Genomic DNA, 523,796 nt, shown 5'->3' with positions numbered 1-523,796 from the left:
TATCAAACTTGCGTTCCGTGGTGTTGTCATTCTTTTGCTCAGAGAGCCGATTCTGAGAACTCACAACTGCAGTGAGCTGTTCTGCGAGGTGTTATTCTGAGTATTCACGGCAGCTGTAAGCGTCTCCAAGGTCTTAACCATGCTGCTTTCAATGAGCCTGTTCTGAGAAGTCGCGCCTCGTCCCATCGTTTCAATCCCAGCGGGCAGCCTTGGGGGGGTTTGAACAGCTCGTTCCGCTGTCTTAATTCTCCGATAAGCCAGGGCCAAGCCAGCTCCGATCAGGAAGAACCCTGTTATCATGGTTTCGAATAAATAGATATCTTCAGCGTCCTCGATCGACAGTCCCGCCAGGCACACGACCCTCCATTTCTGCCACCCGTCCATCGTGTATCCGGCAGGGGAAGTCCCTCCAGGGCACTCGGGCTCTCCCGAGCCCAGACTTCTCGTTGAGAAAAGGGTGTCAATAGCATTCAGAGACCAGTTGATCAAATCCATAATTCTCTTTAGGTTTTAGAAACAGACTGTGAGAGTGTGTTCCAGGGAAAGTAATACAAAAAACATGAGACTAGACAAGGACATAAGCAGGGAAGATAAGGGAGAGGAGAGGAGAAAAAGTGCATCCGCCTCCTCCGAGAGCCAAATACAATAATGTTTTGCAGCTTTTTGGCACATCAGCTGCTTACTCATTTAAGTCAAGTGCTGCAGTTGCTGAACATGAGATGAAAATGAGGATAACCCACTCTTTCTGTGAGCCAGCACAGCCTGTGTGTGTGTGTGTGGAGGGATGTCTGAAAAAACAAAACAAAGCAATCAGCCTGAATTAGGACCAGACTAATCTTTTTTTCACATTGACACTGTTTATTTCTACTGTCTGTTTTTGGTCCATTTAGATTGCTAATGTAGTTTGTTAACAAAATGATGGTTAAAAACTTTTACCCTTAGTCTTGTGTGGTTTAAAACTACTTAAAAAGCGTGCCTATTTCGGGTCACTTTTGCCAGTCCCAAGCCCGAATAAAGGAGGAGGGTTGGAATTAAGATAAATGTAACTTGTAGTTCTAAATATATTCTAAATGCATTTAGGGTGTTTTTTACTCACTTTATGTCTTTTCCACGATGTTATTTCTCTTTCCTACAGTGTAGTTTACAAGCATGACCAATTATGCAAATTAGGCGATGGCATCACTTCTAGCGACTTCTAGAACAGCCTATAGTGATTTTCCATAATGAGGAGTTGACATTACTGCCCCAGTGCAAGATGTACATCATGTATTTGGAGCTGCTACCTGCAGTGTTCATTCTCTGTCTTGCCTCTTGAGAGGTCAGCTCAGCTAAAGGTTTGCTTGCAGCTATGGTGGCAATGATCAAAAGTGTGAGGGCTTAATTTACAAGAGCTGTGTGCCTATGAACGGCAAGTGTAGGTGTGTTTTCTCTTTCCAGTGCTCTTTTACAAATGGAATGCAGCAGCCCTGTGAACCTCTGTGTCCTGTGATGTGCTGCTTCATTAAACAGATTCAGGATGTGCATTTATCTGATAGACTGTTCGTCTGCTTTGCTGACAGCCATGTATAAAGCTTTACATAAACAGATACACTGCCACTGGATTTTGGAGGCCATTTCCCTAGCATAAAGTACCAAAGGTCTCTCGTTGCCTCAGTGTGTGAGACCACATACCACCAGGGAATGGCAGCCTTATTTAAAGAGTTTATATGAGTGATATCATCACAAACCCAGAGGGTTCATACGAGAGGCTGATCCAAAAGCAGACTCAAGAGCTGACTTACTTTTTGATCAAGCTTTATTTACACACCAAAACAAGGATTATCTGTACACGCGTGCACACACACACAAACACACACACATGGAGAGATTTCTGGCAAGCAGTTCTGAAACAGAGGAAAGACTGCAGTGAGCTAAGACTTTATTACAGAAGGTAGCCGTGGTTTGGGGGATGCAGGACTGATCTGATTATGGTCAGAACCAGTCTGCTTGAGGAGAGGAGGGCTGTAGAGGCTGTGCAAAGGTTGGAGGTCGTTAAGTAGCGACATCATATTTTTTAGTTTGGCTGAAGAAGGGAGGCGTTGACTGGCATTCAGTGGGCACAACAGGGGAGGCCAGCAATTTAGATGGAGAGGAGTTCTCCAGAGAAGCAGGGCTAATCAGAGTAGGAATGTTAGGAAAGGAGAATGTATCCGGCTGTGGAGCGGCAGGGAGGTGGTTAAGGAGTGACCACATGTCTTCCTGAATGTCAGCGAAACCAATAGGCTCTTTTTGGTGTTGAAAGAATGTGGCAGAAGAGGTAAATGATGTGGATAGAGACGTATATACAGGAGAAGCAGGGTTGGTCTGATTTAGGTGATGACCAGTGAGTGGAGAGGAGGGCTGCTGAGACTGCTCAGAAGTGAGGAGGGGGTCAAGCTGTTCCACCACTGACAGCAGTGCTTCATCAGTGTCACTGACAAAAGTGGCCTGGAGCTGGACGGGTGCAGCAGAGGAGGCCAGTGATGCAGATGGGGAGAAATCCACACGAGAAGCTGGGAGGACCGGATTTACTTGACACACAGGTGCATCAACTGTTGTCTGTGTGTTCTGCAGCTGCACACACGCTGACTGCTGATCAGGAAGGTTGGTAACAGCTGGCTGTCTCTGTGGCTGTTCAAGAGGCTCCTTCGCAACTGAATAGGAAGAAGATGGCTGTGTCTGAGCTGGCGTCACACAAAGCCTCTTGGCCTGTTGATCTTCCTGTTTAGGTTCAGATGCTGCACAAACAAACACAAACAAAAACACAGTAAGTCTTCTTTTGTTAACAGATTTCCGTCTTCTTTTCATCACATTTCACATGAAAAAACGTCGTAATTCCCAGAAATCTCCTCTCACCTGTGCTCGAGGTGCGATTTCGTGTTCTCTTCCTCTTTTTGCCCTAAAAACAAAAATATGAGAATTTTCATCAGTTGATCCAAACTCTGTGCACTGGTTGTTTCATAATTCAGTGCAGTGATGGGCACATGTATGAACTGCATGTTAGCACTTTGTGTTTGTGTGTTTTACGTACAGTTCTCCAGCAGGATGCAGGTACTGGATCATTTGTGGAATCCCGAGCACATTACGCTTGAAACACACAAAACACACAACAGATGATGAGAAAAGCTGGAATGCTGTGATCTATCCACTCGGTGGAAGAAGTGATCAGTGGGAGGAGAAGATGTGCATAAAACTACATTCATACATAGCTGGACTTTGATCTCCTGCGTTATTCTTTGGAATTATGTTTGCTAAACACCTGTTTTCCTCTTCATTCTGTTCCGGACCCTTTTGTTACCGCTCCACACACACACCCCTAGACCTCCTTCGTGAGGATGTAACAGTAGAGGAGCAGAGTCCATCATTACTGAGGCAGTCTCTCCTGCATGAAGTCCAGGTGCTGGTTTTCAGGTGTGTGTCTGATGCCACAAAGCTGACTCAGAACCGTAACACCCCACATCTATGAAACAGATGTGGGTGTGTTCTCATCTCTCAGAGGAGTCCAAATCGTCATCAAACAGACCTACGGACACACAAAAACATTTGAAAACATAAACAACCAGACAATCAGCAGTGATTTCATTATTATTCATATATTATTCATTATTTCCACATCATTTACTGTATATATCACAGCATTTGGGGCCTTTATAAGCACACTAAACATTACTAAACTGAATCAATTTCAGATTTTGTTTTTCATGATGTATATTTTATTAATAATTAAGTTTCATTAGCTGTATCTTTACCATACATTTGCTGCACAGGTGTATATACAGGTGCAATGAATGCTTAAATTGTACTGATTAGCACAATGCTAAGTTTCAGTATATTGGTGATTAGAAATGTCTTGTTAGTGGGAAAGTTTTTTATTCTTAAATGCAGACATCTCAAAGCTAAACCATGTATAAACAGATGGTGACAGAAGTCGCTGAAACTTGTAAATGAAACAAAGCCCATAAACTTTTAACACTTTTCAGTAAGTTCAATTCATGTTAAAAGGACGCCTCCTCCCTATATAAGATGTGGATCATGATTTCCCTTTCTGTTCACACTATGCATAGGTTCTTGGATTCTACATTGCCCCTGTTTTTCTTTCTTTCTTTCTTTCTTTTATTTCTCGTTTTTGTTTTTTTTTATCTCTCTTTTTCGTCTGTTGCAATGCTCAACCGTATATATTTAGATGCTTGGATAACTAATGGTGCCTTATATGTTTTTATTGTTATAAAGTTAATGAATGAGAAGAAAACACATGACCCATTTAACCCACTTCCGTGTCAACGTTAACTGAAACTGTTCAGACATGTTCAGGACTGCGCGCTATTTTCGCATACCGTCCTTACCTACTTGCTCCCCCTCCCCGTCTATTTACTTGTAGTGTCGTCCTTAAATTGACTTTTCAGCACCTTTCACCACTCAGGATCAAAATAGGGGGGAAAAAATGAAGAATAAAATATAATTTTTAAAACCTGTGTTGTTGATACACGAGTTTCTTTCTTTTTAACGTACAGTTTTAAATGTTTCATATTAAATTTTAGAAAGCGCTTAGTTCTCACGGACTAACGATGGATAAACAAATCTCCCACCCGCCACGAGCATGCGCATTTTGCGCAACTATGACGCAAACATGCCTCGACTTGAGGGGCATCTAAACAGCTAAACATGGCCCTGTTCGCATACAGCAGACTGTCACAGTTACTGAAAATATCAGTTTATAAATCTTCGGTTTTACGAACGGGGAGCGAAATAAAACATGGAGCTACGTGCTGTGTACAGTTTAAACGCTGCCAGGTAATGTTTTTCTGTGTTTCTCTTCGTACGACTTCAGTTAATGTAGCTCTCTGTTGGTGATAAGCTAAACGGAAACTCAACAACACGACCGGAAATAACATGTTCAGAATAAAAGCGACAATCGTAAAATATACTGAGGGAATTAAACAATCCGGAACACACCTTTATTTTAACACACACAAGAGTTAAAATGGTTTTACTTGATCAGATGTTGCTGTTCTCCTTTATGTAGCGTTCTAAACTTTAGCTGTAACACCCACATTTAGAACACGAAAAGATAATTTTGAAACTTTAAACCGGAAGTGGTTATTGATTTCATAAATACTTGACTGTTAATTATAGAACTATATATATATATATATATATATATATATACTGTTACCTTAATACTATTAACAACCAATTACATATCGTGAACATGTTTCTAAGAATAGTAGCAAGCATAGTAATCCCACTCTGTGCACTCTCTATTATATATGGTATAAGGTTTGTTTATCCCAAAAGGTTAAATCTGTTCATCTGGACGTAGCGTTTTCAGTGAGAGAAACGTTATGTCACTTATTCAAGTGATTCAGCTGATTACAGGTTCCCCCAACCTTATGCTAGGGTGACCATACTTTGATTTCCAAAAAAGAGGACACTTGGCTCAGTCATGAAGAACTTGCTTAAAGAAATATATAAAATCGGCCCAGGCATTTTCACTAAAGAAGGAGAAACAGGAGAGGGAGGGGGAGAGAATGAGAGAAGAATCAGAATCAGAATACTTTATTGATCCCTGGGGGAAATAATTTTTTGTTACAGTGCTCCATTATAAACCAACATTAAGACAAAACAGACAATACGCTAACTAAGAATAGTACAATATATAAATATATATGTGTTATACACATATACACATATATACACATATATACGTCACATAAGAAGAGGCAGCTGACAGTGTAAAGACGCAGAATAACTCCAGCTTTGTGTCTTTTTCCATTCTAGCTGAAGTACGGGACAAACTGTTCCTTTTCACCTTCATACGAAAAGTGTAATATTTTCTCTGAATACGGGACGATTAGTTTTTTTACGGGACGGTTGGCAACTCTACTAACTAACCTTATGAATAAAGTTCAACATCAGTAACATCATAGCACCCACCCAGATGTATAGAAACTCCATCATGCTAGCTAGTATGCAGTGTGAGTTATTATAACTGACTGTAAAAAGTCAGCACAACGAAAATAAACTACACCTAAACTTGGTTTACATCTGACCCAGATAGACTGCAGGTCGAAACTTCTTACCTGAAGTTCAGGGTCTCTCCTCCTCCTGCCTCCCGTTTTTCCCTCATCCACCTGCTGGCCTCTGTCGAAGCTCCGCCACAGCCACCACCAAACAACTGAGTTATTTTTACACATCGGCCAGCATCTGGCCAACCCACCACCTATTTATTGTTTATACCGTTACAAAAAAAACTCCATCGGCCCACCGGGCAGATGCCCAGTATGCCCGATGGCAAGTCCAGCTATGGTCGGTACGAGGGAAATTTCTTTTGCAGTTCGTTTAAAAGATGGACTTTGGGGTCTTTTTATAAGGTTGGGGAAACCTGCAGTCAGCTGAGACTGAAGAAGTCTTTTGGATGAGTGATGAAACGTTTCTCCCACTGAAAAATGCTATGTCCAGATGAATAGAATCAACCTTTTGGGATTTACTTACCTGCGTGCATCAAGAAAAGGTTTGTTTACATTTTATGTTCAGATCAAAGTCCATTTATCATAGACCACAGTGTCATCTGGGACTATCTGTAATTTCAGCGTTAATGTGTCTTTTGGTCTTTTAATCTCTCAAACACAAACTAAACTTTTGCGTTGTTTACATTATTTACTGGTTTGTTGTTTTACAGAGGTCAGTGGACAGTAAGGCATTGCAGGAGAGGCAGAGGCAGCAGATGGCCCGAGGTCTCCCCAAACAGAAGCCCATCCCAGGGGTCAAGCAAGTCATTGTTGTGGCTTCAGGAAAAGGTGGTGTTGGGAAGTCCACTACTGCAGGTGCTCAGTAAAACTCATACTAAACAATGGAAAATTCTCTCACCATCTTTTTTCTTCCAGAGCTATTTTATATTTAAGAGGGTAAAATTGGTGCTTTTGAATGAATTCCTTTTTAGGTATGGCCTTGTTTGGAGTTTATAGAACAATGCCAAAAAAAAGGGAAGAAAAAAGGTTCTGAAATGGAAAAGTAATTGGTGAAGTAGATTTCATCTGCTATTGCAGTGTTTTCTGCTAAACGTTACTTAACAAGAAACCATTTTGAACGTAAGATCTTATACTTTTTACTTTGGCACTGATCATAAAAGATCTTTAAATAGAAAAATATTAAAAGAAAATCATGTTTCAGGTGGCCTAATGTTTGAACATTTTCAATGAGAAGTATTTGATTTGATTTGGTCTGTTTTTTCTCTCATGCCAGTGAATTTGGCTCTAGGATTAATGGCCAATGACATGGTAAGGAATCTGCTTTATCATTATATATTATATATTTTATATACTATATATGTATGTAATTTCAGCCAACAAAAAACAACACACATATGACAGTGAGCTGTTAGTCTGTCCTCCTCAGAGCTATACTGTATGACTTTTTCTCTCTCTTCCAGTCAAAGTCTGTGGGTCTGTTGGATGCCGATGTGTTTGGTCCATCGATTCCCAAACTTATGAACCTGAAAGGAAACCCAGAGCTCAGTGACAGTATGGCTAGTTCAATTCAGCTGAAGGTTTCTAAAATTCCAGTAAACATTTTATAACAGAAAAGTGTTTTTTTATTTCTTTTTTTTACATATCTTTCAGATAATCGGATGATCCCCCTGACCAACTATGGGGTTCCTTGGTGAGACTGTCATCAACATTACATCACAACCTTTTTGTTATACCCATAAATAGCCCTAAATCATGTCTATTATGTGACCTATTCTTCTGATTCACTTTCTTCTCTGCCAGCATGTCTATGGGTTTTCTGGTTGATGATGTGGCTCCGATAGTGTGGCGGGGGCTCATGGTGATGTCTGGTATAGAGAAACTGCTCAGACAGGTGAGACCAGTTTAGATTGCACTGTCAGTTTATTGAATTTAAAGGAAGCTGATGAAACATGTTTTGTGATTGTAGGTGGACTGGGGGTCGTTGGACTATTTGGTAGTGGACATGCCTCCTGGGACTGGAGACGTCCAGCTGTCGATCACCCAGAACATCCCCATAGCAGGTGGGTTTGTCACACATCACCTAATACAAATGATGTTTTCTAAACACATAACTTCACTTTTTAAAAGTATCCTCATTGCTGTAGCCCTCAGAAGTAAATAACACATGTTTAGTTCAAAGTTAAGTCGGGTCATGTGATGTTTGTCTTGTACAGGTGCGGTTATTGTGTCCACGCCGCAGGACATCGCTCTGCTGGATGCTCGCAGAGGAGCCGAGATGTTTAAGAAAGTGAACGTGCCGGTAATGTGTTGATGTGTGTGTCAGTGTATGCATAAACTATTGGATTCAGGTTGGGTCGATGAATACAACAGGAAGTGATATTTTCTTTCCTGCAGGTTCTGGGTCTGGTTCAGAACATGAGCGTCTTCCAGTGCCCCAAATGCAATCATGAGACCCACATCTTCGGCTCTGATGGGGCCCGACAGCTTGCAGACACTTTGGGAGTCACATTTTTAGGTTGGACCGTCACTTTCATTTAATTTGTTTTTAGTGATGTCCGAGGGTGCTCGAAGTAGTTTGCTGTCCGTATTAACCCTCGTATGCTCCAAGACATTAGGTGCAGTAAAAGTGGCATGCATAAAGTTGAGGGAACATATATATTTTATAGGAATTTTTTCATTCATGTTGTCATTCCTAAATTCTTTAGTGGGCTTTTGACAAAGTAAGACTCAGGAATCAGATTTTTCTTTTATCTGTTAAAAGCTAAGATTTATTTTTGGGCTTTTTACCTTTGTCAGACTCAAAACCGGGCCACCACATTTCAGTCGGAAGGAATATGGGTACCTCTTCAATCAGTCTGCTAAACTGGCACCCAAAAGCTATAGTTCATATAGATTACCAAGAGGAATGCAGCTTAGAGATTCACATTTACCACAGCAGCCTGACAGCATGAACTCAGCAGCACTCTCTGTATTCCCTGGGGCAAAGCTGTGGATAGTCCTAACACACATCGTACAATTTAACTTAATCATTTTCTTCGCCATCTTATTGATGGTGAACAAACCCCATATTTAAGTCATAGCACACAACTTTCATGGACCTGGCCTGTCACATGAGACAGTTTTATCCGCATCGTGGTAGATGTTTGTGTGACTTTGAAGATCTAACACTTGCTTTTTGCAAATGCCTCTAGTTGCTATGTTTTGACTGTTAGACTACTATAGAGTCCTAACCCAGACCTGTCTGGAAAGTGGCATTAATTTTGCAAAGAAAAAAAGCTTTTTGCCTCAACACCCCCATATCTGGAATGAACCGAGTGACTTGGATGTGTCTCATTGCCGTCACAAGGATGATTTGACATTGGTTTTATGAACTATTTCATTTGAAAACAACAAAGTAAAGCTTGTGATTTTCTGTTTCTGAAAACATTGAAACCATTTTTGATTTCTTTTATATTTAACATGTGATTTCATGTATATGTGACTGTTTCCAGGTGACATCCCTCTTCACATAACCATCAGAGAGACATCAGACAGAGGACAGCCAGTGGTCATCTCTTCTCCCAACAGCCCTGAGGTCTCTGTTTGAATCTATTCTATTCTGTTTTGCTCTTCTTTTTTTCAAAAAAAGAAATATTTATTTATTTTTTTTATTCTACCCCACATTTCTCTCTTTCGTTTTCTCATTCTTATTTTATAAATGAACAAAATAGTATGAGTAAAACTTCAAACTTTATCGGTAAACCACTCACTGAAAGCAGATAACACAATACAACAAAAATATAATATTATGTCCTAGTTATTTATTCTTCAGCTTCAGTAGAAATCTGTTCATATACCTGCTCAGCTACACTGCAGCACTGAGGTGTAACTTGATTTTATTTTCACTGTCCAGGCAGCAGCATACAGGACGGTGGCGTCTGCTGTGGTCCAGAGACTACAGAAAGTCAGTAGTTGACAGACGCTTCAAGATGAAGTCAGCTGGGTGACGCATGAAGACGTTGAATGACACGTATACAGAACACAGACTAACGCACAAAGTCATCTGCTGTCCAAAACGCACAAAAGAATGTCGATTCTTATCCATGTTGTAACAGTATTTTTATTGTGTGTCTATGTAGTTCTCTGACAGCGTTTCATAAAACGGTCAGCTACACAACCCTAGTCTTAACCCTTTCTGATCTGCTCGCATGCTGTTGGCCATAAATGGCAGCACATTAGCTGGATGCCAGTAAAGTAAAGACAGTAATATAATAATTCCTTTGTCTTGTTTTCCTTTTCTTTTCCTGCAGAAAAAAAAGTGTTGAATATTATTGTATTAGATAATTGTCTGCATCATGATATACACAATGATTTAACAGTCAATTTGAATTTGTTTTTCTGGTGTGTTTTTGTCATTTTAGTGAGAAATCAAAGTAATAAAAACATCAAGGATTTTTGCCTCTATGAAGTATTGCTCTTATTTGTATACAGAGTAAAAGTGATAGATCCTGTACGAAAATGACCTTTTCATCTGCTTTATGCAGTTCCATGAATAACCAGCAGAGAGGGCTGTGTGCATTTAAATAAATGAATTACACATCAGGATGTGTAACCTGAAACATTTTGGTTTCTGGCTGCTCCTCTGTGATTTTCTTGGCTGTTATTCTGTGTTCATCTTTTCTCCACACAGGTCAGAGGTCTCCCTCGTCACGCTGTCAGGGTTCACTCGATAAAGAGTTTGATGCCCAGGCAGTACTTACATCGAAACTAAAGCCATTTCTTTTGTGTGGCAAATAGGGACAATTTCTCTTGTGTGTCTGCAGAGGTGTTTTCAGGAGGTCGTATGTTTGCTTTTTGGACATTTTGTCTCTTTTTGGAGTTGTCCTTGTTTGCTCCTAGGTTGTTTTGTGTCTTCCCGGTGTTTGTGCCTGTCACTCTGAGATTGTTTTGTGTCCGTGCAGCGTCATTTTGTGTCTCCTGAGGATGTTGTATCTCTCAGGTTGTTGTGTGTCTCTTGGAGGTTGTTTCCTGTCTTGGTTGTGTCCTTTTGTAGTGTTTTTTTGAAGGCGTTTTTGCATCTCCGCCGTCAGTGCGTTTCTCTCTGGGGTTGTTTTGAGTCAGTGTGTTTCTTTGTGGTTACTCTTTGTGTCTGAGGTTTTGTGTTTTCTTTTGTGTCTCTGGTGTGCATTTTTGTCTCCTGTTGATGTTGTTTTCTGTTTCCAGTGTGTGTTTGTGCCTCTCTTAGGTTATTTAGTGTCTTTTTTGTTATCCTATTTGTATTTTGTGTGTTGTTTTAATTATTTAATGTCACTTTAAAATTGTTTTGTGTCATTTTGTGTCACTCTGTTATTATTACATACCTCCAATCCTGTTTTGTGTGCATGTGTGTGTTTTTGCGAGTGTGTGTGTGTGGTTTTTAAAAATTATATATTTTGTGTCTCTGGTGTACATTTGTATCTCTCTGAGATTGTTTTGTGCCTTTTTAGTGTTGTTATCCATCCCTGGTGTATATTTGTGTGTCTGATGTTGTTTTGTGTTTTTAATTGTGTGTCCAGTGTACATTTGTGTGTCAGTGGCTGTTTGGTGTCTTTCTATTCTTTAGTGTGTTTTTAGTGCTGTTTTGTGTCTCTAGTGTACGTTTGTGTCTCTGGTGTATATTTGTGTCTCTAGGGCTTTTTGTTGTGCCTCTTTGATGTTGTTTTGTGCCTCTTTATATTTTGTGTGTGTGTTTGTGGTCATCTTTTTCTATACTAGTCATCATCCAGTCTGAGTTAGGCCAATTTAATGACGTGGTTTCTTGTAAAATCTATTCTTCTAGTGAAACTGATGAGTCGTTGTTTATTCGCGGGTTCACCTTTTGCATTGTGTTCACAGTGTCTTGCTATAACAGGCTAAATGTCTGCTGTTATTTAAAGGGATTTGAATCACTGCTGTTATTGCAGTATTTTAGGAAATGTCCAAACTTGTTACTATAGTAAAGGTGATAAAGAGACATGGGGATGAAGAATGGCTTCAGAGACAAGCTAAAGTGCAATAGCTCATTAATGATAGCTGCAATCATTAAATATATTAAAATCTTGTTTATTTTGACCAGGAAAGAGTCACATGACTTTTAGGGAGCATAAAACAAAGAGGAGGGAGTCAGTGACACGACCAGACTGAGTCTTTGGGTTAAAACAGGCGTTTTTCTCACACGCTCTCTGCCAGAAACTGTTGACCACAGCTGTGAAATGTCTGAGTGTGTTGGCGCAGAACTACACCCACACATAAAACACACATTTCTGTCACTTTAGAGGACCTTACATTCACTGCTACTCGTCTCAACTAAGAATTTCGGCACATTTCTGTTCATCCACACAGCGTTACAGCGACATACAGGTTCATACACAGACACATACACACAAGGAATGAACAATGATTTCTTATCTGAGTTGTCTGCTGATTTCTGTCAGTTTTCCAGAGAACTCCCCCTCCCCACTCGGTATGTGTGTGAATCAGCCCGTACACAAAGGCCTCTCTGCTTTTCACAAAAGAATGAAGGCTGCTTTTTGTTTTTGCTTCGTTTTATATGTAAAATAGATGTAACAGACGAATACAAAATGAAACAAAACGTTTACAGTGCTATGATAAAGTATTTTCCTCCTTAATTATAATTTTATTTGCATATTTGTCACACATGCATGTTTCAGGTCATCAGACAAATTTGAATCTCAGTCAAATGTAATCCAGTGACTTTATTTTCTAAGACTCCAGAGAATCCAGTGAGAGCCGTTATCCACAAATGGAGAAAACTTCCCAGGAGTGGTTGGCCTACCAGAATTACTCTATTGATGACTCATCCAGGCCTCACTCAGTCATGGTCAGTGTTCATGGTTCAACAATAAGAAAAGTGACAAAACAAAAATGGCATCCATGGGTGAGTTCTTAGCCAAAACCACTGCTGACCATAAAAGTTCCACAAAGGGTCATCTAACTCTTCCCCCAAACTCCCCAAGAGTTTAAGAAAATATTATGTGGACGAGACAAAAGTGGAACTTTTTGGAAGGTTCAAGTCCTGTTACATCTGGCGTAAAAAGTAACAGCATTTCATAAAAACAACATCATAGCAACAGTCAAACAAGGTAGTGGTAGTGTGATGGTCTGAGGCTGTTTTACTGCTGCAGGATCTGGATGATTTGTCATAACTGATGAAACCATAAACTGCTCTTTACCAGAAGATCCTGAAGGATTATTTTGCACTGTCAAGCTCAAGCACACTCGTGTTATAAGCCCACCTCTGAATGATTCAGAAAACAAAATTAAGTTTTCGCACTGGCCTATAGTCAAAGTCTGGACCCATCATCGAATACGACTGAACTAAAACAAGGTTTTTAAAAACCTTTAGAGTAATTTTAATTGGTTTCTCTTTGAGGTAATTTTGTATCTGTTTGTGATCATATTGTGTCTCTTTTTTTTTTTTTTAAATCTCTTTGTTGTTATTTTGTGTCTTTTTGGTTGCTCTGCATCTTTTTCAGGCTGTTTTTAGTCTAATGAGGTTTTTTTCCATGGATTGGATTTGTGTCATGTCACTGCTTTGTGTTTTATCGTGTATAGTTAACTTCTCTCTGTGAATAAATGATTAACTTTCCATCAGTGAATTACTAATTACTTTCACTTGGGGATCTGAATTAGGCACCCATGATCCCTGCAGCAACATGGAACATGAAGGGGCTTTTTGGTGCCTGGATTCTTTGATTTGAAAATTCTCTACAAATAACACACTGGATGAATCTAATCAGGATCACAACACTTGATTATAATCCTAATGGAAGAAAAAAGAAGTCTAAGATGAACTACTGTTACTAAAAAACTAGCTAGTCAAAAATAGGAGAGTGTTCAACTCCACGAGATAACACCTTCCTTTGGGATTCTTCTCCATAGCTGACATGGCTGCATGACATTTCTGCACATTCACGCTGCTAAATGTCAGAGATGTGGTACTAGATTAAGCTCAGGTGATTGAGGAGTCAGCTGAATTCTGTCATGTTCATCGGACTATTTAGATATGAATTTTGACACATTGTATTATCCTAAACTGACCACGTGGCAGCTATGGCAGCAATATTCAGACAGGCTTTGCCATTTAAACAATGATCGATCGGTACTAAGGAGCACAAAGTGTGCCAAAGAGCATTCGCTGCACCATTAAACCACCAGCAGCGCTCCAGACTGTTGACACAAGGCTTTGGCTCAAGGTTGGACGTGAGCGTTGTGAGCCTGAGCTGCTTTTCTGCTCAGGTCAACAAACAGCTTATCTGAGTTACTGTTGCCTCTCTGGCAGCTCCATCACTTCAGTCTTTACACTATTCTGCGTAAACTAGAGACACTGTCATGATCCTCAGTTTATGGTGTGTGAGCTGAGAGCTGAGATCGCAAGATGTCTGACTGCACAACGCTGCTTTGAAATCATGGATGCTAAACACACACACACACACATGCAGGTAAACCCAGCGGGAGGATGTCGACCCATCACTCAACATATTAATTTCACTGACTAACCCTCTCTCTCTGTGCGTACCTCTGTGGAGAATTGACATCAAACTCATTTAACCTTGTATCAGGAAGTCAATTCTATTTCAGCTCAGGAAATGAAGCAGACAGACGGGAGGAGATGAGGTGAAGCTTCTCATCCTCGGCTCATGGGAAAACTTCACATGCACATAAAACACTGTTTCCTGAGTGTATTCTGTCAAATTGTGTTTCTGCCAGCTATTTCGCTCTTTTTCTTCCCCCTCTGTGCCAGACCCAGGAGGTAAAAAAGAGATAGATGTGTTTTCAGTTTTTCTTCTTTGTGCAAGTAATTGTCACTGAGGAGAGAGATGAATAATATAACAGGGTGGAATATATTACAGATTCAGGATATGTTAACTTCTGTCTTGCCTAATGTTGACAAATTCATGAAAACCTTTCCATATTTAACAGGTGCCCTCCTTATAAAACAAGCAGCTTTCATACATAATCAATCGAAAAGGTAGAACAAGTAAAAGAAATGTTTATCAACCATCAGACTTTCTTTTCCAGAGCCATCTGGTTATTTTACGTTATCATTATTTCTCATTCTATTCCTTTTTTTGCATCTATGTACACAGGTTTGGGTTGTTTTCTGTTTACGCTGCAGGCCACCAAGTGCCCCGTCCTTCTTGCATAATTGAAGGCTGTATTTAAGGAAGTCTAGAGTTGCCCTCAGCCTTAACAAAACATAGCAAAACATTTATCTAAATGGAGACTGAGGTCCATTGAACAACTGATTGACTGTGTCCCTTTTTAAGAGGGTTCGTGTACGCTGATTTACTGCTGATTGCCAAACACTTCTGATACACTCACCAAATGAGGAAAAAGCCCGCTGCTGAATTTTTTTTAAATTCCTTTTTTCTTTTTGAGTCAGGCCAATTTTAGCATGGACTGTTTACTTGCACAGCACCAAAGTCTGCTTCAACATGGCGGAAAGAACTTGGACAACGGTGGACGCCAAGAGGAAAACCAAAGAGCGTCCACATCTACCACACGTCTGATAAAGGAAGGCTGACTGCTTCCTGAAAGGCTCTCATTCCTTTTGAGAGCATAGTGATGTGTAGATGGATGAACACATAATTGATTTTTCATCTTCTTTTGTACAATATGCTGTCTGTTACCAGTGCGATTAGCATGGTTATACAAGGCTTTGTATCAAACTGTGCATATGTCTTGCCAAAAATGCAAGCCTTCTAAAATCTGACGTTTTATTTAGTTGTAATTTTGTTTGTGTAATGAAAAGAGATCAAATATTTTTCTTCACAGTTTTCAAAATCTAAGTAACCGCAAGATCTGCTGCAGTTGAATTACTTGTGTTACTCCTCCAGGAGCGTTTCCACTTTCCTCTTCCTCCTTTGTGTGTGTGTGTGTGTGTATGTGTGTGTTTCATCGAGATGCTTTTGTGCCAGTGTTCAGTCAGTGTTGCATATTTGCATAATGTGAAATACACATAACACTTACGAATATGTGTGTGTGTCTGTGTGTGTGACTGGATAATGAGCGAGTCTGTGTGTGAGTGAAAGTCAGGGAATGTTAATGCCCTATTCCAGATTTCTGTGCATGAATTTGTGCTTGCTGCTCATTGTGGCAAACACCCCTACAAGTATGTGTGCGAGTGTGTGTTTTCTATAAAAACCAGCAAGTTTCTGCACTGAAAGATGATTATTACAGACATATTTATATGTGTGTATGTGTGTGTGTGTGTTTGTGCCTCAGTCAGCAATGAAATGAAATATAGCTCCGCATTGTTATGAAAACCACATCCTGCATTCCCAAATTAGAGAATAAGCAAAAGAAGAAGAAGAAGATGAAAATGAGTGGGAGAGAGCTGACTTTTACAAACACAGAAACAAACACCGGTTCCCTCCCATCTTCTTCTTCTGCTGCAACTGTGTTCAGGAACACAGGTGAAACCTTTGATTTGTTAATCAAATAAATCAAATACATTTTAATAAAAAATGTTGAAGCTAGAGTAAAAAAAACCCAAAAAATGCAAAAAGCTTCTAGACCAGTCACATTATGACCGCCTGTCTAATATTGTGTTGGTCCTCAGCTTTGACATATCCAGGCGTGGACTCCACTAGAAGGCGTGCCGTGGTATCTGGCACCAAGATGTGAGCAACAGATCCTTTAAATCTTTAGCAACGAGACCTCCATGAATCTGACATATTTGCCCAGCACATCCCTGAGATGTGGGAAACTTGGAGGCCAGATCAACACCTCATTGATGTGCTCCTCGAACCATTCCTGAACCATTTTTGTTTTGTAGCCTGGTGCATTATCCTGCTGAAAGAGGCCACGGCCATCAGGGAGTACCATTTCCATCAAACGATGTACATGCTATGCAACAATGCTTAGGTAGGTGGTATGTGTCAAAGTAACATTCATATGGATGACAGGTTTCCCAGCAGAACATTGCCCAAAGCATCAGACTGCATTCTTCCATAATGCATCCTGGTGGGAGGTGTTCCCCAGGTAAGCAACAAGTAAATGTGATTGATCAGACTTGTGTCCCCGGACACTATAATGTAGAAAATGACACAAGCCACCATCTGCTAGATAATGATGCAAATGGGGAAGGACAAGACTTTGAATTTTCCTGAGAATTTGTAAAATTCTGTGGATTTTACAAAATGGATTTTACAAAATCCACAGACACAAAGTTGTATCTGTGTGAGGAGTGTCAGGGGTCTGCTTCCAGTGAACCCTACATAGTCCAGTTATGTGTCCATAAGGCTTTCCACCACCTTCTGATGCTGTTCTGGTGCTCCAGAAACTACCAAGCCACTGAAAAACTTCTGTAAGTCAACTGTTTCTGTATTGTATGTGTAGTATAAAGAATGCTGGATGAGAAGAAATTGAGACAGAACAGTCCCTTCTAGAGCGCCAGCTGATTTCTGATAAATACAAACTACAACTTCAGGGTTCAGCCTGTTCCTTACTTCTACTACTCTGGAGCCAATGCTCCTAATATACCATGTTTATAAAGCCAGGAGGTCTGCGCACAATTAAAATCACTACAACTCATGGAGTTTTGAACCAGTTTTTAAAGAGGTATGATTCCGCATGAGGTATGATGACTGAAAATTTAAAACAAGCAAAGTAAGAAGTACGACTATGACTAAGCAGGGTGGTTCTGCAGAACTTTCTGCAGAAAGATTTGGATGGAGACTATGTCAGACCCAACTAGAGAAAAGGGGAACAACGATTTGCACGAGTGTTTGGAGATTAACCTGCAGGGTGGGAAGGCTGCTGGTGCTAAGACTGCTTACACTGGCTATACCTTGACATTGTATGCGCGCTGTTACAAAATGACACAAATGGTCTTTGAAGAATGTGATTATTCATGTCAACCTAGTGTTTGCACTTACACTACCCAACTGTTTTCAAAAAATCATTCTTTTCTGCAAAGGTACCACATGAAAGAAACTGAGTGCTGCAATAAAAAGTCAATGTTTGTGAAACAGTGTGAAGTCTTGATATTTTTCCTGAATGGTTGCCTTTACCAGGACAAGGGTTATTGCCTAGTTTGGCAGTCAGGAGTGACTTTCTAGTTTTCGGAGGGTCCTTTTCTTTATTTGGTTCTTCAGAAGTAAGGTCAAAGATTCTTCACATTTCTCTTTTCAAAGAAAGTCTCCCCCACATACTTTTTGTTCCTCTCCATGGACACACTTCTCCTTGACCTTGCGATCACTGTTCTGCCCACAGCCCCAGAGCGTAGCCTTGTTCCCGTGGCAACAGCTGCATTGCTTGTGGTCGGATAAACAGCAGCAGCTGGTTTCAATTGTACTGTGTCACTGTGAACGTATGTGTGTATGTGTGTCCTGTTTTTAAGGCATCAACCCCACACTTCTCCAGTAATCTGTCTTCATCTTCTCAAGAATGAGGTAAAAAAAATAAACTTCTTCCCTTCTCATTTTTTTCACCTCTCCCTCCCGATCCACTCATTGGGTTTGCAGAGTTAGAGGTTTTTATCCAGTCTTTAAATTTACCTTGAGTGATATTTGTGTCTGTGGAGTCAATCATATATAATTTAGCACATGTAATCTAAGAACTTGATTTGATTTTCAGTCATTTTGGCAGAGTGAGCACAGAAAAATGTTTAAGGTCAATCCCAGTTTATTTCAACCATAAATACACTATGTTACCAAAAAGTATTCACTCACCCATCCCACCATGCACAGGGGTAAATGGTGACTATCTGCTTATCTGTGACAAGGCATAAAAGGTCAGTGTAGAAAAGGCTGGCTGCTTACACAGTGACGTATCTGAGCATGTTAATGGAAAAACGAGTGGAAGGAAAAGGTGCACAAGCAACAGGGATGACCTGTTAAGAGGATTGTTGTGTGATGGACCGAGCAGTGAAAGAAAACTTAGGCACAGGTTAAAGTCCAAAAAAAAGATTTTTATGTAACCCAAAAAACATAATTGGTTAAATCATGCAAAAAGAATCAAAATCTTGGGCCTATAAAAGAGGTCAAAATAACACAACACTACTCAAAGTTGACACCACAACTGACACCTCCAACAAACTGACCTAACTTAACGAGACAAAGGGGAAACTTAAATAGTGGCTGATCAGCCCACAAAAAACACAAGAAGGGGTAAAACACACAAAACCTAACTAAACCTAACATAATGAACTCCAATCCCCCTCCCATGGTCCCGAGTTATAGCATGAACCAATTTGCAGTCTTCCTTTAAAGCTTGCTCCGCCCCTTTTCCACCTCTTGGCTCCTTAATCAAGGGACTGGAACAGCTGCAACTAAGGTAACTCGGAAAACAAAAGATTAATCATACATAACAGTGTAAACTAAAATGTGCGCACTTATTTTAGAATGCAGTGTTATGTGGATATGTGAATTAACTCTAAACCAAAACCAGTTATTTATTGTCCTGTAAATTAATTCCTATATTTAAAGAAAGACAAATGTGAATGCAATGTTACTTATAAGCCTCTACACTAACATGGTGGGTATTACCACTGTGTGGCTGTAAGTGCAGCCATCACAGTTGAGAAAAGTTGATTGAAGGACCTAGACGTTGTTCATGAGGAGTGGATTAAGGCTGGTGTCAGTGCATCAAGAGTCACCACCCACAGATGTCTTCAGGAAAGCTTCTGCAACTGTTGTTTTCCTAATATTGAGCCACTCCTTGTCTCTTGTTTAAGACACAACATCAATAGCAAGCATGGACTGAAGAGAAACAGAACTGGACTGCAGCTCTGTGGTCCAAAGTCTTTTCAGATAAAAGATAATTTTCCAAACATTTGGAACTAAAGGTCCACGAGTCTGAGGAAGAAGCCAAGGCACTTACAGTGTGACTGGATGATTTGGAGCATCATGTGATCTGCTGGCATTGGTGGTTGGTCACTCAGTCATTGAAGACTTCTACCAGAGCACTTTATACTGTCTGTTGACAAGATTTATGGAGATACTAACACGTTTCCAGCAGGACTTGGTGCCTAAACTACCAAATGGTTTTTTGGGTCTTTCTGTGCAGAGGTTGCATGGTCTCCCTGTGTTTGCATGGATTCTCCCCGGGTACTCCTGTCAAGGCTCGGCTGTGTGGCAGGCAGGAGGAGGACCCAAACGCAAAACTCACAGACACGGGGATGAACTCAAAATCACAGCTTTAATGCTGGAATGGCAGAACATAGGAAATACAAAACTAAACTGGGAAAAGTAAACTAACATACGCAGAGAGACACAGGGAGATCCACACAACATGAGGGACGACGTCACACTGAACAGAGGGAGACGCAGACAGAAATACACAGAGGGTTAACGAGGGAAGTGGGAACACACGGGGAACACAGGTGACACTGATAATCATAACGAGACAGGGCGGGGTGAACTGAACACTGACGGGAGAGGTGAAACAGGAAGTACAGGAGGAGAGAGAGCACGAGTAGAACACCAACGTAACAGGCAGGGGAGACATGGAATAAACACGAAAGGGGACGAGGGCTCATAAATACATAGAGGGCACACAGGGGGAAGAGAGAGCACGGGGAGAACTTAAACATAATGGGCAGGGGAAGCATGGAATAAAATACAAACATACAAGGAAACTAAGAACACTGGGCCAACATGGCCCAGGACCATGACAGTACCCCCCCCCTCAAGGGCTGGCTCCAGACAGCCCAAACACAGAAAAACAAAACCAAACAGAAAACAACCCAGGGCGGGCGGCGGGGGCCCAGGACGGAGGGCCCAGAACAGAAAACAAAAGAGCACAGCAAACACCGGAGCCCAAGAAAATAACCCAAACACAGAGCAGTTCAGGGGGCCGACCGTGCGCAAGGCAACGGCGGCGACGCGGAAACAGTTCAGGAGGCCGGCCGTGCGCAAGGCAACGGCGGCGGTGAAGGAGACGACGGAGCAGTTCAGGAGGCCGACCGCACGGGAGGCGGCGGCGACGATGACAGCGCTGGTCCGGGGGCCGACCGTGCGGAAGGCGACGGCGGCCACCCAGGCGAAGGCGGTCCGGGGGCCGGCCGTGCGGAAGGCAGCGGCGGCGGCTCTCCAGTGTCAGGCGTACTGGCCGAGGCCCGGTGGGCACTGCAGCAGACGAAGGCTCTGAGGAGGCTGCAGCAGACGAAGGCTCTGAGGAGGCTGCAGCAGACGAAGGCTCTGAGGAGGCTGCAGCAGACGAAGGCTCTGAGGAGGCTGCAGCAGACGAAGACTCTGAGGAGGCTGCAGCAGACGAAGACTCTGAGGCCGGGCCAGGCGGAGCTGCAGAGGCTGAGGCCGGACCAGGCGTAGCAGAAGCACAGGCAGAGGCTGGCCCAGGCGATGATGAAGCGGTCGCAGATGGCGGCTGAACGGGCCCCTCGGACCCTCCAGCGGAGACAGGAGGCTGAACGGGCCCCTCGGACCCTCCAGCGGAGACAGGAGGCTGAACGGGCCCCTCGGACCCTCCAGCGGAGACAGGGAGGTGCTGGCCGGGCTCACTGGAACCCCCAGCGGACGAGGGAGATGGCGGCGTGGGAGCCGCGGAGTCCTGGATGAGCTCATCCGAGCTTCCAGCAGGAGCCGATGTAGAGCCAGAGAGGATTGGGACCCCGGGCTCAATGTTAAGCTGGCTAGAAAACCACACTGCTACGGGGAACTGGGCCAAAGGTTCAGGTGCGAGCTGAGCTGCCGGACACACGGGGACCTGAGCTGCCGGACACACGGGGACCTGAGCTGCCGGACACACGGGGACCTGAGCTGCCGGACACACGGGGACCTGAGCTGCCGGACACACGGGGACCTGAGCTGCCGGACACACGGGGACCTGAACTGATGTCTGTAGTAACGGTGGTGGTGAGAGTGGAGTAGGTGGTGGAGTTAATGACTCCACAGGGGAATGAACTAGAGGTAGTGACGGTTGTGGTGCTGGTGGTTGAGTGGGTGACTGTGCTAAAGGAGGCTGCACTGGGGACACTGGAGACTGCACTGGGGACACTGGAGACTGCACTGGGGACACTGGAGACTGCACTGGGGACACTGGAGACTGCACTGGGGACACTGGAGACTGCACTGGGGACACTGGAGACTGCACTGGGGACACTGGAGACTGCACTGGGGACACTGGAGACTGCAGTGATGGTTGTAGTGGAGGTGTAACGGGTGAAGGAGTGGCTGAAGTGGCTGTGGGTCGGGAAAATGATGGTTGTGAAGTTGGAAACCGAGCTGATGATAAGGCCGATGATTCCTCTACCAACTGAGCTATTGACTGGGCTAAGGATTGAAATAAGGTTTGTAGTAAGTCAGGCTGTGGATGTGACTGTGCTATGGGAAGCGAGGCTGAATGTGGTGGAGGTGGCGACTGAGCTTCGGGCCGGGCGGCTAACAGAGATTCATGGCGAGTCACTCCTGGCAACTCTGTAGGCCTTAAGCTGTCCATGTTAGGAGTAGCAGTCTCTAAAACAGTCACAGCACAGGAAGATCCAGATTTAGCAGAGTCAGTAATACCGAGCACAAAGGGATCCGTTGCGGACACAGGAGCATTCACACAAACGGTTTCTAAGTATATAGGTTGGAGAGCAGCATAGTCCAGGAGTGAAGAAACACCATTCACAGTCTTATACTCAGCAGGTACAGGGACCTCAGAACTGTTAACTTCACGGTGTTGTTCATGAGTATGCAGCTCAACAATAGTCTTTTGCTTCTCTAAAGTGAGATTATCAGTCTGTGTGTTAATTGCTGCTGACCTGGGAGGAGCACAGGAAAAGTAGTCACACTGAAACATGGGCGTGAGGGTAGGCAATGCAGGTTCAGGATTAACCGACCCAGAATTACCAGACACGGAGTTAATGGCCTCTGGGATGACGCGCATGGAGCTTACAGTGCCAGGATTCTTTAATTCAGCATGAACAGCAGTCTCTGGGGGGGTAATGAACTCAGTCTCGTGCTTAAAAGGTGCGGAGGTGAACTTAGAAACATTATGAGCCCTGGAAACACAGTCATATTCAAACTCACTATTCATTTCTGATGTGTTACGGACCTGAAAAACAGCGGACTCAGGAGCAGAATATTGTCCGAGTTGGTCCGACTTGGAAGTGGCATGGAAGAAACAGTTAGTGTCACTCACCACCGGAGTTTGCTCAGAAACGTTAGGGCGGCGGCGGCGTGAGCGCCGTTTTCGCCGAGAGGGGGGAGGAGATGAGCCGGGCCGCGAATCCTCCAGCGGACCGGGCTGAACGTCCTCCGACCCCTCACACTGGAGAGGCAGCTCCGGGCGGACGCCTACGGTGGAAACAAGGAAGTCCCGGATGTGGGGGTGCAGCGCGCCGAACAGCCACGGGAGTCCGGACACCATCCGCTGTAGACGGGCGGCTACGACCTCCCGGTGTTCGTCTCCTGGCAGCGCCTCCCACTCCTGACAGTGGTACTCCACCGTATAGATCAAATCCTCCCGGAGCTCAGCGGAGGGGTTGTGAGTTGCTGGGTCCATTACTGGTGACGTCGTACTGTCAAGGCTCGGCTGTGTGGCAGGCAGGAGGAGGACCCAAACGCAAAACTCACAGACACGGGGATGAACTCAAAATCACAGCTTTAATGCTGGAATGGCAGAACATAGGAAATACAAAACTAAACTGGGAAAAGTAAACTAACATACGCAGAGAGACACAGGGAGATCCACACAACATGAGGGACGACGTCACACTGAACAGAGGGAGACGCAGACAGAAATACACAGAGGGTTAACGAGGGAAGTGGGAACACACGGGGAACACAGGTGACACTGATAATCATAACGAGACAGGGCGGGGTGAACTGAACACTGACGGGAGAGGTGAAACAGGAAGTACAGGAGGAGAGAGAGCACGAGTAGAACACCAACGTAACAGGCAGGGGAGACATGGAATAAACACGAAAGGGGACGAGGGCTCATAAATACATAGAGGGCACACAGGGGGAAGAGAGAGCACGGGGAGAACTTAAACATAATGGGCAGGGGAAGCATGGAATAAAATACAAACATACAAGGAAACTAAGAACACTGGGCCAACATGGCCCAGGACCATGACAACTCCGGCTTCCTCCCACAGTCCAAAGACATGTAGTTAGTGGGGATAGGTTAACTGGAAACACTAAAATACTGTAAAATGCTGTGAGTGGGAGTAAATGTGAGCGTGAATGGTTGTCTCTGTTAGCCCTGTGACAGACTGGCGACCTGTCCACGGTGTACCCTGCCTCTTGCCCTAAGACAGCTGGGATAGGCTCCAGTGCCCCCCGTGATGCTGAAAAGGATAAGTGGAAGCAGATGGATGGATGTTATGATTGTGCTTGATTATTTAGTCAACACCCGACCCAATAATAAAGACAAGCCAAAAGCCAATAAAGTAAGCCAGGTGTCAATAACACCTTAGCAGTGACACAAACTGATTGCCTCCCTGCCACACCACACAAGTGGAGCCTCAACCAAGTACTGAATGCATAGATGAGAATATTTTCCAGAAGTTTGACATCTCTCTGTTGTAATTTTGTGCTTTTATTGATCTTTGAAAACCGTCCTGTTTTACCTGGGACATCCTGTATAATGAGCAGAAATGGATGATGATGCAGATAACTTTACTCTTCACGGTCATTTAACTCCACTGCTCAACTTCCATGATCAGTCTCTGACTGATCTCACAAGTCAGAAGCTACAAGGTCATATCTTGAGCTTAAAGTGGGAATCCACTAGGGTAGATTCAACAAGCTGCTTTAAACACAAGCACATCAACATTTAAGAATCTAAACATGCAAATAATAATTGTAATCAAACAATGTGTAAACAGTTAGCTGTGTAAATGTGACCAAGTGGTCGGCGGGGTTATGAACAAAATAAATAAACTTGACAACGCCACCTAGGGGAATTACACCCCCAGGAAATATATTTAAGAAAAATAAATAAAAGGAATAAAAGAAGACCGCACAGATTCAAGGATGCACACTGAGGCAGGTTGGCTTCCAATATTAAAACAGTTTTATTTATAGAAATAAATAAAATATTATAAATAATATTTTATAAATAAAATATTAAAAGTCAAGATGTAGCGTCATTATTGACAGTGTCCTACAGTAAAAATAAACAATCGTGGAACTTGGACTTACCAGCAGCCGTGGAACCAAAAGAAAATCACACCAAAAGAATCACTGCAGACCACCCAGTGCTGTACAAAAGAAAGTGTGAAAACGACCCACCACCTGAGGTCCCAGGGCCACTGGCTCGTCCTCCTTCACTGAAATAAAACACAGAAAAGTATGTTAAAAGAATAAAAGGACACTGAGCGTCAGGCTCGCTACAAATCATAAAAAGACCAAAACACACTTTAATAACTTTAATAAAAGAAATCACACACACACACACACACACACGGGAAAGGCTTATTCCCCACGGGTCAAACTACCACTCGTGCTGGTAATAATTATTCTCAGGCGTAGGCCGGTCTGGCTCCCCACCGGCTGAGACCGGCCACCCAGGCGATTTAGAGTCCCAGCACGACACTCGGGCAGAGAATCACTTCAGCCCGATCACAGAAGTGTGGGTACGAGCAACAGTCCAGGGTAAAATAGAACACCAGGCGAACCCAAAAAAAGGTAAGCCTACTTAATAAAAACAAGATAAGACAAAACAAGACAAGACAGCAGACTCCACCAAGGAGGAGTTCACAACAGCAACTGAGAAGGCAGTCCACTCTTCCAATTTAGGTTGGACAATTTACCATGGAGAGGTGAGTACAGCAGTGAACCCCCAGGACCGGAGGCACTATACTCTCATTGGTGGAGATACCACGAACACCTCTCTCCGCAATGGCAGAATTAAACAGACTGCTGTAGCTGTCGTATAATCGGCTCTTGCTGATCAGTCCGTCGCAGTACGCCAGCATTTACTGCTGTATCGTACCAGAAGCTCGGGAGGAATTAATCCAACAAGACATCGGCTTAGCTTTATACAGGCTAGCGCCACCCTGCAATCAATGTGCAGGTGGGTTCCCAATTAACCCGATCACCTGATACAAGGAGCGAGTGCAGTGGAAAGAGAGCGAGGGTGGTAGAGCGAGCGAGAGAGAGAGAGAATGAGAGAAGAAAAACAACGGAAGGCGAGTAGCCCATCTGGCTACATCTACCCCCCTTTTTTTGTATTGGCGCCCCGACAATAACTCAAGGAACCTAACACCATGGCCTGAATATGGCAAGCTGAGCATTAGCAACTGACGCAGATTCAACAGGACGTGGCAAGTGATAAACATTTGAGTGATGACCAGCTGTTGAACGTGCTGTTCTCCGCAAATGTGGCCCACTCACCTCAGACTGTTCAACAGAGCCTGAGGAAGAACCTGGGGGAGCAGAGGTCGAGGGTGCTACAATCACACTGGGAGTAGACCTGAGCTCCACCGATGGAACTCTAGAGGCATCGGGAAGTGACACCACAGGTGCGACAGGGTGTGAGGGTACCTCAGGGACAAGGAGCCACAACTCGTCGTCACTCAGAGAGGTCTGCTCTGAGTCAGCGGGTACAGGTGGGGGTGGAACCGGTGGACCAGGTGTAGGTGGCCCTAGGCTGACCTGTGCCTTTAACATGTCACGATGGACATGTCGAACCTTCTCCAAGTCTCCCACGGGGGCAATGGTATAAACAGCCCCGTTCTCTTGGGGTGCCCTCAACACCTGATAGACCACAGAGCTCCAAAGGTCCTGGATCTTGTGCCGGCCCCGGGTGCTATGATCTCGAAGATACACCAGCTGACCGACCTTTAAAGGAACAGGGTGGACTCTCTGGTCATGCCGTTCCTTACAGCGGTCAGCGGCCAGCGACAACCGTGCCCGAGCTCCCTCAAAAGCCACCATTAACCTGGCTTGGTGCTCGGCCACCCAGTCCTGTACCTCTCCAGGCACTGGGTCCTGAACGCGGCCTAGAAGGAAATCAATAGGCAGCCTAGGATCCCTGCCAAACATCAAGAGAAACGGTGACTCTCCGGTGCCCTGATGTGGCGTGCTATTATAGCAAAAGAGCACATGTGGTAAGCATGCAGCCCAGTCGCGTTTCTGAGATGATGGCAGAGTCCGGAGGAGGTTATGGAGGGTTCGGTTAAACCGTTCGCACTGCCCATTACCCGCTGGGTGGTAAGGGGTTGTACGGGACTTGGCTACCCGATACAATTCGCATAACTGTTGCATCACCAAACTCTCAAAATTTCTACCCTGGTCAGAGTGGAGGCGGCTTGGAACGCCAAACTTAAAAAACCACTCTGTTAACAGGGCCTGGGCCACAGTAGAGGCCCGCTGGTCCCGGGTAGGGACTGCAACAGTGTATTTGCTAAAAACGTCAGTCATAACCAAGACGTTTTCAACTCCACTACGGGAAGGTTCCAACACCGTGAAGTCTATGGCCAGGATTTCATTTGGCCTAGACGCCAACAGGTGACCCATATAACTATGAGGCCCCAACCCTGAGTCCTTTGCGACCTGACAGCGTTCACAACGCTGAACCCATTGCTTGATGTCAGAGGACATCCCGGGCCAATAGCAACGCTGCCTGACCAGTTCAGTGGTGCGCTCAATACCTTGGTGCCCATGGTCCTGGTGCAGCTGCCTCAAGGTCTCAGGCTTCAGAGCCTCTGGGAGAACAAGTTGGAGGGCTTCCTCACCTCCACCTGGACGCAAAATACGGCGATAAAGGATGCCATCCTTCTCCACCAGACGATCCCACTGACGCAGCAGAACCATGACTGGTTTGGGGAGCTGATTCCTTTCCTCCGAAGAGGGCAGGGTGTGCCTCCTCCAGTGTACCAAGAAATCCTTGAGGAGGGGGTCAGCCTCCTGCAAAGCACGAATATCCTCCAGGGAGTGAGATGGAAAGGCCCCAATCTCCAACTGAGTAACGGAGGGCAAAACGGCTGGACACTGAGCCTGCCGAAGTGAAGTCGGGACACAAGTCCCAGGCAACACACCCTCGGCCAAGCTGGAGCTCGTCTCATACTGTCGAGAGAGAGCATCAGCATTCCTATTACTGCGGCCTGAGCGATACTTGATCTCAAAATCGAATGCCGCCAGCTGGGAGGCCCACCTCTGCTCGGTGGCACCCAGCTTAGCTGAAGAGAGGTAACTGAGTGGATTGTTATCGGTGTAAACCACACACTTCTGCCCCAGCAGGTACTCCCGGAACTTCTCGGCCATGGCCCACTTGAGTGCAAGAAACTCCAGCTTCATGGAGCTGTAATTGTCCATATTGCGCTCATGTGGCCGAAGACCTCGACTAGCATAAGCCACTGGCCTAACGACACCTTCTACATCTTGGGAGAGAACTGCACCTAAACCACTGTGGCTGGTGTCAATCTCCAAGATAAATGGGCGCGTAAAGTCAGCATATGCTAGCACAGGTGCAGACACAAGCTTTGCTTTCAGGGCCTCAAAGCTCTCCTCACACTGAGGGGTCCAAATAGCACTCAAACTCTGTCCCGAGCCCTTCTTTGTCTTTGTGCCAGCCGATTTAGCCACCACTTGATGCAGGGGAGCCGCCAATGCGGCAAACCCCTCCACAAAGCGCCGGTAATAGCTGGCGAAACCCAAAAAGGATCGCAACTCTGACACGGAACGAGGACACTGCCATTTGGCTACTGCGTCAACCTTGGCTGGATCGGTCGAGACACCCTCACAGGAGATTACATGGCCCAAGTAGTTAACCTTCTGCTGGAAAAAGGCACACTTTTCTAACTTAGCCTTGAGCCCCTGTTGCTGCAGCCTTGCCATCACCATCTCTAGCCGTTGCAGGTGCTGAGAGACAGACGAGGAGAACACAATGATGTCGTCTAGGTACAGCAGTAATGACTGGCACTGCTGATCCCCGAACATCCTCTGCATTAGGCGCTGAAAGGTACCAGGAGCATTGCACAGCCCGAATGGCATACGATTCCACTCGAACAGGCCAAACGGCGTGCAAAAAGCGGTCTTGGGCTTATCCTGCTCAGAAACTGGCACCTGGTTGTACCCGCTGGCCAGGTCGATGGTAGAAAACCAGCGTGCGCCAGCTAGGGCATCCAGACTTTCCTCGATGCGAGGTAAGGGGAAGGCGTCCTTCCTTGTTTTGCTATTCAGCAAACGATAGTCAACGCACAGCCGGAGGCTTCCATCCTTCTTGCGGACCAACACGATGGGAGAGGCATAAGGGCTGCTACTTTCCCTAATTACCTGGGCCTCCAGTAGCTGGTTGATATGAGCCCTGACAGCCTCATAATCAGAAGGAGGAATTCGCCTGTACCTCTGCCAGACAGGTGCGTCATCGAGTAGCGGTATGTCGTGCGAAATGAGGTTTGTGCAGCCCAAGTCTCCCTCATAAGTGGAGAAAACAGAGCGGTACTTCCGCAAAAGTAACCGTACCTCGTGTTGCTCTGACTCGGCGAGAGCAGACAGGTCAATCGTATCCACCATCTCTTGAGCAGGGCTGCTGGTTGTATGGGAGGAAACGGTAACGGGAAAAGAGTGTTCCTCGCTAACACCGGCAGGGAGGCTAACAACAGTAGCTTTGCTTATCACTCCCAAACGGGTCCGCGGGTGGAGAACAGCTTCCGCTGTCCCTACATTGGTGACTGGGATGTAGGCAACGCCCTTATCCACCTGAACCAAACATGGAGAGGCCAGCAACCCAACTGGCAACCCGGACTCAGAAGGTTCAAAAAGCACAGCCTGACCTGACAACTGCTGAGAACAAGTAGTGGCCACCAGCTGCATAACACCACCAGGTATCCGCACGGCCCGCGGGCCCTGTACCTTAACGGTACCGACAGGGTCCTCTGGGGCTTGGGCTGCAGACTGGTGACACTGATGTAAGGCCTCCAAAACTGGTCTCGGTGCCTGTGACACAGAAGGAGAATTAAACAAGGAGCCACCGAAAGCCCCAAACAGTTCTTGATAACAGCGGCGGATTACGTTCATTCCTAAGATGCCAGGGACAGAGGGCGTAGCCCCAGGAGGGTCCTTCACTATAAGGATTCCACAAGAGGGCATTTCCTTGCCACACAGGAGTACACTGAGCTCCAAATAGCCAATGTAAGGGATGGCAAGCCCATTGGCAGCCCGAAGCTGTAGCCAATGACATGACTGAAGGCGTTCTTGTCCCCAAGGGGCAAAATGTGCCAAAAAGAAACTTTCTGTGATGGTGGAAACCATGGACCCAGTATCCACCAAACAAGGGACAGTTACCCCACTAATAAGCACATCCATCTTTGGACACGATGAAATTAGCCTGCCAATCCTATCTTTCTGTGAGCCAGTGAACTCCCCACCTGAACTGTGACTCTGCAGCACAGATGGTGTTAGTTTTCCGACTGGGTAGCGGGAAGATGATTGCCAACTGCGGCATAAGGAGGGCCTGAATCAGAACCTCCTCTAGGGCGGCGTGAAGCCCGCTCCCCAGTGCACTCCCTAGCAAAGTGTCCTGGCTGCTGACACCGGCGACAAATCACCGAGCCAGCCCGTGAAGGCCGAACACTTCTTCGGGGGTTCTGTAAAGAAGCCACTGTCTCAGTGAGCCGATTTAACTGCTCTTGTTGGCGCTTTAGGAGTTCCTTTAGCTCACGCCACTCGGACTCGGGTGTACCAACAGGAGCGAACCTAGGGCTAGTGTGCACTCCACACTGAAAACCATATGCCGATGGTTGAGAATAGCCACGGTCGCGAACACCGCCTGAAAACCCTTCTCTTTCCCATCTAATTGCTTCCCCGTGCACCTCTAACAAGGTGGCAGTGGGCACACGGCGAATGTATTGTTTAAGCTCTCTGCGGAGACCACTATCAACAACATGTTCTACAAATTGGTCTCGGAGCAGCACCTCTGCGTTACGCATACCATCAGGTGCACTTTGTTTTACTTGCTCCATCAGAGCCATTAGCGCTAAGGAAAACTCCTGCAAAGTCTCTTCCTCCCGTTGTCTCCTCGAAAAGAAAGCCTGCTGCAGAGTGACATAGGACTGCGCATTGCCATACAGTTCCTTTAAAATGGTCAACACCCGAGCAGGATCCCCTCGCTCTAAATTAGGGCGAAATTTGATCTCCTCCCTTGCTTCTCCCTCTAAATGGTCAAAAATAAAGAAAGCTTGATCAGCAACAGACAGGTGCTGGGCACGCATGCATGCTTGAACCTCTTCGACCCATTCAGCTATATTGATGCCTGTTCTACCATTGAACATGGGACATTTACGGTCCCTAGGCACCACCACCAGACGCTCTGTAACGGCGGCCTGGCTACCAACATTTGGTATGCAACCAGCTGGTACGAAAGAGGACGACGCGGCCCCGCCACCAGACTCGAGCACAGCGCCCCCATCCCGGCGCAATTGCTCATTATCTGCCCTTAACTGCGCTACCAAGTCTCTAAGTTGCTGCAATTCTTCCTCCATAATAAATTTTGACCCAAAAAAAAGAGAAAATTAAATCAGCAAGGTGCTAAAATCCTATTACTCTTCCTTCTACCTGGATACTGCTGTCTTGTCTATAATCACACTCTAAAACAAATAGAGCCTTCAAACAGGTGAACTAGACTCGTTGCAAAAAAATAAAACAATTTACAAAACCAAACATCTACCTCAAACGTGCATCCTGTCGACAACGCCAAGTATGTGACCAAGTGGTCGGCGGGGTTATGAACAAAATAAATAAACTTGACAACGCCACCTAGGGGAATTACACCCCCAGGAAATATATTTAAGAAAAATAAATAAAAGGAATAAAAGAAGACCGCACAGATTCAAGGATGCACACTGAGGCAGGTTGGCTTCCAATATTAAAACAGTTTTATTTATAGAAATAAATAAAATATTATAAATAATATTTTATAAATAAAATATTAAAAGTCAAGATGTAGCGTCATTATTGACAGTGTCCTACAGTAAAAATAAACAATCGTGGAACTTGGACTTACCAGCAGCCGTGGAACCAAAAGAAAATCACACCAAAAGAATCACTGCAGACCACCCAGTGCTGTACAAAAGAAAGTGTGAAAACGACCCACCACCTGAGGTCCCAGGGCCACTGGCTCGTCCTCCTTCACTGAAATAAAACACAGAAAAGTATGTTAAAAGAATAAAAGGACACTGAGCGTCAGGCTCGCTACAAATCATAAAAAGACTAAAACACACTTTAATAACTTTAATAAAAGAAATCACACACACACACACACACACACGGGAAAGGCTTATTCCCCACGGGTCAAACTACCACTCGTGCTGGTAATAATTATTCTCAGGCGTAGGCCGGTCTGGCTCCCCACCGGCTGAGACCGGCCACCCAGGCGATTTAGAGTCCCAGCACGACACTCGGGCAGAGAATCACTTCAGCCCGATCACAGAAGTGTGGGTACGAGCAACAGTCCAGGGTAAAATAGAACACCAGGCGAACCCAAAAAAAGGTAAGCCTACTTAATAAAAACAAGATAAGACAAAACAAGACAAGACAGCAGACTCCACCAAGGAGGAGTTCACAACAGCAACTGAGAAGGCAGTCCACTCTTCCAATTTAGGTTGGACAATTTACCATGGAGAGGTGAGTACAGCAGTGAACCCCCAGGACCGGAGGCACTATACTCTCATTGGTGGAGATACCACGAACACCTCTCTCCGCAATGGCAGAATTAAACAGACTGCTGTAGCTGTCGTATAATCGGCTCTTGCTGATCAGTCCGTCGCAGTACGCCAGCATTTACTGCTGTATCGTACCAGAAGCTCGGGAGGAATTAATCCAACAAGACATCGGCTTAGCTTTATACAGGCTAGCGCCACCCTGCAATCAATGTGCAGGTGGGTTCCCAATTAACCCGATCACCTGATACAAGGAGCAAGTGCAGTGGAAAGAGAGCGAGGGTGGTAGAGCGAGCGAGAGAGAGAGAGAATGAGAGAAGAAAAACAACGGAAGGCGAGTAGCCCATCTGGCTAATAAATAATGTAACCTCATGCCGTTTATAGATGGAAGTGTCAAATCTTTTAGCATTAGCTTAGCTAGACTGCTGAGAAGTGCAATGAACAAATTGTATCTTGTGTTCTTTAGGAAAGGTAGGAAAATGAACTCTCCTCTACAATCAGAAAAAGTATGGAGTACTCTTTTGTTGAGTGGTAGGCAAACGTGCAAAGTTATTACGGAATTGTGATCATATTAAGAAAATCCCATTTGCATAACAAGAATCTATTCTGCAGTTCACCTGGATGATGATCAAACCGCACCTCCATGATGACATACTTATTCTCTCATTCATTTTAGCTGGATGATTTCTTTTATTGAATTATTTAAGTGTAAATGCAAACACCTCAGCACACATTAGGACTTTCGTTTCCTTTCCTTTCCTTTCATTTCCTTTCCTTTCCTTTCTTTTCCTTTCCTTTCCTCTGTATTTTCAGGGGAAACTGAGAGCCCCTCCCGCTCCTCTCATTTCCCATGATACTGTGTGTGCACCACTGGTTTGAAACAGAACAAAGATAGAGTACAACGCCCTGTTCAGTTCTCCTGTTAAAAGATAGAGCGTCCCTTTGTCTTGTTAAAGGTCGGTGTGTGTGACGAGACAGTGCATTCATATGCCCGTTGATGCATGGGTTTGATTGTGTGTTTTGTCTGTGAGTTTGTGCGTGCATGTTCCAGGGTTAATAAGCTTTGTGGTTCACAAGAGTCCCTCAAGCCTTCAGGACAGACACCCAGATGTCTGTGTTATGTGTGTGTGTACGTGCGTGTATGTGTGTGTGTGTGTGTGTGTGTGTGTGCATAATCTATGGCTACAAGGAAGATAAAATAATTTCTTTCTGTTCATAATTGGTGTTTGTCAACATTAACCAGTTGTATAGTGAGAAACCCAAACTTCACACAGCTGTTAGCACTAACGTGCCGCATCCATATCATGACAGTCCTTACACCCACAACCCACTATATAAATCCCACTAAACCATTATTAACCTCTGTCTCTCTTCCACAGCATGTCTTTATCCTGTCTTCCTTCTCTCACCCCAACCGGTCGCAGCAGATGGCCGCCCCTCCCTGAGCCTGGTTCTGCCGGAGGTTTCTTCCTGTTAAAAGGGAGTTTTTCCTTCCCACTGTCGCCAAAGTGCTTGCTCATAGGGGGTCATATGATTGTTGGGTTTTTCTCTGTATCTATGAAGCGCCTTGAGGCGACTTTTGTTGTGATTTGGCGCTATATAAATAAAATTGAATTGAATTGAATTGAATTGAATTGAAACCACAATTTTTCATGATTCCTTTAAAATAAGCAGGGGCCATGCACAAGAATCTTAAATACTACATAGTCGTTAAATAACAAGAAAATTTTTACCTTTTGTGATCCTCCTTGATGAAAGCAAAGGTATGGCGTGTGGAGAGTATAACAGTTATCCTCTTTTTGCAGTGCACTTTGACACTTTCCAACCACCTAAACATTGCTGCAGACGGCGCATATCCAGATGGGTCAGAGCTGCTGCTCCTTATCAGCCATGGTCATAGTTGCAGTCCCTGCAATAACAAACTCAAACATGATTATGTAAAAAAAAAATAATAATAATATGTTTTCTGTGACCAGAATATTGTGTAGGAAGCTATGAAGGACGTGCATGTGCAGTCTGACCTGATGGAGGCGGTGCATAAACCCAGATGCAGTGATTTATTTATTTTTGGCTTATTGTAACATCAACATGGTGATGTAGCAGGATGTGGGCAAAACAGCATTTTTTATATATCTACTATGGGGATTTCATGACAGCAGCCCTTGCTGAGGATAAAGAAGATGTTTGATTTTTTGTTTCTTTGTTTTTCAGGAAAAAAGTAGGGATCCACATCAGTTGGTGACTCATGTAAAAATGCTTGGAACTACTTGAAGCAAAAATGTGCAAAAACCTTATTTAGAACAACACACCAAGACAAATGAGACAAAAGCTAAAGTGTGCTTAGCGTTCATGTTTTTAATTAAGAATTATATTTAACAAGATCTGGGCTCTAATACAAAAACCATGCAGGGTCCAACCCTTCTCCTCTAAACAGGGCTTTTAGAGATGTAGTCTGTGAGTTGTCTATTTTTGGGTCGTGCTTGGCTCGCAGGTATGAAAGTGCATCAAAGGAAACATGCAGAGATGGCTGTTGTTTGTGCTCTAGTGTGGAAAAGAAAAGGAATTTTTGCTGTTTAGAGCCTGTAGAAAGCATAAAATGTGAGACGCTGCCCCTTCACCAAACGTTGTCCTCAGTGAGGCTAAGATGGCACATGTCTTCATGCAATAACAGGAAAAGCATAGATATTATTACTTTTACAGGAGTGTATCGGTTGTAGGGTCCAGGCATTGTGTATGCATGCTGACCCATACTTTTTATTATTTGTATATGTTGGGTTTTAAATGGTGCTGCAGGGGATCACGCAGTATAGGTGGGGTTTACTGAATAACAACCCCTTCCACCTCAAGCAGGTCCTCCTCCTCACGTTTTTATGCCGCCTAGAGCAAAGAAATATGGAAAATGAATGAATGCACAGTCTGCGGAAATGTACTTCAAGTCAGTCCTGATGAAAGCCAACAGCTCTTCACCTTACAGCAGCGGCATTTTGTGTAGGTCAAATGTAAGAGCTAACACAGCTTCAACATATAGAAGCTGCAAAGCTCTGAGTAGCACTAATGATCTACTAACATGGTGGGCCTTTAAGCAGATAAGAAAATGGGATCGATGGATATTGAGCAGACATTTTTGTATATTCAGAATTGCAATACAGATGTTTTTGAAGCCTGAATGGAGGAAACCTTTTCAGTGAAGCAAGAATTTAACTCCATATTGAACCTCTAAGATCAAGACTGCTGACGCCCACTCATCGTCATTCCGTCCCACCGGGAGCCAACGCCTCAGAGTGTGTGATGGTGTGTGTGGGTGTGAGCGATTGAGATAATAAGTGCATCTGTGTGTGTGTGTATGGAAGATGAAAGGGATGCAGACTGGCCTCAGGCTCCAATTAAAAACAGGCTGAGGTTGCTATGGCGATACAGGTGAAATGAGGTACTTTATGAAATATTGCTAATAGACTCACCAAGTGACTGGTGTACACCTCCAGCAGAGAACAAAATGTTCTGTGGATGCTTTAGTTGTCTGGGTTAATGTTTAATCTTTTAGTCCTGCCTCGAACCTTTTATCCTGCTGCTTTTATTCTGACACCCTGGAACCTTAAATATAGGCAGTGGAACCCCGACTTACGAATACCCCGTTAAACGAAAAATTCAAGTTACGAAGGCACCGAACGGCAATATTTCTGCCCGTGTTACGAAATCTGCTGGCTCTGATTGGCTGAGCCCAGAATGCCCACAATGCCTTCCGAATCATGTGAAAACCCCCTTGGCTTTCGTACTTGCGCTTCGCTGTTCCACTTGAGCGACGTATTGTTGTTGCAGTTAGCAATGGGTGCGATGGGTGCTTCGACTTACGAAAATTTTCGACTTACGAAAGACCCTCGGGAACGAATTAATTTTGTAAGTCAGGGTTCCACTGTATTAATATTGTTTATCTCAGATATAAAAATTTCCATATTACAATAATAGAATAAATGTATTAAATCTTACTCGGCATACTCGGCACAGATGTTCCTGTACACTATGGTTTCCATTTGGTTATGGAGTTCCATGTATGCCCTGTCTATTAGCATCGTGCACCCTGCTGTTATGTGCTGGATTGTCTCAGGGGCCTGAACATTGGCCCTTGGCTGGTGCGGTAAACCCCAGCCTCTATCGATCGTGTGCTCAGAGCTTGTTCCTGTGCTCCCATGATCAGTGCCTCAGCGGTCTTTCAGTCCAGCTTTGTGCAGCCACTGATAGGATTAGGCGACACAATCTGCCATCTTTCTTTGTAGTGAGACATTTTCATAAGTAAGAGAAGAAGGCAATGCAAAAAATATTAGGATAAGGAGCTGAAAAATCAAACATGCTCAGTTATTTCTTTTTATATTAACTTTTACTTCTTCAAATTGTCTTCCTTCTGCTAATGAGTTTATCTCCTTGTTCTTCCTCCTTTCCCCGGAGGCAGCCGTTGATTCACTGCAGAGGAAAGTTCACTTTTTAGTATCCTGTTTTGGGGGTTTTCCGATTAGCGATGAAAAAAAAATCCTTTTTTAAATACTTCCGCTTTCATTTCCCTATTCAGATTATTTACAATGATTTCTAAAAAAAGGTCAAGAATCTTTCTGATACCATAATGATGAAACTTTTGATTTATGACATATTTGCATTTTGAATTTTTTTATACACTTACCACCACTTACTAAATTCTTAAAGCTCCAAAATCACCATGAGGACAAGCGGTTCAAAAGAAACTAAAACAAAAAAACAACAACTTTTGAGTCAGCTCGACAAATCTGGCACATGACAAGATTAACCAATTATATTGCGCCTGAAACAATTGCACAGTTGTAAATGGAGGGTTGAGCATTTCCTCATTTCAAGTCGACTGGTCTGCGTGATTTGAAGCTTGGCAGTTGGATCAGGAACTTGTGAATCTCATGAGACTCTGGCCACTGCAGCCACAGGCCAGACACTAAATCAGTTTTGTGGAAGTAGAGGCAGAAAGCAAGACATTAAGGAAAATGAACTAAACCAATCATATTTTCCTGTCCACCATATGAAAGAAGTTGAAATAAAGCAGATATATCTGTTGTGTTTGGGAACAACAGTCTGTCCAACAGCTAAAGCAATAGTCAAGATAAAGAAGAGATGAAGAAATAAAATAAAAAAAGAAAAATGCAGCTGTCATGATTTGTTTTTATCTTCATAAAATTCAGTGGATTTCATCTTTTTGTGTCTTGTTCATTTAGATTAGAAACCACACTATTAGCTATGTATAACATTTTGTTTAAACTCCAGAATAACGCTCATCCTGTAGCTGTGGAGTCACTGAGCGCTGGAGAGGTTGCTGGTCACGCTTTACTGGAAAGAAAGAACCTGAATGCTTCAGACAGAGCTGATTCATTGCAGGCTTTTGTTTTAATTGTTGCTCCGTTTCCTCATCGTGCTCACTAATGCAGTCTTCCCGTATGTGTTGACTGTTTTAGTTACTCCTGTCAGTGTATTCTACAGGTGCATTCATCTCTGCTACGGGAAAATCCTGAGCAGTTTTTGTGGGGCAGATTGCTTTTGTGTCTCCAAAATGCCTTTGTTGTCCCAAGTCTCTGCAGACTCCTTCTCTTTAAAGATGATTCCAGTTTTTCTCCACTTCATTTCCCATGAATGTATCTGTTGTCCCTAGTTTAAAGCCCTATTGAATACAAAATAATGGTCATTTGGTAAATTGATCCCTGTGGCCCCTGTTAGAGTCAGGAAGGAGATTAAACGCTATGACTGGCTCGACACATTGGGTGAGCATTGGGCACCCTGACTGCTCTGCAGCTATGCAGCTCCATACACAACACAGTGTGATGCACTGTGTGTTCTGACACCTTTCCATCAGGACTAGCAGTAACTTTTTCATCAATTTGTAAATTGAGTCATTTACTGTAGGTAGACGAGCTACCTACAGTAGCTCGTCTGTTGGATCGAACCACAGAGGCTAGTCTTTGTTTCCCACGTGCATCACTACGACCCAGTTGCTGCTTCACCACCGCTCCTTCCATGGACCCACCTGTTTTGGCATGAAACTGACCAAATGTTAATCCAGTGAACTAAACTGTAGGTGAGGCTTTTTTTGGGCTACAATCGTGAGGTCATAATGACACGAGCCCTTTCTTAAACTCTATTTGACGCTCTCACCAGCTGCATTGACTACTATCTATCATCACAGGTTGGCTAGCATAAAGATAAATGTACAGATTATATTTTCACAATGTCTAATGTCTGAGGTCGTCTAAGGAGGGAAAACTGCTGCTGTTTTTCTCCTCTTTCTCATACGTCTTCTTATCCTTCCTCTCCTCTATTTTTAAATGTCACCTCTCCTCTGTCTCTCCCACTCTTTCCTCTCCTCTTTATGCCAACTCACGCCTCCTCCCTCCCACCTCCTCCCCCTCACATCTTGTCCCTCTCTCCCCTCTCTGTCACCACCTTTTCTTTCACACTCATCTGTACTTTCTTCCTCTTGCCAGTTTTGTTGCTCTACAAGGTTCCTTTTTTAAATTCCTCACACTACATGTTCATGTTGACATAAATTTTGTGCTAAAAATCAAATTATTAAAGCTTAATGCTACAGCATACATTAATATTCTAGAGAGAATAGACATTTCAGTTCAACTCAAGGGTGGCCTACCGTCTGGCTCAAACAGTCGGGGGTGAGATAACTGAGTGTAGAGAGGATGCCTGCCTTCGAAGCCAAACTGTGAGCTGGTTCCAGAGCAGCGGAGCCTGATAGCCAAAGGCTCTGCCTACCATTCTACTTTTGGAAGATCCAGGATTCACATGCAAGCCCTGAAAACATGGAGCTCAGGTATTACAAACATTATGGGTCAGGATGTCTTGATGCATGCTCAATCATCCAGGTAAGTAAACCCCAAAAGGTTGATTCTGTTCATCTGGACGTAACGTTTTCAGTGTGAGAAAACTGAAAATGCTACGTCACGATGCAAGGTTGATTTTGAGTCTGGATTCTACAGAAACCCAGTGTAGAAGGTGAACGGTTACGGTGAAAAATGGTATTATAGATCGTTAAATGCAAAACATTACATCTCTGTAGCAGAAACATTCAACTGCTCAAGAAACAATACATAACTTTAATCTTTAATATGTAGAAATCCCCTATTTTTACTGTGAAAATCAATTCTTTTCTGCAAAATGACACTAAAAATAATACGTATAATATCACAGGCACATAATGAAAACTGTAAAATACATTTTGCTGAACTGCACCTTTAAATATTAGTTTCTCACTTCATTTCCACAACTCATTCCACAGCTAAATACAAACAACAAAAACTAAAGAAACAGTGGACTCTTTTTTTGTGCTACTACAGCATTAATTGAACGTTAGCTAGTTTTAAACACTTCTTTTTAATTTATCTGTATTTGGTACATGCGTGGCATTCATTTCGTTGTGTAGTAAAATCCATTTAAATTTATATATATTGATCACAAGTTTATTTTGTTGTCATGTGAAATTTTGAATCCTTATATTTGTTCATCGGAGTCAGAATACTTTATTAATCCCTAAGGTAATGATTCATGTCAATACAAACAATGACAATAGTGTTGTTATCACTGTGATCTTCAGATCAATCTGTTGACCTTGAAGGATGGGTCAGCAGTCAAATGTAACATATTTGAAACCTTTAAATGGTACACTTGTAAGAATTTTCACTGAATTTTCATTTTGTTAATTTTCCACCAATAACTCATTAGGTTCACCTAAAATATACCCCTCTACACCTCTACAGAGTTTCAGCAGAATTCATTCAAAGCGTTTTGAGTTATTATGTTTACAGACACAAATGACACACAAATGCTACCAACGCTAACGACTAAATTTATGCACATTTTTGGTGGTTTTTAAGGATAAATCAATCAAGAAATGAACTTTAATTAGAATTGCTCTGAGACAGAACAATCCAGCCATTCATTATTTTTGCTTATCAAACCCTATTCCAGCGATCACAGGGCAAGAGGTGGGGTACCCCCTGGACAGGTCGCTAATCTGACAGAGGGATGCAGTTAACAGAGAGAGACAGACAAACATTCGCACTCACATTAATACCTATGGCCAATTTACAGGAAGTAGGAGTACCTGGTGAGAAAGGCCTGGTGGTGGCGTCAAACGCAGGACCTTCTTTCTGTGAGACAACAGCGCTAATCGCCACACAACCATGTTGCTGATTCATCAAATACACCTGACTCTCATCTTTTTAGCCTTCTGTTGCTGTAGTTTTGCACGGTAACATTTAAACATGAAAGTTAAATCTTTAGAGCTAGCAAAGAATCACAGTTTGGGTTGAAATACAACCTTAAAATACGTCTTAGGAAGCTCCATTTTCCAGGTTACCGGCGATGCACTGTACTACGTCTTTGCTAGACATATATTTTACATGAACAGCTGCTAGAGATCCTAACTACAAGTTGTAATAACATCCTGCAAAAACAACCCATGTGGTCAGTTTCTCAAGCAGGTCGTTATCGGTACTCTGAAACCTCTGATGCTAACTTAAATTGACTTTAGCGTGAGTATTTTGCCATGAACACTCAGGAATCTCACTGATAAAATGTGACTTAATCCAGCCTTACGAATCCAGCATATCTTGTATGATTCTAGAGTGGAAATCCAATCCCGGCTTGGCACAGCACAGTTAAAGCTCCACATGCACGCACTCCACTTTCGCATGTTTGCCTTCATGAGCCTCACATTTTTTGAGTAGAACTGGGTTTCGTGTGGCACACATCCACAATAGCATATTTCAGATTTTGCCAAAATGTCTTTTTGCTGCAGCTCAAACACACACTTCTGTTAATAGTATCCGGGCCAGCCAGCTGCTCTCTGCTGCAGCAAAGACCCCCTGTGGAGGCTTGTTAAATCTCTGTGTGTGTGTGTGTGTGTGTATAGATTGCTTCCACCCTCATAGTAAGCAGATAAAGTCATCATATCCTGATGAAAATAACCAAATAGGTCACCAGAATGCTTTTCTCTTTCCTAGATGCTCTGTCTGCGTGTGTGTGTGTTGTTGCAGCAGACAAGAATCAGTTCTAATGAAAGAAATGGAAGGCGCACTGTATTAAAGATGAGGGTTTCTTTATTGCTGTTAGCCAAGCAGTGGGTGTATTGAAAGTCCAAGGCAGACTGAGGCTGCGTCTGAGGGAACTTTGAAGTTTCAGAAAGCAAGAATATGCAGAGCGGAGCTGCTGCTGCTTTCTCTCGGCTCAGCGTTCACCGTGAGCTCTGAGCACTGCAGGAGATCCTGCTGAAGTCTTTAGAAATAAAATTCCAATTACAACCGGGAGATAAATTACAAGGCCAGATGCCGTCCTCCATTTGTTAAGGAACGTGTATGGCAATGCTCTAAAACATCTAAACTATACTTAAGGCACAGGAAATGTAATCTTTTAGTATCAAAGTTTGTATCATATGCAAATAAATCAGTCATATTAACGGGAACTTGTTTTGATTAAAAATCATGGCAATTAAAGCACCACAGTGCAGATACACAGCTCTATAATCAATGGTGGCCCTGAGGTTCAAAACAACAACAAGAAGAAAGCACAAAAGCATTTGAGGAAATAGAGAAGAGCACTAGGAGGCAAGATCAATGGGTCTGGGAGGTGTGTCGTGTTCAGTGTCAGTCGGCCAACACATTGTGCGATGACCAGGATGCACCAATGGAATAATGTGTCATCCCCTGTGTATCATCATTTTAAAGGTTCGTAGCTGTAATGTGCCAGAAGAGTTAGAAACAGCAGCACTGAGGGCGCAGTCAAAAAATATATATTAACAGTAGTGCTGTCAGCGTTAATCTCGTTAAAATGACGTTAACGCCATAACCGCATTAACGCGGCAAATCTCCGTTGGCGAGTTATCGCGTGGCCCAGAGAGAGGCTGCATGGCGTCAACGCGGTAGCGCCGTGCAGCCTCACGCACGGGTGAACTTGCTAACGGAGATTTTCCGCGTTAATGAGGTTACGGTTACCATCCAAGATGGTTCAGAGACAACCTTTAACTTAGAGGTCATTCTTTTTCCTAAAAACAACAACAACAACAACAGCAACACACAAACAAACAAAAAAAACATTCCTTCACCATTCACCATGACTGAACTAGCTGCAGGTTTTGGATTTAAATGAGCAGCACAGGGAAATGTTCAACGTATAGAAAATGACTCAAACGATAACCAACATCGTGATAACCATTATCTCTGGCTGACCTTGGTTTTGTCGATCCAGCTAACACAAAGAAAGCCTGGCTATGTTGAACTTGTGTCATGGTGCATCCCTAGGAGAGCCTACTAGTTCATGTAAATAAATTAGAAACTTACTAAGATATATATTTCTGTAATTTGAAAAGTTAACCTTTATCTGCTGTGTGTTCATTACAGTTTATTTGCCACAGTGCTGGACTACGACAAATAAACTGTTGTGTTTATTTGTTCTTACACTCTATCCAAGTCCACATTGGGTTGGACAGGTGAATATCTGATTGTGGTGGTGGTGGAAGTCCTGGATTCCCGCTCTTCAGCAGACACACCTGGTTCTTGACAGTCGGTTTCCTGCGAGTAGCTTAGGACCAGCTTCAGTTTGGTCTATACAATCTATGCCAGATTGTCTGCCTGCTCAGAGTGGTAATCGGGCTTCTTCATGACTCCCCTGTCTTTTATGGGCTTTCAAGTCAAATATCTGTTTCCTGTTTCTTGGCACTCCCTGTACAGCAGAGGAGCAGCCCCATACTCATTGTGACCTCCCTGTTCCTGTTGACCTGGTCCATTCCCTCTGGAATCTTCTGTCAAAGAACTTTCCACATCAGCTCACCTGTCTGCCCACTTTCCCATGGCTCCGTTCACCCACGCAAAACAAATAATCTCTCAGTTGAAGTAAACAGCCCGACTAACCTAATGCATAACCCTCTGGAACATTTCTGTGGAGCGCACGTCTGATTTAGCTGGGCTAACCTAGCTCTCCTCTCTCACAGTAGCTCTGGTCCCTGTAACTTTAACATTTCCCAGAATTCCCTTTAGCTGACATCTCCATCTGTGTTTGGTTGTCACTATTCAATAAACCTTTTGAAATTTGAATTTGTCAGCGTTCAATCCTCATCAACACTCCACTTGGTTGTGTTGCCATTTTGGCTTATGACTTTATTATGAAATGTTGTTGTTTTTTTGCTAATTTATTTTGATTTTGATTATCATAGGTTATAGTTTATTCAAATCAGAAAACCAGTACCTTGAAATATTAAAATATCTCCAAAGATGAATAAAAAGGTATTAACAACTGAGCCGAAAATATGCTCATTTCTACCTTGAGTACTTAGTTGAGGTGTGGTGTGTCCTGGAGGCGATTAGCTTATGGGACCGCTAAAGTGTTATTGAAGCCCAGGTTTCTTTGATAGCCTTCAGTTCATCTGTATTATTGGGTTGGGTGTTTTCGAGCCATTAATACCCCCCAGATTTTGTATGGGGTTCAGGCCAGGTGCGTTGACTCAAGCATAGTAATAACGTGATCAGCAAACCATAGTTTAGGCACCAAGTCCTGCTGGAAACGTGTTAGTATGTCCATAAATCTTGTCAACAGACAGTATAAAGTGCTCTGGTAGAAGTCTTCAATGACTGAGTGACCAACCACCAACACCAGCAGATCACATGATGCTCCAAATCACCCAGTCACACTGTAAGTGCCTTGGCTTCTGTGCCTCTCCACTCTTCCTCAGACTCGTGGACCTTTAGTTCCAAATATTTGGAAAATTGCCTTTGATATGAAAACACGTTGGACCACAGAGCTGCAGTCCAGTTCTGTTTCTCTTCAGTCCGTGCTTGCTATTGATGTTGTGTCTTAAACAAGAGACAAGGAGTGGCTCAATATTAGGAATACAACAGTTGCAGAAGCTTTCCTGAAGACATCTGTGGGTGGTGACTCTTGATGCACTGACACTAGCCTCAATGCACTCCTAATGAATCACTTCTAGGTCCTTCAATCAACTTTTCTCAACAATCCTCTTAACAAGTCATCCCTGTTGCATGTGCACCTTTTCCTTCCACTCATTTTTCCATTATTATGCTTCGATACAGCACTGTGTAAGCAGCCAGTTTTTTCCACATTGACCATCTGTGCCTTGCCACAGATAAGCAGATAAGCCACCATTTACCCCTGTGCTTAAATAAGTGAAGGCCAGCAATAACATTTCTGTGAGGCTGGATATGCTAGGGCAGGGGTCGGTAACCTGCGGCTCTGGAGCCGCATGCGGCTCTTTAGTCCTTCTACTGCGGCTCCGCGTGGTTTGGGAAAATAAATTAGAAGTATTTAGATGAAGTGTATTTTATTTATGTTAGTTCTTTTTTATCTTGTAGTTCTAAATTGGAAGATTATTGTGATATTGAAATATAAAAATAAAATTATATTTTATTTTTATATTTCATTATTTTTCATCGCTCAAAATAAGCGTCACACTCGTGGAAGCCGGTGTACGAAACGGCGTGCATTTATCGAGACTTTCAACCCCAGAGAGGCCAATTATGGATCTTTGGATCCACATTATGTCAGCAGCTGTTCTCCACTGTGAACTATGTTAAAAACAAACACCGCTCACGCCTCACAGACGACAGCTTACAGTCCTGCGTAAAGATGAAAGTGACTTCGTACATCCCCGATTTGCAGACGCTGTGCGCAGAGGTTCAGGAGCAGAAGTCCCATTGTAAACATATCACGGCAGACCCGACGATGTTTGCATGAACATGCTTTTCAGCATCTCTTTACTGACCACTTTTCACACGGTTGCTGTACGCATACAGCCGGCTGTAGCTTTGCAGCTCACAGCCCGACACACAACAGCAGAGAGAGCACAGATGTAAAGGCGGCGAGGCGTGATTGCGGGTGCCGCTCAGCTGCGTCCAACTCCCGTACAGCGGCACTGCAGACCACGCCCCGTCACACACATTAACCAGGTAAAATACATATTTAGGCAGAATTTTGCAAACATCTATTTTTCTTTCTTTTCAGCAGCATAGTGCTTTTTTTTCAGTTGTTTTTTAAAAGTCAGGTCAAGGCTCCAAAAGCCCGATGGTGATATAAGGGTGGCGGCTCACAACAGTTTTTGTTTGCTACATGGATCATTTTAGTTCAGCTTTCCTTTTGTTATATTTCTTTAAGAGTTTAAAATGTGTTAATTACATAAATAAAATGTAATTTTCTCTGTAGCACTTCATGGATTTCATAAGCAACACACCTTAGTTGTTCACACAAAGCATAAAGGTAAAAAACCAACAATAATATACAGTGTTATCTTCATTTTAGATGTCAAAAAGTATTTGCGGCTCTCAGTGTTTACTTTTGCTTGGAAACCGGGTCCAAGTGGCTCTTTGGGCGTTAAAGGTTCCTGACCCCTGTGCTAGGGAAACACTGCAGTTTTTTTCACTAAGCTACAATACAATAAGTGACTACTGGAAGGAACTGGCAGAAAGGCTGAATGGTAGCGATGCATATTCTTTCAGAGACTTGCTATTTTGTCCATCTTTATATACAGTCTATAGGTTGTGACCTCAGTAAATGTCCACTCTTGCTGGACTAATTCCAGCAGAAGGAAATATTAGAACTGTAATAAAACTGGTGTATGAAATTGCTGCTCCAAAACATTAAACTGTACTAGATAAATCAATATTTCTATAAATAAGACCCCCAAGCTTATATATGGATATTTCTCATATTACATCTACATTCATGCTACAAATTATACACCAGTAAAAGTGTGTCATCACTACACTTTGATTTCAGAGAAAGAAACTGTCTTATAAGGATAAGCTTTATGAAGGGAAAGGCAGCGGTGCTGCTGTATCACTATATAATTTACAGTTCTGTTGTGTCAAGATGAAACTCACTGGCAGACTTTGACCTCTGAAAATGAAACGCAGTCTACTCCACTCTTTGCTTCATAGGAGCAATTGCTCCCAGCCTGGCGGCATCGTCCTAACCTTTTTTGCATATTACTGCAGGGTTTGACATCAAAGAGAGGAAGTCATGAGGCAGGCAGAGGCAGGCTGCGTCTGATGAATTGCTCGTTGGCGCTACCACGAGCCCTGGGAGAGGTTTTACTGTACAGTCTGCACGCTTTGCATTTACACTTGAGACACCCGATGATGCACTGGTTCAAGGCAACGCGGTGGTAACGCAGGTTGGGGGGGGGGGGGGGAGTTCGCGGCATCGCTCAAGGACTCGTTGATAGAAGTCGAGGGAGCTGATGAACTCACGCTAGTTCCAACCGGTGACCTTTCAGCATGAGGAAAGGCACTTTAAAGCTGCAGTATAACACTGAATCAACTATCACTTTGTTCACATCAATAAAAGATTTCATTCATTTGATCTCACAGACTTTGAGATAAAAAAGAGTGAATATTTTGCCTGTTTGGATCTCCTCAATCCAAATGTTCAGATCATTCTGTTTTGATCTGTACTATTTTTGGGCACCATATCCAAATTTAGAAAGACCTTTAACTGCTCAGATCTGTGGATTATGAAATAACTCTACCAAATAAAATGTTTATTTATTAATTAGAGTGAGTAAGCAGGTGGATATACAGTATTACATGTTTACGTCCCCCTGGTCCCACCAAGTTTTAAACAAATCAAGATAATTGTCAAAAATAACTAATGAATGACTGAGTCATGAAAATAAGAGTTACTTGCAGCCATGCTCTCTCCATTCAGACACCAAATTTATGTGGACGTTCCATCTAACTTGTACAATAAGAAGCAATATAAAACCATAATAATGATAAGATTTTGCTGGGATGGTTTTGGGGTGACTCAGTGCGAAATCCTGCTGGACTTGGCTCGTTCACAGCTTTGTATTGTTGGAGAAGAGGGAGATATAAATACTCAGACAGCTTCCTGCTTCTCCCTGCTGGGTTTCAGCATTACAGCTGTCCCAGCTGAGCACACACCCAGACACAATAGGCCAGCCCAGACCTTCATAAAGGATTATCAAACAAGTCTCCTTCATAGTTCTATTCAGAGCGTGACAGAACAGGCACAAAGACAGAGACAGAGAGAGTGTTTTCAAGGTTTTAAAATGACTTCATGTGAGTCATGTGAAAATGTGTCGAGAAACAGAAAGTCATGTGAATATTTTTCTTTTTTTTAACTTAAAATTAAGCCTAATGCACTTGTAATGAAACAGTGCTGCCACTTCTCACACTACAATAAGTAAATCATCAGTAACAAACTAACTGCTACTTGCTACTATTATAAGACTACTACTACTTATAAATAATACTGTTTGTTAATAGAATCTTGTACTAAATTATCATTATTTGGACTCAAGGCCCTGACTGAACTGCCATGCTATATACACCAGTCAGTCACAGCATTATGATCACCTGGGTAATTTTATGTTGGTCCCCCCTTTGCTGCCAAAATAGTCCTGACCCATCAAGGTATGGACTCCACCCCTGAAAGCGTGCTGTGGTATCTGGCATCAAGATGTTAGCAACAGAACCTTTAAGTCCTATACAGTAACCTGCGAGGTGGGGGCTCCATTTATTGGACTTGTTGGTCCAGCATACCTGTTGTGACATTAAAAAAAACCCTCATTTGTCAAACAAATGCTAGCAGGTGAAATTGCTGTGACTAGTCTTAGCAGATTTCTGCATTTTTTTTCTGTTCAATTATGGTTTCCATAATGATACCACGAAGTATTTGGGCAACAGAAATAGAAAAAAGAGAATATATTCCAATTTCGAGATTAAAGTTGAAAATGTATTTTGGAGAAAAAAAAAGTCGGAACATAATTTTTAGAAAATGTATTTCAACTTTTTTCTCTGAAAAATAGTTGTTGTTAAAAAACAAACTTAAAAGAGTTGATTTGTACAAAATGACATGGCTGGTAATGGACAGATGCAGAATTACAACTTTACAAAATTTCATTTCAACTTATTAGGTTTCAACTTATTCTTAATGTGGCCCCAATACTCATTCGTTTAATAATGGGGTGATATTAATGATGACAATTTTACAGTTTGTTGCACACCAGCAGCCGACAGCAGCTAAAACTGCTGGTGACAAACAAAACTAGCAGATAACCCCAGCTAAAGATATCTAGCTTAGTTAATGCCAGTAAGACTTAACTGCTGAAACTAAACTAAAGTTAAATTTAGCTGAATACCTGCAGATTACAGCACTACAGTGGCCAATCAGTGCTTGCATAGTTATAGCCTTTTTTCTTACACAGTCCTTTTTGTGAGGAAGGTTTATGTTTATAGTAGTGGTGTCAGCGTTAATCTCATTAAAATGACGTTAACACCATAACTGCATTAATGCGGCAAATCTCCATTAGCGAGTTATGGCAGGATGGGGCTGGACGGCGTCAACGCGTTAGCTCGTTAACGCATCAGCCCCATCCAGCCCCACGCACGAGGCGATCCGCCATAACTCGCTAACAGAGATTTGCCACGTTAATGCAGTTATGGTGTTAACGTCATTTTAACAAGATTAACCGTGACAGCACTAATTTATAGGCATATGGAAATCAAAAATAATGAAAACATTTTAATATTTTAACAAAAATGGCAAGCATAGAAAATAACAAACTTCTTAAAAGTGCATGTCTGATAATACTTTAAGAAAAAGTTATTATATTTTAGGTTGTATGTGTGCATTTGTACTTTACACAATATAATGCTACAAAGTACGCAAGAAATAGGTTCACGGTTTATGAGTCGACCTGCTTAGCACCTGCTGCACTGAGCTGTAGGGGAGGAGAGGGCGTCCTCTCAGCCGATCTGATGTCTCTTTCGCAGTTCTCACACCCTCGGGGCTTTACTTTCTGACTGGGTTTTAAGGAGATTTTCCCAAGGAAAAAAACGGTTTCATAAGCCCATGAGTGCTGCTTTTGAATGATGTGTGTGACAGAAAGAAAGTTAGTCTGACTCTGAGCGAGCTGTGCTGTTTTATAATCTTTAAAGTGCTCTGAGCTCTAGTAAGAGAGATGCTGCAAAGTTCAGGGTGAGGATAAGGGCAGGATAAACCTTGCATTTAAAAATACTGTGCATTTTTGTCAACATTAACTTTCCATTTTTGGTCATATTTAAATGTTTTAGCAGCAAAAAGTAAAGTATTTAAAGCATCAAACTGTCATCATGACTGACTGTGATTTTTCTTGTTATCAGGAGGTTGATATTTTCTGACTGAGAAAGTTATCAACAGCTAAACAGTGAATGTCCAGTGAATTTGACTCAGATAGTGATGTGAATTAATTGTGATAGCTTTGGTTATCTTATGTACAAAGAAATGTAAGGGCAGAAGGTCTTTCTACAGGTAAAATGATCAAAATTTGCTGAATTTTTCAAGCTAACTAAACATGTTGTGGAATAAAATCCTGCAGGTTAACTGTCCTCCATATCATAGATTACAACAAAGACCCGCACTCATCCACCGACACCAACCATGAACCCAGACCAGCAACACTTCAGAGCAATCGTTGCACCAAACCTGCTGCTGACACCACGGCCGAGGAGCTCTTCACTAACAAGGATGAGTCACAGTGAGATTTGAAGCAGCACAGCTCCACATCTGATGTAAGGGTAACAATCTCTCGAAAAGTCAGCAAGCAACAGGAGACGGCTCTTGACTTGAGAAGGGCCTCTTTATATCAGTGGTGCCACCGCTCGACCTCCAGTTCTTCCATTCAGAGTAGTGGCACCAGAGACACCGCATGCATTGTGAGCGCACATCACACAGTGACACACAAGAATCTCTGTTTCCCGGAGACTGTAAGCGGGCGAGCTGTGATTGCTCTTCCTGACCAGCTGTTACAGTTGTGATTCAGAGAGCATGACTTGCTAGAACAAGATTATGAGATAGAATGTAAATAATCTAATATATATATTTTAGTTAAAGCAGAGCTTGCTCAGTGAAAATTACGAGAATTGCAATTTTAAAAGATGTGAGATAAGGCAGTGCTCTGTCTGATTTGGTGATTTGCAGTGCAGGGACTGTGCTGTCTCCTCTTCATCCTGCAGCAGTTGGAAGTTCTGGTGGAGGAGTGCAAAGCACAAGTGAATGATTTTGTATAGCAGTATGGGTGAAACCATCTGTGAATAAGACCAGAGAGATGGTGATGATCAGCTTCAGAAGGAAGAGGACAGTTATATGGTCCATGCATCCTGGGACAGGATACTGATGTAGTGGAAGAGTACAAGTAGCCGGGCATCCACACTGACACCCGGCTGAGATGGAAGACCTACACAGAGGCAGTATACAAGAGGGGGATGAGCAGGCTCCGTTTCCTAAGACAGCTGAGAGCTTTCAATGTGTGGAGCAAAATCCTGGAGATTTTCTTTTACCCCGGTTATGTTGTGATGTACTTTGGGAGCAACAAAGTGGATGAACTGATAAGCTAGGCTGGCTTTGTAATTGGCTGGACACTAAGTTGTGGTGGAGAGGAGGTCACTGATCAAACCAATGATCCATCCTGATCACTTACTGGACTGACTGACACCTTGGAAAAAAAGACTCAAATGCAAAAATATAAACATTATGAAAAAAAAGCCCAGAATTACAGTTTTAACATACACCTTTGCTGACTTTTTTCACACTGTTTATTGTATTATTTTGACATAAGTTATGACTTAACATGAATAATTAACTTGTCTTTTTATATTTGAATAATTTTATGTGTATATATGTCCATGCACGAATGCCTTTATTTATTCTTTGATAGTGGGAACATGGGCTTCCATAAATGCCAGTTCTTGACAACGTAACATGTGGAGGGTACTTGTTATGTGTGAGAGGAAGGACTGCGAGATCTGAGCCCTAATTATCACAATCAGCCATCAACAAAATGCATATGAATTATTATAATCATATATTATATCATATCCTAAAGTCTGTGGACATCAACAAATAATCTTTATAAAAACATATGAAATCCCATTTTTAAACAGCTAATATTCAAATCAGTTATTTCCCATAACTAATCACGATGATCAGGTTTGATGCAGATGTACCTCACCTTCATTTATGAATCACCATGACTCTTTTGCTCCAGCAGATAGGTTTGTAATGCTAACGATAGGAATCATTTCGAGTGCTGGACTGAAGATGCTTTACATTATTGTCACTAGTAGAGGAAAATCACAAGCTGTGCAGCTGAAGAACAATATATATATATAATTTTTGAAACTTTAATGATACACTGAGATAATGTTCGCGTTTGAAAAGCTTGTATCAGCGGGCCAATTCGCTTACAATTAGTTTTTGTTTTGTATAAATAATTGATCAAGTAGATGGTATCTCTAGTGTATTTGAACTACTAATTAAAACAAAACAACAACAACAACAAAAAACAGTACAGAAAATATTTTTGATTAGGTTTTAAATTAAACATTGCAAACAGCCAAAAATCAACCTGAGAAAATTTGTTGTGGCTGTTTCAATTGTAGAATTGCCAAAATAATCGTGACCGCTTTAAGGACAGAGGTTACTTCTCCAGCCTTGGGAGTGATGATGTCGTGTTATGAAATAAAAAAAGTGAAAAGGTTTGCAACAGTGAGGCTTCACATCATCTGGGCTCAAACTTAATTTAATTCTTGAAACATTTACACAAAGTCAATATTTCTATCAATAGGATGTTCTTTAGGCATTTGTCCAGTGGTGATGTTGTGTGCAGTGAGAATCCAAATCCCCCAAGGAGCTGATAAACTGGAGAAACAACCCCGGTGCAAACTGATATGTTCTTTTTCTTTTTGGTCCACTCCTTTTTACAGAAACTCTTTCTTCTGTTTATTGGCTGCTATCTGGCAGCTCAAAGCTTCAGTTCCCTCTACAGATTTTCTACAAGACTGAGGTCTGCAGACTGGTACATGGCCCCGTCAGTTGGCCCCCTTAATGTGGTAAAGTTGTGATATTCCCCTAGCAGAAAACCATCCCCAAAGCATAATGTTTCCACCTCCATACTTGACTGTGGGGATCGTGTTTGGGGTCATACTCTTTCTCCAAACACAGCAGGCTAAGTTGTTGCCAAGGAGCTCAATTTTGGTTTCATCTGACATCAACACTTTCTCCCGAGCCTTCTCTGAATAATTTAGATGTCTCCTGGCAATCTTGAGATGGGCCTGTGCATGTGCCTTTTTGAGCAGGGGGACCTTGCGAGATTTCAGTCCATTTCAGCATAGTGTGTTACCAACGGTGATCTCGTTGACTGTGGTCCCCCCAACCTTCAGATCATTAACAAACTCCTCCTCAGGGCGATTGATGGTCATTTTATATTTTGTCCATTTCTGAATAATCGCACCAACCATTGTCACCATCTCACAATGTTTCTTGACGATGGTCGTGTAGCCCATTCCAGATTTTTGCATGTCTACAAACTTGTCCCTGATTTTCTTTGACAGCTCTGGTCTTTCTCCTGGTGGTGATTGATTGATTCTGTGGACAGGTGTGTTTTATGCAAATAAAAAGTTAAGCTCACGGGTGCCTGTAATTGATTGATTGATTGTGCCACATGTGCACACTGCCGGTCTGTGATGCCAGAATTGGGTTGTGGGGGTTTAAATACACATGGCAGCACGGTGGCATGGTGGTTAGCACTGCTGCCGCACAGCAAGAAGGTCCTGAGTTCAATTACACCATCAGGCCGAAGGCTTTCTGTGTGGAGTTTGCATGTTCTCCCCATTTTTGCGTGGGTTCCCTCCAGGTACTCTGGATTCCTCCCACTGTTCAAAGACATGCAGTTGGTGTGGATAGGTTAATTGATTAGTCTAAATGGCCCATAGGTGTGAATGTGAGCGCGAATGGTTGTCTGTCTCTGTGTGTTAACCCTGCGACAGACTGGCAGCCTGTCCAGGGTGTGCCCCGCCTCTCACCTTATAACAGCTGGGATAGGCTCCAGCGCCCCCCGCGACCCTGAAAAGGACAAGCGGAAGCAAATGGATAGATGGGTTTAAATACTTATTTCATTCAATAACGTGCAAATCAATTTAGAACGTTGATATAATGTGTTTTACCCAATGAAAATGAAACTACCATAAAAACCAGAGACTGTTCATTTCTTTGTCATTTCTCTAAGTGAGAAAACTGACAAATTCAGAAGGGGATCGCGTATAATTATTTCCCCACTTTAATAGTGAATTGGTAATGTTCCTTTTAAGCAGGAGTTGGTGGGTTTAAATCACAGGCACTCCAAGATATTCCTGATTATTAACCATACAAGAAGTTAGATTATTTAATAAATGGAGAGTTTGGGAGAACATGACTAAATCAGAATAGTTAGCTTAGAATTTAATTTAATAATGCACTTTTATTGAATTTCTTTCTTAATCTGGCACATCATTCACTCTTCTTTTTTGTGGAACATTGTGGTTTGCTGTACTTGCTGTTTAATTATTGTGTGTTGCCTTGTGGTTCCTTTGGAAGTGGCTAGAGTAACTGCGTTGTGAATAATGCTGCTGTAATCTAAAAAATGAAAATCCTGCCTCTTTATATGCCACTACATCCTGCCTGGATTACCCAAACCTCATCAGTAAGAGTCAAAGAGGAAGTACTTGTTCTTGTGTCCCACCCTCCCCCGACCCCCACCCCCAACACAGCCAATTACAGGCCTCTGTTGCTGCAGTCGAAACCTCATGCCAAGTTTGATGCTGTCTTATTGCAACACAAACTTTGCGACTGAGAGAAATGAAGGACAGTGATGCATGCTGAGGAAAAAAATGCCCCGTGAGGAGTTTAAAAAACCCCCAGAAAAGTGTGAAACATGAAAAGCTCACAAAAAGTGTAAGAAAGTGAAAAAGCTGCACATTCTGTGTGAAGGTGCTGATCGAGCATCAGCACCTACAGCAGGGGTCGCCTGTGGGCAGTCACTGCAAACTTCTCAAAAAACACACACAAGTCAAATTTCTCAGCAAATTTGACTTTTCCTTATAATAAAACTACATTAAACTACATTCGCAGCATACTCCCCCGAAAATTATTTCAGGCTGTATCACACTGCTTGCAGTTGTCCATAACAACCATAACCTAAAAGAACTTGGTGATTATATCATATTTGTCATTAAAAGGGTGCAGAAACTGTACATATGTCTTGTTTATGTTCTGTTAAGTATGTAAGTGGAATAAACAGTGAAAGAGGCCGCACTGATGTTTCCATCATATTTACATGAACATAAAATGCTTGTTTGCACACTGGTGGAGATTACAGGGCTCTCCAGCAGTGTAAATATTGTTTACTCAGTATTTTGTTTGTCATAATGGAAGAAAAGGCCTTCCCCTTTGCACCATCATAATTGCTACTAGAAGGTGCTTGAGCACAAATACAGTATTTTGGGGCTCAAATAAAGGCTAAAGGTTGTTTAACAATAAAATATAAATATATTTTTGTAATAAGCTGCTGGACAAACAATCTAGCATGATTTTTCTCTATGCGAGGACGACCTCCATCTACTCTGATAACTACTTTAAGTTCTTGAAGTGGAAAAAGATTATATTAACAAGCCTGAGCTTGCAAAATATGGCCTACAATAAAAAACAACAACAAATACAGCCACAGAGCCTGTATAATGCCATGCAGGTTGTCTATAACTGTGGACACTCAAAGCAAACCTTTCCACTATAGCCACGTTTCACTCTGGTCTCTGGTGTCCCTTGGGTTTACAAATTGCTTTCAGTGTTTCTTCTTCTCTGATGGATTTGTCCCTGTGGCATTGTTACATCACTGGTGTGAAATGGGAGCTCTGGAATGGAAGCTTTCAAAATGGTGATGGACTGAACTCGAAACCAAGTGTGTTTGAGACAGAAACACTTTGTAAGTGAAAGATGAACAAACACCTGAACTGAATGCAGGTCAAGATCAATGGCATTTTTTCTTTTTCAGGACAAAGGACGGCTTTCCCTGTATTGGTTATAATAAATTGATATGACTTCACCGTCTGCTAGGTTTTTCTGACCCATCCCTGCTTAGTGTTCACTCCTGTCAGAGGGAGTGTAGTCTTTCTGAGCTCTGAGGCTCATTAACACACCATTTCACTCAAGGGAATTCACTGGAACCACAGCAGTCCATATTGATCCCAGTCCAGAACAACTGAAATATAAATGAAGGGTTTTCATTGTGTGGACTCCTTTGTGCAACCGTGGCTCACCACTATCCAACAGTGTGTGCAGAGTTTCCTTTACTTACTGTCAGTATTTACACAGTAACACCACAGAAAGGACATTTGAATTTACTTTGTTGTTTTAAGCACCTAGAGAGAAAACAGTGCTTAATTCATTGACTAACCTCAACTGCTTCCCGAGGACACGCTGCATCCACTCACTGTCTGAACCTGTATTCCCTGTTGGAATAATCCACAGGCACATTATACATGATTAAACAATTTTCACTGGGAAAAAACAATCCCTAATTACATCACAGAGAGAGTGAGAGCGAGAGTGAAATTTGAATTTGTGTTTAGATGATTTGGCAACATGGTTCATCTAACATTTATGCCAATAAAGAGGATTATTGAAATGAATCAGGGACGAGACAGAGGCACAAAGACGGAAAGGTAAAAATGGACAGGGTGAAAAATCACAAAGAAGGGAGAATATATCTCTCGATATTCTGTTACTACAGTTGCATGCGAGTCGTATAAACACTGCAGTTTTATGGATTTGTGCTTATGATTGAGTCTTTGATTCTAGACAGAATGTGGTGATTTTGTGTCACTTCTTCATTGTGCTTTCTTCTGCCAATTTGATAGCCTTTATCCAGCTGTTCTACTATGCTAAGGCTGCCAAAAAGCTTTCATGCTATTGTCCAAGTGGCTATAGCTACTCTTGTGTCTTTCACACTTTTCTTTCAAGTGCTTTAAGTACCATAAACCCACAGTGGTTGACACAGCAAACACAGAAAGCAAAGGACGCATTGCTCACCCCATATCCAGTTAGCCAACTCTGCTTGTTATATAGCATACTGAAGAATTTCTCTTTTTCATCACATAACGTACATAAAAAAACATGAAAGTCAGATACTGAAATGTAAAAATCTGGAATAAAACAGATGTGACAGGTGAAGTTGAGAAACTCAACATAAAACAAAAGAAAAAGATGAAACTTGCAACATAGAAGCAACACAGAACTCAGTGGACAATTTAAAGGCAAAAAATATGAGAAGGATGATAAAAAACAAAAATCAAGATTCAATTTGACATGAAGAGTCAGGTGTGATGCTATTTTATACTTGCCTTTTTATGGAACAAAGGAAATCGAAGCTGATCAGCTTGTTTTACCAGTTGTGTTATTGTGAATTAAGAAAGCAATTGATAAAGCTATTGATAACTTAGCTTTAAATGATATCATTAGTCTGATGCAAATAGCTTCATATTTGCACATTTCTCCTTTCAAAATGAAAGTCTTAAAAAATTTTTGTTGTTAGTGTAATCATATTTTCCATATGTTGTGTTAAAATCTGTGCATGTTTAACATTTTATTAAAGCTAAGTTTAGAAATTTAAAGATACTTTTTGTAATCACCCCTATAGATTTGAACTAAAACGTTTACCACCAGGGGGAAGCATTTTACCGGTGGGTGTGTTAAAATATATTTTTGGTATACTGCTGTTCTTATTTCTTTTTAGCTTTGTCACCTTTTCCTCAAGATTAGCCACCAATGTTAACACAAAGGCTTACTGACTAGCTTGGTTGACCCATCTCATGGGACAATTTGGTACTAATAATATTATTATGGTATTATAATCTCATTTGATAAAATCCTAAACATTTACATAAATTAATTGTTAACACGAGGTAATGGTGGTCGTTTCTTAAAATTCTGTTCATAATAATATAAAACTGAATGAATTAGCTTTGAACACAAGAATTCCAGTTTCCAATGGGTACCTTTAACTTACTCTGTGCTCTTTTGCATGCCAGTGAAATTGATTTTACACCTCATGTTACATATTATTAATGTGGCATAAGAGAGAGAGAGAGTCAGGTGGATCAGTGGAGAGAGCAAGAGAGAGAACGGGAAAGGTAGAGCGACATAGTGTCAGCAGAGGGAGTGGAAGAGAGAGAGAAAGTCGCCATTACTGCCTGGCTGTGCTGCTGAGAGGGGAGGGAGCATACAGAGCCAGGTTTCGGCTTTCAACGCATACCACACTAACAGCACCAAAATACACTAAAATACGGGCTAACCGGGCTTGTAGGACTACAGTGGACTACACCTTCAACTAAAACTGACTTCGGATTTTGGGGAAGTCGCCAGTGACCACGGATTGTGGATTGTGAAAAGAGTTTTGATTGCCTTTTAATGTGGGAATGCTTTCTCCTCTTCTCCGTGGTATGTGGATCTGGGAGCGACCATGTTATTAGGTGGGTAGGGGAATGTATTTGGACTGGGATTGGTACTTCATTAGCTAAACTAGCACTCCTTTTTTGTGGGTGAAGGGTGCCCGCACCACTGCGCCATCCCGAGTCAAAAGAACCTGGGATGGGGACGTGAGACGGGCTTGTTAAATCAGCCAAGGTTGTAATTTTAATAAGTCTTCCCAATGTGAGGCTGTTGCTAACATTAGCCACTAGCTAACTCATCCTCCTGGCATGCTAGGCTAACAGTGTTCGGCTAATGCTAGCTTGTAGGATTGGGAAAGGTGGGTTTTTCCTCTCCTGGAGCAGTATCAGGGCCAAGGCAGGCCGAGCCGGGTATCGCCTTTTCTCTCTAGGGTAGATACATAACCGCCCTATCAGTTCCCGGGGCTCCCAGCATTAGCCTCGAAGGATTGACGCATTAACTTAATATAAAGGTCTGCTGGTTTTAATTCCAGCATAACTAATTCACGTTAACTCCTCTAACTCACTCTCACTCCTCTTTTCTAGACTACTTTGATGTTTTATGTGATACCCACCCGTTTTCAGTTGGCTTTATAACACTGTTACACATATGTTAAAGCAGAAAATTTGAAGTAATCACGGAGTAGGGAAAAAATCGCAGCTGTCGTCTGAGTTTATAGCCTTCACGCCCGCCTCGCATTAATAGGTCATTTAATTGTTTTTGAGTGCTTTTGGAAGTTGCTGGATTTTCTGCGTTAATGTCCTGCTAACATTAGCTCGAGGGGACGGAGGGCTGAGTGGAGGGTCACATCCAGGAGTGCCGCTGGGCAGATTATTGAATTTTCCCGACATTAACGAGGGTGTGTTTACACATACACACCCTTAACGTCTCAGCGGTGCTGAAGAGTTGTAACCACATATGTCATTAGGTGCTTTTTAACGCCTTTCCCCCCTTCGGTGCCTCACAATACGCAGGCAGGTCAGTGGGTTTGTCCTGCTGCAGCAGCTCTGCATGCCATTTGCATCGACTCAGGCTGCTGCTTCTCCCTTTGCCCCTTTCCCAAACTCTCATTAAAGGGGCAGTCCGGCTTTTATCCAAGACCCCATCATAATGCTTCCTCCCTTTTTTGCAGACCTCGCTGCAAAAAAAAAACTGCCCTAATGCTGAGTTACAGAGATTTTTCTTTATTTTTAAAAGCATCAGTTATTAGTGGGACCCATTTGTGTTGATAATGGCAATTAGGTTCTTTGTTGTTTCCACTTAGAATGTGCTACTGTGTCTTTTCAGTGTCCATAAAACCATAAGGGTTCACTAAATGATGTGATGGGGCTCTTATGTCCATCACTGTCGTCTGTGTCAGTGTGTTTCAGGTTTTTCTCTTCAGCTTTTTCTCTTAGATGGCCTTTTTGGAGAAAAGCTAACGATCCGGTTATTAACAGTGGTCTGAAAAGTCAAATAAATCCTAGTCTTTCCTTAGAAGATATCAAAATAATATATGTATTGTGTCATAGTGTGAAACCTGTAGGGATTTGGTAGAAAGAATGGTAAAGTGGAGTTCCCGTCTTTATCATTTTAACATTTCCTTTTCTGTTAGAATTGATATTCATGGATAGGCTAGTCTGGAAGGGTTTGCAGTTTTGTCTGCATTGCTCCCAGGAAAAAATGGATATTGGTATTGGCATTATGCTAATATACTGGCAAATATTCATAGCTAGCATTGGCTTCTACAGACTGCATAAAGGCACTAGCACTGACAAGCCCTGCGAGTGATGAGGGGGGGTGATTGTGTCATTTGGCCTATAAACTGTTGTTCTTACATCATTCATACCCCCAGGGAGGGGGAAGTCAGATGAGTGACGCCCAGGTTCAGGTCTGTACCTGACTTTGGAGGAGGGTGACACAGTTTTTAAAGAATGAGCGTCTTACAAGGAAGGCACTTTACGGGAAACACCACTGCATACTCTGACACTTGGAGTCAAATTTTTAGATTTTGATCAGTGTCACAGTGACGAGTTTCCTTTTGATACTGATTATTTCTGGATGTGGTAGATCTTTTGTAGCATTCTGTGGTGGACGTTATGCGCCTAATAAATTGGTGCTTTATATCAACTGTAGTTCTTCTGATGATGGCAGATGATGAATGGTTTTAAAAAGTTGAAATTCAGAAATTCTGGGAGTTAGGCTGTAGCAGTAAACTAGTCCTTAGTGTGGAGGACAAGATTCAATACTTGGGGGAGTCAGTTCCTCCTCTAACAGGGAGCTCACGCTACCTTTTAGGAAGTGGTTTCTGTTTTGCTTCTGAGTTCTGATTCTTCACTTCTTGTGGGAGGAGAGCTGTCTGTACCCAGGTCAGAAGAAACTAGTTGTGCCTCATTTTAAATGATTGGCACACCCTTCTCTGGTATAGCACCACAGACTTAGGATGGAATAATAATACTAAATAAATAAAGCAATAAAAAGTTTAATTCTACTGACAAATTCCAGCCAGTGTAACTTTAAAAGGTTTATCATCATTGGCAGTGTGTTCTGCTGTGTTTCAGGGCTTAACAGCATTTAGTCATCTCTAAAACCAGCTTGCCAAGTGATACCTTAATCCCCCCCCTGCAGCCTCACAGTGAATGGACTAATCATGATGCACACGGCTACTTTTAGCTATTAGTGCAGCATAAATGCAGTTTAGGCTCTAGCGTTGGCTGTTTGCAATAATAAAACCATCACCCACCCCTTCTGGTTGTCTTCAGTGTGAAGCTAATTGCCCATTACTGCCACTGTTTCTCATGTGTGGCACTTATTCATTCATATTGACCTTGTGGATTGACAGCTTTGATATCATCTGAAATTAATGCAAAGCAGATGCTGGAATTTGGGTGACAGATCTCAAACACTGAGGTGCCAGGAATGTAGCATTGCAGTGATTAATTTTCAAATCCACACGAGTAGATTTTGCAGTTTGTAACTGATTGTTTAAGTTAGTAACCAGGTGAAGATTCCATATGTATTCCTGGGTGGAGTGTCATCAGTCAGTAGATGGCCTTAGTTTGATGTTTATTGTCATTTCTATATTTAGGCTTGTTTTGGCTGCTGGGGAGACAAACTGGATATAGCCTATGATCAGTCAGTTAATGTGGCACTAAAAGCAGGATCAGCAATAAGTCAGTTAGAAAGACAGGAAAAAAATACATAGAATAATTATAATTTCTGCCTTCAAAATATCTATAAGCTCGTATATACTTCTATCTGACTGCTACTACAGTCAGGTGTGGCACAGTAGCATGTTGTAGCATATAGTACATAGGTTTGTAAACCTGACAGACTATCTGGGTGGTTTTGAGATATAAAGACCATGCAGTTTAAAGCACATTTTCTATCATTAAGCCAGTTTCTTCCAGTTTATGCTTAAGTTTGGTTTGTAAGTTAGGTTTGGCTTGTAGTCTATCCAAAAAGGATTCTTGGAAGGTGAGCCTTTTAAAATCTTTTTTGTCATTTGACATGAGCCAGTTTACAGCCAGGTGACATCATCACCTTGGTCTCTGTGAAGAGTCAGGGGAAACCTCGTCATTTTATGTCAGCAAACCAGATTTCTGCTCTGGTGCAGTTTCTCAGGCTCAGCATGCCGTCGTTCTGCATGTAGAAATTCCAGCACACGCAGGCAGATTCACTGACTGATTGCAACTGTTCTGTAAAAACAACAGTGACTCTAATTGTCTCTGCAGCTATCACTTATCAGCCTCGAGTAAGGTCATGGAAGGTTTCAGCTGTATTTGACCGTGTTAATTTAGATAATATTTACAGAAAGATTGCCCGGTCAATCACGTGTAGGCATTTTCTGTTTATTCAATCAGGAATTGCTGATTATCCTGATTGTCGACAGTGAAATGTTTAGTTTCACTTGCTTGTTAATGCTGCTAGTCAAATAGTCAACAGTTATAATCAGGATTAATAGTCAGAACCGGAATATCAGGCAAAATCTATTGTGACAACAGCAAGCAAAGTAATCAGGATTATACATTTACTCTTAATTATGCAAGGCTGGTTTGTGCTGGTAATGGTAACAAATCTGAGAACTGATTTATTTTCTGTTTCTTTCTCAGAGTAAAGTAAATCATTTCTAGGTCAGTGGCTATCAAAGGGCTGGAGTTGCATGCCATTTTTATTCTGCCTCGGCACAAATTGGTTGAAAGCACTTATTTTTCTCAGCAACGGGAAGAGTGACATTGCTGAGCCCTCCGTGACTGTACTACTCTCCCTCTCTTATATAAATGTTGCTGTCACACTTTGGTTGTTGTCTTCCTAGAATGCCATTTTGATATTGCAGTTTTGATAACAAAGTTTTCCCTTTTTCACTTTCAAAATTGTTGTAGGCCTTTGCATCACATTTTTACATTATAAACCTATTGTAGTAGGGTTTTTAAACCAGTGTAGTTTATTATTTACACATAAAAGGGCTGACTAAAACCTCCTCAAACCCACGAGTGAGCTTTTTTTCCCTATTCAAATATGATAAAGTGTATTTTACCTCATTTTTTGTTAACACAATCTAATTTTAGATGAACATGTATGATTTTCTTTTATTGCTTCACAATTTACATGTCCATGTGTGTTCCAGAGCATGATGTAGACAAATAGAAGCTGCTTATATTTTTTATAGTAAGTACAACAGAAGGCTGAAAATGTGGATTTGTTTGATTTGCTTGTATCTTCTCCTAATTTTGAATTCCATATCTTGCAGGCAGGTGATAAAAGGAGCCGTGGGCTGCTCTATCCCAGCTTGAATAAGATCCAGGATAGAAACCGAGATATATACGGAGAAGAGCATTCACTGGAACCAGGGAAAATGAAAATGAATGCATCTCTGTATCACTGACAAGCAGACCTGGGATGATATCATGACCTTTTCTTCCTGAGAGTAACTAGTTTAGCAATGAGTGGGGGGATATAATGGCCAAGAACAAGGATGCACGCCCCCCAACATTCGCCGTCAGCGTGGTTGGCCTCTCGGGGACGGAGAAAGAGAAGGGAAATTGTGGCGTGGGGAAGTCCTGCCTATGCAACCGATATGTGCGTCCAGATGCAGACAACTACTACTCGGAGCACACCTCGGTGCTCAGCACGATAGACTTTGGTGGTCGTGTAGTTAACAACGACCACTTCTTGTACTGGGGAGAGGTGTCGCATCGAGGGGATGAGGGATTGGACTATAAAATCCAAATCATTGAACAAACGGAGTTCATCGATGACCAGACGTTTCTTCCGCATCGGAGTACGAACTTGCAGCCATACACAAAGCGGGCAGCAGCAACCAAGCTCCAGTCAGCAGAGAAGCTTATGTACATCTGCACAGACCAGCTGGGCTTGGAGCAGGACTTTGATCAGAAGCAAATGCCTGATGGGAAGCTAAACATCGATGCCTTTTTGTTGTGCATTGATGTTAGTAAGGGTTGCAACAGGAAGTTTGATGACCAAATGAAATTTGTCAATAGCCTTTACTCTCAAATTGTCAAGTCAAAGAAGCCTATTGTTGTTGCTGCCACGAAATGTGATGAGTGTGTAGACCAGTACCTGAGGGACCTGCAGGGCTTTGTTGCCAGTAAGAAGAACCTGATGCTAATTGAAACGTCAGCACGCTCCAATGTCAACACAGAGCTTTGCTTCAACGCCCTAATCCAGCAGCTGGATAAAACAAGAGGGAAGCCAAAAACTGTGCCATACCTGGAGGCCTATAAAATCCAACGTCAGCTTGTTGCCTCAGCAACAGATAGATTTGAGAAATTGATGGTACACTCAGTTAGAGATTATCACATCACTTGGAAAACTGTGATGAATAATCTAAAGGGGCAGTCTGACTATTATGAGTTCATTACCTTGGAGGGCACCAAGAAGGCCCGCAACATGTTCACAAAGCACATTGCACAACTGAAACAGGAGCACATTAAGAGGAGAAGGGAGGAGTATCTGACGACGCTACCGAAAACCCTTAACAACATCCTCAATAACCTGGACGAGATTGAACACCTTTCATGGCCCGAGGCACAGAGTGTGATCCGGAACAGGTCTGATTTCCAGTACTGGTTTGTGATACTGGAAAATACACCGTGGGACGAGACGGACCATATTGATAACAGTGACCGTAGGATACCCTTTGACCTTCTTGATACACCGGACGGTGAGAGAATTTACCATAATCACGTCCAGCATCTTCTGTCTGAGAAGAGGAGGGGGGAAATGAAAGAGAGGTTCAAGAAGACATTGGAGAGGGTTCATTTTATCACTCCAGGGCAGCCTTGGGAGGAAGTCATGTGCTTTGTCATGGAGGATGAGGCCTACAAGTACATCACGGAATCAGATAGGAGGGATGTTTACTGTAGGCACCAGCAGGAAATAGTTGAAAGGGCTAAAGAGGATTTTCAGGAAATGCTTTTCGAGCACGCCGAGTTATTCTATGACTTGGACCTGAATGCAACCCCCAGCTGTGACAAGATGAGTGAAATTCACAGTGTGCTGAATGAGGAGCCCAGATACAGAGCACTGCAGAAACTTGCCCCAGATAGAGAGTCGCTCCTCCTCAAACACATTGGGTTTGTTTATCATCCCACTAAGGAGACATGCCTGAGCGGGCAGAACTGTGTGGATCTGAAAGTGGAGCAAGTTTTAGCAAACAGGCTGGTACAGCTCGACCACGGACGCTCTAATCTTTACTATAACAGTGCCAACATCGATAAAATAAACCTCTGCCTCCTGGGAAAGGAGGGTCTCTCACAGGACCTAGCCAATGAGATCCGAGCTCAGTCTACAGACGATGAGTACACTCTAGATGGTAAAATCTATGAACTGGAGCTTCTTCCTGTGGACGTCAACTCCACTTTGCTCTTCAGCCACACATGGGTCACCACTTTTAAGCCACACGGCTGCTTTTGTGTGTTCAACTCAATAGAGTCGCTTAACTCTATTGGCGATTGCATAGGCAGGATAAGGGCGGAGATAGCACAGAGTCGGCGAGATAGATTTGCTCAGCCGCTCCCTTTTATTCTCATCCTGGCAAATCAGAGAGACAGTGTTTGTAAAAACATACCCATCTTGAGGCACCAGGGTCAGCAGCTGGCAAACAAATTGCAGTGCACCTTTGTCGACATCCCCTCCGGAGCCTTTCCTCGCAAATTCACTGAGTTCCAAATTAAGCAGGGTCTCAGAGCAGTGCTGGAGGGGCTAAAGCATAGCTTTGAGGTCTTGGCCCCACTGCCATGTATCAAAGACATGTCAGAGATGGACCTTAGAATAGTCATGTGCGCCATGTGCTGGGATCCCTTCAGCGTTGACCTCATCCTCTCGCCGTTTCTAGACTCGCATTGCTGTAGCGCTGGACAGCCTGGTCAGAGCAACACACTGATACTGGATAAGATCATAGGGGACAGCAGGAGGAGGATCCAGGTCACCGTCCTCTCCTACCACTCTGCCATTGGTGTTCGTAAAGATGAACTAGTGCATGGCTACATTTTGGTCTACTCTGCCAAACGCAAAGCTTCCATGGCGACCCTGCGAGCCTTCCTGGCAGAAGTCCAGGATGTAATCCCCGTGCAGATGGTGGCAATCACAGACAGCCAGGCGGATTTCTTTGAGAATGATGCCATCAAGGAGTTGATGACCGAGGGGGAGCACATTGCCACAGAGATTGCTGCCAAGTTTACGGCCCTCTACTCGCTGTCCCAGTATCATCGACAGACTGAGGTTTTCACCCCTTTTTTCAATGAAGTGCTAGAGAAGAAGCCTAACATTGAGAGCTGCTTCCTGTTTGACAGCTCGTCACGTGAGTGCACCACAGGAGCCAGTGAGGATGTCTTTCCCACCTCTCCCCATAGCCACTCCCCAGCTTACAACACTTACTACCCAGAGTCCGACGATGACAATGAGGCCCCTCCACCTTATAGTCCAATAGGCGATGATGTTCAGCTTCTCCCCACACCCAGTGAGCGGGCTAAATACAGGATCGACCTCGAGGGCAATGAGTACCCAGTCCATAGCACACCTGTCGGAGACCATGAACGCAACCACAAAGTGCCTCCACCCGTCCGGCCCAAACCAGTGCTCCCCAGGCCTAATGTTAAAAAGCTGGACCCCAACCTGCTCAAAACCATTGAAGCTGGTATGCGAAGTAATCGAAGAATGCCACGTGCCCCAGTGATGCACACTGAAGATGTGGAGCCATCAGACAACTATGCAGACCCTGTGGACACCCTGCTTAGACCCAGGGGCTTCCACAATGATGACATATATGCTGTGCCTGAAGATGCACACAACCGCCTGATCAAAATAAAGAACTCTTTTGGTGGGTTACACATTCTCCACGGAGGAGGAGAGGAAGAGAATGGGTTTGATCGGAAATCCCAGGCTGCAAGGCGGCCATCAAAATATAAAGATCGCTCAAAAATCCTTTTCAGCAAGACGAAAGCCTACCAAAGACGATTCCACTCGGACAGTGATGGAGAGGAGACTGGCCCGGCCACTCAGAAAAAGAAAAACAGAAGAGCCCATCGGGGCAGCGAGGAGGACCCGCTGCTCTCTCCTGTCGACCCTTGGAAGGGTGGGATTGATAATCCTGCAATCACCTCCGACCCAGAGCAGGAGGACAAGAAGCTGAAAAAGAAGAAGACGCCCAAGACGCCAAAAGAATCCAAGAAGGTGAGACTTGTCTGTTATGATAGATTGACTTTTGAAGAATCACATTTATTTTGTTTCCTTTTTTTTTTGGAAATAAGATGCTTTGAAAATACTTTACAGAACAGGGAGGTCAAACAAAAGATTTTTTTTCTGTCTGAGAATGAGTGAAATAGCATTTTATTGCACTGAAAATGGGAGAGAGCGAGAGACTGATAGAGTGCATGGGTAAATGAGCACAGAAAAGACTGCATATAGTAAGGGGTGAGCAGATGTGTGTGGGTGTGAGCGAATTTTGTTGGCCTGAGACTCATCTGGAGAACAAACTAATTTGATAATTTATTGATTGGCCCCATTGCTAAAGTAGTTTATGAGCCTCCACACCTTGCAGGCCCTAGACAAGCAATAAAGGTGCTTGATAAAAGACACACTGTTAAAGACAGTTGGTGTCTGTATAATTTCAGAGCAAAGACTGTGTCTTTGACAGCTCTTTAAAGGCTTGCCTGAAACTTCTGACGACATCCAGACATGGTGTGTTCCCTAGAACCAAGAAGAAAATGCTTTGTGCACATTATTACTGTTAGAGCAACATTTTATTGTGGTGAAAAGCTGAAAATTTTAAAATCACGCATGCACAAATCAAACAGTCGTGTTTAAAATGAAGTTAAAAGCATGCATTAGTATGCAATGCATGCTCACGCCCACACATGAACAGACTTCAGAATATAAATTCCTAGTTAATTACTTACAGGTATAGCGCTATTTGTGATATATTACAGGCGGGAAATGGAGGTACTGTTAATGTCATTTTGTGTTCCAAAGTAAATTTTAGGTGATCAGAGTGGATAAATATTCTGCAGACATGTTTGAGAACTGTTAAAACAAACATTGTCATTTAAAAAAATTCTTAAGCAGGGACATCTGCTTTTGATTGAAGAGGTTTGTAGTCTTGAAAAGAAGGCAACTCAGGGCTCTAGACTAACTTTTTGCCATGGTTGCGCTGGTGCGCCTAAAAATAAAATTTAGGCGCACCAGCACAAAATTTAGGCGTACAAGCACAAAAGTTAGGCGTACCCAAATTTTTTAACTGCATTACTTAACAGCGCAGTTTTACATGTTCACGTTTTTTTGATTTGTAAATGATTAACTAACAACCTTTCAAAATGATTAACTTGACACCCCCTTTGCTGCCCAAATTAACAGCAGCTCCATCAGCCCCCATAGCAATGATTTTATCCAACCAGTTACTGCACTGGTCCCCAAGAGCAGCAAATGCTTTCTTTGAGGCAGCATAAATTCCTAAACAAATAAAAAAAAAAAACATTTACTTATCAGATCAAGAGTTTACAATGCAGTCTTTTTCAGTTTGAGTTTCTATATTCATGTATTATTGCTATGTTTAATTTTTAATGATAAGAATATGCTAGATATGGTTAATTCAGTAACACGACGTAATATTATTAATCATATAATAATAATAATAATAATGGATACTTTATTGATCCCCATGGGGAAATTACTTGTTTTTCTCTGCATTTGACCCATTCACTCAGTGAAGCAGTGGGCAGCCCACTAAGCAGGAGCCCGGGGAGCAGTGTGTAGGGACGGTACCTTGCTCAGGGGTACCTCAGGGTAGCCGTTAAGTGGATTCGAACCGCCGACCTTCCGATCATGGGGCGACCACTTTACCTACTGAGCTATCCCTGCCCCAGGGATATACATAGGCTACGTGACATGACATGGCTTACCTTGGGCATGGGCATGCTGGACCTCAATGTGTCCAATCAGTATATTCGCTGGTCTTCCTTTTTGCAAGATACGAGCGTACACAATGACACATTCTTTTGTGGCGATGTCTGTGTCTCCATCGATCAGGAAGGCCATGTATGTACTGTTCGCAATTTCCACTGAGGTCTTTTTTTTTCAGTGTGTCAGCGATTACGCCTATAAACTGGGCGCACGCAACATCATTGCTGTATGTGGGGTTTATGTCCAAGCCATTTTTCTTGTGAAGAGTTATTTCTGACTTGAACTTAGTAAACGGAACTTCTTCTTTTGCAATATTGTAGGCGATGTTAAACTTAATGATCATCTCGGCCTCCTCCGATGACCTGTTTACTCCTGCCTGCCGCTGAAAGGCAGTGGGGAGCGGGGACATTTTGGCAGAGCATTTATCGTGGCATATAATGTGTCTTCTCGATGCTGTATGCTTTTTCAGCGTTTCAATTCGAAACGTATTAGCAACAGTGACAAATGCTGTGTTGCCGGCCATGGTCTTTCCACACTCGCGACAATAAATGCAGTGCATCATATTGTCAGCTTGGCTGTATCTTAGCCAGGGAAACTGGTCAAGCCACTCGATTCGAAATTTATACATTTTCTCACTTTTACTTTCAGTGGACTCCGGCTGGGAGTCGATCGTATGTGGCTCATTTTCTGATGCCGCCTCCGGACCAGTGTTTGACAAAAACGGAGAGCGCTGGCTCAGAATTTTGGACTGATCAGGCCTTAACTTAACGAAAAAGTTATCAATTGTTCTTTTCATATTTTCTCAATACCAAATTCATACACTTCTGACCTGGGCTACTCACCCTTCTCTATCTGCCCGCACTTTCAAACGTAAACACAAGTAGGTCTGCAGGAATATCTGGACCACGGCCAATCACAGAGGTCCCCGCCTCTGAGTATCTCTGATTGGTTTAGAACACGACATGGGCATAATGTGTGTCTGTTGTTGAACACACGGAGACTTTCAGGGTTGCTGAAACTTTTTTTCCGAGAAAATACTTGGTTACACCGGTGCGACCAAGTATTTTTTTTACTTGGTCGCACCGGTGCAACCAAGTATTTTTTATTAGTCGCACCATGGAGAAATTTGGTCGCATTTGCGACCAAATTGGTCGCACTCTAGAGCCCTGCAACTGGACTTGTTTAGGGGTTTTTTGGAAGATGTTTCGCCTCTCTTCCCAAGGGACTTCTACATTTTTAGAACATCTAATGGAGATGTTCCAGTAAACCCCTAGTGGGGGCTGTCCTCCTCAAGTTAAACAGCATAGTGTATGTGGTGCGGTGCAGTGAGGAGTGCTCAGACAACTACATATGAGAGACCAAACAGCCACTCCACAAACGCATAGCACATCATAGGAGAGCCACCTCAACAGAACAGCTGTACATGTCTGCTTAAAGGAGAAAGAACACACCTTTGTGTTCACTTTTTGAATAGAGAAAACAGATGGTTTGAAAGAGGGGCAAAGGTGGAAATCTACACCTACTTTTAGCGACCATCACTGAACAGAGGTGGTGGCTTGCGACAGTAGCTATCAATCATCTACAGTGCAGTCCTGTGATGCCTTCCCCTGTGTTGCAACCCCCATTCACACCTTGCCTCAGGTGACCTCAGTGACTCACTTGATGGTGAGGTAGGGCAATGTCTCACAGTTGTTTCACCTGTTGGCTGATAACTTGAATGACCCACACTTTTTTTATTACACCTTGGAAACAAAAACGTCTTGAAACATCTTCAAAAAAAACCTAAAGAAGTTGAGGGTTTTTTTTTTCAAGCTCTCAAGACTATTTGCACAGACAAAACACACAAAAATGCTTCAGAGCAAGTCAGCAACCATGGAAGCACAGATCAGATAATAAAGTGCAAATCAGTAGAGGAAGAGCCACCGGCGCTACATGGGCATCATAAAAGGGAATTGTTGGAATATTCAAACCATCTTAAATAATCAGAGAGGAGAGCGAAAGCCAGACCAGGAAGTACAAAACGGAAGGTGTTTAGTCACCATTCTGGCCAATTAGAGTGAATCTCGAACTGCTGTAGGCATGACAACACTTTGAAGAGCAGAAGAGTGTGGGAAATCAAAGCTAACGTTGCACCTTGTTACACATCCCAGCTTCAGTCTGAATGACTTGTTTTGTCTCTTGTTTTTATCTTTGGTGTTCCTTGTCTTCTTCTACATGCTGTCTCCCACTCGAATGCCCTTCATCCCACTAATTTTCTTTCTGATCTATTCCCCGATTACCCTCCTCCTCCTCCACCTTTTCTCCTGTGATAATGTTCTGCCTCCTCTTCACCCTCTCTCCTCCTCCATCTTTGTTGTCCCTGGTGTCTATTTCTCAATTGCCCCTTCATTCCTTTACTGTTTTTTTATGTCATTTTCCCGGTTTTGTTCCTACTGTTTTTCCATTTTATTTTTCCACCCCTTGTCTTCAATCTCTTTTTTAAACCTTTTGTTCACTTCTCCATGTTTTCATTTTCCTCTCTGCTTCCTCTTTTCTTCTATTGAATTCCTCCTCTTTTCTCAACTTGCTCTTATTTATTATCCTCTCTTCTCCCCCATCATTCCTTCCTCAACCACTACTATTTTTTCTATTTATTTATTTTATTTTGCATTCAATTATCTTCATACACCCTGTGATCTTTGCCATCTCATCTCTGTTTTTCATTCTTTTATTTGCTATCTTAGCCGAAATCCTCCAAGCCCCCCAAACCGCTGTACCCACCCACTCGAAGAACCTGGGAGAGCAACTACTTTGGCGTTCCCTTGCAGAACCTAGTAACCCCGGATCGCCCCATCCCACTTTTCATCGAGAAATGTGTCGACTACATAGAACGCACAGGTGAGTCATGCGTTTTCTCTATTTTTTCTTTCCCTTAATTCCTATAATTCCCTCTGTTCTTTCATTTTCTACCTCTTTTATGTCATTTTGCAATGATATTTTCTTTTTTATTTTATTTTTTGGGTTGTTTTAGAACTCTTGCAAGGTGTGTATGTGTTTTTCAGGCACTGATTTCAAATGAGTAATTGAGCAGGATGAAGCATGGAGAGAATGGGGGAGGTGCAGTGATATATGGTGGGATGTCAGCCAGCCTGCCAGTCAATACAAGTTAACTTAAATTGAATATGCTTTATTGGCGTGGCATTTGATTTCTTGCCAAAGCGCTGCTGGAATGATTACAAATAAGATGGTGAAAGATTACCGAGATCAAAAAACTGATTAAGGAATGGCAGTGGAGAAATGTACACCAGTACGTGCAATCCATTAATTAGCCTTGCTTAAGAAAGGAGAAAAGAAAATGAGATGTTACCGGTAAGAACATGCACGGATAATTGCAGATGTGAAAAATGTTTGATTGCACAGTGACTGGTAGAGTGTGTTTGGGTTATTCAATTTTGTTGTGTCTCAAATAATTGGTGTAACAAAAACAAGGTTAAGTATTTGCCGCTGCTGTAATGTGAAGATGTGCTGCTTTTCATTATATTTACATATCTTTGTTGAGATTAAGTTCGTTGATTAATAGGGAAATGGTTATACTCGTTCATCACTACTTAAAATGGTCATTAGGTTCAACGATAAATAGAAATACTGACTCACTGCAGTCAGTCAGCCTCATGGTCAAAGGTTCATTTTGTTCATTTTGAATCAGTGGAAAATAACTTTTACAAGCCAACTGCTCTCAAAAGCCCCCCTAAAACCTGTCAACTACCCAATCCCAAAAGTCTGTGGTTACATCTGAAGCAGCAGCTGCTAGTGACCGATGGGCTGATCGATGCAAATATCAATAGTATCGATACCGAGGCTGATATTTGATTGAATCAGTACCAGCAGAATAAAATCTATACTTTGTTTTAGGACTGGGCCATATCATACTGTTCATAGGTAAAACGTGCATGCGCAGTGCTTTTGTTTTCATACGCAGTAGGGCTGCCACGATTAGTCGACTAGTCACGATTACGTCGCCTATCAAAATCGTTGTCGACTGATTAAATAGTCGACGCGTCATTTGAAGCTTTTAAGATCCCAAAAGACGCAGGAATAAGTAGCAGGATTTAAGAGTGTAATAACGGACTGAAACAGAAGATGGCAGCACTGCATGTACAAGGATGCCAGCTGCCGTTAAACCCCGAAGAAGAAGAAGCTGTGACCCTATGTGACCCATATCTGATCATGGTATGACAGTGTGAACGGCACAAATCCGATATTTTCAAATCTGATCTGGGTCACTTTCGTATGTGGTACTGAATCCGATACATATCCGATGTTTTTGAAAGCGACTGCTGTTTGAATGGTCATGTCGCATTAAATCTGTCTTTTACGTCACTGACACGAGACAGACGCCAATTATAATGTTATTTACATTATTATGTAAATAACAAAATAACTTAAAGCAAAAATTGGGAAACGTAAAATCCGAAGTCTTTATATTAAGGGCCATCAGTCAAACAATATTGTTTGCTCTGGGTCTAACAAGAGCGCGTTGTGTGTGACGTCTTCTTTTGCGCTTTGAGCGTTCACACTAGAGCACGTTTGCTGTCACATTTTGTTTGTAGTGTGAACAAGCAGACAAAAAAAATCGGATTTGATTAAAAAAAAAATCGGAATTGAGCATCAAGACCTGCAGTGTGAACGTTGCCTTAGATAACTTAAAAATGTTATTGTTTGGCTTTTTTCAGTATTTTATTTGTTCCTGAGTAAATCGGTTTGGCTGAGGTTAAAGTTATAGTTTTTACACAGCTGAATAAACGTCAAGCAGACAGCTGATTATCAGAAGTGTGAGATGCTCGAGAATATACTCCGGTGTCCTGTTATATTTTAGATAGCAAGGAGCAGACGGCTGAGTTTATTAAACTCCAATGAATAATCTGCAAATTTCATTAAACTTCAATAAACTGTTATCTTGTCTTTATTTTTAGTTAGCACATACCTTAAACACTTAAAGCTGTAAGCTAATGATAGTTATATAAGAGCAGATGCATGCTGGCGCAATAAGCTGTAGTTGTACGTCCAATGGATGCATGATCTGATTAGTCGACTAATCGCAAAAATAATCGGTGACTAGTCGACTATCAAAATAATCGTTTGTGGCAGCCCTAATACGCACATGGCGGAAAAAGCATGGCGGCGATGGAGAATGAGAAGGGCGAAAGCAGATCGTTGAATGAAACAGATGAACCAGAATTGGTTTGTAAAAATGCTGCAACTTCAGTGGTGTGGAACTGGTTTAGCTTTCGTCCGTCAGATACACAACAAAGCACTATTTTTGGTAGAGCATGTTAGCGGGCTGTCATTATTACCGTGTTGTTTGGAAAACACGGCACACTTAAAATCAATCCTTTGATTTTTCTGAAAATCGACAGTGCCCCTTATAATCCCGTGTGCCTTATGTATGAATTCTGGTTGTGTTTATTGACCTTGAAACGATTTTATGTACACGGCGCTTGAAAATCTGTCAAATGTTTTAGTACGACTTTGCTAAGCTACGAAGCCGCACCGCTTGATGGCTTGTCGGAGCATTACGGCTATCGTAGGCAGGAGCCTCGCGGAGTGCTATGTACTATGCTTCAACATAATATTACCGTATTGTGTGTGTATAACCTCTTTTTAAGTTTTGTGGCTATTATACATGGTTATGCTGAGGATATGTCAGCTAGTTTCCACTGGAAATGCCTTTTGGTTCAACTGTCAGCGAGGAATTTGCATTTGCACTGTTAAATTTTTATATAACTTAATGGATATAAAAAAACAGCTGCTTGTTTAAGTGAAAATACATCGTTTTTTTTTCTTTTTGCACTAATAAAGTTGTGGAGTTGTAAAGTATTTTGTCTAGTGTCAATTATATCGTCAGTTATATCGTTATCGCAAATTTTCAAATGTATATCGTGATAAATATTTTTGGTCATATCGCCCTGCTCTAGTCTGTACCATGTATACACCATGCATCTACTTGGTATTGGTTCGATAATAATATTTGAAGTATCGCGCAGCACTAGCAGCCACTCTTGTAGGAATCAGCGTGTCTAAATGAAAGTGTAAGATAAGAAAGGCGACCTGTCTGGACATGTGTAGGTTCAGCTGGTGACACGAGCCCCAGTGCATGCTGTGTATGCGCCTGGCGTCCTTCCCAGCTGTCGTGAAGAAAGCCTCTCCCATAGTTTGGGGAGATTCCTCTGTGAAGTCATGGACACATATTTATACAGTCCTTTAAACTCTGACCATTTTAAAGGTTTGTGTGCGCTGATTGATTACAGCCTGGTTGTCCATATTTAGCCTCACAAGGAGTAAGATTTTTCCTGTGCTTTTAAAGCCCCCTTGCAGTTAGCCCAAGTGTGAGTCTTTTCCTTCTGACCACTGAAATGAATATTTCAAACAAGTTTCATATTTTATAGGTTTGTTGCATTATGTATTTACACATGGGCTAGTACTTTTCCGTGTTTAGTGCTTTGAATGAACTCTAAGAAGTGAAAGAGTCTCTTGCTGAATGACCTCAAAAAAACTTTCCCCCAAGTCTCTAAATTACTGGGACGTCTTCCCCAGAAATGTTTTATCCTGTTTGTTAACCTCAAGCATCCAAGGTCAGTTCTGTTTTCAAACTTTGAAGTGTCTTTATCACTGTGTCAATGTTGAAACGCTCTAGATTTTGACATTAAAGCGGCTTCAGTACATTAAACTGAGAGCACCTTCTTTTGCATTTTTCTCCATCTACAGTCATATGTGTAGCTAATCTATAGTATGTACATTAAAAGGAGGTATTTCCCCGTGTTCCTAACAGTAATCATTGCGTGTGAAAAAGCCGTTGGTCCTACTTTGGAGGTAGTGTTTTTATCTGAGCTCTTTTAGGTTCTGCGGCTGTTAATTCCTGTCCTGAAAAATCCCTTCCGAATATGTTTTGATATTCAGCTGGATCTACATGAGCCTGCTGGTGGATGCCAACCAAATGCAGGATTAATCCCAGGGCTGCTTGTGTGTGCGTGTGAGTGTGTGTGCGTGCAGACTCCTGCCAGCTGACAGTGGTGTGTTGGAGATTTCATGGCCAGTGCTGTGAAGCCCTCTAAGTCCAGACGGTTGGTGGATTTAACAGCTTTTCCCATCCCTCCTTTTTCTGGACTATCGTTTCTTAACACATACAGCCAGAACATCTTTGTGCCTTTCTTTCTTTCTTTCTTTCTTTCTTTCTTTCTTTCTTTCTTTCTTTCTTTCTTTCTTTCTTTCTTTCTTTCTTTCTTTCTTTCTTTCTTTCTTTCTTTCTTTCTTTCTTTCTTTCTTTCTTTCTTTCTTTCTTTCTTTCTTTCTTTCAAGCCTCCTGCTGTATAAGATGTTTGGTATCTAGACAGTTTAAGAACAATTTTGCAATTCGATGTTAGAGAGGAGTTTAGGGATTTAGTATGTAGCCTGTTTGCCTCATTAGATGCCTTGAGGTTAAAACATACTGTATGACTGTTTAGTTTATAGTTGAGCGGGTGGAGTCGTTCGAGAATGACTGTGGGTGTTGGCGTAATAGTACAGATTTAAAAAGACCCTCCTTTATTGCAAAAATGGTTTCATACCCCCTCGTCAGCAATGATCCACCCTGTTAATGTCTGCTTAAGTAAGAGTCTGAATGTGTGCCAGCTCCAGAGCTGCTGCTCCATCTGACTCCTGACTCCTGAGCTGACAAGCTCCAAGTGGGAATCATTAAAACCTCACTGTGATATTGTGTTATTGTTGGTTTTCCTCCAGACACCAGCCACTTTTCACATTAATGGGGGTGAAAGTCTAAAAGTACTCCTCCTGTTTATGGTGGTCCTGTTTTAGTAGTGTTTCATCGACTTGAAAGGAACTTTATTAGGATATTCAGAGTACAAACTAAAGCTATCATACTTGTTTACCTTATACATGTCTCCAGTATATCTAAATTGATGTGTGGTCAGCTTGGGCATCCTGTGTGCATACTTTTTGATTAAGTATTTAGTTATTAGTTAGTTTCTTTCTTTTTAAGTTCTGTCTAGCAAACATTTAAAAATGGTTAAATTGTTTTCAACTAATATAGACGTTCAACACTTTTTCCAGTGTTTCTGTTTAGATTAAAAAATGCACTGTTTTCCCTCTTTTTTTCTTTCTTTTTCTGTCTAAAAAAACCCCCGGAAGTTCAGAATTTCAGAAAAAGAAGTATCTACTTGTAACTAACAATTTAAAGGTCTCTTGGATCTCATGATGGTAGTCTTTTTTTCAGTTGTATTTCTAAATGACTAAATAATGAACCGACCAACCACACAGTAGCACTGGTAACTATTATATACATTCTCTGTCATTATGCTTTAGTTATCTGAGACTTTAAAGATATTTAATTTACCACCTTAGGAGATGTCTGTTATTAAAAAAACAAAACATAATTTACTTTTGCTCATATACAAACGAACTCATGGCCTCTCCAGAAAATTACTCAGTCAATCAATCTAAACTCAACATGTTCCTGGATAATAGTTACACACCAAGGACGGTCGCTTTCTGATTTTGGGTTCTAGCATGGAGGATGGAGCTGTACTCTCTTTGGGGGTGGGGGTGACTGCTGGATGGCTGAGTTTAACTACATGTAATAAGCTGCCAGACAAGAGGCACAGAGGCAGAGAGGTGATGATGGCTATTTGTGGTGCCTGTGGTTTCAGAACAGAACGTGTGAGTGGAAAAGCTGTGACTTTGTGTGTCTGTGAGAGAAAAAAAAAAGTGTGTGTGTGAGACAGAGCGTGGCTGTAAATGTGACTGAAAGATGTGATTCTGTGGGTGACATTTATTCAGTGGGTTTGTGTAATGTTAAGGCTGTATCGCGTGGTTCATACACGCACTCTACCCGACCTGCTAGATTTAATGCGGAGCCTTTTCTGAAGTTTCATGCCGTCAGCTCTACATGCTTGTTTTGTAGAAATCATCTAATTAAGTGTGATGTGTCAAAAAGTTTTCTGTGGTAATGTGCAGTGCCAAAGAACTCTTAAAGGAACTCAGATAAAGTGCCTGCATTAAATAAGGATGATGTTTGCTCTGCACTTGCTGCCTCTGTTTCCTGCAAGGAGAGATCTGCTTGTTATCCCTTTTTGTGTGCTCCAGTCACCACATTCTAATAAGAATACAACTGAGAGGCATCCCAAGGGCCCCAGGAACCCATAAAGGTTTTTAGATTCAGAAATAATGAACCAAAGGCTTCAAGGTTTCTGAAGCTTCCTGTATCAGTGTGCCATAACACTCTTAAAGTGAGAATTTAAGAGAAAAACCCTGAGAAGTTTTTACTGGCGTCTCATCCATAATATGGGATCTTATACCATCTATTAAAAGGACAATTTAAAGTATCCTTTACATTTAATTAAGAAATGCCTAAAAAAAGCATTGTCCTTGACTTAATAAAATCTTAAACCATCTATTGCAACAGATAGTTGATACAATTAGGTCCTGTTTCAGTGACAGATCCTTTTGTTGCTTGTCACTGTCCTGTGGTTTTCAAGACTTGTTTTTGTTTTTTTACATGATTTTTCTTCAGGGACGCATGTACTGATGTTCTTCTGTGTGAGGTATGTAATTAAAAAACAGCATAGAAAGATCTGAAGACAGAATTTATTGCAAACATATCAGAACTGGTATATTTTCCTTTGTCTAATAAGAGCTTTATATTGGGACAGTTTGCTCCAGATAGGGATTTTCATTGGACTATTACAGGATTTGAAACTGTCACCACATGATGTCGCACAGCTGTGATGACAATCTGTCATCATCCTTAAGGTATAAATCTGCGGTGTTACAATTTTGTTTATGTTCCATTGTGTTAAATGGAAATGTCTAAAGCCCGTTAAAACATCTTTATAATAGATGCATGGGCTGCTCGACGCCCACTTTTGTCAGCTCTTTGTTTTGTTTGCCATTAGCTGACAACAAGGCCACATTAGAACGGCAGATAATTAGAAGCAAATAGATGAAAAGTGTTAGTTTCCCACTTACAGCTTCACCGTTAAGTCAACTTGAAACACTTTGCTGAGCTTTTTCTTTTTTAGTATTTAAATTAGGATTTATAAACCAATTCCCAATCCTTCATTTTGCAGTTTACCAGCTGTCAGATTTGCCTTCTGAGACCACTCTGGACTCTTTGGCTGTTCATCATGCGCATATATTTTTTTTGCAAGGCCAAAGATCCCAAATATTGTGTTAGTGAAAATGAAGGAATATTTGTATATGAGAATTTAACTGAAGGCGAGTTTGTTTGTCTGTTTCCCAAAGTGTAAATGTGCTTCTGCCTGGCCGTTCTCTTTAGTGTGCAAGTGTGTGTAGCCTTTGCAGTGCACAAAAAGGCCCTGACCGTACATGTCTCCAAAATGCAGCAGTCAAGGGATCAGGCTTTCAGTTGGCTGCAGTCAGTACAGAGTTTCGCTTATATCTGTAGTCTGTACCCTTTTCAGCATTATACTCTGTTATCCAGAATGACGTACACTGAGTCTGCAGCCCCCTGAGAAGTTCAGGTCCTGCTAGCATTCAGTAGGGAGGAGGCGAAGGGTCAGAGCTGCAGCGACCTGATAATACACCTGAGAGAAAAGTGCTGTGGAAAAGAAATGAAAGCTAAAACGTTTTAAAGAAGACTGCACAAAATGGGGCTTTTAAAGGAAGGCGAGAATGAATAGTAAGAGGAGAGAGCGTGAGGTACTTCTTAAAGTTTACACCCACGCACTCGACAACCCTTCACTGTGGAAGAAGTGAACTCACAGATATTCAGACAGCAGTAGTAGCTTTTGAAAAATGACTGCTTCAGCAACACATGCGGTGCGTCGGGTATCATTCAGCAGAGTCTCAGGCGGCCGAGCGTCTCAGCAGCTTACAGAAGACAGATCTGTTCAAAGAGAGTCACTCGGTCCAGCTGTCCTAGAGGATGACACGAGCACTGCCTTTGAGTTTGCCGTCATTCCAGTTAAATTGCAGACTTTTTAGTGGCATTAAAATGAAGCTATTTTCAAACTTTAAAACAGCTCAATTAAAAGCTACTGCTGCCATTTTAAGCTCTCTTTTAATAAGCCACCCTGAAACCATTTTACCAATATATATATACCACAGCGGTCAATAATTAACTCTGAGTACTCGCTGATGCTGGATGCTGATGCAAATTCTTCATATTTTACATGGCGAAACACCGGCTTGCACATTTTCTTCCTCCAAAATGCTCTTTGTTAACCTAAAATGCTGACATCTTGGTATTTTAACATGGCAAAAACACACATGCTCCAGGCTCCAGTGTGCACCAGTTCAAGATGCATGTATTTCCACATGGTACCAATGAACTGCTGCTTAAATTCTACATTTGGTAAACTTTGCGTTGAATGAAATGGCAGTCAAATGAAATGATCAGGCTTTGTGTGTAGCCCTGAGCTGTTCCTGAAACTTTATATATTTTTTTGGGCTTGAAGCCAAAGCGTAAAAGGCACAATGAGGTCAATTTTTGTCAGGTCTGCTTACATAAAAAACCCCAAAACATCAGTTTGGCCTCGGAGAATAAAACCGTTTGACGAACTGGGTCTCGCAGAAGAAGAAGTCTTTGAGAGATGACAAGCACAAAGCGAGGACACACAGCTCTTTGCCGCTGAACTCGATTAGAGAAGTTTTATTAAATGTTTCCTGCTCCCCAGAGACATGAAATGGTATTTGGCATGAGGGCTGGAGGAAGGAGAGAGAGAGGGAGGCAGAGCAATGATTAAATGGCTTTTTGATGCTGATGCATTTTGAAGTCCCATTGGTTGTTATTTTCCCCAGCACTTAGTATAATGTGAGGAGGGGAAGGATGGAGGAGGGGGCGACGGTTTCTCAGCGCTTCAAAAGAACCATCGACATGTGACATGTATAAGAAGTCACATTTTTAAGAAAGTGACTTCTTACAAATGTCACATTTTCTTGATTTGATTGATTGATTGATTGATTGATTGGTAATTTATTTCAACATGTGAACAATATACAAGTACATTTAGAAAAGAAATGAGAGAAAAAAAAATATACTATACAAATTACATACAAAAAAACATTCTGATTAATTTACATGTTGAAAGGGAGTGGGAAGAAGTATACACTTATTTAATCCCACCCCTGTCCCATAAATTATCAGTGAATATTTAGTCAGCTTCCTTACTGATATAATTTGTAATAAAAATAGTGAACAGATTTCTGATATACTATAATATCACATCATGAATTTTTTGTTTGTTTGTTTTTAAATAGAGACATTCACTTAATTTAAATATTTTCCTTTTCTTTATAGATCGAGAAGATCATATTTTTATAACTCTTTTTGAACAGTTTTATGTTTGGACATTGCTTTAATTCCATATTCAGTTTGTTCCATAGTTTCACTCCTTGAACAGAAACACAAAAGCCTTTTCTTGTAGTACGTACCTTCATTGTTTTGAAATTACAAAAACCCCTTAAATTATAACTTCCTTCTTTCAAAAAAAACATACTCTGAATATTACCTGGCAGTTCTTTATTTTTTGCTTTGAATAGAATTTGTGCTGTTTGGAATTTCACTATATCGTCAATTTTCAATATTTCAGACTGCAAAAATAGTGAGTTTGTATGTTCCCTATAACCTGCATTGTGGATGATTCGAATTGCTTTCTTTTGAAGAGTAAAAAGTGAATGTAATGTGGTTTTATAGTTATTGCCCCAGACCTCTGCACAATAGCTTAAGTATGGTGAAACCAGTGAACAGTAGAGAATATGAAGTGATGTTCTGTCGAATACCTGTTTTGCCTTGTTTAGTACTGCAATGCTTCGTGATACTTTGGAATGAATATATCTTACGTGAGCTCTCCAGTTAAGTTTTTCATCTATTATTACCCCCAGAAATTTATTTTCACTGACTCTTTCAATATCAACACCATTTATTTGAATCTTTGCATTTGTATTTAAACTACTATTTCCAAATAACATAAGTTTAGATTTATTCAAATTTAATGATAATTTGTTTTTATCAAGCCAGAACTTCACTTTACTTATTTCATTAGTCATATCCTCCAATAAATTCTGCAGATCATCACCAGAGCAAAAAATGTTTGTATCGTCAGCAAAGAGAACCATTTTTAATACTTTGGACACTTTACAGATGTCGTTAATGTACAAGTTGAAGAATTTTGGACCCAAAACTGACCCTTGGGGTACACCACAAGCAATGTGCATACATAAGGAGCAACCACCATTTATTTTCACAAACTGCTTTCTGTCACTTAAATAACTCCGGACCCAATCTAAAACTACCCCTCTGACACCATAACGTTCCAGTTTTCTTATTAATATATCATGATCTATAGTGTCAAATGCCTTTGTCAAGTCTATGAATAACCCAGCCACATATTGCTTTTTGTCTCTGCATTTTTTTCGTTTTAGCTTTTCAAAATATATTGTTGTCATTTATTAAATCAGTCATTCAAATAAACTATTTCTCAATGAGGAACAATCTTAATTAAGAATATGACATTTACCAACAGCACAATGAATGGGCTAAATTTGCTCTAATAAGAATATATCAGATTTTTGCCAATTTCACTGACTATTATAAAAAATAGGTTTAGAGATCGTTTGCAGCCATTAACTGCTTAAAAAATGTAAGAACACATCGAGTATAATTACACAGCCAGAGCAATTTTGTTTCAACAAAAGAAATCCACAATACTTCCACTATAGCACATTTTTCACTTGCAAAGTTTATTTTAATCTAACTTTACAACCTTTAATGGTAAGTTAATGACCGCACACGTCAGCGTGAGCTTCGGTGCCTCATTTATCGTTCCAGACATTGTTTTGCACAAGCGTGTGTTCCTCAGTTCATTGCAACAATGCCAGTTTTTGCGAATAGCCAGCTGGAGCAACTCTGGAAGTGGCAGGAAACCCCAGTACACTGGTTCTTAACTTCTACTTTGAGCTCTGCTGGAGAATTATTCAGCAAGCATGTCAACCAGGCTTCACACAAAGCTGATTATTGGCTATTTTCAGCCTTGCTTTGAAGTCAGGTCTCCACTCCTGACTTTGCAGCGGAATGAAGGGATTTTCATTGGAGTGAAATAGATTTTATAAAAATAATTCATAGATTTTTGAGTACCTCCTTTGAGTATGTGCTTGAAAAATATAGTCATTCAAAAGAGCCAGGGGTTGCAGAAAGAGAGTTCAGAATGATATAAGAGGCTAAAAAACACAGCTGACAGGAGATGAAAAATAATTCTAATATAGCGTGTTCTTCTACCCTTTCCTGCCAATCATTCTCTCCACTTCTGTTTATTAGATATGCGCCTTCAGCTTTCTGTGCTCCAGTAGAAGAGTGAGGAAATCGGCCAAAGTGAGAGTTCAAGTTGAAAATTGATTGGCGGGTTGGCCTGCTTCCCATTCCCTGTGCTGGGATTCTTTCTGTGGGCTGTGTTGTGTTGTGATCATGCACATGTTGTTTTCCTGCTGGCAGCTGGACTTACGTCATGTCCAATGGAAACACAAAATGAGCTTCCTGTTCAATGGTCAGAGAGCCAGTGCTCCCAGCTGCCTGGTCCCCGTTGAGACTGGTCTAACTGTCTGACCTGTGACCTTCTGGTATCACTGTCTGGGAAGAAAAAAGGCTGTTTTTAAAAAAAATATATTTTTATTTTTTTTACTTTTGTTTGAAGACTAGAAGAGAAACAATCTGCAGCTGCAGACAGGCAGAAAACAGCACTTTAAGATTAATCTGCATGGTATTGATTTTAATTTATGTATTTATGTCACTTAAAGAAAAACAACAATTGTCCAATCAAAACAGCCAGTCTATTGATTTCTTGTTAATCAGCTGATTGACTCATTGTTCCAGTTCTAGTGTTTACATTCGCTGTACACATCACACCCTCACATTTGCACTTAAATCATGCAGGTGATTTTCTGAGTACTGAGCTCTACAAAAAAGGCTTAACAATAAAAACACAAGAGCCATAGATTTAGTTTGGGATGTTCTTGCCTCGAGGGTCGCGTCCTTTTGTACCTCTGGGCTGCTTCCAGTGCTGTCGCTATTTTTAGATCGCTCTGGAAGTCCCGTTACGACCATTTGAAAGCAAAACCGAAATTCAGATTTGGTTTTAGTTTTAACACAGTGGAGAAGCTTAAGTACATATCCCACAGAGCACTCTAAAAAAGGGGGTTGAGACATTAACATGATCATACCTCACAGGATCAGTGGAAAGCAGCGTAATCCAAACAGATCCTGGCATTTCATGTTTTGACTCCTTCTGCCACACAAACTCCTGAGTGAGAGTTTATGCTGGATCTTGTCAACTGTCAGCCAACTCGATAGCTCACCATCGGTAATCAATGAACAAGAGTCGTTTGCACTCTTAAGCTTTCTCTTAAGCTTTTGTTAAATTACACCAAGCACTTCCTGTTTCCCAGGATACACTGGAAGACCATAATTAGGCCACCAGAGGATGTAGTAGCCATTTCCAACACAGTAGCTTGTGACGATGGTATTTTTGCGTGTATCAACAGATAAGGTTTCAATATTGCAATCATAAAACGATCCAGTGACCCAAAGTATCAAAACAGGACCTGTCAACAAGTTAGATAACAGACTCACGCTGCTGGCTTCTGGTATAATTGTGGGATTATTTGTGTCCATTGATGTGTGGCCATTAACAAACTGTTAACCAGGCATATCTGTAAGGCCACTAAACTATATTATTTTTGTGAGGCTAGGCATTTAATTGGTTTTTAATTATGATTTTGCCTTACAGCGATTTATAAAAACAAAACAATTAGGATAAAACAAATCCTCTTTTGCATTCATTTCCCTAACAATGCTTTTGTTTTGTTTGTCCTGGGTTTCTTTCCAGTTGTATTTTTTTTTCTTTCTTCATATTTCTGAAAGCTTAAACTCACTGGCTGATTAGTGCAGGTCAGGTCAAGATGATGGAAAAATAGCCTTTGGCCATCAAACCAACTGTTGTTGGGCTATCTGTAGCTTGCCCTGAGGCTGCCATGTAGGGTTCTTCAGGCATGCGAGTCCTCTGCCACCGGGGCTCTCTTTGCCCCTGTCTGCACCCTCAGACAGCCGGCTGGAGAGAGACTGGCCCTAACCCTGGAGTCAAAAACTTCCCAGCGGATGAATACAACCCTCCACCACCCTCAACTCTTTTTTCCCCCATTTAATTATTTAACCATTGTAATTGTTGTTGTGTTGTTCGCTAAAATTGAGCAGGCTGGCTTTTTCCCATGCATCCCAGAGTCAGTAGACACTTGATTTTCCTGTTGTATCATCACAAAATTAGATTTATAAGTTCTTTGTTTACCAGGAACTAAAGTCTTGACCTTTTATAGTTATATCTGGGTCGCTGGTTCGCTTTCTCACACGAATGCATTTAGTGAAACTCAGAGGTATGTGATATTTCAGCCCCAGCAGCTAATTTCTTCAGTACTGTTCACATGACAACAGGCTGCAGTGACTGACTGATTAGCTTTGTGCTGTTCTGAGGCAAATTATTCATTCTGATTAGTCTATTGCAGTTACCTTTGACCTTCATTTGTTTATTCATATTCTGCTCTTATAACCGAAGACCAGCATCTCTTTTTCCCCCCCTTCTCTGTCTAACTCACAGCTTTAGCCCTGTTTCCCAAGCTTATGAGTCACTGGCTGGTGTTTGATTCCTTTCCCCAGTTAGAGCGAGGAGCTGTGGCACAGTAGCTTGTGGTTGGATGAGCTCTAACCACATGTAATAAACCACCAGCTGAGAGGCGGAGAGGTGATGACAGCGATCTGTGTTTCTGTGGTTTCTGAGCAGATAATGGGTGCGTGAAAAGCAGACGCCACAAAGGCTCGCTGTTCTTGTGACAGGTCGTGTTTGCGGTTACATGTGACTGCGCTCAAGTGAGGCTGGATCAGGCGGCTACAGAGCATTTTATTGCTTATGCTTGATTTGTTTGTGACACTTTACAACACCCTCATTTTTGGTTCTTATAACACAGCCTTACATCCTGCTATGTAGCCTCGAGTCCTGATCTCTTCCCTGTGGAGTTCCTGGTCAGTGACACACCAAGAGACAGGAAAATGTGGGTGTGGACTTGACTGTGGGTGTGTGCGTGCCTGTGGCTGAGTATCTAAGCAGCCGCTCCCTTCTCTCCCATCCACCCAGTTTATGATTTTTTTCAGTGAATAGGTGAAGCAGGGACTCTGACCTCATTCATCCCATCACCTTATCCCTCTGGGCAAGCTCTGCACTTTCTGCCCTCCTTCCTCTCTCTCTGTATATTTCTTCTCATTTATCTATTCTCTGTGTGCTGATCATCCCCAGTGAGAGACAGAGGATAGACAGAGTTGTTTTTTGGGTTTGTTTTTTTTTAGCTTGGCTAATTGTATGTGATTACCTGTTTTGGGCTTCAGGAATGTTCAGACCTTGTCTCTGTCTGACTACGTCTACTACTATGAGCTTTTCTCTCTGTTTTGTTCGTTTCTCAACCCAAAATTTAGAGTTAATACTTTTTGTTGTTCTGTTGTCTGTTTAAAATCAATACAATTTGATTTAGGCCAGGGTGTAAACCATTAGTACCTAAGAGGCACGATTAAGTAATCATACTATTTTTACTGCTGTCAGCGTTAATCTGGTTAAAATGACGTTAACGCCATAACCGCATTAACGCGGCAAATCTCCGTTAGTGAGCTCGACCGCCCTGTGCATGGGGCTGCATGGCGTCAACGTGCTAGCACGGTTAGCTCGTTAACGTGTTAGCGCCGTCCAGCCCCACACACTGGGCGAGTTAGCGAGTTAGCACAGCACTAACTATTTTATATACAGTTTTCTTTATTTCATTACTTGTTCCCTGGCAGCTAAAATGATGATAAATCATGTGTCAACAGTTTGTTTTCTGGTCAAAATCCTTTTTTTTTCACACGGGTTGTAGCCTAATCTATAGTGAGTTATGCCATCACAGGATTTTGTGTCTTTATTAGACTCTTATATTGAGATAATGATCTAAGAGCTGTCTCTTTTTTGTTGCCATACACATGTTCACATCCCTGACCTTTAGCTGCTTTTAGAGAAATGTGCTGCTTTCAGCGCTACGTGAAGGACTTGCTGTTTTCCTGGTAATTATAGAAGCAGTAAACTGACTTTCTTTGCATCTTTTTCCCTTCTCTTTGTCAACCAAAGCAAATCATTTGACAATGTCTCCTCTGGCTCTTGAAAAATGATGAAGCACATGTTTCGGTGTTTTCTGACAGTCAGCTCTCCAGTCGAAAAGGATGGCTGGCCGTAGCAAACATTAAACAAAGTGGGCGTAGTCTTGTTTGAGAAGAAGCTGCGTCAGAAATTTCCCTGTTATTCCCACTTTTATAGTCCGTCTGTAAACGACCTAAACGACACACAGATTGTCTTATTCAGTTTCTGATCGTTTATTGTTGTTTCATCGAGAACAAAGAGCTTCTTGCTCTTGTGAAAGTGGTATTTTCCTCTCTGATACGCTGATATGGTATCAAAGTGCTTCTGGACACAAGTCCTGCAGCCATTTCAGTAACTCCTAGAGATTTATTTAAAATTGCCAGTCTAAATGAGGGGAGATAAAACCATACTTTTACTGTGGTCACCGTACTAATTTGCTTTATGGATACATTGAAAACGCTACGTAAACTAAACTTTGGGATTTTGTCAGCAAAGCAAATCCGTTGGATTGGATTTCTCTTTTCAGATTTTTATTCGGCATTCTTTGATTGACACATTTCTTCCTTATAGTGTCTCTAGACTGAATTACTGTTGCACAGCAGTTTATATTTCATTATAAATAAAGCTGCGTGGACATCTGCTTTCTGCACTGGACCCCATGAATTAGCCTCATGGCAGAATATTGGGTGAGGCAGTTCCTGCTTAATAATATTTTGGCTGGGATGAACATTTTTCTTTATATCTTTTTTTTTGTTTGGGGGGGGGAGTTGCTGAAAGAAGAGGATGAGAAGATTTATCGGTTTCCTGCTGTTCAGATCATCTGTGTGGATGTAGAGATTTATGAAAACAATCTGAAAGACGATTGCGGTTGCAGAGCGTTGTCAAATGTAGCTGTATATGATGGACTCTCTTTCTGTTGCTTAAAGTGAGGCAGGCTATGCAAGGATTAGATTAGGGCGATTGGTTATGGCTCCTAGAATGTGTCTGCAGCACAGTATCAGGGCCCTGTCTAACCTGGAGGCAAGGACAGACGAGGCCAGCCTGAGCCGGGCTGGAGGCGGCTGTGTGTGTGCGGTAAAATAGCATACTGCAAACTGTGTTTTTGTCTTGGGGACAGACTGTGCAGATAGAGGGGAAAAAAAGGCGAGAAAGAGAGAGAGGCTAGTGCTATGCCACCTGGCTCCAAGGCAGTCATCTGGTCTAATGGGGCTTGTGTGCAAGTGTGTGTGTGTTAGAGCGAGAGTGTGTCCTGTGGCTGTAGTTGAGCGGTCCAGTCTTCCATTAGTTTGCCTTGAAAAGCCCTTATGTTGCCCTCCTCTCTCTTTGTGTAAATCTCTCTCGCTCCTCTTTCTTGCCAGGATGCCGCCAGCAAACATGTGAGGGAGCGGGGATAAAAAAAAGGCAGTAAAGTGAATATTAAACAAATGACAGCGAAAGGGTCAAGCAAGCTGGCATGGTGTCATTTTGAGCAGTTTAGTTTTTTTTTCATTTAGCTCTGGTGGTTTCTTCTTTCCTCAAACCTCAAACTGCACCCCCGTACAGCTGAACTAAATTTAGTTTTCTTACAGCACTGAGTAATTACATATAAGTGTAACATCCACAGAGCGCTATTAGTGCTATTTTCTAGAGAAGTGAGAGTTGCTCAGGAAAAAAAAACATGTCCAATTCTGGTGAGTTGCAGGTTCAGCATTCATAGGACAATAATTTACTGCAGTTTCAATTTAAAAAGTCACTTTTAATTTGAAGGAATGACTGTGGCAATAATTATGTCCCATAACCTGATGGATCATTGCATACCACTCTGAGTTATTAAAAAAGAAGTTATATAACTAATGTAAGGCAAAAACATTTGACATGTTCAGTCAGTCAGTTGTGTGAGCGCCAAGACAGTAAATGTATCCGTTTTTGACATTCAGCAGAAATTGAACTATTAAAATAAACTGACGTCCTCGACTTCTCAGTGCTAACAAGACAGCAGTGAAACTGTCCTAGCTCATCCTCGTCTGAGCCAATCACGAGTGAAATGTCACCTTGTTGTAGCTGTAACTGCATCCCAGTGTCATTTTGAATGCTTTGAGCGACCATTTCCCCGAGCTTAGTGGAAATGGGATCAGCAGTTGGTGAGGTCTGCTGTACAGATTCTTTTTCCTTCTTTTTGTGCCTCAGTGTTGCTGGAGTTCCTGCTCATTGCTAATGGTGTTTACAGCTTCTTTGTATTTCCCATCTCCAGTGATTAGATGATGATTTATGTGATGATTTAGATTTGTGAACAGTGCAGTGACAACGTGTAAATATACAATCCTGGACATTGTGTCCCTGGAAGGTTCCATCAATACAAAATGCAAAAATACATGAAATACACGTACTTTCCCTCGTTCTCATCGAAAAATGTATCACTGATCAGCTCATAAATAAGTAATATGTAAAACTGATCAAGTTTGATCATTCTAGAAAATGTGAACTGAAAAAGCTGATTTTTGCTATAAAGAAGTGATTTTAATGTCTAGCTGCATCACACATCACAGCTCGACACTGAGCTCAAGGAGATCCACTGCCTCCTCCTTTATTCTGACTTCATCCACTAATCCCTCTCTTTCTCCATCCTCCTTTCCCTCCTTTCTTTCCATCTGAATATTTTTCCTCTTCCCTTCCTCCCCTTTTTCCTCCAGTTGCCATTTCTCTCACACATCCCTCTTTTCCCTCTTCATCTACACCTTCTACACCTACTGACTTCTCTCTTATTTTTCTCCATTCCCTTTTTCCTCTACTACAACTTAATTGTCTTGGATTGATTTCACCTTTTCCTCCCTTTTCTCCTCTTTTCTATTGCAATCTTCTCCCATTCTGTTCTGTTTCTCCCATTTCCTCGTCTTCTGTCCATCCATCTCTCGACCTTTATCCTCTTTCCTTTTATCCAGCCCTTTCTCTGCCCCTTCGTTCCTTTTCTCCTATCACCTCACGCTTGACCTCTTTACCCTCCCCCTACCTCTCCCTTCTCCTCTTTTATCTTCTCTCTGTCATCCATATCTCCTTTTATACCTTCAGCTTCTCTTTTCCACAGTCCCTTATCATCACCCCATCACTCCCTCTCTTTATCCTCTTATCTCTCTTTTCTCTCTCCTCTCTCTCCCCCACCTCTCACACTCACATCTTTCTCCTCTGATTGCTCTCCCCCTCTTCCCCTTATCATCATTATCTGTTCTCTCCATGCTCTCCTCTCCTCTCTGTCATCACTTACCTTCACTAAAAATAAATGCATGCTGTTAGTGTGTGTGTGTGTGTGTGTGTGTGTGTGTGTGTGTGTGTGTGTGTTGATGTTTGTGTATTTAATAGAATATGACAGATAAGAAGTGACACATGTTGTGTTGTTGCGTGACTCATTAATGCTAGCATTGTCAAAGTGCCCCCACCCACAGTTGTAGTAGATGTTTGTAGTTTATATTTGTAGTAAATGTTACTTTGAGCTTTTAAAAATGTAAAGGAATATTGCACAATGTTTCAGTACCACTAAGCCTTTATTTCCTTTTGTACAAAAGGAAATATTTATCAAGTATTTTTGGAGGGTTTGAGGTCATGTGGTCTGTTACTGTACATAATAACATATACATTATCTCTTCATATCCGTTTTAACTGGCAACAGAGAAAAACATTCAAAAATTCTGAAGATTAATTGATTTTATTGTTTAATTAAATCTAAATCCAGCACCACAGGTTCATTTTTAATTACAAACCTGCAAATTTAGCCTTTTCAACCTCATGTTTTTCTAAACAGTTTTCTCTTTCACATTTAAATTTTTTAGTAGGGCTTGAATGGTTTCTGCTAAAATATAATTTATTAGATGTGGTTATAATTGATCACATTCTTCTGCAGGATGAATGGATAATCAGTAAAAAAGTATTATAAAAGGACAAACTGAATGTGTGTGTGTGTGTGTGTGTGTGTGTGTGTGTATAAACAGAGCAGTAACTAGGTAGCTATAGCTTGACAACTCTATTTATAATACTGCCCATCTGTCTCTGTTACATTAGAAAATTAGTGTGCATGCATGTGTATTTGTGTGTGTGCACGCGCTGCTGTCTTGGCTTGCTGAAAGCCCGACATCTGCCCTACTGTCACCATACCCAGTGACACACAGTTCAATGCACACGAGTTCAGATCACGAGGCTGGACTGTGAGGACACTGTAGTAATTAGCAAAACTTTTAAATCTCGAGCATAAATAGAGGCGCCTGGGAGACATCTGGTTGTAGATGTAAATGAATTTTATAATGACGTCACACTGGAGTAGTTGACATTCTTTTCACAGTTTCTTATGACCTGATTCAGCTGTGTGTTCAATGTGAAAACCTACTTTTGACTCAAATGCAGCATTTTAGTTACTTAGAAGGAATTCATTTTAATATCAAGGTAGTTTTATACCTTTATTTTTTGTATTTTCTCCTAAAGTTTATTTAAAATTTAAAACCGTTAACAAATTTAAAGGAATGTTTTACCTCAAGACATTGTACCCAAATACATTGTAAGCGAGACAACAAATACATTACCTAAAAAGAAAGTATAAGAAAACCTCTGATAAAATCAAGTTGTTTAAAAGTTTCAAGCTAGGCTTGTGCAGCTGGAGGGGAGAAAAAATGGATCCATTCAGAGGTCTCATGAGTGTTTTTGTTGTAAACGGTCTGGATGGTAGATAATATGGTACACTATTTGTGATTTACATAGATTCTGTGGTTTGCAGCTACTTATTCTGTCACCTTTGCTTTCTTTTCCATTACCTAAAATCTCTTCGATAAATTGTTATGGTGCTCGCTGCAGTGTTACATTTTGGCTACAGATGACTGTTTATTATAGAATCCAGTTCCAATAAATCAAAGTGAAGATGATGCTTAACAGCTGAAGTAGCGGCAAGGAGCCAAAGGGGAGATGGGGCCGAAAGAAAGAAAGCATGAACAGAGTGAGGCAAAGGAGGAGGAGAAGTTGAATCCTCACCTCTTTGGCCCAGTACTAGTGAGGCACCGTGAGAAAATGTGTTGTTGTTTGCTTTGAATTGTGTTAGGAGCTGCAGTGTGAATGTGAGCATGAATGGATGTCTGTCTGTGTTAACCCTGCCATAGATGTGCTATCTGTCCAGGGGATCCATTGCCTCCTGTCCTATGACAGCTGCGATAAGCCCCATGTGACCCTGATCTTGATACATATTTAAGAGGATGGATGGATTTATTAAAGTAAAATACTTCACTCTGGAGACTTAGTATTGCACTCCTACAGAGTTGCCATCAAAGGCAATACATCATTTCAAGTGAGATCCTGAATGGTACACTTCTTGCGTCTTTAATAATGTGGGTCAAGCTAGTAATGCTGAGCACTACAGTTGCCACAGCGTTGGTAGGTTCAGATTTCTGTATCCTCCTTATCTGATAAAGACCCATGGCTTTTAAACCCCATTGCCTCTTTAACAGGGTTTAGGTTATAATGTGTAACTGTATACCATTCTAATCTTCCATCCCTTATCTCACACTTTATTGGCTGATCTTGTAGTCTTGAGAGTTTCAGAGTCTCTGTGTAGGTCATTGAACAATAACTGGCTAATTTAAATGTTGCTTATTTCCAGTGTGTGTCTCTGTGTGCCATGTTAGCTTTGCATGTGCCTGTTATGACGAGGAGGGGAAACGGGGACTTAAAACATTGTGTGAACAGTGTTAATTGGGGTGTCTACTGCCAGCTCCCTGCTGCTTTCCAAAAAGCTAGGGTTTTTTTCTTTTTGAACATGAATCATTTGTTACCGAGATGGACCAGGAAACTGCCGACTTGGAACGCTCATTTTGCTAACAGCCATGGGATATCCATCTGGGACTGAGAGCTGATTGATTTAATCAATCACAGCGTTCAGTGTGCTATAATAATTTGTGTACACCAGTCAGGAATGCCTTGAGGGATTTTCATTATATCTGGCACAAATGACCACTCGGATTCAAAGATGAAGCTATTAAAATTTGGTATTTAAAGGTGAAGGTCACTGTGACCTCATAAAACCACAACTGAAGAATTCATTCAGTGTTATCACAGCATTTCAGGATAAGTTAAAAATGATTAAGTGTTTTGGAATTTTATATCCAAATGGTCAAAGGTCAAGTCTGGATAGGCATGGATATGAAATGCCGTTTGAATGGTTGCTGTGGGCGTAAAACTGGGAGGTGGTATTTTTGTTACTATTTGGTCAGAGAAGTCCTGGTGTGTTGATTTGCTCCAGGATGATGGTGTTTATCACAAGTCTCAAAGCTGGGATTATCAGCTTCCATTGAAACATGGTCTGGTATTAGCGGATCCAGTTCTTTTCAGCAAAACACTTCCTTTTCAATCTGCACAGCACAGCAACTATAAACAATGAAGAGAGCGCGTGCATGCAAGCAAAGTTGTCATATCAACCTCCAGGCTGATCATTTTTGTGGTTTCTTTCAGCCAGTGTCGAAAATGAACATCAGATTCATTCATGCAAAAATGACTTCAGTGATCATGTTCATCATTCCAGTATAACTATTATCAAGAATCAGTGTAAAGATAAAGAAGATGAACAACAGATGTAGAATTTAAGAAACAATCTTTTAGCAACAGTTACCTTTGTGTGTGTTAATATACTCTGCAATCTCTGATTGAAAGGAGACTACAGCTGTGGTTTTGTTTCCTGCTGAGACCGTGTGCATGTGTGGGGTATGGATCTCGTTACCTAAGGTGCCCAGATATTAAATCATACTCACACACGCGCTCCTCGCAGCCTTCATATTGATTTATATTGACCCATGGTTGTGTGGTGGGCCGGTCGTTAAATTAACACACCGTTGGAGAAACTGATGACTCCACCAGACCACAAACTCAGCCAAGTGTGTGTGTGCGTGTGTGTGTGTATGAGAATAAAGGGTGAGGACAAAGAAAGTGCTCACCTGAGGTCATGCTCCTTTTCCGACACACACACCCTCCACCCCCTCTTTCTGGATGAGTGGATTGCCCACAGAATGACTTCCAGACCAGAAAGCTCAGCTCATTTCTTAGCTGAAGGATTGTGGGAAACGTTCCGGCTCCTCTGGGGAAAACTGAGCACTTTTACCTGCGCATTCATCTTCAGCGCATGTTAGCATGCCACGTCCCATTTATAACAAGCAGGATAAGAGCTAAGTGTCCTGGATATGAGAAAGTGGAACATGAGGGCTGGGATGTGCTGATAGGAAGCAGCGTGTTTGCTGCTTAGTTTAACAAGCGCTCTATGTCTTTCTTTAAGTTTAGGATTAGAGAAGCTTGGATAAGCAGAAAAACGTGTGTGGTGGATGGATGTTACTTACCTATAAACCTTAAATATGTGAATCTAAGCAGCTGATTGGGTCTTTGTTTTGCTAAAATATTAAAACTTCCTCTAGATCAGTGTATGCTGACCAACCCCCACCATTGGATATGAGTCGTCAACATAGAGGAATTCTTCCCAATAATTCTTTTAGATTATTTTATTTAAGCATCCATTCCAGTCCTGAAGAGGTAAAACACAACAAACACAGCAAATATTAGAGCGATGTCAAACTAACATTTTGCTAGCAGAATATTCTTTTTTTGTCCCATAATCTTTTCAAAACGCCTCAAATTTCTATTGCCACATCTCGAGGTTCACAACTCGAGGCTAGTAAATGTTAATGCAGAGTGCTGAATAAAACATTAATGACTTGCAATTTAAAGACATAATCCCCAGAGCTTTATTTATCCCTCTTCTTGAGTGGACGACAGTCTGTGAAGAAAATATTCCTCATTTTCAGACTGTTAACGTCTTTAGCGCCTTTAATCTGATTTCCTCGATCCTGCCGATGCCGCCGCATCAGCACCTTAATTATCTTAATGGGAATAACATGTTTAACAGTGAACGTTTGTACCCAGTTTGGTTGCTTTTCAGGACAAGTGAACGCCCCATTCAGGCGTCTTTTTATTAAACTGCTCAGGCCAAGGATCTCCACACATAGTTGCAGATTGCTGTGAATCAATCAGAACAGAAGGAATATTTATTTATTTCTTTTTTTGGTTGTGACTTTGGGTGTTTTACTCAGTGCAACAATCCTCATGTGTATGTTGAACAAAGTGGGATTTATTGGGGGTGTTTTTTCTTTCTCAGAGTTATTTATGTGTCTTTGTTCCATTATTGAACGCACCAGCTTTGCATAACTGGAACGCTTAATATTGTTTTTCACTGCAGCTTTTCACAGTAGGAAAATGCTTTTGATTTGGGATGCAACAAAATAAATCTAAGCTTATGAAAGGGTAAAAAAAAAAACCCTACAAACAAAATAACAAATCACCTCCATGATAACTGTTTAGATGACTTTTATTGGATAGAAAAATGACCAAAACGCATTGTTAAACAGGCATGGAACACGAATCGTTGTGCCATTTATCATCGTCAGCTTCGACTTTCACAGGGGGCAGAAAGAAAATAACGCATGTCCCTGACTAGGGATGGGTATTGATAAGATTTTAACGATTCCGATTCCATTTTCGATTCTGTTTAACGATTCGATTCCTTATCGATTCTCTTATCGATTCTTATTTTTAAAAAAGGAGAACACTAAGGTCGATTAGCTTAGAACTTTGTTTTACATCTTCTCTTTGAACAAGATAGAAATTTAGGAGTAACATGGCCTTACAAACCCAACAGTGGGATCTTAAGAGATCCACAGCCTACGGCTCTTCAATGGGGTGTCACAGGGTCCCCAGGAAAAAAAACGTATATGTAAAATAATAAAATAAATATTCTCCTGTAGCAATAACAAAGTTTAACATAAATTATTCTGTAGCAATTACACAAGAATATCCAGTAATGTCCCTGCCTACAATTAAACACATTCACTTACCAAAGTGAAATCGGGGGCATCTGCTGTGGCAAATGGGTGCAAGCCTTTGACCACAAACTTAGACACTGCTGGGTGACATTCGTCTATCCTGGCCTGAAAGGAGACGCTACCGGTAGACTGCAGCGAGAACTGCCAGCATCTGAGCCAGCCAGACTCTGTCTCTCTCATCATGGTTATCTAAATGCAACGCACAGTAATAGCAGGTTTTGTAATAAGGTAAATCGCGCTAACATAATATGCAATGCTAATTGATTAGTTACCTGCAGTATTAACGGGAGAGGACGTGGAAACGCTACCGCTGCTGCTGGGTTGAGCTTCGCTAGTCCGGAGCGGATCAAAAACACGACATTCGTTGAAAGCAATCGCGTGTTTTTTGAGCAAATGCTTTTGCATATTCGTAGTGTTTCCTCCCTTTGATGAAATCTCTACTTTGCAAGTATTGCACGTTGCCCTGTTGTCATCCTTTCTCATAAAGTGTAACCAAACTTTTGAGCGTTTGTGCCGCTCAGGCGCCGTGTTTCCTACTGGGTAAAAGACGCTACTCAACGTGATGACGTCATTCGGGGCGACTGGAATCGATAAGGGAATCGTTTTTAAAAGTGGCAAACGATTCCAAGGAATTGAAACAGTGGGAACCGGTTCTCAACAAGAACCGGTTTTCGATACCCATCCCTATCCCTGACTGGTAAAATAAGAGTTAAAAATAGCCAATGATTGACTTTCACTCATTGAACTAGCTTCCTGTCCCCCTCCCACAGCAGATGGTTATCGTGGCAATAAAATGACTGTGGCAGTTGGCCAGTGAGCAGAGAGACAGGTAGCAGGAGAAACCGTGAAACTGCTGTGATAGATAAGAAAAAGAGAGAGAGAGATCGAAATTGAGCAATGTGAGAGGAGCTGAGCTATAGTAAGTGTGTGTGTGTGTGTGTGTGTGTGTGTGTGTGTGTGTGTGTGTGTCAGTCAGGATATTAGATCATATCACAGCAGGACGAGTCCTGTCTGATCTCAACATGCAAACATGAACTCCACTGTTAACTTCCTTTCCTTCAGGTCGTGTGTGTGTGTGTGTGTGTGTATTTTGTGTTCCATCCTGTTGAGAATCAAATGTCCTCACAAGGACGCACAGATTTACAGGGTGGTGGCATTTTTGGCAATGGCCTTTGGGGGTTATTTTAAGGTCAGGTGATGAGAGATTCAGGGCACAGAAAAAAAGAGTAAATATGAGTTGCATCATCATCAGCTAGTAGAGGAGAAAAATGTCCAAATTATTTATCGGATTGGACTTCAAATTACTGTCCTAAAAGTTACAAAGCCCATCACTATGTTCTACATGGATCGATTTGGCAGTTTTACGTTGTTACGGATGGCCTTCCTGACACAAACCCAAAGAGGATCTGTGTCTCCAGCTACACTTTGGAGCCATTACATATAAAGATCAAAACTAGTGTGGAAAATATATACAGCAAAATATTGGCAAACACTTTCACCACTGGACAAATTGCCAGGCTTTTTAATGATATTTACTAATCTTTAAGACCCCTAAAATATTTGGTGTTATGAATATGAACACAGTGAATAGATCAAAAGAAAGGAGAGGATTTCTGCTTTCATACACAAAGTACCCCCCAAATATTTTATTGTATATTCATTCATTTATTTTTAATCATCAGCTGATTGTTTCTCATTCATTAAAAAAAGAACAAAACATCAACAGCAACAAAAAAAAAACCAGCTTAAAAATGAGAAAAGAGCGTTTTTGTCAAAGAATAGCCGAGATACTCAGTGCATTCAGCTTAATTATGCCGTTCTGACATCTCAAAATTCAGCAGTTTGAATCAACTTAAGATATTATATCTGCTTCATTTCTCATGAAATAACAAGGGAACAGGCACACCTGGCTATCAAACTGTTTGTCTGATTAATTGTGAGTCCGATTAAATGTGGGACTGTGTCTAAAAGTTGCTGTTATGACCAATTTGTTTAGTAAACTCCTCCTTGAATTAAAACTGAAAGTCTGTACTTCAATCACATCTTGATTGTTGGATTTAAAATCCTCAGTGGTGATGTGCAGGTGTTGTTTTCCAAGAAAGAACGCATCCAGAGTAGAAATGCTTCATGCTGTCAATAAGAGACGTCGGTATTTGTAAATGCTAACACTGCTGATGCTAATTTGCTATTCATGATTAATTTTTGGATTGCAGAACTTAAGAAGTATAATCCAAAACTTATGCTTCCATATCCAAGAGTAAAGCAAAAACATGTAAAGTTGCGACCCTGTCAACCTTGACTAAAACCTCATTGACATAAATGGCTTTGGTAAATAGTGCACATAGAACTTTTGAGACCTTTTTAGCTCATTTCATGTTCTGAACCATTAAAATTCCACTTCAGAAACCGTCATCTTTCCAGTTTTGTGCTTTTTGTTCAGTGTTTCAATGTTCAGTTTTCTGTGAAACATGAAAGTCTGATGTGTCGCTGCCAAGTTAATGTGCGTTAAGTGCAGAGAAGCAGATCAGGAACACCCAGCGTCTGCAGAGGAGTTATATGGCTGTGACTCAGAGAAACATTCGGACGAGGCGTTGCTCTACCGTGTAATTTATTTCACAACAGTGTGTCATCAGGCTGAAGGTCGAAGCTTTGAGTTGTAATGTGGAGGTCCAAGTGAGTCCTCACAAATATAGTAATTGGAGCACATTGAAGGTGCAGCAGCAGAACATATTTGAGCTTTTCCACCCACTCTGTTTACTGAGCTTATACATCACGCTGTGTGTGTGAACACACACACACACACACACACGTATACACTCGCATGCACAAATTAGGTCGAGTGGGTTGCTGATTAGGCTGTGGTGATTTGGCACAATCACTACAATTTGTGTTATTAATTTAAGAGTTACCACATGTCACACACCTGAGTCAACACAAGCAAGCATACATTTTTAACAAAAACGCTGAAAGGTGCAGATCAATGCATGCGCACAAGCGGACACACACATGCACATTCACACTTGCTCACAGTTGACACGATTTACTTGAATCCATTAAAGCTGAATTTACATAATACTGTCTCTGCTTAACTGCCTCTGCAGGGACACACACACACACACACACACACACACACACACACACACACACACACACACACACACACACACACACACACACACACACGACAGTAGTTTTTGTGTAGTGGCTGCTGCAAGGTCATCCACACTGCAGTATACATGCATGTGTGTGTGCCTGTGTGTGTGTGTGTGTGCGCGTGTGTGTTCTTCCCTGCAGGCAGAACACACATTATTGCTCTAATTAAGACACTCTGTCTCCGTATGTGCTGGTCTGGGATCAGCTGTCAGGTGCCAGCTGGCTGTGATATTTATGGTCCGAGGTTTTAACAAAAGCTGCTCTCAGACCAGCTGAAGTCTGCAAGCAAAATTGTTGATCTAGCTGTTGCTGCTTTGGATGACTGGTGCTCATGTTGCACTGCGATTTTCTGTGATGTTATTCGTCTCAAATTGGTCTCACACTGTTGAATTTGTCATTTCTGAAGACTAAAGGTCATAATTTATACTTGCACTCATACATATACTTGCAGTATATGTGATGTATATTTTTTTGATGCTTAATAATGAATAACATAGTGTGGGTGGCCCAAAACTCGTCATATTTTTGACTAAATCTCGCTGTGTGTGTCATGTTCAGCTGACATTTAGCTAGTAAGAGAGATGTTTAACCTACCACTTTCATCCTCCTCTGTCTGTGTCCCACTCATAAAGGTTTTCATTTCAAAATGTATGTTTAAAAGAAAAAGGAAAAAAAGAAACTAGTAATATTAAACTATTGTCACACCTTATTAACTGCATCCAGAGGGAGATGGTGGTTTATAAAAGATTAGATTATAGCCAATCTACAACACATGCATTTCATAGTTTTGCAAATATCTAATTACATCGCATTGCAGCAGCAGTTTTATGCAGTCACACATGGATTGAGGAAGAAAGCTGATTTAATTTACGTCGAGCATGGCATGGTTGTTGGTGCCAGACAAACTGGTACGATTATTTCGTAAACTACTGGTCTACTGGGAATTCTCCACACAGCCATCTCTAGTTTACAGAGAAAAAGAGAAAATATTCAGGGAGTGTGTTCAAAAATGCCCTTTTGGTGTCAGAGGAGAGTAGTCAAACTGCTTCGAGCTGATAGGAAGGTAACAGTAACTCAAATATCCACTTGTTACAATCAGGTTATCAAACCTTGAAGCAGATGGACTACAGGAGCAGACAACCACACCTGGTCCTACAAGAACAGGAAATCTTGGCTACAGTTATCACAGCCTCATCAAAATTGGACAACAGAGGATCAGAAAACCTCGCCTGGTTTGATGAATCATTCAGATGTTAAGATCTGCAGCGACTATGTGATGCTATCATGTCAACACAGACCACAATCTCTGTGAAATGTTCCAGCACGCTGTTGAATGTATGCTGGCTGTAAAGGCAAAATACTAGCAGGGTGTAATTAATGACTGGTGAGTGTATGTTTGACAAGAAATGGAGAAAGGTGTAAATGCCTCCTTTAACAAAATGCACTCCAACTAAAGTTTCTTTCCATTTTCTCTCTTTTCTCCTTTGATCTACCTTTTGTGGATTAAGTACAGCTGTATAATATTTGCTGCCTCTGGTTTCAGGAGATTGTGATGGAATATATGTCTCTGGTTGTTTCTGCAGTGCTGTTCTCCCCCTTGTTCAGAGCAAATGAATTATATGTTTAAAAAATGTGTAAATGTTTTCTAGGAAGTTTTGTTTTTCTTTCTGCTGCAGCTTGTGGCCTAATTGCATCATAACCAGTGTCACAACAAGCATTTACAAGTATTTAAAAAAGAAATAAAAGAAAAGTTCTAATTAAATGTAACATGTCTAATGTGAATATTATTAGAGGCTTTGAAATCCTAGAAAGAGGACATAGTTTTTAGCTTTAAATCCAAATACTCTCAGTATGTTTTAATGTGGAAAACCACATTAGATGAGACGGTGCTTCTGTTGGCCCATCTGTTTCAGCTCAGCACTTTAACAGTTTTTTTTGTGTGTTTAATGCTGCTTTAAGTCCACATGAATGAAGTCCATTAGAGCTGTTGCTGAAAATGGCTGTATGTGTTTCCAGGTCTGACGACAGAGGGCCTGTATCGCGTCAGTGGGAACAAGACAGACCAGGACAACATTCAGAAACAGTTTGATCAAGGTAAAACACTCATCTGCTCAGACACATGCTTGTAGTGGTAATAGACCTATGAATACATATTTAACTATTAAGAAATCGGAAGAAAGAGCGTGCATAGCTGGATTTTCAAAGCATGGAGGCAAACAGTCTTTATTAGTTTCACAGAATGTGTTTCAAAATTATTTTCCCATAAACTTAAATCGTGCCGTTATAAGAACCTGGGAGTTCTTTGGAAAACATTTCCAGAATCAAGCAGCACATGTCATGGTCCTGGGTCGTGTGACCCAGTGTGTTATGCTTAACCTATTTTGATGTTTATTGTTTGCTTAGGTTCTTTAAGGTAGTCCAGTCCTTTTTGTAATTATGTTACCCTTGCATTACGTCTCCCTTGCCCTTCGTGTGTTTATGTCTGTGTGTCTTGTACTGTCAAGTTCATGCTGTCAGTTATGTCACCTCCCCCTGTACTACGTCTCCCCGGTTCATGTCTCATGTTTCCTGTTTTACTTTGAAGGCCTGCATTCACTGTCTGTGTATTCAGCTCACTCCTCCTGTCCTGTCGTTAAGTTCATGTGTGTCAGCTGCGTTCCCATGTGTGGCCACTTCCCCTGATCATCCCTCATGTGTATTTAGTCTCTGTGTTTCTTACAGTCTGTGTCGCGTCGTCTGTGTTCCCACCCTCCGTGTTTCCATGCCTGGTCTGTTGTCTTCCAAGCCATAGCCTCACCATAGTTTGTTCCCAGTTTAGGTTTTTGTTTAGCCACGCCATCCCTGCTGTATTTGCACACCTTGTTTTCAGCCATAATAAAGGCTCGCCTTCTGTTAAAGCTCACTCCCGTCTGTTCACTTGTGTACGCACCTTGGTCCATTACACGCATTCTCCACTCGGTCCGTCACAGCGGACCGTGACAGCACATGTGTGATGTGTGCAATATATTTAACCCACAGAGAAAACTCCAAAAGACCGATTCCAAACCTGACCACGCAGCAGAAGTGCTTAAAGAGAAACACATGCCCTGTGGAGTACAGTCGAAACTTCTCATGATGGTTGGGGAGCTGCCAAACGGGCTGTTAGTATAAATAAAGTCACCACAGGCAGAAATCACCAGCACATGGTCAGCAGCGTCAGGCATTTTACAGCCAGGTGCTGAAATATGGAGACTTGACTGAGATGAAGCGTGCAATGATTATTGAATCATTTCTGCATTTCTTATTTTTTTTCTGCGTTCTGTTTCTTCTGGTCCTCTGTTCAGGAGAAGAGCTCGAGCATATTCTTGGTTATTCTATGATTATTTCATATTAAAAAACATTTTTAATATGAAAGATGATGTGTATCTGAGGCTGAGGCTTTGGTGGCTGCCACCATTTTTTTGTTTTGAAATTCCTTCCTTTCCTCACCTCCTTCACTCGACTCCTCCTTTCCCACCCTGTCCTTCCTAAATTCATTTGTGCATTTCCTGTTGTTTATATCCCTCCGTTGCTCAATGCTCTCCATTTCCTTCAAGTGTTTCTAGCTCAGCGTGTTTGTCAGCATGCGTTCAGATTCACTGTGACAGCTGTCGTGTTACCTTAGGGCTCTGTCCTCTTTCTCACCGTTTCTCCTCCCTCCAAATGTCATTTGGCTGTTGCCGAGTGTCATAACAGCAAGTAATACGCATTTTTCTTTCTCCACGTATTCCTTTGAACTGTCATTACAGAGTATTTTTACCCTGGGTTAATGAGAAAGCTGATCGATTTGGACCCAACCCACTTTTTTTTCTCCTCTGATTTGTGAATGAAACAGAAAGTAAAACGTGATGGAGCTGAAGCATCCATTCTCCCTCATCAGAAATAATAGAGCAAGAAAAAGCTTTCATGAGCTGGCTGTGTATTCTGTTCCAGTCCCGCTGCTCCATCAGAGAAACACTCGGCCCTCTGTGCCTCCAGACACACTCATGATAACCTCTGTTAGCTGTGATCAGAGAGGAGCTCTGTTCTCCTGCTCAGACACAAAAACTGAGCTGTGGGCCTCACTGCTGCATCACCACAACTGACAGGCTCTTTAATATCCTTTCAAACTGAAACATTGACCCAGCTAAATCCTGTTTGACTCGTATGTGAGGACACGAGTGCAGGTTATTGGTCCTGGATCCACAAATCTGCTCCACACTCAGGCTTAACATGCATATAACAGGCTTATACATCTGTGTGGCTGCAAGTGTCTCTGGGATGTAATTTTGCCATCTGTTCCCCCTAACCATTGAATATGTAGCCATAGGTGTCCAGATGACCTCCCTCCATTTCAAACGATGGTCATCTAGTCCAGAAAAGCAGTTCGTATCGAGTTTGTGTCATTGCTAAGCGCTGAGCTTAAAAGCTGAGTGTTCAAAGGAAGGATACTTTGGTTAACTAATAACAAGCTGCTAGCACATTTTGTTTTTTAGCGTTCTTTAACAGACGCCGAAACATGAACCATAGCCAGCTCCTCTGAAATACTCAAATAAATGCCTCTCAATGTCTTCTACCCATTTGTCACATAACATGTTACATATTTATTTTCATGCTTTGCAGTGCAGAAGTATGCTACATATAATTTGTATTTGAAGTGACTTACTAAAATGTTATTGCACGAATAGTCTTTTGTTAAAGCAAAAACACCAATACACCTTTTCAGGTTCATATATGTACACTGGTAATGTTGTGCTGACCCGAGACTGTGGGATTGATCTTGAGCAGCTTGCAATGATGACAGGTGAAGTATCCATTAGCAACGTCTGGCAGATGGTACTAAGTAGGGCTGCACGATTAATCGTTAGAAAATCGCGATCTCGATTCATACTTATGTGCGATCTCATTTCCAAATGACAACGATTTAAAAAAAGAAAAGAAAAAAAAAGACGACGACGTCCCGGCATTTTGATCCGGGATGTAATCTGCATGAAAACAAGCGCTCACTCTTCCTGCTCAACAAACGACAAGGGCGGAGCCTTATACCACGTGATACAGAAGCTGTGCCGTGTGATGCTAACATTAGCAGGGAAAAAACAACGGAGAGCACGTCAGGGATGACGAGAAAGTGACAGGAGAAAATCCGTCCCGGTCAACCACCCAAACATCAATAACGGGAACCTTATACAGCGCTTCCCTATACCCGTCGACCTCCCGCAGGCACAAAGAAATTACGGAGGCTATCACTTATCACCTGACCAAAGATATGGCTCCCATCAACACTGTGCAAAACGAGGGATTTAGGAAAATGATCAACACCCTAGACAAACGCTACACAGTGCCGTCCCGCAACTATTTTTCTATTGTTGCACTACCTGCTCTATACACGCAGCGTCGAGCAACGGTGGAGACGGAATTTCAAGCAGTACAACATTTTGCGGCAACGACAAAACGTGAGACATTTGTTGTTTTTATGTTTATTTATTGTTTTTATGTTCAGTCTCAACTGTTACGAAGTTGATGTGCAGTTAATAAGTGCAATAAATATTTATACTGGAAAAGAAAATCGTGAGAGAATCGTGATCTCAATTCTAAGCCAAAAAATCGTGATTCTCATTTTATGCGAAATCGTGTAGCCCTAGTACTAAGGTCAACTAATCTCAGGCGATTGAATCAACAACCAGTTCCACTTAAAAAAATAAAGTAATGACATTGACTGACAAATGACAGGGTGATAAATACAGGTTATCTAACCACAGCCTTACCTCAGCAATCAGTCGGTCGCTACTATACATTCCATACAGACGCTACCATGCAGTCCCTCTACCACTTTTTAAATTACAATATTCTAATAGGTTATAATGGATTTTTACTCCAGTGATGCCAGATACTGTTGTTGTTTTTGCTCGTAATCATGAACAGTTTCCCTTCCAGAAAAACAACAAGTTATGCTACACGTGAATAAATTTGAATGACATTACACTCGAGGGAACTAGATCAGAATATTATAATAAGATATTCAGACATGCATATTTAAATGACATTGCATTGTATATGGGGGTGCTTTGCTGTTTCCCTTTATTGTGTAGAAAAGATCAAATGGGAAGGATGTGATTTATACTTTTTAAGAACAGGGCTGGAGAACTGTGTTGGAAGTTTTCTGTGCAGAAAAATGTAATTTGATGCTACAACAGCAAGGAAAAGAACAAATGTGCTGAGCACAGTGACAAAGGGTTTAAGGAGAGTGCTTTAACTGTTTGTGAGGTCCTAAAGGGAGACTTTAGAGGACAGTGAGTTTGAACGTATTAACCAGAAGCTGCGTGTGGGTGGAGTTGTTTTGCTGTTTTCCTGTTTGTGATGCAGAGGATGAAACGAATGCTACAGAACAAGCTTCAGAAACAGAGTGACCTTGCGAATCTGCTGTTGAGCCTCTTTTCTCTCTCTCCCTCCCTCTCCCTGTAGATCACAGTATTGACTTTGTGGCGATGGATGTGGCGGTGAATGCCGTTGCTGGAGCGCTGAAGGCTTTCTTTGCTGACCTGCCCGATCCGCTGATCCCCTACAGCCTGCACCCAGAGCTGGTGGAGGCCGCAAGTAAGAATGAACACACACCCTAGTCATGAACTGCAATTTTGTAAGCCCTGATAGCAAAAACACCCAGACAGACACATTAAAAACTTGGTGCAACTTTTAAGTTAAAGGAATTGTTAAACACGTAGGAAATGATGTAATTATGTTAAACAGAGTCAAAACAGTGAATGGAGGGTTAGGTTCACTGGGCGGCAGCATGCTGGAATATTCCTTTACCCGCTTACAACTCAAATGTGATACATTAGAGTAAAATGACACCATAGCTTCAAAATAAACAAGAAGCACTATACCTACACCCCTAAAAAGTTTGATCAGCATTGCTTCAAACTTTTGAGTTATTGTGCTATTGCGAATAACATAAAGTCGTACCACGATAAAGGCACATGCATGCAGCTAAAAAATGAAGAAGTTAAGAGGAGACTGGAGAAACACCCTTTAACCATGTAATGAGTGTTGATGTTGCATAGTTTTCCCACCAGAGGCCTGCAGAATTAAATTGCCAAATATCAGTATCGGCCTTAACAGTCCTCAGTCCAATCAGTCAGGCTCTACTTTTAACCTCTTGTCTGCTGTAGCAGCTGGCCTTAATGCTGCAGAAGTTTAGTTGTTTCCACATGCTCAGAGCTTTGAGTCACATCATTCACTTTTAAGAGGCTTTTTCAGGCCTAGGATGCTGTCAGACATCCTGCGTATGTGTGTGTGTGTCGCTTGTGTGTCTATAATGCTGAAACCATCAGGCTGACTCCAGCAGATTAGCGAGCCAAAATTAAACACAAGGAGAACTGTAAAAAGTCTCATAGACTGACAGAAGAAGAAATCTGGAGGGTGGTGCTGGTTTTTCTTCTCTAGAAAATGACTCGTATAGAGCAGGAACCAGGGCTTCTGGTCAGCATCTCTCATGGGAAACTTCAGAATTTATATACAAATTAATGACCAGGAAAATAACTGATAGTTGGTAAAGGAATCGTTTAAATCAGCTCTTCTTCTCTGACTTTCTCTTTCTATCTTTTTGCTCCTTACGTGACTAAGGTCTAGTTTGAGGTGCCTCTTTCCTGTCTGTTTCTTTAAACTTGGAGCAGTTAAACACGACAGTACGTTTCCATCAGGAGGGTAACCAACTTGTCGAGCAGGTTTGACACCAGTGTACTTATCCTGGAGCCTGAATCAGGCTTTTGTTGTTGCTGGTTTCAGGTCATGTTGAATAGATGTGATAACAGAGTGAATCAAGACACATGGAAAAGTTTCAAACATTGTAATCAGAGAAGGAAAAAAGAGACTGTGAACATAAACAATGGCATACAATACATATACCTGTAAATAAGCACTTAGCCTTTGCAGTTTTGCCTGGATCAGCTTCAAACTGCTGCACTAATTTCTCATGTAATGGAAACTGTGTTAGTTTTTCTAGTCAGTTCTAAAGTTGATTTTGGCTTTCTGCCTTTTCTGTTCAGCATATTTTTAATAATCCTTTTATTTATTTTCATTCCGTGACAACAATAACAACGACAATAGCTTCCTGTAGCAGCAGCAGGGTCTTTTCCCGATGGGGATCATCAAAGCTTCGCCTAAACACATGTGCACACTGAGCTTTATCGCCTTATTGAACCAAATACATTGTGAGATGCTGTCAGGCTGATATATATTTAATAAAAGCTGGAGTCGGTCGTTATATCGGTCCCGTGGTGTACTGTGTCGAGCTGTGACTGCATTCATTTAACGACCTTTAACCTCTTCCAGCCATTAGAGGGTCAAAGGCTCCCGTTGGCTCCTCGTTAGGATGATTGATGGCGTGCAGGATGAATAAATCTGTGCATTGGTACACGTTGGCCTTTACGTTTGTGTCTACAAATATAAATGGCGTCCTGCTGGTCCTGGAATGTCTGGAATATCCTGGAGAATATTCCAGATAGGACAGGCAGGGGTTTTGTTGAAGCGGCCTTGTTATGACAATCCAAAGGTAGAAGCTCTTATTTCACATCTGCTCTTTAAATATTTAATAAGTAAGTGGAGCGTTTCAGCTCCATTGAGCATTCGCCGGCAGGAAAGTGATGCTTTCCCTGGAGAGGCTGTGGAATACTGAAGAATTTAACAGACAAATTACCTTCTAGGAATATAGCAGGATCTTTCTTGTTACTTGGTAATGTTTTGTTTTTTGTTTTTTCCCCCGATCAAATTTAACATTTAACTAAACCAAATAAGGGTCTGATGCTAAATCCGATTACTTTTTTTTGTTTTTAAAGTCACACTTTCCCAGACTGTTCTCTTTTAACGACGCAGTCAAGAATCCAAAGATATGCATCATGTGGCGAACAAACACACTGTGTCTTTCCAATTAGGAATTTTGTGGGAAAGGGCAAAGAAGCGGGGCATCCTGAAGCCTAATGTTTAAGGCATACAGATGTTCTGTGTAGTTGTGTGTTCCAGCTGAGGACCTGTGCTATACGTCATCCCCTTTTCTCTTCCTCCCGTCTACCCAAATGATTTATCAACATTTCCTCCTGCTGTGCAGAAAGGGAAGTTCATTTGTATCCAGAGTTCTCAGGTTCTTCCTCTTTGGCATCCTATCAAAGAGTTTTTAGAAAATCACCATCATCCTAATGAAACATTTTTTCACAAGTCCCTTTAATTGCAGTTTAATTTACTCAATAATAATACACACTTTTGTCTGACACATTGTCAGAAAAACAGAAGATAAGCTTATTGCCTTACACTTTACGGTAATGATGCCTGATGATGAGTACAGTCGTACTCCAAAGACATGTTGTGATCCAAGGGAAGCCTTACAGCCTCACTAACATACACCCCTCAGGCTTCATACAGCACAGCCCTCGCAGTCTTATCAGTCTCTAAACTGTCATACGTTCTCAACTGATTGGTCTTATACTTGGTTATATAATAGCAATAATAATTTGTCTCTGTTTCTTTGAATTGCCATTGTTAATGACATGTCTTTGCAGACGAATCAGTTTGGCAGCTCTGTGGCGTGAACTTATCAGGTATCAGACAAATTGCTGATATTTGATTTCCTAATAGCAAATGAATCCGTAGATGCTTGTGCAGCTAATCAGTCTACTGTGACTGATCTTTTCAACTTTGCTGAAGTCTGAAAGTCAAAAAATGAGGCGGAATCAGAAGAAGGAATTGATCGATACTGTGGAAAGCTCAAGAAATTCTTTCAAAAAGGAGGCTGTGGTTTGAAATCGCTTAAATTGCACATTGATCTAATAAATAACTGTGTGGTCCCTGCTGCATCTGATGATAAGCTTCTGTGACAGCTATGGTTAGTCATCAAACCTGTCTGGGTAATGAGACATAACATCTTGCAACAAATAATAGTTCAAGCAGGTGACAGTGAGGAATTATTGAACACATGGGAGGGAAACTGCTGCTGCCCAGTGTGTTTCTGCCCAGCTCTGTGCCTCAGTTATGATTACTGGGTCTTTAATCAGATGCTGTGTTTCTTTTTTGTCCCCCCTGAAATCTGAACAGTTGAGAACAAATGTTTGTTTTCCTAATCTGCAAAGGCTGATCTGTTTTGTCTTAACCAGTGCACAGTCAGACCTTATACAGGGAAGGCTAGTTTTATTTCTGCCCACAAGGTTTAGTGTTGTTGTGTGTGTGTGGTTGCGTGTATTGTTTGTGCACAGCGTGGGAGCTGCTTTTGGCAGCGTTTCAGCCTTTTGTTTTCCATGGAGTATAATTTCCTTTCCCAAGAGAGACCGTGTGTAAAATGTAAAACGCTCTGTGTCTTTTCTCTCTCTCTCTCTCTCTGTGTGTGTGTGTGTGTGTGTGTGTGTGTGTGTGTGTGTGTGTGTGTGTGTGTGTGTGTGTGTGTGTTAGAAATCATGGACTACATGGAGCGTCTGCAGGCACTGCGGGAGATTGTGAAAAAGTTTCCTCCCGTCAACTACCAGGTCTTCAAATACATCATCACACACCTCAACAGGTAAAAATGAAAGGCAACACACACACACACGCGTGCACAGAGTACATTCCCTCTTGTGTGTTTCTTTATCCATGTTTTTTTTAAGTGAAATGCTTGCAGGCTTCAAAGTCAAAATGGCCGTATACCTGTGGTGACAGTGAACGCATCGCTTAAACTTGAAAAGAGCCGCTTGCAGATATCATTTTAACTTCCTTTGAGTTGAGACCACAGCTGTACTTTGTAACTGCTGCAGCGACTGAATGCTAATTATTTCTTCGCAAATGTCTACATAGTTTGCAGATACAGAATGAGTATAAATCACTCTGAAACATCAAGCAAAGTCTGATTTTGTGCCAAATATCGATCATGACTGACAGGACATGGTTGGAGATGACATCTAGTGAACGGCAGCGCTACAGTTAATGGATAAAACACAGGAGTGAAATGTTTGTCTTCTTCTCTGGTTCTGTGTTAGTTTAGTTGACATCCAGGGATCATTACTTAATTTGTTAGCTTTCACTGATAGAGCAAGCAGCCCTGTTAATGTAGAGACAGCAGCAACATTTCTTTCAGAGCTTTGAGGTTCATTGGTCGTCATGCAAGAGGATTTTTGTATTTTTAGAGCTTCTTTACGGTTTGGTGTTTGTGGGCAAGACTTAAAAAAAAAATAGAAGCCAAAACACAAGTTTCAAAGGGTCAGAGTCATATGAGAGGACCTGAACACATTTGAATTAAACAGCAGTGTTATCCTGTGAGATAAGTAAAGAGGGAAAATGTCCGACATGAAATGAAATTCTAAACAACACCCATGACTAATATAAGAGGCGGACAAGGTGACCTAACATTAAGCGAGACATGAGATGAGAGACTATTACAGCCTGTAGCTGCAACACAGGGTGATGGTGAACAGACACAGACTGCCGAGCAGCTTTAAGAGGGACGGTTTTTCTACCAGGTGCTAAAATGAAGTCACTCTGAAGCTGGGCAACGGCATGCAAATCCCAAAAATTAAGTTGGGGAGGACACAAGTTGTGATGAATTGACAGTTTCTGCGACACAGATGGTTGAAAATTAAAAAAAGAGAAAATAAAGAACATGAAATTCACACAACATGAAGCAAAAGCTGCAAATAAGACATTAAACTAGGAATGCATCGATAAGTGCAGACATTCCTCATGCTGATCGATGTCGTCACTCCATCACAGAATGTGGCTTTTATCCATGTCTCCAGCACCGTTCGCTGCACAGCACTAGTAAACCAGCAAATAATATCTTGAAGTTTAAAGGAACACTTCAGCTTAATGGAACAGCAGCTGTCAAAGTTTGAAACACACTAAGAAAGAAGTCGTTCTCTTAATAAGCACCGAGCTCCACTGACAAAAACAGTCCCTCAGAAAAGTGGGTTTTTGCATTCGATTCTGTTCACAGCTGTACATTTCTCTGCTCCTGTGCCATTCGGGGCTCCTGTCAGCTTGGGCGCACGCCTGCTGCCATTTGCTGAAGATAGCACACTGACAGTGAGCGTGTACCTCACGTAACCCCACTTCAAAGGAACCAGACTATCCCCTAAATGAGTGAAAAGCAGTGAAACGGCATAAATCATGTTAGAACGGTCTTACTAAATTTACTGAATATTGCAATAGCTCCTCACTAAGTAACTGAATACATTTAAATGTGATATAAGAGTCCCACATTGTTCCCACTTTATAGAGAATATAGCGAGGTATGTGTTAATATCATGGAGTGCTAAAATCCCAATGCATGGTTTTTGGTTCGTTTGCACACAGTAACCAAGCAGAGTATGACAACTTTAAGACAAACCGTTCTGCTTTTCCTTCTTTCCCGTCATCTATATGCTGTTTCAAACAAGCTCCACCCACTTATTGTTTAAACTTTCTGTTTATGAGCAGCAGTCAGTCGGAAGGAAGTTGGCTATTTAATTAATAAGGATTATTTTGAACTGTGAATCATGCTAAGCCACTCCAGAGTCCACGAATAAAAATATGGAGCCTGAAATGAACATCACGAGTCCACTTTAACTGACAAACCTTTATCTGCTTTCTTATGTTTTTAGCAGTTAAAGAATAAATAAAAAGTCAAGGTATTTTTCATTTCCTTACGTGCTGTCACCTTAGACCACCTGTTTTCTGGAGCTGTTGTTTCCAGTGTTGATTTAACTTTGAACCTTTTTATTTCCCCGCAGAGTGAGCCAGCATAGCAAAACAACCCTGATGACAGCCGACAATCTGTCCATCTGCTTCTGGCCCACGCTCATGCGGCCCGACTTCGAGAACAAGGACACGCTGTCGACCACCAAGCTGAACCAGGCCGTCATTGAGTCCTTCATTGTACAGAGCGACTACTTCTTCCACGGCGGCGAGGTGGCCGAGAGCTCCAGCAGCGAAGGGACACCGCCCCCGCACTGCCACAACATGGTGGAGGCCCTGCTGCCGCTGCAGCTGCCGCCCCCCCTGCAGCCACAGCAGATCCAGCACACCCTGCCCCCTGACCCGCTCATATAAGAGCCAGAGGAGCATGCTGGGAAGTGAAGTGGAGGGTGGTTGTTTGCCCGCGCTGCCAGCCGCTTACGGCCGACAATTGCAGGTCATCCTCTGCTCTACAAATAGCTGGCGGGCTCATAAAAATGGAAAATAAAACAACCTGGTTGCTGATTTTCGGGGGATTCATCAGCTGCTGTTTGTCATCGACTTGGAGGTGAATGAGCTTTGGGGGTTTAGAGGCGCATCGACCATTTGTTGGATCAAACCTAATCTGTGAGACCTGCTCATCCTGTGAGGAAAATCCTGGATTAGAGAATTACAATCGCACGTCACCTTTTGGAACTAATTTTTGTATCTGACTGCCCCCCTTCATGATACAGAAGCTGAAAACCGCGAATGAACCGCTTTGATTTGGCACATAGTGACAACACTAATCGTTCCACAGGGTCAGACACAGACTCTTGGGATCCCAGGACACACTCCTACCTTTAACCCAGACGGAATAGCACATTGGGGGCCAGAAGTCCCTATTAAGCACCGCCCTCCTCATCCCCGCTCCGAGATAAGAGAAAAGGGAAGTTGAATCCCTGCGACTGCAACTCAAATGTGAAATTATCTGATACGGACTGATTGGCGGACTCATTAGCTGACTTGACCGGCTACCTAACTAACACACATGCTGACTGTGAGGATTTCAGTCTTCCTGCAGGTTTCAGCACAGGAAAACATTTCTTCTTCTTTTGTTTGACCTTTGTTCATAAGAAGGAAGGAGGGATCAACAAGACACTAAAGGTCAAACACACTCATGGGCGCGAGATGAAGTCAAAGCCTTGTAGAAGAGCTTTTCAGTTTCAGTGAGGTGGCAGATGGGTGCGCTCTCACTTTTAAATCCTAAATGACAAAAAAAAGAGAGAAAAAAAACAAAGAACCCCCTTCCCGCTACATGAACTTTGACCCTCGTCAAGGACAGCACATGCACGATTTGTGTCAAAAGTCCACATGCCAATTTCATGTCTGTTTGCTTAGCTCTTTTTTTCTTTCCATTCTTTTCATTTTTTTTAAAACAAAAATATTTTTTGTAACGTCAGATATCGACCCAGCTTGTGTGTTTGTGTGTGATGATGCTGATGATGTGTGTGATGGTGTATCTGTGTGAACTGACCTGTGGTTTGTATCGCAGCCACTTTGTACCTTCCCATCATGGGGAAGGAGGGGATTCAGAAGGGAAAAAGGAACGGAGAATGTGGACTTTTGGATTTGTGATGCTCCATGTGAGCGAGTCGTCACACTAACTGTTCCTGAGTGTCTCCATAGAGCCTCGAACTGTTAATGCACCGCCTCTCAATCGGAAGGGACGGCAACCCCTCGACGATGGCACATGAATAAGGAAACCACTACGTTGCGATGCATTCTGGACCTGTTTGGTTCAAGGAGGCGTCTTCCATGTTGGGCTTACTTCCTAGAGGATGCTTTACATCTTTTCATTTCCATTTTTTTTTCATTCTCCCGTTTCTGTTGGTTTGTTGAAATCAAAAGTTTGCATGTCTCTGTTTTTGCCACTTAGTGAAAAAAAAAAAGAGCTTTAACGTTAAAAAAAAAAGAAGAAAGAAATGAAACTAAATGAGCTCCTGTTCAGATTTGCATTGTTTTATCTGAATCTCTTTGGGTTAACGGGAACGTTTCAGAAAACATTTTCGGGGTTTTTTTGGCATTTGTTCTTTTTCCGCCGTGCAAGAAATCAACACTTAATATCATATTTTTGGTTATATAGTTTTCCCTAAATAGAGGAAAGAAGTATATATAAGTATATATAAATATATAAAAAAAATATCAGCAGCAGAAGTTGCTGATTTAGTGAACTACCACGGGGTACTGGACTATAATCTGTCAGAAGCTATAATCATATTTCTTTGTGGTTTGGGTGGTGTGTGAGTGTGAATGAGAGAGTGAGCGTGTGTGTTTACACAGGGGATGGGAGTGGGTTTGATAACAGATGGTTAGTTTTGAACTCCTCTTTGACCTGTCCAACGCACACACAAATAAAAATCTCATTGCTTTCTTCGTCTGCGGCACACTGAGGGAGACGGAGGCACATAAATGAAGCCTCTCGTGCTGAACATAAAGCCCCGTAGAGGATATCTAACTCCTTATTTCTGGTCTTCTGTCCATCTGGATCCAAGTTCTCCTGTCTGCTGTGTAATAATCATTTTTAAGCTTTTCCATGAGCTGAAACGTACAAGTTGGTAACAATTTGGAATAAAATTCTCATGAAGCGAACAATTACATTTTAAAGGTATATATTGCACTTTTTGTAATTAAAATATGCCAATAAAATAATGCTATATACTACATAATAGTTACAGTATTTAATAAATAACTATTTTTGTAGTCGGGGGGACTAAATCTGAATGCATCCATTACTGTTGATGTGTTAGAAACAATAAAGATAATAGCCACACTTTTAATCTGCACATGCCAGCAAAAGTCAGAAATATATGTGTGCAGGTCATTTCAATTTTTATAGAATATAGTTGTGTCTTATAAACAGTAAGTGAATATTAATTTGGTTTATTTGGAAATTTAATTGGCACCAAAAACAACATCTTTCCAGGTCGTGTCCTAAATCAGCCCCTAAAATGCTTCTGTATTCTGTAATTATAAAGTCTATATTAATGGTACTCTCAATTAGTTTATGTATTTATACGAAATAATATGTAAATATTTGTTTTGAGTGTGTTTAAAAAGCTAGCCAGATGTGTTATTTGTGGTCGCTGTCTGTGAGGATGACAGATACAGGTTCAAGGCAGGTTAAACTTCCTGCTAATGGTGCAGCACGTGGATTCAGATGGACAGAAACACATTTTAGGCAGCAGAAATGACCTCGGTTTAAAAGCAGCAGCCAAAAACTGTCAGTGAGCTTGACGAGCAGACACAGAGTGAATGTCGGTGTAGGTACTGAACTGAAAATGTCTATTTTTAAAGGGTTTTACTGTGGTGAACCTGAGACTTCCACTAAAATGTCCTGCTCGCGTGCAGCTGCTGTGCTCCTCATCATTTTTAATTCACTTTAATAAACTTTTTCTCTTTTTTTCCCCTTTTTGAAGAACCTTTTAAAAAGTACTTTCATTTATAATTTAACCCACTTTTATGAACTTCCTCTCTGCACTTTCTGCTGCCTTCTCCAGCGCTACAGCCAAGCATTATCCCTCAGTGAATGTCAGCATTGAGAGACGAGTCAGTGATATAATGTAGTTTTGTCCTGTTTTGGACGCCCGTCTCCTTCTGTGTCCTCGTTGCACTCTTTTCAGACCTCATAATGGCTCACTGCTTTGTAAAGCAAGTCTTGTTATTTTTTTAGTCGGTGCTCAAAAAACTGGTCTGTTAGACATTAAAAATGTCATGTTTTTAATTGTGGACAATTATGCAATTAACAGAACCAACTTAGATGATTGGTTTCGCATATGACCTTGAGATAAAACAAGTTTTACTGAGGGGAAAGGAATGGAGCCAAACACCTGTCTAACCTCACATCACAGGTCTGATTGAGAGGGCACTTTGAAGGAGACCTGCATCTATAATGGGGCAAATATTTTCTTCTGAGATGTGAGCGATGAGGTCAAAGCTGTGCTAAAGGAAGAAAATATTCAGAGCGGAAGCCAAACCCTACTTTACAGATTTTATGATTTTGGACAGAGGAGGATTTTGAAGGGCACATTGAAGCAAGTGAATAAGTGAGGCTGGGAGAGAGTGTGAGAGTGTTTTTCCTGGGGGGCAGGGCTGAGGGAGGGTGGGGTTCAGCTGCTAGATGATATAAGACTAAGTTCGTCTGTAGTTTTCCATCAATCAATCGACTCTTCTTTTAATTTACCTTTTTTTTCCCCAATAAGATCTGCCTTTATCCAATCACACCAGTGTACAAACCAACTGACTTTTAACATCCGCTGTATTATAGTAAATAAAAATGATTTTCAGAAATGGAAAAACTCTAAAAGATCTTTTTTTTCTTTGTTTGCTCTCCATAATGTTTCCAAATAAAGATTCTTTTTTCCAAAGTTGTCAATCTTTGTTTATATTTCTGTATATTTTTATAGTCTTATAATAAAAACCAAAACGTGACATGTAAGTGTTTTAATAAGGTTTCTTATCGTAGGAGTCGAAGCAGAAACGAAATCGGTGCTGGCATTTCCAGCACCTTTTAAATTTTTTTTTTTTTTTAATAAGACAACGGCTTAAATGAAGTACAAGTAAATTAACCCTGTACTTCATAAAGTGTGTTTGTGTATTCATTTGCATTGTGACTGGTCACAACCATGCTCTTATTCTGTGATGGTGTTCTGGTGAAGGTGTTTTAAATTTGTTATTTTTGCTAATTAGCAGCGGTGCAACGTAATGACTAAATTCCTCCTCACAATTTAAGCGGTGGGTTAAATTACAAAAAAGATCTTTTACAAAAAGTAGATATTTATTCTGTAATTCCATAACAAACTGTAGCTTAGCTTCAGCATGACTTATATGTAGGAAAAAATGATAGTGAAAGAATTAGCTGATAGCAGTGATAAATGTTGAGCTTTTATCATTAATAATTGATTAAAAAAGTTCTTATGGAATATAGAAATCAAATTATTGAAGTGTAATTTGAGTAGAATACTTTTCGTATTTTTGTTAACGTTTTTTTTTCCTTTCGGGCTTCATGCTAAGCTAGGCTAAACCTACACTGACCTATCTCACAGATAAATATATAAGCTTTGAATAAACCTGTCAACTACAATGAAGCTAATGCAGCTGAACTCCCTTGTTACAGTACTTGTCAGATTAGGGTTATCTATAGTAAATGTGATGTCCCTTTAAGTAAAACAAGCAATTAAACATTAAACTTGGGGTTCCCAGGTAAACCATAAACATAGCAGATGTGACAAAAGAGGCATCTGTACTCAAGATGTTCAGAAAAAAACAAACAAAGGCCTAAAGAATTGAATACAATTGTATCAGAATGGTTTAACTAACGACTAACCATTACTGGACCATCAAATAATAATAAAAATAATAGTGTGTCTGAAGGCTGAGGGCTTTGTGTACTTTATGTTTTGCTGATATATATATTTTTTTGTATATTCAGTAGAAATTTTGAATTCAGGTCCTTGACATGATGTTTTAACAGGAATATATACTAGTACTTAAGCAATTAATTATTCTCCAACCTCTTAAGCATTAGTCCAAAACCGTCCCTCCAAACAATGTTCTTATTAGGCTGCAGGGTTACCCTTATTTACTCTTAGATTATCAAACAAAATCTGAACGTTGTACTTGACAAAGTTGGAACTTTTTATGAGACATCCTGGTTTGGAATTGAGTGAAAGGAACTTTCTTGAAATCTAATGGAGTTAAAGTAAAAAGTAGCATAAAATGAAAGCACATATAAAATTGTTACAGTGCTTAAATATGCCTTTAATCATTCCTTTTTTGTTTGTTTTGTTTGGTCTTCTTCATTTTTTGTTTTTTTTTAATTTTCCAACATCAGTGATAAAACTCATGATATTTATTAGGTCACAAAAATGAAATTCGTTTTACCGGTTACAACTCTTGCTTCCACCAACAGAATGTAAAGTGCTCCATCTGGTGGTATAAACCTTTACACATCAGCATCTTCCCTTACTGAAAACACATGCACATAAAAAAATCATGTAAAACCTCAATAACGATCAGCATCGTGCCTTAAATATCAGCAGCTATGCTTACTGACAAACAGAACACGACTTAATGAATTGACTTAAGTGTGTCAATTATCATGACGAATAAATTATGGATCATATTTCTTTCTTTTATACTCAGTTTAAAGTCACAGGAAATTGGATTATTTTTTGTCATTAAAAATAAAATTATATCAGTTGTTCCATTAATTCATTACATCAATGTTGAGTGCTTGATTTGCTGCAGCTATTAATCATATGATTAATACTGACTTATAATAATTAGTGTTACAATAAGGGCAAAAAAAAAAAACGTTACTTCAGAGGCACTTTGGTTATGCCTAATAAATCATGATTAGCATAACATTTAAATATAAGGCAGTTTATTTGCCATACTATTAACCACTAAGCTTATTTAGATCTTTTTTTTAACGTTATGTCAGCATGAATCCACCCACAACCCCATCGCGTCTCTCTATAGGAGGCCCTCTGGTGGCCGCGGGATGTTCTGCAAGTGCTAGGGTCGCTTATTAGCTTCATATATAAACTAGCTTAAAGGCTCTGTAAATTATCTATATATGATTTTTTTTAATATACATTTTTGTAAGCATAGCGAAGATACAAGTTTCCAGCACTTTACATTTAATTTCTGTTCAAGAAAAAATACGAAGAAGAGGAAGAAGAAACAGCCACTTGACCAACATCTGAAGTAAATGTAAACATTTTGAATGCAAGTGTCAGAGGCTAGTAATAGTGGACACACACGAGCAGTTCATGTAAGATTTTTGTAGTTAATATTGTTCCCTTTGGAAGTTTCTTCATACACACAGGAGTTTGTTTGTTGATTTCTAGCAGTAAACGAACAGGTGAATTAAGAGAAAAAACTGCACATGCAGCCACTGAAAGAAATGAAATGCGCCGTGAATAACTGATGTAAAGCGGCCTTTTGTCTCCAGTTTCCTACCTGAACTTACCTTCTTGGCAGCAGATGGTGCTGTGGTGTCAAAGACGGCAGACAAAGTCTGTTGTTGTCTGTTTGGGCATTTTAAATCACACAATTTCCCAGATGTTAGTGCTTGGTGGATCAAACTCTGACAGTGCTTTTCTGTGTTCATGTTTCCATCAGTTTTAGTTGATGGAATCACCAAAATAGAATCAACCACCCCCCGTGGTTTGGAGCTGAGATGCAAGTAGCTACAGCCATCTGTAAAACACAGTAGCACTGTTTCCTGTTTCTGTAGAAGATTACTTTCAGATCCTGTTCATCTGCTGTAAATCATTTTCTAGAACGGCTACTTCTTCTTTTGTCCTCTGCTTGTTCAGTCTCTTCAAAACATTGTACACCATGACAAGACATGCCACGTTTTTGGCAGATTAATCTTTGGGAATCACCCTGGTGGTGCAAAAACATTATGCCTGTCAAACAAACAATTATCTAAAAAATAGTCAGGTGCAAGAACGAGACTGACAATGAGTGAAAAAGCAGCCAGTGTCCAAAGACAAACTTTAAAAGACCTTCAGTAGCCTGGATAACTGCTGACAAGAAAATCTGGCTTTTTGGAAGAAAAATATAAAAAAATACTGTGTTTTGCACAGTATAGTGATTTCCTTACAGCAATCGGTAAAAAGTATTTGTCAGCAGATGTAGTGGCTCTCTTTCCATCCTGGAGTTAACAAAAAATTGCACTATTGATTTTGAAAAAAATGTATTTATTTGAGGTTTTTCAACGTGTTTGTTACTATCTGGTGAATTATTTTTGTGATTTTCTTGCATGATATGCTTAGTATTGCAGTAATATATATTGCGAATATACTTTGCGATTTTTTAACCAATTTTTCTGCTTCAAGTTATGTCCGCAAAGTTAAACTTTGTAATCTTTTGTTTCATCCGATAAGATAAACGGATCTTATCGGATCACTTGAACCTGCAAAAAATGTTGTAATAAGATGACGTTAGTCTGTCATCGGTCCTAGTCAGACTGATGGCAACATCATATCAACACCTGCATTTATAAATGACACAGCAATTATTTGCAAACCTTCAACAATCTCTGAGTGATTGCAGTCGGTCCAGATCAGACTGTAACTGTTTGCAGAAAGGCTAACTCTGATTAGGAGAGTGTGCAACATCCTCAAGCTCATTTAGTCCCCCAAGTTGCAATAGGTGACAGAATGTGATCAAAATTTCAGTCACCATGTAGCCACCAATTTTCTGTAAATGCAGTGACATTGCTGTCCTCATTTCCCTCGTCTGACTGAGCCATTAGCTTGCTCTGAAAAAGGAGGTAGCTGGTTGGTTGGTTGGTTGTTTTTTTGGTTGAGCCAATTAAATGTAAATTTCCTCAGCTAAAGTTACCTCAGGATGGTGGTGCATGAGATGAGCCCTCTTGTCCATAGTATTCCCAGAATACTTATGTTTGTTTTAAAAAATATTGATACACGGTGCCTGTTTCAATACATTATCACCCACCAATAACTGTTACTAGTGGTTTATATGTTGTATAAATGCTTACATTTAGGATTTGAATGCAGTTTAAAAGAGTCTAATGCAAAGACTACAACCTAAAGAAACACACAAAATACACACAATTTAAGCTTGTTGCTGCATGTTGGCAGTATTATCAGACAATGAAACTACACCTCTTCTTCAAACTTGTGCTTTGAGCTGCTATTATGCATATGCAGTAATGTACTGTGTATTAACCAGGCATTTAGTTAATACACACACACACACACACACACACACACACACACACACACACACACACACACACACACACACTTTCTATCTATTTCCCTATGTGTTTAAAATTGTAATGCATTTCTTGAAATAACTTTTAATATATAAAAATTTATGTGAGACTTTTTGTTTTTCTTATTAAATTTCATAATTTATTTATTTATTTATACTTTATTTATCCCCAAAGTTGGGACATGTTTATGTTACAGAGCTTTTGCTTTGTGAGAAACCTGTGTAACATAGAATTTGGTGTTAGGGAATGTGCTGTACTGTGCTGGCTTCCCTCATCTTCCTCTGCACTTCCAGGATTGTCCAGTGGGGGGCGTTGAGGACTTCCTGTGCTCCCTATGTGTCCTCTGGCATCAGAGGAAAAAAAGAAAAGAGAGAGAGCAGCTGCTTCTCACAACCCAGCCTTTGCGCTGTCATCCTCCCCCCTCCTTTCTCTTCTCCCTCAGGAAGGGGAGCACCACACCCTGTCAGCCAATCAGAACTCAGCTCCACCCTCTCCATCACATCATCTCAGTTTCCAAGGTAACAGGGCGACCCCTCTCTCTCTCTCTTTCACTCCCTCTCTGTTTCCAAACTGAAAGGTGCCGCATCATCATCATCATCCCTCCCATCCGTCCTTTCACCCCACCGTCCCATACTGAGCTGGTGGCTAGTTTAGCTTTAGCCTCTCCTGTGTTAGCATCATCTCTGTCTCTCGCTCGCTCGCTCTCTTTCTGCAGTGGGATTGCCACAACATCAACGGCACCTCCCTTCTCCTCACTCTGCATCCTCTAACGGAAAAGCAGAGAAGGAAGAAATGAGATGGACTAAAGGATGAACAGAGATGTGGTATGTACTGCTAAACCTGCTCTCTGTTGCTCTGAGTACCCTTTCTTCTGTTTTGACTACATGAAAGGGTGTGTGTGTGTGTGTCACTGTAATCCTTCCTGGAATGCTGATTTAATAAGTTGTGTGACGCTCTCGCACCCAAACTGATGCAAATGAAAGAAAGAGAGAGAAAAGGAAATGGATAGAGGGAGACAGAAGCAGAGGGAGGTGACTCCCAATCTCTGCCTCTCTCTCTCTATCTTAGCTTTTGTTATGGAGGCCTGTTCTGCAGAAGCTCGCTCTGCCTGCTGCATACAGAAAGAGGGCAACACCTCTCCTTTCTGTTCCCAGTCTGCTCCCCTGCTTCTCTTACTGCTCTCTTTCACCTCATATCAAAATCTGGTTTGCTACCTTGGCAGTTTTAGGACCTGGTGCCTGCTTTTGATGTTTTTGAACACTCAGAATGTTTTTAGGTTCTTAATGCAAAATGGGGCTCAAACAAAGTTCTCATTCACTTCCACTTAACCCAGTCTAACAAACAAATGTAAGCATAGTCGGGTTTCCTGTCTCCTGTTTGGTCTGTCTCCCTGTGCTGTGTTTGAAAATGAAGAGTTCATTATTCACATGTTTGATCACTATAGTTTGCACAGTATCTCATTGCAAGACAGCAAAGTGCTGTGCATACAAAAGGCTTTAATTCCTGCAACAGAAATGTAACATTGTCCTTTTCAGGGGAAGAATACAGGACAGTTTTTTTGCTGAAAGGAGCATAATGTAAGCAGATTTGTAGTACTGACAGTTTCTCAAAGTGATGGAAGTACAGTGCTTTAAAAAAAGTGTTTGTCTCCTTCCTGATGACGGATCAAAAAAACTTCAGACAACCTTTAGTTTTAAAATGTTGATTTTATTTATTAAGGGAAAAAGTAATTGCTCCCTTTGTTAAATCAAGGGATGGATTAAGTGTGATTAACCACATTTGTTTTGGAAAGCTGAGGTTAATAATCAGTAGCCACACCCAGGCCTGATTACTGCCATACCTGTTTAATAAATTATCTCATAAAGCATCATTCCACGATCTAAAGAAACTCAACAGCAGATTAGAAACAAAGTCACTGACACCTGTCAGTCTGGAAAGGGTTACAGAGAACCCAGCGAGAGCCATTATTCACAAATGGAGAACTTTTTCTAAGAGCGTCTCAACATATCACCGAGGAGGTCATAGAAGAATCCAGAACAACATCTAAAGAACTGCAGACCTCACTTGTCTTAGTTATGGTCAGCAGTCATGATCCAACAGGAAAAACGATACTGAGCCAAATGATATCCACTGCCGACCAAAGCCAACACAGTCTCAAAGGCTGGTCCCACATTTGCCAAAAAACATCTTGATGATCCCCAAGACTTTTGGAAAATATTGGCGAGAAAAGAAAAGTTGAACTGTTTGGAAAGCTCGAGTCCCGTTACATCTGGCTTATAACTTATAAAGCATTTCATCAAAAGAAGATCATACTCACAGTCAGGCATGGTGGTGGTAGTGTGATAGTGTGAGGCTGCTTTGCTTCTTCACGACCTGGTTAATGTGTCGTAATTCAGGGAATCATCAATCTTCTCACTAAAACATCAAGTCCTTACTACATGCTTGGAAGCCCAAGGACACTTGGTTTATGTAGCAGCACACTGAGCTGAAACACTCAAGCAAGGCCTCCTCTGAATGGCTCAAAGTGTAATGTTTTGGAGTGGCTTAATCAAAATCTAGACTTAAATCTGGTTGAGATGCAGATAGGTGATAGGTGTGCATTGCTTTTTTCCCCTTAATAAATTCACTCATGATTTAAAATATGCTCTTTGCATTTATCCAATTTATCTTTGTCTATTATTACATTTATTTTTCATCCTATGAAACGTTTAAGTGTGACAAATATGCAATAAATAAGAAACCAGGAAGGACGAAAATACTTTTTTACAGCATAGTTTTATAGAAATTGTTGGATGCAAAACAAAAAGTGTGCATTTCTTCTTTTTCTTTCTTCTGCTATCAGTTTAACTTGATAGGAGGGACATATCTTCACATTAACCAAATATATAGTGTTTATTTGGAGCATTTATTCGCCATTAGTTACAGCACAGGGTGAATTCCAGTCCTGTGCTTAGAGTTTAGATTTCAAACATTATTTTCCATGTATTCAGATTTTATTGTGGATTCTCTGATGAACAGGGTTCAGATAGATATCCCATATTGGTCTATATTCTGACAAAGAGTGTTGTTCTTTTCCATTTTTCCTCACATCAGTTCAGTTATGCTTAATTGCGTCTGCTTTTTTGTCGTTTTTTAACTGTGTTTAAGTCTGAAGTTGTTGTAGTTGTAGACGCAGACCGTAGACCGTACGATTTCCCGTGTGCCCGTCATTAGCATTGTTTCCTATTGGTTAGCTGTATAGTGTTCGTGGTCAGTACAATCCAGATCACTGCCTTTGTTTTCCACTCCACAGGATATGATGTAACTATCGCTTGAGCTGTAAAACTGGACTGAGAGAGAGAAACAGAGATGCACAGAAGCATAGACATCAGAAGAAAGGTGATGGAGGGTGAAGTGGGTGTAGGTCGCTCTTGTTAAAGATGGTTTATAGGATTAACTCCAGGCTTAAACAAAGAAGAGAGGGAAGAGAAGAAATATGACTCCTTTGCTTTCTTAAGGACTAATCCTGAACTAGCTTTAATCTTATGGGGTGATGATGACACTCAGAAACAGTAACCTTAAGAGTTTATGTTGGTCACATAGTGACTTAGAGCTGGGTAGAAAGCAAAAGTCTCATTATCATGTTAAACTGGCCTCTAATAATAAGTTTAAACCCGATAATGTCTTTTTACTACAGGTCAGGTTAAGTACTGGGACTTAATTTAAATGAAAACAAATGAATATCACTAGTAGATGCAAAGAAAGAGGACAGTTTTATCTTGGTGCAGTGAGGTTTTCAGCCTCCGTGTGACTTTGATAATAGCAGTAAGACTCTGATTGTCACTGGAGACATGTTTTATTTTTCACAAACAGCATTAGGCACATTAGAAATACACTGTGGACCAGGTTTGCTTTACCAGTGTTGATAACCAAGATGGATGGAACTGGATTCCTCATTTGGCACATATTGAATTTGCAGAAATGTTCTATGCAAAAGAAGAGCACTTATAGGAACAGATAGAATCGCTGTTTGCACAGTTTTGCTCTGTTTGCTTTGAAGTGCTGCACTTTAGATATATAATGCAAGAATATCAGAGTATTGAGACTGCAACGAAGGATGTTTTTTCTAAAAGCAGGTGCTTACCAGGATAATTGACTAAAAATACAGACTTGGAGTAGTCCAAGGAGTCATCTGTGTCTGTGAACTAATGAACACATACGCAATCGAAGCAGTAAAATATAACATTGCACAACAATAATGCATAAAAACATTGATAATTCAAAGTGTTTCATTTGTGCTTCATATAAAAAGATTAAGAGGTTGTTACTTTACTGTTGTAGCACATCTCTAGCATTGCACCAATCCTGAAAAACGGTAGTTAAAAATGAAGTAGTTATCGTCACCATCTGGTCTGCTTCTTTCTCCTGGAGGTCGGCTGCTGCTGTTTCAGACAGCATCAGCTACTCTGATGAAAGCACCTCCCCCATGTTGACTTAGAAACTTGACCGGGTGTTATTTCAGCCAATTAAATAGCATGAAGGCTTGGCTTTGGACACACTAGGAAGCCTGCCGCTCCGTGTCTTACTGTGCTGGTTACGACAGGATGATTGGCATTAATGCAGGAGACTCACTCCACACATCTTTGTTAGCACCAGCTCTCAGACTCCAGACATCAAACTGCAAAGTGTGAGAGCTTTTGCTGCTGTAGACACGTGGAAATGCAGCTGAAAGTCTGCATGATGTGATTTGTTCTGTTGCTGTCTTGAGTATATATTAGATATATATATGTGTACTTGTTTTCTAAGATGGCCATTTTCCTGTTACTTGCTGCTAAACCTGCTCCCCTAATCTTCAACACCTGGCCTCCTGCCTGCAGTTGCTCTATGGTAACACAGTCACAGTGTAGAGGTGGCTAATGAGTGGATCTTTCACCACAGAGGACCAGACTCTCCCGGGGTCACCTTTAATTAGCCAGCAGCCATCGCCTTGACCTGAATTGATTTTTGGTAAAGTTCATTTTCAAGGCATTTAACAAAACAAATCTGGACAAAGCTTTAGGGATAACATGCATAAACCTTTATAGAAGCAGTCTGCGCGTAAAGATAACTTTTCTGCATGAATGTCTGTTCAGATTTTACTTGGTTAGTCATGTACAAGGTTTCAAAGACAAATAAAGGTTAAATAATGTCATAAAGCATTTTCTTTTTAACCAACTTCATGAACCATTTTTGCAGTTTCGCCCCATTTTATCGATCAGGAATGTTTGGTTCATCTGTAGCTTTTGTGTGCCTCGCACTAATCCTGTAATAATGATGTCGTTATCAGGCTGCTATGAGGATAACAGATCTGTTGCAGAAATCCTTAACGTCTGTCAAAAGACAGCTCTTTATGACTGGCTCGGTCTGATTTATGTGAAATGCTGTTTATGATGGGTTTGTGGTGTGACATCTATTCTTGAGCAAATGGTCTTATTTACTGTATTTTGGAGCAGTTGGCACAAGACTTTATGACCATTATTACCTTATTATGAAAGATCTTTACAGACGGGTTGTGTTAGCAGGTGTGCTGCAGTTTACAGCTGCTAAAACATGTCAGAAACCAGGAGTCATTCTTTAATTGCTGATGTGGTGAACTGCATGCTGGTTGGTTTGTCAGCTCCCTTTCCTCGCAGTTTCTCTCTGCAGAGCTGATGCACTACAGCCCCAGCAGGGAGAGAACAGTAAAGATAGAGGCTGGTGAGCTGCTGGCATTACGATGATCGAGCAGGAATCCTTTTTCACTGCACTGTAATAGTTTAGTCAGATGGTCATTCCTACATGTTTTTTGCTTTGTCCTTAGGAGCACTATAGTGCTTCCTTAAAAGTGGCTCTAAGAAGGACGCTTAAACCATTCAAGCTGTGATATGGTAATAAAGCTTTATAAAAGCTCAAAGAGAAAGAGAGAGACCAGAAGGTCTCCCTGCCCTTCTTTATAACACAATAGTGCTGTGTGTGTGTCTGTGGCACACACCACCCCCACATGTTTAACTAGAACAAACCAGCCATAGTGTATGTGTGTCTGAGGTTGGAGTGGCTATCACATGATCTGGGTTAGGGTTAAGGTTTATTCTGCTTCTGTTTCCACAAAAGCAGAATGTAGGAACACTTGAATGTTGGATGTTAGCTCTGTGCTCATAGGTGAAGCAGTTCATATGTATTAATTTCAAGTGCTGTTGGTTCTGAATATAAGATGAACCCATTTATTGTACAATACCCAATTGTTTTTGAGAAAAAAATACAAATTTCCTGGAGATCAGAAATGTATGCTGAAAAAAAGCACTGTGCTACCAACACTTCCCACTTACATAAACTGCTCAACCTTGGAAACCCATGAAGCTCCTGATAAACAGTTTTTGTGCTGATGTTAATGTCAGGGGAGGAGCATTACTTCATTTATCCTCTGCCTTTTTGTGGCGTTCCAAAGACATGTTGCAGAAAGGCTGTATAATGCAGTGTTAACAATCATAGCATGGTTGAAGGGTGTTTCTTCCAATACTTCTTTATGGTTATAATTTTTATTTAGGAGCCAATGAATGCATTTGTGGATACAGTTTGGATAAACCCGTACATGAATTACCAATACAGAATTGTATTTGTAGCACAGAAACCGAAAAAGAAGGGCCTCATATAGAATGAGTTTCACCGTTTTCATTTCGCTATAAAACATCCTTACAGATGTTGAATTTATAACTTGATGTTATGTGCTCTGGATGACGAAATCAAAGGTTTTTGCAGTTTTACGCTGACAAAAATTATCCTTAAATTGTACTAATTACTCCACAAAGTGTAGAATTCCTTCCCAACTTTATTTCCAAGACACTTTTTTTTGACATTCATTTATGCTGCTAAATATCATAACTAGTTGTGAGAGGCGTTTACAGACACACAAGTGAAGAGAGTGTTCTGAGAAGGTGGAACAAGTACTATGAGGAGCAGATTGATGAATGAAAATGAGAGAGTGAGAAGAAAGGCGTGAGGGGAAAGTGAGGGCAACTATGAAGAGGATGAAGAGCGGAAAGGTGGTTGGTCTACATGACAAACCTGTATAGAGATGTCTACTAGAGGGGGCAGTGGATTTTTTTTATCCAGACTGTTTAACATGATCTTGGAGAGTGAAAGGACATCTGAGGAATGGAGAACTGTAGTGGTACTGGTTTTCAGTAACGAGGGAGCTGTAGTAACTACAGAGGGATAAACCTGATGAGACATGTAGAGAAAGTAAGAAGAGAGGTGATGATCAACAAGCAGCGGTATGACTACATGCTGAGAAAATGCACTCCAGGTGAGAGCCTTTCTTCGACAGTGTTGATGGAGAAGCATAAAGAGGGTCAGAGGAGTTCCACATTGTCTTTTTGGATCTAGAGAAGGCAAAGTGGGTACCAGAAGAGGAACTGTGGTAATACCTGGGTATGAGGAAGTTAGGAGTGGCAGAGAAGTACCAACAACGGTGGTACTATGAGGACAGTGAGACATTGGTGAGGTGTTTGAAGTTGGGTGGTGGGATTGCATTAAGGATCTGCTCTGAGCCCTTTGTTTGCAGTCCTGATGCACAGGTTGGCAGATGAGGTCAGGCGGGAGTCTCCATGGTCTATGATGTTTGCACATAACATTGTTGTAGTGAGTGTGAGAGTACTGAGCAGATGGAAGTGAGGTTTGAGAGGTGGAGGTATGCTCTGGAGAAAAGAGGAATGAAAGTCAGTGAAAACAGGACAGAATGGATATAGTGTAGAAGGACATGGAGAGGGTTGGCGTGACAGTAGGGGATAATAGGTATAAGGTAAGAGGTTGCTGTGGCAACCCCTCCAAGGGGGGTCCAAATCACACGATGGATCTAAGATGACCTAGCAGCAACCTTCAGCCTCACTTAGTCTCTGTTTCAAATTCTGTTGAAAGTGCTTCTACTGTAAATAACACAGAAGCTTTTCAGATATTTTATAATGATACTGTCAAATTATTATAAGCAAAAATGGTCTGAATCACATTTAGCGTCATATTCTCTGCTTCTGCTTGTAAGTCAAGCCGCTGCTGTTGGGAGGGAACCAGTCGAATATCCTTTTAACCAAAATCTCCTCAACAAAATAATCATCTTTAATAAGACAATGTCCTTTGATTTGACCTCCCTCTTTTTCTCTGCCTGCCTTTTTACTTTGGATCAGCTCGGCCAGTTTGTAGAGAAAGCCGACTCACAGCGAAACTGTTATCAGCTCCTGCAGAGAGACGTGGAACATTTATCATCCGTGAATGTATCAGATGATTGGAAGTGTTCTTCACATTGTGTGTGAGGGTCTGATTCCTGTGTGCGTGTGTGTGTGCGTGTGCATGTGTGTGTGTAATATTATCCATAATTACTGGAGGAAAAAAAACATGGCTTGTGCCACTAATGCTTCTGTCCAGTCCCAGAAGGAAGCTGAACTGGAAAGTAAAGGGGGGAATGTATTATAATGTAATGTACAGTTAAACCAGTTCTGTGGAATTAATTTAATAAGACTTAATTACTTAATTGCATGAAGTGTGGCCTTTATAAAATATGTGGAGTGTCTTGATATTAATAGATATTATTAGTTAGTCAGTACATGGTAAACATTTTGTGACGGTGCATTAACTTAAAAATGTTAAGAGGATTCTAGCTGCTAATATTTATAGCTACAGTGAGTGTGATTTCACCTTTTAATGCATAAAGTTTTCAATGTGTTTTCAATTTTTTGTTGTAAGATGAATTTGACTAAAAGCTTTGCACACATTTGGTCTCATGAGACAAAAATCCAGACTTCCACTGGTTTGTTGTCCATGTTGCTTGGCTGGATCATTTCTCTCTGTCTTAATGGTCAGACTTAAATGGTCGCCTCCAAATCACTGATGGTGAAATGTGTTGGAATGGGATTCAAATCTGAGCTTAGTTATTTGTTAATTGTGTGTTATATGATCGGAATTGTTAAATAGAGGGGAAAAAAGCGCTTTTTATTAATTTGCAAATAAATGATTACAGTTAGGCCTACAAGTATTTGGACAGTGGCCCAATTGTGATAATTTTGTCTCTGTACACCAACACAGCAGGTTTAAATCAAACATTCAAGATGTGATTTCCAGCTTTAATTCAAAGGGTTTAACCAAAGTATTGCATTAACTGTTACAACTGTTTATATGTAAGGAAGCAGATATTGCCTGGTTGTAGATTTATTTAACGTCCCTCTGTCCTCATGAACTTAATTTAGAACAGCAGTTGAACATTTTCAGTATTCAAGGTCAGTATCACTCAATTTCAGTTACTTTTTGGGGATGGCATTTATAGCCTTTAAGTATGCCGTTTAAAATGTGCTGTAATTAATCCTTAGGCCAAACACTCAGAAGGAATGCTAAACTGCACTTTCCTTTTTAACCAGAGCTCGTCCCTCGTGTGTTTGAACCTACATGTACTATAATACTTGACAAAAACGGTTTGATGGTTTCTTCGATTTAGCCTTTGAAATGATACTTTTATGTTTTTAGGGATGTTGTAAATGTTTTGTATCAGTCTTGGTGGTGCAGGGTGGTTTTCTGCTGCTGATGCAGCCTTTCCTGCATTTCTTTGGTCAGAAACACGAGACAGAGGAGGAGGAAAGATTAATGATCAGGGACAGAAGATCTTCTTCCCCTTTCCCCTATTATGCATTATTCATAGGCAGGGCTCGAGTACCTCTGGGACACACACACACACACACACACACACACACACACACACACACACACACACACACACACACACACACACACACACGCCCTGTAAATATCTCTGTTGCTGCAGTCTGTCTAGTGGCTGGCTTTTCTTTCCATGTGTCCACCTCTACTCCATTTATTGTAAGTTCTGGTGTCACAGCAGCACACCCTCTTACTGCATTTAACAGAAACACACAATGTTTGGTTTCGTTTGAATGATTTATGACACAGCGTCGGCGGAGAGATGAGTTCACCCTGAATGCTCTGTCTGCGAGTGTACCATGTGGTCTGGGTGGGGCCAATAGATGGAGACCTAGTTATGTCTAAAGGTGATGCAAGGAAGGGTGGATGTTACACACCAGGAGCCAATGTGAATGATAGATTTTGTTCTTCTCAAGAAACTTTACATTCCAAATACCAGAGCAAATGTTAAAAACATATAGTTGTAAAAATATGTAATAATGTGCTCTAGCATAGTGTTTTGTGTTTATGGATTTTGTTCAGTAGTTTATTTTCTTTTAAAGCGTTCTCCTTTCTTTAAATTGCTTTATCATCTTTACACAAATCAGGGTTCCCCCGGGGAGAAAACAGCTTCAGTTTAGGAACATTTGGGGAACACCCAGTCTGTGATTTCAGCTGATAAAACACCTACTGCCTTACATAAAAACCATTCCCAGCGTGGCTTTAATCCCAACTTTAATCTCACAAAAGACAGATGAAAGGGATCTCATGTGAGCACTCTCCCGTCAGACTGCAAACTGCTGATTCACAAACAGCTGTGGAACTTTGAATCATGAGACGAGCAGAGGAGATGTTTTACATCCTGAAACATTTGCATTTTGAGAAACTAAGAAGTATTTAGAAACAAGGATTGTGATATGAACACAGGACAGCAGTATAATTCTTTAAAACGAAGCTATAATTATTATTGGAATTATTTTTATTCTAGTGCAGATACAGTACACGACTAATGGTTTCTGATCTAAAACTAGCGTCTTTTTTTCATTTCATTCCTTGGAATATGATTAGGCCGATGTCTCTCCAGATCAGTTCATCCTGATGCAACAAGCTATGTTTTAGTTCCTGAGCAGTCTGAGACATTAGCTTTGTGTCAAAGGATGTTTTTCACCCCTAGATGGATGATGTTTGGTCAGTTTTCCAGGATTAGAATTAGGACTCAACTTTATTGTCATTACAGATGTATAAATACAGGGTAATGAAATACAGTTTGCATCTAATCAGAAGTGCAGGAGCAGTAAGTGCAATAGGAGCAGATTATATACAGATAAGGGTAAAAGGTGGGAATAGTTATGAACAGATTATGTACAAATAAGTTATGTATACAGATGTTTATATTGCTATACAGAGAGCAAATATATAGATGTACTATGGACAAATGTACATATGTACAGATGATCTGTATAGCATACAGATGTTCTATATTGCTATACAGATGGCCAGATATACATGTGCTACATATATACAGATGTATCAATGTGTGGTAAACAGATATACAGTGGTTTATGTAGGATGTATAATATACTACTGTGTCTTTGTATTTCTGCCCTGGATGTGCACGTGTGTAAATGGCAGATGGACTGATTCTTATATAGCGCTTTTCTACCCTCCCGGAGTACTCAAAGTGCTCTATACAACATGCCACCTTCACCCAATCACACAAGATGTATCTTCTGTGCTTTTTTAAGTGCTATGTAACTAACCCATTCACACACATTCATACTCTGATGGATGCATCGGAGAGCAACTTGGGGTTAATGTCTTGCCCAAGGATATTTGGCATGCAGACTAGGGGGAGCCAGGGATCAAACTACCAACCTTCCGATCAGTAGATGACCTCCTCTACCCCCTGAGCTACCCCAGGCTGGACATGTGTGATTCACATGTCCAGCCTATATCCGTAAGCAAATGACCTATTTAGTCTACGCTGTCTGATTAGCCTCTAACACATAGCTCTGGAGTTTCTTTAAAATAACCCTTATAATTTTTTTTTTATATGAACAAACTAACGATATATTTTAGATTGACCGTTTTAGTGAGTAACTTTCAAGAGAGGAGAATTTGGAGAAAGAATGGAGGAGATTTAGAGCAGAAACATGATGAGGAGAATGACATTGCTATTGGAGATCAGCACAAAAAATAAGGACATCTGTGTTTGGTCGATTATTCTTTTGTTGTAACAGGGCTTCTTGGCAATCTGTTGGAAAGCCTGTTTATTCCCTTTTAAATGGTGCCAGATTTGTAACGAAAATGCATTTGTGGGTTGAGCAGCAGAGTTGAGTGTGTGGGTTGTGCCCATAAAAAATTGCCAAATCTTCTCTGCCAAGGCCAAACAGCTTATTCTGCTATTAAATCTTGTTTGGTGTCGTTTACTGAATTGATCTGAAGGAACAAGAAATACGGGCAATTTAAGAATATATTCATTTAACAAACAGGGACCTCAGTAATGTGGAAGAAGCATACACAGCCACAGCCTGGCACCTCCTCCCCATGCTGATCACACATTACTGTGGGATGGCATCCCATTCTTCAACTTGGTCACTCTGGCATGACGTGCACGCCTAAGCTGATACCACAAGTTTCCAGTGGGCTTGAGGTCAGAACTTCAGGCAGGTGATAAACCCAGTCTGCGGGGGCGTTGTCATCCTGGAAGACAGAGTTCAGTCCCAGACTGTGGAGATATGAAATTGCCACCGGTTGCAGAATCTCATCTCGATATCTCTCTGCTTTAAAATTGCTGCCGATGACGACAAACCTTGTTTTTCCAGTGAGGGTGATGCTGCACCGCACCATCACACTGCCTCCAACAAAAGCTGTTACACTAGCAGTGCAGCAATGGGCATAGCACGCTGCATGTCTTCTCCACACTTTGACCCTAGAGTCCAACTGTAGAAGGCACAATCTGGACTCATTGTTCAACATAATGTTCCTCCATGTTCAGGCTCCAGTGCACATGTTGCTGACATCGACTGGTCTGAGGGTGAAGGGCAGGCATGGCAGACCTCTTGGCAGCCCTGTGAGACCAAAGATTGGCTGTGTTCAGTCTGTTTCAGATCGCCTGTGTAGAGACGCGTTGGCCATACTGCTCCACAAACCTTCACTAAAAATCTGTGGAAGAGTTGTAATTGCAGATCTCGTTACAGGTGATTAGATCTGTGTTTTTTTTTAGTTGTGTGGTATCGTCCTGTCCTCATCATGACGACTATTAGCATCATTTTTGAGTCATTCTCTTTGTTCTGTATTGTTTTGTATTTGTGACCACAACATATTACTCAAACGACTGGAGAACTGGACAGGTCTTTCAGGAACTGTACTAAACTGGTTCAAAACATACGTAGAAAACAGGAAATACTTTGTATCAATAGGTAACTTCACATCTGAGCAGACAAGTATCACATGTGGAGTTCCCCAAGGTTCCATCTTGGGACCCCTTCTGTTTAACATCTACATGCTCCCACTGGCACAGATTATAAACAACAACAAAATAAACTATCACAGCTATGCAGATGACACACAAATATATATCACAATGTCACCAGGAGACCGAGGCCCTGTACAGGCTCTTGGTAAATGCATTGAGGAAATCAATGACTGGTTGTGCCACAATTTTCTCCAGCTAAACAAAAACAAAACTGAGGTAATAGTCTTTGGCGCCAAAGAAAAACGATTACAGGTCACCAGAGAACTTCAATCTATACATCTAAAAACCACAAACCAGGCGAGAAATTTGGGTGTAGTGATGGATGCAGACCTAAACTTAGAAAAACACATTAAGACAATAACAAAGTCAGCTTACTATCACCTCAAGAATATATCAAGGATAAAAGATCTGATGTCTCAACAGGACCTGGAAAAACTAGTCCATGCATTCATCTTTAGTAGGCTTGATTACTGTAACAGCATCTTTACAGGTCTACCTAAAAAATCAGTCAGACAACTACAGCTCATTCAGAACTCTGCTGCTCGAGTCCTCACTAAGACCAAAAAAGTGGACCACATCAGTCCAGCTCTGAGGTCCTTACACTGGCTGCCTGTCCGTCAGAGGATAGACTTTAAAGTTCTGATGCTGGCCTATAAAGCTCTGAATGGTTTAGGACCAAAATACATCAATGACCTCCTGACCCAGTATGAACCATCCAGATCCCTCAGGTCATCTGGATCCGGTCTTTTATCAGTTCCCAGAGTCAGAACCAGACACGGAGAAGCTGCATTCAGCTTTTATGCTCCTTATATCTGGAACAAACTCCCAGAAAGCCTCAGATCAGCTGAAACACTCAGTTTATTTAAATCCAGGTTGAAGACTCACCTGTTCTCAGCTGCATTTGAATAAAGCACCAAATCCACACTTTAAGCTTAAATTTCAAAACTTACATTTAACTACTGATTTTATCTACTGTTCTGATTTTATCTGTTTTGATTTTATATACTGTTGTTTGTTTGTTTGTTTGTTAATTAGTTAGTTAGTTTATTTGCTTGTTTTATTCAATTTTAAATCATGCTTTTTATTTGTTCTTGTTTCTAATGTCTCTGTAAAGCACTTTGAATCACCTTGTTGTTGAATTGTGCTATACAAATAAACTTGCCTTGCCTTGCCTTGCCTTTGTACTTCCCCACTCTGTCTCCATCATTGCAACTTGCGTTTCTTCCTCTGTGGTCACTGGACTGATGAGGTCATAGTGAATGACATCATGTCTATTCCCGCCTGCTGAGCCCATCCTGAATCATGTTGGATACAGGAAGTGCTTCACTGGGTTTAATGTTACAGAGAAAGACAGAGGAAAGTGTTTGTACTTCATTCCCGAAGAGCTGCGGTATTTTGAGGGTTTTTAAAGCCAAGGAAGTGGGGACCATGAGAAGTCATGAAATTTGATCAGAAATAAATGTAATGTAGAAAATTTGGATGCTCAGGTCATACATGCAAGAGTTTCAACTTGCTTTGTATTAAATAGCTATTTTGGAAAATGGTATTTGGAGTATTTAGAGTATTTATCTTATGTCATGATATAAGATGGAATTAAAAATAATACAATAATCTTTATTTTGATCAGTTTTCTCTAATCAATGCTGTTTTTTCTGAATTACATGTTACTTTGTATTTAGAATGATCACTGTAACACGCAGCGAAAAAGATCTGTGAAGTAAACAACATTTTGGATTATTATTACGGCATGGTAAATAGTTATATTTATATAATAGGTATAGACTGACTTTACATTATAGTGTCATACAGAGACACTGTAAAAATATAAAACCACACACTGCAGAGTGTCTGTAGTGAGATGGGAATTTTTCACCTGATGCAGTGTTATTAGCCAAGCTTCACCAACCTTGTGTGAACAGAGCACCTGTCATTGATATTAATGTTTGAAACCTGAGCATTGTGAGCATCAATGAGCAGCTGAGCATGAACAGTAACAATAATGTCTGAATAGTAGAGAATACAACATTCTAGCTCAAAGTCTGAATACTTACATTGTTGGTGTAACTAAAGGAAGTTGGCTTACTGCCACTTCCTTGATTAACACTTAAAAGTTCATTAATCTCTATCTCTCTTTCACAGCATGTCTTTATCCTGTCTTCCTTCTCTCACCCCAACCGGTCGCAGCAGATGGCCCCGCCCCTCCCTGAGCCTGGTTCTGTCGGAGGTTTCTTCCTGTTAAAAGGGAGTTTTTCCTTCCCACTGTCGCCAAAGTGCTTGCTCAGAGGGGGTCATATGATTGTTGGGTTTTTCTCTGCTCCGTATAAATAAAACTGAATTGATTTGAATTGAAAAGTCTACATACTAGTAGCTACAATTCTTTGTTTATCAGTATCTCCTTCATAACAGGCTAACAAAGCTTCACAAATAACTGGAGTCTCATAATCTGCAGGCAGACATCACAGGTCACAAGTAAATATGTGAGCCCGCTTCCATCAGCGCTCTGCCTTTTTAGCATGAGCTGTGTGAACCTGTGGAGTGCCACTCTTAAATTAAAACATCATTTTCCAAACAATGAGAAGTTGGTTTGGTTCATTTGCAAAAACAAGCAACAGCAGTTAAAAAACAGACATATGAGAAAGTCAAAATGAAGTTGCAGTGTCACTCTCAGCCATGTCCTCACCTATCTAGGTCACACTGTATCACCAGCATTAATCGTGTCAGGCAGGTTGAGTTTATCACTGACTGGCTTCTGTTCTGCTGCTCCACTGACATTGTTTCTCTGCTTCACTGCTGCCTCAAATCCTGATCAATATAGAGCCTGAACCATCCCAGCACAGCAAACATGATAACCACTGCTGCTGGTTACTGGTCACCCTGTGCGTTCACTCTTTGTGTCTATAATGAAGAAAGGAAATGATTTCACAGTTTTTACATTCTAGCATTACTTTTCTTTTGAGTGAACAAAGTATAGTGAACATCTTCTACTTTTTAATCAATAACTTTAAAAGTGTGTGAAAGTTTTCCCTGTTAATCCACTAAAGTATGAACTTACGGGTAATGAATTTTTACCGTCTTTAGTAAAACGCTCAGTTAAAATGGATTATTGTGGTGCAGTATTGAACTCGCTAGTGTAATCATTCAGTCATTACATATTTGAGCCACTCTTTCCTCATTATTTGCACACATGTGACAGGTTGATCTTCCTGAAATATCACGACTGAAATTATATAATTGATTAGTCAGTCAGAGAAATCCAGTGAATTCGTGTAAAACACTTGAAATATGAAGATCTTCTGTTTCTCTTACAGGTGTGTGTGTGGCTACCTTGATCGCTGAAATTTTCTGCTGATAATTCAGTAGATTTGTCATTATTAAGATTATTCAGTGAAGATTGGCGATTTGAAATTGAAACCTGTTTTGCACAATAACTACTTAAATTGATCTTTTTGACATAGAAAATACTAAAAGATGCTTTTACTTTGTTTGCCCTGATAGTTTTGCTACAGAAGTGCTTTATTTAAAAACAAATATTTATATTAAAATCACAGTGAAACATGCAGACAAAATAAACTGGAAGCTGGATGGATATTTTATTCAAAGAAAGGAGAAAATAAATAAAACATTCTATTTGTTCACTGCGTCTGCTGCTGGTTAAAAGGATTTAGAGCTGCAGCTGTGATAAAGGGGAGGGCACACACACACACACACACACACACACACACACACACACACACACACACACACACACACACACAGTCCCTGTCCTGTGCCATGCTGTGACAGGCTGAATGATGGGCAGAAAGAGAGAGTGAGAGACAAAGTGTGAGTGGAAGAAAAAGAGAAAAGGGAGAGTTTTTATTTCCTTCAGAGAGACAGAAGGAAGAGTGGAGCAGATGACAGGAAGAGAGTTTGTTGTGACCACATGTCTGACCACATGTTTCATCTTTTTCCTTTTGCATATGAAACAGGATTACTCCATCAGCTTTTAAAGAGAAAGGATTATTACGTCTTTAAATTCAGAGCAGACGGAGAGGTATGATGCAATAGTCTGTGTGTGTCTGTGTGTGTGTGTGTTTCTCCATTTTCAGGCTGGGGTTAGTTATTGCAAATGGTAGTCAACCTGGCAATGCATCATCTACATCTACACCGCAGGCTGAAAACAACCCACTTCAATCTCAAGGTGGTCCAGTGAAACGCCCCTTTCTGTCAGTGTAAAGACATTTAATTACACATTTAATACCTGAGATGTCTTAATATAAGAAAAAAAGGTGCAATTTCACAATTTTATATAAATAATAAATGTGTAAAATTACAGAAAAAGCTCCAGTAGCTCATTGCCCATTTATAATAATATTGTTGTTTTTTTTTAGCTTTGTCTCTCTCTCTGTCATTTGTTGTCATTATTATTATTATTATTAGTGTGAATGCTTGAAAAGCATTCACAGTATTGTTGTTGTAATCTTTATTAGTGTGAATGCTTGAAAAGCATTCACAGTATTGTTATTCTAATCTTTATTATTATTGTGTGGATGCTTTAAGCATCCACACTATTGAGTTCCTGTTTCTCTTTATTCTTTATTATTATTCTAGTTGCTTCCGTACACTTTTCGCCGTTTAACTACTTCCACAATTTTTGTGCTATTTTCACCGTTCAAACTTTAAACTATTCAGCTATTTTTGCTAATTCCTGCTACGATTTTTTCTATTTTTAACTATTATACTTTTTAAAATATTAAGCTTTTTTCCTTTAATTTGTCCCATTGAAATGAATGGGAAACTTCTGCAATTCTGCTAAATTTTGCCTGTTTTTGAAACTTAACTACTTCCTCATATTTTCACCTAGAACAACCATTCAAATTTTAAAATGTTCACAAATTATTTGGCTATTCAGGTATGATTCAGCTTTTTCAAATCTTCTACTGTTTTACTTTTATGCCTCTTAAAGTTTTGAGTTGCAAAATTGTGATTTTTCACAAAATACATGTGTTGTTATGGTTGCTATGCTCTTGGCTTCCAGTGTGCCACTGAAGGTTTTGCAATTTTCACTTCATGTCCGAACAACTTCCTGCTACTTGCTCAATTTTCACTCAACTTCCACAAATTATACATCAAAACGTAGGTATTTTTGCTGGCTTTCAGAAAATGTCACCATCATTGTTGTGGGATTTATAGAATTTTTGCAAATCTCCTCAGACCAACACAATGTCAGAAAACTCTCCATATAAAGTGAATGGAGAGCTTGTTCAAAATCACCGCTGGATTTCTGTAATGAGAGGCATATTCGAATCGTCATATCTCCTTAACGAAGCAAAGTTAAGACATGAGGCTTGTCCCCGAATATCTTCAGACACCCCTGACGCTCACAATTCAAGAATTTCTTTCTCACCTATTACCGTTCTGAAATGAGTTGGACTTGTTTGAGGGTAGGAAATTCGTCCTTCGCTCAGATTTCTTCAGATTTAAAACTCTGGAAATGAACCACTTTTTTCTCTCGTCATAACTTTTTGTTGGATTTCCACAGAGACCTGAAAATTTCCATGATTGTTCACCAAAGCCTGCTGTCTCTTACGGTGAAAGAATGATATCGATACTCCAAATAGATTTCGAGTTAGAAAGCGTTGTTTGAGGGCAAGTCAAGGCAGTTTTTGCTTCGCTCTACTCAGTTATGGTGCATTACAAGTCAAATATCTTTAATAATTCATATTTTAATGATAAATTGTAAACACTGGAAGATTCCCCCATCTCTTCTGAACAAAACGGTATAAGAATGACCGCTCTAGCCCCTACGGTTTGGAAATTATGGTCATTTGTTTGAGGGGAGTCCTCACTATGAGAAATAGGCTGCAATAATCCTGTGCCTCTCTGTGCTGCGTGTGTAAAAAGAGGCACATGTTTTGGCGGGAAAAAGTACACAGGCTCTCTGATTGGTGGATTCAAATTCAGCAGCTCCCAGGCTGACCTAGAAACTTACTTCTCTCTCCCTGTGCATTTTTTTGCTGATTTTTTCATTTAACAAGTATATTTGAGGGACCCTCAGCATGTTCAGCATTTTTTCAGCTGTCCATTTTGCTTTTCCAATTTTTCTGTTTAACTTATTACTATTGTGCTAAATAATACTATTTCTGCTATTTTATAAGATTTGTGCCTAATATAGTATTTCTGCTAAATTACAATATTTCTGCTTTTTATACTATTTGTGCTAAAACATAGTATTTCTACTAAATGTAGTATTTATGCTTAATCATACTATTTCTGCTTTTTATGGGATTTGTGCCTAATATAGTATTTCTGCTTTTTATAGGATTTTTGCTCAAACATAGTATTTCTACTAAATGTAGTGTTTATGCTTAATCATCCTATTTCTGCTTTTTATAGGATTTGTGCTTAATATAGTATTTCTGCTAAATTATAGTATTTCTGCTTTTTATAGTATTTGTGCTAAAACATAGTATTTCTACTAAATGTAGTATTTATGCTTAATCATAGTATTTCTCTATATTTCTGCCAGGTCCCCAGGCAGCCAATCCTCTGTGAGGACTGAGAAATTCAAATTTTCAAATCAGGGCCTGCACGGCTTCCCAGCCAATCATATATGTGTCCTGAGGCATTCAAATTTGCATATTGGGGCCTTAATGGCTTCTAAGCCAGCCAATCATATCTGAGGGCTGAGGAATTCAAATCCACAAATCAGGGCCTGCACGGCTTCCCAGCCAGCCAATCATGTATGTGGGCTCCAGGTATTCAAATTTGCATATTGGGGAATTCGTGGCTTCTAAGTCAACAAGTCATCCATGTCATATATCTCTAAAAATTCATATTTTAATGATAAATTGTCAACACTTGAAGATTCCCCCATCTCTTCTGAACAAAACGGTGTAAGAATGACCGCTCTAGCCCCTATGGTTAGGAAATTATGGTCATTTGTTTGAGGGGAATCCTCACTATGTGAAATAAACTGAAAGAAGCAGGTCTATGTCTCTGTGCTGCGTGTGTAAAAAGATGCACCTGTTTTGGCGGGAAAACGTAAACAGCCTCTCTGATTGGTGGATTCAAATTCAGCAGCTCCCAGGCTGACCTAGAAACTTAGTCCTCTCTCCCTGTGTGTGTGTGTGTGTGTGTGTGTGTGTGTGTGTGTGTGTGTGTGTGTGTGTGTGTTTAGTGGGAGAGAGAGGACCCTGCCCTTATTTGACAGCATGTCATTGTAGGATTTAAATTGAACATAGTTAGACTGGTTGACTGGATTAGAGCCTGTGTTTGTGTGTCCCTCTGTGCATTTGTGTTTCAATAAGTTATTACTATTCTGCTAAATCATAGTATTTCTGGTACTTTTCGGTACTTGTGCTAAATACAGTATTTCTGCTAAATCATACTATTTCTGCTTTTCATAGGATTTATGCCTAATATAGTATTTCTGCTAAATTATAGTATTTCTGCTTTTTATAGGATTTGTGCCTAACATAGTATTTCTGCTAAATTATAGTATTTCTGCTTTTTATACTATTTGTTCTAAATTATAGTATTTCTGCTTTTTATAGGATTTGTGCTTAATATAGTATTTCTGCTAAATTATAGTTTTTCTTCTTTTTATAATATTTGTGCTAAAACATAGTATTTCTACTAAATGTAGTATTTATGCTTAATAATAGTATTTCTATATATTTCTGCCAGGTCCCCAGGCAGCCAATCCTCTGTGAGGACTGAGACATTCAAATTTTCAAATCAGGGCCTGCACAGTTTCCCAGCCAATCAAATAAGTGTCCTGAGGCATTCAAATTTGCATATTGGGGACTTCATGGCTTCTAAGCCAGCCAATCATATCTGAGGGCTGAGGAATTCAAATCCACAAATCAGGGCCTGCACGGCTTCCCAGCCAGCCAATCACATATGTGGTCTCAGGCATTCAAATTTGCATATTGGGGAATTCGTGGCTTCTAAGTCAACAAGTCATCCATGTCGTATATCTCTAAAAATTCACATTTTAATGATAAATTGTTAACACTGGAAGATTCCCCCATCTCTTCTGAACAAAACGGTGTAAGAATGACCGCTCTAGCCCCTACGGTTTAGAAATTATGGTCATTTGTTTGAGGGGAGTCCTCACTATGAGAAATAGGCTGCAATAATCCTGTGCCTCTCTCTGCTGCGTGTGTAAAAAGATTCACCTGTTTTGGCGGGAAAAAGTACACAGGCTCTCTGATTGGTGGATTCAAATTCACCAGCTCCCAGGCTGACCTAGAAACTTACTTCTCTCTCCCTGTGCATTTTTTTGCTGATTTTTTCATTTAACAAGTATATTTGAGGGACCCTCAGCATGTTCAGCATTTTTTCAGCTGTCCATTTTGCTTTTCCAATTTTTCTGTTTAACTTATTACTATTGTGCTAAATCATGCTGTTTCTGCTATTTTACAAGATTTGTGCTTAATATAGTATTTCTGCTTTTAATAGGATTTGTGCTTAATATAGTATTTCTGCTTTTTATAGAATTTGTGCTTAATATAGTATTTCTGCTTTTTATAGAATTTGTGCTTAATATAGTATTTCTGCTTTTTATAGGATTTGTGCTTAATATAGTATTTCTGCTAAATTATAGTATTTCTGCTTTTTATAGTATTTATGCTAAAACATAGTATTTCTACTAAATTTAGTATTTATGCTTAATCATAGTATTTCTATATATTTCTGCCAGGTCCCCAGGCAGCCAATCCTCTGTGAGGACTTAGACATTCAAATTTTCAAATCAGGGCCTGCACGGTTTCCCAGCCAATCATATATGTGTCCTGAGGCATTCAAATTTGCATATTGGGGCCTTCATGGCTTCTAAGCCAGCCAATCATATCTGAGGGCTGAGGAATTCAAATCCACAAATCAGGGCCTGCACAGCTTCCCAGCCAGCCAATCATGTATGTGGGCTCCAGGTATTCAAATTTGCATATTGGGGAATTCGTGGCTTCTAAGTCAACAAGTCATCCATGTCATATATCTCTAAAAATTCATATTTTAATGATAAATTGTCAACACTTGAAGATTCCCCCATCTCTTCTGAACAAAACGGTGTAAGAATGACCGCTCTAGCCCCTATGGTTAGGAAATTATGGTCATTTGTTTGAGGGGAGTCCTCACTATGAGAAATAGGCTGCAATAATCCTGTGCCTCTCTGTGCTGCGTGTGTAAAAAGAGGCACATGTTTTGGCGGGAAAAAGTACACAGGCTCTCTGATTGGTGGATTCAAATTCGGCAGCTCCCAGGCTGACCTAGAAACTCACTTCTCTCTCCCTGTGCATTTTTTTGCTGATTTTTTCATTTAACAAGTATATTTGAGGGACCCTCAGCATGTTCAGCATTTTTTCAGCTGTCCATTTTGCTTTTCCAATTTTTCTGTTTAACTTATTACTATTGTGCTAAATCATACTGTTTCTGCTATTTTATAAGATTTGTGCTTAATATAGTATTTCTGCTTTTAATAGGATTTGTGCTTTTTATAGAATTTGTGCTTAATATAGTATTTCTGCTTTTTATAGAATTTGTGCTTAATATAGTATTTCTGCTTTTTATAGGATTTGTGCTTAATATAGTATTTCTGCTTTTTATATGATTTGTGCTTAATATAGTATTTCTGCTAAATTATAGTATTTCTGCTTTTTATAGGATTTGTGCTAAAACATAGTATTTCTACTAAATGTAGTATTTATGCTTAATCATAGTATTTCTATATATTTCTGCCTGGTCCCCAGGCAGCCAATCCTCTGTGAGGACTTAGACATTCAAATTTTCAAATCAGGTCCTGCACGGTTTCCCAGCCAATCATATATGTGTCCTGAGGCATTCAAATTTGCATATTGGGGACTTCATGGCTTCTAAGCCAGCCAATCATATCTGAGGGCTGAGGAATTCAAATCCACAAATCAGGGCCTGCACGGCTTCCCAGCCAGCCAATCACATATGTGGTCTCAGGCATTCAAATTTGCATATTGGGGAATTCGTGGCTTCTAAGTCAACAAGTCATCCATGTCATATATCTCTAAAAATTCATATTTTAATATTAAATTGTCAACACTTGAAGATTCCCCCACCTCTTCTGAACAAAACGGTGTAAGAATGACCGTTCTAGCCCCTACGGTTAGGAAATTACGGTCATTTGTTTGAGGGAGTCGTCACTATGAGAAATAGACTGCAAAAATCCTGTGTCTCTCTGTGCTGCTGCGTGTGTAAACAGATGCACCTGTTTTGGTGGGGAAAAGTGCACAGGCTCTCTGATTGGTGGATTCAAATTCAGCAGTTCCCAGGCTGACCTAGAAACTTAGTCCTCTCTCCCCGTGTGTGTGTGTGTGTGTGTGTGTGTGTGTGTGTGTGTGTGTGTGTGTGTGTCTGTGACAGAGAGAGAGAGAGAGAGAGAGAGGCTTTTAATGGGATGATCTCATTCTAAGATTTAAATTCAATATATTTAGACTGGTTGACTGAATTGGATCTTGTGTGTGGGTCTCTATGTGCATGTGTGTTTCCTCATGTGTACATATTTGTGATTGTGTGGCTGTAATAAATTTTTTTGCAGATTTTTGTCATTTAACAAGTATATTTGAGGGACCCTCAGCATGTTCAGCATTTTTTCAGCTGTCCACTTATTACTATTGTGCTAAATCATAGCATTTCTGCTATTTTATAAGATTTGTGCTTAATATACTATTTCTGCTTTTTATAAGATTTGTGCTTAATATAGTATTTCTGCTAAATGTAGTATTTATGCTTAATCATACTATTTCTGCTTTTCATAGTATTTGTGCTTAATATAGTATTTCTGCTAAATTTAGTATTTCTGATTAATTATAGTTTTTCTACTAAATCATAGTACAGTATTTCTGCTTTTTATGGGATTTGTGCTAAAACAAAGTATTTCTACTAAATGTAGTATTTGTGCTTAATCATACCATTTCTGCTTTTTATAGGATTTGTGCTTAATATAGTATTTCTGCTAAATTATAGTATTTCTGCCAAATTATAATATTTGTGCTAAAACATAGTCTCAATTTAAAATTACAATATTCATAGTTCATCACAGTGTCTCTGGTAAATCACAATATTTCTGCTCTGTTGTACTATTTTTCTAAATCATAGTGTTTCTGTAATGTTTAAGTATTTTTGGCTAAATATATTCTTTCTGTTATCTTATACTATTTCTCCTAAATTCTTGTATTTTTGAGAAGTTATCATGTTTCTGGTAAGTTACAATATTTCTGCTAAATTCTGCTATGCTATTGTATTTCTGCCAAGTATTATGTTTCCTCTAAGATATTGCAGTTCTGCTAAGTTATTCCATTTTAGCAAACTTCTTTTGCTTCTGCAAAGTTTTTACAATTTCTGCAACTTTTCAGCTTTTTCAGCTACTTTTTGCATACAGCTTCAGCTTTAAGCATCCACACTGCATTTTCGCAGGAAATGCAAATTTTTCTAGTTAGTGTGAATGCTTGAAAAGCATTCACAGTATTGTTCTTCTAATCTTTATTATTATTATTATTATTATTATTATTATTATATTTTATTCTGTATTCCGTACGTTTTTTGTAATCCTACTCCTTCAAAACCGTTCAACTTAGAAAAACCATTCCAACACCGTTAGATTCCTATTCTTTTGGACAACACTGCTTCCATTTTTCATATTTTTAACATTTATATTTTTAATTTTATTCAACTTTATTCAACAAAAATTTATAATGTATTTCAATGGGGAGACCCTTCAAATCCTCATTCAACTTACTCATTTTTAAACTCTTACTACTTCCACATACATTGACATAGAGCCACCATTCAAACTTTAAAACGAAGACAAGACATTCAACTATTCAACTTGCATTTATCTTTTCAATATCTATTATACTTTTTCTTCAGTTCCAGTTTAAGTTTCATGATGTTTTTTCACCCGTTTCAGAGTTTATAATGGGTGTGTATGGGACGGAATGTTGGGGCTAGAGTGAGACAGCTCAACTGCTAGAGTGAGAGGAGCAAAAAAATTAATCTTAAAATCTTTTTTAAAACTGCTGCTGTGTCCACAGCGTTTGCTCTACAGGTATGATTTTACCCTCAAAACGTAGCCATGGCTGTCCTCTTTCATCCAATGTGTTTACTATTGTACTAGGTGTTATGGTTCTTTCATAAATGTCACCAATGCACAGCCTCCTCCCTCCAACTCTTCCATAGACTCTAATGTTAAAATGGCTCAGAAGGTTCGTTTGAAAATCAGAAGAGCATGGTGTCTTTCCACTGTCACCACGTCCATATAATAAACTCCACAGGCATGAAAACTGAGAATTCGGTAGACTAGAAGCTGCTGTCGCTCACGGTGAAAGAATTTTGTCAATACGACTTGTACTTTTAATTTGGGAACGATTTGTTTCGGCCTGACTTTTCTGTTCATTTTAAGCAGCAAAAGTGAGGCGCATGTCTGTGTCGTGTGTATGGAGCCATTGGGTGCAGTCACTATAGCAACCAGGCTCACACCTGCCTGCTTAACGAGCTCTGCCTGCCACTGTACCAAGATTCATCTTAAACACTTCTCTTTCAACTGCTGCTGTGTCCACAGTGTTACAGCCATCATTTTACCCTCAAAACGTCGCCATCGTTGTTCTTTTTCCAACATCTTGTCTTTCAAAGCTCAGAGATGTAAACTTTTTAAACTGTGTGGATCAAAGTGGAGGGATCACATTTGAGTCATTCAGTGATTCAAAGAATATGACCTTTTAATATTCTTTCAGATGTTTTCTGACTCTAAATGTTCTTTTCTCATTTCTTAGGTTTTTCTAATTTACAATTAAAACATTTTCAGTTTTTTTCCAACTCCTTCTTCTGTGTAACCTTCAGCTTTTAGCAGTTCAGCACCTTTGTTTTCAGGTTAAATTCGGGGGGTTTTTTGTTTTTTTTTAATCTCATTCAATATTTTTAACTCAAAATTCAGCAATTAATTCATTTCAGTGCATACATTCAGATTCAAGCATTCACACTGCAGTTTCTTCAGAAAATGCACTTTCTAGTTATTATTAGTGTGAATGCTTGAAAAGCATTCACAGTATTGTTCTTCTAATCTTTATTATTATATTTTCTTATTCCGTACGTTTTTTGAAAGCCTACTCCTTCAAAACCGTTCAACTTAGAAAAACCATTCAAACATCGTTAGATTCCTATTATTTTGGACATGACTGCTTCTATTTTTCTCATTTTTAACATTTATATTTTTAATTTTATTCAACTTTATTCAACAAAAATTTCCCATGTATTTCAATGGGGAGACCCTTCAAATTCTCATTCAACTTACTCATTTTTAAACTCTTACTACTTCCACATACATTGACATAGAGCCACCATTCAAACTTTAAAACGAAGACAAGACATTCAACTATTCAACTTGTATTTATCTTTTCAATATCTATTATACTTTTTCTTCAGTTCCAGTTTAAGTTTCATGATGTTTTTTCACCCGTTTCAGAGTTTATAATGGGTGTGTATGGGACGGAATGTTGGGGCTAGAGTGAGACAGCTCAACTGCTAGAGTGAGAGGAGCAAAAAAATTAATCTTAAAATATTTTTTAAAACTGCTGCTGTGTCCGCAGCGTTTGCTCTACAGGTATGATTTTACCCTCAAAACGTAGCCATCGCTGTCCTCTTTCATCCAATGTGTTTACTATTGTCCTAGGTGTTATGGTTCTTTCATAAATGTCACCAATGCGCAGCCTCCTCCCTCCAACTCTTCCATAGACTCTAATGTTAAAATGGCTCAGAAGGTTCGTTTGAAAATCAGAAGAGCATGGTGTCTTTACACTGTCACCACGTCCATATAATAAGCTCCACAGGCATGAAAACTGAGAATTCAGTAGACTAGAAGCTGCTGTCGCTCACGGTGAAAGAATTTCGTCAATACGACTTTTACTTTTCATTTGGGAACGATTTGTTTCGGCCTGACTTTTCTGTTCATTTTAAGGAGCAAAAGTGAGGTGCATGTCTGTGTCGTGTGTATGGAGCCACTGGGTGCAGTCACTATAGCAACCAGGCTCACACCTGCCTGCTTAACGAGCTCTGCCTGCCACTCTGCCAAGATTCATCTTAAACACTTCTCTTTCAACTGCTGCTGTGTCCACAGTGTTAAAGCCATCATTTTACCCTCAAAACGTCGCCATCGTTGTTCTCTTTCCAACATCTTGTCTTTCAAAGCTCAGACATTTAAACTTTTTAAACTGTGTGGATCCAAGTGGAGGGATCACATTTTAGTCATTCAGTGATTCAAAGAATATGACCTTTTAATATTCTTTCAGATGTTTTCTGACTCTAAATGTTCTTTTCTCATTTCTTAGGGTTTTCTAATTTACATTTAAAACATTTTCAGTTTTTTTCCAACTTCTTCTTCTGTGTAACCTTCAGCTTTTAGCAGTTCAGCACTGTTGTTTTCAGGTTAAATTCGGGTTTTTTTTTTTTTTTTATCTCATTCAAAATTTTTAACTCAAAATTCAGCAATTAATTCATTTCAGTCCATACATTCAGATTCAAGCATTCACACTGCAGTTTCTTCAGAAAATGCACTTTCTAGTTATTATTATATTTTATCTATTCCGTACGTTTTTTGTAATCCTATAACTTCAAAACCGTTCAACTTAGAAAAACCATTCAAACACCGTTAGATTCCTATTCTTTTGGACAACACTGCTTCTATTTTTCATATTTTTAACATTTATATTTTTAATTTTATTCAACTTTATTCAACAAAAATTTATAATGTATTTCAATGGGGAGACCCTTCAAATCCTCATTCAACTTACTCATTTTTAAACTCTTACTACTTCCACATACATTGACATAGAGCCACCATTCAAACTTTAAAACGAAGACAAGACATTCAACTATTCAACTTGTATTTATCTTTTCAATATCTATTATACTTTTTCTTCAGTTCCAGTTTAAGTTTCATGATGTTTTTTCACCCGTTTCAGAGTTTATAATGGGTGTGTATGGGACGGAATGTTGGGGCTAGAGTGAGGCAGCTCAACTGCTAGAGTGAGAGGAGCAAAAAAATTAATCTTAAAATCTTTTTTAAAACTGCTGCTGTGTCCGCAGCGTTTGCTCTACAGGTATGATTTTACCCTCAAAACGTAGCCATGGCTGTCCTCTTTCATCCAATGTGTTTACTATTGTATTAGGTGTTATGGTTCTTTCATAAATGTCACCAATGCACAGCCTCCTCCCTCCAACTCTTCCATAGACTCTAATGTTAAAATGGCTCAGAAGGTTCGTTTGAAAATCAGAAGAGCATGGTGTCTTTCCACTGTCACCACGTCCATATAATAAGCTCCACAGGCATGAAAACTGAGAATTAGGTAGACTAGACATTGCTGTCGCTCACGGTGAAAGAATTTTGTCAATACGACTTTTACTTTTCATTTGGGAGCGATTTGTTTCGGCCTGACTTTTCTGTTCATTTTAAGCAGCAAAAGTGAGGCGCATGTCTGTGTACGTGTGTATGGAGCCATTGGGTGCGGTCACTATAGCAACCAGGCTCACACCTGCCTGCTTAACGAGCTCTCTCTCTCACTCTGCCAAGATTCATCTTAAACACTTCTCTTTCAACTGCTGCTGTCTCCACAGTGTTACAGCCATCATTTTATCCTCAAAACGTCGCCATCGTTGTTCTCTTTCCAACATCTTGTCTTTCAAAGCTCAGAGATGTAAACTTTTTAAACTGTGTGGATCCAAGTGGAGGGATCACATTTTAGTCATTCAGTGATTCAAAGAATATGACCTTTTAATATTCTTTCAGATGTTTTCTGACTCTAAATGTTCTTTTCTCATTTCTTAGGTTTTTCTAATTTACAATTAAAACATTTTCAGCTTTTTTCCAACTTCTTCTTCTGTGTAACCTTCAGCTTTTAGCAGTTCAGCACTTTTGTTTTCAGGTTAAATTCAGGTTGTTTTTTTGTTTTTTTATCTCATTCAAAATTTTTAACTCAAAATTCAGCAATTAATTCATTTCAGTCCATACATTCAGATTCAAGCATTCACACTGCAGTTTCTTCAGAAAATGCACTTTCTAGTTATTATTATTATATTTTATTCTGTATTCCGTACGTTTTTTGTAATCCTACTCCTTCAAAACCGTTCAACTTAGAAAAACCATTCCAACACCGTTAGATTCCTATTCTTTTGGACAACACTGCTTCCATTTTTCATATTTTTAACATTTATATTTTTAATTTTATTCAACTTTATTCAACAAAAATTTATAATGTATTTCAATGGGGAGACCCTTCAAATCCTCATTCAACTTACTCATTTTTAAACTCTTACTACTTCCACATACATTGACATAGAGCCACCATTCAAACTTTAAAACGAAGACAAGACATTCAACTATTCAACTTGCATTTATCTTTTCAATATCTATTATACTTTTTCTTCAGTTCCAGTTTAAGTTTCATGATGTTTTTTCACCCGTTTCAGAGTTTATAATGGGTGTGTATGGGACGGAATGTTGGGGCTAGAGTGAGGCAGCTCAACTGCTAGAGTGAGAGGAGCAAAAAAAATAATCTTAAAATCTTTTTTAAAACTGCTGCTGTGTCCGCAGCGTTTGCTCTACAGGTATGATTTTACCCTCAAAACGTAGCCATGGCTGTCCTCTTTCATCCAATGTGTTTACTATTGTACTAGGTGTTATGGTTCTTTCATAAATGTCACCAATGCACAGCCTCCTCCCTCCAACTCTTCCATAGACTCTAATGTTAAAATGGCTCAGAAGGTTCGTTTGAAAATCAGAAGAGCATGGTGTCTTTCCACTGTCACCACGTCCATATAATAAACTCCACAGACATGAAAACTGAGAATTTGGTAGACTAGACATTGCTGTCGCTCACAGTGAAAGAATTTTGTCAATACGACTTTTACTTTTCATTTGGGAACGATTTGTTTCGGCCTGACTTTTCTGTTCATTTTAAGCAGCAAAAGTGAGGTGCATGTCTGTGTCCGTGTGTATGGAGCCATTGGGTGCGGTCACTATAGCAACCAGGCTCACACCTGCCTGCTTAACGAGCTCTGCCTGCCACTGTGCCAAGATTCATCTTAAACACTTCTCTTTCAACTGCTGCTGTGTCCACAGTGTTAAAGCCATCATTTTACCCTCAAAACGTCGCCATCGTTGTTCTTTTTCCAACATCTTGTCTTTCAAAGCTCAGAGATGTAAACTTTTTAAACTGTGTGGGTCCAAGTGGAGGGATCACATTTTAGTCATTCAGTGATTCAAAGAATATGACCTTTTAATATTCTTTCAGATGTTTTCTGACTCTAAATGTTCTTTTCTCATTTCTTAGGTTTTTCTAATTTACAATTAAAACATTTTCAGCTTTTTTCCAACTTCTTCTTCTGTGTAACCTTCAGCTTTTAGCAGTTCAGCACTTTTGTTTTCAGGTTAAATTCGGGTTTTTTTTTTATCTCATTCAAAATTTTTAACTTAAATTCAGTAATTATTTCATTTCAATGCATACATTCAGATTCAAGCATTCACACTGCAGTTTCTTCAGAAAATGCACTTTCTAGTTATTATTGTTGTTGTTGTTGTTGTTGTTCAGTTGTAACTGAACAACTAAGAAGACTTTGCAGTGCTGAAAAATTAAGAAATCAAGTTTGACATAAAACATATGAATAAAAATGCAAATATCGAAATGTTCCCGCTGTTGTTTGCTGATTTTAAATCAGTGTGTTTTCAGAGCACACACTAGGGTGCTCCAAATACTAGACCAAGAATTTAGTGTAAAAACACTAAATTGCTGTCCTTCCCCAGCTCTCAGTCTGGACACACCGTCCTCCAGCTCTTGCTGTTTCTCAGAGAGCTGATATTCCTTCTCAGTTCCTCACTTTTCCTCTTCTCACAGTTCATCTAACATCAAACAGCTTCTTTGAGGGCTCTGACGTGTTTCCTGTCCTGGGTGTTAATTGGGGGAGCGACACATTTTTATTTTAAACAGTACTCAGTAATTACACATGGTAACAATCAAATACATCATCAATTTATTCTTGATTACAACAGGTTACAGAAGCTTTTTTCAAATTCTGCTTGCTTTCACATCCTGTCAGATTTAGTTCCTTTCACACAAAACGACAAAATCTAACACATAAACTTTACAAAAGTGACAACTGTTAATAAATAATTCTTTTCAAAGAAACACTCAATATGCCTTTATTAGTTCCATCCCTCTAAAAGTAAGATAGTCAACCTAATGTACTTTTACAGGTGTAATAAATCAACTTTACGGTCAGTTTGAATTGTGCTGCGAGGCTTTGAAGAGGATTTAATTTACCCCACTGTGTAAATTGGGTGCAATTAATAAACTAGCAAATCATACTGATTTATATATAATGACAAATATCAGGAATTCTACATACATCTTAACATGAAAAAAAAAATATATATCTGTTTACATCCAAGCTGTCCTTTACTTTTTTTGCTTTAATATGTTGGGGAATATGAATTTCTTTCCACGCTTACTTTTTTCTTCATTGCACACTGAAGTTGCTGCAGGTCTCAAATCCCAACCTCCTGCATTTCCAAGAACGTTACTACTCACGGAAGCCTGAGCAGGCTGGCATGGGAATAATGGATTTGCGAGTGGTGGTGGGAAGACTTTGTTGTCAAGCATATGACTGAGTTCTCGAGCTTGACTCTCTGGCAGCGCAAGACTCATTGGCCTCCTGGTCTGAGCTACCCTGTGGTTATCGTAGTAAGCGGGTGCCTGTAGATAGCTGGGATGGCACGGCTCAGGTTTAAAAGTAGAGAAAATCATATCTTTCATGCTGTCGAGGATGGCAAAAGAGAGGTTGCTCAGGTGTTTATCGGTGTCTATCAGAGCTTCTGGGGTTAGTTCTTCAACACCTGGGAGGGAATGCTGGACTCTTTGAGCTGCAGCGCTGTAGTTCCGCAGGAAGGAGATATTTTCTGCTTCTAGCGCCTCGTCTGTTTCTCTGATTGTCTCCGAAAGAGTTGCAATCTCTCTGCTCAGAACATTTGTCTTCCTCTTCAGCATTCGACTCTTACGCTGCTTTTCGTCTCTCAGGCTACCAATTCTTGCTCTCTCTTCTTTTTGGAGAAATTCATGAAGTATCGAGAACACATCCTTAATCTGCCTCTCTGTGTCTCGAGCCTGAACTTCAATATTTTCAGCTGTTTGGTCAAAGTCTTCCTTAACGGTGTTTAAGAGCTCACTTTTCTCTTGTAAAGGCTTGAGGAGTTTCCGGAGTCCCTCTTTGTAATCCTGAGCAACTTCATTGATGGGCTTGAATCTGTGGTTCTTGTGAGTTTCTGAGTGCAAGCACACAACACACACTGGCTCAAGATCGTCCACACAGAAGAGTGTCAGATTTTCCTTGTGCAGTTTGCAGTGAAATCTTCGAGTTCTCTCCAGCAAATAGGCCTCACAAAGATTCTTTAGAGCCAAGTTTTGTGGTGGATCGCCTTGTAAAAATGTTGTCCTGCAAATTGGACATGTAGCAGAGGTCTCTGTCCACCATCTCTGAAGACACGCTCTACAGAAACTGTGGCTGCACCACAGGATTACAGGATCTTGAAAGATTTCAAGGCAGATTGGACATTTGAGATTGGCCTCAGGCTGAGATTTCATTTTCTTCTTGCCTCAAACCTCTCAGTCACGTTTCTGCTCCCGAGTCAAGCTTCTGAAAACAGGCCTAAAATACATCCAATACCTCCAAGTAAACAGTAGCAGTTCTCCAAACACCAAAAGCTCCAGATAAGAAACTCTGAGTAGGTAAAAAATAAAGCACAAGGAATCTCTGGACAGACAGTTCAGTTCCTCCTTTTAAAGTGTCTTTAAAACGTCTTTTCTAAATCTTCTGTAGTCATCAGATGGCCACAGTTGGAGAGCTCCACTATTAGCTTATTACTGCTGCATCCTCTGGCATGCGCCGTCAAATGAAAAGATACTTTCGTTTTTTTGCCTCAGCTGATTCCAGTAAAAGGTTGGCATTGCATAATTCACTCCATAACACGCTCACAACTGATCACAGATAATCGGCTCCTATGTCACATTTACATGACCTGCGCTTTATTTGCGCTTGTGTGCTTATGTGCTTCATCTGTATATAGTTAACAATCCGGTTGTTCAGTCTGACGTCACTGGCCGTGTCTGGACCTAAACTCCGCTGCAGGTCCATATATCAAACGATCACTATGGCATTACTGAGAGTTGAAAAACTGTCTAAAGTCTTTCATCTTTAATAAAATGATCAGCGTTCTGCTCTACCAGGTGTAACAATTGAGTTTAACATCCAGACATCCATGAAAACGGAATTTATGACATTTAACGGAGTTAGAAGTTAGCAGGGAGTTAGCTCGCTAGCTTCTATCTAAATACAATATAGCATGTCCTGACTGCGGGGTTTTGGAAACAAATTAAAACGTACAGCTCTGCTATCACTTCCAACATAAATGAAGACAGAAATCTAAACAGCAGTGACGTTTGTAGGGTTACTTAAGTTTGGCTAGCTGGTATATAATGATGTGCTACGTGACCGCTAGCGACACAGCTATGTTAGCATAATATAAACAAGCTAACTTTTTTTCCATTCGATAAAAGTTAACGTGAGTGTTCTCGGTGGTCAGGAACAAATGTAATCGCATGGCAGGATGCTGTAAAAGGACCAAACTTCAGCCAGGAGAACAACTGAGATAATCCATCCACAATACGAGGTTAGTCATTCATATACTGCTGCATGGGCTGGGCTGTAGTTACATCCTAAGGTTTTAAAAACTGAGCTTAAATAAATGATTAGCGGTAATAAAAGCTGAGGGAGGTCAACAGTGATCACTGACTGTTTTAGGAGCTTTTTGAGATTAAATAGAAGAAAATACATAACATTAAACATGTTAACAACACAAAAGCCTTATTAAACGCAGACTACTTTAGACCCGGAAGTAGGATTCGTCGTGTCATCACTGAACAACCGGATATGAAGCTAATGGCTAGTTTTCTGTAATTTGCACTGCTTTCTCTTTCTTTTTCTTTTATTATCAACCCTACAAAGTATGAAGGAAATTCACCCTGGAGCCAAAGCAGAGCAGTAACAGTAACCAGCTTCCTGCATGTTAGATGACGTGTGCGCTGGAGCTGAACAGGAAATATTTTTCAGCAATCAATTGAAAATGACAGCTGGATTAGTAGTAGCCATTTCTTATCTTTTATCAGGTATCTAACTATAGCCAAGGACACAAATGTAGTTGTTGATATAATATAGTCACTGCTAAGTTTAGCAGTGTTTCATGTGATCACCTTAAAACTCGTCTGCTTTTTAGTCACTTACAGTAAAGCAGAGAGAATTCAGGAATAACAACATTCCCTCCGTCTTTTCAAAATGAGCTCCTGCTGTTGGAGGGATTATTTTCATTCCTATTAACCAAAACCAAGTTTAGCACTAACCGACATAGCCAGAGTCACTCTAAAGCAGTGGCCTGCGGGGACTTTTACAGAAACGCAACCCTTAAAAGCTCCACTAATTATTAGTTTAACAAGATAAACTGGAGCAGATTAAAATGTGCCTTTTTCACTGCACGTCTGCACTCTACATGGACATCTTCACCTTTCTGCACTCCTTCCTGGCTGAATAAAAAAACTAAATAACTATTCTGTAGAAAAATGACCCCTTTAGTGTTAAATGGTTTGATATAACTCCTGCAAATGTTTAAGATTGAGCTCATTTTAAATAATTATATGTTTCATGTCTAGTATCGTATTCTATAAATCGCTTGCAGTGGCTGTCCTGTGTCCTGTGTTCTTTTCGATGTTTAAGAGTCGGGGATCTACTCTGTCTCTGTTGAATGACTGAGCTTCTCACCCTGTGAAGAAAGCTCATATCTGTGATCTCACTGATTTGGTCTCTACTCAGAGCTTGTGACCATGCAGTAGATGAGGGTAAGGAATGGCAATGTCATAATTTTACTTTTAAGCTCGACTCCCTCTTCACCACAACAGACTGGTATAGCATCCGCATCACTGCAGCCATGGCACCATTCCAGAGTGGTGGTGTTCCCGTCCCAATAGGCAGTCTCAACATTCATGGATTGGACTCTCAGCGTCTTTGCCATTGAACGCCACCTCACACACATCACATCCAACCTCTATGGCACCTCCTGCGAGCGATGAGTGCGCATGAGGGTCCATGTGATCTTTTCAGGCGGTGACTTGCTGAGCCACATATAATTTTATGTCATTAAATGACAATAAATAGCCAAATTGTTGGCTGTGTCTTATAAAAGACCTCACACTGGATCTTTAGTTCCAAGTTTTCAGGTGGATTATACACAGAAGATCCTTCCTTATTGACAGGGCACAAAGATTTAATGGCAGTCGAGATTGTCCTCTGACTAATAAGACATTTTCTAGACAGTGGAACAGCTGCACACCTGGGAGAAAGTTTGAAGTATTCGGACTACTCAGTCTTGTCCAGCCCACTGGTTCATCAGGAAAGTTTTCTGTAAGCTCCCTTCAGTTCAAATAAATGCAGTTTTATTTATACAGCACTAAATCACAACAGCAGCCGCTTCAAGGCACTTTATATTGTAAGGTAGACCCTACAACAGGGGTGACCAACTCCACACCTCGAGATTTAATTCACAGCTGATTTAAATGACTAAATTACCTCCTCAACATTTCTTGAAGTTCTCCAGAGGCCTGGTGATGAACTAATCATTTGATTCAGGTGTGTTGACCCAGGGTGTTATCTAAAACCTGCAGGACAGTGGCTCTTGAGGCCTGGAGTTGCCCACCAATGCCCTACAATAATACATACAATCCTTAATGTTTTTGTATTCCAGTGTTGTCACTGTTCCTGTGTCTCCTGTCTCCTTCATGGTTTGAGTCTGCAGTTGTTTGTTAGGAATTCTTTTAAAAGGGAGATTTTATTCCTTGGTTTGTCTTGTGCAGTTCTGGTAGAAGATCAAGACACAACTTCTTTCACGTGAACTTTTATGGAGGTAGAGTGTATTTCACAGCAAGACATGAGAACTGTACAGACTGGAAAGTACACGATATATAGACTTTGCTCTTTTTTCCCTTTGGGTCCACAACATTCTTGTACTTGTTGCCATTTTTGAGATTTTCAGCTTTGCAGAGGTGGCAAAAGCACACACACTCTTTACTTAAGTAGAAGTACAGATACTAGTGTTGAAAAATACTCCAGTAAAAGTTGAAGTACTGATTCAACTTCTTTTACTCAAGTAAAAGTGAAATGTACTCAAAGTGAGGAAGTAGAAGAACATTTCTACCACCTGTCTTTGTGCAAAACTAACTGTGCGACATTAACGTAATAATTAAATTATTATTAGTCTAATATTAGGCGATAGGAAGGCAAACCTTATTTCAGTCTAAATTTAAATTCTGATAAAGAAATCACAACTCACAATAATTTCTATTGAGAGCTCCAGTAGATTTTCTTAGTGTATGATCAGCTGACCTGCTGCTCTCTGTGGCTGTGCACAACTGAATTTAACCAGATGTCAGCAGATGTTTTATGAGTTGTCCTGGCAGATTTCGATCCTCTACACTGACAGTACACTGATTGTGCTGTCTTTCTATTGTACACAAACAGTAATGACAGCACAGCAAAACAACCTGTTTATCCTGCACTAATTTTACCCTTAAGTAATTTAACCTTTAGTAACACAGTTAGTGTACCTCAGTTTGTTTTGCAGCACATTTCACAATATGAAAAAACCATAGTGTCACGTAATCGTTCGGGCCTTGGACTCAGCAAAGTCACCAACTAATGGTGCTGGAAGCCAAAGTGCTGGTAGTGTACTCATCCTGGGAGTTTTCCTTCTCACTGTCACCAAGTTCTTGCTTGTGTTATTGCAGTCTTTACCTTACAGTATAAATACCTTCAAGCAACTGTTGTTGTGATTTGGCGCTATATAAATAAAACTGAATAGGATTGAACAGAATTCAAATTTACTCTAAGACTGAGAATATGAGCATCCAGTATAATGCAGAGGAGGGGCTCCTTTTGGCTGCGCCCCTCCTATGTTCAGGTTCATGGGGAATTGCCCCGGCTGTCTATGAACAGATCTGATAGTAGATGGAAATTTAAACATAAAACTACACAAGATTTGTGTGGTATTTAGTGTTTTAATTGAATACTTTATGTCAGGAGGTGAATGGACTGAAAGAATGGAAAAGGCTTTGTAGAGTTAAAGATGGAAAGAAGACAGAATAATAGAATAATAAGTGATGATGAAGAGGGAAAGAGGGAGCACATATGCATCTTTGCTCAGTGTGTTGAAGGCAATAATTCTCTCCTGTTTATTTTTTTATTTTGTAAAAAATAATTTGACGTAGCTCTCATTTTTATACTTCGTTTTATCTTAGTTTACTTTGCATTTTTCTTTTTTGTTTATGTGCCTTGCATGCTTTTCCTAACTGTAACTGTGCAGGTCTGTGAGCGAACAGCTGCTTCATCGTTTTATCTACATGACAGCCGGAGGGCAGTTTATATCGGTGTTTGTGTACTTCCACAGCTTGACAACAGAATCACCAGTGAAAAGGTCACTTCTCTAATTGGCTCGTCACTCACTCCTGTAGACGTCTTATTGGCACTTTGACCTCTAAATATAAAACATTTACTACAATTAATGTTTAATTTTCTCTTAAATCGCTGGCTTTTTCAGGTTAATGATACATCTTGAGACTTTATTATACATAAACAGAGTTGGTCTACATACAGCTGAGACAATATTACTGGGTTGCCTTATTTTACAGAAATCTGTGTTTTCCTGTTACTTCGTGCTTTTGGGGATCAAATGTATAATATAAAGAATTGGTTTAAAAATATTCCATCACAGGCTTTGTGAGAAAGTCAAAACCTGTTTGATAGGCAACAGCAGTTTTATATGCAAAAACCATGAAAGTGAATTGTAAACTTGGATATTGTTATATAAAGCAAGAGTGAAATTTATTCATTCATATATGATTTTTTTTAAACTCAATTTTTATTATAGTTCACAACCTTACAACTTGTACTTGTCAATGTTCACAAGTCGAACAGATACAGGAGCAGGAACAGCAATGTAGAAGTACAAATTAAAATAAAAACTCCAAAAAGGAAACACAAAACAATACAAAAACAACAAAAAAACACCTTAATATAATATTAAATAACATGTGACAATCTTAGTAGCAAAAATGAACAAAACGAAACAAACCTATGCTAGTTTATTGAAACGATAAAGCATGCATGGGTCGCCAACGCTCGGTGAACAATTCTCTCTGAATCCGCAGAGCATATAAGTATAAATCTCTCTTACTTTATCAACCCACATATTATATGAAGGTGGGTCAAGATTTAGCCGCGTAATGGTGATACACTTTAGTGCTGCTGTAAGCAAGATTCTTAAGAGATACTTTTTATTGTTTCCTGTAAAACCCTTTTGTAATACCCCTAAAATGGCAAACTGTTGGTTCTTTGTTAATGGTTATTGGAAGACTGTATTCAGGGCTTTAAATACGTCATTCCAAAATGAGCAAATTTTTGGGCATGACCAGAATATGTGTGAATGGGTTCCTAAGTGAGTACCACAATTTCGCCAACAAGTGTCAGGAGTTGTAGGGTTCATTTTAGGAATCATCTCTGGGGTTCTAAAACATCTTATGACCACCTCCCATTTAAATTCTCTCCACAGCCCCGAATTAGTCACCAGATGGGCTTCACCGAACACCTCTTCCCAAGTCTCCTCTGAAATTAGAGTGCCAGTCTCAGCTTCCCACCTAGCCTTAATATTCAAAGTTGCACTTGTATTAAAACTCATAAATGCGTTTTAAAAATTACTGATCAGTTTTGTGAAGGAATTACTTTGATATATTTTTAGAAAAATATTAACATTCATATATGATTGTCTGAAGATATTTTTCACTAAAAATGATCCACTTTTAATATATATTCAGTCAAGAAAAGCATTTCTGCCTTTTAAATGTTTTTTAAATATAAATATAGTATTACAAATGATTGATGGTGCAGCCCTGTTAATTAAACCCGTCTTATTGTTTTCAAATTTTTGAGTATTAGTTTTTCTGCCCACTGTGCTATTTTAGTGTCTGTTGTAGATGCAGTGTTTGTTGTCAGTCCCTTAGCCTTCGTTTTTGTTCTTCCTCTGAATCTCGATGCTTTTATTGACCTTTATATACTCTCTGTTCTTCTCTCTCCAGTGTTATTCAGTGAGTCCTGTGAACCCACATTAGAAATTGTGTACCTCCCCTCTCTCCAACACCATGAGTGTCGTAGCTCTCTCACCGGTGGCCCCTGAGCCAGCCTCGCCGATGCTCACCTCTGTCACTCCTGTCACCCCGAACCTGGACCCCAGCACCTCGAGCTCACTTGCTGCTATCACTGTTCCCCCTCTCGGCCTGGAGCCTCAGTCGAAGGATGGCTCTTCCTCACCGGGCCCAGGCCCCAGCCAGGGAAGCCTCACTGAAGGACCTCACATGGGACAAGACAACTCCCGGAGGTATAAAGCTAGCCAGAGTGATGATCATAACAATTCATGTGTTTTCTCTCATGTTATACACTATTTCTTAAGGTCTAAGAAAGTCTGTGGAAAAGATCACGAGGTAATTCTGTAGCAGTGCTATAAGTCTGTATTGTTGAGGTTGTCTGTCTTGTGTGGCGTATGTTTTTCTTCAGGTCAAAGAAACCTCCGCCTCTCCACACTGGAGCCGACTGGAAGGTCGTCCTACACCTACCAGAGATTGAGAAGTGGCTGAGAGCAACCAGTGACAGAGTGACGCAGCTCACACACTCTGTGGGGCAAGACAGCAACAACCGGCACGTGGACGTCCACTTAGTGCAGCTCAAGGTAGGAATGGATAGCCTGTTTATTTCTGTTTGATGGAAACAGAAAAGGCTTTGACATCTGTTGAATTTAGAATCGCTCGATGAGAATCAACATCATTTTTGAGTCTGTAGCATCTTTTGTGATGCTGGAGATGACAGTTTGTGTGGTATGGGATTAAGATTAAATTAAATCCTTCATTGGCTGCTATAGTAAGCTGATCTCCGATTAGCTTCAGTTTTAAAAATGTTTAGATGTTAACTTGCAGCTGTTGTTTCATACATGCTGTCATCTGGACTTCATGGCCTTTTAGCTCCTTGACACTCCCGTCGCAGCTATTACTGACATTTATATTTTAGTGGTAGGTTCTGATATTAGTGCCTCCATAGTGTACACTAGTGGTTTACAAGTCTGCCCTACAAGTGAAAGATCTCAGATTTTATCTAAGGAAGGGTATATTTCTTTGGGGTTGTGCCAGGAAGTGCATCTGGCTTAAAGAGTCCAAATCAGACATGTTGAGCTACCTGCTGTGGAGAAACTGTGTGAATAAGTGAGCAACCAAAAGTAACTTAGATGTTCGTACATGGTGTTATCAGAGTTGAGGCTTAATTTCAGTATTAACTTGAAAGTTCCTGAATATGTTGTTAGCGTTCTGAACGAAATAGAAGTGTATATATTTGTGTCAGTGCAGGAACGTTAGAGTCAGCGCGCACTGTCTCTCTCTGTGTAACCACGGTGCATTCAAAGGCAGTAGCATAGCGTAGCATACATGCACACGTGTAGAACCTCAGCTGATTCAGCTGTATGACCCCAGGTGGTGAATTTCCCATGATGCCCTTCCTTTCTTCATGGTCTGGATGTTATGTAATAACTGGCTTTCGCTCAGTTACTGACTGTTCATTTATTTATGTCCAGCCACTCCCCAGATTCTTCAGATTCTGCAGCACCAGCCGTCGGTCTTACTCTGTATTATACATCAGTATTTATGTAAGAAGAAGGAAATATGTTGTTTATTTTTGATTGCTTGAATTAATGATGTCCGGCTTATACTCAGTCTGCGAACAGTTTAAATCCTTCCACAGCTTTGACAGAAACGGCACTTTTTGGGAAATGACTGCTGGCACTCTTTTTCTCTTGCTTCTGACCAGATATTGCACAGATAGATCAGTGGAGAGGAGCAGCAGCTGTAGTCCAAATTCCCTCTCGTGTTTGAGCTCTTGAACTCTGTAACCCTACAGAGGAAACTCATTTCAGCTGCTAAAATGTTTGAAGGTTAGATATAAACTGACTGGTAAATCGAAACCATTGCCTTCAGCCTCGGCTGCTCCTTCATAACAACAGTCTAGTACATTACTCCACACCCATGAGTAAACAATCCCCAGGGACACTAGAGCAGTTTCACTTTTCCCCCACAGTAATTTTTATTTTTTTTACATTTCCATCCATGCATTTTGTTAACCAGTGCTGGAGCCTAATTTCAGTTATCATAAAATAAAAGAATTTTCAATAAATGGGATAAATAAAGTATTCATCTTTTTACAAAGTTACCAAAAAATCTGCAGGTTTTGAACTTTTAGTTAGACAAAATTATACATTTGAAACATCAACTTAAGTGGTGGGGATTTTGTAATAATTTTAAAAATCATTTTGTGGTGTCAACAAGCTGGATAGATTATATTTCCTCTATTTTTAAATAAACTCTTCATCCATCCCAGCACAGTTGAATCTCACTGAAATCTGTCACACGGGGCTTCCTGAACATCTATTTGATAGTTCTGGTATTATGTAAGTGAGAGCCAGACATAGGCTGTTCCAGGAGCTCAACCTTCAAACATAGACACGTTTGTCAGGGCATCCCTTCACGCTCATTCATTCATGTAGATGGAGTTTTAATCTGCTTAGATGTAGCTGAGGTGGATTATTTTTTATTGATGAGATTATTTGAAATTTCACTGACTCAGATGCTTCCTCTCCTTCAAGCCGCTGGTACTGCTTGCTCAGTCTTTGGTGTGTTGGCCTCCTCTCCTCTGCATCATTTTTGTTGTATGGGTTCTCTAAATAGAACATAGCAGCAGTGGCAGAAGCAGCAGCGATGTTTCCAGTAACAGCTGCAGGACTCAACCCAGAGTCGCTCTGAGGCTTCAGACTGGATGTGTGAGGGAGGGAGAGCGAGGGATATTTTCTATTTCCTGCCAGAGAGCTTGGTCTGTAGCTGAGTCACTCCCTGCCATGACTGCACATTCACACACAACTATAGATGCATGTTGTCTCTTAATATTTTTAACTGCACACATTTTTCTGGAAGCTTCCGAATCCTTACTTTTATTGCACCGGAGGAACCAGTTTTTAGAATCCTATTAAAACACGCATTTTATCCTGTGTATCATAATGTGGACAAATGAAACTATAGAACTGGCTTAGAGTTCAAAACAAAAGTAGTGCAAAAATCCAACAGAAAAGATCAGGAATACAACATGATCCAAACACAGGAGCTGGGAACCAGGAGGGAGAAGTCACAAATTCTCTGACACAACATGAAGGACAGATGTTTAAACACACACAGGAGGATGTTTGGGGCATAGCTGAAATTAGGGAGAATGATGTAAAGCTAAATATAATATACACGCAAGACAAGAGTTTCAAAGATGCTTCAAAGAGTCCATCATTGTTCCTGTCCCGAAGAAACCCCACCCTGCTTCTCAATGACTATCGCCCTGTAGCCCTCACCTCAGTAGTGATGAAGTGCTTTGAACGCCTGGTCAGAGACTTCATCGTTTCTTCACTACCAGACACACTGGACCCACTACAGTTTGTGCGGTCAGCTGAGCGCACCATCCGCTCCGAGCTCCCTGACCTGCACTCAATCTACAGCAGGCGGTGCTGGACCAAGGCCAGGAAGATCGTGAAGGACCTTATTAGTGGTTTTTACCTGTGAACATAATCTCACACTTATATGACTCTGACGTTATAGTCTTAATTATTTTATTATTTTATTGTTGCGTTGCCTATGTCCTCTATCACTGTGTATGATGGTACAGTTCTCTTTGCTACAGCTGTGTGCTATTGACTGTTCCTATTAGTGGTTTTTACCTGTGAACATAATCCCACACCTATATGATTCTGATGTTTTAGTGTAAATCATTTTATTGTTTTATTGTTTCATGTAAAGCACTTTGGCATGCCCCTGGCTTTTAATGTGCTCTATAAATAAAGATTGTTGTTGTTGTTGTTGTAAGGACCTCAGCCATCCCAACAACAGACTGTTCTCTCTGTTGAGGTCAGGAAAGCGATTCCGCTCCCTGAAGACCAACACAGAGAGACTGAGGAGGAGCTTCTTCCCGCAGGCGATACGGTCTCTCAATCACACCACCACACAGTACTGACCCACACATATAGTTCTTACACACACACTGGACTTTCTGGACATTGTTTTCACTTCATCACTTAAATCACTTTAAAGTTGAAAATAAAATAACTGTACAACAAAATACACAATATAGAACTATATAAGAATGTATGAAGAAATATAAATAAATATATATATATATACACACACAATAACAGCAGCTGTACAAGTATTAACTGGAAATGAAGAATATAATGTCCAGTGTTGTGCAATCCACATTATGTCTTGTGCAGTGCAAATATGCTTAATTTATATATTTTATCTTATTCTTTCCCAGTTAAATTTACCCTTCATTCTAATTTGTGTTGTACAGTTATTTCATTTTTTATATTTTATATTCTTATATTTTATTCCTTCCTAGTTAAATTTACACTTTTTAATTTTTCATATTTATTTCCTATCTTATTCATAGCCCTTTCCTTTTTTTTTTTCTTTAGGTCACGAGCAGTTGTCTAAGCATTTCACTGCATATCGTACTGTGTATGACTGTGTACGTGACAAATAAAATTTGAAAATTTGAATTTGAAGAGGCTAGCGATATAAAACAGGAAGTAACTAACACCAGTACAAAGACTGAGAATTCACAACCAGACAGAGGAGAGGCAGGATAAAGAAACTCAGGGAATTAACTCTCATTGCAAATTACAGTTCTAGCTCATCTACACACACACACACACACACACACACACACACACACACACACATATATAGGTTTATATGTGTACACTGATCTATGTAAACCTCCCTCATCAAACACATAGATGTAATTTTGCTTAAGAAAAACTCATCAAATAATCTGTTTTTTCTCTCATCCCCTTTAAATGAATGTATCATATACTAGTTATATAGCACCAGGCATAGCGGAATTAGCTTGGTTTGTCCCCAGTATACACTTTTTTGCTTTTGCTTTCTCAGGGACTCAGGTCAGATTGACTACTTTTCTTTTAAAATATTTATCTATTGCTATTTTTGTCTCACTCACAGCAAGACTATTATCTAACTTCTTCGTCTTCTTCTGTTTTACTGGCAGTTGGCAACCCATTTAATTAGAGCAGTTATTTGCACTGCCCTCTAGTGGAAGAGAATGTAATTGTTCTGCCCGTTACTCACACCGGTCATTTAGATTACTAATCCGGTGGAACCAGAAAATCTTCCACGGCACACCTATGTGCCGCAGCACAGTGGTTGGGAAAAACTGATCTAAACAACAGCCACCTCATCAATACTGCATACTGCATACATACTCTGACTTCACACTAAAAACACATGAAGCCTTAAACAACCCTCTTAAATACGCAAGAACCAGAAGTTGTATTCTTTCCTTTTCACTTCTGCTTCTGTTTGTCGCCCTCCAGAAAGATAAAGGACACACAGAAGCTCCGCACATCTGACAGCGTGTGTCGAGTCTGTTTGTTTTAAAGATTACATCACTGTCAGTGCTGGGAAATGACTCGGTCAGACCCACAGAGACGACTGTGTGTGTGTGACACAGTTACAAATCTGGCTTTGTTCTGTGGGTAAATGATGTCACTCTGACTGTATGTCATTTATTAGCTACTAATGAGTCTTGATTTCTCAGCAGAACCATAAACAGCAAATCCTGCTATTGACATTATTTTAGAGTATCTTAGCATCAGGCTGAAAAGCTCTATTTTTGTTCATCTGTTCATCCCAGCATCACAGTGACGTGATGCACCACTGGAGGTCAGCAAAGGCAAGATTTTCAAAGTCACAAAGTGACACTCTGACTATACAACGACTGCAAAAATGTCTGAGAAATACGTGAGGAAAGTCATAAAGAAAGATAAATAATACAAATATTGTAGGTTGTTAGTGTTGCCATTAGTCTTTTGTCCACAGTTTGTTGAGATTTGGCGTATTTGTCAGGAGCCGTGCTGACAAACAGCAAAGACAATAAAGAAGCACGGAGAGATCAAAGCGCCAAACAAAAACAGCTGAGATGTTTCTGTGCAGTCAGAGCTGCAAAGGAAAAACAGATGCGGCTCCTTCTGTTGTTGTTGATGGTGTGTGCGTTCTGACGCCTCCGTCAGTTCATGTTTGTGTCGGGTCTGAGCTACAGCCTGCAGAAAAGCTCAGCAGCCTGAATCAGTCAGTGAGCAGCAGCTTTTAGTGAATCAAATCAAAACAGTGCAGAGAAACACAGAAAACAAAAAACTTTGACTCTTTTCTATTTATTCTACAATGAATCGCCTTAAACTTTTATCTCCCAACCCCTCAGTTGTTGTTGATTCATTTCATGTTGCAGATGAAGGTAAAAAAAAAGTCAATAAAGAGTAAAATCATTAGCACGGAGACATTGTACCGGACCTTGAAACTTTCAAGTCAATACTTCAGCATAAATTAAAATAAAATTAATATAAAGAAAATCTTTTGTCAAACAATAGCTAAATTTTATTTTGTCATCATCACATACCGCTGATCTCTTCAGGTGGCTGCTTTATAGTTCTAACTGCAGCACTGAAGCAGTAAACAGACGACCACCACTGAACAGGTTTACTGGCTCTCATTCCCTGGTTGTCGGCTCCATCTAGTGGTCATTTGTCTTTATTACAGCAAGAGACAGAGCCAATCACACTGCTGATTCTGACAGCGTTTTAGTAAAATGGTTTTGTTGGGAAAGAAAGAAATGTATAAAATGCTGCTTAACCATACCTGACGTCAGATACGATTGCAGATGGTATCTAACAGTATAATATAATCAGCAATTACAACAATAATAAAAAAAGTCCATACGAGTTTTTCTTTTTTACCTTATTTTTCTCCCTGATTTGTTCTACAGTCACATGTCCATAAATGCTAATGGTCATGGAAACTACTTAGATGACAGGATTAAAGTATCTGGCAAGTTCCATCTAAATGAATAATACAGACATGCACTCATCAGTACTTCCAAAGCTAGTCAATAACATGCTGTATCTGATTTATTTCATTCAGAGATGTAGATCTGTTTTTTAAGAAGAGTGATAGAAATCTTGAATTTGGACACTTGGCAAATAAACTGCTTTCTGTGTGTTTAAGTTATTATTAAGGCTTAAAAATTGCCTGCAGATGGTTGTGTCTAATTTCTTTTGAACCCCTAAACTTTGAGTACTGTTTATAAAAGTTTTAAACAGTTTATTTTGTGACATAGTATTTCAATTAATACTGATGTGCAAAACTCACAAAAAACCTGTTAATTGGTAAGCTTCAGTGGAAATAGTTAGAACCAGGCTATGGTTGACCTTCCTTCCAGCTACGTTACACTAACTACATCGTGACTCCTGCTTCTTATACAGGCCCAAATTTGCACACGAGAGTAATGTTAATCTTCCTATTTAACTCTTTGAAGTGTAATTCTGAAAAATCTCCAAATCTTACAACACAGCCTGGCCACCCTAGCCTCACTCCAGGTTTGTATTAAGCGGTTCAGCTCGGCTGCTAGCCTGCAAATAATTGCACTTAAGGCTTTATATGCATATGTTGTCAGAGATTTTTTCGGTATTTTGAGAATGAGCTCCTGCATTGTATCCCAATACTGAGCATTAGGCTGGAGTTGGTTGAACTTTGACTTAATTGCAGACATGGCGCTGGTGGGTGTCAGGCTCAGCGACAGAGCGGGAGATGGAAGTGGACAGATCGCCAGACTGCTGTTTGAAATTGTATTCATGCCTCTGGTGTTCTGTCTCCTTCTTCATCGTGTCCTCGCTGCTCTTTTCTCACTTTGTTTCTTTCTTTTATTCTCTCCTTCCTTTGCTCTCACTCTCTGCCCCCCTCCCCTTATCATATTTATAATGCGTTTGCCTGCAGGGCATTTTTCTATAACCTGACCTTGCAACAGAGCGACTGTAGGACACGATTATAGTGATGCAACCACTGTGTGTGTGTGCGTGTGTGTGTGTGTGTGTTGGTATGCCAGCCTCTTAGCCATTCTTAGCATCATGCTGCAGGCGCTGTGTAACAGCTGCATGGAGAATGTCCTGGACTGCTCTGAGAGGCAGAGGCTGCTGCACAGTACAACATACACACCCAAGAATTCTTCATGTGCGCACATGTTTGATTGTTAGAGACAGATGCATCAGTGCTTTTAGTGATTCGGTCATCTTTAGGAAACTTTATAATGTCTGGCTTTGCAGACGAAAACTTTCATACAGGTCTTTACAATTTCTTTGCATCGTCTTAGAAAAGCATGTTGAAATCTGTTAGTCTCACTTCTTTTCCCGGTCAAACACAGTACTTACATTTGGCACTAACTGTTTCAAATTACACAAATCACATGAATATTTAATGAACATTGCAACATTTCTACTGTGCAAATTACAGCCAAGTGATTTTAAAAACTGTACCTGCAATATGTGAGGCCTGAATCTGTCAGCAGGGTGTTATGTGTTTTTCTGAGTTGTGCAGACTGCTTCTGTGATCTGGTGACAGGTAGAAGGTGATAGAGTGACAAATTTTGCAGTTATCAGGACCTATGTTTGTTTTTACCGCCTGCTGCTTGTCTCACATTTCCTCTCACTTCTTCGGTGGTTTTGTGTTGTTGTTTCCGTCTCCTGCTGGCGCTAGTAGCAAGGCTCACTTTGTGTGGGGTCTTACATTTGCTGGGGACGTGCTTGTTGTCTCCTTTATTTTTCTTCTCATTGCTTACCTTCTATTAACTCCACAATGCAGACGTGTTTGAGTTATCTTCACTACAGTGTGCAGATAAGGACAGGGCACAATGTGGGAGGAGTCCGATATATTTCTTTGGGACATAATCTTCCTTCAGATACAATGAGGTAATGTTATCTGGTTTGTTTTCATGCACGGAAAGCACCCATGGCCGCTGATTCATTGTGTACACTGTGTTCTTAATTCATGTTGTTTCACCTACTGTATGGGAGAAAATGTACCTCAAAGCTTGATGAACTATTACCTCTCCCTATTTACTGTTTTTTTAATGTTGAGTTTGCTGATCATGTCCACATCCTAAATTGATCCTGAATCATAACAGCTCCCACTCTTCTGAGAAGACTTTCCACATGACTTCACCATTCCCAAATAATTATCTTCATATTTTTTGCTATGTTGGCTTTGTTGGCTGACCACTCCTGGCGCGGGTAACGTGCTAATGACTAAGCTTTACTCTACACAGTCTGTGTGACCTGGGATTGGTGGAGAACAGACTCATTAGAAAATAAAAACATGTTGGGAGTTATTTCCGCATTAAACTTTCACTCCTTCTTCAGGAGAAAATACATTTTCTTTGAAAGAACAGCACCCACTTGTTAAAACTGTGCGCACTGTTGTCCAGCTCTGGAACATGATCAGGTTTTGCTACAGCAAATGTGATCTGTGTGTCCCACAGAGTTTCATTTGAACACAGCCCAGAGGCAGCAGAGTCCAGCCTGCTGTCTCCCAGCTGTCGTGGTATTTCTGTCTGCTGATGTCACCGTCACAGGAAGGAATTTTGGAATTTCTTTTCAACATGCGTGGCTATTAAGGCAAAGGAGAAGAGGAACGAAGAAAGGAGGCAGTAGAGGAACTGAGCCGCTCATCTTTTCTAACAGCTCAAACTTAAATGTCATTAGTTCTAACCAAGATCTTTATATTTCCAGAATATCAGTTTAATGAGGGTACATTTAAGATCCCAGTCTTCAGAAATTTATCCTCATGCAAAAAACATAAACTTGAAACTTTCATATCCGAGCTTTTACCACAAGAAAATTACAGCGTGTTGGGTCAAATGACCTCAGCATCTTGGAGTACATTTACTTTTCTGAGACAAGGACCTCTTGACTTCTACCCCAGGAATCATATTTCACGTGGCTGAACTGTGACCCCTGCCTGTCAGTGGCCAGCTTTCATCACATAACATTGCACTTTCAGGTTGGAGTGTGCAGGTAGAAATAATCAGTGGGCCACATAGGTGGTTGGAAGCCTTGAGGTTGGAGCAATAAATTCCAAATGCTGGTTTTCATCCTAAATGATGAAAACATTTCCTCAAGAGGAGGTGGGCTTATACAGGATATTGAGTTATGTATTGCAGGCAGCGAGCTATCCAGGAAGAACAGAGCAAAAATACAGTTTATTTAATGTACCAATGTTTGCTTTTCACATTAAGATCTTAATTGCCTTCATGTTAAATTACCATTGCTGTATCTGGAGGAACCAGTGTGAATGGTAAGAGTTTTTACTAGCTACCTGACACAACACTGCTGTCAAGGCTTAAGTGTAAAGTGACTGAGATTTACTGAAGCATGAGAGTGAATATTAAATTACCAATGAAAGGAGTTCATGTCTGAAACAAATGTTATGCTAAGATGGAAACCACTCAGTTGTTATTTACAGTCACAGGCCTGCGTGCTTAGAAAGTGCTAAGCTAAAAATGAAGGTTTAGTGTGGAGGGAGAGGAGACAGACGAGGATTTAGAGAGTATATAACCAAGAGGTGTGTGTTGGTATCCATGATCATATATGTGTTTGTATCTGTGTGTGTGTGTGTGAATGGGGTTAGGCCTAAAATAACCTCTGCAACTGTTGTCACCCCTCCTCTCCTCTCACCAACACTCCCACTCAAGAAGCAGGTCAGCACACAAACACACTCACACTACTGGAGTGTCATACGCTCACCATTTCACATATTGGTGCTGCAGTGTGTTTTAGTGCTCTGTGCAGTTATACTGTTTGATTACTCTTGGTGTTTTGGGTGTTCTGGGGGAATACCAAGGAATCAGAAAAAACGACCTGAAAAAAGCCTGTAAGGTAAGGCACGGTGTTAACTGCTTTAAATGTGAAGTCATTCTTGCCCGAATGATAGCCGTAAACCGAACGCAGTCTTGGCCTGTAATCCTAGTTTTATCTGATGAATTTTGTATTAAGTAAAACTCAAGTATGTCCTTATTGGAAAGCTTCCTGCAGTTGTAATTAACTTTAAATTCTGACATTACAAATAAGCAGCATTTGGAAAATATTTATTTCTGCAGTTTGACAGACACAGGCATGTGCTTATTGACAGATTAGTAAATTGCCAGAATTCCACTCGACAAAAACTGAAGCATTAAGTTCTTGGACTGTTTGTACAACAGAGCCGATCGTGCTGTTTGTCAGGTAATTACACTAAACTGGTCCATAAAGGCACCAACAGCTCAAATGTGATGGAGCGGTCCAGTTCAATGACTTGAGTTGATGGTGATGTCAGACATGGCAGATGCCTGGCAGCGGTCGGTCATTATACCTGTAACTTTAAGCCTGACAAGTATCCATATCAGTGAGTTAGAAATAAATGCGCCCACCATGCAGTGATTATGAAAGGACTGTTAAAAGAGGCTCGAACTGTTATACCAGGCTGTAAACCTACTTTTTAATGCTCTTATGGGAACTGACTCGTATTTGAAGCCAGCCTTAAGTGGCCAGCAGAGGAACCTTTAGTGCTGGCTTTCAGCCCTGTAGCTTGGCTCTTGTCTCTCCAATCTGGCCCCTGTACATCTTCAGGACAGTGAAGAAGGAAATAAACTTTATTTAGATTTTATTTTCATAAGTAAACAACAATAAATAATAAATAGAAATAAATAAGTAATAGATAGATATAGATAGCTAAACAAATAAGTAACAGAAAGTTCCTTGTTCCTTGATTTGTACAGTCACAGTAAGAGAAGAAGGAATAAAGATATTCTGTCAATTTACAAAAATTTCCATGATAAAATGAAAGGACAGTAATTTAAAATGATAAAATTTAAAACAGATTTAATTCTTATGATTTAATCCCAAAGCAGCATTTTTTTTAAATCGTGTAGAAAAACTGATATATATTGTTGAAATTGCATTTCTTTTTCTTATATTAAAATATCCCAGTTAGTGCCAAATGTAAGTACTGTGTTTGACCGGGATTCAATGTGTGGTTAAATTTCCTTATACTGACAGAAAGAAGAAATTCCCTGGACGTGGCCCGCGATGTAAAACGAGTTTGACATCCCTGGATTTTAAGGTTTTAAGGCAACACTACTTTTTGCCACATCTCAGTATAATTGTTATATCTTTATCAGTGGTTTTGATAATAAAGTCAGTCAGGTTTTTTTTGCCCAAGTTCAAATCTGTGCTCATTGGACAAAAGAATCACAGTAATGTCACGTGTACATCTGCTATTGACTGATGTGCCATTTGGCTCATGTATAAACTTATTACTCAGATACTTAGTTCTGTTACATTTTGCTACTTTTTCTTTGCCTCCTTCACAAGACACTCGTGTGAAATGAAGCATTTTTTGCAGAGGACTTTGATTGATGCTCTTTGCCTCCAGCAGAGTTCAAGTTTTTTAAATGTCCAGCAGCAGAGACACCGCTGCAGAGTTCCAGCCTCAGACGAAAAAAAGGCAGAGTTTGGAGTCTTTTTGCAGAAGCTACCACTTTGAAAAAATTACTGTAACAAGTCTTTGTATCGCAGCAGCGGGTCCAGGCCTTCTTTGAAGCGGCTTAATTTGAATACTCCAGGGGGAGAAGGAGCACACGGTATTTGATCTCCAAGGTAAAACATGCTGCGCTGATGGGCTGAAGTGAAGGAGTTGAAGGTTATTAGATCGAATGGGTGCGGATGAGGCCGAGCTGTCGCATGCAGTTTGAACGCGGCCAAACTGAAGCCCTTGATGTCTGCGGTGATGAGGATGAGCAAGGATTAGAGCTGAAGCCCAAGTCGACTTGCTTCAGATTGATTTTAGGCAATTAGAAACCCTGCTGGATGTATGGACTCTGTGATTGACAGGTCATGTCTTGACTCTACGTGACTCGAGTGCATGAAAAACTGTGCAGTGTGTGCGTGTTGCTGTGATCGAATGATTGTCTATTATAGTGATGCAGGAGTTCTTTATAAATAAAGATGTTGAAGTAAATGTATATTTTAAACACACGCAGAAATCCAAAGTTAGCAGGCATACATTAATGTATTACTGTGAATCACACACACTCAAATGAAAGTTTATGTAGGCACTGGCAATGTGTAAACAAGCTGTTCAATGTTAATCACCTGTCAATCCAATGAACAGTGAATCTTTCATCCAGTTCTCTGTGTTGTTTTTACAGAGTTGTGAATCCTTCTGTTTCCTCTGTGTGGAACAATATGTCACATAACCTAGATCTAGCCTAGAGCTGGGAAATGTGGCTAACACATATAATTGGAATCAATTTTCTATTTCTGCAAATGGAAAAAGGACATTAAAATTTGATTGAAACGCCATTTTTTGTTTAAGACTTGCCGTGCAAAGCTGTCATATGCATAGTTAAAAAAATACGTCGTCCCGCACAGCTATAAACTGCCAGAAAAACAGAGCGTGGACATATGATTTCATAATTAGTTTCAGCGCAGAGCAGAAAAGCCTGCACACTAATTCAGCTGCTCCTGCTGTTTGTGCTCCTTTAGCTGTCATGACTTTCACCTCTGGGATTACATCTCATCGGCAGATACAAGCAGACTGAGCTTTTTTCTTCTTCTTATACATATGGGGACAGAATGAGTAAATTTCATTTTTTTAAAAAGTGTTTCCCAAGTGCTGTTAAACAGAGCAAGGTCGGAATTATTAGCTAACTGATGTTAGCAGTTGGTTTTGTATCAGTTTTGCTGGAGAATAGCTTGTAGTAATTGTTGTAGTTTTTCCAAGATAACCCCCAAATATTTAGACTCCTTCCTTATTTTTTAGATGACCATTTGGGAAAGTGAGTCAAAACTTTTACCACCAGGAGGCAGAGAAAGTTTTAGTATAGGACCCCCCTGGCAATAAGAAACAAGAAAACGCTGCAACACTGTATCTATATCAGCAAAAATAAACTTAATGTGCGTCGTGGCAAACATTACGTTTACAGCATCTTAACAATCTATAATAAAAGCTACTTAGTTAAGTGTCACAAGTCAGTCTGTTACTCTCGAAGAGCCATCTCCAGCACAACAAAGCTAATCAGAAGTTTGTTCTTGTTTACTCTTTGTGAGTGAGTGTGTATCAGAGGGCCACTTTCCCAATGCTTCGTGTTAGCTTTACCCATGCAACTATTTTTAAACACATGAATTCACAATAAGTAGCTTTAACCAGTTTTCCTTTTATTTTTACATTTAGGTTTTCATCCCACTTAATCTAAAAATATTATAAAATTTCAGCACATTTCAGAGATCCATCTGTAAACCTAGCCTTAGGCTGAGGGGACACTAGGCAGTTTTCTTAGCTGAGAGTTGTTTGGCCAAAATATCTGATTACATGAGAATATCTTGCTTAGAAATGCAGATGCATTAAAAAAAGAGAATAAAAAGCCAGACCATGCTGAGACAATGACCAATGGTTTGGAAAAGGCATTTCAGAAAATACAGTTCCTCCTTTAGTCTTCACACAGCTTGTTTGAAAGCTTGAAAACAGAAGGTGCTTGGTCAACTCAGACCATAAAACACTACCTCTATTCAAAATCTTGCATTTTCATATGCAGATTTCTGTTTACAGAGATCATTAAAGGATAGACATTATCATTTATTTATACATTTTTAATGGCAAGAGGTCACAGGACAGAAAAATATAGACTGATGTAGACACGCTGTCATTGTGAATATATCTGCACTCCCTTGGCGGGGTCTCATTAGCTGCTAGTACTCTGCCTGGATTCAGGATCTTCTAACAAATGACTTCAGATCCTAGTGGCAGACTCTGTGTTAATTTGGTATGATGGGCCCTCTGCTGAGCGCTGTGATGTGTGTGTATGTGTATTAGCATTTGAAAGCTATGGGTGAATTATTGAAGCCAGTGACATTTTCACCAGTGTTTTAAAGTGACATGACAGCGCTTTGATGACGAAACTTGCTGTGTGTGTGTTAACTAAGGGTTCAAGAACATTGTGTGTGCAGTGAGGGATTGTGGATGTTTTGAGGTTTTACTTGGAGAATTAGTGTATACTGTATTGCCAAGGTTATATGGTGAGTTTTCTGAACATCACCTAGGAGTTTTAAATATATACCATAAGTGCATCTACTATGAGGTTGAGGTGCATCACTGGCAGTTGCCAGTAATTTTATGTCTGCATTAGAAATCAAGCATTATCATTTCAGTCCGGTTGTTTTCCAAAAAAAATGAAAATTGCGAAGGTAATACCACTATACAAAAGTAATGACAAACACAGTTTTACCAATTATAGGCCTGTTTCTCTACTGCCTCAATTCTCAAAAATTCTAGAAAAACTTTTTAATTCAAGATTAGAAAAATTCCTTGAAAAACATCAAATAATAAATGTTGGTCAGTATGGTTTCAGAACGCAAAGAACCACTTCAATGGCGATAATTGAGGCAGTAGAAGAAATTACTGATACACTGGATAAAAATAAATATGCAGTTGGTATTTTTGTTGATCTCAAAAAGGCCTTTGACACAATCAATCACTCAATTTTACTGGATAAATTGGAAAGATATGGTATTCGAGGGAAAGCTGGTAACTGGTTAAAAAGTTACCTAACGGGTCGGGAACAATATGTTAGCATAGGGCATTACCATTCAGAGAAACTTGGTATTACATGTGGTGTTCCCCAAGGGTCAGTGTTGGGACCAAAACTTTTCAATGTATACATAAATGATATTTTTGATGTTTCTCAAGTACTTAAACTCATACTGTTCGCAGATGACACCAACATATTTTTCAGTAGCGATGATTATACTGATCTTGTAATGACCGTAAACAGGGAGCTAAAATTAATAAAAAAATGGATGGATATAAATAAATTATCATTAAATATAAATAAAACTAAAGCAATGTTTTTTTGGTAATTTAAAATATAATGTAGAATTACCAATTATCATTGAAGGTGTACCAATTGATAATGTGAGTGAAAACAAATTTTTGGGAGTCGTAATTGATAACAAAATTTCATGGAAACCCCACGTCAGACACATAAAAACCAAAATTTCCAGAAGCCTCGCAGTTTTGAACAAAGTGAAACAATTCCTTGATAAAGATGCACTTCGTACTCTGTACTGTACCCTGGTTCTTCCATATCTTACATATTGTGTGGAAGTGTGGGGAAATACATATAAAAATACAACTAATCCATTAGTCACAGTACAGAAACGAGCACTGCGTATTATTCACAAGGCTGGTTATCTAGATCATACTCACAAACTCTTTCTTCGGGCAAAGTTACTTAAATTCCAGGATCTGGTTAATTACAATACATCCATAATTTTGTATAAAGCTTTTACTAAACTTTTACCAGCAAATTTACAAACTAGATTTGAAATTCGAGAAAAGGTTTATAATGTGAGAGGCTTTGGAGAATTCAAATTACCCAGAACTCGAACAACCCGTAAAGGTTTTTGTGTGTCTGTATGTGGTGTAAAAATCTGGAACAGTCTGAGTTTACAATTGAAACAATGCAAAAATATTCATAGATTTAAATTTCTCTACAAACAGTTGGTCTGGTCACAGTATACTCAATGATGCTTTTAGTGTGCTCTGTAATGTCTGTCCTCTTACCATTGCTGGTATGGATTCCAAAAGAAAAAAAAAATAAAAAAGTGTGCGTATGTATGTACATATATGTACATGTGTGTGTAGATATATATGTATGTATATGTATGTGTGTTTGTTACTTGTAGTTATTACTGCCTGTTACCTGTGGTAATGCAATTTATAATTTATATATTCTGTATTCAGTTATGAAGGCTCTAATTGTTGTTTGCGAGCTGCCGCTTAGATGCTTGTATGTGTCCGGGGCTGTTGATGGGTCTGTATGCAATGATGGGCGTAGCTGCGGGAAGTTTATTGTTTTTTTTGTTGATGAGTGAGTATAGGGGTGGGATTTAATAAGTTTTCTTCGTCCCACTCCTTTTTCAGGCAATTTTTGTTTTGTGTATTTTATGTTCAATATAGGTATTTGTTGTGCCTGAAAATGAACAAATAAATGAAAAATGAATGAATGAAGAACCTAAGATCAGAATTGAGCATGCAAATGCACAATCAGCCCCACGGCCTAGTTAGCGAAGTTTAGACTTACTGTACTATAAAACTAGTTGGCCAGTAAGATGTTAGATTTTTGTTTTTTTGATCAGTTAGCCCAACAGCAACTGCTAACTACAGCCTGACTGGTTTCCAGACTCATGCTGGACTTGAATGATACAAATGGACTGAAAGCTTCCTCGTGTGCCGCTCATGTCAGACTAAATCTGACAGACACACGTGGACCAGAATCTGCTCACATTTGGTCAGCTGGAGCCAGAAAACCGACAAGTTCACTAAAACGTCAGCACTGTTCAACACCTGCATACTAAACTCTGCAGTCATACAGGCCACATGAAAGTCTCTGTCCTCCGCACTCTGTGTTTGAGCATTCATGTTCACACTGACCACAAGCTGGAATCCTGATGCAGCGGCACTTCACCCCACATACAGTAGATACAGATTTATTTTGGAACACTGCTAAGCAGGTCACACTGTTAGCCAAACTAGCATGAGCCAAGCTGGCAGCGTGTGTGACCTACATTCTCACATGCCGAGCGGTGTCCTAATCCAGGCTGTAGCAGAGCAGGAGGTGTTGTGTTGTTCAGAGAGGTCACCATGGAGCAACACAGTGACTCAGCGGCTTGAGGTGGATGTAAAGTAGCCGCAGTGGGTTCAAAACAAGGTCACCTGCTTTCTAAAAAGGTCATCTAATTTTAGTGCGCACTAGTTTCCTTTCCGCAAAGCAGTAACAACAGAGTTAGATGGCAAGAAAATATAAAACTTTAATAAAAGTACATAAAACTAATGAGATGGAAATAGTAAAATAATTGTATCTTACCTCAGACACACAGCGAGACGCTGTTTTTCACAACGTGCTCAGTGTTTAATGGTCTTAAACAGTGCTTTAATTAGATCATGTTGTTTTTTGTAATTACAATGATTATCCCAATGTAATTCCGAAACACCACCTCTAACTACAAACACGCACATTTTACAAAAACTGAAGAGTTTATGCTTTTGAGGCAGAATTTAGGAAGCACTGCATTGTTGAGATACACAAGTGGGTAATTTGCATGTTCATCACATCACTAAACTTCAGTTATAAAAGTTTGTGACAGCTGATGTTATTTTAGCCCGGAGTCCGTCTGTCTGTCTTTGTGCATCTGAGCGGGTTTACAGCTTCTGAATTTAGTTCACCAATCTCAGTCAACAGCAAGTGTGATATAGAGCCAGTGTTACTCCCCGAAACACGAGTTTTCCATGTTTTTGCACACAAACATGGAACTGGTCCCTCGTGGAACTGACTCATGGTTAAAAGGGGGAATATGACATCCTTACCAGTTCTGCTTTTTCAGCAGTAGTACTCAGCAGATTTTTTTTGTTCTATAGTGCCTCTAGATTTATAGATACTAGAGTAACTGGTGTCAGGTATGGCTTGTATATGTGTTTGTATGCTTATTATTTGATCACTTTTCTGATGTTTCATGATTTTTTTCTCTTGTTTGTGTGACTATAGGACATCTGTGAGGACATCTCAGATCATGTGGAGCAGATTCACGCCTTGCTGGAGACGGAGTTCTCTCTGAAACTACTGTCCTACTCTGTTAACATCATTGTTGACATCAGGTTCGTCTCCACAAGATGAGACATAATTTAAATTTCAGCACACAGTATACAGCATAATTGTAAGAGTTACAATGTAATAACTCTATTATGTAGGTACTGGGTTAAAAAGAGTAGAGTAATGAATATAGCTGTTTTTAACGCCCAGTTGCTCGTTCTGTTCATATATCTAAGACCTACTATTAATTAATAATGGGTGCCCTTTTATTACAACAGCTCACAATCTGCCCACAAATCTAAGCAAAAATCTGAGAAAGATGAAGTGGTGGGAAAGTATTTAATATCTATGTATGTACAGTATACTGTTACTACAAAATGTTACAGTGTAACCCTGAAGAAATGACATTGCATGTTTTGAGTAACGGTCTGAAACATTAATGATGCAAAGCAGAAATGTAAGAATGTTAAAAACAGCTTCTTTCATAGTCATCGGGTTTCATAAGAAATACATAACGATGCACATGAGCTATCGGTAAACGTTGTACCTCTTGTGGTTTAGGACGGTGCAGCTGCTGTGGCACCAGCTGAGAGTCTCGGTTCTGGTCCTGAAAGAACGTCTGCTGCAGAGCCTGCAGGACTCCAACGGAAACTACACCCGGCAGACTGACATCCTGCAGGCCTTCAGCCAGGACCAGCACCAGGTATCAGACACACAGACGAACAAATCTCATGTTTTAGACGCTCTTTTATTTTTAAATCAAGTATTTCTCAGCTCCAAAAGTTGCCTCTATCAGTGAGATCTCAGTGAATTCAATCAAACAGACTGACTGTGTTTGGAATCACACTGAGAAGAAATAAATACATTTGTTAAATTTCACAGTGATAGTGTCTGTCTGATACATTAAAGTGGTTATTTCTTCATCTAGACCCGCCTGGACGCTCTGACAGAGGTAGACGATTGTGGTCAGCTGACTATCCGCTGCAGCCAAGACTACTTCTCTCTGGACTGTGGTATCACTGCCTTTGAGTTAAGTGACTACAGTCCCAGTGATGAACCCGAGGTCCGGGTAGCAGAGTCTAATAGTGAGGACACCCTAAAGGAAATCAACCAAACCCAAGACCCAAACCAGGAACCAAGATCTGAGGAAAGTGGAGATCCCCATCTGTCAAACCACAAAATCCATAACAGTTTACCGGAACTCTCTTCTCCCAGTGACTCAACAAACCATAACCCTTCTTCATCTATTTTGCTCACAATGCAATGTGGCATGCCTAACCACAATGAAAGTGCGAAGCGCCCCCTGCAGGGTGAGTTCCACAGCACCGAAGTATCACCCACACAACCATCACTTCCCAAGAGAGCTGCTATGTTCCTAGATGGAGCATCCAGGGCGGAGGACTCAGTGGGAGGTTCGGAGAAGGTTAGCCCAGTCTCAGGGATCCAGTTCCAGTCTGAGCTGAGCCGAAGCACCCCGTCTCTCATCTCTGCCTCTCCTCCAGACCGCTCCAAGTTCTGGTTGGAACTGGACTCAGTTTATCCGGAAAATGTTTCACAGTCCTGCGAGAGCCTGCAGGTTTGTCCTCCTTTGTCCTTTGTTTTTTCACTTCAGTAACAACATTTATAAATGAAATGAGCATAAATCCAGAACTGCAACAGAGACATTTTTACCTATTGTGAAAACTACATGTACTGAAGATTTGCCAAAGAAAACCATTTGTTCAATTTCTGAAAAATAAAAACAAAACAGTAAAAACTTCAGGCAGGATGCTTAACTTTCGTAAGAAAATATTGCACCAACAAGCAATAAATAGTTAATGTAACTAATCTTTACACAGATACAGCTGGATATAGATTTAAGGAAAACACAACTAATTTAAAACTTTCACAATTCACAAGGATATACTTGAAGTAATACTGGCTAATAGCAGAACATAAAGACCATATATTTTAATATCTCAGGAGACGTGTTTGTTTCTTGGGGAACATTGAGAATGTCACAAATATAGTATACCTGCAGCAAAATACAAAACCCCACCGCCTACACAGCAGTAGGCATCCTTGTTTGCTGCCTCAGCGGTAAACTGTAGAATGTAAGTGAGTTGCAATGAGTTGATGATGGCTGCATCCACAGATGGGTCTTGTAATAAAACAATGGACTCCAGCTGGCGTCACGACTATCGCCGTGACACAGAGGTAGCCTCATAACCTGAAGAGACAGAAGGATCTCTTGTTAAACCCACACATTCTTCTGTTTTGTCTTGCATTTCTTCCTATTGAGACAGAGATGGCTTTTTATTGATGTTAATTCTCTTCCACTATATGTACCCAGTGAACATAAAGAGCTTCAGAAACGTCATCATTAACTCAAATTTCCATTACAGGTGATGAATGGGTGCAACATACGTAGAAAAAATGCAAGCTCCAGATACGGAGGACGCTCAGGTGGGAGTGCACAGAGGCTTCTGCCTGACCAGAGGAGCTCATCTGGGGCCAGACCAACCGCTGACGCCCCCCTGCCTTTGCAGGACCTGAAGTCTCAGAATGAAACATCAAATCAAATGGAGAGGATGCAGAAGGAGACACATACACACAGTGAGGGGGACTCTGATTCCTCCTTGCCTTCTCCCATGAGGGAGCAAGCTCTCTCTTCAGACTTGGAAGCATCAGGAGAGGAGTCGGACCCCCGACCGCCTCGTAGCAAGGCGGCGGTCTGGATTGTAAAGCGCCAGGGTCAGAGGGTGAGAGATTATTTCCTTTGTTTAGGAGAAAAGTTTGTGTTTTGTTCAGACAGAGAAGGACAGAGGCATATTACAGAGCGTTTGTGTGTGTGGTAGCATTTTTCTCAGATTAATTGGAATTATTTGCCATCTGAAGTCAGTCTAAATCGACATCTATTCGTTTTCATTTCTTTCATTTTGATTAATTTATCATGTTTTAAAGTAGTGGAAACTTTTGTAGTTGATGTCTTCTCAAATCACAAGCATGCAGTACTATACTAATCACAATTTACCTGCAAGTATCCAGTTTAAATAAGAGCTGAGATCAGGAACTATGTGGTCAAAAACAGAAGACGAGGTTAGCAAGTACAGAAGTTTGACAACTGCACGTACTCAATGTTCCACTGTATGTTTATTTCCTACTTTCTTGTCTGATAGGGTCCCCAAGTCTCATCCAAAGGCAGCCCAGACAGGGAGCACTGGTATGGGTCAGAAGAGTTCCTGGCTCTCCCTGCTCAGCTCCGCAAAACAGAAATGCTTGCTATGAAACTAGAAAGTCTGACTCAGACCGTCCCCTTGGTTAGTTAACAACTAGGATCCTGAATACTGTGTCTGACTGTCCATCATTGTAATCTAAACTGCAACCACTATTGCTCTTTTTACATCTAACTGCAGAGGCCAGGTGGCTCTACCCAGGATGTGGATGATTGGGATTTGACTGAGCTCAACCCGGACTGGGATGTAGGAGAGAGCGGGGACAATGTGAGCAGTGTAGTGGATAGTGGGGAAGACATTCCTTCTCCTCTGCCATCGCTGGTATGAAAATAGTTTCTTTGTGTGTTTTAACTCCAAAAAAAAAACTTGTTGAAGCTGAACGAATGTTCCAATAATGTTGACTTGTGCATCCTCCTGCAGGTTACTCGCAGGCGAAACCTGCTTGGTCGCTTTAGCCCCAGTTCCTCGAGCGATGTTGCACCCTCCCTGGACGAAAGCATCGAGTCGGGCCCGTTAAGTGACCTGCAGTCTGAAGAGGATGAGGGGCGAAGGTCAGCAGAGCATCAGCCTCCGCTGACCCTGCCCCCGTTGAGAGGGCGTGAATGCGCGTCTCTGGTGCAGCAGCTGCTGGAGGACATTCACAGTCACGACAAAGACCCTGATATCTGGAAGAAGATTGAGGTATTCCTATCTAGTCTTCACGTTATCTGTCTGTGTTCAGGCTTTGATACATATGTAGCTCATTCCCTCTACTGTCATTTACAAGTTTGGGGGCATTTCTCATCCCATGAAAATGAGCTTTCCAGAAGCTTCATTTCGTTTTTGTTCTACTGCAAACATCCAGCTTCACACTGAGCACCAGCTTGGTATTTTTTACCTTCCTAAGTATCCTCTGATGCTCAATCCAATACATTTTTACACCTCTGACTGTATTAAAACAGTAATATTCCTTATTAAAAATTACTACCTGTAATTACTTTTAAGTCTGGGGTGGTAATTTATGCCAGCACAGTTACATTGCAGTGGAATTTCTCCTGCTACTTAAAGAGAAATCCTTCTTTGTCTTCATTTTTGATGATGACGCCATTGCAGTTTTCTATTTTTCCGAATATACTGTAAGCAAAACAACAACTCTTAGGAATGTTGACTGATTTCTGTTTGAGATATTTTGCTCTATGATTGTGTGGGCGGTTTACTCTTTAACATTTCGTCATCATCGCGATTATTGGAGCAAAGTATTCTGACTTATTAACCAGTCCACACAGACAATGTTTTAACCTCCATCACTGAACGTACAGAGACTCGCCCACACATGACTTTAAGTGTAGTCTATTTTCTTCCAGTAATACTTGTACAACCGTATTTTTTGGACCATAAGGCGCACTGGATTATAAGGTGCATTAAGTGAAACAAAGCAGTCAGATAAGTCAAACTTTACTCAACTCATTCTTCTTGCTTCCTCTACTTTTGTACCATTGATTCATTAATGTTGAATCCTCTCGCAGCTGCTCTGTTCCCATGTTGTTGCAGTATATTAATGACTAACCTCGTATTGTGGATGGATTATATCAGTTGTTCTCCTGACTGAAGTTTGGTCGGTTTACAGCATCCTGCCATGCGATTACATTTGTCCCTAACCATCGGGAACCCAACTTTTATTGAGTGGAAAAAAAGTTAGCTTCACTGTTTATGTTATGCTAACATAGCTTTGTCTCTAGCGATCACGTAGCACATCGTTATATACCAGCTAGCCCAACTTCAGTAACCCTACAAACGTCACTGCTGTTTAGTTTTCAGTCTTCTTTATGTTGGAAGTGACAGCAGAGCTGTACGTTTTAGTTTTTTCAAAAATCTCTCAGTCAGAACATGCTATATCATGTTTAGGTGGAAACTAGCGAGCTAACTTCCTGCTAACTTCTAACTCTGTTAAATTTAATAAATTCTGTTTTCATGGATGCCTGGATGTTAAACTTAATTGATACACCTGGTAAAGCACCAACGCTGATCATTTTATTAAAGGTGAAAGAATTTAGACAGTTTTTAACTCTCAGTGATGCCGCAGTGTTCGTTTGACTATGGGACCTGAAGGAGACTACAGTAGCTGTAATGCTTCGACAATCCATCAACCATTGCGGCTTCATAGCATATCAAAGTTGTACTAAAACATTTTTTGACAGACTTTTGAGCGCCGTGTACCACATAAAATCGGTTCGAGGTCAGTAAAGCCCAGCAGAATTCATACATAAGGCGCACCGGATTATAAGGTACACTTTCGATAAAAAAATAATAAAATAAAATGAAAGGATTTTAAGTGCGCCTAATGCAGAAATTATGCTAAGTCATATTTTACATAAGTCATCCACAGCAAACTGTGCAAATGACAAAATTAACTATTGATCTTATCACAAGCATCAACATTTCTGCACTCAGTTTAAAATCTGTGTAAAAGCACCTGCGATAGTAGGAAGGGTATTTGAGCATAAGGCATATGTTACTTGCACATTTTTGAGGCCGCCTTTAATGCTAAACGATATTTACAGATTTGTGCATAACATATGCCAACATCCAGTTGACATGTTTTTTTAGGGTCTTGCTTTTTTCAGCAATGCCATAAACAGGCTCAAGGTGTCTGACAGGGAGGCAGCCTGCATAAGATGATCACTTAAATAAAGTATAATTTTAAAAAAACAACTAAAATAAATAAAGTTCAAGAGAGTGAACTGGGCGAGCTCTTACAATCTGGAGGCCACAGTGAGCTCAGTGAACCTACAACGTCGGCCAGTTATCAGTAAGAATAGGCCAGGACTTCCTTGTGATGTGGGCGGGGCATAACACAACAACTCCAAAGTAGATTTTGCCTGTACCTCAATAGAATGGCTCAAGGGTGCTAAACTAACCTGCCAAAAGTAAAACTTGGAATGTTTGTGTTTCACTGCTGTAGCTGGTTTTTACTGCCAGTCTTTGAGATAGATCTCTGCACTTTCATTTAGACAAAAGATGACAAGTTGAAACAAAATCAGTCCAACATCCACTTTTGCCCCTTCAATGAAGCTACCTTGATGGATTGGAAGGCTAGTATCGGATTGTCCACTGGCCCTGCTAATTCATCACCTCACTTCAAAAGGTCACGTTTGATTGGCAGGCAGATTATTGATGAGGTTTGCCTGGTGAACTAATCAGTCATATCTGTCATATTGAATATCGTGAAATGCCAATAGCTCTGGGGATAAGTTCCTATCATGGCTGCTTGTTTAATTAGTGCTATAAAGTGGCTCTGTCGCCTTTAATATTTCTTTATTGTTTTATTTTACTCAGGTTTATTTCACTCTCTCACCTTTATTGCCTTAATATTACAATTCTTAATACCCTCGACTCCCCAGGCAACATTTTACTTTGCTGCTGTAACATCTCAGTTTCCCCTCAGGGATCAATGAAGTTCAGCGTGCCCATCTTATCTGGTGCTAGCCGGGTCAGAAGCCCACCTACAGAATTGGACAGCTGTAATAAGATTAACAGTGAGAATGGTCAGGGTCCTTTTGAATCAGTCTGAGAATTAAAGTGTCAGCTGTGTGAGGGGATGTCCTTGGAAATGGGGATCAGTGACCCGGAGGGTTATAAATTCATTCCCCACATTAAATTCTGTCCTCCATGTTACCAAATTGGCCTGATTGGCCATAATAGTGACTATTAATGATGATTTGACTGTTGAAATGTCAAAGTTGCCCTCTTTTTTTGCTTTTCCTTTTTTGATGCCAGTCTTTGGTAGAACGCTGGTGCTGTAGTGAACCTCCTGGTCTGCAGCAGCCTTTCTGGATCCACTTTGCATGGTCTTTGCATCTGCCACTGTTGGATTCCTCTGGGTTTACATGCCTGCTACATTAATTGGTGATTCAAAATAGTTTTTTTTTTGCCCCAATAATAGACTGGTGAGTCTGTGTCTCAACTTATGACAGCTGGGAGATGCTCCATCCTTTTAATGGCCCTAAGCTGGTCAAGCGATCAAGAAAATGAATGAATGGATGATCAATATCAAGCTCAATCTCATGTGTTAACTTAAAGGAAGACAAATGGGAATCAAATCACAGTGTACTAGTAATTTCAAAGTGTCCCACATTGGTGTAATGTTTCCCACATCCCTGAGTATGTGAGGATCTGCTTGGGTATGAGGAATGTAAATTTCAAGGTCAGAGGGTGAATTGTGTTTGATGCCTTGACATTAGAAAACATTGTTTTAGCTCATGGTGCATTCAGGCTTTCCCTGAATGTTACTAACAGGAAGGAATAAAAAAAAAAAATCACATTCAGACAACACCCGGCGCAGAGCATTGAGTAAAAAACATGTAACTCCAGAGAGTTACAAAAATAAAGAAATATTCCTAATTTTGAATTAAAACATAATAAACAAACACAAAAAAATCCTCCCAGAATCAGGAATTATACCCTGCTGTCTTGCAGAACACCTTGTGTTAACCACACACACACACATAAGCACACACACACACACGCTCCTCATTCCTCTCTGCTCCTGGGTAATTAGCTGATTAGCTGCTTAATTAGCAGCATGTAATCATGGCGATGGATGAGCTGCCTAATTGAGGAAGTGAAGAGAGGAGAAGGAGCGTCTCAGTGTGGAGGGTGACATTCTGTCTCTCTGCAAAGAGTCTCTACTGAATACAACCGAGCAGATTAACATAGAATGAAAAATCATCCGTCCAGGGAAGAGAAACTGTGGAAAGATCACTGTTGGAGCAGAAATGAGTCAAATCTAGGAGCAGAACACGAATATAATACGTCCGGCACCTCTCGTCTTCTCGGGGGAGAAGCTCATGGTTGTGTTTGCAGGTGGAGTTGAGGAAATTTGATTAGAGCAGAGACAAACTGAGTAGAAACTCTGAAATGTCAGTAAAATATAACAGGAAGGGGGCAGATATCTACCTTTATTCTCATGGATTTAGTTCTTTTAATCATAGAGGAACCATAAAAAAGCTTACCTAAGCAACACTTTGTTGCTTAGTTGATTGTTCTGATTATTGAGTATAATCTGAATACTAGTAGATCAGATCAGTTTAAGTGAGTACAGTGGAACCCCGGCTTACGAAGACCTCATTTAACGGAAAATTCAAGTTACGAAGGCACTTAACGGCAATATTTCTGCCCGTGGTACGGCAAAATGCCCGCGTAGCGAAATAGATAGAATGGAAAATTATAAAAAAATTCAATTCAATTCCATAATGTTATGTACATGTACACATACGTATGTATGCATGCATACGTATGCTTTCTTCAACCTCTGCCACCTCCTCCTCCACCAAGAACTTCGTCTTCAGCCAGCATCGCCTCACTCCAAAGGCGATGGAAAAAGGTGCTTTGACATACAAAAATTTTGACTTACGAAAGACCCTCTGGAACGAATTAATTTCGTAAGTCGGGGTTCCACTCTATATTCATTTTGAAGCTTCAGCCTCAGAGGTTTGGACGTCATTGTGTTGGGTTTTTGGATGATCAGGACAATGGCGCATTAAGTGATGAGCTAAGGTTATCATGATTGATTAACTGTGTGGTTGCAACAGATCCCCATCTGATCTGCTACTGCTACTGACTCAGTATAATAAAATGTTGTTGCTGGAGGTTGGTGACTGTCGCTAGGTGAAATTTGTTACAAGAAGGGTGCTCCACCAGAAGCATTACACCTGAGCAACTCATGGAGACACAGCTTCAAATTACGAGTAATTTAAAGGTGTAACAAAACAGTGATCATTAATTAACCTGTTTTTGAAAGCTAAGCTGTTGAAGTGTGTATGACCAGGCTGTATTTATTATAGAAGCCCATGTTATGCCTCTGCACACAATGGGTTTGTACCAGTGAAGTAACATAAAAAATTGTACTTTGTAAAGTAAATTATTTGTTTTGACTAGACTGTAACTCCATTGAATCACAATTTTTCCTTTCTCCTCCCCAAGTCAGAGCTTCACTCCTTGTTTCTGTTCTCTCCGTACTGTTGGACATAAATATTTTATCCTCCCGCCTTTGACCGTCTAGACATTGTTGTCTCAACCTTGACCTCCTCAACATTTGTAATGTCGGAACCGATCCTCTCATAATTTGTGTCCGCATCACGTAAATCTGCGGCTTGTTTCCTGAAAGTTTATGAGACCAACGCAGGAGAGATACATACACAGAAATCCAAAGTTCCTAATTGCGCTGTGTGGGACATGACACGTGAAGTGGATTTAAATTCTTTAGAAAAACTAAAAACTATGGAGAAACAGCCCATTGGTTAGATAAGTGTCCTATACATCATGTGATCACATCGTGTGCACCGCCTGGGCCAGCGTCAGCGTCCTCAGTGTGAGGTGTCTGTGTGTTTGGAGGCTCTGCGGCACGCCAGCCTATCTGCGAGCAGTGGGAGACAGACAGACAACAGACTCACATCAAGAATCGTCTGATTGGCCCAGCAGGGGGGTCAGGGACGCCCACCGACAGCAGAGAGGATAGGAAAATAAGAGAGAGGTGGAGGATGATGAGGCGGAGGGGTGTTATTCTCTTCTTTTGTGCTTCTTTAGATAAACAGGGTAAGGGGGAGGTAAAGGAAAAAATGACAGAAGTAAAGTTGTTTGCAGCCTGGTAATGTTGATTCTGAACACTTTATCACACAGCCACTGATTAAAAGCTGATAGAAAATACACATTTGGCACATACTAATTAGGGTTGTAGGAGGAACATAAAGATAATTTTGTGTGTAGCTGATCTGTACTGTGACCTTTTCTCGTGTAAAAGCAATCAGTGCAGATTCCTCCGTTAAAGAGTTTATGACACAAGGTAGTAAAATTTGCCACAGAAGCCAGCTTATTGCTAGAAAGCCATGTTCTCATTTTCATTATTGGAGACAATGCAGTATATTACAGGCTGACAGAGTATCCCACGAGCTCTCGCTTTTGTTCGATTTAAACCCATGAAATGTGCACATTGTCATTAATATGAGCAGCAGGGCCGTCGTTGTTGGTCTTGAGTGTTTTTTTCTTGAATGGAAAATTAAGTTATCCCACATATAATAAAAGTTTTTGTTCTGAGAGTTAAAAGTAATTACTCTATGACGCTGATATGGCAGATGTTTAGCTTTAAGTCTGCAGCGACAGAGTGGAAGATAAATATTAAACATAAATAAGAGCCAACAAATATTTTAGAGATTCAATTCACACATTGGACAGCTACTCCCATGATTGTTCCTTATGACTTATAACAATGCTTTGTAATGCAACCAACAGCATGGTACTGAAAATACTCCCTCTGATGCAATTTTCATACTTAAACATTCATCCAGTGGAGCAGATTGGACACTTTAGTGGGCCAATTTGGTCCTGTAATGCCGGTATAAAGGAATGTTTGACTGGTTATAACACCACTGTTGACTAGATAACCATTTCCACAGCAGCAGAGAGCTGGATAACTGGCAGTGGTGGGCGGGGCTTTACCGGGACGATATTAGAGATGCAGTCAGGTGTGAGAGTTGTCTTTTTACTCTCTGTTAATTTGGACATCTTTCTTTCTTCCCTTTCCTTTCCTCCTTCCTTCCTTCCTTCCTTCCTTCCAGGCGCACTACAGATAGACAAATTTCTAATAATTAAAAAGGCAAAATGAAATTCCACCCTAATGTACCGTGGAGACAGCTGCAGTCCTGCCCTATCCAAATATTCCTCAGAAATCAGCTGCGCAGGTTCCATGTATTATATGACAAATAATTTTAATGAAACTCTAATCAAAATTTCCTCCCCTCGAGTTCTTTAATTTCGGCGCAGCGGTGGAAAAGTGTTTGGTGTTCGAGTTAGTCAATCTAATAACGTAGCCTGCTGTGGAAATTATCCATCTCACCTCAATCCCCCAAAATGTTTTTGGAACCCCGCTCAGAAAAGTCATCATTTCGTATTTTGTTCTGGTTTTTACCTTCACCAGGTGCTGAAATTTTGTTAAGCTAGGATGCCAGTCATCCAAATTCATTAGCTTATAGCTAAGAGCTACCATGAAGGTTAGCATGTCTGTTTTCTTCAAGTATGTGGTGCACGACCCAGAAAGCCTTGAGTCCCAGCATTCGTGTGGATTTTAACCAGGTACGTGGATGCACTTGCAAACCGTGCAGCCCAGGGCCATGAACAGTGGCATATAGAGAAGAGAAGTTGAATATGTGTTCAAGTTTCACCTGGCCTTCAAGACAAATACAAGCAGTGTTTGGGTTGTTAAAACGTCAATTATACAGTTAAGTCATTTGAGCTTAGTCTGTAGTCTTCTAAGCCTAATGACCAGACAGTATACAGTAGGTCATCTGTTTCTATAAGTACAATCTTGCATGCAGTCATCAGCCAACACTGCACACAGACAGCATCGATCTCCGCCCAGACAGCATCGATCTCCGAGTGAGAGGAAGGACGCTAGCATCAACTAGCTAGCCGGTCGTCACGGCAAAGCTACAAGAGCGTCTCTCAGCATGGGCCCGAAAAAAGTTCTGTCAGCCGAGGAAGGAGACGATATTAAGAAGTCGCTGGAGTTTATGACAGAGGAGATTTCTACTGTCAAACTGCAGCAGAAAGCCATCCTGGACCTGGTCGAGGAAGTTAAGGCTCTCCGCATCCAGAACGCCGAGAAGGATCGGCGGCTGGCGTACCTGGAGAACAGAGTGGCGGATTTGGAGCAGTACACCCGGATGAACGATGTTATCATCACGGGGCTTTGCATCAAACCCCGGTCATACGCCCGGGCGGTCGCCACTGACAATGTAGGAGGGCCAGGAGAGGAAGATGTCAACTCCACGGAGCATCAAGTGGTTACCTTTCTACGGTCCAAAGGTGTGGAAGTGGATTATAACAACATTGAGGCTTGCCACCCTCTACCCCGAAAAAATGACAGTGACAAACCAGCCATCATTGTGAGATTTGCAAACAGAAAACAGAAAACAGCACTGTTAAAACAAGGAAAGAAACTGAAAGGATCCGATGTCTTCATGAACGAACATCTGATAAAAAGAAATGCGGACATTGCCAGGAAAGCACGTTACTTGAAGAAACAGGGAAAAATTCAAAATACATGGACCACCAACTGTAAAGTATTCATTAAACTCAATGGAACACCGGAACAAGCCAAAGTGTTGGTCATCAGAAATATGGAGGAGCTGGACAAATACTGAGGTCAACTTACTCTGGAGGTATGAATACACATGTGACGTGACACACAACATGGCACAGTCCAAAAGAACTTCATCTGCATCCGGCAACAATATCAACATGACTCATTGGAATTCTCTTTATGATAATCTGGAACTGAGAACATTTCGATACACAGACCATAATGTTCTAGACTTAGAAAAGGATATAGACCCGGAAAATAATTTCTTCTACAACATCAGCTGTAACTGCTGCTACTTCACTGATGAACAGTTTAAGCACACCATCAACACGGAAAATAAATTATCAATAATCCATTTTAATAGCAGAAGTCTGTATGCCAACTTCAACAATATAAAGGAATATCTAAATGAGTTGGCAAATCCATTTGGAATTATTGCCATTTCTGAAACATGGATCAATGCGGAGAAAGGAATGGACTTTGGACTGGAGGGATATGAAGTGAATTTTGTAAATAGAAGGAACAAGAGTGGAGGGGGAGTAGCTGTGTATGTGGATAAAAACCTAAACTACAAGGTGGTAGAAAGTATGACAACTGTAACTGATAATTTACTAGAATGTATAACAATTGAAATTTATAAGGAAAAAGAAAAAAATGTAATAATTAGCTGTATATATAGAACACCTGGCTCTAGTATTCAAGTATTTAATGACTTCATAAAGGAAATATTCTCTAAAACAAATCAAAAAGTTATGTTTATCTGTGGTGATTTTAATATTGACCTGTTGAATCCAAAAAAGCATAAAATGACCGACGAATTCCTAAACACTATGTACAGTTTGAGTTTACATCCTAAAATAACCAGGCCTAGCAGAATTACACCACATTGTGCCACCTTACTTGACAATATTTTCACTAACAATATGGAAAACAACATTGTGAGCGGAATATTAATTAATGACATCAGTGATCACCTACCAGTTTTTGCAGTTTATGACACTAATTATAAGAAAAATCAGCATGAAGAACAACTGAGATACAGACGTGTAAGGACAGAAGAAACTATGACTGCATTTAAGAACGATCTATTAAATCAGGACTGGGACAATGTGTACAAAGAAGCTGATATTGATATTGCATATGGCATATTTTTAAGAATATTCATGGAGTTGTACGATAAAAACTGTCCAACAATAAAATACAACAGAAAGCACAAATATTCAGATAGACCATGGCTCACTAAGGGTTTACAAAATGCATGTAAAAAGAAAAATACACTCTATAGGGAATTCCTAAAACAAAGAACAAAAGATGCTGAAAATAAATATAAAAAAGACAAAAATAAGTTGACCAATATTATACGTGTATGTAGAAAGGAGTATTATAGTAAAATATTGAACAACAATAAACATAATATGAAAGGAATATGGGATGTTTTAAACGGTATCATTAAAAATAATTCTGGACAACAAAGTTATCCACAATACTTTATCGATAATGGCAATCTTATGGAAAACACTGCTGATAAGGTCAACAGCTTTAATCATTATTTTGTAAATATTGGACCAAAACTGGCAGAACAAATTCCTGAGTCACTGCCATCAGTAGACTGTAGTGAAAACCTGATTGATAGGAACCCTAACTCAATGTTCCTCACATCAGTGGAGGAAAAAGAAATAATTGACATTGTACACATGTGTAAATATAAAACATCTACTGATTGTAATGATATTGACATGAAAATCGTCAAGAAGGTCATTGAAGGAATTGTAGGACCTCTAACATATATTTGCAACTTATCATTTCAGACGGGAAAAGTGCCAAACAAAATGAAAATAGCTAAAGTTGTGCCGCTGTATAAAACCGGGGATAGACGCCACTTCACAAATTACAGGCCTGTTTCTTTACTACCACAATTCTCCAAAATCCTAGAAAACCTGTTTAATAAACGATTAGACAAATTCTTAGATAAATATAAATTACTCTCTGACAGTCAATATGGATTCAGATCAAAAAGATCAACATCTCTGGCATTAATCGAATCAATTTGAGGAGATTACAAATGCTATAGATCAGAAACAGTATGCAGCTGGAGTATTTCTGGATCTCGAGAAAGCATTCGACACAATCAATCATGACATATTAATTAATAAACTGGAACGGTATGGGATTAGGGGGGTTGTACTGCAATGGGTGAAAAATTATTTAAGTGACCGGAAACAATTTGTGAAGCTGGGTGTCCATTCCTCATCATGCTTGGACATTGCTTGTGGTGTTCCACAAGGCTCTGTACTGGGTCCAAAATTATTTATTATTTATATAAATGATATTTGTAAGGCATCTGATATATTAAAATTAGTATTATTTGCAGATGACACAAATATTTTTTGTTCTGGGGGGAATCTAAAGGAGCTGCTGGATACAATTACTTCAGAAATGTGCAAAATTTAAAAATGGTTTAACAGGAACAAACTATCGCTAAATCTAAGTAAAACTAAAATTATCTTATTTGGGAATTCCCTTAGAAATGCACAAGTGCAGATTCATGTAGATGGTGTGGAAATTGAAAGAGTACTTGAACATAAGTTTCTTGGTGTGATTATAGATGATAAATTAAACTGGAAGTCTCATATAAATCATATACATAACAAAATTTCAAGAAGTGTCTCAATCTTGAGTAAAGTAAAACACATTCTGGACCACAAATCACTCCACATTCTCTATTGTTCCCTGATTGCACCGTATTTGAATTACTGTGCAGAGGTTTGGGGCAATACTTACAAATGTTCGCCATCATCAATCTTTATATTACAAAAAAGGGCCATAAGGATAATCCATAAAACTGGTTACAGAGATCATACAAATCCACTATTCTTAAAATCAAAAATTCTAAAATTCACAGATCTGGTTCATTTTCTCACAGCACAAATTATATATAAAGCAATAAATAACCTGCTTCCTGACAATATTCTAAAAATGTTTTCTAAAAGGGAACGGGGATACAATTTGAGGGGGGAATTAAATTTAAAACATCCTCGTATCCGTACAACATTAAAAAGTTTTTGCATCTCTGTGTGTGGAGTGAAGCTGTGGAACAGACTAAGTAAAGATATGAAGCAATGTCCAAGCATGGCGCAGTTTAAAAAGCGGTTTAAGGATATGGTTTTTACAGGGTACAGGGAAAAGGTAGAGATTTGATAGGGTGTTCTTGTCTAATATTTTCATGTGTGTGCGCATGTCGGTATGGGTATATATATGTATATATATATATATATATATATATATATATATATATATATATATATATATATATATATATATATATATATATATATATATATATATATATATATATATATATATATATATATATATATATAATTGTAGGTTGTGTATCCTTGAGGTGTTAATGGGGTTATTGAAAATGTGTATATGTGTGTATATACGTATGTATGGATAGATAGAAACATATATGTGTATATATTTTAAAAAAAAAATTTACACATAACATATAATGTAATTGCAAGGAGGTATTTCTGTAGTCTATTGATACTAGATAGTGGAAAAGGGGTGGGATTAAATAAGCTTATGCTTCTTCCTGCTCCTTTTTGAACATGGACGTTATTTGGAGTTGTGGTTGCTCGTTTTCCTTTTGTTTGCTTTGTTCATTTGTCTCTTTTAATTCTATTTTTTTATACTTTTTCAACATGTTCAAAATAAAGATTCAATCAATCAATCAATCAATCAATTCCATTATAGAAAAGTGATAACATTTATAAAATGTGATTGGCATAGAAGGTGGTTTTGTTGACCCATCCATCCACCCCAACCTCCGCCTTAAGCAGTCATTGTTGTTATGAAGCACTGGCTGAAGTTACTGTTGCTGTTTTACACGACTGCTAGAAGTTGTTTAATATTTCCACAGCAGTAAATCCTTTAACACAACCACTAAATTGTGTTTCTCTGCTGCTCTAACATTTTGTTTCTGTTTTTTATTTCTCCTTGCTACTTGAAAGATCATAAAAATGTGAACACTGGTATCGAATCTTAATTTCTGTGGACTAGCATCAGTTGTATCTTGATTTTTGTTTGCTTTGTTCTCCTGGTGGAAAATCAGAGCTATTGCTTCTAACATATTAATCAGCGACGCCAAATATCATCTGTCGGGAGTTTGAGTCCAAATCTATCAGCGCCGTCCTTCAGAAAGCCTCGTCAGCTGAGCGGTAATTATCCAGCGGTGAAGAGCTGAACCACAGGAGATGAAGCATGATATCAGAGCAGTTATCCAGGCGGCAGAGGATCAGATCAGGCGTTTCAGCTCCCAGCAGGCCTTTCTGCCCCTCAGGAGCCTCACTGGTTTAGAGACATCAAAGAAGCTGTAAGCAGCCCAGTGCATGCTGGTCGATATCCAAACCAGCAATACTCGCTCTGCCGCTGTTCGCGCCTTCCTCCTCTGTCCTTCTCACTCTTCTTCTCTTCAGTTCACCTCATTTCTTCTCATGGTTTACTTCTCTTCGCATCTCATGTTCTCATGCTTCTTTTCTTCTCATCTTTTCCTTTTCGCAATTCTCTCATTGATCTTTACCTCTGTTCTTTTTATCCTCTGATGCCCTCCTTCTTTGTTGCCCTTTTCCTTTTTCTCATTTACCTTTCAATCCCTTTCCTCTAACCTTTGCTTTGTTCTCTTCTTTTAATACTCTTGAATCTTGCTTTGCACTCCATGCAACCCCTTTCCTTTCCTTATACTATCTGCTTCTTCCTACTTCTTCCATTCTTCCTCTCCTCCTCTCCTCTCATCAATACTTTTGATTTCCATATCTCCTCAATAACGAGCGGTGGAGAGATGGACAGAATCATATTGATGTGTGTGTGTGCTTTTTTAAAGGGTCACGGTTGTAATTAACATACTGCTGCTCATTTGGTCAAGGTTTGCATCTCATACAGACTCACATGCAGACACACGCTCTCTCACACTAACAAACACACTATACATATCTATAACAGTAAACCAACACACAGACAACACTGTGCAATAGAACGTGTTCGCAAACGCACATTTTATCATCACAGTAAGCAGACACACCTATCTCCATATGAGGACACACACGTATAGATTTGCTACAGCGATTTGTAGGCGAGGTGAAAGCGTGGGTGCACAGATGTGGCAGCTCAAGTAATTTCCATCAGATTTACCTTCTCCCCACAGCCTCCTTCACTCTGCCATTCGTTTTCCAGATAGCTCTCAGTGAAAGATATGAAAACAGCGCTCAATGTATAAAATATTAGAATTGTCTTCTTGATGATCCGCAGTCACAGTTAAACCTGTTTTTCCAGATGTAATGTTTAAGGTCTGAGTGGAAAGAATGAATTTTATGGAGTTGCTGTATGTCTTCGGTTTTATGTAAATCACTTTCAGCTCGCTCTCTGTTTGCTTGATGTAGCTCGCACGCTCTGTGTAGTTCGACTGGATCCAGGCTACATAAAATTCAGGTCGCAGCTCCAGTTTGACCTGTGCGGGGTTGTGTTCGTAGTGGATTTCTCTGTGGAAGCAACTATGCCTGTGGTGGACGGGCTAAAGCTACAGACTGCTGAAATATAGATACATCAGACATGAATGTCAAATCAGTTAATTACAAATGCGTTCACCCGCTACATGAGGCTATAAGAGCTGGCCGAGTGGTGGAGTTACAGGCAGGTGCAGCCTTCTCCCCCCCACGAGCTCACGAGACGAAATAAGGCAGTTAAGGGTGGTCCTTCATGTGAAATAAACTTGATCCAAAGAGTAGAAGAAAACTTAGCGATCAATCAAAAAGAAAACCTAGCGTAGCCCCATGGCTAAGTGCAACACTGATTCCTCCTGAGGGACCGGCTATGCTAAAACTACACTCCTGGAGCTGTTATTGGAGAAGTAAACCATGCATGTCCATGCTTATTTAAACCACATGCATGACATGCTGGCTTGATTCTTTAAAATCGTCGAGGTGAATGTGCAGCCTGCTCTTTCTCGGTTACTCTTGGAGTATTTTCCCATTCTTTTTGTCGGTCTCCCTTCCAAGCGTCGCAAGTCCTGGACAGCGAGTGTGAGTTTTAGCTGGGCAGAACTGTGCGGACGCAAAATTTGTATCAAACACCCTTAATGCTTCCCTTTTGTTTTTGTCTCTAAAAGAGGTTTAAACACTTTCCTTTCTTCTGTCTGATCCTTGCTTTGCAATCCAAAGTGTTTACTCCCCCTTTCACCTCCCTTTGAAGACTCTTTGTTCTTCTTTTAAGCAGTCTCTTCTGTTCCTCTTCAGGAGTGAAGTGGATTTAAAGACAGAAATCAATACTGGATCAGGTGCTATTTCACATGGATTCTGTGGATTTTCCTGCTGATACATTTCACATCATATGGAAGAAAAAGAGGATGTTTATGCAATTTAAAAAAACAACAGAATTTTTGTGTGTTTCATTTTTAGTTAGATTAGTACAATCTTGTTGTGGATCATCAAGGCTTCCGCGCATCATAAATCTCACTGTTGGCCAGTAGATGGCAGTAGCTCTCCACTGACTAACAAGCTGCTGCCTTCTTTTTTCCCCCTATCTTCTGTCAGTGTGTACATCTATCTGTGTACTCCCATGAAGGGCAACGTGCCAGTGATGGAGACATACGTGTTCAGCTCACTAGAGTCATTCATACCACTTCATCTCTTTTGATCTCTTTTCCTTCTGCTCGTTCTGGCTCTGTTCCCCTTTTCTTTCCCCAACTCTCAGGTTTTTGCTTTTGCAGTCTTGTTTCTCCTTGTCTCTTCATCAGTCTCTTCGTCACTTCTTACTTTTCACCTGTCTGCCATGCACTAGTGTCATTTTTCTTCTCCTCTCTCTTTTAAATTTTCTTTCCTCTCACTTCTTCCTCTTTTCCATCTGTGTTTTGATTTCTTTTCTGCCTTTATATGTGTATTTTTAAAATCTTTTCTTGTCTTCCTCACCTGCTTTTTTTCGGTCTTCCTGTTTTGTCTGTCTTCTCTTTCCATGCCTTCACTCTCCTCGGTGCATTTTTGCACATCTTTAAGTCCTTTGTTTGTATTTTCCTCCATATATCTTCCTCTCTCTTTCCATTCTCCTTTCCTCAGTATTTGTCCAAACGTGTGTTTACTTGTTTCATCCTGTGGGTCTCGTTTTTGTTCTCTCTCTGTCCTTGAATTAATTCATCTGGAATCAGTTCTTAAACACCAGCCGGGCGCTCCCTCGCTCCCCCCCTTTTGTTTTTTTTATCCTTCTCTTGTACTCTAATCCTGTTCTCCCAATCTGTTGCTTTTTTTCCCTTTTCTGCCTTTCCTCTCCCTGTTGCATGCCATTACCTGTTGGACTTCTCCCTTTCTTGGTGTGTTTTGATGTGCTTCTCTGCCATTTTCTGTTCAAACTGTTTGCTGCTTTGTTTTGCTCCTCTCTTCCTTCCTCTTTTTACACATTATCGTTCTGTCATCTCCCAATCCTCTGAAGTGTTTAGTGTGTGTTGTGTTGTTCTGATGCCTTTCCAGCAGGCCCTGGACATCAGCATTTATACATATTATTAGTTTTTGTTGTTGTTGTTTTTGTTTTTTTAAATCATAAACTGAATTCTCTCTCTCCTCCCTTGTCCTCAGTATTTCGTGCAGCAGTTGGACGGGTTCATCTCGTGGCTTCAGGAGGCGCTGGACAGCACAGAGAACTGGATTCAGCCCAGACAGGACCTGGATAGCCTGAGGGTGTACCTCGACACACACCTGGTGAGAGCACCAACACTCACACACTTGCCTTTGTTTCTTTCTTTTTTTAAACGTATGTGAACCCTCATTGATACAAAGCAACCTCAGCCTCATCCCTTAAAATGAGTCTAAGCCCTCAAATAGAAGTGATAACACCAAAGGGTCTTCATCGGCGTTGCGTCATTGTGTTCCTCGCAAAAATTCAAGCGCACGCACCCGTCGTCAAGGCTCGCACACATTTGAAGAATAAACGTACACGACTGCTACGTGCAAGCACATCTGTGCACACATTCCACACACGCGGTTGCATAAACACATATTTGCATACATGCATATGGATGTGCCCACATGACACGCACGCACACAGACACACACACCTGTCTTATTTTCAGAATCGGTTACTTCTAGCTGCAGCTATTGGAACCCGCTTCTTCACAATCAAGCAACCAAAGCTGGTAAAGCGATGATAGGACTGTTCTCTACTTTGTCATGTGTTATTTCAGTAGCCCTACTTACGCTGTCAAAACATATCAGTGACATCAGTGACAGAGATGGGAGTCAGCACAGCAAACAGAGCACACAAATGCTGCTGAGAAAAGAAAAGACAAGACAATGAGCACTGTCCAAGCTGTGTCATCAACACTCAACCATCACCCTTTAAAAAAACAACAACTTGTCTTAAATGGAAAGTTTCTAAAAAAAAATAGTGCATTAAAAACTTTAGTGTTTCTTATTTGTGTCATTTATGAACTGTTACAATATGGGATTCTCATAAAACATGGTAAACATTAAAGTGATGAGGTCAGTCAATATAAACCTTCCCAAGTTTCTGTTCAGACCTTTTGTTTGTGAGGGAGAAGAAAGCTAACTTTAAAAGCCTCTTCCTTAAACTTGTTTTTGGATACTGGATGAATTAAAGTGCTGCACCAATGCCCAGTAGATCACAAATAAAGTTTATTGTAAAATATTGAACCCCCACACAAAGCTGCTCTAGTAGAATCCAAAAAATACCGCAGGTGGGCGGGGCTTCTGCAGAAAAATATGATTTTTTTTTTTATTATGTCATGCTAAGAGAAAAAAATGGAAAAATGAATAACAGATGGGAGATACGGGATAAACAGACAAATTAAAATCCATCCGCTCATTCATCGTTATAGGAAAAGCATAGGTAGAGAATTAAACTTGTTACAACTAACGCAGTGAGACCGCTAAGAAAGGCTGATTTATTTCCTTCAAAACAACTATTCTTGAGCCGATGTTGACCAGTGCTCAGTTCAACAGATATACTTACTGGCTAAGGGGGTAGAGGTCAAAGCTTAGGATTTTCTGCCACCTGTAAACACACACAAATGGTTTTAGAAAGGGATAATTGGAAAATAACAAACCCTGGAATGAATGCAAGCTCTCATTTCACTGTCACAGCTTTTATTCTGGCTTCTTTTTTTTGTGTTCCAGTTTGTTTTCATCTACATCTCTTTTTTCTTCCTCCTTCTGGCAAAACCTTTCCTTTATTCCTCTTCCCACTTTATTGTTTTATTTTCTGATCATCTGCCCCTCCTTTTTCTCTCCTATTTTGTCTTTTTTGTCCTTTGTCTCTCTTCTTTCTTTTAAAAAAACTCTATCTTTATCGCTTGTCTTCTTTTGTTTACTCTAACAAATAGGAAACAAAAAGGCTCAAATAACTCTGCCTGTGTTTTGGTAATTTACTCTCACACATGCTCTGAGATAGATCAGTAAGTGCTGCAACGTGTATATGAGCACACTCGCACATACAGAGACACACACAGATGAGGAGCACTTTGGCAATTACTCACGGTCTTTATGGCAAACATATGGGCTGCACGCACACACACAAACACAGAGGAGCACTCGTTCAAGACTACAAGACATGAACATGCATATCACATCAATGTAAAAATCCCGGTGTTGCCCAGTGCTGAGCATGTGTGCGCGCACACACACACACGCACACACCACCATCACCGGCAGATTGTGTTTGCATTAAAGTATATAAACACAGATACATATACACAAAGACAGGCATGTGTTTTAGCACACGCACACACGTAGAGGTGCTATTTGCATAAATTTGCATGTTCCTAGACAGATTTCCAAATCAGCATCTCCATATCCGTCCCTGCAGAACAGCATCCTGCACGCAGATCAACACACACACACACACACATAAACACACACAGTATTTTCTTATCTAGATGCACTTATTTGTGCTGTATCTGTGGGTGTGTGCGCATGCTTATTTGTTGGTTTGTTTACACGTGTCGACTTTGTTGTGGTTGCCAGCAGCGCTAACGTTAGTGGCGGTTAGCTTCAATTAGAATTCCCGGCTCTTAATTGGCGCGTCTTGTTAAATAAAGCAAAAGCGGATGAAAAGGCATCGCTAATAGGACTTTGAAATGCTACACTGTTGATAGCATGTTAGCTAACTGACTCTGTGTTTGTGTGTGCGTGCCGGGGTTGATAGTCACACTTGCACTTTGTAGTTATTCGTGTGTGTTTGGGTGTATAATTGTGTGTGTTTGTGTCTTTCGTTGATTACTGCCGAGTAGAGCCAGGTTCTGTCTCGCTTCCCTTTGTCTTTATATCTCTCCAGTCTTTCTCTGACAAAATGTGTTTACATTTACAAGACCTTTAAGACATTTTAGAGGAAATGGAGCTGCTGAGTAGATTAGGATTGATGGCGGCGTTCTACACGCCTTTAAAGTCACAGGCAGAGAGTCTGTAAGAAGACTTAGGTGCTTGAATCCCTTGGCCATAGTTTTTTTTTCTTTTAAATATCTAAAAACTCCATGAAGTCATGAATTAAAATTCCAAAGGAGCAATAAGGAAGGCCCATTCAACAGCACTTCCTCACGAAACTCTACAACAGAGATGTCAAACTCATTTTCCATCGTGGGCCACGTACTCTCCACTTTAATCTCAAGTGGGCCAAACCAGTAAAACTGCCTTTTTTTCTCAGTCAAAAAATGTATAACTACACATTTAACCCTGTTTGATGTAAGAAAAGAAGTGTTATTTCAGTAATACGACAGTTAAAAATCCAAAATCGATGCCCTCTTTTTCCAAAGCTGTCCAGTGGACCAGATCGAAGTCTTCCTCAGCTCATTCTGGCTCCTGGGCCTTATGTTTAACACCCGTGCTCTAGAAGGACCACGACAAAGTGTGTGAACTAGCAGCAGAGGTGGCATCTTTACATCTAATTACCCTTAAAATGTAACGTCAACAGGGCTACTTAAAGATATTCCATGAATATCCTGGAATGTCTTAAACATCCTTCAGGTGCATCCTACTTAGATTCCTATGACATAATGTGTGACCTGCCTAGCTACTTAACATAGTCACATCCCAAGAAAATTTGAAATTCAAATGCAAACTCAAAGAGAGCTATAATGACCTTTACAGTATAACTATAAAATAATATTTTGGTGAGTGTGTTTTAATCAGTAGCTTGGAAAGCTGAAACTAGGAATAGTTGTCTTTTAAAACAAATTTAAAACATGGATAATTTGATGAGCAGTTCATGTTTTTTGTCTTTTTCTAAAGGCTCAGTAATTTCTCAAATCAGCCAGCTGACTGCTGGGGACTACTTTCAGTGGCAGATTATTTCACGTTTGACGTTCTAGTGAATATCTGGCCCTGGGGCAGCATGGTGGTATTAAATAAACTGCAGTCTGTGTATCTGTGGCAATAAAGGAACTGCTCACCCAGTCCAACAGTGGAGCTCACTTCATTTGTGTTTTAAAAAAATCATTTTTGCACAAAACAGTTCAATTGCAAAGATGAATAATAAGACATATCAGGCTTTGTATGCAGTATCTATTTGCAGGACTAACACATTGCTTGTTTTTCTTTTTCATGCTATTTTATGACAATCAACAACATCGAATATCTACTTTCATTATGCTTTACTTGACCAAAGTAAGTCATGTGAATATAACTTTCAGGCGACAGGATTGGTCTTTTTTCTCTTTCTGTTTTTGTATTTCTCTGTCTCACACACATACTCACACACACTCTCTCTCTTTCTCTATATTGCTTTCTGTGCCACACATAAACACACACACAAACACACACAGCTCCAGGGCAGCAGTGGGTGGAGTGGAGTTGCTTTCCCAATTGAATATTTGGTCCAGCTGGCGTGTCTGTGTGTGTGTGTTTGTGTGTGTGTGTGACTATATGTGTGTTTTAGGGCGCGTGGAGCGAATAAGCACAGGTCTTTCCGGAACCCCGGGGAGATCAGTGAGGCAAGAGGACACTAACGCACACTCATGCACATGCACACACACAGACACACAGACACAAACACACATACGCACACACAGGCTGCTCTTTGTAAGGCGCTAAGAGATGGCGGCCAATGAAAGGCCTATTGATTGGGTCTGATGGGCGATCCAGGCCTTTGAATCCCATTACCAGAAGTAACACACTACTGGTGGCAACATAAGGGGAGGATATATATATATATATATATATATATATATATATATATCTCGAGAGAGGGAGAGAGAGAAATGTCTGAGATTGTGTTCAAGTATAATGTGCAAGATTAACAGGCCACCACTTCAGAACATATTCATTTAGCTCGCCATCACCACTGAAGCATTGAAATAACAGCAAAACATCTGAAATCTTTCAGATAACAAACAACAAAAATATCAACCACAGTTGACTTTGAGGCTACCCCTATGCCTTCATCCACTTCAGCAGGAAGACGAGGATTAGCTGCTTGTAGTAAATGAAAAAAGAAGCAAACACCAATGAAAAAACAAATCTAAGACCACAGATTTCCTTGGCTGGACTGACAGTAGGGTGTTACTAATCATAATCATGGTGGTAAACAAAATAACCTGGAAGTAGTTGCACAGCAAATATGGGGACATGGCTCTGACAATGTCTGAACCATCTTCTGCGACCAGCTGGAGTGAGGGGAGGGAGATGGGACAAAAACACACTTTGAAGGCAGATCTGAAAAATGTACTGTAGCGTACTGTAGCCATGTAGGCTATTCTCAGTACGGGAAGGTACTATAGATGTGTAAAGCAACTAGCCATGAATATGCCTGTGAAGGTTCTCAGTCATCCAGGTCATTGTAGTCTAAGAAGCTCTTGACCTCTATATTGGGGAAACCAAACTGCCACTTCATGAACGCATGGCACAACATAGAAGAGCCAGCCGTCCTTTAGATGCCTGTCCATCTGCATCTAAAGGACAAAGGTCACTCTTTCGAGGATGCCAATGTTCACATTTTGGACAGAGAAGACAGATGAGGAATGAAAGAAGCCATCTACGTCCACTGTGAGCGACCATCTTTGAACGGAGGCAGTGGCTCACGACACCAACTGTCTACCATCTATAATCCAGTTTTGAGATCCCTCCCCAGACGTCTTAACGCCCACTCACATCTTGGGCCATCTGACCTCAGGAAATCACATAATAGGGTGGGGCCAGGTTTCACAATGAGCTCACCTGAAATCTTGGTTGACTGTGACCTACACCCGTTTTCACACCTTGGCTCGTATGATTAGGTAGAGGATCATCAGGGGGTCCATCATCCTTTTGGGGGGACACTCCCACAGGGCTTAATTGGAGATTATGTATCGGAATTTCAGGAACAGGACCACACCTCCAAACACGCTCACCGGTTGTCATCTACATAGGTTCCCCCAGTTCTGCAAGCTGCTCATTCTCGTTTACGTGCCCCTCCCTCCCTCCTTGTTCTCAATTCTTTAACTCCTTCATTTCTATTTAGTGCATGGGGATCTGCCAGGCCTGGGAGCCATTGCCAGTCCCCTTCGAGGCCTTCCCCAAACCACAGCTCAATTCATGTCAAAGCATTCACTTTTACCTACTAAAACGCTGTCAAACCTAAAATGAGAACGTGGGACCAGCTAGTTAAATCTGGGACTCTCCACCATTTGACCCTAGAACTGAAGAAGCTTCTCGGATGAGAGGTGAAATGTCTTCAAGCAACTTAAAGAAGTCCAGACGCTTTTCTTTCCAAGCTCTTTAGACAACTAGCCATGTAATTAACATAAATTCTGTGTTTTCCAATAGTCCAGAATACACTCTTTCTGTATTTACTGTTGTTGCTCCCACTGCAGACACATCTTATCGCTGACTGGACTGAACATTCTCAGGTGGTTTGTAGGGATGCATTTTGGTTCACTTGGAGTTCAGTTCGACACAGCGTATTTCTATATGTATCCAGTATCTTAAAGGTGTAGTATGAGAGTATGAAGAGAGGGGAGTAGAAGGAGGAGAAAGAGAGTTGGTAAAGAAAACCAGTGAGGGGCAAGAGGAGGGTATAGAGTGGGCTCAAGAAGAGATAACGATCGAGGGAGACTGAAGGCGGACAGGAGAGTGAGAAGAAGAGAAAAAGAAATATAGAGATTGAGATGAAGACAGGAAGAGGAACAAGCCGTATGAGGGAGGTAGGGAGAATAAAATAAAGGGAAGTAGCAAAAAAATGAAAGAGAGAAAGAAATGTAACACAGAATTGCATTTCATTGCTTAACATGAAAGAAGTGTGCAAGAAAATTCATATCTACAGAAAACAAAGGAGATTGTAGGCCTGGGTGAATAAACACCCCCCCCAGGGGATCCAGTCATACTGCTATAGTTTCTGTCAGCTCAGTATGAATGGAGACAATTTGATCATCATTATTAAAAAGACTCTTTGATCAGATCTTGTCTCATCAACCCAAGCCTGTCTGCTGTAAGTGTGTGTCTGATCAGTGCAGCTCAATACACCGTCTCAATGTCAAACCTCAATGTCATCTCAGCATCAGCACTGCACACCTCTTAGCGCCTCACTAATACGGCAGTGCTAAAAGCTAAATGATATTAGGTAGGCTTCTGAGGCCATCCTACTCTGTGCTTCAGGCTAATATGCTAATGCTAACAGGTAATCTGATCATCCAGGCTTTGAAGCAGCTCACCTCTCAATTGCACAATGTGTATGTTAATCAGAGCGGGGAGTCATAACATATGAGGCCAACAGCCACAGCAGCTGAGAAGTCTCCAGATTCACCTTCTAACTTTTAAACTGCGATGCTGCTGATTTTGTATTGCTGTTATTCATTTTCTTATTTATTTTACTCTGTTTTGTTGTTTGTGACACGCACTTCATAAATAAACTTTACTTACTTATTTTTCTCACTCAACATAGATTGTCAGATGTCATTAACCAAAGATGCTGAACATGTGTTTGTGTGGTCTAAATATCCTTAAACAAAGAAGAAAGATTTTTAAAGCCATAATATCAAATAATTTGTTTGACAAGTAAAGTTAAATTCAAGTTAAATTGAAGTATTTATTAGCATCTGCATCCACTTTCTGCACCAGCTTGATAACTTGTTTGTTAGCTTTCGCTGCTTTATCTCAACCTTCATTGCTGCTGGTGCGCAGTTATTAATTCCTGTTAATTTACTAAAAAGACACAAAGAAAGGCGGGAAGCAACAGATGGGAATTTACCATAGACAGTACCGTAATATCACTGATTGGTTTCTTAAGTCCCATTTCCAAACCTCAACATTTTCATTGCTACCATCTTGGTTTCAAACAAACTGTGACTAACTGTGAAACTGCTTGGTCACTGACTTGTCAATCACCAGTCATTACCCAAATAACATCCTATGGATAATTTGTTCTGAGAGTATGACCAAGAATTACAAAACAGATTCCATTTTTTATTCTGTATGACCCAGAGTCAGAGACTGCGGACATTAAATTCTTCAGTAAAATATTTACAGAGGTGAAGACAGAAAGTTGTTTTCCCAGACTTCCATAGGACACACAGCTGAGAGAGAGGGTGTGACAAAGGATGTGAACGCTAGGTGGCAAATGGTGGGAATCTTAGCAGTAACAAATCAGGGATACCAAGAGAAGGGAAGCTAAACTCAGTACAAACTGCCTAGGTAAAACAGGAAGTAAGTAACAAAAGAACACCTAACACAGAGATGGAGACTTAACGGGGGATGCAGGATTAAACTAAAGCTCAAAATAATACTACAAACAGGAACAAAACTAAAAATAACATGAGAATATAAACACAGCAAAACTATTATGGGAATATCAACCCAAAAGAAAACTATTACAAGCAATAGAACCACCAAATATATTATATACAAGATTCACCACATCTGTTTTTATACTGTATGTAGCAATTACAAAAGTCCCCATCTATAGTGGTTTTTAGTAAAATATCACCGTTTTTTGATGGCTACTTCCTGCTGATAAAAGTCGAGGTTGAGATTTTCTGTGTAGACAATCCTAGACATTGAGGTAGCTTTGACTTCTTTGAGGCGCAACACTCTTATCCCTCCTGACAATACACATTCCTGAAAACAAATAAATAAAATAAAACCTTTGAAAGAGTTATCTCATGAAATTTGTCACAGCTAATGGGTCTTTTATTTTGTAATCCATAACTTTTACACACTCTCTTCTTTCTGTCAAAAAAGTAAGTCTTTATTTTCTTTACACTACTTCCCTCCTTTTCTCTGTCTGTCTGTCTGTCTCTCTCTCTCACACACACACACACACACACACACACACACACACACACACATAAATACATACACACAGCCTCTTATTAAAGCCCGCTGTCTGACATGCATAAAAGCAGAGCTGCTCTGCATGCCTTATCATGGTGTGATTGATGGTTGGCTGTTCTACTCTTATCGATTCTATGCTCTCCATATATTAAACGGAGGAAACTGAGCCGAATCGCTTGTGGAATAAGGCGCTGAAATACGATCGCGCTCTGATAGCCTGGCTAATCTGCACAACCTAATTCATTCCTAACATCAGCCCAGCCCTATCCCAGAGACGCAGACAGTCACGCTGTGTTTTCTGTAGCGCTGATAGATGTATTTTATGTTTATTAGCTGTGAGGTATTTCACCAGCTTATCTGGAAATTAAGTGGGGCAGAGTGGCCGCTGAGTCTGTAAAATTACTCAATCAGCCGTGAGATTTGGAGTAATTTACAACGTTTGCAAGGCAGTAATGATTGCAGAAAGCAGACAGTCATGTTTTGTTTGGATAATGCTGATATATGAATGTGTTTTTGGGAGCACAGTGAGGAGATAGTATAGTTGATGGTTTGAGTTTTCCAAGAGATACTTTATTGTTTATCTGGGAAATGTAATATGTGCAGGACAGCTTCACCGCTATCTGCTCACATCCTTTTAAAGCCGGAGATGTGTGGTTTTTATACGACACAAAGAACTACACTAGTGTAAACCTGTGGCTAAAGCACGGAACTAACACATCCTGGGTTGAGGATTCAGTTTTTGGCACGTGATGATCCGACATTCACGTCAAGATATTTGGGAAACATCTGTATCAATCAAGGAGTTGGTTATTGAGGTGACACTGAATGATTTTATGATGAAGCTAATCCTCTTTTCCACATACATTGCTATAATCCTGTGAGAGGGTTAAAACACTTTATCCCATTTGTCTCAACTGTGTATATCCTACTCCATAAATATTGGTGGTGTGGCGGTCTGACCTTGTCATGTGTTGACTGATGCCATCACCCGCCCATCCCTCATGGCAGGACTGTCACAGGCTGAGTTCGCACTGTCTGCTATTTAGCAGGGTTTGCAATACAGTGTTTCCCACAGAACTAGATAATATTTGTGGCAACAGTGGGAGTTCACTCATATTTTCTTGAATGTTACCTCTAATACTATAGCTTATTATTTGTGATAATAAATAACTGATCAGATGTATCTTCAGTAAGTCTCCCAGTCTCAGAGTGAACTCTGATTCTGGACTGCAGTCCTGCTGAGTGGCACATGAACTCACTGCACATGAGTAGCCTTCCAGTTCGCAGCAGAGCTCTAGAGCAGACCAAGGACTTTCTGGAGAAACGGATGAAGGATTTCAAGTCCCACCAAAGTAACAACCTAGAGCCAGATTTACAACATTCACATTCACTTCTATGGGCAATTTAGAATCACTTATTAACCAAACCCACTAACTGAATGCCTTTTTGGACTTTGTCAGTTAAACCTGACACTTAATTGTATCTCAACCAGTTATTACTGCCATCACTGTTCTTTAAAGGGTTTTACACTCTTATCCTGTTTCTAACTATAATTTCATTGGACTGAAAAAACCCCACCACACAGTCTCTCAGTCCTCTTTCTCTCACCGTCTCTCTTTTTTGCTATGATTTAAAACTTTTGAGATAGATTTGCAAGACCTTTGCCATCTTGTGTCTTTTGTCCCAGTTTTATCCTATTTTAGCAACGTGTCTTTACCACAACCTGGAGAAGCAGCTTTAATGCACTGATCTTTCAGGATTTTTCCCCAATATATTGATGAGTATTGTTTCCATTTAATGCACACTACACTTCTTACTGTTATTTTTTATGTTGCATGAAAATCGTGTTTTCATTTTTGCACAGCATGTGCAGTGTACAAATTTCTCTTGAGATCAGGCTGATCGGACTGCATCACAAATACACACATACAAACATTTACACCGCGGGTGTGTGTGTGTGTGTGTGTGTGTGTGTGTGTGTGTGTGTGTGTGTGTGTGTGTGTGAGTATGTGCGTGCAGCATTTCCCACTGCAGCACAGCAGGATGTCAGGAGTGGTTAAATTGTGAGGCCTCGGCACCTTGAGGCTGTCTCTCACACACACACACACACACACACACACACACACACACACACACACACACACACACACACCGTGTTTTCATATCTTTGTGGGGACATCTAATTGACATAATGCTTTCCCTAGCCGCTTACCCTGACCATCAAAAATGAATGCCTAACCCTTACCCTAACCTTACCCTAACCTTACCATAACCATAATGAAATAATCCTGACACTAAAACCACATTTTGACTCTGAAAGATGCCTTCAAACTCGTGGGGACCGTGTTTTTGTCCCCATAAGTGTCACAGGCTGGGTCTCTGACCCAGCGCTCTGAGTTCATGTTTGTATTTGTCTCATTTTGTTATGTGATTTAGTTTGTGTTATTTCCTATCTGCCTTTAGTTTAGGCAGTTATTGTTCCTGGGTTTTCTATGTTTTGGGGTTTTGTATTTATTCATCACGTATTAGGTCTGTTAAGTTGTGTTGTCATGTTTAGTTTTAGTATTTCCTGTTTTATTTTGACAATGTCATGTGTTCTTTGTTCATTGTATTTAGCTTTCCTCTCCTGGTCCTGTCATTAGGTTTATGTCTGTCAGCTGTTCCCCCATGTGTCCCCACTTCCCCTGATCACCTCATGTCTGTATTTAAGCCTTTTGTTTTCTTCATGCCATTGTCGGTTCGTCTGTTTACCTCAGCCATAGTTCTAGTTTTCGTCTGTTAATTCCACGTTAGTCTTAGTCTGTTTATCTCACCAGAGTTACAGTTTTAGTCTTAGTCCATCCATCCATCCATCCATCCATCCATCTTCATCCGCTTATCCGAGGTCGGGTCGCGGGGGTAGCAGCCTAAGCAAAGAGGTCCAGACCTCCCTCTCCCCAGCCACCTCCTCCAGCTTGTCCGGGGGAATACCAAGGCGTTCCCAGGCCAGCCGAGAGATATAATCTCTCCAGCGTGTCCTGGGTCTGCCCCGGGGCCTCCTCCCGGTGGGACATGCCTGGAACACCTCGCCCAGGAGGCGCCCAGGGGGCATCCTTGCCAGATGCCCGAACCACCTCAGCTGGCTCCTTTCGATGTGGAGCAGCAGCTGCTCTACTCTAAGCCCCTCCCGGATGGCCGAACTTCTCACCCTATCTCTAAGGGAGAGGCCAGCCACCCTTCGGAGGAAGCTCATTTCCGCCGCTTGTATCCGCGATCTCGTTCTTTCGGTCACTACCCACAGCTCGTGGCCATAGGTGAGGGTAGGGACGTAGATCGACCGGTAAATTGAGAGCTTCGCTTTTACACTCAGCTCCCTCTTCACCACGACGGACCGGTGCAGCGTCCGCATTACTGCAGCCGCAGCCCCAATCCGTCTGTCGATCTCCAGCTCCCTTCTCCCATCACTCGCGAACAAGACCCCGAGATACTTGAACTCCTCCACTTGGGGCAGGAACTCATCCCCGACCCGGAGTGGGCACTCCACCCTTTTCCGGCTGAGAACCATGGCCTCAGATTTGGAGGTGCTGATCCTCATTCCCGCTGCGTTACACTCGGCTGCGAACCGCTCCAGTGCGAGCTGGAGGCCCTCACCCGATGAAGCCAACAGAACCACATCATCCGCAAAAATCAGAGATGAGATTCTGAGGCCACCAAAGCGAAAGCCCTCCGCCACTTGGCTGCGCCTAGAAATCCTGTCCATAAAAATTATGAACAGAACCGGAGACAAAGGGCAGCCCTGGCGGAGCCCATCACCCACCCGGAACGAGTCCGACTTATTGCCGGCAATGCGAACCAAGCTCTTGCAACGGTTGTATAGGGATTGAATGGCCCGTAGCAATGGGCCAGACACCCCATACTCGCGCAACACCTCCCACAGGACGCCCCGAGGGACACGGTCGAATGCCTTCTCCAGGTCCACAAAACACATGTAGACTGGTTGGGCAAACTCCCATGCACCCTCAAGTATCCTCGAGAGGACAAAGAGCTGGTCCAGTGTTCCGCGACCAGGACGAAAACCGCATTGTTCCTCCTGTATCCGAGGTTCGACTAGCGGACGAACCCTCCTCTCCAGCACCCTGGCATAGACTTTCCCGGGGAGGCTGAGGAGTGTGATCCCCCTGTAGTTGGAACACACCCTCCGGTCCCCCTTCTTGAAGATGGGGACCACCACCCCGGTCTGCCAGTCCACAGGTACTGCCCCTGATCTCCACGCAACATTGCAGAGACGTGTCAACCAAGACAGCCCTACAACGTCCAGAGCCTTCAGGAACTCGGGGCGGACCTCATCGACACCAGGGGCTCTGCCACCAAGGAGTTGTTTAACTGCCTCAGTGACCTCGCCCCCGGAAATTGGTGGGTCACACCCCTCATCCCCAGACTCTGCTTCCTCCCCGGAAGACGTGTCAGTGGGATTAAGGAGGTCCTCGAAGTATTCCTTCCACCGCCCGACAATTTTCTCAGTCGACGTCAACAGCGCTCCGCCAGCACTATACACAGTGCAGGTAGAGCACCGCTTTCCCCTCCTGAGACGCCTGACGGTTTGCCAGAATCTCTTCGAGGCAGTCCGAAAGTCTTTTTCCATGGCCTCTCCGAACTCCTCCCACACCCGAGTTTTTGCTTCAGCCACTGCCCGAGCCGCTTTCCGCTTGGCCTGTCGATACCTGTCGGCTGCCTCCGGAGTCCCACAGGCTAACCAAGCCCGATAGGCCTCCTTCTTCAGCCTGGTGGCTCCCTTCACCTCTGGTGTCCACCATTTGGTTCGGGGATTACCACCACGGCAGGCACCGACCACCTTGCGGCCGCAGCTCAATGCAGCAGCTTCGGCAATGGAGACGCTGAACATGGTCCATTCGGACTCAATGTCCCCAGTCTCCCTCGGAATGCTGTTGAAGCTCTGCCGGAGGTGTGCGTTGAAGATCTCGCGGACTGGGGCCTCTGCTAGACGTTCCCAGCACACCCTCACTACGCGTTTAGGTGCACCAGGTCTGTCCAGCGTCCTCCCCCGCCACCTGATCCAACTCACCACCAGGTGGTGATCAGTTGACAGCTCAGCCCCTCTTTTCACCCGAGTGTCCAGAACATATGGTCGCAGGTCTGGTGATACGATTACAAAATCGATCATCGACCTACGGCCTAGAGCATCCTGGTGCCATGTGCACTTATGGACACTCTTATGTTCGAACAGGGTGTTCGTTATGGCCAAACTGTGATTAGCACAGAAGTCCAATAACAAAGCACCGCTCGGGTTCAGATCAGGGAGGCCGTTCCTCCCAATCACGCCCCTCCAGGTCTCGCTGTCGTTACCCACGTGAGCATTGAAGTCTCCCAGCAGGACAACAGAGTCTCCAGGTGGAGCACCTTCCAGCACCCCCCCCAGGGACTCTAAGAAGGCTGGGTACTCCGAACTGCCACTCGGCGCATAAGCGCAGATGACAGTCAGGACCCGTTCCCCGACCCTAAGGCGCAGGGAACAAACCCTCTCGTCCACCGGGAAAAACCCCAACGTACCGGCAGCAAGCCGAGGGGATATAAGAATACCCACCCCAGCCCGCCGCCTCTCACCAGGGGCAACTCCAGACTGAGACAGAGTCCAGCCCCTCTCCAGGAGACTGGTTCCAGAGCCCAGACAATGCGTAGAGGTGAGCCCAACTATATCTAGCCGGTACCTCTCAACCTCACGCACCAACTCAGGCTCCTTCCCCACCAGAGAGGTGACATTCCATGTCCCTATTGCCAGTCTTGGCAGCCGGGGGTCGGTCCGCCAGGGCCTCCGCTCCTGGCCGCCACCCGGCTCACAATGCACCCGACCCCTATGGCGCCTCCTGCGGGTGGTGGGCCTGCGGGAGGATGGGCCCATGTCTCCTCTTCGGGCTGTGCCCGGCCGGGCCCCATGGACTAAGGCCCGGCCACCAGACGCTCGCCCTCGGGCACCCTCCCCGGGCCTGGCTCCAGGGCGGGGCCCCGGTAACCCTATCCCGGGCAGGGTAAACTGTTCCCTCGATATTCTTTTCATGGGGGTCTTCTGAATCGCTCTTTGTCTGGTCTTTGCCTGTTATTTTCCACCTCAGTTATAGTTATAGTTTTTTGGTCTTAGTACCCTTAGTGTTTTGCCAGTTTAGTGTTTTGTTTCTTAGTGTTTTGCCAGTTTGTTTTGGTTTCCTGGTTTAACCCTGCCGTCATTTAAATAAAACCTCACCTTTCTGTTAAACCTTACTACTCCTCATCGTCATCTGCTTTTGGGTCCTGTTTCCACACACATCGGCGCACCCCGCCGTGACAATAAGGGCAGTTGGTCCCCACAAACATGGTAAACTTCCAATTTTTGGTCCCCGCAAACATATGTAAACACACACACACACACACACACACACACACACACACACACACACACACACACAAGCTTGTCTTTATCACTTCAAAAGACATTGACTTGCATTCTCTTCCTAAGGACAACTAACCATCACCTTAGCCTGTACCTCACGGTGTCCTATTATTAAACCAAGATTTCATACAAAAAATCTCACGGTTTACCTCATGTCAATGTTGCAACTTCCCAAAATGCAACAGTGTAAACACATTTATGAGTAACAAAATATGAGTAATACAACAGCACATATCCACACACATGCACACACACACACACACATACGCATCAGATCAAAAAAAGGCTATAATGGTGTTCAGAGACCTGACTGGAGTGTTTCCCAACATCGCCTCAGGCAGCTCTGTGCCTCCATCCATCCATCTGTCCATCCATCCTTCTGTCCACCCATATCATAGCTTATTTTTTGCTTCTCTTTTATCCTCCCTTCTCTTTGTGTGTTTCCTGCTTACATTACCACAATTATGCTTTTTTTTCTTGTCTTTGTTAATCTGCTACCCTTCTCAGAGAGAAAATGATTTTCACAGTCAAGTGTTGTTTTTAAACCATGTTAATAAGAAAATGAAGTTTACTGCACAGTAGTAACCGTCACTCACAAGGTAGCCACACCCAAAATTCTCTCCTATGTTGTTTGTTTTACTCAAAATAGCATCAGACATTGTAAAATGAATATCATGCCCTATTAGGTGATACTTAAAGCTAGCAATTTAGACTACAAACGCAGCAGAAACCTGAGGTGATATATCTAGTTGAGGATTAGAAACATGAAACACTTCTTTTTACAATCACTGGAGTCGCCGCCCTGCTGGACTTTATAAAGAATGCAGGTTTGTTTTCATCTTGTCTGATGAACTCTCTGGATTCTGGTGATGATCTGCATCTGTTTCTCTATGTGTGTTTTAGAGTTTCAAGCTAAACGTGGACAGTCGCGCCGCTCTGAAGGAAAGCATAATGGAGGAAGGCAAAGCGCTGCTCACCATCATCACCTTCCACCATTCTGGTATTTTCTTGCACGTATTCATATTCTTTCACATATCAAATATGCACACACACACAATAACAGGATACACATTGAAACACACACACACAGGTGGCCATAATGGAGCCCCGACCCTATTCCATTCATTATTAATATTTGGATTAACAGAGCGACCTTCAGAGAGGAGACCTCATATGAATGTAGCCGAAAGAGAGACTGGGAGAGATAAAGACAAAGAATGAGATGAGTCGGGAGAAAAGACGAAGGAAAGAGAAAAAGAAAAGAAGAGCAGCAGGCAGGGGAAAGAAACATTGAGTATACAGTAACGGCGTATTTTTTCAGAATTTTTGAAGCTAAAGATGGAAAAGAGAGAACCGAGAAAGAGAGAAAGCTGTGTTGTTTTCAAATATCTGAGCAGTAATAGTGTGTTGGGATTTGGGAATATTTGTTGCTTACCAACTTGATAACATAACAGACTTACTAAGATGAATAATTACAAACTAAACAACTTGAACTACAGATTTCTGAAGAGGTTTTGATGAAAATGGTCCGATGATGGGGATTGTTCTGCCACTCATGTATCAGATTTCTAGAAAATCAAAATGTGCAGAGATAATTGATCTCTAATGAACATCCCAGCAGAACTCAGTTATTCAGGGCCAGATTTCCAGGGAAGACAGAGAAGATGGAGGAAGGTGCTCCACTTTCTAAAAGCTCCAAAACCTTTTTAGCTTTTTCATGAAGCAGAAATGTGTCAGAGTGGCGTACACTCTGTGGAATAACCAGACTACAGTCACCACGAGCACATGAGTGATAAATTTGACTGATTATGGTTTGGTCATTTGCATCACTTTTTGATGTTATTATGCAACCGTATATCTGGAGACTTTCCTGAGGGACCTCTAGTTTGTAGCAAAATTAGAGACTCGAATCATCATTCAGCCAAGACAATAAAACCCATGATTTTAATGCCATTTGTCACCTCGTTAGCATGCAGCCTATCTGCAGCCTACAACACAGGAAAAAACAGCTTAAAGATTAAGGATACCAACAGGCCTATGGGTGGAAACTGGGATTTAGCCCAAGGGAAGTGAAATCTATCACTATATACACTAGAAAATATTCATGACTTCCAGGAATTAGAATTTGTATACCTTTGTAAAGTCTGAATAACGATAAAAACCTGCCTTTGCGTCACTTTCATTGCCACTATCCTTGTTCTTATACTTTCTGAAAAGCGTAAATGAATGTAGTCACTAATGACCTATGTTTTGTAGGGGTGTTTCAAAGGTAACCCATCGATTTAATGGATAATTAGCGTTTATTTCAACCTGGCTTAGTTCCCATTATCGTACACACTTTGCACTCTGCGACTCTGTTGTAGAGATTCGTATCAGAGCAGCTGTTGCAAGATACCTGCAGCACTCAAAAAATGTCATTTTCTGAGCCACAAAAGCCACATTAAAAGGAAAACGCTCCAGGCCGAAATAAGCCGGAATTATCCTTTAAGGATGAAAATAAAAGTATGACGTTACATTCACTTAACATAATGTGGATTTAAAAGTTTTTTAAAAGATATTGTGGTCTTAGAAAAGCTCTTCTTTAGTCAGATAGAGGAATGGAATTATGGGTATCATTTTTCTCACCGTAACTATCCCAAGTCTCTCTTTCTCTCTTTCATTATTATCCTCTCCCTGTTTGTCTTTCTCTGTGTTATCCATGGCTCTCTCTCATTTTTTCAATTTTATCCCTATGTCTGTCACCCTCCAGGTCTGAAGGATATCCTCCATATGGTTTCCAGCCAATGGGATCAGCTCCAGCGGCAGATCCGGCGCCAGCATAGCTGGATGCTCCGCGCCCTCCGCTGCATCCAGGCCCGCCTCCTCTATACCAACCAGTTACACAAGCCCTTCACAGCCCCAGGGGACCCGTCAGCCAATTGGCTGCCTTCTTGCCCAGCAGACGGCCTCAAGGTAAAAATAGCAGCGGTGGTTTTTATTTTCTGTTTAGCTTCGAAGCTTTCGGTTATTCTGCTCATCTGCTTATTGTTTGTTTTTTATTCCTTGATTCATATCCCTCCATTTCCTCCCTGGTTGATCCCTATTATCCCTCTGTCTTACTGTCTCTCTCTCTCACACACACAGACACACACAGTTGGACTCAGTTGCTCAGTGTATAAATTTCATTTTTATTTCCTGGCAGTCCCAAAATTTGGATCTTAACTGTGCAAAAAAAGCTGCCTGAAGCCTACATCAGTATCTTGTCAAAATAGAATACTGAAAACTTTTCATATATATTTTACACTTCAAACTCTTTATCTGACCTTTAGTACCTTCATTCTTGTCCATCTGCTCAGACTTTAACTTTCTTCTACCTTTATCACATTTTTTCCTTGTTTTTCTTCCCTCCTGTACGCGTCTACCTTCAGCTGTTTTATCCCATTTTCTTGCTGTGTTTCTAAAAAAATTTTTCCTTGATTAAGTTTATTACTCATTTCTGCTCTGGATATATCCTTTTGTAAACAGGTCCTTCCCTTCTTCCCTCTTTCCAACCTGTTGGGCTTTCATTTCCCTTCCTTTGATCCATTTTCATTCTTTCCTCATTCTCATTGAATCACTTTCATCTTGTTTTATTTTCTGTATTTCTCTTCCGTATTTCTCTCTCCTTCTCTTTCTCCTGCTCCCCTCCTTCTTCTCCTGCAAACCTGACTCTGGTTGTTTTCAGATTGTTTAGTTGCAATTAGAGCTGCAGCAGGCTGATCACTGTGATCAGTCAACAGTGACAGCCATTAGCCAGCTACCACCTCTGTGTGCGTGCGTGTTTTGTGTACATCTTATAGTGAAAGTGTAATTTTGTATGTATGCGTATCAGTGTTTTCCTGTGTATGTGTGTGTGTGTGTGTGTGTGTCCATTAGCTGCTTGGCCACAGCACATTAACAGTCCATTCATTATCTGTGTGAATCTCTCTCTGCACTTAATGCTTTGATCCGTAAAACCCCCAAACAACAAACTAAGGTGTGAACCCACTGAATTATTACTGTTCGCTGCTTCAGAGCACAAACACACACAAGGCATGTCAGCATCACAGGTTTCCCATACTTCTGTGATATTTTAAATTATTCAGTGTGTGTCTGTTCTGGGCAGGTGAACAATGAACCCAAACTAACCGATGTACAAATCCTGCAAGATCCTCCATCTGTAGGAGACAATCTGACTTCCAGTGTTGTAACCAGTGGTGCTTTTAACTCTTTCTGGTCGACTGTCCGCCCACAAAACAACATTTGTGCCAGTGTAGAACCTATAGTCATGTGCTAAAATGAGCAGCTACATAGAGAGGTGTATGTGCTTTGGATTGGGTGAAACCATACACTATATATAAAAGATAAAAGTTGCCAGAGTGATGTCATTCTTTGTTTTTTTTTTAAGGATTTCATCATATTTAGCAACAGAGTGGAGTGCTACCTTTGCAAAAAAACAAGCCCCTAGCATTAGCTGACTAATGCTAGGGGCTTGTTTTTTTGCTCTAAAAATATACAGGCAAATCAACCAGGCACACATAAATTCTAATTAATATAAATATATAAATACACTGGAATTGCATTCACAGTATGGATTGCTATAATAATAAGAAATGTATATTATTTGTCACTTAATATCATTAAAATTATACTTAAGCCTCAATAATGTTGAAAGAAAGACACAAGAAATAGAAAGTGGATTTTGCATAAAATATGAAAAATGATTACTAAAAAGTCCAATGAGAGTCCTGAGAGAGAGCTAACAAGAACATTTGTTACAAACACAAATGAAGGTAAAATGGCAAACTGACAAACAAGCTGAAGCAAAACCAGACTCAATCTCAACAAAGGGGGGCCTAAAAGACAAAGTGGGAACAAACATTAATTAAATTAACTAAAAGCTAAAGAAACAGCAGCTAGTGACTTCTACTTAAAATGAATTATATTTCACGATTTATTTTGGGGTGGGGGGAGACAAGCTTAAATCATGTGGCGAGCATTTGAAGGCAAGTAAAAGCCAAGTTTAAAGTGAACCTTATCTACTGGTACAAAGGATGAAACCTGGACCTGAGCCCAGGTCAAGAACAAAGTTATTCAATGCAAGTTGGAGTTGAGTTTAAAATGATTCAAACCCCTTCTTATTCAGGAGGAGTCCAGTTTACAAGTTTTTTGACTAAGTTGCAGTTCATTGAAGCCAGGCCTAAGTTTATTCTCCGAACATTCAACTCAAGTCTAGACTAGGGTCAAGTTAACAGCGAAAACAGTGAATTCTTCCCAAGTCAAACACGAATGAAGACTCGTTAAAATAATGAAGTCAATTTTATGGAATCATCAAGACCTCGTCAAATTAATAAGTTCATTAACAGCAGAATTTCAACCAGTATTTTCATGGTATACAGATGTATTTTTTAGCCCTGTTAGGTAAATCTCATATAAAGTATGTAGACAGCTCCAGGTAATATCTTAAGACGTTAGAGACAGAGTTTTGTCTGTTGGTCCTCAAAATAACTCAGTAGCAAGCCTCATATCTGGTGATACCTAAAAGGAAAACGATGATTCTTGCAAGATTGATGAGTTTGTGTAGTGCATTCAGCAGATACTTTCCTCAAAGCTATGAGATCTATCAAACATGTTCAGTTCTGAGCAAACAGCACACGCGAGTGGATATTGCACTTTAAGACTGTATTGTATTTTGATGTATATTTTAACAAGAAAATAAGACCATCATAGACAACACCTGAGCTCTTTCCGGTGCGTTCCAGTGTGTTGCTGTTCTTGTTGACCGGCTTTCGGGAATGTTTAAAAGTCACATTGTAGTAGAGTAGATATCTCCAAAGTTAGCTACAAGTAGATCTCAAAGTTAATGACCACATATTTTTAATGTTATGCTGTATATACCTGTGATCAGGAAGCACAGCAATGTGAGTGCAGAGGGATTCAGTAGCTTGCTCAGTGCATTTAATGTTATGGATAATTGGTAACATTTCACTTTTTTTTTTATTATCACAAGTCACATGAATTCAGCACCATCAGACAGCTTGATAATGTGCAGGAAATAAGAAATAATCTAGCTTTACTGTGTGTTCATTATCTGCCAGTGCTCTTTAATGACAATCAGATGCATGGCCTAATTACTGCTACACACACATGTGCATGTGTGTGTGTGTGTTTTGAGGGAACAAGGTCAACCAAGGGCATTTTGTTTACATGCTTGCATGCATCTGTGTTTATGGGCCTTGGTAAAAAAGAATGATACAATGACCAAGGGCAGAGGGTAGGTAGATGCACTGCAGTTCATTTGTTGTGCATGTTTTCAGAGCAGTAGTGGCCATGAGTATTTATTAGTGTCTACATATGTGTGTGTGTGTGTGTGTGTGTGTGTGTGTGTGTGTGTGTGTGTGTGTGTGTGAGAGAGAGAGAGAGAGAGAGGGAGTTTAAATGAACGTAACCTTGACTAAAGGGCAAAATAAAGGGCAAATTGGAATAAATTTATCAAATTATGAAGCCTTGTACAATATTTATAACCAGCGGATTCACTATTCATTACAAAAGATTAAATACCAACTTGTATCAATAATTCATCCTCTTAATCTTCATTTTTAGTGCAATTAAGAGCAGAGGCAAATGACATATTTCACACCCGGCTCGAGATGGTTAGCATGCAATTTAGTGACTGTGACTGCTTCTCTGTGGGCTGCTGGTGCCTCTGCAGCTGGATATGTCATATAATTAGACACATTTATCTAAATGCATTATCATCTGCAGCAAATAGTGACAGCACTCATAATATTCCTTAACTTTTTGTAACAGTTTTTCTAAAAGAAGAAATATAGAAATCTGGTCATGAGCCAACAACTTAAACGTAAAAATAACCTGTAACATAATTTGAGGGTGAAATACCCCTCTGTTCTTATTCCCTGGATGTGTGAGCTTTGGTTTTGCACTTGGTGTCACTTTGTTTTCACTGTGCTGCTTAGTTTTAATTTCTTATTTGGTATTTCATGAGGTTTAAGCACCAAACGTGGGTTAAAATATCCCCCTTCACAGAATTAACATTGCATGTTGACAAATTGTGGTAAAGGGTACAGAGTGACAAGTGACCCCATCAAATGCATGTATAATGCGCTATTATACATTATGTACAATACTGTGTGATTAGGACTTCATAGTGGCTATATAGGATACAACCAAGTCAATGAGCAGTGCATTAACAAAAGGTAACTGGTTTTGTTTCCAGTGTACAAATGCTGGTGCTTTCCAGTGCTGAATTTATATTATTAGCATTCAACCATTTATATTAACATAGGAGCATTTCATATGAACACAGTTTGCCTTTTTGTGGCAAATATTAAAGTGGCTTTGGTGCCATTTCATTTTTAGTTGTAAGTTCAAAAAATAATCGACTAAATGCTGAAAAACTCAGCTATGATCTCTGCCATGTAATCAAAACACAAACAGAAAGATTTCACCATGTTTACCATGCTCTGTTGAAATAAAAAAAAAAAAAAGTCAGATTCATGGCAGCTTTACCATTTTTCTCAAGTAAGCTTGATCACTTAAGACTGACTTGCTTCTTAGGCAGCTGATATAAGTTGCATTGCACTTTTGGAAACTTGAAGGTTTATATTTTTGCTTTAGCATCGTTCATTCTGTCAAATTTCAATTTCTGACTCAGAGCATTTTGTCCTTGTTCGCTCCCCCTCTATTAATTCTTAGCTGATATGGTCGCCGTAGCAACTACAGGTGTGGTGTGAGGTCATAAAATTAGGCTGAGCCTTAACAAGCCTCCGAAGACTAATAGCGCATGTGTGTGTGTCTCTTGGTGCTCATAAGAGCTTGTTGTTATTGATGGAAACATATGTCGCTGACAAGGTTGAAGACTTTTTTGTCTTTCCGTGGTGCGATTTTTATTTATTCTGCTTTTGACTTTCATGCTCTTTCTTTTCATCAATGAAAGATAGAAAATAATGACTTTCCCCCCAATTTTCCATCCCTTCATTATCCCTTACCATTCCATTGTCCGTCTGTCCTTCCATCCATAAGTCTCGATATCTGTCTCTCCTCTGATTTCCTCTCAGTTTAAATCCCTGCAGACCTTTACATTGACACAACCTTCTTTGACTCATGATGTCTTTCCTTGTACCGTTCTTTCACTCAAGCTCCATCTTTGCCTTCATCATCCAGCTCTGTCCCTTCCCTCGCCTCCCTCTCTCTGTCCGTTCATCTAGAGAGGGGTGATTCATATAAATGTCAGGAAATATCAGAGCCGGGGTGGTTGGATTAGGCAGCAAGTGGAAGATACACTGATACCAGCAAATATAACGCCGCGACAGGACGGCCAACACCGGGGATTAGGACTCACACACACACACACAAGCAGAGACACCGCGCAGCGAAACGGTTGTGTGTGTCATATGACAGTATTGCGTTATGTGACTTTGTCAGTGTGTCGCTGCATTTTAAAGATTTGTTGTACATGTGCGAAGAGTGTTTTGTTGCATATTGAAGATGAAGGCAAGGGTTGTGTGTGTGTTTTGGCAGGGGTGGGTGAACATGGAAAAAGAGAGCGCGCACGCACGACAGACATAGAAAGGTGTTTAATACGAGTGTGAAAGCAGTGTAATATTTAACAGCTTAGCAGGATTTGTCTGTCACATTACAGGGGATTGTACCGAGTCTGCTAACACACACACTTACACAGACACACAAACGTGCGCGTGTTGAAAAGGTGAATGGATGTTTTCGGTGACAGCTGCTGAATCTGGATCTTTTTCTCTGGAGTTTCATCACTCAAATATTATAAAACTGCCACCATGTTTAGACAGCGTATTACAAATGTGGGGGGATATTTGACAAGAACAAAGTATGAACATGATGGAGTGGAAGATGGAGGAACTTTCTCTCAGTAAATCTAAAGTTTGAAAGGAAATTTCTCAAAAACAAAACATTATAACATTAATCTGTTTAATTAATTTTAATGGAATAAATGAAGATTTATGTCGCTCTTTATAGAAATTCACAGAAATCCAAAAGTAAATGGAATATATAATGAAATAAAACAGGTGAGGATATTTAGTTACACTAACTCTAATGGGTTACATAACCATCAGTTTACCACAATCCTAAAAGCACCACATAGTGACTAACATTAACCATCTCAGTATAATGCAGTGTTCTGCTGTGAAAAACTTTGATCCTGGTGAATGTTTGAAATGTTCCATCAATCCTGTTACTGTTGCACACTAAGTACACCCCTAGGAATAAAAACAGCACTCTCCCATTTGTAGGGCAGCGAAGAGCTTGTGAACCACTACAAAAACACTGGCATTGATCCGCGACGTTCTTTTGACACACAAAGTCAACTGTATAAGATACATGCAGTGACTTAGATATATGCAAAAAGAGGTATAATAAACAGTACACTGGCTGTTAGATCAATAAATATTACATTGCTTAAAGCAGGTCAGCGCCTAACTGTGTGAAACAGCCATACATCTAACAGCCTACTAACCCTAACCCTAGAGGTTCAGACTTAAAATTAATTTGAATAAAAATTTGTCTTAAATACGTATTTTCCCATATGTTTCATCTGCTCCAGGTGCATGCTTGAAATATACACTTTGCTCAAATGCTGCATATACATCAAATTCATCTTTCACGTGTCAGGAACATGCCAATTTCCACCGAGGGGTTCGGAGGGGTTGGTGTGAGTTTGAGGTGTGTAATGGATGGTGCGTTGTAAGGAAGTTGATTTGTTGACATTAGACCAACCCCTCATGTCCAAAGGGACTAGCCTTTGGACATGAGGGGAAACAAATCCTATTAGAGAGCTGAACCTGACACCTGGTTATCCACCTGTCCCCCCCCCCCCCCCCCCCTTTCCCCAAGAACACAATTTTTTTTCTCATGTTTCAGTTTTAAACACAAGTATAGTGTATAAATGTGTATGAAAGTTTGTGTGTGTAAGAGTGAGAAATTTACAGGTAAAACTGCTAAGTGGCCTCTGTAGGTGGCTCCTCACAGAGTATGAGCTGTGTAAAAAAACGTGTGTGTGTGTGTGTGTGTGTGTGTGTGTGTGTGTGTGTGTAAAGCACTTGTACATTTGTGATTGTGACTGTTGGCACTTGTATGGTGACTCTGAATGTGTATGTATGTGTGTGTGTGTCTTATCAGTGTGGCTGGTGGAGACAGCTTGTTGGCCCCAGGCCTCCATTTCACCCTACAGACCACACAGAGAAGGACGGGGGGAGGAGAGGAAGGGAGAGAGTGAGAGAAGGGGGGAGGGGAATACAGCGAGTAGGTAGTGAAAGAAGAATGAAACAAGGTGGGGTCAGATGAAGAGTCAGTCTGTTGCCTTACAGACGGGTAGCAGATGAAAGACGGGGAAAAAAACCCAACCAAACTCTGACTTTGAAGAGGTGAAATATTCAGTAGAGATTTAGCATCCACTATTTCCAACTCTGTCGTTTGTAACACACCTTACAACATAAAATGACTTTACCAAGCACAAATTTGTTACCATAAAAATGGATCTGAAGGATAAAAGGCCTCAGTTCAACATGTCCATATGTAACATGAGTCAAAGCAAGTGAAAAACGAATGGGTGAAGATTGTCACGGATGTCAAGCAGTGATATGCTCGAGAGCAGAGCTCCACCTGAAATGAGAAATGGTAATTTATTGCAGAGCTCAAATTCCTATAAATACCAGGATTCAAAATTTAGCTATAATTTAGTCGTTTTAGCAAATGCAAGAAAAGCAGGAGGAGCTGAAACAGAGAAATGGAACTCCTTTTGTTTAAGTTATTTCTGAAATCAGAGCATTGAACACCGCAGAGTATTTTTGAAACTGAGGAGTGAAGAAGTCACATGGAGAGGAAAGGGGGCTAAAGTAAGGATAAGAAGAAGCAGAAGAAAAGATCGCGGGCAGTGGAGGAGGTGTTGGAGGAGTGGAGGTGATAGAGATCCAGGTTTGGTTGACTCTGAGCATGGAGACTGAAGCGTCCTGAACATGCAGAGTGGCTCATCTCCCCCTCTGAGTGATTTAAATATTGACCTCAGGTTATTACGAGCTTTTTAAATCAAATTACCGAGTGTTGGACTCCTGCCTGATACCTGATATAGCCAATCAGACGGCTTGTCCCGCTCCCGGAGCTCCACCGCACAGCACTTTACATAAATTAAGATTAAAGTTACGAAGTTTGGGAGTTAGTTTAACCACGCAGTGACACTATATCAAGATAGTTTGTGTTAAAAAAAAATCTCAGTGTTGGTGTTAATCCCTGGTTGAAGATCTGCAAAGCTGCATTTCCAGGTCATTTGAAAGCGATAAAACTTGGCGCTTAAACCTGGAGGGTTTTCATGTTACACAGCAAGCAAGTTTCACACCAACAACACTGTAGGTTGTTAAAAATGAATAAAAAGATGAAAATGTGCTGGATTAGGGATACAGTGTCCTCCATAATGTTCGAGACACTGACACATTTTTTGTAGATTCACCTCTGTACACGTCCACAGAGGACTGTAAACCAAACAATCGAAATGTGACTGAAGTGCAGGCTTTCAGCTTTAATTCAATGGGTTTTCCCAAAAAATAGCATGAACTGTTTAAAAATTGCAGCCATGTTTATACACACTCTCCTATTTTCAGAGGTTCATAATTGACTGGAAGGGCTAACGTAAATTTAAATATTTAATGCTTACAAATCATGGACATCACAACATGTTGTGTTTCCTCCCTTCAGTTGCTAAACTCTCACTGAAGCCACCTTGAGTTGCTCCACTTGTTTGTGGGTCTTTCTTTCAGTAGCCAAAAACATGCTCTTTGGGGTTGAAATCATGTGACTGATTGGTCATTGAAGATGATCCCATTTTTTTCCTTGTTACACTTTTGGGTTGCATTATGCTTTGGGTCATTATCCATCTGCCCCAGCTGTCACTGGGGCAGGCTCCAGCCCCCCGTGACCCTGAACTGGATAAGAATAAAATAGATGGAGGGATGCTTTATAGGGTTGAGGATAGATATCACAGAATTATACCAGACAACAAAAGTATTACTAAAGGAAAGCATACCTACTCTAAATACAGCAACTTAAATTTCGCAACATATAAGACAACAAATACCCTTCTAAATTTAAAAATAAAAACTGAAAAACGTTATTGTGAACTTTAATTAGTTACATTTAAAACATTTCCTGATGTTTTGACCTTCATGTATAAGTTAAAGCTGATCCTTGTCTAGAGCGAAACTTTCTGTTCGCGTTGATACAACGTGCTATGGACCTTTTCCGGTTTTGTAATCCCTCATTAAGTGCGTATGTATTCATGATGAATTCATGATGATGTTTTGTATAAATCACACATCTGTTTTCCGGTTCTTAAACTCTTAGAAACTTTGACTTTCCCCTGCTGTCGTCCTCACATAGAGCCACTCGTGAAGCCAATTGAGTATAAATGACGTTATAATTGATGCTTTAGTCGAATAAAGTTGAACACGCTGAAGTTCTTAAAACTGTTTTCTGACCTTTTTGCATCAAAGCCTGCGTGATATTGAAAGCTAATTTTGTTAATTATCACCAATAATCTGCCGCAGCTCATGGAAATGACTGAAATCAGCCTAAATTAATGCTCCTCCAAACACATACGGTCAGTGAATCCACCGTTTTTTTCTTTTTTAATCCAAAAGTTGTTGAGACACAAAGTAAAAAGTGTCTCACACGCCCCTGCTCTCCTCCCTCCCACCTGCAACGTCTATAACAGCTAAATGAAATATGCAAATAATCGCCGCCGATCCCAATAAGAAATAATTAACGCTGTCTGCTCTCTGTGGCAGCAGGTATTAGCATGCCAAAGCACTCCAAAATGTAATTTATAAAGTGAGTTTAAAAAAACACCAAGCTCTTTCTGTGTCTTTGCCAACGGCAATCTGACGTTTCTAATGCACTCTGAGAGAGGGAATAAATTGATAGTGGTGGCACAGGGCTTTTTCTGTTTTAATTTTCCATTCCTGATATTTCTCAAATATTTAATTATGGGGATGGTAAAAGTGAATATGTAAAGTGGGTGTTATTTTTTTTCCTTTTTTTTTTGAAGCTACAGATGGTTTGTGTCATATTACCTTGTTAAACACGGATATGGCGGTGCTGATTATTAGAGGAAGTAGTTGAGTTTGATGAAAGTTGAAGGAAAAGCGGTGGCAGCGTTGGGCAGAGCAGTTGGTTAACGAGCCAACGCCTGGAGAGCGGAGAAATGAGTTTGCTTCCTTCAGCTCGACTCTGGTTGGTGGAAAATTAAAAAAAAAGAAGAAGAAGAAGTTTGGGATTTTCACCTCCAGCTTTCTCTTAGTGGTGGGAGGTGAATTCTTTCACCATACATGTGTGCGTTTTCTTTAATGTAAAAGTTTATTTCTTTAGAAAAAAATAAGGTTGATCCATTCATCCAGATTGACATGAGGAGCATTAATTACATCAGTGACTTTGCATACTCGTAATAAGGAGTAATCCGGGGCTTTATTCATCTGTTTGTAGAAATAACTGTGGAAAAATCTTTTCAGCAAGCGTAAGTAAATGCAAGGACAACGTTATGAACACAAAGAAGCCTGACTTGCAGAGAAAAGGTGGAGGCCAGTGCGGAGGGAGCATTTAAAACTAGGAACGAGGAGTTTGAGCCTCATGTACATATGCAACAGAATTAACTGACGGTGTATTTTAGCAGAGATTGGGAAACCAAGGCCCTCCTCGGTCAGGCACAGAAAGACCCGCATAACAGAATTAGGAAGTAGCTCTTACGAATGTTCAGGTGAGTGAATGAGACACTTACTGTGAGTCCAGATTATTCATTGTCATGTTTTTTGAATACGAAGGTATCATTCTTAATAGTTTCCACTAATTTGTAAAACTTTGTTGATGGAAAAACGAATGAAGACCAGACAGAAACACATTTTTCCCCCAAACTAAGAGCCCTGAAATGTTTTTTTCTTTGAGTAAAATTGGATGGTGATTTGATCTCTACTGAGCAGTTGAGACGTAAAAACCTCCTGTCTCCTACTGCTTTGGGTATTTTCCAGCTGATTGAAAAGATGCTCTGAAACAGTGGACGCTATTTATTTTTCATTAAGGAACGTTGGCAGAGGAATTCTGCTCTGATGAAAAACCAGACACGTTTTCAAACACCCACACTCCACTCGCGCACACACAGACACACAAACACATGTTTCGTGGACACGTAAACTTACACATGAATATAAATTGACGCATCTATTGCAGATACACGCAAAACAGACACAAAAACACAAACACTCATGAACAGACGGACTCTCTAGCTCTATTTCTCTCTCTCTCTTTCTCTGTGTTTTACAAAATCTCACACACACACACACACACACACACACACACACACACACACACACACACACACACACACACACACACACACACAAATAGATACTGGCCTCCTGGTGACTTAATTACCCCCTCCCCATTTCTCCTCTCAAATCCACAATCAAAACCACATTTTGATATCATTTCAGTCATTTGTATTCATACATCAAGGCAGACACACTTTTGTGCAAGAGCACACACACACACACACACTCTGTCTCAGTTTCTGATCAAAGATACTCCATCTTGTTCTTAAATAAAAGACAACAAGGACCACTGTAGGCTGTAATTACTGTCAGAGCGTCTGATGCCGAATTTATGTGAGTGTGTGTGTCTTTTGAACCATTTAATACTATTTTAGAAATTGTGTTTGTGTACGTCATTTGTGACGGGTACCTGCAAAAAGATTTTTCTTTTTCTTTTTGTTGGCGAAGAGCCGAGCAGCAGGGCAGGCAGAGCTGTTTTCTTTGCTTTTACAATGAAAAGGAGGCCAAAGAGAGCGGGAATAAAAGTGATGAACAGAATAGTGGATGGCAAGAAAAACAAAAGAGAAGTAGCCATGTGAGAAGCAGAAGGAGGGAAGGAGGAATGCAATGTTGAAAGGAAGAAAAAGAAAAGCAGGATGAATGGAAGGACAGATTAGAAAAGGATGTGTGGGGGGAAAAACAGCAAGATAAATGTTAAGATGACTGGGACAAGATGAGAGCATGAGGGGGGATAGATAGAAAGGGATTGGACTAAAATACAGAGGTGATGGAATGAAAACGGGCCGAAGAAATTGTGTGGGGGCGACTGAGTAAAAAAAAAATAGTTAGAGAAAGGGAGGAAGGAGAGAACGGTTAAGAAGACAAGGGAGGATGTGAAAAATGGAAAATAGTAAAGGAAGACATGAAAGAAAAATAGGTCTGCGGTAGAGAAACGAGAAGAAAGATGGGGCAATGAAGGGATAGAGGAACTGACATTAAAAAGACTAAAAAAGCTCAAATAAATGCATAGAGGGATAGTTTGACGTTTAGCATTGAAAGCAGAAGAAGTGAAAGGTGGACAGAATGGTAAGAACCGGGTTCACCCAATTAAGAGATGAAGCACTTAGGATTAGAAAAAGACAGGTGAAAACAGACGGTGAGAAGGGGGGAGAAGAGATGGATAGAATAAGGTTTACTAGTGGAAAAAAACGAGAGGAGAATGATGGCGGTACAGAGCGACACAAATGAAGAAATGAAGAACAAAAGATGAGAGGAAGGCAGGAGGAATTGATAGAAGACTGATAAAAGCAAGGTTGAAGAGTGGAAAAGGGGGAATGCAGGATGTACAAGGGGATGGGGGGGGGGGGGGTGAAGGGATGGATGGATGGATGTGACAGAGGTGTGGAGGCTGTTTTTGTCTCTCTACCTGTGAGGCACAGTAAATCAGGGGCAGATAAGGTAATTCTGTGAGCTGTACATCATCAGGCTGCAGACAGTTTTATGGCCAGCAGATTGGCTGTAAGGGCTGCTGATTACAATGAGAGAGGGAGAGAAAGAGAGAGCGAAATTCAAGTGTTTTGTATTAAAGCTGCATCTATAAAAGTTTGATAAATAATAGAAGTATACTCTGTGATAATATACCATACTGCCATATATTTGTGTTTTCTGGAAAACAGATGTAGTTATTTTAATTACTTTGTTTATTTGTCTGCTGCCATGTATCTACTTTCATGCTAAATTATAAAAAGACATGATACAAAGCACCTCCATTAATACTTTAGTTTTAGCTGAAGCCCAGTGTTTTAATAATTGAGAATTAAAAACATGTATTCAAAAATTAGACTGAAATATCTTTTCATTTTATTGACCGAGACGGTTGGAACATTGTTTAAACGGCTCAAATATTAAAATCTTAACATTAAAAATATATTTTAAGTGTTCATAACTGAGAAGGTGAAAGTACTAGCTGATTCCAACCACACCATTAAAGTTGGATAAGATCAACATTATAAAAATTTGAATGGATTCATAAAGAGATAAAAAGGTCTGTTTGCTGACATTAATGAGCTTTGTACTTACAGAGCCTCCTCAAAGACGCCTACATAATAGTTCTGTATTGATAAGCCTACAGAGAATTCTAACTAACAGCTATGATGACCTTTTTCACCCCAAACTGTGTTTGATTTCATGGTTTTGGTTCTGTGGTAACAAAGAGCAGGCCATTTATCAAGTAAAACAGAGCCAAAAGAATCCAGTCTTTAAGTGATGACGTATGAACTCTGCATTTATTAAGGATGTTGTGTTTTTAACCTGTTTTAACTTTCTAAGTGCTTCATAGCTAACATTCACACACATTCATACTCCGATGGATGCATCGGAGAGCAATTTGGGGTTAGTATCTTGCCCGAGGACATTTGGCACGTAGACTAGGGGAACCCAGGAGTCGAACCACCAACCTTCCGATCAGTGGATGACCTGCTCTACCACCTGAGCTACAGCCACCCGACCTCCCTAATGGTTTGTATCTTGTTCTGTTTAAGCAGAACAAGTCCCTAAAAAGTCAGTGATCACTGTCGGCCTCTCTCATTTTTTATTATCACTATTCATTTTAAAGCTCAGTTTTTAACACCTTACAATGTAACTACAGCCCAGCCCATGCAGCAGTATATCAATGACTAACCTCGTACTATGGATGGATTGTCTCAGTTGTTCTCCTGACTGAAGTTTGGTCTGTTTACAGCATCCTGCCAAGCGATTGCATTTGTCCCTAACCTTTGGGAACCCTCACGTTAACTTTTATAGAGTGGAAAAAATGTTAGCGTTCATCCTCCAGCTTCACTGTGCTAATGTGTTTATATTATGCTAACCATTGCTGTGTAGCTAGCCACCACGTAGCACATCATTATATACCAGCTAGTCCAACTTTAGTAACCCTACAAACGTCACTGCTGTTTAGTTTCCAGTCTTCATTTATGTCAGAAGTGATAGCAGAGCTGAACGTTTAAATTTTTTCAGAAATCCCTCAGTCAGAACATGCTATATCATCTTTAGATGGAAGCTAGCGAGCTAACTTCCTGCTAACTTCTAACTCTGTTAAATTAAAAAAATTCTGTTTTCATGGATGCCTGGATGTTAAACTTCATTGTTAAAGCAGGTAGAGCAGGCGCACCGATCATTTTATTGAAGATGAAAGGATTTAGACAGTTTTTAACTCTCCGTGATGCTGCAGTGTTCGTTTGATTTTGGGAGCTGAAGCGGAGTTTGGACCCAGAAACGGCTAATGATGTCAGACTTAAAGACTGGATAGTATATACTGGGCATACACTGATAAGTGAACTCACATGCAACTTCAGTGAGACGATCAAATTCTTTGTGTGCCTGATATTGAAATTTGCAGCTATTTGCTAAAGAGGTTACAATGTCAATTTTTGTACTTACTTTAATTAGTCACTTGAACACAACATTTTTAACTGCTTGCTGCAATCACTTGTCATGGTATTAGCTACCATCTTTGGGATTGTGCTATAAACCCAGTTTCATACCCAGTGTATACTACTCCGCTTCTTTGTTAGCCTTTAAATAGCCAAGATACCTCAAAATGACCAAATTCCTGCAGTAACCCAAACATTAGCACAGCGTTACCATTAACCCAGCCTAATGTTGCTGTAGCTCATTGTCATTGGCCTTTCGTGTTGTTTGTCAGAGACAACACAAAATACTTCACACATGGAACGAGTTCTACTGACTTTATATTAACCATGTCTCAAGGAAAGTTATTTGACAACAATTATTTTTATTGTTTTATCACCTGGCCCTAAACCTGTATTGATCATAACACTTTCTCCACCTTTATGGACAATCAAGACACTATGCAGCATGCATCTGTTTTCAAGGCTGCTGCTTTTACATGTTTCCGTGGTGTCCTTGAGGACCTCAGGGCTCAAGGGTACCTCACTGCCTCTTAATGTCATGGTTAAACCTGCAACCTCTCAGACACATCTGGACTCTCCAGACTAGGCAAGCGGTGAATATTTCAAACACTCCACACAGCAGATCCGCACCGGACTAGAAATTACAAATGCCGCTGGTGGTTAATTACGATTTCATGATCTCCTCCAGTAAAAGGAGTCCAGTCGGTGAAGAGGGGGTCGAGAAGGACACAAAATGGCTGCTGAGAAATGGCTGCTGGCGCTGAGCTGCGTTACTGTATGTGGAGCGAAAGCAGAGGGTGTTTATTTAGTACTTATTCTGCCCTTCATCATCTCTGCTCCGCTAATCCACTGGCTGCTGTACGCACCACTGACCACGCCGTATCGCTAACCTCTGCCTGGATCACAGAGAACCGTGTGTGTATGTGTGTGTGTGAAAGAGAGAGAGAGGATGATGTCTATCCCACCATCTGAAACCTTGTTAAATATTCATTGACAATTATTCCACTTTGACCAAGGAGTTGGATGATGCCGCTGCAGAGGGAGAGCGAGGGAGTGAGAGAGAGAAACTGAGAGGGAAAGTGTGTGTCTGAAAGAAAGAGAGTGAGTGTGAGAGATGAAAGCAAAGAATAATAGAAGATTGTCTTGGAAAAATTATGATAAATCACTTGAGTGTAAAATCATTAAATAACCTGCAGACAAGCCACAAATGCTGACTGACAGAGAGACAACGCCCACTTAGACTCACCCGCTCCCTCTATACACGCACATACACTCCCAAACCCACCCCCACCCACACATACCAAGGCTGAGCATGATTAGGTGAGCATATTAAATATTAAATATGAAATAGTGCCCTTGGTTGACTTTCCTGCCATCTGACAGGCTGACTCTTGCTAAGAGACAAAAGTAAAACACTCAGCTAATCCAGGTGCAATAACTCCTTTCTGCTCTGTGTTAGGTTCGTGATGTATTTGCTTTGCTGTCTAATAGAAACCCCGTTTATATGTCTGCTTTTTTAAGAACACACATTTTGACAGTCATGCAGCTAGTAAGGTGTGTAAGATTCAGTTTTTTTAAAATCTTCAGACGTGAAGCACAGATATGTGCTGTTATTGACGTGTATTCATCATACCTGAATTTTCTGTGAAGCTATATAGAACAATTAAATACATGAGAGCTTCATGCAAAGATGATAGATATAATAGATATAAATGTGGACTTGCAACAAAACAGCAGCAAAGCTAAACAGTGAGTAGGAAAAAACAACTTAGTAGAAATATGAATAAAAATGCAGTACTTAGCGACACATTTATTAGGAATCTGAACTGTGTTTGGTTTTCCTTTGCTTTCCAACAGCCTTAGTTTTTGGATGGATGTTGGAAACCTTCCAGTAGGGCTTTTCTATGTTCTATGTTCTATGCTTCACTTTCCTGCTGTTAGCCTGGTCTTCTGCCACATCCTGGGAACGGCACTGATATCCACTGAATTTACTGTTGAGTTCACAAAACCTTTTTGGGATAACTTTTTGCTTCATTGAATGTTTAAAGTAATTGTCCTGGAATTAACCATAACGCCAAGCACTTGGTCAGCAACAGCACTCAACAATACTCAATATCTGGTCATCCTGGTCCTTCTGAGTTTCCCTTTTTAGAATAATTTTTGGTCGACCCAGCTGTGTTAATAATCCAAGAAGATAGGCAATTTCAATTACTGTGATCACATTTTTCCGTACTTTGACATTTGAGATATATATCAATTGACTGTGCTTTAGGCCTGCGGAATTTGCAGGCCTTTTTAGCGTTGAGCTTCACAGAAACTGCCAGCAACCACTCATATCTAGTTGAGGAGTACTCTTTTTCTTCCTTTGAATTGATGGTCACCAGGCGGTTAACATCCAGTCTCTATGCTTGTGGGACGGTGTCCTTAGTCACATTCTATATACATATGAAAATAGCCTTCAGCTTTCATGTCCCTCATCTGTGGAACCAGCTCCCAGTTTCTAACCTTCTGCTTTTAGAATTAGGCCTAAAACTTAACTTTTTGATAAAGTTTATAGTTTGGGCTTATTTGAGTCAGTCACAGAAGATAGCTGTCCCTCCCCTGCCTGGTTCTGCTGGAGGTTTCTTCCTGTTAAAATGGAGTTTTTCTTTCCCACTATCGCCAAAGTTCTTGCTCATAAGGGGTCGTCTCATTGTTGGGGTTTTCTCTCTGTTATTGCAGGGTCATTGCCTTACAATATAAAGCACCTTGAGTCAACTGTTGTAGTGATTTGGTGCAATATAAATAAAACTGAATTGAAAACTCAATAGAATTGGCCAACCTTACTAAACCGCAACAGCAGGCAATTACTTATTTGTGCACGTATGCTTGCTTGTTGCCATAAAGGATGCAAAATCATTGACATTGCAGTTTTTGTTTAACCAGCAAGCTGAAAATTGAAAACACACACAAAGAATAATGAATTAAAATCTAACGACTGCTTTAGATGTAAGTCTTTGTAGAGCCTACATAACATACTTGAGTGGTCGATGTCACTCCCAGCATTTATAGTTGTGTGTGATGCATTATGTCTTAATTAATTTGCCGTTGTGCCTTAGTATTTTACATGCGGTGCCAGCCATGAAAGAAACAAGTAAATGCTGGGACTTTTTCCCTCCCAGGTCCCCTACTCTTTGTTTTTTTTTTGTTTTTTTACAAAGCCAAATATATATTTGACCACATTTTATTCCACTTTCTACATTCTCTCACATCCATTTCAGTAGTTCCTCAATCTCCCAATCATAGGAGGTTGCGTAAGCGTGACACATGGTTACATTTCTGAGAAGGAGATGTCAGGCTACCGGTGAATCTATACATGCAGTTTTTATGTCCTAGTGACAAATGAATTGGAGGTTTATTTGCTTAATTACTGCCCAAATGGGTGTAAGAGATTTTTCGACATGGTGCAGAGTCCTGAGAGTTTCTTTGAATTGACTTTGAATGAAATTAAACAAATTGATAATATTAACAAAATGCTGTGATCAGAATCCCAGCCAAACCTAGGATTATTTCTAAGAGCCAGTCAAATATATTTTGTCACAGTCAAATTTTATTGCTGATTTACTGATTTTTTTAAATTTAATATAAAAAATTCAGAATGGTCTGCGTTCCAATGTCTTCATACTGCCCCTGAAGACATTGCTGTTTCCTGGTGTTATTGGGACACTGTGGTACTATGCCCCACCACTGTAGTGACAAACGCCCTCACAGGCATTGTTACAGCAGCTGCTGATTTAAGCCAACTGATCCTACTGGTTGAACTGGGTTTTTCTACCACGGCTAATGAGGCTGGAAAAAATATCCAGATAAAGTCTCAGCTAAGGAGTGGGTTAACTGTCTCCCTTGCTAATTTGAGGCTTTAAAAAAATAAATACGTTTTTTTTTTCTCATTGGAGCTAGTGTGTGGCATTGTCACCCTGGCAACCATAATAATCCAGTAAAGAAAGCCCTCGGGGGCGATTGTGGCATATTGTGGCAGATGCCAACAGCCGTAAAGCACTTTGCTGTCAGAAAGACCAAGGCCAAGCTGTTCTTTCTTTCTTTCTTTCGTTCGTTCTTTCTTTCTAAGAAGTCCCTTTATTTCGTATTTTCTACCTCCCCCGTGTTGTTCTCCTCCTCCTTCCGTCCATCCCTCATCTCACTCTGTATCAGTCAGTAGTGTTTGAGGATTGTAGCCGCTGTGTCACATGCGTTAGTTTTGATTTATGTTGATATTGAAAATAACTGGATTGGTGTCCTTGAACAAAACGAAAAGCCCGGGCAGATGGCAGGTGAAGAGGAGGCAGCGGTGGGCTGGAGGTGGAATAAAACGAGGTGAATCTAGACAAAGAAGTAAAATAAATGAAAAGGTGAACCATGCACTCACTCTCCTCTCTCTGTCACGTCACACATTAATTTCAGTCCCAGACGATCGCCGTCAAATTACTTCTAATAGCTGAGAATTACACAGAATGGACCTTAATTACCTGTAATTTACCCCCCAAAATCTTAATTCTCCCTCTGCCACCCGTCACGTAAATAAATGCCACATCTAATTTGCTTGTTTTGGGGACCACACAGTGCATGGTGATGGATATGAGAAGCCTTTGAATCAGTTCAAGGTAATTTGATTCTGGAGGAGCCCGCTGCATTTTTAATGTCCTGAACTCAGCCAGGCATGAAATAATGCTTTTTCCCCCCATAGAAATCAGAAGTGCCATATTTGATATGGCCACAGCACTTAAGCTTTGAAAAATTTTGTCTTTTTTTCACAAAATAAGTTATGTTTATGTAAAGAGCATCTCAATACCGGCAGAAAAAAAATACTCAGGTGATTAAGCTTCTCCGCTTCCTGAATGACTTTGTACTACATGTGTACAAGCACACAAAGGAAAGGGGGTGGATCCATGCTCTCTTGAAAGGATTAATAAATAATACTGCATAAAAGCTTCTCAGTGAATATAAGTAGACCTGCTTGGTGACAAATGCACAACAGTAGCTTCTAGTAAGCTTCTCCACCCACTCTGACTCGACTGTTTGAGAGTTGCTGATCTTCTCTGCAGCCTTGGTAAGTTTGGAAAAGGAGTGCACTAATCAACCTGCTAGTTCTTGTAGCCCACCAAAGAACCCTCTATCTCTACAATCCAACATAGTAAAGCTGGAGTCCAACCCACTGTGGAACAAGAGACTCTGGAGGACCACACCAGCTTGGTTGGCCTGTTGGTAGAAGCAGCACAGATAGGCAGAGCCAGGGCTAGCTGGTTGGAAAATTAGAATAAGTAATACTAGAATGAGTTGGCAGATACTCTGAGCAATTAATCCTACCAGAATGCACCCAAGCAACACAAGTGTAGAATGCCTCTGTAGGATTATTGTCATGATCCATTAGCAGCACTGTGTCATTGGAGGTGGCAGAGCTTTACTGCTTATGATACAGTACCTTTGCATTTAATGTATAACAATGTTTCATATTTCATTAAGTGATCAAGCTGCTATATATGCTTTTTTATGCTCTTTTGCAAGACTAAATCTTTACATTGGAGTTGATGTGTGCAAACGCAGCAGGACCCATGGAACTACAGTAGACAGTTTCAAATACTGTACATTAAAACAAACTGTAATTATCCCTTAATGGATTTTATTAAAAAGGAAAAAGATACAGAATAGTAACAGTTGCCATTCAAATAAAACAAGTGGGAATATGATTCCACAGAGCTCATCTTTTGTTGCTGCACTTTTCCGTCTTCCTTCTGCGCACACGGGAGACAAAAGCACACACTCACTCATCACCATCATCTGCCTCTCTCTCCTGCTGAGTCTCTGTGTGTGTGTGTCTGTGTGTGTGAGAGAGATGGCATTGTAGCAGGAGTTTCTTGTGAAGTTGTTTTTTAAATCATATTTGATTTCATGCATAATTAGCTTGGCCATCAGCAGCCGCCAGGCCACATGCTGGGTGTTTACACATACACACATACACACACACATATACACACTAATACTATACAGCTCAGGTTGGTCTGAATGTGTCGATGCTAAAGGAGAATTCACATTTCTGCCTTAGTAGCAACTGAAAGTAACACTGCTCACTCTACCTTTGTGTGTGTGTTTGTGTGTGTGGTTGTGTATGAAGCCCGCAGGCAGCCTCCAATTTGCCGACAGGGTGAGAGAGAGAGAAAAAAAGTGAGAGAGGAGTCCTCTTTGCTTTGCTGGAGACTCACTCGCAGTCGGATTAAAAACTTAATTATGTTTTAAAATGATATTTTAATTAAATATGGAGGGAAGCTGAAATGGATTGGCACCAAAATAATTAATCAAACATCAAAAAAGAAAAAAAAAAACTGAGCGGCGTCTTTCTGCTTTGGCCAGCAGAAAATAAAGTCAGCAGGCCTGTTAGCTCGGCTGAACATTCATTTAATTTTGCTCTCTCTGTTTTCTTTATTCCCCCTCCCTGCCCCATACACACCAGTAGATTCTTTGCATTCCCACAGTGCATTTATGATCATAACTTACAGATATAATTAACTATCAAATTGCTAATGAATAATCATTGGAGTCCATGTGATCGCACGCCTTCAGTGTCTAATATCAACATACAAACTGAGCTGGTAGCAAATAGGCTTGTTGCTGCTGGTTAAGTTTACAGCTTCTGTAATTCAACTTCTGGACGTATGATCAACTTTTAAGTCCGACGTGGTCAATTTGTTAGCATACTACTGTCCTAATTGAATCAAGTCCATCTGAAGAAGTCCATTCTTCTTTTAGCATGGTATTTCTGTGCTGTTTGGTAACAGTCTTTAGCACAGAGAATGACTGAGGTAGGAAATATGCCACAGACAGGACACAGAAACATTTAATTGACTATATAACAGGAAAACTATTAACACTGTATTGAGTACAGTAGCGTATTCTTAAAATATTTGGTTTAATAGTGGCGATGCTCCTAAGGGAGATGAGAAACAGTCTGTGTAACGGCTGAGGCTGGTCCTTGTCTGTACAAATGTGTTTAAGAGAATTTTCTGTGAATCTCATTTGTCAGTAACCAAATCACATTTTAAATGTTTCTGAAATGTGTGGCATTTTACACGTTCTCACACAGGGTTTGCGTGGCTATCATCAATCGTACCTTGCTTATTTAGAACTTCCTGTCTCAGAAAGGGAGGGGTTCTGTCTGCAGCCCCAGCTAGTGGTGGGTGGATGCATAACACCTTGAACCACTAGTTAACTCTAGTTGTACACTGAATCTGAACAGTTTGTCTAATTGTGTAGGTCATTTCTGAGGTACGTCCCTTGTTTGTGGTGTAATATTTGAAATCTTAACAAAAAGTTAAAACAAGTCATCATCATTCACTCACGATAGTACTTACCTGCTTTTGGAGTAAATGTGTTTTGATTAAAAACCCTGTGTTTACAAAAATGACAAAAAATACACGTAATTACAAAATAGTAATAACACGTATTTAAGTATGAAAAAATGAGACATGCATTTCAACAAAAAAGGATAATTACTAATAAACTTTACAACAAGCATAATTTGTTCAATTCAGTTCAATCAATTTTTCTCTCTGTAGTATGAAATCACAAAAACAGTTGCGTCGAGGCGTTTTATTTGTTTTTAGCATACCCACAAAAAGAGTAAAGCACAACTGTATTCTGCTCACATGTGCCATATTTCCTTCATTTATCATCACATCCCTCTTTTCTTTCCTTTGCTTTCCCCATTTTTCTTTCTCCCTTCTCTCTACTTTTTAACATAGCACTTTGCTTCTTCCTCATTCTCAAGCAGTTTGAGTGCCGATGGAGGAAGGGATGGATGGACGGAGGGATAGAGTGAAGGTGCAATGTGTGGATGAGAGGAGAGAGGGAGATGATAGAGGCAATCAATATTTCTAGCATTCTAATTAAAGCCTCTCGGTGGAATAAATCCATGTAATTATCAGTAAATGAAATACAAGGTCACTCTACCTGATGGAGGGATGGACAGAGCAAAATATAACAAGAGGCAGTGCATGTCTAGATGTGTGAATTCTGCTGACACTGGGTTATAATTTCATATTTCCATTCTGTGTATGGAAATTTGTAGACTCAACAACACCTTATACAGCCTCGCGACTAAGGGCATATTTCAAATAGTGTAGTTTATTTGAAATTACAATGTAATTGTGTTTTCATACACATACTTAAAGGGAGGTACACTAGATGTGGGTCAAGTCAAGTTATAACAAGAAACAAAGAAATAATTAAGCTAAAAGTAAATTTCAGTAATTCACAAATTTCAGTTAAGCAAGGCTTAAAACTGTAATTTTTAATTGAGCTGAAAAACAAACTATATCTTCACATCTTAAATCAAAATACACTGTACATTCTACTGATGTCCAGTAACAGAAAAACAAGACAAGCCGAAACAAGGGCGAACTAAACTGAAACCTAAACTGAGAAAGAACTAAACTAACTATGAAAACAATGACACGAGACATAACATGAAAATTGAACAAGAACATGCAAAAAGAAAGTCAAAACATGAGCATGAACATGAACCTGAGCAGTAGCAAGAAAAACTCTGTGACGTGGAAGTGGAAACACCTGAGGAAACACAGCTGACACAAATGAACATGATGCCACAGGGGAAGTGAAACTAAACACACTGAACATGGAAACACGAGACCTTTCAGAGTAAAACAGAAAACACGGAGAGTCGTAGCCATGACAACACAAACTTGACAACAGAACGTGAAACACAGAGACATGAAATACCTGACAGACTGGGGGGACGGAAGGGAACACGTGGGAACAGGTAAGGAAGACCAGAGGGAAACACAAGGGGAACCTACGGAGACAAGGAGATCACACACGCCAAACAGGAAAAGAGTCAGGAGCACAGGCTCATTGATGAAACATAAACTAGAATAACACTCAACTAAACCCTAACTAAATAATAACACAAGAACTTAACACAAGAAAATCAAAAATACAAAAGGTCACAGACCCAGCCTCTGACTTGTTACCCTCTTCTAGTGTACCTACCTTTGCGTATTTGTATCTAAATACAATTACATTGTAGCGGAATTACACCGTCAGTTGTTGAATGTAATATAAAGTTTTGCAGTCGATACTAATGATGATAAGAAATACATTATTACCTATTAATCAAAAGCTATGCTTCACCTCATGTAAGAACAAACTTTGACTCTCTTTGCTTAAGTAAAAATATATGCCTGCTGGTCAAAATGCTCTACTCTCCGACACTGTCCCTAATTTCTGATTGTTCTTACCTTTAAATGGCTTCTCTCTATCTAAAAATGTTATCATTTCCAAAAAATGTTATCATTGTGTGTGTGTGTGTGTGTGTGTGTGTGTGTGTGTGTGTGGAGTATGAACAATTTAAAAACAAATTTGTATTTTAAAAGAAAATCATCCACCCTCCCACCTTCTCTGTGGTGTTACGATGATACGCGCATGAATTAACAGGCATGAAGATAAACATGAAATAAACACTAAATAAATGACTAAATAAACACACTGCTGGAGACTTGAGGTGTTTTCTGTCCCCCTCTCCACCACCCTCCACCCTTCTTTTGCTTTGCTCACTCATCCTGTCACTCCCTCCCAGCCCTGTCTAACAGCTTTACCTTTAATTTTTGTAATTCATTTTACAAATCCTCCACATTGTTCATCTAATTGAACTGATCTCTTCTAGCGTAAGTGCATGACTCTCTCTGTGTGTGTGTGTGTGTGTGTGTGTGTGTGTGTGTGTGTGTGTGTGCGCGCGTGCACATGTACATGTTCTGGTGTCAAAATTACTGTTTATAATTTTAAGCAGTCACAACTTTATGGTTGAAAGCATTGCTGCTGAACAGGCAGAGGTTATGGTTAGCTCAGGAAGGGACTGTTAATCGGTGCAGGGTCCTCTAAAGTGATAAAAGCGTGCAGATTTGTGTGTGTGTGTGTGTGTATATATATATATATATAAAGATAACCTAGTGATGCTAGAGAAATACAAGCATAAATGTAAAGGAAAAAAAGCGAACGAAAAACAACAACTGCATAATCAGTGATGTTTCCTGGCGTTGCTGTATGTTTCAAACTTTTCAGCATCAGACAGACCAATGTATATGACCCTGCTGAGGTTTTTAACACCTCAGTCATGAAAGGCTGAGTATTGTAGTCACCTTGCCAGGTGGGTAGGCAGGTGGCGTAGACATTCAACTATGTGTTAAATTGTTGGGGGTTAGCTAAAAAGGTCCAAACACTGAGTGAACAGCAAGGACTTTTCAAGAAAGATAAACCAGCCTTTTTCAGGTCAAATGCAACTTCAAAATGTTTGAAAATGATCTTCAGATCTACAGAATTTCTGCTCTAATATCTAATATGTTGGAAAATCTTGAGTCTTTTTTTTCTTTCGTCTTGCAATAAAAACAAGGGATGACATTTTGGAGCTTTGAGGTAGGAAGCTGTTTTGAGATGAAGATATTTGGCAGGCGGTGGAGCCGGGGGCAGGTGTTACAGCAGCTCCTATTAATACAGCTAATTAACATTAGTGAATATTCTAATTAACACGCAAACTAATTAGGAAATAATTAACCAACATAAAAAATCAGATCTTAATCAGAAAGAGTGTGAGATGAGTTCTAGGTGGCACGACAGAAACAAAAGACAGAGGTCTTGGTGGGGATTAAAGGTTGTACAGGTGTTGCAGTGGATCAGTGAGGTTCGCCATCTGTGATGCTCACTGAAAGCTGACAGATTTTTGTCACACATGTGGGATTTTTTAACTAAAAATTTAAAGGTAATAAAAATAAAAACTTTTACCTTTTTTGAAAATATAGATGACAACTCAGTGTTAAGCAAAGGCTTGCTAGTGAATATTCACTTAACCCCTTAAGATTTAAAGTGGTCTTAAGTTAATACATGAATAAAATAAAACACAGATGATGTCATAACCATTCATAACAGAATTATAACAGACCAAGAAAAAAGTGGCAGAGAGACAATATTAGGATTTGCTGTTGGTTAAACACAAAAGCTAAGAAATGCTAAGATTGTTGTTAATAACAAGCTACTAGTTATTAGCTAGTTTGAGCCTAACAGGTTAAAATCCTATATGAAGCTGATGAACAGATAGGCTACTTAGGAATAGAGCTATGAAAATATTTAGCACCAAGAATGTCAGTGTTACCCAACCTTAAACACTTTCTTTTGACGGGGCATAGTTGTATGAGAGGTGTAGCATGCTAGTTTTTCCTGCAATTCATTTTGGATTATTTTTGGAGTTTGACATGTCTTTTGATGTCACTCGCTCTTCACACACTCACCAGCCACTTTGTTAGTCACATACTCTTGTCACTTGAGTTTATGCTCAATAGATTATATTATTTTTTGCCAGCAATAGAACCATTAGCTTAAGAATTAGCTTTCATTAGCTTTCAGAATGCATGGTTGAAGCTGAAGGTTTGTTTAGTTGATTTCAGCCTCAGATGAAATCTTTAACAGAAACATCTGGACAGAACAGGCAGCCTGGAGAGAACACACACCAACACACATGCACTTCCCCTGCAGCTTTGTTTGGCAGATGTAGCCTGCTGTGGAGTCACATACCCAACTTTACTATTTTTTGCATTTATTTAGTAGACACAGCACTCATTTTCTGTATAATATTATTCATAGTGGCTTTTTATTTAGGAGACATTTTGATTCAGTTTACACAGAGTCAGAATGAATATTTTGATTATAAGTTGTACTTTATGAGCTGCAGCTCAATGTTCATAGATAATACAACTTCATTATCTGTATTACTGATTCTGATATTAGTAGTCTGAATGTATATATAGTTTCTGTAGGTTCAAGACAAGTTATCCTAACATTTTTCTATGTTTTAACAAACCTGCTGCCCCCACTTGCTCATTATTCTTGTGGTCTGATAAACTAATGCTGTTAGCCGTTGCTGCTATGGACTGTGTGGCTTGATCGCTTATGAATGTGCATGCGTCCAAAGATGCTTCTGTTTGTGCATTAGATGTTTGTGTGTGTGTGTATGCAGGCCCTACCAGCTGGATGCAGTTGTCTCATATCCATTATTGATCCTGTATCATTACCCACTCCTTTGCTCTATCAAGACAAAAACACCCTGTTAGTGGAATATCTCACCTCAGATATTGACCTGCAACACACACACGCACACATGCAAGCTCCAAGAAATTAACATCGAGTGTGGATTTAAAGGACAGATCCATGAAATCTCATGGATTAAATTCCTCCTTTTTCCCACTTACCATTTATGTTTCATTTGACCTTTAGTGTTATTAGTATGTCATAACAAGAAGAATAAAGACAGTGACAGTTTACTGAAAACGATAAAGTCAGTTACTTTATACAAAACTACACAAAGTAGCAACCGATGTGTGTTTAGTTTTCATCTAACCACGCACAAAAACTAAAATGTCTTGCTACTGACCTTTTTTTTTGTCATATATAAAATCAAGCCCTCCAGCTAAAAGATAGAAAATATTTATTTAAGACACTTTAGGGTGGAATAACGACTTGCACAAATGACCCATAGAGTCATTTTCTTGTAGAGAATAGTGTCTGTAAAAATACAAAAAGTTTTCATCTGCCATGACACAATGTAACTGTGCTTTGGAAGTTTATTGACCACTCATAGTGCTTTTTGTAATGAGCCTCCTTCACCTATTCACACCAAAATTCATACAGCTTGTCTATTTCACACACTCAAACATTATGAGTAGTAAAATAATCATAGTCACCAGATCTCAATCTGGATGGACAGAGTTAATCAGTCAATAGCTAATCAATCCGGAGAAACTGCATGATGCTATCATGTCAATATGGACCAAAATGTCCTAGGATGCTTTTGCACATTGCTTGCAAGAATAATTAGGGCTGTTCTGAGCTCAGTGCTAGGAAGGTGTATCTTATAAGTTGTCTGGGTAGTGTATCGTGTAGCCACAGATCAGCTTTTCATTGCAACCTCCTTTGCGAACTTTCTAGTATTTGCCTATTTATGCTCACGCTTGAGTGCTGGAGCTCCAATATATTTCATGAAAAGGTAACAGGCTTCCTTTCAGTCCAGCTGTTTTTATGTACATTTTCATTTTGCATATTAAAAAAGCAAAACAAAACACAAAAACTGAAATCAAGAAAGACTTTTACGTTTCCTGAACCCAACTTAAAGCAACACGAAGAAGTCCTATCCTTTTTAAACAGCAAATGTGACCAGATCGTATCTCGTCGAATGAATCCTGAAGCTACTGAGACACAGAGGTTTTAAGCAAAGCAATTGACAGAGTCGTGGGGAAACGGTAAAACCTCATCGGCAGCTGAAAGACAGAAGGTGCACTGTGGGAAACTTGCTTTAAATTTGCTCTGTGCTTGCATGGTGACAAAACCTGCAGATTCTCAGAACAATGTTTCTGGGCACAGCTCCAGGCAACAATCAACATAGCTGCCAAAGAGCCAGAACTCATTCACATGACTTCTGGCATTAAGATGTTCCTGGCAGATTAAAGGAACAGTGCTGAGGTGACACTGCAGGCACTCCTGGACTCTCAGCTGCACAAAACTTGCTCTTGTTTGTCACCGTTGGTTCACATGTGTCTAACAAAAGGTGAAAATGAGACAGATAATCTTGTCTGGAGTACAAATACAACACAAAATTTTGAAAGAGTGAACATTATTTACCTTTTTATCTCCATATTTCCCTCTATTTCTCTCATGCTAATGAAGTGTTATTCTGTGATGTGACTGATTAGTTGATTGATTTGTTTATTGATTTATTGTCTGATATTTATTTTTAATGAACCATGTGTAAGAGCAGACAGCATGTTGTGGATCCTGCAGTGTGTTTATATGCTGCTGTTGCTGCTCAGCTCTCAGTCCTAACACTGCTGTTTGATTGGCAGTTATAGCCCCAGGAAAACCCCAGGAGACACATCTAACACACTCCCAAACAGAAACATCTTTGGACACATGCACATTCATAAGGGATCAAGCCACAGTTCCACAGCAGCGAATCAACACACAATTGCCAGAAAACACACATGCATACATATATTTTTAAGACATGAAAACAACCTCCCCACACACACACACACTCACACAGCTAGTGGTGAGGTTTTCCGAGGATGCGGGATAAATTGGCCCTGACATGTAAACAAAAAGCCCTAAAATGACTTGATTCAGCACATCGAAGTGCAATACACACGCATCTACAACAGGCTGTGTGCATTTCTCTGTGTGTGTGTTTCAGAGGACAGTCTACGTATTCATCAAATGAGGCAGATTCTTATTGATTTGTGTGTCTATTAGCAGCGTTAACGACAGGACTGGAAACACTGGATTCAGCCTCTCCATTTGAAATCGCTCACAATATCTCATCAGCAATGATAGGAATAAAATAAATATTTGATTGTGTTTATATTTACTCCAGGTTTTATCTTTAAGAGCTGATAGCGTAGCAGCAGAAACAGATGAGGTTATCACAAATGCAGCAAACAAACCTCCACCGTATTTACTGTAGCTACAGACGCACACAATATAATAACAATGATAATAGTAGCAAGTCAGAGGAGCACCGCTGTTACAGTTCATTCTAAGAGGATGTGAATTTATTGATAAAATGTTATTGCAAGTCATCTGGAAACATATGTCTCAAACCCACAAATTTATCCTCATGGTGGCGCTAGAGGAGAAGCCCGTGGCTGATCCTTACCATGAATGTCAGTGCCTGCCTAGAGCCACGCCAGCAGCACTATTAAAAATGGAAGAGAGGTTATTTTTTGTGTAACTCTTTGTATCAGATATCACGTAACTGACACCACATAAATTCCAACATAGTCCATAATATCCCCATCAGGTGTTTTTTAATAGTCGTCCTTCATAAAATTCCCTTCATTCAGCCTGTAACATTAGACAAGTTACGTTCGAGAGCATATTTCAGGACGAGTACCACGGACAGTTCTTCACACATCGATGGGGCCTTGTTTTGCTTATTTTAAACTCCAGATTTTTATTCTTGGACTCGACTAGAATATCCATCCATCCATCCATTTTCATCCGCTTTGTCCGGGGCCGGGTCGCGGGGGCAGCAGCCTAAGCAACTAGAATAGCTTTGCACAATTTTCAGGAACATATTATTCATATCCCCTCTGAAGGACAAAACATACAGAGCCAAGAGTAGAAAAAAACAGTTTGAAACAGAGCATTTAGCCTGAAACAAGAACTTTTGCTTTCTTCCCTTTAAGCCAGACAAAACAAAAGTTTGAACAGCAGGTAGAAGGCAGTCTGAGATGACCATATGAGGATATCCCTTCTCACTGACATAATACTGAGCTTTTTGCTTTAGAGCATACTGTAGCCTGAGCTTTTGGCCTATTGTACATTGTACGCTACCCCATTATTTGAAACATTTTTACATAAGGCATCAGAAATATGAGGAAAAAACATAATAGATCCACTTTAAATAACGGTTTGGGTAAACTGAAGGTTTGTGCAATCATTTGACCAATAATTATAATTATTAGAATAATGCTGCAGTTTTGATCAGTGGGTTGTGATAATGATAAGGTCGTGGTCTCCTTCATAGTTGAATGTTTAGGAAATCACCTTTTTTCTACATTTCTGCGTTCGGTAGCCTGAAAATGCACACTAGCTAGGCCGTTTACTTATTTCTGGCTGCATGGTAGATAAATAGGAGAAGTTCATTGACATACATATATGCTTGCTTTTCTTTTGGTCCTACTTGCAATAGGCAGTTAGGCAAAATGAGCAATGCACACATGCGCATGCAAACTAACAGATGGAGGCATGAGTCTAGTTTGAAGACAAATAATTTTTGACAGAAATCCTTGAAGATCCTTCAGACTGGGAAGCAGCCCAACTCATGACTGTGTGTGTGTGTGTGTGTCTTTAGTCACTGTGTCCTCAAGGCGGGCATCCAGGAGAAATTGCTTCAGTGTACTTCAGTGTGTACACATACTGTACAAGTGTGTGTGCGTGTTTCATTATGGCTTTAGTCAGCTGTTATGGAAGTAATTTGCTTTTTCATACCTTAGCCTGCGTTGGCTCGGTTGTTGCCAACGTCAGAAAAAATGATTAAATAAATAACTGAGTGAGTATGTAGCTGCGGGACTGAATCAGTTAGTGACCTCCTTACTGACTGACTGACATTATGACCATGTAGCACTGACAAAAACATCACATTATCACTTCAAAGTTTTTGTCAGCAATGAACTTCTTTCAAAAGTTGTTTCCACAAAACACTAAATATATTTTATGATGTACTTCCCATGGCAGCAGCAGACTTTCCTTGGTGCTGGGCCATCTTCCTTGGCCAACTTATATAAAAGTTTCTTGTGTTACTGACAATAGCTTTACATGATTCAGAGTTCAGAATAATCTTTAATCTTATAGTGGGGATTGTTGGAGTTCCTCAGTTCATCTAATGCAGGGATCTCCAGCCCCAGTGCATGAGAGCTACTCTCCTACAGCTAGATGCATCCCAACACAGCTGAATCAAATGGTTGAATTAAGTTTGGCAAAGGCTTGATAGCAAGCCAGTCATTTGATTCAGGTGTGTTGGAACAAGGATGCATCTTAAAGCTGAAGGAGAGCAGCTCTCGAGGACTGGAGTTGGAGACCTGTCATCTAAGGTCTAAAACAAACTGTTTTGCTCCCATCTTCCTTCCTTCCTTCCTTCCTTTAAACCAACGTTCTGTCAATATAAAACAGGTGTGAGCAGTAGTTGGATGGAGCTTCTGTGTCTGAGATGACTAAATACAGATCTCCACTCTCTTTGACATCATTAAGAGCCATGAGTCAGCTAAAAAGTCTGAAACTGAGTGTTTAGAGCAGTCTGAAATCTGAGCTGAAAGCTCATAGGGATTGCTTGCACAAAAATACCAATGTCATTTTTTGTTTGGATTTCTTATATATATACAAATGAAATTCCAACTATTTGGAAATCTGCTTTTGTTCTCCCTTTGCTTAAAGGTTGGGATACTTCAGTTGTGACTAATTACAAGTCCATCTCTAAATAATCTGCTTTTGTCAAAGTTCTGGAAGTTCTTGTTAACGAAGAGCAGAAAAAGGGGAAAAAGTTCCCCTCTGGAGATTTTTAAATGATTTCCAGTCAGGCTTCTAGAAAAATTACAGTACAACTATAGCAGCCTTAAAAGTGATTGTTTCAAGCAGATAACAAGCAACATTGTGCATCCATTTTTATTGACCTAGCCATAGCATTTGACACAGTTAAAACCAAGACTTGCCATCGAAGGGCTGTTAGAAAACGTTGGATGCTTTCAGAGTTATTCATCAATCAGGCCTCAGTGACTTCTAGCTTGCTTAATGTGATCAGTCCTCATTTTTATGCTGATGATATGATGATCTACTCCTCTTATAGCCAGGCTCTCTGTCAGTTCCAGTGCAGTATAGCATAGCCTGTGTGATTTAAAACTTAAAAATTCAAAATATAAACCCCTGAACCTCTCATGTATTATATACTTCAGGGCTCAGAGATTGAGTGAGCATCTCAATATAAGTACATAGGAAAAACAATTGACGACTCACTCTCGTCTACACCTCGCATTCGGTGAAAAAATTGAAATTGAAACTTGGTGTTTACTTTCCTGTCTATCTGTTTCTGGCCAGAAAGACTTTTATGTCTCTGTTTGGTTATGGTGATGTGATTTATATACATGGGTCCCCAGAATGCTTACATATCCTGCATTCTGTTTATTCTGGAACGATGGGATTTATTACAAACTTTAAGACTTTTACTCACCCTTGTGCATTGTATGCTGAGCTTGAGTGGTCTGCTTTGTCATGTTGTAGATTCAGCTACTATATATATTTATATGTAGATCTTTTATTTATAAGGCTATTTTTGGTTTGCTTCTTATATACTGACTTATATTAATCAGAAATTGTGGGAAATTGTTGTCCTCCATGTTTCACCACTTTGTCTGTCCCAGAAGTTCAAATGGAATTTGGAAAAGGAGAATTCAAATTTATCACTCCTAAATTAAAACTTAAGACACTTAATTCATGCCGCAGTTTGTGGGGGGAGACAGTGTGTGGGTGTGTGAGGACCCAGGTGCAGACACAGGCGAGGAGACCACAACTAACTTGAACAAAACGCGAGCCTTTTATGACGGCTGATAATCAGGTCAACAAAACAAGGCAGTAAGCACAGAGGCAAAACAAGACTGGAACCTACACTGGGAAAACTGAGGAAACAGACTTAACTATGATAACTAGGAAGACAATGAAAAGGAGACTGCGATGACTATGAACAGGACTTTGTGCAGGAACATGAAGGAGCAATGAACTCATACATGAATAGGCAACATGACCATGACCTGCACAGAGTCCTGAAACCTGACATGACATGATGGGTGGAACAAGGACGACGGGACACTGAACACAGGAAGACAGAGGACTTTAATACATACATGAGGTGATCAGGGGAAGTGGAGACATGTGAGGAAACAGCTGACTAGAACAAACCAAATGACACCACATTGGAAGTGAAACTAAAGCAATGAACATTGAACACCCTTCAAAGTAAAACAAGAACCCTAAATAAGACACAGAAGTGACATGAGCTTGACAACATGAATTACACAGACAGGAGACATGACAGATAAGACTCACAAACCTCTAAGGAAGAATTAACACAGGGATGAGACACAAGAGGAGTCCAATAAACCATAAAATATAACTGCAAGTAGGTATGACAGAATGTAAGTAGATAAGCTGAAAAGAAACTAGAATACAGATGAATAACAAAATATCATGAAACTTAGAAACACTGGGTCACATGACTCTGGACCATGACAATTAATTTAAGTTCATTTCAGATAATGTGAATGACTAGTTTTGCCTGAATGGCATCCAACTGTCACAGCGCAGCCTGAGGGTTGGTATGAGGACGCAAGTGCAGACAGGGAATAATAATGGATTGCATTTATACAGCGCTTTTCGGGACCCCTCAAAGCGCTTTACAATACCACTATTCATTCACTCTCACAAATCATACACTGGTGAAGGCAAGCTACAGTTGTAGCTACAGCTGCCCTTGGGCAGACTGATGGAGGCGAGGCTGCCATACCGCGCCATCGGCCCCTCTGGCCATCACCAGTAAGCAGTAGGTGAAGTGTCTTGCCCAAGGACACAACGACTGAGACTGTCCGAGCCGGGGCTCAAACCGGCAACCTTCCGATTACAAGATGAACACCCAACTCTTGAGCCACGATCGCCCTAAGGTACTAAGGTTAAACAAAAAGCAAGCCGTTTATTACGGCTGATACACAAGTAGAAAATAAAGCAAAAGGCGAACAGGGGCAAAAACGAAACTAAAACCTAAACAGGGAAAACTAAACTGGTAACTATGACAACAGGCGTGAACATGATTGTGAACAGGAACGTGTGAGAAACTATAAGGAGGAAAATCATGAACATGAAACATGAACACGACCTGAGCAGAATCATGTAGTACATGGAACGGGAAAGAAAACAGTCAAAGGCTACGTCCACACGTACCCGGGTATTTTTGAAAACGCAGATTTTTCTATGCGTTTGCACCTTTCGTCCACACGTAAACGGCGTTTTTGGTCACTGAAAACGGAGATTTTTAAAAACTCTGGCCAGGATGGATCTTTTTGAAAACTCAGTTTTTGCATTTACGTGTGGACGAGAAAAACGGAGAAAATGCAGAAAACGCAGCGTCAAAGGTGTGCGCCTTTTTTAACGTCACACTGTGCGCCACGTTATGGTTTCGGTGAAATGAATTTCTACAATACTGTTACTGTTAATTGTACTATCTGCAGTGTTTAAATGCTTACATATACACACACAGTTACTGTCCCTCCACACATACAACTCGGTTCTGCTTCTATGCCCCAGCTTTGTTTTCTTTTTCCCACCGAGGCTTCTAGACTTCTGATTGGCCTGCACGGTTAGGACTATATCGCCACCTGTTGCTTTGGTATGTTCCTAGCAGCGTTTTCCTTCATTTCTGCCTTTACGTGTGGACGGGATTATTTTTTAAAACGAAAACGGAAAATCTCCGTTTTCAAAAATACCCGTGTGGACGTTGCCAAAGACTGAATGAAAACACACAGAAGGCTAATGAGGGAAGTGGAAACACCTGGGGAGACATGGCTGACACAAATGAACATAATAACTCCACAGGAGAAGAGCAAAACTAAGCACATTGAACATAGAACCACAAGACTTTCAAAATAAAACTGGAATCACGGAGAGATGTAGACATAATAACACCGACTACATGACACACACAGACAACAAATACATGACATATTGTCACTGAAGACAAGAAAAGACTTTTAAATCAGGAGTTATAGAAGAACTAGAAACTCAATTCAATCCTAAGTAACAATAGCAACCAAAGAACTTAACACATTCCACATATCAAAATACAAAATAAAATTCAAAATGCTGGGTTACAGACCCAACTCCTGACACCCAACATTGTATCAGTATATAAATGACAGAAAATTAGTAAAACCACAATTGTCCCCTTTCAATGTTAATTCATTTTTTTGGATTAGCTGTCCTGCCGTGGTTATTCTTTTGACCAAGGTCGCTTCTGCTTTGCTGTAAGTGCAGTAATTTACTTGATAAATGTGCAAAAAGCTTACATAAATGAGGCAATTTTTAAATGTAGTTCTTGGCTTGGCTTCAAAGTTATAGACTGAGGGAACATATTAGCACAGAAAAGAACAGTCTAACCAGCTAATGAACAACTTGACTGATTTACTGATTCACTGACCGACTAACTAGCCAGCAAACAGTCTGCAAACACAACCAAGACAGAAATAGAGAGAAGTAATGAAGGAAAGTGGAGAGACATTTAGATAAACTCTGTTTTTTTTTCCTCCGAGAGGCTCCAGTTAGTTTCATTTCTATAACAGCAGCACATACACAAACAGAATATTCTCTCGTTCAAACACACCTCAACACAGACAGTGCTGTTGATTGTGTATTGCCGGTTTGTTTATTAGCTCGCTGATTGAGCAGCTCTGCCTTCTACAGATTGGATGACCTTTCCAGATCCTTCCGTCGAGTCCGCTAAGTAGATCGGACGGCGAACGCAACTCGACGCGACAACACTTTATTCAGATTGTTACTGAATGAGGAAAAAGCAGGCGGTCATATGTGTGTATGTGTGCACATTGGGCTGTTTGTACACACTCACTCTGCCTTCATTGGTTCAATTGAGGCCTCATCTCCATATAGTTTGTATGCAATTACATCTGAGCGGCGCTCTGAGTGCCTCTATATGATTGTGTCTGGATACCGAGTGCAACTAGCTGTGGTGTGTGTGTGTGTGTGTGTGTGTGTGTGTGTGTGTGTGTGTGTGTGTGAGAGAGAGAGAGAAGGATAATTTGTGAGAAAGAGCAGCGAATCATGCTCCATGTGTGAATATGTTTGTTTTTGTGTGTGAAGCAATTGATGGTCAATTTGTGCGCATGTGTGGCTTTATGGGAACATTTGTGCGAGCTTGATAGGAGTGTGTGTATGAGGGGTAATTTGTGCCAGAGAAAAGCAATTCGTATTAAATGTGTGCGTCAGGTTTTATGGGTGATCTGTGTTAGTGAAATGTTTGTGTGTGTATGTACATTTATATGCATACACATGTACGTGCCGTTTCATAGATGCGTGTGTATGTTGTCAGCTGACGCAGAGGATAAGTATGGAGAGTGTTTCTAGTGGCTTGCTGAATGCTTGCAGGGCTTTAAAGGGCACGTCCGAATCTCCTTCATCTGCAATAAACAGCTAATCACACTCAGTGGAAGATGATCCCACTCAGACCGCCGACTTCATCATGCACACACGTTCTGTTCGCTTTCAAGAAGGCTCACTATGTTACCTTGATTCTGGTCATCTTGGTCTTTATTTAAGACAGGGTATTTGTACGTTGTAAGAAGCACTGAATTAAGTTCACCTTAGAATGTATTAAAAAGTCTTACGCTCGAGGGGTCTTTGCAGAAGTGCTAAACCAGAGAAAGGCAGGAATTTTTCATGGAAAACCTGCAATTCAGCAAACTGAGAACATGACATGCATAGACATAGTGTTAATTTGTAACATTACAGATTATTTGACATTAGACTGTTTACCAGCATAGGGTCTACTTTTATTTATTTTTAAATTCTATGGATGGTTTTATTCATTTATTTATCTAATCGACTAAAACATAAAACATAAATTTCCATGTAGCATTAAAAGTCTTCATTTTACAGTGCAGAAACCTATTAACAGTGTATTGGACGACATCTTAAGGGAATTTTATAATAACTATAAAACAACATCATCTCAAGATTCAGCAGTAGTGCAAAATATTCTTTAAAAACCCTTTCATTTGAGCGTTAAATGTCACAAATTATTCTCTCAAAACAGTTAAAAACATCTCAAAAGAAGCTGCTAATCAAACCTGTAAGTTGCATTTTTCATTGCAAAGAGGTATTTTAGTTTCTTTTCTTGCATTAATATTCTTATATTGATTGTTATGAAGCCCTTTGAACTATCATCAGCATCCACAGCATATCGTGGAAACAGCATATCAGTCCTCATTGGTTATAGCAAGGTACAACTAACAAACATAACAGAGAATATGTTGATGTGAACGCAATCTCAGAATGAACCAAAGAAGTGTAAGAAATAATTCAGTCTGGGTAATATATACCCCTGTGTTCTGTTGTTTTCTCCAGGCGGAGCAGACCACCAGTCAGTGCGAAGCCCAGCGAATGGCCTTAGAGCAGATGGCTATCAAACTAAGCAGCCTGCAGTACCCCTCACCCACCAACAGAAGGCGCGGCAATCACCTGGCCAGGAACAACAGGTAACTGCACAACAGGAAACAACAGAATAAGTGATCAGTAATTTTCTGTTAGCTTCCGTAATTGCTTTACAGTGCTCTATTTTGTAAAACAAATGCATGTCTACTATGGGAGGACCTGTTAAAACTTCCCCACATCCCTCATGTACACACACATTCGTGTAGTGCTAATTATGACGCATACACTCAGAATCGAATTGGTAGAGTATTCATTGACCTCCTGGGCTACAGTTCATCCACCACTAGGCTACCGTATATTTCAGACTATGAAGTGCAATATTAATCAACAGGTCTATTTTCATACATAAGACGCATTAAGCGAAACAAAACATGACTGAAAGCCTTGAGTTTGAAATCCGCTTCGTAAGCATGTCTCTTAATAGGTGCCATTCTGGGGTCCTTATACACACAGAGTAATATTATGTTGAAGCACAGTAACTCCGCGAGGCTCCTGACTACGGTAGCCGTAATGCTCCGACAATCCATCATGCGGTGCAGCTTCGTGGCTTACCAAAGTCGTACTAACACATTTTCACAGATTTTTGAGCGCCGTGTACCACATAAAATCGGTTCGAGGTCAGTAAGCACAACCAGAATTAATACATAAGGTGCACCGGATTATAATGCGCACTGTCAATTTTTGTGAAAATTAAAGGATTTTAAGTGTGCCTTATACTCCAAAAAATACGGTAATTTAGCAAACTGGTTAACAAACCTCAAACCTGCCGCATGACTAGGCTGAGGATCTTCATTCTTGGGGTTATGAGAATCAGACGGTCTCTCTATATAGAATTTAAAAGTTATCAAGCCAGGATAACAACAGCTCCCTACTTTAGAGGTGATCCCTGAGATTTTAAGAGAAGTCACAGGGATCAATGCAAGTACTACAGAACCGTAAGACACTAAGCGACCACTTTAAACCATCAGTTTAATGTGTTAATTTAGTGTAATATAGGCTCGAGCTTATCCCAACTAGGGCCAAATGTGCACTACACCCTGGACAGGACACCACCAATTCTGTGAACAGTGAATATAACGTTTTTGCATGTAAAACTTTATATTCAGCCATGTATTTTGAAATTTACCCCAAGCTTCTGTGTCCATTACTTAAAAAATATATCCTGTAGGAGACACATGATTCTTTTCATACACCCTGTAGAAATTCTATGCACTCATAAAACTGAATTTGCCTCCTATGGTCAATTGAGGGACAAAGCCTGTGAGCCCAGAAGTGCCAACCATTGTTCAAACTTTCTGTTTGTGATGTGCAGCCAATTAGAAGAAAAGTGGCTCAAAGGGAACAGGAAGTGAGCTAAAACAATGAACTAAGGCCCAATAGGAGACAAACGAGGACTTCTTTCTTGCTGCTCCTGTGTATTCCAAGAATAAAATCCAGGGAGCTGTAAATCATCATAACAGGTCCACTTTAAAGTCCTTTGTTCTGACTTTTAGAAGTTCCACCATTTCATTGGGCCTGTTAAACAAGGTGTTCGAGTTTGTGTGTTGAACGTGCAGAGGACAGAAGCTGCAGAGCGTAATGGAGTGCAAAATAATAAGAGTGAAAACTAGCAGGTCAGTGTTGTCTGTTGTGATAGAAGCGACACAGGCAAACATAACAGACAACACACACATGCAGCTAAACGCAGTCACACACACACACACAGAGCATGAGCGTTAACAGCAGTAATCTGGTGTGGCCAGGCTCGGCTCGGCGAGCACCGTGTTTGGTCACGCTGCCTGTCGGCGTTTCATCCCCGGCTTTGAGGAGCTTCTCACTGCAGTTATCACTCACACACAGGGCGCACACACACACACACAAAAAGAAAATGACAACATACACTGAGTAGTGTGTATGCAAATAAAAAAACTGAGGCTTAAATTACTCCCTTTGAGTCTGTAGCATGTTGTGTTCTGCAGACTTTGCGGGTGTTGTCAGTGTGACTTCACGGTGGCTTCCGCGAAGCGTGCGGTGCGTGCGTTGTCTGTGCAAGTGTCCACATATACGAATCAAACCCACTGCAGTGCCACTGGACTGTCTTCTACTTGAATTAAATAACAGTTGTTACATGCGCAAGTTGTTTGTGCGCAAAGAGTGAAAACCCACAGCACAAATGTAAATGAAAGCCTCATCTTGTTTGTGTTTTTCAGCCCTCTGAGGCTGCGGCGTAATATTTCAGTAATTTACATTGAATGTGTCGGGCTCTAATTGGTTATTCATATGTTAGCTGTTGCCTTTCACATTTACATTTGGGTATGTGTGAGCGTGTGTGTGTGTGTCTGTCTGTCCAGTGCAGTGGTGTGTGTGATGCGTTTTGTATTAATTGGATGTTACATGTTTTTCTTTGTGAGTTTCATTCTGTTGAGATTTCTGGTTTTGGTTCAGTTGTGAAGAAAATGAAGGTCAGACGGAATTATTCACTAATCTCAAGCAAAATATCTCAATTCTAAATTATTAGCAGAATGAAAGTTAGTAAGGGTGGAAGATATAGATTTTTTGTAGTAACTAAAGTAACTAAAAGTCAATTTTTATTTTTCATATTTCTTATTGTTATGTTCAAAATAATCTAAATGCTTATATAGGAAAGATGAGGCATGTCCAAGCTTCTAACCAATCAGGACATGAAACCTTTCAGAGCAGAAATATATATATATATACATACATCAAAGTCATACTTTTAATACCAATAAGTACTTTGGTTTCACTTGTTACCTTATTTAACATATTTATATCTTAAAAAGTCCAACATGAATACACGAAGGACTAACATTAGAATTGAAAGCAAATGCATGTTTAACTGAATGACTGAGTGACTTGACTTTGCAGGAATTAATGACTTTGTGATAAAAGAGAAACAGAGAGAGGATTTAGACTTTGTAAATATATGGATGAATGAACTTAATGTAAGAATGAGAAGGACCCTACACAGGTCTGAATCCAGAACCCTCTGACTGTGAGGCAACAGTGATACCACCTTAAAACTCTGTTATCCAGTTCTACTTTAACCACAGACTTTTGATGGCTGTCTACAACCATTTGGTAGCTGAAGATGGCATTTTAGATCTTTTTCAGGACTAATCATTGTTTCTGTTCAGTTTTTACTATTTGAAACGGTTTTGTTTTATTTCAGTTTTTATTAGCTTCAGTGTTGTTTTTAATCTTTTGAATTGTTAACGTAATGGAGGGCATACTGTATGTCAGAGGCAAGATTTAGGAAAATCAGTACTGCTATTAAACTGAAATGAGTTGACTCACAGTCTCAATAAACTCGTCCATCAATGCCTCGTCAGGCAAACAGGACTAAGAACATTTCATCTATAGTTTTATTTTATTTAGTTTTCCAAGTTGACGAAATCATTTCAGTTTGTTTATTTTAGTTAACTTAAATTGTTTTTTCACATTTAGTTTTAGTTTTTTAGTTTAGTTTTAGGGAACTTTCCTATTGTACGACGTGTTAGTCAGTGTTTTTAGTCCACAAAAGTCTAAATAAATTAAACTTGTGCACCACGCTCTTTTCCAAGATTAATAAAATAATAAATTAGTGAGTGAATGACTGATTAAGCACCCGGGTTTTGTTTGTGGACAACTTGATTTGAATGTTTCCGTAGGGTGAACCCGTTAGCATGGATGAATGAAGAAGTGTGTGAATATCAGCACGGGCCTCTGCGCTGCTCTTCATCGACAGTTCGATTTTAATGTCTCTGTAGGATGAATCCATTAGACTGGGTGAGTGTCAGTGAATCACCTCATAAATCCAGCAGAGTCTCTGACTGAAAGGTGACGGCTGCCAATATGACTCATTCAACCTTTCATTCTATCGCTTCATCCTCCTCTCTTGTCATCCTTTCTTCCTTCACTCCATCGCTCCCTGCGTTCCTCCTCACCCTCTGTTCCTGCTCTTTCCCAGTTGCTCTTCCTTGACCTCTGCTTTGTCTCCTCTTTCTTGGCCTTCTGCTACCTCTTCATTTCTCTTCATGTTTTTCTCCTGCTCACCTTGCTTTATTTTGCATCCTTTCTCTCAGTGTAACTACTTTGTTGCCTTCCTCTATGCACCACTCCCATCCTCTTCTTTACTTTTATTTATTTAGAATATCTGTCTTCTCATCTTATTGTTACCTTCTCCAGTTTCCTCTTTCTCCATTCCTCTCCTCTTTCTCGTTCTCTCTCTGAGAGCCTTGCCTTCCCTCCTCTTGCCTTATGTCCCTTGCTCTCTTCTTTCTGCTGTATGGAGGATGATGAATTAGAGACAGCAGTTACAGCCGCTATCGGCGTTGCAGCAGCAGGCGACAGGGAGAGAGAGAAAGGGAAGTAGAAAGTGAAGTATGATAACAAATCTGTCCATTTAAGCCTGAAAGACACCGAGAGTGTTTTAGTTAGCAACAAGGTATCTATCCTGAATCCTGTTTAAAATACAATACTAGTTAAAGAACTTCTCAAAATAATGACACCACAGATCATTAAAATATATATATATACATACATAAAAGAGTAAATCAGTAAGAAAGTATTTAAAAATGAAAGATTCCAATATATTTTTTAGGCCCCTCATGAAGACATTTTAAGTTTCAGTTGGGTGGACTATCACCTGCTATTTTACACCAATAATCAATAGCAAGGTGTCTCAACAGTACCTCACGGCCAGATATCGGAGCATTTAGCTGTATATCACCATATAGTTTTATTCAAACAGCTGTGTACAAAATACCAGAAAGGAAAGACAGAAACTCAGAACTTGAAATTTTTACAGGGTTAGTAAACCCTGTAAAATAGAGGACACTAACAATGTTACAGCAGTTATTTTGAAAAGCATGTATTTCACATCACTCACATAAAACTCAACACTGACTGAAGGACATATGGAAGGAATCTGGAGCTGTGAGACAAAGAAGTACAGAACTTCAACATCTATCATAGCATCACACAGGAAAATTAACTTGTCCATCTGGTTGTCACAGTGCAGGGGTGTCCAACTCCCGGCCTCAAGGGCCGGTGCCCTACAGGTTTTAGATATCGCCCTGGGTCAGCACACCTCAATCAAATGATCAGTTCATTACCAGACCTCTGGAGAACTTCAAGACACGTTGAGGAGGTCATTTAGCCATTTAAATCAGCTGTGTTGGATCAAGGACACATCTAAAACCTGCAGGACACCGGGACTCGAGGCCTGGAGTTGGACACTCCTGTCATATTCCCTTCATTGCAGATTGAAGCTGGGCCCAACAAATTCCTTTGCTTAGTGTCTGTGTGCCATTCTCTGTTGTGTTTGGGTAGAAAATAGAAAATACAGACGTATAGGATGTGTAGAGGTCAGTGTTACACTGAAACACATGGCATTTAACTACTTAATCTCATCAGATGCACATTTATTTCATTATTGAAAAATGTCTGGATAGCTAGTGTAGATATCAGTATGTTTTTCCATGTAGGTTTGCACACTTTCTATCCACATTATTTTTTATATCCAGTGTTGACTGGAATTATGTTGAGGTAGAAATGAATAATAGATCCTTATAATTCAAATTTCCTCAGGTGACTGAATGTCAGAAAGGCTCTCTATAATACTCTTGTGCGCTCCGTCAGCGCAGTGTGACAGAAAACGAACTTGACACTTCAAACACTCTGTAACCATCCCGGTGTTGAACGCAGCCCCACAGTGGCGCCTCGTCGATCCTTCCTTTCCGATTTGTCTGTTTTCTCGTCTTCCACCCCCCGTGAGATACTGTTTTACAAAGCATTTAGTTAACATTAGTGTGAGAACAAGACGGAAATGGAGGAGAGGAGGGGAGGTAGAAAAACGACAAGAGAAAACAATCTGTACGAGTGTTGTATCTGCTTCATCTGTCTTAGTCAGTAAAGGGCCGCTCTGCTCAGCGCATAATGAGGAACACCGCCTCTGGGGGAAGGAAGCAGCGTTTGCTTGCTTTGCTTTTTTCTCCTCGGTTTAGCTTTTATTTCACAGAGAATCACTTTCAGTGGAGGACAGGAGGTGTGAGGAAAGGATAGGATGAAAATAACAGAAGATCAAGGCGGGGGGAGTTAGGAGGAACAGGTGGAAAAATGTTGGCAAATCTTGTTTTATTTCTCTGTAGCCGTGAGCAGGAAAAAGGAGTTATGAAAAAAGCCGCAGAAGATGAAGAAAACAATTTTTAGAAAGTAAAAACAGAAAATGGGGACAAGTTCGAAATTGTGATGGATATAAAAACCACAGAATAAACTAAGGTCATTTTTGAAAAGTGGGGAACAGGATAAGAACAGAAAGCTTTGGGAACAAGTTTGTGCAAAATAACACAAAATTATTACATGCAAAACTCTCAGTCACGAGGAAAGGTTAAAGTGGTTATTAATCATAAGTATTCTTGAGATGACAGAAGCAATTAACATGATAAATATTTCAGAAAATGCCATAGTTACAAGTTCTTTATGTGTGGGAGCAGAAGTAAACTTTTCCAAGATGCAGGAAGTATAATTTTATTAAGGTTTTGAAAACACATGACCAATAACCACGTGATGCTAACTTGTCCTCCAGTTTGTACATGTGAACATCATGGTGACAGTGTAGCATCAAATGAATAATGCCCAGTCATGCAGGCCTAGAGACTGGTCTGAAACCATACGGCCGGTCTTGAAGGAACAACGAGTATTCTCTGACTGGTTGCGAGTGGTTGCTGGAGTTTGATGCCACACACTACGAAAATGATTGCTAATGCCCCAGTCACGTAAGGTTGGTTAGTGATCCCCTGGCAAGAACCTGTCCCTGTTTAGGGAAAAAATCTGTATCGCCCAACCAGTTGGAAAAAACTCCCTGTGTTTGGTTGCAAGCATATTGCTGTGGTAGTAGTTTAAATAGAACTGATGGACTTGTCTACAGACACTGTTCAGGTACTCTACGACCTGTAGTCAAACAGGTGTCCCAGTCAGGTATTGCCACCTCGCCCCCAACTCCAGTATTCAGATCAATGATGATTTCAAAATTCGCAGAAGTTATGAAGAGGGAACCTATCCTAAATCCATTTTTTGTGCCAAGCTGTAAATATACATTTAAGGTTGTAAAGTTGGGCATTTTAATATGAAATTGTCACTTCAAACCATTTGAGGCTGGGCCCCAAAAGTGAGTAGAACTGCAGTTTTGTATGCATGTAGCATTGGCTTCATTTTTCAGCTTCAGAGGTTGCCCCTTGGTTAAGACTCACTTATTGGGTCTATATTGCAAAACAACAGATGTAAAAATATGTACGTGTATATAATTTCCTCAGGGATTAATAAAGTATTCTGATTCAGGCCCATAAATGCATGCATTCATTCCAAAGATATTAATAGTTTGAATTTTGTAGCTTGTAGGAGACAATGGTAGAGAGTTGAGTATTTTTTGTTGTATTTGTTGTTTTTTTCATAATTTCATTCATAGTTTACTCTCCCTACTTTGATGGAACATCAAATTGTAGTGTGTTTCCTTTTTTAAGTGATGAATATGTATGCGGCTTTCTGGGTAACTGTGATTTTCAGTAAGTGTGTGTTTGTGTATTTGAGTGATTTTCATGTGTGTGCTTCAGAGAGCACCTCTTAATGTGTGGTCGCCTTGCCTGGCATGTACGTGCAGTGTGTGTGCTTGTGTGCGAGTCACTGTGGAAATACTGTGGGTCTGACAGAGCTGTCAAACTGTCGTCGTCAGCGACCGGAGAATTCCAAACAATTTCACCGCTAATGTTGAGAAACATGTTGGCGATCCCCGCCGAGACCGAAAGCCAGTGAATATATAAATAATAAACACACACGCACCTTAACAAAACGGCTGACAGTAATGCGCGTGTTTGAGCAATCGGCCCCTGTTCCAGCAGCATAAATATTTGATGTGATCCTGTGTTGGGAAGGGGGAGGTGAGAGGATGAGTTAGGAAGGGGAAGAGGGAGGTGATAGTGGGAGGAGTGAGCTGAAAAAGGGGAGGGAGAACTAGAGAGTAAGGAAAGGAACGATGTTAAGAGAAAAAAAGGGAGGTAGAAAGATTTAGAGAAAGTGCTAGGAAACAAGAAAAGGAGGAGGAAACAGGAAAAAGAGAGGTGGAGGAGAAATTCTGGGCAAGAGGAGGATGTGGGAGGCAAAGCCATGACATTGAGAGGTCGGAAAAATGAGGTGAAATGGAAAGAGGTGGGGGTGAAATCTGGGATAAGGAGAATGGGGAAGGGAGTGGGATGAAGCAGCAAGAAGTGGGGGGATGACAGAAGACGTGAGGGTGTAAGACTATTTATCGTACTACACTTTCAGTTCAGTTAAATTCAGTTTTATTTATGTAGCGTCTAGGCGCCTCGAGGCATTGTATATTGTAAGCTAAAGACCCAACAATATTAACCACGTCTGAATACAGTTTTACAAAATTAAAATTTAAACAGAAATTTAAACAGCCTGGGTGCTGATTGTATAAACTGTCATGAACACAATATCTAAATATCTTTCTAAGACACCCATACAGTTGCTGAAGATGTCAGTAGGAGCTTGGATGTTATTTTTTCTGAATCATCACAAAGTTTTAAACATAAACTTTGCCATTTGGTTCGACCAAAATGTGTATCCAGGATGTCTCTCTTCTCAGTAGCTATTTAATAATATACCTGTGAGTGGAAACAAACACATAGTGGGTTTTTTGTGTTAACTTAAAATGTTTAAGGCAACTTAAACATTTTGACATTACTGCTCATGGAATTTATACGTTTTAAAAAGGTCCACATGTCCAGGCCTATCTTAAGTTTGCCACTGAACATCTAAAGGATTCAGAGAGGGCTTGGGAGAAAGTGTTGTCGTCAGATGAAAACAAAATCAAGCTCTTTGGCATCAATTCGCCGTCTTTGGAGGAAGAGAATTCCTGAGTGTGACCCAAAGAACATCATCCCTACAGTCGAGCACAGAGGTGGAAACATTATGCTTTGGGGTTGGTTTTCTGCTAAGGGCACAGGACGACTTCCCCGCTTTGAGGGGCCAGTGTATCGTAAAGTCTTGAATGAGAACTGCCTATCCTCAGCCTCACTGAAGATTGGTTGTGGATGGGTCTTCTTGCATGACAGTAACCCAAAACATACTGCCAAACCAACAAAGGAGTGGCGAAAGAAGACGCATATTAAGGTCATGCAGTGGCCTACCCAGTCTAGAGACCTCAATCCTTCAGATAATCTGTAGAGAAGCTGAAGCTTCAAGTTGCTAGGTGGCAGTCAAGAACCAAAAAGTATTTAGAGGGTTTCTTTAAAGAGGAGAGGACCAAAACCCTCCTGACATGTGTGCAAACCTGGAGACCAACAACAGTTTCTCCAACAAGTCATGTTTTGCTTGGTAATCAAATACTTATTTACTCCGTGACATACAAATCAATCTATAACTTATATGTCATGTGTTTTTTTCTGAATTTTAGTTTGATAATTTGTCTCTCTCCATTAATATGAAACTAGCATTAAATTACAGGCTGTTCATTTCTTTGGAAGTGAGCAAACTTGCAAATTCAGCGGGGATCAAATAATTGTTTCTATAATAATCTCACAAGACAACTAATTTAAATGAACTGTCAGCTTTGCCACACAGAGTGGTCTAATGTTCAGTTGTTTGTTGGTGGCTACCAAAAGCATCTTGCTGAGGTGCAAGTTGGTAAAGGACATTTAACCAAATATTAGTGGGAGTGTATATATACGTATTTCTGACCGTGTTGGATTTGAGAAAGTTCAAAATAAATTCAACTTGTGAACCAACTCTATAACATCCCAAATTTACCATGACATTCAAGCACATGATCTATAAACTTATGACCACAACTGTAAAATGTGATGAAATACTCCCTGGAACGGCATTTTAGTTTTGCTTTTTGACACTTTTTTCTTTTTGCCTTCTGTTGTCTTTTTCTGTAGAGCAAACTTTATCTGTCAGTCAGTTTTTAGACATGTGTTTTATCAATATAACAAGATCCACGTTTCCCTTTGCCGGAGGACAAAAAAAAATTACAATAATAAAGGAAATAATAAAATAGACAAGATGAATCATAGCAAAACAAACATTTAATTATAACAGTTTAACTCTTTCTTCTCTCTCACTTCCTTTTGTCAGTCTGCAGGAGTTTGAGGCTGAATACCAGGAGCTGTGGGATTGGCTGATGGACATGGACGCCATGGTAACAGACAGTCATCAGCTGATGCTGTCAGAAGAGCAGAGACATCACCTCTTCAAGGTAAATAGTGTTACTTTCACCAACTCACAGTACATGTGAATAGACATGACACTTCTGCATCCAGTGCGACTGATGCTTCTTCCAAATATCCAGCCTGTGGGCGCTGGGCCATGAAGGAAAACTGTGCATTGAGATGAAATGTACCATGGTTGTTTCTGTGTATCAAACTACTGCCATGGTGCTTCCCTTTACACTACAGTGTCCATAATAGTGTAACTAGGGGTAATCCTTTCAGAGAACTCATTGAAGTCTGCACCTTCTGTGGACTCTTTTGAGGTCTGCAACAATTGATATTCTTTATTTGATATTCTTAAGCAGACTTAATGTGCACATAAAACCTGCAAGTCTGGACTTTTCAGTTTGCATCGGAGGGACATGGCAACAAGTGTGTGACTTACTCTTCATAATCTGGTTGGAAAAAACAAGTAATCAAGTTACTGTCTGCCCTCACAGTGTACACACTTGTACCCAATTGATGCGTGATTGTGCTAGCAATGTAGTGAAAGTTATCAGTGTTAAACTGAACATATGCCCTGTTGGAATAGAGTAGCCTTGTGCATTTTAAATCATTGTCAGCAAGAACTTAGTGATATAACAAAAAAACAGACATACTTAGAGATGAAGGCTATTGGTCAAAAAAAAAAAAACAGCCTAAGAAGTAGGCTGCAGTATACTGAAACATCAGTGTAACTTCCATGTCTGAAAAGCCAATGTACAAGTGCTTGGACTCTTTCATATGGCCAGCAGGGGTGACTTCTCTGGTTCTAGAAGGAACTCTAATCGTATAGATGTCTATGGTCCTTCAGAGTCTTTAAGACCTCAGTAAACTAGAGTCTTTCAAGTTTTTCTGAATGCAACATGATGTTCAGTTTGTAAATGATGGTCCCATTAGTGTCAAAAAGGAGGATGAGTTAGGATGAGTTCACAAAACCTGATCTCACTAACTAATAGGCTGAGGCTACAGTTGCTACATCAATCTCAACAGCCAGTATGTTCATTTTAAGCTGATGCATTCAGCGATGTGCAAAGATTTTGTACAAAGTTTTTTATAGTATGATAAGATAGCTCACAACTGGCACAGCACGGTCCTATTATGACACTCTTGGATGCCTCAGTTTGGAGTCACTTTCTCATCTAGTTCAGCACACTCTGTGCTATAGATGTGACATGGAGGCACACAGCAAACTTCTAATAAGAGAAAAAGAATAAAAGAATAAAAAATTAGACATAGTAAAGAATAAAAAATGAAATTCCCAAATATGCGATGAATAAGTAAAGTATTTCAAATTGTTTTGTATAATAAAAAACAGGAGGTGATGGAGATAAGGCACTATTACAACTTTACCTGGCAAGAAAGACTTCACATGTTTCCAAACATTCACAAAGGGCCCATCGGCTGCTCTGCTTCCATCATGGAGGAGCAGCACTGACTTCAGTCTCAATATAAAAAGAAAACATGTAACTGTGAAAATATAAGTATTTGATGCAAATAATGCCCGCCCACTTTGGCTGGCTTCCTCTTTCCTGCCCTAATCCTCCCTCCACCTCAGATCTCCTTTTTCTAGCCAGGCACACACACAAACATACACCCGTCTTCATCCTCACCAAGGAGAATAGGATTACAAGGCATAGCCTCCCTCATAACCATATCATAGAGAAGGGTGTGTGTGACAGAGAGAGAAAGATTGTGTGTTTGTGTAATGACATCACTGCCACCAGATGAGTAACACAGAAGAACAGGATGTGTTACGATTAGAGATTTCTGAATTGTGCTCTTCTGTCCTTTAACCTTCCTGCCTTCTTGGGACCTTTTTGTGCCACTGCTATGTGTTAAATGGCTGCCATTTCCACTGTGTTCAGTGGAATATAACCAAACTTGCCACAGGATAGTTTTTACCTGTCAATGTTAATATTCCAGTGTGAATTCCTTAAATCAGCCTAAAATGGCTGAGCAGCAGAAATCCCCACACCCATCACCCTGGGGACCATTTTCTGCCCATTGACTTCCATTATAAACGCTATTTTTCAACCCCAAATTATCATCATATGATTTTATTTTTTCTTCTTTTCTTGGATGTCAATGAAGACTCAGGGCCTTGAAGTTTTAATTTTTAAATTGCAAAAAAAATGCAAAAAAAATAATGGCAGGTCAAAATGTATGTTGGTGCCAATCTTTGGTCCATCTAAAGGCCTACTTATAATGACAATCACATATTACTTCAACTGGTTTTTTGTGGAAATATTTAGTTTCGTTTTTTGGTTTTTGGGGCTTATAACACAGGGCGCTCATGTAATAACACTGGGATTTGAAGGGTTAAAACAACGAAAATATAATTAAAACTTTACATGAATATTTCAGGGAGAAGTAGTTTTACAAGGTTGGCTAATTTAAAGTGGAATAAAATATGGATATATGGTCTTTTTATGGCGTGGCTGAGAATGGTCCCTAGGGTGATGGGTGTGAGTTTTTTAAAGGATGGCAGGAGGGTTAAATGCTTACAAACACACACAGGTGCGCGCACGCACACGAAAAGGGGAATCGAATAAAAATATACTTGTTCCTAAACTGTGTAACAGTTTAAAAAGTATAAGTAAGTCATATTTTGAGAGACAGTAAATGAAATATTGAGGTATGTGTGAGCTGGTGCCATGTGTGTACAATTCAGATTCACTCAATTGGCAGATGTTCATGAATCAATGTGTTAATTTCACTAGTGTCAGGTTGGAAATATTAAAAACGGTTGGGTGGATTAAAAATCGAGACAAAAACTTTAGGTGGGTTTTTCCAAGGAGTGGAACCTTGTGGACCTAAATCCACTCCCAGTTCCAGTTTAATGCACTTCACAGTCTTTCCTGGGCTAGGCTCTACATTATCAGGCTTGACTAAATTTTTAACTTCACAGTCTCAGCTGTACAATATTCATGTCACAGTGCTCGTAGTGATTAATTATTTCATTTTAGTTCTCAGTTGGAGGTTTCGGGTAGTTCTAACGGCAGTAATATTTCTCATTTGTGAAATACTGCCTATTGTCAAAAGAGCTTCTGTCACTGTGAGCTGCAACTAAATAAAGTATTGAAATGGATCTAAACTGGTTTCTTTTATTTACAAACCACAGTAAACAAAAACCCCGGCTTATTCTGGCTAGATGCTAAATATTTGATCAGAGGGATTGGTGCAAAAAATACACTAAAAATAGGTACATGATAGTTCACATTGGACATAAAAGACCAATAACCAAAACAAAGCAGTGTTACTGGTGCTGGACATTTTAACATTTTGGAGTTAACGTGTGTGTCAACCATGCAACTGTACGCATGTATATTCATTAATGGTAATAGATAAACTGCGTGCACATACTCTGTTTTTAGAGATCAAACTGCTGACATCTCTTTCTCTTCTTACCCACAAGGCACTGCTGCGAACCAGCAGACATGTAACTTTGTGTTGTTTTCCACTCTTTTTCCCATCCTTCAAACGTCTGTGTGCGTGCGTGCAGACATGACTTATTTAGTGGCCGATGAGACTCACCTGGCCTGCAAATTATTGATAAGTGTAAAGATGAACCTAATTTCTCCATAGGAGTTGCACTTAAATATTCATCTCCATATGAATATTCATGGCAGCGATGATGCGTGCATGAATATTGGATGACTCTGGAATCGCTGGGCATTCTCTTCTTCTCCTTTCTCCCTCGTTCTTTCTTTTGTCTTTCTCTCTTTTTTTTCTTTTTTTTTGATGTGTCAACTCTACCGCTAAAATATTGATGCGGAGCTCAACAGCGTCTCCTCGCCCGGTCCAAGGTCGCTTTCTTATACTGTTTCTCTCCTTCTCCACCGCTGAGACTTACGGAGACAGGTCTACAGGCCTGTATACTGTAAGCTGCTCATATAGGGCTTTTGTATCTTATAGAGGTTGTTGTGCTGTGTTCAAACTGTAAAAATACCATGACAGTGAATCCACTGCATTCATGTAGCAGCTATAAAATGCGCTTGTGCCCCAACAACTTTGTATCCTTGTATTTTCCTTGTATATTTATGGCTGTAGATAGCACTGTCTTTCATTTACCTGAATTTCTGCATTTAAACAAAGCATTTTCTCATTAAAGTGTTCAATTAAAATCATTACTGGTGTAATCAAACCCCTACCGAAGGGATTAGTCATTCATCTGAGTAATAGATGGGCATTAATGGCAAAAAACTCCGGCAGAACCAGGCTCAGGGAGGGGCGGGGCCATCTGCTGCAACTGGTTGGGGTGAGAGAAGGAAGACAGGATAGAAAACATGCTGTGGAAGAGAGCCAGAAATTGATAAGAAGTATGATTCAGTGCAGAGAGGTCTATTAACACATAGTGAGTGAGAAAGGTGACTGAAGAAGAAACATTCAATGCATCATGGGAATCCCCCAGAAGCCTACGCGTATTGCAGCACAACTAAGGGAGGATTCAGAGTCACCTGATCCAGCCCTAACTATATGCTCTAGCAAAAAGGAAAGTTTTAAGCCTAATCTTAAAAGTAGAGATAGTGATAACAGCATAGTTTTGTGTAGGCTAAAGCTTCATGCTGTAATCCAAACAATCAGGAACATGAAGCCATGTGACTGCTGATTTTCTAAGAATTAAGCTTAAACCAGTGGCTAGTTGGAAAACTAGTGATGACGAGTGTAAAACTGTGATTTCTGACTTGCTTTAAGCAGAGACATTAAAAGAGAGGGACACAGCATTCAAAGAATCCTAAATTGAAATCTATGGGAACAGTCTCTAGAAACAAAGACGATAATTTCTCTGCTCAGCCCAACAGGGACACATCCACTTGTGCTGCTGCACTGACGGATGTGCACAGCTGAGTGTCACCACTGTTTCAGTTATCTGATTACAGGAGGATCTCTTTGTTATCAGTGTTGGCAGATGTACTTTTCATTTTCCTTGGCTTAATGTATCCATTACGTGAATTAGCATGGCATTAGTTCAGCCTAGTGGTAGGCGCAGGAAAAATAGTTTATTTAAACATTATTTTGGCAGAAAGTCACCAAAAGTTTAAAGTGTTTCTTCTCCAGAATTGTTCGCAGGAGCAGAATATATAAAACGAAGATAAATAAGGTACAGTAAGTAATGCAGAGGTCTATTTAGGCATGATTTCAAAGATAGACTTAACAACATGTGGCAATAAATGAAGCATAATAAAATAATAAAATAAAACTAGCATAAATGAAGGGAGGACATTAAAGGAAGTTGCAAGAGCTTGAGTGATGTGACCTCTGAATCGGAGTAATGAAATATCCATGAAGACTCTTCACACCAAACAACCCCAGTGAGCCTTAACATGTTATTCTCAATCCTCCATTGGAAAGCTCAGTTTTGCAAACAGATTTCTTTTTATTCCACTGATTGTTGGGTTTTCTCTATATTATTGTAGTGTCTTTGGCATAAAGCACCTTGAGGCAACTGTTGTTGTGGTGCTATATAAACTAAACTGAACTTAACTAGCTTCCCTCTGCCATTTTTGCTTTATGTAGGTACTGATTCCCTTTTATATTCTTTAGATCACGTTTAGATCAGAGTCTGCCTAATAGGCACTGAAAAGCACTTTTATTAAGCTGTTGAGTGCTATTTGAATCTCTTCCTTAAAACTATGACTAGGAATCTGAAGAGGAATCTTTTTTTTTAACTTCTTTTTTAACATTTTTCAGTTAAAAGCCACACTTTGCACAGTGTCACTTTATTTAAAAAAGGTACAATATAAGGAGAGACCCTTAATGGTCCATTGCTTATGGTTTGCATATAATTTATTAGGTACAAAATCAATATCGTGTCAGTAGCTTCTTTATCTCTTCTATCAAACTAACCTTGATGATAATATTTTGCCATGTTTTCACAGATAAATTAATCCATTTATTACCCAGGTCCATTAGTTTTTGGATCAGTCTTTTATCACTCAGCCATGCTTGAATTGGAATATACCCAGTAAAGTGTTCTTCAGTTTCCTTCCATCTTGCTTTGCACTGTAGTTTCAGAATAAGTCTGAAATATATTCCTTTTTTAAGCAGGGTAATGCAAATTCTCCCTTGTTCTTTTTCAGTATGCAGGTTTAAAGTCCTATTCTCGTTTTTTTCCCTTGCCAAATATACTGTGATACTAATTTGTCCCATTTGATTGAATTGCTTATCGTTTATTTCAATTGAGAGTGCTTGGAATAGTATAATAACCTGGGTAAGATGGTCGTGCAGATATCCTCAGACCTCCCATCAGTATCTTTCTTCGCACTTATGTAATTCAAAGCTCACTTAACTGAAAATTTAAATGCTTACGCCTCTTTTGGAATCCTGGGTCCAGGAATATGAAACCTGATTGAACCTCCATTTTTTTTAGTGTTTCATGTTCCAATTCCACCAAATGAGTCTTTCAAGGAAAAGTTACTTCTGTTTCTTCCTTCTTCAGTTCAGCCATAAATTTATCTCCTCAATTGGGTTTCCCAGACTGTTTACATTATAGCTTGCTACTTCAATTTTACATGGTGCTTATATACACCCCTGCTGATACGATGACAGTATGAGCACAATGGATAAACAGTAACGCAGCAAGCAGAAGCGTAATATACCGACGATTTGTCACCTAGTGTAAAATGTTACACTTTGGGAGTGAGTACGTGTTGACTCTTCAGGTATCTCGATGGTACAATACCTGGAGCCTTTCCTTAACCTCCTAGGACCTGGCGTCCACATATGTGGACATCACATTTTGGGTTATTTAGACCAAAATTCTCAATTTTGCTCTACAAGGGCCTGATATCTACTTATGAGGACATTATACTGCTACTGTAGATATAACGAATATCCTCATATGTGACTCTCATTTTTCTTAGAAACAAAAATTAGGTAAAAAAACAAATCTGGTAATTCTTTATTTTTACATTCATCGGGCCCCAATATGCCCAAATATCAAAGAGAATTTAAAAATGCATGCCGTGGAAGAGTTCGGGTCTTAGGAGGTTAAAGCTTTGTGTCAATGCATTTCCATTATGACTGATTCAGTCCAGTATGGATGTTGGGTTTTTGAAAACCTTCACTGGGATCCCTCTCCCTGGTATGTATAGTGTCGCCTGCTGTGCTGAGCTGTAGGTCACCATGCTGCCTTTGTAAAATATTTATTTATTTATTTTTTACTATTGGGAGCCTCTGTTTATCCTCTGTGCTGTCTAAGGTGGTCTGAAATGAAGTTTTAATTCATGCAAAACTGTTTTTTTCTCTTTTCCTTATGGCTCTAAACAGAGCTGGATCTAATATAAACTACCACTGCAATCCATATTTATTATGGGAGCACTTCATCCAACCTTCTTATGACTGTGTTGGATAAACATTCAGTCATAACAGGCTCACTATTATTAACAAGAACGCGACACATAATATGTGGGAGCTATGTTACCATGTGTTATATATGCTCATGCAGTACAAATGAATGCTTGGACATTTCACTACTCCTGCCTCTCTCAGTTTGTGTGTATCCTGCAGAAAAGCAGCTCTAACCCTCTTGTTTTTGCAGTGATTTTTTTTTTCGCTCCATGTGACCGTTAAAGAACCTCGCTGTGCTCCCCTAGAATACTGGGGGGACTCGACCTTGTAACCATAGCAACAACAGGGCCCAACAAAAGTTGGGGTTTTTTGGGAGGTGTGGGTGTGTGAGTGTTTGCCTTTGCGTGGTGTGGAACTGAAAAAGCAGTGTGTATGTGGGCATTTTTGTGTTGTCTTTGTGTGTGTGTGTGTGTGTGTGTGTGTGTGTGTGTGTGTGTGTGTGTGTGTGTGTGTGTGTGTGTGTCCTCCGGAAAAGGATAGCTGGGCTGACAGTTGTTCTGTGAGTAGCCTTGGCAGGCCGAGGCTCTACTGTTTATTGTGATGTTAGAGTGAGGCACTTATCAACCTTGGAAAGCAGGGAGGAAGGAGGAGAGGAGTGTTTGTGTGCTCTTTGATACAGATATGTGTAGTGTTCCAGACACATAAGTGAATCTGGAGAAGAAAAAAAAACTTTTATGTAAAATCCTTCTAGTTTGTGGTCAACATCTGGAAAGTGCTTATTAAGTTTCTAAGGGGAGAGAAAGCCCACCTTATAAGTATAAAAAAGTACTATAATATATAGTATGCAGCACACAGTAATATATTTACATTTGTAAAAAAAATGCCCTACATTTATGTGAAAAATAAAGTTTCCACCAAACTCTCTGTAGTGCAATTAAAAACTAAGTACACCCCATGAGTCAGTAGCTTGTAGAAGCATCTTTAACATCAGTATCTTGATGTAATCATTTATCAGTTTCTCACTTCATTATGTGGTTATTTTGGCCCACTCTCCTTAAAACTGTTGCATCAGTTCATTGAGATTTGTAGGCATTCATTTATGTGCAGCTCTCTTCAGGTCCTGCCATAGCATTTTTAATGGGTTGAGGTCTGGACTTTGATCTTTTTTTCTTTTTTAGTCATTTAGCTGCGGGTGCATTTGGGATCGCAGTTGTGTTGTGACAACTAAAACTAAAAAGACAGATGACCTCACGTTTGACTGAAGAATACTTTGTTATCAAGAGGGGTTTATGGTGGACTCAATGACCGCAAGGTGCCTAGGTCCCGTGGCTTCAAAACAATCCCAAATCATCACCCCTCCGTTATCATGTTTTACAGTTGGTATGAGTTGTTTGTGCTGATATGCTGTGTTTTTCACCAAACAGGATGATCGGATCAGATCAGATTAGAAAATTTGCTGTGCATTATGGCCAAATTTGGGTCTTTTGTCCATTGCTTCAAAGGACATTGTTCAGATGTGGTTTGTTCAGATGAATCTCCGCAAACCTAAGCTTTGCTGCCATGTTCTTTTCAGAGTGAAGAGACTTTCTCTTGGGAATCCTTCCAAACAAGCCATACTTTTTAAAAAAATTTCTAACTGGACTGTCATGGACTTGAATATTTAACTTGCTGAGGTCTGTAGAGTCTGAGATGTAGCGCTTGCTTTTTAAAAATATTTCTCTGAACCTCGCACAGTCTGACCTTGGGGTGAATTTGACAGGAAATCCACATCTGGAAAGGTTGGTACCTGTCTTGAATATTCTCAACTTGTGAATAATCTTTTTCACTGTACAAAAATGTTACTTAAAGTTAAAACTTTCTGGAAAAGACCTTATAAGCCTTCCCACAGTCATGGACAGTAACATTTGCTTCTCTAAGATGATTGCTGATGTCTTTCCTCATTGTGTGAACGTATAATATTGTCAGTTAATTAAGTGCATTTGATTAGCAATATGTGGCTGCTTCTCGCCTTCTCTAGGGGTGTATTTAGTTTTTCAATGAATTTTCCAGTCCTGTGAAAAACTTCCATCTTCCATCACTTGTGTTCAAGACCCTGAAATACTTAAACTCCACCCTTTTCCAACCAAAAATCATGATCTTTGATTATCAGCTGCTAAATCTCATGCCAGCTACTTCATATTCTGGTGCAAACGTTTTGCAGACGATGTGGTTTTGTTGGTCAATGAAGCCAACAAAACCACATTGTCTGCAAAAAGCAGAGATTCTGAGGCTACTGAATCAGAAAGTATCCTTTATGGAAATTCTGTTGTCAGCTGTCCTTGGAATTCTGTTGAAGTTCTGCCAGAGATGGGAGTTGACAATCTCTGTCAGACACTAGAGTGCTTAGAGCATACGGCTATGGATCTGTCAACATGATTACAAAATTGCTCATTGACTTGTGGCCTAGGGTGTTACATGCATTTATGGACACCCTTGTCTTCAAACACAGTGTTTGTTTGTATTTTGAATTGTATTTCTTTTTCTTTTTCTGTGGTTAGTAAATCCCTTTTTAAGCATATTCTAGTTCATGGAAGTCCAATAGCAAAACACTGCTCGGGTTCAAATCAGACAAACTATTTCTCCCAGTCTCACATAATGTGGTCACACTGTCATTCACTGTTTGAATGTTAAATTCCCTCAGTAGGTTAGTCTAGTTCCCAGATTGGGCGCCTTCAAGGACCTGACTTCAGGCACCACAAGACGCCAGGTACTCTTAGTTGTTTTTTGGTGCATAAGTGCAAATGATAGTCAGGACTTGTTCCCTGATCCAAAGGCACAAGGTGGCAACCCTCTAGCCAGAGTTCGATCCCTGGCTCCCCAGTCTGCATGCCAAGTATCCTTGGGCAAGTTACTAATCCCAAGTTGCTCTCTGAAGCATCCAGTAGGAATGCGTGTGAATGTTGGCCCCTCCCCTTCCTCAAAATAGAAATATTTTGTGAAATGAAGATCAAAACAAATTCTGATAGTAGCTTTACAGTGGTTAGTTACAGTGGTTAGTTACAGTGGTAGTTACAGTGGTTAGTTACAGTGGTAGTTACAGTGGTTAGTTACAGTGGTTAGTTACAGTGGTAGTTACAGTGGTTAGTTACAGTGGTAGTTACAGTGGTAGTTACTGTGGAATGTGATCAAGTCTTTCACAGTAAACTTTTATCCATGTCTTCCCCTCTCCTTTCTGTCTTCTGTCTCCTGTTATTTATCCAAGTGATTATTTTTCTGTGTGTTTTTTTTCTTCATCTTTCCGTGCAGGTTTCTGTTTGTGTTCATGTTATGTGTACTCTGTTGATGCTCACTTTTTTCAGTGCATGTTTCAGCTGTGTCCCTGACCGTTTGTGTGGATCCAGCTGGTGCATGTGTGCCTCATTTTGTGTTGGTGTGTACATCGCGGGCCCACAGCGAGATGAAACAAGCATCGGACCTTGTAGAGAGTGTCAACCAATCACACATCAAGGCCCATCAAACTCAGCCAGTAGATGATCAAGGTTCTGTCCCCAAGTCCACAGGAGGCGGCGCTAGTGCTCTTTTCCTAGAAGCGTGTGTGTGTGTGTGTGTGTGTGTGTGTGTGTGTGTGTGTGTGTGTGTTTGTGACATTTCACAGACCATGATAATATTTAATTGAAACACAGAAATAACTTCACTCACCGCACACACATGCACACAGCTAATAAAAATACACAGGGAAACATTAAAGCATGGAGTTAATGTGCAAGCACACACATAAAGTGAAAGCACATCCCACACATTTGATGTCTCTTTATCATATATAAACACATTGGGTATCAGTGAAAGTTTAAATTACTAATGAAAAACAACTGGAGGTAGGACTGCAGCAGGACATAATAGAATACAAAAGCACTGGAGATGCTGTGATTGTTAAAACGCAGTTCAGAATCAGTTGATACTTGTTTCAGCCAGTTCGACCTAATTCTTTGTATTCATCCAGCAAAAACTTCTATCTTGGTTACTTGAACCTACGTAGTACTGGGCAGTTTTTAGCTAATACTTGTGATAGGTAGCTTTGTTGTTTGTCAATATTTTCAAGGAACATGAAATAAATACTTCACAAATGTAGCATGTAGCATGTGTTTTTGCATTGTGTTGCTGAGAGAAATGCTATCTGTATGGATGCATTTGTTCCTCCTAAACCTATGTATTCTTTTCAGTATTCATGGTGCCTTTCTAGGTGTGCCAATTCCATAGATACGCAAACATACACACCAATAGAAAAGAGACAAAGAGAGACCAGAAGTGGGAGAAAAAGATAGAAAAGGCAGGTCACACAGGAGGACAAGGAGACCATGAAAATACAAAGAGATGGTCTTGAATTTGGCATTTTCTTTTTCATGCATTATTGAGCCCTGATAACAATAGTTAAACAATATTGTTTCTGTGTGTGCGATGGAGACCTTACATGATGAGATTTAAGGAAAGCAGGAAGGTGAAGGAACGGTTACAGAAAGTGTAAGTGGAGGCATACTTAAGACTTAGGGTCTTTGGTAAAAATCAGAAATTTCAGTTCAAGATTTTATGTGAAACTGTTTCATTGCATTAAGTCATCACACATGTCCCCCACCCGTCTCTCTCTTTCTTTGTCTCTTTTCCTCTCTCTCCCTGTGGCGAGTTCCAGTGGAGTCCAACTAATTACAGTGGCTATCAGGACTGAGGGTGTGTGTGTGTGTGTGCATCCCTGCCGCTAAATTCTCATTTCAAATAGCCCATGGTGCTCTGATGGAACGCTGGGCTGCAGACACACACTTATATACTCACACGCTCGCACACACACCTGCTCATTAACTGGGTTCCAAAACCAATCAGTGTGGGTGCGACAGAGTGCGAGCTCTGTCTGAGGCTGTACACACAAGCAGCGTGTTTTCGCTGGTCGTCTGGTTATCTGTGCTTTAAAGCAGAAGGAGAAACACAGAAATGATTAACACAGACTGATGCAGGGAGAGAAAAGACTATAAAACGTCTTTATTTTTCTAAACAAAAGCAGTTTAACCCTTTGAGTAAGGCCCGTGACTTCTTTTCAGAGTTATTACAAGGGCTCGTCACTATAACTGATTCAATTCCGATTCACAAGGTCCCGACCACAAAAACACAAAGTGGTGCAAATGCGCTAAGACAGAAATTGGCTTACCGTCCCGATTTCCTCCATTATTTCACCGGTAGCCGGTAGCCTCATGATATCAGCAGTTACCACGGCTAACTAGCCGCATCAGAGTCATTTCCGTCAACAACCTCCATTTAAGACCCACCTACAGACACGTGACTGGACAGACGCTACGTGCAGTAAAATTGGGCCCACATGGGGTTTAGCCTTGCAACTTTTGATTTGTTGAAGTGACATGAACGTGGCAGTGCTGTAATTTTTCACTGTTTCACTTTAGAAATATAAATCTTTGCACATATGATGGTTATATGTTGGATACTGAATTTCTGGAATGAAATGTGAACTGAAGCATATTATTAAATTTATATATATGTTAAATATATGCTAAAAATAAATTAAAAAAGTAGGCGAAGATAAAATCTACTTACTCTTTCTGTGTTCCAGTCTCAGTAACTTTGACAAAGTAATATCTGCTGCAATATTTACACCTATGATAAAATTTCACAAGTGTTAGCTTTATTTTGATACCAAGATTGTATACATAGAGTTTGTAATTGCAGAGAAATACTCAATTAATTTTGGGCATTTCATTTTCAAGCAGGAAGCTCAGAAAACCCTAAAAAATATATTTCATCTGAACAGGTCTCATTATTGATGAGAGGTCAGGGTAACTGATACATGATTTAGTTTTGGAATTTTAAGAAATATTGACTAAACAGTCAGTCAGTCATCAAAGTTATTCTGTGGCTCTTCCCATACCATTGAAATACCAAAGCTCTTTCTCTTCTTGTCCATGCTCAGAGATTTTTGACACATGACCGGCAAACTGAATGAGGTGTTCATGGCTTGGATTGGGCGCCAGCTTCCTTCCAAAATGAGCAAAGTGTAACTTTTTCATACAGTCTGTTATGTTTAGTCACTGTTGGATGTTGTGAAGCATCCAGAGATCTAGCAATAAGCATCTAGATCATGTTTACAGTGTTGTCATAGAGCAAAATGATCTGGTTCTGATACAGCAGATTTCTTCTCTACCTTTCAAAATTCTTCATGCGACGTCTCATTCATGCAGATTCATACAAGCGCTTTTTTTCTACATCCGAGTGCTCTGAGTGTAACATTGTGTGTTTGTGGTTCGGTGTCTTGTCTGCAGCCTATCATGTCTTCAGACTGAAGCAGCCACAAACCTTAAGCTTAGGTAGATGACTTGTGTTACCTCCAGAGCTACAGCCATCCCATGGATGTTAATTTGAAGTCAACAAAAGTGTGGTGTTTTTCTAAAATTGCCACTTTAAGAATGTTACTTGGTTAACACAAGTTGTTATCATAGTCGCGTATCAAAAACGTGGATAAATGCAAGGAAAATGCAAACACAACAAACTTTTAAGCGTTTGAAGAAACAACTGGCAATCCTGTCTGTCTGGAGAGGAAAGCCTCCTGTAGAAACACGATGGAAACACAGAAGCTTCACTTTCTCTTTCTGTCCTCTGTGTCTCTCCTCTCTCGCTCCTCTCTCTGTTTCTTCATCTTGAGCCCTGAGGGCAACAGTGAGAGTACACAACCTCACCGGGAGGCTGAGCACACCAACACACACGGTCTAGGTTATATTCCAGTAGAGAATCATGCCTGAGAAACATACAGAAGGCTTAAGTCCTATATCCTCTCAGCTTTGTCTGTTTTTCTGTCTCCTCTTTCTGCTGTCACTTTATCTGTCAGTGCATCTGTCTTATTCCGTTTCATTGGGGAATATCGAGTTAAAGAAAAACACAGATGTATGCGTCTTTCATTAAGTCAGACAGACGGCTGTACAGGACTATTCTGATTAAAAGAAGAACACAATGAACAACGAAAATAGAAAGTAAAGAATCCAAAGCAAATATTATATGCATGTATGTGAGATGTAAAGTTGGAAATCATTAGTTTTAACTGCTAAAAATTCTAACCTGCAATAACTTAGGTTTTACCCAAATCTTCTCAGATTCAGAGAGAGAGAGGGATGAATGAAGATGAATGTTAACCCGAGAGGGAGAGAGAGGGAGGCTGAGAGAGGGAGGTAGAGAGAAAGAAAATCTTTAATTAGAGACAGATGACTTTGCCACGCCTCAGAAGGCTGGAATTACACTGCAGGCTATGAGGCGAGGCTAATTTCACATGTAATTGTTGCTGCAATTCTCGCTGTGCTCCTAACGCTCCCAACCTCCCTCCGTACAGGAGGAGAGAGGGAGGATGAGAAGGGGACGGGAGGGGAAAAAGAATAAACAACTGGAAGAAAGAAGCAAAAGTATTTTGTTCCTGCAAACATCTGTATAGTGACGTTTTCCAACCCTTTTACTGTAATAACTAAGATGGAGGAAGAAAGAAGTGAATGGGAAAAAAGAGATGAAAAGTAGAAAAGAAAGAAAGACCAAATGTTAAATATGGAACAAGAGGAAGCAAAAGTAAGAAGAAGAATAAACTGCAAACTCTGAAAAGGATGGAACATTGAGGGGAAAGAAATCAGTGGTTAAAAAAGAAGAACTGATGAAACTCTAAGAAAAGAAAGAAGAAAGGAAGGTGAAAACAAGAAGAATGAAAATGATGCTTCACTTAATGAAAGAAAGAAGTAAAACAAAGGAAAGAATTGAAAGCTAAAGGATTTAATAAGGAAAGAGAAAAAAGAAGGGTACAAAGGAGCAGGCATAAAGTTAGAAAGAAAATATGGAAAGAGAAAAGCAAAATGTGAAACAAATACAGCATCTTGAAAATCTGAATGTGCTGACGTGTGACTTAAAGTTCACGAAGGAAAGAGAACAATTAAAGGAGGAACAAGAAGAAAGGGACTAAAAGATGCTCCAGATCTGACCTCTGTATCTTTAAAATGACGCACGCAGAAAGAAAATCTGACTGTAAATACGAGGTGGAGAGAGAAGGAAGAAAAAGAAAAAGGATGCGGGTGAGAAATGAAGGAGAAAATCGTTTAAAAAAACCCACTTTGAAACAGCAAAAATCTCTCCTTATCCTACAAAAGAAACTTCCTGCAGCTCAGGAAAATCTCTCTGTCACACACTCACACACATGCTCCTCTTTCTTTCTTTGTAGACTGATACTCCCCTTTCTTCTCTCCAGAGACCTGCAGAGCTCTGCTGCTGCCATGGTGTGTGTCTGCCGTGTGCTCGCCGTGTGTGTGTGTGTGTGTATCCGCGTGTCGGGAAACGATGTGTTGAGTCGAACGTTTCTCGGCTCATACATCCTGATGTCGCGTTTTGTCGTTTGTCGCTGCTTGTTATATGAGCAGAGAACTGAAGTCTTCTGGGACTGTGTCTCTTTGTGGAGGTGTGTGTGTGTGCACACGTGTGTCTGTGTGTGTGTTTTTCCTCACTTATCTCCGTATATTTCCAATCCCTCAGTCAACTCAGTCAACTTTTGTCTGTCTTCTTGAGTTTTTTATGTGTGTATGTGTACCAGATGTTATTTGGGCATAAACAATGAAGACTCAGAGGACTGCGTGAAGATATGTGTCCTACACATCTTCCACCATGAGAAGAAAAATAACAGCATCTTCTCATTGGGATGTCACTTACAAGTACTGCAGAAAATGTAGCCCAATCAACCACAGCATTAAAGTAAGCTAATGCTGTTGAGCAACAAGGACATTGGGTCAGGATCCTCGTAGTTTGGAGGCTCGTTCAAGAATCTGGGCTCTTTCTCCTGTGAGACTGCAATGTTTAAACAGGTAGCAGGTGTCATAATAATATCCAAAAGAATGCCCGGACCCCAGGCTTCCCAGCAGAACATTACATCAGTGTCATAGTCATTACCTGTCCCTTTGTGTGGCTATATAGCGTAATATCAATCAGAACAACACAAAACAAAAGAAAGTAGTTAAGTAGTAATAATAGTTAACATTATGCATGAACTCATGCAATAATACATCCATGTATAAAGAATCACCAGCTAAATGTCTCAACAGCAGCACTGACAGCAGCAGAAACTCCACTGAGTCAATAAGAATATGATATGAAGGCAAAAGTTCAAAAACGCAACATTTCAAAACAATGAAAAATTCAAGTTATTATTGAAGTACGACAATTTTGTGTCTGGCCTTCTGACTTTTATAGTCCCCAAGCGGTCTGCTTCAGACATGCAGACTACACAGTGTTTCACATAGCTTTGTTGCTCACACTTTTAGACAGGTTTGTGCCCTAGACCGCTGTGAGGACAGTGTGAGGGCACACAAGGCTCGAAGAGCTGAAAATTTCAGCAGCAGGTGCTGCATAAAGACAAACAAGCGCTAATATGGTCCCCCTGGGACACACTACAAAGAACATTTGAAATCAGAGTAAATAATCATGACATGAAAAGTAAGTATTTTTGAAGCCAACAACCAGGCATGATTACTGCCAGACCTGTTGAATCGAGAAGTCACTGCATTAGAACCTGTTTGTCAAAGTAAAGTAAGCTACAGGATTGCAAAAGCAAAAAGCAAAGCAATCTAAGAAACAAAGTTACTGATATCCATCTCTCGTAGTTGTGGGAAATCATCCGTGATCAAAATCCTATTTCAAACTCAAATCCGATGCTTTTCTATGACCTTAAACAGGCCGTCCATGCGAAAACTTATTGCCAGTTCTATCAAACTAATAAAACCACACACTAAGGCCAGTTTTTGCTGGGCCTGCAAGACTTTTTCAAATACTTCATCGCATATTTATTGGTGAGTCAAACAAACTTCCATCGTGGATACTGATTTCGGTTACAAAAAAATGCAAATGAAGAATGTAACGTTGCATTTGCAGGGAAATAATAAATACCCAGCGAATTGGAATTTATTACAAATGCTTTTGTAAAAGTATATAGATTTCAATAGTCTTTGCATGTGTGACGAAGTTTGTAAAAAAGTTTTATTCAGATAGGGTAAATGGTAAATGGACTGATTCTTATATAGCACTTTTCTACTCTCCTGGAGTACTCAAAGCACCCTCTCTGTTTATGAGGGGCAGCCAATCAGAAGAAAGCTAGCTTCAGTGGATTGGGACAAGAGTTTGTATGTGCCTGTTTTGCCCAGTATGAAGTAAATAAGGATTATTTTGAACTGGGTGTTATGCAGAGGGGCAGAATCCAAGAATATGTGCTAGCAAAATGTAAATGCACTTGGTTCCTTTTTTTTTATATGCGGGTGTGTGTATATATATATATATGTTGGTTGACCTTGTGCACCTTTCATTTGGACCCTTCCATGATTTCCACGAGGTTATTGTTGAGTCTTTCTCGTCTGTGTGTGAGCACATGTGTGCACATTGTTGTCATATGCTTTCCTTGGCAGCATGTTTGTGTTTTCTTTTCACAGTGCGTACAGTGTATGAGCTTAACCATGTATGTGTTTGGAGCTCCACACGTGTAAACAGTGCGTGTTTTTGCGCTCTAAATGTGCACACGTGCAAAGTGTGTGTTTGTATCTCCGCTAGCTCGTGCTGTGTGTCTTTGTGTCGATGTGCGCATGTGTGTCTCCGCACTTTCTCACATTTTCTTATATATGTTTCAGTGTGTGTGTGTGTGTGTGTTCACATCAGACCTCTGTGTCTTTGTGTGCTCGTACTCTTTCTCATCTGTGTGTGTGTGTGTGGATTATGTGTCCTGTGGGAGGCTGTTTCCTGTGCGTTTGTTCTGTCAGTCTTGATAAAGTCGGGGATATATCTGCTTTAGAACAAAGAGACACGACTCAGCAGCATCTCGCCAACTTTCCTCCTCTTTCTCTCTCTCTCTCTCGCTCTCTCTCTACCTCTCTCTCTCGCTCTCTCCCTCGCTTGCTGTATCTCATCTCTCTTGAGACTCCCTCAGCTTCCCAGGAACACTTTCTGACTGAAACCTGACACTAACACTCTCTCACACACACACACAGAATTGAGCAGGAATCTAATACAGAACTAAAAGTAGTTTGACGTTGAGCATCGAGCCAATGTCAGGCCAAGGTTGGCTATAAACATGTTTGCAGAGTTTCCCTCCAAAGCAACAAAAGCAAAGACTGAAGCGATCAGCAGTAACAGAATTCAAAGCAGTCCTATTGGAGAAGTTTTCTCCCTGAGATGAAGCGGGAATCATTTTGTGAAGTAAATGCTGAAACGAAAAACAGTAACAGTTCTCACCATTTCAATATTTGATTTTGTCACTTAAACACTGCTAAGTGTTTCTTAGCGACACCTTTTTTACGACCCTTGACTTACGCATTTCCAACTACTGCCTCTGTGGTTCTACTCGCTCACGCCTTTAAATGTTATTCTCCAATCCACAGGTCTGCATAGGTGGGTGTGGGAAACCTATTACTGATTCGCAGGAGAAACACATACTCTGACATTTCCTATTTTTCCCAGTTCTTCTCCTACAGTAACCCCACCTAGAGCTGCACACCAAAGAACAAAGAGGCAACAAAGCGGTTTGATTTAAGATCTTTTGCAGCAGTCAGAAATAAAGAAACTCTGTTTATTGAGCTTTGGTGGCGGTTTGTCTCAAAGTGGTCGGACAGCAGATCACACACGCTGCAGTTTGCCTTTTACCTGCCAACAAATTTTATTTCCATTGACAGTTTGTTTAAGTGTGTGTCATGAGAATAATGCGTAAAAGTCATCTCAAGGGGAAAGCCTCCTTTTAAACCTGTTTGTGTGTGTGAGAGGGAGAGAGAGAACACACAGTATTACAGTTGCAGATCGACTGGAAGCTCAAGTACACAATTAATGTGTCAGGCGCATGGTTTGTGTGTGGGTGTGTGTCTTCTCCATTCATCACACTGCTCTCTTGTGACCTTGGCACCTTCTTCATTAGAATAAAGATTGTCTGTCGTTTAGGCTACATGGTCGCTGTGCTGGATGCCCACACACACACACACACACACACACACACACACACACACACACACACACACACACACAGCTATGCTATTACACTTCTGTCATTGTGTTGGAATAGAAAGAAAAGAGGAGGGGCAGGAGTGTGTGTTTTGGATGAAAGAGGTAAAGGTGGAGGAGAAGGTAAAAAAAAAAGAGCAAAGAAAAGGAATCGAGAATCAAACGAGAGACTAGCCTTAAAAAATGTTCCAAGGTAAAAGTACTCACAATTACTCCAACCCAAACAGCCACTGTGATAGGCTGCTTTTGCCTTCATGTACAACCCAGAGGAGCACACAGGAGCCAGAAGACATGCCTTAAAACGTAATAAAAATAGTAGAGGACTAGTTTAGGCAATAAAACATGTTGGATAGCTTTGGTGGACGATCACGGCAAGCATTACTTAATTGTTCAAGGATCTTCATCATAATTGTTACACAAATGAGAGTTATAAATGATAACTTAAGAAAACACACAACAGTCCTCCCTGTGGCTTAATAACAACATTACATGAATTCTTCCTTTTCTCCCATCACAGTTATTACACTGCAGGTGTTAGTGGCATTTCACATCGTTAATGTTGAGGCATTTCCTCATGACTGCTAGAATAAACTAGAATATTAGGAATGTTAACCTCTATGGGACACAGGATGTACAGGGTCCTGTATACAGCTCTGCACAACGATGAAAAGAACTATACTAGCCACAATCCACAATACAAAATATCATCTTTTACACAAAAACAGACTTAAAATCTGAAAGACGACCCACTTTTGTGTAGGAGCTGGGAGTTATTCTAGGGGTAGGACTATGTCAACTCCAATGAAAAGGAAAATGGAGCTTTGTAACTTGATTAATGTGGTAAAAGTGTCTATTTCTTCCTAAACGAAGACCTTTTCTTAAACCTGGCCAAATATTTTTGGTGCATAAACCTAAATAAAGAGCAACAACTGAAAATGACACAATATGAAAAATACAATTGCAAATATTTTAAAGTAAAATTGCAACTATATCTAAAAATATCATAAAAACATGAACCTCAAAATCCTCCTGAAGGGGGATTTTGACTATTTGTGTATTACACATTTGCTGTAAAACATGGTGGCTTGGTTTTCTCTTGGTGGAAATGTTCAGGAGATTGAATTCATCAAAACCAGCAGGGTGAGTGTACTTTGGAACAGCGAATCAAAACAGGATGAGAGTAAAAAACAGGAAGTCTTTTCTAAGACGTGGTAATGGATGTTTATTAAAGAATACCATAAATTTAGAGATAAAAGCCTGTCAGATAAAAGCCTGGTTCTCTCTGCAGTGTAGGTGAAGACCACGGCATCAACCCACTCTGACTTTCGGTTTCTCTCATTAACTCCAGTTACACACACACACAAACACACACACTCAATGGCGGAAGCCGAAAACAGAGGAAGTGTTGTTCAGCAGCACCTGCTGTCCTCAGTAAGACTGTAAGTCAGCGGTGAACACTTCAGCACAAAAACACCACTGATATGATTAGCACATTGACTCTGTGATTAAGCACAGAGAATGTCATTAGTTCTGATTTAGTAAGGCTTTATTGGTGTCATTTTTTATCGAAACAAATGAATTCAATATGCATATGAAAAGGCAATGGATACATAACATATACAACAAAAAGTAATACAGTCACCACCGTGCAGGATCCCATGTCACAGAAATGTTCTCAAGTTTACTTCTCTCGAATAAGAGTAAAGAGTACATTTTGAAAGAACAAACCTACAGACGACACAGAAACAACACAACCATTCCTGTACCAACAAATTCTCTCTCTCTTTGCCCTCCCCACCCCTCGTCACTATAAAGACTCTTTGTTTCTAAGCTGAATAGTGTGATCTCTCCAGCTTCCTGTAGAGTTAGAAGCACACAAATACATTTATACTTGTAAAGTCATGAGAGCTCCATCATGGGTGAAGTCTGACTACAGGCCAGAAAGAAGAATCTAATCAAAGCTAATTCTGGCCTTAATCTGCAAAACCAAGTTATCCTCTTTAACAGAAGCTGACCTTTATTTTTGAAAATGTTTGGCCCTCACACAGAAAGACAAAAAAGGAGCACGCACATTGACACTGACAGAGACACATTTGTTGTTACTTTCGTGTTCAGCATTAGTGTGCATGCTTTTCTCACATTTTCTGGAATTCTGCAAACTTTTTTCATGTAATGTCTTGGAATGAGTGAATTCCCAGGGTTCTTAGGGGGTCATAGGTCACCTGGCATGAAGTAGTGACATCCCATTGTCACTCAACCTTCCCACAGCCAGCACACTCTTTTTCTTTACTCGTCTGTTAGAAGAATGGGCTGAAAAAGTAAAAATACAAACTCAAAAAATATTTTGTTGACACCTTTTAAAGATTAATTGATGATGTCTGCAGAAATCTGTGTGAAGTCTTGATTCTTTTTTTTCCCTTTTTTGTAAAATATTGTGATATAAATCACACACTGAAACAGCTGAAGTAGCAACTTGTGGTGAATTAGGAAATCTGTAAAAAGCTGAAGGGATTGTTTATTTGTTCTCCTCGTCTCAGTTATTAGTATGTGCATGTGTTTAGCTGCTATGCTGCAGACATAACAGGCAGTTGTTGTCTCTGTTCTCGCGCCGTATTTTTTCTGTCCCAGCAGACATGTAGATATGTTGCCCTCCCTGCTTTGTACAAATGACCTCCCAGCTAAACACACACACTCGAAACACACGCGCACACAAACTCACGCGTGACTCGCTGCAAGGCTGAATGGCGAGCCGTCATTACCGGCCAGTCAAACGGCTCATTCATCTGGTTTCCATGGTGACAATTAAAACATGTTGCCGGGCCTTTTGTTGTTTCCTCGTTTGAAAACAGAGAAAGTCTCTTTTCTTTTTTTTTCCCTCTTTGCTTTTTTTTTTCTTTTGCATCTTTTTGTCCAAACAAAAGGGTTTTAATTCAGCGAAAGAGAAACCTCCAGAATCTCAGCTACTCAGAAAGCAGAGAGTATGATTTTAAATTTCAAATCACATTTACACTAATTACCTCATCATGACAGAGGAAAAATATATTACTCTATGCATGATGTTTGTAACATATAACTTTTTGTGCACAACTGGGGCTACTTGCCACAAATGTGTTATTTTTTCCGTTTTTCCAGCTGAGTAAAATTGTTTGTGGTTAAAGCTATTAAGAGTTTGGAGGTGTTTGGGTCTGATCGATTTGCCTAGAGGTATAACAGAGGGCTTTTTTGGGATACTGAGGCTGACAATCCTGGACAGCAGATTAGCTTTCCAATTAGGGCTGCGCCATGTCATACCGTTCATGGTAATACCGGTATAATGTTTGGCATCGATAAGAAAATGAAATATCGCGATAGAATATGGGTAAAATGCACAGTGCCTTTGTTTTCATACGCACATGGCGGAAAAAGCATGGTGGAGAAGAAGAAGGGCGAAAGCGGATCGTTGAATGAAACAGATGAACCAGAATTGGTTTTTAAAAATGCTGCAACTTCAGTGGTGTGGAACTGGTTTGGCTTTCGTCCGTCAGATACACAACAAAGCACTATTTTTGGTAGAGCATGCTAGCGGGCCGTCGTTATTACCGTGTTTTTTGGAAAATACGGCACACTTGAAATCAGTCCTTTGATTTTTCTGAAAATCGACAGTGCCCCTTATAATCCCGTGTGCCTTATGTATGAATTCTGGTTGTGTTTACTGACCTCGAAACGATTTTATGTACACGGCGCTCGAAAATCCGTCAAATGTTTTAGTACGACTTTGCTAAGCTACGAACCTGCACCGCTTGATGGATTGTCGGAGCATTATGTGTATAACCTCTTTTTAAGATTTGTGGATATTATACATGGTTATGCTGAGGATATGTCGGCCAATTTCCACTGGAAATGCCTTTTGGTTAAACTGTCAGCAAGGAATTTGCATTTGCACTGTTAAATTTTTATATAACTTAATGGATATAAAAAAACAGCTGCTTGTTTAAGTGAAAATACATAAATTTTTGTTTTTTTGCACTAATAAAGTTGTGGAGTTGTGAAGTATTTTTTCTAGTGTCAATTATATCGTCAGTTAGATCATTATCGCAAATTTTCGAATGTATATCGTGATTAGGGATGGGTATCGTTTAGGTTTTATCCGATACCAGTACCAAACCGGTACTTTTGAAACGGTGCCGGTGCTTAAAGAATGGAGAACACAAAATTGGTCCAAAAACCTCTCATGTTCAGCTGTTTTTTTTGTAAAAAGATAACAATGTTAGCCTTTTCTGCAGCTATAGGGGATTTATGGTATCACTCTTGGCTGGAAGCAGTGCTTAATCAATCGAAAAAACACAAACTTTGTCCAAAAACCTCTCATGTTTAGCTGTTTTCCACTTTTTCTTTGGTCATTTTAGCCTTTTTGGCCAGGGTGAAGGGAGACTCTGCCATCAAACAAGAAGACAGCTGCATGTAACTACGACGGTGTTTGCTAGTTCACCTTACGTGCATTAATTTAATAATGTGGTTAGCCTACTCAACGTAAATTACACACGAACAGCATTAAGCTACTCACCCAGAGAAGAACGGCTGCTGCTGCCATCATCATCCGTCATCATTTCTGCTACACTGGCAGGGCTAGGGGCCAGGACTGTCCTCTTCGGGTTTTTGGGGGATGTTGCTAACTCCGGGTCCGATAACAGGCAACTCACCCGCAGTAGATGTGCCCGGTGTGAGGTCTCGCACCAAGCTATCAAATATGGCGCATGTCTCAGCTTTTAACAAAATGCTATACGTCGCTAGGTGGAGTTTGCATCTTTTGCTGTGAAGTACAGCCAGACTTTGACCGCCTCGCCTTGGGCATTTTTAATCTGTAGCTCTGCTCTAAAAGAATGTACGTACCTGAGCCCGCCTACTACGCTTGCAAAGGTACAATGATTGGCTAGAATCCAAAGTGTGTGACATCTCAGGAAATAAAGCACCGAAATGTCAGAACCGATACCGGTACCCATCCCTACTTGTGATAAATATTTTTGGTCATATCGCCCTGCTCTATTTCCAGTTGTAGCTAATGTTGTGTGCTGTCTAGCTTGTGCAGCAAGCTTGTGCATGCGTTGGTCCACTAACTAAATGGTCACTTTACTCTGACACTGTCTGAATACAACCATTCGTTTCCTACATCGAGGTACTGCGCTGGTGTGCAGGGCTGTCCTTATTACTTTCCACCTTGTTTGTCTGCAGCTCTCTGATAACTTAATAAAATATGAATAATTAGCTTAACCAAGCGCTGCTTCTGGTGACAGCAAGCAGTTGTAGTTTTGCAGGTCCCTACTGGAGAGACCACAGAAGGTTTACTATAGAAACGAGAATACATGCATTATTCTGTTGTGATGACTTTTAATGTAAATGGGGCACTGGTATAAAATAAACACACACCAAATGTTAAATAAAAATGCATGTTTTTATACCATACAGTATTTTTTAGTGAAATCTTTTTTGGAAATCGATATGTTAAAGTAAAGTAACAATTAAATAGAGTAATAATGGTTATTTGGAAGGGGAAGTGTTGCTTAAAGATTTTTTTTATGGCTGTGTTGTCTTCCTTCCTCACACACACACAGACACACACAGGTTGAAGTGTCTAGCAGTATAAATGGGGTGTCACAGAGCCACTTCCTCCTCTTTCAGAGTCGGTGGAACATCCATCTCAGTCGGAGACACTGAGTCACACACACAAACACACTGAAATGTAAGCAAGCATAGAGTGTTTTCCCCTCTTTTCTCTATCTTTGTGTATATCCAGCACACATACACACTCTTTGCTTAGGAAGGAGAGTTTTAGAGGATGAAGTGAATGAAACAGAGGAGGTGTTAAGTGGGGGAACGCTGGGGTATGAAGCAGAACGGTTAATAATGAGCTGGAGTTATAATAGACATTTGATGACTATACTTACGTAAGACAGGGTCAGGGTTGTTGGATTGGTCAATAAATATCTGTGTTAGTTACAGGAAGCTGCTGTCAGTTTCAACCATGACTGCAAGCCTTCCCTCGCCTTCGCAGACCCAAACAAACATTTATCATAGACATGCCACATCCGAAAACAACAGTTCAGGAGATTTAGGGTTTTAGCAATCCAGAGAGTAAACACAGTTACAGGATAAACTCTGTAGCTCAAAAGAGAATTTTTTTTCTTGTTAATGACAAGAAACCTTTGTTTAATGTAACCAGAACCCTAAAGACTCACATTTAATAATGGTCACACCTGGAAGGGCCAGACATACCGTATTTCCCGGACTACAAAGCGCACCTGAATATTAGCCGCACAAGCTAAAATCAGGGGAAAATCCTGTTTTGTACATACATTAGCCGCACCTGACTAAAAGCCGCGGGTGTTTCAATGTTGACTCATCATATGTAAGAGAATATGCACAAAGCGAATTGTCAGGAAAGAGATGGCTGTTTGGAGACACACCCCTTTTATTAATATTTTGAAAAACAAGTTATGGGTACATATATGCACATGTAGTACATAACAGTAACCTACAGCACACCAGAACAATAGATTCGGACTACCTTTTAGGCTCAGGTGCAGTGACACAGCTTTAACAAGAAGAAAAGTCAGTCATTCACCATCTTTCTCTTCTTCCTGCGCACTAAAACCACCAAAGTCCTCTTCTCCAATGTCGGAACGAACAGGCTCAGGGTGGCTTCGTCATCCACTCTCCGCTTCTCTCCTTCGTTGTCACTTTCAAAACCAAAGAAATCCTCGTTGTCAGTGTCAGAGTCGAACACCCTCAGAAGGGCCGTGGCGGTGTCCTCCTCTCCATCATGCAGCAGTCCAGCCCTTAGAAATCCGTTGGTGATCGTGGATGTTTTCACACTTTTCCACGCTGTCAGAATCCACCGGTGGAGTTGGGCATAACTTGCTTTTCGCAAGTTTATCCGCGCTCGTCATCCACACCTCCCGCTGAACGCGTAGCGCTACTTTGAAGTTTGTTTTTCGCGCTACTTGTACGGCACTATATTGCCTGGCGGATGGACACGTGACCAACATACCACTCTTGAACCCCGATCCTTCCGCCAGGCAACGTAGTGCCGTACAACAGCAGAACAAACAAAACAAATCCTCTTACGATATGACAACAATCATGGACAATCCATAGAAAAGCCGCACCTGACTAAAAGCCGCAGGGTTCAAAGCTGGTGCAAAAAGTAGCGGCTTATAGCCCGACAATTACGGTATATGCTTTACTGGCGTACTTTAAAAAATACATGCTCTACGTCTTATGCACCTGCAACAAGTCAACCAAAAAGAAGCTTTAGTACACTTCTTTGAATCCTAATCAAAATAAATTTATATTCTCTTTCATAATGTCTCTGATTAAAGTCAGCTTAAAAATCCGGTCTTTGCTGACTGCCAGAGGTTGAGCATCTAACCTTGCAACGATGTGGCATCATGTGAGTGTTATGGTTACAGGTGTAAGAAAACCCACTCAGCCACACCCCAGTAATGCTGTATAATCAAAGGTTAAATTGCCTTAAAAGCATTGCTTTTCACTTTTATATTTAGATATCCTTCATGGTTTTCTTTCGAGTTTTCTTCCTCATTCTCTTCTTTTTGTGGTCCATTGATGTATGTCTTGGCTTGATATTGCCACCTGTAGGTCAATGGATTAAACTTGTATGTGTTACATGTGTCCCTTTATAAGTCCATGGAGATAAACAAACCAGACAGAGTTCTGCTCACAGAAGACTAGTTTCATAGAATTAAGATCTAATTTTTCACAGGAAGCAACTAACCACTATTATTGTAAGCCCAGTCTTCATTTGACTTTCATCCATCCACTTTATAACCACTTTTCCAGTTCAACGTTGGTGGATGCTTGAGCATATCCCAGGTACCACCTGGAGTGGTCACATGTCTATCACAGCAGACTTTTTTTTATCTCCATCCTGATAATTCTGTAGTTTTATTGCTATTTTTGACCCTTGCAATAAACTTAAGTAAGCAAGAAAGTGGAAGAAAACAAGAAGCAACAGGACTTAAAGAGAAAAAAGGTGAAATAGTTTTCTGAAGATTAGAACAGCAACAGGAGCTGAGGAACAGTGTTGCAGAAGAGAAACCGTATAGACAGAAAAAGAAAGAGTGAGGAAGAATTAAGAGGATGGAGACACAAAGACAGAGGGGAAAAAGAAAAGACGATCACGAGGCGGAGGATAGAGATGCGTCCTTATCACTTCCCACAAACTTTAGTTGCCGCGACGACAAAATCGTTCCGTTACGCAGCCTCCGACAAACTTCTCTCATTTGGCGGATAAGATGAATCTGCGAGACGAGCGAAGGAGAAAAAAAACCTAATGTTCAAAATGCATTAAATGTTTTTCATGTATGACTGCATTTTTGCTGACATTTCAGCTCCGTGCTCATTAATATGGAGACCAAATTAAACTTATGATTGCTTGTTGATTTTCTCCCCCTCTTCCTTTCCCCCTTCCCTCCTCTCTCCTCCACTCCCCCTGTTTCCCTCTCATCTGTTTTGTGAAGCGTTTATCCACCATTTCTCTCTTTGTGTGTTTTGGGAAAGCTCTGTCATTTTACTGTTTTCTGATGTGTGATTCATTAATCTATTTGCACAGAGCTTTACTTCAACAATGGACAGAAGTATTTTCTAAAAATATATTTGCAGTAGCAAAGATTCATTGTCTGTAGGGAGCAGATTTTAGTGTGTCAGAATATTAGAAATAAGTGATGAATTGTCGCCAGCTTACACCATAAACATATGCATTTATTGTACAGTGACATCCTAGGAAACAAATGTTGAACAAATTGAAAATAATTCTTCCTATTGTACAATTTTCTCCTTTGTAGTAAGGAACATCTGTTTTATCTTGTCAGAGTTGACCTCTTATGATACACCACAGTGGGATGTGGTGAACCCAAACACAGAGCACTGAGGCAGGATTAGAAAAAAACAAAAAACAAGCCTCTAATGACTGATTCAATCAGAAAATGAGCTAGCTAAAACAAAACAGAAATCAAAGAAGGAACCAGAGGAAGACAAACTCAGAAATTGACAACTGGCAGGGGGAGAAACAACACTACTGAAAACAACTGAACACCGGTGAAACTAATGAGGGTGGGGCAGACAATCACAAAGGAGCAAAAATAACGAAGCACGCAAAGAGTTTTCGGACTGAAACGAGGCAAAAGCATGACACGGACAGTTTCAAAAGTAGTGGGCTGCATGATTTTCTGGCATAACTTTCTTCCGTTGGTGACATTCCCATTTAGGAATATGTGAATATTTGCTTTTCCTGAACTTCCTTCACTGTTTTATGTTGATTTTTTGTTACTTGTTAGACAGTCCATAACCATCCAACCACTAGGACCATTACACCCCATTACACCTGCAATGGCAGTCATTTGGGATGAGAAGGTGTTGCCTTTGGGGCTTAACGTTTTTTATTGAATAGCTCGGAAAAGACTGAATAAATTCAGTGTAGAAATATACACCCAGACTTTGACATAGTATATCCATTAGTTTTACTAAACTACATACATCAATTTTTGCATAAATGAGTACAAATGCATGCTGTCTTTCTTTTTCACAGCTGCATCACATATTGTTGCTGCGTTCATCTAAATTTCAATCTGAGCAAAGAAATGTGAATAAACATTTTTTTAGAGTCACATATGTAACATATGGGACTGAAGCAACAAGTAATTAGTTTAAATTAGTAACAAATGATGTTTAATGTTTTCTGTACAGACGCTGGGATCTGTGCCAGAGAAACTTTTAATGGATTCAGCAGCAAAATGCTAAGTTTGTTGATTCCCACATTTTAACCCAGCTTTGGGGGGGCAGGGGGGCACAAGCCAGTGTACTCCTAGTGCCAGCCCCGACATAAAAAGGAGAGGAGACAGTTGCATCGGGGTAAAATCTACGTCTGGTGTAAAATCTTGGTCAAATCAAACATCATAAAGAATGGGATTTCCATACTGGAGCGGTTAACAACAACTTCCTATGGTGCTGTTGGCCAGCAGAGTGCCAGTGGAAACTGTGCTACTGTTGGCCAAAGACAACTAAAGAGAGAGAAGGAACAGCTTGTGAATGTGAAGATGTTATATTGGTTTCACTGGTAAAAATAAATAATTGAAATGGGTATATATTTGTTTTTTGTTAAGTTGCCTAATAATTATGCACAGTAATAGTCACCTGCACACACAGATATCCCCCTAAAATAGCTAAAACTAAAAACAAACTAAAAACTACTTCCAAAAACATTCAGCTTTGATATTAATGAGTTTTTTGGGTTCATTGAGAACATGGTTGTTGTTCAATAATAAAATTATTCCTCAAAAATACAACTTGCCTACTAATTGTGCACTCCCTGTAGGATTACATGTAAGAGTGTAAGCAAGCTGCACACTGGCAGACTACATCCTATGCAAAAGGTGCAATCTGAACGATATGGGAGAATGTAGCTCGACAGCATCAGACAAGAAGAGGCAGTGAGTGAGGGTAAGTAAATGTTGAAAGTTGAAGACTGATGCTGGACTAATGTTGGATGGAGTTCAGGAACGTGTTGAGACAGGCTGTGGGTGATAGGGAAGAATTACCAGATGACTGGGAAGGTGAGGTACTAAGGAAGGAGAAAAGTCCTTTTATTAATTGTCTAGACAGAGATACTGAGCTGGAAATATGCTAAGGGGTTCTTTGGAGAAGAGAGGAGGATGGATGGATGGAGGACAGTTTGTGAATCAGGAAGTGCAGAGGATGAGTAAGCTGCCAGGCAAAAGAAGAGGAAAAGAAGAAGACCTCAGAAGACATTCATGGATATCAATGTTACCACGTTTCAAAGAATACAGCAGAGAGAATGTCACAGGTCACATTCTCTTTGAACCCTAGAAGTATTATATGAAGAAAGAGAATAAAAAAGTGGCAAAAGTGGAAGAAAACATTTTAGTTAGACATAATCAAATAGTCACAGACTAAAGGCACTCTCTGTCACCAAAAGTGAAAACTGCTTTTTAAAACTACTGCTGATGCATCATTTCTAATCTTTGGCAGTTTTACTTTTAAAAGTTTGAAACTGAAACTATGAGCAAAACACACACACACACACACACACACACACACACACACACACACACACACACACACACACACACACACACACACACACACAACACCCAGCTTGTGCTCGCCATTTTCACCTTTGTGAATATTGGCACACGCCAAACGTGCTGCTATGCATCACACCTTCATGTTTCAGCTGGCCACTTCTGATGTTTCATTGCACAGAAATCCTGCATTTTTTCAACAGGGCTTTTATGGTGAAATATTTGCAGAAACATCTTTTTGTATTTATTAATATCTTGTGTCCTGACCTAGCAAAGTTTTTAATATCGCAGAAAATATCAAAACTATTCACTAACAATTACAGGGGATTACAAAAATGTAACATGCTCATTTGTTAGAAGTGGAATGGTAATATTTGCTGTCACCAGTTTGCAGCCTGCTTTAAGCTTTGGATATTTTTAAAAAGTTGAACCCTTCTCAGCTGGCCAACTTTTGAGGCTTTGAGTCGTGGCGTGTGTTGCCGGCATTTGTTTGAGCTTCAATTCCCATCATACGGCAAGAGTCTCTTACTGCGAACATGGTGTCAGTGTCATTGAAGCAGCGCTCCTTTACTTTTCCATCTATTTATTGTAGTTTTCTCTGTTTCTTTCCTCTGCACATGATCTCTTTATCTCAGTCCTTGTCTTTTTTACTTCGTTCTTTGTCTCTCTCCATCCTTAGGCCTGTGTATCTTAGTCCATCCTTGCATGGAGATTGACTGGAGGCATGAATACATCACAGCTAGCCATCCATGTAACCCTCCCTTCCACCCCCCCATCTTCACCCATCATCCTCCCCTCCACCCTCCCATTTCTCCAAGATCCCTCTCTCAGCACTTATCTCAAAGTTCGGATCTCATGCATTTTAATCGGCGTGTCTATCTTCCTTTCTCCCTCTCTCCCTCTTTTCTTTGACTTTGGATCAGTGGCATCCTTCAAACAAACAACAACAACAAAACAACCCCCCTGCCGCCTCCCTACTGGCTCCCTATCCCCTTTTTAAATCAATATTTGCCATCAGCGAATAAATCGTATAATTTCCTGGCTGTTAGAAGAGTGCGACGCCGACATATTTACCTTCCACTCGTCTATTTTTTTTGCCTTCGATCCCTCGTTCTCGCGGCGTGGCTATTAGCTAAGTGAAGGGGATGGATGGCCGTGAAGCACCGAGCGATAGCATCTCCATCAGAATCGTCGACATTGAAAAATGGCCGCCGCCTCTCTGATGACAGCACAGCAAAAACACACATACACATACACACACAAACATGCATGCATACATACATCCACACACACACATAGAGTCACAGAAGAGACATTTAAATATTCAAATAGGGCCGGGTGGTAATGATAAACGACAAGGGAAAAGTAGAATTGAGTAGCTATCGATGCAGAAAATGAAAAGAGGAGAAAGAGAAAAGAGGAGAGGAGGAGGGAAATTAAGCCAAAAAATATGGAGGCATGGAGGGAGAGGAGAGTTATGCTAACAAGCGAAAACAGGGAAGACAAGAGATGGATGGAAAATAGGATGGATGAATTAGGCAAATAAGTGCAAGTGGTGTTTTACAGTAGATAAAATAAATAAATGTGGAGATTTAAAAAGATGGATTGAAAGAAGAGAAAGGGCAAGTGGAACAAGAACTACGAAACTAAACCTTGGACTTCATAAAATAAAGGGGACATAATGGCTGGAAGGGCATGCAGAACCCTGGAAGTACTTGCTAAAGACAAGACATTTAGCCAGTGTAGAAACCAGAAAGTGAATCTATAAGTCATAAATGGAAGAATTGAAGTTGCCAAAAATCAAGACACCACAAAGAGTAAACAAAGATCAGACCACAAAAAAAGGAGCTGGAGAGAAAACTCGAGAAACAAGCAAAAATGTGGTTGGTTGGAAGCGCAATATCCAGAGAGAAGAACGAAAGGGAGAAAGGAAATTAAATCAACTCAAAATGATGTAGTTTAGCATCAAAGAACTTCTGAGCTGAAATAAAAGGAAGAAAAAAAATCAATATGAAAGCACAAAAGACATAAAAATGAAGAGCTTTGACAATTAAGGTACACTTTACTGCCATTCTCTCCATAAAGTCAGTGTACTATAGAAGACAATTGTTGCTGTGCACAACAAAAGTGAAGAGGTAAAAATACGAGTGGTGCCATTCCTGTTTGGGCGTAAATATAAATCTGATTATTTGTACTGCAACTTGATTTCTTCTTATGGGCTCTTATGGACTTGAAGGTAGGATTTAACTATGGGCGCCTACTTGGCAACGTTTAATGAAACAAAGTGACACAAGGTATAAGATCAGCCTGTTTTCCATTGTCAGTGTGATAAAAGACACAAGTAGGAAATTGCCTGGTCGATTGCTGTCAATCAGTTGTGTCAAAAACTTCCAACTTTGGGGAAAAACTGTGATATTTCTAGAAAACTGCATCAGTTGTTTTAAATGTTTTTTCTTCACATTCCTGAAAGTGTGACTTTTAGATTCAAAAATAGAAAAACCTGCAGCTCCTTCACTCCCCAACTACAGAACTCAAGCACAAAAGGGAAGGAAAATATTCAGCAACACTTGCTGGTACAAAATGGAGCATTTTTAAAATCTCTCCATAAAGGACTCCACAGTCTACCGTCAAGTGTGTTTGATTCCTGCGCGACTGCGGAGCTGCAGAGGTGCGACAGAGTTTTTATCTTTAAAGCGGTCAAAGCAGGTGAAGCAGTGAGTGAAATCTGCTGAAAACTCCTGCGACACCCTCAAACGCTTCATCATGAGATGAGCTGCAAACAATAACAATAAAAAATGTGCTCCCGTTTGAAAGACCAAGGAATATTCTACTGAAAATCTGTCTTTTGAGCATTTAATACTCACCCCCTGTAGATGGATTCACAGCAAGTACAATGGATTCAAGTGGAGATCCAGTTTCATGGTGTCAACATGTCAAAACATAGAAACATTGACATTACAAATTTCCTTTGTCAAGCGTGTTTTGGAATAAAAAAATTACCAGCAACCACTGCCTCAGTCGTTTATCCTAAGCAAGAGCTTTAAGTTTCCAGTACAGAACCATAAATAGTTCAACCGTATTTGTGTGCCCACACCTGTAAATGGTAAGAAAAAAGGTTAACTGTAGATATGCTGATGTTTTAATGATTTAAAACATTAAACTGGACAGGATAGCTTTCTATAGGGTTATATATGGAAATGTGGAACGTGATTTTGAATGTACTAATCAACAGCGGTGAATTACACAGCCATACTGCCTTTTAAAATGTTGGTGCTGGACAAGTCAAGCTGGTTAAGCACATTATCAATTATTTCAACACTGTAAAGTGCATTAAAGGTGTGGTTGAAGCTATGCAAGTAACACCCATGTTTAAAGTGGCTTTTTATGCGCCAGGTTAAAGTCATCATATGTGCAAGTAATCCGTATCAGCCAATAGCTCAGATTTACAAATAAGATCAGGTATTTCTAATATAATTATCTCAGGCACACACAGCCCCACCGACCTGATGAACAAACCTTATTTTTACAAGGGGCAGCCAATAAAAAGAAAGCTGGCTTAAAAGGAGGGTGACCTCAAAGGAAAGGAGCTAAAACAGCTTGTTGCTGACAGCAAATTAATGAGGGCCGGCACAAAGATCGAGTAGGAGATAAACAAGGATTATTTTGAATGCAGTATCGAGCAAGGTAACTCTAATAGAGTTCAAGAATAAAAATATGGAGCAGTCTCCTTCAAAGGGAAGGAAAATTTGTGGCTAATTTAAAGGTCAACATGTAGGAGTGGGACGAGCATAAATGCCCAGTCAGTGTGGTACCATTAATTAAGGCTATATTAACGAATCCCGAGTTTGTTTTTTTAACTAGTGTGCTTCACACAGCTGCCAAACAAGAGTTAAATGTCAAGTTGGATTGTATCTGTTCATACGTGTGTCCTCCTTATCCAGAGCAGCCACACTGAGCTGATGATGATGGAGAGCAGAAAGACCAACCTGCTGGGCCGAGCCGAGTCTCTGAAGAGGAGTGGCACTGAACTACCGAGCAGCTTCCACTGCAAAATACACAACCTGACACACATGTGGAGACAGCTGGAGGTAACACACACGCACAGTAAGACACAGTAGAGCCAAGTTTTAGAAGATACAGGAGTGCAACTGTGGCACCATGGCCACAGAGATAGTATATCACAGTAATACTCCGTTGAGACTGTGCATATAAGTCTGTGTTTCTATGTGTGTGTGTCTGTGTGTCTAATTTTAGGCTAATCAGCACTGATCCAATCTAGAACATGAAGATGATAATTAGTGTCGTCTCAATTAGGGAGCCCTGCTGCCACCATGGCCTTTAACTGTGCAGTGGAATGCACAGACAGACAGACAGACAGATCAATCTACGACTTTAAATGGATACATCATACAGTGGTGACTTAGAAAACAGAAAACACATTCGCCATAAAGTATACCGTGCTTTATTTCTTTCTAATACACATTGGACACAGTAACAGCTCTGAAGACATGCACACACACTAAAGAAAACCAGTGTAGGAATAACAGTTTTTATTTTTCTGAGATCCCAAAAATCTGAAGATAAAGCTTTGAGTTAATATTTTGGTCCATATCAACCAGAAAAGCTCTTCTGATGAGTCAACCTTTTTTGGCAAGTTATCAGTGTGTGCTTTTGATGAAAGGCACACAGTGAGTCACAAATTATGTACTTCGATACATAGACCAAACCCCTCTGGCTATCCTGTATGGGGTGCTTTGGGAGTACGGGATGTGTGCCACTTTATGACCGTTGCAGGAGCTTTGTCCTCATTCCCAGTAATAAGTTGGACTCGAGCCTGGTGTGTGTTTCACTCTTTCACAGCTACCCTTTGTCACTGATTCTGTTCATGGTTTTTATGGACAAGTCCAGCCAAGTGGCAGAAGGTTTTCACTTTGTTGCTCTTAGAATCTCATCTCTGCTTTTTGCAGATGATGTGGTTCTGTTTCCTTCATCGGGTGATGGTCTCCAGCTCAGACTGGAGCAGTTGGCAGCCAAGTTTTCCTTTGCCGGAAAAGGGTGGAGTGTCTACTCCGGGTCAGGGATGAGTGACTGGCCCAAGTGGAGGGGTTTAAGTATCTCGGGGTCCTGTTCATGAGTGGCGTCAAGGCTGCAATGGTGCAGACGGTGCGTTGGTCTGTTGTGCTAAACAAACAGCTGGGAATGAAAGCAAAACTTAGAGATAGGATGAGGAGTTAAGCAATCTGAGAGGTGCTCAGGGTAGTACTGCTACTCCTTCACACCAAAAGGCGTGCATTGAGGTGGTTTGGGCGTCCTGCAAGGATGCCTTCTGAGTAACTCCTGGGCTGGGGAAGTTAAGATTACATCTCTTGGCCGGCCTTTTTAGCGCCTTGATAAGAGGAGAGTGCAGTTCTGCACTGTGAGGTAGTGACTGGTGATCTCTCTGGTGACATTTCTGCTGTTGGTGGTTGAACATTAATGACACCTGAAGATGAAGTGCTGCATTTGTCAGTAGAACCCTAAACTTCTATTGATGATAATACACCTACTTATCTATAATTGTATACAGTGGTCCCTCGCTATAACACCGTTCACCTTTTGCAGCCTCGCTGTTTCGCGGATTTTTGATTGGCTGCAGACCATTGTCAATCAATCTCGTGCTCTGTCTCCTGTACAGTACAGAATGCGTTCAGCTTGTCAAATTTACATAAATCTTCGATCGCTAGCAGTGTGACTCTGAAGTGCTGTACTGTATGTTTGTAAGTTTTCTCCCCAACAAACACAACATGGTCAACGATGAAACGTTTTGCACTGTCAAAGCCAACCGCGGGTGCCTTTGGTTTCATTCTATAACACTGGACTTATTTTTGTACGAAGGTTTGAACTTTGAGACAAGAGAGAAAAGTGTGAAAATGTTCATGCCTGTCTGAGAAAAGTGTAGTGAGGGTTTTTACAGCCTTAAAACATCTATAATAATTGTAAAACATAAAGTTGGCTACTTCGCGGATTTCACCTATCGTAGGTTATAATTAGTAGTTTTCTTCAGCTTTTTTCTCCAAAGTGTCCGTGGCCAACTGGAGGTCACCTGATATTCATTGTGAAAAAGTTAAATAGACTTGAACCACCTGAAACAACTTTCATCTGTATGTCTTGTACTGTATTTGGGTCATTCCAAGGACTGAAGTGAGCTCCGCATGCTTTGCTAATGGGTACGTTGGTGGCAGTTGTTTGTCTGTACCTCGGCGTGGTGATTAATTCCAGGTCTGCGGTGGGGTGACAGCTGGCGACGGCTCGTCAGGAGGCTGAAATTGCAGCGATGTGACTTTGTTCCTCCGAAGAAACAAACCGTCTCCTGTCGACCGAGTGGCACGTCACACAAACAGAGAGAAGCAACAGAGGAGCAAACACCATCTGCGTGTGTGCGCGTCATTTCCTTGTAGTCCCTAATGATGACACACACACATACACAGTATTGCCTCACTCATAAAAGTTATTGGAAGTGTGTGTGTGCGTGTGTGTGTGCATTAACATATGTATCAACCTTGCTGAAATGGATTCAATTTTAGAAATTAAACAACAGCAACAGATGAGTCTTTCTCTCTGCCTCTCTCTCTGCATCGTGTGTATTTCCGCCACAGTAACCAGGCTGTGATTAAACTTCTGTTACTGACGGGGAGGCATTTGGACTCTGAATGCCATTTCCCACGCATGCATTAAAGTTTGTGTGTGTGTCATCAGGTTGGGGGCTCTTAATCTCACATTCTCACTCGCTCTCCTGGTTTTCCTTCATCCGTCACCTCTTCAAATTCTGCAAGTATGTGGACACCCCATTAGCATGTCACAGTTACCAGAACTGAAACCAAACAGCTTTTGAAAAAGCAAATGCCCAAAAAACGCCACAGCTGTCCATTCCTGCAGGTTCTTAGTGTTTAGCTTAAATCATCACTAATGAGTAAAGAGACTAGAGGTTGGCATCTTGAGTAATTAGATGACAGAAGTAAGCACAAGTTGTAAACATGGGAATCTTTCCCATCATCGCCTTCCCACCCACATGATGAAAATGCTTCTCTTACGCAGTTAAGCTCTATATTATTCAGGTCCTGTCATCTCCATACAGTGGGGCAAAAAAGTATTTAGTCAGCCACCGATTGTGCAAGTTCCCCCACCTAAAATGATGACAGAGGTCAGTAATTTGCACCAGAGGTACACTTCAACTGTGAGAGACAGAATGTGAAAAAAAAATCCATGAATCCACATGGTAGGATTTGTAAAGAATTTATTCGTAAATCAGGGTGGAAAATAAGTATTTGGTCAATAACAAAAATACAACTCAATACTTTGTAACATAACCTTTGTTGGCAATAACAGAGGTCAAACGTTTACTATAGGTCTTTACCAGGTTTGCACACACAGTAGCTGGTATTTTGGCCCATTCCTCCATGCAGATCTTCTCGAGAGCAGTGATGTTTTGGGGCTGTCGCCGAGCAACACGGACTTTCAACTCCCGCCACAGATTTTCTATGGGGTTGAGGTCTGGAGACTGGCTAGGCCACTCCAGGACTTCCAAATGCTTCTTACGGAGCCACTCCTTTGTTGCCCGGGCGGTGTGTTTTGGATCATTGTCATGTTGGAAGACCCAGCCTCGTTTCATCTTCAAAGTTCTCACTGATGGAAGGAGGTTTTGGCTCAAAATCTCACGATACATGGCCCCATTCATTCTGTCCTTAACACGGATCAGTCGTCCTGTCCCCTTGGCAGAAAAACAGCCCCATAGCATGATGTTTCCACCCCCATGCTTCACAGTAGGTATGGTGTTCTTGGGATGCAACTCAGTATTCTTCTTCCTCCAAACACGACGAGTTGAGTTTATACCAAAAAGTTCTACTTTGGTTTCATCTGACCACATGACATTCTCCCAATCCTCTGCTGTATCATCCATGTGCTCTCTGGCAAACTTCAGACGGGCCTGGACATGCACTGGCTTCAGCAGCGGAACACGTCTGGCACTGCGGGATTTGATTCCCTGCCGTTGTAGTGTGTTACTGATGGTGACCTTTGTTACTTTGGTCCCAGCTCTCTGCAGGTCATTCACCAGGTCCCCCCGTGTGGTTCTGGGATCTTTGCTCACCGTTCTCATGATCGTTTTGACCCCACGGGATGAGATCTTGCGTGGAGCCCCAGATCGAGGGAGATTATCAGTGGTCTTGTATGTCTTCCATTTTCTGATGATTGCTCCCACAGTTGATTTTTTCACACCAAGCTGTTTGCCTATTGTAGATTCACTCTTCCCAGTCTGGTGCAGGTCTACAATACTTTTCCTGGTGTCCTTCGAAAGCTCTTTGGTCTTGGCCATGGCGGCGTTTGGAGTCTGACTGTTTGAGGCTGTGGACAGGTGTCTTTTATACAGATGATGAGTTCAAACAGGTGCCATTCATACAGGTAACGAGTGGGGGACAGAAAAGCTTCTTACAGAAGACGTTACAGGTCTGTGAGAGCCAGAGATTTTCCTTGTTTGAGGTGACCAAATACTTATTTTCCACCCTGATTTACGAACAAATTCTTTACAAATCCTACCATGTGGATTCATGGATTTTTTTTTCACATTCTGTCTCTCACAGTTGAAGTGTACCTCTGGTGCAAATTACTGACCTCTGTCATCATTTTAAGTGGGGGAACTTGCAAAATCGGTGGCTGACTAAATACTTTTTTGCCCCACTGTATATGATTGTGGGTAACTGGCATCATTGTCATTGGAGCAGGGACTTAACATACGCTCCATAAGACAAAACTGTCTGCTTGCCATAACACATACTGTGCAGCACTGGCTCAGACAACCATGCATATATAAATATGTAGTGGCAAAGATTATATTTGATACAATAATCCTACTATTGATTTAATGCATATAATTTTTATAAGTTAACATCGATCCCCAAGATAATTGTCCATAACCATACTATGTTAACCAACTTTAAACATATGCCAAGGCAGCTCACTCTCTTGGCAATATTCACTTTTAAGGGGATAGCATTGTATTTTTATATAAACATTAAGTATAATAATATTATAAATGTATTTCGAACTAATTAGGCAGCTCATTCTCTTTCTCTTGACGATCCTTTCTTTAAAGATGTAACACATTTTGCGGTCGACTTGAATGAAAGGCAGATGTGAAATGTAAAAGTGAGATCAGAGGTCAAATATGACATGATATATGATTCAGACTATAATGTGTTGTTTATAATCCTCATACACCAGCATCATTTCCTAAATGCTGCCAATACAAAGGCAGTAAAATGTTCAGCATAGTTTTAAAGATAAAAGACAAATTTGGCCTTAGATGACCTTGAAGAAGAGGTCATCACTTTGACCTTCAGATCAGTCTATTGATCTTGAAGTAAAGGTTAAAGGCCAATTGTGACCACCACACTTTTTAAGAATCATAGTTTCTAAGTAATACGTCTTTTTTCGATTTTCTGCCAATAAATCATTAAGTTGATCTTTTTTGATGTTAACATGACCCCACTCTGCACCCCTACAAACCTTTAGCAAAATTAAGTGACAACTTTCTTTCACAAAGAATAACACGCTACCGAAAACAACCTATAACAAAGCCTTTATTAATGGCAGTGCTGAGGACTGTAAACCAGGGAACCAAGTTTATTTTTTGCTTGGGAAATTATTTTGTTACTTTTTGTGATGAGTTATGTTCGTTCTGTACTACCTTTGTTGAACGCGATTTCCCCGGAAGCTCAGGTTTCTTTCTGATCCTTCCGATGTTGGATTGAAGCCTAAAGAATTCTTTCTTGATTAAAAAAAGGTTTCATTGTTTTTCAAGGTTCCATGTCCTCCCAAAACGCAACCTGTTGTATCAACACTATTAAGAAGAATGTGCACTCTTAATAATAACGCCAGGTGAGCAGGATGAACAGGGACCTCTTCTGTCTTCACCCAAACTTTCAGTCTTTCTATTTCTTCTATTTCTGTCTCCTCCCAATCACATTTATTTCTCCTCCTTTACCTCTGATATTTGTTTCCCTGTTTTCCTTTCATTTTACTTTTTATCACTCTATTTCTTGCAGTGTTAAATTTTAGCTTATGTTAAATATGTCAGAGGTCTCACTTGTTTCTGTCTTTCTGTCTTCTTCTCCTTCGGTCCTTTGCTCTCTCCTCACCCTTCCAACCTGGCGCCTCAGTGGCGTATTAACGGGCCTGTCGGTGCTCGCGTCGGCATCTGGTGCTCTGACACAAATTGGGAATTAACTGGAATTGATGTCCTGTGTCTCGCCTCTGAACTATCCTGGCCTTATGAAGAATTTATGACATAGCAAACACACGCACACACACAACCTGAATGATGAAGAAATAAAGAGGTTGTAAATTAGCTGTCATCTTTTCTGTCATGCTTTTTGGCAGCCAGATTTTTTTGGGGGGCGGTTTTGCAGCTGTTCAAGGTCAAACTGTATGTGTATGGGTATTTACAGTACATACACTGGATACTATACACATAATGTGGAGGCAGAGCTGACAGGAATGAAATGAGCTTGAGCTTAAGCTTGAGAATCAGGCTTCACAGCTCTTTAGCAAACAAACAAATATTTGGAGATCTGCTGGTCGTCTTGCCTTGTGATATGAATATGTTCACCAATGTATGTTTTAGGAAAAAAGATGTTTTTGCCTGCTGTCTTGGGAAAATGTTCTTTATGTCTCTTAAATTACATCCTTGATGGCAGCTATTTCTCCTTGGATATGAGCTATCTTGCTCTCGTTTCTCTTTCTGTTTCTTGTTCTCTCCGTCAAATTAAGAAGACATTCATGATCTTAGCACAAAGCTAACTGCACACTTGACTGTTTGGGGTCCTGTTGTTGCAGTAGGTCATTGTCTAATGGGTTGTTATTACCTGCCAGAGTTCAGCTAAAGTGCTTTCTCCTATACTAATGACTCAGTACCTTTTGTATCAACACACACACATATATATATATTAGAGATGGACCTGACCTAAATTACTGGATCGGATATCGGAGAAAAATAAAAAATGTAATCTGATCCATTAAATATCACGAAAGCACCTCACAAAACTTGCAACGCGCCGTAACTCGCCTCAGAACGTTAGCACGTCGGAGCAGTATGCATCACGTGATAGAGCGGCTGTGGCATGCGGGACCTGTCGGTGGTCTGGATAGCATTTGGAGCTTCGCTAGCAACCCGGCATTTCATCTCCGACAAAGTTATCCCCGAGAGAAGTAAAGCAAGTGTGTAAGTCCATCTCTGAATGTTTGTAAAGCATTCCTGCGTTAAGCTTAACAAACGATATATGGAGCGACTGCCTCTTCTGGCTGCTACTTCAATCATGAAACTGCTTAACGATCAGCTGATCGGCTTTTCTGTCGCGAGTCCGTGTCTCTAGTTTGCTTTTGGCCCACTTTGCACCAGAAAGAGGAAACCAGCGGCTGAACAACAGCAGCACGTTTAAGCTTGATCAGCTGTTGTTAGAATTTATTTAATATTACTTTCTACTCGAGGATCTTTTTCTATGTAGCTGACGCTGGTAACTGTGCAGGGGCGGATCTAGCAAAGTTTAGCCAGGGGGGCCGATAGGGCATTAACAGGGAAAAGGGGGCACAAAGACATACTTTTTTCTTATTCTCATTTAAAATGTCTAGCTTTTAATAAATAATTATCTGACACCCAAAGTTTTAATTTGATGTAAAATGAATAGAAGTCAATTACTGTATATAGTGACTATTAAGTCTAATATATATACCCTAGTAAGCTATAGTACTTTTTCCTTTGGGAAGGTACCATCTGTGCAGTCTGCAATTTTGTTGAAGAAAGATGTTGAATCTATTTAATATTTCTTGAAAAATAATTGATTTCTGTGCATTTTTTTTCACACTGCATCAAATTAAGGTTGATTACGTCGATTAAGCATCATGAGGTGGAGCGTGAGGGGTGGTTCCCTATTTTTTATTTATTTATTTTTGTTGTTGCTGGGAGTTGGAACCCTATTAGTTAGGTTGCTTAATATTTATGCTAAGTACTCTTTAAAATACCAGAATAGGGAGGATGGTGTAGGTTTAAGTTTATTAGATTGATCAGTATTGCTGAACTATGAAATTTTTTTTTTTTTGCATACAGGTATAACAGAATAGCTTTAGTGTAGTTGTTGTTTTAAACTTGAGTATGAACTTATACAAAATGCAGCAAGATATTTAAAAAACAGTTTTGTTGATTAAAAAACACTATATCGGATTCATATCGGTATCGGCAGATATCCAAATTTATGATATCGGTATCGGACATAAAAAAGTGGTATCGTGCCATCTCTAATATATATATGCAAATTAACAACAGAAACCCACATTGGGCTTGTTCAGGAGCAACTCTGTGTTCTGTTATTCCTGCCATGGCTGCTTGTTACAGTCATAGTGGAAACTTCAAGATAGCAGCTATCTGAACCTTGAAATTTTCCAAACAATGCATTATGAACCCTGAACAGGACAAGATACAGAGTACAGCTCCCACTGCAGAAACCAAAAGGTATGAAAAGAGAATTACTTCTGGTTTGCCAGCTATTTGGAAACATGGAAGGATGTAGTCGTTGTGTTTGTTGTATTTTACATGCTGAGAATGATGTAGTATAAGACCAAACCTTGGGACTCAACTTTCTTGCTTACTGGTTAAAATTGCTCCAATCCAACTTTATTTATAGAGCACTATAAAACAACATGATAGACCAAAGTACTTTCCAGTAAGAAACAGTAATAAAAGTTTAAAAAAAATATGCATTAAACAGACAAAGAAAATAAAATCACAATAAAATAAATAAATAAATGAGAAAAGATCAACATGAATAAGTAAATATTAAAACATGAATAAAATAGACGAATAATAAAATAACTAACTCTGGTATTACTCCTAAAATGCCTTGGAAAAAAAATCAAATGTTGATGCCAGCCTAATATGGAGGGGCAACTTATTCTATACATGGGAGCCGCAACAGCGAAAGCCCCGGTGTGTCAGTCTCGACATGGGGACAGCAAGGAGTGACTGGTCATATGATCTGAGAGAACGTTGTGGAGTGTATAAGTGTAGAAGGTCTGCCAGGTAGGTAGGAGCCAGGCTATTTAAAACTTTAAAAGCAAACAATAAAATTGTTTGTTTGTTTTCAAAGTGAAAATGCCACATTGTTAGTGTATGGATGTTTTGTGACATTGGTGACACCTTAAGACGCAAACAGTTCCTAGCGTGTATTAAAGAATAATCGCTGTTATTATAACTTCTTCTATTAAAGTAAACATGGCAGTATGATCTTCCTATCTGCTAATCCTGACAACCTGTTCATGTACTACTGTTCCCTATTTGCCCACTGCTAGTAGCAAAGTGTTTTTGTGGGTTTTCTGAGCGTGGCTTATGTAATGGAGTTGGTTCTGGTAGTGATGTCATTTTTCAGCGGTTTTCAGTGATCATTTTTATTAGAACATTTGTAGTTATGCAGTGAGGTCAGCCGTACTGAGTTGCTCCTGCAAGGAAAAATTCAAAGAGAAAATATTAGGTATTAGATAATTAGTAATGACAACATGAAGATAACCTAGCAAAAGCATTAGCGCTACGTCTTTATCAATCAATTGTGTTCTGTGTATGAGATTAAATAAACTGGAGTGTGTCCAAACTGGAGAAATGTAGAAGGACAACTTTGGAAGATTCAGACTTGACGAGACTGCTCTTTTGGACTGTATAGTAAATCTTACTTTCCTACATGCAAATTGAAGCTAAAGCTAAAAAAAACGAAGAACGTATTTATTTATGTTCCTTTGGCATGTTGCACTCTGAATGTTACTGCTGATATCATGGCCTGGTCTCTGCCTTGAGCCTGTGATTGGTGGCCATCACAAGTTTGTTTGTTTTGTATTGATGAGCACTTTTAAGAAACACACACACACACACACACACACACACACACACACACACACACACACACACACTTGTTGAACTCCAACTGGAGAATAGTCTCTCTCAGCGGCTTACTGTGTCTCACTGTGTGATCAAACAGGGGTTGGAAAATTACTCTGCAGTGCTTATTACACACACACACACACACACACACACACACACACACACACACACACACACACACACACACACACACACACTTTGAGTCGCGCTCTTGTTGTTTTCAGTTGTTCCTATTTGAAACCGTGATTGCTCCGCGCCAAACCCTCTTTCAGTTTGTATTGTGTCTAAATGATGTTTTGTTTTGGGTGTGAATATCACAACTCTGTAGGAGAAGCTGCTAGAAGCTCTGAATTAGCAGCTGATCTGTTTGCACCTGGAAAAACACCAGACATATTCCCAGAGTTTTATTCATTCCCAACAGAAGGTTTGTGATGACAACAAGCTAATTGATAGTTTTGATAACACCGTTAGAAACTTTGTCTAAACGTGTTATTATCTAAAAATAAAACTTTAAAGATTTTTTCTTACATCAAGAAATGCAGAAATGTGAGAAATATTATAATTATATAGAGAGAGACATACAGCAAAGTAATGTAACCTTTCTACAAGACATTTTATGCAAGAATTAGAAAATATGATGACGTACAGTCCAAGTTTGAAGTCAACTCAACTCTGAAACTAGTAATTGAAACGATTACCAATGGGACTGTACGATATCACTGATTGATCTGTGACTGGGTGGGAAATATTCCAGTTTAACCTTCCAGTAGCACCTGTCAGCTGTAAATCCATGCACAGTCTGTGTTCGCAGCATCAGTAGAGCATTAGATCAAATGAAATTACTTTTAATTTCCAGTTAACTTGTACAGTATTGTATGTGAGAGCAAACCAGCAACCTCCCCCACCCCCCAATGTAAACACGATCTCATGTCAACAAGAACATTATGATTATATTATTACATCTTGAACAGCAGCACTGACATCAATGACATTACTGAAAATGTAATCTTCACACTTGCAGCTAGGCGCAGAATACATGACATCCCTATTATTGATCTGCACATTTATAAAGGTAGATGATTAATAGCTGTGTGAGTATTGATTGATATGCTACTTTACATGATGGAGTATTGACATAACAAGGAGTCCTCAATGTAATTGCCTGACTTTTTCCTTTTTTCCCCCCCCGGACTCTTCTCTCTTATTTCAGAAAATCCTCTCCAAGCATTCAGGACCTGGTAGGTCTGAGCAAAACCAGTCGTCCAACATAAAAGCTCAGCTGGCTGGAGGTCGAGGTGTCACTGTGGAAAACCCTCGATCAGCCCTGTCCCCACTTACCAACTCACTTCTGGAGCAGTTGGAGGCCCGTATCAAGGAGCTGAAGGCGTGGCTGCGAGACACTGAACTCCTCATCTTTAACTCCTGCCTCAGACAGGACAAGGATGCTTCAGAGCAGCTCCAGAGCTTCAAGGTAGGAAGGAAAGTGTCTCGGTTTGTCTCTTCGGATGTTTGCCTCAATATCAGTTAAATTAGGATTATATTAGTCTAATAGTAGAAACCTACAGCAGTCAGTTGTTACATATCAAGCTCTTTTATTTCATCATGGCAAACTTTTTTCTCAGTACACCTTCATTAAGCAAAGTACTCCCTTGATTTGTTTCGTGACTAAATGTAATCCTACAGAGAAGTACTATAGTCAGACCACCAACTTTACAGATGTGTATCTGAAATCACAATAAATGAAGATGAGTGTGGTTTGATATCTTACTGATAATATATTTGGTGTGACACCTTCCACACAGGGCATGATTTACTAAACAGGGCAAAAAGCGTGTGACCGTAATCCCCAAATAATGCTCATTGGTTTGAAAGTTTTAAGGTTTTTTTTTAACCAGAGCTCAGCAGTTTTCTAAACTCAGTTGCAGCCACTTCATTTCAATATCAAGCACAAAAAATAAGACAGGTGCGTTTTTCTCCTCCCTATATATGTTGCACATTAAGAAAGGGCCTCTTATGCAACAAGGTCACTCAGAAAAAAATGTCTGAATTGTCACCTTTTACACGTAATCTTGTCACTGTACTTTTTTAACACCAAAACCCAGTTTGCGTTGCCGCATCCGTTGATTAATATGACGATATGTTGATGGTATTAATGCTCCAATTGAATAAGAACAGATAGCAGGTGACACAGCATGGCTTTTTATGCTGTATCACCTGCTGCTAAATACTATAAATACCTTTTCAATGTTGGAACTTTTATAAAGTCTACTTTGGGGTAATAAAATTTCTATTTCAGGTGTATAGTTGGCCAAGATGGACAGATGAGTAGTAATCATATGATCCAGTGTAGTCTTCAGTTTAGTTTGCCCACACGTGTCCATTTATAAATTACTGCAGATGGAAACATCACTCGTCTCTGCCTGAACTAATACTTTACTTGATATTAGTGTGTATATCATGAGTATCTAGTTAAATGACTAAAGAAAAAGCCAATCAGTTGAGTTTATTCCAAAAGGTTACCAAGTTCACTATTCAAAATAACATTTCTTGCCTTTGATAAACCAGCTTCTGTATTTAATGGCACAAAAACAGCAACAAAATAATTCAACTACTTGACTTTGTATACAAATATGAATCTAGATAAACTAACAGTTTTCAAACACAAATCATCAGAAACAAAGACACAAGATAACAAAGTGACAGCAAATAGATCCATACTGTGTGTGTGTGTGTGTGTGTGTGTGTGTGTGTGTGTGTGTGTGCGTGTGTGAGTAAAGCATTCAGAGGTTCTGTCTGAGGTCCACTGTCACTTTTCTTCATTAACTTTTGCAAATATGTGACAAAGCTTTGGCAAATCAACACCGAGCATTAACAGAAAACATTGTGACTGTGTGTGTGTGTGTGTGTGTGTGTCTTTGTGTTGTTGCTAAGTATAGTAATACATCGTCTTAATGAGGCCAAATGAAAGCAGGGCTGTTTTGAAGCGATGGATGTATAGAGGAAACAGCAGTTAACCTTAAAAGCCACGGGACACTAACAGGATATTAATCAGCCTACATCACACAGCGAACAGCTAGCTGCGCTGATTAGCCTAGCCCTGCCGTGTGACTGACAACCAGAGACACACACACAAATCCACACAATCACCGTGTAAGTGTACCCACTGATATAGAACTGCATGCACACAGAAGTACATTAATTCATATACGTTTGAATTATGCTCATAAATGCTGCACAGTTAAATTACACACACATATGCAAATAAAGAGACTCAGGCAGAGGCATGCATTAAAAATGAATGCATAAAAACATATAGCTGACTGCAGTAACACAAAGAAATGAAAGCACGACTAGACAAACAGCCCTGCTGAAACAAAAAAGTTGCTTCCGTGTGATTAAGAATGTAGAACTTTAATCTTTTTGTAACCTTTCAGATTCTTTGGTTGTGACAGCTTTTACGCAAAAGAATCAGCAGCACATAATCTTTATTCATTTGAGCTTAGGCCTAAAAAGTTGGGAAAGTTTGTAAAGTGAGCATATTTGTGCATGTATGCATGTAACCGTGCATTTCATGCCTCGGGTTGAGTGTACAAAGGGAATACATAAGAGTGTGATAGAACCTTGGAATGACCCACCTGGTCATACCTCATGAAGTAGATCTGAGTGGTAAGATAGCTTTAATATTTCTAGTAAACAGAAATAAATGTGGTTTCTAAAGTGTCTAAAACTAGTTATGAAATGTCCTGTAAGGGCTTACTTTCAATCATCATCATTTTTGGCTTCAGAATTTGTAATGTAAGTAGTCTTTTTTTATCAACACCTATTAGAAGGAAGCATGTTGATAGCATCTAACTTACATACATCATTACTAGCTCTATTGTGGTGTACGACCACTACACAAGGGAACCTTTTTTCAAGTCTAGGAATGTAAAAAAAAACCTGGGCAGGGTTTAAATATAAATAGAAATAACTATTAAGCATATTTTTAAAGGAATGTGCTACTAAAGTATAAAACTCTATTTCTGTTTGCTTACTTTAGATGTCAGCTATCAGGTGTCCACTCCTGTTTATGGGCCACAAAAAGGAAGAATACCCATTATTCCCAATCCTGCATTAACATTTTTATAGTTTGCATGATGGAATTTAGCCTCCAAGTTATCAATAGGAGCCCAAAATAAACAAATATCTATAACACATTTGCCACAAAGTAAAAAAGATGACTTTTATTTTCTATCAGCAGACGTCAGGATGCTGTACATTTGTGTTTCTTCTTTTGAATGAATGATGTATTGTTTGGGTGTTGTTGTAAAAAAAAGAAAAAAAAAAAGAAGTATAGGTAAAGCCTGGTGTGCCTTCTGAAAAAGCCATCCTGCTAATGTTTATTAGATTGCCAATGTTTAATAAAAAATCTCCAAATAGCACAAACTATCTTTGCTTCTCATCACAAAAAAATAACATCATTTGGGTCAATTTTTTGTAAAGTTGATGTGAATGCAAAACACAAACTGGCTGCTTAAATGATGAAACTGTACAGAAACGAGAGTTTATCTGAAGAAAGTGAGCCTCTCACTTTTGATCCTTGTCACAGCTCTCAGTGGGAAGCCATTGATTTTTGGCAGAAAGAGGCCGTGAGCTTCTGGAGAACTGAAGATTGGAAATATTGATAGCAGTCATTTGTATGGAGAGAGAGAGCGTGAGAGAGAAAGAGAGAGAGAGAAAAGGGGGCTCAATTTTAAGAGAAGTCGACTCCATTTTAGCGATCATTTGTCTGTTTTTGGTGTTGGGACGCGTAAATGGGTTTGATTTCTGCACTGCAACCTATTACTGTAGGGCTATATGAGAAAGCAGTGGGGGTCGGCAGGGGTCGCACGGGCACACACACACACACACACAAATGCAAAAAACAACAGCATACATTGAGAAAATACATATGCATCCTCACAGGTAAATGTACAGTTCAGACACATTTCTGCATTATAGAAATGTTATATAGTCTATTATTGTAGTCAGCACAGTGGTTCCAGAGTTCAAGAACAACTGTCTGCAGATGACGCTGTCCACAAAAAGTTTTCTCAACACCTTCATCACTTGCTTTGCTGCTAATAGATTTGGTTGGGCAATCCACTCTCAGTAATGGAAATGAACGAGTGAGCTGCTATCGGTGCTTGTACGGCTGGTCCTTTAAACTGGCCCATTGGCCAAAATTGCATTGGCCCACCGGGAGAATGTCAGAGGTGCCCAGCCCTGGATGCTGTCTTTAAACAGTAGACGCTACAGCTGTAATGTTTCAGTCTTTTGGTGTAGATTACTGCTAAGGGAGAAGTTAAGTGAAGTGCTCTACTAACAAGGTGAAGGAGAAACCTTAACAGGGAGTGTATCAGTGTGTCAGTTCCACTGCTTGAACCTTGTTGAAATGTTTATCAGAAGAAGTGAGTTGATTTCAGTCCGTATTTTTCAGTCTTTGGTATCGTCAGCGTCTCCTAAATATCAGCTGTCTTTCTCTGTCCCTTTCTCTCTCTCTTTTTCTTTTTTTGCACTGAGCTGCCACCCCTCCTCCTCCACCTGGCTGTCTATAACCTGGCTCTTAATTGAATTAATGCTCCTTAAAGATACGGCGTCAGCCAGACGTTCCTCCGGCAGGCCCTGGGCCTCCGATGACTCTCTATTGTAGTAGAAATGCTGTGGGGCCTGGACACACCAAGAATTAATAGACTGAACCCCCACACACACTTGGTCTCACATATGCACAGTGGAAAGCACTCACAGCTACAAAACACACCTGCTCTCCAGTGTGTACAGGTATGCGGGCTAAAAATGAGTCTCACACACTAACAGCTTTTTCTTGAAAGTTAAATGTTGCCTGCCAGTGGGTTTCACGCAGCTTCTTGCTCATCTAATTGGCTATATTTAGTATCATCAGTGCAGTCAGATCAAAAGTCCTAACACAAACCAAAAGAAAGTGGTTGTTTTTTTCTTGTACATTAATCAGTAAAAAGATTAGAAAATACCAGAATTATTTTTTTTAAATCACTCTTATTTACAGGAATTCAAAACAAACATAAAAAAACAAATCAATAAAACTTGATAAACATAAAAAAAGAAATAGTCGGTTTTCACTGCACAGTACTGATTCAATATGGGTGCATTGCTTTTAAAATCTGTTAAATGATTGTTCAGGGGATCATTTTTTCTGTTGATTGACAACTTGTTTCAGCCTCAAGGAAAGACAGGATTTCATTCTGATTAAGAAAGAATTGTTTCCTTCAAAAAGGATTGGGAATGTCGATATTGTAGGAAAAACATATTTGTTCTTCCATAGTATAAAGACAATAACGCAGTAGATGCATCTGTTTATAAGTCGACTTTCGTTCCGTCTGTCTCGGAAACGGATAAGTATCCATGTTCAAAGTCAGTTTCTTTTGTCAGACAGACACACACTGTTAGGAGGCGACCTCTCGACACACACATCCACACACAGATGCTCGCACAGATAGGTGGATACGAGTGTGAGTGTTTAACTCGTTCCTCTGAAGTGAACCTCCTCTGTGTCTTATCTCCCTACCTGTCTCTATTTCCATTTACATCTCTTTTTTCCTTATCTCTTTCTCGACTGTCCTTTTTTCGGGCTTTTCCTGTCTCCCCTTGTTCCTTGTGTCTGCCTGTTATTTTCTCTTTTTCTGTCGTCCTTAGCGCATCTCTTTCTTTCTCCTGGTGCTGCTATCTGTTCAGCTGCTCCCTCTCTCCCCTGCCGTCGATAGTAGATGAACCTGTCCTCCCCTACTGTTACCCATGGACCCCTCGTCCCCTCACAGACCCTTCTAATCATGCTCTTTGGCCTCCGGCCCTCCCACCCTCCTCGTTGGGCCATTTCTATTTTCAGCTTTCTTTCCTCTTGCCAATTTAACCCCCCACCACACACACACACACACACACACACACACACACACACACACACACACACACACCATATCACAAGTCCATCCTTTCTCTCCCTTTCAAAGACTTATGACCCATACCCCCTTTATATCGACACATACCCACCTATATCCCGACTTATTCTAAACCAGCACACAATTCTGTATTACAACCATTCTCTGTGATATACTTTATTATTCCAAAACAACTTACATGTGTCATGTGCCTGTCTCTGTCTCTATGCATGAATCCTACTCTTTCCTTTCAAAAAATTAAAAATGGAGTCGCTATGCATTTCCACTTAATGCACCTCCAAACACTGTGACATGATCTGCTGTGGCTTGGACGGGGCCTTGTTTAGACAAAGAGACAGAGCCAACTGAAGAGCTGTAAACCCTCTTTACATAAAACTCCCCTTATTCAACATATCATTGTTATTTTAAACACCATGCTCCTCACATGTATTCCAACCACCTCACGTGTATTTAAACAATTATATAGAAATAATTAAATGACAACGCCATACAAGACTGGATTACAAACTTGGCAAATCTGGCATCTTACCCAGGACTCCAGACCGTCACGGATCTCTGGAGCAGAACACAGTTCAGTTTTGCCCCGGGTACCCAGTTTGGGTTTATCAAGTCCTGATATTTTGTGGCAGTCGCAAGTAGTCTCATTGCCAGAGCAAAAAACTGGCAGTAAACCTATACATGGCAGCCAGGGTGAAGATTCCAACTCCATCTGAAAACCTCACACTGCTGAATTTGAGCATTTTTGCACACAGTGTGAACTTCAGTTTTTTCCCCCCTGTATCTCTTACAAAATTCCCACTTTACAGGTTTTACAGGCATATGATCAGTAACTCTTTCAACAAGTATACAGTTCGAAAAGAACTTTCTGGAGTTCTGTGGATTTAGGCTGTCTTCTGAATCCCAGGCTGATTCCATGATGTTGAGGTTAGGCCTCTGTCGGGCTCGTACCATCTGTTATGCGACTTCTGTGGCTAGTTCTGTTTCAGCTTTTTGTCAAGTTTGGAGGCATTTAGATGCCTGACAGCACTGAATTGTCTTAACAAGCTAAAATGTCTGCACATTGCTGCTAGAAATGCTTTAGTACCTACATCTTTACTGCATTTCAGCTTTTTTGCTGTTTCTTATTTAGAATGATTATTTTGTGTTTGCAACGACTTGGGTGAATTATTTAATTACAAAAAAATATATATTCGGATTGCCTTGGGTTAGAGATAGTGTTGCTGATAGATAGTGTTGAGACATTGCTTCACATTAAAAGTTACTCTTGCTGGCTACGATGCTGAGAAATGCTGCAAAGGCAGGCAGAGATTTTGTTCTCAAACAGAGGACCAATGATCACGTGAATGAGCATTCTTGAAAGATCTCGCAAAGTTTTCTGTTATAAATTGTCTCACCCAGATGCCATTTTTGCCCCTTAAACATTTGCTTCTTTGCTCGATTAGATGTCTCAAATCGGGAGGTTTTAAAGCCTGAATTAATTACTCACTGAATCACTTGAATATATCCATCCTTTCGTTGTATATTTTTGTGAACACCTCTCTCCATAACATGCATAGCCCACCTCCCCTCCCTCAGTGTCTCTCAGGCAGCTAATAGAAGGTGACAGCGAGGCTCTGATATCGATACCTGCTGCATGATGAGGATTAAAGATCCACCGACTCCCTGCCAAGAACACAAGCTGCTGTGTGTTTGTGTGTCCTTTGATTATGCCCGTCTCTGTGTGTTTCTTAGTTGTAGTTCTGTTTGTGTTTATGCCTCGGTTCGGTACGTGTGTGTTTGATTCGCGCGCTTGTTGATGTTTTGAAGAGGTGTTTTCTCGTTAAGAGTTGCTCGTTAGGGGTTGAAGGCGAGCAAACAGGTGAGACGTTACCACGGTAACGGCGTCAACAAACAGATCAGACTTTCATCTTCATCTGCTCAGGAGGAGAAGAAAACACTCGGCTCTTTCATCAGCTAAAGGAATCGAGACAGAGGGAGAATCAAAAACCAGCATAGAGACAGAAGCAGAAGAAAGCTCTGAAGACAAAAGGATGTAGAGAGACACCGGAAAAGTGAGGAAAGCAAGCGAGCGAGAGAGAGACAAGAGCGGTCAGCGGCAAAAGGAAGGAGGATGGAAGAGAAAATCACGGCCACGACAAAGGAGAAGACAATTATCATTTAGTCGCTGTGAAAACCATCAAGAAACAAACTGAAAAAGAGGCGATGATGGCCATAGAGAGGAAGAGCCAGTGAAGAGTAATGAAGACAGAGGAAGAACAGAACAGGAGATTAATTGACACATTTTATTGTCATGTAGAGTTTGAACTTTTCATAACCAACCAGGTATTTATTTAAGGACACCGCAGTCTGATATCTTTCCTCCATTATACAGCCGAGGAGACCTTGAAAAGCAGGGTGTATTTAAAATAAGGTACTCAGTAATTACTACATATTAAAAAACGTATATGTGTCGGATTGCTGAATGACAGAGACACTTTCTGACACTAGTAGTGTTCATCACATCGCTGCTGTCGAACAATTAAAACATGACAGATCAACACTGACTGCTGAATAAATAAATACCAACTTGCATTTTTGCTTAAAGCACAAATGAAGAAATATAAGAACCTTGCAACAGTTTATGTTCTGATCTGTTCTGCTTGTTCCTTCAGTTCATGGTATACACTACTGTTTGTGAGCCTCTGATACTCTGAGTCCAGTCTGCAGGGTTTACTGATGTTGACAGACATTGTGGATCATCACTTTCCACTCATCGTATTTTTTGAAGACAATAAAGTGACAGAAAAAAAACAATGCTTAAATATGGGAACGGTACTGAACCCCAAGTTGAAAGCAGCTATATAAGATTCAGTCCCATGACCATTTAAGCCTAACATGCCTTCCAGTATTCAGATGTTTGACTGACTCCATCCCGCAACATTTATTTCACTAATCCGTGACAAAAAGCTGAAAGGGCTCCAGAGACACAAGTAAGGTGATCGAGAAAGAGACAGAGACACGAGGCAAACCAATTTAAATCTGCTATAACAGCAACATATAAAAGTGCATGCAGACAAGACAGGGTGAAAGGCAAAGGTGGGAAAGACAAAAGGTTAGGATGAGGAAGAAAAGAGAACACTGGAACACCTCAGTGGTCAGGTGGAGGAAAATGGAAAGTGTTGGCAACACTAGCACAGAGCGACAGAACAGCATCTAAAGAGAGATGCAGGAAGAAAGGAAGAAAAAGCGAAAAGAGAGAAAGTTGGATAGATGAATATACAGGGAAATACAGAGAGACAGAAGCAGATTGGATTTTATTGATAGAAACGTTTTAACTGGCCGCGGTGCGTTCTCCCTGCTGCATTAGTGAGAACAGTAAATGCTTTCACTCACAAAGACTTCATATATCCTCCATTTGTTTACTGCTGCTGAATATTTTAAGAGTAAAGCTTTCATCCCTAAAATGTCGCCGCATGTCGAGCGGGCAAAGGGACTTCAGATAATAACTTACAATAATAAGACCTGATGATGTCAGCAGTAATCCATTTTGACTTTCACGTGAAGGCTCCAGAGCTTTCTGTCACAGAGGTGTTTTTTAAAACTTTCCTTTAATCAAACACTCACTCAGTATTTTATCTCCAGCCTCATGTCAGGGTTACTGCATGTTGTAGGTAGGCTTGCCACATATTGGGACTTTCAGAATTAGACTGCATATCATTTTTATCACCATGTTTTTAGCTTGCAACATATCTTTATGTACGGATAGAGAAGACTGCCTGCACTCAGAATAACAACATAATGTTGATTTCAGCATGTGAGCATGAATACTGCCAAACAATTACTGGTTATTTAAAGTCTGTATTTGTGATCCAGCCAATTAAAATAAAGGCTTCATTTATAATCCGATATTCTGTCTAGCAGACCAATCTAACCCAATTACCAATTACAGGTTTTAAACTAGAGACTTTCTTGCGATGGATGAAATCTGTCCACAGGCAGACAAACATTTGTCAGCCTATGAATGTGACTTGTTCATTTCACAGCCTCAATGCTAGTCTTTTGGCTGCTTCCATGTTGGGGTTCTTCAAAGCCCTGAATGACCATGAATGTTGGGAGAGAAGGTGGAAAACCAGTGCTAGCTAGGTTAGAACACACAAACATCTAATGGGTTGAGTTGTTTGTGACTGGCTGATTACAGCGCTAACGCACTGTGGTAGTGTCGTCCACTATTACCACAGGTGAGTGTCATATCTCCAGCTTTGTTTACTCTGTGTACTAATTACTGTGGGACTAATTCATCTGGTGACTTTAATGATGTCTTTGTTAAATTGTCCTTTCAGAGATTGTTGGTTTGAACACAGAAGATAAGACAAAGTATCCTGAATATCTGGATGAGTTTATTACTTGGTGTGATGCTAGTTTTCTTAAATTAAACACCAAGGTAACCAAAGAAACATATTTTGATGTAGCATTGGTAGTGTTGGGTGGTGACTGTATTCAAGTTGTAAATCCATATAAATATTTAGATACATTTTTAGATACAATTGATGAAAACCTGACTTGGACTCAAACACCACTGTCATTTATGTAATGGTAATACTTAATGCAGAAGCCGAGACAGTTTGATGTGGATAAGCGGACAGTATACAGTGTTTTATTTAATGTTCATTTGCAGAAAGTATCCCAACTTTTTGTTTTATTGCCTGGTGTTTTTCACTTTCAGTAATCAGTAAGAGCAAACTCAGTAGGATTGTTAACATGGATGGTAAGATTGCAGGTCAGCAATAATGCAGTATGACCCAACTTTGAGAGTCACAAGTGGTGGAAAAAGGGTGAGATATCTTCAGTGATATAGTACACCTTCTTCATGGTGAATACCTCTGACCTTCCTTGGGTTGGAGGGAACAGCCCATCTTGTGCCCAGAGGTCTTCTTTATCTTGTGGTATAACTCTGCTGAACAAATCCAGCTGTAAATGATATGATGTGGTATGATAGGGGTGTCACGCGCACATAGTTTTGACTTTTGGCACTGTGGCACTTTCTTCTTGTGTAATTGAGATATCTTTATTGTGGATATATTTGTCAGACCATCGCCATCGGCACAAATGGAATTTCTGAAAGAACAATAAGTAAATCTAAATCTAATCTAAAAGCTCCATAAACTATACAGGTACAATGCACAGATACAGATATCTGCTAAAAAATGCTGAGAAAAAATACAGAAAATACTAGAAGTTCTGTCATCTGGATGAGGTGTAGCTCCCAGCTCGTCATATTGTTTGTCAGATAATTCCATTAAAATTGCTTCAAAAGTCACCAGGAAAACGCTGTAGAGAATTCCAGTTGATTTAGATGTTTTAATTTTTTGTTTTAACAGGATCAAATTAGATTGAATTGATGGAAAAAAATTCCCCCATGGAGTTGTTATGTATGGATGAATTAGCTACAGTGCTAGTTTATATCTGGCTGTAAAGATGTTATTTTAATGGCTAAATATGAGCATTTTAAGCATTTGAAGAAAGCATTAGAGGAGATGCAGTTCATATCAACTGTGCAATGCTTTTCACTTTTTTAGCCCCATAGCTTGAGCACTTCCAACCTTGGCTGGCATCTTCAGGATCACATTTTAACTCGTTAAGATCTGATGAGACCGATCCTGCTGTGATGGGGTCCAACATCCTGACAAACACACACACACAGGCAAATAGATTTGCACTTTCAGGGGAAACATTACCAGCCATACAGTTGAACTCTTGTTAAACTGTTATTTTTAATATGTTTTCTATTCATTGTAGTGGTTATGATGATCATAAACAGTGATGGACACTGATGAACTGTAAGCAGTAATCTCTGCAAATCTATCACTCTTTTTGGATAGGAGCAATATGAAATCATACAACTATCTGACCTTTGATCTCTGTCCTTATCATGAGAGATGTCAGAGTAAAAACCCAAACTTTGGCGTCAAGCTCTCACATTGTCAGTGAGTATTAATTTAATATTTTAATGCACATGGGTTTCCAGGTTTTGCTGTAAATTTGACAAACACAGCGGTAAAGTGAGTGGGAGAGGTACGTTTTACTTTATTGTCTGCTTCCATTTTCAGTGAATTGCTCTAAAAGCCCTTAATGAATCCTGCTGTCTTTCAGAGCCCTATATGTGCTGTTAAAAAACAGTGAGCCTGAAACAGATGGATTCTGAGTCACTGGAAGTATTACATCGAGTCTCATTCCATAATGTGGTGTGACCCATTTGGAGAAATCTTATAAGGTGATATAGTGCATATTAGTTAAGCAACTTCACGTGTGTTTTAAAGGAAAGACAATCACAGAGTTCACTGAGGAGTAGTTGGAAACATAAAAACCTTTAATTCAGGTTAAAAGCCCTCCCAATAACCAGATACAGTTGTTTCTCCATACAGAAATGATGTGAAGGACAATAATGTCTAACCTGGTTTTAATAGTCAGCTGTGTTACCTGATACAAATACAGCCACTCAGAATTGCCACTTTCAGCCAGAGGACTGCCGGCTGACTGTTAACTGACAATCAGATGTCAGCTGAATGTCAGTCACTGGGAGTCCCCCTTTCTTCTCTTGGGGCGTATCGACTTTTCCCCATAAATACACCCTGTTCACCCAATTGAAGAGTGTAACCAGGAGATGGTGTTTGTTTTCTTTAAAAAAAAAAACCTCTTACTTAAAAAAGTACAAACTAGCACTGAAGGTAATACAAGGTAAACTTAATTAAACATTTTGAAACAAGAAAAGTCACCCTGTAAATTAACAGAAACTAAACTGAATTAAAAACAAAATGTCAAAATGAACTAATTAGAAAATACAAAACTACGGTGACTGTGGTCGCCTCACAGCAACAACGTTCCCTGCTTTTTGTTAACTAAAATGTTTTTCAGATCTACTTTTTAGTTTAGTTTGAGTTAACGTTAATGACATTAGAAGTGATGTTGTACGGCACTGGGAACAAGTTTTTATATTTAAATATTGTCTGCTGATATTGATCAGTGTACCTGAGATGTTTTGTCCCTTTCTGATTACAACCATTGCACAATCAAATAAAATGTCAAATGTTGTCTTAAAAAATAATTCTTAACTTTGGCCATTTTTAACATTTTGTGACAATTTTGACATCTTGTACTTCGGGAGGTAAGAGATGATGGAGCTGATCCAACAAAACCGAAACACTGCCCACTCTAAACCAATACATGATCCAAGATGTTTTAACCCTACTTCTTGATGTTTATTCCGTCCACTGGTATTAACCAAAACTCCAGAACAATAATCTAACTTCTCGTAAAAAAAAAAAATCTAGCAAGGTTGTGGATTTGTTCTGCAACCATGTACACTGATTCTCCAGTCCCGACCAACACACCAGGATAGATGTTTCCTATCCTTGTTTCAGCCTCCAAACCCTGAAGGACGGGCTTTCTGCATAATGACGTCTGTCAAGGTGCTCTTCAACGAACCGACGGAGCCGAGTGTGCTTGCTCTGTAACGTTAGTCTTTGTATGAATTCAATTAGACATATAGACGAAATGAAACTGTAACAAAGATGAAGAGAGACAAAGAAGAGGATGAGAAAGAGGGAGGAGAAAGAAGAAGACAAATGTCAGATGAGGAGAGAGAGTTGAAGAGAAAAGAGGAGAAAGATGGGAAAGAGTATGCAAACAACAAAGTTTGGGTAGCTTTAGGCGGTATTAGCAGCAGCAGAGGGAATATGTGTGTGGGAACAAATTGTCGACAGGAATTCATTAGGCTCGTTGTGCGATAACGAGTGCTTGTGGTTTTAATTGACTTAATCAACAAATAGAATTAATCAGAGATTTCTAATTAATGGTAATTGATTGAAATATCCGCTGGGTCACCACGCAAGCAGCCAAAATTCTCCTTCCCTCTCTCTGTGCATCGCTCTCTTCATTTCTGTCTCAGAATCCTTTACAGTTTGCCCTTGTCTGCTCTCCCCGTTGTCTCTCATTTGTTTTTCTTGTTCATTATGCCTTTATGTAGTTGTCTTTCTTTTTTTATTACATTTTCTTTTTGTTCTTTCTATTTTTGGTTACCCTCGCTGTGGCTATCTGACTTTGTTTTCTTTCCTTTGTTTTTTTTTAACTGGTGATCTTCACGTTTGGTGTTTTACACAACATTTACTTTGAATTAGATCGGGTCAGCACAGTGGTTAGCACTGTTGCCTCACAGCAAGAAGGTCTTGAGAGTCTCCGGGTCGTCCGGCTTGCTCCCACGGTCCAAAGACATGCAGTTACTAGGAATAGGTTAATAGGAAACTCTAAATTGCCCATAGGTGTGAATGTGAGTGCGACTGGTTGTCTGTGTCTATGTGTTAGCCCTGCGACAGACTGGCGACCTGTCCAGGGTGTACCCTGCCTCTCACCCTAAGACAGCTGGGATAGACTCCAGCCCCCAAAGATAAGCGGTAGAGAATGGGTGGATGGATAGATTGCATGACCAACAGTTTGAACACTTGTTTCTTCGGGTGCTGATGAGAAATAATCCAGTAAGTTTGAGAAGTCCACAAGTTCGAGTTTATTAATGTTTCTCGGTGTTCACATCACAGTTGATCTCATCCGTCCCTCCGTATTTGTCAGGCTGTAGTAATTTTATGGCAAACAGCAAAATACAAAAAACGCTCGGGTATTGAAAGACACTGTTAAATATGTCATTAGATTTACTGTCTAGTATTCAAAACAGGTTTTCCGATAGACAGTGTATGTATTGTTTTATATAGGTTCAGTTCTGTTGCTTATTGTTTTGAAGAGATTTTTTGGTGTAACCTTCATTTGTGAAATCGCAGAAAAGGATTTGGTGGAAAAGCCTCAACACTAATGAATCCTGTTTATTTTAATCCAAGAATGATGGCTTTTTAAAGACTCTATATTCAGAAAATGACACATCTTACCCACTTCTATTCTTATGTCTCTGTCTCACCTCTGTTTCAAAGTGCTTTCCACTCGTGAAACACTGACATAGCAACCACAGTAACAACCTCCACTCTCCTCTCTCTGTCTTTTGCTTTTTCTCCCTCTCTCACACCTCCCTGCATCCCTCTCCTCACGGCAGGTCTTGGTAATTAGATTGTGGAGATGAGGAGGTGGCGGAGAGTTAAGAGGATTTTGTTTTTAGGAGAAGGAGATTTAAAGAATGAGAGAGATAGAGCAGGATGGAGTAGGGGAGAGTGAGAGATCAAGCTTGAGAAAGCCAAGGAGTGAGAGAGGAAGAGGGTGAAGGGGGAATTATAGAAAGAGGAGAGCAGATCCTTTTCCTTTTGTTTATCGTGAGCCGGTCACTCTTCCTGAAAGAAAGTGTTGAGTGACAGAGATACATGAAGGGAGGGAGAGAGAGACAGAGAGAAAGCAAATGAGGAGATAGTGAAATCATTTGTCTTTTGAGTGTCTCTTCTGCTGGTCAGCTTTGAATATGACAATCTGGAGAGATCTACACAAGCCATTAACAGCTTTTCTTGGTCTGACGCTCGAGATGGCTGTGAAATGGACAATTCCCGATCAGATGCTGAAGGACCACAACCTGTTCAACACGAAGGACTTAGAGGTTCCTCTGAAACCTCATGAATTCTTCTCTTTGGCAACCTGAACGAGCCAGAAGCCTCGCCAAGGATGCTAATTTTATCCACTTATTTTCTAAATCTGTTTTCTCATTTCTAATTAGGTCTTGTGTTGGTGAAGTACTCATTAAATCAAGAGTGTCTCTTTTGCTCCATTTGAACCATAACAGTCTCATACAGTGCCAGCACTGGTGTTGACACACTTCATCTTATGCTCACCCACAAGTAAGATTTCCTGATACTTAAAATGCTTTCACACCGGACATGTTTGGTGTATGTTAAACAAACTCCAGTATATATTCTTGTATAGGACAAATAACTCAACTGGAAGAGATTTCTTTGGGCAATTTTACATTTTACAGAATTGCCGGGCCAATTCTGCCCCCAGGGCCTTATATTTGACACCCTTGATCTATGTCCTTCAACTTAAACTGATTAAAAGGCGTATGTTTTGAATATAATATAGTGTGTTTTGAAATTTTAAAGCTTTATCACCAGTTTAGGTAAACTAGTTTACCTTTCTGAGGCCAGCATGTGAACAATTAGTGGTGCTGACTCACATCCTAGCAGCTTCACACTTGGCCACAAATCGTCATTAAAAGTCCCATTAAAAAAAAAGAGGCAAAAAAAGGGGCAACAACTGGACACACTCAACACTGATTTCCTGGTCTAACTTGTGACAGTTATGGAAAAGCAGATCAACAGAATCACAAAGTTTTTTGCAAATGGCACAACAGGAGACTGAAGCAATGTAGGAGCTTTAACTTGATATCATAGGCGTATCTACTATAATCTCAATGACTTCAACCACAAGACTGAGGTCAGAGGTCAAGTTTTCTGAAAGTCTTGTGACTGCAATCACTGAAGAAGGAAGTCGCGTAGGATTTTCAAATTAGTGCCGTAGGTTCATCTGCTAAAAATCTTGGATGAGTTCAAATCTCACTGACCTTGACCTAAAGGTCATAGGTCCATGATCAGGTTTTCTTAAAATCATGTGAATGCGAAAACTTAAGGTGGCGATGTAGGATTTTTAAATTGATACCACAGGTGCTTCTACCAAAAATCGTAGACGAGCTCGAATCTCAGTGACCTCGACCTCAAGGTCAGCGTAAGTTTTCTGAAAATCTTGTGAATGTGATAACTTGAGAAAAAGGCAAAGTTTTTGAAATTGATACCATAGGCATGTTTACTAAAAGGCTGAGGGGTATCACCATAGAGTCATCATTTCCCAAAAGAGCAAATTTCCTGCCTTTGTTTACAATTACCTTTGTTTTGTCTTTTCTATTCCCTCACTAGTCTCACTAGTCTTTTCTCTCAGTCTTCACGCTTTTGCACATTTCCCTCGTTTTTACCTTCACCTCTTTGTCGACCTATCTCACACTTGCTTTTGGCTTTTCTGTCCATCTCAACCTCCCCTCTACATTCTCCATCCCTTTCTCCGCAGCCACTCTATGGCTTCCCATGTATTTTTGAAGAAAAGCTTTTTAGCAAATATTTGTCCAACTGTGTCTGTAGAGCCCTCTGAGCCAATACGGACCCAGCCAGGCTAGACCGGTCCAGAGAAAAAGAGAGTGAGAGAGGGGGGGATCAGTGCATAAAAACCAGCAGTGCAGAAACAATAGAAACTTAGGAATCTCTCTTTTTTTCCTTTCTGTATGGAAATGAATTCACAAAGAACAGAGTTTTGCTCTGTAAAGCTTACCAATCTGCGAGCATAACACTTGTGACTTTCACAAGTAATGCAACTGTTGGTATACCGCTCATATCCATGTTAATGTGTTTTTAAAGGTGTTTTTAATATAGACAAAAAGAGTAAACTCCCTTTGTGAAAACACATAACCTTTACCATAAATTCTCTCAAAGAGAAGTTTGTTGCACTTGCACTGACAAACAGTGAAGTTGTGTCTATTTTTCCTGGTACCCACATATAGTTTTCCTCTACATGAAGTCATGTTTTTCTTGAGACATTTACTTAATTTCATGTCATGCTGGGAGGAAAGGGCTTATTTTAGTTGGGTTTTTTTTCTTAGTTTTTGGATCATTATATTGTTGTGTTTAACAAAAGCAGATCGCACTCACATTAGTCCTGCCTACAAGGCTCTTCATCATTTAATTAACAAGGCAAATATTCTTAAAGTATTATAGAACCAAGCAGCTAACACTGTTGGAGACGGCATCAGTGCTCTGTTGGTAACTACACCAACGTCCCCCAAATGTTTTCAAACAGATTTTTAGTTATCTCAATTAATACACACTTTAGCAGCTATTCATTTCTTTATACTTAGCAACTGTTAGCTAACAGTTTATCTATACTGTGCTATCTATTGTTAAACGGGTCTTTTAATCTCAGATTATCACGTTTTTGCAGCATTTTCTGCTAAACACCCACCAGTTTCCCATTTTCGAGATGTACTCTATCTACTATTTCCAGACTGATAATTCAGGTTAAGTTTAAATAATACTAAAAGGCATTGAAAATTCAAGAAATGCTGAAGTGGTGCCCTGAAGGGTGGGACAAGGTATAAAAAGTGTTCTAATTTCTACATTGTGCAACTGAAATGCATGCAAATGAATTTTAAAGTCTTTTGAAATTTAATCATGTCTGATTTTTTTTATTTAGAATTTTACATTAAGAAGCAGAGGGGGAACAAAGTGTTTCCCCAAACTTTATGGGGGGCATTATATATGAAAATGCTACATTGTTCCATGTTTAAGACCTCCAGGACAATGTGCATGGTTACAATGTGGTTCTCGAAAACAAAATATTTGCATAGATTTAACTAAATAATTTTCTTTTCATTATAATTCTCCAGAATTTGCTTCTATTCAGATTAGACAGTCCACTAATATTTTTGGTTTTGGGTTACAACTTAACATATTTGCTCAACCCAGCATGAAAGTTGAATCAAAATAGTATAGTCGAATTTAATGTTAAAAAGTATTCTACATATTTAGTTTTTCATCTGGGATGTGAAAGTTTTAGTCAGATATGAGATGACAAAGCAGAAGGCCCACTGTGATTTGAAATGGTGCTTTTACAAAAACTATTTACAATTTCCTGTTCTGAACTTTAGCTAGCAGCTGTATTTCAACTTTTAATCAGTTATGTTTGTCTTTACTGAGTCTTACTCTTGGCCTGATATGTCAGCCGTCAATTGTATTTAATATCAATTTTTTAAATTTAATAATGAATTCACACTTTTCCCATAGCGCTATTCTTCTGTAGCAGTACCCTCACGAGACATTTGTTTCCCTAGTTGAAAACCCCTGGTCTGTACTATAATGGTTTATCCATGGTTCTGCTGTGCACTAGACACTTATCAGAAGCCTAATAAAAGAAACTAGATTTAAAGTCTATTACTAAACCTTAGGGCACAGTTACATTGGGATATACAGTGAATCATTACACAGTCTTTGTACATGACTGTATTGATTAAGTATTGAAGCAAATGAGTTTGCAAGACACGGTTGAGTAGACAGCTCAAAAATGGGTCTGTTAGCCTGTTAAATTTGTTTGTGGATGGCAATAAGTTGTACACCTGTCGTAATCCATCAGGAAGCACACAGCTGGTTTTCTGTGGAGCAGAAAGATCTTGCATCACCACCGAAGCAAACGGATGGACTGGTCTTCACTGCCCAACGAGTGATATAGAGAAGTTTCTCACATGCTAAAAAGCTCATTTTGAAAACATTTCTCAATCAGCATATTTGGTTTTCAAAGTGTTGTTCCAGCCCCAATCTAGTTTAATACGTCTTCCTGTGCTTCCTCCGTGCTGTCTGCTGCACTTATTTGGCGCGGAACGAGTATCACTCAGTCGTTTCATTGTTTAGAGCCTCCTCCCTCAATGTAATACACACCTCCTGTTTGGAATAAATTTATCTGCCACCCCACAGACACACACGCGAACACACACTTGGCTTGTCCTCTTGATCCTGTCTGCTGTATTCTGCATCCCCATCTTCTGTTTAGACAACCAGGCAAGCCACAAATATGCTAAACTGAAGAGAGCGGGAAAGAGGAGATGAAAGACGGGAGAAGAAGTGTTGAGTGTGTGTGAGAAAGAGGCAAAGTGTGAATGTGTGCGCACGCAAGAAAGAGAGAGCGAGAGAGAGTTAGAGGGAGAGAGAGAATCCCATTTCATTGTAATAGTGTTTAATATTTATTGGAAAAATGTAAAGAAAATGTAAAGGAAGTGCTTTTCAGCGAGCAGGCAGGATTAGCATAAATAGTTTGGGGCTTGGACGTGCTTGGTCCCTGCCGCAGAGGAGTAAGGCTGTCCCCTCTATTCGCTGTCTCACACACAGAAATATATGCATATGTTTGCACATACACCCACTGCTACACAAACTTTATGCACAAGCCTGCACGAGTAAACACTGAAACATGCAAACACACACACACACTGACCTTTGAGTGTGGAAACTCATCAGCATATAGTGATTTATAATAGGCACTGCCAATCCTTGTTTCTTTTTTTTCCTCTTTTTTTGCATTTATTAGACAGAAGCCGGGAGGAAGCAGAGAGGGGGAATATTGGCTGTTGTCATTTATTTTATGCACTGTTGCTGCTGATCAAGGATCTGTGTGCTGAATTTGACTTTATGCTAATAAACTGCAATGAATGACCAGAATTTAACTACAGTGAAGTGCAGCAAATGTAGGTCTTCTTTCTTGATCTTTTATTGTTAGAGAAATGAATAATTCTGGTTTATTTAATGTTTAGGATGTTGTTTTCATAATCGTGTCCATAATTTCTCCCTGTGTTAGTATTAATGAAAATTCGGGACATTGGTAACATTGTACAAGAAAGATGGAGGGATTAGGGGCAATGACAGTAAGTCTGTAAAAGAAACCAACAGTTTATGATCATTTAAACCAGAAAAGTACAGCTAATTATCCTGAGCAGTACATTGAGTCGAGCCTCGTTGAAGCACATAAATTGTACTTTACGTGCTTCTTGACATACTTTTAACCATAAACATATTACAGTAAAGTAAGAAGTACTAACAAAAAAATGTAAATAAATATATATGTATTTAAATATATTTATTTAAATAAATAAATAATTAAGAGAGCATAGTGTTGCATGAAAGAGGACGCATATGATTTGTCTTTTTCTTTTGGCAGGAATCTTTAGGGGTTGTCAGAGCAACTCAGACTTTTTGAAATCTAAAAAAGTAGCAGGAAAAAAATTGAATATTTTTGGTATGGGACTTTTTTGTATCCAAAAACCAAACCAATTTAAGGTTTGAAGTTGGAATTTCAATTTTTTTAAAGGAAATGGGGAGCTTAGCTAACGTGAAACAAACCACAATATGATTTTCCAACCTCTACAAGAAGTTTGAACTAATGAGCTGACGCTCAGCATTTCTTGTTGTTGTGCAAATGAGCTGCTTTTCTGACCTCACTCTCCTCGTCTTTCTCTTCCATGTTGCCATCCAGCCCCTGTGTTCGGACATTCAAGCCCGACGGCGTGGGGTCTCCTCTGTTCTGAAACTGTGCCAGAAGCTGCTACAACAGAGCCAGGTGGGTAAAGGAAAACACAACTTAGATGATGGAAAGTTGGCTGCCAATGTAAAAGAACTGTGGATTCACCTCACCAGCAAAAGACACGAGTTATATATAACTCACAAAATATACTTTAGAAATGTTAAATTTTATATTTATAATTTTTAGACTTTTGAAACCCTGAGAAGAATAAATTCTGTTGTCAATTCTTACAATAAATCGATCTAATCCCCACCCTAAAACAGTCGGGCCCCATGGCTGAGGTGGGCCCTGATGCGGAGCAGCACAGAGAGGCCCTGCAGCTGCTGTCTATCAACCTAGAGAGAAGGTGGGAAGCGATCGTGATGCAGGCGCTGCAGTGGCAGAACAGACTGAAGAGAGAGCTGGGAGAGCAGCAGGTTAGAGCGCTCTGACATTTACACTTTACATCCTTCATTCTACACTGCAGGCAGTCAGCTGACGCGCTGTTACACTCAGTGAGCATGTCAGCGTTTGATTTGATGCTAAAATGTGCCGTGAAAGACAGATGGTGCCGCGATTGAAGCCGCGGTGTTTTGGTTATGGAATAATTTTTATAACCCGAGACAGTGTCATAATATTTTGTGAAATAAGCATCAACTCCTGAACAAAGCTGTTTTTATTTTTTCCTTAGGTAACCCCCCCCCCCCCCCACATGCACACACACACAAACACATGCACACGCACACACTCCTCCTCCTCCCGTGTCAAACATACGCACACTCCAACCCCCCCAGGCAAAACTGTGGAACAAAATGAATGTTATTAAGGTGTCTAACAGTTTGGCTGTGGTTAGATAACAACATTTTCTCTAAGGCTCTGTGTAGAAGTAAAATGAAAGACGCACTAAGGAGGATTTCAGTGCCTGGACTGGAGTTTGTGATCAACTTTTAAAAATAAGTCACAATTTCTGATGGCTTTCACAGATCCCGCGCTAGTTTTGAAAAAAATATAGATTATCGTAACCTTTTTCTTTTAATTTCATACTCTGTGACAATTCTGGCAAACATCTGTTTTTGCTTCTTTGACTGGTGGATTTCCCTCAAGATTCGAGCCATGTTTTTTTTTTGCTATACTGATAACTCACTGCTATTAAATTGCAACAAAACTCAATTTTTCAGAATTTTCTCATTTTCTTTCTTCAGTCTTTTATTTCTCTCGTTCTACTTAAGATAATTTGAAATGTGCATAACCAAAACACAAGATTATTTGAATTGACACATATTTCAGTTATGTTACAGTAACTCACATTGATGGTGAGCTGTTACTGTCGCATGTGCCTGATGCCCACCTACCACTTCTGGGTATTTCGAGTAGGCAGTCAAATGAAGTTTCTCTTATAGCTCACAACTTCTTGTTCCTTATTTAGTTTAATGTACTGGTCTGTAAATAAGGAAGGCATGAAGCCAAGCAGCTGGAGAGTATTTGGACGATTCTTTTTGGGGTGGTTGTAGCTCAGGAGGTAGAGCAGGTCATCTAAATGGTAAATGGACTCATTCTATATAGCGCTTTTCTACTCTCTCAGAGTACTCAAAGCGCTTTATACAAAATGCGACATTGACCCAATCACACAAACACTTTCTTCTAAACTTTGAGTGCTTCCTAACTACATTCATACATTCACACACATTCATACTCCGATGGATGCATCGGAGAGCAATTTGGGGTTAGTGGTTCGATCCGTGGCTCCTCCAGTCTGCATGTCAAATAATCTTGGACAAGATACTAACCCCAAGTTGCTCTCCGATGCTCTAGGAAGCAAAAGGTTAAAAGGTACTTTTTCTGTCCCACTGTCGCCAAGTGTTTGCTTACAGGTCGGGGTTTTCTCTGTATTATTGTAAAACACCTTGAGGCAACTGCTGATGTGATTAGGAACTTTGTAAATAAAATCTAATTGAGTCTGAGTAAGAAATCATTTTGCTTGAAAATTTAGTTTTGTCTTTCACTGTAGTCAAACAAAACTTAAGATTTGGGACAAAGTTTAATGAACGTGGTAGTTTTTCTGGCTACTAACTCAGCTTAAAGTTGTTTTCAAAATCTTAGAATTTTAAAAAAAATTTTATGCCCAGGAAAACTTGTTGTGAATTATTAAACTTATATAACAGATTATACATAATGTTCTCTATGGGTTGTCAGTATATCATTAGTAAAAGGTTTCTTAAGATCTAAAGATGCCCATGTTGTCTGCAGAGGGTTTATTCTCAGGCCTTGTAATTTTACTCAGAAAATAGCATTATTTTTGTGTTTTTTACTAATTAATGTCTTAACAAGAAAAGCTAAGTCTCATCAGAACCTGACTAGAGGAAAGGTCAGAGGATTACTAAATCATTAGGAATATAGGTGGTGGAGATATGTTATCCCAGAAACTACCCCACCAAATTTCATGAAACTGGAGTAAAGAAGTGGAGCACAGGCAACGAAGACTTTGTTGACTTTTTTTTAACATGTTAAGTTACTTTTTGAAATCCCCTGTAGTCTACAGGATGTAACAATGGTCTGTACTGAACAAAACTATCCCCACCCTGAAGCCGAGCCACTATGAGAGGCAAAAGTCTCTGTGGATATCCTGCATTTTAAAAGTCTGCCTATGCTGAACCTTTATGTGCCAAGTCCATTCTATATCAGCGAAGCCTTCCTGAAGCTTCCAGTTGATAAAAGCTAATCTGTTAGTTTTCCAGTGTGATCAGTGTCATGGAAGCAATGTTTCATCTGACACCTGCTCGACAAACAAAAGAAACAAATGAGATTTTAACACTTTGACAGTTTGCATATTAGAAAACCACGCGGCATGTCTGGCACCATGACGGCACATCGGCAAAAAGAAATCTGTAGCTGATGATGCGTTTCAGGTTCCATGTTTCAAGTGCTCACTTATCACAGCGATGGTTTAACGCTGCAGTATGACAGCTCAGCACATGGGCATCTTGTCTGAGGAAGCAGCTTGTGCCATTGGTGTTCAGCGAAAATTCATTCATGAGGGAGCCGTCCACAGCTGAGCTGCTTGGGCAGATCAAAAAGCTGAGTGCTTTCTTCAGCTGAAGGCAGGGAGCTACAGCAGAATGGAAGCGTTATGGATCTCTAATAGTGATGAATATAGAGGCAGAAGGAGGGGGGCATTTGGATACAAGGTGAAGGGTTTGGCAGGGAGACACATGCACAGTCACACTTACGTAAGCATAAAAAGCTGTTAAGCTTCAAGCACTATTGTGTTAGACTAGTGCTTGCAAGCAGAAACACAAAGTGTCGTGCCAATGTGAAGGGAACGTACAGTGGGGAAAATAACTGACAGATATTCATGTGCTAACAGCTCAGAAAAAATAGGAAGAGAAGGAAGGTGAAAGTAAAGGAGGGGAGGGGAAAAGGAGAGGAGGTCAGGAGTGTGTAGGAGGACAGAGAGACCACACCGTGTCACACCTTTGGTTTAGAATTTAAGCACAAACTAAGTGAAACCTTCTGGGGCCAAGCAGGAAGGGCACTCTTTAGACTTCCATGTTAAAATGACCAATTAAAAAACATTAAAAAGCTTGTAGAAAACAACCATTTGGTTCTTTATGGACGTTTTTCTGCCTTCATAGCAACTGAATCCTCACAACCAGCCAGGTATGCCTGGAGGTTTCTTCCTCCTGCAGAACAGGGAGTTTTTCCTTCTCACTGTCACCAAGCTTGCTCACAGGGAGCGCTGTGGTTGTTGGGGTTTTCTCTGTATAATTGTAAGGTTGTGATTTGGCACAAACATATATAAACAAAATTTAATCAAACTGAACTGAACAAAAACAAACAAACTTCCATGTGGATACTATAAAGGTATAGCACTAGAGCTCCCGTTTTAACGGCACAGTGGTTAGCACTGTTGCCTCACAGCATGAAGGTCCTGAGTTCAATTCCACCATCAGGCCAGGGTCTTTCACGGTGTTTTCGTGGGTACTCCAGCTTCCTCCTAATGTCCAAAGACATGCAGTTAGTGGGGTTATATGTGGTCATAAATATTTTGTACTTGTAAAAAAGATTTGTGTGTGGACTTAGGAAAAAAAACCCTGCAAGTTACAAGTACGGATTTTGACCCTATTTTTCTTCCTTTCATCTGATTGGTCAATGTCATGTCAATCACAAATGTAACAATCCAATCAGAGAACAGATGGGTTTGGCTGTCGGAGGGGCGCTTTTTTGAACTGCAGGTCCTTGAAGGGTGATACAGTTTGAAGCTGGAGGATCGCTATATAAATATCCGATAGCAGCTAGGTCCCCTAACTTTCAGTAGCTGTTGAAAGGAAAAAGTTGTGGTATATCAGTGGTTAGAAATACCATTATTACTTTAGGATTAGTTTAACACAAAGTCAGGGCTGACCCAGGACCATTGCTGTGAGTCACAGTGCACAGCATAAAAGTCCTTTCACATCGGACGCAGGATGTGCTGCTAATGCTAACTGCTAACTAAAAGCAAAGGATCCAGAATTTGTTGCGCTGGCTGCTGGGCTCTGTGGGTTTTTGCAGCAGCGCTACCTGTACTAGATGCACACACAAATCTTTTTTACACATACAAATCTTTTTTACGCACACACGTACAAAATATTTATGACCACATTTTGAGCCCATAGGGTTAGGTTAATTAAAACACTAGGTGCAAATGGTTATCTATGTCTTAGACCTGCGACACACTTTTGACCTGTCCAGGGTGTACCCTGCCTCTTGCTGTAAGACAGCCGGGATAGGCCCCAGCGACCCTGAAAAGGATAAGCGCAATCAAATGGATGGACTTTTCAAATCATTTAACTCTTTCCTAAAATGTTCTTATTCATCATTTACTAAGTGTGGTATAAAAACAAACAAAGAATAAATAAATAAATACCATTCCATAAAATCAGTCTAAAAATGTGATACTTTCTTTCTACAGAAATAAAAATATGCCTCTTTAAACACCAGTGACCATTTAATAAGGTCACTCTTTCAAAGATATTCTGACCTTTGATGATAAATATGCCAAAAATCTGAGAGATGTATTGATTGGAGCTGACTTTACCTTGCCACGTGGGAATTTCCCATGTTTAAACTGTACCCAGTGCAGCACTCTGATCTGTGGGGATACTGTGGAATTCAAAACAAAATCTCTTGCAGAACCATCATGTCTATTTCAATCTATAGAACATATATTTTTCTTGTCACTGTTAACGATCTTATAATTTATCTAATAGATAGTTTATGCATTGTTCTTATAGAATTTTCCTTTGACTGTTGTCAGTTACATGTTGTAATATGTGTTATTTGTCGATGCTTTTTCTCGTGTTGCATGGATAAAAGCTTCTAGTTGAATTGTATTTATTTTGCCCTTTCATACTCATCAGTGAGCCGCAGTATTGTGTTTGTATTAAGACCACACTCTCTAATCGTGTTGAAGAGTCAGAGTTGAGCGCACTCTTACTTTGTATCACTTGCAAAGAAAATATGGAGAATCTGTCTAATTCTGCTTTACATGTGCTGCTGGAGGTCACACTCTGCCTTTCTCTCTCTCTCTCTCTCTCACTTTTGTAAATTCACACACAAAGGACACACACACACATATTGTAGAGGAGGAGAAGACAAATAACGGAGGCCAGACACTCTGACCTCGCTGCTGGCTGGAGAGTAATTTCACTTCTAGTGGAGATGAGAGAGGAATAAAGAGAAAGAGAGAAGCAAAAAAGAGGGAAGGGGAGGAAACCCGAGAATGAACCAGAGAAGCATATATGTGGGTGGTATAGTTTATAAATGAACACTTCTGCCCCATGATAAAATGACTGTCCGCTTCTGGTTTCCGTGTGCACGCATCCCTGTGTGGATTTTTGAGAGAGGGTTTGTGTAAATGAGTCCGCTCGCCTGCCTGCAAATGACTGCAGGAATGCGTGGCTCAGATTTTAAGTACAGTGTAATGACTGAGAAAGGAGATCAGCTTGTGCAAGTTATTGTACCAACACACAAATGACAAAGAGAAACTTGTGTTTGGTGGTAGAGTTTCTTTTAACAGCTGAAGTAAACTGAAATTGGTGTATTTTTATTACTAAAGCTATTAATTGATGTTAGTGCTTTACAACCAACCATGTTATTTATCAAAGAAAACATCAAAAGAGTCGTTACTTCCTGAGAAAAGTCACTATTTCTGTTTTACTAATCATCTTTTCACACATATTTCTGTATTATACTTTTTTCTAGCTGTTTTTTAGGTGTATAGTGCACAATCTCATCTTACTTTTTATTCTTCTTTAACTTAACTGTAGCATCAGTGATAAAACCTTTATAACATACCAGAAGAAATGAAAATCATCAGTGTTTCTCTGTCTTAGCACAACAGAAAATACAAGTTGTATAACAGAGTGTTAGTGGATGCTAGAGGAAAGCTTGGGGAAATTAGAGTTCATTCTTTGAGGACTGTGAAATGAAAATACAAGGTGAATTTCTTGGCAATCAAGCTTGGTGATGAGTGGATTACTATGGCGTTATGTTTGTGCCACAAAACCAGCCAATCACAGACTTGGATGCAAAAAAATCTGATTGGCTGTTCTGGTCTCCAATCAGCTCGAAATGACGAAATGCAATATCCCAGAATGCATTTCGTCCAAAACTCAAACGAGGCAGTGGCACGCTTTTTGTGACCCATTAAGAGTAATATTTCAAACTCCGCCACTCTGCGTTCCTCTGCCACTGCCTCGTTTGAGCTTAGGACGAAATGCATTCTGGGATATTGCATTTCGTCATTTCGAGCTGATTGGAGACCAGAACAGTCAATCAGATTTTTTTGCATCCAAGTCTGTGATTGGCTGGTTTTGTGGCACAAACATAACGGTTTACAGAAAGAGTTGAGCGCGCACGGGCAGAAATGTTGAGAGCGCGAGCAACACATTGCGAGCAAGCGGAAATGCAAAAACAACATGCTTTCACAGTTGCTAGCAGCTGTTGTGAGGCAGTATAAAAGACTATGAAACAGACTAATGTAACTGTCACCTGCAAAACACTTACGTATAATACTACAACAGCCACATGTTAGAAGGCAAACTTCTCCCATCGAGCTTCTCCAGCATTTAGTTTACCATAAGTGAAGGCTGTTTGGAAAAGGTTGGACATTGTACATGTGGTTACTCGCATGATGGCAAAACAAGCCAAGAGACATAACCAACACAAGTCTGATATGATTGTAACACGTCAGATCAGTCTGTAGTAAAAAATGCTTTTCTCACTGCTTTTTAGCCAAACATAATTGGCTAGCATGAAGATACGTTTGACCCATTTGGTGTCATCTAAAACCACTTTGCTAAGATTAGTTAAAACCATGTCATTTGGATTTTGAGACATTCTTGGAAGATTTCCTCCCCTTTGTAAAGAACCTCAAAGACATTGGAATCCTTGGCCTCGATAAACACCTCGTAACCTTTAACCCTCTTCAGAAATGACCACTGTTGTCATTTTTCTTTGGAGGTTGGACTGTATTTTATGCCTCTTCCCTCAGAACATGTGATTTTGTTCTAACAGGGTTTTTGTTGTTGAAGTATGAGTCATATTTTCTTCTCTGCATGTTCCATGAGTAGATGTGTGTGTACTGCCGCTCAGAAAGCACATGAAAGATGCTGTTTTATCTCTGATTTAATGTAAATGAGTCTAAATTAAAGCTGCAGGGTGTTTTGGGGATGAGATTTCACAAAGTATACCTGTGCATCTAATGTGATATATGGAAATTATATTTCCGCACAGTTTTCTCACAATTATGAAATATTTTCGAGCAGAGTTATGAGCAACATATGGAGGTTTTCACTCACTGTTTGCAATTACATTCAAAGCAGCCTGTCAGCTCCTCCACTCTGCATGGAGAGGTGATTTATCTGTGCGCTTCTATTCATTTTGAATCAGACCGGTGACGCTGGGCTCCCTGAGTGCTTTGACAACCGGTACAGCAGAGAGCCAGCAGAGATTCAAGCAGCAGCAGCAGCAGCAGCTCCAGGAGGAGCGCAGGCACATGAATAATCACCCAGACACTCCTAGATAGCTCTACTCTCCTTGGGCCTTCCAGCAGATGCTATGCTAACAAATGGGAGCAGTCAAACTAGAGCTAATGGGAAAAAGTTTGCTGTTTTCACCCCGAAAAACACAACACACACACATATTGAACACTGGCAACAATTACATCAGTAAACAGTTTGATCGTGTTCATGTAAATATAATCACAGGAAGGAATGCTGAAAAACCGGCCAGTTTGTAGTAACTAGTTTTTATTTTATTTATTTTATTGATGTCATCATTTCAAGTCTTATTTTTTATTCGTACAGGTAGAAAAAAATAATGGTCGGTATGATGTTTGTCATATTTGGCCTTTAGACTGAATACAAGCACATCTTAATTTATGTGATTATACAGCTTCAAAGTTTTGTGGTGTGGTAGTGTATTGATTTGTTTAGGCTTAAGCTTAGTGTTGCCTGGATGTATTTGCATCCATTTCATTGGGTTTGTTTACAAGTCTGTCATTGTTTTCACCTCTGAATATGTTTCATGTCATTTCATTTTGGACATTATCCAGTGTTATTTTTATTTGCTTTACCCTTTTTGTTTTTAAAGCTAAAATGACCTTGATGAATATAAGAGGAGAATATTTCCTGTGAAAATTAGCTGTTGTGTGTATAATTCAAATACAGCTTGACAAATACTAATATAAGAAGAAAGATGAGGAAATAAATACATTTTGATTGGGTAAATTTGTGAAAAGATTCAGTCTGACACACATATGTAGCATAAAATTAAAATCTTTTTGAATAAATAATAACAAACAGAACTTACTTACTTTTTTTTTACTTCCAAAATTAATAAAAATAAAATAGAAATGTACAGAAAATGTCTTCAGTTTTAGCCTCTGGCAATTTGGTGTCTTGGCTTTGTTGTAGATGGGACAGTGTTTTTATTGTAATACAGTTTCTGAACTTACATTTTGCTCCTGAGAAACAGCACACATATAGTATTAAAACAGACAAGTAGCCAAAAACTAAATGTTGAAACTAAATCTGAAGTGAGCTGAAAATACAAGTCATGAGAAATGGGAGCGATTAAAGAGGACAACCTTGTCATGTTGTGCAAGTATTTGTGTAAATAACTACCAAAGTTTGACTGGTTATTGATGCTTGGTTTGCAATCTCTCACTCTGCCAGGTTCCCAGCAACACTTTACAGTCATTTGCTGCTTTAAGAAATATGTTTTTAAGGATACTGTGAGTGCTGGACACCGATAGTCCCCACGCTCCTCTGTCTGTGGTCATATAAATACCCACAATCCAGCTATAAACTGTTGTAAAATTATAGAAATGAGATGAATTACAGATATAAATTATGTACAAGGTTTTCGTGGGTCATCAAATCCCCGATTTGATTGGATTAGGCTGATTGATAGCCTTTCCTCTCAGCGCTGAATGTGTTTTTGAATGCGTCTACAGTGGCAAAACCCAGTTCAGTCATTACCCCCATCTCCCTTATCAGCACAAGGGGAATAAACACAAATCTAATAGAAATTCATTATACAGAGACATATCCACACACACTCACTTGCACACGCACGCAGAGCCAACTAGTTTATTAGATTAATAGGCTATGAATGGCTAATACGAATTACCCCCCTCTCTTGTTAACGAGACGCGGAGCAATTTGTATAATTATGTCTGTGGAAGAGAAGAATTCCTGTGTCTAAGCATATTTTTAGACAGCCGAGCTTTCTGAAGGCTTTTGATTACGTATTTACTTTGGGGTTTTCAGCCTGGTGCTCTTTCTCTCAGAAGTCGTTTTTGAATAATTCATCGCTTTGTTCCAGAGTGGAATAATTTGTGTTGAGATTTATGAGCAATTGCTTTGGGGTGGGCTGATTTCACTCTTCTTTCTTTTTTTTTTTTTTAAATGATCACAGAACATGTTCTGTCAGTGTGTCTCTTTCAAGCAGAGGCCTGAGTCGAGACGGCGTTCTCAGGAGGGACGCGGGATTAGCGACGCGTCTTTTTAAAGAGTTTTGTGCCAAAACAAGATACAACATCCAAAATGACACGACTTATATTCCCATCGTGTTTGATAGCACAACTTAAAACATTTATGTGCTTTGAATCATAACTGAGAACCCCTTTTCTTAAAGGAAAGCAACACTGTATGTCTTTAAGCTCTCTTTGAAATTTCCTAGGTGTTATTAAAACAACATGTAATCGGGGCGAGTGCTCCACAGGTTAAATGACATTTGCGCCAAGTTCATGGATTTAGGACTCAGTAATTGCAAAAAACCCAACATTCTGAAGATGGAGTTCACAACATCAAACGATTAATGAAACAGTCTTTTATTCATTTTTATGTGTTAAGATTTATTTAACCTTTTAACACCAACAAGGTCACTGGAGAACCACTTATGGTATTTTAGCTATGCGTATTTTCAGAAACTAGGAGATTCTACCTTTAAAATTACATTTTTATCCATGTAAGGGAGTAAATGTATAAAACATCACATGTTAATCCTTCCTTTTAAGCCACATTTCTTCTGATTGGTTGCACCTTGTAAATAAGCTTTGAACAGCAGGTGAGTGCGGCTGCTGTGCTCACAGCCAAAGCTGTGTGCTTGAGATGCCTGTATTCGGGGTACCCTTCTCTGTGTCATCACACAGAGCAAAGAGTTGTCTGAAATTGAGTGTTAAGGGCAGGATGAGTTTTCAGAAGTTCAAAATGGATTTGTTGCCTTCCTGTATTTGAGCTGTGAAAACACTGATGCAATGATATATTTGGCATGAATAAAATTCTATAATTTGAAATATTTCCCCTCCATTGTTTGGGGGTTTAATTGAGTACACGTGTTTCTTATTTTCCTTATTTGCCTGGCTTTTTGGTTGTTGTCTTTGGACTAAGTTACTTGTTTGTTTTCCTTTCTCCATCATGTTGTATGTTGTGTCTGATTGCGAACTTTATTAAGAAACATAACACAGCTTCTTGATTTCTGCATCTGAGTGAATTTCTCTAAAACCTCACTGACCAGTTACAAATGTTGTCTTGTGTTTCCTTTCATTTTGTCTGCAGGTTCCTGGGAACTTTTTGGAACCAGGTTTGGTGGACCTTCACCAAATCAGCCCAGTGTCAGCTGGTCCAGTAGCACCAGTGCAGGATGATTCATGGGAATGGGATGAAACAGATATGACAATCACAGAAGCAGAGCCACAAGCTATACCAGAACCTGACCTTACACAAAACCTCCCCACAGAACCAAATCTGCCTTCTGAAGCTGTTCTGCCCAATGAAAACCCCCCTGACACGAGTAGAACACCTGTCCCCGCTACTGAGTGTACTGAGATTATGTCGAATACTAGAGGTGGATCATCAGTGGAGGTTCAGCACAATATGACCTCCCAAACCTCACCCCCTAACAACAATAATGTCTACCAAGTATATAGCCTCCACAATATTGAATTATACAGACAGCCTCAGTTTCCTCACACTTCATCCTTATTGCAAAAAACCAAGTCAGGAAAAAGGAAACAGCAAGTGCTGCAGAAGAGCTTGAGTAAGGATTCCTCCTTCTCTTCCATCGAATCCCTCCCAGATCTCCTGGGAGGTTTGATGTCAAGAAGATGCCGAGATGGAGAGAGTGAGGGTGGAAGAGGGAGCGGCCAGTCCTCAAACAGTCGTCGGTCTGAGTGCGAAAGCGGGATTGTTAGTGACACAGGAGACACAGAGACAACAATAGCCAACTTTGAAATCCCAGGAGAGGAAAAAGGTGTGGGTAAAGAAGAGGAGGAGGAAAGTGAGCAGGAGAAGAGGTCGAGGAGGAGCGAAACCAAAAGAAACAGAGAGGAGGAGAAGAAGAGGAGACACAGGAGGGGAGGTGGAGAGGCTGTTGAAATCCTAATTAACGGACGTGGCATCCTGACACCTGCGGATTCTGACTCTGATTTTGAGGTGGGGGGACTTGCTGTTGACTTCTCAAAGTCTTTCTTGTCCCACAGTGATCTCGCTGACTTCACCACTCAACAGTACCATGGTTTGGAAACTCCTCCTGTCCTCAGCCGCCGGGCATCAAGTCCAGTTTTATCTCAGGGCTCCTCTCTAGAGTCCCTTCTGGCTCCAGGTGTGGAGTTATTCCCCTCCAAAGACCCACTGCATCGTAGCGCCTCTCTGGAGACTGGCCTAGTCCCATTTCGCAGTATTGATGAAGGAACTGGAGGTAGCCTTGCCAGTCTCGGAGAGCTGGAGAAGGAGCAGAGAAGTGGATATGATGGAGGCCAACAAAGAAAAGAAAACAACACTGAAACTGTGCAAGGGGAACCGTCCCCTGGAGAGCTGAGCCGAAGAACCCTTGATCTCTTGAAACGTCTGGAGAACATCCAGAGTCCTCTTGGGGCAAAAATGACCCGGAGTGTTTCTGACATGACGCTTCGGGGCAGCTCCCCGCAGAGGAGCCCCCTCCCTGCCTCCCCCTCTCTCGGTGGTCGACACGCCCCGCTATCTGGGATTTCATGCTCTTTGTGGAAAGGACCTCCATCGCTGATCAACGAGAGCTCAGCAACAGCATCCCTAACAGAGCTGAGTAGCACTGAGGACTCATCGCTAGGCTCTGAAGATTTTGTCATGCTCAGAAATCAGAGGCACCTCTTGCTGGATCCCACAGTGGCACCCAATGCAAACTCTTCTAGGAAGCGCTGCCACAGTAGGAGCAGAGGAGCACAAGGCCTGGATGAAGCCGACGCAACCAGTTTGAGCATGGTTGTGAACGTCTCTTGCACATCAGCCTGCACGGATGAAGATGAGGATGACAGCGACCTCCTGTCTTCCTCCACGCTCACCCTCACAGAGGAGGAGCTCGGCGTTCGGGACGAAGAGGATGAAGAAGGAGAGCGGCTGAGTGGCGCATCCTCAGGTCACGAGGATGTTGAGGATGATGATGAAGAAGAAATGGAGGGCTCTTATGTGCTGGGGCTTGAGTACATGAAAAGAGAGCTCCAAAATTGGATCCGATCTCCTCGTGCCTCCACTTCCTCTTTCTCTAAAACAGAAACAGGCCTCCATGATGAGCTTCAGTGTGGAGCCAACCTGTCCCCTCAGATTAAGGAGTGTTTTTTAAACCACTCAGCTTCAAAATTATTAGATGCCAACAGTGATGGTGGCAACAATAAAGTAAAAACAGGCAAGAGGGGAATGGAGGAGGAGGAGGAGAATAGGAGGAACGCGACAAGAAGCTACATTAGCCAGTTTGTGGATGATGTGGAGAATGGAAATGTGGACCAGAGCTGTCTAAAAGGGAGGGATGAAGATGATGAGCTCCTCCGAGAGGAGTCCAGCATGTTCACCAAGAACGGAGAGTCTCTAAGGGATTCGTACGTGTTTGCCAAAACAGGAGAGCTGGTTCAAGATATTAGCAACTTGGTAGTGATAACAGAATCAAGCGAGACAAAGGAGTCCCCATCCTGTGAGCTGCTCCCTTTCCCATCCAAACGTGCTTCCTCTTTGGTGGGACAGCTTCGGGGAGAGTTGCCCTGCCACAGCTCCTCCCTCCCTTCTCCTCCATCCCTCTCCCCAGTGGAGGACTGCAAATCCCACGATGCTTTGCACAACAGCAGGTCGGTAGCCAGCAGAAGGAAGGCCATCACCATTCAGGAAAAGTTCAGATTCTCATCTTTTGTGACAGAGGAGACGAGGAGGGAAGTCAGAGACAAAGATTCGTCCTTGCTCCCCAAAAAAGGGCACAACTCTCACTCCTCCTGCTGCAAGCACCTTCCCTGCCCCTCTTCCCTCCATCCACCTTGTATAGAAGAAAGCAAGAAGGAGAACGTGCATGATTTTGTGATGGAGATTATTGACATGACCTCACTGGCCCTGAAAAGCAAAGAGAACCAGACTGAGGAACCGAGCCAGACTGAGACCAATGGGTCCATTCCAGACCAAGGTTCTGCATCATTAGCACAGATCAGAGACAAGGTAGAGTATTAATGATAGGCATATGCACATATTGCACTGCAACATGAAAATGAAAACGATTTCAAACAGAACTCAAAAATTATTTGGTGTGGCTGAAAACTTTAACACTAAACGAATCAAATTATTTCTGAGCTGGAGCATCCGAGGTCCTGTTTGACTTTGTATATTCTGTATATTTGTTGGACAAATTAATCCAAAAGTATCAAAAGTTATCTCAGTCAATTGGTTCACTGAATTGGACTAATTCAATAAATCGCATCACAGATCATAACTTTTCAGATTTAATGACTAATTTCTTTGGTATCTTTTGCAAGTGAAGTAATCTAAAAGCTAATCAGTTTTCAGTCTTCATGTTATTTCTGAAAGGAAAAAAGAAATCAGGCAGAAAAGTTTTACTTCCCCCCATGCAAAAAGTGCCTGAGTGTAAAATATGAATATGTAAATCAAGATTTGATGGTTTAGTAATTATGGTAGGTATCTTAAATTAGAAATAATACAAAATAACATTACAAAAAAGTCATTTCAAAACAAATAAGATGCTATTGATAAAAGCGCTAAAGGTTATTCTTATTTCTATCCTTCGTGTTCAGAATCTAAATGAATATTTAGCAGTTGATTCTATTTGTTATCATTTTTGCCCACAATCAAATAAAATTTTAAACCAAGTCAGCATCATTTAAACAAAAGGAGCTCATACAGTCAGCTGACAGAGCTCTACTATAAGTGAAGCACATTTTATCCTTAATTCCAAACCTTACGAGCAGACAACAAAAGGCAACACAAAAACTTCTCCTTCCTCTCCCTTCAGGTGCTCGAACACTCCCACAGGCCCCTCCACCTTAAGAAGGGAGACTTCTACTCCTACCTGTCTCTCTCTTCCCATGACAGCGACTGCGGCGAGGTCAGTCAGTGCACAGAGGACAAGAGCTCCACCCCAGCACCCTACAGCATCCCGTCATACGTCACGCCAACGCAAGGCCTCCACAGCCCAAGCCCTGAGCTGTTCACAAGCACCAGACAGCAAATTTCAGCGTCTCCCGGCCTCGGAACCAAAAACAAAGTCTGCGCTCTTGATCTAAAGTCTGCTGACAGTGAAACTTACTGTGCTGCTGATGGTACCCATGAAGAGCAAACTAACCCCTCTCTGTCTCTGCCCCCCAGCCCTGACATCAGGGAAGAGGTGACTCTGTTTGAAGCCTGTACAGAGGAGGTTTATCTAGGCCCGCCTCTCTGCTACAGCATGGTTCTCACCAAGAAACCATGGCACTTCTTTCTGAAGGAGAATTTTGAGTCCCCCCTGTCATTTGGCTATGAAATGAATGACAGCGTACCTTCGCTGTCTTGCTTAAACAACAATTTTCAGTCTACGTCCGACGACGGGCCCAATTCTCCAGCAGATGACAGTCTGGGTTACCTGTCTCTCTCTAAGCAGACAGTACTGGCGAAAAACCAGGATCAACTATATTTCCAAAGAACAAGTCCAGCAGAGGACACACAGAGCTCTTCCTCTACTTTCCTGGAGCCTTGTTACAGCTCATGTTCCACCTCCCCACCCTCAACAAGCGACGCCACCTCCCTCCAGGGGCCTGGCTCCAAACCAAAAGACTACCTTTCCTCTCTTCTTCCTCTTCCTGTGTCCTCCGGCACAGAGGAAGAGAAACGAGGTGAGCACCCGTACCTCCTCTGTGATGTTGCTGGAGGAGAAGTCGCGGCCGCTGCGAGTGTCAGCACGCCGCAGGAGGAGAGAAGTCGTAATGAGGGGCCTCCTTATCTTAATCCCCGGGCGCGTGTCGCCCCGATAGACTCCTCCGCAGCCGAATGTTTGGCAGATACTAAAACGCTTGAATCCAATATGGGCGCCGTAATGACCAAGATAAGTGTCTGCAGCTCCGCTACAAATCCCTCAAAAGAGCCAGCCACCACCGCCACGCGTATTAATCCCAAAATTAACTGCTTGGCGATGAGAGAAGCAGATAGGGGAGAGGGGGAGAGGCAAGGGGAGGTGGATACTCAGTGGGTGAAGTCAGAGGAGAAGGGGAGGAGAGGACGGAGGAGCTCGCAGCAGGAAGCGAAGACTGCGACAGCGAAGCAGGTTAGTGCTCCATGTATTAGCCTGATGTGCTATCTCAGGACATTATACGGGGCCTTGATACTTGACTTTACCTCTCTACTCCAAGTATTAGTCCAAGCCCCTCAATGGGCATGAATGTAATGAGGCCAGTATGTGTTTCTTTCATTTCCATTTCTGAGGCTGGACAGACATGCCAGGTGTTGATATGTGTGACCTGCCCTCTCCTCCTCCCTTTTCCCTTTATCCTCCTTATCCTTCCTCTTACTTTTCTTCACTACACACTCGTATTTGCATTCTTTTCCTTTTTTTTGCCTGCTTTCTTTTTTGCTACACTTCTTTCCACACCTTTCTTTTAGTTTTTTTCACTTAATCTTTCTGTACTCTATTTCTATTTGTTATTTCTCATCCAATGCTCATCTCCTCTCCAGTGCACTTCATTTCCACCTATGTTATCCTCCCCCATTCTCTTGTGTTTTCTTCTTCCATGTTCCCTCTCTCCCAGTTATCCTTTTCTCGCCATCTTCCTCACCTTCTCACCTGTCCTCCATCCCCTGTTCTCCTTTCTCTCTTCATTTGTTCTTCCTTTCCTCCTGCAAATATCTTTCCTGTCTTCCCCTCCTCTATGCCTTCTGCTCTTAGCGCTTCTTCTTATCCTCTCTGCTCCCCTGCTTCATCCTTCTCTCTTCCCTCTGGCGTTAATGGAAGGGGGATTTGCAGACTTCTCAGTTTTTTAGTTAAAAGGTTAAGGTCCACAGAACAACATCAGCATAATTACTATCAGTCAGATTTCATTAGGATTCATCAGCTAAGAGCTTTCCTTTCCCGCAGTGATCATTCAATTCATTTCATCGCTGAATTAGCCTGTTTGTGCTCTTTTTAAGTCTTCTATTTCTTTATGCAAATAGTACGCGATTTTCTTTTTACCGTCTCTGCAACCTTGCTAGTTCCCCTCTTTATCAGCGTTGTCGCTTTTTAAAAGAACAACAGCCAGCTGAAGAGTTTGTTTCATTTTTAAACTAGTTTGTAGTTGGTTTTCATGCAATCGTTTCTGTATCCTGCACGTAGTCACCACTACTGGTGCCTCGAGGCACCAGTAAACACCCAGTATACTGGTGCACCATACACACCATACACCATACACACACCCAGTACTGGTCCTGTTTGAGAAAAAACTTCCATTACAGCTTTTTCTTCTAAGGAGGCAGGACAGTTGGTGTAAGTTGCAAATCTGTTAAGCAAAAGATCACGGTTTCCTAGGTTTGGGTTTTTCACTTCACTGCCTTTTTGGTCTTGCTTTTACGCACTCTTTAGGTTTAGGCATCAGTGCTACTTGTTTAGAACTGGAAAAGGTTGTGGTTTAGGGGAAAATACACACTGTGACTAAATTAATTTTGTATAGTGAAAAATGATGCTTGAACTTAATCAGTGCATTAAACTATGATACCAAGAGGCTATAACCAGGCTTCCGCACGTGATGAGTTCGGAAAGAGATCGTGTCACAGTGTGTCACAGTATTGAACCCAAGGAAACCTCGAGTGTACAGGGAGTGCAGAATTATTAGGCAAGTTGTATTTTTGAGGAATAATTGTATTATTGAACAACAACCATGTTCTCAATGAACCCAAAAAACTCATTAATATCAAAGCTGAATGTTTTTGGAATTAGTTTTTAGTTTGTTTTTAGTTTTAGCTATTTTAGGGGGATATCTGTGTGTGCAGGTGACTATTACTGTGCATAATTATTAGGCAACTTAACAAAAACAAATATATACCCATTTCAATTATTTATTTTTACCAGTGAAACCAATATAACATCTCCACATTCACAAATATACATTTCTGACATTCAAAAACAAAACAAAAACAAATCAGTGACCAATATAGCCACCTTTCTTTGCAAGGACACTCAAAAGCCTGCCATCCATGGCTTCTGTCAGTGTTTTGATCTGTTCACCATCAACATTGCGTGCAGCAGCAACCACAGCCTCCCAGACACTGTTCAGAGAGGTGTACTGTTTTCCCTCCTTGTAAATCTCACATTTGATGATGGACCACAGGTTCTCAATGGGGTTCAGATCAGGTGAACAAGGTGGCCATGTCATTAGTTTTTCTTCTTTTATACCCTTTCTTGCCAGCCACGCTGTGGAGTACTTGGACGCGTGTGATGGAGCATTGTCCTGCATGAAAATCATGTTTTTCTTGAAGGATGCAGACTTCTTCCTGTACCACTGCTTGAAGAAGGTGTCTTCCAGAAACTGGCAGTAGGACTGGGAGTTGAGCTTGACTCCATCCTCAACCCGAAAAGGCCCCACAAACTCATCTTTGATGATACCAGCCCAAACCAGTACTCCACCTCCACCTTGCTGGCGTCTGAGTCGGACTGGAGCTCTCTGCCCTTTACCAATCCCGCCACGGGCCCATCCATCTGGCCCATCAAGACTCACTCTCATGTCATCAGTCCATAAAACCTTAGAAAAACCAGTCTTGAGATGTTTCTTGGCCCAGTCTTGACGTTTCAGCTTGTGTGTCTTGTTCAGTGGTGGTCGTCTTTCAGCCTTTCTTACCTTGGCCATGTCTCTGAGTATTGCACACCTTGTGCTTTTGGGCACTCCAGTGATGTTGCAGCTCTGCAATATGGCCAAACTGGTGGCAAGTGGCATCTTGGCAGCTGCACGCTTGACTTTTCTCAGTTCATGGGCAGTTATTTTGCGCCTTGGTTTTTCCACACGCTTCTTGCGACCCTGTTGGCTATTTTGAATGAAACGCTTGATTGTTCGATGATCACGCTTCAGAAGCTTTGCAATTTTGAGACTGCTGCATCCCTCTGCAAGATATCTCACCATTTTTGACTTTTCTGAGCCTGTCAAGTCCTTCTTTTGACCCATTTTGCCAAAGGAAAGGACATTGCCTAATAATTATGCACACCTGATATAGGGTGTTGATGTCATTAGACCACACCCCTTCTCATCACAGAGATGCACATCACCTAATATGCTTAATTGGTAGTAGGCTTTCGAGCCTATACAGCTTGGAGTAAGACAATATGCATAAAGAGGATGATGTGGACTAAATACTCATTTGCCTAATAATTCTGCACTCCCTGTATATGTCTTTAGCATGAATTCCAGTTAGCTAGCTTTTTAACTTGTAGGTGAGCTGACTGGGAGCAAGACAGAATAAAACACTGGCATTGCTCTTGGTTGTAAAATGAATCTAATGTGGAAATGCCTAAAAAGAATTTTTCTGAAGGCTGCCAGATGGAGATGGTTGTGGTTGCAAGAAGACTTCTGATAAATAGAAGTATGGAAGTAGGACGAAGGAAGGAAAACAGCTTTCTGACATGCTCTCTGTGAATGCTTGCTTTCTGAATTCATGCATTCTCTCATGGTACATCATGCTGAGTAAAAAAATAAGTCTTAGTCATACAGTGTGTCAAAAAAGAGGATTATCTCTCATTGGCTAATGACTGGTTAATCAGTAGTCATTAGAAAATGAGCGTGCAGATTCACAGTCAGGCCCCATCCTTCTCATTACACCCGTTATTTTAGTTTAGTCTGGTTTAGTTTTGGCAACTAATCTGGCAATGGTAGAAAGACTCAACTCAAGTCTTAATAGCAGTAGCTATGTTAAGCTTTTATACTGTCTGAAACTGGTAGCAAACAAATTAACAGCTAACCTTCCCAATAGTCCATATTGCTTCTAGCTTCCAGCACCACCATATTTAACCGAGTATCAACATTCTTCCAAACATTTGGCATGCTTTGTTAGCATTAAGTTTAAATCTCTGTAACAATGAGTTTAAGTTTTGTCTTTTACAGCTTTCCTGACAATAATGGCTGGAAAATCACCCTTTAGGAGATCAGAGACAGAGGCGTTTACTTGTGTGTGTCAGATCCCTATAGTAATAGCCAACTTACTTCTTTTTATTATGGAAATGTGACTTAATTAACAGCTGAAATGAAAGTGAAGTAGGGCTTTGGGCAATTACAGTGGGAATTCAACATGCAAATCTGGCAGTACTGTGACCTTTACCAAATCAAATGCACAAATATCTAAAAGAGATGTAGCACAGCAGGCCAACTACTATGAAAAAGGTACTAAAAGAAGAACAAAAACTAAGGAATTTTTCATTTTTTGTCAGAAATATTACATTAAAATGATTTATATTAGTTTTTCATGGATATAATTATTAGTTTGTGAGATTTATTCTCAGTATTTTTCATTATTTAACTTTTGCTTTCTTTGTTGATTATAAAACTATTTGATTGTAGCTTTCCTTTTGTGTTTTTGAATATTTATTTTTCTCAGTTGTTAACAGAATCACCAGACCTGCAGCAGCCGTTTTGTCCTGGTTTAGCGTTCTCATTAGTTTTTCATTTATTAAAATAGCAGCAAACAGATGAAGGAAAGAAAAAGCAAAAGTGGGGGTAGATGCGCCTCTGCTAGCTTATGTAAGCGGAACTGTATGCATATGTGTATCTGTGTTTGTGTGCATGACTTCCTGGTATTGTTATAAGTATGTGGAGGAATAATAGCTACCCAAGTATTACAAAGCGATTAGTTGCGAACCAATTAAGAGAGCGTAGTGAAGTGGGGGAGAGAATTGTTTTCGGCCTGATGCTCATTGTTTTAATTTGTAACTTTTCATCAGTTTGGGCTCAAAGAAAGTGCAAGCCGATTAGGAAACAAAGACAAACAACATTTCAGGCTGATAATGCTGTTTTGATTTATTCTTCTCTCCCTTCTCGTTTGTCTCTCTCTTTACTCACTTTTTAGCCATACATCGCAACTCCCTACCGTCTCTTTCTCACTGTTGAAACAATGAAACAAAAATGACTGAACAATTTTTCCCATCTTTTCTTCCTCTCTTTATCTACTTTGTTCTTTAATTTGATTTAGGTATTTGTTTCAATGTTCCTAATTTTTCCACAACGCTCTGTTTCTCTTTTTCTCTATTAGGGGAGCTCTCAGTTAAGTGCCAGGACAGCCCAGGGGCGGAGCCAAGCCTCAGTGAGACAGCCCACCTACAGGACGGGTACCATCAGGGTAGGTTAAGACACGGGAAAAGAAGTCACATATGGTGTTACAGCATTTTCACCATCATTTATCTATCCATCACTGGACACATTTAGACTAGGGATATTGTGTGATTATTGGATTTGGCAGTGCTCTACTCCTGTATTATGTATTGCTGTCACTGCCTACAGAGTCAATCACAGAAAGGCAGAAGCCAAAACAAAGGCTGTTATGATAATGTCTTGTATGGTGAATTTTTGTATACCTGATTTAAATTATAATGAAATGTGCTATATAAATAAAATTGCCATTGCCATTTCCAATTGTATAAGAGCTTAAAGTTATGTGTTATTACCCAGCAAACACTGAATAACCGTTGTCTTGTTATGACATATAGTCATTGAATCGTACTGAATAGATATAAAATGAAAGATGAACCAACACCAGAATTATTTCCTGCTATCTCTTTATTTATCAGAATAAAATGAAATTAACACTAAAAAACTTTCTTAACTGGAAGAATCAGAAGAAGACAAACATCTCACCTCATGTGTGACTTAACTTTAACCCCTAATGGCTTTCTTCCACTTATCCTGAGTTAACTCATTACACATTAAAAAAAGAGCATTCCCGTGTCCATGATGCTGACTTTGCAGCCAGACGATGTCTGCAACGTCAGCACATGCCACAAATGAAATAGAATTTACATGTGCAAAACCAAAAAGTGTTTTTCTTGGTTTATATTATGTGATTATTTGTGAAAATATCTTCTCAAATATGGAGACAACTTGAATGACCAAGTTGTCTCTACATTACTCATCTCAGTTAGAGCTCATTCGTTTGTGTTTTGTGAATTCAGGTTCAGGCTGTAACCCTAATGATGGGAGTTTTAATGGCTTTAACATAAATGATGCAAATTGAAATACTGTAATAGTCACCTCACATGTGTCGTAATGTCTTGTTAATAACTATAAATTTTATAAACTAACTATGGCTGTTCTGCATTATGCTGGGTCCACACAAAACAGTGAATTTATTTTGCTTTCATCTTACTCTTTCTTTTTAAAATCAAATCAAACCAGAAAGCTGCAGAACAAGAACAAAAGCCATCACTGACACAATCTGTGTGTGTGTGTGTGTGTGTGTGTGTGTGTGTGTGTGTGTATCTGTGACTGTGTATGTGTGTGTGCGCCTGTGTGTGTAAGAGAGAAAGAGATGTGGCCGCCCTATGGGTGCCTCCAGGGCTAAGCAAACCCTACTGCCCCCATACTCTAAACACACAAACATGCACATGCACACACCCCTGAGGGCAGGGCATAAGAGTCCAGGTAGAAGCTCTGACAGCCCAACATCTGCAGGTTAGACAGACATGTTGTACACACATGCACACACGCGCACACACAAATGTGCATGCACAGACTTATCAAGAGGGCAAACCCACATACACAACAAAATGAAAGAGCAAAATCAAGCTTAGTGAGCACACACACTGCATGTAACACCATGACAAAAGGACACACAAACACTTACATACACACATCATACCAGCGATGTGTACAGCTGGTCCTGACCCCCATGGCGTGGCCCAGTCTAGCCCACCTGTTCACACGCACACGCACACACACACACACACACACACACAGACACAGGTGCAATTAAAGCAATCCTGAATGCGACTCATGATGTGCTCTGTGACCCAGACAGCAGAAGGTCTGCAGCAAAACACACAGGAGCGAGAGGGTGTGTGTGTGTGTGTGTGTGTGTGTGTGTGTGTGTGTGTGTGTGTGTGTGTTTGAAAGTGTGTTCAGGCTTCATCGCTTACTCATGTTTGGAAAGTTTCATCACAAAGAAGACTGGACGAAGCTGAATATCGATACACACCTTATGTACATGGAATGAATAGAGAGCGCTGCTGAATGTATAAAACATCAAATTATTCAATACGATTCATGCTGTAAAAGAACAACTGAAAAAATGTAATATATTCAGCATTTAATAGATTCACAACAAAAAGCAAATAAGAGGGAAAAATGATCTGATGTGGAAAAGCATATCTTCAGAAAGAGCGTAGATTCTAAAGGTTTCATTTCAAATGCATATTACAGCTTTAAAATGCACAGTAACACTTGTGTCTCAGCTGGCTGAATTCATCCTGAGTAATCTTTTGGTAATATGAAAAAAGGCATTTATTGAACTTTTTTCCCACGGTGGATTGATCTACATTAACTACAGTCATATTTTGTTGGCTGGACTGTGTATGTCAGACTGAGTACAGGCTTTGTTTGGTTTTGTTTTATTCATTAGATTTTTTTTAATTGTAACAACCTCACCAGATTCCTGTATGCTGACAAAGTAAAATCGAAAGTTCAAGATGTCCTGGTCAGGATAATCTTGCTTTTAAAAAGGGGGTCATTTGGACTGCTTTCAGCAATACCATAGATGTTATTTTGAGATCTTTCAGTACAAGTCTTGCTCTGGCTTCCAACTTGAGTGTTCATGTTCACAAAATTGGCAAAGTGTGTCAAATCAGGCAAATGGAAAGAGTCTTGGTGTGGTGAAAAAAACTCCAGCTGAACGGTGGCACACAGTTTGTTTGAGATCCAAGTTGATTGTCTCAACTAGTGGCAAAGTCACCATAAGCAAGGAAACCAAAGCAGTGATGAAGCAGAAGTTGATGCTTCCTCTCAAAGCTTTCTTGACGTGCCCAAAAAGATGACCTCGATCAGCCAAATTGATTGGCAGTGTCAGGCAGCATGAACGGTATAAACACTATGAACTGCTTAAAGGGAGTGACTAATATGTTATGTTTTCATCAGCTTTGCTCTAACAAACCTACTCTTTCTGTCCATCCATTCATCCAGAGACCAGCCGTGTTGGGAGCAGGAACCTCCAGGATCCAGCAGTAAGCGAGCGCCTTTCGTCTTCTTCATCGGTGAAGTGATCTTACTTCTTAGCCTCATCACTCTGGATGGCCCCTCTCTGTTCCTGGAGCTTTCACATTTATCATCTCTCAGTTCTCACTGTTGTAATTCAAGACTGACTCATTTAATCATTTCAGGGTGACCTTCAAATTGATTGTCAACTGATTCTTAGTCGGAGTCTTTGAGTCTTATTTCAGGGTTGAGCTTGTGATTATGCTGCAGCTTTGGGGTTTGGCTGAGCATATTTATGAGTTAATCTGGGCACAGTATATAGAATATGAAAATACGATCATTAGGAGAAAGATGTTAAGAGTTATAAAGAAAGTACTGTAGCAGAATTATGTCCAGCAACAATTTGCAAACTGTTTCAAGGTGACTAAGGGCAGAGAGATATTATATATGGGCCATGACTCATCTAATTTCATGTCGTGTCCGTTACATAACACTGGGCTAAAGAGGAAAATACACTGAACAACACAGACTAGCTTTACTGTTTATATGCCGGCAATGCAAAATCAGCCTCATTTTCATTTTGCTATGTTTTGTAGCTTGTTTTGACTATTTAAAACAATTTAACAGTGCTACCTGAGCTTTTAAACTTTCAATAAGCAGTAAATGTAACTAATGTGAGTTGTTCAGAAATCAGGTGGAATTTACTGTACTTTTTTGAATTTCTTTTCTTGGGGCTAGTTTGTTTTATTTCCTGGAGGCCGGTTTTTCCACAAAGAAAACATGTTACATTAATACACAGAGGTAATCTGGTTCAATTGTTACTGCTAAATTCATGCAATTAATCTAACTGACTCAACATAAAATGGAAAAGGTTAGATATTTAAAAAAAAGTTGAAATGATATATAAAACAAAAAAGATATCAAGGGCCAATCAGATTTTTTGGAGTTTGAGAATCAACGCTATAAGAATAGCAGCAGAAAAACAACCATGATGTGGTGATGAGCATAAATCAGTGTGTCACTGTGTAGAGCACTCCACAGAAACATTAATAATAAATTCAACTACAAGTCATTCAAGTCTTCTGTCAGAGGTTCTGGACAGCTGCACATTTTCTGTTCCTGAAAATTATTTGCTACTCGTCAGTTAAGACAAAAGAAGAGAAAATTATCACCGTTTCCAAACAGAAATCACCTAACATGAACAAAACCCGAGGTTGAGTAAATAAAACGAAACAACAGCTCAGTGAAACCTGCATCCTGTCAGGCGTTTTCTGGACATCTATGGCAGCGGTCCCCAACCTTTTTTGCGCCATGGACCGGTTTATGCCCGACAATATTTTCACGGACTGGCCTTTAAGGTGTCGCGGATAAATACAACAAAATAAAACTAGTACCGGTACCGAAAAAAAGAAGATTTATTCATAACACACGTGAAAAGACCCAGGAAAACCGAGTTAACCATAAAAACGATAACAAAATAACTCTGAAAACCGATAAAAACCCTGAAAAACATACATTTCACACCTGAGCCTCAACTCTTGCGGCCCGGTACCGGTCCGAGGCCCGGGGGTTGGGGACCGCTGATCTATGGCAGCTCTGTCAACTGGGCCATGGGTTTGTTTCTTTGGCAGGTATGGCTATGGAAACTTTATTTGACCAATAAGGGGCATAAAGACTGAAAACAAGGTGGCTGAGGGAAACATCTGACTTTTATATAACTGCCTAATTGATTTTTTGCTTCACTTTTTTAATTTCTAAGCAAAAGACCTTGATTCAATTGACCTGAAGTCAAACAAACTGGAGCTCTGATTTTTTCAGATTTTTCATTTTCTGTTTCTGTTGTCTCACATCACTCATCAAAAGCCTCTGGTTCTATAATATTCTGGAGCTACCTCAGTATTGGTTGTGACACTGTACATCATATCTTTACCAAGTCTGCTTCTTACTGTATCTAAGTTGGTGTTTTCACACTGCAGTTGTAAACACTCTTTTCTTAAAGCACACTGCTTACAGTTACATAGCCCAGTGTTTCAGCATGTAACTTCCTAAAAATAACACTTGCTAGATTGTGTAAGTTTTCATAATCTGCTACTGTCCCATGGCCAGTTTCATTAGGTCTGCTCACAGTGGTTGTGGTAGAAGGCCGTCATTGTAGTAGAAACAGCACTAAAATTGAGTTGTGGTGTAAGTTAGTGGATCGCTAAGCCATGGTCCTATAATAAAATAAATTAAACTAAATTTATTTAAGATATCAGGAAAAAAGATTTGGAGGGTGGGAAGAGCTTAATGCTAACAGACATGAAAACACAAGTGATGATAAGAGAAAAAAAATTAAGGGTATGTTAAAAAATATTACAAATATTAACCTCACTAAAACAGCTCTGCTGGCATTAATCTGTTTTGTTAAACTCTTATGATTAAGGTACAAAGAGCACACAAAGTCGTCTTATATTGCATAGAAAAACACAAAAGTGTATTTCGACTGAACAAAGCAATTACTAAGGATGTGTGTGACTAATTAAATATTAAATGTTACCTTTGCTGGTCAGCTTAAGAAATGCCAGTCATTTGAAGTCGTTATTGAAATTTAAGTATAAAAGTAAACTGTTAGTTCTAAGATCAACCAGATCCACCAACTGGGGCTACAGTCCCAAAAGACAGCAGCACCCTGCTCTCTGAGCAGTTGTATGCTAGCTGTGTCAGTGTAAACTGGCATATTACCATCAAACAGAGCAATACGTAACCACATTCTGCGTTCTACTGGTTCTCTGTGGATGTTATGCTAACAGAAAATAAAGCTCTTGGTCCCAGCTGTAGTCTTTAGTGCTAGCGCTACTTAGGCTAGCATTGTTAAGGTTAGCTGCACTTGGCAAATGAACCAGACTGGGTGCTTGTTTTGCACAAATTTCAGCAACATTTTCAATACAGTCTGTTAAAGAACTGCGGTTAACTGTTTAAATGGCTCTAAAATACATGTTTGTATCAGAAAAATCAGACAGGTCTTCTAGTATAAATAATTTTCAATAGTCCCCAGGAACATCGCTATTTACTACCTAGAACACAGACTGAAGGAATCGGACACAGTTGAATCCTTCTCATCCGTTTGTAGAGGTCATTCGGATCTGTCTTTATCTAACACTGCTAAATCTTAAGACGTGTCTCCACAAGTACTGAAATGGACAGTACTATTACTTTGGTCAAATGCCTGAAACTGTTACACTTATGACAATTTCACTGAATATGAAGTGCTTACTCCTCATTTGATGTACTGACCAGTTAGTTCTTGGTGAAACTTAGGAAAAGACATAGAAGAGTTGTTCTTGTTTTAATTCCAGCTAGCTGATTATGTCATAGTTCTCAAACACTGTCTTTTTGGGGAGGGAGGTTGTCTGCTTTTGCAGTTAAATGCTGCGACTCATTTTCTCCAGGTTCCCCAAGTCAAGTCTAAAGTATATACCTGTCCAAAGGCAGGTGTATGATAAGTACTGCCTAATTTGGACAGAATTTTCAAGTTCTTTGAGAACTGTCCTGCTTTGCAGACTCATTGAACATACCCTAACTGTGTCTTGTAGGGTAAATTTGTGACGATACTATAGTGAATCCTCGATAGATCTTTCAGTTTGAGGTTGAGCCTGTCTCTTTCAGAACCAGTATAACCTTTCAAAGTGCTGCTTGATAGTCAAACCAAATATGAAAAAAGACAAAATTCTCTGCTGGCATTCATCTATTCAGTGATAGCTGTTTACCACCTTATTAGCTATTTGAGAGTAGCTACATGGTGGTGAAGAAGTCCATTGAATTACATGTGGAATAAAACCTTTCCCCTGTAGAACAGCATTTGCAAACTGAACTAAACCAGGTGTCCAAAAACAAAAGGAACAAAAAACCCAACATTAAAACAAAACGGTATTCTATCTATGCAACACGACCAAAGTTGGTGAGAGCTGAAGTGGTGTTGTGTAGACGTTACAGTTTGATCACTGTTGATGGGATATGTGTTGTATTAATACTGCTGTATGTATTTACACAAATATTGTATCATGTATCATTTTCTTTCTTTCTTTTTTTTTTTACCTTCTGGGCGACTCCTGAGATGACGATTAGCAGTGACGCTAGAGTTTGGGATTGGTGCCGAGACAAGTGTGTGTAGGGCAATATAGGATTTGAAATCTTTAAAGTATAATTGTGTGCCTTGCTCCACTGTTACTTCTCCTACCTTTTTTTTTTTTCTTTTTTTTTTTCAAATAAATACACTGCTTTCCCAGGTAGAAAACATGCAACATGCAAGAAAAAAATGTTTAAAAAAAAAGAGAAGAAAAAACAGCAAGGTTCATGTTGAGCTTGTGTATATATGTAAAGGTGTAAACCTTGATGTAAAATGCAAGAGGGGGGAATGCTTGGAGTCTGTGTTTTTCTCTTTATGTGGTCTGTGATGTGAAATATCTTTATTATTAGTACTGCCATAAAGAGCTTGAGTGCATGGTTCCTGCTAACTAAAGCCAACTTAAATAAACTTAATTTATTGGAAAACAATTCTGTGATTTTGTGTTGTGCTTTGTTTATTTTGTTGTTTTTTATCTCTCATTTTGATTAGAGCAGAAATCATGCTGGACCTAATACACAAGTTACTGGTATGTGATTTGATGTAAGTGCTTCAGAAAAGCATCAAAAGTTCAAAAAAGCTCATTCTAGAGAGAGTTGGGAAAACAACCTTGAAGATGTGAAGTTGGTTGGATGAGTGGGGCATTTATGATGCATATTTTCCAATTATTACATAATAACTTCCCATTTCTTTCTTCATTGCATTCTGACACGCTGTTGTCTATCATTTACTACTACTTTCAACACATGGGATAGCCCAATAGACCCTAACCCTATGAGACTGCAAGAAAATGTGGTCTGCTGGTGTCACCAACTGTGAATTGTTTTCTTGTCTTATTGCTTTTAGGGGTCACCACAGCATCTCCATCTCACTCTATTGTTAGCATCCTCCTCTGTCACACCAACTCTCTGCATGTCCTTCATCTATAAACCTTCTCTGAGGTCTTCCTCTTTTCCTCCTGAGCAGCAGCTCCATATTCAACATTCATCCGTCCTCTGCACATGTCCAAACCATCTCAGCCTTGCCTCTCTAACATTGTCTGTTGACAACTAAACCTGAACTGTCCCTCTGATCTACTTATTTCTAAGCCTTTCCATTCTGGTCCCTCCCAATGAAAAATCTCCTTTCTTCAGCTGTGCCACCTCCAGTTCTACTTCATGTCTTCTTTACTTGATTCTACATCCAAACCAGAATAAATACTGATCATTTATATACAATTTATTAAATTCAGCGTCACAAATCTGGTCATTTTCTTTTTCGAAAACCTTTCTGTGTGTACAAATGTCTAAAACTACATGCAACATCTCCCGCGCTCACTCACCAAACCTTAAATGTGTGTGCACCAATCACACCCATTCAGGTGCACCGATAACCTGATACTTGATCACGTTGCATGCCCACTTGGGATTTTGAGACAAATTTAACACTGTCAGCTGTTCGCAGATAGACAAATTTAAGATTGATTCAAGTCACAGCAAGTAATTCTTAAGATTATCTGCCCACACTGGGCTGGTTTGCAGTTGTTGTTTGGTACACAGTTCTTCTACACTGAAATCAGAACTGGAGTTCTGATATTTTCCTATGACAAAAGCAGTGTGTCAGGCCCTCAATCATCTGAAATGCATCATTTTTTTCATCTTCCATAGATATATATTTGTGCCCTTAATAAGACCTGTTTTCCTGCTGCCGCAAGCTTAGCTGCTTACCTTCACCCTGCACACACAGATGCAAAGTTTTAACTGCAGAGGAGATGAGGCACAATTGAAAGCTGAAGAATGTGATTGGATATGATAAATACTCACTTTGGCAATATTACTTGAACATTAAACAATGTTTACTTCATCAGAAGGAGGTCAGATTGTGGAACCAGGAAATGCTACTGATAACACAGAGAGGATGGCTGGATAATGGGGAGGATGGGCAGAGGAATAAATGGGATGTTTTTGTATGCTGAATATAAAGGCATACTGTATGAATCTCTTACTCACACTGCAAATCAATATGTCCCTGATTGCAGAGAGTCTCCTTGATAACACCATTTAAATCTGAACTTGACTTAATGTTGTTGGTTTGGCAATAAAAATTCTCTTTTCCATTCAGAACACATCACACACAAATGTGCCATACTCAGATTCCTATAAACCAATTAGCTTTCAGAAAATATTTTCTGAGGCTGAAAATGACTATTGCTGTGGTATCAACCTGTGGCAATATTACCTGAAATTATATTAGAGAACAACTCTTGCAAAGCAATGTTTCCTTTGGAAAAGATAATGGTGACTTGAAATATGTTAGCTTGTCTTTCTACTATTAAGCAACAGTTTACTCTTGTTAAGCACACACTGGTGCATTTGTGCTATTTGTAACTCAGTATTAATTACGCAAAGGCAAAAGTACAACTTATTACAATCTGTAAACTTTATGTTATGAATTCATGTGAACATTCCAGTCAGGGCGGAACAACAACTACAAGAAATACATCCAGGAATGTTTTTCCTGGATGTCACTGAGGTAAATACTGCGAAATGCTGCTCTGGCTTTCTAGCTTTTCATTTCACATGAATCTACAACCAAAAGATTGCCTCTACATAAGATAAGAAACACTTTATCACAAACTTTGGGAAATTGCTGTGTTACTGCAGCCAAACATAAAAAACCTCCAACATTAAAAAAGTAATAATTTCATAAAATTAATGCAGCACGGTGGCACGGTGGTTAGCGCTGTTGCCGCACAGCAAGAAGGTCCTGAGTTCAATTCCACCCTCAGGCCGCGGTCTTTCTGTGTGGAGTTTGCATGTTCTCCCCGTGCTTGCATGGCTTCCACCCGCGGTCCAAAGACATGCACTTAGTGAGGATAGGTTAATTAGTTAATCCAAGTTGCCCATAGGTGTGAATGCGGGAGTGAATGTCATCTGATGGAGGAATCCAAACAATGTGTTCATTTAAACTGGATTCAAACAGCAGTTCAGACCACAGAAACTTTCTTTGCTGTGATTTGGTGAGTATAACTGAATTGAACCGAATTCAAAGTAATATAACAGTAAAAGCATGTGATCTTATAAGTGATGTGTCCGAACAATTTGATAGGATTCATAGGTGACTGCCATTGGAAAAAGTCATCGAATATTTTGTTTTCAATCAGTTATTTAAAAGTTGTGAAAAGTAAATTGAAATTACCATATATTCAACAAAATATTGTTGTTGAATATATAGTATTCAACAAAAAGAATACTAAGAAGGTTGAGCCAGCAACATTGTTTTCTTGACCTGATAATCACACTGACAGTTGGGTCCTCCCCCATAGTGGACCTCTCCTACAATGCAGTATCACTAGATGGAAATGTTCAAATGTAGTCAAAAAAAGTACATGTATTCTTTATCTACATGTAAATTATATTCCTGTTTTCGTGTGACCTTATTTGTGCAAGCCTCAGGGCTGCCATAGTGTTCATCAATTGTCCCTCTACCCTTTCAATCCAGCAAAATAGGCTGCTGTTGTGTGACATCTGGTTAGCACCATAGGATAAGGTGTGATTTGAAAAATGAAGCTGTAAATATGATTTCACCCCCAGGGATGCAGTTCATTATATCATATATGTCCTCATGGACAAAAGAATCAAATATCAAAGTTTTGCTAATGACGCTTTAAATAGTGTCTAGCAGAGGGCCAACTAATATCGAGTACATCAGCTAGACGCCATCATTTTGAAGCAGCTTTTTAACCACGAATTACATACCTAGTTAATTCCTGCTTTAAAGTTGATATCACTGAAAATAGGCATGTATGAAAACCAAACAAGATTTTGAAATCCATAATAATCTGTTTTAACTGATTGACTAAGTGACTGGAGTTAACTTTAAGAGCAAATTTGTTCAGGAAAGACAAATAAGTATTAGATCATGTAAGAGTGTGAACTGTTGCCTGTCTCTATGTTGGCCCTGAGGTGCACCAGTGATCTGTCCACAGATTGGCACCAGCTTTTTTGCAACCTGATATGGATCAAATATTCACTTCCATTCAATTTTATTTATACAGCGCTAAATCACAACAACAGTCACCTCAAGGTGCTTTATACTTGTAAGGTAGGCCGCACAAGAATACATGCAGAGGAAAAACCCAACAATCATACGACCCCCTATGAGCAAGCACTTTGGCGACGTTGAGAAGGAAAAACTCCCTTTTAACAGGAAGAAACCTCCAGCAGAACCAGGCTCAGGGAGGGAGGGGCGGCCATCTGCTGCGACCGGATGGGGAGAGAATATAACAAGTACCATCAGTCACTTTGGTCAGTAGTTCTTTCACTGGAAATAAGACTTTCAAAATTTCAAACACCACACAGACACCTTCATGTGTAACAAAACAAACTATTTACTGGTACAAAACAAAATCTTTTGGCATCACATTTATTCAAAACAGTCCATCATGTTTATTAAAATTATTACCTGACAGTCTTGCCAGGGGAGGTCACTGAGTCCCCCCACCCCCCGGTGATGCCCCTGCTTGCCAGGATTACTTCTTACTTCTTATATTACTTTAATTACTTTTAATCATCATGTCACAAATTCAACAAATGTAAGAGTAGAGAGCAAGACACTACAGTTTACCAAGGAGGCGTAATGCAAAGTTCACAATCAACGCATTAAACAAAATAATGTCATTACAAATGTATTATTACCCAGCGCAGGCCCCGTATTCTTTTGTGTGTAATTCTTTATTAATCAAGCTGTTTCAATTTTAAAATCATTTTTATATGGCGTCTCTTCAGTTTCTTTATTTGTTATCTGTTTAGTTAATATAACGTGGGTCTCCTGGAACAGCTTGGTTCAACAGTCAACTGGTAGTATTTGATTTAACTGATTAGTGTCTTTCCTCCTCCCCAGCCAGCAGTCTGCACTGTGTATTTAACAGTGTTGTAATGCTGTGCTCTGACACTTCCCTCTGTCTTTCAGAGAGTATCAGAGGAGAGCTGTCAGTGGATTAAAAAAATAGCAGTTAGCTGCAACAAAACACACTCCACATTAAAGCAAATTGCTTCTTGCGATTGTTGATAGTTTCTCATTGTTGCGTCCCTCTCGGTTGGAGCTGTGATGTTGATTGTGGCTGAAGGGGCCTTCAGATGACTGATAAGCATTGATGAATGAAAATGGAAATGGTTTTCAGCGTTTTGCTTTCAAAGGGAAATCAAAAACGGTGGAAGGAGAGGGGAGAGCAGAGGCGGGAGAATATTTGCCTTTTTGCAATTAACAAGATATGTTCTTTTTTTCTGTGGTCAGAAAAATGGAAATGGCTTTTAAGGTCGTAAAGGTCGAGCGCATCGAAGCATGGTGGCTCTGCAATTACTCTTCAGGCAGCAGCCTGATTGGGGGGAGGGTGGGGAGGGGACCGACCGTGCACCGATGGTCAAATTAACGAGATGACCGGCTCCCTGTCGAAAAGATCACATGTGATTACCGTACATCAAACAGACAGAGCGCTCAAATTATCTCCCCTCTTACTGTGAAGTCAGAGAAAAGGGGATAAAACACAGATGGACTGATTAGTTAAAGGCTTTAAATGTCAAAACTTTCACTGTCCACAGCTTGAATGGATGTGCTTCTCCTCTACTCAGCAGGCACGAGGGGGGTCGTCCTTTAAGTTTACACTAGCTACAATAAATGGCTGTCTGCATGACACGATTAAAGCTATACTGGATATCATTGGACTCCTCTGTGAAGCTTATGTGAGTTCTATTGTGTCTGGTTTGATATAGCTACCTGCAAAATAGCGTAAAATATTAGGTTATATTGGTTCCGCGCATTCTTACAGGAAGCCGAGGACTAGGCCGACTTCGTTTCAAAGTCCTCACAGTCCAGCACTTCTCCTGAGTTGAAAATAGTCCTACACTTGGAACACCGACGCACTCGCCCAAGTCACTTCTCTGCTACCATAATCTAGAGGAAGAGTGACTAATGACATCCACAGCACATATAAACAATGGCTGAGGAGGAATTGATCCTGGCTGTCAACCCAGTTTTTTTTTACAATCTAGCACTGATGATGGTTAGAAGCTAGCAACAGTAAGCACTCTAAAAAAAGGACAAAATAGGCTTTCCCATGACAAAAGCTGCTACTCATGGAGACAGATGCTCAGCTTATTATTAAACTATTACACCTAGTAAGATTTTAATAGTAGCCTATACTAAAAGCTTTGGAGACGGCCTGCAAAAAGTCATTTTCACATTGTATCAAATAAGCAGTATCCATGTTGTAAACAACGTTTTTCTTTCAATTGTCTCGGCACACAAGTTGAAATTCAAATTTGCAGAGAAATGGATTAGCAACAGCGTTGGTGGGATTCCTAGGATGGGACTCGGCTAGCTCTTGGAGGGCCTCCATGCTGCCGTTCATCACTCGCAACCTACCCTTCAGGCCACTCCTCTGGGAGTGGACGAGGAAAGTGCTCAAGAGGGCACCGGGAGGACTACTTCGAGCACACGAGCGGCCAGCTCACGCCAGCACAGGCGTTTTATAAGATTTTGGGGATTATCATTGTTCCACTCAGTTCACCCAGCAGTCCCACAGGGACAGAGTTTTCCCTCCTCTCCTTCTGGCACCCCCTTCCATGAGGAAGCAGTGATGTGAACCCATTTTTGTGTGTCATCATAGCAAACTCTGCTCCTTGAGACACCAACTGTAGCAGGAACTACCTCAGACGCTTTGGTGTTATGACTCGCAGTGTGGTGCAGACCATCCAAGAGTTTAGTGCTTTAGATTTTGGTAAGTGAAATTCTAGTGTTTCTGTAGTCTGTTACTTAATCTGCATGAATTAGCTGTTACGTGTGTCTTTGTATTCCATGTATACAGTTCATGATGTAGCTTGGTAACTAAACTTACTAGTATTACTAGAATATGTAAGTTAGCACTCCAGACATTCATCCATAAAAGGTTACATCTGGTTGCAAAAAATGCAACACAGCATAGCAGTGAAACTGTTTGTGTTCAAGCTGTAAAAAAGCCTGTAAAATTTTGTGAAAAGATTTGGTGAGTCAGTGAAGATCACTGGTGGCTGATGAGTGAAATGAGTTGGTGAGGATATGCCGAGCTTTTCTGTAAGTGCTGCCAATTTGGCCAATGGTAGCCTGTGTTGGCTGCTGTTAGCCAACGGGTGAAACTATTTTTAAAGTGGATGAAATGTAGGATTTTTTGCGAATAAACTTTCAAGACAATGTAATCAAATTGCTTATGAGAGTGAACGTGTGATTTTTGGCATTTTTATTAAGGTACTAGTAGCATTGCCACTTTCCTTTGTGCTTTTGCTTCTTTTGAGATGAAGGGGACTGCTTTCTGACAATAAAACACAGGTATGAACCTTATCATGAGTCTGAAGAGGTTCAAATTTAAATGTTCCTTTATGGCAAGTGATCGCATATGACTTCTCTTTTCCTCTGCCTGTCTGCCATAGTACCTTTGTTGCCAGTCTCTAGCTGTATATGTTAAATGCATTTAGTCAAAAAGGAGATGTCCTTCCCAGCCACTGTATAGAAACATGTTGGGAGAACATGGAGCATTCCACAAACCACTTGATCCTATGGATTTTTAATAGATTTATTATAAGTTTGTAAGAAATGATCAGTTTGCAGGAGGATGTAATTACACAGTATTTTATGTATCCTTATAAGAATAATTCATTTTTTTCTTAAATAACCTGAAAAAATGTACTGACTGTGCCTTTTAGTATATAATAATCTTTTAAATATCTTTAACTCTTTTAGAACAGGGAACATTTTAAGGTTAACAAGGCAAACTGTATTTTGTTGCCTTGTACTTATGACATGTGCAATGAAAATAACGTTGAATTCTATTCTGTTCTATTCTATTAAACTAAATACCCTTCATAGTCAAAAACACAAGAAGTTGTGTTTTTCAGAAAATGCTCTAATGATATCTGCACAGTGGTACGTGACTGTTTTATGGTGCATATACTGTAATGGAATGCAGGTTATTATCCACATTTTATCATTAAATTTAAGGTTTTATTTAATGTTTGTCTCTTATTACCCTTTTAACTACAATAAGTGGGAAAATAAATGTTTTCATTAACATTTCGCAATGTCAAAGTTTCTTTTTAGGATCTTATAAAAGCTCATGGAGTATGTGTTCCCTTGCAAAAAGCTAAAAAATTTGAAATACTCACAGTTGTGCATTAAGTTTTAATGAACCAATACACAGACGGTCTGGTCCTTGTGTATTCTGACCATAGACTGTGCAGTCTGTGATTCTGACAGGTGAGTAAAACATTTGTGCCTTCAGCACTTCCCCATGGGATGCAATCACTGTATGAGAAACACTGAGAATAAAAGTTACATTTGAAACTATTTGTATTATTAGAATGCTGCGGGAGTGTGTAGGTGTTTTAAGCCATTTGCATTGGTGTTGAATGAAAATGATACATTTGTGTTCAGATACACACACATTGAGAAAAGCGCCTTCTTGAGTCTCTCTCCATGCTGTAATGATCTTCTTGTAGTGCTGCGGAAAGCCTCCGCAATCCCTTCTTCATTTCCCTCTCCTCCTCTCCCTAATGAGCAGAGCCATCCCTTCATCATCAACTACAGCATAATGTACTTTAGTCTGGGGACGAGAGGAGAAAATGGAAGGATAGATTGGAAACAGGTTCGCTTATAAGCTGATCCCACATTACGGGCTGTATATAATACGCTAAAGTCATCAAGGGTTTGTTCTCTACAATCAGAGTGATCCATCGACGATTCGACGTGCTGCAGATGAACGCGGAAACTTCACTTTGGCTGCAGGCAGGAGGGAGGCGCAGGGATTTCTCATATGCACTTGACAGAGTTGGATTTGTGGACTGAAACACATTGTCTCCACTGGTCTGATTGTAACAGATATTTGTTTTCAAGTAAAAAGCTTCAGAACAATGACATACATAAAAAAATATTTCATGTATGTTTCCACTAAGTTATTATAAAATTATAATTTACTTTGTGGCAGCTTGGAAAAGATTTCAAACTACATTTACAATAATATGACCATATATTTTCCTAGATATTTCCATATTTCCATTAATTTCAATTACATAGATAAAAGATAACACAAACCTCAGTGGTTAGTCAGTAAAAATAAAAATAAAAAATCAAGTAATTCCTTTGCTTGAGCCGCATAAAACTCCTTAATTTCCTTAAATGCACCACTCAATATAGCATGCTATAATAAATTTTATCTTGACTTTTAGAAAGATAAGTTAGATACATGGAGCAATTACTTGATACTATATCTGTGTGTTTCTGCAGCAGATCTCACAAAACTTCCTTTGTCCACTATATTCATTATAATTTGTGCTGTTCATCATATCCCAATATCATACTGTCACCTAACCACTGACATGCTCACTCTGCTGACTCCTAAAAGCTATTTGTTGGTTGATGTTTGCTGTGTTGCCTGTTAAAATAAATGTTATATTTAATTGGTATAGCTTGTTTCATCCTGAGTTTTATTCTTTTTGTCACGACCAGGAGTGGCTGTAGCTCAGGTGGTTGAGCAGGTCACCTAATAATTGGAAAGTTGATGGTTTGATCATCGTCTGCTCCAGACTGTGTGCCAAATATCCTTGGGCAAGATACTAGCCTGAAGTTGCTCTCTGATGCGTCCATTGGAGTATAAATCTGTGTGAATGCTAGCTGTTAGATGGAAAGCACTTAAATAGAAAGAACATAGAAAAAAAAGTGCGTGTCAATTAAGTGCTCAGGTAGAGTAGAAAAGCACTATATAAGAACCAGTCCGTTAACCATGCCTCTGGGCCCAGTTGTGACGTTAGTATCAGGTATACCTGGCTATTGTTCAGCAGCACATAAAACAAACTAGTAACCCAACAGCATAAATATGCTCTTGGTGTTGTGAATGCACTCTTAAACGCTCTGTTTTCCTTCTCTGTGAAAGTTGGAATCCAAAGCTAAAGTACTCAGGTCAAGCCACAGAAGTGTATGCACCCATGCTACTACTGAGGTTCAACAAGATTATATAATACAAGCCAGGAGATTCACAAAATTCACTTTAAACGCCACACATTTTTAAAACTAGATAATCACTTACAACATCAAGAAAAAAAAAATCTTATTGGGAAATGATGCCATAAAAGGATGCTTTTATTGTACATTAAAACATCTCCAGATGATTCTCAAAGAACATTATTCTGTGTCCAAGCTGCTGATGTTGGTACGATGTTCTTTTTCTGAAATGCTGTGTTACTTTTACGCTAGATGTAATGAGTATTTTCCCAAAAGTCTTGGGGATCATAAGTTGGGTCTGGCTGTCGCTAAATGATGCCACCGCCTAATTTGCATAATTGGTCATGCTTATGTAATTGTAACCTACTTTGTAGGAGAGAGAAATAACATTGTGGAAGAGACTTAGAGTGAGTAAAAACCACCCTAAATGCATTTAGAATATATTTAGAACTACAAATTTAATTTCTTTTAGCAATTGTTGTTTTCTTTAATGTCACAATTCCAACCCACCTCCTTTATCCGGGCTTGCTACCAGCAAAAGTGACCCGAAATAGGAACTCTGGCAGAGTTACTTGTTGTGTGTGTGTGTTTTTAAGTAGTTTTAAACCTGATCCTCAATAACTAAGAGTAAAAGAAGAACTGACTGCATTACAGTCAGGACGGGAGCAGCGGCTTCGCTCATGTGTGATTCATTTGCAGTTTGGACGTGTAGGGGTCAGCATCTTCTACTCTGACGGCAGCTTGGGGCGACTGTTTCGTGAGGACTATCCGCCACCTCTGAGCGCTTTGGCACGTGCGAGTCTGCAGTCACACGGCAGCACCAGCTGCTAGTTGAGAGTAAGAGCGATAAGTGCTTTCACATCAAAAAGTCTTCATAAGTCACCAATAACACCGGCAAAAGTCGTCAGATTTGTCGCTAGTTGCTGTTTAGAAAAAAAGTCGCTAAATAAGTCGCTAAGTTGGCAACACTGCTTTTTCCGAGGTGGAATAGCAAGTTGCAGCTACCAGAATTGTAGCATTAACGGTAGCTAAAACTTTTGTCTCATTTGACCATAAAACTTCTATCTATCTTCACTGAGCTCCTTGGCCTTTCCCTTTGTTCATTGGTCAAAGACTGCCGTCACCCAAATCTGTTTCCTGTCAGAGAGAAACCAGTTGTAGCCAGTTATGACTGAATCTGGCATATTTACCTCATGTTAATCAATATGCATGGTCCTTTTTGAATAAACAAATGTATTTAATTGCAAATCAGATCCAAGGAGCAGAAACTGACAACTTGCGTGTGTTTAATATTTTTCTAGCAAACAAAAGGTAAAAGATCAAAATACTTTTCTGCTTTTGACTATTATCATTTGTGGCAGCAGGATTGTGTATGTGCATTTTTTTCCACAATAAAGTACAGCTTGTTGTACTTTTTTGTGTTTATTGTAATTAACGAACATGTGAACCAGTGAAGCAGTGTGCCTTATTAATGTTTGTCATAGGTTTTGGAAAACAGAGGAGCTCTGTGGAAACGATGCCTGGAATACATCAGACTCTGCATACACACAATACTTAGCATTTAATAGATACCTACATTTGTTTTGTCTTTCATGGTATTTGACGATAACAACAATCAAAACCCTCTTAAAAGGGCTGTTTCCTATAATTTTATTTTCCCAGCTGGAAGTAGAAATTGAGCCTGATGCATGCGGGGTGGAAGAATAATAACAGCGATGTCACTGAGACTCTAAAAACAATAAAAAGTTTTGGAGGAGTGACCATCATCTGACAGCCGAGTACGGCTTCATTAAAGCCTTATGAGAACCTGATGGTTGTAACTGTGTGTGTGTGTGTGTGTGTGTGTGTGTGTGTGTGTGTGTGTGTGTGTGTGTGTGTGCATTTGTACATGTCTGTGTGAGTGTTCCTAATATGGATTCATGGAGTTTTAGCCTGATTGCATTTTCACATCAGTCGTCAAAATGCATTTAAAAAACAATTTGATACGCGATGGCGAGAGGCCAAGAGCCGCTCAGAACCGTAGAATAAATAAAAGCAATGATGATGCCAGCGTCAGCCAGAGACCTTGATCAATCATTAGCATACATAAGAAAGTGTGTGTGCGTGTCTAAGTGTGTGTATGTGTCTGAGGGTAAGGACAAAAAAGAAGAGATAAAGTTAATGTCAGTGATGTATATTATCAATCATTTGCATGTGGAGATGTGTAGATGAGTGTGTGAAAACTGTGTGTGTCTTCAAAATGCTCCATCTGTAATTCCTCAGAGCAGTTAATTCATCATCTGTGCTTCAGCATCAGGGCATCCGCAGGCGTTTAGGACTAATATTTCAGCCCCCATTACAGTGGCAGAGCAGAGAGCTGAGGCTTCGGTTTGACCTCAGACCTCAGCCGAGGGAATCGCAGCCTGACCCCATCCATCAACGTGGGGAGAGAGGAAATATTAAGAGGGTAACATTATTAGTTTGATTACAGGGGAGAGAGATTTAGCTGTCATTTTCAGCCGGCAGTGTGGGCGGCTGTCGTTGGACGCTGTCTGTCTGATTGGCTGGCTGGGCTACCTGTCGGCATCACTGTATACCACTGACTGTATGAAGGTTGATGAAATGATGAAGTCATAAAGAGAAAAAGAATTAACATTGTTAAAGCTTTGCATTTGCACTGATTAAGTTGCATCACGCAGCAGTTTGTGGTCAGTAAAACCAAACTTCTCAGACAATGATATTAATATCCTCTATACATAAATAAACTCAACACTTTATAGAGTTCTTTACATTAAACAATATGTTTAAAATGTTGATGAGCACATAATAACTCAATGGAGCTACAGATTATTACCCATATAAAAGGTTGGAGGCTTTTGGGGTAAAAACGAAAGTTTAAGAAAATTAATATTTACCTCATTACTCAGTGCATTGTCTCCTGCCCAGTATTCAAATGTTGTTTCTTGTTAGCTAAAAACCCAGTTAGACTGGAGAGCCTTCTCATTTCCTGTTAATGCCACTTTACCAAAATTAGCTGCAATTGAGCTAGTGGATGTTCATAAGATAGCCCTCAGTCAATAGAACGTTTAAGACAAAACAGCACCCTATCTATAGCTTGAAATCACAACAACAATAGTATAAACACACTTCATTTTGTAAGGAAAAGATCCTAAAATAAAACAGAGAAAACCCCAACAATCAGACAAGCTCCCAGAAGCGAGCACTTGGTGACAGTAGGAAGGAAAAACTCCCCTTTAAAAGGAAGAAACCAGTTACAAGAGAATTTTATGACTAAAAAACTAAATGACATTTTAGTCAGAAGGTTGGCTAAAACGAAATCAAGTTTTGCTGTCAAAATTAAAACTGGTTCCAGTGTTTGCTTTAGGATTTATGACAGGACATCCTCCCACAATGTCGCCTGTTTCCAAACAGTCAACAGTTAGAGAATTATGATTAAATCAAAACAGAAACTTTTAGAATTTTGATTAAAATGCAACTTGTTGTGTAGAATTTTTTAAAAAAGTGTTGAGTTTATGTACAGGGGATATTATTTATTCAAATAATTAATCAGTAAAATATGATTGTTATAAACTGAATGTATAAAAATCCAGTAAATTTAATTTTTCCTGTAAATGTAACATTTTGCATCATACTTTCACAAAATTATGTGGAAAATTTACACGTAATCAAATTCTGTAAAGTCAGAATTTGCGGTATTATTTGTTAATATATATACAAACACCTCGTACAAACTGTCGGAGGTGGAGAGGTAAAGATTTGGGCTTATTTTGCAGTAATTAAGATGACCATGATCTCCTGTAAGTATTGTAAAGTCAAATGTGAGGCCATCCGTCATCCGTTGACAACTAAAGCTTGTGGGACGTCAAGAAAGCTGTGCAACAATGCATAGCTGCAAACCTCAATGAACTGAGGCAACATTGAAAAACAGTGGGCCAAAATTCTTTACAGCACCTAAAATAAAGGGAAAGTGTTGTTAAGGAGAAAAATGAGTTCATGATCTTTCTGGGAAAGGAAGGAAATCACATTTATTAAGCAGAAGTGTCATAGGTTTAAAATGTAGAAATAATATTTGGTGACACTCGTCATCTTTCGTAAGCAGGCTCTGTGTACATCAATCATCACTCATTGAAAACACAGTGTACGAGTTCTTGTCAGCAAACGGATCTTCAGGACAGAAAAGTATGATTTCTTTGTCATCTGCTGTCTTTCACCAATGATGAAAAAAAAAATATCAAATGAGGATCCAGAGACGTGTGATCTTTAACGGACTGATGGTTGGCTTAATAGAAAGGCACGTGTGTCTGCAGAGATGACAGGCTGCCTCCAAAATGGATTTAGAGAGACATGAGGGGGAATTATTGACTTTTGTTGTGTTTTACAGCGAGTCAGAAAAACTGATGACTGCTGATGGTGAAACTGGCTGAATCTGGATAGGCAATACTAAACTTGATGTGGGGGTGTCTTCGGGCATAATGATGAATAAAATTCTGTTTTCCCATAATTGTGTGAAACGGGGACCAAAATGTCACCATTAAGATAAAAAAAACCCCCAACTTTTTGGACATTTTTGTAGTATGCAGAGTAACTCTCCTTTGGAGTCAGCCTCAAGAGGCCGTTGGAGGAACTGCAGTTTTGGAATCTTAAAGTGCTTCAGTCTAAAATAATATTCATGTCCATGACTTGACTCTTTTAATCCCAGTAGTTTTTTTCATCTTTTTATTCAGATGTGGGCTCTACACTCTACAGTCAATAAAAAACACTAATAAAATTACATAAAATAAAACACTTAAACCACTTGTAATAACCATTTATTATTAATTTCTATTATTTTATTCTGATTCAAAATGACAAACTAGTGGAGACATAGACATATATATGTAATAGGCTCAGTTCAGAGTGTCTTCAGGGAATTGATATCACGTGGCTCTATCTGTGTGAATGTAAGTGTGGATGTCACCAGCCATTCACAGTAGTGGGCGTAGTCTCAGGAAGTCCAGTGAACACATTTGTCCCTCGTCTTCACTTAGTCCAGTACATAAACCCGCCTTCCACCGCTGCTCCTTGCTGGACTGTTGTCCAACACCTGTGTGAGTTTAATGCAGACAGCTTGCAATGCTGCTTTAACTGACCTGCTTGCTCTCTCCTCCTTCCTCGTAGGAATAAAAATGAGAAATATTTACGTGCAAAGCTGCCTGACCCACTCTCACTCCTCCCAGCCATCTTTGTTCACCAACTCTAAAGCTCTGAGGACTGGAGCTGTGCCCCGGAGAAAGAGAGGAGAAGCTCTGATTTCTGTTACTTACCCAAAGCAACTCAGGTGAACTTTGTTCCCAGATTAATCGGCTCCGGGGGAAAGATGCTCAGATTCCTGTTTGTTAACCTGCCTAAAGACACTTACCTGAGCACAGCCTGCAGCCTGTGAACTTACTTAAAGACTTACCTGTAAACAGTGATCAAGGTTCCAGCTGTTTAACTTACATGTGATGTTCTTTTTTAAGATTCTGTTCATTTAAACAGTTTAACTTTGTAACTGTGTCCTGCGTTTGGAGTTGGTCTGTTGGAGAAACCTTGGCAGCAAAATGTTAATGTTTTGCTAATTATAAAAATGAAGAAAAAATGCAGATAAAATATCAGCGATCCTCTTGATTTTTTTGTTTTATAGCTGGTTGGGGAGGATATGTGCAAGTAGAGGGATGTGGGTCGGTTTGCGTTCCACTTTATAACTACAAGTTAATGATAACAACCATATCAGCATCTAACCTGAGTCATGTGACATAAGCAGCTTAGTTGTCTGTTCAGTTTTCTATCACGTATCAGTTAGGAGAAAAGAAATACACTCCAATACACCATACATTTTCATACAGGAAGAGCAGAGGGATGACAGCTAGGCAAGACCCCCTCGTACAAACCAGAAAATACTGATCATACTTTTGTTAAAAAACAAAATAAGTCAAGGACAACCACCAAACGTTGGATGCACAAATTTTAATCATGACCTAAACTTTCATTCATTATCAAAATGTTTGCTGAGTAACATTTGGTGGCAGCGCAAAATGTGTCTTTATGTTTCCAGAAAAGAGGAAATTTTAGCATATAGTAAATATAATATAATCCTTTACTTCTACATGGAGATTTTGATTGTCCGTATCTAAGTAAGGTCTTCATGTGTTATTTAAGTTTGTCTTTAGAGACTGGCTAAATCCTTTCTAAACTGTGAAGATAAACTTGTAAATCTGACAAAGCTGGACTCGGATTGTCTGACCAAAAACTGAAGAACAAATCTAAAAATCTGACCAAATACTGTCTGTCAGCATTTATTATCCGCCAGTTTTTGACATATTTCCATTGAAGTTTGATACCCTGATTGAATTGCACTTGAATGCACCATGAGAGAAGAAGGTATCTGTGACAGGTGAGTATTTGTTATTTTGCTGCCAGAGCTCATGAATGTGTGTTTCTGTGTGAATGTGTGCATGTGTTATGTGTGCATGTTGTCCTGGGGGATAACAGCAGGTTGACTGTCCTGATTCTGTCTGCTGTACTTTAGGTGGTCACAGCTCACTAATGCACCATGCAGCCTGCTATGCAAACACGCACACACAAATTCACATGCACACACACGTGAATATCAAATGCACGCATACTGAGGCAAATGTTTGCGCGCGCACACATCGTCATCATCATGAGTTGATGGTCATCTGGTCATATAAAGAAACTGCAGCGACACACATCTCTGTATAATACACACACACACGCGCGCGCTGTTCAGCCCTAATTCTATAAGGGGGTCCAGCATGTCTCCCCTGAAACCTCCAGTTCAATTCATTTGATTTCATTACACACAGAGAGAAAGAGAGAGAGGTAAACTGTATTGTGGGGGAGCGAGGCAGGGGCTGCAGTGGTGGTTTTCATTAGGAGCTGCTGGTTAGAGCTGCGATCCAATTTAGACTTCAGGCTGGCGGAGAGGCGAGCTGTGTGTTTTTATTGGTATTTAATCAGCTCAATTGGGACATTTTATTAGTGCAATGCTTTGTTTCGGAGGACAGACGAGAACTGCGGGTTATTAGAGGCTCTCAAAGTGAGGTTCGGAGTCCCTGCAGGGGTCCTGGTGGGGTTTCAGCGAGTCTAGAGGAGGATGAAATATTGAAAATGTGTCCTGCATAGCTCAATAAAGAGAAAGAGGAGAGCAGTAAAATCGCCAGAGTTGGGGGTTCGATGCCTTTGCTGAAAATGTCACGATGCAAATTATAGTTTTAGTTCTGCAAACGTGTCTCAGAGGCAAAGCTGCGAGTTAATCCTCAGAAGGTGGAGCCAAAAATAAAAGCAACCGCTGCAAACTTGACCAATGCAGAAGGAAGTAAAGAAATAAGATGGTTAATTTCAGTGTTTTAACCAGTCTAGAAGATCATCAGATTAACTATTGTGATTGTGTATAAGCTGATACATGCAGATATATTTTGAAAAAGAATTACATCTAATGACATTTAACCTTAAAAGAATTACAGTAGCACCCTTACATGAACCATGCTGTTCCCTCTGTGCTACTAGCATTCAGGGAAAGTATAGTCAAATTGAATATGGCCATTGTCATTTCTAAGTTATCAAATACTGACGTTTGGTATGGTCCCTTAAGCATCACTTTATAATACACTAGGCATCTACAGATATATACATAAAGATAGCACATCGCTCACTGCTATTCTTTGATATTGCGTTACAGGTATCTAATATAATGTATACCATGTAAAAACTGGCTGCAAAAATATAAAAAAAACTATCATGACAGCATCATTTAAATGAGTCTGACTTTAACTGAGCACTTCAGACAAGTGATTAATGATGTGGCTCCAATTCTCTTGATCGAATTTGGGAGTCTGAAAACACAAAAACATGCTACTATACATCCGAACAAAATTATATGGTTCTGTATGCTGATGTGCCTACAGTTCAGGCACATGTAAATAATATCTATAAACATCAATATTTTATTGATACATTTAATTAAAATGAGCCTCTGAAAATTGAGAACTGTATAGAAAAATTGCAGTTAATGTATTCATTCAATTCAATGATTTTATCAATATAGTTCCAAATCACAACAATCATCACCTCAAGGCACCCCAACAAGTAGATGACTCCCCCTATGCGCAAGCGCTTGGCTACAGTGGAGAGGAAAAACTCCTCTTTAACAGGAAGAACCCTCTGGCATTACGACAAGGAGGGATGTCCATCTGACGCTCAGGGTGAGGAGAGAGAGACAGAAATACTTTTGTTGTCCTCTTTTGTCCCCCTTACTTGAAGATGAAAGTCTGCGTATCTTGAATGTTTAATGTGATGCACAGAGGCAAAATTGCAAACATTGTATCTTTGTCTAAATAGTTATGAAATAAACTTTGTCAACTGTGACATTATCCACTGATTTTGGAGTATGCATGCTAAAAGCTCATTGTTAGCATTTTACCCAGTGCTGTGGGGGTTTTTTTAAGGGTTTTTTTGGAGCTTTTTTTAGCGCTAGAAATAATCTGCTTTAGCTAATAACTCTTAAGTTATCAGCTAAAGCTTGCAAAGCTGTTTACAACCCTACACTCACAAATTGTACAAAAGCAAAGCCAGGCACATCTGCTTGATAAGGGGTGCCAAACATAAGGCCTGAAGCCAGAATTGGCCCACTAAAGACTCCAATCTGGCCCACTGGAATGCTTTGGGAATGTGAAGTAAGGCTTGATTGTTAGATTTTCACCTGTATTTTCACAGGTTTTACACCTTTTCTACTTCTCCTGTGTCCATTTAAACAATTACTACTACGATTGTGCTTGGTACCAGCTAATTCTGTTTTTTGTCAAGTAACTAAAATAACAACGCTCGAAAAGGCACCAACACCAAAAACATAGACAAGTAGTCCAATTCAGTGACTTAGCCACATTGACCTAGCAGACAGATACTGGCAGCAGCTCACTGGCTGTGTGGGAACGCTCTACTTTAAGTGTTAAAGTTATTCGGAATAAAGAGCAATACAAAATGCACATATTTGTTATGAAGGTCGAAATGTTTTTTTATCATTATTATTAGTATTATTTTTTTTAATTATTTTTTAAAATTGAACTTCTTAAATTGAAAGTCTATGGACTGACTTCCTTTTAGAGCCAGTCTCTAGTGGCCAGTGGTGAAGAACTGCAGGTTTTGGCTTTGTTTTTCTGGGCTTTCAGACTCCCATGACCTTCATATCTGAATGGAGTATAACACAAGGACTGAAAATGCTACAGTAGCCTGAATGAGCCAAGGCTGGAAAGTAATTAAACATTTAGTTGTAAACTTTAACATTTGAGCAGCATTTCGTCTTTTCTACCGAATTTTTGTGAGAATTCTCCACCATGCACCCCGTCTCTCACCCAATGGTGGCTGTACAAAAATCGAATGAAAAAATAAAGCATTCTGTTTCATTGAACATGAACCTACCCGAGACTATAGTGAGCTAAAAAACCCCAATTATAATTACTGTACAATAAATACTTTTACTTGATTGGGGAACTTTTACTTGTAGCATCGAGTTTGTGTGAGTGAGCAGTAGAGAGACAGAGTGAGGGCGGAGAGCCGGTGTGAGTGAGAGAAAGGGGAGGAGACAGTCTGAGGAGGAGCGCTGCTGAATTCGACTTTATTCGAAAGTCTGATCACACACGGCGCTTCAGTGAATGGGGAGAGGACAGTCGAGCTGGTTTGTCTGTTCAGAAAACAGATTAGAGAGAAAATACTCAACGCACTTTCGCACAGACACCTGATGATGACAAAACACTTCGCTCAAGCACAGCTCCTTTATTTGCACTTAAAGAGACTCTTCGGGCTTCGCAGCTCTTGCGTCTTTTTGGGCACAGAAACCCGCACTATTTCGTCTCAATTCCCAGAGTAAGCTGATACACACACACAGCACGGGGAAAAGTGAACGTCCTGAAGTCTGGATACATCTTGTATCCACTTTTGTATCCTCAGTTCAAATGTGGTGCTTTAAATTATTTTGTTGAGTGAAGTGGGGAGTTTTTGGCTTTACGCACGGTGAAGCTTGTCTTTTTTTCTTTAAAGACGTTTTTTTTTTTAACTTTTCAAAGGCAATAACAATCTTTAAAACGGTTCTGTTTTACTTTAAAGACCTTTTTACTTTTATACATTTGAACACATTAAAAAAAATGCTCCGAAAGACTGTTGGAATAAACAAAATGCTCCAAATCAAACCGACTTAAAATAAAAGTCCAGGAAACTGATTCTCAGTTACTCTACACAATAAAGCCAGGGGAAATGCCGTCCTGCTGAACAAACAGCCCTCTCTCCCTCTCCCTCTCTCTCTCTCCCTCTCCCCCCCCCCTCTCTCTCTCTGTATGTGCGTGTGTGAGTGGGGCGCAGAGGACAACACACACAAGTGCAAACGCGCGCGCACACACACGCAGGCTCTCGCCGACATACCGACACATACTTTGGCGCTGCCTCCGCCGCCGCCGCTGCTGTATCACTGTATTACACCAATGTCATTGCAGAGCTCGTGCTGCTGAGAGCCGCGCGCTCACTGGCTGACAGACTGACTGCTCCACTTCAGGTCTGCTCTTCCCACAACACTCACAAGACCAACCGGCACACACCCGGCGGAGGAGAGCCGGGGGACGGGATGCCGGCGGCGGTGCCCGCGTGAGAGAGAGGAGAGTCCGGAGCTCCTGCACCGGCAGACAGCAGCACAAACACGGCTGTCCGCCGGTCTCCAGTCGGTGAAATAATCACCTCTTACATCCACCGATCCCGCTGATTGCTGAGCAGGTGGAAAGAGAAGAGGCAGACTGCGCGCACTCCGGGACCATGATCCGGAGCAGCACACGGGTTATTTCTCAAGGATAAAGCCGAGAGGAGGAGAAAGAAGAGGAAACAATTAAGGAAAAGGTTTATTATATTTTGTCTTTGCGCTTTATACACTCACTCTTCTCAGCTATCTAATGATTCACTGAATTGTGACTGTTTTACGCACCGTGATCCGGATTTTCTTGAGAGTTATTTTCAAAGGTTAGAAAGAGAGGAGGAAAAAGAAGAAGAAGACAAATCAACAAAAAGAAACTTGTTGTTTATCTTTAATTGCTGAATCAATACATCCATTGATCCCATTGATCCCAGTATTCGGTGACTGGTCTGTGTTGGGAGAAAGCGCCGGAGGAGGTTGTTAAAGTAGAGAAGCGGGAGCGCATCGGAGACGACGGGGACCATGATCAGGATCTTCCCGGATTTCAGCGTCCAGGTGACGGCTTCGGCGGCCGGAGGAACCGGAGCTGGAGGAGGAGGCGGCGGAGGGGGGATGGTGACCGGACCCCCGGTGGGTCGGGTGCCCGTGCCGGTACCCGGAGCCACGAACGGGACCCCGCAGAGCGTGCAGGGAATCACCGCCTACCAACAAAGGTATGTGGGAAATCTACAGGATTAACGACCTGTAGCGGAGTCAGCGTAGGATGGGAAGGGAGTTGAAAAGAAATCTTGGAAAAGTAACACATCGAAACTAAACATACTTGTATCAAAGTGGCCTTGCGGAGAGATCTCCGCTCCTCAGTGCTCCTATAATTGATTTGACTGCGATAAAAGTATTTAAACCTACTAACATCTATTGAAATCAATCATTTTCCCCTTCGTGGGATGTTTTATGTTCAGGCACACTTGGGCATCTCTAACTCAGTGGACACTTTTTGGTTTAGTATTTTTGAAGTCGTTTTTTAAGGTATCATGAAGCAAAACTTCATCGTCAGTTGAGATTTTAAATCAAACCTGTGAAAATCACCTATAACCCCAGAATACACGAAACTCATTTGAAATGTGTAAAACTAGATGGAGAGGATTTGTTTTAATTCTTTGAGTGAATACGTTGGGATAAATATTTTCTCAGTTAGTTGCCGTTCCTTTTCAATTATTCCATCAAATCCACAAGCAAAAGAGGAATATTGTGACTTTAATGCCACATAAGAGGATTAAGGTCAATATCCACAGTTTGTTTTGGGATTATTTTTTGTGTTTCAAAGCAAATTTGTGAAGAAAAGTATAAAAATATGTGCACTCAGCAAAGACAGAGAGGATGGAGCAGCAGTGGAAGAAACGGAGGAATGAGGTTGCAGAGATTTAGTGAAAAATTATTTTCAGGAATGAGGTTCAAGTATTAAAACACGACTTCTGGAATAAAGTCGAGGTAATTCAATGGAAAACTGGGGATGATGTCCTGCTAATAACAGCGAAAACATATTGGATTATATCAGGAAAAACAAAAATGTGCTGAATGTTTTCCAGCTGGTCATGAATCCAACCTGCTCTCTTGTGACAATTCACTTCAGTCATAGCCCCCTATCCCCCCCCCTCCCTTATTTCCCCCCTCTACTCTGAATCTAAATGATTGCCTCCCTGTCCGGCCACTCAGTAGGGTTGTTTTTTCTAATCATCTGGAGCCACAGGGGGCAGAAACACACCCCAACACACGCACACTCTTGCCTTATTACCGGACAATCTCTCCACATTATGGGGCATAGCTCTGTGTGCGTATGTGTGTGTAAAGTCTAAAAGCTGTGGGGAGCAAACAGGACATAAATCACTGCAGGGGCCTCTCCGAGTGCACTGAGAGTGTCTCAGCCCTCTAAAGCAACAAATACAAGGCGAATAAGGGCTGTATTGTTATTTAAAGCAAAGCGTCTGGGCGCACATAGACCTCAGACCCCCATAAGGGAGGATTTTGGGCAGTGGACTGTTTGTGTCCACAGTTGAAGGGATTAGAGTAGTGGCGTGGCACGTTCTCGCATCATTTCCACTGACATAAAACCTGCTGTAATTTAACTGTGTCGTCATCGGCAGCTGGGGGCCTGTTTGAACTCCTCAAGGACCTTTGAGGCCCCTAAGACCTCAGTTTGGGAAGGGCCAGTTTGGCACATGGGGCCCATTTTGAGTGTTTGTGTCTGTAACGGCCGCAGAGGCTCAGCTTTTCTTCAGACGCAGTGTCTTTTCACCGAGCTGCCCCTCTTCCCTCTCTCCATACATAATGTTTCCCTCCACCAACAGCTGGGAGCTAATATGTTTATACATTACGCTCCATTATCCACGTCGCCTCCGTTTGACAGCTCTCAGTAAGCAGGGCTGAGACGGGGAGAGAAGGAGCAGCCAAACCTCAAAGAAAAGAGCGAACGCTCGGGACCTGGTCTGGCGCAAAGTGGCCACACAGCTAGAGTAAAACTCGACCCTCAATCTACACGAAACCAACACCCATAGAATAAATGTGTTTATTCTAAAATAGCTCTATATTTCTATCTTTATCAAGATTATGCTGTTTGAACGAAGTAAGCTCACTTTAGGGCGCTGTGAAGGTGTACTGATGAGGGTCAGATCTGTGACCTTTCCGGTTTTGGCGTGATCAAAAGAAAATGTTACTTTGAAGCAGCTTTTTAAATCACATCTGGATAAACTGGGAGCCAGAGACGAAGTAACAAAAAAAAACCAACCTCTGGTTACTGAGACCTGAGCTCTGATACGAAACTGCAACTACATTTATTTTTTTTTAACCGTAAATCACAGCAGCGGCTCTTAAAAGTGGTGAAAATGAAGCGCGCACACGTTCAGGTCTTCTAAGAATCCATTAGTGCACATGGGCACTAACGGCTCACAGCTCCCGACGATCGCCGGCTGGAGGTCACGGTTCCCCCATCTTCAGTCTTTATTTTCTGCCACTGCGCCGCCTGTAACCCCGTGTTTGTGTGGAGAATACCCAGCATGCCTTTGACCTTGACAGGTCATTGGTATAGAGAGGGAGGCTTTTTCAGCTTCTAGGGCTGCAGCCAGGGGGTTAATCACACAGCACAGCGATTAGGTTACAATGAATTATACACTGAAAACGGTGGAATTTAAATGAATGAATGAAAGAGGGGAAAGAAGAAGTAAAAGGTAGTTTCTGTTGGACGATAATGAGCCATTTGCTGACGCGCAAACATCAAAGCCTGGAGGCAAATATATTTCAGTAACCTGAAATACGAAAAATAGAAAAAGAAAAAAACCGAGCAGGTTATTTGATTTATTTAGTCGAAGAAGATGGAGAAGGGGACTTTGTTTCAATTTAGAGGCTCGCAAACTCAATATCAAAATCATGACAGAGACTCGTCAGATGACCAGGAAACTGCTGATTTATTTTTATATCAAAAAACAAACGAAAACAACAAGCTTAGTTGGGATTTTGAAGTGAGACATTTGCCGTGATGTGTTTATTACTGACAGTGAAGGAAGCCAGGTGAAGGGGGTGGAGGGTGGAGGTGTGCAGATCTGATTTACAGGGAAACAATCCAAGTAAATCACCCATCATTCTTTCCACTCAACGTCTCGTGCTTTTCTCTTTTCTTCTTTTTTTATTACATTTTTAAAAATTTATTTAGGTGGTAACATTTTTTTGATAATTAACCCACAGGGCAACCTGTATACAGGAGGAAATGAAAAAAAAATAAATAAACACACGCACGCACACACACACACACACACACACACACACACACACACACACACACACACACACACACACACAGACTCCAACTGCAACAGAGTGGCGTTGTTGCGCCGGGGCTGGAGAAAATACCGGAGATGTGTGCTGTCCTTTTTTCCTGTCAGCAGCCAGAGGAGGGAAAATGCTCCGAAAGCCACACACACTCTGACCGGCGAGAGACGCTCCGACGCGGGGATTTTGACGGGGATACAGGCGCTGCAGTGGCGGCGAGAATGTAAAGAATTGACGCCTCTGTTTGCCTCTGTTTTTTCCTTCCTTCCTTCCTTTCTTCCTCCGGAGCGCAAGCGGGAAATTCCTCTGTAGTGCCAAAAAAGCCGAAGCTGTGCGTGCGTGGAGAGAGACAGAAGGACGAGGAGGGGAGAGACGGCGGTGATCTGAGAGGCATCCACCCCGGGTTCCCCCCTCACTCCGCTCGGCATGCCTCTGCTGCTGCTGCTGCAGCCCCGTCCCTGCCTTCGCCTCCACCACCCGTTGTTTCCACGCTCCTGAGCGGCGGCGGGGAGAGAGAGCGAGACAAGCATTAGACGCACGCGCAATCGCGCACGGCTGCTGACACCACACATACACACAGTCACACGTTCTCTCTCTCACTCACACACAGATACACACACACACATACACACACGGACATGGCTTTGTCTTAACACACCGACCATGACGCATTGCTGTCAGGGCGCAGCGCACCGCCGCCGCTCCGCGTCCACAAAAATCTGAGAAGAGGGGGAAAAAAAGAAAAGAAAAGAGAGAAAGTAAGAAATCAAATAATTGTTGTAGGAAGATGGCGCCCACCAAGCCGAGCATCCAGCAGGACCCGACGCGGAGAGAACGGTAACGGGGCTTGGATTTTTGTTCCCTCACACACTTCTCCTTCAATGCATGTTTACAGCTGCACGCAGACCGGCAGCCCGGCTGGCTGTTCCGTGTCGCTTTGCGTTTTATTCTGAGGCTGGAGGTGTCAGGAGGAACGCTGTTACCCTTTCCAGAGGAGAGTCGAGTTGTGCGTGTGTGTGTGTGTGTGTCAGACGAAGAGGCGTGTGGCTGCTGGGTAACAGGTCGGTTGGCTGACTCTCAGGGAAACAGATGACTGTCTTTGCTCTGACTCGTGTGTGTGTTTCTATGCCTAAAGGTGCACGTGCATGTTAGGAAGCCATGCAGTGTGTTGATGCTCCGAGCAAGGAAGGTGTGTGCGTTGTGTCGTGGAAAACATGTGCAACCGAACGTGCATGTGTGTGCGTTTGTGGCCAATTCTACTACTCCAACACTAGTGCGCGCGCGCGTGTGTCACTGAAGAATTGCCAGTGATCTTTAATGTGGAGGGATGTACATGGACTCACCTGTTCAAGTCACACAAAGCAGACTTGTACATGACCTCAAAGGCGATTCACCTGCTCTGATTTTTAAGGTTGAATTTTTGTTGACATGTTTAAATTTGTGTGTATGTCTTCTTTAATCTGCTGTTAATATTGTTATATCCACCATGCTTTCAAATGTCAAAGCTGATCTTTTACAGAGGAACACAGTTCTTGTTGGTGTATCTGCTATAGCTTCTTTGTAACCGCTGCTTCAAGGATGGCCAGTAATTACATGCTTACTCCTTGTATTTTATTCAGTGTGTGATGCATGGTGGTGTCATGTTCTCTATGGAAATCTACATTTTTTCCCCTTTTTTATACCTGTTGAATTTGGGATGGCAAGCAATTAAATGTAACCTACGCGTCTGCTCAGTTCTGTTGTGTTTTAATTTCAGAAGCCTTTGTGGCAGTGAATCAGTGTATCACAGGGATGAACAGGGAACGCGGTGTTGTATGTTGCAGTACTGTCTGTGTTAACAAGAAACCAGAGCTAGAAGTATGATCACCCCAACAGGACAAGAGCATGTGTTTACTAGAAGCTTTTGTGCAATTTCTCTCTCTCTCTGTTTTTATGGTCTGTTTGTTGTTTTCAGTTTGAAAGGATGTGGCAGGTGAATGTGAATAGAGGGTGATGAAAAGCAGTTGGTGTTTTATTATTGTTATTGTTATAATTTTTCTTTGTAAACTCAACAGTAATGTCTTTTGTTGCAAAGCAGATCACTTTGTTCCAGCTTGCAGAGGTTGTCCGCTCCTTGACCGGCCCTTTCCTGCGTCGGTGCGTCGCTGGTTTTCTTCTTTCACCATCAGCACCACCTGTTCTGACAAAACTGCAGCCGACGAAAATAAAAATGCATACTCAGAGAAATGTTAGTGAGGGTTTGAATGTTTACCAAATCTTAAGGAAAGTTTTTAATTCTATATCTTTTTGTCTTTCACACGTTTTGGATTGCCTGCTGAAAGTCAGTGCTTTGATGCAGCCAGACACAGCTCCCTGATTTGAGTCAGATTTATTTTAGTGGAGTGTTCGTTCATCCACATGACAGCATCCACTGCGTTTGTGGCAGACTGATGAGCAGCTGAAACGTGAAGCGAAGGAATTCTCTTGTTATCATTTGAGCCTTTTCATTTAAGGAATGTGGCCTTGTGTGTTACTGGACGTAGGTGCTTGAGGACCGTTGTGTTTAAATTGCTATAAACAGACATAAATGCCCTAAGATTCAGTGTAACAACTATCTAGAGGTTGTATATCCTGTTTGCTTCCCTGGAAGATAGTCAGATTATAGCACGGTTTCATGCAAAACAGTGACAGCTTTTGTCTCGGCCACTGCACAGTTTGTTTGAGCAAATTCTCAGCCTCCATAGTGAGTGATTGCAAAACTGACAAAATTCTTGTTTGGTGGCGTCTTTGCAGAACGAGCCCAGACAAACCTGAGCAGCACAGGAGCAAAAGCACCATCGCACAGCTGCTGTGACGGTGTTGCTGAGCCGTACTGAATCAAAGCGTTTCACTCCTCATCTACATCTGAACTGCAGCATGACTGAAGATGCCCTGAAGTTGGTATACAGACCTTTAAATTGTAGTTTCATTTTCTCCTGAAAGCCTGAGGAGTGTAAGCACGAAAACCATTTAGCTGATGCTCTTATCCAGAGTGAACAACACAAGAAGGAACTCTTACAGTTAACACCAGATGCAGGTGAGCATAATACACTGGATTCAGCGACCTAAAGTCAGGGGTATAAGGTCAGTGCTGAACTGCAGATTAACAGCAGGTTATTTGCATATGTGTGCCGTTAAAGAGCAGAAACCAGGCGGAAGGGTCAGACGTCAAATGTATAGAGCTGAAATTGCACCACGCTGCTGTCCAAGCTTCATTTTCCCTGATTCTGTTACCGAGAGCTTTTATCCTTTAATTTCTCTCGACATGAAGAGGCAGGAAGCTCCAGCTTGATGGAACAAAGTTGTTGCTGTCTTATTGTCTTGTTGCTGAGAGTAAGACTTGTTTCATACCTCAGGTTTTCTCCTCACATGCTGAGGTTGAAACTCTGCTGCACACATGCACCGGGAGTTTGTGCTTCCCTTTGTGACCCGAGGAGATGAGAAACTCAGAAGCTCAAATGAGATTAGCGAATTAGTGAAATGGTTTCCACAACAACTGAATTTTTTTTCTTATTTAAAAACCAAAAAGAAAATTGCAATAACAGCCCAGTTATTTTGTAGATTAGTGATGGAGATCAGTTTCATATAAAAAAAAGAGCCTCCTGATCCTCTTGGGTCGTAATGAGAGAAAGACAAAAAACCTTTTGTAAAACACATTGAGACTGTACAAAGGTCTAACTATTTAGTCAGGTTAAAGTTTGTGATTTCTTCCACGAGGCTGGATTTTTTTTAATCCTCTTCTCCAAAGAAGAAGAAGAAAAACGACATCACAGCTTTCTGCTTGTTGAAAACCTAGTCAGATTTACCTGCCGGGCATCCTGATTAAAACTTTGTTCTGACGCTAACTGCTGGATTTCACGAGTTTATCACCACCTGCTTGTGTCTGTTTTGGGCAAGAAAGCCAAATGTTGCTGCGGCGGTGCTAGCATCGAGGAGACTTTGTCCATCACTGGCTATTTCAGAGTTTGCATTACTTCTCATACCTATTATTATGCAAGTCTCCATCTTCATACGAGGGTCAACATCACATGATATTACTTGATATTTTAACATCAGAGCATGTAGGCAAGGATCTCAGTAAATGTAGCATACCCTCCAATTTGTCACCACTGTAAGGCACCAACTGGCCATGTCTACTCCAAGCGGGCAAGCAGGTAATAAATATAAAAATAAAAGTCTTTCCCTTTGTCAGGTTGTCTGCAACGTTACCCAGCTACCATTAAAGATACTTACTAAGGAAACTTTCCTGGTGGAAGATGTGATATTGAGGTGCTTCTGACTGACAGCTGGACTTTTACAACTCTAGTTTTTTCTTTTTAGTTGTCATGGATTAACTTATTGTTTGGCCCCCAACTCTCAAGTCTCAGATGTGTCTTTGAAGGTACCCAAAGGGGTCTTTGAATCTGCTTCTGTGTTACTGCACCATGTGATGATGCCCCAACATGGATGGAAAAATGGTGATTAAATCTTTTATTGTGATGAATTATGTCTCTCCGCAGCAGGTTTTCGAGCCTCCGAGAGCTGATTTTCATAGAAATGAACAGAAAGAAATGATTGCCTAGAAGGAAGGAAATCAATCTAAAAACGGATGGTTTGTTTAGGCAATAAAGTGTAGAAATTTGTAGGTAATCCATCTATTAATTTCTGTCGTCATCAATCCATTCCTCCCACTAACGCCCCATGGTCCTACCATTTACTCCCTGTCTACATCCATCTATCCATCCCTCCGTTCATCTCTCCATCTGCTCCCCTCCCCCCACCCATCCATCCAGTAGTATTCCTGCTAAAAGCTGTCAGGTAGCAGAGTTTTGGCTGAGCCGCTGTTTGTGGATCTATTTCTGGGGGCATTTCAGCACCGATAGGCATCTCGAGGAGACCAAATTAATTTTCAGGCAGAGAGAGAGAGGGATCAGGAGGAAGGAAGTGAGGATAGACGTATGAGGAGAAGGAGGAGGACAGACTTCATAGCCGACTGCACAAGTGCTCCCACTATCAGTACACTACAGTGGCTCTGGAGAGGAAGATGATGGAAAGATGATGGAGAGGAGAACAGAAGCAACGGTGAGGGAGAGAAAGTCATGGGGAGAGAAGAAAAGCAGAAAAGAGGTGGACATTAAAATCAGTAAGGAGGGGAAATGATATATTTATGGTTTTGGGAGCAAGGTTTGGAAAAAATAGACTAAAAAAGGTAAAAATTTAAAAAGAAAATTTTGTAGGGAAGACTGTAACCTGAACGAGACATGATAGCATCAGATATTTCAGTGAATTCTTGTTTCATGTACTCATGCTCGTGTTGAAGCCCAAGCATGAGTAAGGAGGAGGTTGGTGCCAATGGATGGGCCTAAATAGCATCAGACGTTAGTACAGCAGAGAGATTTAAATTTCTAAACAATCAAAAGCATTGATAAAGAAGCTCGGCATGACTGTACTCTAAACTTACAACCTGTTCTCAGTTACAGTTTTTCAGACGCTGACTCTCCAGGAAACAGTACTTGTACGTAGTTGTAAGTGAAATTCGAGTCCAGCATCTGAACTAGACGCCATGGTAACAACGATGTGTATTTGTGGCAACCAAATGTTGATCAGTGAGAATTCTTTTTCCTAAAGTTACTTATGCAGTTGAAAGTGCCCAACTCTAACCAAATAGGGGCTGTAAATGTACAGTTAAAATAAAAGTAAAAGAAATAGTAAAAAAATAAAGGCCTACAAATCTTGGTTTGAGGGTTAAGGTCCTGAGATTGCATCACCTCTAGACCTCAGAATAAGAACTTCTGTGGGTTGTCATGAACTTGGGAAAATGACATTAAAAGGGTATCCCCGTGTGTTGGATAAGCATGCTAATGGTGTTCGGCTTTAGTGAAAGAAATGGTGACTGGGTGATAGCTGAACAAGAGTCAGTGTGCCTATGTGACGAGTTGGAAATGACAACTCATCAAACCCAAAGCACATCCTTTTAACCTAACCATGATATCAAACATCCCCATAATTTTGGCAACATGCACAAACCCAGATTATTCTTCAAGATGTCCAATCCTTTTCTTTCTTTTTCCCTTATATAAGGAATATATATATATATAGATAAATAGATAGATAGATAGATAGATAGATAGATAGATAGATAGATAGATAGATAGATAGATAGATAGATAGATAGATAGATAGATAGATAGATAGATAGATAGATAGATAGATAGATAGATAGATAGATAGATAGATGCACACCTAACCAAACCCATAGCAGTATTGTTGGCACAGATTTACTACTCAGCAATGATTTCCAACTGGTCTGTAAAGCTTACCAAAAACAGGCATGACACCTCTTCACAAGGCACTCTAGGCTATGTGAACAAGACATTTATTGATATATTTTCAGTGTAATTGTGTTTTTGTCCTTCTGCGACCTGTAATGTTTCATTTAGATTTATACCCCATTGTGGCTTTGATAATTGGACTGATTATTAAACGTAGTAATCCCAATGTAATAATGAGATTTTTATCAGAGAATTTATTAATGAGATAGTTTTAGCTTTGTGCAAAAAAGATAAGTCTGGTGCACATGGTCCACGGAGATGGTTTAGAAATACTTAGATATGGAAGGTGGAGTAAAGATTTTGTGGAAGATGGAAATAATTAAAAAAATAAGGATGAAAAGAAAAAAATACAAAAATAAGAAGAAGGGACGCGACTAGGAAGTGAGAAATGGTGTAGAGACAGTGCGAGATGGCAGAGAGAGTGGGATATGAGTGATGGCAGACTCACTCATCGACCTGATTGGCTCTCACCAGCGGACAACTGTTGGGATGAATCAAACTCATCCGCAGGCTGGATAAGAGCCTCTTAAAGCCCTGCAGGAGAGCTTGGTTAGCTGCCTTAAAGGAGGCAGGCGGGTGGGGACACCTGCCTGATTGCCCAAAGCCAGGCCTGCAAGTGTGTGTTATTCATAGATTTTTTTTTTTATAAAGCTGACTTCATTTTTACGAAAGGTTGAATCCTACAGATAAAGAAAATGGAAATGTTATTGACAACTTGGCAGCATTTCAAAATAATTCTTATTAGAAACTGTATTCAGTTTCTACTTAATCAGCTTTATTAGAAGACTTCAGACGATGGCTAGGCAGAACATGCAACATGGAGTGTAGCAAACAGAAGCTTTTACAGCTGACTTTTTTCACTTTTGACCTTTTAGGTGAATGTGAGGATGTTTGATCTTTAAAGAAGCTAAGTTAGTTGACATTTTCTGTTAGCACATGTTGGTGCAATGCGTTATTGTGTTTTAATGATTAGTTCAGCGATTTATAAATGAGTAACATAAAAGTAATGAGCTATTTTGATAATCGCATATTTTTAAGTCATTTATCTATTAAAATGAAAAAAAAAAGGAAAACTAATCTTTGTCATTTTTGTTTTTAATATATATCAAGTGAATATTTTAGGAGATCAACTAATAAAGTAGTTTAAAAAGGAGCATGAAATGAGACTTTTTCACTACTTTTTGTAAAAAATCTGAGACTCAGAATTGGGCATACTTTCATACTTAGTGGTTCTGCAGAGACAATGATGATATTGTTTGCAACAGTAGAGCAACTGTTGAATCTTCAGATAAAAATGCTCCACTTATGCCTTCCACATGCTTTGTTGTTTTCACATGTTTTATCTTTCCTTTTTTAAATCATTTTTTAACAATGACTCACTCTACTTAAAAAAAAAACACGCTTAAAAAGAAAATGTGATTTTTCAGTTTTACTGACTAACTATAAGATTCCTCTCAGGTTAAGAATCAAATTCTAGTTCTATTTTTCCGAAGTGTGCCTTCAAAAAACACACAAGTAACAACGAAAACTGAATTAAACGCACCCTCCTGTTTCTAAGGACCATAGTCGTGTCAGGGAAAACCTAATCACTACAAAAGCACCGAAAACTTGGACATATCTGGGTTATTCATGTTAGTAAAGGTCTGTTTCATGAATGCTGATTATATGTGACTTATATGAGTTTCAACTGTTTCAGAAAATGATCCAAAATAAAACTGGAAGCTAAAGTTTCCTTAGCTTCTGAGGTAACGCTTCAAAAACAGTAACTGTTCACAAAGCGTGCATATATTGCTCATTTGTAATAACTCTGACTCTGAAGTGTCTTTTCTGTCGTCCCACAGCGTGACACCCGCGTGCAGCTGTTCATGAGTTGTTAATACATGCTAGCCTGGTGAAAGTTGTTTTTGCAGATGGTTCATGTAACAAGTGAACTAGAAGCACATCAGAATAATGGAGTTTAGTTTTTGTTCATGACGTTGCCCTGACCAAGTGATCAGGTCTCTGGTAAAATTATTATTTTTTCTTTCTTTTTGTTTTAATTTCACTTCAAGAAATATCACAGTATCAAGAAAAATTGAGCCCAACAATTGAGAGGTTAACTGTGGTTTTAAAGGAGTTTTACGCTCACTAATATCCAGTGTTTGAACCATTCAAGAACATTTTCAGGGATCAAGTGAAATGTCAGCATTGCAGAAATTATTAACGAAACAAATTTCTTTTTTCAAAGGGGATTAAGTTTGTAAGACTGACAAGCTTTTGCCTCTCACTTATTGTAAATCTTTATTTTTAACTAAGTCGAATTTGAAAGCCTTACTTAGAACAACAGTTGTTTGCTGTAAGATCTGACATCGTTTCAGGCAGACACCTGACTTTGTCTAAGGGCAGAATCTGTTTTTGCTCACAAAGTGAGGAAAAAGAAGGAGGACAGACTGAGAGCAGAAGGAAAACCAGGGTGAGAGAAAGCAAAGCCGAGAGAAAAGGAGGCTGTGGCGGCGATAGTGTTGGCGAACTTTCAGAAACAACAGAAAAACCACAAAGCACAAAGTTGGCTTTGTGTCCAAAACAGGCCCATTTCCCTCCCCCTTTCCTCTCTCCTTCCTCCCCGGGAGCAAAATAACACAATAAAATGTCCCATTAGCCCGTTCTGATGAGCGAGAGAGAGACACAGAGGCAGGGAGAGAGAGTGGGGGGCTGGTCTGAGGCTTTGGCAGCAAGTCGGTGGTTTGGTGCTTTTTGTATAGCTGTGAGTATTCAAGCTTGGGCCAGATCTTGACACGTTGTTAGGAAACAGCTTGGGCTAGAAAAAAAAACAAAACAGTCCTGACGCTTTACGTTTTGTTTCAAACATGGAGTTTTGCTCGTGGTTCCCTCTGTGATTTCAACAGATTGGTTTTGTCCAGACATGCATGTAAACACGGTTATCAGAGAGGGAAGCAAAAACAGTCTGCTGATGTGTGTGTGAGTGAAAATTGCTTTCCTTTTCAAACTGAATTTACATTTGTCTTTGGGAAGAAAATGCATCGAAAATGTCTCTGGCCAACAATTGAGCCTCGGCAGCGGCAGCAGCAGTTTGTACGTCGTTACCAAATAACAATGTGTAAATTTCCTGCACGCCACTCTGACACAGACTCTGGTTTTGTCCCAGATGGGGAAATGTATGAAAATGTAAATGATGTTGCACACGGCTGAAACAGTTTTATACGGGACCGGAAAGCAGCACAAACATGTTGTTAGTTATTTCCTGATTTTACATAAACTAATGCAGTTTTTTTTCTTCTGCCAGTTGTATACCAGCAACGGTCCATCCTATATGCAATTTGTGAAAGCTTTTTGTGTTTCACTTGTTGTTTGTCTTGCAGCTCCTTCAAGTATTGTGACTTGCATTTTTGGCTTGTTCCTGTCCTCTTTTGTCCTGCTATTATAGTATTATGAATGTATAATGTAATACTTTGTTTAATATAAGTCTGATGTTGTACTGATTTACATAAAACATTTACATGATAAACTTGTTGTTTCACATGGGAATACATGCTGAAATAGATCAGAATATATTCATCTATCGTTCATCAGGACAACCTCATAGAACGGTAAATCGATTAAAGAAAGAAATATAATGCAGAAATTGTTTGAAAACTCTTTGGTAAGTAATCAGTTGGCAGGTGTTTGTACACTCAGTTTTGATTTCTGTGTTGTCATACTAATTCTCAGCCAAGCCAACATGTTGCTGGTTATAACACAATAGCAAAACATTTCTTTAAAACCTCTGTTTTTGCACAACAGTCAAAGTTCACACTGAAATGATAAAATGTGAGAGAGGAAAAGAAAACGCGGAAAACTCCCAAAACTCCAGATTTACATGATGACCTCCAGCGAGTGGGGTCCAAACCTGCAGGTAATTCGAGCTATAATTATTACTGGTGATGGATTTTTTAAAAAAAAAACCTGTATACACTCTGAGCTGGATTTAAATTACTGACCAGTGCATGTAATATTAAAATTACCCCACATACCCCTAGGGAAATATATCCTGTCTGAATAGGGGCTCCGTCTTGCACAAAAGAGGACAATGTTGGCTGATTGTTACATCAAGTGGGAATCTGGTTGTTACACTGACTGTTTCAGAAAGTTAGTAAAAATGAAACAGTTTTACAGTCAGACCACAGATCCAGGTAGCAGCATCCTGTAATTTGACCAGGACAGATAATCCAGATAATCTGTAAAGCCATTACCTCTGAATCTGTGATCACTGATGAAACGGTGATCAAAAAATTAAACAATACTATGTTATTATTTTACATAATAGTCACTTCATAGTGCTGGTTGCACTGTGACGATTCGTGGCTTTGCAGTTTGGAATTCCACTTTAAAAATGATGCCATTATAACCCTGTGAATATGTTTGCATTGGAAGGAAATATCAATCATTTGCGGTACACTTGGAATAGAACCATAACTGCTGGGACATTGCAACAATGTAACTTTGCTTCTGTGTTGTAAAAACCAGCAGTCACTTCCCTCCCCCTCACCTCCCCCTCACCTTTTCCCCCTCCTCCTCCTTTCTCTTATTCTCATCTCACCTTTTCCATTCCTGTGTCTTACTCCTCTCCTCTCCTCATGTAGAAAGAGGATGTAATCAACTCAGACCTGCTGAGTCGGCAGCTTCCCACCTCAGGACCAATATCTACCTGTCCTTGAAAACACACACTTCAATTATACTACACCTTAGATTGGTTAAACGCACACACACTCTCTCTCTCCCGCTCCCACACTATCTCTTTGCTTTATTACTCTTTCCCACTTTGGTATTATTTCCCTCCTCTGTGCCCTTCCACATTCTCTTCAGCTTTGCTGTTTTTGTTAGGCCCCCCCCCCCCCCCCCCCCCCCCGCCCCCTCAGTTTTTACCACTTGTCTTCTCTTCTTCCTCAGACCCACGCAGGCTTCCATCATGGCCACTTTTCATGTTCTGCCTCATTCTTTCCATGTTCTCTCTTACTTTCTATCTCCACCATACCTTTACCTGTTTTTTACTCCTCTGCCTCCTCCATAGTTTCTTGCTTGAACATGTGCGAGTGTTTAGGTCAGTGGCCTCATCAGATGTATTACAAAACTTGTGAAGTATTTTTAAATTTGTAATTTAAACATCCATCGCTACACAAGACACCTATGATGGCTTGCTAGGTCACAGATAGTGATTCAGTGCCTACCTAAAACTGTAATTAAACTTAAACTGAATTTTGATATGCCCAAGTATCCTGCCATCCCAGCTATACACACTCACAGGTTCCAGTCTACCCCTTTTGAAGCAAGGATTTGCAATCTTTCTTCAGAATATTTGTATAAATGTTTTTTGCTGTTGGTGCACAACACCTGCTTTTGCTAGGAAGCCTGGCTCTACTAGATGTGCCATAAAAAAACGCTGCTTTCTGCCTTCCAGTGGTATGTGCATTTCTGCAGTGACATTGCAGAGAAACCCATCTATCCCAGCTCATTCTCATCCCAAGGATGTCAGTTAGTGCCATTTTCTCAAAGCTGTAGGCTTAGTTCATCGATGCACATGGATTTTTATGGCATCTGTTCCCTGACACAGCAGGTTATTGCATTATTGAGAAGTATCTGTCAGTCCCAACTGGGTTACTGTTGTGCAGCATGGTGTTATGGTGGTGTTAACTAAGTTATTTTCAGTCCCTAAATCTAACCAGCGAGTGAAAGCAATAATCAAGCAAAAAACAAATTGGCAAGAGAAAAAGAACCAATGCTGCCAAACCTGAAATTTATGCCGTCATCAGCCCTCCAGCCAAGTAAAGTGGACTTTGGACAAACAAACAAACTTTCTCTATGTTCTGACACCTGGAGTATAAGGGTACCAATGCCACAGGTGTGCATAATGGTGATAGAAAGGAGACATCTGACAAAGTGGCATTAGATCATACCAGCAACTCACACAGATGATGTTTCAGTCACCAGTTTACTGGAATCCTTTTCTCTGCCAGGGTGAAGATGGACACATCAATGCAGGGATCATTTGGTTACCTTTCAAAAGAAGCGCTGCCATAAATTCTGAAACTTTCTCATTTTTTTTGACAGAAATATGAAAGATATACAAATAAAATATAAACATTACTGCCTCACCAAATGTGTAGTTCACTGAACGTGCTAACAGAGACATAACTTTACTGAATGTCAGGAGCTTTTTATTAAACACAAGAGGTCAAAGTGATAAATCTGCTTCTGGAGAGATTTTTAGGATCTTTTCTGTGCTACAGGACATAGCATAGTATAGACACTGTCCATTTTGAACATTATTCATTTGTTCTAATTTAATAAATCTGATAAAGCATTTTATCACACTTCTAATCTTACAATAATACCTTTAATTATTGGGCCTAAAAATTGGCCTTGATAAATATTTATCCCCATGGTTTTGTTGAAATGAACAATATTTGTTACATGATAAAAGTTTTAATAACTATCATTTGTTACATTGTATTTCAATAGGATATTAGAAGAAATGCTAATGTTACCTAACATACCTGATATTTAGGCATCACAGTGTAGCCTTGTAAATAACAGCAGTAGTTAAATCTATTACCTATGTATATATGTTTAAATGTACATAGGTATGTACAGGTTTTGATTCGTGCCTATTTTAGAAAGCGACATGGAAATATAAATATCATTATTGTGTTGCTATAGCGACAACAGCTATAAGGTAAACCGTAAACTGAAAGATTTTATAAGGAACTGGTAGCTCTGGGGTACGATAAAGGGTGACAGTACCAATGTTCAGAGTCGGAGAGAATCATCTTTCAAAGAATTTTACATTTTCTTGTAAAACAAAAATTTAAAGGCATATAGTAACACTGTTAAGACAATAAATAAACAGCATAAAGCTGTAAATGAGATTTTTATGACTATCAATATAAACTGTAACCTCTCTCTCGCTGCACGTGTGTATCCAGCAGTTAAACCAGGTGCTGTAACATGTAGATTAACCAGCTGTTCTCATTGTTGCTTCAACCCCAAGAGGAATTATTTGGAAATTAATTGGCGTATGTGTGCGTGTGTGCGTGTGTGTGTGTGTATGTGTGTCCAGTTGCCAGGACAGGTGTTGCAGCATGGCAATGATCTGCTGCTCTTGTTGTTACACTCTTTCTCTCGCTCTCTGTGTCTGATGATTCGCCGCAGTGCTCTCACGTCCACATTATATTACATTTATATTTCTCCTTTCGAAAACAAAAACAGTACATAAGCATATAAATGAAATCCTTACCCCTCCCCTCTGTCTGCTTCATCTCTTCCCCTCTGCTCTCATTACCTCTTCTCGTCTCCTCCTTGCCCCTCATGCGGTCACCTGTTTTGCCCCTATAGACTGGAAGGAGACCTGGGGGTGAAATAAGTATTGATTATTCTCTGCTACAAATGGAGAGGAGGAGAGGAAGGGGAAGATGACAACAAGGGGACACCTCAGTCAGACAGATGGTTTTGAAAAAGAAGGGAAGGAAATAACAGAATATAGATTCACACATGTTCCACTGCGGCTGGAAATAACTCACTATTTGTGGATTAATCTCCTGCAGAAACTATTCCTTAACGATTCCACTTTGTATGTGCATGTGTTAGATGTTAACCTGACATTTTTGAAAATGATGGAGCTTTTTTAGTGGGAAGCCGATGGGCTTAGAGCTCATAGCCACACAGTGTGGAAGTCAGGGGAGTTATCCTGTAATGCCTGTATTGCATTCTCTTTGTGAGTTGATCAGCACTGTTGATGCTGTTAATATTGTGGTTACGAGCTCATTCTCGAGCAGGTAAATAAACCAGCTCACATGAGTGAGCTGCAGCATTTATGGAAACGGAGGCTTTTCTCTTCTTGAGCATCTTTACAATGCCAGCCATTCATGTTTTATTGAATTTAATCCAGTTTTTTATGTTTGTTTGTTTTATTTTTAAGTTGTATTTTTTGTGCATTAATTATCTTATGCACATAAAATATGTCTACCAATTATCACAGATTTGACATTAATCAGTCATTTTTTCTCCCATCCCGTCTTCCCCTCTCTTCTCTCTCTATGAGCGATGCAAAGTGAAATGACAAGCCCAAACTCTCTCTCTTTCTCTCTCTCTTAATCTTAACCTTTCTGTCTCTCGCTCTGGTGTCTGGATGTGTGAATGGCGACCAGCTGAGCATTACATGGTGACATTTGGGAGAAGACTCGACCTCATGCTGATCAGAGACGAGCGCTCTTCAAAGAGCTGCCAGACACACACATACACACACACATGCTGAAATATTGCTTCGCAGGGGTTTAAGATTAGTCCGCTTAAACGGTTGTTGGATGAATAGCGTTAAAGCCGTTATTAATGTACAAACTGTAATCTTCCTTTAAAGCACATTTTTATCTACATGTATTGTAAGTTAGTCCGTATGGTAGGTTAGAGGTTTGTGCTTTAAAACAACATGAAGATCCCGTTCCATTTCTTATCAATATATGCCACTTTCTTTAAAATAATATTCTTATATATAACCTTATGACATTTTAGAGTAGCACACGCGTCTTCCTTCTCTGTGGCAGCTTTGTGTGGCCTGGAGTTGGTATTGAACTGACAAACTTGCCGACACAAGTGTCTCTGTCACCTTCAGGCTGGTCAGTGCTGCTGCCTCCTCTGCCTTGTTGTTGTTGTTGTTGCTGCTCCTCCATGATGGATCTGCTGTGTGTAATTTCATGCACATGTCCTCCGGTTATTGATGTCTGTACTTATTCACCCACTTGACTCCTGCCCTCTCGCCACACACACACACACACACACACACACACACACACACACACACACACACACACACGCACGCACACACGCACCCCAAACACACCTTCAGCCATTGCCATTAAATGATTTCAGCCATTATGTGCTGCACACACATGCAGGCATTCACATGCAAATGGAGCCACACTCATACGTAAACATATCGATGCAGATTAACGCACACTCACACGTTGCAGTTGTGTGTGCGCAGAGGCCAGAGGCGGCACTGTGAATCCTTATTGTGTCTCTGTGACCTTATTTTAGACATCCGACACCTTCTTGTTGTCACAATGTGAATTCCAATAAAGTTTGAAATTATTCAAACTCTGTAGCTTATCCTTCATTACTTTGTTTGTCCTGCAGCTCTGACATTTGAACTTCGGTGGCTTTGAAAGTCAAAGTGTTCTCTCAAGGGAGCTGTGATTAGGGTTTTAATGAGGTTTGTTTGTATCAATTCAGAATGTAATACCAAACTGCAGGTGCTGATAATTTCATGTGATAGATCATGCTAATTGGCACTTGCCACTATTTTAGCTGCTAAACTGATTTATAGACTTGAGATTATACAGCTTCAGGAACAAGGAACCATAGAGTCTGTAAGAATGATAGATTGTGAAGCACCATCTCAATGACTCGAGTTTGGCATTTTAGCTATAAAAATCATGTTTTGATTTGGATGTGACCGTATGTAGTGCATATAGAGAGAATATTTCACCCATACTGACCTCTCTTCATTGGTTCCCAATTAAATTCAGGATAAATTTAAAATCATTCTTCTTACATTCAAGGTCTTGAATAATCAGACCAAATCTTATTTTATAGACCTCATAGTGCCTTATTATCCTAGCATAGTACTCCACTCTCAGACTGCAGGTTTATGGTTCCTGGAGTTTTCAAAAATAGAATGGGAGACAGAGCTTTCATTTATCAGGCCGTTCTACCATGCAACCAGCTCCCACTTTGGATTCTGGAAACAGACACCCTCTCTACTTTAAAGATTAGCTTAAGCTATCGGACTTAAGCTAATAAGCTAAAACGGCATAGTTAGGGTGGATCAGGTGACCCTGACTCCTTTCACTTGAAAGGAGTCAGGGTAGAAACACATGATAAGTGTTTCTTCTTCACTCACCTCTGTGTTTAGACAGCACTCTGAATTTATAATCAATCATTATAGTGTTTTGTCCTGTCTCTCTCTCCTGAACCCCAACCAGTTACGACAGATGGCTGCACCTCCCCGACCCCGGTTCTGCTGCAGGTTTCTTCCTGTTAAAAGGGCGTTTTTCCTCCCCACTGTTGTCAAGTGGTTATTTATGGGGGGGTCATCTGAGTTTTGGGCTTTTCTCTGTATGATTGTATAGTCTTTACCTTAAAATATAAAACACCCTGAGGTTAAAATGTAAAAATTAAAATTGAATTGAATGTTTGGACAGGAAGCTAGGGCAGGGAAATGACTACCGTTAGCACTGGGTAATTAGGATGAATAACAGTAAAGGAATATAAGCTGGTAGGACAAATTATATTAGGTCACAACATTTGTCTGTATAAAAACAATTAAGTGGAAAAGTATGCTAATTAGATACAGCTAAGTGAAATTTTTGTGTAAAAATGTAGTTTCTCTTGAGAAACACTGACGCTTCAATAAACAAGCTGCTTCTTTTGTTTGGCTAGTAACTGACCATCTAAGTTCAGGTTGTTTGCTGAAACTTGAAAGATCCTTCCCTAAAGAGAAGATATCCCTCACATTTAACGGGCATTCTGGTCTGCATTTTGGTATTCCTGCATACAGCATCCAATGATCCAAACTCATCTCATGAATAAAGTATTAACTGTTTTTGAGCTCAAACAGAGGCTCTCTAATTTCCAGCTGATGTTTTCATTTTCTGTTTTTAAAAAGTGCTTCACATGCAAGATTAGGATTCACGATCCAACACTGTAGCAACCTTTCATGAGAGGAATAAAAAAAAATGTAAATTTGTCTTTGGCTCTGTGCCTCCTCTTTGAGCTTATGTACAGTATCATCGTCACTGCTGGGTTTACAATCTTTTTCTTCCAAGACTACTGGATCATCTCGGGGATTATTAGAAGCCTCTTTTGAACCAACAAATGATTGAAAAAAAAAAGACCAATTATTCCAGCACAAAGCTTAAATCATAGCTTAAATCCAAACACAAGGTTTGGAAAGGTTCCCTTGAAAGTGGTATTAATGGTACAAAAGTATGCGTGTGCATGTTACTTTCTTTCTCTCTGTGTGTGTGTATATATATGTGTGTATGTGTGTGTTTATGTGTGTCTGTGCGTGTGAGTGAGTGAGGTCAGTGTGGTGGGTGGAGGTTGGGAGGTGACACTCTGAGCTCTGTAGTGGAACAAATTGAAAGCCAAGCTAGTATCAATCACTGTGAAGCCATACTTAATTGTCCTGGACACACACACACACACACACACACACACACACACACACACACACACACACACACACACACACACACACACACTCACACACACACACACAAACATGGGAAAAAATGGTAATGAATTTCTGTACACTGTTTATCAGTGGATGAGAAGATGGGGCATCTGAGAAAAGGAGAAGAAACAAAGGCAACAGCAGAACAAATGTTATATTAACTACAAGACTGAGAAACAGATGTCTTTGCAAACACACAGAATCTGCATTCATACAGGGTTTGCACTTAATACAGTTTATTTTGCATATGGTTTTCACATTTATTCTTCATGAACTATCCTGTAACCCCAAACATGGCAAAAAAAAAAAGGATAATCAATGCCTCAAAATAGTTCCTAACACCCATGGCTGGATTAACTTTCAGCTGCTGGCCCTTTATTTATCACCAGTCTATCTGAACAAACGCACTTACACTATTTTCTACAACAACTGTTGGTGGTAGTTTTCAGCTTCAATATTTAAAATTACTTAAAACAAAATGCCATTATTTGCAAATCTCATAAACCTATATTTTATTAAGAATAGAACATAGAAACATGGCAAATGTTTAAACTGAGAAAATGTAGCATTTTAAGAAATAAATTAGCTCATTTTGAATTTGATCACAGCAAAACGTCTAGAAAAAATTGAGAGTGAACATCAAAGGCTGAGAAAGCAAGTGGTACTAAGAAGAAACATCTGGAGGAACACTTTTAAGCTAATTAGATAAATTGGGAACAGATCAGCAACATGACTGGGTATAAAAATAGCATCTTGGTATATAAAAATTGTGGAAGTTTTAGAATAAGTAAAATTGCAGGTTTCAAATACCTCAGATTACATAATATTATCATATTCTGGCCTGAGTAGCAGACACTGCACTAGAAACAGGCATGATTCTGTCATGGAAATCAATACATGAGCTCAGGAATGCCTTCATAAATGCCAGGAAAAGCTCTATCGTGCAAAAAAGAAGCCATATGTGAACATGATCCAAACAAGCCGCAAAGCTCCTCCTGGACTAAGACAAAGTGTAACACTTCCATTCAGATGAAATGTACAAATTGTTTGGGGAAAAAATGGACGTCGCATCCTTTGGAACAAAGTGGAAAGAGGCTGTACGGCATGTTGGAAACAGTCAGTTCAAAAGTCTGCATCTCTGACTGCATGGGGTTGCATTAGTGCCTATGGAATTGCCAACTTGCACGTCTGGAAAGGCACCATCAGTGCTGAAAGAAATATATAGATGTTTTAATTCAGAGTATGTTCACATCCAGACAGCGTCATTTTAGAGGAAGATATTGAATATTTCTGCAAGATCATGCTAAACTGCATACTGCATCTGTTACAGCAGCATGGTTGTAACATCCTGCTGACTGCTGAACCAGCTTTGAAACAAAAATTATAACTTCAGCTAGAATCTTCTGTCAGACAAGAATGAGACAACATTCCTCTCCCTGAAGTCCAGCAACTGGTCTCCTCGCTTACCAGAAAATTACACCATTGTTAAAAGAAGAGGGGATGCTGCACATTGGTACATTTTAAGGTCACTGTGCAGCACGTGACCTTAGTTTGCAGTACTGCAGCAAAGCCTTTGAGCTAGTTCAGAGAGCCAGCTTGACATTCTGTCATTATGCCTCACATTCCTTATCCTTCCAGTTTGGTGGTGTATGTTCAGGCTGCAAAATTTCCCATCTGTCCCTCCGATGCTTGTTTTTAACGATAAAACAGTTGTGTCTATTTGCACAGGGAATTAGCTACGGAGAGCCTGCAGAGAGGGGTTTTCAACCTACTCACATGAGCTTCCATAAACCTCCATAAACCCACCAGAATATAGTACATAACTGTGCATTTGGCAAATTCTGATTGGTTTACAAGTGGGCTTGAATAGGGTGCAGTGGACAGTTTTCATGGTTTTTTGTATGTTACATTGTCCAGAGCTCCCTACAGCCTGCCAATGCACTGCCACATTTCAGTTCTACGGCTGCACTTCATTGCCGCTTGCTGTTTGAATCCCTCCACCACCCCAACAGCCACCTCAGTTTCATGGAAGACGTTAACATAGCACTCTCAGTTTCTCCCTGTATCATATTTGAGTAATGAGATCAGAGCCAAGACGCTAAACTCGAACTACATTCTGCTGCTGTAGTGAAATGTAAGCTGTCTAACTGAAGTCAAATTACTTACACCCAAATAATGTATAATAATGTAATTAAGCCTTTTTAAGGTGTTAAAAATGTGTGTTCTGAAGGGACTAAAAGGCTTAGATGCTCTTATTAAAAAACAAAAACAAAGAAACAGCATAATGTAAGGGCACGACGTGAAAAACAACTGAGAGATTGGCTATACAGTTAGTAAATCTAGGCCTGTCAGTTGCGATCACACTTTTTTTTACTCTCTCATTTCGTGTGTGTGTGTGCGTGTGTGTTTACTGGCAGCATATTGTTTCCCTGTTTGGCCAAATTAAAGGGAAATTCCATTAATTTTTCAGCGTGGCTTCTCAGCCTGTCAAGGTGAATTTGCATTTCTATCTCACAGCTTAGCGGACGCTCGTTAGAAAACAGAAATGCTGAAATTGTAAATTGCAGAAAGTTGTTTTTTTTCTCCCATAAATCAAACTGCACTTCTCCACCTTGCACTCTTTCGCATTTGCATGCACATACATATCCATGCAAATGCTAAAAGTTGTGCTTACACTAACACATATAAATACCTGTACACACAACTCCTGCACGTCTTATTTGTGTGTGTGTATGTGTGTGTGTTCATGTACTCCACGTGCACGCACATCCCTATAGGTGTGTATGTTGTTGTTAATTGAAGTGTGAGGTCCATGACAGCTATCAGCGGCTCATTCACTACATTAATGAGAATGATAGCAGCTTTAAAAAGACTGTTCCACACTGTGACCAAACTCATTAACACCGGCTTGCATTTAAATACACGCCGCTCTTCTTCCTCTGCTCCTCTTCTTCCTCACTCTTTCCCTTTAACTTTGTCCACGGTCTCTTGTTCTTTTCGCCTGCTCCCCACTCTCTCGCCTTCTTCTATCAGTTTTTCTTTCTGTTTCTTCAGCTCGTCAACAGTTTCTTGTTCACTCACCCTTTCTGTTTTATTTCCAGCTTGATCTTCCACACTGTCTCTTCACTTCTTGCTCCGTGGCTCTTTGTCTCTTCTATTTAATCTTTTGATAGAAATGCTTCTCCCCCCTTATTTTTTCCCCCACCTGGTTGCGCTATCCTACTCGCTACCTTTAGTGTCCTTTTGTGACTTATGTTTTTCTTTATTCCTTCTTTATCTAATCAGGGACCTGTACTAGGAAGTTAAACATACCCAGAATATATTTTTCTTATCTATCAGACTAAATGATACAACTATGGCAGCATATAACCAGTCACAAACGTGGATGAGTCTACTTGCAGCAGAAGAACTATATAACTATAACAATAACAGGCTATTACAAAATTCCCACTGTGGCCAAGTGCTTGCTTGTAGGGGGTTGTCTGATTGTTGGGGTTTTCTCTGTTATTGTAGGGTCTTTATCTTACAATATAAAGTGACTTCAGGCATCTATTGTGATTTGACGTTATATAAACAAAATAAAATTGAGTTGAATTATCAGTGCTCATTGGAAAAACACCAAAACTAGATACTTTCTATAGACCTTCTTACTATCTATGCACAAAGGTCCATGAGGTTTTCCAGTAAAGCTGACTGGTGAATGCCAATTTTGTAGAAAACCTATTGGTTAGTTGGCAATGGTTTCATAGAAGTGTATCTATTATATAACCAGGTCTGGGGCATGTTATGCTCGAGGGTTTAAAATACTTCAAATCCTTTGTTGCAGTTCAGGTATGTGGTGAGTATTCATTTTCTATTCAGCATTTCAGACTTATTTCTGGAATATAAACCAAAGTTTTGGAATAAATTCAGCACTCCACATTGACAAGCTTTAGCTACAGTCTTAACTCTAAATTAGCAGAGCATAGCACAGGCAAATGTTTGGTAACGATCTAAAATATGAATTCACAGGGAAGTGCCAATCACTTAAAGAACTTATGTCATTTAAAAAAAATGGCATACGTGATCTAAAATGTTTCAACATAGTTTGTCACAATGTCACAGTTTTTTGGACAGGCAATGTTTTAACAAGCCAATCAAAGCTCTGCGATAGAAACCATCTGCTGGAAAGACTGCAGCAGTCGACGTCAGAGCTCCACAGTGCTTTCTACTAACTTAGTAGTGCATCCAGTGTTTGTCTGCATATGGTTCCGAGGCCAGAGGCTGCCTGAGCCGTGGAGTGTGAAGTTAGTGACGGACAAATCCCCCACCCCCGCAGCACTACAACATACACAGACAAAACACGATTATCTAAAAGATGTCAGTTAAACAAGAGTGTTTTTGAACAATTAACATTAAAATAGTGATTTTAATATAGAAGTGGCTTGGTATACTAAGTCATTTTAGGATCTGTAAAATAAAGGATAAGAAATTAATTTAATCTCTCAACTTCAATTTCACTTTTCTTTTCATGTTCATAAATGATTCTTCCTGAAAAAAGTCAGAAATATTTTTCAGGCAGCTGTGATACAGTGCCAGCTCAAACACAGAGGGGGTTAAGTGTGTGTGTGTCAATATTTGGACAGGTACCATGGCACTCACCAGATGAGCCCAGCATCTGCTTCTTGGCAAGACATGGATGAAATGACAGCGTGTGTGTGTGTGTGTGCGTGTGCGTGTGCATATGTGTGTTTGCAGTAAAGCCCACTTTTGCTCACCACTCACTTTCAATTGGAAACAAAATATATTTGTATTACGTTGGATTTCCTTCTATCAGTCTCTAAACTCTCACTGCTTATCATTATTCCTTATACTGCTACTTTTTCCACGTTACCTTCGTCCTTGCTCCTTTACCTCTGTCATCAATTCAGTTTGTTTTTATTTACACGAAAATGAATTGAGATGATTATATATAGATCACAACAACAGCTGCCTCAAAGTTCTTTATAGTGTAAGGTAAAGACCCTCCACCACAGTCCACCACAGTGGTCCAGCATCATTCATGCTGTGCAGTTGCTCCCAAATGGGCCTACCCTCTTTCCGTGGCTCGCCATCACTGGGCAGCTCGTTTCTCTAAAGCTAAAGATGTAGCGGATAGAGGAGCTAGCAGTTCGAACCAATCATACAGAGATGACCCCATCAGACGACCTCCTATCAGCAAGCACTTGGTGACAATGGAAAGGAAAAAACCCTTTCTAACAGGAAGAAACCTCTGGCAGAAGCAGGCTCAGTGATGGATTGCCATCTTGGAGGGTTATATTACAGCTTTAGTGTTTGATTGCTAATTAACATTTTTAGATTTATTGTGTCAGTTTTCTTTCTCCTATTGTGCAAGAATATATAATTATACTTTAGCTACTATTTTTGAGACTAGCTGACTTTTAGCTGATAATGGACATATCAAGGAGAACACTAGCCTCGCCACAGCTGGCCGTTAAGTTAACCTCAGTCCAGTGATGCAGGAGAAAAACAAAACCACTTGACAATTTTTTTAAATTAAGCAATACGTTTAAATGTGGACAGAACCTTTGCCTTGATAAACATGCACTGAGCTGCATGGCTTTGCAATACCAATATGGCTGTCACACTGAATTAAAAGCTGTCAGTGGGTTTTTTGTGTGTTTTTTTGTTTTGTAGAAAAATGGGAATTCGGTCCCCTTCTTCATACTGTACTCATGACTGGTGAAGTGTCACCCCAATATCACTCCACTAAAGTGTCACCATCAGCTAATGTCTATGTATGTTATTTAATAACCAGGCTCTTATAAGACTTTCAGTTATGTTTAATGGGAAAAGCCTGGTTATAAACATTAACAGTAACATCTGATTTATGCTGGGCTTTTCAGAGAGTTGCAACTTGTGTTTTTACTGTGTTACATTGGGACCTTCCAAATATTTAGAAGTGTAGGAATTGCCCTCATATTTTATATTTTGCAGTCACGTGCTGTTAACCTGTGCCAAAAACAACACAAACTCAATGAAAACCCTGACAGATCAGCACATGTGCTAACTCGAGTACCAGTGCGCTAATGGGGCAAGCAGTTCTCAAGTTCAAACACTACACATTGTAAGACTTGTTACATGAGTGCATGCAAATTCAGTCGGGGGTATCCACAGTCAGGGGTATTTAACTGCATACAGAGTTATGTATGCAGTAAATTCACCCTTTGCTGCAAAATGCAGCAAATGTGGATTAGTGTGTTTCACTGCTTTTCTTGGTAAAAGCTGATTGTACTTAATCCTCTCTTATTTATATTTTGAGTTTCCCATATTTTCTTCTTGCTCTTCTTCTTTTCTTTTTTTTTTTACTTTCTTAATTTTTATTTCTTTTTCCTTTTTTTCTCTCTCTGTTTGCATTTCCTCAGTGGGCTTACTTTGCTTCTTCATTCAAATCCCGTGTTTCCCATTGCTCTCCTCCTCCTCTTTCCTCAGCATTATTCGCCTTAACAAGAATGATCCTTCTCTTTAAAATGATATAAAACTATCAAATGAACTCAAATCACAAAATAAGATGTAAGAGGGTTAAGGCGGATCTCGACTTAGGCACTCCGCTACATAATCCGCTCCTCACATGACTTCAAAGGAGGCAGTGAGAAGTGCCAGGCCCTCTCCTGTTTACCATATCAAGGCTTTCTCTTGCTGCTGCTGAGGAGGAGGAGGAGGAGGAGGAAGAAGAGCCTGCAGAGTTAAAGAGGCTGGAATTGAAACACAGCGATGAGTTTGTTAAGTTGAGATGCTCATTAGGAGGTTTGGAAATGGGAGGGGGGGGGGGGGGATTCACTGGTTTTCTCCTCCCTCCTCCACCTCCTCCTCCTCCTCATATCGTCTTGGTTCTTTTCCCCTGGGTCGTCTCTCTCTTTGACTCCGCGGAAGTGTCGGCCTCCTTGGTTAATTTTCACTTTTTCCCTCTGCCATCTCCCGTGCCTCTTCGCCTCTTCCCTCTCCTCTCTCTGTTCTTCTTCCCTCGCTTGCTCTACACTCCATCTCTCTTGGTGCCTTCGCTGTGAAGAGGAATGGTGTTTAGTGCCATTGTGGATGGAATCACTCAGTACAGCCAGTCTCTGAGTCATAATCTGGATACACACACTGTATATAGCCAGTTGTCTCGCGTGATAGATTGTTGAGATTGTTGGAGAGATAGAGACGGGAGAAGATGAGCTGTTCACTCTCTATCTTTGCCTCTCATCCCCTTTACATCCACTTCTATTTCTATTGTTTGCTCGTTTTCACTTAAAGTGGTCTTAAATGTGCAAAATGAGTAAACTGTACACCTAAGTCTGGGGTTTGATAAGCAGATCTGGATTCCATTGACTTCCTTAGAAAATCTAATTAAATCCAGCAGTAACAATGGTGAATGGACCAGTACTTATGCTTTTCTACTCTGAGCACTCAAAGTGCTTTTTACTGCAAACCTCATTCACCCAATCACACTCTTATTCATACGAGCACTTCTTTCTATACCTAAGTGCCTTGTCTAACATTTACACACATACTTGGATGGATGCAACTGGATGCAACTAAGAGTTCAGCGTCTTGCCCAAAAATAAATTAGTTTTAAAATAGTTTGTATGGGAGTGAAACTACAGCTTTTAGTTTTTTGTGATAATGACGTTTGTACTTTAAAGAAATTCTTCAGCAGTGTCTGTTAGCTGACTGTGCCATGCTGAAACTTCCCAAAATCCCTGTAATAAACAATATGATTACATTTTAACATTGTATGAGTTTATTCACTAAATGTTGGAGTCCAACGAAGTCACATCCAATTTGAAGAAAGTGTCGCTGACACTGATGAACAGCAGCTAACAGCAGCAAAAACATCAACACTTACCAGTTGAGCACACTGTCACCAGCTCACCTTGCTGTCAGTTTAGCTGACTTCTATTTCGAGTGACTGTTTTTGTGCTGTCAGATTGGTTTTTTGGCTGCCGTCAGGATGCAGTTTCCTGTGTTGCAAGACAATTATGAATGCATTGGATGAGTTACAAATGCACTTAATGGAGTCTTTGGATTAGCAGGAAAACTGAGAATTGAGTATATAGACCGTAATGAGGCAGGTGCAGCAGCCTCTGACATTATACTGAAACCTCCCCCCCCAAAAAGCCTCAATCCCCTGTAATCAATCCCCAAATTCATTAAAAAGTTGAATACTTTTGTTGGCTTTGAAGAAGAATGAACAAGCAACTAGCAATAGCTTTTAAATAAACTTTTAGTAGCAGACATTGTGTGTGACTATTACAGTTATAGTCTGTATTAAACTGTGATGTGATGTCAGTATTGTGCTGCTAACTAGTTTCAAATACTTTGAATGGTTCGCTCTTTAAAGCAGTCTTCGTTGGATTTCACACATCAAGACGAGTTCCTAAGCTTGTTAGATAACCTCTTCTGTGGCACTTGGAGGAGCTCTGTTAGAAAGAAGCAAATGGTGCTGTCGAGTTGCATTATGGGAAGCGTGGGATCCAGGATAGTGTTTTTTAAGCTTGATCATCTCAAAAGCTACTCTTTCTGTAATGTTTTTTTTTTTAATTGAATTTGTTTTATGTTGATGCAACTTATGCATGGTTTTCACTTACAGGAACTTTCCAGAAAGACTCTTTTTCCTCTATTCTTTCTCGCTCTCTTAATTTCTCTTCATCCATGATACCAAGCTTGTATGATGTGCTGTCTTGTCATGTCATGGTAGAGATGTAAGTTTAGTGTAAAGGCTTGCATTAACAGCTGTAGCTCAGGAGGTAGACCAGGTCATCTACTGATCAGAAGGTTGGCAGTTCGGTCCCTGGTTCCTCCATGCCAAGTATCCTTAGGCAAGATACTAACCCCAAATTGCTCTCCGATGTGTTCATCGGAGTATGAATGGTAGTTAGGAAGCAATAAAACACTTAAAAGACAGTGCTTGTGTAAATGGGTGTGATTGGTTGAATGTGGCATGTTGTGTAGAGCGCTTTGAGAACTCTGGGAGACTAGAAAAGTACTGTATAAGAATCAGTCCATTTACAGCTCTTTGTAGTTATGGTCTGCAGCTCCATGTCCGTGTAACACAAGGGACACACACCAATACAAACACATGCATCGCTCATAGATTAGACCTTATTTGATGCACAACACTGAATGAAAGAGAAGGAGAGAAAGCAAGCGAAAAACTAAAAAGGAATTTAAGATGTGAAAGAAAGAATTTAACAGAGAGCGAGAGGAAGAGAGACAATAGGGTAGTTCTGCAGGAAGAGAGAGAGAGTCTGAGATATTTGATCAGCTCCTCTTGTCAATTTTTGATTCTTAATAACTTATTGAAACAGCTTCTGGTGCCTGCGATCAATACTGCTGCTCACTGTGCTGCTCACTGTGCAGGCTGAAGAATGGAGTGATGCATGTGGGCTTCAGTATCACACTGATTCTGGTCTTTTACCAAAAATCGCTCTCATCTCCCATGACCTGCATCAAGTCACTTTGATTTTGAAATAAGCGGGAAGGAGAAATGTCAAAGTTTTGTGTCACATTACCCCCAAAATGCAACCTAAAATGTGTTTTCATTTAGTGTTTTGGAATGATAAAAGAGCTTACTTTTTGTCACAAAAAAAAAAAAAAAATCCTACATATGGAGTCATTTGAACTGTATTTGAGTGAACTTCATGTGTTGAAAACTCAGAACAAAAAAGCTAAATTGAAATAAAAGATTATAAAAAAAATAATAAATTCACATTTTAAATAAAGAAATAAGAAGTAGAGCCACCAGTTTAGCTCACAGGTTGAGAAAGCGGCAGCCTGGATTCAACTCTGACCAAAAGCCCTTTGTTGTGTATCTTCCCCCACAGTCTCTTCCCTGCTTCTTTACTGTGGAAAAAGCAAAAGCTGAAAAAAAAGTGCTAGTGAAGAAGTACAAAATTAAAATGACTTAAATAATCAATTGCGGAGTCCCTTTTGTCAATGGTAGATCATCAAAAAGCAATTTTAATAAACTTAAAAGTGTATGTTTGAAGAATACGTTTGGGGAAATTATCTAAAAATGTAAATTTAAGGTAGATTAAATTAAAAACAAAGTGTTGCAACTCACAATAATGAGCATCTTAGGGAGAAAAATGACAAAGATATAGTATATGGAGAGAAGGGAAATAAACTTTATTGTCTTATTGTGTGTGTTGGCATCTGTCACATTGTGCGTTCAGGCAATGAATGTTCATTCCCCTACACACACACACACACACACACACACACACACACACACACACACACACACACACACACACACACACACACACACACACTCCTCTTCCCCCCATTCTCATTCTCTTTCAATTACTCTCTCCCTTTCTTTTTCTTTTCTCTCTCTCTCTCTTCCTTCAGGGCTTTGTATATATGGGTGAATGGAACACACACACACTCACTCACACACACACACACACACACACACCTACACACACACTCCACCCCCCAGCGTCTGATGGCGCTGCGGTAAATTAAATGTAGAGCTATATGTTGCCACCATCCAGATGACAAATGACGTGTGGTAATCGTCTTAGCTCTGATAGTAGCCGTCGCCCCTGGCAACACAGCACACACAAACACTCACATACATACACACACCCTGTCACTGTGTTTGTTTTGTTTGACTGCATTTGTCCTGTATTATATGAGCATCCATGAACATAAGTCTGTGTGTGTGTGTTTGTGTATGTGTGTATATGTGCTTGCTTGCTCATTGATGTATCCCTATAGATGTCTTAAGTTGTGTACGTGTGCCATTTAATGTTGTTATGGACTCTCATATATATTTTTCCACTCTTTTGCACACTTAATTGTGTTTGTCTTGCTGTGTTTAGGTCATATAAGCAGGCCTGGTTCCATTTTTCTGTGTGTGTGTGTGTGTGTGTGTGTGTCTCCAAGTATCTGGTAATATTCACTATCTGGATGGTGTGATCTTCCTCATGTTTGCTGTTAAAAAGAGAGACTGTATATAAAAGATGTTCACAGGCAAATTTAAATCGCTCTGATTAGTGAAGCGGCATGTTGATGCTTCAGCTGAGCATGTTTACTTGGTGTTTTGAAACTTGATGTGATAAGAAACTGAAAATATGGGAACACTTTGTCTTTCATAATACAGGCCAACCCTAAAGCTTCACCATCATTTACAATGTCGACTTTATGGTGTATTCAGTAAGGCTTGAAACTATACTGACACTGTAACCTATAAGTAAAGTAAAAGTTATAGATCAATGGGGGTCATTTTATCATAGATTTCTATACAAGCAGGCTTCTTTTTGTAACCAGAGGAGCCATCCTTACTGGCTGAATGAATGCAGGCTCATGACACTTTCACACTACTAGATTTATAGAAGCTATAGCCGTCTTTTTATACATGAAGAACTCATACACTCGGAAATCACCACAATAAAGTTATCTGCCAACAATTGTGTGCCAACTATCCATCCAGTCAAAACTGTTTTGACCCACTGGGGGATGGATGAAGGACCTATGGGAGTCCACTGTGGACTTAGCTTGTTTCACTTTCACCAGATGCAAGAGCTTATTGGAATCTGTGGAATTCTGAGTCAGGGACAACCCCCGTGGGCTCTTTGTCATGTTTCTAGAGCCAACCTGCAGTTTTTGCAGTGTGGAAGGGTTCAATTGTCCTGCCACGGGGGATTGTGCTTAGTCTCTAGCAATGCTTAGGTGGGTGGCACACATGAAAGCGGCATGAATATGAATGCCAGGACCAGAGTCTGGCACTGGAACAAGATTATCATTTATTTTATTTACTTTACAGTGGTGCTGTGGCGTATCGGCACATGCGCGCTGTTTTCCCCTCTCTATGATTTTAATGGGTCTGCCTCTCGTTCAGCCGATAAGCATTTCCCCAGCTCTGTATGTACACCTGTAAACTTGCCTGTGTGTGCACGTGTGTGTGTGTGTTATGAGTGTGTGCCCTCTGTTGGAAGGTGTAATAGCCAGCAGGCAGAGCGGCAGCAGCAGAAAAACAGGCCTCGAGCAGCAGATAAGAGCTTCCTCCAAATTTCCTCCGATAAAGACAACTCCTGTTTATTTACATTTAAATAACACTCGTCCTCTCACTCTCTCATTCCTCTGTCATCCCCCTCTTCTATTTCTGCAGAAAACAGTCATGCTGTTTCTTTTCTCCATGCATTTAAGTCTTTATTTCCTCATTCCTCCTCTTTGAAGCCATTTCCTTTTTTTTAAAGAATGTTAGCGAATTGACATGTGAGATAAGTAAAATATTATGCGAGGTAAACAACATCAAAGTTTGAGTAAAGCCAAAGTGCCAAAAGTTTATTTAAGTCACAACCACCGTAGTCAAATGAAACGGTAAAGGGCGGAGAGTGAAAGAGAAACAAAGTGGGGTTTCAAAGAAATGGGAGGATGGCTGGATTGAGAGGAGAGAAAATGGAGAGATAAACTGTCTGTAAAAGAAGTGAGGAGAAGGAGAGATTACTGAATGTGAGATGGAGGGAGAGAGATGAGTGGTAGAACAAGGTAGATAGATGGAAAAAAACGAGAGAGGCTCTCTGGTGTCAAATGAAGAGATAAGAAACTAACCCTCCCTCCATCTCTGCTTCGCTCCACAGAGAAAATGAGTGGGAATTCCCCTGGGAGGCCTTAATCCATACTCGCTCTCTTTCTCTCCTCTTTTTTTTCTCTGTCTAGCTCTACCTCGCTCGTCCTCTCAGTCACAGTAAATCTCTCTGAGTGCTGCTGGCTGGATATAATGATGGGCTCTCACTACTGTCACACTCGCTGGTCAGACTACAGAAATGAACTCTGCTACTGGTTAAGGTTAAAGTCAGTAACTAGTGTACAGCTGTGACGCTAACTGCAGAAACAGGTGCGGTTTTCTTAAAAGTAATGATTTAAAGGGAACACATTTTATCACTTTATATGCTATAGGACTAAATGCCAGTTGGTAGTGTCTAAAACGTAGTTAATGTTTTTCTGGCTTTGTTTATCTAATTGGCCTGCATTTGTATAGCGCTTTACTCAGTCCCTAAGGACCCCAAAGCGCTTTACACTACATTCAGTCATTCACCCATTCACACACACATTCACACACTGGCAATGGCAAGCTACGTTGTAGCCACAGCTGCCCTGGGGCGCACTGACAGAGGCGAGGCTGCCGGACACTGGCGCCACCGGGCCCTCTGACCATAAAGGGCCCGGTGGCACTCAGGTAACAGTTGATACTGGATACCCCTCGACTGCACATGCTCAGACTGTCTCAGCCTTGCCACTCTAACTTTGTCCCCAAACCGCATCTAAACATCTTCATCTCCTGCCTTTTTGTCATTGCCAACACACATCATGGTCAAACAACCATCCTGTAAACCTTTTTTTCCACTCTTGCTGCTATCCTTCTGTCATAAATCGCCCCAACATTCGTCTCCACCCTGCCTGCACTCTTCTTCACCTTTCTTGTGCATTATCCAGTCCTTAGATGGTTGACCCCAGGTATTTAAATTAATCTGCCTTCACTACCTAGACTCCTTGCATGTTCATCTTTCCACCTGTGTCCTTCTCCTTCACACAAATGTATTCTGTTTTGCTGTCTTCTCTCTGGTGCATACCTCCATCTCTCCTGTGTCTCTTCCACTTGCTGCCTACTCTCACTACAGATCACAATGTCGTCTACAAACATCAAGTCTATGAAAAGTCCTGCCTGAGCTCATTTCTCAGCCTATCAGCATTCTAAGTAAAAAGAGGCTCAGAGATGATTTTGCCCCCATCTTGAACCCTATTTGTCACTCCTACTGCACACCTCACTACTGTCTCGCTGACTTCATACATGTCCCTACACCTCTCTGCCACTTTTGGCATCCTATGATACGCTTCCTCTAGATCAACAAAGACGGTGCAGCTCCTTCTGATCTGATTTAACACTCAAAGAAAACATCTATAGTGCTCTTTCTCATCAGTGCTGCTCACTGATCATCACCTCTGCTCAGCCTAGATTCAACAACTCGTTACCACAGGGTCATGGTGTGGCTCATAAACTTTATCCCTCTGTATATAGTACAGATCTGCACATCACTGTTCAGTACCAGTGCACTTCTCTATTCCTCAGGTATCCACCTATTCTCCTAGATTTTGCTAAACAATTCAATTAAAATACCACCACCCCCTCTCTCCTAGACATCTTCACAGGTAACTAACTTTCCACTCTTTATCCTGTTCGTAGCTGCCTTCATTTCTTCCTTACTAATCTTATGTCTTCATTCACGAGCTCCTTAAAGTACTCCTTTCATCTGCTCAATGCACTTTCTTGACTTGCTAGTACATTTCCAGTTCTTACTTGCTGCACATCCTTTTCAGCTTGATCTCTCTGCCTAGCCAATCAGTACATGTACTCTCTCTTTCCTTTGTGTTCAAATACAATGAGAAAAACTGATTTAACCTTATTGGTAGAGGGAGGTTTAAATGGTGGTTGCAAATGCTGATAAAAAACACTTTTACACTCATCAAATGACCAAGATTCAAAGAGCAAAGCCACATTCCCAAAGCATGTACTAGCATTTAGTCATTACTTTATCCAGTGGAATGGCAGTTGAAGAACTGAGTTCCCCAAAGGGTTCATAGGAAATCCCTGCTTTGGGTTCAGTCATCCACATTTCTTTGTTTCTCTTATTATCATTTTTCTATTGTCTGCTATTTAATTGAAAGCAAAAATGCACACAGAACAAACCAGACCAATGAAATCGAAACTTGTTGGACAAAGTGGAGAGTCTGAATTGGAAGTGACTGGTACAAATGAACTGAGTGGATGAGCTGAAGTGGCTGACTTTCCATCTCCTTGTGCCTCTGGCATTTCCTCTGGAGGGCCTGGCTGAGAAGAGAAAGTGTGTGTTTGTGTATGCATGTGCCACTGGTGGGCACAGCACCACAGAGCTACGCATGTATCTCCTCTCTGTCACCCAGTTTATAAAGCAGCCCAGAAGAGTATAAACCAGTCTATGTGTTATTAATAGGCCCACTTACTTTTTACTGTAAATGATGAATAATGGCTCCTGCTGTGGAAGTACAGTGGCGAGGAGAAAGAGCTGCTGGATAAGCTCTGAGCAGACACGCTTTAAAGAGGAAAAATAGCTGGACTAAAGTGTAATTTACCACCAGCTAGAATACCGCGTGGTTGTATTTTTGTTCCTGTGTACTTTTTGTTTGCAAGAAAAAAAGATTAAAAATGCAACTGGGATGAAATCAGATGAGTAAGTGGCTGCCAATCTGCCAAAAATAAGCTGATATGGTTCTGGTGAGGATCTCAATATAGCTGCTTCCATTCCACAAATTTTGCTTTTAACTAAGAAGAGTGAAGCTGGACGTTTTTTGTTTGTGCCAAATTTAAATTTAATCTGTAGGCAAACATGTAGGCATAAAAACAATTTGTTCAGGTTTGAGGAACATGGTTTAGTTTAAAATAAGCACTTCTTTAGGGTTGTATGACTTTTTTTTGCCAGTGTGTATTTTAAAAAGCTTTAAACAATATAACTAATTGATTTAAAATCTGGGAACCAGCAGCATTGACTGTGGTGAAGTCCAGTGTACAAACTCAGTTGTATTAGGGCCAGTCGATAAAGACTAAAATGCAACTCTGGGTCTCAATAAGGTGCCTATTGAAAGCTGGAGAAATATGAGCCCAATCTAGGATCTTTTATAATATGCACAATCGACTGGTCCACAAGAATTATGTGCATAAGATTCAGTACACTTGAGAGGTTATGATTCCAAGCCCTGACCCGCTAGAGCTGTTTTGTCAGAAATATATTAGAGAGACTTTAATGTTGTAGTTGTGCAGTATAGCTGCAATGAATGCAGTAATTATTACTGTATAATGATCCTGTAATCATATTATCCACTTGTTAATTTGTCAAGTACTGACCCAAGCCTCTGCTAATTTAAAGTTACACCAAAGTTGTAACATCAGCCTAAACATAGACCATCATCTTATCATCTTTAGAGGTCTAAAAGCTAGAGAACTGGGCGCTAATGCACTACACTCGACTGCAGAATATGGTGTGTTTTTGTGGTGTTTTGATCCAGGAAATAACTAATCACATGTTATTTAAAAAGCAAACAAGCAATCCTGGCCCTGTGACCAACTGGCGATCTGTCTAGGGTGCAAACCGCTTTTTACCCCCCTTAGAGCTGTGATAGGTTCTCCCCATTTCTGTCAATCACCAAAGAAACCAGCTCCTAAAAAGTTTGACTTTTTACATTCTTTGACATGATTTTGTGTATTACGGAACTTCTCCCATCAACTATAAATCCAAAAACCTTTGAAATCAGCAAGTAACACTTGAGCAAAACCCCCTTTGTACTCTCTGAATTCTGCTAACCTATTTGTTTGCTCCCCACTATGAACACGCCCACTGCAGTGCAGGGGCAAGTGTGCTTGTCTCATAGACCTGTGATGTCTGAAGGTCAAGGTAATGTGTTATGCAGGATTTTGTAAGCCAGGTGTTTCCTTCTGTTTCCTAACTTCAAGCACAGCTAGACTAGCACATCTTCAGGTTTGTACTTTGACACAATAGAGTCCTCATATTAACCCAAAACGCCGTTTTTAAAGACCGTAACTTTCGCAACACGATTGGTTTTACTTTGCAGCGATGATCCAACAAGATGAGTTTCATGCTTATCTGGGCATTAAGCCGTGACCCCGATTGAACGTCTTCTGTGAGAAAGTGACTGACATTACTGCCAGAAGCATAAATGGATGAATAATCGCTTCCCACTGCTATAACATAGTAGCTCAGCAGAGAGCGAATGAATACAGTAGGTCTGTTAGTGCAGAGAGTGAAAAGAGACAGTACGAGCACATTCACCCAAGCTAACCTCTCTCTGTCTCTCTGTGTAGTTTAAAGGAACAAAGCAGACAGCGTCTCTCCAGAGAGCGGGCCACTTCAGGGCCAGCCCCCCTGACTGGTTTTACACATACACACACTTTCTCTCTCTGCATCTCACACTGAGCAGTGACTCCTGAGCAGAGGAATTCCCATGCTGTCATGGGAAAAAACGTCACCAGGCTGTTCTGTGTGTGTGTGTATACTTGTAGCTTGGTGAGAAACATGTGCGTCCTGCAGTAATCTCTCTTAACAGTCTTTTCATTATTGTTTTGAGTAGAAAAGGTGCTGCAGAGAATGGTGCACACAGGAGCACGTTTTCCTCTCTGTAGAGAGATTCATTTGGCTGTTTTATTTTGGCTATTTCCCCCATCATTCCTAGCTCTTCTTTTCATGGCTTGTGTTGTCCAATAAATGTAAATGTGGGGAAAGCAAGTTTCTCCCACATGTTTTAAACACGATCCCTCATCATCATGATCTGCCTGTCATGGCTTCTTTCCTTAGATCTTTCTGGCAAATGGCCCACGGTGTGTTTACAGCAGGTGACTGTACCACCCAGTGCAAAACGCAAGCTTTTTCTTAAATTATGAAAACCGAGAGACACATTGGTGACACCTGCCAGGCTGCAATGTCATGTTATTCCCGTCTTCCTTCACACTTTACACACAACATGTTTGATTAACATGAAACCAAAGCAGTGCCAACTTATTTTAGCCTGGCCTCCACCATACAGAGCTCAGCCGACTCACTGGACTGAGTCAGAATATACTCCAGTAAGCATCATAACCCATATCAGTGAAGATATATCACTTATTAGCTGGTTTTGGTGTCTTTAGGCAACTTGTTTGCCAAAATAAAGCCTTAAAATAACATCAGCGTTACCCTTTTAAATTGTGCATTCAACAGTGTTTTATTCAGCTTTTCTTTGACAGCTTCAAAAATGTGGACTGAACTGAGAGAGTCATTCAGCATCACCGCACGCACACAGACACATCTCACCCCACCGTCCCTTTGTCCCCGCCTCCTAAGGCCCCCACTTGTCCTCTGTAGCTTTGTCCTTTAGGCATCTAATTGGGTGCCTGTTTAGAAAGGAAAGGTGTTAAGTAGGGGGAATTCCCATAATGCTCTTTTATTGGGAGAGTGGACAATGGAGACTAATTGGTTCCTATTAGCAGATAGAAGACAGGGAGAGAGACACTTAAAGCATTTAAAAAGGAAGAGCAGCATTATGGGTACATCATGTAAATGTGTATGTGTGTGTGCATGAGCGAGCAGGGTAGGATGTTGGCTGTGTTGTAGGAACGGTGAAGAAAGAGTGTTGTTGTTTTTGCCATTTTCTTGTGGGAATGACAGAAACAAGCTCTGGGCAGTCTGAGTAATGACTTAGTTTTCCTCTGCATGTGTGTGTTTGAGCATGTTTTCATTATTGGGCGAGGACAGCAGTCTTTATTCATCATCAGATTAAAACTTATCGTTGTCTGAGGTTAGAAGTCTTTGTGGGTTGTTGTCGATAAGTCTAAACTGGTAGCATTTCCTTACATACGCGTATATGTGAGTGTGTTGTTGTTGTATACTGAGAATGAAGAAAATCATAGCTGAGTAAAAAGTGTTACTGTAGTGTTATTTTAAGAAGATATTTATTATTTCACGTTGTGCACACTCTGAAGCTTATGTTACATAATAATGTAGTTTATGCCTCGGCTGTCTTACAGTTTAGTGTTTGACCATATTTAATTTCTTTCAGTTGAAAAAGAGGTCAAATGTTATTCATTCAGATCCACTGTCGCAGAAAATGTGGCCACTACTAAATCCGTACCACATGTTGTGGGACAAACTATGTATGACATAATCTGCAGTGCAATAAGCCTACTACAGGAAGAGGCAAATAAAGTGGCCTTACCACAGATTATGGTAAGATACCACAGAATCAGTAACCTAACCATGTCACACTTTTTCTGTACAGAGAGCTGTGATTACAAAATTACAACAAGAAAAAAGCTGATCTATCTTTGAAGTGGTAGCAGGCGAGCCTGCAGGAAAAAGCCTGTAACAGCCTGTCTTTGTTGCGTCGTGTTTTGGTTTCTACTGCAAGTTTCATTTACCAATTTACTTATTGTGCTATTTGTCTAATATTTTCCCTTTAAAATAGAGAAAGGATAACACAGAAACCAAAGGAGATATATTTTCCAGCCATTTCTGCAAATAAGCTTTTAATTTAAAAAAAAATTAAATTAAAACAAAACAAATACACAAGAATTAAAGTTTCTATTACACCAGCGAATCATAATAAAACTGATGCCAAAATATCTGAGAAATCGTCAGTGCCTTACATGCAAGCAGAACATGAACGTTATTTTAAAAGTGCTGAGACACTGTCCCATGTCTAATATAGGAGCACAGCCAATATATGTTGAAAATTAGTTGATAAAATAGCTGTTTGACAAACTAGTAATTATTAATATCACTAGTACAAAGGTATGTAACAAAAACTGACCAGCCAAAACAACACCAGAGTGCAACCTGTGGATGTGACGTCAGGTTTGGTGGATGTAACTGGCCAAACATTAGCTTGAGCAACATGAAGTCATGGCTAATTGGAGTATTTTTTCACAATTGCTATTTCTCCTGTCTTACCTGACTGACTCCTAATAGTTGGCAGTTTGTTCTTTATTTTTGTCTACTAATGGTGATTGGAAAATAGCTTCTTGTTGCATTACAGTTGACGGTAATAATTTATAATGTTTTAACGTGTTCTTTAATTTTCTGTCGTGAGTGTCACATATCCTATCAACGTGAGCAGAATGGGTTGTTAACTGGGAGGATAGAAGCCCAGCATAGGACTGTGGACATTTGTGCTGTGGGATTGGTCTCAGTTTCACATCATTACACTGCTAGTTGTTTCCTCCATGTGCTCATTTTATCTCTGTTCCATCTAGGCAGGAATCAAAACCTTGACACAATTTAGATTTAGCTGCAAACATCATAAATGCAAGACGGCAGTTGCCATTTCCAAGTTGCTTTGCTACCAGTTTTGTAGAGTGTACTGTGCAGATGCGTCGTCTATCTTTTTGTCCAGTCTGTGACCTCCCCTTGCTGTTTTTAAAATGTTGCATTGTCTTGGGTTGTTTTTTGAACATTGTACAAGGTGCAATCAAAGAGTTCTGAGACGTAATGGGACTTCATAGATCCATGCATAGATTTCAAAAGCCACGGTGAGAAAAGATGAGATTTGAATGAGAAAATGCTCTTAAATGTGAGATGGCTAAATCTGAATCCGTCTTGAGTTTTATGGATATGTTATCAGAACTTTGTTGATAACACATATGCAAAAATATCTTACAGCAATGCTGGCTACACGTATCTATGAACGTAAGTATGGCTTTGATTATAAATGTTGGTTACAGTTAAATTGCCTTTGGAATAATAAAAAGGTTGTCTGAAAAGGAATACATACAAAAGGAAAGAGAAATAAACCAATAAGTTCAAAAAGAAACTTTGATCCATAAAATGCAGTCCCCGTTTCTTTCTTTGCTTTGTCTTCTAAAAATGCATGTTTCAAAGTTTCAAATGCATTTAGTCTTTTTGTGTTCACACATTTTTATGAGTGATATTTTTCAGCTGCCCCTCTCTCTCACAGCCTGGGCCTCCACATTAGGCCAATTTAATTAGAAGCCTTTCACCAGAACTAATTAGCCAGCTACGCTAGCCCAGCTGAATGAGGGGCAAGGGGAGGTGATTGAAATTGTGCTACTCAAGGAGAGCATTGTTTAACAGTTTGATTCCCTCTTTTCTCAATTTTTTTAAACACAAAACAGACTAATGGAATTTGAGCAAGCTGGTTTGCTTCAAAAGCCGTTTTTTTGGATGAGTGAATGATGGCAGCTGAGGAATTGTCTCACAAGGCTCCATTTGAGTTCCTTCGTTTTTAATTAAGAAACACGCAGACTCAGACATGATTGATCATCCTCTGTGATAGTTTTATGTGGTAAAGATATTTCATTTGTGTTCACAACTCATCTGTTTAATTGGCTTCTACTCAGCAAACAGTGCACAGTGATGATGAGATGTGAGGGGATATTTACCAAAACACGTGATCTGGTGTAACTATGCACTTGTTCTCTTTTGGATGAGTGCCTAATAGGAAAGTTGGCTCAGATGGAGGCTGATGCCGGGTGGTTAGGAACAGGTGTGTCCGTACAATGGAAAACAGTTTCATTCTTTGCAGATACCTACCGTTTAGCTCCATTAGCAGCATGACTCTAATGTCAGTACCTCTGTTGGTCCAACTCTTTTGATCAGAATCAAAAATATCAAATATGAACAAGCTATGGACTGAGTTATTAAAATTTCGACAGAGGTTCGTGGTCCTCATAGGATGAACCCTAATGGTTTTGACTCAATGCCTGACAAGTTTTAAGAGTCACATTAGCTATACTCAAGACATTTAGACATTTTGCTTTACAGTAATATTGATGTAAATATATTCAAAACAATAAAACTACATCAGGAGAGGTGTTGATTAGTTGCATGGAATTCAGGGGTAGAGATAGGAATATCTCGTTTCAGGTTTCCAGCTAATCACATTCCTGCAAATTCCGATCAAAGACAGATCTCAAACCCTAAATTACCATATAGATGAGAACCTTAGGAGGTAACAGATGGAGGCGGATCCATCTCAAATAAAGTGCTGAAAAACAAACAAATGGTCTGCACATGGTAAATGGTTCACTAATACAGCACCTTTAAACCTGCTACAAACTTCTTTACACACAGCAATGGCAGCAGAGATTCAAGGATTGGAAGCAAAATGAGGTTTAATATCTGTCCCACACACACAAGGAGGGAATTGTGCTGTCAACCTCAAAATTTATGTAAGTGTAACAACTGAGCAAAAGACGTCTGAACCAACTTTTCTATGACAGAGAAGTACAATGACAAATGTTCGGTTAGGTTTAGGCACAGATCCTGTGGAAGTCCAGTTTAGGAAGCGATCATGGTTAAAATCAACTGAACCACCCGCACACCTGGGTGTGGCCATAGTTTGACTCATCCACTATGCTATGTCCTTTTTTTTATGCTGTCTATGGTAAACATGACCCCCCCGATTAAGGTTAGTTAAAGTTTGGTGTCAAAAATACACACAGTCATTGTTTATTGAAACAATTCATTGGTTTGAAACAGGAAACAAAGAGTACTCAGCCACTGATTTGCTGAGCCATCCACACACCCCAACCTCCTCCTTAGGTAAATGTTGTAGTAATATAACTGTGGTCAGTGGTGGACTTTCTCACTTTGATAACAAGTTGCTGACTTGTTCCTCTCCTAGCTCCCTAATATTGTTTGCTGGAATATTAACTTGTTCCCATATGTACATCAACATGTTGCTACTGGAAGTCACCATAAATCAAATACTTACTAATAATATATTCATCCAACATTGAACTCTTTAACAGAAACAGAACACTATCACAATCATACTGTGCCTTCATCATTTTGTATGACATGCTTGCAGAAATAGTCATACACACACTTTGAGCATGTTGCCCCTAATTTTACTTATGCCACCTCACCTCTCAGTGAAATAATAAGCTTGTTTCCCCTCATACAAACACACATGCACACACACACACACACACGCACGCACGCACGCACACAAATAATCGCATGTAACTGTGATTGGCTTTGGCAGCACAAGGCCATCCAGGGCTCTTAGATATAACTGCTTCTCTTTGATAAACATGAGAGCTCAGACACACTGCTGTCTGCAGCTGACTGAGAATCACACACCAACACACCCACCCGCCCACCCACACAAACACACACACACACTCCATCTGAAGCTATGTATACACACACACATACACGCCTTCGGTCAGCGTACAATATTGGAGAGTTGAAGCCTGGAGAATATTTGATATGTAGATAAGTCTTAAAAAGGGTGAGATTTGCATATTGGGCTCCTGTTGCACGCGACTCTGAGCTGCATGTGGTATGTACATTTTTAATCAGTGAGCAGAGAAAAAATTAATTTGTTTTTGGTGGGAGGAAGAAGAGGGACGGTGCTCCTTTCCGTTCTATTTGCAGCATTTTGTCAAAACAGTTTAGCTGAATTCAGACAGACTCGGTATTAAATGTGTTTAGGCATGATCTTTATGCTTTGTGTGGTTCCTCTATATGCATTTTTGCATGTTTAAGCATCATATTACTTTCCCACAGCTAGCACTTATTAAATGAAACCTCTTCAATTAAATGCGTGTTATGTTGCCTCATTAAACCGACACCTTGTTGTGTCGGGGAAAGATGATTTGACTTTTTTTTTAAAATTTAAGTAAATTGTTTTTACGCTTTTCAATTATTATTATTATTTTTATTTCATTCTAGTTCTGTTTGTATAACCTTGCCTCCAATTTATGTCTGGCCTTTGTCTTGTTTATTTCATTGGAATTCGTATTACACACTTATTTCTTTGTCTGCAGGCCCTTTTTAACTTTACTGAAACCTGGTATAGAATTGAGTTTGTGATTGCTGGTGGCAGGTGTTTGTCTCTTATTTTGTGTTTTGCAAAGTTCTGCCTAAAATGCTGCACAGGCCTGACTAATGTTTTGTTACTATGTCCGAGTTAAGAAAAGCAATTTGATTTCTGACATTTGTGGCGTAACTTGACACATGATGTCCAAAATCAAACTGCTTTTCTTTTCTTAACTGATATCATGATGGCTCAAAAAACACATCTCCACAAGTCAAGGATTGAGGTATTCGTCTCGGTTTATCAATAAAAACATCCCTCCAAGTACCTGTGAAGTTAAACATAAATGTCCTAAATCTCAACATGCTCAGCAGATAAAACGCCTCGCTCTCTTTCCATCTGTATGTGTTTGAGCTGCGGCAGCTTCCAGCAGCTGAGCAGCTCTTCTCTTTATTACAGCTGACAGTTTGTTTATGTCTGGTTTGAAGCATTTATTTTTACAGCATTTTACAGCTTCTCTCGGTCTCCTCGGCTCACTTGTCTGACCTCGAGCTGACTGCTGCTTGTTTAGACATTAAACAGATTCAGACCCTCGGTGCTGTTACAGCAGCGGCACCAGTGAGCAGGGCTGGGAATCATCTTGAAAATTACCATACAAGCCTTGATACCAGCCCGCTGACAACAGCTAGAGTCACTGCTACTAAAGCAAAAAAACTTCAATCGTGCAATTGGAGTTGCTTGACCATAAGGCACACCCAAATAAAAAATGTTAATTAGAAAAGCCTATAAAATGTACTCTCAAGTGTCTCAATATATCAAATTTCTGATTTTCTTTCCATCATCATCATTTTCTTAGTCACTTAACCAATCTAAATAGGAGAGAAACAAGCCTCCCCCCCAGCCACCTACCCTAGCTATTCTGACATTTTATTTTCTGTCAGACCCAAACCAGCTGAAAGTCCTAATCTTTGTAGTGTATCTTGGGAACCTTACTGGACATGCCTGAAATACCACGCTTAGGAGGTGTTGAGGAGGCCTTTTAGCCAGATGCCCAAACCTCAATTGGCCTTTTGAGCTGAAGCAGCAGCTCTACTCTGAGCCCCAACCAAATGACCGAGCTCCTCGCCGTATCTCGAAAAGTGAGCATAGGCACCCTTTGGAGGAAGCTAATTTGAGGGTAGGAACGAAGATAGACCAGTAAATCAATGGCTTCACCTTCATTCTCAGCTCTCTCCCACCACAATGGTCGCTGCCAATGCTGCACCAATTTGTTTCCTCCACTTGTCCCCCACTCATGAGGAAGACACAGAGATATATGAACTCTCCACAGTTCATTCACAACCTGTAGCAGGCAAGCCACCTTTCTCCAGGGTGGAAAAGTGATTTTAAATAAACTGAAAGATCTGATCAAAACTTGAAATAAGTTAAGGAGAAAACAGAAGAGATCTAAAGTTTTTGGTCCCAAACAAAGAATTATGATTTAACATTAAAGGGTTTCTGATGGAGAGCCTTTGTACTAGTCACATGTCATGAGTCTAATTGCACTGCAACCTAAGATATCTCATGTAAACCAAGAATCATCATCCTCACTCATCCAAATACTGAAGCACACTGCTGATGTATACAGCTCTGGCAGGTTTTCTGTTCCTATAAACTGTGAAATGTTGATTTACATGTTGGAAATGCAGAAGGAATCTTGTTCTTTATATTAAGGACACTGTTTGGGGTTGGATCAGTTAAATACATCCAGGTTAACTGAACAAAATCGGATCTTATTTTTCTCGTTCAACAAAGTGTGATACTGTGGGGATTTTGACCCTCTCCTTCCATTTTTAAAAAGCGACAGATCGAGGCAGGAGATCTCAGAGGAATGCTGAGTTTTGCCTGTATTCCCCACCGCTGCAAGGCAAAGCCACACCTGGTGAATGTACAGCAGCACCAGCTGTCATGGCTACTGAACGGACTCACGCGCAGACAGTTCTTTTCAAGGAAACAAAAAGGGGATTTGTTTACAATAGGGATCACCTTAGTGCAAAATATATGTACAGTGAGTTGGGAGGGGGTCCAGGGCTCCAAGGAGAGAAGGGGGGGGGGGGGGGGGGGAAATCCACACACACACACACGCTTCCTTTTCCACTCAGTCACCGCCACCGCTCCTCCGCACACACGCACTCCTCCTCAGCCGCACTCGCTCCAACGCTCCACACACTGCCCCACTTGGACAGGTCCGGTGATTCGGTCCAGAATCTACAGACAAGAAGTTCACGGTTAGTTCCACAACAGGAAAAACAGACAAAACTTCTTCGAATAAGCCGCGAGCACGAACTCAGGTGGTTCAACGTTCCAGCGGTGAGCTGCTCTGTGCCACTGCCTTAAATAGCAGCTGGGGAAATCAGCCAGATCAGCCGCAGGTGGACACCATCACACGGGTGCGTGGGCCAAGAGCGAGAGCCCGTATCGAGCTCCACCCAGGCAGAGAGGAGGAGGAGAGAGAGAAAACCAAAACGAAGAACAACAAAACCTGTAGCCAGCGTTGGCCAGCCAGAGAGACACGGGGACCGTGACACCAGCAGCATGACGTAAGTGTGTGAGATTCCACCTCTGCATATCTAGTAAGTGTATGTACAGCACTGTAGATTAACTGCTTAAAAGGCGCTCTGGACTGACTTGTGCATGACTAAATACTTTAAAAGAGAAGTAGAGTCAGAGAATGAAGTGTGTAGTTTGAAGTCTCTCGTGGCAGATGTCAGGATGACATCTCTCATCCTGATGTCGAGTGTGCTCCCACCAAATTAGCAAAATATTTGTTAACATATTTTTTCTTTTTTTACCTTGACTGACATTTTCCTCGTTCCATTGCTCAGTGCAATTTTACTGAACGTCAGTATCCAACTGAGAAATCTTTAGCCAGATTTCTGTGAGCACATTTATGGAAAAACAAAATGTAGTTTGTTACATCTTTCATTAAGTTAGTCAATGTGAGCAACTTAATTCTGAATACTTTGGATTACTTGATATATTGTCATGCTTTTTGCAACTACATGAATGTACTATTGTTGTGTGATTTATTACTATTACTGAAGGCTACCTGCCACCGAGCTAACATTGTTAGCTGGCGTTAGCTGGGGTTAGTTCATAGATTGCAGACTGTAGACTTGATGGATAGCATTAACAACCTGTTAGCTGCAAATAATCCTGTGCAGTTCTGAGAGCAATACCAACTAGATTTTTAAATCTTAATATAAAATGAGTAACAGTGGGGCGGACATCAGGTAAGGCTTTACTGTTTGCAGTGATCTCGTATAGAAAACTTTCTGTATCAGTAATATGTTTTCTTTCTGTCTGCTATCAGAACTGCACATGATTATTTGCAGCTAGCAGCTTGTAATGCAGCCTTCACCAATAGTAATAAATCACACAGCAATAGTACATCGAAGATACTGAAGTGGCACATAACCCAGGTAGCTACAACTAAAACAAGGTAGTTGCAGTAAGCTAACGTTAGTTTTCAAATAAAGAACTTACACCAAGATGTTTCTTTAGGTTGGAGTCTTTTGATGCTGAGAGCAGCTTGGTTGTTGGAAAACAAAAGTTGCATTGCACGGTCAGATTTCACCTATCCCTGTCTTCTTTAAATGTGAAGTGGTGTTAGAATTTGCAAGTAAGAAATGCATTCCTGCCCGTGCACTGCTGCCTCTGTTATGCTGGCTCCGGGTAGTTTCATAGCCTAACATATGAAACAGGAAAAGACCGCTTTGTAATCCATTTATTTCAACAAAGTAACTGTATTCTAATTATCATCTATTTAAGTAGAAACTGTAACAGAATACAGAACTAAAATCAATATTTCGTTCTTCAAAAAAGGACTATGAGATGTACTTTGGGTTGAGTGCTGGTGAAGCGAGTTTGATTCCCCAAGAAACTGATCCAATTTAATACTTTGAGGCAAAAACATCCCTAGATTTTTGCATTTTACATGATAAAATATTGGACTGAAAGAAACTGATTAGAATAATTAAAAAGGGTTAGGTTTGTGTACGAAACACTCAGCTGACATAACAGGTGACTTGGAGTCTAATTTACATATTCAGAAAATGGACAAAAGGGTTTTCTTGACTGACTTAGTCGTGACGTTCTTTTAAAGACGTGACTTCAGATGTGGCTTACCTGACGTTTCCTTTGGTTTGACTAAGTCTGGCTTTTCAAACCCAAATTGCCCTCGAGACTGCAAAAATCATTTGATGAGTTGCTTTGACAAACCTTGACAACTGACACGCTCTCAAAAAGTTGACACTCTGACAATACTTTTAAAACGTGATTTTTCTGATTTGACTTTATGCAGAGTAGTAACACTTGACAAGAGACATCCTTTGGCAAAACTTGACATATTTGAAATACTTAACAGTGACTTTTCTGAGATTATTTGAAACAATCAGAGACTGGATAATTTTAGGGTTTGCTTGGTTTTTTCCCTCACAGCACCTCTAATATTAGCAATCTAGCTTTTACTACAGCTCCATCACTACTATCGCAGTAGAAAGAGTCCAAAGGTCAAGAGATTCCTGACAATACAAACACAAAAATGCAAAGCCATCATAATTCAGATTTTAATGAGCGCTGAAACCTTCGAGGTCTTGGGCATTGAACATGAGTTGAGATGAAGTGTATGTTAACTGGAGGCTTTGGAGTGTAAATGGACATTTGTTATGCAGTTTAATCTCTCGCTGGTCTCCATGATGCCGCAGAGTTTCCTCCAGCCGAGCCTGTCAGAGCATTTCAGCCTGACAGGCTGACAGTCTGTTGAGGGGGAAAAAACGCACACAAATGCAATCAGCATAACTACATTTTCACTGCAGGGGTCTGAGTAAATGTGTGCGTGTGTGTATGTTTAAGAGAGAGCATTAGTGAGTGAGCACGGGGTGAACTAGAGGGGGTGTAAGTACACGAGGGTGTGTGTTTGTGGCTTGACAGCTCGCAGCATTGATCAGAAGATAAACCAGCAGCCTTTCTGCTCCATTGTGGCATGTAATGGTTATGGGAGAATTCACGACGCACAGACACTGACGCACACACATTTTGCCGAAAACCACACCGATACAACAGCTCTGTTTGTGAGACTACATTTACGAAAGCACCGGGGATTAAATCTTTATGATTGTGACTTGACGTTTTTTTGCTCTGTCTGAGATCTGCATTTGAATCAATGAGTTTCATCTCTGTCCATGTGAAAAAAGGTGGCAGTCTCTGACAGTCTTTCTTTCAGAATGATTGATAGTAGCAAATCACAACTAATAATGGTACTTTTTCAAGGACGGGGGAAGCTTGAAGTCATTCATGGATACTGATATGTGTACTCTCATATTGTAGATGCCTCTTGTGTTGTTTTGCCCCCACAGACAGATATTCATTTAATTAATTTGTTTTTATTATTTTTATTTATCTCAGGTGTTTGGCAGGGGACATATATATTGCACTATTATTCTGTCAGGTTAAATACAGTCCCATATTGCTGTGTTGGTTTTTACCAGTTATACAAAAATTTTATTAGCTTTTGATTGGTCAGAATCACTTAGAATAAGCAAGACATCATACAAGTTCCTAATTTGTCATCATCATACAATTTTCCTAATTGCAGGCCAGCACTTGTGTATGTATGTGTTTGTTAGAGTGTGTGAATGAGATAAAGGTTTTAAAGTACTTTGCAGAACCTAAATGAGTTCAAAAAGTATGATTTATGGTCAGTCCATTATAAAAGCCACTGAGCTGACCCTCTGTACTCCCCACTAGTTAGTGGGCAATGGGTGACAAGCTATTCTGTCACTCAATGAAATATACACTATTACTTTCTTTCATTTTCACACAGTCATATACTGACAACCAGGGATGGGTTGTAACATTAGATCATCTCACGAATGTGACTCTAAACCAACAGATCTCTAACTTTGCAGGTTAAGCCAATTTGTGATTCAGGGCTTCTAATAAATTTATTGGATATCTGATATATATACCTCAATTCCTAAAAAAGTTGCTGTGATAAATATATTTTTAAAAAAAAAACAAGCGTATGGGACAGTACATGTTTACCTTTTCATGACGTGCCCGATGATTTCAGTTGATAAAACATCCAGACTGAAGGCAGGCTGATTCGGCAGCGGGACTTTAAGAAAGCAATGCTTTTGTAATAGATGGCGTATGCTGTTTAATGTTTCCTAACAGAAATATGCAATGCTTTCCCTCAAAAGATGTCTTGATGAGAGCACATGAGCTCTAAAACCAGTATGTACCTTTCACGTCAACGGTGCATGTGGTGTGCAATCTGCCATTTCCATAGGTGCTAATGCGCCTCCAAACCATGAGAAATATAGGCTATTCAACTGAGTGCTGATAACAGGTCCTCTTCTGTTCCATCTCTATGTTTTCCAAAAGTAATTTCAAAATTGGATTTGTCTTTACACTTCACCTCAGTCCATTTTGAAGGAGCTTTGACCCACATCTTGCTCACATTTGCCCACATTTGCCCTCCTGCGCACAGAGATTTCTCCAGATTAGATGAACCTCTGCCCAGTCATGTTACTGACCTGTTGTCAGTTAATCTAATTGGTTGCAAGATATTCATCCAGTTTTTTCTTTTACTTTATATATTTTTACTTTCAAAGGAGCTTGGAAAGAAAAACGTATGGACTTCTTTAAGTTGCTTGAAGACGTTTCACCTCTCATCCAAGAAGCTTCTTCAGTTCTAAGGTCAAATGGTGGGGAGTCCCAGATATAAACCTAGTGGGAGTATCCCCCCACAGAGGGACAAAGGACCCCCTGATGATCCTCTAATCGCCTGAGCCAAGGTGTGAAACTGGGTGTGGGTCCCAATCAGCCCGAGTTTCGGGTGAGTTCATTGTGAAACCTGGCCACACCTTATCATGCGAATTCCTGAGGTCAGATGGCCCAGGATGTGAGTGGGCGTTAAGGCGTCTGGGGAGGGATCTCAAAACTGGATTATAGATGGCAGACAGTTGGTGTCGTAAACCACCGTCTCTGTTCAAAGATGGTCGCTCACAGTGGACATAGATGGCTTCTTTCACTCCTCTTTCAAACCATCTGTCCTCTCTGTCCAAAATGTGAACGTTGGTGTCCTCGAAAGAGTGACCTTTATCCTTAAGATGCAGATGGACTGCTGAGTCTTGTCCTGTGGAGGTGGCTCTTCTATGTTGGGCCATGCACTTGTGAAGTGGCTGTTTGGTCTCTCCAATGTAGAGGTCTGAACATTCCTCGCTGCACTGTACAGCATACACCACATTGTTAAGTCTGTGTTAAGTCCACTTCACAAGCGCATGGCACAACACAGAAGAGCCACCTCCACAGGACAAGACTCAGCAGTCCATCTGCATCTTAAGGACAAAGGTCAGGGGAGGAGTTCCCTCCCCAGACGCCTTAACGCCCACTCACATCCTGGGCCATCTGACCTCAGGAATTCGCATGATAAGGTGTGGCCAGGTTTCACAATGAACTCACCCGAAAGTTGATTGGGACCCACACCCAGTTTCACACCTTGGCTCAGGCGATTAGAGGATCATCAGGGGGTCCTTTTGTCCCTCTGTGGGGGGATACTCCCACTAGGTTTATATCTGGGACTCCCCGCCATTTGACCTTAGAACTGAAGAAGCTTCTCGGATGAGAGGTGAAACGTCTTCAAGCAACTTAAAGAAGTCCAGACGCTTTTCTTTGCAAGCTCCTTTGACTACGCTGACCTGGATGACTGAGAACCTTCACAGACCTATTTTTAGTTCTGTTTATCTTTTATTTTAAAGAGCATTGCAAGTTTTTTGGAACTGGGGTTGAAGAAAATTTGAAAGATCTATCAGGAAAAACGAGTGACAGTCTGTTACTTAAGCACAGAGGCTGTAAAGCTAATGTGTTAAGATGATAGTTTTTCTTCAGTACTAGTAGATGTGTAACAACTGCTGAGTATGTTTGTATGGGATTACTGAGACAAGACTGTCTCAACCTAAGTTTGGTCATAGGTGCAACACTCAAAAACCACTCAAAGCTCATAGAACTGCACAAAGCCAAACACGGGCATACAAAGCAAACAGAGAAAGGTTAAACAGGGAACAACATGCAGAGAGATACCTGAGGTTCATATTCAGACATCAAGCAAAACCAAACATAAGCAAACATTTCCTGAAGTTGAACATAAGCAGCCACAATGCAAACAGACTAAGTGTGTGTGTATATGTATAATTAACTGACCAGGTCCCTGACTAGCAATCATTTTTTATAACTTTCCTTTATCCCTTTCATATAAATAAAAACACTCATTGCTCTGTTGATATATTTGGCCGTATACCTTGTTAAGTCACACAGTGTTACCACATCAGTTTGCACCAAAGCTCAATCACACTAACTCAATCATTCCCTTTAGTGACATTCATTCAGTCATTTCTAAGAGTCGGACTCTGGTAATAACTTCACTAAGGAAGAGTCCCTCCATAGTAGACACACACACACAGACACACACACTCAACATCTCTGCTTGCAGCCACAAAGCAGCCGTGACAGAAATTGGGCAGCAGGTTAATAACTACTGCCCATCCTCACAGCGCCCAGGGCCACACACACATATATGCGCACACATCCTCTCAGAGTCACAGACGGCATGTCCAGGTACTGCAGATGATAAAGTGTTAGGTCTTGGTATTGAGTCAGTGTGTGTCAAGGATGTCCAGCTCTGCTCTATTTCCTCTGCATGGCATTAGATTAAAAACTGCCACACACACACACACACACACACACACACACACACACACACACACACACACACACACACAAAGCTGCTTCACTTCTGGTTTTCTTGTTCGCTTTCCTTCCACATCCTTAGTACATTGCCATCCATAATGCCCGAATTCAGTGTGGAATTAATGTTTTATGAGCATATAAAACTGAAGCAAAATGGGAGAGGTGAGAGGTCATCTACAGATCAAAACTAATCCAACTTTAGTTTGAGTGCTTGTTGATTTTTCTATATATTTTAAAGTTTTGAGTCTCATGGCCTTCACTGCGATTTAAACCTTCAGAAAAATTCTGGGACGGTAAATGACAGGAAGAATGGGAGTTGAGCTCGGAGTTTGATGATTCATGGGTTTAAGCTGGAAGTCGTAAAACGGCTCAGTGTTGTGGGTAAACAGGTGAATATGGAGACCGTATGTCTTCCCGTCTGCAGTGAGTAATGACATGCATTAGAAAGAAGAATGAGAGGGGAAAAAATAACACAAAATACACAAAAAATAGTTCACTGCACCACTCCAGGCCACTTTAAGGAAATGCAGTACTAATAATAGGCTAAATTAGTTGAAATATTATAAAGTACTTAAGGATCGTCAAGTTTCTTTGTATTTAGCTTGAAAAAAAGATTTTGCTAACAAATTGCCACTGTGATGTTGGCAGGTAGGACGAGACAGGGTAGTTATTTAGAAAAGTACTTTCTAACTTGGGTGAATTGAATGAGGAATGGTACATATGGTCCATATGGTACAGTGGTTGTGTAATGAAACATCTCTTTAGTTAGTTTTAAATTTTTAAAGAAGAATTTGCTGAAAATTTGTTATTCATGTTGTTCCATCCAGGCGGGGCTCAGAGTGGAGCCTTTGCTCCTCCATGTCGAAAGGAGCCAGTTGAGGTGGCTTGGGCATCTGGCAAGGATGCTTCCTGGGCGCCTCCTGGGTGAGGTGTTCCGGGGCAGACCCAGGACACGCTGGAGAGATTATATCTTTCGGCTGGTCTGGGAACTCCTTGGTGTTCCCCCGGACAATCTGGAGGAGGTGGCTGGGGAGAGGGAGATCTGGGCTCCTCTGCTTAGGCTGCTGCCCCTGCAACCCAGCCCCGGATTAGCGGAAGAAGATGGATGGATGGATATTACTTCTAATATAGTTTAACTGGGAACTTTTTCTGCTACTGGTTTAATTCACATTTTAATAAGTGTATTCCCAGTTTGCCTGTGTGAATTCGATGTGGATTTGGAAAAAAGATCATCAGGATATCAGCCTTTTGGTTAACATGCTGTAAAGACAGTTAGACAAAGAAGAGGCAGAAGGCCAGATTTACTGAACGGCGCAAAATAGCATGTGAGCGCAATCCCCAAATAGCACTCATAGGTCTGGTTAGTTTTATGGGTCATTTACAAAAGTTGTCCTGTTGTAAACACAGTCAGTTAATTTCAAGTAAAAAAAAAATATGACTTGCTTTTTTGGCGTTAAATATCGGCTCAGTTAGGGGTACACTGCCTGTCGTAAATGTTTGTTATATCAGTTGCTGTGCTTGATTAAAACACTCTGTTTTGCATGTTCATAAAGGAACTAACAGAAATACACATGTAGCAGGGTTAGTCACAAAAAGATCTCTGAGTTCCCACATCTTATACACAATCCTGTCACTATGCTCTCTTTGTGAATACTGACAGCACTTTTTTTAAGCCAAAACCCAGTTTTATGTCAATAAATCTGTCCTGAAGAAGTTTATATGCCAAAATGAAATGTTGGTTTCTAACCAAATCCTTTATTAATACTTACTAATACTGGGAGACAGGAGTCAAGCTTTTTTAGATTTTAAATTTCAGCTAACAGCATCAAGTAGCTGTAGGAATCTGGCATGGGCTGCTCTATCGTGGCTTTCTCTCTTTGGTTTGAAACCTCCACCAAGACATTTGCTGTTAACTTCTTATTAAAGTGGAATGACGTTAAAATTGTTCATAAATATTCAAGAAAAGTTTCTGTTACCGACCTGCTAAATGTCATGGTGGTGGTATTTGACCTTCTGGTAACAAAGGTAATGCTGCTGTTTTCCAAGGTGTGTTTGAGTCTTTTGGTAAAGTAAATGCAGACTTCCAGGCTTTCACTTACTTACTTTCAGGTAGAGTAAAAAATAAAGGGAAGTAAATTCTTCTTAGAAGATGGATTTCAGACCTGGGCAGCAGTAGGACCTTGCAGTATTTTGGTAACATGGAGATAAGTGTTTGAGGTGCAGCAAAGCTCCAGTTAAGGTGGAATGTGGGTTTCCGGTCCACTCTTAATGTCAAGAAAAGGATTTCATTACTAACCTCCTGTTAAGGTTGCATTTACCTTTGTGCTTAAGAGGAATAACAGAGTTAAAGCTCTGCAACTCTCTGGGCCTTTGGGAACGGAGCACCGGTCGAGGACGGAAATACTCGTCTGCAGCTGCAGTTTTGTGTGTAGGGAGGAAAAAAGCAGAATTAGATTTGGTTTGTCTCCACATTTGCTGAACCTGGAGGTTTTTATTTGTTCTCTTTTATCGTCCAAAGGCATTTTTGGAGACGGAGAGACAAATTGTGAATGTAGCTGCAGAAAAAGAGAGGAGGAGAGACGGATCAAGGGTCTGAGAGAGAGAAAGAGGGGGAAGTTGTGTGTGTGGGCGATGGAAGGGAAAGATAAACGGCTCTTCTTTGATGGTGTGAGGCGTCGATTGAAATAGCGAATAAAGGACGGCTTTCATCGGCCAATGGGCTGTTAGTGACACGGGGGATTGAGCCAAGCCGATTGGCCTGCAGCCTGAGAACACTTCCTGGGCCAGTAAACTGCACGCTCTGTCACCCCGCTATTCTTCCCCTGCATCCCTCTCTCCCTCTCTCCCTTTCATTAATTGTCTCTCTCCATTAATTACTCTTCCTCCCTCTCACTTTTCCTCAACATCTTTGTCCCTTCTCCTCTCTTTCCTTTTGCTGTTGGAGACCTCTCTCACCCTCTTTTGCTCCTGCTCTGTGTCATTTATTGTCAACTCTCTCTCCGTCTCACCTCATCCCTCACTCCCTTGTCTTTCTCACCTTAATCCTCTTTTCTAGAATCCTCTACCTTCTTTCACTTTATCCTCCTTTTACTGTTTGATGCCAGTCCCTTTCACTAATTTTTTATCTCTTTATTCTGTCCTTCCTTTCCTCTCTCCTCATCTCAGTTTTTTTTTTTATCAACCTTCACTCCATCCCCTTTCTTCTCTTTTCCAATTTCCTCTTCTCACTCCCCAAGTTATCAAGTTATCTTCTATGTATTTATTTTCCTTCTTTTTCCTTTATTTCTTCCTCATGTCTTCATGCTTTTGTCTTTTTGGTACCTATTATATCTTTATTTGCATTCTCCCCATCTGTCTTCTGTTTATTCCAGTTTGTTCCTCCTTCTTTCTCTTCTCCTTCCTTAACTGCTCCACGCTGCTCCATCTTGTGTCACTTTTTCTTTTATCCCCGTGTCCTTACTTCCTACCACTCTACTGTTTTCTCTACTCAGTCCCTCCTAGCTCCTTCGTTCCTCTGGCCTTTATGTGTCTCCTTTCCTCCTTTCCTCACTCTCCTCTTCCCTTGTTTCCTTCCCTCGCAACAGTGAGTGAAAAGTCAAATGTCGTCTTGTCATCTATCAAAAAAGCATTTTTCCCTGCAAATTGTTTAAGAAGAGCTCACGATGGAGAGAGCATAAGAATGAAAGGAAAAATAGAGAAAGAGCGTTAGAAATAGAGGGAGGGTGAAGGAGGAAAAAAGAGAGAAAATCATTTCGCTATGAAGTAGAAAGAGAGAGAGAGAGAGCATCGCTCGGCTGCCTCAGAGATCGATTGCTTTGCAGAGCTCCTGACAGGTGTAATTGTAAGGGCGTCATCTGTTCTTGTTTGCACAAAATACATTTTTTCCCCCCTCTCTCTTTTCTTCTTTCAGTTTTTTTTCTCTGAAGCCGCGACTGTAGAGACGAGGCACATGGCGTTGCCGTCACCATCGCCTAATCTTCCCGCCATCATCCCATTCTTGTGCTTGCCATCGGACAAATCCCCTGTTATTTGAACAGATGGTCGGAAATCCATTCTGGTGATAAGTTGCCTCTAGTTAGCATTTAGATTACCTGCAAAAATGGAACAATTTACTACTCTGCCTCCCAGCATAACTTCCTCCTCCTCGCCTCCTCCTCCTCCTTTACCTCCCCTCGTTTCCTTCACCAGTGCCACACACAAACATAAACCTTTGCCCCCCCCCATCCCCGGCCCCCCCATTCAGCTCCCTGTCATCTTTTGTACTCACTTTGAAGTGTTTTGTTATAAATTACAGCAAACTTTGACGAGTGTGTTAGAGTTACACGACGGAGAGAGGCGGGAGAACAAAAACAGAGGGACTTGGGGAGGAGAGAAGCGCAATGGGGACAGTGAAGGGAAAATACACAGAAAGGACATAAAAGTGTCCAAAAAGAGAAAAGTGAACAAGGAAAGAGGATAAGATTGCAAGGGAAGAGGAAGGGAAAGCACTGAGCAAACAAGGAAATAAGAGGAAAAACAGAAGGGACTGAAACGTGGACAGCGGCGCAAAGAAAAAAAATCAAAAGATGGCAGAAGATTCATGAAATGGCAAGCAGAAACTTTCTTCCTAAGATCTGGGAACAGAATGGATATCTTAGCAAGTAAAAAGTAGAAAATGAGAAAAGAGACACTCTTGAGTAGGTGTCACTAATTCATTGTATCTTATGTAAAACAAGTAAAAGCCAGCAAACAGGACTGGAAAGGAAGGACAGAATGATATAGAAAAAGGAAGGGATGGCAGGATGATAGAAAGAAGACAGAAAGTAAGAAGAAGGATTTCAAAAGAAGAAGGGAAAAAGGCTGGGTGAGAGAATAATGAGATGAAACACAGGTAAGATGGGTTAAGGTAGATAAAAGAGAAGAATAGAGACAAGAAAACTAATCTGGGGAAGAAAAAGAATATAAAGGATAGTGGGAATCTCACACTTTCCTGAATTTTTCCCTCTATCCCTCCTCTGTTTTCTTCATCAAGCACTTATTATTTTTCTGTTTCTCCAGCTTCCTGTCTAAATTTGTTGTACACCTTCTCTCCTTACTTTTTCTGTTTTCTACTTTCCAGTTTAGGTTCTGCATTGGGATATTTGTCAGGAAGTACAGAGTTTTGGTGCTAACTATGTTCAGATCACACAAGTGTACAGCTGAATGTGAAGCTGTGTGTTCCTCTGTCACCATACCTTTTTTCTGAGTGCTTGCTTGTATTCACTCCCCACTTGTGCTCCTTCTTCTTTTTCTTCTTCTCTGGTATAAATTATGTGTTACCCGCCTCCCTGAGCTGTGATGAGCATCAGATTTACATAATCCAGTTAGAGGAGTCAAATGGCGCTGTCTGGTAGCAGATTTGGCATGCTAGTCCTGATGCTAGCTTCATTAGCATGGCCCATTACAGCTTGAATTTTGCCCGGCACACTCACACTCACACTTCACCACGTCTGGCCTTGTTCTGTGTAAGTATTTGCACAGCTTCCAATATGTTTTCATGTATATTTTCTGTACAAGTGTACCTTTCACTGTTCATGTGTGTATAATGCATTTAAAATGCTGATACAAGTGCCTCCTGCACGGCTGCATCTGCCTTTTCTGCATCAAGTGTATGCACATTCCTGTCATGGTTCAGCTTTTTCACCCATAAGTTCAGACTAAAATTATAAATGATTTTAAATTTGTTGCTCTTGATGGAGCCATTGTTTTCTTTGTGTTTGTGTAGATGTATGGTTTATGAACACTGTGTACACCAATTCCACAAGTTAATAATGTTAACTTGTCAGTAAGGCCTGCAAGAATGAGACGAAGTTCCCCAGCAAAACATTTCAGTTGAGAGTCCTAACATCTGGCCTTATTTACAACTGCTACTGGCATGTGGCTGTAATCTGGATAATGATATCAACAAATTTGTCAAGTGCGGTACCAAATACGGAGGTACCAGTTCTCTTTTTTTTTTTTTCCTGGGGGGCAAAGCTGAGTGTAAACTGTATATGAAGAATGGGTTTTTCACCAGAACCCTCATTATATGGACCTTATGGACTTTGTTGGGAGGCACTGCTGAGATAGTCTATAATTAATTGCTCTGCCCCTCACTGAGCCTGGTTCTGCCAGAGGTTTCTTCCTGTTAAAGGGAAGTTTTTCCTCCCCACTGTCACCGGGTGCTTGCCCATAGGGATCATCTGATTCCTGGGGTTTTCCCTGTATTTTTGTAGGGTCTTTGCTTCCCAACATAAAGCATCAAACTGAAATTGTTTGAATATTTAAAAATGTCATTCAGCATTGTTAAAACAGGGGAAAACTATCTATAGTGGCTAAAACCAGTTTTGTACCAGGTTTTAATTATCCTTTTTTAAGCTCTAAAGGTGGACATTTGGACATGATAGGTGTGTGGGTCATTGTTTTTTGGTGTCACCTAGAGGAACAGCAACTACAACCTCTGCCTTCATTTTTCAGCTCTGGAAGTTGGTCTGTGGTTTACACATGGCTGAGGTTTGGCAGAGTGCAGGGTCTGAAATAAGGAAAATGATTTAAGAATAAATGAATAACTTTAAAAATAGAGAAATATAAACCGGTTATAAAAACACCCAGTGTATTTATTACATACTTGTACAATGGCACAAGTATGTAATAAATACACGACAGAACTTCTGTCTGTCTGCAGTTGAGCCTTTTCAGGGTTAGTCTTAATGACAAGTCAGATCCACTCACATCCTGTCGCTGCAGTCTTTTGGTCAGCAGCTCTGCCCCTCAAATTGCCTGTTAAATTTAAAAGCATTACAGAAAGACAAGTGTGGTTTTTTTTAATCTTTCTTTTATTTACTACTGTGTTTGTGCCAGTTGTGAAAGGTACACCAAGAGAAGGTGGAGACAGAGAATGGGAGAGAGTCAGATGAAGGGAGGGAGAGTATGCAAACAGAAGGGAGGGAGACGCTCTGAGAGAATGAAAGGGAAACGGGGTGAAATGTTGTCTAAAACTGCAGCTGTGTGTTAGATAATGGGATGATGAGGTGGTGCACTCGCATAAATGCGCACACACACACACACACACACACACACACACACTGCTTGCCAAGTCTGGTAAAAAACACTCATGTCATGTCAGTTGAGTTCACCGACTCCTGTTTGAGCGCGTGCTCATGCGAAAGTCTCTTTGCATGCGTTCGACAATTACACGTGTGTCTGCATATGACATGTGTGTTACTAAAGGCCAAAGTTTCAACGCAGGTCTTGAAAATGTTTCTATAATTAAATGTTTTGAACTATACTGTAAAAAGAAATATTGCACAAGCGCAATAATGCTCTGCTGGCTTTTAATTAAAATCTGCGAGGCTAAAAGAAGGAGATTTTCTCTGTGGAGATCGATACAGTTTCCCATTATTAATACATTAATCTGTTGTTTCAGAGATGTCTGGTGATAATTCCCAGACCTCCTCCCCTCGGTCTACCACCACCATCTACTTGTCAGGCGTAGCATAGTTGCCATGGGAACATACTGTGGTGAGCAGCTTGGAAACCTGGTTGGCCGGGTTACTGCAGAGGTAAAGGCACCATATAGCGGAGGGTCAGAGATCCATCATGGGCTTCTTATGAAGCACACGGGGGAAAGAGCTTCTGGAAATGGAAGACTCAGCGTGACCTCTAATGTCACCTGATCACTGTCTCTCTCTCTCTCTCATGCACACACACACACAGACACACACAACCTCATCATTGTACACATAAACAGTCACACAACAAAACCATCTGAGCGCACAATCGCTCACACACCACACATGCTCTCCTCGGCCGCACGCTGGCTTTATCGTGCTTCCTGTTTCCCACAGCTGCCCTACAATCCTTCAGTGTCCCAACAACAGGAAATTAAAGGAGCGTGGCACGGCACCCCGAGCGCCTCGACTTTTTGATTTGTGCGAGTCGCTATCGCTAATGAAAATCAGCGCAGCGCTCTGGACAACGGGGGCCGCTGATAGAGGAGCGACTTGTTCACCACACAACAGCCGGCGTCTCCCAACAAGTGAGCGCTGTAAATCGCCTGATCGAAGAGAGGGAGGGAGGGTGGGTGGGTGGGGTGGGGGTGTGCAGGAGGAGAATGGTGGTTAAAGAGGCCGGGAGATGCCGTGAGCATATGATTCGCTTCTGATGGTTTTAGGTTATGCAGAAAAATACTCAGGTGTGAATATGAGCTGAAAAATCTAATAAAGACTTCAAATTTGTGACAGAAGGTTAGCAACAAGAATGAAAGGAAAGGTTTACAAGACAGCAGTGAGACCTGCGGTCTGCGGTTTGGCAACAATGGCACCGACAAAAAGACAAGAAGGCCGAGATGAAGATCCTGAGATTTCTGTTGGGAGTGACCACGAGGGACAAGATTAGAAATGAGCATATCAGAGGGACAGCTCAGGATGAGTATTTTTGTGACAAAGTTATATATATATATATATATATATATATATATATATATATATATAGATAGATAGATAGATAGATAGATAGATAGATATGATGATGATGATGAGCTGCCAGACAGGAGGAAAAGAGGAAGACCTCAGAAAAGATTCATAGATGAAGTGAAGGAGGACGTCAGGGAGGCATGGAGGTAAATTATCCTCTGTGGCAACCAATAAAAGGAAGAAGGCGAAAAAGACAAAGAAATAGAAGAAGGAGATATAAATAAAAAGAAAGTACTCTGTACCAGTCTCCATTTCTGAAATACAGTATAAAAAACATATTCTTGTTTTCAATAAGTAAATATATGTGGAGATGGATTTATTGTCTTCCTTTATTTGTTTTTCTAAGTTCATTAAATCGTTCATTTTATGATTATAGTTTTACTTTGCTGCACAGAAGCTTGTATTATTTTTTTTCCTCGCTTCTTTTCCCTCTCCTTGATTCCTCCTGTACCTCTGCTCGCTCTGTTTATTAGTTTTCTTGATTTCTCATGTCAAGAATTCTCTTCACATCTCATGTCTTTTGCCCAACATTCCTTTTCATACCATTCCCTTTTGTCCTGACATTTTCCTTACATTCCTATCGTTCTTTTTTCTCCTGTCTATAGAGGCTAAAATGATTTTTTATAGAGTAAACATGTCATAAGCATAACCTTTAATCCAAAAGAGCTGGGCAGTTTAACCCAGGAGTCTCGGGGGATTGACTAGATTTTGGAGTCAAGTGGCCACTCTGGGAACCCTCATGCTCTTGTTATTTTCCCCTGACCATTATACTGTTTCTCTTTCTCTCTTTCTTTCTTTTTCCATATTTCATTTTCATTTATTTTTTATTCTTCCTTCCACTATGTCTTCACTCTTTTCACTCTTGTTTGTCTGTGTACTCTGTTTGTTTCCTGCTTCCATTTTCTGCTTTTGTTTTAAGTTGACTTTCATCATTTATCCCTGAAATCACATTCTCCATTTCTTCAGTCTTTCTCTCCCCTCTCCCACCGCCAAACTACTTCTGCTGTTTATTTGTCCTGTTCTCAAGCCGACTCAGCCTTTAAACATCCTTCTTCCCTTCATTTCTTGTAAACATATTTTCCTACCAATCCTTTTTTAGTTGTCCTTCTGTCCCTTCCTTGCTCTTCACCTCTGATTTCTTCCCTCTTTGACCTCTGTCCATCTCTCTCCCACAGTGTCATCTCCCTCTCCTCTTTCTCTCTCATGATTTCTACCAGTATTTAGTGTTCAGCATTCAGACAAGGTCACAGAGTAATTTGTGTGTGTGTGTGTGTGTGTGTGTGTGTGTGTGTGTGTGTGTGTGTGTGTGTGTGTGTGTGTGTGTGTGTGTGTGTGTGTGTGTGTGTGTGTGTGTGTGTGTGTGTGTGTGTGTGGGGCTACCTCTTTCCTTCGTCCCATCCAGGCACTCAGCCAAGAGAGAACGTCTTGATCCTGCACTTAGGACATTGTGTCTGTGTGTGTGTGTTAGTGTTACAGAAAGATTGATTTGTTTGGTTGTACAGGGAACAGTGTAATATGTGTAATGCTCTAATGGCTGACAGAGAGAGAGGTGTAGTGACTTTCACTGTTGCAGATCTTTATACCTGTCTTGCTAAGAGGTTGTGTTTTTGTTTGCAAACTATGAACACGTTTGTCCATTCACTGACTGCCTCCTATGTGAGAATTATATAGTGATTTTACTCTATGTAAGCACTTCTGGATAGTTATAGAACAGCTGTAGAGGTCATTTCTGCACCTGTAAAATGCAAATACTGAAATGTTAGCAGAAACATGCTATTTTTAAAATCTCATTTTAAAAACGCTTAACATTTTGCATTAATTAAAACAAGAAAAAAACAAGGGAAACTTTCTTTTCTCACTTTATATTTAAAAGTTGACATTCTCAGTAAGATGCAAATACTATGTTCTTTTTTTCATGGGAAATGAATATTGTGAGCAGGGTAATGATTACATTTAAACCTATTTATCACTTTACTATATTTGAATTGAGTTTGTGTGTGCCACCTGTGCCACCTCTATTGTTGCTGTATTTGGACTCCAAGTACTCCTATCTACTTCTTCATTTGAATACTTTCCTGTACTTCCTCATTTCACCACCAAGTCTTTTTTTCTTCTTTCCTCTGTCCAAAGGATACACCAAACAATTTTTACCCATTTCCCTCAATACTGAAGCTGTACTTTCCCAGTCATCTGGTAATTCTTACCACCCAAATCCTGTCCCAACTTCTCGTTGAACACAACCCTTCCCAGTTATCCTGGCTTGGGACTGGCACTAGGCGTCCACTTGCTTGAGGCTCCCTGTGGGTTGATTGGATGATCACTTTTGAGGATGAAATTGACGTCACGCTAGTTTAGACCCTTACATAGTATTAGACGTGGAAAACAGAACACTGTTATAATAATCTTTGCTGATCTGCTGTAAGCAGTTCTCAACAAATGAACTATGGTGTGAAGTAGATCCTCAGAATACCATTTTTTTTTTTTTACAGTTGACATGGTCTCTTTGGCTTCATTGGAGCAGTTTGCAGTGAAACGGTCAGAATGAGTGCATTTCCAAATCTGAGGCCGTGGTGTTTCATTAAAAAGTTGTAGAGTTCTCCCACTAACAGTATCTTGGGATTTTATTCACAAGTGATGGAAAGGTGGGCCGATAGGTAGACCTACATTGGTGCAACCTCGGCGTTAATGATGACATTGTACCATACTGTCATGTGGAAGTGAAATTTGATCATTGCATCATTCACCCCCAGAATTGATCTGTATGTCAATTTCACATAATTTTTCCTTTGATTTCATGCAGACCATCAAAATTGATGTGATGCTCGATGCAGCTTGGACAGGAGTCATGGCTTCTTGACATCAAAAAGAACCGGTTGAAGGGATTCTGGCATTTGGTTGGAATGCCTCCCTGGCCGTTGCCTTTGGATTTTTCCACACATGCTCAAACTGGGGTGCACCTAGAACACACAGGAACAATATCTCATCTGTCATAGGATTGCTTCAGGATCTCCCAGGAACCATCTGGAAAAAAGGATGGCCTGGAATACCTTGCTTAGCCAGCTACCACAACGTCAGACAGACAACCTGTATCCTCTTGGCTCCACTATTTATACAAAGCTTGACTAATCATACCTTTAGTGACATTCCAATCTCACTCTCAGACAAAAAAACAAGTAGCAGAATTTCCCAAAATGTTGAACTAGCCCTTTATAAGACTTTGTAATTCATCCAAACCATTATATAAACGACTCCTTAAAAAACCCCTCATTCTTCAGCCAACTTTCTTTTTTCTGTCTCTCCTCCTTTCACTCTCAATGTGGTGTCTCTCTTCTGCACACTCTCTCCCTTTTTTTTAATTTGACCAGCATGTTTTGCTTTTATGCATTTAAAAAAAAAAAAAGTCAGCGTTAATATTCAAAACTGCAGCTTATCAATGTTTCTCTCTTTGCAAAGCAGCCCATAAATATTAATGTCGATCGGCCACGCTTCCTCGCCGCACCGCCGCATTGGCCTCTTCCTGCATAGCTGTGTGTGTGTGTGTGTGTGTGTGTGTGTGTGTAGCAGTCTGGTTGTGATTGCTCTCAGAGTTTGTGTGTGTTGGTATGCATTCCTATTTATTGTCTCTGTGTGTGATTGTGTATGCGGGCGATCTACAGTTTGTCTGGGAATTTGTTTCTTTCCATATGGGTGTCAGTTTTGTTCTTTTGCCAGTGTGTTTCCGTGTGTAATTCAAACTGAACTCTGTGTGTGTGCGTGCCCCTGAAGGAATTCTTTGCAGGAATAATTGCCCTGCATGTGGTAAATGTTTTATTTTCTGTATGACGCTCACACTTGCTAGCAGTGGACACACACAGACACACCCAAAATTTTAATAATGAGCAAAACTACTGATGCACCGACATGCAAACATTATGCATCTTAATGTGAAAATGCATCTTTTTCACAATGATTTTAGTGTTTAATCAACACTTTCATATCACATAATTGAACTTTTCTAAAACCACGCAGTGAAAATCTCACAGTTATAATCTCGATGTAGTGTTAAAAGAGCTAAACTTTGCTGTCAGTAGCTTTTACATAGCTTCCTGAGCCCTCCTTGGCACTGGCATCCAAGGAAGACAAACCCAGTACACACTCTCATCATTAAACCTGTTAAAGCTAATTGAATACTGCTTTTTTTTTTAGCCAGCTAGTCACTACTTCTTTGTGTTCGGTACCAAATGGATCAGGCACAGGACCAAATGTGCAATAAGGTGCAGCGAGATTTTGACTAAAACCTAGCCTAAGTAAGCTGAGACTGAATTAAAAAGTAAAGTTTTACATTGAATTGTTATTACAATATTTGCTTTTGAATCGTTAAGGATCTCTATGTAGGGACAGTTGCACTCTGCCTGTGCCATGCTGTGGTAGCCTTCTTTAGAGTTACACAAGTTCCCCAGCTGGGTTGCCCTCATCCCCTGGCATCAACCTCTCTTTCCACCAAATCTTTTCTTCTTCAGTCAGCAGCCAGGCAGCGAGTGTGAATGGGGTAATACAACATTACTTTTAGTTAGAGTTTTCCTGCAGCTTTTATGACCACAGTTAAAATCAGAGCGTTTGCATGAATATGCAGCATGATGACATCTGGCAGCAAATATCCCCAAATGAAGATCTCTAATGCATTTAGCAATATGACTACTCTAGAGGGATACTTTTGTCTGTGTGTCTCCTCATTTCAGTAGATCTTTATAACAAAAATGGAAAATGCAAAGCCAACATGGGAAATGAAATAAGGAGAAGAAGAAAATAAAGCACAGTTATCTTTTATGCAGCTGGAAATAAAACAACAAATATAAAAACAATAACAAAAGTGAAATTATAGATTAATATATATTTGAATAAAAATATTATGTGTGTGACCTTTTTCTTATTATAAATGGTTGTTTGACACTTATATCACTTTGGTGTTTGAGCTTTACTGAAAAGTATGATGTATGAGTAAAGATAAGACCAAAATCATACAAGACAGTGTGTGACAATCATTTTTATATACAAATTATATTTGTATGAGTGAGAACACATTCATGATTATTGACACTTTGTTATTTCACTTACTTTGTTACTTTGTAACTTTAATAGTTACACTTTCTTACATCCAGCATTCCATTCTGTGCTGTGACAGATTAGTGACACTCTTGTGTTCTTGTGAACATGGCTGAAAGATCATATTTATGAGTAAGATTTACAAGAAACTACAGGTAGTAATATGACAAGGGAGGGACTTTTTTTTTTTTTTTTTTTTTTTACATATTTGGAAAGTGATAATAAGACATAAAAAGGAAGGAAGGAAAATACAAGCAGAGTGAAGGAGTGAGATGACGTGTAGAAGGTAGACAGTGATATAGTGAGCTGTTGAATTCTCCTGAAAGCTGATGGAAATGCACACACATACCTTGACATCTCATGGCCTGCAGCTGTCTCTCTGCTCACATTTATACAGAGAAAAACCCTGAAACCCTGACACTGACAGTTCACACACACACACACACACACACACACACACACACACACACACACACACACACACACACACACACACACACACACACACACAAATACATGCACAGAGCTTCATTGAAACCCATACATATGAATTAGCTGACTGTTTATGCTGTATATCCATATTGTGGCTGTGCTAACTTGCTGTGTGTGTGTGTGAGGACACAGACTTCTGTGAAAGTGGCAAAGGGAATCTGTGGGTCAGCTGACAGTGCATAGGAGTAAGAAGAGCACACTGCTGATCACCTATTTCTTTTTTATACCTGACAATCAAAGTGAGACAAAAATATTTACTTGGTAGAAAATATGGTTCAGTAAACAAAACTGTCAAAAAGAAAGAAAGAGTAGCTTGCATTTCAACGTTATCATGCCCAAAACAGTTTGTTAAAGCTGCCCACCAAGATTGTTGTTGTACCTACCTAAAACTAAAAACTAAAACTAGATGAGAAAACAAACCCCACACTTTAACTAACTAAATTAAAAATGAAACTAAGTAACTAGGTTGTTTTTTTTTTGTTGTTGTTTTTTTTTTTTAGTAGTTGTTAGTAGTAGTACTTGTTAGAGGTGGGAATCACTATACATCCCACGATACGATATTATCACAATACTTAACGCACGATACGATATTATTGCAATTTTTAAAAATATTTTGCGATATTCAGATTCTGTACATAAAGGTAAACTTTATCAATATTCATTTTATCTAATATCAAAGTCTCACACTCAGTCTCTCATTTCAGTCAGTTTTATTGTTGACAAACTGAACGGTTTGTATTACAGTCTAGTCCAACTAAACTGAATGCAACCGTCTGGTACAATTATAACTATTCTGAACTATGAAATTTATGAAAACTATGCAGCCCCTTCAGCAACAGAAGAATTTGAAAGTAAATTAAAACAAAATATAATTTTACATTAAATAAAAAAGTTTTAAACTTAATTAAAATAAAACATGTCTTAAATTAAAATAAGTAAACTGTCATGTTTATTGCTGCCATAAAAAAAGTTAAAAACATTTGGACAGTGAAGGAATGTCAGGATTCTTTCTCAGAAAAAGGATCAACATGCTCTGAAGTCAGAGCACAAAAACCTTTTTTGTAACAAAATATCGATTTCTGCTGTCCCTGTATCGATACATTATTAGCAAACAAAATATCACGATACTACACAGAATCGATTTTTTCCCCCACCCCTAGTACTTGTTGTAAAAAATATCACAACTTGGCTGATGAGGCATTCATTTATTGACACTCTGGATGTCTACAAGACTATAAGCCATCCATACAATAATAATATAAACAATAAAAATGTATAAACAATAAAAACTGAAACTGAAGCGAGCAAACCTACTTTGGAAACTAAACAAATCACACTTAAAAACCAAAAGTTAAATTGAAAATAAAAAACTGTCAAAACTCTGCTGACAACTGCTTAAATGTCTTTAGCAACAGATGTGAATGAGTGAGCTACTTATCGAAAATGATAGCTATCCAGAAATCTAGCTTTCGAGAAATAACTCAAATTACGAGTTATGTCAGTTTATCGGGAAGCTCCGGGAAGCTCCGTCAATTCCTTGTTATCCGGAAGCAGAAGGCATCAGTGGTCCTACAGTTCGATATAAACACACTGATTTCATAGCTTTTATGTATGCAGTTACCATTCGCTAGAAGGCATTTGTTTTTGTTTGCTATACACTGGTAGCTAACCAATGCTATAACCACCTGTTTTTGAGTCTGCGTACGTATGCATCATCTGTTTCTGGGTAACAAGGAAATTATTCTAAATAGCATCAAATTTAAATATTTTTACGAGTTTTTCAGGACTACTTACATATGGTCTATAATTTTTAAATCTCTGTGCTCTGAGGTAAAATTAATGAAATATAATGTTGGAAGCACTCTCAGTGTTTACGAGAAAAAGTCAAAGGTCAGCTTTAGATAGAGATGGATATGAAGTCAAATTTGCTGCTAAATACACCCGCTAAAAAGGAACATATTCAGAAAACATTGAGTAGTAATGCAGAACACATTTTGAATTGTGTGATGTGTCATAATTGGCTTTGGAGATGAAATCTGGTCTTGCGCCACAACTCTATTTTTAGCAACAGTTTTATCCTTTTCCCCGCCTGTTGATGCATTTCTGACTCGTGCTTTGCTGTAAATGACCTTGACAGTCATTGGTTTTAAGACTCCAATGCAGTTTTTCTTCACAAATGTATTAGTGCTTCGTATGTAATGAAATTCACACATATACTAAAGGCATGATTAGCATATATATTGTATTGACACAGTGGCAATATGTTCTCTCTCTCTTTCTTTATCTGTCTTTTTCTCGCTCCATACCTTTCTCTTTCATTTTTCTCTTAGGCCTATATTTCCCTCTTTGCACCCCCTCTCCGCATTGGACTTTGAAGTTCAGCTGTGCTGTTTACTGTAATTTTTATCTGCAGAACATGCAGTTGCCACATTGCTACAATTATTTACAGTCAAAGAAAAAAAAAACATAGCCATAGACAGCTGATTCTCCCCCGCCCCCTACCCCAAATGCCATTTCCCATTTCAGCTTGCTTTGTATGTTATTCACTCATGTACACAGTCAGCTTCAGCTGCTGGATCATAATCATATACCAACATGACAGATGACAGCGGTCAGAAGCCAAACACTCCAGGATGGAGTCAAAAATGACTTTAGCTCTTTTCTTATTTGCTCTGTTCATTTCTTTGTGTTTGCCTCTCTTTGCTCTTTGACTTCTTCTGTTTGGAGTTGTTTCCTTACTGTCTATGCTACTCCTTTCCCTCTTAGTTAACTTTACTCTAAATTACTTTAATGTCATTAAAAAACTTGTAACCTGAAATTCAGGACATTTAAAAAAGCTAACATATAGCTAAATATGTGATGTATGTACAGGGTTATACTTACACACGTTGACATCATTACAGTAATGGTACTTTAGTTTTTGTTGTCTGAATGACTGAGTTTTCATGTTCTGTTCACGTTCTCTTTGATGATTTTATGTTCTGCTCCCATCAGCTAGTGCCATGCATTAGGACAGCGCCCAGTACATGAGACATACTAACACTCACTTCTTACTGATCCTCTGTACTTTCTGATTCAATAACTTAGGATGCTTTTCTGTACCCCTCATTCCACCACCACGTCTCCTTGTCATTACTCCTTTTAATGCTGGCATCCTCATAGGGATGGTCCATTTGGTATGGTCCATAAAAAAAAGAAACCTGGGTAAATCACTGAATGTAGTCTGTGTTTCCCAAGCACAGACTTTACTTGGGTGAATCACCCAAATAAAGTCTATGTTTGATAAGCCTGCCACTAAACATTGGACACTCTGCTGAACCTAATCTCTGCAGGTGTTTGTGCACTGACTCGATTGGCTCATGTTTCTCTCTTAGGCTTTTAAAAAGCAGACAATATGGTGTCACTGGATTTCTATTCAGGAACTTTTAGGTGCTGTGTCTTAATAGTTGGAAAAAGAAGTGCGCACAAATGCATTAAACACAGAATTTCAACAGTCAGCGTAAGAGCCGTTCACTCGGTTACAACAAGCATCCACACAGTGACTCAAAGAGACTTAAATATGCTTCTTGTTACTGTCAAAGCTTCAGGGTCTTTGTCTTTACAGCAGCAATTCAAGAACATGTTTCACTAAATGATGATGGTCTCCTTGGACCTCCACCTCACCCTCTGCATAGCCACTCTCTCACTCCTCTGGTGCGTTTTTTAAATGTGCTGACAAAGAGAGGCAAAATCTCAGGATGATTTCCCAGCTAAGATACAGACTTAGGTTAGTCTGTAATTAAAACAGAAGTGAATAGGTAATAATTTATAACTTTTATGTCATCTTTTGGGATTTAACATCAGAAGGCAGATTTGGAGGAAGTCTTTTGCTTGCTCTCTTTTTTCCCTTTCTTTCATTCTTGGTGTCCATTAGCACTCCCCTGTCTCTTGCCAGCCATTCACTTTTCCCATGGAGACAGCACACACACACACATACACATGCACACACACACATACACACGCACACACACACATGCACACACACACACACACAGACTGTGTTAAGTCTCCTTGGTTACTGAATGCCTTTTTCATTGACTGTCCGTTACCATGGAAGTGAAAGGACGAGAGGGGATGAGAGGATGATTAGAGGAGAAAAGAAGAGGAGGGAGAGGAGAGAAGAAGTTGTAGGAGAAGCTGAAAAGAAGGAAAAAACAACACAAAATGTAACAGGCAAAACAAGGAGGGAGGAGGGCGAGCGTGGAGAAGAGAAGAAGAGATGGCGAGGTAATTAGTGAAGAGGATGGGGGATGAGGAAGAAATGAGTGGTGCAAAGATGTGCAAAAGGCAAAAGGCAGGAGGAAGGAGGAAGAGGACAAGCAAATGAGAGAAGAAAGAGGGAAGAGGGTAATGGGGAAAGAAAGGAAGGTGAGAGGGTGATTAGTAAGGAGAGGGGCATGAAGGGCTAAGAGCGATAAAACAATTAGAGAAGAAAATGTGAGAAGGAGAAGTAAATAGCAAAGGATGAAAGGAAACAGGAAGAATAGAAGGGAAGGAGGAAGTTTGGAAGGAAGTTGGGAGGAAACATTGATTCTTTGGCGTTCCTTCTCTTTCTTTTCCTTCTTCTTTTTATTCAGTTTCTTCTCATATCTTTCCTTCTACTTTTCATCTTTGACCATTTTAAGATGACACATCTAACCTAGCTGCACGCTCGATTTCTGCGGCAGGGAAGTTGATTTCAGGATCAGATAACATGATTTGGTCAGACACATATAAACCATGAGGACACACAGTTTCAATTGAAATGCACAAATCCAGCTATGCATAAATACATGCATAATCCACGGAGGAAAGCCTTCATACAGTGAATTCGACCCATGCAATATACTGTGTGCGAGTGTGTATCTGTGCTGCTTAGAAAGTCTTGTTGATTGGATTCTCCTCGTTCTTGAGAGCACAAAGCAAGTCCTCATAATGCATGTCATTCAATTTTAGCATGATCAGTGCATGTCAACACACATGATTGTGTGTTTGCTTGTGTCTAATTGCTGAGCAAGCTCTCAGCTCTGATGGGATCTGTGAGATTGTTTTTTTTCTTCTATTTTCACCAGAAAATAGTCTGTTTTTTGGAAGGAACAAACTTACACACTCAAAGACACACACCAACGTGTGTGTGTATATATATATATATATATATAGTAATTATGACACACAAATAATAATTATAACCCAGAGCCTTCCTAAGCTGACGTGAAAAGATCAGATTTAAGGTTCAGAAGAGAACTGGAGCTCTGTATCAGAAGTGAAGCCAAGAGTGAGGCCAGTGCAGATGTGCCTTAAACCTGCATTATTTCTGTTCATCAAAAAAAAAAGGGGGGGGGGGGGGGACTCATCTGGTTTCAAAAAGACATTCAGTTGTCCAGAAAACTATGGGAAAGCAGCCTTTGGTTCTTTTTCTCTGTGACGTTAGGAAATTCCTGATAAGTTTATGGTCCTAAAAATCTTCAGTATAATATGCTGTCAAATTTGTAAATCATGGCTCCCAGTAGAAAGGGACAATAAAGCAGTTTTGCTTTACAGTTGCTAACTTCTAACTGTGCGTTGTGGATTTCTGATTCCTGACCTTCCCTGTTGTCTGTGACTTAAAACACTAAGATGGCAATGGAGAAGCTCCGTTTCCGTGCTGCAAATCAGATATGACAAGAAATATTGTCCTTGTAATGGGGACTCAGGGCGCATTGCCTCTGCGTCTCTGAAGCACACGCTAAATACACAGATACACATCAAGGCAGAATTGAACCGACTCATGATGGAATTCTTTTCTTTTGTTTTCTTCTTCTCTTCCCGTTTCTCTGTCTGTCATGTATCATTATCTCAGCTTACCTTTTGTTGGTGTTGTTACACACCCAGTAAACTGCCTGCAGTCTAATGAACAAAGTGTGTACATTATTAGCTCTTAACTAGCCAGCAGATTTTAATTAAAAACACATTGTTTGCCAATATATTGGATTTTTTTTAATCTTAACAAATACTTCAAAAAGTTCTTTTTTTTTTTTTTGCCTGTCCCGTTTGGCTCTTTTGCCATCACAATTATTGTCTAAAGGCGAAGAAAGATGCCCAACTGATTTACTTTACCAAATGGACCATCCCAGCCTTGCCGTGATGGTCTATTTGATTCACCTTTTATTGTTTATTTTATTTTATTTTCACTTGCTAGACATGGGACAGAGTTGACTGGGGAAAAGAAAGGGGAGAAAGAAAGAGGGAAAGAAAAACAGCTGGGAAGAGGGACGGTGATATAGGGCAAAAAACAAAAACCAACAAAATAAGCAGACAAAAAATACATATATCAATCACCTGGATCACCTGTTGAGAAAGAAAAAAGAGAAAACAAGCAGAAGAAAAAAAGAACAACATCACGATGATCTATGTGAATATAACAGTAAATACTAAATATTAAACATTATTGTGCAGCACGCAAGATCGACAGCGCACAGTGTGCTTTGAGGTAGGAGCCAAAAAGGGTGTAGTTTGTGTGTGTGAGTCCCCGTGTGTACACCTGTGAGCATGAGCGCGCTTGTATTTAAAAGGTTCCTTCATGTAATGATCTGCTAGAGGGTGTGGGGGGGCCACTGCCCCGTCCTCCAGGGCATGAAGCAGGTATGGAGGAGATCCAGGCTCCAGACATCCAGAGACCCTCAGAGGAAGGAAGGAAGACCAACAGAGGGGCAGCCGCGCCACTATCCCAGAAAGAGCTGAGGAGAGCCCCAGATGAGGAGTCACTCAGCAGCTGCGGAGCAGAAGCCAGGGGGGTTGCAGTGACGTGCCCATGAGCTCCGCTGGCAGCCAGCTATACCCCGATAAGCAGCCACCAGGAGTGAGCCTGTCCCTGGACACAAAGAACCACCAACGCACCGATGTCTGAGGGTGTCTGCCAATGGCAGTGGGAGTGGTGGGGGGAGATAGGCTTCCATACCTTGGAGGGCCTGAGATGTCCTTAGAGAGGAGGCGTCTGATACTCGACCTGACATATGGACACAGACAAACAGGCACACACAGATACAAACATCCATTCCCACCCTCATGCTCTCATATGCAATTACTCAACACTCACCCAACGTGAAGACAGACATAAATAGACACTGTACACACAATCACACTCCCCAAGCGTACTCTATACCCCAGGTCTAGGTACCCTTGCCCCTGGAGGGGGAAACTGCACCCCGACGTAGGTAGCGTTACCCTTTTCCCTGGGGTGGGGAGAAGCAGACTGCCCCGACTCGGCAGCAGCAGGGAGGCCCCACATTCCAGACCCCAATCGGACGGCCAACTTCTCCTCCCAGACCCCCCGCTCCAACAGGCTGCAGAGAATTTAAACTTCAAAAAGTTTAAATCGAGCTTAAAATGCTCAAAACATGTGATGATATTCTCAGTTTTTAATTTTCCCATTCACACCCATCTGCACGTTTTTCTATGCTTTCAATCTAACATTCACACTCTGAATGTTAGATTGCAACTTGGGCTTAGTATCTTTCCCAGTGATACTTTGGCGTTCAGACTGAGCTCCATTTTCTTCATAAATTTGATACTTTAATCTCAAGGATTTACCACTTTTTTCTCATAGGTTTGCCACTTTAATGTTGAAAATTTTGAGTTTTTTCTCATAGTTTTACACTCCCCCCCCCCCCCCCCCCCCCAAGCCCTGCCCATTATTTTTTTTCTACCATCTGTGGCTCTAATACCCCATTGTAAGAGATGTCCTCAGAGTTGTTTCTGGGGAGATTTTCCTTATCGCTTTCCCCAAAGCGAGTTGATTGAGTTGAAATAAACCCTTAAAGGTATTATATTTTAGTTTATTTTACTAAAAATTACATATTTATGCTTATGAAATAATTATAAGTATGTTGGTGACTGTGGTGAATGTGTCCCGTCCATTTCAGTATTTAGTTGTGTGTTCTATTTTTTCATCTCCAGCCTGTATCTAGATTGCTAGACTAGTGGAGATGTTTTCATAATTTCTCTTTGCATTTTCTCAAATGGCAGTGGGCTGACCTCTTAAAACATGGTTTAAGGAAACGTGTCCCATCCATCAGTTTTGTTGCATTTATAATTTTTTTCTTAGACAGTGAGCCAGGCTTCTGTGCATGTGCAGGTAGTCATGCCTTACAGTCATACATAGGAAAAAAAAACGCCTGTTTAAATCACAACAATCGGAGTCGCAGCAGTTTCCATCAGTTGCTGTGTGCAGTTGTTTAAGGAATTTCCGATCCCTCTCTGTGTCTCCCTGTGGATTTGTGCACTTTTAAAACATCTCTATTCGAAAATCATTGTTTTAAAAGTCAACTTGAGAAAGGAAAGTCACCCGCCCCTCCCCCACTTCCACCCAAAATAACACACCACGACTTACTTTGTGCCTTTTAAACTACGTTTTTAGTTTTGCCCTTCAACTTGGACTTCAATCCAGCACTCAGATGTCGTCTTCCTTGATGTTTGCCCCCTAAACTTCAGTCCAAGATTTACTTTCTTTTTCTACAAGTTGAAGTCTGGATGGAGACAATGTTTTTCACTTCTCCTTGACGCGGAATGAGGAGGATACAGAGGGAGGGAAAGAGACGGAGCTATGAAAGCAGGAAGGATAGGGTGATGGTGATGATAAAAAGCACAAGTAACAGAGAAAAAAGAAAAAGACGTGGGGAAAGCAGATAATTTCAAAACTCTCTTATTGCCCTCTTCATCAAACAAATACTGAAGACGGGCAAGTTGTGAAGAAAAAAAATGTGTAAAGATTAATGAGGAAAGAGTCAGGCAATGATGCCACAAAATATCCAGTTGCATTTGCATAACAGGTGATGTCTTTCCCTCTGTTTCTCCAATCAGAGTCTAGGCTAAATCTCCCTGATAGGCTGAAATGTGCAGGGAATAGTGACTGCAAATGGCACCTTGGTGAATTATTAACGAGGAGCATCCATCTATCTATCTATACTCTATCCATCATTTTACACACACCGCACTCCCAGATATAATTGTATTAACACAGATATGAATGGAGACGGACAGAAAAGGAAAGACAAATCTGTCCTCTTTTATCAGCGGCGTTTTAAACGAGCAGCGCTGAACTGGGTGGTTTCACATTAAACCAAATGATTTTATCAGCCAGACGTCTCTGTAGTGTATTCAAATGGGCTTGCAGGAAGGTTAAAGTAAGCAGCAGTCTGTCGCTGTGGCGCTGTGACAGCCTAAAGCGACGCACTCGTAGTTGTTTACGTGGCAGGGCCGTGCCGCGAGTTTGCATGTTCTGCCCGTGTTCACCGTTTCATGGTTTTAATCTGTGATTCTAAATTGCTCGTTGGTGTGGATGCTAGCATGAATGGGGTTATGTACTGGCGACCTCCCAACGGTGTACACCTCACACCCTGCAGCAGCTGGGACAGGCTCCAAATGCCCCATGTGTGTAACTGGAAAAGAGGTTTAGGTTTTTGGTTAGGTTAGGTTTATGACCAGCTGTCTAATATTGTGTGGGACCCCCTTTTTTCCACCAAAACAGCCCTGACCTGTCAAGGCATGGACTCCACAAGACGAATGAAAGTGTGCTGTGGTATCTCATGTTAGCAACAGATCCTTTAAGTCCTGTAAGTTATGAGGTGGAGCCTCCATGGATTGTACTTGTTAGTCCAACACATCACAAAGATGCTCGATCGGATTAAATTCTGGGGAATTTGGAGGGCAAGTCAGCACCTCAAACTCGTTTTGATCCTCAAATCATTCTTGAACTATTTTTCCACCGATGGCCATAGATACAGATCACTGAGGACCGGGAACATCTTGGTTTGGAAATGCTCTGACCCAACCGTCTACCCATTAAAATCTGCTTCTTATCAAACTTCAAATTCTTACGTTTGTCTATTTTCCCTGCTTCTAACACATCAGCTTTGAGGACAAAATGTTACGTTCCTCCCGCTAACAGTCGCCACGATGTAGAGATAATCAGGTGAAGAGAGAGATGCAGAGATAGGTTTATATCTGTGTCTGCATCTTTTAAACCATTAGCTGTAAATATGTTCTGTCACATTGCAGCTGGAAGGAAATAAATATGACCAGCACGTTTGCTGATCAACAACACACATTCATTTGCTGCTAAGAGTTAATTCAGTACATACAATAATTTTGTATGGATGCAAATGTCCTACTACACCTGTACCCAAAACCTTTCAGACTCTCCTGACATCCAGATATGCTTCTATTTCCAGAAATCCCAGATTATGATTTGTGAAATAACTTTAATTAGTTCATTTAGCACAAGTGACCTCCTTCAACATTTTTTTAAAGAGCCATTCTTCAACCATACAATTAACCCTTCCACTGATGTGTAACAAAAACCAATGGCTCACTAGAAAACGTGTTTGCTTTCCTTAAGATCTGCATAAAAATTGATGAAGGCTCTGTCGCTGCCCTTCACCTGGTAATGTTAGGCTCGCACATCAAGCTGAGTTTCCTGCGAATAACTTTGGCAGTGATTCACACTTTGTCGCCAGCATTTGTTTGTCCAATTTTGCAGCGGATGCTTCCCTGCGTGGACGAGCCTCTTCAAATGTAAAGTGATGCTGCCCGCTGAAATGCAAATCTGATCGGTGCAGTATCATCAGCAGATTGGAGAGCTGCGTGTGAGTGTGTGTTTGTGCGAGTGTGTGAGGGGTAAAAGGAGCTCTATTCTCCAGCTGAAGCCCCTCATCTTCTCTGTTTTCATACTGACACACTGTGAATGTCAAAGAGCTTCATGAGGGCAGGCCTGTCAGTCAAGCATCGAGTGTGTATGCATGTGTATGTCTGAGTATTGGGGGGGGAAAAAATAAGAGAGAGAGGAGTGTGTGTCCATGCGGGGGAGGACTTATGTTTGTGTATTTGTGAGAGTGTTTATGTGTCAGAGACGTGGTGAGTGCTGTGGTGTGTGTGTGTCCGAGAGACAGAGCGGGAGAGAGCTAGAGGAGTGTGTTGTGAGTTGCCAGAGGATCTGAGTGAACAGTGATGTGTGACAGAGAGAACGAGAGAGAGATTTGGAGCTCAGAGGGGAAGAGAATGAGCGATCGAGCCACAGAGCGAAATAATTTTTTTTTAAAAAGGAAGGGAGAGAGGGAAAGATTTGGAGCCCAGTGAAAAAGTGAAAGAGAAACTAATAGAGAAACAAAAGAAGGGAAAAGAGAGAGTAATGCCTAGAGAGAAGAGAGAGAGAGGGAGATTGAGGTTGACAGACAATGCTGTGATCTGCGTCTGACTCGGCTGGATTTACTGGATCAGACAAGCACTAAACTCCTCTCTTTCTTTCTGCCTCTCTGTTTCTTTGTCACTCATTCTCTCACTCTCGCAGTCTTATGTACTTCGCCTAATAACCTTCCTAGAGTACGTGTCATGTTATCCAGAGATTATTACTTCAGAGGGGGAGGATATTCTGGGCTGATTTACTCTCAGTTGAAACACAAACTTTTGATGATCACATCGGAGACATCGGGCCCAGTTTGGCTTTCTTTGTTTGAAGTTAACATTAAGGAGCAGTTGACACTATCAAGCTCAATGAATTTTAGAGGACCCTCCCTCAGCCGTCTCATGAACAAAAAAGCCCAGGAAAACTCCTGTTAGTCTGTCGCAACACTTTCCGGCTTTCCTGCTGTGCTGCCATCAGCTACAAGCCCAGTGCTCCCTACTGAAAGGTTAAAAATTGTTTTCCTCGTTCTCTGTCATAAATATACAGTTTGTTTATAACAACAGGAAAAGCGATACTCTTCTTCTTAATCTCTGCGTCTCCTACAGAGTGCCTTTTGTCGACTTACCTTAAGCGGTCATGGCAGATGGCTGTCCCTCTCCAAGCCTGGTTCTGAGGTTTCTTCCTGTTAAAAGGGAGTTTTTCCTTCCTTGTGTCACTAAGTGCGTATTCATAGGGGGTCATCTGATTTTTAGGGTTATTGTATTGTCTTTACCTTACACTATAATGCTCCTTTAGCTGTTGTGATTTGTTAGTATATAAATAAAATCCAACTGAATTGAATCTTCTTATTAGTTACATAGTTAAAACATTTTTCTAAATAGAATACTAAATACTAGTTATTCTATTTGTTTGTGTTTTTTGATCAGTGTGTGGTTGTGCATACGCACATATGTGTGTTTGCAGGTTCCAGTCCGGGACAACACGAGCGAGCCTGGTGTCTCACTTTACGATATTTTAGTGGCACAAACGCACAGTTAAGTCGCTGCTTCCTCTGGTGTCAGGGAAACACAGATCCATGCCATACTAAAATTCAGCAATAAAACACTTTTCCACAGTGTTAAATGGTATGACGCACCTGTCAATGGTGAAGACACAAGCTCAGGATGAGATGAGGAAAAGGCAGCTAGCGCCCGGCAACAGAGAAGTTATCTAACAATCCTGAATATGGACCGTTATGCTAGCTTGCCTATATGAAGTTTGGGATATGCTCTGAAGCGAGAAGAGATGTATGAACAATATCAATGATAATATCTAGTAGCACAGGTTCTTAAGGATGGGTGGTTCTGCCTGATGCAGTAGTTGCGATCAGCAGCCAATCAGGATTGTCAGAATGAGATAAATACCTGTGGGGAATGTGCAGCAAGGTACATGTCATAGTCAGACTTTTAAACGAATGCTAGGAATGAGAACTGATTAATGCACAGATCGTACGAAACACAATATACATTCTGGACATACACCGTTGCAGCACACTGCTATGCTGCAGCACACTGCTATGTTGTTTGTGGTTTTTGATCAGTGCCAGCACATGTGGCAAGAGTTTGTGTGCTCGTGTGTGTGCGTCTGTGCCATCAGCAGGGATTCAGGCTGATCCTGTCTTAACTCGGAATGACTGTGGTGAAATCTGCTGGAAACTCTCTTTCTGTCTCTCCTTCATACACGCGCACATTCTCTTGTTTACTGTGTCCTGCTGGGATGTCTGGCGATACAGAGGTGAGAGAAAATAGAGATTCTCTGGTTTTCTTCTGCCTCCTGCCTCCATCCCTCCTTCCCTCCTTCCCTCCCTCTGTCTTCTCCTTCTTGTCCTCCTGTCAGTCTTCCAAACAAGCTGTCTTATCGAATGATCACAATTGTCGAAGCAGCTTACAAAACGGCCATTGTCGAAATGAACAAACACAATTTGCACCTTCAAACCGCTGTGATGTAAACAGTCAGGCAATGACAATAAAAAAAATACAAAAATAAAAAGTAAGCAGCAACCTACAAATAATCATGTAAAATATGTCAAGCACAAAGTTTTTATTCTACCAGATTTTTGTATATTTACATTTGGTTATTGGCTTAAACCTGATGTGTAACAACACTCCTCTCTTCTCCTCCTGAATGTCAAAATAACCTTTTGCCCAGACATGAGGAGTGCTTGATTTCTCTTATCTTGCTGGTGACATGCCCACTCACGGGGCTGTTTAAGCACATGGCAAGATGCTTCGAACATCAAACGGACTTCGAGCAGCTCAAACTCACGGCTCCCTTCCAAAAACTTCCTCTGTCATCCTTCAGATAGAAAGACATGGGAGGGCTGAAATGTCAGAAATTCTTTGCTGATGTCACAGCTTTAACTTGATTCAACTGGGAGGCTTTCTAGGAGACAGAACCTGAAACTGACATCCGTCTGTAGCAGAGGTGAATCTGAACTGAAGGCATCACAGATTTCAACTTTTTACAGAAATCATTTGTTCTCCGCAGTCAAATGTCTTTATGAACAACTATAACTATAAACCTATAACATTTAGCATATAATCATTAGTTATTATTAATCTCTGGATCTCTTCCATAGTCTGTCTATTGTCCTGTCTTCCCCCCCTCACCCCCAGCAGTCATGGTAGATGGCTGTCTAATTGCTGGGGGTCTCTTCTGTATTATTGTCCAATATAAAGTGCTTTTACGCTATCGATGTTATGATTTGGCGCTATATAAATAAAATACAATTGAATACAAAGAATAATTGGTGACAATATTGCTTTATTTGAATAATAATAACATAAACAGTAATAAATTATGTCAAAATTAATTTGAAATATTATCTTTTATGTTATTTAATAACTTTGAGCTTTAAGTCCATCGCTTTTCATCCAAGTTTGCATTGATGAAATTCTCCCTGATGTGTTGTTGATCAAAGGTGGCCCCTTTACATCACACTCTGAGGCTTTTCAATCAGACGGGTGCATCGGCGTCCACTTTGATCTTGTAAGATTATAGTTGCTGATGTAATCCTGACATGACAGGAAGTCAGGGTGAGAAATGGACCCAAGAGATAGTGTTGCTCAATCCCCAGGTGGTCAGTTCTGCACAAGTCTATCTCATCCGGGATGAGGAGATAATTTAACGCTGCCATGACAACGGCTGGTTTGTCATTGTGTGGGAGGTCAAGTTCACAAACGGGATTTGGAAATGGGGTTTTCTGTTTTGAATTTATTTGTTTTTTTATGTGTGGGTATTAGTTGATAAAAGGAATGTGGCAGAGAGGAGAGGATAAAAATGAAAGTGTGATGGAGAAGACTGATGGAGAGAGTATAGTTCATTGTGCTTTCATATACGGAATTATTGCGCTTGAGTGTATGTGCATAATTTGTACATGTACTGGGAAACCTGAGCTTCTGCTTTTATGTTTGTGTGTGTGTGTGTGTGTGTGTGTGTGTGTGTGTGTGTGTGTGTGTGTGTGTGAGAGAGAGAGAGAGAGCCATGCTGCAGAGTGGTTCTACCTGTAAATGTCAGGCGGCTGTCCTCAGTGTTGACAGCTAAGAAATCAGTGGTAAATCAGGGCAATAGCTCTGCTAAAGAGGTGATTAATAAACATGTCATCTTTATTTGGTGTGTGTTAGTTTGTGTGTGTGTGGCTGTGTATGTGTGTGCGTCAACACCTTTAGACCTTTTTTGCTTTCAAACAGCTTGAGGGTGGGTGAGGGAAAGCTGAAGACATGACAGCGATGGAGCAGAATGTGTTAAAGGACAGGAAAGGTGAATAAATACAAATAAGAAATTACCACTGATTTGCAATCACAGTGTGGAAGTAGCCACTCTTGAAAAAATAAGAGCACCTTCTCTATGTTCTTTAATGAAGGGGAGTTTTTTTCCTTCCTCCTCCACCTTTTTAAATTTGTGCAGCTCCTTTCATGGTTTGTATCTATTCATCTTATTAATTTGACTCTGATGAAATGCACGTTTTTTTTTGTTCCACTGTTTTACATCAGCTCGGTCTGTCTGCATCTGAAATGCACAACACTATTGAAATTATGAAAAAAATCACAAACAGTCGGTGGAATAACATTGAGGTGTACAGGGCTCGGGATGTCTCTTTTTCTGTCATTGTTAAAATAAAAAGAGAGATGCTGAAGCTTCGCCCTTCATCACACTTAGCCCTGCGACTGTGCCACTCTCTAATGGAACTTCATCCATTTCAAATGACAGAATCCATTATGGTTGCATGCACTACTCTGCAGCGCATGCGTTGCATGCACTGGATTTATTTTTGTTATTTGCTGATCATGTGTGTAAACTCATCTGCATTTATTCTCCTGCTGATGAGCTGAAAAGCCTTGGGTGTAGTAGATTTATGAGAAAACAGACAAATATATTTTAAAGGATTTCCAGGGGAAGAATAATTATGTTGCTGTCATGAACAACAGTGCTCTGAATATGCTGAACTTTATACTCTAGTCATGTAGCCAGAATTAGGCCTAGTGGATGATAAAACGTTTCCCAAACTATAAAGAATATTTTGCCTACTTTATCTTTTATATATTGTATCTTTATACTTTGAGCATATATTTGCTAAAAAAAAAAAAACAAAACAAAAAAACAAAACAAAACAAAAAAAACAGCATTTAAGGCATATTTTTCTTTCAGATACTCAAGTGTAAAGTATTGAAGAAAGATGAGCTGTTACTGAAATGGAGATAAAAAAAAAAAAAGAGAGACTGTTGTCTTGATGAGTCAAATATTATAAAACAGATAAATGATGCAGGGTGCAAATGTTTGGTGCAACTTTGAAACTATGATCCCCTGATACTGATGTTCAAAGTCAGTTATACCAAAACATTATAATCAAAAATGACATTTTGGCTTTAGATCGTAAAACTGAAGTGATTTTAAATACAGCTCAGGTACATTTTTGAAGGGAGTCAATATATTAAATATTCATTAAAGATACTAAATTTGTTAAGTTGCACAAAAGAAATCTGAAATATATATTTATATTTATATTTTTTTCTTAAGAATTTAATAAATATATAAGTGATAAAGTTAAGCCCAGATTAATGTCTTAATTACCTTGTAACAATCATTAAAGCAAAGTCTTAACCTTTGTAAGGAGCTAGCATTATTCAGAGTGAATGAAAAAAGCACCAACAATTATGTTTCAGTGCTTAATGTGAAAGTGTCGTCAAACATCAAAGTCAGGTTCTTTCTTTGGTTAATTAACAATGTGGTCTGCCTGTGTAAGTGCCACTAGACAGTTTCATTTCAACATTTCAAACATCTTTAGGGTTTAAGTTTCACTGGCAGATAAATCAGTGAGTCATCTGCATATCAATGCAATGTTTTTTGTGTTTTTTTTACATAAAACCACCGGGTATATATACAAGGAAAAAAGACGACTGGACTGAGAATTAAGTCTCATAAAAGCCAACAGAGACGATTCTAACCGAGAGATAAGAAACCCATGAGACTCATGAGGGTGTAAAATGAGGTGGTGGGATCTTAAAGCACAAAAAGGCAGAATCTCTGAGTCAACAATTAAAAGAGTAATGTCCAGCATGAGGAAAAACTTTTCAACTCTTTATTGCCGATAATAAACACACTATGTCAGCGGTATTGTACGTATTGTTTGTTATATGGTGAACCGAGAAGTGTGAGTGAATGGTATCTTTAGACCTGTTCAGCTCTCCGCCGTGGAGGGAGGCCGACATGTCAGGAAGAACAGATAGAGATGTGTGTTGTTGTGGTGGAGTGCAGGTGCAAGTCTGCCACTGAGGGTTCAATTTACACACTGTTTGTGCACCTGCGTGCCAGCGTGTGCATCTGCATGTGTGATATTTGCATGTGAATCTTTGTGAGGACAAATTATTTTTCAAGGTTAAGAGCGAGGACATTATAAAAAGGCAATTTCTCACTCAAAGGATCATTTGAGACTGTGTCAGCACCTCATGTGTCCGTACATAGGAAAAAGGTGGCGGCGCGCGCGGGTGCAGCGGCTCTTAGCTCTCCAGTTTGGTGCTTGTTTTTTGCACCAAGGGAGTGGCACTCCAATTTCGTTGTACCTTGTACAATGACAATAAAGGCTATTCAAACATGGATTAACCGTCTCTGCGTGTATGCCTACACGTGTCACCCTTTATAAACTGAGCAGAAAATAACCTTCATATAAAGAGAGAGCACGTCAGCGACTTCTTATATCTGATCATAGCACTTATCATTCGTTTTATCCTCCTAGAATTTGGATGGTTAGTCAAAGCTGTCACTTTTTGAAGCTCCAGTACAAACGTTAGCTCAATGCAGGTAACAGCAGATCTGAGGGGAAAAGAAACTACAAGCTCAAATTACATTTTTTAGATGTGTGAAACAGAGTAGAGGTTTCTGGCAAAACTTCTCTACATCCAAGGTGAATGGAGAAGAGCATAAAGTCTGGATCGGTTAAAGCTCCAACAACACTTGTAAAGGATAACTTTATTGTTTGACACATCATTTACACATTGTATGGCAATTTATTTGCTAATTTCCTTATTAATTTGACAACATTAGATCCACAGCAAAGAACGTTTCAGTAACACCAGCTAACAGCAGCAAAAACCTCAGTGCCTGCCAAGAAGTTCAGGATATCCTCAGCAGCTAACTTCAGTATTACCATCATTGGTCAGAATTGAGCTTCACAGACTCATCAGCCTCATTTGAGTCTGTGAAGGTCCCTTTTAAACACTTTTTACTGCCTCCTCAAGAGGCTTCACCCCTGGCATTTTGACAGCTGAGGTAACCAGTGCACTGAGAGCCTACACTTACTAAACATGAACGCTAACCTTTGGAGGTTACAGAGGGTTAAAAATAATAATACAAAAAAAAATTTAATTGACATATATCTATGTTTTTATACCCAAACAGTAGTAGAAACAGGCCATTACAGGGACACACAGAACAGCTAGCTGTGGCTCAAACAGATCTTTATAATGATAACAGTGGAAGGGGAGCTGTTACTGTTCTCCTTATTTGCGCCCGTACTGTTCCAGTGGTGGATCAAACATGGGAAGAATTTCAAATAATGATATCCGAGTTTGTACATATAATCTCAGCAGGCTTCAGACTGGCCCAAACATTGGATTTCAAACAGCTTTTGTTTTCAAATCATGCCCCTCTGTTATATCAATGAGAGTGGAATCACTTATGTTGTCATGTCAGGACACATCTCGGGGTATGTGCATACAGGCACCGCACACAGAAGAATTTTTTTCAACTGAAATCATGGAGCACTTTAGCAGAGTCCCAGAAAAAAGCCAGCACCGGCAGCTGGAGTGCAACAGTTCTCCTTTGAAGAACACACATATCTTACACTCAGCCTGAAACACTGAGTGTGGGAAGGGATTTAGTTTAGGAGTCCAAACCTCCTTCAGCTTAACTGCTGTACTGAAGCATGACTGACTGACTAAACCTGGACCAAAACATTCGAACCAGCTAGGGAGAAAGTGTGTTTCTGTTCGTGATATTGTGTGTCATATGTGTGTTTATAGTCTCATTGTGTGTGTGTGTATATTCCAAAAGGGGCAGATTTGACCCTGCCCTGGAAGTGTTTAAACATTCTCGTACCAAACAGAGAGGTTACAGTGTGTAAGCAGGAAGCTGGAGTGTGTGTGTCTGTGGTGTCTCTGTGATTTTTATACATTTTTTATTTCATGTGTATTTGTGTGTGGTGACGCCGCTGCTCGCTAAACTGACACATTTTCAATCACATGGTTTATTCCGAGGAAATTGTTGAAAAAGAGGGAAAAGGGCAGATTTCTACGGCTCTGCGGGCTACAATAGGACAAGCCAGGATTATTTTTTTTCACTTGCGTGTGTGTACGCGCACAAGTGTGTGTGTGTATGTGTGTGCATTCGCAGACAATGCCCTGGTAGCCAATTTGTAATATATAGTCGGCCTTGAAAAATGGCCCAGATCTCCCCTTCGCTGTCTGCAATTTAGCTCTGCCGGCGCCCAGCAATACCCATTGTACTGCCTCCCACCACTGCCATTTTGGCCTGATGGAGTGTGTGTCTGCACCTCGCGTGTGCGAGAGTGTGTTTGTTTACTTGCTTACGTGCATCTCAGTGTGCATTTACCCATGAGTCTGTCTTTGTGCGTGCATGCACTGGTGTGCGTGAGCCAGCAAATGTGTTTATACTCAGGTTATTGAATTTCTGCTTGTGCATGTTGGTGTGTGACACAATGCAAGTGCACGTCTCTGTGAGGTGCTGCGCCATTAGTGTGTGCCTAAAGTTGTACTGGTTATTTAATGCGTACGCATATAGTTGATTTTCTGTGCTCGTGTTTGATGCAGCACGGTTACTCCGTCTACTTTCCAAAATGACAGCAAGAAACCTGAAGCCAACATTCAGGAATGAATGGATAAAAAAAGAGAAAAGTGAGAGAGAAGGGAAGGATGGAGTGATACGCAACAATTTAGGTAAAGAGAAAAAGAAAGACTGGAATAAGATTTTTAAGGATGTGAGAAAGAGGCCACTGTGTTAAGATGGACATAAAGGCGTGCATGTAAAAGCAGGTTAGTTGGGCACAAGGACGAGGGTCAGAAGAAAAAAATGTAGCACAGGAATATCCGGAGAAAAAGATGGAAGGAAGAAGGGCTAAAATGTGACTTTAAAGATGTAAGTTTGACTGCAAAAAACTGTTCCTGAATTGAAAGAGGGATGTGGACAGTAAAATATGTAAGATTGGAGGAGTTGTAATAGAGACTAATGGGAAACAAAGGATTGGCTTGATTGTTTGAATGAGGAGTAAAGATACAACGATATGAAAAAAAAGAAAAGACGAAAGAAAGATTTAAGGATATAAAATGAAGGTGAGCAGCAAAAATAGAAAAGTGAGGATTATGCATGTCCCGAGATGTTGCCTGTAACACCTAACCCAACTCAAATGTACCGAGCCGATCATGAGTGTTCTTCCTATACTGGACTAGAAATGGTGGCACACTGTCCTCTCTCACATATTTGTTAATGACTTAAAAAAAGCAATTTTTATGGAATCAGCTGTCAGTGATGAAGGCAATATATAGTGAACATGGTGATAATCACACCATACCCGAGTCCAGCTGCACTGTATTCAGTGGTACATAGTGATTGGCTGTGCATCCGGCACATAGTCTAATGTGAATATACCCTAAGGTGGAGCCCAGGTACTCTTGGGATGAAGCTGAATCCGTTACCTGTATATTGTATATTGAAGGAGGAGCAAAAGCAGGAGTATTCATGTAAAGAATACCTGACTGAGACTTTTTTGAGGCGCTGTTAGGATCCTGAGGACTTTGACATGTTTGTGTGTTGACTTATTTGGCACCACCTCTTTTAAGGGTCTTGGTGTACCACCAAAAAGGCCTACACTATTTTGTATACTAATTACAGGGGAAACATTCATTACAGTTTTTTACAGACGCTAGGACACATTTCCCAATACTTAGGTCACTTTTGCAAAACTCTTCACACAATTCTCCTAACTGACCGTCAGCTTGGCAAAGCAGTTCATTTCACATTCAAAATGCACTACAACTACCAAAACACTTCATTCAGGTCTCAAATAAACTCATTCTTCCAGAACACTAGCAAAGGTTGACAGCCGACAAACACACTTTGTCACCCACAAAACAATGACCTAAAAAACACTAACAACATGTAGCATTACACAGTGTTTTCTTGTGTAAAACAAGGACACATCTCTGTTTATAATTTCAATATATGTTACTGGAATGAATCAGACATCATGCAGAATTCGTTAATATTTGTTTCTGTATTTTTATTTTTTTGCACTAAGTAATCCCAAAATACAAGAATTTGTATACACACCATCCACTGATACACATACAATAGTAATGCTAATCTACTCGGTCTTCTCTATTTGGCCACAGGTTCTCATCCACATCACATCTTATGTCATCTAGGGCAATACACCTAGGAAAGAATCTTCTGGCTGCCAGAATTGAAGGAGTTGAAAAATTGAAGGAGTAACAGCTGTGTAGATGTTCATCTACAATGAGAATCAGCTGTGGCTGGTTAAACTGCATTTTTAGATTTAAAATATGTTTCAATAAAATATTGCTGTTGGATTTTGCTGTCTTTTCAAGTTTTGCATTGTGTTATTGTTTTGGCCATAAGTTTAACAGTTTTGAAAACAGTATGTAAGCACATGCAAAATGTCCTGTACGTACAAAGATTTTTGGCAGTTGTTGTGTCTGAGTGAGAAGATAATTCATGAAATTTGAGAGATGTAGTCATTGAATGCATTTTGTGTCAAAACAATGATAACTGATCCTCAGTTTAGCCCACATAGACTTCTGTAGTGCTCACTGTGTGAGGAGTTTTGCAAACGTGACCTAAGTATTGAGAAATGTGTCCTAGCGTCTGTAAAAAACTGTAATAGTCATTAGGTAAGTCCTTGTTAACACATTTAAGAAAAAAAAAGTTTAAGCTTATAAAATAATTCATAAAGTGAAGTGTTTCCTTGAAACTCTGATAAAAATTCCCAAGTTCAATTTTTCTTGACTTTGAAGTATTACATTATGCAGTAAATTTCACCCACTCAGCAGTATCATGCACAAATTCATTTCCACCTCATTTCCACTGATTGTACCTGTTAAATAAAGTCAGTGCATTTTCTCAAAACTCTTTTTTCCCTTCAAAACTCACATACAGTGCAGACAGTCCGAGTCCCTTAATCTCACATAAAAAACATGGAAAGGATCCCCCTCCCCCCCCTTTTTTGCATCATTTTCATCATGCGTAGTAAATTCTTTCTTTGTCTTAACAGAAGCACCATAGCCCGGTTGTTGTTAGCCCGAACCATGGCTGATATCCTGTAGAAATCTCATTTTTGATAATCTACTATTCTATTTTAATGCAAACCTTTCCTTATCACAACGTAAACCTCACTACAGTGGAGGGAAAGTGAAACAATAAAAAAGTAATGGGATTCAAAATCTGGTTTTCTGAGTGATCTGATTTATACCGTCAATAACCAACCTTTCTCAATATCTCGACTTTGTCACAGTTTCGAACATGAGACAGCCCATATGCTACTCCATATGTCACTCGGTGTCTAATATTGCCGCAGCTGGTGTGGCGCTGATGCCAAACAACACCTCATGTATCTCTGACATTCCAGTGTCTGGGACAAAATGTCAGCATTTGGTCAGCCTGGGAATTGTATGGTGTGAGAGATATTATAAACAATTAACAATCTTGCTAAAACTTTCAAAATGTAAAAAAGAAAGAAAGAAAGAAAAAAAGAAAGAAATAGAAAGAAGGACTAATAGTTACTTTTGTTGAAGAAATAAGAGAAAAAGTTCATTTTTTTGGCACATGTATGTCAATTTGTTGATGATTGGCTACACTCTCTGGATTGTACCAGCTGATGAAATAATATAACAGGAGGGGTAAGCTTATTCTACATTCACTTGTAGCTACAGTACCAGACTGAATTGTTATTGGTGGGTCTGAAAACCAGTCACGTATAGTTGTTGTTTTATCTATTCAATTCAATTCAATTCAATTTTATTTATATAGCGCCAAATCACAACAAAAGTCGCCTCAAGGCGCTTCATAGATACAGAGAAAAACCCAACAATCATATGACCCCCTATGAGCAAGCACTTTGGCGACAGTGGGAAGGAAAAACTCCCTTTTAACAGGAAGAAACCTCCGGCAGAACCAGGCTCAGGGAGGGGCGGCCATCTGCTGCGACCGGTTGGGGTGAGAGAAGGAAGACAGGATAAAGACATGCTGTGGAAGAGAGACAGAGGTTAATAACAGATATGATTCAATGCAGAGAGGTCTATTAATACATAGTGAGTGAGAAAGGTGACTGGAAAGGAAAAACTCAATGCATCATGGGAATCCCCCGGCAGCCTACATCTATTGCAGCATAACAAAGGGAGGATTCAGGGTCACCTGGTCCAGCCCTAACTATATGCTTTATCTGGGATTACATTCAGTCTGAAAACATTGTGCAACTTTTTTACTATGATTTTCTGAGTTGAGCAATATTGTTCACTGAAACTGTGCAGGTAGGATCTCGAATAAAAGTATCTGTGGAAAAAAAAGCTTTTCATTCTGGTCTTCTGATTGGGTCCAAACCAGGAAGTGCTACAGTGATAACAAAAACACAAAACTAAGGATACATGTTTTCTGATTCTTATTCATGGAATTGATGGACAAATTCTTGAGCGTTATTAGCATTAAAAGTCACACATGCTTCTAGCTGGCTACTCTCTTATCACCTTTTAAATTGGCCATATAGACAAACACATATTTTCAAAGCCTTGTAAGTTAAAAGTGTGCAAAAAAGACATGCAAGTGAAATAAAACATACTTTGTCTACAGCAAGTCAACAGTGACTTTTCATTTAGCTGTGGTATATAATTACATTTTCTCTTTCTTTAGTCATTCGTCCTTAACTGCTTAACTGCAGTCTGATGTTGAGCACATGAAGAAGGTTTATTAGAGACTTTAATGAAAAGACTGGAAGCAAAAAAGAGTATATTTACCAAAATTAGGAGCTAAAAGACGCTAAAAGGCTCTGCAGCATTCCAGACCTCCATCACTTGTAGTTCAATACAAGCATCACTTGTATTGAACTACAGTGATGCATTTACATTATTAAGAACCATTTGATTCCCTGCTTGTATAAGGATATTGATGAGATCAGAGTCAATGACCTTGACAAGTGAAAACTCCAAAGAAATTGATGGACTCAGTGTCACCGAGATAAATGTTTACAGGTTTTAAGAATATCCATCAAGCAAAGGCAATCACAAGGACAACTGAGTAAAGCAGCTTTTCATTTACCCTAAGAGATTTGGAGCAGGCAGATGTCATATTTTACTCCTGTTGTTTTTAATATATAATGTGAGTCATGACACAACACATTGCACAAAACTCCTAGAATCTTCTCGTGCCCGTTACATGGACTGGAACTTAACATAGTAGTCTCTGTGCCGAGTCAGACTCTGTGTCTCTTGAAACCTGCTTAAAGCCTGCTGTATAATCAACAAAGTACACCGACCTCAGTGACAGAACAAACCTGCTTTTCTTCTTGCAGATGACAGCGCTCTTCTTATCTTTTATTGTTTTTTCCCCTTCCTCCACAACAGAAGCGATCTGTTTCCTAGTCATGCATCGAGAGATCAAATCTAAAAGTAATACAATCTCTGGACTTACATCGCAGTCATTTAATTTGAAAACCAACTCTCGCTGCCTTCTCCGGTAGCTTTAAACTGAAATAAGTTATGCCGGCGGTGCCCTCGCTTCACCCTCTGACAAGAACAATAGCGGCCGGCTCGCCTCAGAAAACTGTGTTTTACAATAATACTTGTCCACAAAGCAAGACCGACAATGTCAATGGTTTTATGGTGCGCTACACAGTGCAGCTAATGTTCTCCTGCAAGCCAGCATCGCTTCACTGCGTCTCCCTCTCGCTCTCTCCTCCTCCTTCCTGTGTCTTCCAGAGTCTCTCTCCCTCTTTCTGCCTCCTGTTTTTTTTTCCTTCTCTCTTTTATTCTCCTTGGCTCTCCCTCGCTCCCTTTCTCAGTATGAAAAATCCATTCCGGCATGGGTTTTGACAGCCTGTCTTTGGTGGGTGTGTAAAATTCAAATAATTCACTGTTTATAGACAGTCACTTTGGGGCTGCTTTGTATTTTGTATTTGACTCCGGTGTCACTTTGCCTGCCCGTTGAGTCCCAATCGGCAACATTTAGCTTTTCAAAAAGAAAAGAAATAAATAAATAAAATCTGCCACCAAACTGCAGGTTAGTTTGGGTTTTTTTTGACTGTTTCCAAGGGCGGGAAGTTTTAGGCGACCAGTCATGGTGGGAGATACATCTTGAAATACATCTGAAATAAGCGATTATATTCTAAGCAAACAAAAGAGTGTTAAATAGTGTTAAATATGTGTTGCCACATTGTTTTGTGGCATATTTAAAGCCCCCTTGAATGTAAATGTTTGCACTTGAGTGTGATTTAAAAACCTTTCGCTGTCATACTTTTTTATTTTTAACCTTTATCATCCAACTTTACAGTTTTGTCTCCCCTTAATTAGTGTGGCTTCTTGTAGAGGGTACATGATGTTAACACTGTAAGAAAGACTGTAAGTAATTGCCCTGTGTGGCAGTTAGATTTGGGGGATTTTATTTAGAAAATAGGTGAGTTGGTGGCCCAAGTGGAATAGTTTAAGTATGTGTGGGTCTTGTTCACAAGTGAGAGCCGCGAGGGATTGACAGGCGGATTGAGGAGGGTTAGTCATGACACACAGGAAAGTCTATGGCTCTGTGCTTGCTGCCTCTGCAAACTGGTCCCAGATAAGCAGCAGAAAATGGATGACTGGACCATCTTTGCACATTCTATAGTGAAATACGTGTTGTGCCTTTTTTTTAAGTAGATCCTAAAAAAGTATGTCACTGACACACAGGAAGCAGTTTGATCACATGTCAAACTTTCAAACTTCAGTCACGCATTCAGATCAGCAACAAACTTGATGAAACACGTGTAAGACGAGGAAGTAACGCAGCTTCACTGTGGAGCTAGCTAAGCCAGCTAAGCTCAAATGCATGGAAAGTGGAGAAGTAGCAGCAGAAGGATATAAAAAAAGAATAAAAAAGACGGGTAAATAAACGAATTAAACAGTTTGTCTGCCTCCAGTTGTTCATGCAACAAAGTAAAAACAGACTGACTGCATCTGTTGACTCAGTGAGTCGCTCTTCCAATGCCTGAAAGAAGAAGCTACAAAAACCCCAAAGTGACTCGTGTTAAGGGAAGTAAAGTTTGCAGATAAACTCGCACTGTATTACTAAAGTACATTAATTTACTCTGCTGTGCTGATGCTGGATTGTTTGTGGCGGTTAAATAACAGAGTAGTAAGTCATCACACACCGTGATTCAATGCCAGTACGGTAATATTTTTGCAGCAAAGTTACCAACATATCGTTAACTTGTTATGGAAAACATCTGTTATGGAAATTTAGTTTTCCTGTTAGCCAGTACCACATGTATAAGTGTGTAGCCTACATTTATTGCTTTCTGAGATGTCTATTCTTTCATAGGTAAATATTGTGCTTTTAAGTACTAAACTTATTTTTGGGGGGGAAATATCACATAAGTTGACATAGTATATTTAATATTTGCACCATATATCATTTATAGCAACCTTTTTCATATGGGTGCTGATAGCATTTGTGGTCCTGATAATGCTGAGTGTGCTACCCCCAGTTCACACAGATATCGCCATATTACATCACATCTGCAGGACCCTCTATGTTAAAGATATTCCCGCAGCTATCGCAGCTGCCTGTTTATGAGTAATTAAACAAAGTATTTGGATTCTTTTTTGACTGTTATTTTCATATAGACTTGAGACTGAGAGGTCCACAGTTTGTTGTCCACTGAGCTGGAAATGCCCAATCTTTCATTATTTTTTCACATGAACTGCCAAATTATCATTTACCTACTGCTTATCTGCAGAATATATTTTGCATCTAATTCTCTGATTTTCCATGACATTTGCACTGTGCTTTGTATGGTTATTTTGTCTTTGGTTCCTATGCTCTGCTCCTACGTTTTTGTCTTTGTTCATTTGATTTTCCTGTTTTCTCCCTCTTATTCTTCATTTAAGTCTTGTTTTTACTCCCACTTCTTCTTCTTCTCCTTTTTTCATGTGGCTGTCGTTAAAGAACCTCTTCACGTTTTTTTTGTGTGTTTCGCAGTGACCCCTACTGGGAGCGGCCAGCTAATGCAGGCAGCTGCTCCGCCGCCCGGCCCAAGACCCTTCACCTGGCCGGCCAGCAGCATACCTCCTCACCATGGTAACGTTTGTGTGTGCTCCTTGTAGCAGTAGCAGTAGCAAAACCAGTAGTATAACTTCCCTGTGTGTGTGTGTGTGTGTGTGTGTCAGAGGTGGGACCAAGTCATTGTTTTGCAAGTCTCAAGTCTTTATCCTCAAGTCTCAAGTCAAGTCTCAAGTAATGTCAGGCAAGTCAGAGTCGAGTCTCAAGTCACTGGTGTAAAAGTCCGAGTCAAGTCACAAGTCTGAAACTTTGAATTTCAAGTCCTTTCGAGTCTTTAAAAAAAAAACAACGAAAAAATAATGTTGCAGTTATATGCTAAATGTAAACATTAGACCATGTAATTTTAAAATCTGTGTTTTTCTCAACACATGACAAAATAGTGAACTTAGAAAATATACACAAATTGTGAAATTGCACCTCTTTAAAATGCAGCTCAATTAAACCTAGCTCCAAGAATAATTTTCACCGACAGTTCTGAGATAAGCTGCATGTTATTCTTGGATGCGGTTGTAGGACCAGCTTTAAAATCGCATGACAAAAATATCATACACATTAAAAAAAACTGTATCACCAACGTAGCCTGGACAACATTTGCTAGTTAGATGAAGTCAGCTATCTCATCTTAGCATATTTATATGCATATTTATAATCATACGGTTCTTGGAGTGAGTGCATACACTCATGAAGTTTAGTAACTTCAGGTCACTGCAACAAGCCCAGGTACAGTTTACCGACGGATGGGTACAGGACCTTGAAATGCACCGTGTAGAAGGAAAGACCATCGTACGTATCATAAGTTTACCAGTCTCACAAATCGTCGTCATAAATACACATTCGTTAACAGTTTATTAATAGGACCTTTGAGCTCAACGGTAATTAATTAGTAGTGGAAATAATTTCTGGTACCCATCACAGAAATGTAGCAGTGACAATAATACTGTATGCTGTAATCGTACTGGGCAATTAGTGATACAAAAAACCTGTTTTATCCTGTGAATAAAAGTATATGTTTTTGCCCATGTACCATAATAACAGAAGCGAAATGCAATATTGTGTCAGGACAATTCACTATTTATGCACAATAAATAAAGGAGCATAGCGCGACAATTTCTGTTCAGCGTCAGACTTGCTTGTAACCTATATCACCAATTATGTTATGAAAATGACGCATTAACTACTAAAAAACACTGACCTTCGTGTAAATGCTTGGAGCAGACTAACCTGTGAGCTGGAGTGTTCTGGGACGTTATATTTGGTCTTTGAATGGTTGCAATCCAGGCCATCCGTCGCGTCTTTGTTACTTCGGAAACATGGCTCGAACAATTTCTCTTCAACGACGTAATCCGATAACAACCGATCTCTTTATCCGTCGGCTTCCCGTGGCTGTCATGCGACCGGCTGTTGCAGTTAATAATACAACGGCTTCTTGACATTTTTGTGTTTCTTTTTATCGCTGTATAACTGATTTTAATTGAAAGTCTGCGTGCGCTAGTACCGCTTGCCACGAGTTCCCAGAATCCTTTGCGGTTCTACCCGTGAATGATGTCACATTTTCAATCTCTATATAATATGCATGTTAAATTTTATATTTGGGGTAAAATATCAAGTCTTTTCAAGTAAACCGGTTCAAGTCCAATTCAAGTCCCAAGTCATTGGTGTAAAAGTCCAAGTCAAGTCACAAGTCTTAGAACATTTTTTCAAGTCAAGTCTAAAGTCATAAAATTAATGACTCGAGTCTGACTCGAGTCCAAGTCATGTGACTCGAGTCCACACCTCTGGTGTGTGTGTGTGTGTGTGTGTGTGTGTGTGTGTGTGTGTGTGTGTGTCATCAACAAAGAGTGGTATGAATGGATTGCCAAACCCTTTTTACTGTTGTTTTATTGTTGTTGGTTCATATACAGATTTGTCTCAGTAGCATTAAAAGGAAGGGATGTACGTTCGTTTTCATGCATTGCCATTTAATTTGCAGCTGATTTTCTAAGACGTTAAAGACGTAAGGATCACCAATTCAACTTGTTCCATTCAATTTCATTCCAGGATAGGCCTTAAAATGGAACGACTTCCAGCACTGATGTGACTGGTTCTTTGGAAGACATTTTTGCTTTGATTCACTTGTGCTGGCACCCAACTCAATTTCTGGCATCAGGGATCCTCTGGCCTCATTTTACCTGACGTATTATGTTGCATAAGAATAACCCTGATGAATTCCATGCAGACAGTCATACATATTGTCAGTTTTGGAAAAACTGAACAGCTCCATCTTGTTGGGCATTGGTTGCATCACTGTTGTAAAGAACTGCTACCTCTAGAGAAAAGTTGAACTGATACCCCAAAATGACTTATTTGCTAAAGCCAGGTATCAAAGTATCACCCAGGGTTAATGTTCTGCATCCAAAAATTGCATTTCATTTAGTCATTTTCTGGGAATTGTACATCTATTTCCCACAGGTCAGCAACAAGGAATTTACTATGCCATCAAATATTATTTTAAACTAACTAGAAAAAATGAACAAAGCGTCATAACATCCAAAGTGAATGTGGGCCTTCTGCTCCACCATCTCCAATTTGCCTGAAAGTTTCATGGTTCAAAGTCTGGGCAAAGATGTTTGCTGTGAAACTTTTTACATATATTGAAAAAATACACGTTTTCAAGATATGTTTTTGAAAAATGGTCTAGTTCCAACATTTTTTTTACACTTTGACATTTGAAGCAATTTTTGAACATGAATATCTCAAAAACTATAAAAAATGCCTGAAATTTTCACTGATCTTTCCTACCATTAAAATAAACCAGGATCTGTAATGTTGGACCAATAAATAGGAAAATCTATATTTGAACGCACACTCATAAAAAACACAAAAAAGTAAACAAACCATCCACGTATTCACATCCGCTTATCCGGGGCCGGGTCATGGGGGCAGCAGCCTGAGCAGAGCAGCCCAGGCCTCCCTCCCTGCCCAGAACACCTCACCCAGGAGCCGCCCAGGAGGCATCCTTGTCAGATGCCCGAACCACCTCAACTGGCTCCTTTCGATGTGGAGGATCAGCGGCTCTACTCTGAGAAAAAAAAAACTGCTATTTAACCTTTTATGCTGGACTGAGCAAATATAAGTTCAGTGACAAAAAAAAATATTAGTAAACAATTCTAGGATTTCCAGATAGTGTGCAAATTATAACTGCAAAAATAATGAACTTTGTTAAATATGTAACTATTTTTCCTTTTTGAGACCTACTCTACTCTAAATAACCAGGGCTGCACATAAGTGGTCCGCAGGTGCGCATTCGCTGTCAAAATAAAAAACACGCACAAGGGTTAGGGTTAAATTTAAAAACTGTACTTTTGAGTTAAAATCTATATTTATAATTTTAATAAATGACAAATAAAAAATGCATGAACATTTTTTTGTATCGAAAAAATATCGAACCGTGACACCAAAGTATCGAACCGAACCGAACCGTGAATTTTGTGTATCATTGCACCCCTAGTGTGTGTGTGTATGTATGTATGTATGTATGTATATATATATATATATATATACATATACATATATACGTATATATATATGTATATGTATATATATATATATATATATATATGTATATATATGTGTATGTATATATATAAAAAACACCCAGCACGCCCCTGCGGGCGGTTTATCCTTCAAGCTCGGGTCCTCTACCAAGCTCGGGTCCTCTACCAGAGGCCTGGGAGCTTGAGGGTCCTGCGCAGTATCTTAGCTGTTCCCAGGACTGCGCTCTTCTGGACAGAGATCTCCGATGTTATTCCCGGGATCTGCTGGAGCCACTCGCCTAGCTTGGGAGTCACTGCACCTAGTGCTCCGATTACCACGGGGACCACCGTTACCTTCACCCTCCACATCCTCTCGAGCTCTTCTCTGAGCCCTTGGTATTTCTCCAGCTTCTCGTGTTCCTTCTTCCTGATATTGCTGTCATTCGGAACCGCTACATCGATCACTACGGCCGTCTTCTTCTGTTTGTCTACCACCACTATGTCCGGTTGGTTAGCCACCACCATTTTGTCCGTCTGTATCTGGAAGTCCCACAGGATCTTAGCTCGGTCATTCTCCACCACCCTTGGGGGCATCTCCCATTTTGACCTCGGGACTTCCAGGTTATACTCGGCACAGATGTTTCTGTACACTATGCCGGCCACTTGGTTATGGCGTTCCATGTATGCCTTGCCTGCTAGCATTTTGCACCCTGCTGTTATGTGCTGGATTGTCTCTGGGGCATCTTTACACAGCCTGCACCTGGGGTCTTGCCTGGTGTGATAGACCCCAGCCTCTATGGATCTTGTACTCAGAGCTTGTTCTTGTGCTGCCATGATTAGTGCCTCTGTGCTGTCTTTCAGTCCAGCTTTGTCCAGCCACTGGTAGGATTTCTGGATATCAGCCACCTCCTCTATCTGCCGGTGGTACATACCGTGCAGGGGCCTATCCTTCCATGATGGTTCCTCGTCTCCCTCCTCTTTCTTGGGTTTCTGCTGCCTGAGGTATTCACTGAGCACTCGGTCAGTTGGGGCCATATATATATATATATATATATATATATATATATATATATATATATATATATATATATATATATATATATATATATATTAGGGGTGTAACGATATTCGTATCGATATTGAACCGTTCGATACAGTGCTTTCGGTTCGATACGCATATGTATCGAACAATACAACATTTGTAATTTTTTTTATCAACTTTCCTTCTGACGATGCTGTCTGTGTTGAGCGCTCAGTGAATCTGCGTTCGACTACTCCGCCTAGGCTGCACTGTCGAGCGCAGATCCACTGAGCGCTCAACACAGACAGCATAGTCAGAAGGAAGAGCACAGGACAAGCTAGCAAGGCAGAAGTTAAACTCTCCTTGCAACCCCTAATATATATATATTAGGGGTGCAACGATACACAAAATTCACGGTTCGGTTCGGTTCGATACTTTGGTGTCACGGTTCGATATTTTTTCGATACAAAAAAATGTTCATGCCTTTTTAATTTGTCATTTATTAAAATTATAAATATATATTTTAACTCAAAAGTACAGTTTTTAAATTTAATGTTGCTGAAACAACAAAGGGATAAAATAATAAATCTATCTGATCGAGAAATCACTCATCTTTGGAAAAGAGAGTTTATTACAGAGAAATGGCTCTTTCCAAAATAAAAGCTATACTACACGCTTCTTCTGGGCTATATTCTCAGCAGCATATTAAACATATCAGGTCCCCATAAGGAGAATCATGTGCTAACGGCTGTCTAAATGACTCGGGTAAAGTTTGTAGCATGCGTGCTTGTTGTTTTTGTCTTTGCACTAGGATGATGTCGGAGTAAATGTGCAGTCATATTCGTTGTGTTCCCACTAGTGCTGCGTTAATCTCGTTAAAACGCCACAACACGGCAAATCTCCGTTAACGAGCTACTGCGGATCGCCCTGTGCGTGGGGCTGGACGGCCAACACGTTAACGAGCTAACTGCGCTAACGCACTAGTTCCTACCAATGTAATTGAGCATTGCGTGGCACATCCGACATACTGTTTTACTTTAGTCCATGACGTGCTTACCTTCAGGGTCATACTCACATGAAAACCAAAATAGTTCCAAACGCCAGATCTGAATGAGGATGGGGGAGGTTCAATTTGCCATGTTGCAACGAGAGCTTAACTTCTGTCTCGCTAGATTGCCCTGCGCTTAGTGAATCTGCGTTCGACTACTCCGCCTAGGCTGCACTGTCGAGCGCAGATCCACTGAGCGCTCAACACAGACAGCATCGTCAGAAGGAAAGTTGATAAAATAAATTACAAATGTTGTATTGTTCGATACATATGCGTACCGAACCGAAAGCACTGTATCGAACGGTTCAATATCGATACGAATATCGTTGCACCCCTAATATACAGTGGGGCAAAAAAGTATTTAGTCAGCTACCGATTGTGCAAGTTCCCCCACCTAAAATGATGACAGAGGTCAGTAATTTGCACCAGAGGTACACTTCAACTGTGAGAGACAGAATGTGAAAAAAAAATCCATGAATCCACATGGTAGGATTTGTAAAGAATTTATTCGTAAATTAGGGTGGAAAATAAGTATTTGGTCAATAACAAAAATACAACTCAATACTTTGTAACATAACCTTTGTTGGCAATAACAGAGGTCAAACATTTACTATAGGTCTTTACCAGGTTTGCACACACAGTAGCTGGTATTTTGGCCCATTCCTCCATGCAGATCTTCTCGAGAGCAGTGATGTTTTGGGGCTGTTGCCGAGCAACACGGACTTTCAACTCCCGCCACAGATTTTCTATGGGGTTGAGGTCTGGAGACTGGCTAGGCCACTCCAGAACTTTCAAATGCTTCTTACGGAGCCACTCCTTTGTTGCCCGGGCGGTGTGTTTTGGATCATTGTCATGTTGGAAGACCCAGCCTCGTTTCATCTTCAAAGTTCTCACTGATGGAAGGAGGTTTTGGCTCAAAATCTCACGATACATGGCCCCATTCATTCTGTCCTTAACACGGATCAGTCGTCCTGTCCCCTTGGCAGAAAAACAGCCCCATAGCATGATGTTTCCACCCCCATGCTTCACAGTAGGTATGGTGTTCTTGGGATGCAACTCAGTATTCTTCTTCCTCCAAACACGACGAGTTGAGTTTATACCAAAAAGTTCTACTTTGGTTTCATCTGACCACATGACATTCTCCCAATCCTCTGCTGTATCATCCATGTGCTCTCTGGCAAACTTCAGACGGGCCTGGACATGCACTGGCTTCAGCAGCGGAACACGTCTGGCACTGCGGGATTTGATTCCCTGCTGTTGTAGTGTGTTACTGATGGTGACCTTTGTTACTTTGGTCCCAGCTCTCTGCAGGTCATTCACCAGGTCCCCCCGTGTGGTTCTGGGATCTTTGCTCACCGTTCTCATGATCATTTTGACCCCACGGGATGAGATCTTGCGTGGAGCCCCAGATCGAGGGAGATTATCAGTGGTCTTGTATGTCTTCCATTTTCTGATGATTGCTCCCACAGTTGATTTTTTCACACCAAGCTGCTTGCCTATTGTAGATTCACTCTTCCCAGTCTGGTGCAGGTCTACAATACTTTTCCTGGTGTCCTTCGAAAGCTCTTTGGTCTTGGCCATGGCGGAGTTTGGAGTCTGACTGTTTGAGGCTGTGGACAGGTGTCTTTTATACAGATGATGAGTTCAAACAGGTGCCATTCATACAGGTAACGAGTGGGGGACAGAAAAGCTTCGTACAGAAGACGTTACAGGTCTGTGAGAGCCAGAGATTTTCCTTGTTTGAGGTGACCAAATACTTATTTTCCACCCTAATTTACGAATAAATTCTTTACAAATCCTACCATGTGAATTCATGGATTTTTTTTTTCACATTCTGTCTCTCACAGTTGAAGTGTACCTCTGGTGCAAATTACTGACCTCTGTCATCATTTTAAGTGGGGGAACTTGCACAATCGGTGGCTGACTAAATACTTTTTTGCCCCACTGTATGTGTGTGTGTGTGTGTGTGTGTGTGTGTTGAAAAGTATATAATATATGAAGCTGCAATTTCACAGCAATTAGCTATGGACCTTAACATTTTCAGGCAACTGGCTGGGCACAAAATGTTCTATAAAATGACCCTAAAGTCAACACAGAAGAGACAGAACAGTTTCATTAATGTCATGATTTGCACCTTTTTAAGTCCTTTGATTTTCGATGCAAACTACTTGTTTTTGTTTTTATGACATTGTAGCCGTTTCTGGTTTTCCTGGTTCTGTTTTAACCAGATAATGTTAATTTTAAAAAGCCAACTGAAGCCAATGCAGAAGTGTCTTAAACTGGCATTCTTTTCTAATAACTTGCATCTTGTTGGCCGACTCATTTCATTGCTCAAATAAATTTGATTGTATAGAAGTCAGGGAGACAACAACTATTACAGGCTTCACTTCTGTGTGAACTAAGACGTCAGTAAACACTTTCCTGATGGGATTATGGTCTAAATCAGCGGTCCCCAACCTTTTTTGCGCCACGGACCGGTTTATGCCCGACAATATTTTCATGGACCGGCCTTTAAAGTGTTGCGGATAAATACAACAAAATAAAACTAGTACCGGTACCGAAAAAAAGAAGATTTATTCATAACACACGTGAAAAGACCCAGGAAAACCGAGTTAACGATAAAAACGATAACAAAATAACGCTGAAAACCGATAAAAACCCTGAAAACCATACATTTCACACCTGAGCCTCAACTCTCGCGGCCCGGTACCAAACGACTCACGGACCAGTACCGGTCCAAGGCCCGGGGGTTGGGGACCGCTGGTCTAAATCACTAATTTCAAGCCTTATTTAATATAGCATGACAGTGATTTTTTTAAGTTACAGCCCTCTTGGAGTTAAAAAGGAGTGTAACAGCCCATGCTTCAGGTTGTATTGACAAGGACTGTCAATCACTACCATATGAGCATACAGTCGTCCTCTGTTTCTTCTTACTTGACACACACTCCACTAAAGCTCTGAGATGGTAATGGTTCAAGGTGGTTAAATAAAGGTTTCAAGACAGGACTTCACTAATTGGTGGTTCCCAAATTGCTGCTTTTATATAAACTGCTTAAAAAGCTGTAACAGCAAATTCACAAATGCTGTCTATATATGTGAGTATGAATGTCAAAGCTCAGTCTGATTATCCTCGTGTGTTTGTGTACTGCCATAAAACTGCATTATTCTTTTTCGATAGTTCATCCTCTCCACCCTTCCCTCTTCTACCGTCTTTGTAAGTGAGCAGTGAGAAGAAGGGGATTTGACACCAGGAAGTGAACTGAGGCCTGGTGTATTGTGTCTCGAGTTCTGTGTATTATTGTGTGTGTGCGAGTGGTGGATTACAGTACTGGAGAATAAAGGGGGGATTTGTGTCGGAGTCGGGCAGAGAGCTGAAAGGAGACGGCAGTTAATAGCTCATTATAGGATGGGCTTAACACCACGTAGGGCTTCTAGAAACACCAAAAGTTCGGCTTGACAGTAAATGACAAATTTAAACGACTCTGTGCGTTTCAGGCAGTTCCAAAATGAGATGTTTTTATTTATACATAACCCAACATCAGGATTTTACTAAACTGTTAGAAGTAGGAGAATGAGAGAGGAGTAAAAAATGTGTCTATTTGACTCTGGTTCTTGTCTATTAATTTGTATATGAATGTCTATATGTCTGCTGAGCTTGTGTGTATGTGCTTTTTTAATCTTAAATGCACGCGTGCTTGCGTGTGTCTAGAAGGTGAAATTGAGATAAATGGTGTAGGAGCTGGGTGGCCCTTGATATACACTCCACCTGTCTTCTCTGCTTACAGCTGTATTCATGCGGTTGTGTGTATGTGTGGCAAGACACTACCACACAAGGTTTGTTTGGTGCAGTCACTTTAATTATGTGCATGTGGGAATGCGTATTTGTATAATGTGCACACCTCTGCTTGAGCTTGTGAGGTTGTGTGCATGTGCTGCTGTTGCATGTGTTTGTTTTAACTGCGTGCATGATTGGGTGTGGAAATAAGCAGAGTGGTTGTAAACTAAAAGAGACAGGTGTACCGAGGAGAGTATGTGCATTGCAGCCATTCTCACTTTCCTCTCTTAGAAACACACACACACACACACACACACACACACACACACACACACACACACACACACACACACACACCAGGAAGATGGCATTCAAAAGATATAAAGAGACTGTGTAAATGAGGAGAGAGAATATGTGTTTTCAGTGTTGTGAGACAATAAAAAAGAGGAGAAACTGGAAGGACAGAGAGGTAGTTTGGCTGAATTCTGGTCCGGTAAACCATCGACAGGATGAAGCCACATGAAGCAGCTTGGCTGAGACTGTCATCCTAAGAAATATAACAGCAACAGTACCCAAAACAACGTACGATGGCAACAATCTCCCTAATAAAATGCATCTCTTGCCTGTTGGGTATACTCGTCTGTGTTCACCACCTCCTGTCGACTCCTGCTATTCATAAATGTGCCACGGTATTCATTCAGAAGCACATTGCTTATGAATGTAATCCAGCCAGCAACTGTGTTTCACCTGGGTGAGTTATAAAACGACAAGTGTACACTGTTTCTTGTTTCCTACTGGCTTTCTTTGTTGTTATGCTGTACCGGGTGATTTTGAAATCCCAAAAGTATGATTTTAAATACTGAAATTAACCAAACCCCTCACTGTATTACAGTTTTTTACAGACGCTAGGACACATTTCCCAATACTTAGGTCACTTTTGCAAAACTCTTCACACAATTCTCCTAACTGACCGTCAGCTTGGCAAAGCAGTTCATTTCACATTCAAAATGCACTACAACTACCAAAACACTTTATTCAGGTCTCAAATAAACTCATTCTTCCAGAACACTAGCAAAGGTTGACAGCCAACAAACACACTTTGTCACCCACAAAACAATGACCTAAAAAACACTAACAACATGTAGCATTACACAGTGTTTTCTTGTGTAAAACAAGGACACATCTCTGTTTAGAATTTCAATGTATGTTACTGGAATGAATCAGACATCATGCAGAATTCGTTAATATTTGTTTATGTATTTTTTTTTTTTTTGCACTAAGTAATCCCAAAATACAAGAATTTGTATACACACCATCCACTGATACACATACAATAGTAATGCTAATCTACTCGGTCTTCTCCATTTGGCCACAGGTTCTCATCCACATCACATCTTATGCCATCTAGGGCAATACACCTAGGAAAGAATCTTCTGGCTGCCAGAATTGAAGGAGTTGAAAAATTGAAGGAGTAACACCTGTGTAGATGTTCATCTACAATGAGAATAAGCTGTGGCTGGTTAAACTGCATTTTTAGATTTAAAATATGTTTCAATAAAATATTGCTGTTGAATTTTGCTGTCTTTTTAAGTTTTGCATTGTGTTATTGTTTTGGTCATAAGTTTAACAGTTTTGAAAACAGTATGTAAGCACATGCAAAATGTCCTGTCCGTACAAAGATTTTTGGCAGTTGTTGTGTCTGAGTGAGAAAATAATTCATGAAATTTGAGAGATGTAGTCATTGAATGCATTTTGTGCCAAAACAATGATAACTGATCCTCAGTTTGGCCCACATAGACTTCTGTAGTGCTCACTGTGTGAGGAGTTTTGCAAAAGTGACCTAAGTATTGAGAAATGTGTCCTAGCATCTGTAAAAAACTGTAATCTATAACAGACCACTGTTATGTTTAGGTTATTTACTGCAGTGTGTGCCCTCTGGCAGTTTGTACTGGTGGAACATGAAGATGGTAAATAGGCAACATGTTGGAATCTATTGTAGAAGGTAGAGATGTTTCTAATTCATACCTTCAGCAGTTTGAATATTGGATTGATGAAACAGTCCAAAAACAAGAAAAACAAAGAGAAAAAGTAACACTGTGGTACCGGCAGTGTATTCCTTGTAATAATGTCCACAGCCCACATAGCTGCACTGAATAGAGTTATGCATCAATTGGATCCTGTGATCACATGCAAGACTATTCATACACAACCAATATAAAGTAGAGCCATTCATTTTCTGTATCATCTACATCTGGCTGATTTTGCAAGATTTGTTCCCCTCTTTACCTTGCCGATTTACAACATCCATTAGGAAGGGCACAACAGTCCAGAGTATGGCAGCTAGCTGTCAAAGACATCAGTGATTGAGGACATTTAATCATTAGTTTTATAAAGACTACAGAAACCTACTGGTCATCTAGTTGAAGGACTGATGAGCTCACGCCACAGCGAGCCATCTATTGTCTGCCCCTTCCACTTGAATTCAAAAAGATCACTACTCATTTTCCTGTTGCTGATTAGAATTGAATCAAATTTAATCACAGTGATGACCTAATGGGTCTTTACCCAAACTGTGCTCAAAGTCAAGGTCAAACTTGTTGCTTTAGCTGTGATGGATCACGAGTGGGATGAGCTAAGTCGATGCTGTTCTGGCTCACCTATGCAGAATATTCCTAAGAAATTTATGGGAGGCATGAAGAACGTAGCTACTGCAGTGACGATGAGAACAGAATAATGCAAAAAGTAGAGGCAACGTAAACATACATGGTGAGCATGAATGAAAGGGACTGTATGACAGAACCAGGCAGATTCAGATAGAGAGATTCAAGCTGTTGCATGTGTGCTGCTCCGCCCCTGCTCTGTCCTTCAAAATGACAGCTCTAAAAACACATAAATCCTCCTTCGCCTCCTCCTCTCCTGTGTGTTATCCCCCTAAATTTTATTCTCCCTCTTCCTTGAATCCTTCTCTCCATTCTTCATCTTCTGCCACTTCACATTCTTGCTTTCCTCTCTCTCTTGGACCTTTTCTTCTCTCAGTCTTCTCTCCTGTGTCTGCTTTCCTGTTGTATGTTCATTTATTCTTCCTCCTGTCTTTTCCACACTTCTTTTTCTGTTTTTTCTTTCTCTCCTTTTTTCCTTCTTCCACGTTTGGTCATGTTCTCTCTCACATCCTCTATGACTCCCTGTTTTTCTTCTTCTCCTTGTCCTCCTGTTATTTTCTTATTTTCCCACTTCACTTTCCTATCAGTTGTCGACCTTGTTCAGTGCCGTACCATTTTCCTATTTCTGTACTCCTCATTTTTCCTTCTTTCTGTCCGTTTTTCCGTTTTTTTCTTTCTGCTTCAAAACATTATAAATTATATTTCCCCTTCTGATCTTTTTTCTGTTACTTTCAGAATTAAATGTTTTATATTTTCAGTTTTTGTTTTAATTTTTCACTCCTTTCTTTGTTCTCTTAGGTCATTTATTTTCTTTTTTTGTGTTTTTCTCCTTTTTTTGTTAATTATTCCCAAAACTTTCTTTCCATACTTTCTTTTCAGATGTTTCTTTTACACATCTTTTTTTAAACCTTTTCTTCTAGTATTTCCTTTGTCTACCTTTTTTTCCTTTTCTTGTTTCCTCCTCCTTCACTTCCTTTCTTTCTCCCCTCCTTCGACTTCATCCCCTCCTCCATCACTTACTTTTCGTATAGCTTTCTTCCTTCTTTTATCGCTTTCTTTCTCCATAACTTCTCTCCTTCATTCGTTCCTTCCCTCCTTCCTTGCGACAAGTTCACCTTGTTTCCTAGTCTCTGTCTGAGCAGTTGTGTGACGTGTTCTGATGTTAGTTGGTTGTTTTTTTTTCACTCCCATGTCGCATGAGTCAACTCCTGGCGTGTCGCTGACTTTGTTCAACTGCCTCTCTTTGATGCCACTCTTTCTCTCACCTTGCCTTTCTTTTCTAACCTACTTTCTCCTTCGATTTTTCCCTCACTTCCCCGAGAACACAATATAGATTCTTCTCCTCTCCATCTCTGTCTTTTTTATTTCAATGAGAGCAACCCAAATTCAATAATTTAACTCTTTCTTCTATGTCTTTTATTTTTAATATATTTTATCATCTACCTGTGTCTTTGTCTGGCAGGAAACATGTTAATAATGGATTGTATAGATTTAGACATGGGAAAAGGGTGTGTGTGTGTGTGTGTGTGTGTTAGAGAGAGAGAGAGAGAGAGAGAGAGAGAGAGAGAGAGAGCGAGTGAGCAAGAGCAGAGATCTTTTGAAGTCGTGATGTGATGTTTGTAGTCCAAAAGCATTGATCTTGAGACCCATCTGTCTGATTGCCACTGAAATCAACAGTCAGAATGCTTGATGAGGTTTGTTTGAAATGAATCAGCAGGATGAGTTTTAGCTAATATTGCCTGAGACCTTGTTTACCTTAAAGAAATCAAACGGAGATAGTAAACATTTAGAAGCTTTGGCTCTGGGTTGCAGCTTTTTTTTTTTTTTTGCATATTATCAGTTCTTTTTGGGAAGATTATTAAAAATAATTTCCATTCTTGCTATATTTGTGTTTATACAAGTCTAGATCAGCGTTATTTAACCTATTAGTACTAAAAAAAAAAAAAAAAAAAAAAGTACTTTTTTAAAGATGAAACTCAGATTTCAGATGTTGAGGGAAACTTTGAGGTAAAAAAAAATCTTCTTCAGTTTAGGCTTCAGGCTTTGCCAGTGTTACTTTAACTGAGGATTATAAGATGATGTGACTCAGTGCTGTGGGTTGCTCAAAATATAATGTTCCTCTTTTTTAACAGCACTTCTGATGCACTGGTAGAAGAAATACAGAAATAATAATATCACAAGCTACATTCAAGAAGTCTCTGAAGTGCATAAATGTCTTCAACCCAGAATGCTCTGCAAACCTCTCATTTCTTCATATATTGCTATAAAACAAAGTTTGTAAAATTCTAAAAAGGTTAAAATTCAGTATTTGGTTTGACCACCTTTGTTCTTCAAATTAGTCTCAACTAGTCAAGTGTTGTTGTAAATTTTTTAATAGTCTGCAAGGACTTGAAAGACTATTCAAAGCTCCTCTTTGGATGTTGGGTATCTTTTCTTCCATTCTCTGTCAGGATGATCCCACGCTGCTTAAATAATGTTAAGGGCCAGGCTCTGGCCAGGCAAGTCCATGACAGTGGCATTACACATTAAACATTCTTATTACTGCACTGGAAGTGTGTCTGGGATCATTGTCGTGCCAAAACCTGAAGCCACAACCAATCAGACGCTTTTCAATATTGCACGATGGATTAAAATCTGATGTTTCTTCATTTATGTTTCCAAGAGATTTGATAGGATCCTAACACCACTGGCTCAAATGTACCCCGAAATGTTATACAGATGGCCACAGACACCCACTGTTGTACCTCCTCTAAACATATTGATGACAATTTGACCTACAAGACCAATTTTCGTTGATTTTTGGTCCAGTTCTTATGTAATTTGGCATGTCACTGGCTTGTCTCCCTGTATCTCTTAAGAATGACTTCTTGACAGCGACCTTTTCATTGAGACCGCTTCCGATGACGTTCCGACCAACAGAAGACGGATCAGCTGAAGGGCCAGATGCAGCTCTCAGGTCATGTGTCTGGTCTTTGCTGGATTGTTTTTTTCTGTTTCTTAAGGTCATGACTTTTCAAAACTGTTGATCTGCTGTAGATGGATTTCAGACCTTTCACTTCTTTTGTCCTCCACTTGTCCTCCTCTGCAGGCCATGCTGAGATTGGGCAGGTTTTTGGCTAATAGCTCCTTGTTGGAGCAGATATATGCTGTCAAAGTTTGTTATTGTTGGCATGTTTTAGTTAATCCCTTGACTTGGGTAACTTTTTAATGCATAAACAGCTTAAATAAAAAAAAAAGGTCATCTAAAATGATCAGGTATAAGGGCTTGACTGAAAATGAAAGACGATCCGAAAGCCTGGAGGACTGTTGCTCAAGACCACTTAAAACAAATTCCAAGAAAGTCTGGCTCCTTAAAAGAAAAATATAAAGAACTGAAGACTGACTTTTGCACATTAAATCTCTTGTCTTTGAATCACAGCTATGCAAGGCATCTTATAATAATATGCTTCCCTGTTCTAGTGTTTTTATTACCTTTCCTGTGGAATATCAGTTTGTATCTGCTGTAGCAGTGGAGTGCAGTATTTACACAGCACCACAATCTAACCTACCCATCCATTTTGATTACTGGCAGCTTCACTTTCACAAAGCAGTTATTGTCACCACTGGGCTTACACTGTACCTGGAGGATAACACCACAAAGCAGCATGCAGATAAACATCTGAACTCTTTATTTGGCCTCTTTAGACTCTCAAACACATGTGAGCCTGTCAGCGAACATCACTCTTTATTTCCACAAATCCCTCAGTCCTCTCGCACAGGCCTCAGCGTGTAGCTCATCTTTGACATGTGATGTACCGGAGAGGCAACGCGTGATGTGGCTTTGTCCCAAAGCACTCTGAGAGAAACTGCTGAAAATGACATCTTTTTTAAGATTTTTGACAAACGTTCAATAGCATCTCGGCTCCTTTCTCCCCATCTCTTTTTCTCACAAGAACTCCCTCCTCTCCTCATCTATCCGTCTTCATAACAGCAAATCCCTCACCTCATTGGACAGCTACCCACCTGTGGCGCCCGCAAAGAATCGCTCAAATCTCGAGCAAACAACCCAGCATTCTTATTCACACTACATCTATTTACTTTCGCTTATATTGGGGCTTTTGTTTACAGTGAAAAGATTTGACTTTCACCCTGTCTTCACCTGCCTGCGCTGAGCCGCTGCTCGCTGTTGCCCGCGGCACTATTTCAGCATCGCACAGGCTTGTTACTGCAGCGAGGTTTCCCCCAGAGAAAGATTGGAGCACTAGAGAGACACAGTGCACATGAAGAAAACCTGCTGTTTTGCTCCATTAGAGTGCCTATAGGTGTCTTTTAAACTGTTTAAGGAGAGGAGGGAGTATCCTCACAGCTTTTTTGTTGTTGCTGTATATAGTTACTTCAGTTGTATTAATGTTGAGACAGTGAGAGGCAAAGGAACTAAGGCTCATAGGATATTTGTTTCCTTCACCCACAAAACAGATCCACTCTCTGTTACTTTAAGAAAGAAATCATCAGTCATACCTTTCAGTGTTATTTGAGGCGCTTTTGGAGATTTGAATTCTTGCAGTTTTTAAAGGATCTGAATTCACTTTCTCTCTAATCTAATTTAAATTCCACAGAACAGAATCCATGCAACAGACCTGTTGAGCTGAAGTGTAGTTTAGCATAATTCCACATTAAACAAACGTTCTCCTTGTTTGTTTTACAAATGAGAGTAGTCTATGGTGTTGCCGTTGTTAAATTTAACCTAACATAGCATACAAAAAGCAGCCTGCTGTTCACCTTGATGTGCTGTGCTTTCTTCAGAGGAGGAGAGTTTATTTCAAGTGCTTTTTTGTGTTTGTGGTTTTTGGAAATGGAAATGGAAAAAAAAACATAATGAGATGGAGCATCTTTTCCTCTCTTTTATGGTTTTGTGCTGCTAGTCGCCATATTAAATGTACCTAAAGACGGCTGAGCTGAGAGCTGATGCATCAGGCAGATGATATGTTTTTAGTAAGCATTCTTTGGTCTGTTAATTAGTTTATTTTTATGACTTAATCCTCTTGGTTGATCGTTAACAGTGGGATATCATGTTGTACAGCTTACTGAATAGACACCATAAAATCTCTATTAGCTGTGTGAATTCAAACTTTTGTGTGCAAAGGAGAAAAGACAGTATTTTTGGTGTTACTGCTGCAATGAATGTATGTGTAATCAGAGCAGTCTGTGGGGCTTGTGCTCAGGTGTTTGTGACACTAAAAGAAGATGACCTCCAGTCATACTTGGCTATTTTAAGGAAAGATCAATTAATTCTAGATAAAGAAAATGGAAAATGTATCAAGTAATGTGGATCAATAGATTTCAAACTCAGCTTTATGATTCTGGGACTTTAAGACACTAAAATGCTTCTGTACTTACTGAATGTACCGAACCAAACTTCTGTGAACTTTCCAGGCAAAAACTCTTCATACCTTCTCACATACAAACTTGCTTTTACCTGCCTGTTAAAATCAGCATGAAAAATATGTAACTAACTTTAAACACATGAAAGCTAATATTTCATTCTTAAGCGCAGTGTGCTGACAGACAGAGCGATAAAAATCTTATTAATAATTCAGATTGTTTGTCGAGGAATGGTGGATTTTCAATTAGTGTAAATATATTAAGAAAAACATGAGGCGGGGTGGGCGGTGGGAGAAATCTGGTGTTCCTGGTGAGGCAGCAGCAATTCAGAGAAAGCCCACAGCCAGAGCGCAGCCACTGCCTCTGATGTACTCCTTATTAATTTCATTTGCTCTGTCCAGTGAAAGAGAGACAGCCGTGGAGGGAGAGGGAGAGAGCGCAAGAGAACAAGAATTTGTAATTTAGTGTTTTTGAAGAAAAAAAAAAGATCAAAGGCAAATTAAGTCAAGCAGGTCTATGTAATGTGTGATTTCGATACCCGGAGCATTAACTGCTCTGTCAGTACAGCAATGAAGCGTGTACTCTGGTGTGTGTGGATAGCACACTTCTTCACTTATATTTAGTTTGTGCATGTGTGCTTAAATATACATGTTAATGCATGCATAGATGAGTTTTAAAGAGATATGATATGTGTTTAGATATTCAGGCTTGCACTATTATTAGCAGTAACAGCAATGGTAATAACAGTAAATCAAGTAATATTAATATTATAATTAATTATTGTAATAACTGAAGCAACAGGAGGAATAGTATTTCTTCACATAGAAATGTATTTTTTATAGTGGTTGTAACATTTTGTATGTTATACAAAGTTTTCCATAACATTTTGTTTAATTGTTTTGTATACAACTGTGCCTTTTTTGAAAATTAATTTGATTTATATTTTATCTCGAAATTGCTTTACTTTAATTATTTTTTGAGGAAGTTACGTAACATCAAATGTCAGTGATGAGCTTTCTGGAACTTTCCTTTTGTACTTGTGGTAACAAAAGTAAAAAGTGTTCTTAGGGAAAAGAAACACTCGTCACAACTTAAAGTTCGAAGCAGGCGAGACACCACGGAGAAGTGACGATCAAGCTGATGACAATATGCTAAGTTAAGTACTCTAAAACCCTCTCAGAAAGCATTAACCCTGACATGATGTGTGGGTGTGTGTGTGTATGTGTGTGTGTGAGAGAGAGTGATAAACAGAGAGAGAAGTTGTCAGTAGACCTTTTTCATGCCAACTCACTGCACCACTGTTTGCAGTTAACACACTAAAGAAAACTTAAAATACTGTAGGATGCCTCGAAATGCTCACCATTTGTTGTTGGCTTCACTCATGAGTTTTTGCTACATTGTTTAGATCCCTTGAAGAAATCAATGTTGTGTTGTAAACCTAAACTCTGAATCTCTGATCCAAATTTTGAATAGGTCTATCCCTGAGAGAAAAGGACTATTTCTTGTTTACTCACAGAGACCATTAATGCCAGAATTTATGAATCCATCACTTTTGACCAGATCTCAAACACCTGAAATGAATGGCAGAGCCTCCACCTTGTTTTACAGGTAGCTGTAGACACTCGCTGTTGTACCCCTCTTCTGATCTCCTCCATACATACCGATGATGGTTTTCACGATGGGAATCATTGCTCCATCAGACCTGTTCTCACTGATTTCCAGTATAATTCTTGTTTAATCATGTTCATGTTAAATCATGTTATTAGTGCAAAAATACTATTTCATGCCTGTCATCATGAAAATTTTAAAAGTAGTAGAAACAAAGTATGCATTTTTGTGACAGACTGCTAGTAACAAAGTGACTGAAGATAAGATTCAAAATGAATTTTTCTGTCATGTATAGACATGACACTTGTTCATCCCTTGAGTTAGGTACCGTTTTTATGCTTAAGTGATTCAAATGTCAGTGTTAAGAGTTTAAATTACAAAAAAGAAGTGGAAAAGCAGCAATGCCACAAAAGAAATAACTTTAATAAGATTCAGAAATCCTGAAAAACTTCCTCAAGACCACAAGACAATCTGGCTCCTTGGAAGCAAACTATAAGGAAATGCAAGCTGGCTCAAGACTTTTGCACAGTGCCATGTAACACAAAATCAAATCATTGTAACATCTCAGGAGCTGAAGCTGCAGTAATAGTAACACACCTACAGTGTGTGGCTCTGCTACCTGTGTGTAATGATCCAGCTGTTGGCCGCTGCAGCAGTTTGACTGACAGGCAGCAGAGGCTGCTATTATTCATGAGCGTCTTTGACTCACATTTCAGCCATAATTAATAAACTCACACATGCCTGTAAGGGTACTGTGAAATATTAACAAGAACACACACACACACACACACACACACACACACACTCTATACAGTGGTGCTAAAGCCTGTTACAGAGAGGAAATGGGTGGAAGAAAGACAGCAGAGTAGGAGGAGATGACAGCAGGGGGAAAGATAGCAGGAGAAGGAGTAAAAATGGTGCAATTATTAGAGCTGCAAATTAGCAAATATTTTCATTGGCAGTTGATCTGATGAGTACTTTTCCAGTAATCAATTAATCATGAAGTCTTGCAAATGTATAAATTAAGTGAGAGATACTGCAGTGTGTAACGCAGCTTCCATGGTAGTTTCAGAAGTGCCTCATGCACACATGATGCGGTAAACACTCACCTGCCAGTTTAATGCATATGTGTGTGAGAAAACCAGAGAAAACCAGGAGACAAAGACAGAGAGATGTTTTGGTAAGTAGTGGTTTAACTAATAACTGCTGTAAACCGTGTAGCAGCCGTGCCAGCAGTTGACTGAAAAAGCAGCTTTTGTTGTTTACTCTCTGTCACAACTCAAGCACACACACACACCTCTCCCTCTATCTCCCTGATCCAAGGTGATAGACAGGCCAGATGTGTGAGTGTTTGTCTTTTCCTGCACCTGCATACATTTATTTGTGTGTGTGACAGCCAGTCACCTTGCAGGTCTTCAGCTCACGGCTGAATGAATAAACATGAATGCCTGTCTCCTATACTCCCAGTTCCACCACCACCACCACCACCACCTAGCATCTAGACAGTGCTGTGTTTAGTTGTTGTCATATATATGAAAATTAATTTTAATTTTAAAGCATATTTAAAGATGGCAAAACTATAGAGATTTATGTGGAAGAAGGAAACGATGGTTATCATTTTTGGCCACTTTGGGCAGTTCATGAGTACAGCATTAGTATAAGAGATATTAGGTTAATATGCTAAGCTTGTTAGTCAACAGTGGCATCCAGCAATTACAGCAACACAATCTTTGATGTTGCATCATGTTCTTGCCTGGCTGATGAATGAATGATTGCTATTCAGTCTCTTTTAGCTCTGTTTTTGGTCCCTACCAGCTACTGGGGGAAAAAAAAGGCTTGCTCTTCCCCTGAGTTTGTCTTTGATTTATAGGGAGCAGGTAGTGTAAAATGGCTTTTTAAAGCTTTTTCTCTGCTTGCTGTGGCCAGAAAATGGCTTTATGAGAGCAGTTAAAGTGAACCAGAACAGTTGCAATGTAGCGGGACAGTTAAATAACAAGCTAAACTCACTGTAAAGTTTTAAAGGTATCGCCAGGTTCGCTGTAACGTCTTTGTGGAATCATCACGAGAACTGAACCCTTTTACATCTGCATTGTGTTGTGTTAAATTCTCTTCTTAGTTTCTTTAAAATGGTCAAAACCAGCAAAGTGCAAAAAAAAAAAGGACAGAAAAAGTAAAAAATGCTGCCAGTGGGATCCAGAGAGAGGTGTGCTGATGAATTGATGTCATGATGATATGAAATGTGGATGCAGGAAGCTATGTGAGAAACATAATTCACCATGCGATGCTTTACTGCAGACTGTCTGTCTGCCTCTGTTTGTGATAAACAAAATCTTACGTAAAAACTCCAAAATCCAGCACCCCCCACCTGTCTGCCTGATTTGGTGCCTGAAAATGAATGCGGGGGGTTGTATTTTTTTGTATGTGAGCTTCATACATAAACACTCCAAAAAACAAACTCTGGCCATTAGCTCCAGCAAGCTCACCTGAGGACTTCGCACACCTATGCCTTTGATTTCAGTTCCAGCCGCCTTTGAAGTTGTATGGTTTTGCACATCATTTACGATTTGAAGCCGAACGTGATCTCTAACTTTTAATTGGATTCAGATATGCTCGGCTCGGGCGCGGGAGGCCGTTGGCGGTCGGCTGTCAGAGACTTTGGGGAGGCGAAGCGGCTGCAGCGCTGCCTGGAGTTAGCACTAATTAACCGTGCATGCAGGTTTATTTTTTTTAAGGGGATAATTTGTGTTTTTATGGTGCTTGTGGTCTTTTTGATCTCTTGCTAGGACTAACAGAAACATGTTCAAATCTTTTTTCTGTCTGTCTGTCTTCTTTTTTTTTTTCTTTGCACAGAATGTTTTCTTTAAAAAAAAACCCTGGTCTACTCTAGTGGGTCTGAAAAGAAATGATGTGAAGAACTTGTACAAGAGTCTTTTTTCGATGGTTAATTTGCTTTATATTAGTACAGCTGAAAAAAAAAAAAAAATATATATATATATTAGGAGAAACAAGGAGAAACAAGGGTTGAGTTTGACAGAAAACAAATTAAACTGCAACATGTTTGCTACAACTAAAAGATTGCACTGTTTTTATTCTGGGAAGTGTGAAAATGATTACTGTATTAATTAATTAACTATTAATATTAGGATATATTAGACTTTTTTGACACTATATTTATATTATATTTTTGGTGTGTGGTCTGAGGCGGCGCTCCTAAGGCCTTTACACACCAGACACATAAAGTAAAGAATATCCTTGTGCTAAAAGAAATTATAATTTTGGACTGACTGACCAATCAGAACACTGCATTTTGGCGCTTGTCCACTCATAGCTCAATATGTGCATCGGTACTGAATAAACAATAATAAAAAAATAGTAAAATAATCCTGTCTTACCTCAGTCATACTGAACAGCTAGACGCTGCTCTGGGTCAGTCGGCTCTCTGAAATGAATTCTCTGGCTCCTCAAAAGTAGTCCTAACTCTGCCAACAAGAGCTCAAACTGCCCCACTGACATCCTGACATATGTACAAAAGCGGCTGTGATACAGCTTCAACTCGTGGATCAAACCGTGAAATTCTCCCTGCTGCTATCATCTCATGAGAACTGAATAATCCTGGAATCTCCATTACTTCCTTTTATTGTTTAGAAACATCAGGACCGACTCATCATCGCTTGATATCGACTTTCTTTTTTTTGTAATGTGTTTAAAAGTTAAATGAGGATGAATTTCTTGGTAAATCCCAATGCCTTTACTGCGTAACTACATTACAGGACACATTTGCGTGAAAAAAATCAGAATTTTCATCATTTTTTTGCCACATGCTCCATGTGTAAAGGTCTTATTACTCAGACTTCCTAAATCTGAGTCTATGTGTGCAGGCTGACAGCCTCAGTATTTGTTAGATAAGCCACGAAGCTTGGAAGTCATATATAAATAGCAATTGATTTTCTGAATGCTGTTCGAAGTAATCTCTAGACATTCTAAAAGATTACAAGTCATCAGTCATTAGTGAAAGAGTCAGACAGTGACAGAAAACAAGAAGACAAAATGGAGCACAAACAAAAACAAAAACGGGAGGACTTTAACTGCCGCTTTTGTTTGACCCTTTGGTTGACAGATAGAGGGGAAGACAGAAAAAAAAAGAGGCAAAAAGGCTGTAAGGTCGTCCTCCCGCCTGCATCTCCCAGTTTTGAGGAGATTCAACTGTGAAACGCTCTCAGATTGGCTCCTCGTTCATCGTGAAAAGTATATTTGTTGGATGATGGTCTGATAGACACGCTGCATTTGGAAACTGCTCCCTCTCTTCACTTCCTCCATCTGCCACTCTTTCCTCTTTCCCATATCTCCCATTGTGATTAACACCCTGGTCACTCACCCGCCCCCTGCTTCTTGGCACGATCTCAGCCCATTTCTTCCAGTTATGGTCCACTTGCTGCAGAAGATTTAACTTGCAAACCGGGATAAGGTAAAGGTTGAAATAATCAAGGGTATTACTGTCAGCATAATAGTTCCATGTTCCATGAAGTAAGAGCAGTGACTAAGCTATTATATATATACATTAGATTTAAAACCAAACTGCACATGGAATTCTCATATTTTAGAGTTACTATATTCTTGCATAGCACTACTGGTATTGCAGTAATTTAACAGTAATAGAATTTATAGTATTATAATTTGTACCAATAGAAATTACAGTGTCACTCAAAGATTTTGAAGAATTGTACCAGTTCGGGTAGTCTCAGTGTTGATAATTAGCTGGATTTATATTAACTGCTAGTGATTGTTATAACTGTCATGTTTGGCTAGAGTTTAGTAGCAGTGGCCCTGTAAGTATCCTTTTTCAATGACAGTTTAAGAATTTAGCGTTTTACACGACTATAAACATGAATTTTTGTACAAATGGGTTTTTCAGTTTTCTGTTATAACTTTTTGCCCCATGGACTATTTAAAAAAAGAGGAAAAAAAAAAAAAAAAAAAAAAAATATATATATATATATATATATATATATATATATATATATATATATATATATATATACATATATATATATAATGGGAGATGCCCCCAAGGGTGGTGGAGAATGACCGAGCTAAGATCCTGTGGGACTTCCAGATACAGACGGACAAAATGGTGGTGGCTAACCAACCGGACATAGTGGTGGTAGACAAACAGAAGAAGACGGCCGTAGTGATCGATGTAGCGGTTCCGAATGACAGCAATATCAGGAAGAAGGAACACGAGAAGCTGGAGAAATACCAAGGGCTCAGAGAAGAGCTCGAGAGGATGTGGAGGGTGAAGGTAACGGTGGTCCCCGTGGTAATCGGAGCACTAGGTGCGGTGACTCCCAAGATAGGCGAGTGGCTCCAGCAGATCCCGGGAACAACATCGGAGATCTCTGTCCAGAAGAGCGCAGTCCTGGGAACAGCTAAGATACTGCGCAGGACCCTCAAGCTCCCAGGCCTCTGGTAGAGGACCCGAGCTTGAAGGATAAACTGCCCGCAGGGGCGTGCTGGGTGTTTTTTTTATATATATATATATATATATATATATATATATATATATATATATATATATATATATATATATATATATATAGTATATTAGGCTACCAGATTGGACACCCAACTGACAGAATTTTCTAAGAGAACGTTGATGAATATGAGACAAGATTCATATTTTAAAGTGAACTGCCAGCGAGCCATTTTCCTAATACCCAGAGAGAACATGGAAACTCCACACAGAAAGGCCCAAACCACATGGGGGATTCACACCCAGGACCTTCATACTGTGAGGTAGCAGAGCTGTCCACCACACTACAGTACTGAACCTAAAAACTCACCAATTACACCTCAGGGTAGCATTCTATATGTCATGTTTCTCTTCAGTTGTTCACCTTCTGGTTTTAGTTTACTGTAAGCCCATCAGTCTCTCCCTCTGAGGGAAGATTTTACCCATCCTTCCCTAAAACATCCTTCCCTGCCCTTTTTTTTCTTAATTGCTAGAATTGAAACTAGCAATTACAACCACACAGTTATGAGGGAGGTCTTTACTAATGTCATAACTTATTTTCTCACAAGGTTCTATAAAATCAGACTTCTTTTTCCACTCACAGGCATCGCCACCTGCTGGCTATTAGTAGGAATGAACGTTAAAAGGACTTACGCATTGGCTTTACTTTTCAAATTGGAGTGTGCATCCTTCTTTTATATACAGTCTGTAGCTCTCTTTGATTTTGTTTTTCACATCCATCTGTTAGGTACTCAGTTAGTAGCAGTAGTATGTGAATTATTACCAAACTATTTGTCTGTTTCATGTCCTCATTAAACTAGTTTGGATCGATCACCAGTGCCGTCTTCCAAACACTGCTGTTTATCAGCGGTATCAGTAGCATTAACAACATAAGCACCAGTAATAGTAGCAGCCGTCTGCACTCTCAGTGATTGTGCTTGTTGTTGTTCTCATGAAACCAGTTTAGAGCTTTTTTTTAAGGCGGATCAATCACTGATGCTGTTAGCCAAACACACTCTGCAGCTCATTCTGTCTGACTAAAGCAGACTTTTTATGGAGTCCTTTAATTATCAGCTCCACAGTTTTTATTGTGGCAGTGTGACTGCATTAGCTGGAATTGAAAACCAAACAGGGTGAAATGTATAAAGAGGCATTTTACTGCCCAGTTAAACGGTCTCTCTGAATAAAAACACAGCCTCGTTGGTGAGCAGATGATTTACAGTGTGTTGTTATCATTGTTGGTAATTTACTAATTGGCTTAGTGTATAAATTCAAATGGTGACTAACCCCTAATTAGTTTGCTAATGTTAAACTGTCCTCCATAGATTATAATATGAATGAAGAAGTTGATTTCTGTTAGTTTGTGAAATTTCCTTCATTGGTTTTCTAATGATAGTTACTTTCTTTGAAAAACATTTGTGCTCACATATCTCACAGACAGCTAAAGTCAGTTGTCTGTTTCTAATCTTTAATCAGTCTCCCTTCTATGGTCCTTTCTATTATACATGTCAAAGTGCTGTCACATATCACTTGAGTCGTCCTCTGACGACTACCTGTTCTCATAGGCTGTATGTAACAGGTTAATGTAGCTTCCTGGTCTAAAAAGGTTTGCTACTCAGGAAGTGCCTTAAATCTGCATGCTATCTAATGGGCAGTGGGGTACCACACGTCTGACCTCAAAAGGATGTCTTTTGGAAAACAGCACTCGGGGCTTCCTTTTCTGTGATGTCAGCAAACATTTATAGTCTCAGTTGCTAATTTTAGTATCACAGTGTATTCTTTACCGCGGAACAAGTCACTTAACTGCTTAGCTTAGCTGCCGGCGCATGCGTTTAATTTTTGGCCAGATACACCTGATTTCAAAACAAAACAACAGCCGACAGTTTCATCTGGTGGCCTAATAGAAAGACTACACAAACCAGTGGTTGAAGTCCCAGTGGCTGCATCCATCTTTTATATACAGTCTATGGTTATTTTCCTTGCAAATTAGGTGTGTTGTTGTAAGTTTTGAGGCCTTTAGGAGTCAGACTAGCTGTTCTGAAAGTCTTTCCACGTATCACAGCTCTGTGATGTGACAGAATGATGAGGCACTATTTTAAAGTTGAATACATACAAAGTAAATGGAAACATAAACACAATTTCATTTTGTCTGCAACGGGGAACCGATGATAACCGATAAGCATAAAGAAGCAAAAGGGAAGAGGACTGAATGGTAAAAACTCAGTGCATACATTTAAGATATGGAATGTCTGGAGGTGGATGAACAAAATGTGATGCCATACAGACTGTCTGGACTCTAGGTAATTTTTTTTTATCTTAAATCATCAGGACATCATCAGGGTCCTCTGGGAAAGTGGGGAAATCTGATTCCTTTGGTCAGTCTGAAGCCTGATACTTCTTGGTTTAATATATGTGATCTCAGAAATAACCAATTATTAGGATGATTTTTATTGTTAGGTTGTCTGGAGATTAAGATTAATGTCTAATAAAGACAAGATGAACATTAAAGGGATCACTCTGGCTGTTGGACTTATGGACCAACAAAACACCCGAACGACACACTTCCAGGCTGCTTTCAGCTCTCTCTGTTAGCAGAAATCAAGGCACTCATATTTCCATCCATCCATTTGCTTCTGCCGGGATCGGGGCGCGGGAGCAACAGCCAAAGCAGAGAAACCCAGACCTCCCACTCCCCGGCCGCCACCTCCTGTGGCCTGTGTTCCCATTCTGAGAGATATAATCTCTGGGACACCTCTGGAGGGTGTCCCGGGTCTGCCCCAGGGCCTCCTCCTTGTGGGACATGCCCAGAAAACCTCAACCAGTTTCCCGAACCACCTCAACTGGCTTCTTTTGATGTGGAGGAGAACTGGCTCTATTCTGAACTCCTCCCAGATGGCCTAACTCCTCACCCTATCTCTAAAGGAGAGGCCAGCCACACTTCAGACAAAAGCTAATTTCCACCGCTTGTATTCGCGATCTCGTTCTCTCCGTCACTACTCAAGGATCATGACCATAGGTGAGGGTAGGGACATACATCGACCGATAAATTGAGAGCTTCGCTTTTACACTCAGCTTTCTTTTCACCACGATGGAGTGGTACAGCATCCACATCATTGTAGCCACAGCACCAATCTGTCTGTTGATCTCCCTCTCCCCTCACTCGTGAACTCATGAAACATACTTAAACTTGGGGCTGACCCAGAGTGGGCTGCCACCAGATGAAGCCAACAGAACCACATCATCTGCGAAAAGCAGAGATGACATTCTGAGATTGCCCAAGTGGAAGAGAGGGTAAGGAGCTGATCCAGAGTTCCTCTACTGGGACAAAAACATATTGTTTCTCCTTTATCCGAGGTTCGACTAATGGATGGACTCTCCTTTCCAGCACCCCTGCATGGACTTTCCTAGGAAGGCTGAGGAGTGTGAGCCCCCTGTAATTGGAGCACTACATCCGGTCCTCCTTCTTAAAGATGGAAAAAAAACACCCTGTACTGCCAAACTCGAGGTACCTCTCCTGATCTCCACACAACTTTGTAGAGGTGTGTCTACCAAGAGAGTCCTAAAACATTCAAAGCCTTCAGGAACTCAGGGTGGACCTCATCCACCCACGAGGCGCTGCCACCAAGGAATTGTTTAACTGCCTCAGTGTCCTCACCCTCCCAAAATCTGCCAGTTGAAGATCTCGTAGAATGGGGAGGTCCCTCCAGGTCTCACTGTCATTGCCCACACGAGTCTTGTAGTCTCTCAGTAGGACAACAGAGTCCCCAGGTGGAGCACCCTCAAGTACCCCACCCAAGGACTCCAAGAAGGCTGGGTACTCTGAACTGTCATTTGGCACATAAGCGCAGACAGTCAGGACCCATTCCCTCTCCCAAAGGCACAGGGAACAAACCCTCTCATCCACTAGGAAATACTCCAACAGCCAGCAAGCTGAGGGGATACTAAGATACCCACCCCAGCATGCTGCCTCTCGCCAAGGGCAACTCCAGACTGAAACAGAGTCCAGCTCCTCTCCAGGAGACTGCTGATACCAGTGCACACACACACAAACAAACACACACACACAAATTTTCTCTCACCTTCTGGTTTAAGTTCTTAATCATTGCTGGACAAAAGGCAATTCTGTCTCTCCTCTTTCAGATGGTCTTTTTGTCTCCCTCGCTCTCTTTCTCTCTCTCTTTGCCCCCGATGTTCTTTCTCTAAGACTCTTGCCCAATCCTGTTGTCGTGCCGGTGGGCATATAAACCTGTCTGGCTGACAGGGAACTCCCTCTGGAGAGCTGAAATCACAGATGCTCTGCTGATGGGATGTCCAGTTAGTTAGCACACACACATTCATTCTCATTTACGCAATCACACATGGATACACACATAGTTTGACCATCACGTCTTCATTCAAGGACGCGCATCAGACGCTAATGCACACACACACACACACACACACACGGGCACACAGACAGGTCCATCTGGCCAGGAGAGGTGGTAATGTGTCTGTAGGTCAGGCAGGAGGCCGGCTGGTTTGTTGGAAGCTTCAGTGAGTCCGCCAGGTCCTGCCATGATTAAGAACTCAAACTCACACATATGCACTGATTTTGTATGTGTGTGTGTGTGTGTGTGTGTGAGAGAGAGACGGAAAAAAAGAGGGATTGAAAGGACGAGATAATTAAAAATGCAGAAACATGTTTGCAGCTGCTACAGCGTGAGCCAGACAAAAACATGAAATTGTTTATTCAAAGTATTTTGGGGGGAGTTTCAGTCCCTTTGGGAGCATATTTTGAAACTTAGGCTTAGTTTACCTAATTTGCAGTCCCATTAAAAAAAAAAAATAATGAGACGCTATGTAGGATGTAAATTATAAAATTATATTTGACTGAAATAGTACAAAAGTATAATAAAGTTTGAAACTTGGATTTTCTTTAACTATAAGCTAATTTCAATTTGATGATAGACATGCATTTCAAAAATGTTGCAACAGTAGCATTTTTACTGTTACATTGCATCACCCCTTCCTTTAACAACACCCTGTAATATCCAGGAACTCAGGGGACCCCTTGCAGTATTTTTAGAAAGTAGATGTTTTAGTTTTTGCTATGATTAAATAATTTGCACCACCTGCAGTACATTGTTTTCATAGGGATCTAAAATCTGAAAACTGAGCACCTACGCCTGCCAGTGAAGACTGTGTGCCATTTTTGAGAGTTCAGAATAAAACTGCTGTGTGCACGTTGGTTTGCGAGGGACATAACTGGACTGTTATGCTACATTAAAGCCTATAGCATGAAAAGACTGAAAAGAATCTGTGGTCTCCGAGTTCCTCTAAGCCCCACAGTGTGAGCTATTCAGTAAACCCTGCCGACCCTATATGGCCTTGAGTAGGAATAAGTCTGAAGTTATAATTGCTCATATTGAGGCCCCTTGTAGAAAGAAATGGCCCTGAATGTCCATGCTAGCCCCATGGGACCCTGCATGGCCCACGTAGTCCTTCTATGAATTCCGGCCTTGTAGTGAAACACTACAAGAGAGAGAGAAGATCCACTCTTCTCTCTATGTAACCAGCTCTTCGGTTCTAATTCCCCACACTCAGGCATATCATAGCATGCAGCTCGCTTCATGAAGACACCCACACAGAGACATTGTGGATGTGAAAAGCTAAAAGCTATTGAAGCTAATTGCACCAACAAAAGCACAAGGGGTATTTATGCAAATCCTCCTCTCATTCTGCCTCTAACCGCCATTCTATTCACTCCCCTCCCATTCTATCATTTTTAGTTGCTTCCTCTCTCCAATATATTCCTCACACTAATTTTCCTCTTCATTCCTTCATATCTCACTGCCTCCTCATGTACCACTCTCCTTCATGCCTTTTTATATTACGTTTCCCTTTCTTTCCTCTTCTTACATTATACTTATTCTTACATATTTTGTTACTTTTTGCTTTATGACTTGTGCTGTTTATGTCAACATCGATTGTATTGCCAACTGCATTGTTGTGGTGGCTGTGGTCCAGGAAATAGAATAGGTCTTTGCCTAATTGGAGGGTTGGTGTTGCGATCCCTTGGCTCTGCCAATTGCTTTCATTTATGTTGCCACATTGTTTTTAATATGTTTTCCTTCCTACATCTATTAGTATCATTGACAAAAAATATAATACTGATTAAGTCAGACACATAATGAAAGGTGGATATGAAGCTGGGATGGAGGTGGGTTGCAAAGTGGCTTGCTGATGCCTAGTAACTGTTGGCAGACTTCAGCAGTTCAAATAGAGATCTGCCAGTTGAATGTGTAGAAATGCATCTGCTGGCCTTTATGCAGGGATTAGGTGATCTGTGCTGTGTTAAACCCCAGGTCTCTTACAACAAGGGCTAGATCTCCAACTAGTTTTTTACCTAGTCACACACACAAGCTATTTATCTGTTCAATTGTGTAGTTTAGCTGACTTTTAACTTTCTAATTGTCTGATGCTGGCCCCGACCACCCAAACCTAAATAAACAACAGAAGATGGATGGATGGACAGACGGACGGAGTGGCTGTAGCTCAGGAGGTAGAGCAGGTCTCCTACTGGTCGCAAGGTTGGTGGTTTGATCCCTGGCTCCTCCAGTCTGCAGTATTCCTGGAGAACGTGATTGGGTTGTGCTTTCAGTACTCCGAGAAAGTAGAAAAGTGCTATATAAGCATCAGTCCATTTCCCATGGATGGATGGAAATATTTCAAAATATATATTGGTCTCCACATCAGCTCTCTAGTTAATGTAACAGTTTCCTTTACTTAGTGCTTCTAGCTGGTTCTGAATTAGCTGCCCCAATATTATGTGGGTTGTCATAGAACAACAGTACAGCAAGTACTATCAATCTGTTTGCATAAAGAGCGGTCGCACACATTACACATGTGTATATCTGTCCTGCTTTGTGATTTATGATACTTTGATATTCCCGTGGTCTCATATACAGCAGGAATGTGTGTATGGGTTTACATGGCTGTGGACCAATCACCTTTCTCCCTTCTGTTCTCTTGAAGCTAACCTGGCGTGTGTGTTTTTGCTATTTCTTTTTTATTTTATTTTTTTATGATTATTGACACTGGCAATAACAACAATAACAATAACAGGAGGGGAAGTTAGCAAGTATGGGAAAGTGAGGTGTAGGATGGCTGGAGTGAGAGAGAGAGCGTGCTGTGAACTGCGTCCAGCATCAATTATTCATCTTTCTGTTGCTTTGTACAAACAAGATCTCTGGCAGAGAGGACGACACACAAAGACACACACACACGGAGCAAGAGAGGAACTCTGGAAAATACAAAGAGAGCGGTGTGTCCGGGTAGAAAAAGACAGACTCGACTTGACATTTGATGATAAACATTTAGGTATGATGTATTGCCGTTTGGGTGCTGTGCACGTTTTTATATCAGTGTTTAACATTCAATGTGGGATTTAAACTTTTAATTCGGGATGTCAATATTAGTTTAAAATATTCAAGGCTCACATGAACAACAGAGCAGGGATCGATTAGTGGCATGAACTGTACAGTTAGAAGCTCGAGTTGAAGGACTGCAGCAAGAGAATATAAATCATATTTGGTGTGTATGAGTTTTTTCTTTTTTGGAACAAAGTCACTACATTTTGAAGAAGTCCTATTTTTTTTTTCTTACAGATTTTTCTATAATTATACATTTTTTAAATATCCCGGTGAACATTCAAATCAAAGTATGGATCTGTCTTATTCAACAGAGCTTTCAAAATAACTCTCCAAACAAGTGCCTGAAGGGGTTACCCAGCTGGTTGCCAAGTGGCAACACTTGCTGTTCTTGTTTCGGTCTTCTTACTGTTGCCAAGTGCTTACTCAAAGAAGATTGTTTGATCATTTTCTATAATGTCTGTCCATCTTGAGCTTGCCATGCAGATTACCCTAAATTGACCTATATTGGAAGTTTCAACTGAAATATAATAACTGCTGTTTTTGTCAGTATGCAGCTCCTGGATGATTGTAAGTTAAATATGTTACTGTGAGAGGTGATATGTCACAATGTGTAATGTGACTACAACTTGCCAGCAGTCCACTTTTAGACTGTAAACCACAAGCTGGGAGCTGGTGCATTGTTAAGGACGTAAGGCAGATGTCCTTTAGGTTGCTGTAGAAAAACAGCCTGAAGCCAATAGTGTGTGTGTGTGTGTGTGTGTGTGTGTGTGTGTGTGTGTGTGTGTGTGTGTGTGTGTGTGTGTGTGTGTGTGTGTGTGTGTGTGTGTGTGTGTTTTCACGATACCAGGTTCCCTAACTTGTTGGGACTCTGATTTTACTTTTCCATATAAGTTCCCAAACCATCTACAAGCTGAGTCAGGACTGTTTTAGTTACTGAAGTCAGTGGAACCATAACTTCTTTGCATGGACTGTTCAGACACTGATTAATTGCATTGGGCAGAATTTATACAAATTATTTTCCCTGCAGTTAAAAATTGGTCAAAAGCCCACCACACCAGATTAGAGTTGCGTTGAGAGAGTTTGATTTTGGTTGTCAAGAATGAAAATTGCTGCTGTTTTCTAGCATTTTATCAAAATCAAAATAAATTAGAATAAAGAAAGAAAAGAGGAAAAGACAGCTCATCTAAAATGAATGAAGGCAACCTTATTGTGTGTGTGTGTGTGTGTGTGTGTGTGTGTGTGTGTGTGTGTGTGTGTGTGTGTGTGTGTGTGTGTGTGTGTGTGTGTGTGTGGTTTGCAGCCTGGCCTCAGCACCAGGCTGCTGTAACCTGCTTTGATCAATCACTGCCGGGGATGCTGGCAGGGTGGCACCCAACAGATGTGTGTCTGTTTGTGTCTCTTTGCGTTTGCGTTACTCGGCAGGCAAATGAGATGGTTGCAGGGCGGGGTCCAGGTGTACTTTTGTGTACCTGCAGTTTTAGTATGACTTTATTTGAGAAGTAGTGATCTGTGTCGTTAGATTAGGTTAGATCAGAGGGTCCTGTCTGGGTTTTTGACGGTTCTGTATGTGATTCCCAAACCTTTAGTCACATTTGCTTTTTGGCAGAAAATAAAAAATATAAGCAAGAGTGTTATTTTTTTATTTTACTTTAATGGATACATTTGGTTTCATATTTCCAAATATATGTAGCAAAATAAGGTGGAAAGTTTTTCTCAAAAGATCAAAGAAGAGGAAAAGGGTCAATTTTCAATTCAATGTAATTGTTTATTTGTGTTCGTATCACCTTTTCTTCTTCTGCATCTTTCTGCTATTTCAGCCATGATTGTATAACATGATAACATCGGCTGCAAACCCTTCCTCTTCTGAGAGTCTGCTCTCAGCTTATCTCCAGAGTTAGGTCTTTTTTTCACTACTGCAATGCCTAAACAAACATCCCTTTCACCAGCATGTTAATTTGAAATAGCAGAGAAAGTATCCCAGCAAGCTGTGGTAGGAACCCATCGTCCACAGAAGCAGGCAGTGGAATGCAGCCATCTATGATAGTTGTGTGGGCGTATATGTTCTCCAGCTTCACATCAGGAACAGCGTGCAACACTTTCTTGTTTCTTTGTAGTGCCGTATAGATGTGATTGTGTGTGTGTGTGTTTGGCTGCACATGTGCGTGCATGTAGGGGAGTGTTGTAGGCCAAAGGTATGTTGTTCTGACTCCAGTGCCAAACTAATTAACGCTGTAGAGCTCAGAGGCCTGTGGAGAGGTTACCCCACACTCCGCGTGTGTGTGCGTGCGATATTCTGCCAAAATACCTCTTTGCTTCTCATTCTCATTCTCACACACACACACACACACACACACACACACACACATACAAGTACATAAACACCTCAAGCACGTATGGCACACACGTAAACACACACAGGCATCCCTCTGTCGGGTCCTGACTCTGCCTTGGCCAGCAATGCAACCGTGTTGTTATCTACACCACACTGCTGTGTGTGTGTGTGCGTGCACGCATGTGTGAGTGTGATTCCACTTGAGCAATAATGTCATGTGGAAATTATCTAAAAATGATCAAATTCATGAAAAGCGATGGGGAAACCAAGGGGCAAAATACATTTCTTTGAATATAATGAGGAAAGTTCATGCTCTACTCTGAGAAGAGTACTTTATAGTACCTTTGTATTTCAATGCCAGTGCATCTGTTTCAGTTCTCTTGGCACTCTAATCAAAAATAAACATTCAACCTAAGAAAATCTTACGCAGCAACAGATCAGGAACTAGTGTTATAAATAATTTTCATTAGAATGCCTTTAGAAGACATTGCCAATAAGAGTCTCGCATAAGGGAGCGTCACATGAGGGGGCAAGCAAGTGGTAGCAGTGGAAGTTAGGAGATAGGTGAGAGGGCTGGAAAGATAAGACAGATGAGCAGAAAAGAGAAGACAAAGGCCATGGCTGCAATCAAAAAAATATTTAAAAGAATGTCGAGAAACTTTGGAGAGACAAGAAAAGCCAATTCTAGAGGACCGAAAGGAAGGAAGGAATGGTTTAAGGTGGTAAGGTATTAGGAAAGGAAAAAATGGCAAGAATAGAGATATTAAAAGGAAAGGGGGAAGGAGGTGTGTGAAAAAGAGTAGAAGGAGAGAGAAAAAGAAAAGAAAGAGGATGATGATGGAGATTGTCAGGGGAGGAAGACTCATTCACTGTCTGCTGGCTGTCGGCCAGAGAGGAGGAGGAGAGAGAAAGAGAGAGAGTTGTCTCTTTGTTTGAAGGTTATAGGAGGACAAGGAGAGATACAGGAAGTGAGCGGGGAAGTGATGGAGATGAGAGAGAGCGATGGAGGAAAAGAAAAGAGGAGATGAGAGGAAGAGGCAGACAGATTGCTGTACGAGAAAAAAAAAAGAAATGATAAAGACATGAAGAGAAATAGGGGCTCAAGTAATTTTGTGTCTCCGAGGTGGCAGCAGCTTTTATACCATTAACACTGCCTACTGTGTGTGTGTGTGTGTGTGTGTGTGTGTGTGTGTGTGTGTGTGTGTGTGTGCGCTCCTGCCAAGTCTTTAACGAGGGACTGCTGCTAATTTCAGAGCTAATACTGAACTGTTCCACACCACTGATTCCAGGGAGGAGGAGGAGGAGGAGAGGGGAGGAGTAACGGGAGGACATGTGGATATGGGGAGAATAAAGGAGAGGAGGTAAGGACATACTGTAGGCGAAAAGGGGAGATAGAACGAGGAAAGGGAGATGAGAAGGAGGATGGAAATATGAGCGAAAGGGAAAGAAGAAAATAGGATTGAGACAAAGGCGAGCATGAGAGGAGAGATGGGGAAAGAAAAGTGCTGGGGGGAGACGGGGGGTGGAAAGAGAAGAAAGAAGATGAAGTAAGGGAGAGGGAAGGAAAAGACAGAAGAAAAGGAAGGAAGAGATGAGGAAAAAGCATGGATGCGGAGGGTAAATGGTGCTGAGCAGAAAGAAGAAAGTGAAAAGAGGGTGGTGCAATGGGAGAAATGAAATGTAGGTGACAGGAGCAGGCAGAAAGGAAAGTGAGAGGAAAACAACAAATCTCAAAAGAAGAGAAAGAAAGATCACAGCAAAGAAGAAAAAGAGAGAATGGGAGAGGGCAAGGTCAGAGGAGGTAAAGGTGAAGATGATTAAACTTTCCCGTGCAGCTGCTTCGCCCTTCTCCTCTTCTTGCATCCCTCTTTCATCATCCCTGGCACTGCCCTTCAGTATCTGTGGTCTGCTCTTCCCTGTCAATCAATAACCTCATTGTTTAAGTTAGATTTTCTTCATTTGTTGATCTTCTGAATACTCCTTTTGCTTTTATTCAAGCATTCCATTCAGTAAAAATCAGTGAGATCAGTGAAATCCTTGAAATCGATGAAATCGATAAACCTAAACCTTGCCCAAACCTTTCCACAGAGATGAGTGTGGCAGCAAACCTAACTTGGTCTGTGCTGTGAGAGTTGAGTAGTTTGTACTGCTACCATCTACTCTAACCACCTGCTGGTAACTCTCATGTTGCTCCTACACACTGGCACATTGTCTGTCCGAGACAATGTGCCAGTATGTAGGAGCAACATAGTCTATATGCCACATATAGACTCTGTCTTTAAACGTACTTGGGAAACAGTATTGTTTTTGCATTTACAGCCATATGAAGAAGATAATGTAGTCTCATGGGTATTGTTTTATGCACAGTTCACTTATTTCAGTTGGCTTGTGGTTTTAACTGTGCCATTGCAACATTCTTTGTCTTGATGCATGCTCAATCATCCACGTAAAGAAATCACAAAAAGTTGATTCTGTTCATCTGAACGTAACGTTTTCAGTGGGGCTTCTTCAGTCTCAAGTTTCCCCAACTTTATAAATAGCACCTTTGCACAACGACTGAAACTAGCCCACTGAATGAACAATGGGCTGTGAGGTCAGTTTCTTGACCACTAATATGCAAATTGTCATGACCATTGATCAACAACCACTGATCAGAGACCATTGATCAATGGACATGAATGCCATTCACAGAGAGTTGGGGAAATGGCTGCAATCAGAGCATTGTAAGATGGTGAAAGATGCATTTTTCTAGTTGTACTCTCATGAACTTTAACATTTAATCCAATAACTGTGGCTTGTGCAGTCTGAGATGTAGCTCTTTGTGAAATTTCTCTGACCTCGGGGTGAATTTGGTGGGACGTCTGCTCCTGGGAACATTTCGGGATTTTGTTAATTCACACCCAAATGCTCCAAACCAGCAAAATGCCAAAACCTAGCTGATGATCAGTTAATCGAGTGCATTGAATTAGCAGGTGTTGTTTACCTTCATGATTTCTGTGGAAACAGTAAGGGTTTTCTTAGTTTTTCATATGACTATCTACAGATGAGTTTGTGTCCTGTACAGTCCAATGTGTAATTTAACCCTCTCAGGCTCAAATTAAACTTTTTGTTGCTAATGCACAACCAAGTCCTGCAGTGGTACCTCTGAGTAAAAAAAACTCATAAAATATGTATGTGGGGTAATCAGGTTGTTAGTTTTTTAACTGTTGCAAATCGGCAACGCCTACCTTGAGAGGGTTAATTGAACTTTTATAACTTTTATAAATGCTATAAGGAAAATATTTACTTGGTACAGGATAAGAAAATAAACCCACATTATCAATTCAGAATCTACTGCAGGCATAAAATAAAATGACCAGTTTTGAAAGTGGCACAAAGGTCCCAGATAAAAAGGTGGTATTGGAGAATTCTGTAAAATCTCAATTCACATTCTTTGCCATCCATCTATAACAACACTAAGCAACTAAATGCTTTATTTGAAGGTTTGCGGGAGGATACACGTTTAATGTCATACAGATAGACATGTTACATGCCCATCAACAACACAGACCTCTACACCCTTAATTTTCTGCTCATACTGGCTTTGTGAACTTGAGTATTGGAAATATTTTGTGATGCTGTAGTATACTCCAGCCTACTAGCCTATGGAGTGGGTATAAAGTGATATCTACTCGATAAATACCACTATATTTAGATGTAACTAATCTGAGTCATAACTCCATAGACGGTACTATGGATGAAGCCTTACATGAATGGCAGGAACACCACTAAAGAAAATCGTTTGTTATTTTCCTTCAGCTGGCAGATTAAACTGAAATATGATACCCAAGCAGCACCTGATTGATTTTCCAACATGAATTATAGAGGCCGTGTTCATTAATGTGTTTAGTTTGGGTGTATTTGTTTTGTTTTTATTAATGGTTGACACTGAAAACTCTGTTTCTTACAAGATGCCTCGTTGTAATTTGCTACCCTGCATTTATGTAAGTTGGATTTTGTGATTAATTCTCGTAACCATTCATCTTTAGTAATTAATACGCTCAACTCATATCCATAAAATTCACATTATTACCCCATAAGGTTCATTATCATATTAGTCATATGAGCTTTGCTTAATTGTGCTGTGCTGTGCATTAATGAATGGACGCATTAAAGTTTACTTCAAAAGGAGATAACTGCTGTTGTCAAATTAAATGACTAAATGTCTGGAAGCTAAAATGGACATTATAAACATTCATTGAATAAATGATATCATTGGCTAAATGACAGTGGAAATTAACGGGTTTTAAAAATCTATACATAATATATTACGAAATGTAATATATTATGTATATAAACTCAATAATTCAGTGTGAATATGGTTGCTGTTTTATTTGACAAAATACATATTAAGTCCCTTTTTTTCAAATCTGCATTTTTAGGGATTATCAAATGCAAATGCAATTTTCCATTTTAAAGACAAAAGGAGATAAAAAGCATTACGATAAGGCTGTCATAAAAGGTGTTCATCGCGGACAATATATGATGGCATGCACATTACTAAAGCTTGTTTGTAAAAGTAAGAAATGTATCTGCAAACTCAAACAGAATGCTGCAAATGACCTGCTTAGGTGGTAGAGCAAGTCATCTATTAACCGGAAGGCTGGTGGTTCGATCCTAGTCCGCTCCAGTCTGCATGCCAAATATCCTTGGGAAAGATACTAACCCTGGGTTGAGCTCCGATGCATCCATCCGAGTGTGGATGTGTGTATGAATGTTAGCTAGATAGCACTAAAAAGTGATTGGTCAAATGAGCGAGTTGTGTAAAGTGCTTTGAGTGCTCAGAGTAGAAAACCGCTACATAAGAACCAGACCATTTACAAAAAAATATATAGAATAAACATACAATGGTTTGTCTTTACAGTCTGTGGAAATATTTAAACATGTATCAAACTGTTGCTAAAATAGAAAAGTGTGAAAACTTTAAAATATCTTGCTCATTGGGAGGTGACAGGATGAATCTCTATGTAAAGGACAGACATGTTTCCAAATAGACTTAACATGTCATACTTAACAGTATGATATAAACATGTTTCATTGGGACTTCTGAGCCACATGGACACCAGAACAAGCGGTGGCTGTGTTTACCAACGGCAAACTCTCCTAAATTACAAGCATCATACAAAACTCAGCAGGAACTGCTGGAAGTGCTGTGCATCCTGTGGTTGCTATGGAAACAAGCCCTCTAGTCTTCGGCGTTGTCTGATGCTGATGGCCGATGGACAGGTTGCCAAAAGCGTTGCACAAGGAAGCACAAGGAAAGTGAACCTCCGCCCCAGTCTCAAGTCTCTTGAAGACTCCAAGAGGTTTTCTTCCAAGACTGCCCTGTATTTGGCTCCATCTGTCTTCCCATCAACTCTGACCAGCTTCCCTGTCCCTGCTGAAAAGAAGCCCCCCCAGAGCATGATGCTGCCACCACCATATATGACAGTGGGGATGGTGTGTTCAGAGTGATGTGCAGTGTTAGTTTTCCGCCACACATAGCATTTTGCATTTTGGCCAAAAAGTTCCATTTTGGTCTCATCTGACCAGAGCACCTTCTTCCACATGTTTGCTGTGTCCCCCACATGGCTTGTAGCAAACTGCAAACGGGACTTCTTATGGTTTTCTGTTAACAATGGCTTTCTTCTTGCCACTCTTCCATAAAGGCCAACTTTGTGCAGTGCACGACTAATAGTTGTCCTATGGACAGATTCCCCCACCTGAGCTGTAGATCTCTGCAGCTCATCCAGAGTCACCATAGGCCTCTTGGCTGCATTTCTGATCAGCGCTCTCCTTGTTCGGCCTGTGAGTTTAGGTGGACGGCCTTGTCTTGGTAGGTTTACAGTTGTGCCATACTCCTTCCATTTCTGAATGATCGCTTGAACAGTCCTCCGTGGGATGTTCGAGCGAGGGACAAACTGTCTCAACCCATCAGAGCAGTGAAGCACGTGCATGGCAGAAGAATCTACAGCGGCGACACGCGGTAGATGTGGCAGGGCATCCAGGCCATCACCTGCTACAGGAAGATAACATCTGCCTGAGATAGTGATGCCTCCCTACCAGATGAGCTGAACAGCTGAACAACTTCTATGCACGGTTTAATGTTCAGAATGACATGTTGGTGAAGAAAAGATCCCTGGGAGAGTGCTCAGAGAATGTGCAGACCACCAGACAGATGTCACTGACATCTTCAACCTCTCCTTGAGCACTGCTGTTGTCCCAACATGCCTTAGGGCCACCACCATTGTTCCTGTGCCAAAGAAGTTCTCAGTCTCCTGCCTCAGTGACTAATGTCCCGTTGCACTCACACCCATCATGATGAAGTGCTTCGAGAGCTCCTCAGGGCTGTGTGCTCAGCCCACTGCTCTTTAGTCTGCTGACTCATGACTGTGCAGCAAGTCATGCTGCACAGTCGAGTCCTGCTCAGTCAAGCTCGCCAATGAAATGACTGTGGTGGGTCTCATCAGCAAGAATGATGAGTCAGCATACAGAGTGGAGGTGCAACTGCTAACAGACTGGTGTAGAGTCAACAACCTGTCTCTAAATGTGGACAAAACAAAAGAGATGATTGTTGACTTCAGTCGAGCACAGAGATCACTTTCCACTTAACATCGATGGATCCTCTGTGGAGGTCGTCAAGAGCATCAAATTCCTTGGTGTTCACCTGGCGGAGAACCTCTCCTGGTCCCTCAACACCAGCTCCATAACTAAAAAAGGCCCAACAGCGTCTCTACTTCCTGCAGATGCTAAGAAAAGCCCCTCTCCCACCATCCATTCTCACCACCGTCCTGAGCAGCTGCATCACTGTCTGGTATGGTAGCTGCACTGTATCAGATTGCAATACCCTAAAACTAATAGTGAGAACAGCTGAGAAGATCATTGAGTCTCTCTTCCTTCCATCACAGACACCTATCGCGTGAATCAATCCATAGAACATATTCTAGAGAGAAAAATTAAATGAAGCCAAACTAACTACCAGTATCATCATAAAGAATAGTGTATTGCAGAGAAATGCATATTTTTTGTATTTGTTTATTGTTTTCTGGTTAACAAATGCAAGCTTATCTGAACAGTAAATGTAAATGTATACCATAAACAACATTTGTGTCTGCATTCAAAATTTGACACAATACTAGTTTTCTGAAGATTAAAATGAAGTATGATTAAACGAGTCATAGTGTTTCTTAAGTTTTTGTTTTATGAAATCAAGCCTCTCCAGAAATTAAACCATAATTTTTTTTAAATGTTTTTAATAGTTATCTTTTTCATGCTGCTCCTGCTGCTTTGCTATTTCGATTCTTGCCATATCTCTCTTCTTCTTATGCTTACTCTTCCCACTGTTACAATTTCTTTCTAGGATAGTAAGATGTAGCACCACTTCTCTGTTGGAATTCATGTTGATCCCTCCATTGACAGAATCTTAGTGGAGAATGATTAAATGATGCTGTGTGTGTGTATTTAGCTGTAGGAGGTAAAGCCAGGGTATCTTCATAGAGGCATCATTGCTATCTATTTTTTTAATATACCTCAAACAATAAAATCGAGCGGTATGCAGAAAGTATATATGATAAGATACTTTAAGAGCTAAGATTGACTTGATAATCTTGTATTTCTGGAAAACTCTTTATGCATTGCTGCTATTATGTCACTGTCGAGTGTTTTAAAGGGAGGTGTGCGATGCTAAATGTATCTGTCCTGTTTTAGTATTGAGTAAAAAAATATGGCTATATACTTACACTACTCAAATCAAATTCATGAGCATGGTGTGATCTGCGAACTGGCAGTTGTCTGTATGATATAGTATGCTAGTAGGGCAGTAGCCTTTAAAACCAGGAAAAACTATTGGATTTTTAGTGAGCTTTTATATTACTGCATTAACTTCCAGCAGCCAGACAGTGTGGATTGTCTGCTCACTATACGGGCCATTTAACTGGTGACCATTTGGAGAGCAAACCATGGACATAAAAACAAATCCTCCACTCTGTTTGTGCATTAATAGATGAATAAAGTTTATTCAAAAAGATAATGCAGGGTTTATACTAAAAAGAAGGAAGTGGGAGGTTAATCTTTAAATGTTTCATTCCATGTAATAGTATAATCTGCTATCACTACACTGACTTTGTGGCAATGGCAGAAAAGCCAAGCTGTGTTGGTATATGTATCTGGCATACCAGCGAGAGAAGGCACTTATTCAAAAAAATAATAATAACATTGAAAAAACAGGAGAATAGGTGAGAGTGCATTAATACTGTTACCTAGACTTTGTCCATTCACACATGATTGCACATAGCCCAAACAAATGAGAGACACAGAGCCTCTTTGTTACTGCATAAACGTATTAGTAATGTGTTTTTTAATCCTTTTCATTGACTCAATTTAACTTTTAGCGCTAAAAAGATGCCACTAGAATTCAACTGAGGGGGCACAACCTTTGTGGATAAGCCTGCAACCCATCCATAATGCCACCGCATTTTCCTCACCTCACCGCCAACCAGTTGCAGCAGATGGCCGCCCCTCCCTGACCCTGGTTCTGCTGGAGGTTTCTTCCTGTTAAAAGGGAGTTTTTCCTTCCCACTGTCGCCAAAGAGCTTGCTCATAAGGGCTCACATAATTGTTGGGATTTTCTCTGTTTTCTCTGCATTACTGAAAAGTCTTTATGTTACACTTTAAAGCGCCTTGAGGCAACAGTTGTTGTGATTTGGTGCTGTATAAATAAAATAGAATAGAATTGAAATAATACACAATGATTGCACATGAGAGTGTTTTCCTAAGTTCACCTTGTTCCATGCATTTTTCTCTCTCTCCTTCTTTCTTGTTGTTCATGTTTTCATAGTGCCTCTACACACCAACACAAACACAGTGAGCTGCATTCTGTTGTTTGCTCACAACAGGACTAACTAAACACGTAATGGTTGGTTGTTGGGTATACATATGTGCAAACATACGCAGAAAAATCATTTTTAGGCCCCCTTCCTCCACACCATCATCTCACTCACCCAGCCACAGACACACACAAAGTCACAGCAAGTTTTAATCCCTTAATTTTTTAGTTTTAATTCTGCAGACGACATGGTTATTGTATCTTCGTAATCAGTATGGTCACTGAATCTTTTCCTCCCTGTACTTGATACTAAATATTTATCAGAAAATTATTCTACCTAAATTGTTGCCCTATTGCTTATTTCATTATTTCTCCTCTTTAATTCATTTTTGCCCTTCTTCTCCCCCTCTATTAATAAGAGTTTGGGTTTGGGTCTTTTATCCCCTTTTGACATCATCTTATCGCTACTCCTACTCCTCCTTCTACTCTTTTTCTTCTGTTTACTCCCTTTAATGTATTTCATATATCTCTTTATATTCAGTTTCCTTTTCTGCCTTTCTTTCAACCTCTTTTCCCCCTCCCTCCTCTCTCTCTCTCTCTCTCTCAGTAGGTAGATTGGATTTGGCACTCAGTCCCCTGATCAGTGATCACACGCACATGCACACATAGCGAGCAGGGGTTTCACCACCATGGCTGTGTCAGCAGGCGGGGCTTAATCCAAAGTGACACTTGTTCTCTGCCTTCCTTTCCCATCGCAATGGAAGCAATTACCCTCCTCCTGAAGGGCCTTTTGTGCTTGCGTGCATGCATGCACGTGCGCGCGCGCGCGTGTGTGTGTGTGTTCTCGTCCTCGCCTGAGTTGACGGGGTGGAACCTCGGCTGTGGGTCACCTGAATGGCTGAATTGAAAGATGAGGGAGAAGAGAGAGGAACAAGAGGAACAGAGAGAGACTGTCAGAGGACAGAGGGACAGTAAGATTAAATAGATAAGGATGAGAAGGAGACAGAGCTCTTTCTTTTCTTTAGCTTTATTACTCCCTCTCTTTCTCTCCTTCCTTTTTGGTCCCTCATTCATATTCTTTCTCTATTTTTGGCCCTTTTAAATAATATGTCAGAATTTGATCATTTAAACCCTAAAAAACAGCAGCTATTTCCAACACACTATAACTTACTAAATCAGATGTTTTGAGTGAATTCTTCACTACACATACATTTAGCAATTACTATATGTAATTAAAGTTTCGAGTCACTTGCTACCTGATACTAAGCATATTACTTTGTAATCCATACAAAGTGATATTTTTTTCATTACATTCTAAAATAGTTTTTGATCTTAGTTCGTTTTACGGCCCTGTTGCACAGCAGAACACTGTTTTGACTCACTTCAGACGGTAGCGCACCTCTTGATTTTTGTAACCTGACGCAGAATGGGCACTGCAGCTGGGTTGAAGATATTATTCTCCAACCGGCTGAGAGTGGTTGCTCACAACCTGCTTTCATGCAAGCAGTTGCTTGGTGAAAATGTGTGTTCAGTGACTGGTTGGCAAATGGCTGCTGGATCTTTCTGGCAGTCACAAGAGTGAAACTGGTTGTAAAAAAACCCCCAAATAAACAAATATGGTGCTGCACTGGAAATCTCCTTCCATTGCTTTGGTCACTAGCAGTTTGAGTGGAAGACTCCAACTTGTCTCCAAATACTCACAATATACTGAAAATCAGAAAATGGCGAACATTCCCGTTCATCACAAAAGTTGCGTCATTTGAAACGTGTTAGATAGGAATACCTTTACTTTAGAAAGATATTATTAGTTTCTGATAAATTGGGGTTTTTTTGCAGCAACCACTCACCAACTAGCAAGATTGCCAAGGGAGAATCTTGCTGGCCTTAGTCTCTACGCCCCAGACTAAGGCCTTAGACCAGGGGTGGGCAACTCCAGGCCACAATAGCCGGTGTCCTGCAGGTTTTAGATGTGTCCTTGATCCAACACAGCTGATTTAAATGGCTAAATTACATCCTCAACATGTCTTCAAGTTCTCCAGAGGCCTGGTAATGAACTAATCACTTGATTTAGGTGTGTTGACCCAGGGTGACCTGGAGTTTCCCACCCCTGCCTTAGACTAAGTCTAATAAATTTCCAGAAGACCAGCATGGCCTCATCACACCTTAAACCCCACTGATCTCCTACCAATCCTCTAAATTCTGCAATTGCAGTATGCAGTATGTACCATGCAGTATGTTTGCATTTGTTTTGTTAAATACAACTTTATTTAGGAACATGTTCTGAGTGTACTTTAAAGTCAAATAATAAAACACAATGACATTGGCAACCTCCACAAACTGAACCAGTATTAGGAAGTAGTAAGAATCAGATATATGGGGATTGTCCAATGCCCGGCTGATTACCGTAGCGCACTGTAGATGAACGGGTCTGTTTCCATTCATGAGCGCACCGGGGTATGAGGCGCATTAAGCGAAACTAAACAGTCAGATAAGTCAAACTTTACTCAACTCATTCTTCTTGCTTCCTCCACTTCAGTACCATTGATTCATTAATGTTGAATTCTCTCGCAGCTGATCTATTCCCATGTTGTTGCAGTATATTAATGACTAACCTCGTATTGTGGATGGATTATCTCAGTTGTTCTCCTGACTTTAGTTTGATCCGTTTACAGAATCCAGCCATGCAATTGCATTTGTCCCTAACCTTTGGAAACCATCCCGTTAACTTTTATCGAGTGGAAAAAAAGTTAGCATTCGCCCTCCAGCTTCACTGTGTTTATGTTATGCTAACATAGCTGTGTCCCTAGCGATCACGTAGTACATCATTATATACCAGCTAGTCCAACTTCAGTAACCCTACAAAAATCACTGCTGTTTAGTTTCCTGTCTTCATTTATGTTAGAAGTGACAGCAGAGCTGTACGTTTTAATTTTTTCAGAAATCTCTCAGTCAGATCATGTTTAGGTGGAAACTAGCAAACTAACTTCCTGCTAACTTCTAACTCCGTTAAATTGAATAAATTCTGTTTTCATGGATGCCTGGATGTTAAACTCAATTGTTACACCTGGTAAAACAACAACGCTAATCATTTTATTAAAGATGAAAAAATTTAGACAGTTTTTGACTCTCAGTGATGTCGGAGTGTTCGTTTTGACTTTGGGACCTGAAGTGAACGGAGTTTTGGACCCAGATTACTCTGCGAGGCTCCTGACTACGGTAGCCGCAATGCTCTGACAATCCATCAAGCAGTGTGCCTTCATAGCTTACCAAAGTTATAGTGAAACATTTTCTGACAGATTTTTGAGCACCGTGTAGCACATAAAATCAGTTCAAGGTCAGTAAGCACAACCAAAATTCATACATAAGGCGCACCGGATTATAAGGTGCACTGTCAATTTTTGAGAAAATTAAAGGATTTTAAGTGCGTCTTATAGTGTGGAAAATACGGTACTAGGGCTGATATTTACCATTTTTGTAATTACTGGCATTCTTATTGTTTTTAAATCAATTTGAAAAAAACAACAACAAACAGATTAATTTAAAATTGTTATACAATGTCCATTTGAACCAAACTTACATTTGCATAGTGTTAAACTTAACACCCATCGTACGTGTGTGTGTTTATTTATATATAAAAAAGATTTCTATCGGTTGTCTGTGATGGCTATCAGTGGTCAGGACCTCAAACCTCCCCAGATTTCCCTGTTGTCTACCTCATGGCGCTCCTGAATCATTTATCTCCTGCCTTCATCTCTTTATTTTCATATTGCTCGCTGTGTTTCTCTTTATCTCATCAGAGACATTCCTGTGTGGATGTTATTTTTGTGAAGTGCATGCTGCAATATTCTTCCTCTCAGTTTGGCCTCTGCAGATGGATGAGCTGATCATGTAAACAGATACTCAGATATCAGACAAGAGCAGAAAAATTAAGCAGGGTTTATATTGTGAAATATAAATGGAACAAAAAATGGATTTCTGTTCAATCAAATGATTGCAGGCATAAAATAAACTTTGGTCTCTGAGGAATATAGTGACACAACACAATAAGAAACATTTGGTGTGTTACGTATATTTTATTCGGTTTTTGCATGTTATATTTTGTCTGAGTGTCTCATACTGTTTTGAAAATAGTCCCATGCTGGTTTGAAAAACCATGCAGATCTGGTAGGAAACTGCTCAGAAGTACCCTGTAACCACCTTTAATAACCAGGTCTCTCTTGGAAATATCGGAAATATTTCTGACTATTATTTGCATAGGGGTGGGTTGGAAAGTTGCTTGCAGCTGCAACAGCGATTGTAGAGGGAAGCAGCTTAAACAGTCTTATCCACATGAAATTGGTCAATTTAATATGGAGAAGGGTATCTACTGGAACATGCGCTAATTTGGGCTAGCTGGAGATCAGTCGAGCTGCCAGTATCTTGGCTCAGTTTCACTTCATGTCCTGTCTAAACTAAAGTTATGGAAACGTATTAGTGAGGTTTCAAATAATTTTAAACATCAGCCTCTATGCCTAAACGTGGCAAAACAGTGAAAGCTACATTTTAAAAGCATCACAGACAAGACTCTGGCCATATAGGTCAAAAGTCTTTTGCCACCACAACACACCTACCTTCTGATGTGGACGTCTAGTTCTTTTGAAGTTGAAATTACCCTTTGTATTGTTTCAGGACTTACATAAGTAGTTTCTGATGGTTGAAATGGAATTGGGAGACGAAGCATCCTACCAACACATCTCTGCTTATAATACTGTCACCTGCAATTAAATCAGACAGTAAATCTGCTTGGCAACAGTTTGTCCTGTGACATGACTGATAGCCAGTTTGACCTCCAGTTGACCTGAAAGTTAAACCTCAGCCACTCAGTGACCTTCCCAGCGTGCTCTCTGCTTACATGCTCTTAAAATAGTCAGGCACACACGCCCTCTTGCTCTCTCTCTCTCTCTCACACACACACACACACAAACACACATATCTCCTCCTTTCAGCTGACAAGTTCTTTAAAAAGCCATCGACCCACCTCGCTGAACTTTACGACATGACACACACACATACACACGCACACCTCGCCTGCCGTGACAAGCTCTTTAAAACACCATCAAGTCACCCGGCTGAACTTTACGACACAGTTTCATTTCATGTTTATAAGACCCAAGCATCTCCATGCACACACACACACACACGTGCCCCGATCACAACAAGTGTTGCATTTACCTACTCAGCCGGTACATGATAAATATGTCTGTTTGAGTCAAGGTCAAACACACCTCCTTGTCCACTGACACACACACTCACACACACACACACATATTCTACACAGGCACAGCTGCAAACAGCAGACAGACATGAAGACATATTTGTCGTCCGTCAACATAATGCTTTCAAAGTTTGCGGAACAAATAAATTCCGTCTGCCTGGCTGCACCTCGCTTTCCCAGCAGCCGTCAGTGCTGACTTCATACACACAGTGGACAGATTTGTGTGCGTAAATATAGTAAATGTAGTGGGTTTTTTTTCTCACAAAAACATTTAGTGGATTTTCCTTTTTTCTCTTTTTCTCTGCTGACTAATAGCTGGAGTTACAAATGGTGACAACGTGCCTGTAGCACTGGTTTTCAGCAACTGTGATACATCAAAAGCTGACTTATATCAAAGGCTATAGTACTGTATATGCATGGTAATGTTTTTTCTCAGCCTCTCCTTTCTTACTTTTATGGTTCTGTATAGTCAAGATGATGGTCAGGAGAGCATGCATGAAACCGAATAAGCATTAAAGATAAAAATGGAATTGATGAAGTCATACAGAACCATGAAAGAATGAGTTTGGGTGAAGGTGTGTTGCAAAGCAGCTTGCAGCTGTGGGCAGGCCAAGGCAAGTTAAATACTGCTCTCTGTGTGACATTTGCCTGTTTGAAGTGTAGAAATCTATCACCTGAGGCATCAGCTGATGGGACTGGCATTGAGATAAGCTCTTTTATGAGGCCATCAGCTTGCACCTGTTTGAATTGACAGCATTCATGATTTAATTTAAGCTGTAAAGTGCTGTGCTGTACCTCAAATGCTATAAATAGAATGTGTTACAATGTTAAAAAATAATACTAAAAGTCAAAAAATCAATAAAATGCAACTTTTTAGAAAGGGAGTGATTACATACGTTGAAAAAGTACTGTATTTTGTCAACCTCTTCTTTCCATTTACTATTTGTTCCCCCTGATAAATAAATGACAAACAGTATGAAAATTATACTCTCTGCCAGATGACATCCATTTTTCATCTCTAGCCCTAAACAACTCCTCCTCCTCTAAAGTGTTTGTCCGCTATCCCTCCATCTCATCCCTCTTCTTCTCTTTACCCCCCCCCCCCCCCCCCACACACACACACACACAGACACTTTTTCTCTCACACTTTTTTTTTTTTTTAGCTCCAGCAAAAATTAATCACCTGTCTTCCTGTCTTTGTGCGTGTGCGTATGTGTGTGTTGCCGGCAGGAAGCCCACAGAGGTTTTTAGCAGCTGATTTATTGCCGAGTTAATTCATAACGGCGTCCGATGATGATGAGAGGCTGCAGGAAAGTATGGTCGTCACTGTTGTTGTTGAAGGGTGAGAGAGAGGGGGAAAGGGAGAGAATAAACAGAGTCATTCTTTGATATAAAGTAATAGGGTGGAAAGTGATAGAGGAAAAGTAATGAAAAGAAAGTTATGGAATAAACAGAGAGACAGATTGCAAGGTGCTTTAAAGTGTAGTTTTAATATGAAGAAAAGTAGAGAAAGAGGGAGGAAATGGGATTAGCAAAGAGGGTGATCTTTGTTGGTGTAGTTTCCTTCTTTCGTTCACTGAAGAAGACGTGACAGTTTAATGTGAAAGTGTTTAGATTTCCCTCCCCAGAAGAATGTGCAAATGCTAATTAGTGTGGAATCTTAGTTTATTTCCATTTACCATATCAAAAGGCAAACACCACTGAACCTACAAACTAGACCTACAACCATTAAGATCGACAAAATGTCTGCTGTGGTGCTACAAAAAAGTAAGCTACTGTGTCAGTCGCTATACCAGACAGTCACCATATTAGAACAGCTGTCTTTGGCACAGGCCAGAATCTGTTTGAACTGGAGAGAGGGGCCAGAGACAATCTTCTGTAAAAGTCTAACTTTGGAGTAAGGGCATTGCGCTACAGTAGTGTGGCGGAGGGGTGGTCCCTGGCGTAGCCTAGGGGAGGGGTGGAGCGGTGAG

General features: G+C 40.4%; 4 protein-coding genes across 6 annotated transcripts in view; all 4 read left to right on the top strand.

The window, feature by feature from the left end:
• The first annotated feature begins 4,635 nt into the window (after positions 1–4,635).
• On the top strand, positions 4,636–10,430 carry nubpl (nucleotide binding protein-like). The gene is made up of 11 exons (XM_085441260.1): positions 4,636–4,809; positions 6,698–6,842; positions 7,261–7,295; positions 7,448–7,538; positions 7,638–7,677; positions 7,788–7,878; positions 7,954–8,047; positions 8,201–8,286; positions 8,382–8,502; positions 9,479–9,561; positions 9,880–10,430. Exons 1-11 carry the CDS (start codon positions 4,681–4,683, stop codon positions 9,940–9,942), a joined length of 978 nt encoding a protein of 325 aa, XP_085297386.1. The 5' UTR covers positions 4,636–4,680; the 3' UTR covers positions 9,943–10,430.
• A 47,212-nt stretch (positions 10,431–57,642) lies between these two features.
• Positions 57,643–115,563, top strand: arhgap5 (Rho GTPase activating protein 5). 2 transcript variants are annotated; one of them, XM_085440667.1, is made up of 7 exons: positions 57,643–57,894; positions 62,615–66,558; positions 71,007–71,160; positions 100,511–100,588; positions 104,954–105,085; positions 108,923–109,028; positions 111,211–115,563. In XM_085440667.1, the coding sequence occupies exons 2-7, from the start codon at positions 62,824–62,826 to the stop codon at positions 111,527–111,529; spliced, it is 4,524 nt and encodes a 1,507-aa protein (XP_085296793.1). In that variant the 5' UTR covers positions 57,643–57,894; positions 62,615–62,823; the 3' UTR covers positions 111,530–115,563. The 2 variants fall into 2 exon arrangements, with proteins under 2 accessions (XP_085296793.1, XP_085296792.1); XM_085440666.1 differs by having other exon boundaries at positions 57,643–57,926.
• A 4,967-nt stretch (positions 115,564–120,530) lies between these two features.
• On the top strand, positions 120,531–358,575 carry akap6 (A kinase (PRKA) anchor protein 6). The gene is made up of 23 exons (XM_085440867.1): positions 120,531–120,772; positions 159,324–159,622; positions 159,799–159,970; positions 177,796–177,905; positions 178,402–178,543; positions 178,769–179,416; positions 180,225–180,581; positions 180,999–181,139; positions 181,236–181,376; positions 181,476–181,736; positions 197,793–197,915; positions 213,793–213,889; positions 215,639–215,841; positions 253,421–253,551; positions 263,624–263,744; positions 298,085–298,231; positions 309,308–309,568; positions 330,063–330,146; positions 330,374–330,526; positions 341,192–344,083; positions 344,892–346,175; positions 351,113–351,199; positions 354,031–358,575. Exons 2-23 carry the CDS (start codon positions 159,387–159,389, stop codon positions 354,073–354,075), a joined length of 7,836 nt encoding a protein of 2,611 aa, XP_085296993.1. The 5' UTR covers positions 120,531–120,772; positions 159,324–159,386; the 3' UTR covers positions 354,076–358,575.
• Positions 358,576–378,672: 20,097 nt separating this feature from the next.
• Positions 378,673–523,796, top strand: part of npas3 (neuronal PAS domain protein 3) — a 363,595-nt gene continuing 218,471 nt past the window's right edge. The window contains exons 1-2 of one of the 2 annotated variants that reach the window (XM_085441080.1): positions 378,673–379,573; positions 473,409–473,507. In XM_085441080.1, the coding sequence (XP_085297206.1) occupies positions 379,383–379,573; positions 473,409–473,507 (290 nt within the window). In that variant the 5' untranslated portion in view covers positions 378,673–379,382. Of the gene's footprint in view, positions 379,574–383,466; positions 383,517–473,408; positions 473,508–523,796 lie in introns of those variants that run through there. The other variant, XM_085441081.1, reaches the window with a different exon arrangement.

This window comes from Copadichromis virginalis, linkage group LG19 (genome assembly GCF_057382275.1).
Source record: "Copadichromis virginalis isolate Kocher_CV1m ecotype Utaka linkage group LG19, C_Virginalis_male_GT1.1, whole genome shotgun sequence".
In the NCBI taxonomy this organism is placed as follows: Eukaryota; Metazoa; Chordata; class Actinopteri; order Cichliformes; family Cichlidae; genus Copadichromis; species Copadichromis virginalis.
The sequence above is the reverse complement of the archived record's forward strand: the minus strand, read 5'-3'. Positions and strand labels throughout refer to the sequence as shown.

Coding starts and splice junctions, on each gene's coding strand:
- arhgap5 (XM_085440667.1), top strand. CDS start 62,824: ATGGCCAAGAACAAGGATGCACGCCCCCCAACATTCGCCGTCAGCGTG. Junction 100,589..104,953: donor TCAGAAACAGTTTGATCAAG/GTAAAACACTCA, acceptor CTCTCCCTGTAG/ATCACAGTATTGACTTTGTG. Junction 109,029..111,210: donor ATCATCACACACCTCAACAG/GTAAAAATGAAA, acceptor ATTTCCCCGCAG/AGTGAGCCAGCATAGCAAAA.
- nubpl (XM_085441260.1), top strand. CDS start 4,681: ATGGCCCTGTTCGCATACAGCAGACTGTCACAGTTACTGAAAATATCA. Junction 7,678..7,787: donor ACCAACTATGGGGTTCCTTG/GTGAGACTGTCA, acceptor CTTCTCTGCCAG/CATGTCTATGGGTTTTCTGG. Junction 8,287..8,381: donor TTAAGAAAGTGAACGTGCCG/GTAATGTGTTGA, acceptor TCTTTCCTGCAG/GTTCTGGGTCTGGTTCAGAA.
- akap6 (XM_085440867.1), top strand. CDS start 159,387: ATGAGTGTCGTAGCTCTCTCACCGGTGGCCCCTGAGCCAGCCTCGCCG. Junction 213,890..215,638: donor CATCACCTTCCACCATTCTG/GTATTTTCTTGC, acceptor GTCACCCTCCAG/GTCTGAAGGATATCCTCCAT. Junction 330,147..330,373: donor AGCTGCTACAACAGAGCCAG/GTGGGTAAAGGA, acceptor ACCCTAAAACAG/TCGGGCCCCATGGCTGAGGT.